We start from the raw sequence: 576716 nt of genomic DNA on the forward strand, positions 1-576716 counted from the left end.
GCTCCATTACTTGAGATAACTGGCCCTGGAGACAAGGGTAGCTCCCATTTTCCTCTGAGTTGTGAGTATTTGTAGAGTTCCTGGCCTCAATCTCTCTAAGAGAGCTAACCACCACAGTGCTAACGACCACATAACTGCAAAGAATATAAACTATTCCCCATCAGTCAGAATTGAAGATGCTTCTTGGATGAGAAGCGAAACGTCTTCATAGATTCTCAGACTTCATAGACTGGTGTCTAAATTATGGGTGTGAAACTCTTAGGATGCACGTTGGTCTTAATTTAGAAAGGGTTAAAAAAAACCCTAAAAAGGATGACACTACTAACCTAGGATTCTTTCACATCAGTACTCTCCCTGCCTAGAAGGCGAACCTTTCGCTTTGGTTTGCACCGCCTCTTGCAGAGATTCATCGGCTGTGCCACGCCCCCTGCCGCTTACACCATTTGCGCGCGTGCGCGGCGTGTCCTATGTCTTACGCCCGAGAACTAAATCGGCTGCGATGGAGAACGCGGGGACAACGCCACAAGGAACAGCGGGGCGTAAGAGGATCCCCAACCGGGAGAGGCCCACGGCCGAGGATGAGGCTCTCAACATGATCGCTCGCGAGGTATGGCAGCACCAGGGCTGGGCGGTTTCGTCCTTTCCCTTCCTCTCTCGGTCTTGGGAGCTTCTCCGCCTTGGCCGCCTCTCCTTGGTTTGCTGGAGGGCCTCTCCTTCGCCGAGGGCGCCTGCGGCAGGCGGGACTGGACGGTGTCCTCCCTTTCCAGGGGGGTCTGGTCGCCGCTTCCCCAGTCACGCCCCTTCTCGTAGATTTCTGCGTCGTCTCTCTTAATGTGCTTCCGGGCAGCATGATGGAGGGTGGACGGGGCAGGCAGCCACTTCGCCTCCTGTTAGTTTTGCCAGCAGAGACTTGTATGCGTGTTTAACTGGAAATTAACGGGAAGTAGTGTTAACACGACCAAGTTGGTGCGAGTGAGAGAATATGTTTTTATACCCATATATCCGAGTTACATTTGGTTTCCTCCATTATGCGTTGTCCTTGCATATACTTTTTGCAGTTCAAGATTTTTTTCCCATTTGTAATATATTTTTTATATGATACATACTGGTATGTTAGATTATTTGATTTTTTAAAATCCTGCCTTTATTGTTTTATCAGAAACTCAAGGTGTCAAACATATATAATAATTCTTTCTTATTCCCATTTTCCCACAACAAACACCCTGTGAGTTGTGCTGGTTAGAGAGAGAGTGACTGGTCCAGGATCACTCAGCCAGCTTTCATACCTACCACAGGACTAGAACCCACCATATCCTGGTCTTTAGGCCAGCACATTCACCACTACCACCAAAGTGGCTGATAAACCTGTTACTCTTTAAATTTCACAACTTTTATATGCATACTAATTTTCTATGTTATAGTGTTACATTTACCTAGTAGTATATGAAATTAGAAATCGGTGTGAAATATTGGATTTGAACTAATTCATTTAACATGAAATGATAACAGGAATAATACCATAACAATAATTGGTAATATATAATTTATATATTCTGAATTAAGTAGCATAAATGTATAGATTTATATATACAAATATATTGTTATACAGGTAGTCCTTGATTTATAACTGTTTAGTGACTGTTCAAAGTTAAAACAGCTCTGAAAAAAGGAATTGATGACCATTTTTCACATGACCATGGTTACATAGTTTACATTCTGATGCTTGACAACTGACTCACTTTTATGACGCTTGCAGTGTCCCGGGGTCATGTGATCAGCTTCTGACAAGCAAAGTCAATGGGGAAACCAGATTCACTTAACAACTGGGTTACTAATTTAATAACTGCAATGATTCATTTAACTGTGGCAAGAAAGATAAAATGGGGCAAAACTCACTTAACAAACACTTAGCATCAGAAATTTTGGGATCAATTGTGGTTGTAAGTTGAGGACTACCTGAATAATTTGTCTGAAAAGGAGATGGGAAAGCATTTATTCATATGCTGTGATCAACACACAGTTTTATCACTGATTCCAACATAGCTATAAAAATAGAGTTGGAATTGGTCACATGGTATCAGCAAATTCAACTTTCTGCTTACTGCAGGAATTAAAGTAAATGCATCCTAGATATCTTGCATTTTACCCATTTTTAAAAAATTCTCAAAGACTTATGTATTCATAAGATGTATAGACTCAATAGGGACATAAAGTTTTGGTATACCATTAGCATGTTACTTTAATTCCTAGAGCACGGGTATCAAACTGAAGATGTGGTTAGATTTGGCCTACGGGACCACCCTGGAAACAGCAAAGGACTAGCCTGCAGCACCTTGGCCTGGCCTGCAGCACCGGGTCCTGATCTACAACTTGGCGGCAGCCATCCAGACCAGAATGTGATCGGCTGGCCTGGAGCAGTGAGGGGCCACCCCCACCCTGCCCCGCCCCCACTCCACCCCTAGGCACGCACACACGCGGGGCCTGGCGTCCCTGGGGACCATCTTGCCCTGCAGGCCAATTGCTTTCTCAGCACTTCATTTCACCCAGGACGCTAATGCTCGCCATCTCCTGTGCGCACCCCCAGGGGGTGGGACTGAGGTAGTGGGGTAGTCTCTCGCTGACTCCAGGGCATCTGCATAGGTCAGAACTAAGGCTGACCATGATCAGGCCTCGACAGCCGCACCAAGTTGTAGATTAGTACTGTGCCCGCACGGTGCCTCCATTCGCCACTCGCCAGCCTGGCCTCACAGCCCCCTTTCATTGGGACTGCTCTGCCCCCGGGTGGGAAAGCCATGGCCAACGGCAGTGCTGCTAATATCTCCCCCTGCCCTCATTCCTTCCTGAGCTCAGGAAGATTAGGATGGCGTGAAAAGCATTTGCAAGCTGACAAGACTTTGGGGCAGCGAAATTGCCTTGCTTGAAACCTCCCATCAACTTGTAAACACTCTTTGTGCTGAGACTGGTGTGAAAGATGTTTTCTAGCTGATGGGAGGCTTCAGGTAAAGTGATTTCACTGCCCCAAAATCTCATTGTCTTGCAAATGCTCTTTGGCTGGATCTGGTACAAGCCTCCGTTCACAGAGAACAGAAGCCCAAACTACTGCAGTGTGAGATCAGTAGCGCAAGATCTTGTGCTACTGATATCGTGTGATCTTGCACTACAGTACTGCATGAACTGCAGGGCATCGGTGCTTGTATGCAGCTAAGGAGGGTGATGGAGGGTCGAACAGTACTGCATGGACTGCAACAGGGAGTGTGGGTGAAAATGGGAAGCTGCCGCAGGCAATAGGCAGGCAGCAGTGAAAAGGGGCTTCCCATTTTGATCTTTCCCCACTGCAGTTGCCTTTGCGCCTAGACTCCAGCCTAAAACCAAATGGGCAAGTTTGGCTTCCCCCCACCATACCCCAGCACAATTTGACACCACCCCCCGTGCCCTTCCCAACTGCACGCAAGCACCGATGCTCTACTCCCCCCACCAGGCTTTGGCGCTCACCCTGGATCACCCCCCCCAGCCTTGTTTGGCCCCTCAACGTGAGCGAGATTGAGTTGTCCATGCCCATCCAGTCACATGACCACCCAATCACATCCACCCACCCTTTGTGGGCGACCATAATGCTGATCCGACCCTCAATGAAATTGAGTTTGATACTCCAGCTAGAGTGAACTTATTTTGCCTTGGAGATTCGTCTTGTTTTTAACTACAATGGATATAACAAGTCTTAATATGGCTTCCAAGAGGCTTACAGCAATATTAAAGAGTTGAAGAAATTTCTGGCAAGTACTGGTTGTGTACTATATATGACAACAATCTTCCATATTCTTCATATGTCTGGGCTGTGGGGTAGAGTGGTAAGATGTAAGCTTTTTCTTATGAAGAAAAGCTTGGCTACATTTTGCAAAAATTTATATCAAGTCTGACCAAAGCTTGCAGAAAAATGTTATTGTCTAATGCAGCGGTTCTCAACCTGGGGGTCGCAACCCCTTTGAGGGTCGAACGGCCATTTCACAGGGGTCGCCAAAGCCCTCTCTCGCCCCCCCTGCCTTCACTCACCCTCACTCTCTGCTCTGTTGGATCGCCGGCCGTTCGCTTACCCTGCCCACTCCCAATCTATTGCTGCCTCCTGAGTCCCAGCTGATGGCTAGAGGAAAAAAAACTGTTTAAATTCTTGCCGCGGGGCTTCGAAGGGCCGCCCTATAGCCAGTGGTGGGATTCTGTCGATTCCGCTCCGCCCCTTGCCCCGCCCCTCTGCACCACTATTTATTGCCAATAAATAGTGGTGGGCGAGGGGCGGGCGAGCCAGCAATTTAACAAATGGTTCGGTGTTTTTTTGTAATTTTATTGGCCCACGGAGCTTCAGCATAGGCTAATTAGCCCTTGATTAGATCAGCTCCCGACTCTCAGCTGATTTGCTCTCAGCTGTTTTGCTCAGGGCTCTGCTGCTTGTTTGCAAAGAGTGCTGGAGCAATTTCCCCCCCCCCAACTATGCTGAAAAACGAAACTGAAAGTAAATCAGGCTGTTGGCTTTGCTGTTGCTACAACGTTGGAAAATTAGGCAGGCAGATTTCTTTTCTTTTTCCTCACCAAAAAAGGTAGGTGCAAACAATGGGAAATTTAGGGAAAAAGAGGAGAGTTCAAGATTTTAAAACACAAAAGGAAAAAAGCTCTATTTAACTAGGGAATTGGAATAATTGAGATACTATTAATTGCATATTGTGTTGAAAGCAGAAATGGTTAAGTTGTGGTTTGGAGGAATATATGGGGGAAATTATTTGGTTTATTATTATTGGTAAATATAATTAAGTGATTTGTAAGAAATTGGATTGCATGGAAATAATTGGAATATTCATGTTCATATTGATTAATATACAAAAGTAGTTATATAACATTGATTTATATTAAAATGTTGAATTTATATTAAATAACTGTAATATTACATAATTAACCAATGTGAGGATGGATATAAAAATAGATGACAATGGGAAGGGGTATAATATAGAATAGAAGGGAAAAATTGAATTTGATTAAGATTAGAGATGAGGATGAAGGGTAATATTGGTTTTTTAGAAAAATAGATGAGGAATAAATATGGCAAAAAGGAAATATAGAAATTGTAAATTTAATTGAAATGACTAAACACTGTTTAAATTTGTGAACCGGCCAAATATTCTGTTCAAAGAAAATACATTGTATGTTTCTATGTGTGTTTCTAATTATTGTTATTTATTCATATTTATTCTCTTTTATTCTTTAAAGTTTAACAATTCATTCTTTATCTTAATATCTTTATATTTGTTTGGGGTTGGCTTTCTTCCCTTTCATCTTTTTTATTGTACAGCAATCTTTCTCCTCAAACCTACCACCTCTCTCTTTTCTTTCCTTCTTACTTTCTCTTCCTCCTCCTCTTCTTCTCCTCCCTACTTCCTCTTCCTTTCTCCTTCTCTTCCTCTCTTCCTCCCTCTCTTACCCTCACTCCTACTCTAATTTCCCTTCCCTTCCTTCATCTCTCTCTATTGCTGTATCCTTTTATGCATATGGACTACTCAGAGGGCTGAAAAAGTTATTTCTGACTGGTCCTCGCACTTTTGACCAGTCCTCGAACTTACGACTATCCTCACATTTTACGTTTTTTGCCCTATCTTATCACCATGGTGAAGAGAAGCAGTTGTGAAATGAGTGACATGGTTGTTAAGAATGCTGCACGGGCATAAATGTGAGGATGGTCATAAGTGTGAGGACCAGTCAAAAGTCCGAGGACCTGTCAGAAATGACTTTTTTCAGCCCTCTGAGTAGTCCCTATACACATAGCCATGGCCACCTGGTCACATGACCAGCTAGCCACGCCCACCCAGTCACATGACCTCCAAGCCACGCCCACAAAATAAGCCACGCCCACAGAACCGGTAGTAAAAAAAATTTAGAACCCACCCCTGGTTGGGGGTCACCCCAACATGAGGAACTGTATTAAAGGGTCGCGGCATTAGGAAGGTTGAGAACCACTGGTCTAATGAGTCTAAGGGTGAACTTTTTAGCCATAATTCCAAAAAGTATGGTGCAAAAACAACACTGCACATCACCAAAAATACACAATATCCATAGTGAAATGTGGAAACGCATTTTGCTTTGGGACTGTTTTTCTTCAGCTGGAATTGGGTCTTTAGTCAAAGTGGAGGGAATTATGAACAGCTCTACATATCAGTCAATTTTGACACAAAGCCTTCATGCCACCATTTTATTTTAGTTTTTATTTTTTCCTCCTAAATTTTTTAGTTTGTTTTTCAATTGAATTGTGTAGCTTATATTTTATATTAAAGTTGGAAACCATTCCTTAAGTGGTCTTGGTCTAATTTTTTTTACTTCTCAAAAACGCATTTTCACAGGGGTGTGTAGACTTTCTATATCCACTGTATTTTGACTTTTCTGTCTTCACAGTTGTCTGGAAAAACACATTATTTTAGAGGGTTTTGAGCCAAAGTTGGATTTAACTATTTGTTCTTTATTACTGGTTTTATTTATTTATATTCTTATCTTTATTTTTATCATTTGTATTCATTTTTACCTTTGCAATTATAATTTGTAATAACATTACTAACATTACTAATAAATGACCATTTTGAACAACATCATTGTAGAATATCACAGATACCAGAATTTTAAATTCCATGAACCACAGGAATGTCTTTATTTAGAGCAGCAGTTCTCAACCTGGGGGTCATGACCCCTTTGGGAGTCGAACGGCCATTTCACGGGGGTCGCCAAAGCCCTCTCTCACCCCCCCATGCCTTCACTCACCCTCACCCTCTGCCTCTGCTGGATCGCCCGGTCGCCGTTCGCTTACCCTGCCCACCCCCAATCTATTGCTGCCTCCGGAGTCCCAGCTAATGGCTAGAGGGGAAAAAAACTTTAAATTCTTGCCTTGGGGCTTCAAAGAGCCGCCCTACTCTCAGCTGTTTTGCGGAGGGCTCTGTTGCTAGCTAGCTGCAAAGAGGTAAATTCCTGGAGCAGATTTTTTCCCCCCTAGCTATGCTGAAAAAGCAAAATTGAAAGTAAGCAGGGTCTTGGCTGCAACGTGACAAAATGAGGCAGAGAGATTTCTTTTTCTTTTTCCTCACCAAAAAAGGTAGGTGCAAACTGCAAACAATGGGAAATTTAGGGCAAGAGGAGGTTCAAGATTTTAAAACACAGAAGAAAAAAAGCTCTATTAACTAGGGAATTGTAATAATTGAGATACTATTAATTGCATATTGTGTTGAAAGCAGAAATGGTTAAGTTGTGGTTTGGAGGAATATATGGGGGAAATTATTTGGTTTATTATTATTGGTAAATATAATTAATTGATTTGTAAGAAATTGGATTGCATGCAAATAATTGGAATATTCATGTTCATATTGATTAATATACAAAAAAGGTAGTTATATAACTAATTGATTTATATTAAAATGTTGAATTTGTATTAAACAACTGTATTACATAATTAACCAATGTGAGGATGGATATAAAAATAGATGACAATGGGAAGGGGTATAATATAGAATAGAAGGGAAAAATTGAATTTGATTAAGATTAGAGATGAGGATGAAGGGTAATATTGGTTTTTTAAAAAAATAGATGAGGAATAAATATGGCAAAAAGGAAATATAGAAATTGTAAATTTAATTGAAATGACTAAACACTGTTTAAATTTGTGAACCGGCCAAATATTCTGTTCAAAGAAAATACATTGTATGTTTCTATGTGTGTTTCTAATTATTGTTATTTATTCATATTTATTCTCTTTTATTCTTTAAAGTTTAACAATTCATTCTTTATCTTAATATCTTTATATTTGTTTGGGGTTGGCTTTCTTCCCTTTCATCTTTTTTATTGTACAGCAATCTTTCTCCTCAAACCTACCACCTCTCTCTTTTCTTTCCTTCTTACTTTCTCTTCCTCCTCCTCTTCTTCTCCTCCCTACTTCCTCTTCCTTTCTCCTTCTCTTCCTCTCTTCCTCCCTCTCTTACCCTCACTCCTACTCTAATTTCCCTTCCCTTCCTTCATCTCTCTCTATTGCTGTATCCTTTTATGCATATGGACTACTCAGAGGGCTGAAAAAGTTATTTCTGACTGGTCCTCGCACTTTTGACCAGTCCTCGAACTTACGACTATCCTCACATTTTACGTTTTTTGCCCTATCTTATCACCATGGTGAAGAGAAGCAGTTGTGAAATGAGTGACATGGTTGTTAAGAATGCTGCACGGGCATAAATGTGAGGATGGTCATAAGTGTGAGGACCAGTCAAAAGTCCGAGGAAGGGGTATAATATAGAATAGAAGGGAAAAATTGAATTTGATTAAGATTAGAGATGAGGATGAAGGGTAATATTGGTTTTTTAAAAAAATAGATGAGGAATAAATATGGTAAAAAGGAAATATAAAAATTGTAAATTTAATTGAAATGACTAAATACTGTGTTGGAAGAAATATCCTTCTGGGTTCTGCTCCAAGTGGGGAAAAAGACACTGGAAACATGGAGACTGCTTGGAAAGATGGTTTAATGGTGGACAGGATCACATGGTTTGATGGGGCCCATTGTGTTAGTTTCTGTTGCTATTGTGTTGCAAATGTCCTTTGACAAAGGATTGAGTTTCTGCCTCTGGCCCATTAACAAAGGGTGAGGGGCAGGAAGGTGGGAGTTGCTTTGTCTGTAAAATATGCTTCTCCATTTCTCATACAGGAAAATATAATATTCTGTCTTTTTAATATTTCCCAAAATATTTCATTCTTCTAGGAAAGGGGTGGGTGCTAACCTCCTACAACTGTTTAAATTTGTGAACCGGCCAAATACTCTGTTCAAAGAAAATACGTTGTATGTGTGTATGTGTGTTTCTAATTATTGCTATTTATTGCTATTTGTTCTCTTTTATTCTTTAAAGTTTAACAATTCATTCTTTATCTTAATATCTTAATATTTGTTTGGTGTTGGCTTTCTTCCCTTTCATTTTTCATTTCATTTTATTAAATTTGTATACCGCCCTACTCCCGAAGGACTCAGGGCGGTGAACAGCCATAAAATAAAACAGATAGATACAAAATTTAAAATAGAGATAAAACTAATTAAATAAATTTGGCTGAACCAATTTTAAAACCCCAATAAATTAAAACCAAATTTAAAATTTCCATTTAAAAAGAGGAAAAATTTAGGTCAGGCCGGCTTGATGAAATAGGAACGTCTTAAGCGCGCGACGGAAGGTACGCAGATCCGGAATCCTCCGTATCTCCGGGGGGAGCTCGTTCCAGATCGTAGGTGCCCCCACAGAGAAAGCTCTCCCCCTGGGGGCCGCCAGTCGACATTGTTTGGCCGACGGCACCCGGAGGAGCCCCTCTCTATGGGAGCGTACTGGTCGGTGGGAGGCTATTGGTGGCAGCAGGCGGTCCCGTAAATAGCCAGGTCCTAAGCCATGGAGCGCTCTGAAGGTGATGACCAAAACCTTGAAGCGCACTCGGAAGACCACCGGGAGCCAGGGCAGCTCGCGCAGGAGAGGCATTACATGGGAGCGCCACGTCGCTCCCATCACCACCCGCGCGGCCGCACTCTGCGCCAGTTGGAGCCTCCGAGTGCTCCTCAAGGGGAGCCCCATGTAGAGAGCGTTACAGTAGTCCAAACGGGAGGTGACGAGGGCATGAGTGATCGTGCGTAACGAGTCCTGATCCAGAAAGGGACGCAACTGGCGGATCAGGCGGACCTGATGAAAAATCCTCCCGGTCACGGCCGTCAAGTGCTCTTCTAAAGACAGCCGTGAATCCAGGAGGACACCCAAGTTGCGAGCCCTCTCCGTGGGGGCCAATGCTTCGCCCCCAATAGTCAGCGATGGCACCAGCTGACTATATCGGGATGTCGGAAACCACAGCCACTCGGTCTTGGATGGGTTGAGTCTGAGCCTGTTCCTCCCCATCCAGATCCGTATGGCCTCCAGGCACTGGGACATCACTTCAAGGGCATCGTTGGGGTGGTCTGGGGTGGAGATGTACAGCTGGATGTCGTCAGCGTACTGATGGTACTCCACCCCGAAACCACGGATGATCTCGCCCAGCGGCTTCACATAAATGTTGAACAAAAGGGGCGAGAGGACCGATCCTTGTGGCACCCCACATATAAGGGGCCTCGGGGTCGACCTCTGCCCCCCTGTCAACACAGACTGCGACCGGTCGGAGAGAAAGGAGGAGAACCACCATAACACAGTGCCTCCCACCCCCAACTCTTCCAACCGGTGCAGCATGAAACCATGGTCGATGGTATCAAAAGCCGCTGAGAGATCTAATAGGACCAGGACAGAGGAACAACCTCTGTCCCGAGCCCTCCAGAGATCATCCACCAACGCGACCAATGCCGTTTCCGTGCTGTACCCAGGCCTGAAACCCGACTGGAACGGATCTAGATATGTCGTTTCATCCAGGTACTGGGGAAGCTGTCGTGCAACCACACTCTCAACAACCTTCGCCACAAAGCGAAGATTGGAGACTGGACGATAGTTAGCCAATATTGCTGGGTCCAGGGAAGGCTTCTTGAGGAGAGGTCTCACCACTGCCTCTTTCAAGGCGGCGGGAAAGACACCCTCGCCCAATGAAGCATTTATAATCCCCTGGAGCCAGCCTCACGTCACCTCCCGGGAAGCCAGCACTAACCAGGAGGGGCACGGGTCCAACAAACATGTGGTCGCATTCAGTCTACCCAGAATCCTGTCCACGTCCTCAGGGGTCACAGAATCAAACTCATCCCAGATAACATTCTCAGGACCTGCCACCGTCATCTCCGCTGGATCTACCCAGTCGGAGTCCAGATCTTCCCGAATCTGAGTGATTTTGTCATACAGATATTGAACAAAATCCTCGGCTCTTCCCTCCAAGGGGTCCTCCCTCGCTTCCTGGTGGAGCAGGGAGCGGGTCACCCTAAACAGGGCGGCCGGGCGGTTATCTGATGACGCAATAAGAGCAGCAAGATAAGTACATTTCGCTGCTTTTATTGCCACTAGGTAATTCTTAATATGGGATCTTACCAGTGTCCGGTCAGATTCAGTACGACTGGCCCTCCAACTACTCTCTAGGCGTCTTTTCCAGCGCTTCATCTCCCTCAGCTCCTCAGTAAACCAAGGAGCCAGGTGAGATCGGCGCCGGGTCAGAGGCCGCAAAGGCATGACTTGATCCAGAGTTCCAGCGGCCGCCCTATCCCAGGCGGCCACTAGGTCTCCAGCCGAGGCGTGAGCCAGAACCTCAGGAATTGGCCCAAGCTCATCTTTTTTATTGTACAGCAATCTTTCTCCTCAAACCTACCACCTCTGTCTTTTCTTTCTTTCTTACTTTCTCTTCCCCCCTTCTTCTTCTCCCTACTTCCTCTTTCTTTCTCCTTCTCCTCCTCTCTTCCTCCCTCTCTTACCTTCACTCCTACTCTAATTTCCCTTCCCTTCCTTCATCCCTCTCTATTGCTGTATCCTTTTATGCATATGGACTACTCAGAGGGCTGAAAAAGTTATTTTTGACTGGTCCTCGCACTTTTGACCAGTCCTCGAATTTATGACTGTCCTCACATTTTACGTTTTTTGCCCTATCTTATACCATGTTGAAGAGAAGCAGTAGTGAAATGAGTGACATGGTTGTTAAGAATGCTGCACGGGCATAAATGTGAGGATGGTCATAAGTGTGAGGACCAGTCAAAAGTGCGAGGACCTGTCAGAAATGACTTTTTTCAGCCCTCTGAGTAGTCCCTATACACATAGCCATGGCCACCCGGTCACATGACCAGCTAGCCACGCCCACCCAGTCACATGACCTCCAAGCCACGCCCACAAAATAAGCCATACCCACAGAACCGGTAGTAAAAAAATTTAGAACCCACCCCTGGTTGGGGGTCACCCCAACATGAGGAACTGTATTAAAGGGTCGCGGCATTAGGAAGGTTGAGAACCACTGATTTAGAGAAAGCTGTTGATTTTGGCAGATATAATAGTATTGATCTAAATCCAAAATAGAAGAAGAAATGCTGAATGCTTAACAATTTAAAGTAAGCATTTCTTAAGTCATAAATAGTGTAAAATTGAGCCTTGTATTTAATTATTTTATTTAAGTGTTACACATTCATAGACTTGTTAAAAATTTTGTGACAGGAAATTTCAGATGGTTGAGTTGTTTTTGGTTCTTGACATCTACAGGATGTATATTTTAAAAGGGAAATGGCTATGAACCAATAAAAGGAAACTGTACAAACAAGTCAAATTGCATAAAGTCTTCTGCATCAAGTTCCAATGTATGTTGCTTACATTTTTATTTGGGCAGAGTGGAGTGTGAAGTGATTTATGGTTTCCATCCTTTCTGTAACTTTGTAAACTATAAGATAAATATAGTTGAATTCATGCATGGATGGACTTTTATAGAGAATTAGATGTAATTGTAACAATTCTCTCATGTAATATTTCTAATACTTGCAGTTATAATTAAAAAAAATCAAATATTTGTGTTTGTATTTTTGCATCATTTCAATTTTAACTTCTTTCAGTTTCTTAATTAAATAGTGCTTTTGTTTATTATGTAAATTAATGGGTAAGACACTGAACTAGGATATGGGGGGACCTGAGTTTTAGTCCTTAGGCACAAAGTTAGCTGAATGTTTGTGGGCCAGTCCCCTTTTTTTAGTCCTAGGACAATGGCACATCACTTTGCTTAGAAAATTACCTTGATTTGGTCATATGGTTGCTGAAGATTGACTTAAAGGCACACAAATTCATGCACACAAGTCCTAATAATAAGTCCTAATAAGTCCTAATAATAGCTGAAATAAAACACAATGTTTAACTTTGATTTAAATTGCCCTAAATTTCCCATTGTTTGCACCTACCTTTTTTGGTGAGGAAAAAGAAGAAAAAGTAATCTCCCTCTGCCTTTGCCTAATTTTGCCTCGTTCCGCCAAACAGCAAACAGCCTGCTTTACTTTCAGTTTCGTTTTCAGCTTGATTAGTACAAAGAGAAAAAAAAAATCTGCTCCAGCAATTTAGCTCTTTGCAGCAAGCAGCAGAGCCCTGTGCAAAACAGCTGAGAGCAAATCAGCTGAGAGTCAGGAGGCTGATCTAATCAACGGGCTAATTAGCCTATGCTGAAGCTGAAAGGAGTTGTTTTTTCTTGCTATTTGCTTGCAAGGAGGTAAGTGCTGTGAGGCACAGGCCAAAGAGTGGGGGCCACCCTCCTTGCCACTTAGCGCCCCCCTTTTGCCTCTAGCGCCCCCCTGCCGCCCCCCCTTGCCTCTTACCACCCCCCTAAGGCATCCCACCACCCACTTTAGGAACCACTGGGTTAGAGAATAGAAGTAAAGATTAAGGATGTTAAAGTAAGATAAGATGTGATAAAAATGAATATATATTTATGTAACTATAACAAGCACGCTGGACAGATCAAGGTACGTTGTTAATATATAATCACGAATTATAATATATATAAGAAAAAGGTATACTAATACCTCATATATACCTAATATACCTAATACCTAATATACTATGTAGTGTGATAAAGATGAAAATTGTGATAGAAAACAGAAAAATTATTTAGAAAAAAAGAGAGAAGAAGACACCTCCCCTATCCTATCCCCTTCTCTCCCTCAGGCTTGCCCCACAGAAGCCTCCCCTATCATATCCCCCTTCTCTCCCTCAGGCTCACCCCACAGAAGCCTCCCCTATCCTATCCCCTGCTTGCTGCTGTGAAAGTAAAACTGAAACTCCTTTCCTCTGCTTGTGTTTTGCATTTGGAACAGATGTCTTTTCAGGTGGGGAGGGGGAGTAGAACTCCTTAGCATCAGAGTGTGTTAAAATGGGAAATACTAATGCTCTGATGGTCATTTTGAAAAATCTTTTCTTGGTGAGCACCTAGAAGCCAAGAAGAACATACATGGCAAATTTCAAGTTTGTAGGCTTTATGGTTCTGGAGATTTTGTGATGATGCGTGAGTGGTACTGTGCTTTTATATATATAGATGCTTGGGTAGATGACAAAGAGCCTAATTTTCATGTACCCAATTAATAATAAATAGATTTTGGACAAATATCATTGTAGACACACCTCATAATTGGAATTGGAGCACAGTAACACCTGTCAGTGTGTGGAGTCTTAAACTACAGACCTTTGATTTTAAAACTTAAAACAATAGAGGAATATGTCTTAACAATTTAATGTATTGGAAATTGAGACTTCCTGTGTACAAATTAGATTTTATGAGTAAAGTTCTGTATTAGCGCTGAGAATTGTTACAGTGTTTCTAAAAAAAACTTCTTGACTCCCAAGGTGTGCCATGGCTCAGCTGTTAAAGACACTGAGCTTGTCAGATGGAAAGTTGACAGCCTGGGTTCAAGACCCAAGCACCACACAATGGGGGAGCTTTCATTTCTTGTTCCAGCTCTTGGCCACCTAGCAGTTTTGAAAGCATGCAAGATAAATAGATACTGCTTGGGTGGAAAGTTAACAGTGTTTCATGAACCTTTGGCATATACCCTTGCTGGCCACCTGACCACAGAAAATGTCTTTGGACAATGCTGACTCCCTCGACCAAGAAATGGAGATGAACACTGCACCCTAGAGTCAGACACAATTGGACAGAAAAACTTTGCCTTCACCTTTTCCTGACTCCCTTATGAAGTTTGTCTGGGGGCGTTGACGGCAGCATTTTTTCCCCCTTCCTGTTGGGCTGGTAGAAATTCTGACATGTTGCAATTATATTTGTAATTTGTGTCTCTGAAAGGAGGAAAATCTGGTTGTGCTTGTTTCTGCATTGTTCTTAGCCTAATGATTGCTTGCTGCATCAGGATTTGCAGCTAATGGTGGGGTGGAGTAGTGTTCTAAATGATTGCTTCCTTCTCTTCCCAGTATACACTCTGGGAAAGGGAGGCATATATTTCCAGTATACATTCTGGGAAGCCTAATATACTTCATATTGAAGATTTTGAAGGTAAGAGTGGGAGATTAAACGAAATATTTTTCATAAACTTGAGAACTGAAAATTTTGGATAATTCTCCATCTTCTTCAGAAAATTTGGAGAGGAAAATAAAAGAGAAACCTCTAGAAGCAGTACAGTTAATTTCTTCTTATTACTTTGGCTGCTCCCACAACAGAAGTAGAATTATTTTTAGATAGGGAAACTTTAAAACTCAAATAAACAGATGAAAAAAATAAAAATGAAATGACAGTTTTTAAAATCTTGATATAGAATTATAAAGCTTCTATTTCCTGGTTTTGTTTAGAAGATTAATAGTTTCTGCAATTCATTTTTGAATTCTTGAGACTAGATTTCAGATACTGGTAAGATACTCAAATACTGCTTATCTTGTCTCTCATTTGAATAATGTACCAGGAAAACTAATATTAAAACTGAACAAAGTTTTTTGATTCTCCAGTTTCCTTCTTCATTTAAGTCTGATTGCTTACTTGTTTTAGAGATTAATTCAAGTTATGATTAAGTGCTGCTCTTTATATAATGATAAAGGATAAATGTATTTTGTACAAATAATGTACTATAATGTCATTTCATTAAAGTATTTACAGGGGAAAGTTATAAGTAACCTATCAATCAATACTAACTCTAGGAAGGTGAAATAGTACAATTTTCAAAACAAATATTACTAAAAATTTCCATTCCAAGCAGCTGATAAATACTCAGTCTACAAGGGCTTGAGTACAAATATGTAATATGTTTGTAATCTGTTTTTTAATACTTAAATATTAATGAAGTGAAATACGTAGCTTTATAGATGTGGCACTGATGGAAAATTGTTCTTTGTATTGGTATTTTATTGTTATGTAAATACTTTATAAATGAGTTTTAGTTAACAAATGCATCACTTTTGTTCTGAAGAAATAACTTCATGAGTTATCTCCTACATGAAATTGCAGTGCCATTAAAGTCAGTTAAAAGAAATCCAGCAGAGTAAAAGCAGTGAGCCAGCATTTTCTGTTCTCTAGAATTGTTCTCATGGAGTTATTGAAAGGAGATAAAATATTTTAAGACATGAAAAAGCTTTTATTACACAGTTGTTAGGGGAGGATGTTACTAAAATTTGACTTAGCTTTTTCTAGGTGAAAAATCTGTCAAACTGCTTCAACATAAAATAAATAGAAACTATTTCTTTGAATACTTAAATGCTAGCAAACTGGGTAGTTTAAATAACATAAAGCAGAAACCAAAAGGAAAAGAAAATCTACATTAACCATTCATGAGAATGAAGAGCTAGCTACATACAAGGTCAGTACAAGCTATAGGGCATATAATCTGGTGAATGAAGGTAATCTTCCATTCATAACATGGAAGTTCTCCATTGTGGGTGGAGACAGCAGCCAGTATGGGTAGTACCCGCCCAATCAGCTTGATGGACTGAGTCTGTCAATATTGCTAAGTCCTGCCCTTGTTGCCAGGCAGGCCAGCTTTTGACTCAGTCCATCAGTTGGACGGGCGTGTGGGTCTTTAGCTCTGGCTTTATTTCTACCTTTGACTTTTGTCTGGCTTTTTGCGGTTTGTCTTTCTGGCTTTTTTGACTTGGATTGCCTTTGACTATGGATCCTCTCTCTCCCATCTTGACTTCGGATTTGCCTGACTACGTTTTGTGAGTGTAATTACTGTTTTGGACTTGGTCATTGTTATTGACTGTTCCTGGTGCCTTTGGGCAGTTTTCGTTGCCTCTCTCCTTCGGGGGAGACGGCTTTCAGCTCACGGCTGGTTGGGGCATTAAAGCAATGTTCTCTTGGCACGCTATTTCCTTGCCAATTGACTGACTGACAGCGTTTTTGAGCTGACGGAGCTGTGGCGGTGGCCATTTTGTCTGACTTTTCGCGCCAAGCCTCTGCTGTGGCAAATTCACTTTGAAAGCGGTGCCTGTCATTTCAACTGTTTTGCACCTAGCCTCTTTAGCGGCAAGCCCTGTGGACTTTGGAAGTTTGAACGGCGCTTGTTCTTTCACCTATGAAGCCACTCTTGCCACCTGGATTACAGCGGCTGTTTGTGTCCCACAGCCTTTCTCATTTAGTGGAGCTTCGCGCCCCCGTTCCACAGCCTTTCGTATTTAGTGGAGCTTCGTGCTCCCATTTTTCTCAGGCAGCGCGCCGTTGGGACTGATATCTGGAACGGCTCTGTCATCCACATCACTTCTTTGGCTGGTAGTCCTGCATTTGTGGAGCTTTGTGCCCCCTTTTGTGACAGAGTGCCCCTTGTTTGTGAGCACCACCTCAATGGTCTGATTGACGGCCACCATTTTGTCTGCCTCACTATTACAGCACGACAAACATTTTGTGGAGTCCTTGCGCTCCCATTTGTGTTTGACGAGCCTTTTCACACCAGCACTATTTGTGGAGTTTTGTGCTCCCACTAGTTTGGGCTTTTTATTTCTCACTGACTCTGCCTACCTATGGTTTGCCTAGTAGCTGCCTCAATGTCTAAAGCCCTGTCTAAGTCTAAGCACGGCCGGCGAGCCGGTGCTACTGACTGTGGCCAATCAGACTCTTTGTCTGCTACCCAACAACCAGCTCGGGAGGCCCCCAGGGATCCATCCCCAGCTTCGCACCACTTGTACTCTCGCCACAAATCCAATAAGCGAGGCATGTCCTCCTCGAAGGCTGAGAAGTGGAGGGACAAAGTTTTTTTTTTTTTTATTGCAAAAGTTTTACAATTACATTTTCACCCCTTTCCCCCCCCACCAGCCCCCCCAAACTTCCCAACCTCCCTAACCCTCCCTAACCCTCCCCTCCCCCCAGACTTCCCTATAATATACTCATAACTGGTAAAGAAAGATAAAAAAAAAACACACACACAAAAAAAACCCTTAATATGACACTTATATAAAAACTTGAACCCCTCCCTCCCGTGTATAGTTTTTCTTTTTACCTCATTACATTAAAATATTTCTAATACATTATTTTCAAATAAAAGCTATTTGATACTTTCTAGTTTGATATTTGTTCTGAACATATTCTATCCACCTTTTCCATTCCCATTCATAAGTCTCTTGTGAACAATCTTTTAAATATGCTGAAATCTTCTCCATCTCTGCAAAACTGGCCATCTTCAAAGTCCATTCCTCAATAGTGGGCAAAGCTTCATTTTTCCAATATTTACCTATCAACAATCTTGCTGCTGTTATCATATACAATATCAATTTTGTTTCACCCGATGTAAAACCCTTAACTATACCCAATAAAAACAATTGTGGAGAGAATTGAATTTTTTTCTTCAAAACATTCTGCATGACCCACCAAATTTTTATCCAAAAAGCCTTAACTTTCCTACAGGTCCACCAAACATGATAATACGTAGCATCCAAACATTCACATCTCCAACATTTTGGCTGAACATTAGGGTACATACATGACAACTTTTTGGGATCTAAATGCCATCTATAAAACATTTTATAGAAATTTTCCCTCAAGTTCTGCGACTGTGTAAATTTAACATTCTGAACCCAAATTTTTTCCCATGTTTCCAACATCACTGGTTCTTCAAAATTTTGTGCCCACTTAATCATACAATCTTTAACTAATTCAGTTTCTGAATCCCTTTCTAGCAAAACATTATAAAGCCTTTTGATATGCATTGGACCTTTCTCTTTTATATGTCTAACCAATTCTTCCTCGTGCAACATAATACCAGTTTTTTGGTCCTCTTTCCATCTCAATTGTAATTGGTTATATTGTAACCAAGTTAAATTAATCCCTTCGTCCAACAGTGTCTGCAATGTCTTCAGCTGCCATCTGCCCGCATCTGTAAAAAGAACCTCTTTGTATAAAAACCCCCCGAGTGACATTATATTTGTATTCCACAAAGTATGACCAAGATCCAGCCATAGCGGTATTTTATAATCCCATTTGAGTCGGTGCTTCTTCCAAACTCTCATCAAAGAGTCTCTAAGTATATGACTTTTAAATACTTTATCAACTTTGTCATCATAAAATAAGTAAGCATGCCATCCAAATTCAAGATCAAAACTTTCTACATTCAATATTCCAGCCTTTTTCCTTCCAAACCAATCACTTGTTAAAGTTAAAGCTGCTGCATCATAATATAACTGTAGGTTTGGAAGTTTAAGACCTCCTCTTTCTGGAACATCTTGCATAATTTTCAATTTCACTCTCGGCTTTTTCTCGTTCCAGACAAACTTATTGAGTCCAGTTTGCCAGACTTTCAATTGTTTATCACTTTTAAGCACCGGAATCATTTGAAACAAAAAAAGAAATCTTGGCAAAATGTTCATTTTAACTGCTGCTATTCTTCCAAGTAGAGACAGCTGCAGTTTTTTCCAAGTCTCCATGTCTTTCTGCACCTCTCGCCACAACACCTCATAGTTATTTTGAAACAATTTCATGTTTGATTCTGCAACCTGAACTCCTAGATATTTTACCTTAGGTACAGTCTCAAAACCTGCCCTCCTTTCAAGCTCATGTTTACGATCTTGTGTCATGTTTTTAGCTATCATTTTAGTCTTTTTTGCATTCAGTCTAAAACCTGAAACTTTACCATAGTCTTGTATAATGTCCTTCATCAGGATTATTGATTCCATTGGTTGTGATAGGGTAACAACCAGATCATCTGCAAATGCCTTTATTCTATAATCCTCTTGCCTAATCATTATACCTTTCAAGATATTAGAGTCCCGTATTGTATTTAGCAAGACTTCTAGTGTTAGAATAAATAAAAGTGGGGACAACAGACATCCCTGTCTTGTTCCTTTTTCAATTTTAAACTCTGTTGTCAAACTTCCATTAATAATGATCTGTGCCTTTTGCTCTTGGTAAATTGCTGAAATCGCCTGTATAAATTGATCCCCAAAATCCATCTTTTTTAAAGTCTTTAGTAGAAAATTCCAATCCACTCTATCAAAGGCCTTCTCTGCATCCAAAAAGACCAGCACTGCAGGAATCTGTTTATTCTTCTCAAGATATTCCAATAAATCTATTACTTGCCTTACATTATCCTTCATGTGTCTGCCCTCGATAAATCCCGCTTGATCATCATGAATCACCTTTTGGATTACTGGCATCAACCTGTTGGCTAATACTTTCGCATAGATTTTATAATCTGTATTCAAAAGAGATATTGGTCTATAGTTCTCTGGTTTTTTAGGACCGACTTGTTCTTTTGGTATCAAAGATATGTAAGCTGTTGTCCATGATGGGGGTATTTTACCCCCTTGTTGAATATTGCAAAATAAATCTCTAAGTTGTTCCACCATTTCAGCTTGCAAAGTTTTGTAATACACTGCGGTCAAACCATCCGTACCAGGAGCTTTGGCTGTTTTTAGCTGTTTAATTGCTACTATTATCTCCTCCTCTGTTATAGGATAATTCATTCTTTCCTTTTGTTGATCAGTAATTTTTGTAACTCTTTTATCGTTTAGATATTTTTCTATAAGTCCATTCTGCACCTCCTCTTTGGCATATAGTTTGGTATAATAGTCCACAAAAGCTTCTTTAATTAATTTTTGTTGAAAAATTTCTTTCCCTCCAATATGGAGGGACAAAGTTTTAACGAAACTCTGAGACAAAGCTTGCGCCAATCTGGCTTCCTCTGGTCATCAGGCTCCTGCGGCTGCTGATAATCTAGTCCCTGTGCTGGTTCCTCGGCTGCCTACTCCGGATCAATTGTCGTTACAGGACTGTCCCATCACTATTGCCAAGGATAACCTATGGGGATCTGGTTCGTCAACACAGCCTGTTTCCTCGGAGCCTGAAGTTCTGCAGAGTGCTCCTTCTTCGAGTTCCGCTTCCATTCCTCCTCTGGAGGCTATTGCTTGCCAACTTCTTCCGGGCCAGGTTCAACAACTCATTGAAGTGGCTGATCAAAAGTCCCTGGCCACAGGACTCCGCCCTTCCAGCAGGCAAGAATCGGTGAGGTCGGCCTCTCCAGTTTCTCCGGAAGGGGGTGCTCTGGAGTGTTCACATTAGATCTGGGCCCCCGATTCTCCAACATGTTCTCATTCGAGCCATCCTTCGACTCTGACTGAGGTGGATTACAGTGACTCTGGCTTGTCGGACGATGAGAATCTACCCCTGGACCAACCGGCCTTTACCGGACTGTTTCCGCAATCATTATTTAAATCTTTACTCTTCAAGGCCGTCAATACAGCTCAATTGTCCTCACCGAACGCTGACCCGGCTCCTGCCTCTTCTTCTTCTGGCTCCTTGGACCCTACCCTGTCCCGCGATCCCCGCTCGCGCCGCGGTTGGCTGGCCCGGGCCCGCCGGGACCGAAGCGGAGCCTTCCCGCCCCGGTCCACTCCACTCGGAAGGAACCCCTCGCCCGCGACATCACGGCAGGGAAAGAGAAACGGAGGCTCCGGTCCGGCCGGGCCAACGGTCGACCGGTCCCACCCGAGCATCCCGGTAGACCCGGCCATCTGCCCGTCGCAGACACCCCTGGGGCCCGTCGCAGGCACCGAGGTGACGGTGGAGGTCCCCGACCGAGGCCCGCGGCCCCCACGCCGGGATGGGAACCTGCCAGACCCGTAACATCTATCCCTACCCCACCTCTCTTTTTGGATGTGGTGAAATGGCAGTGGGATTCTCCAGGTGCTGCGCCTTTTCCCTCGTCTAACGACCGTAAGAATTTCCAATCGCCTCGGATCTGGACTCTCTCCTTCAAATTCCTTCTGTTGATGCTCCTGTCGCTGCGTTGTTACCCAATGCTAATATTCCGGGGGATCCAGATGAAGGCCTTTGTTCCGACGAGCGTTGCTCAGACCTGGTCCTCCAGAGGGTGCATCAGGGTTCCGCTTAGGTTATTAGGGCTGCTACCACAGCATCCTTCTTCAACCGGACCACTCTGCTATGGATGCGCCACCTACAAGAAAAATTGCCCCCAGAGGACACACGGATTAGACAGGATTTAAATAAGATTGTGGCCACTGTTCAGTTTTCTGCGGTCTCCACTCTTAATGCTGCTAGATTTGCCGCAAAATCTTTTGCTTCCACGGTTGCTGCTCGCTGTTTGGTCTGGATCCGCCACTGGCAGGCGGATGCCAGGCACAAGTGCTTGGCGTCGGTCCCCTTTCGGGGGTCTAAATTGTTTGGAGAGGCTCTAGATCCATTCCTCACGGAGACTAGAGACAAGAAGAAGGTGTTGGCGGCAGCCTATCATCAGGGGGAGTCGCAGTTCACACTGTATACTCCCCGTTCCCAGTTCAGAGGTGCTGATAGGGGGGGTTCTTCCTCATTTTCTTCGTCTAGGCAGTATAATGCCTTTAATAGACAACGGGGCTCTCAGGATAGGTCAGTCAGGGGGCGGTCTTTGCTTCCAAATGGCCCTTTCGAGGGGGAGGAGGTCATTTCATCCGGCGCCGTCGCTGATTGCATTTTGGACACTCCCATAGGCGGCAGATTGGGCCTCTTCGACGCCATTTTGGAGAAGTCCATGTCTGATAGGTGGGTCCAGGCCACCTTACGCTCAGAGGTGGCCATTGAATTTCTTTCCATCCCTCCGGATACCTTTGTCTGCTGTCCGCTTTCTCGTAACATCAAAAGGAGGTCCCTTATGGACTCCGCGGTTCAGCATCACCTCTCAATCAGGGCTATCCAGCTTGTACCCCCTGATCAGAAGGGGATGGGATTTTATTCCTGGGTTTTTCTTGTGCCTAAGTCTTCGGGGGGGTGGAGACCTATTCTGGATCTTAAGCGTTTGAATAGATATGTGGTGTATCGGAAATTTAAAATGCAATCTTGGAAATCTATTCTTGATGGTGTCTGGAGGGGCGATCTCCTCTCTTCTATAGACCTCACTGAGGCTTATTTACACATCTCTATCCTCCCCTCCTATAGACGGTATCTTAGGTTTTGCTACGGGGGCGTCCATTACCAGTACCGGGCTTTGCCCTTTGGCCTCTCCTCCACCCCCCGTACCTTTACGAAGGTGTTGGCCGCCTAGGTGGCTTCCCTTAGGGTTCGATCGGTTAGACTTTTGTGTTACTTGGATGATATCCTAGTCTTATCGTCCTCTCCCCAGCAGGCAGTAGTGGACGTTCAGCTGACCTTTGAAACCCTAGTGTCCCATGGCTTTTCTATCAACCTGGAAAAGAGCCATCTGGTCCCCACTACCCGCCTTCTTCATTTAGGGGCTCTAATTGACTCGGTGAGGGGCAAGGTCTTCCTTTCTCCAGACAGACGGGACAGTTTGCGGGCCCTGGCCTCTAGGGCTGAGGGGTGTAGGTCGGTCTCTCCCCTTGTCCTTTCAGTTATTGGGTAAGATGATATCCGCCATATCGATAATTCTCTGGGTGCAGTTACACGCCCAGGAGCTTCAGTGGTTCCTCTTACTGTTACAGAAGGCGGGCAGAGGCACATCCTCCCAGCTGTTTCCGGTTCCCCCTGCTGTGCGCAGGTCTCTCCGGTGGTGGCAGTCCCCAGCCATCTCGGAGGGTTGCCCCTCTTTCGAACCACAGAGGATAGTGGTGACGTCAGACGCCAGTCTTTGTGGCTGGGGAGCCTATTGCCAAGGCCAGTTGGCGCAGGGAACGTGGACCGAAGTGGAGGCTCGTTGTCCCATCAACTGGCTGTAGTTGCAGGCGATCTTCCTCGCCCCCAGGTCCTTTCGTCATCTTCTCGGGGCTCATGTCCTTGTCCTCACGGACAATGTTACGGCCAAAGCACATCTGAACAGATTGGGGGGCACCAGATCCAGGTCCCTGTTATCTCTGGCCATGAAATTGGGACTCTGGGCGGAACGACACCTCAGCCCTCTCCGGGCGGAGCACATAGCAGGGACTGCCAACACCCAGGCGGATTGGCTGAGCCGGCAACAGGTGGACAATGTGGAGTGGCGCCTCCATCCACGTGTCTTCCAGGAGCTGGTTCTTTGGTTCGGCAGTCCGGTCGTCGACCTGTTTGCAACGCACTCAAAGGCCCAGCTCCCGCGCTTTTTCGCCCGGTATCCGGAGCTTCAGGCGGAGGCCACCGACACTCTGGGCCCCGTAGCCGGGGGGCCTTCTATAGGCTTTTCCACCAACGTCTCTGCTGCCCAGAGTCATCCGAAAACTTCTCTTGGAATGGGCGGAGGTGATCCTCCTTGCCCCTCATTGGCTCCGACGACCCTGGTTTGCGGACCTGGTCTCCCTCTCGGTCGTCCCCCCTTGGCGCATTCCTCTAGACAAGGATTCTCTAACGCAAGGCGCTCTGTGCCATCCGGATCTTCCTTGGCTCAGTCTGACCGCTTGGCGGTTGAGCGGTGCACATTGTGGGGTGCTCACATTCCGGCGGACGTTATTCGGACTATCCAGGCCTCGCGGACCACATTTACTCTACAGACCACATTTACTCTGCTACTTGGCAGGCCTTTTGCTTGTGGTGTGACAGGAACGGGGTGGAGGTTCTGAATGCCTCCATTGTAAACATCCTCGTTCTTGGCTCTGTCTCTCATCCAGTCCGTGGCCGTCAAAAAGAACCAGGAAACAATGTCAAGGTTTAATCAAGGTTTAGCAGCAGCACAGCAAGAAGAACAGAACAAGCTGGATCACAGGATTTAAGTCAGTGCTGCACGCAACCGCCGTGCAGCGCTATTTATTTCCTCCCCGGCTCCTAAATTATCATCCGGCACTCAAATCCCAACTCCCCACATCAGCTGTTCAGCGGTTGACAATCCCGCCCATCAATGGTATCGGCGCTGCCGTAGCATCATAGGACAGCGCCGGCAACTCAGATTCGGGAAGCTGCGCCGATCTCGTCAAGGCTGAGTGTCACTCGATGCTGAATCCAGCTGGCTGCTTTGCGGAGCCGTCCCCGCATTCAGGTGGGCGTTATCGACGCTCCAATTGTCCCCCAGGCCACCAGTGATGGCGAGTCCCAGCTGGGGCTTGACAGGTGGCTCCCCTCTACCATGGGTCCACCTGTAGGAAAAAGAGGAGAGACATTAATTATAGCAGATACAGTTCCTGGAGCCCCTCGCTTGTTTGGGTATTTGCGGTGATACTTTTGTATCAAACGTGTAGCGTGTACATCTGGTGCCGCTACCCAGGAAGACTGTGCTAGGATACCCTTTCCAGGGCACTAAATACTGAACTCTGCCCCTACGAAATCTGTAGTCTAATATCTTGTCTATTTAATATTGGTCCGTATGTATCGGCCCCGGTGGACCAGAGGCATCAGTAGTCCTGTCTGCAGTGATGGGTTTCAATAAACTACTGTGAAACACAGGATGTATTTTACCCAGGAGAGAGGGTAACTTAAGAGCCACAGTTACAGGATTGATTACTTGGGTAATCGGGAAATGACCCAGATACTTTGGTCCTAATTTCCTACTCGGCAACATAAGCTTTAAGTATTTGGTTGATAAATAGACTTTATCTCCTACTTGAAACGGCTTTGGATCCGCTCTTTTTTTATCTACATATGTCTTATATTCGTCTGCAGCTTTTTGTAACGCTGTTTTAACATTTGGCCATATACGGCGGATTTTTTCTGCCCAACTGCCTGGGGTGTCTATATTCGTGGATGGAGGTTCTACTTCTGGTATAATTGGGAACTCCCTGCCATATACAATCTGGAAGGGAGAAAGACCCGTACTGTGATGAGTAATATTATTGTAAGCCACCTCCGCGAACGGAAGGAGACCAGACCAATCAGATTGTTGGTAAGAGACAAAGCAACGGAGGTATTGCTTGATGGTGGCGTTGGCCCGTTCCGCTGCGCCATTGGTACTGGGATGAAAGGCAGAACTCAAACCCTGGGTAGATCTTATTCGACATATGAAATATCTCCAAAATTTGGCGGTGAACTGGACTCCTCGATCTGATATAATCCGCTTAGGGACCCCATGGAGGCGGTAGATGTGTTGAAGAAACATATTGGTTAATCGTCGTGCAGATGGTAAACCTTTGCAGGGCACGAAATGGGCTTGCTTCGAAAACAAATCCACCACTGTCCAGATTGCAGTGTACCCGTTACTGGTGGGGAGATAGACTATGAAGTCCATAGCGATCTCCTCCCATGGTTTATTGGGATCAGCTACCGTTTGTAACAGTACATTTGGTTTCCCTGACCATGGTTTAGCCGCTGCGCATATCAAACACCCTTTCACGTATCTCTCGATGTCTCCATGCATCTGCGGCCACCAAAACTGTCATCTGATAAGATGAAGTGTTTTCAGAAACCTGAAATGTCCCGCCGGTTTTGAATCGTGGCATTGTCATAAAACAGACGTTCGGAGGCATACCGGAATATACAGTTTATCCCTTTTCCATGCTAAACCCTCCCGAACGTTCATTAAAGCCTGATTCTGTGTCAACCACTGATCACTTTTTACCGCTGTCTTTAGTTCAGCCACGAAGGACGTCTCTGACCGAAGCACTGTTGATATATTATGTGACTCCTGACTGGGTGGTATAAGGGCTTCTACTACCTCCTCCCGTTTGCTGTTGTATTGTGGCATAAGGGACAAGGCGTCCGCAAGGAAATTCTTCCCAGCCGGGACGTATTTCAAACGGAATGAGAACCTGTGGAAGTATTGAGACCACTGTACTTATTTAGGGGACAGTCATCTCGGTGTTTGTAGTGCTTCCAGGTTCTTATGATCCGTCCACACTTCAAACGGATGTGATGCTCCTTCGAGGAGGTGACGCCACGTCATCAATGCCCATCTTACAGCAAAGGCCTCCTTCTCCCATATTGCCCATCCTCGTTTTGTGGGACTTAATTTACGGGATGTATAAGCACACGGTTGTAAACGATCCTGTCCATCTTTTTGTAAGAGTACCGCCCCCACAGCCACATCACTCGCATCCGCCTGAACAACAAACGCTTGTGTTGGACCGGGATGCTTGAGAACCGGTTCTCGGGTAAGCAAGTATTTTAACTGCTCGAATGCCGTTTGACATGTAGTTGTCCACTTCAATAGTTGGCCCGGCTTTGGTCTCGAAGTGTGGGGTTTAGTGCGCAAAAGATCTGTTAGGGGTAATGCTATCATGGCGAATGCAGGAATAAATTGTCGATAAAAATTGGCAAACCCAAGGATGCTTTGGAGCTGTTTTCTCGTCCTTGGGGCTTGCCAGTCCACAATCACCTGGACTTTCCGTGGATCCATTTCCACACCGTCTCCTGATATCCTATAGCCCAAGTAATCTATCTTCGCTTTGTGGAACTCACATTTCGATAGTTTCACAAACAGCTTAGCTGCTAACAGCTTCTGTAATACTTGACGTACCAGATTGGTATGTTCTTCCATGGTCCGGGGATATATCAAAATATCGTCCAGGTATACTAAGACCCCCCTGTACAGATGTTCATGCAGCACTTTGTTGATAGCTGCATGAACACTGCAGAGGCGCCCTGGAGACCAAAAGGCATGACCTGAAACTGATAACTTCCGAGGGTACAGTTGAATGTGGTTTTCCACTCATCCCCCAGTTTGATGCGGACCCGATAGTACGCCTCATGCAAATCCAGTTTCGTAAAGACTCGTCCAGTTGCCAGTGTGGCTAAGAGGTCTTTCATTAAGGGAAGCGGGTACAAATGTTCCACACAGACTCAGTTCAGACCTCGGAAATCAACGCACAAGCGTAATCCCCCGTCCTTCTTTTCTCTGAAAAGAACAGGGGCTGCCATACGGGATCTACTAGGCTTGATAAACCCTCGAGCCAAATTTTTGTCGATATGCCGTCTCAACTCGGCCAGTTCCTTTTGTGACATTGAGTACATTCTCGGTTTCGGTAGTGTAGCCCCAGGTACCAATTCGATAGCACAGTCTGTGGGCCGATGAGGGGGCAACACCTCACACTCCTCTTCACTAAAGACAAGGGCGAGGTCTTCATAAACACTGGGGAATCCCTTTTCTGGAAGGGGAATCACCAAAGCACAACCCTTTCCCTTAGCCCCTTCAGTAGTTGGTGTATGCGGGGTGCTAGCCGCATCAGGTGGATCTGGACCAAGTGTCAATCGTAGTTTTCAATATCCCCCTTCCCACCAAATGTTGGGCTGCCACTTATCAAGCCAAGCTAACCCCAATATTATCGGTTCAATCATCTTTTTGATCACGATAAAGCGAATAGCCTCTCGGTGGTCCCCTATCTCCAGGTATAGTCTCTCCGTCACATGGGTAGCTGGTGCCCCTCCCAACAATGATCCATCCATCTGTTCAAATGTAACCGGGGCTTTTAGCTGCAACACCCACAATCCCAGAGCATCTACCACTGCTTGGCAGATAAGACACCGGGTACACCCTGAATCCACCAAAGCTCCATATTGGATTCCGGTAGTAGCACGAGGATTCCTCAATATCACCGATATCACAAAAGGACAAATGGGGTCGCTCACCATTGGGTCTTCCAGGTCCTCATCATCACTGTCCCCAGACACTACAGGAAACTTCCCTGCCATCGGAGTCAATACGGGGTCTCTGGCCTGGTTTCTGTAGCTACTTTGGGGCCTTGTGCCACTTGGGACCTCTCGGGTGGCTGCTGTGCCCGTCCTCTTGTTGACACTCTGGTGGTCGACCTTTGGGGCTGTACTTGTGGTGATGGCATGAGGCATTCAGCCGTTCTGTGACCAGCCTGATTACATCTAAAACAGTGGAACTTTGGTCGTCGGGATCTCTCCATTGGTTCCGGGATTACACATGGTCTGGATTCTCTTAAGCCTTGGGGTTTGTCTGTTGGTTTTTCCGTTAGGCTTTTCCTCTGATCTGAGCTCCCCTTGGGTCGCACCCGGAACTCTCTGAGTCCCACATCCAGCTCTATTGCAGCCTTGAACCACACCGCCAAACGTGGAGCCAGGCCCCTATACACACAGGCCTGTCGCAGGTCTTGGTCCAACCCCATGTGAAACTGTTGGACCAACATTCATTCCGGCCACCCCACCAGGCGACTCGCTATCTTCCAGAAGTCCTTAGCAGGAGCGCCCCTCTGCTTAAGTGCAACCAGGTCACCCTCTGCTACTTGCACGCTGGACTCAAAGGTGGACCGAAGAGCCTCCAAAAACTTCCCTACATCGATCAACTCCCTAGCATGGTTACTGTGCAAGCTGGCCATCCAATCGACTGCGTCTCCTGTCAGGACTGCCGTTATGGCCACAACCATGGCCCACTGGGAAGGGTACCGACGTCCATACTGGTCCAAATGACTTATCACTTGGCTTAGAAATAAAGCCACTCGATCTGGGCTCCCATCAAACGTGGCTTGCAATGTAGGAGGACCCCAAGCAGTTGGAGGGACCCACATTCCTGGAGCCGGAGCCCACACTTGCGGCAGATCAGGTGTTCTACTCACACCAATACCCCTCCTCTCTACACATGGTCGATCCGCCGATGGTCGTTGGATTCGCCTCACAGGGCCCTCTCCTGCCACTGAGGTTGGTGCTCCGAACTCCGTATGACCCCCTCTCCCAGGGAAGACCCCTGGTCCCAGGACAGTGTATGGTCTTTCACCCGGGTTTGTGCTTGCTCTTTCCGTAGTTTTGGGCTGGTAAGGCGGAAAGAAACCTCCGAACTAGACACCCCGGTGTCCTGCCATGATGGAGCTTGCAAAGGTTCCAAACCAGTGACCCACGGCTGCCATGAGGGGGCGTCATGGAAGCTGGCTTCCCTGAATCGTTCTCGAAGAGTGTCCATGGTACTAGGGCCAAGGCCTGTAGCATAACTCCAGTCCCCCTCTTCATCATCTGTCCAACGTCTCTCCCTCCAATCCTTGTAGGTCGGACCTAACGAGGGGTAGTTGGCAGCTTTGGTCCGGTAAGAGCAGAGCTGTGCCACCATTCCCCTGTGGCTGCACTTGGAGACCCTCCTCCTCCTGACAGCCTCATCCCGGGTCTGTCGTATCTTCGGTCTCACCACTGGTTGCTCAGCGGTCTCCTCCTGGACCTCCTCCTCTACAAGCATCTCCCCCCTGCTGCTTCAGCCAACAGCTCCATCTCAATCCCTCCTGACACCGTTCCCTCTGCCATCCTCAAACCTTTAGCAGACGGGACCACCAGATCAACAGAAACAATAACAGGCGTGGAGCAGTGCTGACTTTATCTCGGCTCTGTCTCTCATCCAGTCCATGGCCGTCAAAAAGAACTTGGAAACAATGTCAAGTGGCAATAGTTTAATCAAGGTTTAGCAGCAGCACAGCAAGAAGAACAGAACAAGCCGGATCATGGCACTCAAATCCCAACTCCCCACATCAGCTGTTCAGCGAGTTGACAATCCCGCCCGTCAATGGTATCGGCGCTGCCGTAGCGTCATAGGACAGCGCCGGCAACTCAGATTCGGGAAGCTGCGCCGATCTCGTCAAGGCTGAGTGTCGCTCGATGCTGAATCTGGCTGGCTGCTGCGTGGAGCAGTCCCCACCTTCCTAGGCATTCAGGTGGGCGTTATTGATGCTCCAATTGTCCCCCAGGCCGCCAGTGATGGCGAGTCCCAGCTGGGGCTCGACACTCGTTTTCCTTCAACAAGGTCTCTCTGACGGACTTTCTCCTAATACCTTACGTCGACAGGTGGCGGCGATCTTGTCTGTACTTACCTGTGGGGCCTTGTCGTCACTGGCGCAACATCCTCTGATTCGCCGCTTTCTCCGAGGCACCATGAACCTCAGTCCGCCAGTTCTGTATAGATATCCTACTTGGGATCTTCCATTGGTCTTGGACTCACTTATAGGTCCTCCGTACGAGCCTTTGCACTCGGCTAGCCTCAGGCTCCTGTCGTGCAAAGTCGCCTTCATGGTAACCATCACCTTGGCTCGCCGTATATCTGAGATTGCGGCTCTGTCCGCTCGTGACGATCTTTGTGTATTCCACGCGGATCGCATGGTTCTCCGCCTGGATCCTACCTCCATTCAGAAGGTCAACACTACTTTCCATTGAATGCAGGAGCTGGTTCTTCCGGACTTTTGCCCTCATCCTTCTCATCCTCAGGAACGTTGTTGGCATACCTTAGATGTCAGACGGGCGTTGTGAATCTACCTGAAGAGGACGGCTACTATCCGCAGATCGGAGTCATTGTTTGTCTCCTTCTTGCCCTGTTCTCTGGGTTGCAAGGTGTCATTGTCAGCCATCGGTTGCTGGATTCGGCAGACTATCGCCTCAGCCTACGATCTTCGTTCCCTGCCGAGACCTTCCCATTTGACAGCACACTCCACCCACAATGTGGCTACGTCGGCGGCCTGGGCCACTCAGGCTCCATTGCTTGAGATCTGCAGGGCAGCTATGTGGACTTCACCGGTCCCCTTCATTCAACATTATAAACTGGACAAGTTTGCATCGGCAGAGGCTGCATTTGGACGAGTGTTGCAGCGGGTGGTTTCAGGGGAAAGTGCTTCGGACCAGCCTGGTCCCCCCCTGGACCCGGGACAGTGAACTTGGGTATGTCCCATACTGGCTGCTGTCTCCACCCACAACGGAGAAGGGGCGTTGGTCCTACCTCAGACGCACCTTCTCGTTGAGTGGAGAAAGCAACCAGACCCTCCCCGTTCCAGTCTGGTCTCTCCTTTTTGTCCTTTCTGCACTTACCTGCCTCCTCCTTTAATTCTCCCACACACCAAGTCTGCTCCTTCCTGGTCTTCGCCAAAAGCTGGTCTGCCTGGCAACAAGGGCGGGACTTAGCAATATTGACAGACTCAGTCCATCAAGCTGATTGGGCGGGTACTACCCAGACTGGCTGCTGTCTCCACCCAACAAGAAGGTGCATCTCAGGTAGGACCAACGCCTCTTCCCGGATGCTTGGATATCTGGATATTTTGTTATTTCCTTACATAGACAGAAATAAATGCAAAGAAAGATTTGACAACAACATTTCAACTCCTCCAACATTGGAATTTTCTATATAATTTGAAAAATTCAATGTCCTGCCTTTTCTACTTCTTTTAATGGCTACTTTATCAGTCAGCTATGTTCCAATAACAATACAGAGTCATTTGCTTCGATTTTTAAGTATGGTGAATGGAGAATATGAAGAGAAACTATAGGTTATTGTCAATTATTATTAAATTATTCTTGGAAAAAGCAGCATCTAGGTAATATTCATTCTGGTTATTCCTTGACTAACTACCCAGTCCTTCTGTATTCCTTAATACTGTAAATTTCAATGGAATCAAAACTTCATTTAAATTTCATAGTAAAAGGTGCTAAAATTAGTATTGCATATTATGGTGTTTGTCCTTAAAGAATTAAGATTTGTTTTTTTTTTTCCTTCAACAGAAAGGGAGAAGAGAAGAATCTAGTATAAAATTGGGAGTTAAGAGATTGCATTATTGGCTGTGAAAAACAGATTAATGGGTATTATTGAAGGAAAAACGAGAATAGATTGAAATGTGAAGAAAACACCAGGCTAGAAATCAGGGACACTGTAAATTCTAGTCCCACTTTAGGCATGTAAGCTAGCTCGGTGACTTTCAATCAGTTATTCTCTCTTCACCAGCTTATCCCAAAAGTGCTTCTTCAAGAGGCAACTAGACTTGAAGCCCGCTTACCTCAATGAATTGTTGTGGGAAAATAGGTTGAAGAAGGACCATTAGATATGTTTTTAACCTTGAATGATTTATAAAAGTGATAAACTTGGGATAAAAATCAATAAATGAAATAAAAAATAAAATAAATTTAGTGCTATAGTTAGAGGGAGTAAGCTGTCATTATCTTTTATTGTTTTTCTCATGGCTTTTTTATGTCAGTGCCCTAATAAAGTCCTATTTTATAAAAGTTTTCAAAACTGCTTACTGAGAATTAGCCTCTTTAATTAGCCATTCAGTATCAAGTTTCTCCACATTCAACAACAATTAGTAAACAATTAGTAAACAAACTATTAGTAAAAGAGTTTCCTATTATACTGTAAATAGGGAGAACTGCTTTCTCATCCCAAGGTAGGTGGTGGTGGTTTATCTAAAAAAACCAAAAAACTACCCTACTATCTTAATGAGATATTTCTTGAATACCCGAGTAAACATCTGGCATGGAAAGGGGCTAGGGTTCCAGGGATCTAGAGGAAAGTGACTTGAACCAGGATCTCAAGGATTTTTCCATACTTTCAATTTTCCAATTTTTTCGCCTTCTCTTGAATTAATGAGGATAAATGCTCTTTCCCTATTGTATTAACATTTTCAGACAAAACCTCCATCACAGCAATATTCAGGAATTGCAAATGTATGTCTAAAAATTGTTTGTGTATGTTTGTGTGCCATCAAGTCAGCATTGGCTTCAGTGGTTGGCAAGATTTTCAGAAATGCTTTACCCTTCCTAGAACTGAGAAAGAGTGACTGATCCAAGATCACCTAGATGGCTTCCTGTCTAAGGTGGGACTAGAACTCATAGTCTTCAGGATTCTAGCCTGATATCTTAGCCGTTACATCACACTAGCTATCATCTAAAGATACTATATGGGTTTATAATTGTAAAGTCAATAGGATAATAAGAGCCTGGACCTTCAAGCTAGTTCATTTATTTATTGCTGCAATCTTGTGACACTTTTTTCCTTTGGTAGGGTGAAGCAAGACTTGCAGCAAAGCGTGCAGCACGAGCTGAAGCACGGGAAATTAGGATGAAAGAACTTGAGAAGCAACAAAAGGAGGTATGTGACATTTTCTTAATTGTCTCCATTATCTTGACTTCTGATGTACAAGAATTTCTTGGTATTTGGGATAAAATAGACATAATTTTTGTAAGAGTCATACTTGGTGTCTATTACAAGAATGTAATAAAATTCTTGTAATGAATGCAAAAAAACAAAACTGGCTATGTAGCTAACTTTAAAAGCCACTACAAAAATATATACCACCAAATAAAGACTGAAAGCACCGATTACCACACCAAACAGGAAGAGATCCTCCTATGCACGAAATCCAACCATGCCTTCTATAATTTTGTAAAGAACAAACTTAAAGACTCAAGATCCATCCCACCCCTAAAAGGACCTAATGGTAAAGACTGTAATGATGAAGCCGTTAAAGCCAACCTTTTTAACAGGTTCTTCAGCTCAGTCTTTGTAAACAGCAATGGCTCATGGCCAACATTCCCTAGTCATGCCACAAATAACTACAACGATCTAACACAAATAGATTTCACAGAAGATAACGTTGAAAAGGCACTACACGGACTAAAAACATCTATCTATTGGATCTGATGGACTATATGCATACTTCTTAAAAAAGCTGTCCACTGCTATAGCAGAACCCCTAATCTTTGAAAAATCCTTCAGGACCAGCTCCCTACCCAAACTATGGTCACTAGCCATGGTCATCCCTATCTTCAGAAAGGGAGACTCCAGCCAGTTGAAAATTACAGACCAATCTCTTTATGCTGCATCACCTGCAAAGTCATGGAATCAATCATTAACCATTCCATTACCCTCCACCTAGAAACAAACAAGCTACTATCTAATAAACAATTTGGTTTCAGAAAAAAATTATCCTGTAATCTACAACTTCTACACTGCAAGAACATATGGACTACAAATCTCAATCAGGGCAAAGCAATAGACAAAATTTACATAGACTTTTGTAAAGCATTTGTTCAGTGGTACATGGCAAACTACTTCTTAAACTAAAATCCTATGGCAGTGATGGCTAACCTTTTTGCCATCGCGTGCCAAAAGTGGGGGGAGTGTGTGAGGGTCGCATACCTGCATGCCCACACCCATAATTCTATGTGCCCCACCCACCCTGCGCATGTGCTCACGACCCTCCCCCCATGCTTTTGGCATGTGATGGCACAGTGGGCCTGGTAGGCCTGTTTTTTTTGCCCTCCCCAGGCTCCAGAGACTTTCTAGGAGCCCGGGGGGGCAAAAAAGGCCTCCCCAGTCCTGGAGGCCAGAAACAGCCCGTTTGCCAACTTCCTGTGGGACCGGAAGGCCCGAAAATCAGCTGGCCAGCGTGTGCATGTGCGCTGGAGCTGAGCTTGCATGCCCACCGATATGGCTCTGCGTGCCACCTGTGGCACGCGTGCCACCTGTGGCACGCGTGCCATAGGTTCGCTATCACAGTCCTGTGGCATCTCCGGACACCTACATAATTGGATAGCTGCGTTCCAGTCAAAGAGGCAACAAGTGGTGAAAATAGGGAGCACCCTATCAAATCCTGCACCTGTTAATAGCGGTATCCCCCAAGGCAGCGTTCTATATACTATACATAAATGGAGGGAAGAGAGCAGACAAACCGCCTGTAAAACCCTGCGAAACCGCCCTAAAAGGGGTAGAAGTTGTTGAGTTCGCTCCCCTGAAACGGTGAGTTGGGAACTCCGACCCTCGCCGATGACAGCGAAACCGAAACCGATTCCGACGAGGACCTCCTGGTAAGTCAGAATGGGGGACCCATGACCATCCCAGTAGAACTAAAGGTATAATCCATCGGGGTCCAAGGGAAGATGCTAACCCTTCTAGATTCGGGATGCATCAAGTGTGTCATCAGCCCTGAGATTGTGGAAGAGATGGGTCTAAGACTAAAAACGATGAAAAGGCCCATTGCATTCTGTCAGCTAGATGGGTCAGTAGCTGGGGTGGGGGGGCTAGCCCATTTTGTAATTGAACCGATTGAGATGAGGATGGGGGATCACCTAGAAACTCTGAGCTTTATTGTGGCCCCTGGCATGGAATGACCCCTCGTACTTGGGCTGCCCTGGCTCCGAAAATGGAACCCGCACATAAATTGGAAGACGGGCGTGTTGTGCATCTGCTCTAACCAGCAAGGGAAGAAAGGGAAGAACCCCTATTGGGTGGCCAAAGTGGCAAGCGAAGGGGCGGCAACTGCAACGGAACACATTGTGCGGGAGGAAAAGATCCCAAAAGAGTCCCGGGACCTCCGGGAGGTGTTTAGTGAGAAGGCGTCAGATGTGCTGCCCCCTCACTGGCCTACAGACTGTAGTATAGAAATCCTTCCTGGGGTAAAGCTCCCTAAACCAAACATCTACCCCATGACCCGCCAGGAGTTGGGGGAACTACGAGACTTTATTGATGACTTTACCTAAAATGCGGCTTCATCCAACCGGCTAGGCCGCGTGTAGCCGCCCCGGTGCTATTCTGGGAGAAGAAGGATGGGCCTTACCGCCTGGTGGTTGATTATAAAAACTTGAACGCTATTTGCGTGGAAAACATCTACCCACTGCCCCTCATGAAGGACATGCTAGCCTACCTGGCCAAAGGAAAGATTTTTACTAAGCAGAATGAACTAAAATCTGCAACAAAAGTCAAAGATAATAACGTTTCTTTCAACATATAAAAAACAAGAAAAAAATCAAGGAAACAGTCAGTCCACTAAAGAGGGAAAATCAGTGGTGGGATTTAGCTAGTTTGGGTGAATCTGTCAGGTATGCCTCCTTTCAATACTCAAGAAAGAAAAACCCCGATTCCATTTTCATAGAGAAAGGTACTTTTACTGAGTATGAACTGAATGCAACCAAAGGAAAGCAAGATCTGAGACAATAGGCGCGAAAATCATATATAGGAAGCATCCTCAAAACTCCCCCTAATGGTCCAGTCAGGATTATCCAATCCACATCCCCCCAAGGGATCATGTGGGGTGCAGCTTCCGATGGCTCCATTCTTCTGGTATGCCAGGACAGTTGACCTTGAGTGGTTATCAGCGCACCTCCCAGCTGCAAAGAAACGCTGAGGAAAACTTTCTCCAATTCACTCCACCAACTCACTAATATATAAACTAACATGGATATGTTCAGATTATACTATCATAAATCAGAATAAAATGGTATTGAGTAATATTTCTTCTGGAACTTTTTCAAGCCATAGTTGTCCTATATTTAACTGTAAATTATAATTTGCATGAATTCATTATTTTTGGGTTTTGCCATTGTGGAAAGTGAGGCCATTCGTATCTGAAATCAGATAATATATCTGTTCCACTGACATTCTTTTATGACACTGACTTTCTCTTTCAAACTTATTAGATCTAGATTCAAGCAACATTACTTAATATATTGCTTATGTAGATCAAGGCTAGATAGTCTTTCCATCACATTTAGTAACACAATTGCATTTAATACTTGGATGATTTTTTTAAGTTACTTGATGAAATGTGAAATATCCCTCCCTCCATTTCATGATTAAAGGGGGGGGCGGGGAAATGCAGATTTTATTGCTAACTTTTGTTTGTTATTGTAATTTAAAATAAAAGTTTAACTTTCTCTCATTTTAATTTGACATTTTATGGAAAACTGTCCAATTAATAGCAGCATTGTAAAATGGTTTCATTCAGTTTGATTTGCTTTGTTCTTAAGCAACGGTTTATGAATAATACATTTGTTAGTTATATTAAAAGCTTTTAAAGATGAGCAAGATTTGGATCAAAAAGATTTCTTATTCAGATCCTTTTAAGTATTTTTCTTTTTATGTTTATTTTATTAATTTATAGTATGAAATACAAAAGCAAATAGTAGCACACAAAGAGGAGGGGAAGGGGAAAAGAGAAGTATAGGGGGGAAAAGAAAAAAAAAGGTGTTAACTTCTGTCTCCCTCTGTAGCAGTAGAATAAGGCATTAACATTGAACCTCAACTTTTTACTTATCCATAATAGTATAATTCATATTGTTTTAAGTATTAAGTACAGTTCGTCAAATTCCTGTTGCATGACTGATGATTTGCAGTTCTAATTTTATGTGATATAATTTTGTTTATATTAAAGGGGAAAAAGTAATCTCATGATAATAATTTCCTGGGCTGTTTGGCTACTGCACTGACAGAAGGACTAAATCCAGAATGAATGCTTCTGAAAAGTCAGAACATTCGGAAGAATACAGCCAGAACCATACCATATAGGAATCATAGCTTAGTTTCCATAGCTGATAAAAACTCAATTTGCAGAATGAATAGAAACACTGAATCATGATTCAACAGAACTCTAAAAATTATTTAAAGAAAATAAATATATTGTTGCTCCTTCTTGTTGATTTGCATTATGAGAACTGCTTATAACTTTCTGTCCTTTGCTATTCTAATTATTTTTTCTTTCATCTCTCCTTGATGCATTCTTTTGTATATGTGCACAGCCAATAGAATACATTTACTATCTTGGCTCAGGATCTCGAGCATCTTCTAGAACTAGTTCTGATCATGCAAGTCCCATGGTGAGCATCTTTTCACACTTCCCCTTTCTGTGTCATGATTTGTTTATTTATATCTCATCTTTATTTATAAAAAGGTGGTGAACACCTTCTTTCTCCTATTTTCCACATAACAACAACAACTGTGAGCTGGGCTGAGAGAGGGGGACCTTATTAAAGCCCTTCCCCTACATTACAGAACATTGAAGTATATGATTATTAAATGAATTCAGATTAAATTATAATGTATGACTGGCAGTCTTGGATAGTTAGGTGGCTAATACTAGAACTTGGGGTTCTTATTCTTAATAGGAGGTTTTATATATGATGCGATAATAAAAGATTAATAGATATCTTTGTTTCACTCAGGTTGGCCCCAAACACCTGGTATTTTCCAAATTGTTATCAAGAAATTAAGAGTCAGATCTGATAATTCTACAACACTACATATGACTAGAAAGCATTTTAATAATTAAATTAGTATAAAGTAGTAACTGTTCAGGATCAAAACAAATAGACTTGCAACATAGAATGAACCTGTTCAGCCAGTTATGCTACCATTCAATGTTTTTCATTCCATTCTCCCTACCCTGGTTTCTTTCACCTGCACCTTCTTTGGTCCCTGAGCATGCTCAGTCCTCACTGGGTTGTAATTAATGCTTTGGCATTTAGTTAGTTTGCTTTGTTTTAGTTTTTCTCCAAAAGTATTGACATTCTTCCTAGCCTGTTAATATAGGTAGTCCTTGGGTTACAACTGTCATGGTGCATTGTAATCAAGCATCATGATGGTCATGACTAACTCAATTTTATGATCTTTTTTGTGATGGTCATTAAACACCACTGTCATTAAGCAAATCCATAATTTGTTATGTGCACGATTTTGATGAAAACCAAAGATAAAATGCCAATTTTCAGCAAACTATCATAAAACACAATCACATGCCAACGGGATGCTGCAGATGGTAAATATGTCCCAGTTGCTGAGTGCCCAAAGTGTGGTCGTGACCATAGGGGGCTGCCTGAGTGTCAGAACTTTGAATATGTTCATAAGTACTTTTCAGGTAGGGGATAAATATATGTAATCTTTTCTGGAAATATACCATTTGAGCATCCAAAGTAAATCACCCACTTGGGATGCAGTATTTATTGGGGCCTAACATGGCACTCAGGAAAGCTGTTGTAGCGGGACTTCCGGTTGACATTGCGGCGAGAACAGATGGAAAATAGCAGACCTCTGCTGGGTTCCGTGAAATGCAGCTGGCAACTGCTTGCTGAGAGACCCTACGAGGTTAAGTCTCCCTGGAGGGGAGGTGAAGAAAGGAGAGGCACTTTGTTGATCGCGAGGAAACCACAATTTCCTCGCTGATCCAAAGAAAGCTCTCCTGAATGGCAGCAGGGATGATTGCCATTTTTGCTCAGTCACAAGTTGGGACAACTGGGACACTAAGATCTTGTGCTGGAGTGGTGTGTGGACAGAGTAGTGAAACTGTGTGAGAAAATTTCCAACTGTTACCTTAGAAAGTTACCTAAGTTAAAAGTTCCGAAAAATGATCTCCAAATGTTAAAAAGTGGCAATTGGATTTATGGAGAAAGATTAAAGACTTAAAACTAAAAAGGAATAAAAAAGAAAAAACCTAAAGGATGATTTAAAACATAGAAAGCCTGGAAACAATGTTGTGAAGTGACTATTAGGAGAAATTGTTTTTCTATATTCTATTTCTTACTCCCCTGACTGGATAACAATCAGCTGTTTCTCATTTTTACATTCTGTGGAATGCTGGAATTGGGAGCAGGGGAATCATCTACTGGAGAAAGAAGATTACTGCAACGTTTAAAATTCAAAAGAAAGTGGTGAGAGAAGTAAACAACATCTGGAAAGCTACTTGACCTTGATTTTATCTCAGTAGGTGATTTGGATGCTGGGAAATATTTACTGAGCTTTTTGAAGATTCAGAAGGCAAATTAAATTAAATACCAAAACTCTATTAGAACTGTACACTGAAAAGTGGATTTGAAGGACTTTAAGGAACAAAAGAAGAAAAAATAAATAAGGCTTTAAAACATGGACAATTGGGAAGGTGTAAATTGGAAACTATAAAAACTGAAAAGCATAAACTATTAGAAAATCTGGGGACTTGGAAGAATAATTTTGGGATTGACCAAATGTTATTTGAAGTGATTTTTTCTGGAGTTTTCAGATATTGGGATATTAGAGGTATAAAATGACCCAGCAGGAGACAATAAAGTTCTATGAAGAAATGCTAGAAATAGCGACAAAGAATTATAAGAAGTTGATGGGAATATTTAAAGATAAAGATGTGAAAGTAGACGGCTCTCAACAAATGGTAGGAAAAGATGAATATAATATACAGAAGTGAGCTGAGAAATTAGAAGGAGTGGTGGAAGGGTCAAAGGAAAATAAAATACAAAAAGATAAAAATAAGTTAAAAGCAGATAAAAATATTGAAATGATAGCAATAATAAATACTAAAAATCACATAGACAATACCCTAAGAGCTTATAACAGAATAGAGAAGAAAAAACGGGAAGATCTTTCAAAAATCCGGAGATACGGAGGATCCTGGATTTGCGCACTTTCCGCCGTGCCCTCAAAACATTCTTATTTCAGCAGGCTGATCTGGCCTAACCTCTCTTTTAATTGCTTTTAAATTTGTTTTATAAATTGGGGTGTTTTAAATTTGTTTTGGGCCAAAGTATTTAATGTATTTTAAAATGGTTTTTTAATGTTTGTACTATGTGTATTTTATCTTTTGGCTGTTCACCGCCCTGATTCCTTCGGGAGTAGGACGGTATATAAATTTAATAAATAAATAATTTAATAAATAAATAAAAAAATAATGAAAGGGTCATGGATGGATTTTCAAAAGATGCAGCAGAAGGAGATAAAGGGTAAGACAGAGGGAACAATTAGTCTGTGCAAAAATGCTAGAAAGATATATAGGATTCCAAGAGAGAAACAAAAGAATCACTAAAATATCAATAAATGTTGAAATTCTAAAAAGACTGAGAGATGATGGATAGAAATATAATATTTTGCATTCTGTCATAACTGTCAGAGTTTCTTGCAAAAACAAATCCAGAAGCACACACAGATAAACTGATGCAGCAGGATTCATTAATTTCTTTATACACACAATAATACATGAAGTAAGTTTATAATACCAACAGCAGATTCATAGTTTCATTTCAGCTCAGATCAGCAGACAAGTTTACACACACTGGTTTCAGTTTCTCTTTACAGACTCAGAAGCTGCAGACTAAGACACGCCCTGGCTCCAGTCTGCCTCAGCTCCCAATTGGCTGACTTAGTTGCTATGCCTATTCATTGGCTGACCTTGTTACCATGTCTTCCGAGTCATGAATATTCTGACAGTAACAATAGAAATAAGTGATCCTTTCATGGATCACTGCCTTGTCGTGGCAAAGGGGCTTGCGCAGCACAATGAAGCTATGAGCTATGCCGTGCAGGGCCACCCAATTCACCCAAGACCATAGCAGAGAGCTGTGACAAAACGTGATCCCCTGGAGAAGGAAATGGCAACCCACTCCAGTATCTTTGCCATGAAAGCCCCATGGACAGTACCAAAAGGCAAAAAGATATGATGCTGGAAGATGAGCCCCTCAGGTCGGAAGGTGTCCAATATGCTACTGGGGAAGAGTAAAGGGCTAGTACTAGTAGCACCAGAAAGAGTGAAGCGACTGGGCCAAAACTGAAAGGACGCTCAGCTGTGGATGTATCTGGTGGTGAAAGGAAAGTGTGATGTTGTAAAGATCTATACTTCATAGGAACCTGGAATGTAAGATCCATGAATCAAGGCAAGCTGGACGTGGTCAAACAAGAGATGACAAGATTGAACATCCACATCTTAGGAATCAGCGAACTAAAATGGACAGAAATGGGTGAATTTAATTCAGATGACCATCAGGCATACTACTGCAGGCAAGAATCTATCAGAAGAAATGGAGTAGCTGGCATAGTCAATAAAAATAGGAAAAGCAGTACTGGGATACAATCCCGAAAATGACAGAATGATCTCAGTTCGAATCCAAGGCAAACCATTCAACATCACAGTAGTCCAGGTCTATACCCCAACCACTGGTGCTGAAGAGGATGAAGTTGACTGGTTCTATGGAGCGCTACAACACCTTCTAGAATTAACACCAAAAAATGATGTCCTTATCATCATGGGGGATTGGAATGCTAAAGTAGGAAGTCAAAAGATAACCAGAATAATAGGCAAGTTTGGCCTTGGAGTACAAAATGAGGTAGGGCAGAAACTGGTAGAATTTTGTCGAGAATACGATGGTCATAGCAAACCATTTTCCAACAGCTCAATACACATCTGTACACATGGACATCACCAGATGATCAACACAGAAATCAGATTGACTGTGCTCTGCAGCCAAAGATGGAGAAGCTCTATACAGTCAGTAAAAACAAGACCAGGAGCTGACTGTGGCTCAGATCATGAGCTTCTCGCTGCAAAATTTAGACTTAAATTGAAGAAAGTAGGGAAAAGCACTAGGCCACTCAGGTATGAACTAAATCATATCCCTGATGAATATACGGTAGAGGTGACAAATAGATTTAAGGAATTAAATCTGATAGACAGAGTGCCTGAAGAACTATGGACGAAGGTTTGCAACATTATACAAGAGGTAGCAATTAAAACCATCCCAAAGAAAAAGAAATGCAAGAAAGCAAAATGGCTGTCTGAGGAAGCCTTACAAATAGCTGAAGAAAGAAGGGAAGCGAAAGGCAAGGGAGAAAGAGAAAGAGGGGGACTTCTGGCTTTGTATTTTGCTAAAATACAAAGTCATGTTTAGATGGCTTATCCCCAAGGGGATGCTAATAGTCTGGCAAGAAAAGAAATTTTGTACAGACTCTTTGGAAAAAGCACAAGAATTTTACGACCATTACATAAGTGGGGAGGATGAACAAGATAGCAGAGAGGAAGCAGAAAATAAAAGCCAGGAGGAACAGATATCAGAGGAAAAAATCGTGAAACAAGACAGGGGAGAACGGAGGGAAATAGAACAGCAGGAAAGAGAAGGAGCTAGAACAAGAGCACAAACGGAGACAAGAACAAGGAAAGGACCAACATTTGCATACAAATAACAGGATGGAAGACAAAATAAGGATGTTTTTAAACATCAATGTCATCAATTCACCTGCTAAACGAAAACAAACATTAATAAGACTCTAAAGAGAAAATATGGATATTATCTGTTTGCAGGAGGTCCACATTAAAGAAAAACACCATAATTTTTTAAAATACCCCAAATTAGCAAAATTGTATCTGGCATTGGCACAGAAAAAGAAAAGAGGGATAGCAGTATATATATAAAAGATTGGTTAAATTCAAGAAAAATATTTACTGATAAAGAAGGTAAAATCTTGATGACAGAAATAACAAATCAAAAACAAATTCTTTTAGTGACAATCTACGCACCAAATACAAACCAGAATTTTTTTTACAATAAACTACTCAGGAAAATAAATGAATTAGATTGTGAAAATGTCTACGTTATAGGTGACTTCAATGTGGTGGTAGACAATAAAGGTGATTACAGAAGTACAAAGAAAAATAAACAGAAAAGACGAAAACTACCGGGTACGTTTTTTGAAATGGTGCAAGAATTAAACATAAGAGATGCATCGAGAAAGTTAAAACCAGGGAAAAAACAATATACGTTCTTTTCCCACCCCCATAGTTCATGATCTCGAATAGACATGGCATGGATGAATCCAGAACTGATTAATAATTTAGAGTATGGGTCCTCAAACTACGGCCCGCGGGCCACATGCGGCCCACTGAGGCAATTAATCTGGCCCGCGGAGCACCACAAGGTTGCCCCGCCCACATCACCCCACCCACATCGCCCCACCCACCCTTCAGCAGAGCACAGGACTTGCCTTTGGAAGCCCTGTGGGCTGGAACCGAAAGGTAAGCTCAACAATTTTAGCCTGCAGAATGCTTCTGGAGGTGAGTGTGGGTGTGCGAAAGGAAGCCAAAAAACAGGCAAAAATGGCCCGTTTTTGGCCAAAAACGAGCTGTTTTGGCCTGCAGAATGCTTCTGGAGATTGGGGGGGGGGGGTGAAAGGAGGCAAAAAAAAAAGGGCAAAAACGGCCCATTTTTAGCCACAAAACGAGCCATTTTTGCCTGGTTTTAGCCTGGAGAATGCTTCTGGAGGTGGATGAGTGTGTGAAAGGAGGCTGAAAAATGGGCAAAAACGGCCTGTTTTTCACCTTCCCTGCCTCCAGAAGATAGAGATAGACAGAGAGAGAGAGAGAGAGAGATTTCTCAATCTCCTTGGGGCTGAGGAGAATTGCTGCAAAACTGAGTTTCCTGAAGTGGACGACTAGACTCCTAAACGACTGAAAAAAACGATCTAATAAAAAGAAAAGACAACCAAAAGAGCAACATGCAAACAAAAGCAAATAAAACGCCCCCAGGAGCAAATCAAATTAAAGTTTAATTTGTGTGTGTTGTTCAATGGGCTGTTAAATTGGCCACACCCACCTAGTCACATGACCATCTAGCCATGCCCACCCAACCAATCTGTCCCCCCAACAGTCTGAAGGACCGTGAATTGGCCCCCTGTTTAAAAAGTTTGAGAACCCCTGATTTAGAGGATATAGAGATGTCGCCAAATACCTGGGCAGATCATAACCCATAAGTAAAATGGAAAGGTCAGAGAAAAAAAATGAGATGGGCCCTAAATCAGAGAATTGTAAAAGAAAAACCATACGTACAAGCAATGGAAAAGGAATTGAATATTTTCTTCAAGGAGAACACAAAAGAGCAAACAATACTACAGAACCTATGGGACACTACCAAGGCACACACACAGGGAATAACAATAGTTTATGTACCAAGGAAAAATAAGGAGAAAAGGAAACAACAAATGCTACTACAGGAGAAACTCAAAATATTGGAAACAGCACTGTAGAAAGAACAGCAGAATGATAGAATGAATTAAGAAAGAGACTTAACGAAGCATAAAATTAATTTAACACAACAAGAAGCAATGATATGGAATATAAAAATGACAAAACAAAATTATTTCAAAATAGCGAATAAACCTGGAAGATGGCTGACCCATAAATTGAAGAAGGAAAAAAGAAGAAAGTTGATACAGCACCTACAGGAAGAACATAGGAATTTGCATCAGGAATAAAGGAAAAAAAATATATTATCCATAATTACTTTCAAACGTTATACAGTCAAGAAAATATCTTAGAAGAAAATATTAAAAAGTACAAGAGAGTAATCTGCCTAACATATCAGAGAAAGCTAGCGAAATGTTAAATGATAAAATAACTTTAATAGAGATGGAGGCAATTAAGAAACAAAAAAACAATAAAACACCAGGACCAGATGGGAACCCCGTGGAAATATATAAAAAGTTTCAAGAATTATTGGACTGTAGTATAATTATTATGTATAATGAAATATTAGAGTGAGCTACAATGCCAAACTCATGGACCGAGGTATTCATAACACTAATTCTGAAAGAAGATACAGATAATCAATTTATTAAAAATTATAGGCCAATCTCGCTGCTGAATGCCGACTATAAAATTTTTGCGATGATTATAGCGGAAAGACTAAAAAGAATACTAAATAAGATTATTCATTGAATAAGATTATTCAAAAAGGGATTTTTACCTAAGAGACAAATAAGAAATAACACAAGAATCATAATGAATGTATTAGAGTACTATGAAGCCCACCCTTAAAAACAATTAGCACTAGTAATGGTGGACGTGCAAAAGGCTTTTGATAATTTAAATTGGCAATTTCTAATCACACAATTAACCACTATGAAATTCGGAGAAAAATTTATCAGAATGATCAAGGCAATATATTCAAATCAAACAGTGAAAATAATGGTACACGGGGTTAAAAATAAAAAAGTACAAAACACAGACATTTGCAGATGACATGGCTTTCATAATAGAAGACCCCCTTGAAACAGGAGAAATATTAATTCAGGAAATAGAGAAATTTGGAAAGGTTGCTGGTTTAAAAATAAATAAAAACAAAATGAAGATAATAACCAAAAATCTCATACAAAGTCAAAATAAGAAATTAGAGAGGATATTAGAAATTCAAGTAGTGAAAAAAGTAAAATATCTCGGAATCTGGCTGACAGCAAAAATTTCCTCCATAAAAGAAGATACTCAAAACTATTACAACAAATTCAAAAGAACTTGGAGAATTGAGCGAAACTACAAATATCCCTGGTCAGAAGAATTGCGACCATAAAAATGAATATTTTACCAAAGATTCTATGTCTATTCCAGACTGTACCTATAAAATTAGGGGAAAAGTTTTTTAAAGAATTAAATAAAATAACTCCAAAATTTATTTGGCTGGGGAAAAAAGCTAGAATTACTCCTACAGGATTCCAGAACTAAAGGAGGCTTTGGTCTCCCAGACTGGGAGCTTTATTATCAGGCGGCAGCTGTAGCATGGTTTAAAGAGTGGATAATTCTAAAAAATAGAAGAATATTAACAATAGAAGGATATGATTTACAGCGGGTATGGCACGCCTTTATTTGGGAGGGGAAAAATAAAACCCATAAATATTTTCAGAGACACCAGGTGAGAGATGCTTTATTAGAGATTTGGCTGAAAATTAAAAGAAATTTCTATACAAAAATTCCTAGATGGATATCAACCATGGAAGCAATGGTTTACCTTAATGTAAATTGATCCAAACAGGATAATAACTTATAAAGATTTATTAGATTGACAAAGGAAACTCACATCAAATCAGGATCTAAAAAAACAGGGATTTAAAATAGACTGATGGCCATACCTACAGATTCAAACAAGATATAAAAAAAGATTCTGAACAATATGGACAAAATATTAACAGGGACTGATGAAAAAATAATTACCAAAACATATAATTGCCTTAAATTCAAAATGGAAGAGGAAACTGAAAGAAACAATGATAATTTGGGCTAAAAATTTTGGGTATAATATTGAATTGAAGCATTGGGAATAATTATGGGGAAAAAATTATAAAATGACGATGTTGGCTGCATACAAGGAGAATATTTACAAAATGTTTTATAAATGGCATTTCCCATGGTGAGATTAGCAAAAACGTTTCCCAATAGACCACCAAACTGCTGGAAATGTAACCACCAACAAAGGACCTACTACCACATGTGGTGGACATGTCCCAAAGCCAGGGAATATTGGACAAGAATCAAAAAATGATTGGAGGAAATTATTGAAGAAAAATTTGATATGAAGCCAGAGTTATTTCTTTTGGGTATAATAAAAGGTAATATAAACAAAGAAATCCAATAATCGTGCTCCATATAATTACTGCAGCCAGAATTACATTCACCCAAAATTGGAAGCAAGAAAGCACTCCATCAAACGCAATGATTATAAAAAAGGTACTAGAATACGCAGAAATGGACAAATTAACAATGGAATTAAGGGAAAGAGAGGAAACAGTGTATTATGAGACATGGAACAGATGGTATAATTGGCTTGAAAAGAAGTCTAAAATTAATGTATAGTGAATATATAGCAAAGATAATAAATGGGAAAAATTTATATTTTAGATTTTTAGAGTGTAGTAGACATGTAAATATTGTATATATTATATAAATACATAACTATGAATTAAGAGTGTATATGTATAAAATAATAAGGCCTGTAGATAAGTTGAAATTAAGAAAAAATTCTGATAACAGAAAGCTCTAATAGTGTAATTGTGATTTTAAAGGTTAAAAATGTTGAATAAAAATATTTTTTAAAAAAGAGAGAGGAAGATACACCCAATTAAATGCAGAATTCCAGAGAATAGTTAGAAGAGATAAGAATGCCTTCTTAAATGAACAGTGCAAAGAAATAGAAGAAAACAATACAATAGGGAGGACCAGAGATCTCTTCACGAAAATTGGAGGGATGAAGGGGACTTAACACAGGCAGAAGAGATTAAGAAGAGGTGGCAAAATTGCACAGAAGAACTATACAAGAACGAGCTTAACATCCTGATAACCACAATGGGGTGGTCACTGATCTCGAGCCAGACATCCTGGAATGCAAAGTCAAATGGGCCTTAGGAAGTCCACAACAAATCTAGTGGAGGAGACAGTATTCCAGCTGAGCTATTCAAAATCTTAAAAGACGATGCAGTAAAAGTGCTACACTCAATATGCCAGCAAATTTGGAAAACTCAACAGTGGCCACAGGATTGGAAAAGGTCAGTTTACATTCCAATTCCAAAGAAGGGCAATGCCAAAGAATGGTCAAACTACCGTACGATTACACTCATTTCACATGCTAGCAAAGTTATGCTCAAAATCCTACAAGCTAGGCTCTAGCAGTATGTGGATCAAGAACTACCAGAAGTGCAGGCAGGATTTCGAAGAGGCAGAGGAGCTAAAGATCAAATTGCCAACATACGCTGGATCATGGAGAAAGCCAGGGAGTTCCAGAAAAACATCTACTTCTGCTTCATTGACTATGCTAAAACCTTTAATTGTGTGGATCACAACAAATTGTGGCAAGTTCTCAAAGAGATGAGAGTACCAGACCATCTTATTTGTCTCTTGATAAACCTGTATGTGGATCAAGAAGCAAGAGTGAGAACGACATGGACCCACTGATTGGTTCAAAATTGAGAAAGGAGTTTGGCAAGGCTGTAAACTGTTGCCCTGCCTATTTAACTTATATGCAGAGCACATCATGAGAAAGGCAGGGCTAGATGAATCACAAGTTGGAATTAAGATTGCCAGGAGAAATATCAACAACCTCAGATATGCAGATGATACCACTCTAAAGGCAGAAAGCGAAGAGGAACTAAAGAGCTTCTTGATGTGGGTGAAGGATGAGAGTGCAAAAGTTGGCTTGAAACTCAACATTAAGAAAACTAAGATCGTGGCATCGGCCCTCTCAATTCCTGGCAAATAGATGGGGAAGAAATGGAGGTAGTGACAGATTTTATTTTCCTAGGCTCCAAGATCATCGCAGATGGGAACTGCAGCCAAGAAATTAAAAGATGCTTACTCCTGGGGAGGAAAGCTATGGCAAATCTAGACAGCATACTAAAAAGCAGAGACATCACCCTGCCAACAAAAGCGTATATAGTCAAGGCTATGGTTTTCCAATGTATGTCTGTGAAAGTTGGACCATACGAAAGGCTGAGCGCCAAAGAATTGAATCCTTTGAACTATGGTGCTGGAGAAGATTCCTGCAAGTCCCTTGGACTGCAAGGCAATCAAACCGGTCAGTCCTAGAGGAGATCTACCCTGACTGCTCTTTAGAAGGCCAGATCCTGAAGATGAAACGCAATTATTTTGGCCACCTAATGAGAAGGAAGGACTCACTGGAGAAGAGCCAATGCTGGAAAAATTTTTTTTTCTTTTTTTCTTGTTTTGTTATCTTTTTTTTTATTGAAAAGTTTTACAAAAAAACAAGAATTTTCTTTCCCCCCATGTTCCCTCCACCCTTTCCCTCCCCTCATCCTACCCTCCCCCCCAGACTTCCCAGAGCAAAATACAAGGTATTTCATTTAACAATCATAAACTAGATTAACCTACTTATCCTCAGACTACTGATTCCCCCCCTGAAACCTTAACTCCACTATAGATAACATAATACTTCTAATACTTAACGTTCATTCATAAGCTATTTGATATTTTCTTGTCTGATACTTATTTTGAATATAATCAATCCATCTTCTCCATTCCGATATGTATCTTTCTTGTGTATAGTCCTTCAAGTACACTGAGATTTTCGCCATTTCTGCTAGGTTCGTTGCTTTCAGTATCCACTCTTCAATAGTAGGCAAAAAGTCCTTCTTCCAATATTGCGCTACCAACAGCCTAGCTGCTGATATTAAATTCAAAATCAATTTAGACTCTGATACTGTACAGTCCGTAGTTATACCCAATAGGAACAATTGAGTAAATTTCAACCTTCTTTTCAGAATATTCTGCATCACCCACCAGATTTTTATCCAAAATGCCTTGATTTTCTTACAGGTCCACCATATATGATAATAGGTTGCGTCATTACATTCACATCTCCAACATTTAGCTTGCAAATTCGAGTACATACATGATACTTTTTAGGATCTAAGTGCCATCTATAAAACATTTTATAAAAATTCTCTCTCAAATTTTGTGCTTGCGTAAATTTAACATTTCTGACCCAAATCTTTTCCCACATTTCCATCATCACTGGTTCCTGAAAGTTTTGTGCCCATTTTATCATACAATCCTTAACCAATTCCGTTTCTGAATCTATTTCCAATAATGCATTATACAACCTTTTAATATGCATCTGACTTTGATCTCTAATCTGTTTCACCAGATTTTCCTCATTTTGCATAACACCAAATTTTTGATCTTCCCTCCATCTAGCTTGAAGCTGACCATGCTGAAACCAAGTAAAAATTATCCCTTCTTCTTTTAATTCATCTAAAGATTTCAGTTGCAAATTACCCCTTTCCAAAAAAAGAAGCTCTTTATAAGTAATCACCTCTGTTTTTTGCTCTATACTTATATTTTCTATTGCATGTCTGGGATTTGCCTACATGGGTATCTTATAATTTAGCTTATATTGGTACTTTTTCCAAACCCTCAACAACGCATTTCTAAGTATATGACCCTTAAACACTTTATCCACTTTTTTTTCATATAACAAATAAGCATGCCATCCATATAACAAATCATAACCTTCTATGTTTAACATTCTTTCTTCAGTTAAGTTAAACCAATCACTAATTTGTGATAAAGCAGCTGCTTCATAATACAATCTTAAATTAGGCGTTTTAAGACCTCCTCTCTCACGTATATCCTGTATAATTTTCAGTTTCACTCTTGGTTTCTTCCCAGCCCAGATGAAAGTATTAACCCCTTTCTGCTATTCCATCAAATTTCCATCTTTCTTAAGCACTGGTATCATTTGAAACAAAAATAAAAACCTAGGTAGTACATTCATTTTTATTGCTGCTATCCTTCCCAGTAATGATAGTTGTAACTTTTTCCAATTTTCCATTTCTTTCTGTACTTTTTGCCAAAGAATTTCATAATTATTTTTAAACAATTTCGTGTTTGAGGCTGCAATATATACTCCTAGATACTTAACCTTTTTAACTACTTCAAACCCCGTTATTTTCCCTAAGTCTTCTCTTTCAGTTATGGACATATTTTTAGTTATCATCTTGTCTTATGAAGATTTACTTTAAATCCAGATACTTTGCCATATTTTTTTTTTAATTTGATTTATATGCCGCCCTTCTCCGGACTCAGGGCAGCTTACAATGCACTAAGCAATAGCCTTCATTCTTTTGTATATTTATACAAAGTCAGCTTATTGCCCCCACAACTGGGTCCTCGATTTACCTACCTTAGAAAGGATGGAAGGCTGAGTCAACCTTGAGCCTTGGCGAGATTCGAACCTGCAGTAATTGTAGGCAGCTGGTCTTAATAACAGGGTGCCTTAGACCACTGTACTACCAAGGCTCTATTGAGCTATATAGCTCTATTGTACTACCATATTGAGCTACTATGTCCAACATATAGGGAGCCGCTTCTATAGGTTGAGATAAAGTAACAACCAGGTCATCTGCAAACGCTCTTAATCTATAATCCTGCTGTCTAATTACAATTCCTTTTATTTTATCAGAGTCACGTAACTTATTCAACAAAACTTCTAAAGTTAAAATAAACAACAATGGCGACAAGGGACAACCCTGCCTAGTACCTTTCTCAATTTTAAACACATCTGTTAAACCTCCATTAACTATTATTTGTGCTGTTTGTTCCTGATATATTGTTCTCATTGAATGTATAAAATACTCCCCAAAATGCATTTTTTCTATTATCTTAAACAGGAATTGCCAGTTCAATCGATCAAATGCTTTCTCTGCATCCAAAAATATGAACACTGGAAAATATTTTTTCCAGATATTCCAATAGGTTTATAATTTGTCTAACATTATATTTCATTTGCCTCCCTTTTATAAAGCCTGATTGATCATTATGAATTGTTTGTTGCATAACTGGCATTAGTCTATTCGCTAATATCTTAGCAAAAATTTTATAATTCGTGTTCAAAAGTGAAATTGGCCTAAAATTTTCAGGTTTAGTACAATTTTGATCTTCCTTCGGGATCAGTGAAACAAAAGCTGTTTGCCAAGAGGGTGGGACTCCTCCCCCTAATTGAATTTTACAAAATAGAACTCTAAGCGGTTCTACCATCAAGCTGTAAATTCTTATAATAAACAGCTGTTAATCTATCTGTTCCCGGAGCTTTCCCTATTTTTAATTGCTTAATTGCATCAGTAATCTCATCAGAAGTTATTGGTTGATTCAATCCTTCCCTCTGTTCCAACGTTAATTCAGGAATATTCCCTTCTTTTAAGTATCTATCTATATCTATACCTTGTATTGAGTCACTAGCATATAACTTTGTATAAAATTCTAAAAAAGCCTTTTTGATCATATTCTGTTGGTAAACTTGCTTACCTCTAAATTCTATCTTACCAATGACTTGTGATTTCTGTTTTTTCCTCAACATGTAGGCCAACCACCTACCTGGTTTATTGGCATTACAAAATGTATTATATTTAGCATATTGTAAACTAGTTGCCACCTGATCAGCCATTAACATACTAAATTGCCCTCGTAGTATATTTATTGTTTCTTTTACTTTCTTGTCTCCTGGATTAAATATAAATAATTGTTCTTTCTTTTTTATTTCTTCCTCTATCTCTTTCCGCTTCTTTTGTTGTTTTAGTCTATGTTTATTATTCATGTGTATTAACATACCCCTCATATAAGCCTTACTAGCATCCCAGACCATTTCCATGGAAGTACCCTTATTCATATTAAAAATTCTTTCATTTGTTTTTTAAGCTCTTTCACATTTTCTTCATATCTAAATAAATTTTCATTTAACCTCCAAGACCTCCTTTCTCCCCTCTCCTGTTCAAATTCCACCCAAACCAGACTGTGATCAGTTAAAGTTCTTGGACATATCTTCGTCTTCTTCACCCTGGAAATAAAATCATTTGTGGTTAGTATAAAATCAATCCTGGAGAAGGATTGATGTCTATCAGAAAAAAAAGTAAAGTCTCTTTCCTCCACATTACGTTCTCTCCAAATATCTCTCAGTTCTATATCTTCCATCATATCAAAAAAAGATTTAGGTAATTTTGCACGTGTTGAGATCTTTGATAAACTTTTTTTATCTTTCTGTGTGTCTATTACTCCATTCCAATCACCCATTAATATAAAAGATTTATAATCCCATTGCATTATTTTAGTATGTAGAAATTTATAAAACTTGTCTTGTTGCTGATTAGGGGCATATATTCCAATAAAAAGCATTTTTCCAGTCTGTGTTGATAATTCAATTGCAATATATCTTCCTTGATCATCTGCCTCAATTAGATTAGCTGATAGTCCTTTCCTTACATATATGACTAGCCCATTTTTCTTCTCTGGCGCTGATACCACAAAATGTGTACCTAATCTTGAATTTATCAAATATTTTTGATCTAATAATCTAATATGTGTTTCTTGCAAGCAAATAACATAATTGTTAAATTGTTTCAAGTAGTGAAATACTTTCTTTCTTTTTTGTGGTAAATTTAGGCCATTGACATTCCAAGTTAGGAATTTAGTTGCCATCTTTAGCCTTTCGAAGCCGTATGAGCATCAGCTGAAGCTCCTCCTCCACCTTACTCTTCGGCCTAGCCCCCCCCCCACTGCTTCTGTTTTTTGAACTTCTTGAGATAAATCTTGAGATTGTTGCCTTTTTGATTGCTGTTCTTGAAGTTTATAAGTTGATCGGGTCAGTCGTTGTACTTTCGGCTCTCCCTTCTTAGATGGTTCCAAAGTTGGAGGTAAGCCCCTAAGATCCAAATCTTCTTCCATGATAATTCCTCCAGCTGCAAATTCAGCATAGGTTTGTATCTGTTTTCCATCTTTTTCTTGTTGTAACATCTCCATTTTCTTCCTCCCCCCCCCCTGCTGAGGGTGGGTATCCAGCCTTTAAAACATTTACATAGAAGTCTTTTGCCTTCCAGACTGTGTTTAACCGGTATCTTTCTCCATTATAAGTCACTATTAGACCAATTGGAACATCCCATCTGTATACCACTTGTTGATTTTTCAGCTCATTTACCAAAAAGCCAAAGTCTTTTCTACTTCTCAGCATCTTTGGAGGAATCTCTTTCAAAACCACCACCTCTTGCCCAGCCACCTGAACTTTATCCTTGTAGGAAGCTTGTAAAATATTGTTTCTGATCCTCTTGGTTGTAAAATAGATCACCACATCTCTTGGCAGCTGTCTTTGTTTTGCCAGCCAGGAATTAACACTGTAAATGTTATCAATTTGGCTTGCCATATCTTCTGGTCTTTCTTTAATTATCTCTGCAATAGCATCAGCACAGATATCTTTTAAATTTTCTTTACTATTTTCTTTCAGGCCTCTCAATCTCAAAGCAAACTCCATGGAACTGTATTGTAACATTACCAAGTCATCATCCACTTTCTCTGTTCTGGTCATAACATCTCCCATTTTGCTTTCCAAATTTAAATTGGCTTGATTAATTTCTTCAACTTTCCCATCAAGCTGGATAACAAGGTTTGACAATCCTGATACAGCATAAACAATATCATCTCTTATTTCATCGTGTTTCTCTGCAACCACTTCCTTAATTGAACTTATATCCTCCTCAACTTTCTTTAATTTCCCTTCACAAGTAATGTTAAGTTATTCATAGCTTCTTTCATTGCTGTTGCTTGATTATTCATGGCTTCTTTCATAAATTCTTTAAAAGCATTAAGTGCTGCCTCCTGACTGTGACTCTGACTCTGTGAATCAGCCAGAAGTTGTGCTTTCTGTGTCACCACTGACACAACTGGAGAACCTCTCCCTCCTTTAACAACTCCTGGTTTCACTTGTTTAGAAGCCATTTTTTTCCCCTTCTAAAGAGATCTTTTTTTTTTCCAAAGCCACAAAGTCCCTTAAACAACTTTAAAATGTTCATAATTTATAGTCTCTAATTTATCAGGCAGGATAGTTTTTTTTTCTCCACAAGCTCTCACTCCCCAGCAGTTAATAAGCAGCTAATCCACTCTCCCAGCGCAAAGTTCTCAATAAGCATTTTCATTTCTGGCTTTCACTTTCAAAACCATAACAAAGACGCCATCTTCAGCCTCCAGCTCAATGAAATTCAGTTTGAAACAAAGTAACTTCGGAGTTAAGCTCTGTACTTTTAAAGCTTGTTCTCCTGTTTCCGCTCTGCCTGCGCTTGTAATCAGTCAAACTCACTTTTGAAAGCAGGATCGGATCACGGCTTCTCGCTCTGCTTTCGCACAGTCGTCCTGGCTTCGGAGCTTCTTGGCAGGCTGGCTGGGGAGCTCTCACCCTCCAAGCCTCTGGAAATATTCCAGAGGGCTTTCGGGGAGCTCTACTCTCGCCCACCGGCTCTTCTCTCCTTTTCCCGAAGGGGAGGTTTTTCAGCCGCCAGACAGCCGGTTTGCGCTGTCAAAGCGGCTTTTTCGAAGACACAGGGCTAGCGGTCTTAAAAGACCGTCCATGGAGCTTGCGCTGCCAACCGGAAGTCCCCAATGTTGGAAAAGATTGAGGGCAAAAGAAGAAAGGGATGACAGAGAATGAGGTGGCTGGATGGAGTCACTGAAGCAGTAGGCGTGAGATTAAATGGTCTCTGGGGGATGGTAGAGGACAGGAAGGCCTGGAGAAAAGTTGTCCATGGGGTCGTGATGGGTCAGACACGACTTTGCAACTAACAACAACAAAGAAATAAGTGGAAAGTTTAAACTGGGAAAATAGTAGTATATATATAGAATGGAATTTATTATAAATATAGATACATTAAGATGAGGAGGTGGAAGACAATGATTAGGTATATCTATATCATTACATCAAATAATATATTATAATTATAATGAGCACATTAAGGCTAGAAGTTGGAAGATAAAAATTCTGTATATGTAATTATATTATTACTGTGCGAAAAATATGTCAATCCAGTCATTACACTATCCACAAAAAATGTTGGGTGTAACATATACAAAAAACATATACAAAAAACATAAAGCTGATGCATCATCCTGGCTTGATATTTGGGTTTGAAAAGATGTAAGATCCAAGGCTTGCTACAAAGGTGTTGCCACAGAAAGAATATCCCATTTGTTGACAACTTTCTCACTTTTAAAAGTGTTGAAATCCCCCCCCCCAAAATAAACCCCTCAGAAGGTAATTTTAAGGACTGGGCAATTTCAAGTGGACTTCTTGGCTTGAACAACAATTAAGATGTTGCCTCAGGAAAGCTAACATTTTGTGTTATTTTTCGAAGTATGATTGATGATTTCTTGATGTTTAAGAGAATGCGAACCATTATTGCTGTCAATGGAGCCAACTCAGTGGTGTGTTGCTACCGGTTGGCCCCAGATTGGGTGAACCGGTAGCAGCGGTGCCGGGAGGCTCCGCCCACCTGCCCGGATGCTTATGCACACGCACAGAAGTGTTGTGCGAGCGCGCACGCGCGCCCATGAGCAAACCAGTAGCGACAGGTTTTGGAACCCGCCCCTGAGCCAACTCTCCATTTCTTTTACTGGTTTCTCATTCTTTTTCCCTCTTTTTCTTCCTCTCATTTATTAGCTATATAAAATTACCTTGATAATCCTCTCATTTTATGTGAGAAATGTGGAGGCCTGGATTCAAGCCAGCCCCTGGTATTAATATGCTGCTTGCGAGAGAACAACACTCTCTCGGAAAAGACTTCCTTCCAATATTGAAGAGTTTGCATGCTCAGTAGCCATTCACCCCTACTGCTTTGTTGCTATGTGGGAGTACAAGCTGACAGAAAACATCCTCAGTAATATGCAGTTCTGAGATGTTCCAAGCTTTGAAGAGCCTGATCAACCTCTCAAAACAAAAGCACATATGGCGTAATCTATTATATATTTTAGTCACTATTCCAAAGTTTCCTCTGAGAATAACCATGAAACAGATTTTCAGAAGAAAGAAAAACTCCACAGCAACAGCTTCAAAAACACAGGCTTCTCCAGTGAGAATATTTCAGAATGCCTCTTAAGAAACCCAGTAAAATAAAATACACATCTTTCTTTCATATTTCTGCATTTTAGTAGAGTAAGGTTTCAAAAGTAGCAGCAACAAAACAGCAAAAAAATAAAATTCAGGGGGTGGGAAAGAGAACAAATATATCAAAAATAGCAGGAATAAAATACAAATGATCTGAAAATGATTAAAATCTTCATAGAATATGTACAGTACTTGAAATCAAAGAGCTTGCTATTGTGTTGTATATTTCTTTTAACAGGAAAAGCAAAGAGGCTGAACTATGATAAGATTGAGGAAATTCACATATTCTTTTCAAAAGTTATGGTCAATTTTGATTGCAAGATGATGGTATCATTTGGAGAACTATATGAGTTTAGTGGGTTCAGGTAGTGATAAATTTTTGACTGCAAGAGGGGACATTCTGGGGGCCTTTTAATGAGGCCTCACTTTGCCCTTTCCTCAAAAAAAGTCACTTGATCCCACCTACTTGGACAATTTTTGCCATCTTCCCTTTTTAGGGAATGTGGTAGAAAAGGTGGCTGCTTGGCAGCTTCCACAGGGTCCTGGATGAAACGGATTATTTGGATTCCTTTCAGTCAGGATTTAGGCCCGGTTATAGGACAGAAACAGCATTGGTCACATTTGTGGATGATCTCTGGCAAGAGCAGGACAGTACAGCCATCCTTACTCTCCTTGTCATCTCAGCAGCCTTCTATACCATCAACCATGGTATTCTTTTGGGCAGCTAGAGGTCTAGGACTGGGTAGCATAGTCTTGCACTGGTTTGGCTCCTTTTTCCAAAGTTGACCCCAATCAGTATTGATAGGGAGTGAGATATCCAACCCATGGTCTGTAGAGTGCTGCAGGGCTTGGTACTTTCTCCACTCCTTTTTAACGTGATCTGTCACCACAGGTTGAGGTATTAGTATGCAGATGATACTCAACTTTATATCTCCACTTCTGGTGAGCCAAATGATGCTGTTGCTGCCCTTTCACGGTGCCTGCAGACTGTGGGGTTCTTGATGGGATACAAAAGGCTTTGGCTGAAGGAAATATCAAGTATTGGTGTATGAAACTTCAAGATCTGGGACTTTGGCATCTTTAACTTTGGATGGGGTGACACTACCCTAGACAGACCTGTTCCATAAAGAGCAGGTGGCAGTTGCTACTAGGAGAGTAAGTGTCGAATTAGTAGGAACAATGAGTGTCAATTGCAAGAGGCAGTTTTACTTGGAACAGCTTGAAATCCTGCAACAATAATATCATCAAACATCAACATCTGCCTGTCCCAGGTCCTTGGTAGGATAGGTGAATAAAAATACCAAATCAAGTCTAAACATCTGGCTGACTGGGACAAATCCTGATAATAATAATTATGTTTAAAAAAACTGTGTTACAGCATATGCCTTATTCAAGATTCTGCCCAATCATGCCTATTTTCATCATTCCATTCCATAGTCTGTTTCTGATCCCCACCCAAACATGCTTCAGTCTCCTTAATTGTCTTACTTGTTCCATGATTAAGAAATGTCTAAATATGTTTATACTCTTTGCAAAATTGGATTTCATAAGCTTGCTGGTCAATGCCTCTTGGTGCTTGACTTGTAATGGGTTTATTGTTATTATATAAGATGATTCTGGTAGTTTTAAACCAGGAAAAAAAATTAACTGCATTCTTAGAGCAGTTATAATGAAAAATGTTTGGTTTAGTGTTTTACCATGTCTGGCATAGCTAAATCAGGTGCTATAAGATTATAAATTTTATATTATTATAATATAAGAAATATAATTTCTTATATTATCCACATGTTGGATACTGTACATTCTCCCTTGCGCTGCTTAGAGAGTCCATTGGATGGGTTAATCCGCATGTCATTGGCCAGAGACTGAGTAAAAATTTGGTTAAACACACCTCCACTTCCTGTCTAGCTCCAGTTTATTTACTCAATCCTGGCCATTAGGGACATATTTTTCCTAGCTCCATCTCTGGACTCTTTAAACAACAATTGGGAGAATTATTTCTTCGGTTTTCTTGTCTGACTGCTTCGTTTTGAGATTTGTGGATGGGTGGCGGTTTGTAACTCCACGCTTGTTCTCGCACCGCTCAGCTGAGCTGCAGTTTCGGCGGTGGCGTTTCTGGCCATATTTCGTCAGGATCTCCTCTTTGACGCGTGGCTGGATCCCTGGATGCCATGAGTTGCTCGTAGCGCCAGAGAAGCCGTTTTGCCGGTTTCGCGCGTTTGGGATTGAGAAAAGCCCCATGTTGTCGGGGCTCAGCTCTTCCTGGCCCAGTCAGTCTACTGCTGCCTTCTGAGGAGCCATTTCGTCGGTTCCACTCCCTTGGGGCCCTGAAATTTGAGGCGTTACGGATCTGTTCTGTCGGATCCACGCCATTGCGTGGCCATTTTCTGGGGGCCTTACAGTGCTGTGTTGCCGGCTCTGGCCCATTTTGCCACCTTGCTGCAGGCTTTTTTGGAGCTTATGGATGAGGAAGAAGCCTTTGACTACAACTTATCTGGGGAGGAAGAGCCTACGTTGGACAGACCTCATTCCATGGGTCTATTCCATCATGAATTGTTTAAAACCTTATTACAAAAGGCAAAGGCTACCGCCAACATGGGAGTCAAGATGGCACCCTCGGAGGGATCTTCGGAAACTACTGACTCCAATACACTGCTTTTCACCGAAGCAGTCACTGAACAGGATGTCATCTTGCCTAAGCTATTTGTTGACACAATACAGCGTCAATGGTCCCAACCATATCAACTCCTAGCGGCCTGGACAAGAAGCTGTATACCATGGAGCAGGAGCTCGAAGACCTCCTTAAGCTTCCCGCAGTCGATGTTCCAATGGCTATTCTAACCTCACTTAGCATGCAGCTGAGGGCCTTTGTACTGAGGACAGGAGAGCCGAAACATCGGTCCACAAAACCCACCAAGCGGCGGCATGGGCCATCAAATCAGCCACAGCTGCATCTTTTTTCGCCAGAACTTTACTTATTTGGCTGCGCCAGATGCAGGCTAGAGCATCACCAGAAGATTCTCACCTACACCAAGATATCAATAAGCGGATTGCAGCTACAGAGTATTCCGCCAACGCGACTCTCAATTTGGCTAAATTTGCTTCACGTGCCCTGGCATCCAACATCACGTCCAGATGTCTTCTCTGGTTATGACTTTGGCACGCGGACATGACCAAATGGTGTCTCACCGCGGCGCCCTTCAAGGGCAGATCGTTTTTCGGTGAAGCCCTGGATCCGATCCTTGTCGAAGGTAGGGACAAGAAGAAAGTCCTCCCCTTTGTCTCCAGATGCTCTGATAGACGATCTGCCTTTCCCTATCATAGGCAGTCCTTTCGTTCATCGGATCCCAGGTTCCAATCCCCGGCCTATCAGCAGCCATTCAATCAACCTGTCAATAGGTCCCATTTCAGACAGCCATTCAGAGAACGAACACGTCAACCTCAATCCAAGCAGCCCTTCCGGGGCTCCTCCTTTCACCCCTACTGTAGAAACAAGTGATTCTTCACTCCAGGAGCCCATTGGCTGTCGTCTTGTTAAATTTGCTACCACTTGGCGCTCTATGACAACTGATGCCTGGGCCATTCAAACGGTCTCCCTTGGGGTGACTTTGGAATTCATTTCTGTACCTCCCCAGAGGTTCATTCGCTGCTCTATATCTACAGATCCTTCCAAGAGAGCTCTAATGGAAGCTGAAATTCTACACCTACTTGCCGTTCAGGCCATTGAACCAGTTCCACCAGAACACCAGGGTTCTGGCTTCTATTTGTTCCTTTTCTTGGTACCTAAGAAATTGGGGGGAAGTAGAGCCATATTGGATCTGAAGCGTCTCAATGCACATATAAAGTACAGGTGCTTTAAGATGCACTCTCTGCACAGCATTCTGGGCGGCATCAGACAAGGAGATTATTTGGCATCCATAGATCTCTGGGAAGCTTATCTCCACATTCCCATCAGACCATTGCACAGGAGATTCCTCAGATTTTGGTATGACGGGGCTCATTATCAATATAGAGCCTTAGCTTTCGAACTCTCTTCTGCCCCCCCGCACATTTACCAAGCTTCTGGATGCAGTGATGGCCCACTTACAGGCATCGCCAATTAGATTTCAATGCTACCTGGATGACATTTTAATTCAGTCTTCTTCATTCCAACAGGCAAAACACAATCTCCAGGTAACAATCCATACTCTCCAAGACCACAGGTTCTCCATGAATTGGGAGAAGAGTCATCTAACGCTGTCCACTGAACTGGTCCATCTAGGGGCACACATCAACACCTTGTCAGGCCAGGTATTTCTATCGCAGGAATGAAGGGCCAACATGCAGTCCACTGTGCAGCAAGTAAAGGCCCTCAAAAAGGTGCCTGTCCTATTGCTTTCCCAATTGCTGGATCAAATGATTTTGTGTCTGTTGATTTCGTGGGCACGGCTACATTCACGTCCCCGTCAGTGGCTTCTTCTACCAAGCCAAAAAGCTGGTACCAGCAACACCAGCACTCACATCAGGTTTCCCCTGAATGTAATCAAGTCCCTCAACTGGTGGACATCCACGGCTCTAACAAAAGGGTGCCTCTTCTATGAGCCTCAACGCATAGTCCTCATCAAAGATGCCAGTCTGTTCGGATGGGGGGCTCATTTAAACTCCTAAGTCACTCAGGGTCGATGGTCCCCCAAGGACCTTCAGAACGATGTCAATTGGCTGGAGTTACGTGCCGCTCATCTCGCACTCCGCAACTTCAAACATCACCTGTCGGGCCATCATGTTCTGCTACGAACAGACAATGTCACCACAAAAGCCCACGTGAACAGGCAAGGAGGAACACACTCCAGAATTCTGATGTGAGAAGCTGAAGCGCTAGGTCTATGGGCGGAGAGGCATCTGCTCTCTCTGCAGGCAGAACACATATCGGGCACCTCCAACAATCAAGCGAACTGGCTGAGCAGGACTACCATCGATCCTGCGGAGTGGCAACTACATCACACAATCTTTCTGGAAATCACAGCCAGATTTGGCCGCCCTCAGATCGATCTCTTCACCAGTCCAAGGAATGCTCAGGTTCCGTGATTCTTCACCCAGTTCTGGACACCAGGGACCGAAGGGACCAATGACCTCCGCTGCAGGTGGCCTCAAGTCCTCCTATATGCCTTTCCTCCAATACCCCTAATACCGAGGATAATTCAAAAGATCTTGGAAGAGAGGGTGGAAGTCATCCTCGTCGCCCCGTACTGGCCTTGAAGGGCATGGTTCGCAGACCTCATGAGTCTGTCCATTACTCATCCCTGGAGGATTCCTCCGAACCAGATCGTCCTACACCAGGGGGCAGTTTACCACCCGGAACCCCAATAGTTCCAACTAGCCGCCTGGTGCTTGAAAGGGACCTACTAAAAAAGGACCACTTCTCGGCCCCAGTGATTTCTACTCTCCTGGCCTCCTGTCGAAGGTCTACAACTCGAATATACGACACAATCTGGTCCTCGTTCCGTCGCTGGTGTTCCAACTCGGGCATTGTCCCTACTGACGCGTTTATTCCTCAAGTCCTCAACTTTCTTCAAGCAGGGTTGGAGGCAGGTCTGGCAGTCAACACTCTTCGCCGGCAGGTCGCCACATTGGCAACTGTCCTCACCTTCCAAGGACATGGCTCACTATCTCAGCATCCCCAGTCCGTTGTTTCTTCAGGGGGGCATCCAACCTTCGGCCCCCTCCAGTTCACAGGTATCCCTCCTGGGATCTCAGCCTTGTTCTTCAGGCCTTGACAGCTCCACCCTTCGAACCACTGGGTTCCATGGGTCTTAAATTTCTAAACTTCAAGGTGTCCTTCCTTATCGCTATAACTTCCGCCCGTCGCGTATCAGAACTGGTGGCCCTTTCAATACATAAGAATTTGTGCATCTTTCATTCTGACTGTTTCATATTACGGCTGGACCCCACCTTCCTTCTGAAAATTAACACCTGGTTTCACAGGGCCCAGGAAGTTATTTTTCCTGACTTCTGCCCCAAATCCACCCATCCCAGCGAACGCCGCTGGCACTCATTCAATGTCCGCAGAGCCCTGCGAACGTACATTGCCAGGACTGCTCCATTTAGAAAATTGGAATCATTATTCGTTTCCTTCCAGCCCAGGTTGCTTGGCGTTAAAGTGTCACCTTCCACCATTGCATGCTGGATCAAGGCCTGCATTTCCATGCCCTACGAACAGAGACACAGGCCTCGTCCAGGCCATCTCACAGCACATTCAACCAGGTGCCGCTTCTTGAAATCTGCAAGGTGGCACTTGGGTCTCCCCAACGCCTTTCATTCGAAACTACAAGTTGGACAAGTTTGCATCCGCTGAGGCATTGTTCAGTCGTAGGGTCCTCCAACAGGTCCTTCCTGAGGAAGCAGTCCCTGGTTCTACTTCTTTCCGCTCTAGGGATATTTAGCTTGGGTATATCCCATCCAATGGACTCTCTAAGCAGCGCAAGGGAGAAGGAACATTGGACTTACCTGAAGATTCTTTTCCTTGCGCTGCGTGAGAGTCCATATCCTCCCTATCTTGGGGACTCTGGATCTCTACTAACTCTGTTTCCATTCAGGCTTATGTTTCTACAGATCTGGACTTTCGTTAATAAACTGGAGCTAGACAGAAAGCGGAGGTGTGTTTAACCAAATTTTTACTCAGTCTCTGGCCAATGACATAAGGATTAACCCATCCAATGGACTCTCACACAGCGCAAGGAGAAAGAACCTTCAGGTAAGTCCAGTGTTCCTTCTTATAAATAAATGTCATTTAATTGTTTTTCATTGATGATTTTTCTTTTAAGCTTTGCTTTAATCCTCAATTTAGAACCATAATTGCTAAGCAAGATAGTGGTTAACTGTTTTGCACATTTACAATCTTTCTTGCCACAGTTCTTAAGTGAATCACTGCAGTTGTAAAGTTAGCAACATGCTTAAGTGAATCTGGTTCCCCATTGACTTTGCTTGGCAGCAGGTCGTAAACAGTGATCACATCACCCTAGGACACTGCAACTGTCATAAATACATGCCATTTGCAAAATATCAAAATTTTGATCATATGACCACAAGGATGCTGCAATGGTTGTAAGTGTGAAAAAAGTTCATAAGTAATAAGACAATTTTTTCAGTGTCATTGTAATCGAAAGGTCACTAAATGAATGGTTGTAAGTCAAAGACTACTTAGTATACTGGTAAACTGAGGTTAAGCTGAGGCTGTGCTCAAAATATACTTTGTCAAAAGAAATGTCTGCTGTAGTGAAATAATGAGATACACAGTCAAAAGATTGAAGAAGAGAAAAGCCCTGGCAGAGTAATTTTGATACCACATAAATGTCACAGCCAAATTAAGAAGATGTTTCCACTGCTGAATGTTATAGCTGTACTCATGTATTCAGATAATGAGGATGTAGAGCATGGGTCTTCAAACTATGGCTCGCGGGCAGGGGTGAAATGCTCCCGGATTGGACCGGATGAGCCAATCTGGTAGCAATGATGGACGGTAGTTCAGAGAACCGGTAGCAATGGCAACTGGAGGCTCCGCCCACCCACCCAGAAGTCATTACTTCCTGGAAGTGGCCCAACAGGCAAAATGACATGCTCAGAAAGAGACTCCGGTCATGTCCCGGAACCACTGCCCACTCACCGCCCGCTCACCCTTCGCCTTGGGTCAGAGGCCAGGGCCCAGGGATGCACCATTCACCAAAGCCCCGGAGCCCCTGCCTGCTCGCCGCCTGCCTCAACCAGGTCAGGGAATGCACCATTCCCTGACTCGGGCCTTGCCGCAGAGTCGCCGCCTGCTCGCCCTTCGCCATGCGGTGTATCCTCCTCATCTTTCTCCCGCGGCTGGCTGTCAGGGCACGCAGTGCCCGAAAGTTACCGGAGTCACTCCCTCTCCTTCTTGAATGTGCCACCATCATCGCTGCTCTGGTCCATGCGCTGGCTGGGCAAGCGCACCGTTTATTTCATTCACTCATCAGCGGCAGGTTGGGTGTGCGCTTGCGCAGCCGGTGCATGGACCAGGGCGATGATGCTGGCAGCACATTCAGGAAGGAGAGTGAGCGACTCCGGTAACTTTCGGGCACTTGCCTTCCCTGACAGCCAGCCGCCGGAGAAAGGTAAGGACACGCTGCTTGATGATGAGAGAGCGGGCAGCAGCTCCGGGGCAAGCCTGGTGTCGGGGAATGGTGCATTCCCTAACCTGTTTTTTTTTTTTTAATTTGATTTATATGCCTCCCTTCTCCGGAGACTCAGGGCGGTTTACCTTGCCTTGGTTGAGGCAAACGGTGAGCAGGCAGCGGCTCCAGGGCCCCAAGGAATGACGCATCCCTGGAACCACGACCCAAAGCGAAGAGAGAGTAGGTGGCAGAATAGAAATTTCTGTGGGCGTGGCTTGGTGAGGGAGTCTTGTGACTGAGTGGGCGTGGCTGTGAGTGACATTGAGTTGGCCATGCCCACTCAGTCACAGGACACCCCCCCCACCAAGCCACGCCCACAGAACCGGTAGAGGAAAAATTTAGATTTCACCCCTGCCCGCGGGCCACATGCAGCCCACTGAAGCAATTAATCTGGCCAATGGAGCACCATGAGGTTGCCCCCCTCCCCGCATTGCCCCACCCATCCTTCAGCAGAGTGCAGGACTTGCCTTTGGGAGCCCTGCGGTAAGCTCAACAAATTTAGCCTGCAGAATGCTTCTGGAGGTGGGGGGTGTGTGAAAGGAGGCCAAAAAACGAGCTGTTTTGGCCTGGTTTTAGCCTGCAGAATGCTTCTGGAGGTGGGGGGGGGGGGTAGTAAAAGGAGGCTGAAAAATGGGCAAAAATGGCCTGTTTTCACCTTCCCTGCCCCCAGAAAAGAGAGAGAGAGAGAGAGAGAGAGAGGGAGGGAGAGATAGACAAAGAAAGAGAGAGAGAGAAAGAGATAGAGAAAGTGATTTCTCAAGCTCCTTGGGGCTGAGAAGAATTGCTGCAAAACTAAGTTTCCTGAAGTGGACCACTAGTTGTCTGGAGAAAGGGCAGGCTGGATGGCAAGCCACCTTGCCTTACACTTCTCACGCAGAAGCACCCACTTCGCAAGAGCATCACCTCCATGCATCGTGTTTTGGCGTTTTCCTCCCCGATTCCCTGTTGCAATTTGCAGAGCTGCATGCCCTTATGAAAATGCAGTGGCAGCAGTTTTCAGCCAGTTTCAAACAGCACCCTAATCGTTTCCACCACCCATCTCCCAGCGTGCAGAGACTGAAAATGCAATGCTCATTTTTGGCAATGTGAGGATCCCCACTGCCTGAAACCACCGGAAAATGTAGCTCACAGAGGCCAACAACCTCCCAAGGGTGGGGGCCATCAGGTGGGTGGGGCTACATTCGGACCATAAGATGCACCCAGATTTTCACCCCCTTTTTGGGGGTAAAAAGGTGTGTCTCATACTCCGAAAAATACAGTAGGTAGAATATTTAAAAATAGAGATATGTGCATTTATTATGCCAACATTACAGGTTGCAAACTTAGTAGAAAAAAAGTTTCCACTCAGGCTGCTATATTTCTCAGTCAACTGGGCAAAGGGAGGAGGAAGCAGAATGTAAGGACTTGCCTCTCCTCTCTCTTCAAGAAAGCAGAACTCTTGAAACAGGCATTATTTCAAAAAGAAACTTTTATTGAGAGAAAGTGATAGCAAGTAAAGCAAGGCAGGATCTGAAGTTCTCACTTGGATCCGTTAGGTTAAACGTTGCAGAAAACCCCTCCCCTTTGTCCAGTCCAAGGTGAGCCAATCCACAGGTGCAAAGTTGTTATGAGAATTCAAGTTGAGAAGGTGATAACAACCCCCCTCCCTTTCCCAAGCAGGTACATAAAAGTGACAGGAAGACCAGAAACACGAAAGAGGTTTAAAAGGGCATCCAGGCCCCTTCCCCCCACCAAAATGGCAGTGTCCTGATAGGGACCTAAGGGACCTGACACGGAGAATGGAATGTGGTTATTCAACTGTAAAAACTTCTTGTAAAGGAAAAGTGAAACGTGAGAGTAAATGCTGCTTTTAAACATTATATATTACTGGTTCCAACATTTAATGTGTTGCAATGTCAACCTAAAGGCAATACAGGTAGTCCTCAACTTGCCATAATTGTTAAGTGAATCAGTGCAATTGTTAAGTGAGTCACTGCAGTCATTAAGTGAATACACTTCACCCATTGATTTTTCTTGTTGGAAGCCAGCTGAAAAGGTCTCAAATGGTGATCACATGATCCTGGAACACTGCAGCTATTGTAAATACATGCCCAAATTATGATCACATGTCCATGAAAATCCTGCAATGGTCAGGGCAAGGATTGGTCATAAGTCACTTTTTTCAGTGCCATTGTAACTTCCAATAGTCACAGGACCAAACTAAAAGAAGATCCTCAAAACAAGTAGTTTTTTCTTCAGGCCTTTCAAATTGAGGATCAATGTCAGGAGTGCCATCATTCACTTGAGCTTCGCCTTCACTAGCTGTCAGTCTGCCATGGACTATGGGCAGAGGGAGCTGAATGGGAGGGGGTTGAAATAAATCAGGGAATTTTGGCATGCGAATTTCAGTTCTGGCTTTTGCTATACTGTAATCCACTTGACTTTTAGTAAAAGTATATCTTTCACTACAAATGGAGTCAACTAAAGGACCTTAGTTTTCTTGAGTAAAGGACCAAATCGGAGCAGGTCTGACAATATTCTAAGAAGAAAAATAAAGGATCTTGAAAAGAATCACTGACTATATAGATCACACCATTGAATTTGGGTTCCTCAGCCATGGTCTCTGCATAAGTAGGTGTATACCTATCATGATCCCAGAAATCGCTGTACCAATACACAAGGCATGGGAATTAGAGAATTTGAACAGAATAGGAATAGAATAGAACAGAACAGAACATAATTTTTTATTGGCCAAGTGTGATTAGACACACAACAGAAATTGGAATATTAATAGATGAAAAAGGTAAAAGATGTAATAAGAAAAAAGATAAATGTGAGATTGTTAGAAATTTTTTTCAAAAACTTTACTCTAAAAAGGAAATAGATAGTAAGAAATTGAAGGACTTTTTGAAAAAATATGAACATAGAAAAATAGAAATGTAATATAAGGAAAAAATGGAGGGAAGTATAACCCAGCAAGAAATTATAGAAACAATCCAAAAATTAAAATTGGGTAAGGCACCAGGTGAGGATGGCTTGCCGGCAGAATTTTATAAGAAATTTAAAGACATAATAGTGCCAAAATTAGAAAAATTGTATAACAAAATTTTGCATGGTGTGGATATTCCAGCGTCTTGGAATAGATCACTGATTTCTTTGATTCCCAAACCAGGAAAAGATTTAGAATTGGTAGAATCATATAGACCTATTTCCCTAATAAATCAGGATGCAAAAATATTTACAGCTATTTTAGCAAATAGATTAAATAGCTTTATAGACAAATATATAAATGGTAATCAAGTAGGTTTTGTGAAAGGTAGATATATGTCAGACATAGTTAGGAGAGTTTTGAATATTATAAATATTGCAGAGTATAATAAGGATAGAATAGGAATATTAGCGTTGGATATATTTAAAGCATTTGATTCAATTCAATGGGAAACGATTATAGAATTGATTAAGGCTTATGGATTTGGAGATAAATTTACTCAAGTTATTTCATTTCATTTCATTCATTTCATTTTATTAGATTTCTATACCGCCCTACTCCCGAAGGACTCAGGGCGGTGCACAGCGAAACAATAAAAACACATACAATACAAAATTTAAAAATAGAATAAAATCAAATTAAATAATTTTGGCCCCGACAAATTTAAAACCCCAAACTTTTAAAACCAATTTAAAATTGAATATATAAATACTAAAATATATTTAAAATTTTAAAAATCTTTTATAAAAGAGGGGGAAATTTAGGCCAGGCCGGCCTGGTGAAATAGTAAGGTCTTTAAGGCGCAGCGGAAGGTGCGCAGATCCGGGATCCTCCGTATCTCTGGGGGGAGCTCGTTCCAGATAGTAGGTGCCCCCACAGAGAAGGCTCTCCCCCTGGGGGCCGCCAGTCGGCATTGTTTGGCTGACGGCACCCGGAGGATCCCCTCTCTATGGGAGCGTACCGGCCGGTGGGAGGCTATTGGTGGTAGTAGGCAGTCCCGCAAGTACCCGGGTCCTAAGCCATGGAGCGCTTTAAAGGTGGTAACCAAAACCTTGAAGCTCACCCGGAAGACTACTGGGAGCCAGTGCAGCTCGCGCAGGAGAGGTGTTACATGGGAACGCCATGTCGCTCCCATAACCACCCGCACGGCCGCACTCTGCGCCAGTTGGAGCCTCCGGGTGCTCCTCAAGGGGAGCCCCATGTAGAGAGCGTTGCAATAGTCCAGGCGGGAGGTGACAAGGGCATGAGTGACCGTGCGTAACGAGTCCCGATCCAGAAAGGGACGCAACTGGCGAATCAGGCGAACCTGATGAAAAATCTTCCCGGTCACGGCCGTCAAGTGCTCTTCTAAAGACAGCCGTGAATCCAGGAGGATGCCCAAGTTGTGAGCCCTCTCCGTGGGGGCCAATGATTCGCCCCCAATAGTCAGTGATGGCGTCAACTGACTATATCGGGACGTCGGAAACCACAGCCACTCAGTCTTGGATGGGTTGAGCCTGAGCCTGTTCCTCCCCATCCAGATCCGTACGGCCTCCAGGCACCGGGACATCACTTCAAGGGCATCGTTGGAGTGATCCGGGGTGGAGATGTACAGCTGAGTGTCGTCAGCGTACTGATGGTACTCCACCCCGAAACCACAGATGATCTCGCCCAGCGGCTTCACATAAATGTTGAACAGGAGAGGCGAGAGGACCGACCCTTGCGGCACCCCACATATGAGGGGCCTCGGGGTCGACCTCTGCCCCCCTGTCAACACAGACTGCGACCGGTCGGAGAGAAAGGAGGAGAACCACCGTAATACGGTGCCTCCCACCCCCAACTCTTCCAACCGGTGCAGCATGATACCACGGTCGATGGTATCAAAAGCCACTGAGAGATCTAATAGGACCAGGATAGAGGAACAACCTCTATCCCGAGCCCTCCAGAGATCATCAACCAACGCGACCAATGCCGTTTCCGTGCTGTACCCGGGCCTGAAGCCCGACTGGAACGGATCCAGATACGTCGTTTCATCCAGGTGCTGGGGGAGCTGTTGCGCGACCACACTCTCAACAACCTTCGCAACAAAGCCAAGGTTGGAGACCGGACGATAATTTACCAACATTGCTGGGTCCAGGGAAGGCTTCTTGAGGAGAGGCCTCACCACCGCCTCTTTCAAGGCGGCGGGAAAGTCACCCTCACTCAGCGAAGCGTTTATAATCCCCTGGAGCCAGCCTCGTGTCACTTCCCGGGAAGCCAGTACTAACCAGGAAGGACACGGGTCCAATAAACAAGTGGTCGCGTTCAGTCTACCCAGAATCCTGTCCACGTCCTCAGGGGTCACAGAATCAAACTCATCCCAGATAACATTCTCAAGACCTGCCCCTGTCTCTCCCCCTGAGACTACCCGTCGGAGTCCAAATCTTCCCGAATCTGAGTGATTTTGTCATACAGATACTGAACAAAATCCTCGGCTCTACCCTCCAAGGGGTCCTCCCGCGCTTCCTGGTGGAGCAGGGAGCGGGTCACCCTAAAGAGGGCGGCCGGGCGATTATCCGATGACGCAATAAGAGCAGCAAAATAACTACATTTCGCTGCTTTTATCGCCACTAAGTAATTGCTAATGTGGGATCTTACTAGTGTCCGGTCAGATTCAAGAAGACTGGCCTTCCAACTACTCTCTAGGTGTCTTTTCCGGCGCTTCAACTCCCTCAGCTCCTCGGTAAACCAAGGAGCCAATTGAGATTGGCGCCGGGTCAGAGGCCGCAAAGGCACGACCCGATCCAGAGCACCAGCAGCCGCCCTATCCCAGGCGGCCACCAGGTCTCCAGTCGAGGCGTGTGCCAGAACCTCAGGAAATGGCCCAAGCTCCGTCTGGAATCTGTCAGGTTCCACCAGGCGCCTGGGGCAGAACCATCTTACCGGCTCCGCCTCCCTGCGGTGGGGTGCAGCGGTTCGAAAGTCAAGACGAAGGAGAGAGTGATCTGACCATGACAAGGGTTCAGTAACTATATCCCCTATATCAAGATCCCTCAACCACTGTCCAGAGACAAAAACCAGATCCAGCGTGTTTCCCCCTGTGTGGGTAGGGCCATGAATTAACTAGGTCAGGTCCATAGCTGTCATGGAAGCCGTGAACTCCCGAGCCATCTCTGACGTCTCACCCACGGACGGCAGGTTGAAATCCCCCATGACCATAAGCTTAGGGGTATCAACCACCACCAATTTCAAAATTATATCAAAAGGGGGTTGCCAGAGTAAAAGTGAATGGGATCTTAACAAAAGAGATAATTTTAGAAGACAAGGGTGTCCTCTATCCCTTGTATTGTTTTTACTAGCCATGGAGATCTTAGCAGTAAAAATAGAAGAAGACGAAGATATTATTAGATATAAAGGTGTTAAAATTAATTTGTATGCCGATGACACCCTGATTGTAATGAAAAATCCAGAAAAAGATATTGAAAAGATTAAGCTGCATTTAGAGGAATTTGAAGAGTTTACTGGATTATCTATAAATTGGGCTAAATCAGAAATGTTATTAAATTGGGATATAAAAAAAGGAAAAGAGAAATTTAAAAATCGATTTGGAATAAAAGTTAAAGAAAATATAAGATATTTAGGAATAATATTATCAACAAAGATGAATGAAATGAAAAAGTTGAATTATGACAGACTGATAAGAGAAATTGATGAGAAAATCAGGAAGTATAAAAAATTAAATTTCTCTTGGTTTGGGAGAGTGGCATTAAGTAAAATGTTATTACCGAAATTCAATTTCCTATTTGAAATGCTCCCAATATATATCTCTGAAAAGGATATGGAATTATATCAAAAGAAAATTGACAAATTTTGTAATGGTGATAAAAGGTCTAGGATAGTTAAAAAATTATGGTATCAAAATCAAAAGGAAGGAGGTCTTGGGATACCTAAATTGATTAATTATTATAGATCCTTTCAAGTGAGGATTGTAGTTAAAATAATTGTTGGTCGAAACGAATTATGGGGAAAATTGGAGTTGGGAGAAATTGAAAAATGGGGAAGAATATATTTTATGGAGAATATAGCGGAAAAAGTTAAAGTTAGAAATGATTTATTAAATAGATTGTTGAAAACTTGGAGTAAATTTGACAGAAAATTGATTCCAGACAGATTACAATTGGGGAATTTGGAAGATGGGGATTTTCCCATAAATTTAAATAGGGAGAGGAAACAGGTGTTAAAAGAGGAAAATCTGGAAGGAATAAAAGAATGGATAAACGTGGTAAGAGATGATTTTAAAAAAGAGGAAATATATGAAAAGTGGAAATTGAATTGGTGGGAGAAGATACAGGTTAATAATTGGAATAAGAAATATAAGGATGGAACGAGGGTAAAAAGGTTAAAAACGGAATTTGAAGAAATAGTATCCCAATTAGGAATGGAAGAAATTGGAATTAAGGGATTGGTTAGTAAGGTATATAAAATTATTAATTTGGATAGTAATTTACAAATGGTGATGAAAGATAATTGGGTAAAAGATTTAGAAACAGATATTACAGAACAGGAATGGATTTTGAATTGGAATAGTAGAATAATGAGGACCTTATCAATAAGAATAAAGGAGCATAGTTATAAAGTTATCTGGAAATGGTACCTGTTCCCAATAAGATAATATAAAATGAATAAAAGTGCTAGCAAGTTATGTTGGAAATGTAAAGTGGAGAATGGGACATATGAACACATGTGGTATGGATGTCGTAAAGTGAAGAATTTTTGGTTACGAATAGAAGAAGAATCTAGTAAAATAATTAAAAAGGTAAAGTTGGGAGTAGATACCATCCTCATATTAAAGTTGAATGACAAGGTGTTAACAATTGATGAAAGAGAGCTTGTAAGGATATTGGTCATAATGGGATGAATTGTGATTGCAAGATACTGGAAATTGAATATTGAATACAAAATAAATGAATGGTTCAGAGAAGTTTGGAAAATTGCTCTTAATGATGAGTTAAAATGTGATATAAAATTCAAAAAAGGATTATTGAAAGAAAATATATTTTGGAGGATATGGCAACCATTCGTGGACTACGCAATCGGGAACTTGGAAGAAATAATGCCAGTGCCAATGCAAAGAGAATTTTGGAAGACCTGAAGATGAAGAAAAAATTTCTCCGCTTCTCCCTATTTTGTATTATACACTAGGTGTGGTTTTGTGTTTTGTGTTTTGTCTTTAATTAAAAACTTAATAATAAAAAAAAACCACTGCTTTCAACTAACTCTGATACCTAGATATGTCAAAACAGGGCCTCCTGGAAATTTTAGGTTCAGTTTCTATAAATGTTCGCTATAGCTTTTGGAGCTTTTTAAAAGTTAGTTTAATTAGCAGGGTTTTTTCCTACTATTCTTGAAATGGTAAAAGAAGTAAAAAATAAGATATCCTATGCTGGTCTTCCGGGATATGATAAGAGAAGTATCTTGTTAATATTCAAGTCTATAGCCACTTATTTTGTTGATTGTGTAGATTTATTTTATTTATTTATTTATTTATTTATTTATTTATTTATTTATTTATTTATTTATTTATTTATTTATTTATTATTGAATTTCTATACTGCCCTTCTCCCTGAGGACTCAGGGCGGTGTACAGCCAGAATTAAAAAAACATGCAGTACAAATATTAAAAAGCAATTAAAAGATATATAAATTTGGCCCAATTAAAACTCACTACCAATTAAAACATTTAAAAATTTCTTCTTAAGCCAGCCCAGCTTGCTTGAAAAAATGGGTTTTAAGGGCACGATGGAAGGCACTGAGGTCTTAGATTCTCCTTATCTCTGGGGGCAGCTGATTCCAGAGGGTAGGTGCTTTGTTGGTTATGTAGATTAATTTTAAGCTGAGAAATAAATGGTGTTATATCATGTTGACTTATGACCACAATTGGGATCAGAACTTCTTTTTCTCAGCTAGGCAGTTGTTAAGTGAGTTGCCTGAACTTTTTTTTGCCACAGCTATTAAGCAAATCACTGCAATTGTTAAGTAAGGCACGCAGTTATGAAGGGAATCCGGCTTTCCCCATTGACTTTGCTAGTCAGAAGCTGGCGGGGAAGTCACAAATGGCAATCAGACTGGGATGCTGCAACTGTCATAAATACATGTTAAGGACCTGAATTTTGATCAAGTGATGGTAGGAATACTATGACAGTCATAAATGTAAGTATTGGTTGCACGTCAGTTGAATGTCCAGTGCATTGGAATTTTGAATGGCCGCTAACTGAATGGTTGTAAGTCAAGGATTACCTGTACTGAATATATTTTCAAATGAAACAGTTCGTGGATTTATTGTCAAACTAAGTTTTCTTTTTTCTTATTCACTCTAGGCTGAAGAAAGGTCTGAAAAAGACCTTGAGAAGGTAAGCAATATGTGGTAAGATTGAGTGTATATTAATACATGTACTATTTTATATTACAAATTCTCAGTATCCTGATAACACCAATTCAACTGAATGATCCCATGTGCTAAAAACCTGTCTTTCTTTGACCTAATATGGCATAAAGTATTTTTCTGACTGAGACTGCCAATGGAAAAGTACAAATAGCAATATTTATTTATTTATTTATTTATTTATTTATTTATTTATTTATTTATTTATTTAAATTTTTATACCGCCCCCTCTCCCGAAGGAATCGGGGCGGTGAACAGCCAAAATTAAAAAACATACAATATAAACATTAAAATACTATAAAACAAAATTAAATTTATTTTTGGCTTCCCCCAATTTAAAACCCTTACCCATAAAATTCACCAATTAAAATTTTTTAACCCAGCCCGGCTTGCTGAAATAAAAAAAGTCTTCAGAGCCCGGCGGAAGGTCCGGAGGTCCGGGATCAGTCGTATCCCTGGGGGTAGCTCATTCCAGAGGGCGGGTGCTCCCACAGAGAAGGCTCTTCCCCGGGGGGTCACCAGCCGACATTGCCTGACCAACGGCACCCTGAGGAGGCCCTCTCTGTGGGAGCGTATTGGCCGGTGGAGGTTATCGGTGGCAGAAGGTGGTCTTGTAAATAACCGGGCCCTAAGCCATGGAGCGCTTTGAAGATGAGAACCAACACCTTGAAGCGCACCCGGAAGACCACTGGAAGCTAATGCAGCTCGCGCAGGAGAGGTGTCACGTGGGAGCGCCATGTCACCCCCATAAGTACCCGCGCGGCTGCATACTGCACCAGTTGGAGCCTCTGAGTGCTCCTCAAGGGGAGCCCCATGTAGAGAGCGTTGCAGTAGTCCAGGCGGGAAGTGACGAGGGCATGAGTGACCGTGCATAAGGAGTCCCGATCCAGAAAGGGGCGCAACTGGCGTCTATCAGGTGAACCTGATAGAAAGCCCCCCTGTTGTTAGTTGCAAAGTTGTGTCCGACCCATTGTGACCCCATGGACAATGTTCCTCCAGGCTTTCCTGTCCTCTACCATCCTCTGGAGTCCATTTAAGCTCTCTCCTTCCAACTTAAGAAAGTAAAAACTCTTGAAACGTAGGATTTCAAAAGAAACCTTTTTATTAAGCAAAAGTGACAGCAAGGAAATCAAATCAAATACCCTTAGGCAAGACAAGTAGGATTAAAGCAGTAGAGACCCCTCCCTTAAGTCAGAATGCAGATTTTAGCCAATACACAAGCGTGAAGATGTTTTCTTACTAGCTGCCCTGAGAACCCGAATAAACATGTATTCACATCGTTATCCTTTAAAGTGAGACAGCCCACATGGCTGTCATAAACATTCCTCCACGTTAAGGGGATTTCAGGGCTCTTTGGCGCCAGGATATAGGTTGTAAAATATCTGTTGACACAGGCAATGCTAGTAAATCAAATCCAAATCTCCCCCTTTTCCCAATTGAATGGTAGTATTACTTTTAGGGATCTGACACTCCTACTGCTTCAGTAAGAGCCACCTCATTCTCTGTCGTCCCCGTCTTTTTTTGCCCTCAATGTTTCCCAGCATTAGGATCTTCTCCAGTGAATCCTTCCTTCTCATTAGGTGGCCAAAGTATTTGAGTTTCATCTTCAGGAAAATAGCAATATACTGATTCATAATTCTCCTCTATAAGAAAAGAAGTAAAGCTGTGGGACCTTGAAAAAATTCCTTGCTTCATCAAATAGTTGGTATGATAATTTGAAGCTGGCTATGTTGCATGTTGCATTACAACTCTTCGACAAGAATCCAGAACATAACCAAATGTGAAATGTTTTGAATGTTCCATTGTAGGGAATAATGGAAATTTGGAAAAAAGCTTACTGTCTCAGTTAACTTAGGTCCAGCGGCAGCTGTCTTTGATATATGCTTAAATGACTTCAGCTCCTTCTCAAATCTTATTCTTTTCTCCTCTCACCTAGTCCCGCTAGTAGTATCAAAGATGAAAATAGTTGGTGCTATTTTACTCGTGTTGCACCCCCCCCCAAAAAGGCTTAATCATAAAGCAGATTAGTCAAAGGGCTCAAACCTTGCACAATACATGAAGCAACAGTCCTCAAAAGAGCATAATTCCAATTTGGATCAAAAGGAATCCTACAGGTAGTCCTCAAGAAATATCAGGCCACTTAATGACTGTCCAAAGTTATGACCAATACCCCCAAAGTACATACAACCATGTTTCAAAATTATGACAGCTGCAGTACCTCCTTAGTCATTTGCCTTTATAACAGACCACAGGGATGCTACATACCCCACCTGTCCCGTCCCCCACCATCCTGCCCCAGTGGGATTTTGCAGCACTTGGGCTCCTGGAAGCAGCTGCCATATTCAGTGCCCCAACAATGTCTTGAGGAAATGGTGGATGGTTTATGAGCTTTCTGCTCTGGCCAGCTTGTTCATGGGAGGCTGCAAATTTCTCGTGATTCTTGCTAGGCTTTAGGAAGCCAGCCCCTGCATGCAAAGGCAGCAGCTTCAGGACAAACTTCCCAAAACATTCTCCATTGTGAGTGGAGCCAGCAGCCAGGCATGGGTTGTACTTGTCTGTTCAGATTGAATCTGTCATAATTGTTAAGTCCCGCCCCTGTTGCTAGGGGCTTCCAGGTTTTGACTCAGTCCGTCAGTCTGGACAGATGTGTGGGACTGTTTCTCTGGTGTTCTCTTGTCCTTTAATTATCCTTTCCTCCATTCTACTGATCGGAATTCCTGGCTTTGACCTTGGACTGTTACTTAGATTTGCTTATTCTGACTGCCTTGGATAGTTACAGTAAGGACTGTTTTTTTCCTCAGCAGCTCGCCTTAACTGGCTGGCTGACAAAAAAATATCTTTTTTTCTAATCTCACTTTTGTTAGCCCTGTTGGCTGGTTCAGCGTTCCGGGGCTTCGTTGAGCTTCACGCTCCCAGGAAGGGGCCCGGGTTCTTCCTTTTCGTCATTGTGGACCTTCGAGCTCCTGACAGCCGGATTATTCTGTGCAGAGCTTCGCATTCCCCAGGGAGATTGCCGGATGGCCATTTTGTTTGCGCTGTTGTCGGCATCCCATTTCTTCGAACTGTGGCATTTGGCGGCCTGTGAATCATTTAAATAGCCCAATGTCAGCACTCCAAATTACATTCGTTCCAGTGCTGACATAAGGAGGAGAAGAGGGGGCAGCTGGCAAGAGGACTCTTGACTCTTCACCTACTTATTTTCCCTGAAGATAATATCTCCTAGGAGATGAGATGGGAGGGGGGACATTCCTGGGAGCTGAAGTAGTAGATATGGGAGAGTGATTTGGAAGATGGCCAATGAGACGCAGAGAATTGGGGAACGGAAAGGGAAGGTTTGGGGTCAGGAAGTCAGTGTTGGCTATGATATGATCAGGGACAGATTGTCGTGCTTAATAAATGAAAGATTTAATCAAAGACTATTTGTTTGGAAATGCAATTTATTTTGAGATGACACTGAAACCTGACACACGACTTGGCATTTGCCTTTGAGGCTTTTCTCCCCCGGCTTATTGTCAAAGGGCTTGGAAGCTTCGCGGTCCAGCCCTTTACATCAGGCTGTTACAGCCGATTTGGAGGAGCTTCGCGCTCCCATTTACAGCACCTGCCATTTTGTTTTGCCGCCTGGCAATTTTTAGCGCAGTTGCGCTCTCTCTGGCCTCCAGGCTTCGGCCTGTGCCTGTTTAGCATTGGATCCCCTGGTACCCTTACCTGGGGTTAGCACCTGGGCGATTGCTACTGCATCACCACTATCTGTGCTCTCAGCTTGTTTGGAACAGCCCTTATATTGCCTGGGTTTTGACATACCACTAACAGCAATTGGAGGCTTGTCTTTGACAGCCCTCGTTTTGACAGGCTTTTTGCCTTGAACGGCCTTGATTACTATATTTGGCCTTTATAATGGCTCCATTTGTAATGGCGGCCATTTGCCTTGCTCCTTGAGTGCTGACAACCTCGGTGGCCATTTTGTTTCTGGGCAACTGTTCATCAGACCCTGTGGCACAGTGTCCTTAGTGACATTCTCCTGCCTGTCTTGGCTACATTTCGCTGATTTCCACCTACCATGCCAAAAGCCTTGGTTAAGTTGAAGCATGGCCAGAAGGCCGGAGTCTAAAAGCAGTTATATCCCATACCAGGGGATCCTTCTTCCAACACCATTCAGGATGGTGAGCCTTCGGGCAGGTGTTCCGGCAGTAAGGTCAAGGATTCTCACCACAAGGCTACCAAGCACTCCTCTGCCATCGTGAGAGCGGAAAAACGCTGGGATAAGGTGCTACAGAAGATTTGTGATAAGGCCAGTGATCATCATCCCTTGCCTTCAACACACAGGGCTGATATTGACTTTCCTAACGTGGCGGTCACTGGTTCCAGGACTGTTCCAGTAACACCAGATCAGGTGTCCCTCCAGGATTGCTCTCTAAATATTCAGTCTTCTGACTTGTGGGGGTCAGTCTCGGTTCTGGCTCCTGCGGTGGTTTCAGATATGATTCAGTCTACGTCCACCTTGGGTCTTGCACCTTCTTCCTCTTCTGCTCCTGCCTGCGCCTCCATGGAAGCCGGGTAGGCCCGAGACCATGTTCACAGTCGATTCCTGCCAGAAAACATCCAACACATGATTGATGCGGCTGTTCAACAGTCTCTGTCAGCTCGACTTCTACATTCCAGTAGGGATGCTTCCCTGCGGTCTTTCGCTTCGGCTTCTCCGGTGAGAGATTATCACGAGGACACCCTTTCTATTGCAGGGTTGGATTCTCCCACCCCCTCCTATGTGAGCCATCCATCGGTTGTTGGAGAGGTTGACCCTTGGGAACCAGACTTATCAGTCGATGAGGGTCTTCCACCAGAGCAACCTGCCTTTACTGGCCTCTTTCCTCAGGCTATTTTCAAATCTCTGTTATTCAAGACGGTTAATACGGCCTGACTCGGCTCTGGCCCTACTGAACCGGTTCCTCCTTCTACTCAAGAGTCTCTGAACCCTCTGTTTGCGGAACCTTCCAAGTAGGTGGATTTTGTTCCAACACCACCACTCGATGTGGTCAAGAAGCAGTGGTCTTCACCCGGATTGGCTCTGGTTCCTTCATCAGCAGACCGGAAGAATTTTAACGTAGCAGCTGACCTAGCATCCCTTCTTCAGGTGCCAACTGTAAATGCTCCAATGGCTGCCTTGCTTCCCAACGCTGCTATTCCCAGGGATCCGGATGAGGGCCTCTGTCCGGAAGAACGCTGGTCGGACCAAGTTCTACAGCGGGCGCACCAGGATGCGGCTTGGGCCATCCGATCGGCAACCACCGCTTCCTTTTTCAACTGGACAACTTTATTATGGTTGCGTCAGTTACAAGAGAAGCTGTCTCCAGACACTAGAGTGAAGCAGGATTTGAATAAAATCTTTTTGGCGTACGCTACACTCAGTGTTGCCCATTTTGCTGTGAAATCCCTGGCTTCCTCGGTGACAGCATGCCGTTTGGTCTGGCTCCGCCATTGGCAGGCAGACGCTAGGCACAAGTGGCGTTTGGCATCTGTCCCCTTTATGGGGATTAAATTGGGGATCCGCTGGATTCTTTCCTTATTGAGACCAAGGATAAGCAGAACATTTTACCTGCCGCATATCGTAGGGGGGAATCCCGCTTTCAGCCATATCCTTCCCGTTCCCAGTTTCGGGGCTATAATGGGGGTGGTGCTTCTTCTGCTTCTTGGTGGCAGGGGACCTTCCACCCCAGGCAGCGGGGAGTCCAAGACAGGTCTTTTAGAGGTAGACCCTTTTTGAATAAACAGCCCTTTCGAGGGGGAGGGGGTTGTTCGCTCCAACACTGTCGCTAGTTGCATTTCGGATCTTCCCATTGGTGGCAGATTGGCCCTCTTCGCCAACCTTTGGGAGAGAACTACATCTGATAGATGGGTCCAGGCTACTATAAGATCAGGATTGGCCATAGAATTCCTCTCCCCTCCCCCGATGTTTTTTGTGCACTGTCCGCTTTCTCATAACAGTGATAGGCGAGTCCTTATGGATTTGGCTATCCAGCATCTCCTCTCTATCAAGGCTATCCAAAAGGTGCCTGAGGATCAAGTGGGACAAAGTTTTTATTCCTGTGTATTCCTTGTCCCAAAGTCATCGGGAGGGGGGGGTGGAGACCCATTCTGGACCTTAAACGTTTGAACCATTTGTGGTATATCGCCGGTTCAAAATGCAATCTTTATGTTCCATCATAGACTGCGTTAGGAGGGGCAACCTCCTCTCTTCTACTGACCTCACTGAGGCCTATCTTCATATTCCTATCCTTCCCTCTCATAGGAAGTTTCTCAGGTTCTGTTATGCAGGGGCCCATTATCAATACAGGGCATTGCCTTTTGGGCTTTCCTCCGCTCCCCATTGTTTCACCAAGGTTTTAGCGGCCTTGGCTGCTTCCCTCAGGGTTAGATCTATTCGTCTCCAGTGCTATCTGGGCGACATTTTGATTTTGTCTAATTCTACTCAGCAGGCCCGCAGGGACCTCCATTTAACCCTTCAGGCCCCTGCTTCCCATGGATTCTCCATTAATGTGGAGAAGAGTCATCTCACTCCTTCAACCCGTCTCCTCCATTTGGGAGCGGTGATTGACTTGGTTGAGGGCAGAGTTTATTTATCCCAGGAGCGTCAAGATAGCCTAGTGGCCCTTGTGTCCGGGGTGGAGGGGTGCAGGAAAGAGTCCCCTTTCTTACTTTCACAGCTACTGGGCAAAATGATTTCGGCTATTTCCATCGTTCCCTGGGCCCGGTTACATTCAAGAGACCTCCAATGGTTCTTTTTATCATTTCAGAAGGCAGGCAGAGGCACTTCATCAGTCAAGGTTCCTGTCCCCAAGGAGGTACTCAGATCCCTCAGATGGTGGCAGTCTCCAGCTATTGCCAAGGGTTGCCAGTTCTACGAACCTCAGCGGCTGGTGGTAACAACAGACATCAGTCTCTTCGGCTGGGGGGCACATTGTGAGTTGCAGGTAGCACAGGGCAGGTAGACTACCAGTGAGAGCCATCGGAACATCAATTGGCTGGAATTGAGGGTGGTATTTCTGGCTCCCCGTGCCTTCTGAGGTTTTCTTGCAGGCACCCATGTCTTGGTGTTAATGGACAATGTTGCGGCGAAAGCGCACATAAATCGGCAGGGCGGCACCAGGTCCAAGTCCCTTATGTTGGAGGCCAAGAGATTGGGGCTTTGGGCGGAGCATCACCTTTGCTCCTTGAAGGCAGAGCACATCTCCGGGGTGTCCAATGTGCAGGCGGATTGGTTGAGTCAACAGGATATCGACCACGCGGAGTGGCACCTGCATCCAATGATTTTCAGGGACCTAACGGCCCAGTTTGGCACCCCGGAGGTCGACTTGTTCACGATCCACTTGAACACACAGCTTCCTTGTTTTTACTCACGGTTCCTGACATCTCATGGGAAGCAGTCGATGCTCTTTGTTCCCAGTGGCCACAGGCCTTCTCTAGGCCTTTCCGCCTATACCTCTCATCCCCAGGGTGATATCCAAACTTCTGCAGGAACAAGCAGAGCTCATTCTTCTGGCCCCTTACTGGCCACGGAGGCCTTGGTTTGCAGATCTCACTTCATTGTCTGTGGCCCTACCCTGGAAGATTCCCCAGGGTGTTGCCTCTCTCAGCCAGGGGACAGTGGTCCACCTGGACCCTCAGTGGCTCCAACTGACTGCCTGGCGCTTGAGCGGTATGCCCTGAGTAGAGACAACATTCCCTCCGAGGTTATCCGAACCATTCAAGAGTCGTGGAGGCCATCCATGGACCGCATTTATTCGCCTACTTGGTGGGCCTTTTGTGATTGGTGTGACGTAAGAGGATTTTGGCCCTTCAAGCCTCAATAGTCCATGTCCTTGTTTTTCTCCAGGACGGGCTCAACAACAGCCTTTCGGCCAATGTGCTTCGGAGACAGGTGGCGGCTCTCTCAACGGTCCTGACTTGTGGGTCCCTTTCTTCTTTGTCCCAACACCCTCTTATACGTAGATTCCTGCAGGGAGCCACTAACTTATGCCCCTTGTGGTGCACAGGTACCTCACCTGGAACCTGTCTATTGTTCTGAATTTCCTTACGGGCCCCTATACGAGCCTTTACGGACAGTTAGCCTCCGACTTTTATCATGTAAAGTCGCCTTTTTGGTGGCTATCACCTCTGCAAGACGAATCTCAGAGATTGCCGCACTATCTATGCACAGTGACCTCTGCGTGTTACACGCTGATCGAGTGGTTCTTCGTCTTGACCCTATCTTTGTCCCTAAGATCAGTACACCTTTTCACCGTATGCAGGAACTCATCCTTCCTGACTTCTGCCCTTGCCCAGCACACCCCCTAGAATGGCAGTGGCATACGTTGGACGTCGGAAGGCTATCTGGGAATACCTTAAGAGAACTGCTGACTTCCGCAGGACCGAGTCTTTGTTTGTGTCATTTCTCCCAGTCTTTTTAGGTGGCAGGGTGACTTCCTCGACCATCAGACGGTGGATACTACAGACAATTGCTAAGGCATATGAACTGCGTTCTTTACCCAGACCTGCTAACCTGGCAGTGCAGCTACATCGGAAGCTTGGGCTACACAAGCGTCTTTGCTGGAGATCTGCAGGGCGGCAACTTGGACTTCCCCTTCCCCTTTTATTCAGCACTACAAGTTGGACAAGTTCGCCTCAGCTGAGGCTGCGTTTGGACGTAGAGTGCTGCAAAGGGTTAATACTGGGGGAGGAGTCTTTCGACCAGACTGGTCCCACCCGTACCTAGGGACAGTGAACTTTGTTTTTTTTTTTTTTTTTTAAATACTTTATTGAGTTTTCCAAAACAAAAAAGAAAGTATACAATCTATCTCTCCTTTCGGAGGTGCAGTGTTTATACAATATTGTGAAACAAAAGTTAAAAAAAAGACTTCATCCCTAACTATACATTATTTTATACAATACAACTATAATACATGTGCCAAGTCAAATTCTAAGGTCATGTTTTCGTCTTATTGTTCAACCAGTGGTACCAAATACCCCATACGTCATAATATTTTGAGTTATCCTCATTTTTTAACTCACTTGTCAGTTTCGCCATTTCTGCGCACTCTAGGATCTTATTTATTAGAGTTTCTTCTGAGGGCATAAGTTTGTTTTTCCAGCATTTTGCGAAAGCTAATCTAGCCGCAGTTATAATCTGGATTATCAGTTGGGTTTTATTGTTGTTGAAGCCTTCTTCGGTTATGCCTAGGAGGAAAAGCTCTGGGGCTAGGTCTACCTCCTGTGCCGTTATTTCACAGAGCCAATGTCGGATTTTGGACCAGAACTTTTTAGTCTCAGGGCAGGTCCACCATAGGTGGTAGAAGGTACCGACCGTTTTTCCACATTTCCAACATGTAGGGGAGAGATTTGGAAACATCTTGGCTAGCCTCGCTGGGGCTAGATACCACCTGTGTAACAATTTGTAATGATTTTCCCTAAACGTTGTCGATTTAGTTATTTTGTAGTTTCTATTCCAAGCTATCTCCCAATCATTGAAATTTAGTCTATGTCCTAAATTTTTTTCCCAGATGTTCAGTTGATTTCTTGCTATGGACTCTGCCCTATCTTCATCTAATAAAAAATTATAGATTTTTGATAACATTTTCTTATCTGTTCCCCAAATAATTTTGTCAAAGTTCCCAAATTTCGCTGCTATACCAAATTTGTCTCTGTCTTTTTGGAATCTTGAGTTGATCTGAAAATAGTTCCACCAATCCAAGTTTAGGCCCTGATCTCTCAATAGGTCCAGTGATTTAAGTTTCCCTTCTTCATCGAGGATATCCTTGTATGTACCCCATTTGTACTCATCTCTCCTGTTTGGTGCCGCCAACGCTTCCATGATGGAAAGCCAGTTGGGTACTTTCGTATAGATCTTCTGTCTAATTTCGACCCACGTGTGAATAAGGGTCTCCCTAATTTTATGTTTATGAAAATAGGATTTTTTCTTATTCTTTATATCCCAAAGGAAGGAGTGCCATCCTTCTAGAAGGTCATGTCCTTCCAAGGTCAGGGTTCTCCTATCTTGTAACTTGATCCACTCCTTAATCCAGATTATTTTTGCCGCCTTTTGATATAGTTCCCAGTCAGGGAGCCCAAAACCTCCCAAATTCCTTTTCCCTTGGAGTATCTTAAAAGAAATCCGCGATTTCTTGCCCTCCCACAGAAAATTCCTGATATGTTTGTTCAAGTCCAAAAAGAATTTTTTATCTAAAGATAACGGGATGTTTTGGAATAGGAACAAAATTTTTGGTAGGATATTCATTTTAATCGCTACAATTTTGCCAATCAGAGACAATTTGAGCTTTTTCCATCTTTCAAGATCTTGGTGTGTTTTCTGCAGAAGGGGGATGTAGTTATCATCTTTTAATGAGGAGAATCTCGCGGTGATCCATATTCCCAAGTATTTTATTTTCCTAACTGTCTGGAGGCCTAATAAATCTTCCAATTCTTCTTTTTGAAGGTCTGTCATGTTTTTCACTAATAATTTAGTTTTATCCTTATTGAGTTTAAGGCCGGCCACCTCTCCATATTCCTGTATTTCCTGCATTAATTTTCCACCGGATTCTAATGGGTCTTCCATTATGAGGGCTACATCGTCAGCAAAAGCTTGGGTTTTGAATAATTCGTTCCTAATCTTTAATCCTTTGATATCATTGTTAGCTCTTATTTTTCTAAGTAGCACCTCTAGCGCCAAAATATATAATAAGGGGGACAGGGGGCATCCCTGCCTCACTCCTTTTTGAATCTGGAACAATTGGGTTCTGTCTCCATTCACTAGTATATTTGCCCTCTGGTTTTTATAGATATTCTCAATCATCTTCCTAAAGTTAGTACCGAATCCCATTAGGTCAATTTGATTTATCATGAACGTCCAATTCAAGTTGTCGAATGCCTTTTGGGCATCGACAAACATTAAGGCCAGCTGTTTTTCAGGATGTTGTTCGTAGTATTCAAAGGTGTTTAAAACTATTCTCAGATTGTCTCTAATCTGTCTCCCTGGGAGAAAGCCATTTTGATCCTTGTGTATCCACCGATTTAGAATTTTTTTGAACCTCTCCGCAATTATATTCATGAACAGTTTATAATCTGCGTTCAACAATGAGATAGGTCTGTAGTTGGATATCTGTTTCGGGTCGGCACCCTCTTTCAAAATAAGCGTCAAATACGCTTCCCTCCACGAATCTGGAATTGTGATACCCGCCAGAGCCTCATTCAGTATTTCTAGTAACTCTAGTTTTAGGGCATCATCAAATTTTTGGTATAATTCCCCGGGAAGACCATCTGGGCCTGGAGTTTTATTCTTCTTTATTTTAGAAAGGGCCGTTTTTAATTCCTCTATAGTGATCTTTTCATTTAACCTTTCCTTTTCTTCTTCAGGGATTAACGGTAGATTAGCATCCAACAGGTACTGTTCTACCTTGTTTGACGCAATTCCTTCACTTTTATATAAGCCTTCGTAAAACTTTCTTATACTCTCCAATTCATCTTCTTCCTTCGTCAGCAAATTACCCTGGGAGTCTTCTAATACTAATATTTGATTTTTTTCCTTCTCTTTTTTTAGTTTATATGCCAGCCATCTCCCTGATTTGTTAGCGTTCTCAAAACAATAATGCTTGGTTCTTTTTATTTTTTGCGCCATTTCCTCTTGGTCCAATAAGTTCAATCTATGTCTCGTCATCGACCACTGTTGTTTGGTCGCCTCGTCTCCTGGGCATTGCTGGAGTTTATCTTCAGCTTGCGATAACTTATTAGTGAGCTCTTCTCTAGTCTTTCTTTTTTCCTTGTTTTTGAAGGCGGCATATGAGATGGCAACCCCTCTCACATATGCCTTCATAGTGTCCCAGACAATTTCTTTGGCTGTCTCTCGATTTCCATTTTCTATGAAGAAGCGTTTGACTTCATTCAATTTCAGTATAAACTCTTCTTCATATAGCAGCTTAGTCCTTAGGCTCCATCTCTGTTGAATTTTCTTTGTATCGTGGTGCCAGCTAATTTCAAGGAACTTATGGTCTGCCCAAGCATTTATGCACATGTTGACCTTCTTAATTTCTAGGCCCAGTTTTCTGGTAGCCCAGACCATATCTATTCTAGACCAAGAGTTTTGTGGCATAGAATAGAAAGTAAATTGTCTGTCATGGGGGTGTAGGATACGCCACATATCGACTAGGTTTATCTCGTCCACTAAATCAAAAAAGGACTTTGGTAAGGGAGATCTTTTATTCTTTTTAGTTATATCACATTTGTAATCATATTTTGGATCTATTATTCCATTAAAGTCCCCTAACATACATATTTCGTAATTTGCCCAATTTGCCAGCTGTTCATGTAATTTCCGGTAAAATTTCCCTTGTTTTTTATTCGGGGCATAAACCCCAACCAGTAACACCTTGGAATTACCCCTCATTATTTCTACTATAAGTATTCTCCCTTTTTCATCTTTATATTTACATTCTGCCTCTATTCCTTTCTTAACATAGATAGCCACCCCCCTTTTTCTTTTCTCAGCTAATGAAAAGAATACTTTACCAAATTTAATAAAATTTAAATAGTTGGCTTCTTCTTTTTTTATGTGAACCTCTTGGATACAAATTATGTCGGGATTTTGTTTCGCCAATTTCGACAATACTATCCTCCTTTTTTTGTAATCATTTAAACCGTTCACATTTAACGATAAGATCTTAGTATCATTCATTCCTGTAACTGTTCTCTAATCTCTGGTTCTTATTTACCTTTTAAAGTAACTGCTCTCACTGGTCTAGTTTTTTTCCCCCTTTCTTCTGTGTCTTCCTTTTTCTTCTCTTCTATGTCTTCTGTTGTGATTTGTTCTTGAGATGTCTCTTCTTCCGTATTTACTATTTCGTTTTCCTCCTTACTAATATGTTCCTCTTCACCTCCCCTTAATTGCTCTAGGAAGTCTTGGGCATCGCTTACACAATCGATTTTAATTTTCCTCCCTTGCCAGGATATAAGCATTCCTTCTGGCAAAAGCCACCTAAATATTATACTTCTCCTGTTTAGTTGGTTTGTCAGAAATCTATAGTTTTTCCTCCTCTCCCTCACTCTCCTTGGAATTTGTTTTAAGATGTTCACTTCTTTTCCCCCAAAGATAATTTTTTCCTCCCTGGCAATATTATACAAAATGTCTCTCACTTTTTTCCTAGCGAACCGAACATGGACTTCTCTAGGGAGCCTATTCCTTCTCACGTAATTTGTTTGGACTCTGTAGATTTCGTCGATCTCTCGAATTATTTCTTGCTTATCCTGTTGGAGAGTCACTGCAATCAACTCAGCCATCTTATCTCCTAAGTCCTCTTCTTTGTCTTCCACTATATTTTGGAATCGCAAGTAAAATGAGGCCTTGTCCATCTCGAGTTGAATTAGGGCATCTTCCGTTTCTTTATTCTGCGCCAACAGGGTTTGATCAACCATGTCCAGTTTCTTCTCGTTTTTTTCTATTCTTTGTTCCGCTTTTTGAATTCTGTTCTCATTACTAGCGATCGAGATTTGAATCTCATTCATTTTAGCATCAAGTCCATGTATATCCAGTTTCAATTCAGAATGGCTATTCAAAAGTTTTTCTTGCATCGCAAGCATGGTTTCTTGTATTGTTAACAGAGACGATTGTACCGTCTGCAGTGTTGGAGTTGCTGGGGGTTTGTCTGTTTTCTGTAGACCTTCTACTAATTTCTGGGTGGCTGGAGATGACATTGCTAATGTGGGGATAGATGGCACTTTTTTATTGGTTTTTGCGATTGTTGATGTCAAGCTTGCCATTTCTTTCAAAAGTGCTTTTTGATCTCTAATTATATTTTCTATCTTTCTCCAAATAATCATCCAATGGCGCTTGCCACCTTTTACTCCGGGGCACTATCTTAAGTCCCAACCTCCTTAATTAATTCCCACTAATCTCTTAATATGTTTCAGGTAGAACTTGATTTAAAGATTACTATGATACGATAATTCTACGTTACAGCTAACCGCAATATGTAAAAGTAGGGTTCTTATAAGGCTAAGTACAGTCTTAATATAATTTGTTAATATAAATGAATTAATAAGTTAATAAGTTGAGCAGTTAATAAATTACGTTAATAGATTAATTAATAATTAATTAATAAAATTTGTCAATTCTCTCAATAATTCTTATATATCTAAGTTTAGCCCTTAATATGGAATACAATATTACTAAAAAGTGAATATCAATGAAATAACTATTACCAATAGGGATAAATATTTAAGATTAAATAGATTCAATAGATAAAATAAATATACCTAGATAAATATATATAAAATATCAATATTATATCAAATCAATTCAATAAATACAAGTCTATATCCTAATATAAAGTTTTATCCAATAACTATTAAATAAGGTCAATACTTAATCAATTTTATGAGTTCAATATTTCTTAACACTAAGGAAATCTACTTGATAGATAGTCTACTTGATAGTATAGTGTAAATTTTTTTTTTGGTAATTTTAAAAGTACTTATCAGGGACAGAATCAAAGTTCTGAGTATTAAAGTCCCAGATACTCGAAAAAGCAGGAAGGGAAATAAATAAAAGTATATCTATGATGTAAAACGGTGATCGCCCAGCTTTAAGTCTTCGCCTCTCAGCTCTGCTAGGTTCCGGCACTTCTCAGTGGTAAACACTCACGACTAGAGCGTCTCCTTGTCAGTCCTCCGCTGTTTCAGTCTTCCACTTCGATGGACGCACTTCCTGTTTCTCCAACACTCTCTAGAGCTCTCAAAGGCAGGTCGCAAATTTCTCCTTCTTCTTATTCACTTTGATCGCCAAACAAAACCCAACCGCCCCAATAGACTTTCCCTTTGCTTTCCCTTTCTCACCGCACCATCTGGAGCTCTTTAAAAAGACAATCTGCTCCCTCTGTGACTCTCGTCAGCTCGTCGGGTTGTCGGGTCTCTGTAGTTGCAATCCGCTTTACCCTCTCCGTCGCCGCCTCACATCGGATCAGAACGCTCCTCTCCCGACAGCACCGACCTCCTCTTTCGGCGCTAGATCACTCCAGGGTATGGGAATAAGGTTTTAGAGCTAACACCGCACCTCCGATCTCCTTCTTAACTCCCCGTCACTTGCTGGCTATTGCAGCTTCAGGCCGGCCATTAGCGGCCAGCTCACCACGTTGGATTGACAGAGCCGCCGGGTCCAGCGAGAAGTGGTTGCGCCCCACTTTCCCACTCGCCTGGCTTCCCCTCTTGTCCACAGGGCTCTCCGGGTCCTGCGCCCCCCAAGGGATCCCCAAAACGTGATGAAAAGAGGTGAAGAGGAGCAGCGAGCACTCACTCCACACCCTGTCGCTGCAAGTCACCAACCGGAAGTGAACTTTGTTATGTCCCATGCCTGGCTGCTGGCTCCACCCACAATGGAGAAGGGGCATTGGTCCTACCTGAGACGCACCTTCTCATTGGGTGGAGAGAGCAGCCAACCCCACCCTCTGTCAGTCTGGTCTTCTTTACTAACTCTTTGTTTTCTCCCACATGTTGAGTCTGTTTTCCATCTTTGCCAAAAGGTGGAAGCCCCTAGCAACAGGGGCGGGACTTAACAATTATGACAGACTCAGTCCATCAATCTGAACAGACAAGTACAACCCATGCCTTGCTGCTGTCTCCACCCAACAAGAAGGTGCGTCTCAGATAGGACCAACATCCTTTCTTTCACTTTAAATCCCTCCCTCCCTCAGAAAGCCACAGTTCTTCAATAAAGAAAACAAAAAAAGCTGGGAGGGACGGACTTCTTGGTCTTTCTCCCCAACCTCCTAGCTGTCATAGACTAAGTGCGTGTGCGCACACGCGTGCACACACCTACACACACACACACACACACACACACACACACGAAGCAATTACAAACCTGTACTTACAACAAGCCACAAAAAAACTATGTGTCAACACACCCGAAGTAACCCAGTTTTCACCAGTCTAGCAGCTTGCATGAATACAGAGTTCAGAGCAGTAGTGAAATCTAAAATTTGTTACTACCGGTTCTGTGGGCGTGGCTTGGTGGGGAGCTAATGTGACTGGGTGGGCGTGGCCATTTTTTTTTTTTACTTTTAAAACCATTTTTTCTACAACCTCTTCGGCGAAGAGGTTGTAAAAAAATGCTTTCAAAAGGCTCTGACGATCCCAGCTGAGTTGCCTGATCGGCAGAGACTTTTTTTCTTTTAAACGCCTCTGACGATCGGGCAACTCAGCATGGATCGTCAGAGGCATTTAAAAGAAAAAATGGGTTTTTTTCTTTTAATGTCTCTGACGATCCAAGCTGAGTTGTCTGATCGTTAGAGGTATTTAAAAGAAAAAAAGGGTTTTTTTTATTTTAGAAGCCTTTGATGATCCCAGCTGAGCCGCGTGATCATCAGAGGCTTTTTTTTTTACTTTTAAAAGCATTTTTTCGGCCAAAGAGGAGGTAGAAAAAATGCTTTTAAAAATAAAAAAAAAAAGCCTCTGATGATAGCCCAGTGTGTCTCATTTGGGAAGGCAGGACTGCTTCTTCTAGCCTTGCTGACCTCTGTGATTCCTATGCTGTGCTCTATGTGCCCTTGCATCAGGAGAGGTTGGCAGTTTGTCTTCCTCATTGTGCAACAATGACAGCTGATCATGTTCCTCATTGCATATTAGTGGCAGCTGTTCATCCTGCCTTCCTGCTGGACTCACCTCCTCTGCCTGCTCATTTAGCTGTTCAGCTGATGCCAACTGCTCACCTTCCAAGAACACCTCAGGAGCTGGCTTCCCATTGTCATCATCAGACTCAGAATCCAAAGCCTCAATGACAGCCCCCCCAGCCGTGCCCTTAGGTTCTAAAACTAAACTCCCCATCTCTGCTCTCCAATCTCTGTCCCTTTTAAAAACCTTTCATTAATGCCAAGCTGAAGAATAGGTGATGGAATCAGGCAAGCAAAGATCTTTCTGCAGGTTTTTGTCTTGAGGCAGAAAAAATTAAGTTAATAAAATTTAGGCTAGAACAAAACATGTACAGCAAAACCAAAACAGGAGAGAAGCCAGTTCTTTGCAAACTTTTTTTTTTTTTGCTGTTTGTGCCAGGAGAGAAACTGTGTCAGGCCTGTCGTAGGTTGGGCATTTAGGAAAGAAAAGATCCTTGACTCCATTTCTAGCGAAAGGTATACTTTTACTAAAGCCAAGTGGTGACTGTGTAAGGAAAGACAGATCTGAGGGTTCCAGCGTAAACCTGGTGATTTTTCCCTTCTCCGAGGCCTTCTCCCCGCCATATGACAATTGTAGACCTGCACCAGGCTGGGAAGACTGAATCTGCAATAGGCAAGCAGCTTGGTGTGAAGAAATCAACTATGGGAGCAATAATTAGAAAATGGAAGACATACAAGACCACTGATAATCTCCCTCGATCTGGGGCTCCATGCAGGATCTCACCCCGTGTCAAAATTATCACAAGAACGGTGAGCAAAAATCCCAGAACCACACGGGGGGACCTAGTGAATGACCTGCAGAGAGCTGGGACCAATGTAACAAAGGCTACCATCAGTAACACACTACGCCGCCAGGGACTCAGATCTTGCAGTGCCAGACGTGTCCCCCTGCTTAAGCCAGTACATGTCCGGGCCCGTCTGAAGTTTGCTAGAGAGCACTGGGATGATCCAGAAGAGGATTGGGAGAATGTCATATGGTCAGATGAAACCAAAGTAGAACTGTTTGGTAGAAACACAACTCGTCGTGTTTGGAGGAGAGAGAATGCTGCGTTGCATCCAAAGAACACCATACCTACTGTGAAGCATGGGGGTGGCAACATCATGCTTTGGGGCTGTTTCTCTGCAAAGGGACCAGGACAACTGATCCGTGTACAAGAAAGAATGAATGGGGCCATGTATCGTGAGATTTTGAGTGCAAACCTCCTTCCATCAGCAAGGGCATTGAAGATGAAAGATGGCTGGGTCTTTCAGCATGACAATGATCCCAAACACACCACCCGGGCAACGAAGGAGTGGCTTCGTAAGAAGCATTTCAAGGTCCTGGAGTGGCCTAGCCAGTCTCCAGATCTCAACTCCATAGAAAACCTTTGGAGGGAGTTGAAAGTCCGTGTTACCCAGCGACAGCCCCAAAACATCACTGCTCTAGAGGAGATCTGCATGGAGGAATGGGCCAACATACCAACAACAGTGTGTGCCAACCTTGTGAAGACTTACAGAAAACGTTTGACCTCTGTCATTGCCAACAAAGGATATATAACAAAGTATTGAGATGAACTTTTGTTTTTTAAAAATTTTTTTTTATAAACTTTATTAAAACAGGTATAAAACACGTAAAACACATATGACAAAAACATAAAAATACATTATACAGTAAACAATTATAAGTAATCAATCATTTGAAGCGTTTGTTTCGTAATGATCTTTCAAGTAATACAGTTATACTTATTCCCTTAAATCTTAACTTAATAGTTTCTTATTGCCTTTTTTCCCTCTCCTCTCTTCTGCTCTCTAAGACTTCTGCTTTAATAATCTGTTTATTATATGTTTAGATTATACCTTCGCTTTCTGAGTTTCTCTCTGTAGATTTATTCGCCCATAAGGAAGTATTTATATGCACACTTGTACTTCTATTCTATCTGACTTCTAGTTATATTTCTTCCATAGTAGCCATATGCCATTGATACCATTTATTCCAGACTTTATAAAATTCAGTGTCTTCTTTTTCCTTTAGCTCTTTTGTCAGCCTGTCCATTTCAGCACATTGTGTAATTTTATCTATTATTTCTTCTTCCTTTGGGGTTTTTTCCAGTTTCCAATTTTTGGCATATATTATCCTTGCTACCGTTAAAATATGTATTAACAAGTATTTTATTTCTTTGGGGTAGGTTTTTGTGAAAATTCCTAACAGAAAGGTTTCGGGTTTCTTATCTATTTGTAGTTTAGTGATTTGTTCTAGCCATTTTTTAATATTGGAGCAAAATTTCTTTGCCGCCGGGCATGTCCACCATAGGTGGTAAAAGGTGCCTTGTGGATTCTTGCATTTCCAACACACTGAACTGTTTTTCAGATTTATTTTGGCCAATCTTGTAGATGACATATGCCACCTGTAAAACATCTTTAGCTGATTCTCCTTGTATGCCACCACCAATGTTGTTTTTGTGTTCATTTGCCAGAATTCTTCCCATCTCTCCAATTCTATTGAGTATTTAAACTTTTGCATCCATTTAATCATCGTATTTTTAACTATTTCCTCTTCCATCTTATATCTCAACAGAAATTTGTAAATTTTACTAATTAATTTCTCTCCAGAATCTAATATAATTTGATCTAGTTCCTGTTTTTCTTTACATATTTCATACGTTTTTATGTATTCCTTATGTTTTGACTGTATCTGTGATTTTGATTGTATCCACCAATTGAATTATCTATTTAACTCTGTTTCCAATTGTTGTTTGGATTTCAGTTTTCCTTGATGATCAATTAGGTCTTTATATCTAATTATATTTTTGGGTTCTGTAAGGTTTGGGTGTTTTAGGGCTTCTGAAGGTGAAAACCAAATCGGGATTTTTGTATATTGTTGTTTTTTAATTTTTAACCAAGTTAGTAATAAAGCATTTCTAAGTGTATGTCTTTTAAAATAGGTATGTGACTTCTACTTTTCATCCCATAAAAAGGAATTCCAGCCCGTTTGTAAGTCATGGCCTTCAATAGATAATATTCTGCTGTTATTCAACTCCATCCAATCTTTAACCCATACTAGTCCTGCCGCTTGATAATAAAGTTCCCAATCCGGGAATGCTGTTCCTCCTCTTTCCTTGGAGTCCTGGAGTAATTTTAACTTTATTCGTGGACGTTTTCCCTGCCATATAAATTTAGAAATGATCTTGTTTAAGCTCACAAAAAAGTTTTTTTCTAATTTAATTGGTGCAACCTGGAACAGGTACAACAGTTTTGGTAGTTTATTCATTTTGATAGTGGAGATTCTTCCCATAAATGAGATTTGTAAGTTTTTCCAATTGTCCAGGTCTTTTTTTATCTGTGTTATTAGTTTGTCATAATTATTTTCTTTTATAGAGGAGGTTCTTGGTGGCAGCCAAATACCTAAATATTTAATTTTATTAGTCACTTGAATTTGTATACTATTCTCCAATTCTATCTCCTGAGTTTTCGTCAGATTTTTAACTAGTAATTTTGATTTATTTCTATTTATCTTTAAACCAGCCACCTCTCCATAATCTTCTATTTTCTTAAGGAGTTTTGGTACGACTTCTAGCGGTTCTTCTGCTATAAGTACAAGATCGTCAGCAAAGATCGTCTTTGGGTCTTGTATTCTTCTCGTCTCACTTTTAGTCCTTTAATTTCTTGGTCCTCCCTAATTTTTTTTAACAAGATCTCCAAAGATAGGATATACAGTAATGGGGAAAGTGGACAGCCTTGTCTGACCCCTTTTGTTATGTCAAATTGGTCTGTCATATCATCATTCAAAATTACCTTCGCTGTTTGTTTTGTGTAGATTTCTCCTATAATATTTTCCAGATTTGGTCCAAATTGCATACTCTTTAACTGTTCTTTTAGGAATTTCCAATTTAAATTGTCGAATGCTTTTTGGGCATCAAGGAAAACCAGCGCAGATTGTTTCTCCGGGTGGGCTTCATAATATTCAAGTGCATTTATTATCACTCTCATATTGTTCTTAATTTGACGGCCCAGTAGGAATCCATTTTGATCCAAATGAATGTAGTTGTTCAATACTTTTTTAAGTCTTTCCGCTATAATTATGGCGAACACTTTGTAATCTGTGTTTAGTAAAGATACTGGTTTGTAATTCTGGATTAATTGGAGGTCAGTGTCCTCTTTAGGTATGATTGTGATTATTGCTTCCGTCCAGGTCCATGGAATTTTTGCCTTCTCTAAGGCCTCATTATATACCTCCAGCTTGATCTCTCCTATTGTTTCTTGCACTGTCTTATATAATTCCCCCAGTAGTCCATCAGGTCCCGGAGTTTTGTTATTTTTTAGTTTTTTCAGTGCTGTATCCAATTCCAACATAGTTATCGGTCTATTTAACATTTCTCTTTGTTCGCCTGTGATGTGAGGCATATCCGATCTTTGTATGTATTGTTTTAACTTTTATACTTCTACTTCTTGTTTGTATAAATTGGCATAGAATGTCTGGATTATTTCTTTTTTCTCTTTCCTGCTATAATGGATTTCCCCATTTGAATCTCTAAGTTGGTATATTATTCTTTTATCTCTGTCTTTTTTCAATCTATAGGCCAGCCATCTTCCTGTTTTATTCGCAAATTTAAAATAATTCTGTTTGGCCATTTTTATTTTTTGGTTCATCAAATTTAAATTATGTTTTATTGCTTTCCACTCTTCCTTTATCTTTTTATTCTGCTCTAGAGGAGATCTACATGGAGGAATGGGCCAACATACCAGCAACAGTGTGTGCCAACCTTGTGAAGACTTACAGAAAACGTTTGACCTCTGTCATTGCCAACAAAGGATATATAACAAAGTATTGAGATGAACTTTTGATATTGACCAAATACTTATTTTCCACCATAATTTGCAAATAAATTCTTTCCAAATCAGACAATGTGATTATCTGGATTTGTTTTCTCATTTTGTCTTTCATAGTTGAGGTCTACCTATGATGACAGTTACAGGCCTCTCTCATCTTTTTAAGTGGGAGAACTTAACACAATTGGTGGCTGACTAAATACTTTTTGCCCCACTGTATTTCTCCCAGCTCTATCCTCTTCCACTGCCTAGTTTCCAAAATTTCTGCCCAGGCCCTATCTCCCTTTCAAATGTATTTTCCAACTCTCTTAATATATTCCCTCCCTCCTGGTTTAATTCATCAATCACTGTTATTTTCACTGTTGTCTCCTCTTTGTCTTCTTCCTTCGTTTCTTCTGTTGACTCCTCTCTTTCCTGGATGTCTTGGTCTTTACTCATCATCCCTCATATGGTATTTTCCATTTTTTCTGTAATCTCCTTAAATCCTTCCTTCATGATGTCTTTTGTGTTTTGAAAAATGCCATCTCCTTCAAAATTCCATTCATTTCTTTCTTATAAAGCATCTTTTTTTATTTTTTAAAAATTCAACTTTTGTCCAGCAGCTCAAGAACTCAAGAATTCAGTCCTTAAATTGCCCTTCAAGGAGTGCACTAGTTCCAGTTCTTTATATCCCATAGGTAAACAATCAGTTCCATTTAGATAATTCCAGAGGTTATCAAAAGCCTCTTTGCATCCAGCATAACATTCAGGGGTCCCTTTAATTAAATAACTTCCTTATTTTCATATTTGAATCTCCAGTAGTCATAGAGTAGTTAAAAATAATCCAATAGCTGTTTTCACAGTCTTTCAGATAGGTATTCCCAGACTTGTAATTTTTCCTTTCGTTAACAGGTGGCCCTCTCAACTTAAATTTCAGTATTGCCACTGGTCAAGCGTTAGTTGTAAAACAATTATAAAAGCAGAATAAGTTTTGTAAGTAAATAATTCCAGCATTTTAAAATGCCTTCCCAGTACCACATTTTCCCAGTTTAAGAGTCCAATTTTCTGTATTTTTCAAATTTTATTATTTTTCTCTCCTCCGCCTTTCACTTCTGGTCTGGTGTTTTCTCTAAATGCTTAGACGCCGCTTTAACAAATAATTCTGAGCAAATAGTTCTAAATAGTTCCTTGGGGTTAAATTTAAAGCAAAAGAAGATCCTCTTCCCCAGTTCCAATTACTGTTCACCTACTTTGCTCCAGCACCAGTCTTAGTTGTTCCTCGGTTGTCCCACCTTTGTGGCAGCCATCTTTGGCTGCCTCTTCTTCTTGCCATGGCTGAGAGGGAAAAAGAACCCAGGGTCAGACAGGAGAGCTGCGACTCTCCTCTCCTCGCAGAGTGCCCCTCTTTGCTTCACCACCCCTGTAAGGTGGCTTTGGCTCCTCTCGGAGCCCACAAACAGGGAGAGGTCAGCACAGGGAACACGGAGACCCGTTCACTGTATCTGAAATCACAACGACGTCAACCGGAAGTCCGGCATCCCTCAGGAAGTTGATGGCCTATTCGAATATGATCTCATGTGGGTTTGACTCAACCTTCACTGCTCTGCACTCCTCTTCAATGTGTGGTGTTTTGTGGCGGCTTCCTCGACTCCCCTGGGCGAAAGTTATCCTGGAGGGTCTCTCTTCTCACTTTTACATCTTTCTGATCTCTACAGACCACCAGAGCTTCACCCCTTCCCCCAGTTCAGGGTAGTCTCCAATGCGTCTGCCTCTTTTTTTTTTTTTTAATAATTTTTTAAATAGTTTTTTCTTTAGCATCCATAAGTGCTTAGTGAACAATGTATTGTCTGGATCGATATACTTTATACATAATACTAATGATAATAATACTATTTAAATATACATAGTCATAATCTTTCAACTTCTAACATTTGTGTATATGTTGTACTTATAATATATTCTATTATATATCAGTATACATAATACTATTTTCCCAATTTCTACTTTCTACATCTTAATAAAATAGCCACAATATTAAGAAGTATTCTATATCTATCCATTGTCAAGCTTCGTTGTTATCTCCAAATAAATGAATTTCCAAACGCCCGATCTTTGAGGAGTTGTTTCTCTTTATTGAGCATAACGAACTGACCCTGACTCAATGCGCAGTTAGCACTGAACTTTGGCCCCCCCAAAACCTCTCTTTCCGGTTCCCAATTCTCTGCATCTCATTGGCCATCTTCCAAGTCACTCTTCTCATCCCATCTCTTGTCAGTTCACAGGAATGTCTCCCCCCATCCCATCTCCGTGGAGACAGTTCTTCAGGGGAATTAAGTAGGTGAAAATTCAAGCCTTTCCTCTCCGTCCTTATGGCAGCTTGGAAGCTGACATCCGGCCCCTCTCCCTTCATTCTCTCAGTGAGGCCTGCGCAAGACACACAACAAGTTTAGTACCTTTATCCCGTCCGAGGGTGTGTCCCACCCCCTCCCGGCTTGTCCGGGTGATCAGCATGGAATTTAGCTATAAGGCGGTCAGCTTGGATGTTTGTGCTCTTCACCCAGGAAGCTTCTGACAAAGGTAACCCTTCCACTTAATTAAATATTGGAGGCGCCCCCTGTGCCACCTTGAATCAAGAATCCGCTGTACTTCATAGTGAGTGTGGCCTCCAATAATCAAGGGCCCTGGGGGATCACGTGGCACCGGCCTTAAAAGTTGACCCTACCACAGGCTTCAGGAGGCTACTGTGAAAAACGGGGTGTATCCTCCCTAGTAGCCGGGGCAACTGCAATTGTACCGTAACCAGGTTGATTATTTTTACTATCGTAAATGGTCCTATAAATTTCGGGCCCAGTTTCCTGGTCGGGAGTCTGAGTCTTAAATACTTGGTGGAGAGGTAGACCTTCTCCCCTACTCGGAACGGCCTTTGGGGGGCTCGGTGCTTATCTGCTTGTTTCTTGTTTCTTTTTTTTTATTGAAAAGTTTTACAAAAAAACAAGAATTTTCTCCCCCCCCATGATCCCCCCACCCTTTCCCTCCCCTCATCCCATCCTCCCCCCCAGACTTCCCAGAGCAAAATACAAGGTATTTCATTTAACAATCATAAAATAGATTAACCTACTTATCCTCAGACTACTAACTCCCCCCCGAAACCTTAACTCCACTATAGATAACATAATACTTCTAATACTTAACGTTCATTCATAAGCTATTTGATATTTTCTTGTCTGATACTTATTTTGAATATAATCAATCCATTTTCTCCATTCCAATACGTATCTTTCTTGTGTATAGTCCTTCAGGTACGCTGAGATTTTCGCCATTTCTGCTAAGTTTGTTACTTTCAGTATCCACTCTTCAATAGTAGGCAAAAAGTCCTTCTTCCAATATTGCGCTACCAACAGCCTAGCTGCTGATATTAAATTCAAAATCAATTTAGACTCTGATACTGTACAGTCCGTAGTTATACCCAATAGGAACAATTGAGTAAATTTCAACCTTCTTTTCAGAATATTCTGCATCACCCACCAGATTTTTATCCAAAATGCCTTGATTTTCTTACAGGTCCACCATATATGATAATAGGTTGCGTCATTACATTCACATCTCCAACATTTAGCTTGCAAATTCGAGTACATACATGATACTTTTTAGGATCTAAGTGCCATCTATAAAACATTTTATAAAAATTCTCTCTCAAATTTTGTGCTTGCGTAAATTTAACATTTCTGACCCAAATCTTTTCCCATGTTTCCATCATCACTGGTTCCTGAAAGTTTTGTGCCCATTTTATCATACAATCCTTAACCAATTCCGTTTCTGAATCTATTTCCAATAATGCATTATACAACCTTTTAATATGCATCTGACTTTGATCTCTAATCTGTTTCACCAGATTTTCCTCATTTTGCATAACACCAAATTTTTGATCTTCCCTCCATCTAACTTGAAGCTGACCATGCTGAAACCAAGTATACATTATCCCTTCTTCTTTTAATTCATCTAAAGATTTCAGTTGCAATTTACCCCTTTCCAAAAAGAGAAGCTCTTTATAAGTAATCACCTCTGTTTTTTGCTCTATACTTATATTTTCTATTGCATGTCTGGGATTTGCCTACATGGGTATCTTATAATTTAGCTTATATTGATACTTTTTCCAAACCCTCAGCAATGCATTTCTAAGTATATGACCCTTAAACACTTTATCCACTTTTTTTTTCATATAACAGATAAGCATGCCCTCCATATAACAAATCATAACCTTCTATGTTTAACATTCTTTCTTCAGTTAAGTTAAACCAATCACTAATTTGTGATAAAGCAGCTGCTTCATAATACAATCTTAAATTAGGCGTTTTAAGACCTCCTCTCTCACGTATATCTGTATAATTTTCAGTTTCACTCTTGGTTTCTTCCCAGCCCAGATGAAAGTATTAACCCCTTTCTGCTATTCCATCAAATTTCCATCTTTCTTAAGCACTGGTATCATTTGAAACAAAAATAAAAACCTAGGTAGTACATTCATTTTTATTACTGCTATCCTTCCCAGTAATGATAGTTGTAACTTTTTCCAATTTTCCATTTCTTTCTGTACTTTTTGCCAAAGAATTTCATAATTATTTTTAAACAATTTCGTGTTTGAGGCTGCAATATATACTCCTAGATACTTAACCTTTTTAACTACTTCAAACCCCGTTATTTTCCCAAAGTCTTCTCTTTCAGTTATGGACATATGTTTAGTTATCATCTTGTCTTATGTTGATTTACTTTAAATCCAGATACTTTGCCATATTGAGCTACTATGTCCAACATATAGGGAGCCGCTTCTATAGGTTGAGATAAAGTAACAACCAGGTCATCTGCAAACGCTCTTAATCTATAATCCTGCTGTCTAATTACAATCCTTTTATTTTATCAGAGTCACGTAACTTATTCAACAAAACGTCTAAAGTTAAAATAAACAACAATGGCAACAACCCTGCCTAGTACCTTTCTCAATTTTAAACACATCTGTTAAACCTCCATTAACTATTATTTGTGCTGTTTGTTCCTGATATATTGCTCTAATTGAATGTATAAAATACTCCCTAAAATGCATTTTTTCTATTATCTTAAACAGAAATTGCCAATTCAATCGATCAAATGCTTTCTCTGCATCCAAAAATATGAACGTTGCAGGGACCTGGTTGTTTTTTTCCAAATATTCCAATAAGTTTATAATTTGTCTAACATTATATTTCATTTGCCTCCCTTTTATAAAGCCTGATTGATCATTATGAATTGTTTGTTGCATAACTGGCATTAGTCTATTCGCTAATATCTTAGCAAAAATTTTATAATCCATGTTCAAAAGTGAAATTGGCCTAAAATTTTCAGGTTTAGTACAATTTTGATCTTCCTTCGGGATCAGTGAAACAAAAGCTGTTTGCCAAGAGGGTGGGACTCCTCCCCCTAATTGAATTTTACAAAATAGAACTCTAAGCTGTAAATTCTTATAATAAACAGCTGTTAATCCATCTGTTCCCGGAGCTTTCCCTATTTTGATGCTTAATTGCATCAGTAATCTCATCAGAAGTTATTGGTTGATTCAATCCTTCCCTCTGTTCCAACGTTAATTCAGGAATATTCCCTTCCTTTAAGTATCTATCTATATCTATACCTTGTATTGAGTCACTAGCATATAACTTTGTATAAAATTCTAAAAAAGCCTTTTTGATCATATTCTGTTGGTAAACCTCCAAGACCTCCTTTCTCCCTTCTCCTGTTCAAATTCCACCCAAACCGGACTGTGATCAGTTAAAGTTCTTGGACATATCTTCGTCTTCTTCACCCTGGAAATAAAACATTTGTGGTTAGTATAAAATCAATCCTGGAGAAGGATTGATGTCTATCAGAAAAAAAAGTAAAGTCTCTTTCCTCCACATTACGTTCTCTCCAAATATCTCTCAGTTCTATATCTTCCATCATATCAAAAAAAGATTTAGGTAATTTTGCACGTGTTGAGATCTTTGATAAGCTTTTTTTATCTTTCTGTGTGTTTATTACTCCATTCCAATCACCCATTAATATAAAAGATTTATAATCCCATTGTATTATTTTAGTATGTAAAAATTTATAAAACTTGTCTTGTTGCTGATTAGGGGCATATATTCCAATTAAAAGCATTTTTCCAGTCTGTGTTAATAATTCAATTGCAATATATCTTCCTTGATCATCTGCCTCAATTAAATTAGCTGATAGTCTTTTCCTTACATATATGACTAGCCCATTTTTCTTCTCTGGCGCTGATGCCACAAAATGTGTGCCTGATCTTGAATTTATCAAATATTTTTGGTCTAATAATCTAATATGTGTTTCTTGCAAGCAAATAACATAATTGTTAAATTGTTTCAAGTAGTGAAATACTTTCTTTCTTTTTTGTGGTGAATTTAGGCCATTGACATTCCAAGATAGGAATTTAGTTGCCATCTTTAGCCTTTCGAAGCCGTATGAGCAGGGCCGGATTTTCCTATAGGCTAACTAGGCTTCAGCCTAGGGCCTCAAGATCAAGAGGGGCCTACACAGTGGTGGGATTCTGGGGGTTCTAAGTGGTTCGGCCGAGCCCTTTGTTAAATTGCTGGCTCGCCCGCCCCTCACCTCCCACCCGCACGGCGCCAGCCTACTGTAGCCAGGGGTGGGCAATTGTGGCTCTTTTACAACCTGTGGACTTCAACTTCCAGAATTCCAGCTTGGCTGTCTCAGGAATTCTGGGAGTTGAAGGCCACAGGTTGTAAAAGAGCCACAATTGCCCACCCCTTCCCTAGCCTGAGTTCCGCTGCCTGGGATCCACGTGGGCTGCCACGTGGTTCCCCACCAGTTTCGGATGGAGAAAGCAGCTTTCACGCCTTCACTCACCCTCACTCTCTGCCATTCGCTTACCCCGCCCACTCCCCATCTATTGCTGCCTCCGATGGCTAGAGGAAAAAAAACCTGCAAATTCTTGCCACGGGGCTTCAAAGGGCCCCCCTAGAGCCAGTGGTGCAGCCGAACCCTTTGTTAAATTGCTGGCTTGCCCCGCCCCTCCGCACCACTATTTATTGCCAATAAATAGTGGTGGGCGAGGGGCGGGGGAGCCAGCAATTTAACAAAGGGTTCGGTGTTTTTTTTGTAATTTTATTGGCCCCGGGAGCTTCAGCAGAGGCTAATTAGCCCTTGCTTAGATCGGTCCCGACCCCCAGCTGATTTGCTCTCAGCTGTTTTGCTCAGTGCTCTTTTGCTTGCTTGGAAAGAGTGCAGATTTTTTTCCCCCTAACTATACTGAAAAACGAAAGAGAAAGTAAAGCAGGCTGTTGGCTTTGCACGTTGGAAAATTAGGCAGGCAGATTTCTTTTCTTTTTCCTCACCAAAAAAGGTAGGTGCAAACAACGGGAAATTTAGGGAAAAAGAGGAGATTTTAAAACACAAAAGAAAAAAAGCTCTATTTAACTAGGGAATTGTAATAATTGAGATACTATTAATTGTATATTTCTGAAAGCAGAAATGGTTAAGTTGTGGTTTGGAGGAATATATGGGGGAAATTATTTGGTTTATTATTATTGGTAAATATAATTAATGGATTTGTAAGAAATTGGATTGCATGGAAATAATTGGAATATTCATGTTCATATTGATTAATATACAAAAAAGGTAGTTATATAACTAATTGATTTATATTAAAATGTTGAATTTATATTAAACAACTAATATTACATAATTAACCAATGTGAGGATGGATATAAAAATAGATGACAATGGGAAGGGGTATAATATAATATAGAATAGAAGGGAAAAATTGAATTTGATTACGATTAGAGATGAGGATGAAGGATAATATTGGTTTTTTACAAAAATAGATGAGGAATAAATATGGCAAAAAGGAAATATAGAAATTGTAAATTTAATTGAAATGACTAAACACTGTTTAAATTTGTGAACCGGCCAAATACTCTGTTCAAAGAAAATACATTGTATGTTTGTATGTGTGTTTCTAATTATTGTTATTTATTCATATTTGTTCTCTTTTATTCTTTAAAGTTTAACAATTCATTCTTTATCTTAATATCTTTATATTTGTTTGGGGTTGGCTTTCTTCCCTTTCATCTTTTTTATTGTACAGCAATCTTTCTCCTCAAACCTACCACCTCTCTCTTTTCTTTCCTTCTTACTTTCTCTTCCTCCCCCTCTTCTTCTCCTCCCTACTTCCTCTTCCTTTCTCCTTCTCCTCCTCTCTTCCTCCCTCTCTTACCCTCCCTCCTACTCTAATTTCCCTTCCCTTCCTTCATCCCTCTCTATTGCTGTATCCTTTTATGCATATGGACTACTCAGAGGGCTGAAAAAGTTATTTCTGACTGGTCCTCACACTTTTGACCAGTCCTCGAACTTACGACTGTCCTCACATTTTACGTTTTTGCCCTATCTTGTCACCATGGTGAAGAGAAGCAGTTGTGAAATGAGTGACATGGTTGTTAAGAAAGCTGCACGGGCATAAATGTGAGGATGGTCATAAGTGTGAGGACCGGTTAAAAGTGCGAGGCCCAGTCAGAAATGACTTTTTTCAGCCCTCTGGGTAGTCCTTTTGTGCATATGGACTACTCAGAGGGTTGAAAAAGTTATTTTTGACTGGTCCTCGCACTTTTGACCAGTCCTCGAACTTACGACTGTCCTCACATTTTACGTTTTTGCCCTATCTTGTCACCATGGTGAAGAAAAGCAGTTGTGAAATGAGTGACATGGTTGTTAAGAAAGCTGCACGGGCATAAATGTGAGGATGGTCATAAGTGTGAGGACCGGTCAAAAGTGCGAGGCCCAGTCAGAAATGACTTTTTTCAGCCCTCTGGGTAATCCTTTTGTGCATATGGACTACTCAGAGGGCTGAAAAAGTTATTTTTGACTGGTCCTCGCACTTTTGACCAGTCCTCGAACTTACGACTGTCCTCACATTTTACGTTTTTGCCCTATCTTGTCACCATGGTGAAGAAAAGCAGTTGTGAAATGAGTGACATGGTTGTTAAGAAAGCTGCACGGGCATAAATGTGAGGATGGTCATAAGTGTGAGGACCGGTCAAAAGTGCAAGGCCCAGTCAGAAATGACTTTTTTCAGCCCTCTGAAAAAAGTCTATGCACATAGCCACGCCCAACTGGTCACATGACGAGCTACCCACGCCTACACAGTCATGTGACCAGCTAGCCACGCCCACCGTCACATGATTGCCAAGCCACACCCCCAACTAAGCCACGCCCACAGAACCTGTTGTTAAAAAAATTGAATCCCACCACTGGTGAAAGGGCCTCATAAGTGGAATAGCCTAGGGCCTCTTTTCATCTAAATCCGGCCCTGCGTATGAGCATCAGCTGAAGCTCCTCCTCCACCTTACTCTTCGACCTAGCCCCCCCCCACTGCTTCTGTTTTTTGAATTTCTTGAGATAAATCTTGAGATTGTTGCCTTTTTTATTGCTGTTCTTGAAGTTTATAAGTTGATCGGGTCAGTCATTATACTTTCGGCTCTCCCTTCTTAGGTGGTTCCAAAGTTGGAGGTAAGCCCCCAAGATCCAAATCTTCTTCCATGATAATTCCTCCAGCTGCAACTTCAGCATAAGTTTGTATCTGTTTTCCATCTTTTTCTTGTTGTAACATCTCCATTTTCTTCCTTCCCCCCACTCCCTGGTGTGGGTGGGTATCCAGCCTTTAAAACATTTACATAGAAGTCTTTTGCCTTCCAGACTGTGTTTAACCGGTATCTTTCTCCATTATAAGTCACTATTAGACCAGTTGGAACGTCCCATCTGTATGCCACTTGTTGATTTCTCAGCTCATTTACCAAAAAGCCAAAGTCTTTTCTACTTCTCAGCATCTTTGGAGGAATCTCTTTCAAAACCATCACCTCTTGCCCAGCCACCTGAACTTTATTCTTGTAGGAAGCTTGTAAAATATTATTTCTGATCCTCCTGGTTGTAAAATAAATCACCACATCTCTTGGCAGCTGTCTTTGTTTTCTTTAATTATCTCTGCAATAGCATCAGCACAAATATCTTTTAAATTTTCTTTACTATTTTCTTTCAGGCCTCTCAATCTCAAAGCAAACTCCATGGACCTGATTTGCTTGTTTCTTATAAGACCGTGCCGCCTTGTCTAATGCCTTCTTGACGTTCTCCCAGGTTTCTCTCAGCATTGCCATCCAGTCGGTCAAGCTAACTGAGGAAGGATGTTTCCTTGGGTACTCCAGCATGGGGACGAAATCCATGCCGCTCACTATCTTAAATGGGGTTAGTCCTGTGCTACTGTGGACAGCATTTTTTTTTTAATATACTTTATTAAATTTTTCCGTTATAAAAGAAAAAAATAAAATACACAATCTCTATCTCCTTCAGAGGCACAGTGTTTATACAATTTACGAAATCATACATCAAATAAACTTCATCCTTAGCTGTTCAATATTCTATGCAATATAACTCGTACTTCAAGTGCATAACAAATCATATCCTAAAATCATGTTTTTGTCTTGTTCTTCAACCAATTGTACCAATTTCCCCATACTTCATAATATTTAGATTTCTCCTCATTATTTATCTCACTCGTCAATTTTGCCATTTCTGCGCACTCTAGGATTTTGTTTATTAGTATTTCTTCTGAGGATATGGTTTTATTTTTCCAGTATTTCGCAAAGGCTAGTCTAGCCGCTGTTGTAATCTGGATTATGAGTTGGGTTTTGTTGTTGTTGAGGCCGTCTCCGATTATACCCAGAAGGAAGATTTCTGGAGATAAAACTATCTCCTGTCCCGTTATTTCACGTAGCCAATATTGAATTTTTGACCAGAACCTTTTGGTCTCTGGACAGGTCCACCATAGATGATAGAAGGTGCCGACCCCTTTTCCACATTTCCAACACGTGGCTGGGAGATTGGGAAACATTTTCGCTAACCTAACTGGTGCTAGATACCACCTGTGTAGCATTTTATAATGATTTTCTCTGAATGTTACCGATTTCGTCATTTTATTAGTTCCTATTCCAGGCCATCTCCCAGTCGTTAAAATTTAATCTGTATCCCAAATTTTTTTCCCAGATATTTAACTGATTTTTTGCTATAATCTCTGCCCTATCCTCATCTAGTAAGAAGTTATATATTTTTGCAAGCATTTTCTTGTCTACTTCCCAAATAATTTTATCAAAATTTCCATGATTAGCTTCTATACCGAATTGGTCTCTGTCTTTTTGAAATCTTGAATTAATCTGCAGGTAATTCCACCAATCCAAGTTGAAACCCTGGTCCCTCAATAATTCCAAAGATTTGAGCTTCCCCTTTTCATCAAAAATATCTTGTACGTGCCCAATTTATAGTCATCTCTCCTGTTTGGGGCCGCCAACGCTTCCATAATAGAAAGCCAGTTAGGTACCTTAGTATAAATCCTCTAATTTCCTCCCACGTGCGTATAAGTGTCTCCCTAATTTTATGTTTATGAAAGTAGGATTTTTTCTTGTTCTTTGTGTCCCACAGGTGAGCATGCCATCCTTCTAATAGGTCATGTCCTTCTAATGTCAGGATTCTCCTATTTCGTAACGTGATCCACTCCTTAATCCAAATTATTTTCGCCGCCTTTTGGTATATTTCCCAATCGGGGAGCCCAATCCTCCCAAATTTCTTTTTCCTTGCAGTATCTTGAAGGAGATCCTCGATTTCTTACCCTCCCATAAGAAGTTTCTAATATGTTTGTTCAGGTCCAGAAAGAATTTTTTATCTAAGGTTATCGGAATATTTTGAAATAGGAACAGAATTTTAGGTAGGATGTTCATTTTGATTGCTGCTATTTTACCAATCAGAGACAGTTTTAGCCTTTTCCATCTTTCTAGGTCCTGATATATTTTTTGCAATAGAGGAATATAATTGTCTTCTTTTAATGATGAGAATCTCGCAGTGATCCATATTCCTAAATATTTTATTTTCTTAACTACCTGGAGGCCTAATAAGTCTTCCACTTCCTTTTTTTGTGAATCTGTCATATTTTTCACTATTATTTTAGTTTTTTTTCTATTAAGTTTAAGGCCCGCCACTTCTCCATAGTTCTGTATTTCCTGCATTAATTTTAAACCGGTTTCTAATGGATCTTCTATTATGTGGGCTACGTCGTCTGCAAAAGCTTGCGTTTTAAATATTTCCTTCCTGATCTTTAATTCTTTAATTTCTTTATTGGCTCTGATCTTTCTAAGTAGCACCTCTAACGCCAGAATATAAAGTAAGGGGGATAGGGGGCATCCCTGCCTCACTCCTTTTTGAATCTGAAATACCTGAGTTTTATCTCCATTCATTAATATGTTTGCCCTCTGTTTATGGTAGATGTTCTCGATCATCTTCCTAAAATTCGTCCCGAATCCCATTAAGTTAATTTGGTTAATCATAAAAGTCCAATTCAAGTTGTCAAATGCTTTTTGGGCATTGACAAACATTAGGGCCAGCTGTTTTTCGGGATGTTGTTCATAGAATTCTATGGTGTTTAGCACTGTTCTCAGGTTATCTCTGATCTGTCTCCCTGGAAGGAAGCCGTTCTGATCTTTGTAGATCCACCGATTTAAAATTTTTTTGACCCTCTCCGCAATTATGTTCGTGAACAGTTTGTAGTCTGAGTTCAGCAAGGAGATGGGTCTATAATTAGATATCTGTTTCGGGTCAGCACCTTCTTTCAGTATGAGTATCAAATATGCTTCCCTCCAGGTATCCGGAATTGTTGTACCAGCCAGAGCCTCATTAAATATTTCTAATAGTTCTAGTTTCAGGGCTTCATCAAATTTTAGGTATATTTCCCCAGGAAGACCATCTGGGCCTGGGGTTTTGTTTTTCTTTATTTTAGAGAGGGCGGTTTTTAATTCCTCTATAGTGATTTTTTCATTCAACATTTCCTTTTCTTCTTCTGTAATTTGGGGTAAGCTAGCTTCCATCAAATACTGTTCCACCTTGTTTGACTCAATTTCTTCATTTTTGTATAGGCATTCGTAGAATTCTCTTATGCTTTCTAATTTGTCTTCTTCCTTCGTCAGAAGGTTGCCCTGAGAGTCTTCTAATATCAATATTTGATTTTTTTCCTTCTCTTTTTTTAATTTATAAGCAAGCCATCTCCCCAACTTATTGGCATTCTCAAAGCAATAGTGTTTAGATCTTTTTATTTTTTGTGCCATCTCCTCCTGGTCCAATAGATTCAGTCTGTGTCTCGCAATCGACCACTGTTGTTTAATCGCCTCATCTCCCGGACGTTGCTGGAGTTCATCTTCAGCTTGTAATAGCTTTTTAGTATACTCTTCCCTGATCTTCCTTTTTTCCTTGTTTTTAAACGCCATATATGAGATGGCTACCCCTCTCACATAAGCCTTCATGGTGTCCCAAACAATTTCTCTGGCTGTATCTTGTTTCCTGTTTTCTATGAAAAAGCGCTTTACTTCTTCATTCAGTTTCAGTGTGAACTCTTTATCGTTTAACAGGTTGGTCCTTAAACTCCATCTCTGTTGTTTTCTCTTGGTATCATGATGCCAGCTAACTTCAAGAAACTTATGGTCTGCCCAGGCATTTGTACACATATCAACCTTTTTGATTTCCAGTCCTAATTTCCTAGTAGCCCAGACCATGTCTATTCTGGACCAAGAGTTCTGCGGCATTGAATAGAATGTAAATTGTCTATCCTGGGGATGTAAAGTACGCCACATATCTATTAAGTTTATTTCGTCCACCAAGTCAAAGAAACTCTTTGGTAAGGGAGATCTTTTATTCTTTTTAATTATATCACTTTTATAGTCTCTATTTGGGTCAACAATTCCATTAAAGTCCCCTAACATGCATATTTCATTATGTGCCCATTTTGCAAGCTGTTCATGCAATTTCCGATAAAATTTCCCTTGTTTTTTGTTTGGGGCGTGGACCCCTACCAATAACATCTTAGAATTACCTCTCATTATTTCTACTATTAGTATTCTCCCTTTTTAATCCTTATATTTACATTCTGCTTCTATTCCTTTCTTGACGTAGATAGCAACCCCCCTTTTTCTTTTCTCAGCTAGTGAAACAAATACTTTGCCAAATTTGGTATAGTTTAGATAGTTGGCTTCATCTTTTTTTATATGCACCTCCTGAATACAGATTATATTGGGATCCTGTTTCGCCAGTTTGGACAATATTATCTTTCTCTTTTTATAATCATTTAAGCCATTAACGTTTAACGATAAGATCTTTGTATCGTTCATTCCTGATGTTGGTATCTGGTCTCTAGTTCTTATTTGCCTTTAAGGTTACTGCTCTTACTGATCTAGTTTTTTTCCCTTTTTCCTCTGTGTCTTCCTTTTTCTTCTCCTCTTCTATATCTTCCCTTGTACTTTGTTCTTGAGATGTTTCTTCTTCCGAATTCGCTGTTTCGATTTCCTCCTTGCTAATTTGTTCCTCTTCTCCTCCCCTTAGCTGATCCAGGAAATCTTGGGCAGCAGTTAAACAGTCAATTTTAATTTTTCTTCCTTGCCATGATATTAACATTCCTTCTAGCAAGAGCCACCTAAATATTATGCTTCTCCTATTTAGTTGACTTGTCAGAAATCTGTAGTTTTTCCTCCTTTCCCTCACTCTTCTTGGGATTTGTTTTAAAATATTCACTTCTTTTCCCCCATACATAATTTGTTCCTCCCGGGCTATATTATACAGAATATCTCTCACCTTTTTTCTAGCAAACCGAACGTGGACCTCTCCCAAGGAGCCTATTTCTTCTCGCGTAGTTTGTTTGAACTCTATACACTTCATCAATCTCTCTAATTATTTCCTGCTTATCTTGTTGGAGGGTCTCTGCGATCAACTCGGCCATCTTGTCTCCTAGGTCCTCTTCTTTGTCTTCCAATATGTTTTGGAATCAAAGGTAAAACGAGGCCTTATCCATCTCGAGTTGTATCAGGGCATCTTCTGTTTCTTTGTTCTGCGCCAACAGAGTTTGGTCAACTATGTCCAATTTCTTCTCGTTTTTTTCAATCCTTTGTTCTGCTTTTTGGATTCTATTTTCATTACTGGCAATAGAGATTTGAATCTCATTCATTTTGGAGTCTAGTGCGTGTATGTCTGACTTTAATTCAGAATGGCTGTTCAGTAGTTTCTCTTGCATCGCAAGCATAGTTTCTTGTATTGATAGCAGAGAAGATTGTACCGTTTGCAGCGTTGGGGTTACTGGGGGTTTATCTGTTTTCTGGAGACCTTCTACTGATTTCTGGGTAGCTGGGGACGACATTGCTAGCGTAGGATTGGATGGCACTTTTTTACCAGTTTTTGCAATTGTTGAGGTCAAACTTGCCATTTCTTTCAAAAGCAATTTTTGGTCTCTTATTATGTTCTCTATATTTCTCCAGATGATCATCCAGTGGCACTTGCCACTTTTTGTTCAGGGGCACTTTCTTAAATCCTTGTTAACCTCCTTTATTAATTCCCAGTAAACTCTTAATAGATTATAGTTAATACTTAATTTCCCAATTAATATAGTAGGGTAGTTTAACGTTTCCAACAGACAACAATCACTTTTGGCAATCTAGTCCTATATTATCAAATTATACCTTTAAATATTAGATCTAAAAAGTTTTACTTAATTCTGACCTAAATCTATTAATAACTTAGATAAATACAATAGGATCAATGTAATTAAATACTTACTATAAAAGTTCACAGAAGAAAATGTTTAAATAGAGTAGAGAATTAGCTTCTTAATTAATTAATTAATTAATTCCTAACAAGATAATCAAATGCAAGCATAAACAATTGATATATTATATGTAAAAGATCAGTATCTATATAAAAATATCAAAAATATTGTTGCTAAATATTATGATTATATACTATAAGTTAATCACGTTAATATAAATATGTAAATATAAAAGTTAACTGTGCATATAGATTTTTTTTTTCCGCAAAGGCAGCTTGTCACAGCCTAAGCTCAATAATATTTCTTAGATCTAGACTGTCAGTGAGTCAGCACTTTCAATAGTTCTTCAGGCCAGTCTCTGCAACGGCTGCGCTTCCTGTCTCTAGGTTAATCAGACAGCATTGTTATATGCGACCTCCGCAAACGATAAGAGGTCCGCCCAGTTCGATTGTTGGTAGTCAACGTAGCACCTCAGGTACTGCTCTATCATGGCATTCAATCTCTCCGCCCCCCCATTGGTGCTCGGGTGAAATGCTGAGCTGAGGCCTTGGGATGATCCTATGGATCGAAGGAATTTCCTCCAGAATTTCGCTGTAAACTGGACACCTCGATCGGAGATGATTCTTCTGGGTATTCCGTGCAGGCAGTAGATGTGTTTCACGAACAGTTTGGCCAATTGGCAAACTGAGGGTAGTCCGCTGCAGGCTATGAAATGTGCCTGTTTGGAGAATAAGTCTATTACAGTCCAGATCACTGTGTTTCCGCCGCTCCTCGGCAGTTCGACTATGAAGTCCATAGCAATCTCCTCCCATGGCCTTGACGGTTCAGCTACTGGCTGCAGCAGCCCAGGAGGTCTTCCTGGTCGGGTTTTCATCGTGGCACAGATGGTACTACTTTTTACATAGCTTTCTACGTCTTTTCTCATGTGGGGCCACCAAAACTGTCTCCGTGCTAAATGCAGAGTCTTTAGGAACCTGAAATGCCCCGCTGGTTTAACGTCGTGACTCCTCTTGAGGACCAGGGTGCGTAAAGTTTCATCCCTCTCCATGCTAGGCCATCCCTCTTTGTCAAGAGATGTTGATTGTCTTGGAACCAGGGGTCCGCCAATGTTTCTGCCTTGAGCCTTGTCATCAGGTCACTTGCTGGTCACGATGCTGCCATCTGGTGGTTACCTGACCCACTCCTTGGGCAGAGGGGATGTTGGCATTCACCACCTGCTCCCGTTCACTGTTGTATTGGGGCATTCGGGAGAGGGCATCGGCCAGAAAGTTCTTCCCCCCTGGGATGTGCTTCAGCTCGAAGTTGAAACGATTGAAGTATTGGGCCCACTGGACTTGCCTGGGTGATAACTTCCGTGGGGTCTTGAGGGCCTCCAGGTTTTTATGGTCAGTCCAAACCTCGAACGGTGTTTAGCCTTCTTCTAGTAGATGACGCCAGTTTAACAGCGCCCACCTCATTGCGAACGCTTCCTTTTCCCACACCACCCATCGTCTCTCTGTGTTGGTGAGTTTGCGGGATGTGTAGGCACAAGGTTGTAGGTTCCCCTGGCTGTTCTTTTGGAGCAGGACTGCCCCCACTGCCACATCGCTGGCATCTGCTTGGATGACGAAGGGTTGTTCGGGGTCAGGATGCTTCAAGACCGGTTCTTTTACAAACATTTGTTCTAGTGCTTCAAATGCCTGTTGGCAGGCCGGGTCCCACTGTAGAGGTTGTCCCGGGCGGGGTTTTGTTGTCGGACTCCCTGTTTTTAGGAGGTCTGTCAGAGATTTGGCAATTCTTGCAAAGGAGGGGATGAATTGCCTGTAGAAGTTCGCGAACCCCAGGAAGCTTTGCAGTTGTCTGCGGGTGCGAGGGGGTCGCCAGTCTAGGACTGATTGTACTTTGGCCAGGTCCATCTCTATCCCCTCGTTTGACACACAGAAACCTAAGTAGTGTAGCCTCGATTGGTGGAACTCGCATTTTGACAGTTTGACATAAAGGTTCGCTTTCAGCAGTTTTTCCAGCACTTTGCAGACGAGGGATATGTGTTCATCTATGGTCTCCGTGTAAATGAGAATGTCATCTAGGTAGACGAGGACCCCCTTATAGAGGTGGTCATGTAGAACTTCATTTATCAATTACATGAACACCGCTGGGGCTCCCTGTAACCCAAATGGCATCACCTTGAATTGGAAACTCCCCAGGGGCCAGTTAAATGCTGTCTTCCACTTGTCTCCTTCCCTGATGCGTATTCGGTAGTAGGCTTTGCGGAGTTCTAGTTTGGTGAAAACCTTCCCCTTGGCCAGGTGGGCTAGTATGTCTTTCCTGAGGGGAAGGGGATATAAGTTGCATACACAGACAGTGTTAATTCTATGAAAATCGACCACTAGGTGCATAGAGCCATCCTTCTTCTCTCTGAAGAGGACTGGTGCCGCGACCCGCGGTTTGGCTGGCTCAATGAAACCTCTTTGTAGGTTTTTGTCTATGTAGTTTCGTATTTCTTGCATTTAACGGGGTGTCATGGCATACAATTTAGGTTTTGGTAGTTTCGCCCCAGGGATGATTTCGATGGCGCAATCGGTTTTGCGGTGGGGTGGTAAAACGTCACACTCGGCCTCGCTAAATACCTCCGCAAGGTCTTGTTACTCTCTTGGGATCTGTTCTGTCTCGTGGGGGCTTTTGGATGTGGCCCCTAACTGCTTTGCCATACCCTTCGGGACGGGCTCTCGTGTTGGCGGCATCTTCTTTTGTTCAGGCGGGGAAGGTTGGGCCTCTTGTGGGTGGGGCGTCTCTCCTGGTTGGAGCAGTAAGGGTTGGGGCCCCTTTGCTATCCTCAATCTGCGGGTTCCCTCTTGCCACCAGATGATTGGGCCCCATTTGTCTAGCCAAGAGAGTCTCAGTATGACTGGATCGGTCATTTTGGGGGCTATTATGAACCGAATCGTCTCCCAGTGATCACCTAGCTCCAGCTTCACTGGCTTGGTCAGGTGTGTAGCGTAAGCCCCGCCTACGAGGGTCCCGTCCACTTGCTCAAATCGAATTGGGTGGTTGAACTTCTTAGCTCGGATCCCCAATTTCAGGACTGTAGGTAGGTTAATCAGGCACCTTGTGCAGCCTGAATCAATTAGGGCTTGGAAAGTCCCTTGGGTTCCTGTTTTAGGGGCTGTTAGGCGTATGGGGAAGAGAAAAGGGTAGATGGGTCCACTCACCATTGGGTCGTCTTCACCATCGTCCTCGCTGTCATACGAGCCGGGGAATTGATCTCCATCATCTGGGACTCTCCTTGCTTCAGTCAGGTGGGCGAAGACCTCTGTACCTGGGAGTTTTCGTGGCACATCGGTGGCGCGCTTGGGCCCTCGCTCCGGTCATGCCTTCGGCGGTGGGTTTGGCCTTGGCCCCGGGGTTCCACATGCTGCTGCCAGATGGCCCGTTCCCCCACATCTGTAGCACCTCAGCGGGCTCCGTGGAACGAAAGGCCTTTGGGTGGGCAGTACTGCCGTGTTTAATGGGTCTGCTATGTGGTCTTGGGTCCGATTGGTACCTCTCCTTGACATCTGATTGCTCTAGCATGTCGTTGGCGTGCAGCCCCCTCTCAATTTGTGTCGCTACCCGGAACCATTCGGAGAGTCGGTTCGGGATGTCCCGATAAGCGGTCACTTGGGCGATTTCCTTGTCTAGGCTTGTTCTGAAGAAATACACCAGTAGTCGCTGTGGTAAGGGAGGTAAGGTGCCAACAACTCTTCTGAATTCACGAATGTGCTCCCTGATGGGCTTCCCTTTCTGCATTAGGTTTCTGAGCTCTTCTTCCACATAGGGGTCCTCCCCTGCCTCATCGAACCTGGCTCGTAGTAGTTGCAAGAAACCATCTGCATCTTGCAGTTCGGGGGCCCTATTCTTGTAGAGGGCTGCTGACCAGCTCCTTGCTTCTCCCTCCAGCCCTTCTGCAATGGCACTGACTAGGGCTCTGGGGAATGGGTAGAGGTGTCCATAGCTCTCAATGTAGATCTCAGCTGCGTCGAGGAATTGCGCTACCTGGTCTGGATCCTCATCGAACTTCCCTCTGAACCGGGGTGGCTCCGCCCTCAGTGTCCCCTCCTCCCATTGTGGGGCTCTCTGAGCCTGCCTCGGGCACCATTAGGCTTCTTCCTCATCTCTCATTTGGGGGCGGAGGGGCGATGTCCTGCCCAGGCTGGTGTGCTTGCTGGGGAGAAGGGGAACTCAAAGCCAATCTGCCCTCCCCAATTCACTCAGGGGCTTTCCCTTACCTTTCACGTCCGGAAAAGGGAACTCAGCTTCTGCTGCTTTTGGCAAGGTCCACTAAGGTTCTTTTTTTTTTTCTTGGCTTGGAGCACGATTGTCTGACCTTCGTAATGTTGCGGCAGTGCTGAAGGAGGGGGGGCTGGTTCCCAGCTGCTTGAAGTAAGCTTTCAGTAGAGAGTTGGCTTTCTGCCATGGCTTCGGAACCTTGGCACCACTCCAGCCAAACATCTGGCAGGGAGCTGGAGGGCTGGAGGTTTTCCAGTTTGGCTTTGAAAGTTGAGTGCTAACTGTCAAGCTTCGTTGTTATCTCCAAATAAATGAATTTCCAAACGCCCGATCTTTGAGGAAATTTTTCTCTTTATTGAGCATAACGAACTGACCCTGACTCATTGCGCAGTTAGCACTGAACTTTGGCCCCCCCCAAAACCTCTCTTTCCGGTTCCCAATTCTCTCCGTCTCATTGGCCATTTTCCAATTCACTCTTCTCATCCCATCTCCGTCAGTTCACAGGAATGTCCCCCCCACCAATCCCATCTCTGTGGAGACAGTTCTTCAGGGGAATTAAGTAGGTGAAAGTTCAAGCCTCTCCTCTCCGTCCTTATGGCAGCTTGGAAGCTGACATCCATCATCTTTTGCCCTTTTTAGAATTTCAACTCTTATTGACTTTTTGGTAAATCTTTCATGTTTCTCCCTTGGGATCTTGTATTTCCTTACATCACGCTTATTTAATCTAAGTATTTTATCTGCCTCAACACCTATCTCTTGCTGTTGGATCTCTAGAGCACCCATTCATATAATTCGTTTATCACTTTTGGGAGATCTTTCTCTTTGTTCTCTTCTATATTTTGAGCTCTTAAAAAGTAATCTATATGTTCCATTTTAAGAATTATTGCTATCTCTTCCATATCTTTATCTGCTTGTATCATTTTTTTATTTATCTCCTCTATTTTTTCCTCAGCTCCTTCTGATTTCTCCTCTATTTTCTGAGTTTTTTGTTCATCTTTTATTGTCATTTGCTGGGAGTTTTCTAGTCTCACCTCTGTATCCTGCATCAGTTCCATCATCTCCCTATGATTCCTTATCATATCTTCCTGAATACATTGAAACATCAATAATATTTGTTTTTTAAAAAATATTTATTAAATTTTCCAACATTTAAAACACATAACACAAAACACAAATTTACACTTAAAACAGCTTTTCCATATTGGTATCTATATCTTTTGTAGCAATCATATTAACAGAAAATTATATTCCTATATATCACTATCCTAAGTTATATCCTTATTTAAGTTACAGTATAGTTCTCACCAATCAATGTCATCTATTTCTTATAAATTTAACAATTTATATATTATACTTTTACATCTTATACCTTAAGTTTTACATTTACTCTCAAGCCAGGAATACCATCTATTCCAAATTTGATAGTACTCGGTTTCTTCCCTCTCCTTCATTTCCATAGACAGTCTATCCATCTCTGCACATTGATAGATTTTCCTTATTATAATTTGGTCTGGAGGTGTATCCACTTGTTCTCCAGCGCGCTGCTTGGAGAATCCAAATGTTTGAAATGTTGGTTTATTCCTCAGCTTGATTGCTAGACTGGGTGAATGTTTCTTTAAGAAATGTCCTTGGCCACTCCTCCTTCGCTCAGCTGAGCTCCAGTTTATTCACTCAGTCGAGCGAGAGACTGGTTTTTTCCTTGGCTCTAGCGATCAGGCTGAAAATTAAACCTTTTTTTTTGGATTTTCCAACCTATTTTTTCTCTTCGGGCGGTGTGGATTGCCTTCAAAGACCTATCAGCTGTTCGTCGGACCTGCCTAATTCCCTCAGCTGCTGGCAGTGGGTGAGTCGTTCCTGGGCCGCCAGGCGGGCTCCCCTCGTCATTTCCAACTTGCACCTTCCTCGGATCAATACCTGTTGAGGCATCTCCGAGTGCTAATTATCGCCGCCGGCGGGTGCGTTGGCTCCTGGCTTGCCGGTAAAGCCTCCCCTGCCATCCACACCGCTCCTACAACTTTGCGGCGGACAGGAGTCCCTGCCTATCAATAGCGGCAAACTCCTTCCTTTGAAAGCTTCGCTGCGCTGGGAGTTTTTTGTTTTTTACAATCTCACGCTCTCTCCTTGGGCTCTATCTCTCCGCGGAGGCGCGGGGTGGCTAAATACGAGCTGCGCGCCATTTTCTGAGGTGAACGACAGCCGCCCACTATTTTGAATGCCATCGGCTAGCCGCGGCAGCAGGGAGCACAATTTGCCATTGGCGATTTTCTGCTATCCTGTGTGGTCTGCCTGGGAGAAGCCACAGACCCTTCCCTGCCTTGATTGAGGAGCCCTGCGAAGCGACTTTTAGAGGTGTTTTGACATCTGCTCAGACTTATTTCTGTGCATCACTTGCCTTGTCTTGTACTGCCTTCTGACTCACTTTCAAAAGACTTGCTGAGTGCCGTCTGCCTTTCTGACTCATTGTTCTGTTCCCCCCAAAAATTAATTAATTAATTAATTAAGGTATTAATTAATACGTTAATTAATTATTGCTATTCTTCTTGTAATTAATTCAATTCTACAACATAAACTTACCTTTGGGGTACCTCGTCTCGATGGTGGAGTCTGATCTTTCTTCCGACCTTGAACAGTCCTACAGCCCTCCTGAGGCCAAGAATCGTTCCAAGCCTCCTGCCAAGAGCTCCAAGCATCGAGCTATTAGGGCACGTTCTGCCAGCCCTCATCTTACCAAGCGATCGGCGGTAGTTGACAGGGCTGAGGAGAGAAGGCACAAAGCCTTCAAAAAACAATACATTCTTGCCCAGCAGAAGGCTCAGTCCTTCAACCGTCAGATGTCTCCGGACAAGCCTTCGCAAGCGTCAGAGGAGCCCCCTCCTGTTGCCACCCATAGTTCAACTGAAGTCGATGTCCTCCGGGAGTCCGCCTTTCCACATGTGTCTTCTGCTCCCAGCGCTCTGGCTGCTCATCATCGGGGTCATCTCGTTCCGGAGGCTACTTTCACCCCGACCGCTGCTGGCCTCTGTCCAGTTGAAGGCCTACAACCTGCGCTCTCTCGAGATATCCAGGACCTAGTGTCTCAAACAATCTCTAGGATCTTGACATCAGGTCCTCAACAAGGTCTCCATGGTCTTCCCATGTCGGCTATGCATCCACCATTACCTCAGGCATATGGCGATCTGCATTCTGGTTATTCATATCAGGCGGAGTCTCTTCTCACCGAAGGCTCCATGTGGGATGAGGAGGACCCTGAAGAGATTGAACTGTCTTGAGGACGAGGACCTTGCTCCCAATAGGCCTTCCTTCATGGGCCTTTTCCGCCCTTCTATGTTCAAGTCCTTGCTCCACAAGGCCAAACTTACCACAAATATGGGGGGTTTCGAGCACGCAGCCATCGCAACAAGGGGACTCTCAACCTCATGGTGATTTGTTTCAGCTGCCCAAGCCTGAACAAGACTTTATTCCGTGCCCTGAACTGTTCACGGAGGTGGTCCAAAGGTCTTGGACCCAACCGGCTTACATCTTGGCTCCAAACGGCTTGGATAAAAAGTTGTACTGTTCGGACCCTACCTTACAAAATCTGATCCAGCTGCCTACAGTGGATGCCTCTGTGGCTCAATTAACATCTTCTTCAGTCATTTCCAATGATGTCTTAGATGGTCTCAGAACAGAAGACAGGAAGGCTGAAATGTCTTTCCGCAAGACGCATCAGGCGGCAGCCTGGGCAATCAGGGCAGCTACATCTACATCCTTCTTTAATTGCTCATCTCTTATTTGGTTGCGCCAACTGAAGAGCGATTACCACCCGAAGACAGTAGGCTCCATCAGGATATAAATAAAATAGTGGCAGCCACTGAATATTCGGCAGACACATCCTTGAATGCGGCCAAGTTTGCTTCTAGAGCTCTTGTTTCTACCGTCTCCTCTCGGCGCCTCCTTTGGCTTTGCCATTGGAAGGCCGATCTAAAATCAAAGTGGAAGCTGGCATCTGCTCCCTATAAGGGCTCCTTTCTCTTTGGAGATGCTTTGGACCCGATACTAGTAGAGGATAAGGATAAACGTAAAGTGATGCCGTCCTCCTTCAGGCAACAGGATAGGAGATATGCTCCTTATTCCCAGGGACAGCCCTTTCGGACTGAGTCTGGACCCAGCGGGTCCTATTTTCCTAGACAATATTCCCAGGGCTTCGACCGGTCTGCTGACAGACCTGTCTACCGGGATCTGGGCACAGGTCAGCACAATGCCAGGCGTCAGTTCCGTGGAACCGCCAGCCGATCCTTCAGAAGGGGCAAGTGACTACCACAGAAATCTACCCATTGGCGGTCGTCTCATCCATTTCTTGCCCCAGTGGGAATCCTCCATGACCGACGCTTGCGTCCTCCAAACGATGATGTTCGGCCTCACGTTGGACTTCCTCTCCAGCCCTCCAAACCGCTTCATTCCCTGCCTGGTGTCGGGCAATCCAGAGAAGAGGCATCTGATGGACGCAGAGGTTCAACGTCTGCTCAACATCTGCTCAATCAAACCTGTGCCGGTAGAACAACGGGGCTCCGGGTTCTACTCGCTCCTCTTTCTCGTGCCAAAGTCTTCCAGGGGCTGGAGGGGGATCTTGGATCTAAAGGCCTTAAACAAATTCGTCAGGCATCGTCACTTCAAAACGCAGTCCCTCAAGTCGATCCTGCAGGGCATCCATCGGGGGGACTTTATGACGTCAATCGACCTCAAGGAGGCTTATCTGCATGGCCCCATTCATCCCTATCATCGACGATTTCTGAGGTTCGCCTACTCAAACCGGCACTTCCAATATCGGGCCATGCCGTTCGGCCTATCGTCCGCTCCTCGGACTTTCACGAAACTGTTAGCGACGGTGGCTGCCTCCCTACGGCAGATTCCGATCAGAGTGATGTGCTACCTGGATGACATCATCATTCTGTCATCCACACGGAATCTGGCTGTGGTCGAGCTGCGGATCGTGTCCCGTCTCTTGCAACAGCATGGGTTTTCCCTGAATCTGGACAAGAGCCAGCTCCTACCCACCACCCGCATTCTCCACCTTGGAGCTGTCATAGACTCGGTCAGCGGTTATGTGTTCCTGTCTCCCGACAGGATTCGCAGCATACAATCATTAGTGACTCAGGTGTTGTCGCTCAGATCCGTTCCCCTGATCACATTGTCCCAATTGCTCGGCAAACTAATATCATGCATCGCAATCGTTCCGTGGGCCCGTCTCCACAGCCGCTCACTTCAGTGGTACCTTCTGCCTTTCCAGAGGTCCCGCCGGACCAGTTCGAACGCCAGGGTAGTGCTCCCGACTGCAGTCCGTTGTCCCTGAGGTGGTGGCTCTCGCCAGCCATAAGGAAGGGATGTTATTTTCAGGACCCCATCCAGATCACCATCACGACGGTTGCGAGCATGTTCGGCTGGGATGCTCAGCTGAGGTCGTCCATCGCTCAGGGTCACTGGTCATCGTGGGAGTTACAGCACGACATAAATTGGTTGGAGCTCTGGGCAGTCCACCTCGCCCTTCATCACTTCCAGACCTCTGTGATGGGTCATCATGTGCTGGTCCTTATGGACAATATCACAGCGAAAGCGCACGTGAACAGGGAAGGCGGAACTCGTTCCAGACTCCTAATGGACAAGGCGACAAGGATGCTGATTTGGGCGGAGAAGCATGTTCTTTCACTGACGGCGGAGCACATATCCGGCGTGGACAACATCCGGGTGGATTGGCTCAGCTGGACCCAAATAGATCAGGCGGAGTGGCGCCTCCATCCGTCGTTGTTCCAGGGCCTGTCGAGGAGATTCGGTCTCCCAACTGTCGACCTCTTTGCTCACCCGATGAATGCACAGCTGCCCCGATTCTTCTTCCGGTTCCCCTGTCCCAGAGCAGAAGGTTGCGACGCGCTTTGAAGCACGTGGCCACCAGGGCTCCTCTACACTTTCCCCCCTACCGCTCATCCCGCGAGTGATTCGCAAACTGTTGGTGGATGAAGCAGATCTCATCCTAGTCACTCCCAATTGGCCGCATCGACCCTGGTATGCGCATCTCTTGAACTTGTCGGTGGAGCGCCCCTGGCACATCCCCAATGACAAGATATCTCTCAGTCAGGGGGTCATACTGCACCCAGACCCGCAATGGTTGCAGTTGACCATCTGGCGTTTGAGAGGATCTGTCTCAGAAAGGACAACATCCCGGCGCGTGTGATTCACACTATGCAGTCCGCCAGATGCCCTTCTACAAACGTATCTACGACGCCACCTGGCGTTAGTTCTGTTCTTGGTGCTCCAGGACTCATCGGGACCCTACGACAGCGTCTGCCTCTGATGTTCTCATGTTTTTGCAGGATGGTCTGGACAGGGGACTCGCCCCTAACACTCTGCAGCGACAGGTGGCAGCCTTGAACACTGTCTTGTCTGTGGACAACGACCGGCCTTTGACTCAACACCCCCAAATACGGAACTCCTTGAGAGGGGCATCCAACCTTCGGCCCGCTACAATCCACCGATACCCAACATGGGATCTTTCATTGGTCCTTAATGCTCTGATGTCACCTCTGTTTGAACCTCTGGCGTCGATTTCACTTCGGTTCCTGACACTCAAGGTCACCTTCTTTGTGGCGATTACCTCGGCGAGAAGGGTATCTGAACTTGCAGCGTTGTCAGTGCAGGCCAACCTTTGCATCTTCTACCCTAGGTGGTCCTCCGAACGGATCCCTCCTTTATGCCCAAGGTAAATTCTCAGTATCACCGAACCCAGGAGTTGGTTCTGCCTGACTTTTGTCCAGACCCTAGCCACCATCTCGAACAGCAATGGCATACCTTGGACGTTAGGAGGGCCCTACGTCGTTACATCAAGCGGACAGCATCCGTCCGTCAGTCTGAAGCCTTGTTCCTGTCCTTCAACCTATCTACGTTGGGCAAGAAGGTTTTGTCATCCACGATTGGTCATTGGATTAAGGCCTGCATCGCGACAGCGTATAGCACCCAGAAGAAATCCCGGCCGGGGAAAATCTTACCTCATTCCACCAGAAGTGCGGCTACATCAGCTGCTTGGGCTACCCAGGCGTCCATCTCAGACATTTATAGAGCTGCAACGTGGACTTCTTTGACACCATTTATTAGACACTACAAAATAGACTCCTTTGCCTTGGCTGAGGCATCATTTGGTCAGCGTGTGCTGTAGTCTCTTCTTGCCTATTCCACCCAGGATCACGCAGCCGCCCTCCCGTCATCTGACTAGCTTGGGTATATCCCAACATTTGGATTCTCCAAGCAGCGCGCTGGAGAACAGACGTTGACTTACCTGAACGTCCCTTCTTGGCGCGCTGCTGGAGAATCCAACCCACCCTTTCCTCTGCGTTCTGTGGGACCAGGTGGTTGTTTGTTTGTTTCTTTGTTTGTTTTGGCAGCACCGTCCTCCTTTTGTCTTCGTGAATAAACTGGAGCTCAGCCGAGCGAAGGAGGAGTGGCCAAGGACGTTTCTTAAAGAAACATTCACCCAGTTTAGCAATCAAGCTGAGGAATAACCCAACATTTCAAACATTTGGATTCTCCAGCAGTGCACCGAGAAGGGACGTTCAGGTAAGTCAACGTCCATTTCCAATTCTGTGCTAGAACGATTCTACTTGTGGTTAAAATATGTAATGTTAAATATTGTAATTTTTTCCCCATTTTCCCATCAAAAATACCCAGAAGAAACAATCCTGGCCTCAACTCTATCCTCTATTCTGTTATCCCTTCCAGCCACTTTCTTATCTTACACCAATATTTTTTAATCTTGGGGCAGGTCCACCACATGTAGTAGAATATTCCCTGCTTATAGGCATATTTCCAGCACTCCAGCGATTGATTTGAGAACATCTTGGCCAATCTGGCTGATGGTAAATGCCACCGATAAAACATTTTATAGAGGTTCTCCTTATAAGCAGCTGACATCGTTAGTTTGTAGTTTCTCTCCCATAATTTATCCCATTGATCTAATTGAATAATATGTCCAAAATTTCTCGCCCAACTGATTATTGTCTCTTTCACATTTTCTTCTTCCATTTTAAATCTTAATAAAAAATTGTACATTTTAGTAATCATTTTCTCCCCTGTTCCTAATAGTATTTTGTCAAGTTCCAATTTTTCTCCATAAATGCTGTGTTGTTCCCAATCTTTTTTATATTTTGTTTTAATTTGCAGGTAAGACCACCAGTCAATTTTTATTCCTTGATTTTTTAGATTGCTCCAGTTTTAGATTTCCTTGTTCATCTAGTAATTCCGAATACCTTATTTATTTACATCTAATACATTTGGATAAATTATTGCCTCCATTGTTGAAATCCAAATTGGAATTTTCATGTAGTGGTTTCTTTTAATTTTATCCCAAATATTTATCAAGGCATTTTGCACTAGATGTCTTTGAATGTATGTATGAATTTTATTCTTTCCTTCCCACAGAAACGTGTGCCATCCCAATTGAAGATCGTGGTCCTCTAGGGTTAATACCCTCTTGTTAATTAGTTGGACCCAGTCTTTAAGCCACGTTGCTGCCACCGCTTGATAGTATAATTCCCAATCCGGGAGGCCAAAGCCTCCTTTGGTTCTAGAGTTTTGTAAAAGTTTAAATTTTATCCTGGCTTTTTTCCCCAACCAAACAAATTTACCTATTATTTTATTTAATTGTTCAAAAAATGTTTTCCCCAATCTTATTGGTATTGGTTTGGAAAAGATATAACAATTTGGGTAGTACATTCTTTTTTATTGCAGCGAGTCTACCAATTAAAGATATTTGTAATTTTGCTCAATTGTCTAAATCTTTTTGTATCTATTGTACCAACTTATCATAATTGTCCTCTTTTATTGTCGAGCATTCAGCCATTAACCAAATTCCCAGATACTTCATTTTTTAAACAATTTGAATCCCCAATTTCTCTTCCAATTCCCCAGTTTGCATTTTTGTAAGGTTCTTAGTCAGAATTTTAGTTTTTTCTTTATTTATTTTGAGCCCAGCCACTTTGCCAAATTCTTCAATTTCATGCACCAGGATGGCTCCCGTCTCCAAAGGATATTCCATAATGAAAGCCAGATCATCTGCGAAAGCTTGAACCTTATATTTTTTCTGTGTGATTTTCAATCATTTTATTGTTCTGTTTTGTCTAATTTGTATCAGTAATATCTCCAATGATAATATGAACAAAAGGGGGGACAAGGGACATTCCTGTCTTACCCCTTTAGTTATACTAATCTCCTCTGTTGTTATAATTATCTTCGCCAATTGATTCAAATATATTGCTCTGATCATACCCGTAAATTTCCCCCCAAAGTTCATAATTTTTAATTGATTAATAAGAAAGTTCCAATTTAAATTGTCAAATGCTTTTTGGGCATCTACAAACATTAATGCCAGCTGCTTTTCCGGATGTGCCTCATAGTATTCTAATGAATCCATAATAATCTGTGTATTATTTCGTATGTATCTATTGGGCAAAAATCCATTTTGATCCGAGTAAATAATTTCATTTAGTATTTTTTTGGCTCTTTCGGCCATAATTGTCATGAATATTTTGTAGTCAACGTTAAGTAGCGAGATTGCCCTGTAGTTCTTAATTTGTCAGGTTTTTGTATCACCCTTTGGGATAAGTGTTATCAATGCCTTCATCCTTGTCTTTGGCCTGCTCTGGAGCTCCATTATAAATATTCAATAGTAGCGTTTTCATTGGTGTCTGTATTTCTTTGTAGAACTCTGAGAGTATACCATCCGGACCTGGGGTTTTATTATTTTTCTGCTTCTGAATAGCCCACTTTATCTCCATCATCGTAATTTTTTTCATCCGATATTATAGGGAGATTTCTATATTTTAGATATTGTTTAATGTCTTCTTCCTCTATTCTTCCTTGTTTATATAGATTTCAAAAAAAAAAATTGGGCTGTTCTTTTTTTTCTCTTCCATTCGGTGGTATATATTCCCCTCTTCATCCTATAATTGTATTTTTAACTTTTTTTCTTTGTCTTTTTTTCAGTTTATAGGCTCGCCATCTCCCTGGCTTATTACCATGTTCAAAATGCACCTGTTTCATCGCTCTAAGCTTTTAGGCCATTCCTTCCTGGGAAATCAAATTTATTTTATGTTTAATCAAGTCTTTTTCCTCTCTAATTTGCTCATTTGGGGATTCCTGCATCTTATGTTCCAATTTTTCAAATTTCTCCTGTAGTTCTAATTGTTGTTCCCTTTTTTTTTTGTTTGTTTCTCCTCACCCCATATGCTATTGTTAAGCCTCTAATGTAAGCTTTGGTCGTGTCCCAAAGATTCTGTAGGGTCGTATCTTCCTTTAAGTTTTCCTTTAGAAAAAAATCCAGTTCTTCTTCCTTCCATTGTATATACTTTTTCTCTTTTAACACCCTCTGATTCATAGTCCACCTCCCTCCCCTTTTTACTCTTCCTTTCCATTTCAATATCAGCGGGTTATGGTCTGCCCATGTGTTTGGTGTTATCTCTACCTCCTCTATACTTTTGCTTAGTTCCAAATCCATCAATACCATGTCTATCCTGGATTATGAATCATGTGGGTTAGAGAAAAGGGTATACTGTCTTTTTTGTGGATTTAATTCTCTCCAGACATCCTTTAGGTTCAACTCTTGCATCATATCAAAAAAGATAATCGGTAGTGCTTCTTCTTCTTATCCCCCCCCAAAATATATAATCTTTTTTTGGATCTACGACCGCATTGAAATCTCTCAATAAGCAGATATTTTCCGGTACTGATTCTACTATTTTCCTATGTAATTTATAATAAAATTCCCCCTGGTTAGTATTCCGTGCGTAGATGGTTGCCAATAAAATCCATTTTTGTCTTATTATTATTTCAATTAATAAAACCCTCCCTTCATTGTCTGTAAATTTGTCTTGGTTGTAGCCATTATGTCTTAAGACAACCCCTCTACTAAATCCCCCCTCCTACTTTCCGACACATGAGAAGGTGGCAGCATGGAAGCTTCCGGCCTAATATGGCTTCCAAATCTGATACTTATCATATAACTGCTATTATCAAATAAATCTTACCCTTATATTTATATTCCCCCAATAGCTTAGGCATTAATCTCCAAAACGTTATTTACTAAATTGGTTAACAATCAAATTCTACAATTATTCTACCATTCTAATTATCAATTCCACTCTAAGTTCACTTAACAATACACAAGCAAAATAACATATAATTAAGAAATATATAGTCAAAGTATTGATTATTTAATTATTCAAAACTAAGTTTATATATCAAAATCAGTCCAATAGTTCCTCCTATTCAACATATAAGTTTATCTATAAAATATATAAAAGATAGAGTATATAAATATTATAAATAAGTTAAATGGTAAATAATAGCTATAAATGTCCACAGTAATAGATATTAATAAAGATATTAATAAAGTTATTAATAAATGGTCGATATACACAACTGGCCACAGATCTTTCCAATCCAAGCTCTTTCACCGATTTTAAAGAGGTCCTTCTCTCTTTGGTCTCGCTATACCGTCTGCACCGCCTCCACTCTCCACTTTCCAAGTCCAAAATCCAAGATGTCAGCTCCTACTAATCTGCACAGTCACTGCTCTCCAAGCCTTAGTGTCCCAATCTATACGTCCACAGTCACTAATCACTCAGTTCCAATCACCAGCAGTTCAACCTCAATAGATAATACAATTTTCCAACACTCATTTCATTCAAATCGTCCGATCTCTCTGTCTCCTCTTTCTGCTGTCTTCACGATACTTCACTCCCACCGCCAAGGTGCCGCCTTTCCCAATTCTATATTTTAAAGCTTCCTAGTCTTTATAAGTTTGTTTCATTTTTGGGTCTATAATCTTTCTCCATGTGTTAAATCGCCGCTTCCTTAGCGTTTGGAGAGTCTTTTTTTTATAAAGAACTCTTTTATTTGGGTTTAAATCTCTAATATAGAAGTTGAAAGTTGTCTCACCCAGTTCCAATCCTCTGTCCACAACCACTCCACCTCATAATCTTCTTGTCCCGGTTATCACAGCTTCGGTCTTGCCAAAATGGCCATCGTCTCTGTTGCCGATCAGGGGGGTTTCTTTGGATCAACCATGGAAATTGCTGTTTCCTCGCGATCTACAAAGCGTCCTTCCTTTCTTCACCACCCCTCCAGGGTCGCTTTGACCTCATATGGTCTCCTGGCAAGCAGGTATAGGCTGGGTTTTGTGGAGTTCTGCTATCCCATATCTGTCCTGCTGCAACTCCAACTGGTCAAATCCCACACTGTTTCTAGGTCTTGAAGTGGCTTCTTTCCAGGTTTATCCTCCTCCTCCTCGTTCTCATGAGTAGACATTCTGTACATAGTCCCCACGGTAGATGAAGGTCTCCAGCTGGCTCATTATTGCAGATCTTGTTTAATGTCAAGCCTGCCCCAGCTTGAGCATTTAAGAAAGATAGAGCCTTGACTCAATTTGAAGTGAAATGCATACTTTTACTAAAACCAAGTGGTTACAGCGTAAGCAAAGCCAGATCTGAGTTTTCCTGCGTAAACCTGATAATTTTCCCTTCTCTCAGGCCCTCTTCCTTGGTCATCTTGGTAGTGTCCAGTAAGGTTTAAATAGGTGTTTTGGTTAACAGTTCTAAAGTTTGGTGCCTCTTTGGTGGGTGTTCGCATTCCCTTCCAGGCCAGTGTCCTTGGATCTTTCAACCATTGTATCTGGTGGGCACTTCTGTTTCCTGTCATACCCCCCTCCCCAGTGGTGAGATTCAAATAATTTAACAACCGGTTTTCTGCCCTAATGACTGGCTGGGTAGATATGGCTGGTGGTCATGTGACTGGGTGGGCTTGGCCAACTCAATGTCACACATGTCGAGGGGTGTCTTGCCTGGCCTCTTCTCACCACGCCTGGCCCCATCCCTCCCCGCCACTCCTTGTCACACCCAGCCTTGCCTTGCGGGGTGGCTTGCCTCGCTCGGCCCCTTGCCTCAAAGACCTCTCTATTTATTTACTACTACTGAACATCCAAAATCTGCTATTTAATCCTATGTATATATGCCATATGTGCCTAATACATTTTGACGCTGTTGATCCCTATTCCATAGAATGAATTTTTTAGAAAAATAATACTGTAGCAGTAAATTTAAACATTACAGATTGCTTATATCCAGTACATATCCAGAGTGGCATCTGTGCAGTGGTAGCAAAATAGTGGATGCCACCAGGGACATCAAAGTCCTTTGAGTTCTTAGGAGTATATGATGTAAGTGACATTCAAAAGGACAGGTTTTGATTGCTCAGTTAAGCATGACCGTTTATGACTCCCTCTGTGGGTCACCCTTGGACATATATTTTTAAGGGGGAGGGCATGGGATGATAGTGCTGCAGTGACTTTTATGGGAAGTCTTTTAACATGGTTTTTCTCCAGGTGACACAAGCACTTGTCTCCCAGCACTTGTTACAGTTGTGGAAACACCGACACACACACACACACATACACACAGATACATAGTCGGAACATTCATTTTAAGTGTGAAAATCAAGCTTTTAAAGGACAACCATGTTGTACCAACACAAGCCAAAACTTATATCTGAATTGAAATGCACAGGATCTCATAGCAGTGATTTCAGGAGCAAAGAATCACAGGTTGAACAGTTTATAACTGAAAAGGAGCTTCCAAAAGGGATGGCAAGGCAGGAAAAAGGGCCTTTTCAGTTATGGTGCTCCTGCCCTACAGAATAACTGAACTGCTTTTATAACCGTCCTTTGAGAGCAAGTTATTAACATCAGCTGCCTGCAATTACTGCAAGTTAGTAGTAAGTAAGTAAGTAAGTAAGTAAGCTTTTTATTGCGGTCAGAGACTAAATTAAAATACACATAGAAGGGGAGTATATTTTACAAATAAAGATACATCATGTGACACCATCTACTGCCTCAGATACAATCTGTACTGTCAATACTAGTGATCCTCTGCCGTAGGGGTTACCCATCTCTTCCCCTGTTTTTTTTTCAGCCACAACTGCAGCCAAATTTTTTGCCACCTTTGGAGTTATATTGGGGTCTGTGTCCTGGAGTAGGAAATGGCTTGGTGGGGGGGGGGGTGTAATGTGACGGTGGGCGTGGCCAATTTTTTTTTTTATTTTTTTTTACTTTTAAAAGCATTTTTTCTACAACCTCTTCGGCTGAAGAGGTTGTAGAAAAAATGCTTTTAAATGGTTCTGATGATCCCAGCTGAGCTGCGCGATCTTCAGAGGCTTTTTTTTTTTTACCTTTAAAAGCATTTTTTCCACCGAAGAAAAAATGCTTTTAAAAGTTAAAAAAAAAAAAAAGCCTCTGATGATCGCAAGGCTCAGCTGGGCATGGGGGGTGGGTGCAGGGATTTTTGCTACCAGTTCCCCAAACCACCCACCGCCATCGCTACCAGTCCAAACTGGGAGCATTTCACCCCTGGTAGGCAGGCAGGCAGGCAGATGTGTGTGTATGTGTGAGAGAGAGAGGGAGAGAGAGAGGGCTGGGAATTTCAAGCCAGGCAGCCCCTGCCTTGCCCACCCCTGCCAGCAGCTCTGGGATGGTCAATGGTTTGGCTTTCTTGGTTGGCCACGCCCCCCAATCCCTACCTACTCTTCCCTTCCTCCCGTGGCTGGTGATAGAGAGGAAGGCGAGCCAGGGCTGAGCCACTGCTGCTTGACCCACTCCCCCAGCCCTCATCTCACCCTCCTCCCGGACTCTCCGCAACTGCTGGGCCTCACCTGCCGCAGCTTTTACTGGGCAAGGGGAAGCCAGGAACCATAAGGCTGTGCCGGCTGTGCCGGCTGCATCACTCCTCCGCCAGGTGGCTCTGCCCACCCACCAATCCACAGCCTTTGGGCAAGCCCAGAGCAGATCTCCCTCCCCGGCCAGGCCCGTCACGCTTGGCCGAAAGGGGAAGGCAACTGGGGGAGGGCCAGCTGGCGGTGGGGCAGTGCAGCGGCATAGCCTTGCAGTCCCTGGCCACCCCTCCGCCTGCTGGCAGCTGTGACAGATGAGGCGCCTCCTCCCCAGGTCTCCGTCCGTTTTCCCCCCAACAGCCGGACAAACGTGAGGAATGGCTGGGAGGAGAGGGGCGAGGTGGGGCCAGCCAATGGTGGGATTAGTCAGTTCACCGAACAGAAAAAGTTAGCTACTGGTTCAGGTGAACTGGGGCGAACCAGCTGAATCCCACCACTGCCCATCCCTATATCCTCCTATCCCCGCTCCCCATCTTTATGGCATGCTGCTATCAAAGCAAACTAGGGCTGAAGTGGCTTGATGACAGATCTGTTTGTCAACTGCCTCTGGGAGTATTTAGGGCTTTCCTTTAAGTCCTAGCTGGGTCATTCAGGCAGTCAACAAGCAACAAAACAGTTTTTCAAGGACCTAGTATCTCTCATTTGTCGCCTATGTGCTGTAGCTGGCTAAAGTTTGGGAGCTGATTTTTTTTTTTTTTTTTGTGCAGAAAGCTATGAAAAGCTAGGGAAGTGGTCCTTTTTTGTCCCAGAAAGGCAGGGCACCTTCACAGGACAGATTTAGGAAAGGCATGCATGCACAGTTTTCCTTCCCTATTGATTTTTCTTGGCAAGTCAATTGTGCAGTGGGTCAGCATGCAAGGCTCAAGGGATGTGAAGCAGAGCCTGGGATATCTTGGGGTAGGGGAGACCCTGGGAGGCCTGAGACAGATAGGTCTGTGCCTGAACTAGGCTTCCCAGGATCTCTCCCAACCCTGAACTTTACTTAATGACCTGTACGTTTGTTTAACTAATATACTGGGGAGAACAGGGATGGTTGGTAGTTACGTGAGGCAAATTCATTTAACATTGTTCCAACTTTCAATGGAAAGGCTTCAGTATGGTCATAACTCAAGGACTATCTGTAAAAATTTATAATAAACTGTCTCATAAACATCACTTATATAATGTTTGTATGTGTGTATAATTGCAGGGAATCCAAACTACATCAAGCTTGTCAGCAGCTACTCTAGCCTCCCTAAGTGGAACCTTTTCTCGCCGAGGCAGTGGGGATACTTCTATCTCAATTGATACGGAAGCATCTATTAGAGAAATTAAGGTAAGATAAAGTTAATGCTGAAAGGCTTTGTTTGTTTCCCAGTGCAGGATCTGATCACAATTTGGGGTCTGTCCCATACAAAAGTGAGATCTAAACACAGTAAAGAAGAGTCATATCATACTTTTCCCTAGCTTAAAAACATAGACTCATAGGACTGGAGGGTCTTCTAGTACAACCCCAGCTCAAGGCAGGAGACATTATACAATCCTGAATAAATGGTTGTCCAGTCAATACTTAAAAACCTGCAGCAATGGAGCACTCACAACTTTGGGATGCAAGCTGTTTCATTAATTAATTGTTCTCACTGTCAGGAAATTTCTCTTTAGTGCTAGGTTGAAACTCTCTTTAATGAACTTCCACCCATTGCTTCTTGTCCTGCCCTCTGGTGTTTTGGAGAATAAGTTGACCACCCTCTTTCTCTGTGTAGTCCTTCAAGTACAGGAAAACAAGTCACCATTAATCCTTCTGTTTGATAGCTAGACTTAGCTAGCTCCCTTAACTGTTCATCATAAGCTTTAGCCTCCAGACCCCTTATTGTATTTGTTGCTCTTCTCTGCACACTTTCTATGGTCTCAACATATTTGTTGTATTATGGAAACTAGAACTGACTGCAGTATTCAAAGTGTGGCCTCATTAATGCAGTATAAACTAGTACTATCATTTCCTGTCATCTTGATACTATTCCTCTGTTGACCCATTGGTTTTTTTTTTTATAGCTGCAGCACACTCTTGATTTATACTTAAATGGTGGTCCAGCAGGACACCTAGATCCCTGTCACGGATTCTATTGGTTGAGCCAGATGCTGCCAATTCTACATCTATATATTTGGTTTTCTGCCTAAGTGCAGGACATTATTTTTCTCATTACTGAACTGCATTTTGTTGGATAGGGCCCAGTGCTCAAGTCTGTCAAGATCCTTCTGAATCTTGAGTCTACCTTCTATCAATTATTTCCAGCTTGATATCATTTGCAAATTTGATGAGTTCCCCTTCTGTCCCCTCATCTAGATCATTTATTAAGATGCTGAAGAGCACTGTGACCTAGGCAGAACCTTTTGGTACCTCACTGCATGCTTCCCTTCATGTAGATGTTCCACTGAGGACTATACGCTGGGTGCAGTTGGTCAATTTTGAATCCATCTAGTGGTGGTACTTTCTACCCCACATTATTCTATCTAATCTAGAGGTAGACTGTTGTCTACTTTGTCAAAGCCTTACTGAAGTCCATGAATGCTATGTCTGCAGCATTTCCCTGATCCATTAATTTAATCACTTTATCAAAAAAAGCAGTAAGATTTGTCTTGCATGATCTGTTTTAACAAACCCATGCTGGCTTCTAGTAATTGCCTCATTCATTTCTAGGTCCTCATGGACCCATCACTTGATTTTCTTTTCCAGATTTTGATGTTCACTGATTGGTTTATAGTTTCTTGGAGATTGGAACTACATCAGCTTTTTTTCAGTCTTCTCATAGTTCTCCTGTGCTTTGAAAGAATTACAATCATTGGTTCTGAAATGACATGTACCAGTTCCTTCAGAACCCCGGGATATAAACCGTTGGGTCCAAGTGATTTGTACTCAATTTTGCATTCCTTTTCTATTTCCCTTGGTATTGCTTTTGATAGGTTGAGCTATTGCTTCCTTTTGTATGAAGACAGATCCAGAGAAGGAATTAAGCAGTTCTGCTATCTCTCTGCTGCCTGTTATCTTCTTGCCACCTGCTCCCATTAGTGGACCTATTGTTTTCTTGACTTTCTTCTCCTCCCTTACATATCAAAAGAACTTGTTGTTGTTGTTGTTGTTACTTTGCCATTAATTGCCAATCTTAACTCATTCTATATCCATATTTGTAAATTTAGGCTATTTGCTGATGGTCTTTTTTGTCCCTCAATTTCTCAGAGAGCTCTTTGTGCAATCACACTGGGGTTTTTTTCTCTTTGGTATTATTTCTGTTTGGGCCATTATTATTTCATTTTTCAGAGTTTTCCAAGCATCTTGAACTGTTTTCCCTCTAGGAATAAATTTATTTATTTATTAAATTTGTTTGCCACCCTTGTATCAGAAGGACTTTGGGTGGCTTAAAACATTAAAACTCTAACATAAATATTTCTAAAATAATAGAAATGGAAATCACATTCAAAATAAAGTTATAGTTAAAAGATGTGGAGGATGCCTGGGGGAAAAGGTGGGGTTGCCTTTTCATTCATCAACCACCTCCAGTATGATGCTTCCCTATTGGGGCCTCAAGCATCTCCTACAACTGTGATGGCGAACCTATGGCACGAGTGCCACAGGTGGCACCCGGAGCCATATCTGTGGGCACACAAGCATTGCCCTAGCTCAGCTCCAGCATGCATGCGCACACCAGCCAACTGTTTTTCAGGCCTTCCGGGCCCACCGGAAGTCGGGAAACAGGCAGTTTCCGGCCTCCGGAAGGCCTCCTTTCTTGCCCTCCCCAGGCTCCAAGAAAGCCTCTGGAGCCTGAGGAGGGTGAAAAACAGGCCTACCGGGCCCACTGGTAACCTTTGTGCCATCATGTGCCAAAAGTGAGGGGAGCATGGAGGGGGTTGCGCGTGCATGGAGGGGCAGGGCACAGGGGGGCATTGAATTATGGGTGTGGCACACATATGCATGACCCCCCGTGCTCCCCCCATTTTGGGCACGCGACGGCAAAAAGGTTAGCCATCACTGTCCTAGAACTAGGTTTTGATGCTCAAAAATCAGAAGGTGACAGAAGATGTCAGAAGGGTGGCAACCAATTTCACTTCAGGCAGTAAGATGTTGCAAAGGGCAGGAGCCAAGTTAGAGAAATCCCTTCTCCTGAACCCTGCCAGCTGGAATTCCTTGACTGATGGGCCCCAAAGCATGCTTCCTTTCCCAGTGTGGATGGGGTGAACCACTCCCGGTGGGGTGAGATGGTTCCTCAGATTACCTGGACCCATGCTATGCAAGGTTTTAAATCAACACCTTGAATTGCATCTGTAAGCATACCAATGGCCAGTGCAGCTTGTGGAGCAGAAGCATAAATTACTAATAAAATAATAAAGCATAGAATGTTTTTATAAAATCCTCCTCTTTATTACAGAGTTTTTCATTGTTTTATTTTTCATAACGTTTTGCAATTTTTTTCAGGATATCATTGAGTTAAAGGATGAAATTGGGAATGTAGAAGCAAAATACATGCAGAAGTTGAAACAAATGAAGGTACAAATTTATTAAAGAATAGATGTGCAGATCTACTGATTTAGCAGGGGTGTCAAACACAATTTTATTGAGGGCCAGATCAGCATTGTGGTTGTCCTCCATGGACTTGGGGGAGGGGGCGTGGCCAGGGAAAGGGGCATAGCCAGAGTGGTTGCAACTGACTGGGTGTGACCAGGGGGTGTGGCCCACTTGACATCACTTGTGTGTGTAGTGCCTGTGGGCTTGGACAGGGTTGGGGAGGGAGTCCAGGGGTCTCCGATGGATAGGGCGCTGGGCGGGATGAGATTAAGGCGAGGCAGGGAACAGGGTAGCTATAGCCAGAAACCCATCAGCCACTGTGCGTTCACTGCCCTTTGTTGGTGGGGGGAGGGGATGGTTTCCGGCTGTAGACACAGCCTGCCGGCCCCTCAGCTGATGCACGCTATGGCTCCACAGCCTACTGCCAGCACAGCACTGGACTGGCCATCCAAGCAGCAAGCAGAGGTGGTGGGAAGGTACATGATGCAGACAGCTGGATGCGCTTACTCTGCCCAACTGTCTGTTTTGGCTTGCGGTTGGAGAGCAGGTCATCACTGGTCATCTTCTCAGCCTGCTCCTCAGCCCGCTCACAGGTCTTGCCCTGGGCCTGCACATGGAGCGTGTTCCCTTGCGCACCCGACTGCAGCGGTGAATGCATGAGAGGGGTGCTTCGCCAGCAGTCACTGCAAGAAGCAGGGGAGGGTGCAGGCATTTCCCCGTCCACTATGAGACACAACACACGGCACCTGGCTGGGCTTCCCCAAAGCGGGGCGTGGGGCGGGATAGGAAGCGGCGCCCATCCCAAGGCTGGAGGAAGAGGGCCTTTGAGCCCCAGGAACTGGTTCGGGCAGTGCCCTGCCAATTCGCCAGCTTCCCTTCGGAGTGAAGTCCCGCTACCCCCGAGCTGCGCCTTTTGAGGAATTTCGCTGCAATCCTCAGCTCGGAATGGAGATGCAGCGGGAAGGGGGGGCTGCAAGACAGAAGGCTGCCTTCAGTCCAGGGAAGGGACTGCAGCCTCGGGGGCTCTGTCTGAAGTAGCTACATCAGTCGGGCAGCGCCCTGAAAGCGCTCTGGAGCTGCTGCCTTGTAGTGCAGGGTGGAGCTCAGTTTTCCTTGCTGAGCAGCCATGGGGAAGAGGCACGTCATCGGGGATGACTACCCCTCTGCTCGGCAGACCAGCAGAAGGAGGCGAAGCAGACAGCTAGAAAGGAGCCCTGGCTTCCCAGGCCGAGCAGAGATTTGGGGGAAGCACGCCTTGCCGGCTGGGCTTGGGCAGCCATAGTGCAGATGCAGATCGAGCTTTCCCCACTCACAGTGGCCGCCTTTTGCCTTCTGGGAATGGGCGTGCTTTTATCACTTCTACTCGGCCTTTCTAGCTGGTTGCTTTACCTCCTTCAGGCTAGATGAACCTGTTGCTCCGGACGGTGACGACAGCAGCCTAATGGATCTGCATGAGCTGCTGGTGGCCTCAGTGGTGCCAAAGTGCATTGGATGTGCAAGGGGAATGCGCTTCACCCGTGGCCAAAGGCAAGACCCGCAAGGGGGCCAAGGAGGTGACCAGCTGTGACCTGCTCTCCAACTGTAAGCCAAAAGAGATGGGACAGGATAGGCAGCAGCCACCCTACACACCCTCCTCACCTTGTCTTCACCCACAGCAGTAGCTGAAGACAGAAGCACAGGGGAGAGGCATGCGGTCCAGCCTGCTGGATGTGCCGGGCAACCACGTGCCCTGTCCCAGCCACATGGGATGGAGGAGGCGTGTCCGATGGTCTGCATCACGTGCCTCTCCTCCACTTTACCTACTGCTAATTCTGCCGCCAATATGCCTGTTTCTTGGAGGACTAGCTGCAGAGTCCCACCTGCTGGACACCTCCCCCACCCCCCACCCCTGTGTGCACACACACACACCTGAAAGGCTGGTAAGGGTGGCTGTCCTGGTAAGAGGCCAGCCAGCATTGCTTCGGTTCTGCCTGACCCATCGCGGCGGGCGCATGTGTCGCTTTGGCCCATCCCATGCCATCCTGGCAGGCATGCGTGCGCCCGCACAGACCCTGGCCCACCCCATCCAGCGGGTGCGCAGGTGCCTGCCTTCTGTGCGCACATGTGCCTGCCGGGATGGCATGGGATGGGCCTCTGCACGCATGCGCCTGCCACCTCCTGCACACATGTGCGCCCGCTGGGATGGGTCAGGCCAGGCTGAAGGGATGCCGGCTGGACCCTTACTATTTCCAGGATGGCCGGATCTGACCACGTTGGAGGCCTTGAGTTTGACACCTCTGTGATTTAGCTTCCAGTTATGAAAAAAGATCTGGGTTGAATTTAATCTGCATGCCTTGTTTTGAGAATTTTGCATACTTTGCAGTGACTGAATAAATTCAAATTGTTCGATTTTGGACAATATACATTTTGCATATTGTACCTATTGTACCATGTACCTAACGGTGTCAAAAACATAACAATTATTAGATTTTTTCTTTTGCATCTTTGCTACTTTGGAGTATATATTTAATATGAATATATTTTGAAAATATATAGTTCAGAGGATTTAGGGTTTTTTTCTTTAAAAAAATAGTGCATTCGTAAACATGTAAAGTGAATGTAAAGAATACTTCACTAAATTCAATCACTCAATTCAATTATGTTGTATTTTAAATGTCTACTATGCTAAGATATTCTTGAAATTCAGTTGGCATTAGTATACAAATGCTGGTTTAGTTTAGTTTAGTTTAGTTTAGTTTAGTTTAGTTTAGTTTAGTTTAGTTTAGTTTAGTTTAGTTTAGTTTAGTTTAGTTTAGTTTAGTTTAGTTTAGTTTAGTTTAGTTTAGTTTATTAAGTGTGAAATCATTCAAAAAAGTTTTAAGTGTAAGTCATGTACTTTGTGACCTACCCTATTCTGATACTTCTGTGGCAAACTGAAACAAATAGCATACTTTGCAAGAAAGTTTGTCCATTGTGCCTGTGATACAACACCTATAAGATTTAGGCCTGATAAATAAATTGAAAATATTCCTTTGAATTTTTCTTTAGGACTCTTCAGCTGAAGTTGAAGAAAAATATAAGAAAGCTATGGTTTCAAATGCTCAATTGGATAATGAGAAAACAAATTTTATGTACCAAGTAGAAACCCTACAGGATACATTATTGGAACTAGAAGAGCAGCTTGCAGAATCTAAGAGGCAGTTTGAAGAGAAAAGCAAAGTAAGTAGTATTAAGTCTTCGTATTTTCTTTATCAGCTGTATGATTGAAGAAAATACTTTATGAAAAGTCTAGATTTTAGGCAACAATTGTTAAAACACTCTTTTCCTAAATGAATATTATATTCGTGGTAATATTGATGGAACTGTTGACTAAATATAAAGGTGATTCATTTCCATTCCCTTATCTGTTTGTTTATCCAGGTAAATCCTGTGGGTATGACCTCACTACATAAAAGATTATGTGTAGGCCATAATAGAGACTAGAACTTATAGTGGCATAAATTCTTGAGTGGTTTAGAATAGAAATCTAATAAAATACATGACTTAGCATATAGATTGAATAAAAAGAAAACATGCCTGATTAAAAGCATTTTGAATACAGATGCTAATTATAAAATGATCATTTTGTAGGATTTTGAGAGGGAAAAACATGCTCATGCTATACTGCAATTCCAATTCATGGAACTCAAAGAGGCTCAGAAACAAAAAGAAGAACTGCTTGCTGTAAGTACACAACTGCCTGTAAATAACAGACTTTTGTCATTATATCAGAAGATAAGAACATTTTGCTCACAACCCATGAGTAACAATATTGAGACTGCATGAGTAAAATTCACTGACAAAAGTGATTTTCCTTGTGATATTCTTCAACTTTGTTAGTACTTTAAAAAACAAAATGGATGCTCTGAGAAGGAAGGAAGGAAGGAAGGAAGGAAGGAAAGAAAAAAGAAAGAAAGAAAGAAAGAAAGAAAGAAAGAAAGAAAGAAAGAAAGAAAGAAAGAAAGAAAGAAAGAAAGAAAGAGAGAGAGAAACTCAGCCCAGAAAAAGCAGGCAAGGGAACTGCCCAAGCAAGGAAGGAAACCCTCCTCACTATAGGAAAAAATGACAATGGGTGCAAACTAGAAAGTGCAGTGAAAAGTTGTGGTTAGAAAAAGGCTGAATGAGAGGAAGGAAAGAAATGCTCCTAAGGAGATCATCTTGCCTTGCCGTGCCTAGTTGTAGGCAAAATTCAGACAAATTAAAGCTGCCTAAAGTTGAGTCTGTGTAGCCTCAAGGACCCCTTCTGTTATCCTCTCTGCCACCAAATCAGAAGTCTTCCATACATCTCAGTGAGTGCCATTGAAGCCATTTTGGGCCTGGACAGCCTCCTGCACCATGCTGGCAGCCAAAACAGGGCGGTGGGGCTGTGTGTGGATGCCCCGTGCCCCATTTTGGTCCTGGACAGCCTCCTGCACCACTCTGGCAGCCAAAACGGGGTGGGGGACTGCCCCACTCCCCCACTCCCCACTTTGGCCCTGGACAGCCTTCTGCAGCAGCTCCCCTGTGCCATGTTTTGGCTAGCAGAGGCACTACGGGCCAGTCCTTTGTTATTTCCAGACCAGGCCCATGGGCCGGATCTAACCACCCCGCAGGCCGAATCTGGCCCACGGGCCTTGAGTTGATACCCCTGTCATAGACTAATACAAATAGAATGCACATGATACACACATATATCAAAATAAAGTTTAAGACAAAGTTAAAATATAAAACAAACTAACATCTATGAGTGAAGTCTAGGATGCAGCCTACATGGAATTATAATTTAGACATTAAAATTATATTTATAATATCTAAAATTACAAAAAAAGTGGTAATATTTATAATTTAAAGCATTACAGTTACATAAAATGCATTTAGCTAGTAAAAAATTGACCCATCAGGGTCTGAAAGATCCTCCATGCTTCTACACAAAACCTAACTACATGTGGTGAAACAAAAGGCAGTTTATCTGGGTATAGACTGAATTTGAACAATCAGGATCTACTAATCAAAGGTTAGGATGAATCTGATTCAAGTGTCTATAAAAGGAGCAACAAAGAAGAACATATTCCATATTTTCCACCTCCCCAGAATAACAGGGCAAAATCTTTCAGACAATGGTACTTTTTAAATTCAAATTTATATTTGAATTTAAAATTGAAACCACTACTTTCCTGAATAATTGGTTCCACAGTTGAAATGTCTTTCTGCGAGGATTTTTTCCCCTAACATTCAGTCAGGACCTCTCTTCTTGTAACTTATTTTTTTATGTTATTCTGGAGCAATGAAAAGTAAATCTACATTTCTTCTGGGTTACATTCTTGTAGATATTTGAAAAATGCTCTCATATGCCCTTCTGTTGGCCTTTCTCAAGGTTAATCACACCTGATTTCTTTAAACTCTCTTCATATAATTTATTTACTAATCCTCTAATCATCTTTGCATCCTTTCAAATTCCTTTGATTTCTTTTTAAACAGTGGTGTCCAGAATTGAACACAAGACTCAGGTCCAGACTTTTCAGCAAGATCACCTCTTGCTGAATAGATTGTGTGGTTCATTTCCAATTTCTTTGCTGATCTACAATATCTTGGAAATAGTTTTATCTTTGTAGTGTAGCAGTGGTGGGTTGCCCCCGGTTCGGACCGGTTCACAAGAACCAGTAGAAAAACCAGTGGGAGGCCCCGCCCACTGCCCTGGATGTCTTCATCGGTGATTTGCACATGTGCAGAAGCTTCTGCGCATGCGCAGAAGCAAAGCTCGCACGTAAGCAAAGCAACCGCGCACATGCGATCCCATTGCGAACCGGTAATAAAGGTAAGTAGAACCCACCCCTGTAGTGTAGATATATCACAATGCTAAAATACTTAGTTCTTGGTGGATCTTCCTGTTTCTTCTTAATTAGACTCTACTATATATTAATTTCTTAGAATGTTGTGTTGGCATGGCATTTTTGATGGATATTAACAAACTAGTACCTATTCAGAGGAGCACAAGCAAGATGTCAAGAGGTCTGGAAGACAAAAATTTAGCTTATGGGGAATACTTTGAGATGTTGGGTTCATTTAGCCCAAAAAGAGAAATAGTAATGAGAGTATGCAGCTGTCTTCAAGTTATGTGAAAGGCAGTCATATAGAAGGATAGAATTGTTCAGTTATGTTCCATGACAAAACAGTGGGTTTCAAAGAGAAAGAGCTCTTCAATAGGTAATTTAATTATTGTTAGCACTTTTATATGTGCTTTATCACTAATGTATTGTTTTTGGCCATCTGTTGGGGATATTGTAGATACTGAGAAATTGGAAAGTCTGTAGACTGTATATTATCTTGAAATATTTTGAGATTTCAGTGTAAATCCATGTATTTGAATGTACAGATAGACATTTGGCCTTATTTCATGCATCCTTTTATTTAATTGTTCTATGTGAATGTTGCAGCCTTGAATGTTCACCTTCTGATTAACTATCTTCTCTGCTTTCTATCTTATTGTTTTATATCTCAGGAAATCCAACAACTGCAACAAAAACAAGAGGGTTTTGTCAGGGAAATAACTGATCTTCAGGACACAATAGAATGGAAAGAAAAAAAGATAGGGGTAGGATTTTTGTAGAATTGGAGTTTTTTCATATTTTCAATGTTTTAAATGAAAAAAGTTATAAATTCTGAAGTAAAATGGGTCAGGATCAGAAAATTTATTGGCCTTCTACAGAACATCAAGCTTGCAGGATAGTTAGGCTACAATCTGTATTTTTTACTCAAAGTGAACTGTCAAGTCCTCCCAAATTTTCAACTAGGTTTGATTCCAAAATCCATTTGAATAAACCCAAGAATAAGTTGAGAATGAAACCATTCCTGCAGTTTTATAATACTAAGCAGATACGTACCAAGGTAAATTAGGTGATGAGAATTCTCACCCAAAAACAGATTTCGGAAGAAAAGTATAGTACTTCATATAGGCGCAATGTAACTGGGTTGTCCAATTTTATTTGAGAGCCAGTTTGGTGTAATTGGTTAAGGCACCGGACTAAAAACCAGAATATGGTGAATTTTAGTCCCACCTTAGGCACAAAGCCAGCTGGGTGATCTTAGGCCAATCACTCTCTCTCTGCCCTAGGAAGCAGTTAAGGGCAAACCACTTCTAACCAAATTGCACTTGCCAGGAGTCAAAAAATAAATCTAAGTGGCTTCCTACTTTAGGGGTTGGGGCAAGGGCTTGGCTGCACTGCTTTTCTATGGCCACACCAGTTTTTTGGTTTGGCTTCCCAATGGATATCCAGGTGCCTTTTGGAAACAGCTGAAAACTGAGCTCTTCCAGAGGATTTTTTTGGCACAATTCCATCTTGGCTGGATTATTTATTTATTTATTTATTTATTTATTTATTTATTCATTCATTTATTTATTTATTTATTTATTTATTTATTTATTTATTTATTTATTTATTTATTTATTTATTTATTTATTTATTTATTTATTATATTTGTATACCGCCCTTCTCCCGAAGGACTCAGGGTGGTGAACAGCCAAGATCAAATACATAAATATAAAAATTAAAAACAATTTAAAACCAGATTAAATACTTTGGCCCATAATTAAAACATCCCATTAAAATCCAATTTAAAATTTAAAACCGTTAAAATTAGGCTAGCCCGGCTTGCTGGAATAACAAAGTCTTCAGGGCATGGTGGAAGGTGCACAAGTACAGGAAGGTGCCAATTATAATATGGCTTTGTTATTTAATTTTCTTCTATATTTTTAAATTATTTATAGATCTTTCTATTTGGATATTTTTATTGTTTATTATTTCTATTTTTAAACTGATAAGAATTTGGGACTTTGGTGGTCTAAAAATGTGGTAAATAAATTTAGGGAAAATGGTAGAGTAAGATATGAGTTGTGCAGTTGTAGTTGCAAAATGCCTTTGAAAAGAAATGCAGTGTGCTCGCTTCGGCAGCACATATACTAAAATTGGAACAATACAGAGAAGATTAGCATGGCCCCTGCGCAAGGATGACACGCAAATTCGTGAAGCGTTCCATATTTTTTAATGCATTATTGGAAATAGATTCAGAAACTGAATTGGTTAAGGATTGTATGATAAAATGGGCACAAAACTTTCAGGAACCAGTGATGATGGAAATGTGGGAAAAGATTTGGGTCAGAAATGTTAAATTTACGCAAGCACAAAATTTGAGAGAGAATTTTTATAAAATGTTTTATAGATGGCACTTAGATCCTAAAAAATTATCATGTATATACTCGAATTTGCAAGCTAAATGTTGGAGATGTGAATGTAATGATGCAACCTATTATCATATATGGTGGACCTGTAAGAAAATCAAGGCATTTTGGATAAAAATTTGGTGGGTGATGCAGAACATTCTGAAAAGAAGGTTGAAATTTACTCCTCAATTGTTTCTATTGGGTATAATTACGGACTGTACAGTATCAGAGACTAAATTGATCTTGAACTTAATATCAGCAGCTAGGCTGTTGGTAGCTCAATATTGGAAGAAGGACTCTTTGCCTACTATTGAAGAGTGGATATTGAAAGTAACAAACCTAGCAGAAATGGCGAAAATCTCAGTGTACTTGAAGGACCACACGCAAGAAAGATACGTATCGGAATGGAGAAGATAGATTGATTATATTCAAAATAAGTATCAGACAAGAAAATATCAAATAGCTTATGAATGAATGTTAGTATTAGAAGTATTAGGTTATCTATAGTGGAGTTAAGGTTTCAGGGCGGGAGTTAGTACTTTGAGGATAAGTAGATTAATCTAGTTTATGATTGATTAAATGAAACACCTTGTATTTTGCTCTGGGAAGTCTGGGGGGGAGGGGGGGATGAGGGGGGGAAAGGGTGGGGGGAACATGTGGGGAAGAAAATGTTTGTATTTTTTTTGTAAAACTTTTCAATAAAAAAAAAAGAAAGAAAATAAATGCAGTGATATTTGCATCTTTATATAATATAGGAAATAGCCAGTATAAAAACCAGTTTAGCGGTTAAAGGATAAGGCTAGAAACTAGCTAGGCTCAGAGATAAGTTAGAAACAGGCTAGAAACTAGAGTCAGACTGTAGGTTCTAGTCCTGCCTTGGGCACAGAGCTACCTGGGTGACCTTGGGCCAATTACTTTCTCTCAATGGCAAACCTTCTTGCCAAGAGAAACTGGCAGTGTCCAAAAATCAGACATGTATTTCATGCAGATTGATACTAACTTTATTTTTATACTCTAAATAAAAGATACAAATTGTCTAAAAATTTCAGAAACTGTGGCAAAATTAAAAACAAAATGTAGTGAAAATCATTCTATAATTTCTGAAGTTTTAAATAGAGAGCCTACATATGTCGATATGGTAAAAAAAATGAGATGCTTCATAATACAATATTGTTTTCCAGACAAAAATTGAACAGAGCTTCCAATGAGACCCACCCTCCCTCCTTCCTTTCTTTCTTTCTTTCTTTCTTTCTTTCTTTCTTTCTTTCTTTCTTTCTTTCTTTCTTTCTTTCTTTCTTTCAAGTTATCTTTCTTATTTTATTATTTTTTTAAAGACCTCAAGTAATACTGATGCTTGGTAACTTTCAAATGTAGCTTTGGAGCTAAAGAGTTAGAAAATGTTTTGTTATGCCTTTATAAAAAAAACTTTTAAAAACCTGTTGCTGGATGTGTGGTGAGATACTGCCCTCTCCCATGAAAAAGGAGACTGTTTTTAACTTGGTGTGATTTCTGAAGACACCCTTACAGTGATGTGGGTACAGTGTACAGATGTGTCAGAGAGAGAAGAGTCAAACATTAAAGAAGTGGCAGAGTGAAGTATGCAGAGCAAGGATAAAGAGTGAGGCTGATTTGTGGCTAGACATGTAGGTAAGGGCAGGGTTGCACAGATGTTTCTAGGAAGTGGCATTTGGATCACAGTTGTAACCATTTATTGTGCTTAATTTTAATAGAGATGGTGGTAGGGCTTAATAGCAGGGTTATGCTATTATTGGAATATATATGATGAAGAAATGGATAGTTTGTGAGAGTCATTGGTCAGTTTAAAGAAATCCTTTAGGTAAGTTGAAAAGTTGAAAAATTACTGCAGTTGTCTCATGGTTCTGAATCCAGGGGATGGGGAAGTTTTGTTTAGTCTTTGCTATTGTTGATTGCAGAATATACCATATTTTTCGGACTATAAGACGCTACGGACTATAAGACATACCTAGCTTTTGGGGAGGAAAACAAGAAAAAAAAATCTTCCTCTGCCTCTACCTCCCAGCAATTTGCCTCCTTGCAGCAAACAGCAAACAACCTGGTCAGCTTCAGCACAGCCTGATTTAGCACAAGCAGCTGATTGGCAGTTGGATCTGCCTCCCGGAATACCGCCGTTGTGTCCGACCCATCGCGACCCCATGGATAACGTTCCTCCAGGCCTTCCTGTCCTCTACCATCCTCTGGACTCCATTTAAGCTCACGCCTACTGCTTCAGTGACTCCATCCAGCCACCTCATTCTCTGTCGTCCCTTTCTTCTTTTCCCCTCAATCTTTTCCTGCATTAGGGATTTCTTCAGTGAGTCCTTCCTTCTCATTATGTGGCCAAAATATTTGAGTTTCATCTTCAGGATCTGGCCTTCTAAAGAGCAATCAGGGTTGATCTCCTCTAGGACTGATCGGTTTGATTGCCTTGCAGTCCAAGGGACTCGCAGGAGTCTTCTCCAGCACCATAGTTCAAAGGCCTCAATTCTTTGGCGCTCAGCCTTTCTTATGGTCCAACTTTCACAGCCATACATTGCAACTGGGAAAGCCATAGCCTTGACTATATGCACTTTTGTTGGCAAGGTGATGTCTCTGCTTTTTAGTATGCTGTCTAGATTTGCCATATTTCCTCCCCAGGAGTAAGCGTCTTAATTTCTTGGCTGCAGTCCCCATCTGCGATGATTTTGGAGCCCAGGAAAATAAAATCTGTCACTACCTCCATTTCTTCCCCATCTATTTGCCAGAAATTGAGAGGGCCGATGCTATGATCTTAGTTTTCTTAATGTTGAGTTTCAAGCCAACTTTTGCACTCTCCTCCTTCACACGCATCAAGAGGCTCTTTAGTTCCTCTTCGCTTTCTGCCATTAGAGTGGTATCATCTGCATATCTGAGGTTGTTGATATTTCTCCCGGCAACTGGGTGTATCTTTCTCATTCTCCCTTGCCTTTCACTTCCCTTCTTTCCTCAGCTATTTGCAAAGCTTCCTCAGACAACCGTTTTGTTTTCTTGCCTTTCTTTTTCTTTAGGATGATTTTAGTTGCTACGTCTTGTACAATGTTGCGAACCTCCGTTCATAGTTTTATTTTTTTATTTTATTAATTAAATTTCTATACCGCCCTTCTCCAAATAGGACTCAGGGCGGTGCACAGCCAAGATAAAAACAAAGCATACAAAATTTAAGAACAATATTAAAATAATTAAATATTTTGGCCGAAATTAAGATAACCCAATTTAAAATCAATTTAAAATTTAACTCAGGCCAGCCCAGCTTGTTGAAATAAATAGGTTTTCAGGGCCCGACAAAAAATCCGGAGGTCTGTTATTATACGTAACTCTGGGGGAAGGTTGTTCCAGAGGGTGGGCGCCGTCACAGAGAAGGCTCTCCCCCTGGGGGTCGCCAGCCGACATTGTCTGGCGGACGGCACCCTGAGGAGGCCCACTCTGTGCGAGCGTACTGGCCGGTGGGAGGCTATTGGTGGCAGAAGGTGGTCTCGTAAATACCCCGGCCCTAAGCCATGGAGCGCTTTAAAGGTGGTCACCAACACCTTGAAGCGCACCCGGAAGACCACTGGGAGCCAGTGCAGCTCGCGCAGGAGAGGTGTCACATGGGAGCGCCTCGTCGCCCCCATAATCCCCCGTGCGGCCGCGTTCTGGACCAGCTGGAGCCTCCGGGTGCACCCCAGGGGGAGCCCCATGTAGAGAGCGTTGCAGTAGTCCAGGCGGGAAATGACTAGTGCCTGAGTGACTGTGCGTAGAGAGTCCCGATCTAGAAAGGGGCGCAGCTGGCGTATCAGGCGAACCTGATAAAAAGCCCCCCTGGCCACGGCCGTCAAATGATCTTCTAAAGACAGCCGTGCGTCCAGGAGGACGCCCAAGTTGCGAGCCCTCTCCGTGGGGGCGAGTGATTCGCCCCCAATAGCCAGCGATGGCGTCAGCTGGCTATATCGGGACGCTGGAAGCCACAGCCACTCGGTCTTGGAGGGGTTGAGTCGGAGCCTGTTTCTCCCCATCCAGGCCCGCACGGCCTCCAGGCACTGGGACATCACTTCAAGGGCATCGTTGGGGTGGCCTGGGGTGGAGATGTACAGCTGGGTGTCATCAGCGTACTGATGGAACTCCACCCCAAAGCCACGGATGATCTCACCCAGCGGCTTTACATAAATGTTGAACAGAAGGGGCGAGAGGACCGACCCTTGTGGCACCCCACAAGCAAGGTGCCTCGGGGTCGACCGCTGCCCCCCCGTCAACACAGATTGCGACCGGTCAGAGAGGTAGGAGGAGAACCACCGCAGAACGGTGCCCCCCACCCCCAACCCCGCCAACCGGTGCAACATGATACCATGGTCGATGGTATCAAAAGCCGCTGAGAGGTCTAACAGGACCAGGATAGAGGAGCAACCCCTATCCCGAGCCCTCCAGAGATCATCCACCAATGCGACCAATGCCGTTTCCGTGCTGTGCCCAGGCCGGAAGCCGGACTGGAGCGGGTCTAGATAGACAGCTTCATCCAGGTACCAGGGGAGCTGTTGCGCCACCACACTCTCAACAACCTTCGCAACAAAGCGAAGGTTGGAGACTGGACGATAGTTAGCCAAAACAGCCGGATCCAGAGAGGGCTTCTTGAGGAGGGGCCTCACAACCGCTTCTTTCAAAGCGGCCGGCAGGACCCCCTCACTCAAAGAAGCGTTAACAATCTTCTGGAGCCAGCCTCGTGTCACCTCCCGGGAAGCCAGTACCAACCAGGAGGGACACGGGTCCAATAAACATGTGGTCGCGTTCAGCCGTCCCAGGACCCTGTCCATGTCCTCGGGAGCCACAGGATCGAACCCCCCCCCAGATAACACTCTCAAGACCTGCCTCAGTCATCCCGTCCGGACATATCCAGTCAGAGGCCAGTCCTTCCCGAATCTGAGCGATTTTGTCATACAGATACTGCACAAAGTCCTCGGCTCGGCCCTGCAAGGGGTCATCCCGCGCTTCCAGATGGAGGAGGGAGCGGGTCACCCTAAACAGGGCGGCCGGGCGATTATCTGATGACGCGATAAGAGCGGCAAAATAACTAGATTTCGCCGCTTTTATCGCCACTAGGTAGGTCTTAATATGAGACCTCACCAGTGTTCGGTCGGATTCGGAGCGACTGGTCCTCCAACTACTCTCCAGGCGTCTTTTCCGGCGCTTCATCTCCCTGAGCTCCTCGGAGAACCAAGGAGCTAGGTGAGTTCGGTGCCGGGTCAGAGGCCGCAAAGGCACGACACGGTCCAAGGCCCCGGCAGCCGCACTATCCCAGGCGGCCACCAGGTCCTCAGTCGAGTCATGAGCTAGAGTCTCAGGAAATGGCCCAAGCTCCATCTGGAACCTATCAGGGTCCATCAGGCGCCTGGGGCGGAACCACCTGGTCGGTCCCGCCTCCCTGCGGCGGGGTGCAGCGGTTAGAAAGTCCAGTCGAAGAAGCGAGTGGTCAGACCATGACAAGGGTTCGATGACTATATCCCCTGTATCAAGGCCACTCAACCACTGACCAGAGACAAAAACTAAGTCCAGAGTGTGTCCACCCGTGTGAGTGGGGTCATGAATTAACTGAGTAAGGTCCATGGCCGTCATGGAAGCCATGAACTCTCGAGCCACCTCAGACGTTTCGCCGACAGATGGCAGGTTGAAATCCCCCATGACTAGAAGTCTGGGGGTACCAACCGCCACCTCAGCTATAACGTTGAGCAGCTCGAGCAGGGCCGTTGCCACGCGGCAGGGAGCCAGGTACGTGATCAACAAGCCCATCTGTACTCCACGACCCCACCTCACAAAAAGGGACTCACATCCGGCTATCTGTGGAACAGTGGTCTCCCTCGGATCAAGACTTTCCTTTATAATAACCGCCACCCCCCCACCCCTGCCCTGAGCTCTCGGCTGATGGAATGCTCGGAAACCTGGTGGGCACATATCCACGAGGGGAACCCCTCCCTCATGGCCCAACCAGGTCTCCGTAATACCTGCCAGGTCCGCTCCCCCCTCCTGAATAAGATCGCAAATGAGGGGGGCTTTATTTACCACGGACCTGGCATTGCACGACAGCAGCCGAAGGCTCGGGCCCTGAGAGTCTGAACAGCCTGGGATACGAGAAGGGCTATGGGGACCGGGGCGTGCCACCGCTCGAAGATAGCGAGTGCGCGCCCCCACTACATGATGCGGCCCCCTGCTCCCACCATATCTGCCCCTCCCACTCAACACATTGATAGAAAAGCCCTCGACAGAATGGACTCTGATGTCCCCCTTACCCCCGGAATCTGCACCCTCTGTGGCCCCACTAACAGCTGGGCCGGACCCCTCCCCCCGTGGGTTAACCCCCAAACCCACACAACCCTCCCGCCCCTTAAAATCCCTTAAAAATCTATCAAAAAGTTTCCCTAAAAAACCCCTTAATCCCCTTTTTGCAGCATGCCACCTCTCGGGGTGCCAAAGCCCGTCATAAAGGTAGGCCCTTGATAAAGTGGAGGGCCACACCTGCGAGAGGGGGGAGTCTCGCAGAATAAGAAGTTCTGTTGGCGAATACATCTAATCAATTAATTAATCAATCAATCAATCAATCAATCGGGGGAAAATCAACGGCCTGGGGGTAATCAAGATAGTCCAAAGTCTGGAAAGGGATATTCAATCAATTCCAAGTCAGTAAACTCCACTGCTCTCTCACAGCAGTGGATGGAGTCTTAGGCCGCTTCGAGGCCAGATGTTAACACCAGCTGCCCTCTCACGAAAGCTGGGAAGGGCCAGAAACCGCAGTCATCGACCGGCACCATAAAAGACTTGAAATCCGAATATTTCCCTCTTACAATTGGGGGCATTGATGACAAACCACCAATCTACAGGTTCACGGGCCCAGAGAAGACTCCGATAACTCTAGCGGCTGCACCTTAGGCGAGTAGGGAGGCGAATCGGGAGGCTATAGATATCCATGTCCATGGGAGGCAGGTATCATAACAAGTATCGTATCATATTATTCAGAGGCATCTCCAGATGATAAGTGGCCTCCTGGAGGCTGATAGACCACGTAAGGCATAAAAGCCTGGCCCAAGGTCTTTTGTGACCATCAAACAGCAATGTTTCTAGCTCACCCCCATCCAAATGAGGGAGGGGGGGAGCCTCTGGAAGGACCAGGAGTGGGCCCCCTCCAAGTGGGCCTCCCATCCATAGCTGTAACCGGCAGTTCCAAGAAACAAACATTGATGGTCTGATTCAAATCATGGTCAGGATGCCCCTCGCTCTCCCTATTCAGGCTCCTGTCCCTTTCCGGCCTCTCTGATGTTATCTCTCCCAGCCGCTCGTCCCAGTGTTAAAGCGAGTGCCAATCCCGACGATGCCAGCTCTTAAAACATCCCCGTCCACCATTGGGTCTAACAGGAAACCCCTGTCATCCCCTCGGAGTCCCTGAAGCTCCAGGGAGGGGCTGCATCGCCGACGCCGCCACCGCCCGTTCCACTAGCTCGGCAGCTGCGGGGAGATGCCGAGGACGCTGAGGGCGCTCTCCCCGCTCATAGAGCCGCAGCGCAGCCGTCTCCGTCTCGTTCCTGGCCATCGTGTCCTGGAGAGCTGCCAGCTCTCGAGAAGATGACACAGACTGGTGAGAAGCTCCCCTCACCAGACATGGGGGTCAATTAGCTGGTCGAGCCCCCGGAACCCCCAAAACCCGGGGGATATCCCCCGAGTATCGCCGCCGCTCAGCTGGGAGCGGCCATCTTGGGCATGCGCAGAGGGATTTATTCATTTAATAATAGTTCTTCAGGCACTCTGTCTATCAGATCTAATTCCTTAAATCTATTTGTCACCTCTACTGTATTTTCATCAGGGTTATGATTTAGTTCATACCTAAGTGGTCTAGTGCTTTTCCCTACTTTCTTCAATTTAAGCCTAAATTTTGCAACGAGAAGCTCATGATCTGAGCCACAGTCAGCTCCTGGTCTTGTTTTTACTAACTGTATAGAGCTGCTCCATCTTTGGCTGCAGAGCACGTAGACAATCTGATTTCTGTGTTGACCGTCTGGTGATGTCCATGTGTAGAATCGTCTCTTGGGTTGTTGGAAAAGTGTTTGCTATGACCATCGTATTATCTTGACAGAATTCTATCAGCCTGTGTCCCGCTTCATTTTGTACTCCAAGGCCAAACTTGCCTGTTATTCCAGTTATCTTTTGACTTCCTACTTTAGTATTCCCATCCCCCATGATGATAAGGATGGCATTTTTTGGTGTTAATTCTATAAGGTGCTATAGGGCTTCATAGAATTGGTCAATTTCATCCCCTTCAGCACCAGTGGTTGGGGCATAGACTTGGATTTCTGTGATATTGAATGGTTTGCCTTGGATTCGAACTGAGATCATTCTGTCATTTTCGGGATTGTATCCCAGTATTGCTTTTCCTACTCTTTTATTGATTATGAAGGCTACTCCATTTTTTCTGAGGGATTCTTGCCCACAGTAGTATACCTGATGGTCATATGAATTAAATCCATCCATTTCTGTCCCTTTTAGTTCGCTGATTCCTAAGATGTTGATGTTCAGTTTTATCATCTCTTGTTTGACCACGTCCAGCTTGCTTGATTCATGGATCTTACATTCCAGGTTCCTATGGAGAAAAAATCTTTACAGCATCGGACTTTCCTTTCACCACCAGATGCATCCACAACCTGAGCATCCTTTCAGCTTTGGCCCACTCGCTTCACTCTTTTTGGCGTTACTAGTACTAACCTTCTGCTGTTCCCCAGTAGAATATTGGACACCATCCGATCTGAGGGGCTCATTTCCAGCATCATATCTTTTTTCCTTTTGGTACTGTCCATGGGGTTTTCATGGCAAAGATACTGGAGTGGGTTGCCATTTCCTTCTCCAGTGGATCACGTTTTGTCAGAAGTTCTCTGCTATGACCTGTCTGTCTTGAATGGCCCTGCACGGCAAAGCTCATAGCTTCATTGAGCTATGCAAGCCCCTTCACCACGACAAGGCAGTAATCCGGGACTTCCGGTTGGCATCGCAGGCATCGTGGACGGTCTCTTCGGACCGCCAGCCCCGCAATCTCGTAAAAGCCGCTTTGACAGCGCTAATCGGCTGTCTGGCGGCTTAAAAACCTCTCCATCGGGAGAAGGAGAGGAGAGCTGGTGGGTGCGAGTAGAGCTCCCCGAAAGTCCTCTGGAATAATTCCAGAGGCTTGGAGGGTGAGAGCTCCCCGGTCAGCTCACTAAGAAGCTCCGGATCCGGGACAACTCTGTTTCAAACAGAACCAGACGCCGCAACCGATCCTGTTGTCAAAAGTGAGTTTGATTGAATATAAGCGCAGGCAGAGCGGAAACAGGAGAACAAGCTTTAAAAGTAACAGTGCTTAACTCCGGATTTACATTGTTTCTAATCGAATCTCTCTGAGCTGGAGGCTGAAGATGGCGCCTTTGTTATGGGTGTGAAAGTGAAAGTTAGAAACGAAAGTGTTTATTGAGAACTTTGCACTTTGAGAGTGGATTAAAGCTGCTGGGAATTGAGAGCTTGTGGAGAAAAGACTATTTTGCTTGATAAATTATAGACTATAAATTACAAGCTTTTGAAAACTGTTCAATGGATTTTGTGGCTGTGAAAGGAAAAAAGATTTTTTTTAAAAAAAGATGGCTTCTAAACAAGTTAAGCCAGGAGCTCCTAGAGGCGGAGGAGGTTCTCCAGTAGTGTCAGTAGTGACACAGAAAGCACAACTTCCAGCTGATTCACAGGATCAGGAGGCTTCTTTTAATGAACTCAAAGAATTTATAAAGGAAGCCATGAATAATCAAGCTGTAGCTATGAATAACCTAACAGTAATTGTGGAAGGGAAATTAAAGAAATTTGAGGAGGATATAAAGTCAATTAAAGAAGTTGTTGAAGTAAAGCATGATGAAATAAGAGATGATATTGTTTTTGCAGTCTCAGGATTGTCAAAACTTATTATTCAGGTGGATGAGAGAGTGGAAGAAATCAATGAAGCCAATCTGAATCTGGAAAACAAAGTAGGAGACATTATGACTAAAACAGAGAAGGTGGATGATGAACTGGTAATGTTACAATACAGATCTATGGAATTTGCCCTGAGACTGAGAGGGTTAAAAGAAAATAGCCAAGAAAACTTAAAGGATATTTGTGCAGAAGCAATTGCAGGGCTAATCAAAGAAAGTCCAGATGATGTGGCAAGTCGAATTGATAAAATCTACAGGGTTAACTCTTGGATGGCAAGACAAAGGCAGTTGCCAAGAGATGATGTGATTTATTTCACAACCAGGAGGATCAGAAATGACATTTTACAAGCTTCCTATAAGAATAAGGTTCAAGTAGCTGGACAAGAAGTGGTGGTTCTGAAAGAGATCCCTCCAAAAATGCTAAGAAGCAGAAAGGATTTTGGCTTTTTGGTAAATGAACTGAGAAACCAACAAGTGCAGTACAGATGGGACGTTCCAACTGGACTAATAGTGAATTATAGTGGAGAAAGATACTGGTTAAACACAGTTTGGAAGGCAAAAGATTTTTATGTTAATGTTTAAAGGCTGGACATCCACCCTCACCGGGGGGGGGGGGGGTAGAAAGAAAATGGAGATGTTACAACAAGAAAAAGATGGAAAGCAGATACAAACTTATGCTGAAGTTGTAGCTGGAGGAACCACCATGGAAGAAGATTTGGATCTTGGGGGCCCACCCCCAACTCTGGAACCACTTAAGAAGGAAGAGCCAAGAGAACAACGACTGACCCGAAAATTTCAGCATATCTGAATGACTATACACAAGAAAGATTTCATTTTTCATTTTATTAAATTTGTATACCGCCCTACTCCCGAAGGACTCAGGGCGGTGAACAGCCATAAAATAAAACATATAAATACAAAATTTAAAATAGAGATAAAACAAATTAAATAAATTTGGCTGAACCATATTTAAAACCCCAATAATTTAAAACCAAATTTAAAATTCCCATTTAAAAGAGGAGAAGTTTAGGTCAGGCCGGCTTGCTGGAATAGGAACGTCTTAAGCGTGCGACGGAAGGTACGCAGATCCGGAATCCTCCGTATCTCGGGGGGGAGCTCGTTCCAGATAGTAGGTGCCCCCACAGAGAAGGCTCTCCCCCTGGGGGCCGCCAGTCGACATTGTTTGGCCGACGGCACCCGGAGGAGCCCCTCTCTATGGGAGCGTACTGGTCGGTGGGAGGCTATTGGTGGTAGCAGGCGGTCCCGTAGATAACCAGGTCCTAAGCCATGGAGCGCTCTAAAGGTGATAACCAAAACCTTGAAGCGCACTCGGAAGACCACCGGGAGCCAGTGCAGCTCGCGCAGGAGAGGCGTTACATGGGAGCGCCACATCGCTCCCATCACCAACCGCGCGGCCGCACTCTGCGCCAGTTGGAGCCTCCGAGTGCTCCTCAAGGGGAGCCCCATGTAGAGAGCGTTACAATAGTCCAGACGGGAGGTGACGAGGGCATGAGTGACCGTGCGTAACGAGTCCCGATCCAGAAAGGGACGCAACTGGCGGATCAGGCGAACCTGATGAAAAATCCTCCCGGTCACGGCCGTCAAGTGCTCTTCTAAAGACAGCCGTGAATCCAGGAGGACACCCAAGTTGCGAGCCCTCTCCGTGGGGGCCAATGCTTCGCCCCCAATAGTCAGCGATGGCACCAGCTGACTATATCGGGACGTCGGAAACCACAGCCACTCGGTCTTGGATGGGTTGAGTCTGAGCCTGTTTCTCCCCATCCAGATCCGTACGGCCTCCAGGCACCGGGACATCACTTCAAGGGCATCGTTGGGGTGGTCTGGGGTGGAGATGTACAGCTGGGTGTCGTCAGCGTACTGATGGTACTCCACCCCGAAACCACGGATGATCTCGCCCAACGGCTTCACATAAATGTTGAACAGGAGAGGCGAGAGGACCGATCCTTGTGGCACCCCACATATAAGGGGCCTCGGGGTCGACCTCTGCCCCCCTGTCAACACAGACTGCGACCGGTCGGAGAGAAAGGAGGAGAACCACCGTAATACGGTGCCTCCCACCCCCAACCCTTCCAACCGGTGCAGCATGATACCATGGTCGATGGTATCAAAAGCCACTGAGAGATCTAATAGGACCAGGATAGAGGAACAACCTCTATCCCGAGCCCTCCAGAGATCATCCACCAACGCGACCAATGCCGTTTCCGTGCTGTACCCAGGCCTGAAGCCCGACTGGAACGGATCTAGATACGTCGTTTCATCCAGGTACCGGGGAAACTGTCGTGCCACCACACTCTCAACAACCTTCGCAACAAAGCGAAGGTTGGAGACTGGACGATAATTAGCCAATATTGCCGAGTCCAGGGAAAGCTTCTTGAGGAGAGGTCTCACCACCGCCTCTTTCAAGGCGGCGGGAAAGACACCCTCACTCAATGAAGCATTTATAATCCCCTGGAGCCAGCCTCGCGTCACCTCCCGGGAAGCCAGCACTAACCAGGAGGGGCACGGGTCCAACAAACATGTGGTCGCATTCAGTCTACCCAGAATCCTGTCCACGTCCTCAGGGTTCACAGAGTCAAACTCATCCCAGATAACATTCTCAGGACCTGCCTCCGTCATCCCCACTGGATCTACCCAGTCGGAGTCCAGATCTTCCCGAATCTGAGTGATTTTGTCATACAGATACTGAACAAAGTCCTCGGCTCTTCCCTCCAAGATACATATTGGAATGGAGAAGATGGGTTGATTATATTCAAAATAAGTATCAGACAAGAAAATATCAAATAGCTTATGAATGAATGTTAAACTTTAGAAGTATTATGTTATCCATAGTGGAGTTAAGGTTTCGGGGGGGATTAGGTAGTTTAAGAATAGTTAGGCTATTTAGCTTATGATTGTTAATTGAAATACCCTGTATTTTGCTCTGGGAAGTCTGGGGGGGAGGGTGGGATGGGAAGGGGGGAAGGGATTTGGGGGTGGTGGGGAGGGAAAAAGGGTGGGGGGAATATTGGGGGGGGAATTTTCTTTGTAAAACTTTTCAATAAAAAAAAAGGCAGTAATCCATGAAATAGTTTAGGAATATTTAATCTCTGTGTCTTTTATCAGTCTATTTCAGATTAGTATCTGCAGGAACATGGGGCAGACTTTGAGGACTCTGTGACATTTTGTGAATATGGTAGAATTCTAGAATTCACTTATGCAAAATAAATTCAGTACAGTTCAGCAAAAAATATTCCTCTCTTTGAATATTTATTTATTTATTTATTATTTATTTATTTATTTATTTATTTATTTATTTATTTATTTATTTATTTACCGCCCTGTTCCGGAGACTCAGGGCGGTTTACAATGCATTAAGCAATAGCCTTCATACTTTTGTATATACCTGCTTAGTAGGGCTTTCGCGCCCCTCCAAGTGGTGTTCTTTTTTATACAAAGTCAGTTTATTGCCCCCACAAACCGGGCCCTCATTTTACCTACCTCGAAAGGATGGAAGGCTGAGTCAACCTTGAGCCTGGTGAGATTTGAACTTGCAGTAATTGCAGGCAGCTGGTGTTGCTTTAGTCTGCTGCGCCACCAAGGCTTGGAAATATGGTTTCCAAGCTACAGTTTGGGACTATCTAGAAAGTATTTTTTGCTAGTACATTTCTCTCTTACTTTTTAGGCCAAATAATCTCATGAATTCTCTTCTGTCCATCCCTACAGAGGTGAATGAATCATTCCCATGTTGATTGGAATGTGTCAACCGTCCCAACTCGGTCATCTACAAAGAAAGACTCCTGGCCCATTGTCCTGCCCAAAGTATACTTTACTAAACCCAAAGTGGTTACAGAAGTAGCGAAGCTGGATCTGGCAATTTCCTTGTCCTTGAAATGATGTTCCCCTTCTATTAAGATGGGACGGGGTGATGACTTCATGGCAGGACGCAGGGTGAACCAATGACAGCTTTCAAGAAAAACTGGGTAGACGCACTTGAGGTTTTTCAGCAATTTCAATTCAAGCGTCACCGAATTTATGGGGAGGGAAATGGGGAATGGTTCCATATATTTAGGACCAAGTCTTCTACAGGGGTATCACAACTACAGAAATTTGATAGAAAGGCAGACTTTATCTCCTACTTTAAAATCCTTCTGCGGACCCCTTTTCTTATTGGCTTGTCTCTTATATGCTTACCTCACCTCATCCAGCGCTTTGCAGACCACAGGCCAGGTGTTCTGCAGGGTTTGGATCCAATCGGCCAACAATGCCGTTTGAGTGTGTTGAGGGAGTTCTGGCATAGTCACAAGGTCCAGGCTGGTGGCTACTTGGAATGCTGCGAATACTGTGTACTGAATTATTGCAGGCAACCTCGGTGAAGAATAAGAGCTCAGACCAATTGTCTTGCTGATAGTTCACATAACAGCAGAGGTATTGTTCCAAGATGCCATTTGTATGTTCACAGCCTCCATTCGTCTGTGGGTGATAAAAGGAGCTTAGGCCCTGGGAGGTGCCTAATAATTTCAACTCCTTCTAAAAGCTTGAAGTAAATTGAACACCGCAATCTGAAATTATGTGCTCAGGCTCTGTGAAACTGATATTTGTGTTGCACAAATACTTTTGCTAGGGTTTGCAGATGGAATCTTGGGACAAGCCACAAAGTGGTCCTGTTTGAAGAACAGGTTCATGATATCCGAAATCACTGTGTTTCCTGTGCTTTCTGGTAATTCCACAGTAAGGTCCATTGATATTTCCTTCCATGGGCTTTAGGGCTTGTGACAGGTTGTAGCAATACTGGGGTCCTGCCAGTGTGTCTTTTGGCTGAGGCATAGATCAGGCAGCTGGCTACATAGTTCTCAATGTCCTTTTTCATGCATGGCCACCAAAACTGGCATTTTGCAAAATGGAGAGTTTTAACAAATCCAAAATGCCTCATGGTCTTAGTGTCTTGGCTGCATTGCAAAATCAGGGTTTGCTGGCTCGTAGCTACATACAATTTATTCCCTATCCACACCAGGTCATCCCTTAGTGAAAGTTCTTTCTTATGTAGTTGGAACCACTTGTCCTTCGCTAGAGCTCCTTTTAGTGCTTCAGCTATGTTGCCAGCTATCTGCTCTTTTGAGGCTTTATATTGTCTTGTAAGGGCTGGTGCAGCTATTTGTTTGGAAGGGATGATGGAATTGACAACCTCTCTGGCACCATTGTACTGGAACATCCTGGACAGGGCATTCGCCAGGAAATTCTTCTCTCTGGGGAGGTAGCAAAGGGTGAAGTTGAATCAGTTGAAGTATTGAGCCCATCTGACTTGTTTGTGAGTTAGCTTTCTGGGTTTTTTTAAGCAGTTCCAATTCTTGTAGTCAGCCCAAACTTCAAAAAGGACCTTGCTCCTCTCTAGGAATTGCCTCCAGGCGAGGAGAGCCCAGCAAATTCCGTAAACTTCCTTCTCCCAGATTGCCCAGTGCCTTTCTGCATTGGAAAGTTTGCACAAGGTGTAGGCACAGGGTTGTAGCCCCCCTTGTCAGTTCTTTTGGAGGATCATTGCCCCCACTGCCACATTGCTGGCATCTGCCTGAATGACAAATGATTTGTCCAATTCAGGGTATTTCAACACTGGCTCAGCTGCAGAAAGGTGTTTCAGTTTCTCGAAAGCAGGTTGGCATTCCATTGTCCATTTTAGTGGTTCGTTTAGTGGTTCCTTTGGTTTTTAAGAGATTTGTCATTGGCAGTTCTCTTTAGGCAAAGGCTGGGATAAACTGTTAGTAAAAGTGAAGCCAAAGAAGCTCTGCAACTACTTCCTTGTACGAGGAGCTTCCCATTCTAGGATGGCACTCACCTTTACCAGCTCCATTTTTACACCCTCCTGGAAAATCTGGTACCCCAAATAGTCCAGTTTAATCTTGTGAAATTAATACTTGGAGAGGTTCATATACAGTTGACCCCCTCGAAGTTTCTTGAGCCGTGCCCTTACTAGTTTCACATGCTCTTTCATCATCTCAATGTAAATTTAAAATATTTTCCAAGTACACCAACACCCCTTTGTATAAATGATCATGTAGCATCTCATTGATCAACTGCACAAACACTGTGGGGACTCCCTGTAACCCAAAGGGAATTTTGTATTGGAAGTAGCCCAAAGGGAGTTAAACGCTGTTTTCTACTCATCCCGCTTTCTAATCTGCACCATTAAAAGCCTCCCTTAAATCCAGTTCGGTGAAAACTTTTCGCTTGGCCAGGTGACTTAGCATGTCCTTCAACAATGGAAGGAGGTACACATTTTGTACACCGAAAGCATTAAGTCCATGGTAATCCACACATAATCAAAGCGGATCATCTTTTTTCTCCTGGAAGAGCATGGGTGTGCATGACTTTGCTGGCTGAATGAAACCCCTGGCCAAATTCTTGTCAATGAAAGATTGGATTCTTCCAGTTTCCAGACCATGATCAAGTATAGTTTGAGTTTTGGCACCTTGGCCCTAGGGACAATCTCAATAGCACAGTCCATGGGGTGATGGGGGGAAAGCACATCAGACTATTTTTCTCTGAACACTTCAGCTAGGTCCCAGAATTCCTTGGGGAATGATGGATCCAGCTCCCCCCGCCCAAGCTTTCCCTGCACCTTCTTCTTTCACTTTTCTAATCAACAGCTTGTGACAGCTCCTTATCACTTTTATTACGGCTTCCTGGCCAGAAACTTTCCTCCACACTTTCAACTGGTTTCTCTCCCAGTCTTTGGAGGGATTCCACTTCTTGACCCATTTAAGCCCCAGGACCATGGTTTCAGTCATCTCCTGAGCCACAATGAATCGGATAGTCTCTACATGGGTTCCTATGTTCAGCTCCACCGGTTCAGTTAGAAATGTGGCTGGAGCGCCCCCATCACACTGTTCCATCCCGCTGAGAGAAAGCTAAGGGGTTTTTCACTTCCTTCAACCGCATCCCCAAGTTTCCCACCACACCACGGCTAACGAGGCATCTGATGCAGCCAGAGTCTAGTAGGCCACCTTCCCTCATTACAAATACACATCACCTGATATGCTTATATCCACCAAGTGTCAGGCCTGGAAGCCATCTTTTGCATTGGTCCTTCAGGCCTGCCACATTTCCTACTGTGGGAAACTGGGAGGGGGGATTGTATGGAGCATGGGTGATATATAGTCATAATAACTTTCTCTCAGAGAGTCAAGGACATCTTACCCTGCATCTGGAGGGTTGAAGCTGGGAGGCCTCTCCAGTTGGGATGGTGTTTTGATTGGGCCATGTGATAGACTTGTGGGTACTGGGCAGGGACTTGAATTTTCTGTTGGGTGGAGAAAACCTTGAAACTTTTGGATTCAGGTTTTCCCAGATGTGCCAATATGACATCTCTAATAAAATGGAACCCTGACATTAACCCGAATCTCCCTTAAAAATTTAACCAGCTCCCTGGACTCCGGGGTGCTATCCGGGGTCCTGAGCCCCAGACATTGACCTGGAACCAGGCGGTGTTAAGACTCTGGAAAGATGGAGGGGAAAAAAAGCGGCCACGGAGAGAGCCACAGAGGATGGTTCGGCGAGTTATGTCGAGACAATCTACTCCCCTAGCCAAGCCATGGTGGAAGCGGAGGAGACTGCAGAAAGAGAATGCCAGCTGGGTGCCCAGCCCAAAGAGCTGGCGTCTGAGCAAGCTACGCAACCAGATCTAACTCTGTGGAGCGAAGCTGCAGGAGTCACACCACTTCAGGAGGTAATGACCGGAGCGATTCTGTCAGAACCGTAGATGGGTAGAAGCAGAGCGGAACAGATCCCAACCCTCGAGTGGAGGATAAGTGTGCTGCAAGCATTCCCAGGAATGGGGATTCCTGCCATCATCACGCAGCCAGTCGCTAGCCAGCCTCCCGGAGCAATTCGGCCAACTCAGCATGGACAACGCCGCTGAACCCCTTGGGACCGAGCAGCCCACATGGGCTCTGGCTCAGTTTATGTTCACCTTCCCGGGCCAGGAAGCCTCAGAACCACTGAGCGGGGTCCTAACCTCCTTTCACTCGGCATGGAGCAGTTCATTCCATAGCCTCATGCATTGGTCTGGTCTACCAGGGTGACAGCCACATCGGGAATGGGAATGGCACAGCAACAAAGATCACTGAACTAGCCCAGGCTGGTACTACAGGGGCCACAACTGGGGCTATTGGAACCAAGTACTCCACCCCAGCAATCGGTCTTCAGGCTGCCTCCAGCAGACCAGATCCCTCCCGGGTGGGCATTTTACCCCGGCCAGGGGTAGGTGCAATATCAGTGAATGCCTGCCCTGATCCTGCAGCTGGCGCCTATCCGTAAACCAGTGCACTTCCAGCCACCGGTCATGGGCCCACAGCCAGTACTGGCCCAGCCACCACTGCAGCTCCAACAACTGGTCGTGGCCCCACAGCAGATTCTGACCCAGCAGCCAGCACAAGCCCAACAGCTTGCACAGGCTCAGCAACCACCTCTGCCAGCCACTCCCCCTCTGCAGTTCAGGGCGATGTTTGAAAGGACCCAAGGAAGGCTATCCTACTTCTTCAATTAAATCTCGGCTTATGGAAATCAATGCCCATCGTATCGGAAATTGATTTCAGCTATTGCAGATGGCATGAATGAGGGAGAAACAGCGGAATGGATAGTGGAACTTCATGATGAGGATGTTGTGGTCCGCCCGCAACCTGTGGAGCTGGTAGCGGAGTTGGACAGCGATGAGGCTGAGGAAAAACATGGGTCAGTCCTGGAGGCTGGGGAAGGCCCGGATGAGGGCTCTGCGTCGGAAGCAGACACGGGTCCAGGGCCATTAGGAAGTGATGCGCAGACTTTGGAGCCTCCAGAGGCTGACAGTAGAGAGGCAGAGGAACAGGAGGAGCCTGTTCCTAGTGCACATATGAGAAGAGCTCCCAGAAGGCAGGAGCAGATAAGGCAGAGAGGATGACTCGGGAGTAAGGCCAAGAGATGATTGGCCCCTCTCTTAAAAGACCAGCAACGACTCTTGGCCTCTTTGCCAGAAAACAACATTGAGAGATTTGTTTTTTGTTTCATTGTATTCCTTTCTTGGCGGCGTCTTCTGCTTCTGAACTTTTGCCAAGAAAAGCCTTTGGCGGTTTGCCTAATTATCCCAAGGTCAGTGATAAACTGAGGAATGGTGTTTTGAAGAATTTGCTTTAATTTAGATTGGACTACGCTGAGAATGAGTTAATTCTCAGCTGTTCTAATAAAGTCTGTTTGTTTTCAAACTGTTTGTATTTAATACCAACTACTTGGGCCTGGGTCACAACAGAGGAAGCCTTTGAGCTGGAAGATGCAGACAAGTTTGTCCAACTGCTCCGAGGCTGGTTCGAGGACATGGCCCACAGAGTAGAAGCTGAGGCCCAAATTAAAGCGCTGAAGCAAGCCGGCCGGCCTCCCAAGGAGCTAATTTGGGAGTTTCAAAGACTGGCCAGGAAACTGAGGAACTGGCTGGAGTGTCTCCTCGTCTACCACTTCAAGGAGGCCCTCGATCCAGCCCTTAGGCAAGCTTGTGGCATCAGAGGGGTACCGGAACGCGTACAGCACAGCTGTGGCCATGGATCTGGAAATCCACCCCCATAGAAACCAACGAGAAGACTCCTAGGTCGCCAATCCCCGGCTAAGCCGCCCGAAGCACCATAGCCACACCATCCGGGACTATCAAATGCTACCAGCATGGTCAGCATGGGCACCGGGCTTCCGGATGCTTGGCTCCAGCCCTGGTCCCCCAAACTCGGACTCCAGCCACATTCCAGGCAAGGAGGACCCGGTGAAACTGCCAGATAAGGGGAGAATCGCCAAGCAGGCTGTGGAGGTTCCACTCCTTCCCAGCGAAGTCGAGGGAACTCCAGGCAGGGAAGACCCTCCAAACTCTGCCAAAGGGAACAGCAGCGATGATGACCCAATGATAAGTGAAGCCATCTACCCCTTCACCATCAAAACCAGGATAGTAGTGCCAGAAATGGGAGCCAAAGGGGAAATGGAAGCCATCATAGACACTGGCTACACCAGATGCCTAATTAGCCTCCCCATAGTGGAACAACTAGGCATACGCACAAGACCCCTAGCGTGCCCCATCTGCTTCGAGCAGGTCGATGGGACACTAATGGGCGGATCCCTGGCCACACTACTTACAGAACTTGTCAGACTAGAAATGGGCCATCATCAAGAACTTAGCTGATTCGTCATAACTCCAAAAGTGACTGAATCAATCATATTAGGGCTCATGTGGCTAGACAAATGGAGACCGACCATCACATGGGAGGACGGCTATAGAAAACTAAACATAGGCTTCGGACCATTACTGCCTGTAAAACCAGATCGGTGCCAAAATGCCACAAACCCCAATGACACCAGCGAACCCGAAAGCCACAGCCCCCACCACAGATGGACTTCCCGGCAGCCTGCAGGTGCCAAAAAAGTACTGAGACCTATTGGAAGTCTTTGGCAAGGAAGAGTGCAACTTCCTCCCTCCTCACCGTGTGACAGATTGCGCAATCGAATTTGTGCTGGGAGCCAAGCTGCCCAAGCCAAAGATGTACTCCATGACTTCCAAAGAGATGGAAGAACTGAGAAAATACATTGACGCCAACCTAGCTCGGGGCTTCATCCAACTCGCAAAATCTAGAGTCGATCCCCAGAGTCGCATCCCCAGTAAAGGAAAAAAAAAAGATGGAGGGATGAGGCTTTGCATTGATTTTCATGGAATTAATGCTGTGTGCCTGGAGAACACCTACCCCCTACCCCTCATTAAGGACATGCTAAGCAATTTAGCCAAGGGCAAGGTGTTCACCAAACTGGACTTGAGAGAAGCTTAGTATCGCATAAGAATCAGAGAAGGAGATGAGTGGAAGACAGCCTTTAACTGCCTGCTTGGCAGCTTCCAATTCAAAGTCATGCCATTTGGCCTGCAGGGAGCCCAGCAGTCTTCATGCAATTAATTAAAGAAATGCTGCATGAGCACCTATAAAAAGGGGCCCTGGATTACATTCTCATATTCAGCGAAATTCTCAAGGAGCATGTAAAGCTAGAGCGGCAAGTGCTGAAAAAACTCCTCACTGCAAAACTCTACACGAAGCTGTCAAAGTGTGAATTCCATCAAACCTCCCTAGATTACCTAGGCTACCGAATATCCAGTGGAGGGATGGAAATTGACCCAGGAAAAGTGAAAGCGGTACTAGACTGGCAGCCCCCACGCATCTGCAAATAGCTTCAAAGCTTCTTGGGGTTCACAGAGACAGAGAATTTATCCCAGTCTTTGCAGAAGTCGCCCTGCCTCTAATAGTACTGTTAAAAACAGGGCCTCCTCCCGCAACACCACAGCCAAACCAACCACTTGCCTAGTCAATAGACTGTCAAAGAGTCTTTGAAAAATTAAAATGGCTCTTTGCCGAAAAGCCGATCCTCCAACACCCGGACCCAGAACGACAGTTCGTCATCCAAGCGGACGCCAGCAACGTAGCCATGGCAGCTGTGCTTCTACCAAAGGACCCACAAGGACAGCTCCTACCTTGTGCCTACGTGTCCAAAAAGCTCACCGAGACTGAAAGGAAGTGGGCTATTTGGGAGAAAGAAGTTATGCAGTCTGCTAGGCTATCCTCTCCTGGAGGAATTTTCTAGAAAGGGGTAAATTGCCTTTCGCGGTCTGGACTGATCTTAAAAACTTCAACGCTCTAAAAAAACCCAGGAAATTATCTCCCAAACAATGAGATGTATAAAATAAAATAAAAAAATAAAAACTTGAAAATAAATAAATAAAATGAATTGTAGCAAAATATCTTTTAAAAGTGTCTGAAATTGGTTGGCTATTACATTCTCAAGCACTTTTTGTTAAAAAAGGGCAGGTTTTTTTTAAAGATGATTTTAATATTTAACTCCAACAATGTGATTAAAATAGCCCCTTCTATTAGAGATTTATTAACAAAAGGATAGACAAGCAAGTTAGGACCATTAAGTTGCAGACTGGTCTTCCTCAAATTTGTTTTTATCATTATCTAGAACATTTAATCTTAGCAACAAACACTTCAACATCATCTGTCACTGGATCATTCTCTGTTATTTAGCCTTCAGAAGAAAGAGGGTTGAATGGTTTCCTTTTATTATAATACGGTTAATACTTGTCCTTAAAAGTGAATTCTAGATTTAGGATATTTCTTAGCACAAACAGCAGAACTGCAAATTTAAAAATTTAAAAACCTTTGGCTTTAGAGCAGAACTAAATATTATTTTTCATTAATATGCAACACATTACATTTGCATTTCACATAATATTTCTCTTTCTGTAATGAAAGAGAAATATTATGTGTAATACAAATGTAATGTAATGAGTATGCCAACTGTAGCGGTAATGGAATTCACTGGTTATCAGAATGGAAGGAGGAGCTCCTTATTTGCAATTCTGAGTTGTATATAAAGTAATAGCCATAAAAAGAGATTGTGAAGAAATTAAAATAGAACTAGGCTTGCCTTGGTAAGTTAGTGACAGAGTGTTTAGGGAAACCATTTTCAGTGGAAATTGAAACATGAAGCCAGCTATTAACAATAGTGCTTAGAGTTATATACTGCTCTGCTTTGCAGCACTCTTTGAACATTTTACAAATGTCAGCATATTGCCCCTCCCCACTCCCCCACCAAATCTGGGTCCTCATTTTATCGACCTTGGAAGGATGGAAGGCTGAATCTACCTTGAGCTGTTCAGGATCAAACTCCAAGTTGTGGGCAGAGTTAGTCTCCAATATTGCATTCTAACCACTGTGCATCAGGGCTCCCTTAATGTTAAGAGAAATTTCTGTAAATAAGCATTCCTTCTTCTTTTATGCAAATCTTTTATCTTGTGGATCTAAAATTGCTGATTCTTATTGCTAAATTTCTTAATCTTTATATCCTCTTTTCTGATTTTAGTGTCTTTATCTTCTGCTTCTTTGTTAAATACTTAGGCATTAGAAAGGCAGAAAGTTTTATTTGATTCCCTAAGAAGTGAGCGAGATGATCTTAGAGAGGAGGTGATTTTGCTGAAGGAACAATTAAAGGTATGATAAAGCAAATGAACAAACAAAAGCAAAAAAAATATAAAGTATAAAAGGTAGTGGTATTAAATAATAGCATTTTATTTCAGTATACCAGAAAGAACCTTCCTTGAGTGTTCCATTATTTGATGAGCTTAAACTAGCAGTGGCGCATCATTGTTTTCTTAACTAATTATATTCTCTTGTTATGCTGCACTTGAAGTGCATTTAGCTATATTTGGAAATTAGGAAGAATTAGTATTAGATAACAGAATATATGAAAAAATGTCAAGCTACTGGAGTGGGACTGTTAATCATGCCACCTGTGCAGCACGAAGCTGTATCATGAATTGTTTTCATTTAGGATAGTAGCATAATCTACGAAGATCACCACCTGCTGCAAAAGTTTTAGAACTGTTATCTAGTTATTATATTCATACTAGTGTGATACTCTGCATTCATGTGATTTTATTACGCAGGATTTCAGTTTTTGCAAACATACTTTACATGGAATTGAATGTTATAAATATATTTTGTTTTGCATTCACAGCAATATGGAATAATCACCAATTTAGGAGTGGCTACCAATGGAGAAATCTCTGATTGTATTGCTAAGGATGGACTATCAAATTCTTCCAAGGTTGTTTCAGAGACAAGTCATGCCTTTAAAGTATCTGAGGATTGTAGAGAAGGTAAGCATTTGCATTGTATTAAGATACTATATATGATCACTTTTTGCTTGAAGATGTTTATAATCTTAACAATAATATTCTGCATCTACACATGTTAACTTTTCCTTAATACAACAATTAAGGCCATTAATTTTTTTTTAAAGTGTGAGTTTATTTGGTGAGAAGAGTTTAATTGGGTGTTGTTTAATTCCCAATTTCAGGAAAACCAAATAATTTAAAGCTAGCTTACCTATATACCTATTGTAAATTTCATTTCAATATATTAAGCATAATATATTGTATATATATTATTTGTAGACATTAACTTTGCTTTGGTTCCCAGCAGTGTATACAAAAAGCACTTGAAAATGTTGTTTTAGGTAGTAATTATAGATAGTGCTTAATTTATAACCACAATTGGGACCAAAACCTTGCTCACTAAGCAATGTGGTCATTAAGTGAGTCATCCCAAAACTATCCCTGATTTTACAACCTTTTTTGCCATGGTTAAGCAAATCCGGTTTACCCCATTGATTTTGCTTGTCATAAAAATCATAAGCCAGCTGGGAAGATTGCAAATGGTAATCACATGATCTTGGAATGCTGCAACAATTGTAAATGCTGGTTGCTAATTACCTGAATTGCAGTCATGGCCCACAGACACACTGTGATGGTCATGTGAGGACCAGTCATAAGTCCTTTTTTTCAACACCATCATAATCTTTTAACAGTTGCTAAAAAAATGGTCGTAAGTTGAGGCCTGCCTGTAAAATTAATTACATTGCTATTTATAATAGCTATTTATAACAGTTATTAATTACAGTGAGATTTATCCCAGCCATATATTCCATTAACATAGTTAACAAAACTTTGTGTATTTAAATTATTGGCTCTATTATTAACAAAGTTAAAACCAAGAAATTTTAATTTGTACAATTCACTGAAGTAATACAAATTCAATATAGTTGACAGTGATACACTTTTGTGTTCAGATATTTTACATTACATTCTTCCTTTGCATTCATATAATTTGCAAAAGTGGATACTTTTTAACATGTTATACTAATTTTTTTGGGGGGGTTTAAGTGGAAAGGTAAGTGATAGCATACTTAAATGATGTATCTATATTGTGGTCCCTTGAACTTTCTTATAATGATCTTTTAGGCAGAGCAAATGAAGTGGAGATGGAAAATGAGATTTTGGAGAATATGGGGAAAAGAGAAATCTTGCAGAATACTGAGCATGAGGAAAACACAGAGGACACTAAGGATCAGGAAATCATTCTCAAACGTTTGGAAATAAAGACATTGCCTGATGATGAAAATGTAGAGACTAAGAAAGTCACTGAAGCCAAAATTACATCAACACTGAAATTAAATAGTGGACTTGAGGATCCTGTAAAAAGTTACTCAGAATATATCCCAGAAATTGTTTATTCTCTTCAAAAAAGATATTCAGGTGAATTAAAACTTGAAGGGGCTTCACCAGGTCATATTTTAGAAGAGAAAGTATCTGATAGAAATATAAATGTAACTCCTAATCAAAATAATATGGCAGATCCAAGTATTGAGATCAATCAGGAAATACATGCCAATTTAGAAATAGTTCCACAACAGCAAAATAAAGAAAAACAAATAGATATTGTAGTTGATGAGTCAGAAGGGAATAGTGAAGTATTTTGGGAAGCTTTAGATTTTATAAATAATGGCCACATGGCAATTTCTACTTCACCAGAATTGGTAGACGTTATCCTTATGAAAGCCTCTAGTATTGATCTTAATAGTGAACAATCAAAAAATGGGGTTGTTGAGGGAGATTTAAACAAAGAATTTCTTAAAAATGAACAAAAGCCTACCATAAATACTGTAACAAAAGGGCCAAAAATAGAAATGTGTGAAACAAATGAAGAGAATGAGGCACAAAGTATGATACTGCAGCAGGAGGACCAAGTAGTAGATTCTGCAGAAGAACAAAAAAGAACATTGTGTATTACAAAAGTTACTTTGAATGAGTTTGGAGAGGAACAAGAACAAGTTACAATGGAAGAAATCCAGTCACCACCTTCAAAACATGATGCAGTTGTTGAGAAACAAAATGAGCAAGAGTTAGGAACAAATAAAGAAAATGTTGAAGATATGAAGGCATTAAATGCTTATTTAGATTTTGAGGAAAAGAACAATGAATGTACTATGAAAGATATTCTTGCAGAACAAGATGTTGTAGATTATATAAATCAAAGCAAATGCCAGACCCATAAAGAAACAAATGCAAACATAGAGAATGATTCCAACTGTAATATAAAATCAGCTTGCATAGATGGAGCTCTGGGTGATATTGATATGATAAATAAAGAAGTTGCTGGCAGTCATAAAGAAGTTTTATCTGCAGGAAAACAGAGTGTAGATAAAGAAGACAATACTATTGAGTCTGCTGTAACTACAACTACAATGAAAGAGGGTACTGAAGAAGCATGCACTAGGAATAAAGAGGGTAAAAATTACAGACAGCTGCATGAAGAAATTCACAGTATTGTGTCAGATATTGAGGAGGTTGTTTGTCTTGAAACACAGAAGACTGAATTCATTGAACAAAACAAGCCTGAGAGTAAAGAAATAATTGTAGAAGAATATCATGAAGCCTTAGATGTTTATGCGGCTTCTTTTGGAGAATTGAAAACTTCTGAAAAGAGAGATGATCAGACTAATAAAGATAATGAAAAGGTCAAAGCCAGCTTAATCTCATCCGATGATGTTGGATCTGAAGCTTTTGTGGAAGAAAGTGACAGTATTCAGCAGCTGAAAGAACATAAATTTGAAGAAGTCAAATTTGTGCAGATTGATTTATCTGTTTCTGAAACAACAAAGTCACAGTGTGGACAGCTGGAAGAGGAATGTAAATTGTTGGATGAAATCAGCTCAGTACAAATTGCTGATCATACACCAGAACAGTTGGAAAACCTGGAGAGTGCTATGGATGAAAGTCAAGACGAAACACAAAGGTATAAGAAAGGTAAAGGTAAATCTCGGGAAGACTGCATTATATCATAAACTCAGAAACTGGATCATTATTCCACATCATTCACCTGGCATCTGTTAAAGAACAAAATTACATCTTTAATTTTTAAAAAGTCAAAATTTGAAAGAAGTTCTACCATTAAATTAATGTCATACTCTAAATAATGCAAAGTAGTCAATAATGTATGCATGTGGAGGCTACCTTTTTTGTCAAGTTTAATTATAGTCTAATCAAAGCTATTACACTAATTCCCAATGAGCTGCTTTTTAATATTCCATCAAATATAGTATTTGTTCTCTAAGAATTTTAATGAATGCTAGGATTGGAAAATTCTTGGGAATGATTAGGATGCATGCTTTTTGATAAAATGTCACTAGTCTGATACATTTATATTTGATTTCAAGTTATTATATAGAACTTTAGCTTCAATACTGTTACACTTTCTGAACAAAAAGACAAGGTCAAGCTGAATGAATAACAATGAAATTATGACAATTTTTAGAGAAGTAGCAATTTTTCGCTGTGTATGTTTCACTCACTTCAAATTAATACCATTTCAAAGATGGCAAAGATCTATATATAAAGCACTATTACTTACAGTAAAAATCATTTACTAAGAATCATAGAATTCAGTCACAGCCAATTCAACCTTTTCTTACCAAATCAAGCTCTTGTTGGTTTAAATCAGTGAATTAAACTTAATATCTCTGCAATTGATACATAAATGACATGCTCTTGATCCAATTTAGCATTTATAGTTTTGTCTCTCTTCCTCTGTCTCTTTCAATGTAATCTATGTAGGTTCATGTATGATAAAAACTTTCAGTTCGCTTTATATTTAGCCTTTGTATTAAGCAATATTTACTGCAAATTGTAATCTATTTACTTAAAAGAAACTATCATTTGTTCTTTGCATTGCCTTGCAAAGAAATAGATATTGAATGTTGAATATAAACCAATATTTTCTTATATTGGGAAATCTATCCCTTTAATTTTTGCTGGAATATAAGTCTTGATTGTCTCTGTAATAATTATCTCTATTTAAATCACAAAATGAAAGATAATAGCTACTGCAGTTTTATGATAAAACTATTTAACACACTGTCTTCTTTTTCTAAAAGAATAATTTTCCATTATTAACTAATAATGGCTAAAATAAATCTGAAAGTTTCATTTATGAGCATATCAAACTTTTTAAAACATAAAACATTTATGAGCATATAAAAACTTGGAACACTTTTAATGAATAAAGTAATTCAACATTTGCTTTACCATACTAAAATTAAGATAATGCAAACTCTAAAATTTGTATAGCTATATAGCAGTGTAATAGTGTATTACATAAAAATAGAAAAACATTAAAAATATAACATAGTATCTAATGTATATAATGGAAATAAAGTTTTATAGTTTAAAATGTCTCTTCTCATTTGTTTGTAAAATTGATTTAACTAATAGTTCTAATATTTTGTGCAACTGTCATTTCAGCAAAACATATAAATATTTTAAAAGACATATTAATAGTTTTAAAGAAATTGTTTGATAATTATTGCTCATTCCCTATCCTGAGAAATGTATCTGTAAAATAAGCATTCTACCTTTTGGGAGGGAAAAAAGATGAGGGATGATGAGAGAAGAGGAGAGAAGAAGAGGAGAGAGAAGAAACTCATTGACAAGAATTACTATTTTATCTGATATGGTTATACTGCTCAGTTGTTTCACTGGATATGTGTATACTACACAAAGTTGTATTAATATTCCTTAGGCAGCAATTATTGTAACTGTATGGAAATAGGAGGAAGGAGTATTAAGTATATTCACTTGAATTCTTTATAAATATAATAAAGGTGAGATTGAATAATTATAGTCTTGTCTAAATGTTTTATACCTGCAACATAATTTATAAGGAATGCTTATTTATCCTTAGTTTCATGATATATAATTTTATATCTTAATCTTAAAATTTTATTTTCAGCTTACTCTTAATGTAGTAGCCATTCATTAGAAAATAATTTGTTTTACATTAAAGAATTCTCACTCAGTGCCCAGTGTATCATTACATTGTGACTAAGAATTGTGACTAAGATTTCCACTAAATTCAAATATTCTTGCTTTCAGTAAATATGTATATTCTTTACTACTTATTTTTTACTAAATTTATTAACTTGAACTTGAACTATTGTCAGTTTTTGAGTATGCTCCATGCTGCTGGATTAATTTATGTAGAATTATTACAGAAGTGTCCTTTTTTTGCAAACAAATTGTATTTTTTCATAATTTTATTATGTTATTAGTTAGAACCCTCTAAAATATTGAACAGTTTACTATTTGCCGCAAAAATATTAAATTAGGGAAAAGCCAGTTAATGATCTCCAAAATAAATGTGAAAATCACTTGGCCTTCCAAGTGATATTATATTATTATATTATATTTTATAATATAAAAAGGTTGGATGTTCTGTATTCAACTCCATGAAGTGAATCATTTGGTTACTTAATCACTGTCAGAATAGAATTGTTTGCTTATATCCCATTGTGTATATTTGATGGTAAAACAAATTGCTCCAAATTGTTAGGGAGCCACCCAATACAAATTATTTGAAAGGGAGAAAAGGTTAGGCGAAGAGAAGAAGACATTTCCAACTGGTACCATTGTGTATGAAATCCGATATTTAGCTTTTAAACATTTTAATTAAAAAAGGATATAATTCCAAACCTGACCTTCAGCCAGCTATCATTCTTATCTCTTAAGAATGTTTGGCATATATGGATCTAAAGCTATTGTTGTGCGGTAAATGTAAATAATAGTAGACACTGGTACTTTGTGACTGCTAATTTCCCATTTATAAAAATAATCTAAAAGGAAAATTAAAGCTTAGGCAGGAGAGAGAGCCATGAATGCGGTATTGCCCTTATCTTAAAAGAGATTTTAAAGAAGCGATTTCTATATGTGGCTTGTGAGAGACCGTTAATTCTCTTTAACTTAGATGTATGGAACACTTTGTAATTATTTTGTATAAAATGGATAACATTTCACATTTTGAAGTAAAATGGATGTTTTGCAATCTAGATTTATTTTTGTGCAATTGAAAACAGTAGCAAATTTTTGGGACTCTTTATATTTGACAAATCTTTTAATGTGGAAAAATCTAAAACCATCATATACAAGTGTTAGATTCCAGTTTATGAAAAACATGTAGAGTTTTTATATTGTGTCTGAATGTATCAGTATGTAGGGTTGTGCAATGCTTTGAATTCTGGTGCCAGAAAATGCCTCTAAGCATACAGGAGAATGAATGAATGCAGTTGTCTGCGGCATCTTAAAACAGATACAACTTTTCCTAGATTATGTAGTGGCCTCTGCAATACTGAACAATTCTACAAAAAAAGCTATTGTAGATAGGTGCTAGATTCATATTCCCATATAATCTGAGGTCGCTTTCATAACATTTCAACTATTCACAGTTTGATTATTATGTTTTAAAATTTATGTTGTAAAATTATATATACTTGAACAATAAAAGATTTGTGAGATTTTTGTATTCCAGTGTTTGACCATAGAATACCTGCATGCTAACAGTAGAAGATAGCGCTTTGCATGCTGCTGGGTGCTTCTACTGAAGTGACAAGCATGCTTTGTGAGATTGGCATAACCTCTCTTGGTTGAAAATCCCTTCCCAGTCCTGTCTGTGACATCATTTACTGTGGTACGTGCATAATTTCATTTATCATTTGCCCCACTAATCATCATTACCTTTCTTTAAAAATGTGTAAAATATCAAGTGTTTTGTATCTTTTTTTCTCTCTTATAGACATTAGATTAAAAAGACTTCTGGATGAGCGAGAATTTTTATTTCAACAGGTAAGTAAGAGCTGAATACTTTGTATTTAGTCTGTTTGAGTGTACTCATTGTTGGCTCATAAACTACTGTTGATTTAGATACTATATTTTTCATGGAGTGAAAAGTGTTGCATGAAATGGCCCTGCTGAATTTTTCAAGCTATGGGAAATTTCAGTGAATATATTTCTGTATCCTGCTGAGCTGTAGTATAGGTAGTCCTCATTTTACAACAGTTCATTTAGTGACCATTCAAAGTTACAATGGCACTGAAAAAAGTGACTTATGACTGTTTTTTACAGTTATGACCTTTGCAGCCTCCTCAGATTATGTGATCAAAATTTGGATGCTTGGCAACTGGTTTATATTTATGAACATTGCTGTGTCCCAAGGTCATATGATCACCTTTTGCAACCTTCTGACCAGCAAAGTCAATGGGGAAACCAAATTCACTTAACTAAGGTTACTAACATAAACTGCAGCGATTTAACTTAACTGTGACAAGAAAGGTGGTAAAATGGGGCAAAACTCACTTAATAAATATCTCACTTAACAACAGAAATTTTGGGCTCAATTGTGGTTGTAAGTCAAGGATTACCTGTATCTTAGCATGCATCAAGTATTTTATTTATTTTATAAGTTAAATATAATTAATTAATTATAAATTAAATATATCAATTAAAATAAATTCATAAATTAAATATATATTTTTAGTTATATTTATTTATTATTAAATTTTTATGCCACCGATCTCACCTATATAGCAACTCTGGGCGGCTTACAATGTATTGAAAAGTGAAAAAGATAATACAAGAGAATTAAAATTCTCTAATTTGGACTGAATATAGCGTGTAGGTTTAGCAACTGGAATTTGAATGCTAAAAAAAGGTTCTTTAAAAAATCAGATGCTTTTGTGTCTTTGTTCTAGCTCCCCGCATCTGCTTTTATCATTACTTTGTGCCACTCTCCACCAAACAACACTCAAATTGTCTTACTGGAAGCTTTCTGTCTATCCATTTAAGAATTAAACAGGTATAGAAATGGCTTGTAGCATCAGCCATGATTCTTACCCTTTCCATCTTTTGCTTCATGGCTTTTAGGTATTCCTCCCAAGGAACACGTTTAAGAAGTTAGGAGATTTTGGAATTACTGAAAACTTTGGTTGACATAATATACATATTAGTTCTAGATTTTTAAAAAATTAATTTCCAGATATTGTTCTATATACAGTGGGGCAAAAAAGTATTTAGTCAGCCATCAATTGTGCAAATTCTCCCACTTAAAAAGATGAGGGAAGGAGGTTTGCACTCAAAATCTCACGATACATGGCCCCATTCATTCTTTCCTGTACACGGATCAGTCGTCCTGATCCCTTTGCAGAGAAACAGCCCCAAAGCATGATGTTGCCACCCCCATGCTTCACAGTAGGTATGGTGTTCTTTGGATGCAATGCAGCATTCTCTCTCCTCCAAACACGACAAGTTGTAGTGTTTTACCAAACAGTTCTACTTTGGTTTCATCTGACCATAGGACATTCTCCCAGTCCTCTTTTGGATTATCCAAACTTCAGACGGGCCCGGACATGTACTGGCTTAAGCCAGGACACGTCTGGCACTGCAGGATCTGAGCCCCTGGTGGCGTAATGTGTTACTGAGGGTAGCCTTTGTTACGTTGGTCCCAGCTCTCTGCAGGTCATTCACTAGGTCCCCCCCATGTGGTTCTGGGATTTTTGCTCACTGTTCTTGTGATAATTTTGACCCCACAGCGTGGACCCCCAGATCGAGGGAGATTATCAGTGGTCTTGTATGTCTTCCATTTTCTAATTATTGCTCCCACAGTTGATTTCTTCACACCAAGCTGCTTGCCTATTACAGATTCAGTCTTCCCAGCCTGGTGCAGGTCTACAATTTTGTTTCTGGTGTCCTTCGACAGCTCTTTGGTCTTCACCATAGTGGAGTTTGGAGTGTGACTGTTTGAGTTTGTGGACAGGTGTCTTTTATACTGATAACAAGTTCAAACAGGTGCCATTAATACAGGTAATGAGTGGAGGACAGAGGAGCCTCTTAAAGAAGAAGTTACAGGTCTGTGAGAGCCAGAAATCTTGCTTGTTTGTAGGTGACCAAATACTTATTTTCCACCATAATTTGCAAATAAATTCTTTCCAAATCAGACAATGTGATTGTCTGGATTTGTTTTCTCATTTTGTCTCTCATAGTTGAGGTCTACCTATGATGACAATTACAGGCCTCATCTTTTTAAGTGGGAGAACTTGCACAATTGGTGGCTGACTAAATACTTTTTTGCCCCACTCTAATACAACATACTATTGATTCATCTGTAGGGGACAAATGACAGAATATGAAACTATGTATTGGATCAGGAGGGTTCTTTTAGAGTTTTTTTTAATCCAATCTTTATTTTTATAAATAACTCAAGACAGCAAACATATATAATAGCGCCCTCCTTTTTTCTCCACAACAACAACCCTATGAGTAGGGTTGGGCTGAGAGTGCATGACTGGCCCAAAGGCACCAGTTCATGCTTAAAGTGGAACTAGAACTCGCAACCTCCCAGTTTCTTGCCTGGTGCCTTAACCACTAGACTAAACTGGCTATCACAGTTTTTCATTTAAAAAGATATGCAATGTATTACTACTATCTTGATAACTGAATTTGGTATCTCCAAAATCTTTTCTGTAGTTTTTGAAAGGGCAGGATTGGTAGCCATCATTATTCTTCAGTGTTATGTTACAAATGTCTGCTGCATAAGATGAAAATTCTCTTGCTATTTGCCACGTTTTCCTCTTTTATAAGTACTCCTTCATAAATCAAAATAGAGGCACCAGGCAATCTTCTGAAAGTTCTAATGATTCTATTCATGTGTAACTGGGATTATTTCTCCTTGGATTGATTTTTTTTATGGCTTTCAGATTAAAAAATTAAAGGGACAACTGGAAGAAAAACAAAATAGTAAAATTGAGAAGTTACATTTGGAAGATGGAATCCTAGAAAATGGCCCAGACATGCATGTGATTGATCTTCAAAGTAAGGTTAATCCCCAATTTAAAATTTTTAAATTTAGTAGCTATTTTTTTCTACTTACAGAATCAGATGAAATAGGCCTCTCAGTTATTCATGCAGAGATACAATAGCTTTTTTCTCAACTGTCATTCTGAACTGCTGGAGTTAGCTATATACTAAGTTAAACTTACTGGGAACATCTAACATGATTTGTAACATGGTTTCAAATCAGTGGCATTTCTCTCTTACATTGTTAAAAAAAGTAAAAAAAAAAAAAAAAGCTTTTTCGGAAGGATAATCAGCTGTATACCCAAAGTTGGCCTTTGTAATAGGGAAGAGCAATTGGGTCATGCTCAATTGGGAAGAGTGACATAAGGCATTAGAAAAGTTGCAATGTTGCCCAGTACCAAGTTCATCATATTTGGCCTTTCATAAAATAAATATGAGGTATGGCTGCATCCTAACAATTCAGATGCTACAATGGCAGGATTTGGCAGCAACATAGGGATTAAGGCTAATAAGAGTTGGGCAACTATAGTGAATGGTGTCAATCATTCTTATTAATTTTACTTTGAGTAATTTAGTACTTTCTGACTGTCCACACTAATAGTGGCAGTTATTTGATCAAGAATCAATTTAATACACAATCTCAGAATTCCAGCTATGTCTACCAGTGAGTCCCAACATCAAGAAGTGTTCTTTCTATCCCAAAACAGCCTCTATCCAGCTGATACTTTTTCTGGGAGACTGGAGAAAGAGGTGATCTTAGTTCATTTCTGTTCACTTTAGTTCCTCATTTTCTCCCTCACATGAAAATCTGCTTGAAAGCACTGGAGAATCCTCTCAAAATATGGCAAAGTACAGGTAATCCCTGGGTTATGAGTGCTCCGTTCGTGAATGTTTGAAGTTACGCAATAAGCGCCCCCTAGCGCTTGCAGACAAGGCCCGAAACTCTGCATCTTGTAGCACCATGGCAGTTGTTCGCTCTGCAACATTTGTCCTGTACACTGCCGGCCAAAATGGAGCTTCTGAGGGATAGATCCGCCCCTCAGAAGCCCTGTTCTGACGTCTAGAGGCCTCGCCCGGCCCCCCATGGCCTTCTCCACCCTGAAATACCTCATGTGCACTTAACAAGCCTCACATTTGATTAGCAATGTAAGGAGGGAGTGATCCCATTCAAGGTACAAGATTCACTCCCGCAAATTGTCGGGTTATGAATGAAATGGGCAGGCTCCATTACATTCGTAACTCGAGGACTATCTGTATTACTGAAATCTGAAGAGGGAGGGAGAACCATCTGCTGGTGGGTAACATCCTTAGCTGTGTGATTAATGCTAAAGGAGTTACAGTATTTGAAAATTAATTTGATGTCAGACATGACTTTACATTGTTGTTTATTTAGGAGATGCAACTAGACAAATCAGTGACCTGAAATTTAAGCTTGCAAAATCTGAGCAAGAGATTACAGCACTGGAACAGAATGTAAGTTTACAATAGTCTTGGTAGTATTCTTGAATTGCCTGGTTTGGTGCAGTTATTTGTATTTTTTATCTAAAAGTGTTAGAGGAGAAATTAGATTGTCTCAGCTCATTTACTTCAAAACCATTTTCCATGAAATAGTCAATATTGTTTAATTTTAATTGTTTAATTTTTAATTTAATTAACTAAATGATAATAAATGATAATTTGATTCATTTGATTTTGTAGTATTTTATTAATATTCTGAAGTAATTTATGGTGAGTTGCCATATTCTAGCTTCTGGATCCAAATGCTTGTTCATAGAATGAAAGGGTTGGAAGAAACCTGTCTAGACCAAATCCTGGCCCGGTGCAGAAATCTACTATATCCCTTATAGATAGCCATTCAGTATTTCTGGTAGGTAACCTTAACAAAATTTACTGAGGACGGGAGTGTTTGGGGAAACTTCCTAAAAGCTGAACCCCACTATTACCTCTTTCCTGAAGTAGTTTTGGGCAGCTGTTGTGGAGTTCTGTAATCCTCAGGAGATGGGATAAAACTCTAGCATATTTATTTGATGTTGGCCTTCATTCATATTAAGTTCTTCCAAGAACCTAAAATATTGTAATATATCAGCATACTATATGTGTGGATCGAAGCCGTGTGGCCTTTTGCAATTAACAGATGGAAATTTTGTTTTTTCAATGCCATTGTAACTTTGAATGGTTACTCAAAAAACCTTTGTAAGCTGTTAGGAACAATCTGGAAATCTTCAAAGGTCCTGGATCATTTTGCTCAATTAATAAATGTATAATTTTGTTGGACCGGAGTCTCTTTATCAGGTTTTAGGAGTTGTGTGGAGACAGATCACATTTTAGGACCAGGTTTGCGTATAAATATTAAAAATTCAAAAGGATTTGCAAAGTTTCTCCCCCACCATTCTTTTCTTTCACCTCGGCACAACCAATGTGCGTGAATGTGTGTTGTCTTTTCTTTTCCTTTTGAGCAAATAATTATCCAGCAAGTCTAGGATGGGGCCAGGTGGATAGAAAGGAAGGGTAGATCCCTCAGCCCCCATCAGGGAATGGGGTGGGGGTGAGGGAGGAAGGATGTGGTGGAGGTCCCCCTTGCGGGGTGGAGGGTGAGGTTTCCTTGGGGGCTTAACTTCCCTTGCCTGGGATCAGACAGCAGGACCAGGGATGGTCTCTGGGGTGTTTGTGGAGTGGGGTGGGGGGGTTGCATCCACGCTGCCCGGAGTCCAGCATGTGAATCAATGCAATGCAATGATTTTCTAAACTGTCCAAGATATTTTTGATAAGCACTGGGACCATTGCAGATGGTTTATGTCATAATCTTTCAACTTCATTTTTCAGATTTTGATAGTTTTTGATCTTCTCCAATTTCTCTTCTATTCAGCTATCTTCTGGTATTACCACATTAGTTATCCGCACTTTCCTCTTTTCAACCAAAATTAAATCTAGTGTGTTATGAGGCAAGACTTTATCAGTGTGTATTCAGAAATCCCACAGTACTTTAACCTGTCATTTTTTACTACTTTTCCAACTCATTTTTTTTCTAACACCAATGCAGTTGGTGAGGCGATCGCGTGCGAAGCACGAGCACAAAGAGAACAGGTAGTAAAGCCGGTTAGAACCCACCCCTGATCAGTATCAATAGGGGGATGTTATACATAGTAAAAAAATCCACTTTTTCGTTGTCAAATGTTTCGTTGATAACATTTTTTAATCAGTAGGAACCACAGCATTTCTCTCCTGTCAGTCCCACAAATAATTCAGTCCTATGCCATGGAAAGGTTTATAAGTGATAGCCAGCACCTTGAATTACACCCAGAAGCCTTGTGAGCAGTGGTGGAATATGAGTACCGAATGTCACCAATTAGAATGACATGATTCCTTCTTGGATTGGCACCCTGTTAAAGCTTAGATATGGTAATGAACCTAGAGAACTTTTCTAGATGTATTTCTAATGTTGTGGGGTATGGGGGGACAACACCTAATAACCCTCAATTATGCATTCTAAAAGCCTGGACACTTAAAAGTGGGTTTTGAAATGCATAATGAATCAGGAGAGTATTAGCAAGGTTTGTACAGGCACCTGTTCTGCATTCCCAGTTTTGTATTAGTCTTGGGTCAGGTGGGGTCAGGCCTTAACCTACTACCCAGGTCCTTACACCCCAAGAATTATTGTACAGTTTCCCTCTAAGTGTTTGTTTCTCACCAGTCTGTATCTATGCAGTCCCTTGTTTTGTCTGGACATTTGTATAAATAGCAAATATGGAGATAAAATACAGCTGCTTGAAACTGGCCTTTTTCTCCTTCTTCTACATGCTATTCTTTGACAGTAAGAAAAAAAACCTTAAAAAACACATCAACAAAGATCTAGATTGTGAGGGGAGAAAACAGGACATGCATGAGCAATTGATCAGAATTTACAGTTGTGCTCATAAGTTTACATACCCTAGCAGAATTTATGATTTCTTGGCCATTTTTCAGAGAATATGAATGATAACAAAAACTTTTATTTCATTCATGGTTAGTGTTTGGCTGAAGCCATTTATTATCAATCAACTGTGTTTACTCTTTTTCAATCATAATGAAAACAGAAACTACCCAAATGACTCTGATCACAAGTTTACATACCCCAGTTCTTAATACGGTGTATTGCCCCCTTTAACATTGAAGTCTTTTGTGGTATGTATGGATGAGGCTCTTTATCTACTCAGATGGTAAAGCTGCCCATTCTTCCTGGCAAAAAGCCTCCAGGTCCTGTAAATTCTAGGGCTGTCTTGCGTGAACTGTATGTTTGAGATCTCCCCAGAGTGGCTCAATGATATTGAGGTCAGGAGACTGAGATGGCCACTCCAGAACTTTCACTTTATTCTGCTGTAGCAATGACAGGTCGACTTGGTCTTGTGTGTAGGATCATTGCCATGTTAGAATGTCCAAGTACGTTCCATGCGCAGCTCCTGGGCTGATGAATGCAAATTGTCCTCCAGTATCTTTTGATACTGCATTCATTGTGCCATCAATTCTGACCAAATTTCCTGTGCCTTTGTAGCTCACACATCCCCAAAACATCAGCGATCCACCTCCGTGTTTCACAGTAGGAATGCTGTACTTTTCATCATAGGCCTTGTTGACTCCTCTCCAAATGTAGCATTTATGGTTGTGGCCGAAAAGCTCAATTTTGGTCTCATCACTCCAAATGACTTTGTGCCAGAAGGTTTGAAGCTTGTCTCTGTGCTGTTTGGCGTATTGTAAGTGGGATACTTTGTGGCATTTGTGTAGTAATGGCTTTCTTCTGGTGACTCAACCATGCAGCCCATCTTTCTTCAAGTGCCTCCTTATTGTGCATCTTGCAACAGCCACACCACATGTTTTCAGAGAGCCCTGTATTTCACCTGAAGTTATTTGTGGGTTTTTCTTTGCATCCCGAACAATTTTCCTGGCAGTTGTGGCTGAAAATTTACTTGGTCTACCTGACCGTGATTTTGTTTCAACAGAACCCCCATTTTCCACTTCTTGATTAGAGTTTGAACACTGCTGATGAGCATTCTCAATTCCTTAGATATCTTTCCTGTTTTATACAGTTCAACTACCTTTTTCCGTAGATCCTTTGACAATTCTTTTGCTTTCCCCATGACTCAGAATCCAGAAACGTCAATGCAGAAACATCAATGCAGCATTGGATGAAGGATGCAAGGGTCTGTCAGGAGGCCAGAAACTCATTAACCTTTTATACTCATTAACCTTCTCTGAGTGAGGGTGCCTTTCCCGCCGCCTTGAAAGAGGCGGTGGTGAGGCCCCTCCTCAAGAAGCCTTCCCTGGACCCGGCTGAATTAGCTAACTACCGTCCGGTCTCCAACCTTCGTTTTGTGGCGAAGGTTGTTGAGAGTGTGGTGGCACGACAACTGCCCGGGCACCTGGATGAAGCTATCTATCTAGACCCGTGCCAGTCGGGCTTCAGGCAGGGGCACAGCACAGAAACGGCATTGGTCGCGTTGGTGGATGATCTCTGGAGGGCTCGGGACAGGGGTTGCTCCTCTGTCCTAGTCCTATTAGATCTCTCAGCGGCTTTTGATACCATCGACCATGGTATCATGCTGCGGCGGTTAAGAGGGTTAGGAATAGGGGGCACCGTTCTGCGGTGGTTCTCCTCCTTCCTCTCTGACCGCTCGCAGTTCGTGTTGGCAGGGGGGCAGAGGTCGACCTCGAGGCATCTCGCATGGGGAGTGCCACAAGGGTCGGTCCTCTCGCCCCTTCTGTTCAACATTTATGTGAAGCCACTGGGTGAGATCATCCGTGGTTTTGGGGTGAAGTGTCATCTGTACGCTGATGATACTCAGCTGTACATCTCCACCCCAGACCACCCCAACGATGCCCTTGATGTGATGTCTCGCTGCCTGGAGGCCGTGCGGGTCTGGATGGGGAGGAACAGGCTCAGACTCAACCCGTCCAAGACCGAGTGGCTGTGGCTGCCGGCGTCCCGATATAGTCAGCAGGTGCCATCGCTGACTATTGGGGGTGAATCTTTGCCCCCCACAGAGAGGGCTCGCAATCTGGGTGTCCTCCTGGATGCACGGCTGTCTTTAGAAGAGCATATGACGGCCGTGGCCAGGGGGGCCTTTTATCAGGTTCGCCTGATCCGCCAGTTGCGGCCCTTTCTGAACCGGGACGCCTTGCGCACGGTCACTCATGCCCTTGTCACCTCCCGGCTGGACTATTGTAATGCTCTCTACATGGGGCTCCCCTTGAAGAGCACTCGGAGGCTCCAACTGGTCCAGAATGCGGCCGCGCGGGTGGTTATGGGCGCAACTCGTTGTGCCCGCGTGACACCCCTCCTGCGCGAGCTGCACTGGCTCCCAGTGGTCTTCCGGGTGCGATTCAAGGTGTTGGTTACCACCTTTAAAGCGCTCCATGGCATAGGACCCGGGTACCTTCGAGACCGTCTTCTGCCACCAATAGCCTCCCACCGACCAGTCCGCTCCCACAGAGAGGGTCTCCTCAGGGTGCCATCAGCCAAGTTATGTCGGCTGGCGACACCCAGGGGGAGGGCCTTTTCTGTGGGAGCCCCAGCCCTGTGGAATGAACTGCCCCCGGAAATACGCAAGATCTCCGACCTCCGAGTGTTTCGTTGCGCACTGAAGACCCTGTTATTCCGCCAGGCAGGGCTATCAACTTAATAATTTTAATTGGGGTATTTTAAATGTTTGGGGTTTTAAATCGGCCAAATCTATGTAATTATTTTAATTTTTAATTATTGTTGTGTGTTGTGTTTTTAAATTGGCTGTACACCGCCCTGAGTCCTTCGGGAGAAGGGCGGTATAGAAATAAAATTATTTATTTATTTATTTATTTTATTTATACACACACATTAATTACATGCAAACAGATCACAGGTAAGGATGTTACCTGTAATAGCCATTCACGCCCCAGTGTGTCAACCTGTGTGCATGTTATCAGGCCACAATCACCAGGGTATGTAAACTTTTGATCAGGGTTATTTGGGTAGTTTCTGTTGTCATGATTGAAAAAGAGTAAACACAGTTGATTGATAATAAATGGCTTCAGCCAAACACTAACCATGAGTGAAAGAAATATTTTCGTGTTATCATTCATATTCTCTGAAAAATGGCCAGGAAATCATACATTCTGCCAGGGTATGTAAACTTATGAGCACAACTGTATAAAGATCCTGACTCTAAAAACTCAAATATGGCCGATTGGAATGTAGCTTGCACAGATATAGAACTGATAGAGAATGTAATTGTGGCTGCATTTAAGGAAACCACACACAGACACGTTGATTATTTTAAAATGCTGGAAGAATGTCTAGGGATTGTTTTCAGAGCCTCCAAAACAGAGATACAAGGTATCAAAATCGCTGCAGTTTCATAGGGGTCTAGGCAATTGATCATGGACACATGAACGTGCCCGCTTCATCTCGGCCTCCACAGTCCAGCCGACCCACTGCCAGCCTTTGTCCATGGCTGGCCCTCCCCAGTGCTATACTGCCACCATTACTATACTGCCTCTTCTACCATGCTATCTATTCGCAGGTGCATTGCAACACAAATCTCCACATCCAATTCCCCCCATGGGACAATTAGCTCCATTTGTGACATATCCGCCAGTGGGAGTGTCAGCAAGTGGAGGAAAGTCAGTGGCAAGTGGGAAAGGGGCAGCACCGGGACTCTCTCCTTGGGGATGCTTGTAGGGGGCAGAGACAGGTGGCGCGGGGGCGATGGCTTGCAGAGAGAAACACCTGCACAATTTGGCCTCCATGACATGCATTGCTGGGGGACATGAACAGCAGCCATGTAGGGAAGTGGTGACTGCAGTCTCAGGATGGCACTGAGTGGGCTGGCTGTGGCAGGCAGCTGGATTGGGAAGGCTGTACCTCTGTATAGGTAATAGTTGCAAGAATACACAAACACACACACCTTTTGTTTTAATAGCCTGGAGTCTATGTTGATACTTGGCAATTACCAGGAAAAATAGAAGCATTTCTTCTTCTTCTTTTTTTTTACAAATATGCAACAGAACACTCATGATTTGCCTGCCAAAAGGTTCAATATGCAATATGCAAGCTACCTGCAATATAGCTTTCATACCAAAAAAAAATAAAAGCTATTTCACCCTTGCTAGTGATGAAATAGAACTAAAAAAGTTCACATTGCATTTATTGCCATTCCTCAAAGCTCTATTTGATCCATGTCCTCTGTTACTTTTTATACAGCCAACTTCATGTTTGAATGCATATGTATATGTGCATACCAGCTGAGACTGTCAACACAGGGCAACCTTTACTTAGTGTGCATGATAATGACATCACATATATATGTGTGTCAGATCCCTTAAAGTTATTCAATTGGGAGGGGGGGTGGCTTGGATTTGATTTATTAGCATTGCCTGTGTCAACAGATATTTTACAACCTATATCCTGGTGCCGAAGCGCCCTGAGAACTCCTTACCTTTGGGGAATGTTTATGACGGCCATGTGGGCTGTTTCACTTTAAAGGATAACAGAGGATAGCAATGGGAATGCATGCTTATCTGGTTCTCAGGGCAGCTGGTAAAGAAAACATCTTCACACTTGTGTATTGGCTAAAATCTGCATTCTGGCTAAAGGGAGGGGTCTCTACTGCTTTAATCCTACTTGTCTTGCCTAAGGGTACTCAGACGTTGCTTTGAATCCATTGCTGTCACTCCTGCTTAATAAAAGGTTCCTTTTGAAATACTCCATTTCAAGAGTTTTCACTTTCTTAAGTTAGAGGGAGAGGCAATCCTTACAGTGTGTGTGAGTGTGTGTGTGTGTGTGTATTCTGTGTTATTTGCTACACACTTTTTTCAGTTTTGAGCCCAACTATGTATATGTAATTCAATAACTTAGAAAATGAATTTTCAAACTATTTTCTACACAAATAATTCTTGACTTGCAACCATTTGTTTACAATAGCACTGAAAAATGTGGTTTATGACTTGTTCTCACACTTACAACTGTCAAAGCATCCCCATGGTCACATGATCAAAATCCAGGTGCTTGGCAAGTGGTATTTATATGTAGTTACAACAGTTGCAGTGTCCCAGGGTCATGTGATCATGCAAAAACTGCCTTGCTTTGCAATAGAAATTCTGGTTTCAATTGCCAGAATTTCTGTTGCAAAGCAAAGCAGTTGTTATGTGACTTGTGCTGAATTTTACAACTCTTTTTCCCACGGTTGTTAAATGAATCATCACCATTAAGTGAATCATGTCATTAAGCAAATCCGGCTTCCCCCATTAACTTTGCTTATGAGAAATCAGCTGGCAAGGTCACAAATGGCAATTATATGACCCCGGGATACTGTAACTGTTATAAATATATGCCACTTGCCAAGTGCCTGAATTTTGCAATTGCAAAATTACATACCGTTTCACAGTGCTGTACTGTGTACAGTGCTGTACTTAGCACTCACTAAGCAGTTTACAGAGTCAGCATATTGCCCCCAACAATTTGGATCCTCATTTTACCAACCCCGGAAGGATGGAAGGCTAAGTCAACCTTGAGCCAGGTGAGATTCGAACTGCCAAATTGCAGGCAGCCGACTGTCTGCAGAAGGAGCCTGCAGTACTGCATTCTAACCACTGCGTCACCATGGTTCTCATTTTGATCATGTGACTGTGGAGATGCTTTGATGATTGTAAGTGTGAGACGGGTCATAAGCCACTTTTTTCAGTGCCACTGTAACTGAATGGTTTGTTGTGGCCCGCCGGCAGTCAGCAGAGCTGGCAGCAGAGTCAGACAGGAGGTTGGGGAGGAACATGGGCCAGTCCTGGAAGCTGGGGAAAGCTTGGACGAGGGCTCTGCAATGGAGGCAGAGAGGGAGATAGGCAGCAGCGAGGCAGAGGAACAGCTGGAGCCCATTCCCAGTGTGCGAATGGGCAGAGCTGCCAGAAGACAAGAACAACTCAGTAAGCAGGGTCGACTTGGGAGTAAAGCCACACGTTGCAGATTATTGGCCTCTCACATAGGAAACAAAAGAGGAACGAATGGGGAGGGGGCATTTGCAGGAAACAATTCGTTTGGTAGTTGCAAGAGTGTAAATTTCTGTTTGTAACTCTAAAAGACTCTGTGCCAAGGTTTGCATTACTCTGCATTTGGAAACAAATTATGTGGCAGCTTGCCAAACGAGATAAGGTGTGTAATAAATATTCCTTTGAAAAACTGTTTGGACAAACCTTGCTGACTGTGAATGAAAGTAATTCACAGTTGTGTAAATAAAAGATTTTGCCGGGACCAGTTCTGGCTTCCTGCTTTTTAAGGGAACCTAGGTCAGAACATGGTCGCTAAACAAATGGCTGTAAATCAAGGATTACTTGTGAAGGAATAAAAATACAGGGAGTTCTTGATTTATGACCACAATTCAGCCCAAAACTTTTGTTGCTAAGGGAGACATTTAATTTCATTAATTTTGACCTTTTGTTAATTATGTGCTATTTTACAACCTTTCTTGCCACAGTTGTTTTGTTTTTGCTTTTTTTTTTTATTTGATTTATATGCCACCCTTCTCCGGAGACTCAGGGTGGCTTACAATGCGTTAAGCAATAGCCTTCATACTTTTGTATATTTATACAAAGTCAGCTTATTGCCCCCACAAACTGGGTCCTCAATTTACCTACCTTAGAAAGGATGGAAGGCTGAGTCAACCTTGAGCCTGGTGAGATTCGAACTTACAGTAATTGCAGACAGCTGATGTTAATCACAATGCTATCAGTCTGCTGAGCCACCAGGCTCAGCAGAATCACTGAATTACTGCATTACATTAATAACACAGTTGTTAAGTGAATCCTGCTTCGCCATTGACTTTGCTTGTCAGAAGGTCACAAAAGGTGATCACATGACCTCAGCACACTGCAACCATCCTAAATATGTCAGTTGCCAAATGTTTGAATTTTGATCACATGACCATGGAGATGCTGCAAGGTCATAAGCGTGAAAAGTGGTCAAAGCTCACTTTTTTCAGTGCGGTTATCACTTCAAACAGTCACTATTCGAATGGTTGTAAGTTGAGGACTAGCTGAATACTTTATTTACTGGCTGTTTTATCCTTCCAAAATACTTTTGCAGACCCTTTTTGGACTGTTAAATTTGATGAAACTACTCCCTCTTAAATATTTATTATACTGAATATATTCCTTTCAATACTTTCATTAAGAAAAATAGAAAACTCATGAAAAGATACCAGCCCTGTAACAAAATGAAGGATTTTCTATCAAGGTAAGCCACTATCTTTTTAGAAAATGATGCCTGTATACAATCCTGATCCTCATGTGTTTGCTTATCTTGGGGAGAAAAAAAAAATCTATAACATGGCAACAGTTTCTGTGTGTGTTTTCATGTATATGAACTGTGTATCAGCGTGACATAACAGCAACATTGAGGGCGGTTGAAATAAAAAATGGTTAAGGTGTAGAATTATATCAGTTATCTCAGTTGAATATTTTAATCCTCAGGAGTGCAGAAATAAATTTACCTGGGCAGGTAAGTTTAGAGTGAAAGAAAGAAATGGGGACAGGTGACCCTTTCCCATAATTCAAATGAGGGCAGGAAGGATGTAAAAATAGAATTTTGAGAAATGTCATTTAAAGCAGATACATTCTTTTAGTGCCATGGTGGCACAGTGGTTAGAGTATTGCTGGTTGCCGGCAGCCTGCAATTTGGCAGTTCAAATCTCACCAGGCTCAAGGTTGATTCAGCCCTCCATCCTTCTGAGGTGGGTAAAATAAGGACCCAAAATTGTTGGGGGCAATATGCTGACTCTAAAACCGCTTAGAGAGGGCTATAATACATATATATAAAATATATAAAAAATATATAAAGCAGATATAAAGATTTATATCTAAGTGCTAGTGCTAGTGCCATTTTAAAAATGTTATTATAGAATGGAATGGAATAATGGAATAGGTTAAATAATATTACAATCATTAATCATAAGTTATAAACAATGATTGATAAATCATAAGAAACCAATAGGAGAAGATAGTAAGAAAGATGCGAAAAAATGAGAAAAGAGAGTGCTTGGGAGTTAAGTGTTTAGCAGAGTGGAAAAAAGTGTTTAGCACAGGGGGAAAAAACTATCTGTGTCTAGTTGGCATCCTGAGGGGAGAAGTTGGAATACCTTACGGCCAGGATGTGAGGGATCTGTAGATATTTTCTCATCCCTCTTTCTGGTTCATGCAGTATAAAGACCCTCAATGGAAGGCAGGCTGGTTGCGATTGTTTTTTCTGCAGTCCTAACTATCCTCTGTAGAACTTTATCAGCAGGTCCTTGGGTAATCTGAGCTTTCTGAATTGATGTAGGAAGAACATTCTTTGTTGTGCCTTTTTTTTAACCTCTTTTTTTTAATATATATTTTATTACATCTTTTAAATATCACATAAAAAATTCCATATCTATCTGAACAGCGTGTCATCTGGGGCACAATTAATTTTAAGTAGAAATGCCATATTGATCAACATTAATCATAATAATAAACATAAACATTCAGTAATAATCACAAAATAGTAATACTATTTTTTACTTTTACTTTTATTTTATTTTTATTTTATTTATTTTTATTATAAATTTATCTATCTTACAAAGTTTTTAATACAAAAGTTCTTATTATTTTTTTTAAATTCTAATCTCTGATTCTGTTAATTAACCATTGGTAAAACAAGTCCCATGTCAAAAAGTATTCTGTTTCTTCCTCTTCCTTTATTTTAAGTGTTAATCTGTCCATCTCAGCACATTTTAATATTTTTTATAACACTTTCATCTGTTGTGTCTTTTTAATGATGGTTCTAATTTTAGGTGTCCATTTCAACTCCTTGGATATAATAGAATATATATATATATATATATATATATATATATATATATATATATATATATATATATATATATATATATATATATATTGGTGACATCATCAAGACACACTAAATAAAGTTTGCCCTGTGTTGACAATCTCAACTGGTATGCTCACATTGGTATGTTTACATTTCTAGACATAGAAATGTAAACATGAAGTTGGCTGCATAAAAAGCAGAGGGCAAGAGATCAAATATAGTTTTGAGGAAAGGCAATAAATGTAGTGTGAACTTTTCTAGTTCCTATGTATTCACATTTGTTTTATTTGACAGAAGAGGTAGACAATAAAGAAATCCTAAGTAGCATCCTTGAACCTAAACTCAAGGAAATTTGTAGGTTAGAATTCTGTTGTTAAGTATGACTGCACTATCACTTACCACACCAGATAACTGTAAGGGGTGGGGTTTTATGTAACATCAGCAGAATGGAGATGAAGAGATGGAGATGAAGAAATAGGTATTTTGTGAATAAAAATTGCTTTTTCCTTTATATTAAAGTAATAATTCTTAGATTCTTACTACATGCATCTTCAAATTTTTTATATGACTGAAAAAAATGTCAGGGTTAGAATTGTATCATTTTCAAAAGTTTTCAGGTAAGCTCCCCGGAAACAAGATAAAAGTATGAGTTATTGTATAAATGGTTGCTCACATATTTTTCAGAGGCAATTGAAAAGGCACAATGACTGTTCTCAAGTATACTTTAGATTAAAAATATACTTGTTTTAATTGTCCTAAGCAGAATATGAATGTCACCAGTATCCGTTATAAAAACTAAAAGAGCAAGTTCTTAATTCAGTAATCGTCTATTGATATATACCAGTGTTGGCGAACCTTTTTGTCATTGCATGCCAAAAGTATGAGTGCACGCACGCAATAGCGCATACACATGTCAGCATCCTTAATGCAATGTGCACTCCACCTGCGCATGCGCGCACAGCCCCCCCTGCATATGTGCGCATCCCCCCCATGCGCATCCCCCCCATGCCCTGTTTTGGGCCTGGAAAGCCTCCTGCATCAAACTTTATTGGCCCGAAGCCTCCGCCAGGGAGAGAGGGAAGCCTCAGCCTGCTGCTCCTGCCACTGCTGGGTAAGCAGCAGTGCGAGAATCGCCGGGGTGAGGGGGCATGCTTCCCTCCCTCTCTGCCTGAGCAGGCTTCTTACGCAGCCGCAAGCCTCCACCCGCTGTTCCTGCCGCCGCCTGGGAATCAGCAGTGTGAGAATCACTGGGGCAAGGGGCGAGGTGGCAGGCTTCCCTCCCTCCCTGCCTGAGCAGGCTTCCTGCGCAGCCCCAAACCTCCGGTGAGGAGGGAGGGAAGCCCCAGCCTGCCCTTGCCCCTGGTGGTAGCAGTTCTCTCACTGCCGCTTCCCTGGCAGTGACAGGAGCAGGTGGCAGGGCAAAGAGGACAGCGACAGGCTGCGGCGGCAGGCCGTTCATGCCAGCTAAGATGCAGCAGCGGCTCCTCCTCCTGCCAGCCTTGCACTCCAGACAGCGTCCAGACAGCCATGCCTGGCCTCCCCCTGCGGCAGCCCACGTGGATCCTGGGCAGCGCAGCTTCGGGGCCTTTCCTCACAGTAGTGGTGGCGGTGACAAGGCAGGCACAGGGGAGTGACAAGCAGTAGCACTCCTGTCTGGCAAGGGGGTGGATGTCCCGGGGCTGCATGCAGTCACCGACAGCATGGCCAGTGTGCATGCGTACTAAGAGGAGCTGCCCAGTGGGCATGTGCGCACTGGAAATGGATGATCAGCTGTCTGGCTGATCTTCCGGTTTCTGACACTGCTGCACACGTGAAGGCCAGTTGATTGTTGCACATGCATGCACACCAGTAACCAGAAGACTAGCTAGCCGGGCACTTGCATGTGCCGGAAACCCGGAAGAGGAATGGGCGACGTCACGCATGCCAGGCGACATGGCTCTGCGTGCCACTTCCAGCACGCGTGCAATAGGTTCGCCATCACAGATATATACAATCTTTTTTTCTCTGAGCTTTTTCAATGGCCCAATTACTTTTTGGCCTAAGTATATGTCAGCTGCCACCTCAAGCTTGTGCTTCGCAACTATTCAGTATCAGCTGCCATGAATTCAAGGATGGGGAATGGATGGAAAGGGGGGTCCAGCTGCATTCCAAACCTATGGTTGAAGTGACCATTCTGAAAACAATCTTGTTTGAATTTGATTGGACATAGTGGCCCAGTGATAGGACCACTATCCTATGCTAACTAATGTTATTTCCTTTGCTAACTAATGAGGCTGGGGATGTGTAGTCTGAAGTAAAAGCAAAAGTGAGCTTCCTAGAAACATACAGGGAAATTGGTTGGATTTTCATGAGCTGTAGCTCCATAAACTTTGTAGCCATATGTGATCTCCTATGACTGAAAAGGATTGATGTATCCTTTTCCACTGAAAAGGTGATCAATAGCTGATCAGGGAATTCTTTACTTTCCTAAAGAATTCACAGAGGAGGTGTGGAGCAGAATTCATGAACTCATGAAGCTTGTTTAGCAAATCCTCAGTTGCAAACCATATCCAGGACCTTGAGATTATGTTACAGTATTCAGAAGATTTATGTGGCATGTGGCCTCATCTTTTACTTAAGTCAAACTCAGTTATAGCTGTGTAAGGCAATACAGAGATACTTCTTTGCCCTTATTTCTTCCAGAATTATGAAGTACAAAAATAATCCTGGAAGAAATAAGGGCAAAGAAGTATTTCTGTATTGCCTTACATAGCTATAATTTGGCTAGCTGCTGACATCTGTTGAGATAACCTACTAGATATCCTGCAGTTCTCCTCTACATAATTCAATATGAATACAAAGGGAAACTTGATGTTGGAGTTTAACAAAAGCCATTTTGAACTGAAAAGAATTTATAGGCACATGGTGTTTCTGTGATGAACAAATATAATGAAGTTGGGATAACTTCTAACGGACCATAAATATGTTTCAATAAACTCCTTCCATCCTTCAGAAAATGTTACATTTTTCCATATTCAGATAGGCTAATTGGTAACAGTTTTTTCTGCTTTTCATTAGGAAAATAGATTTGCAGCTGTTTAAAGAGAAGCCAACTACCTTTAAAAGATTTAGTCCACAAACATTTGCATGCATGTTACTGTCTCATAATTATTGTTTTCTGCAAAGAGCTTATATAACTTGTCTTTTGTTGTGAATTAAACTAAATAATTGGAACTATTTTTACAGTCTTTCTGTTTTTTTCACTAAGAAAATGCCTTTTGGAATATTTTGACAGTTGAAGAAAAATATAAAAATTCCCAGTAATTATTCTGCAAAAATATAGTCTACATGGATTGGCCTTCAACAAATGTGCTAATCACGTTTATTCTGTAAATTGTGCTTCTCTTGGTATAGCTTGGGACATAATCATGAAGCCTTTTATAGACAGAACTGTAAGGTCTAAATTATATTCTCAGGAACATTTTAAAAAACTTTAGCAGAGATAGAAAATATGCAATCTCCATGATTATTTTTTTACTCATACATCAATATTTTAAGAGTTACAATTATGGATGAATGACTTTTGTTTTAAACTTTATAGATGATATCCTTATAAGATGCAGCTGCTCTTATAAGACTAAAATTTCAAATATTTCAGATGCATTAACAACCTCATTTAAAATTTTCTCTACTGTGTTTTATGATGATTGTTGAAAATATTCTGTTTGATACTTGGATAAAGGGAAATACTGAGATTAATTCAATTATATGTTAAATTTTAGAATAATGTAAGATTGTACAAATTTAATAGAATTTACTCTTCAAGTCCAATTCTTTTCTCATTGCCAGTTATATTCAAATGAGCGGCTATAGAAGTGAAATAAATTGCCAGAATACACTAAGTCATCCCTGACAAATTGCCATTGAGCTCTTATTTGATCATCTCCAATATGAGGAAATAACTGTTCGAGACAGACTATTCAACTATTTAACAGTTCTTACCATCAGAAAATTGCTCCTAATATTCAACCTGAATCTCCTTTATTCAATTTCAGTCTTTCGGTCCTTATCCTAGTCTGTTTCAAAAGATTTGCCTGAGGCAGACTCTTAGGTAGAGGGAGATTATGATTTTCCCCTATGCCAGTTATATATGCCCAGTTCCTTTAACCATTTGCTGTAGGGCTTTATTTCCAGGCCCCTTGTCATCCTTGTAACTGTCCTCTGTTCCCAGTCCAGCCTTTCCATCCCCATTTAAAAGTGTAGGGTCTATCATCTTTGATCTACATGCAGTGCTTCTGTTAATTCATTTGAAAATTGCATTGGCCTAGTCTTCCGGCTATGCCTCCAGTGGTGTCGGAGGCGAGGACCGTGAGCTCTGCAGTCCCGCTCCAAGCTCTCCCCGTCAAAAGGAGCCATAGCCACCTTGGAGGGGTGGCTTGAAGTAAAGGGGGGCATCTTGCAAGTTGAGGAGAACCGCATCTTGGAAAATCCCCCTCATCCGAAAATGAGGAGCAGCAGCAGTCAACATGGCTGCCATGAAGCTGGGGACAGCCAAAGCACCTAAGAAAGTGCAGGAGTGAACAGAATGAACAATGATTGTTTTTGGGTGAGATGATTCTTCTTCTACTTGACCCCAAGGAAAATAAAAAATCAGTGATAAATTCAAAAGGATAATTGGGGGTTTTTTTTTTGAAAATTTTTATTTTTTAAAACAAAACATAAAACATAAATCCATCATCCATACAATTGCAAAAACTGTGTCGGTCAGTTACAAGTCTTTTATACTTCCTCACCATATTCATTACTTACTAATTATCTAATTTCTCATATTACCAGTCTTAATAAGTATCTTTGTAATGTAATCCTCATTAATCCTTTAACTATGGCTTTCCCCTCTTTTCATAAAAAATATTTTCAAATATTTATATTATAACATTCATTTCTTCATCCTAGGTTAACAATAGTCATTCAACTTTGTATATTTCTACCGTTCTTATGTTATAATGGTTTCATCCCTATTTCATTTCCATATTTTATTATCTAGCCATTGATAAAATAAATCCCATATCTTATAATATTGAAAAAGGATAATTGTTTAAGCTGTGAAAATAAGCACTTCTGAGCTCTATGATGAAAAGTAAGTCAAGAATGCCATCTACTGATGAAAGGAAAAGTGACTCCTAGACTCCTGGAAATTTACAGAGGAGGAAAGGAATATCTGATATCTGGTGGAGGGCTGGGACCGTTAATTGTTTATTGTCTTACATTTACCAGAGGTGGAAATAAGACAGACATTTTATAAAAGAAACCCTGGGAAACTAGAATAAAAGACCAAAATCATAGAGCAGATTCAAAGGATTCGGAAAATAGTTTGGATTATTAGAATATGAATGAATCCAATATAAATGTTGGAATTGGCCCGTCTAAGTAAATGACTTTGCTTGGAAATAAATGGCTTTGACTGAAATTAACATCTGCTGGAAAAAAGGCACCACGGAAATCTGAGAGGAATGTGCTATCTACTAATGATTGGAAACTTATAATTTTAAACTCTTCTTGAAATAGATTGAGACTTTTACTGTTTAATGTACTTATATTGCTATCATGACTGGAGTTGAAGGAATAGCTGTGGAAATGAGAGGACTTTTTAATGAAATGACTGTTGTTCCAAAGCATAAAAATATCAATGGATGATATAGACGAGAAAATGGAAAATATTCTGCAAAGAACAACGAATAAAGACAAACTGCCCAGGAATTGGTGGAAACAATAGAATGATTGGATGAAATGGACTACTTAAACCAGAAGATTGACTACGAACAGGGAAAAAACATGGATCAGAAAAACCAGCAAATGATCCAGCAAGCTCGATGATGAGGAAGACCAGACAAATGGCAAACAAAAGGAGCAGAAAGAACAGATGATAGTTAAATAAGTCAAGGACTGGAGCAAAAAATAGTACTGACAAACCAGCCGATAAAGGAAGAAAGATTGAAGAAAATAAAACAGATAAATCAACAATTGGATAGACAGAAAGACATCTTTGATAAGGAGACTTAGACATGGGCAGGCATGTGGGAGAATTGCCAGCATAAGTTTGTACTGGGAGAAATGTTTAGACTGAACAAGAAAGATAGACATAAAGATGAGGAGTATGGGAGGCGAGTAAAAAAATGAATAAAAATTGAAACACTAAAGAGGAGAAGAGATGATGGATAGAAAGAATTGCCTTTTAAACATTAAGGGAGCTTGTTGTAATAATAGAGGCAGAAATAAAATTAGGGGAAATATTAGAACATATATTTTAATAGAATAAACAAAAATAATAAATAGAAAGATTAGAGGTTTAAAGGTGTTAGGCATTTTCTTTTCTGCTGTTTAAATAATAATATGATCACCTAAGTGTGATAAATGTGGTAAAGATTACTAATGTTGTTATTGTAATTTGGATTAATATGAATGATGCCCAGAATCAACACTCTCCACATACAATATGGATGTATATTAAAAAGGAAAAAGAAAAAGAAAATTGCATTAGCCTTAATGGCTGTTGACGTAATGGCTATTCAACTTCAGATGTTGAATATCAGTGGGCTAGATTGCAGTGGAATATAAATCTAAATAAATTGTGCCAACCAGGAACCCTTTATTTGTAGAAAAAATTATAGGCATGATTTGAGTGCAGTTATTTGGTATGGTATTTTCTAATCCAGATCAGTATAGTGTGTGAGGCTACTGAAGTATTCCTTCTCTTATAAAAGGAGAAAGAGAGAGAAGGTCTGTTGATCACCAGTTCTGATTCCTTGCCAAGCACAGAGGTTGTTTCACCATCTTGTAGCCTAAGCTTTTCCTGTCTGTCCTCCTGAAGGCTTGAGTTACACATTTGCATCCCTGTTTAGTTATTGTTTAGTTTAGTTTAGTTTTAGTTTTATTAGATTTATATACCGCCCTACTCCCGAAGGACTCAGGGCAGTGAACAGGCACAAAATAAAATACATAAATACAAAAGTTAAAAGACATAATTAAAACCAGATTAAATAATTTAGCCCGAGACAATTAAAAAATCCCAATAATTTAAAACAGATTAAAGTTTTGATTTAAAAGAATTTTAAAACGGGGGAGAAAATTAGGCCAGGCCGGCTTGCTGGAATAGGAGAATCTTAAGAGCACGGCGGAAAGTGCGTAGATCCGGGATCCTCTGTATCTCTGGAGGGAGCTCGTTCCAGATAGTGGGTGCCCCCACAGAGAAGGCCCTCCCCCTGGCGGCCGCCAGTCGACATTGTTTAGCTGACGGCACCCAGAGGAGCCCCTCTCTATGAGAGCGTACTGGCCAGTGGGAGGCTGCTTGTGGTAGTAGGCGGTCCCATAAATAACCAGGTCCTAAGCCATGGAGCGCTCTAAAGGTGATCAAAACCTTGAAGCGCACCAGGAAGACCACCGGGAGCCAGTGCACTCGCGCAGGAGAGGTGTCACACGGAAGCGCCATGTTGCTCCCATAACCACCCGCGCGGCCGCACTCTGCGCCAGTTGGAGCCTCCGGGTGCTCCTCAAGGGGAGCCCCATGTAGAGTAGTCCAGGTGGGAAGTGACGAGGGCATGAGTGACTGTGTGTAGGGAGTCCCGATCCAGAAAGGGACCCAACTGGCGAATCAGGCAAACCTGATGAAAAATCCTCCCGGTCACGGCCATCAAGTGCTCTTCTAAAGACAGCCGTGAATCCAGGAGGGCACCCAAGTTGCGAGCCCTCTCCGTGGGGGCCAGCGATTCGCCCCCAATAGTCAGCGATGGCGTCAACTGACTATATCGGGACATCGGAAACCACAGCCACTCGGTCTTGGATGGGTTGAGCCTGAGGCATTTCTTATTGAAATGCCATATTGGGGCATTTCTTTTTAAATCTCAGCTGATTAAGGGGCTTTTTCTTCATCCATTCATTAACCCATTCTTAAAAAGGTTTTCTCATTTTTTTTTCTTCTTGGGAAAATAATTTGGAATTCTTTCAGACTCTCATGTTTTAGGATTACCCGATGTCAGCATTCTGATGTTGCCATAAAAAGACGAGGCTTGACTTTTCACCTACTTATTTCTTTGTAGATAATATCCCCTAGGAGATGAGATGGTGGGGGGAACATTCCAATGGGGTGAAGTCAGAAGCTGAGGAGACTGACTTGGAAGATGGCCAATGAGAAGATGAGAATTGGGGAACAGAAAGGGAAGGGTTTGGGGGTCAGAGGGTTAGTATCGGCTACGACTAAGTCGGGGCCAGGTCTGTCGTACTCAATAAATGAAATACTTCAGCAAAGATTAAATTGTTTGGGAGTGCAATTTATTTGAGATGACATCAAAACCTGACAGATAGCCGATACTCCTTTCCAAGCCAAGCTGTCTGACCTCCAATCCTCCCGTTCCCTCCCTGACGTACGGAGTGAATGGAGATATTCAACTGACGCCATGACTGAAGAAAGTTTTATTCAAGCAACTGGAAAAGAGCCAGCCTTGATACCAGCCAGCTTGGAAGTTACGAAATCTCAACCCTGCCCATCTCTCCTGGCAAAGTTGCAAGATAGCCAAGGTCAGACAATTGTGCTGCAAGCCAAGAAGAAGGCAGATAAGTACTCGAGGGTTTTGCCAAAAGCCGCAGAGGTTGAGTTTCCTTTCCCGAATGTGCAGGAGAAGGGGAAACCCCAAAGTGAATTGGGGAGGGCAGACTGTATATGGGCCAGGCACCAAGAAATTTCAAGGAAGCCACTCGATCGCCCCATAGATGAATTGAAGGAGAAATTTGACCGTGCCATCCTTCGGGAGGAGGAGCCATCATGCAGACCAAAGGAAGAGAGAGGCCGTAGGCTGAAGCGCAGACCTTCCCCCCTCCCTAGCAGAAGGAGAAGGAGCCCAAAAATGCATCCATGGGTTCCCCCCTGGCCCAGCAAGCAGAGCAGCCTAGATGGGACAGCACCTCCCTCCCCTAGAATGAGAGATGAGGAAGAGGACCATCAGCACCTAGGCCAGATTTACAGAGCCCCACACTGGGAGGAGAGGGCAGCGAGGGAGGAGCCACCCCGGTTCAGAGGGAAGTTCGATGGTGACCCAGACCACCTAGCCCAATTCCTCGATACCGCTGAGATCTACATAGAGCGTTATGGACACCTCTATCCATTCCCCAGAGCCCTATTGAGTGCCATTTCAGAAGCGTTGGAGGGAGAAGCAAGGAGGTGGTCAGCAGCCCTCTACAAGAACAGGGGCTCCCAACTGCAAGACGCAGACGGGTTCTTACAACTACTACGAGCCCAGTTCGAGGAGGCAGACGAGGACCCCTATGTGGAGGACAAGCTCAGAAACCTAATGCAGAATGGGAAGCCCATCAGAGAGCATATCTGTGAATTCAGGAGAGTCATTGGGACCCTGCCTCCCCTACCGGAGCGACTGCTGGTGTACTTCTTTAGGACAAGCCTAGATGAGAGAATTGCCCAAGTGACCGCTTATCGAGACATCCCGAACCGACTCTCCGAATGGTTCCGGGTAGCGATAAAAGCTATGCGAGTTCCACCAATCACGACTAGACTACCTAGGCTACCGAATATCAACCGAAGGAATAGATATGGACCCAACCAAAGTTCAATCAGTTCTACAGTGGCAGCCCCCTCGCACCCGCAGACAACTGCAAAGCTTCCTAGGGTTCGCAAACTTCTACAGACAGTTCGCAAGAATTGCCAAACCTCTGACGGATCTCCTAAAGACAGGGTCTCAGCTCCTTCTCCCGGGTGACTCACAGGTAGCAAGAAAACACAATGGGACACATGCAGGGTCTTCAGTGAAGTTGGTTTAATGCTTAGCTTAGCAGGAGCTCCGGAACAACGCTGAGCGCTATAGTTTAAAGTTGACGCTACGAACAGCTGCTATGTAGCGCCCTTTATACATTTGCTCCACCCCTCCCTAATTTACTGGTCGGAGAGCATTCAGCTGTGACAGGCAATCATGCATGCCTCTCTTCCGGGCGCCTCTTCTGGGAGCGTTCCGGTCACCGCCCCTCCTCCGCCGTTCCCTAGCCCGCCGCCCCGGCCGCATAATCCCGGTGCCACCACCACCCCTTGTGAGTTTTCTGTGTTCAGCATCTGGATGCAGTCCTGCGTCCTTGTTTGCTTGGTTTGCTGGGCGCAGTCTTGCAGTATCAGGTACGTGTGCCCATTCTCTTTCTCCTCCCCATCCCATTATTGTCGAGTGGAGGCTTGGGCTCGACAGGCGGCTCCCCTTCACCAGGGGGTCCTCTGCAAGACATAAGGTAGTTATGTTAGTTTCAGATTTTGGTTTTAGGGAGTATTTTCGGTGGAACCGACGGATGAGCCGGGGAGCGTTCATATCCTTCTCTAATACTCATGACGCCTCTTCATCTGGATACCCCCGCCACTTCACTAGATACTGCATTTCCCCTCTATGTCTCCGAGCGTCTAGAATGTCATCTATTTCGTATTGATTGTTTTCTACTGGGCCAGGGGGCTCGGGTGACCACTAAACCAATATAGCGGGTTTGAGGAGACTCATATGGAAGGCTGGATGAATCCTCCCTAACACGGGCGGAGGTTTGAGAACAAATGTGACTGGATTAATGACTCTTAATTATCGGGAAGGGGCCTAGGTACTTTGGACCCAGTTTTTTGCTGGGTACCCTTAATTTAATTGGTTGACAGATACACCATATCCCCTACCTTGAAGGGGTCTAATTCCATTCGTTTTTTGTCCGCCTGGCGCTTATATTCATCTGCGGCTTTGTCTAGGGCTTTCCTAATAGGTGGCCATAAAGACTGTATGTTTTCGACCCACTCTTCGGGGGTTCCTGTGTAGGTGGGCGGCGATATTTCAGGGATGGCCACAAAGTCTTGGCCAGAGACTATTTTAAATGGCGTGAACCCCGTGCTCCGGTGTATGGCATTGTTATACGCCACCTCGGCGAAAGGGAGTAATTGGGACCATTCAGTCTGTTGATAGGATACATAGCTCCAGAGATAACACTCCACCATCGCGTTGGTCCTCTCCGCTGCCCCATTTGTGCTTGGATGGAAGGCGGAACTTAAACCCCAATTCCTGAGGTTCTGGCTCACGCCTCGACTGGAGACCTAGTGGCCGCCTGGGATAGGGCGGCCGCTGGGGCCCTGGATCGAGTCGTGCCTTTGCGGCCTCTGACCCGGCGCGGATCTCGCCTGGCTCCTTGGTTTACCGAGGAGCTGAGGGAGATGAAGCGCCGGAAAAGACGCCTAGAGAGTAGTTGGAGAGCTAGTCTTTCTGAATCGGACCGGACACTGGTTAGATCCCATATTAGGACTTACCTAGTGGCGATAAAAGCAGCAAAATGTACGCATTTTGCTGCTCTTATTGCGTCATCAGATAATCGCCCGGCCGCCCTGTTTAGGGTGACCCGCTCCCTGCTCTACCAGGAAGCGCGGGAGGACCCCTTGGAGGGAAGAGCCGAGGACTTTGTTCAGTATCTGTATGACAAAATCACTCAGATTCGGGAAGGTCTGGACTCTGACTGGGTAGATCCAGCGAGAGTGACGGAGGCAGGTCTTGAGACTGTTATCTGGGATGAGTTTGATCCTGTGACCCCAGATGACGTGGACAGGATTCTGGGTAGATTGAACGCGACCACATGTTTGTTGGACCCGTGTCCCTCCTGGTTAGTGCTGGCTTCCCGGGAGGTGACGCGAGGCTGGCTCCAGGGGATTATAAATGCTTCATTGGGTGAGGGTGTCTTCCCCGCCGCCCTTAAGGAGGCGGTGGTGAGGCCCCTCCTCAAGAAGCCTTCCCTGGACCCGGCAATATTGGCTAATTATCGTCCAGTCTCCAACCTTCGTTTTGTGGCGAAGGTTGTTGAGAGTGTGGTTGCGGGACAGCTTCCCCAGTACCTGGATGAAGCGTCGTATCTGGATCCGTTCCAGTCGGGTTTCAGGCCTGGATACAGCACGGAAACGGCATTGGTCGCGTTGGTTGATGATCTCTGGAGGGCTCGGGACAGGGGCTGCTCCTCTGTCCTGGTCCTGTTAGATCTCTCAGCGGCTTTTGATACCATCGACCATGGTATCATGCTGCACCGGTTGGAAGAGTTGGGGGTGGGAGGCACCGTACTAAGGTGGTTCTCCTCCTTTCTCTCCGACCGGTCGCAGTCTGTGTTGACAGGGGGGCAGAGGTCGACCCCGAGGCCCCTCATATGTGGGGTGCCGCAGGGATCGGTCCTCTCGCCCCTTTTGTTCAACATTTATGTAAAGCCGCTGGGCGAGATCATCTGTGGTTTTGGGGTGAAGTACCATCAGTATGCGGATGACACCCAGCTGTACATCTCCACCCCGGACCACCGCAACGATGCCCTTGAAGTGATGTCCCAGTGCCTGGAGGCCGTACGGATCTGGATGGGGAGGAACAGGCTCAGGCTCAACCCATCCAAGACCGAGTGGCTGTGGTTTCCGACGTCCCGATATAGTCAGCTAATGCCATCGCTGACTATTGGGGGCGAATCATTGGCCCCCACGGATAGGGCTCGCAACTTGGGTGTCCTCCTGGATTCACGGCTGTCGTTAGAAGAGCATGTGACGGCCGTGTCCGGGAGGATTTTTCATCAGGTTCGCCTGATCCGCCAGTTGCGTCCCTATCTAGATCGGGACTCCCTACACACAGTCACTCATGCCCTCGTTACTTCTCGTCTGGATTACTGCAACGCTCTCTACATGGGGCTCCCCTTGAGGTGCACTCGGAGGCTCCAACTGGCGCAGAGTGCGGCCGCGCGGGTGGTGATGGGAGCGACATGGAGTTCCCATGTGACACCTCTCCTGCGCGAGCTGCACTGGCTCCCGGTGGTCTTCCGGGTGCGCTTCAAGGTTCTGGTTATCACCTTTAAAGCGCTCCATGGCTTAGGACCTGGTTATTTACGGGACCGCCTGCTACCACCAATAGTCTCCCACCGGCCAGTACGCTCCCATAGAGAGGGGCTCCTCCGGGTGCCGTCGGCCAAACAATGTCGGCTGTCGGCCCCTAGGGGGAGAGCCTTCTCTGTGGGGGCACCTACGATTTGGAACGAGCTCCCCCCGGAGATACGTAGGATCCCGGATCTGCGCACCTTCCGCCGCGCGCTTAAGACTTTTCTATTTTATCAAGCTGGCCTGGCCTAAATCTTCCCCCTTTTTAAATGTGGAAATTTTAAATTTTTAAATTTTAAATTCGTCTTTTTATAGGGGTATGGGTAAGGCATTTTAAATTGGGGAGCCATTTTAGATTTAATTCTGTTTTAAACGTATTTTAATTGTTTATATTGTATGTTTTTAACTTTGGCTGTTCACCGCCCCGAGTCCTTCGGGAGAGGGGGCGGTATAAAAATCTAATAAATAAATAAATAAATAAATAAATAAATAAATAAAATAAACCTTGGGAGGAGCCGATAGCCCGAATAAAATTCCTCCAGAATCGGGTAGTGAATTGCACCCCCTATCAGAGATAATTCGGCGGGGGGGCCCGTGTATCCGGTATACATGTTGTATGAAGAGTTTAGTCAGTTTGCGTGCCCACGGTAGTCCCCAGCAGGGTATAAAATGGGTTTGTTTTGAGAATAGGTCAATGACGGTCCAGATGACCGTATTACCATTACTTTCGGGTAAACCGACCACAAAGTCCATGGCTATATCTTCCCATGATCTTCCAGGTGTGGCCACGGTCTGTAATAACCTGAAGGGTTTCCCTGACCGAGATTTTGTTTTAGCGCAAACTGGACATCCATTAACATACGCCTCTACATTGGATCGCATTTTTGGCCACCAGAATTGTTGCCGAACTAGATGAAGGGTTTTTAGAAACCCAAAATGTCCGGCGACTTTGGCATCATGGCACCGCTGCAACACTGTCTCTCGCAGGGTCTGGGGCACATACAATTTTTCACCCTTCCAGGCCAGACCATCCTTTTGTTTAATCAGATGTTGATTGGCTTTCACCCACCCGTCTGTTTGCAGAGCATTCTGCAGAGCTTCCTTCCATTTGGAAGGCGCATTGACGGACCCTAATGTCCGTCCCTCTGGTGCCCTCTGTGGTATCATGGCCTGAATCACCTCATCCCGCTTGCTATGGAACTGTGGCATATGGGAGAGAGCATCCGCTAAGAAGTTCCTACCTGCTGTGACGTGTTTTAAACTAAAATTGAATTGTTGAAAGTACTGGGCCCACCGAACCTCTTTAGGTGACAACTTCCTGGGTGTTTGTAAGGCTATTAGATTCTTATGGTCTGTCCACACCTCGAACCTCTTTTTGGTACCCTCCAGAAGGTGTCGCCAGGCCATGAGGGCCCATTTGACAGCAAATGCCTCCTTTTCCCATATAGCCCACACTCTCTCGGTGGGAGTAAACTTTTTTGAGGTGTACGCGCATGGGAGTAGCTGGCCGGTTTTGTTGGGTTGCAAGAGGACCGCGCCAACCGCTACGTCACTGGCATCTACCTGTACAATAAATGGCTTCTCTTGGTTAGGGTGCTGCAATATGGGTTCTTGGGCAAACAACATTTTCAATGTTTCAAACGCCCTCTGACATTTTTCTGTCCATAACACATGCTGACTCAGTTTTACTTTTGTAACCTGTCCTTTTGTGGTGAGAAGGTCGGTGACGGGTAAGGCTATTCTCGCAAAGTCTGGTATAAATTGCCTATAAAAATTGGCGACCCCTAGGAAACTTTGTAATTGCTTCCGTGTGACAGGGAGTTGCCAGTCTAACACCGTTTTTACTTTGTTGGGATCCATGCCTAGCCCTCTCCTAAATATTCGATACCCCAAATAATCTAGTTCAATGCGGTGAAACTCGCACTTAGAAACTTTAACAAAAAGTTTGGCTGCTAGAAGTTTTTGTAGGACTTGGCGGACTAGAGGCATGTGTTCTTCCATCGTATTGGTATAGATTAAAATATCATCCAGATATACCAATACTCCACGATACAGGTGGTCATGTAATACCTCGTTAATTAACTGCATAAATACCGCTGGAGCTCCTTGCAGTCCGAACGGTATCACTTGGAATTTGTAACTTCCGAGTGGGCAATTAAATGTGGTTTTCCACTCATCTCCAGCTTTCACTCGTTCCTGGTAGTACGCCTCTCGCAAATCTAATTTAGTAAAGATTCGGCCAGTGGACAGTGTTGCCATTAAATCTTTTATCAAGGGCAACGGGTATAATGGTTCAACGGTTACCGCATTCAGATCTCGGAAGTCCACGCATAAGCGCAGACTGCCATCTTTCTTCTCCCGGAACAACATGCGAGCGGTCATATGTGCCCGGCTAGGTGTAATGAAGTCTCGGGCCAAATTTTGGTCTATATATTTGCGCAGTTCTGCTATTTCTTTTGGGGTCATAGAATACATTTGAGGCTTGGGTAATTTAGCCCTGGGTATTAGCTCTATCGCGCAATCAGTAGGCCTATGAGGGGGTAAGGTGTTACACTCGTTTTCACTAAACACCGCTGATAGATCTCTGTATACATCCGGGACTCCCGACACCAGCGGTGTTGGGTTCTGGGGAAGTGACCCGACGTCCTTACTGCACCTCCCCCCCTCTTTTGAGATAGGTTCGGGACCTAGTTCTAACCGGAGTTTCCTGTAGCCCCCCTCCCACCATATGGTGGGCTGCCATTTGTCTAACCAAGCTAACCCTAAAATAATAGGTTCTATTATCGTCTCCACCACGATGAATCTAAGGAGTTCCCAATGTTCTCCTACCCCAATTTAACCCGCTCAGTCACCCACACAGCTGGTTTTCCCCCCAGTATAGAGCCGTCCATCTGCTCAAAACATATGGGCTCCGATAGTTTGAACACTCGGCGACCCAATCGGATTGCTAGTGATGCTCTCATTAAGCAACGGGTGCAGCCCGAGTCAGTTAACGCCCCTTGTTTCACCTCACTGTGGGTACGCGGGTTCCAGAGGGTGACAGGTATGATGAAAGGGCGAATTGGCTCACTCACCATGGGATCTTGGTCTTCCTCCTCATCGCTGTCTCCAACTACTATCGGCATCCCCTCAGGTCCGTCTGAGCCCGTCCCACTATCCTTGGTTGGAGTACTCCCAACCGCTGGTAATGCTTGAGACACTGCCCGGGATCGTTCGGCTGTTGGGCGCCCGGGAGTGCGTCCAGTGGTCGCTTGTGGGGGGGGGGACGGGCAGTCCGATACTCAGTGGCCTAATTTATCACATCGGAAACATCGAAACGGGGCCCGACGAGTACTGTCTGTAGGGCCCAGGGCTGCTCTGGATCTCCCCGCCTCCCGGGAGTGTCTGGGCTCCCTTGGAGGTGGTGGTTTCTCTGGGGTTCGGCCGGTATAGGAAGGGCCCGCCAAACCCCGAACCCTGAACTCTTTGAGGCCAATGTCCAGGTCGATGGCGGCTTTAAACCACTCCATGGGGCGGAAGGCCACGGTATACACACGCCTGCCTCAACTCCCAGTCCAGCCCGAGGTGGAATTGATGTACTAACATTCGTTCAGGCCAGCCCTGCAGCTGTGACAGGGGCACTTGCTCCTCACCAGGAGCCCAAGGCTGCCACGATGAAGCATCTCTAAAGCTGAACTCTCCATATTTCTCCTTGATAATGTCCAGCGTAGAGGAGCCAAGGCCGTTTGAATAGCTCCAATCCCCTTCGTCGTCATCCACCCACCGTTGTTCTCTCCAGCGCCGAACAGCTCCCCCGACATCTCTGTGGGAGGGTCTTTCCTCGTGCGCCCCCCCAGTTACCGCCGGGCTGGTCCACCCCCCCTGCAGCAGCTGGCACGCCCATGGGTTTGGTGGCGGGGGTTCGCTATCCCCTCCCCCTTGGCTTCGCGGAGGCTCCTTTGGACAAACTGCAGGAGCCGGGGGGTCGTTCTGGGCCGCAACGCTCATGCCGTTCTCCTCCTCCACCAGGGTTACCTCGGAGGATTTTTGCACCGGATCCACACCTTCTGCCATTCTCGTCCCCGAAGCGAACGGAGAAACTAATGCTGATTTGAAGGTAGCGCCAACTTTCTCTCAGCTCCTTCTCCCGGGCGACTCGTAGGTAGCAAGAAAACACAATGGGACACATTGAAGTGTCTTCAGTGAAGTTGGTTTAATGCTTAGCAGGAGCTCCGGAACAATGCTGAGCGCTATAGTTTAAAGTTGGCGCTACGAACAGCTGCTACGTAGCGTTCTTTATACATTTGCTCCACCCCTCCCTAATTTACTGGTTCATTCAGCTGTGACAGGCAATCACGCACGCCTCTCTTCCAGGCGCGTTGTTCCTGGGAGCGTCCCGGTCACCGCCCCTCCTCCGCCGTTCCCTAGCCCGCTGCCCTGGCCGCAGAATCCCAGTGCCACCACCACCACCACTTGTAAGTTTTCTGTGTTCAGCATCTGGATGCAGTCCTGCGTCCTTGTTTGCTTGGTTTGCTGGGCACAGCCTTGCAGTATCAGGTACGTTTGCCCAATCTCTTTCTCCTCCTCCCCATCCCATTATTGTCGAGCGGAGGCTTGGGCTCGACACAGGGAGTCCAGCGACAAAACCCCGCCCGGGACAACCCCTACAGTGGGACCTGACCTGCCAACGGGCATTCGAGACACTAAAAGAGATGTTTGCAAAAGAACCTGTCTTAAAGCATCCTGACCCTGAACAGCCCTTCGTTATCCAAGCAGATGCAAGTGATGTGGCAGTGGGGGCCGTGCTGCTCCAAAAGAACAGCCAAGGTAATCTACAACTTTGTGCCTACACCTCCCGCAAGCTCACCGACACGGAGAGGTGATGGGCGGCGTGGGAGAAGGGAGTGTTTGTGGTGAGATAGGCGTTGTTGACCTGGCGGCACCTACTAGAGGGAGGCCAGAAACCGTTTGAAGTTTGGACTGATCATAAAAATCTGGAGGCCCTCAGAACCCCACGGAAATTGTCACCCAAGCAGGTCCGGTGGGCTCAATACTTCAATCGTTTCAACTTCGAGCTCAAGCACATCCCAGGGGGGAAGAACTTTCTGGCTGATGCCTTCTCCCGGATGCCCCAATACAACAGTAAGCAGGAGCAGGTAGTGAATGCCATCATCCCCTCCATCCAAGCAGTGGGTCAGGTAGTCACCAGACGGCAACGACGTGACCAGCAGGGCCAACCTGCAAGTGACTTAACTACAAGACTAAAAACCGAAACAGCAGCGGACCCCTGGTTTCAAGACAATCAACACCTCTTGACAAAAAGGGATGACCTAGCATGGAAGGGGACAAAACTCTATGTCCCACAGACTCTATGCACCCTGATCCTCAAGAGGAGCCACGATGTCAAACCAGCGGGACATTTTCCTAAAGACTCTGCACTTAGCACGGAGACAGTTCTGGTGGCCTCACATGATAAAGGACGTAGACAGTTATGTAAAAAGTTGTTCCGTCTGCGCCACGATGAAGGGACGACCAGGATGCCCTCCTGGGCTGCTGCAACCAGTAGCTGAACCAACAAGACCATGGGAGGAGATTGCGATGGATTTCATAGTAGAACTGCCGAGAAGTGGTGGCAACACAGTGATCTGGACTGTAATAGACTTATTCTCCAAACAGGCACACTTTATACCCTGCAGCGGGCTACCCTCAGCCCGCCAATTGTCCAAACTGTTCCTGAAGCACATCTACCGCCTGCATGGAGTACTCAGAAGAATCATCTCCGACCGAGGGGTCCAGTTCACAGCAAAATTTTGGAGGGAGTTCCTACGATCCATAGGTTCATCCCAAGGCTCAGCGTATCACCCGAGCACCAGTGGTGGGGGCGGAGAGACTGAATGCCATGATAGAGCAGTATTTAAGATGCTATGTCAACTACCAACAGTCCAATTGGGCAGACCTCCTATCGTTTGTGGAGATCGCATATAATAACGCTGTCCATAGTAGCATGGGATTAACCCCGTTTAAAATAATGAGTGGTATGGATTTCGTCCCCATGCCAGAGTACCCAAGGGTACTTCCTCAGTCAGCTTGACCGATTGGATGGATATGTTGAGGGAAACCTGGGAGAACGTTAAGAGGGCGTTGGCCAAGGCGGCACAATCGTATAAGAAACAAGCAGACAAGCACCGAACTCCCCAAAGACCATTCCGAGGATGGTGGGGGAGAAGGTTTATCTCTCCACCAAGTATTTGAGACTTAGACTCCCGAGCAAGAAATTGGGCCCGAAATTTATAGGACCTTTCCCTATAGAAAAAATAATCAACCTGGTTACAGTACAACTGCGGTTGCCCCGGCTACTAGGGAAGATACACCCTGTTTTCCACAGCAGCCTCCTGAAGCCTGTGGTGGGGTCAACTTTAAGGCTGGTGCCACATGACCCCCCCCCCCGAGCCCCTGGTTGTTGGGGGCCATACTCACTATGAGGTACAGTGAATTCTCGATTTGAGGTGGCATAGGGGGCACCTCCAATACTTGATTAAGTGGAAGGGTTACCCCTTGTCAGAGGCTTCCTGTGTGAAGAGCACAAATATCCAAGCTGATCGCCTTATAGCCAAATTCCATGCAGATCACCCGGGCAAGGCGGGAGGGGGTGGGACACACCCTCGGACGGGGTAACGGTACTTAATTTGTTTTTTTTTCCCCTGAAACAAGCCTCCCTGGAAAAATGAAGGGAGAGGGGCCGGATGTCATCATTCTGATGCTTCCATAAAAAGACCAGGCTTGACTTTTTACCTCCTTATTTCTTTGTAGATAATATCCCCTAGGAGAGGAGATGGTGGGGGGAACATTCCTATGGGGTGAAGTCAGAAGCTGAGGAGACTGACTTGGAAGATGGCCAATGAGAAGATGAGAATTGGGGAACGGAAAAGGAAGGGTTTGGGGGTCAGAGGGTTAGTATCGGCTACGACTAAGTCGGGGCCAGGTCTTTCGTACTCAATAAATGGAATACTTCAGCAAAGATTAATTGTTTGGGAGTGCAATTTATTTGAGATGACATCGAAACCTTACACCCATTACTTTTTGATTTTTTTCCCTTTGGAATTTCAAACCATTGTCCAATTTTCATCTGTATGAAAGGCATTAGGCATGACTATTTTAACCATATCATCATTTTTATACATATTTTCCACTTCCAAACTGTATAAACTTGAATGCTTAGTGGATATAATCATATCAGGTGATGTGTATTTGTGTAATGAGGCCTCCCTCGTGTGAGCTAAGGAGATCAACACCCTATATCAAGGTGTGTATAATTATTAGGCAGCTTCTTTTCCTCAGGCAGAATTGGCCAAAAACTGATTCTGAAAAGTCCAAAATTGTAAAAAGTTTTTTAGAAGGATGCAGCATTCTTGAAATTGCTAAGATATTGGGGCGTGATCAACATCTGCATTACCTCTTACCATAGTTAATTGTATCAAATGTCAGTCAACTAATGAGTCCAGATTGCCCTCTTCTGAGGGAAGAAGATAAAAATCAGCTTCATAGGTATAGCCATCTTTTGGAGACTAGATGGCAGAATAAATCATCACATTACTAGACCATTAAAATGCTCCCTTTTCAGAGCATTATCTCTGCATGCAAAAACATGCCTATTTAAATCTTGTTAAATCTTTTCTTTTCTCCTGAGTGGATGAACCTTAGCTTCTTTCCTAAAGGTCCAGGTTTGCAGAAAGTATTCTGAGAGGCATTGCATCATCCCTGGAAAAGCTGTAGAGATTTTTAATAAAGGTATCCTAGCCTAAATATGTTGAGTTCATTACAACCCCATTTGGGACCATTGAACAACAGAAAATATCTCTAGTCATTATCTCAACTCTTGAATATTTCACAGTCAGACAGAGTGAAGAGAGGTCACACAATGGCTTCCCCCAAACATCTCAGCCAAATTTGAGGTAGGAGCAGGATGCTTGGTATGGCTGGCTGCTCATATTCAGATTCCAGACTATTCTCGTTTGCTTATATGTATATCTTTCTATCTTTCTTCTGATCTATGATCCAGATCAGAACTTATGCTGTTAATGATGTTTTATTTATTCATGCAAGAATCAAAGTTACATAGCAGACGATGCTTGACTTAAAAATATTTTTAAACATTTCTTGAAAATAAAACTGTTATGGATCCAATAGGAAGAGGAATATTTTCAGTAAATTTGGTTTCTTTATGATGTTGGATAGGCTGTGGTTTTTGTTTGTTGAATTTTATTAGCAACTGCTAAATCCAGGTTGAAAGTTGTCTATCTCTTTAGTTGCATTGTTAGCTCATCACCTAACAGGATTTTTTTTAAATAAACCTTTGCATTCACATTTGTTTCAACAGTTCAGTAGTCTGATTAGATTCTGTTAATTAGAGCCTGTGCATTATCCCAGAAAAGGCATTTCAGAACACTCAGGGGCTCAACTTATTTTAGGAAAAGTCATAGTTGCTTTAAGGAGTTTGATGTCATGTCTGTAGATCCACATTCTAAAGCAACTTTTGTGGACCAAATCCAAAGCATTGCACAATTCACCTGTGAAATTATATTCGTTCTGGGCAAGTTTTTGTTTTGTTTTTTAAATTATATACTATTTTTCAAATTAGGTGAAATGTTGGCAGCAGACCGACATGAGTTGCAGTCTTATATCCTTTTTTATATCCTGGAGATATAAAAAAGGGAGCAAGGAATTTATTTCAAGTTCTTAAGTTTATACTTTCAATTTTATTTTTTTCAAAGCTTGAAGTAAAACATATTTTACAACCTGTATCATTCCATGTTTACATCAACATTGTCACTTTTGGGAAGCAAGTTACTTCATAGGCATCTTAAAAGTAGTATATTTAAAATTTTAGATTTATGTGTTAATGTTTGTTTATTTTGAAGCTATGATTATATTTAGAGTTTTATTAAATTTCAGTTTCTGTTTATTGTGCGTAGACAATCCTTTGAAATGAAGATGGAGTATACATTTTTATTAAAATAAATAATATTCTATCATATGCTAGGTGTTACGATTAGAAGGTCAAGTTGTTCGCTATAAAACAGCTGCAGAAAATGCTGAAAGAATAGAGGATGAATTGAAAGCAGAGAAACGTAAACTCCAAAGAGAGGTAATCTGCATTACTATACTTTTGAATTAAGAAAAAGGGTTGAATTTTTAAAAAAGTAAAATTTAACATGAGTAATAGGATTCTAGACTAATCATTTCTATATTAAATGAAAACTTTTTCAGCCTCTAGCCATGAATAATGTCCCTAAAATTACCTTCTGCAGATTGGAGTATTTTATATTTCCTTCCTGCTTGTGCCAAAGCATCAAAAGAAAGCCTTTTTCAGACACTAATTAAATAAAAAAGATAACCAAGTTGCTATAGCTTGCTTACTGAAAAAGGGAATGGAATCCATTAGTTTTCACTTGTGGTTTTGAAAAACAAAAAAAATTGAAGAAAAAACAGAGAATGAAAAATAAATAAATATTGCCAAAAGTTTTATAATATGCACCCAGTAAATGAATAAAATACTGTAATTTCAGCTGAATTCAATGCTACACAATTTACTAATAATCTCAGATAATTACCATATTTTTCAGAGTATAAGACGCACCGGGGTATAGGACACACCTTAGTTTTTGGGGAAGAAAATTTTTAAAAAAGCTGATTGGTGGGTGGATCAGCCTCCCGGAACACCCCCAATCAGCTGTTTCCAGAGGTGAATTTTAGCAACAGCTTCATTGGTTGTGAGCTCTGTGCCTTGCTTTTTTTTCTGCCTCTGAAACTCTTTTTCAGGAAAAACTTTTTTTTCTGCCTCTGAAAGTCTCCGAATCCGAGCTTCAGAAAAAAAAGGCTTTTTTTCTGAAGCTTCTTTCAGAGGCTTTTTTTCTGAAGCTTCTTTCAGAGGCTTTTATTCTGAAGGATTATCTATACTCTGTTCAATCTCCTTTCTTTGGTATTGGTATGTAGATTAACCTCTTCCGATCTGTTGGTTATTGTGTCATTCTCCAGATTTGTTAACATAGTTTTGTTAGAACCTTTACTGATTCTTCTTTTGATGCTTGCCATATTATTTTAGATAAAAGCCTTTCTGAGGCTTTTTTTCTGAAGCTTCTTTCAGAGGCTTCTTTCAGCCTCTGAAATCTCTGTTTGCGAGGCTGGGCATACTACATTCAAAGTATAAGACGCACCCAGATTTTCACCCTCTTTTTGGGTGAAAAAAGATACTCTGAAAAATACGGTAGTTCCTTTTCTGTATAGGATGATTATTCAGGAAAAGCTATTAGCTTTTAACAACTTGATTTTCAAGATGATAAATTAAAATAACAGGCAAAACCATTTTAACATCTGCATTCATTAATCATTAATACCTGCATTCATTAATCAGGACGGTGCAGTGGCACAGCGGTTAAGACGCTGGGCTTGTCGGCTGGAAAGCTGGCAGCCCAGATTTGAGACTCAAACACCACGCAATGGGGTGAGCTCCTGTCCTCGCTTCAGCTCCAGCCAACATAGTAATTTGAAAGCATGCAAATGCAAGTAAATAAATAGGCACCACTTTGGTGGGAAGGTAACAGTCACATGATGGAAATGTCTATGCACAGCGCTGGCTCAATGGCCTTTAAATGGAGATAAGCAGTGTTCCTTATAGTTGGCCACAACTAGTGGAGTAAAATCCACAGGGACTCATCTAGCTTGTTTTATTCATTAATCAAACAGTTTTGTAATTTGTCTAATATGTATAATTTTGGCTCATTTAAGAATTAAAGAAATAAGATTCATAAAGAAAACCAGCTCTAGATTCAAACACGAACTGAAAAAATTCTTAAAGTTTCAGAATCAATGTATCTGTGTGCACCTTAAAGAATTTATCTAAGCTTGGCATTTTGCCTTTCCTATAAGTAATATTTCTAATTTCTCCATCTTAATTTGTTCAGAAAGTACTGTATTTTTCGCACTATAAAACGCACCGGACCATGAGACGCAAATTAGCTTTAGAGGAGGAAAACAAGAAAAAAAATCTACCTCTGCCTCCCAGCATCCATCCGGTATTCATCCTTGCAGCAAACAGCAAACAGCCTGGTCAGCTTCAGCACGTTATCGCAGCCCCAGTGGTTCGTCAGGTCTCCATTCCGTTGTGCCCACCACCGGCCAACTGAGCTAAACTGCTGCTGCCTCTGGCAACACTAGAATCTTCACTGGCGAGCAGCTGATTGGTGGTTGGATCGGCCTCAACTGTTCTAGGCAGTGGGGATTGCCGCCACTGCCATTCACCGCCATCGCTGATGCCTATTGCCATCATTCGCCGCCACCTATTGCTGCCGCCGCCATTTGGTAGCAATTGGCATCGGCAATTCCCTCCGCCTAGAACAGCTGATCAGCGGTATTCCAGGAGGCCAATCCAACTGCCAATCAGCTGCTTGGCAGTGAAGGCTTCAGTGTTCCCCGGCAGCGGTGAATGGTGGGAGAGGCAACAGGTGGTGCCCCCTTCCCCGCCACAACATTCGCTCTATAAGACGCACAGAAGAGAATCAGTTTGGTTGTAGTGGTTAAGACACCAGGCTAGAAACTGGGAGACTGAGTACAGATAGTCCTCAACTTACAACAGCTCATATAGTAACTAAAACTAAAGTTTTAACAGCACTGAAAAAGTGATTTATGACCATTTTTCACACTTACGACCATTGTAGCATCCCCATGGTTAATGATCAAAATTCAGATGATTGGCAACTGGTTCATATCTATGATGGTTGCTGTGTCTGGGGTCATATGCTTACCTTTTGCAACCTTCTGACAAAGTCAGTGGAGAAACCAGATTCACTTAACAGCTGTGCAACTAATTTCACAACTGCAGTGATTCACTTAACAACTGTGGCGAGAAAGTCATAAAATGGGGCAAAGGTCACTTAACAAATGTCTCACTTAAGAACATAAATTTTGGGCTCAATTGTGGTTGTAAGTCAAGGATTACTTATACTAGTCCTGCCTTTGGCATGAAGCCAATTGGGTGACCTTGAGTCAGTCACTGAATTTCAGCCCTAGGAAGTAAGCAAGGAAACTCTTGCCAAAAAACTGCAGTGCTTCTCCAGATAGTTGTAGCAATCAACACTGACTCAAAGATATAGATAAAATTATTGGTCATACAGTCAGTCAGATGTTTAGATTGGATTTGGCATTTTTGTCCACTGTTGAGCCCTTCTATCCCCCATGGGATAGAAAATGTTGGAGGGTGTTAAAGGTATTGTCACAGATGTAAGTTGTTCCAAGTAAAGTTGCCTTTTGCAATTGACTGGTGGGTGGTGATTCTTCATGGTGATTCAAATAGCGCTCCAAATGTTTTGAATGTTTTGAAATTGCACTGAAGACGCCTATTACTACCTTGCTTCTTATGCTACAGCCATTCTACTTCTATTTGGAGTTCTCTTTGTGATTTTCTCAAGTTTTTTTCTCTTCTATTCTGGTGTCTCCAGGTACTACATGTGCACTATCCAAAGTTCTTTGACTTTCTTACCAGCAATTGTTAAATCTAGGGTGCATGTTACAGGTACTTGTCTGTTTTTGTTCTGACCCAGCCTTAGCAGAAGTAAGAAACAGACTCCTTGTCACGAAAAACTCTTCTTTATTTACTTCTTGTGAATTAATGGCATTCACCTACAGAAAAGCCTAAGCAAGAGTCCTGCAAGAAGTTAAATGTGATTATTGCAAGGCCATGAGCTCCCAGCCGAAAGGCTGCAGATTAAGTTCTGGTAAGCAGTCTTTGATGCACGAAACACAGTGAACAAAATCTTCAGAAATACAAACTTTGTCTCCTATGACAACCACTCCCCTTTCCTTCTATTTATTCCCCAGCCAGGGAGGGGCCATTCAGCATCCACATGTGCTTTGCTTCCTGAGTCGACTCCTTGTCCTCTGTTGTTCACCTCTCCTAACTGTTCTGTGCATATGTCCATCTGGAACAAGCCCCAGCTGTTCTTCCTCCTCACTCAGCCTCCAAAGGCAGCTGTCTCTCCGGTGACTGGGAAATGTCGGATGGCCCTGGGTCTATCTCTGTGTCTGACACAGAGCATCCATCAGAGCCTTCCCCAGACTCCAGAACTGGCCCAAGTTCCTCCCCAACCTCCTCATCATCTGAGTCTGCTGCCAGTTCCACTGTTTTAATACCAAAGTCCCAGAGCAATTTAGCTTCTTCATTTTCCTTTATTACTTATTTTGTGGTCCCACTAGTTCTTGTTTGAAAGCAGGTACCATGTTTTCCCGAAAATAAGCCCTAGCCCTACCCCCAAAATATAAGCCCTACTAGTGGAAGGGGGATGGGCATGGCCAGTATAGGAGGCGGCAAGCGCACAAGGCCAACAGTGTTCGGCAGCAGTTGTAGCCCATGCAGTGCAAGTGAGTTGATTCCCTGTCCAAGCAGCAGATGGAGGCAGAGGCATGAGGAGAGGAGGCAGGCGATCTGGACATGCCACACGGACCGTGGGAAAGCTGAGTCGATGGGCCGGAGAGGGCAGATGGCCTCAAGAGGCTCGTTTTTGCGTCTCTCAGCTTGCCTGCGGCCTGCGTGGCGCAGCAGGATCACCTGCCTTCTGCCCCACGCCTCTGCCTCCAACTGCTGCCAGTGTTACTGCACAAAGACAAGCCTCCTGCATCTGACTGTCCACTCTGGGCCACAGACTCTCGGGTTTCTTGTGGAGTGCACATTACATCCGGATCACATGCCTCCCCCCCACACACACACCTCTGCCTCTGTCTGCTGGTTGGACAGGAAATCAACTTACCTGCGCTGCACGGGCTCTGCAGCTCCAGAGTGCATCAACCAAGGGACTAGTGGGCTGCAGCTGCTTCCGGGTACTGTCGGAAGTGGGAATGCTTGCTGCGCATTGAAATCGCGTTTCCCTGAAAATAACCCCTAATGCTTATTTTGGAGCTCCCCAAAATATAAGACTGGGTCTTATTTTCGGGAAAACACGGTAGCATTTTTTGCAGATCTTCCAATATACCATTACTGTTGTCATGTAATCAGTCTGCACTAACTTCTTGCAGCATATAACCAGGTGGTCCACTATGTCTTCAGTTCTTTGCAGAGAAGGCATTTACTGTCTGTTGCTGTCTTCTCAATTCTGGCTTTATATGTATTTGTTCTTAAGGCTTGGTCTTGTGCTCTTCAACTTCCATGCTCTTAGCCATTGCCAGGTCTTGTTATGTGCCTGATAATTTTTTTAATGTACTGGCCATGTAATATTTTGCCTTGTCATATATCTTCTATTCTTCATTTGGTCTTTCTTATCGATCACTTTGATATTCAGTAAGTTTTTGTGGTATACTGACTTCAGTTTATTTTCTTCACTATCCTTCAGATATTTTTCTAATGTCCTTTTTTCTTCATTGACTGTCTGGTATACTTGCAACTGTCCAAACTCACCTATGATCCTTGGTAAATAGAGTCTATCAACATCATTGTGAGAATGTAGGAGTATGGCTTCTAGTTCATCTTGAGTCCAGTCCACTATTCCAACTGGTATTTAATGACTGGAATTACCCAAGTATTAATCCCCTTTTTGGTATTTCTGCCACTGAGTTTGGACTTTAAAATCATCTTGTTAGTTAGGAACTTTTATCCCTTGCTGTTAGACTCTTTCCTTTCTGCTCAGATGGAAAGAGCTTGTTTTCAATTGCATCAGCTACCACACTAATTAGCAATTTGAACATTGTTGTTAAGCAGGTAATTGGCCTGTAGTTGCCTGTTTCAACAACCCTTTTGTTGAATCTTGTATAGGTTTTGCCATTTATTTATTTTTTTATTAAAAAGTTTTATCAAATATTACAACAATTTTCCCCATCCCTCCTCCCCCCCATCCCTCCTCCCCCACCCCATCCCTCCTCCACCCTCTCCCCCCAACCCCCCAACCCCCACCCCCCACCCCCCACCCCGGACTTCCCAGAGCAAATACAGGGTATAACATTTAACAAACATAAACTAAAATATGCTAACTTTCTATAGACTCCAAACTCCCTCTTGCTCTTTAACTCCCCTTTGAACTAACAAAACATAATTCAAAAAGAAAAAATAATTCTTTTTTTTTTCATTCATAAGCTATTTGAAACTTTTTAGTCCGATATTTGTTTTGAATATAGTCAATCCATCTTCTCCATTCCGATATATATCTTTCATTTGAATGGTCCTTCAATAGGTTTTGCCATTTATTAACCAATCTCCAATTTCATTTCCTTGCAGTATGTTCTTAAATTGCTTGGCAATGAGTGGGTGTAGACCAGAATAACAATTGGAAGGGACATTGTAGATCATCTAGTCTAACACCCACCCACCCCCACCCAACCAGGAGACCCTACACCATTTCTGACAAATGGAAGTCCAGTCTCTTCTAGAAAGCTTCCAGTGGAAAGCTCCCACAAATTCTGAAGGCAAGCTATTCCATTGGTTGGTTGTTCTCACTATCAGAAAAGTTCTCCTTATTTCTAGGTTGAATCTCTCCTTGATCAGTTTCCATCCATTATTCCTTATCTGGCCTTCAGGTGCTTTGGAAAATAAGTTGACCCGCTCCTCTCAGTGACAACCCTTCAAATACTGGAACACTGCTATCATGTCTCCCCTGGTCCTTCTCTTCACCAAAACCCATGCAGTTCATATTTTGTATCTGCTATTTTTCTTGGCTATGACAGTTATTTGCTGCTTTAGTATTTCCAGTGCTTCCTTGATTTTCTTTGCCTCCAGGTGATTTCTTAATCTAGTATTCCTTAGTCATCTTCTTCCTTGGCTTATTTTCTTTAATCGGTTCTAGCTTGTTTGCATCTAATCTTAGCATTCTGGCTATGCAACCAACCAATAATTATTATTTTTGGTTGCAGTCAGCCAGGTGTTTAGACTGGATTTGGCATTTTTATTCTTCTATCAAGCCCTTCCCAAGTATCAGGGAAGGCAGATGTTTGATGTTTATTAAAGGTGTTACAACTTACAACTTACCCCCAGAGTCATGTGCATAAAATTTGGGCAGATTTTATGCCCAATCAAAGGGATTTTATGCCTGGGAAGCTACAGTGTCCCATCTCCCCCCCCCAAAAAAATCTTCCTCTCATCCTTTCCCACCAGGTCCTCACAGGCTTTGGGTCTGATTATTTCCCTACTATATTCCACACCTCTACGCACTTCCCATCACCTGTCACATACTTAACTTGGAAGATTTTCAGTGTTCTGCGCTTACATTGCGAAGAACAGCAGGCCACTCTACTCCTCAGATTCCCCAATGAATTGTGGCTGTTCCAAAAAATGGTGCCCACTTCTGGGATAGTGCCATGTGACCTGCAGAGACATTGAAGGGCAGAGTGGCCTGCCTTCCTTCTCAAACACAAACTCCAGAAATCTACAAAATGTCAGCAATTGGAGGATGGGTAGGAGGTGTGGGTATAAGCCATTTGTCTTCTATAGATGTCAGGCACACATCTGTAGTGTGCCTGACACTACAGGATGGGGACACTACAGGAAGGGGAGCAGGCCATTCTATTCCTTGACACACACACACACACACCCCAAATCACATGGTTTCATCTGGGAAGGGGGTGCCATTTTCAGAGCAGCCATACTTGTGCCCACTTCCACATAAGTGAGCAGTCACAGGTGAGGAGGAGAGTGTGGGAGTAGGCCCGTGATAGCATGCATGCCAGAGGTGGCATGCAGAACCCTCTCTGTGGGCACGCACACCATTGCCAGCTGCTGCTCAGGTTTCCAGCATGCATGTGCATACCGGAAACCCGAAGACCAACTGGCCGGCGTTCAAATGCGCACCAGCCAGTTGGTCTTCGGGTTTCCGGCTCTCCAGCGCATGCACATACACACGCATGCACACATGTTCCGGTTTGGGCACTCGGTGCCGAAAAGGTTTGCCATCACTGGTGTAGGCCTTTTACCATTTGGAGATCTATAAAAGGTAAATGAGAAATCAGTAATAGGAGTTGCTGGATCCAGCGGGGTGGGAAGCAGGCCAAAGGTCTTTGGGCACTCCAATGCTGGTAACAGAGCATGGGATGCCTCAGGTTGGAAGAAGCCTTGGGAGGGCCAGGGCAGGCAAACCACAGGAGCTCCCCTGAGGTACCCTGAGCTCTACTAAATGATCACATGAGGGAAAACGGGTAGGGATTGTTAAGTGGTCGCAGGATCACTTCGCATAACGACCATCATAAGTTACCACTATGATGGGCAGGCTCCATTCTGGTTGTAAGTCAAAGATTACCTGTACATTAAAATTCATGTTGATTATACATTTTCAGAAACAGGTCTCTCGCTCTGATACCCTTTGCCAACCAAAAAATGTATCATAAAATCTAATTTTTATTTACCCCTAATTTTTTATAATCTGTCAAATGTAATATGTGGCTGGGTAGTAGTTATAATACTGAAAAAAAATTATGCAACCTTCAATCAGCAAAGCTTGATTGCTGATGCATACTTTCCTGCAGATAATCAAAGGAAATCTTGACTATTCTGACATCAGTCCCAATTGAACTCTTTGTTCAGTCAGAGCTTGTCAGAGCAGATCTTCTTTAATTGGAAATAAAAAACAAACAATATTTGTGTCACTATTCCAACAGAAGAAATGAACTGGAATCTTGGTGTCCTTTTAATCTAAACTGAAGGACTAAGTCTGTAGACCTTTACAATATATAAGCAAAAAGACAGCTTAAACTTTTAGAGCTTAAAAAGAATTTGTAAAAGTTTTCCAGATGTTGTTCTGGAAATAGATCTTATTTGAATGATACCCCAGAAGATAAATTAAGCTGAAAAAGATTTCAAGCAAGTGTTCTTTTCCATCTGGCATATTACAGTTGTTGCTGAAGATCAGGGGGTATGCTATTTTCTATACCTTAATTTCAATACAATGTCTCTTTTAAATGTTTTTTCCAGCTTCGTTCAGCATTAGACAAAATGGAAGAACTTGAAGTAAGTAATGGCCATCTAGTTAAACGTCTAGAGAAGATGAAAGCCAATAGAAGTGCTTTACTCTCTCAGCAATAGATGGCAGCTGTTGCTGGGGCTATTGGACTGATTGACAACCAGGCTTGGTTGAGGTTTACCTGTTTGGGATGCTTTCATATTTCTGAAGACAACACAGTTCACATGCATGAATGCATTTGACCATATGCTTGATGTTTTGGTTATACAGATTCTGAACTGATATAACTATAATTATGAACAGCTGCTCCAAATGTCTGTCTGTCTCAGATTCAATACTGTAGCTGTAAGCAATTCAAGAAGCACATTATATGTTCCCTTAAATCCTCAATTTGATGTGGCATTTTGAAAAGAATTTTTTAAAAATAAAATATTAAACTGGAAATTTGAATTTTCTTTCTTTCTGGAAATTAAGTTTTTTTAAGACTAATTTTCAGATTTCCTGTAATGGCTGTATCTGAAAGAATAGCAACCATAGTATATCCTTATCAAGTTCTTATGTAAAAAAAACCGGAACACAAGCCACTGCAGAGCAAATCTTCAATTTTGAAATCATGGATGAAAATGGTTTTAGAAGCAAAAGTGACCTTATAAATGGATTTCATCAAATAAAACGTTACAAGCATTTTTTCTCCTACTCATTTATGACTACTTCATTTCAGGGTCACTAGGCTGAAATGAATAGCTTCACTTTTAAAAAAAAGAAAAGTTTTTTTATTATTTAATTTTGTATTTGGAATTCAGTTACATGACTTCTTATAAAGAATGTAAGGTAAATAAAGGCAAGCCAATGTTTTAAAAATTGTATACTATTTCATATTTTAATGATTGTACATGTTTGTCATTACTAAATACAGTCTGATTATCATGCAGAATTCTTTAGACCAGCAGTCCCCAACCTTCCTGGCTCCAAGAACTGACAGCAGCAGTGGTGGCAGTGGTGGGGAGAGAAGGGGTTTGTGTGCGCAAACTAACTCCCATGCATGCGCAAATGAAGTTTTACATAGAAGACAGCAAGGAACAGAGAGAAAGCAGAGCATAAATTTCTCATCTGTTCCAATTAATATCTGGTCTAATTCTGTTGGTTCTATATTAAAGCCGTACATTTTTGCATCTTTCTCATAATGCAATTGTATTTGCATTTGTGACCACCATGCAATTTCTATTCCCTGCCTACTGAGTTCCTATTTAGTTTTTAATTCCCCTTCATTATTCAAAATGTCATTGTATCTTACAATTTTTGCACAAATACAATCCTAGCCGCAGTCAGTACATGTAAAATCAAATAGGTAGTCTTTTTGTCATATTTTTCTGGTAGGATGCCAAACAAAAATGCCTCTGGTTCAATATGCTTGTTTGTCATTTTTTTCAACCAGGAAAATAATTTTTTCCAACCAGTATTTTCGAACACTATTTTTTAGTTTTGGGACACATCCACCATATGTGATAGTATGAGCCCAGTGTTTGGTTACATTTCCAACATTTTGCTGATCTGTCTTTATACATTATGCATCAACCTTGCTAGTGCAAAGACAGACTAGAAACATTCTATACAGATTTTCCTTATAAGCAGTTGACATTGTCATTTTACATTCCTATCCCATAGTTTCTGCCATTTATCTAATTCTATTGCATGTCCAAAGTTTTTAGCCCAAGCGATCATTGTCTCCTTTATCTGCTCACTTTCTAATTTGATGCTCAATAAGTAACCATGTTCAATGGAGATGAAGAGTATTATAAATAAAATAAATAAAACATTAAAAAAAAGAAACTATAGCCCAACCTACCAAAAGCCTAAGTGTAAAGACAGACTAGAAATAAAAGTTAAAATAAGCAAAAAAAAATAGTAAAATCTTGATGAATACAAATCACCGGGACCTCACAGATTACATCCCAGAGTTCTAAAGGAGCTGGCAAATTTCATCTCAGAACCTCTGCACTACATCTTTCAAAAATCCTGGAGCACCGGGGAACTACCAGAGGACTGGAAAAGACTGGAAGATGGGAAAAGTAGTTCCCATCTTCATAAAAGGAAAGGGAAAAAAACAGACCCTGGAAACTACAGACCAATCAGCCTAACATCAATACCTGGGAAGATACTGGAAAAGATAATAAAAAAACAGATCAGCCAACATCTAGAAACAAGTAAAGTAAAGTCAGCACGGGTTTGTTAAAAACAGATCATGCCAAACCAATCTTATTTCATTCTTCAACATAGTGACTAAATTAGTAGACCAGCAAAATACTGTGGACATAATATACTTAGACTTCAGCAAGGCATCCGACAAAGTAAACCACAACCTACTTTTTGGTAAGCTAGAAAAAAGTGGGATAGATAGCATCACCACCAGATGGATTTGCAACTGGCTGACAAACCATACTCAACTCCTTAATGGGTCTAAGTCTACATGGAGGCAAGTAAGCAGTGGGGTACCACAAGGTTCCGTCTTAGGCCCAGTACTCTTCAATATCTTAGATGAGGGAATAGAAGGAGAATTTACCAAATTTGCAGATGATACTAAACTGGCAGGAATAGCTAGCACCCTAGAAGATAGGCTCAAGATCCAGATGGATTTTGACAGACTTGAACACTGGGTCCTAATCTTACAAAATGAAATTCAATGTAGAGAAAACACTTAGGCAAGAAAAACCAAAAGTACACATATAGACTGGTTGAAACCAGGCTTAATAGCAGTAACTGTGATCTTGGAGTCTTAGTGGACAACCAGCTAAATATAAGCTAGCAGTGTGCAGGGACAGCCAAAAAAGGCAATGCAATCCTAAATTGCATTAACAGAGGGATACAATCAAGATCAAGGGAGGTACTAATACCACTCCATAAAGCCTTAGTAAGATCTAGAGTATGCATCCAGTTTTGGCCACCAAAAAGATGTTGAGACACTAGAAAAAGTGCAGAGAAGAGCAACCAGATTAGGGGACTGGAGACTAAAACATACTGGAGACTAAAACATACGAAGAACGGTTTCAGGAACCGTTCCCTGGTCCTTCTGGTGAAGAGAAGGACCGGGGAGACATGATATCAGTTCCGATATTTGAGTGACTACCACAGAGAGGAAGGGGTCAAGCTGTTTTCCAAAGCACCTGAAGGCCAGACAAAGAATAATGGATGGAAACTGAACAAGGAGAGATTCAACCTGGAAATAAGAAATTTTCTGATAGAACAATCAACCAATGGAACAGCTTGCCTTCAGAAGTTGTGGGAGCTTCATCACTTGAGACTTTCAAGAAGAGATTGAACTGCCATTTGTCAGAAATGTTGTAGGATCTTCTGCTTGGATGTGGGGTTGAACTAGATGACCTACAAGATCCCTTCCAACTCTGTTAATCTGTAAATGCTTGCCTGCCGCTTGCACGGCCCAGTAGTGGTCTGCAGCCTGGGGGTTGGGAACCCCTGCTTTAGACATTTCCTTTATCTTTTATGAAAAGATGAAATACGTTTTAAAAAATTACTTAGGGTAGTGATTCTACTAACAGAATAAGATCCATAATGAAGAATTGGCTATACAGTATTTTCCACTATATCTCTTAATATCTTAACTATTAGGGCGTGTAATTTAATGGGGTTGAAATTAATTTTTGCAATTTTTTTCAGTGAGGGGTTCTAAAAATATGTGTTTTTACATTAAGAATTTAAATCTGTTATTTTTGCAATTGCACAACATTTAGCTTGGTATTGTAAATCCATGTCTGATCATATATCCCACAAATACTTTATCTTCTCAAAATTACACCTTGTGCTACAAAAATTAAAGTTTTTTTCTGCATGAATCTTATCTAGCTAAGCAAAATATAATCCATGCAATTATAAACTAACATCAGAAAGCAACTATCTGAGTTACAAAAATGTTAGCAACTTTTATCAAGTCTTGTTTTAATTTGTTCTTCAACATCAGCCACCAACTTGCTTCTTGGCCTCTGATATACCCTCACGTTTCTCATGTTTATACCAGGGGTTCAGATTATTTCCCTACAGGTTCTGTGGGCATGGCTTGATGGGGGGGGTGTCATGTGATTGAATGGGGGTGGCCAACTTGACATCACTCACAGCAAGGTGGGGCAGCACCACCCCACCAAGCCACGCCCATCAAGCCATGCCCACAGAACCCACAGAAATGTTTGGCCAAGTCTAGCATTCAACCTGGCTGCTTCTCATCTTCTCATGTTTGCTCTATTAGCCTGAGAAGGAGGAGAGAAGCAGCCACATTGAATGTTGTGGCAGAGAGAAGCCAAACTTTTCTCCTTCCCTTCACAGCGAAGCTACTCCCTTTATGGTGTTTGCCCTTGGAAGAGGCTTGCTCAGCCTTCCGCTCTTTCGGGGAGATAGCAAGAAGTTAAAGGGAGCCCTGAATTTTCTCCCCAGGGAAAATAGGGAGAACATTTCTCCTCCTACATCTGCTGCCCTTCTTCCCCAATCTAAGGGAAAGTTGTAGAGTTATTGTGAAGCTGATTCTAGGCCTCGGTTCGGTGCCCTCATCCCTCGAAACTTTATCAGCCCCTCAGGAAAAGAAAACAAATTAGCCCACAATGGTGATTACACAATATTGTTTACCTGCAACGAAAAGGAAGAAAACGATAGAATAGATGAGCTTAAGACTCCCTCTTTCTCTCCCTCTCCCTCTCTCTCTCTCTCTCTCTCTCTCTCTCTCTTCTCTCCCCCCCTCCTCTCTCCCCCTTCACATTTTCTTCTTGGGAAAAAAAGGAAGTATCAAAGACTTATTGGATTATTGGATTCTCCCGAGTAACGGGTGTCACACACATGTGCACAGACAAACACACAAACAATATATTTTTTCTGAACAGAGTATTGGCCGGATCATAAATTTAAACAGTTTTTCAATACAATTTATATATTCCCTTTTGCCATAATATTTTCCCTTCTTTTCCTTTTTTTTCCTTTTTTTTGAATCCGTATTGCCCATTCATCTAATCTTCACCAAATTTCATTTTTCCCTTCATCTCTATATGAAACCCCTTAAATTTAAAATCTCATTTAACATAATTCTTAATATTACAATCATTCATTTAATATCAAAATAATAAACCAGAACATTTTATGCCATACATTTTCTTAAATCTTATTTAAGAAAATCTTAGTAATACACTCCAATATCTTAATAATCAATTATTAAGATCATAATCTTAATAATCATACCTATATAGCAGTTTCCCCTAATTTTATTTATATTTTTAGAATTTGTCCTTTTATAGACTCCAACCATGCAATTAAAAATATTCCAATTGTTACAATTTCTCTAATTTTAGGTAAAGCATATTTCTAAAACTTATTTCATTTCATTCATACATCCATTAATTTTCCATTATTTTAAACTATTTAAAGTATCATAATTACATCTTATCTCTAACATTCCTTTCATCATATTCCTCTTTCTTCTTTCTCCCTTTCTATTTTTATTTTTTTTTCTTTTTCTTTCCCTTTCCCTTTCTTTTCTATATTTCCCATTATTTCCCATCTCCTTTCTCTTTTTTTCATCTTTCCATTGTTAAACCAAATGTAATCATTTTGTATTTTAAAGACATAAGCTCTTCTATTTTGCCTTACATTTCCCATTATTTCCCATTCCTTTTCCCTCTTTCTTGTATTTTCACTGTTAATCCCAGTGGAATCATTTATTTTTTTTATATTCTTTCTGTTCCACCCTCTTTTTCCCTCTTTTCTCTTTTTTCTATTTTTAATCCCAATGTACTCTTTAAACTTCTCCTTTTTATTATTGCTACCCACATAATCATTTAATTTTCCATAGTCTCTCTCTTTCTCTTCTTCTTGGTTAACAATATCTTTTTCTTGCTTCCCATTTGTTGTTTCCTTGTCAACTTGGATGTACTCTAACTCAGTTTTTGAGTCATCAGATTTCAGTTTTCCCTGCAGTATTGTAGTCATTTCCTTTATGTCCATTTTCAGTGAAAGGTACGTCATTTTCATCATTTCCTTAAATTCCTGCATATTTTGTTCTTTTTAAGTTAATATTTATTCCAATTTAAAATTATGTTATAATCCTTTTTTAATCATCGAAGTCAAATTGCTTACAAACAGGCAAGTCTTCTTTAATCCTCACACCTGTTATTCCTTTCAAAGTTCAAAGTCTCACAGTTATTATCTCTTGCAACACAAACAAAAATTCAATGTTGTAATGATCTTTTTTCTCCTGAAGTTGTCTCTCTACAATCCACAATTTTACTCAGCAACTAGAAAGAGTATCCATTTTGTTTGGAATCCGCTTTCACAGACTTTACTAATCTCAATTCTTTTTCCCTTTTCTTCTTTTTTTTTTTTAATTTTATATACACCAAATCAGTTTTTAGTCGAATCTAAATTTACAAAGTCCAAATTCCACTTCTATTCAATCCAATTTAAAATCTTTAGCTGCGTTTTTCTGTTACAGGCTTTTCTTCCTCCTTTAATCTTCTTTTAAAATTCAATAATTTCTAAACCATTTATATCCAATTCTGTTCCAAAATTTTTTGGGGGTTTCTTTTTCTTGTAATCAAATTAGTCTCTCCAAATTCAATATTCACAGATAAAATTTAAATATAAGTTTCCTTTTTGGGCTTTAATGTTTCCACTTTCTCTCTTCTCCATCAATTGTGTCCCCTCGATGCTGTTTAGCTGCTATTTCCACGCCGGGGTAGTTTTAAAACTTCCGATTTTTTCCTTTTATACCTGTTAATTGGCCAATCACTCACCCGGTACCAGTACTCTGTCCAAATCTTCGCTCCTGCACGATTTTTATTCCGGATGCCCCAGCTTCATGATGATTTGCAATGATCACCGCCCCCCACCATCGAATCGAAGAATTTTCTCTGGCTTTCCGAGGAACTTGCCTGTTCCTCTTTAGCCTGTGAGATGCCTCTCCTTCACTGTCCCTACAGGACACTTCTGGTCCGAAGACCCCCGATAGTGGTTTGTCTGGCTGGGTTTTCGCCAGGCTTGTTAGAGCCTGGTATTTTCCCAACCAATCTCACCGTGATGCTTCCGGGTTCCTCGCAGGGCTGTGTTTGTTCAACCTGTCCACACAAACAATAAAGGGGGTGAGAGAGCCAAAAAACAGGATTTTCTTGGTTTCCTTCATCCTCCCCCATCTCTTATATAGATATATATATTTCCCCCGAGAAATCCTTTTTATCTACTGTCCGGCCTCCAAGTCACTCAACAAGGTAAACTTACCGATTTTCCCATCCTCTTTGCAAGTGTGTGTGGTAAATTTAGCACCATTAAGTTGTTAAAGGAGGCTCAGAGGGCAGAGGTGGAGAGTTTAGCTTCAGCAGCACCTAATGGTTGGGGTGTGTGTGGAAGGAGAAAGATCAACAAGTCTGCCCTCCCTTTCCCCTCTCCTGTTTCTTTATAGTTTAAATGCTGAAGGCCTGGTGTGTTTAAACTTAATAGCCCACCGCCACCAAATGCAACCCAAAAAAGACGAAAAAGAGATTTTTTTTTCTCCCTTTAGGGAGGCAAATTATTGTCTGGGGATGGCTGGGAAGAGAACTGGGGAGAGACATGCTTCTCCTAAGGCCTTTCTCTAAAAGAAAACTTTGATTTTTGAGCCAATTTTCGGACAAGGCATTTCCCGTTTGCGGGGCGCCTCGCACATCTATGAGATCACCCAGAGCTATTTCACTTCACAAACTGACTTATCTGCCCCCACAATCTCCTTTCTTCTCTCAAGGAGTTTGGCTGAACTCGCGAGAAAGGTTTTTTTACAATGTGTCTCCCTGGACAGAATGGTGAGGAATGCGACAGTGCTGGAAAGGTAAGCTGTGCATCCCGCTTCTCCCCTGCCCCATCTGCCACCCCTCTCAATAAAGAGACAGTGGGGAAGGGAAGCAGCCAGGCTGCTGTTGCCATTGGGGCGGGACGGGCCGTGTTGGACCGCAAGACGCGCGTCTTACCTTTCCAACACCATCACGTTCCTCAACGTTCTGTCCAGGGAGTCACGTTGTAGAAAAAACTTTCTCGCGAGTTCAGCCAAACTTCTTGAACTTGCGAGAAAGTTTTTTCTGTGTGTCTCCCTGGACAAAAAGGCAAGGAATGTGATGGTGCTGGAAAGGTAAGATGCGAAACTTGCGGCCCATCATGGGCCTGGCTGCTTCCCTTCCCCACCATCTCTTTATTGAGAGGGGTGGCAGGTGGGGCGGGGGAGAAGCTTCTCGCCCGCCCCACCTGCCACCCCCAAATTGCACCCTAAAGGGGGCGGGTGAGGGCAGGTGGCTAAGTGAGGGGCAGGAGCCCTGTCATGCCCGGTTGGGGGGGGGGGAAGAAGAGACGGCAAGGGGAGCCATGTCTCACTCCACGGTCTCACTTCTTCCCCGCCCCACCTGCCAGAAATGAGTCTTTATGAGACTCATTGCGCCGCCACCACCGCCTCATAGAGCAGGACTCTGCAAGGCTTGTGCCATTGCATGCAGGAACTGCAGCACAGCCGCAAGGTTCGACATAGTGGTACAGCCCGCGAGCGACAGGACACCAGCTGTGCTAGTATGATGAAGCTCGTGGCGGTGCTGCAGTTTGTGCATGCAACGGCACAAGCCTTGCAGAGTCCTGCTCCACAAGGAAGCAGCAGCGGCAGGACACGGCAGGGCAGCAGCCAACGTGAAGAATGGGGAGGGGAGGCGACAGCAGCAACGGGACATCCAGTCCCATGCTCACCGCCTCCTGCACCTCCAAAATAATAAGACTCTCCCGATAATAAGGCCAAGCCCTTATTTGAGGGGTCAAAAGAAAATAAGATCCTGTCTTATTTTTGGGGAAACACAGTAGTAGCATTTGTTTATATCCTTTATGAAAAGTTGATTAGCTGCCAATTGCAAATGAATACAACCAAATTTTAGTGCAGAAGCATCTTTCAGGAATGTAAACTTGCTGATTTCTCTCAATCCTGCAGCTCTGTAGATACCATCATGCAGTTCTGAAGAGAAAAATTAAAGGGCAAGATTTTATCTAGAGATTTATAGAAACATCATGAACAGATGTTTCTATAAAGCACTTGTAGGGTCCGAGTTTAATGAAAAATATGAAATATGTTGCAATGTCCTTATATACTGTTGACCCTGAAGCTGACGTGTAGCCATATGTAGTTTTATTGGTCATTTTCTATTCTTTTCCTAAGCTTTTTCTATGGGGATTCTAAGGGGATCTATTGAAGCTTCAGGCTCACCATATTCTGTAATGGATGATAAATTTATGTTTTATGTTTTGTTTAAAAATAAAAAAAAATTCAAAAAAAGAAAAGAAAAAAGAAAAGCCACGACTAAGCAGGGAGGACATTTTGGCTACCTAAAGACATTGCATTTAGCCAGGAGACAGTTCTGGTGGCCAAGAATGAAAAAAGAAGTTGAAGATTATGTCAAGAGCCTGAGTGGCACAGCAGACTAATGCTACTGTTAAAGGTAGTATTTAGCTTCCAGCTGCCTGCAATTACTGTGAGGCTATTCTCACGAGGCTCAAGGTTGACTCAGCCTTCCATCCTTTCTAAGGTAGGTAAAATGAGGACCAGGTTTGTGGGGGCAATAAGCTGACTTTGTATAAAATATACAAAGGTATGAAGGCTATTGATTAACGCATTGTAAGCCGCCCTGAGTCTCTGGAGAGGGGCAGCATATAAATCAAAATTTTTTAAAAAAAGAGCGTGCTACCTGTGTCACAATGAAGAGAAGACCCCGGGACTCCTCCAGCCAGTGGCAGAACCCTCCCACCCTTGGGAGGAGTTAGGGATGGATTTTATAGTGGAGCTTCTGGAGAGTGGAGGAAACACGGTCATTTGGACCGTGGTTGAGTTATTCTCTAAACAGGCCCATTTCATAGCTTGCTCAGGACTTCCTTCAGCCAAGAGACTGGCCAAACTGTTTGTCAAACATATATATAGGCTCCATGGGGTTCTCCACAGGATAATATTTGATAAGGGGTCCAATTCACTGCAAGGTTCTGGAAGGAATTAATTAAAGCTATTGGGTCATCACAGGGGTTAGGTTCGGCTTTCATTCCGAATAGCAATGGGGTGGCGGAGAGAGCTAATGCTCTTAAATATTGGTCAATATTTAAGATGTTATGTAAATTATCAACAGTCAAATTGGGCTGAATTGTTGCCATTTGCTGAGGTAGCTTACAACAATGTGGTACATAGCAGCACGGGTTTGACTCCGTTCCAAATTAACATTTGTCCTCATGCCTGACTTATCAAGAGAACCCCCCTCATCCATGTCAGTAAATGAATGGATGGATTCATTGAAGGAATTGTTGGAAAACACCAAGCACACTTTAGCGGAAGCTGCAAAAACCTATAAAGTGCAGGTAGACAAACACCGCTCCCAGCAACCACAATTTAAAGTGGGAGATAAAGTTTACTTGTCCACAAAATACCTAAAGTTGCAGTTGCCTTTGAGGAAGTTGGGTCTAAAGTTCTTAGGCCCTTTTGAGATCATCAAGGTAATTAACCCAGTCACAGTGCAGCTTAGACTTTCACCTGTTAGGGAATCTGGTTTTTCACAGCAGCTTGTTAAAGCTGGCTGTCAGTTCCTTCCTTAGACCAGTAGATTGGGCAGCACCCAAACCTCTGATAATTGTTGGCCAAGAGCGCTATGAGGTTTAACAAATTCTAGATTCTAGAATATATAGGGACCAATTACAGTACTTGATACATTGGAAAAGATACTCTATTTCGGAGTCAACTTGGGTAAAAAGTTGGAAGATAAATGCTGACAGGTTGATAAAGAGATTTCATGAGAAATACCTTCATAAACCCAAGAGGGGTGGCAGAGGGGGTTAAGACCCTGATTAACCTGTTTGTGATTTATGTCTTTTGCAAGAGATTCTTTTCACTTGAAGGGAGCCTGTTGAACCTGAAGCTCACATATGTGTAGCCATGTTTTATTGTAGTCATTTTCTATTTTGTTCCTAAGCTTTTTCTAGGTATTCTGTAAGGTGAGCTAATGAGGCTTCAGGCTTGTCACATTCTAGCAGTAGGAAGTGGGCTTGCAGAAATAAGGGGGAATTTACGGCTAGCTAGCATTCTTTCCCGTGGGAACTGAGAATGTGCCTGCAGATGGCTGAAGGTGGAGTTTGGAGTCATCGGACAGTTGGACTGTAAGATGATTGGAGAATGTGACTTTGGGGGGAAGTTTTGCTTTTTAATTCCGGGGTTGGTCAGAGCCAGAATTACACCAAGACCTCGTCAATTTGATATGTTTCTAATAAACAGAATTTGATTGAATATGACTGCCTTGCATTATTCATTCCAGGGACATTACTTGGAAGTTTGACATATACATTTGTGCAATATGGTGCATAAACAGTAGTAGCAAAGCTTATATCATGATGCTCATGTCATTTGTGGACTTTGAGAAATCCCAGGAAACCCCAGGAATCCATTGATTGTAACGGAGCAAATGCTCTAATTTTTATAAAGGGGGGAAATCCTCAGAAAATTCTAAAGCAAAATATAAAGCAGTCCACCCATATGCAACTTGCAAACAATGTAGTGGTTATGTCCAATGTAGTGGACGGAATTGTCCAGATTAAGTTTTGCCAAACTATATCTAATTAGGTGACTGTAAAAGAACAGTGTAGAAAAACTGGAAGTGTGCCACACTATTCCCAATAGACCTGTGGTGGTATTATTATTGTCTTGGGAGATGAGATGAAGAGCATATATATGAAATGTGTACAAATAGCTATATACCTAGCTATGTAACATAAACATACATAAGCAAACATAAAAAGCAATTGTGCTAGTTTGGAAAAATGAGGTGATTATAAGGGAATGCAACTCCACAGAAATTGATGCAAAGCATTTTTACATGGAAAGGTATGAAGATGGTATAGGATGAAGACTTGTGAAAAGGTTCTTGAAACTGAGCTGAGCAGAAACTGAGTACAAGTCTTCAACTTACAACAGTTCATTTAATAGATAGATAGAATTCTTTATTGGCCAAGTGTGATTGGACACACAAGGAATTTGTCTTTGGTGCATATGCTCTCAATGTACATAAAAAAGATGATACATTCGGTTTAATATTGTTTTAAAAACAATATTAAACCGGAAGATACATGCAAATCAGAACAGATTTTTATCAGGCCGGCAAATTAGAAATAATTTACAGACAGTCATGAATGTAATTGAATATTATGAAAAACATCTGGAAAAACAGGTAGCCCTGATTTTTCTGGACGCACAGAAGGCATTTGACCGAGTCAATTGGAATTTTATGACCCAACAAATTAAAAATATGAAATTTGGTGAGAAATTCGAAGAATTAATTTTGTCAATTTATACTAAACAAAAGGCAAGAATACTAATTAACGGAGAAGCAACAAATTCTTTTGAAATAGGTAGGGGAGTAAGGCAGGGGTGTCCTCTCTCAACGCTATTATTTATATTAACTCTAGAAAACCTGCTTCAGAAAATTAGAGCAAATGGAGATGTAAGGGGGCTTAAAATAAAAGGAGAAGAATACAAGGTCCAAGCTTTCGTGGACAACCTTGTGTTCTTAGAAAATCCACTTTTTCAAAAAAAAAAGCTTTGAAAAAGCTACATTCGGAGTACGAGACGCACCCAAATTTTCAGCCTCTTTTAGGAGGGGGGAAAGGTGCGTCTTATACTCCGAAAAATATGGTAGTCTTCCAGCCACATCTGAGTGCAGGAACCATGAATCCCGACCTCTTTTGACTGACCATCTTTGCCTTTCTTTGCTCAGTTCCTCCCACGGTGAGTCTTGAGACCTATCCGCCTTCTCCCGTCCAGCTGAACACCTCGGTGATGGTCACTTGCAAAGCAGAATATTTTTATCCGAACGTAGCCAAAGTGGACTTGTTTTGCAAGAATCCCAGCGGTAAAGGAAAGTCTACTGGGGCAACTTTTAATTCAAACAGGACATACTCCCGCCAGAGCTCCCTGAAGATCACGGCCACCAATAATTGGAACTCCTCGCTGTTCACTTGTCTGGTTAAACATAACTCGACAGTATTTAAGGCTACAGCAAGTCTGGTTATTACGACAGAACTGGGAGAAGGTAATGAAGGAAATTGAAAAATTTGGAAAAGTCGCAGGTTTGAAAATTAATAAGGATAAAATATATTAACCAAAAACCTAACAATGAAACAAATAGAGGAATTAGAGAAACAATCTGGGCTAAAAGTAGTTAAGAAAATTAAATATTTAGGAATAAACCTGACAAATAAGAACATGGATGTAAAGGGAAACAATTACGAGGGAATGATACATCAAATTGAAAACGATTTAGAAAGATGGAGAAAGTTAAATATTTCATTTTTAGGAAGGATAGCGGCTCTGAAGATGAACATCTTGCCTAGACTCCTCTACCTATTCCAGACTATCCCAGTGAAATTGGAGAAAAAAATCTTTATTAACTTAAATAAAATTACATCTAAATTTTTATGGGAGGGCAAAAAACCCAGGATAAGCTTGAGTACACTACAGGATGATAAACTTAGAGGAGGTTTTGGTTTCCCGGCGTGGGAGAAATACTATAAGGCAGCAGGCCTGATATGGATAAAAGAGTGGGTTAACCTAGATAATCAATGATTATTAAAACTTGAAGGCCATGATTTAATGATGGGGTGGCAAACCTTCCTGTGGAATTCCGGGAACAAGACGTATCAACATTTTAATAATCATATAATTAGGAGAGCATTAATTGACATCTGGTTGGAGACAAAGAAAAAATGTTACACGAAGGTCCCTGGGTGGTTTTCCACAGTGGAGGCGGCTATGCACCCCAATACTATAAATTATCATAGAATTATACAGTACAGGGATCTATTAGATTCAAATGGACTATTAAGAACACGCCAGGACCTCAGACATGCAGGAGTGGAATTGGATTAGTGGCCCTACTTTCAAGTACAAAATAGATATAGGAAAGACAGGGACGAAAGAGGAATTGATGTGAATCCTAATAGTCTAGACAAATTTCTGGAAGTGAAAGAAGGAAAATAAATATCCAAAATATATAAATACTTATTAGAAATTGACTTAAATGGGAATATAATTAAAGGACAAATGGTTGCCTGGACTAGAAATATAGGTAAAAATATTCAACTAGAAGAATGGGAAAGGATTTGGGAAAACAACATCAAAATAACGAAATCAGTAACCTACAAGGAAAACCAATACAAAATGTGGTATAAGTGGCACCTTGCCCCCGCGAGGCTAGCACAAATGTACCCTAATTTGGATCCGAATTGTTGGAAATGTAAACAGGCCCGAGGAACTTATTATCATGTATGGTGGCTATGTCCCAAAATTAAGGTATTCTGGGGGAAAATCAGAATTTGGATATCACAAATTACAGGAGAAGAAATAGAATTAGACCCAGAGATTTTTTTATTAGGAATATATAAACAAAATATCAGAAAAGAAATGACATATTTGATACATCATATAATTACGGCAGCCAGAATAGTAATTGCACAAGTTTGGAAGACCGATCATTTGCCAACTGATCAGCAGATAATACAAAAAATATATGCATGTGCGGAATCAGATCAACTAACACTGAAATTAAAGGATAAGGAAAGCTCAAAAGTATTTTAAGGTATGGGACAAGTGGTACGATTGGATTAAGCGAAAAGAAAGTGGATAAGGATATACGTAGTAAACTATATAGATAATCTTAATGAGTACTAAATTTTACCTTTCTTTAATAGTGAATTTTAAATTGAGAACTGATAATTGAGAGGGTATTTCCATGCTTACTTCATACAGACAGGAGGTTGAACAACTAGCCTCGTGGTGTGACCAGAACAATCTGGAACTGAACACACTCAAAACCATATAAATGGTGATAGACTTTAGGAGAAACCCTTCCATACTTCCACCTCTCACAATACTAGACAACACAGTATCAACAATAGAGACCTTCAAATTTCTAGGTTCTACTATATCGTAAGATCTAAAATGGACAGCTAACATCAAAAACGTCATCAAAAAAGCACAACAAAGATGTTCTTTCCGTGCCAACTCAGAAAGCTCAAACTGCCCAAGGAGCTGCTGATACAGTTCTACAGAGGAATTATTGAGTCTGCAGACGACTCTGGTTTGGCTCTGCAACCCAACAAGACAGACACAGACTTCAGAAGATAATTAGAACTGCAGAAAAAACAATTGCTACCAACCATTGAGGACCTGTATACTGCATGAGTCAAAAAGAGGACCCCTCACATCCTGGACATAAGCTGTTTCAACTCCTACCCTCAAAACGACGCTATAGACCTCTGCACACCAGAACAAGTAGACACAAGAACAGTTTTTTCTATCCCTCTGCTAAACAAATCATTCCCTCAACACTGTCAAACTATTTACTAAGTCTACACGTCTCCTTGTTCCCACCACTCATCTCATTCCATTTATGACTGTATGACTGTAACTTTGTTGTTGGTATCCTTACGATTTATTTTGATATTGTTCCTGATTGCTTATTTGTACCCTATGACTATCATTAAGTGTTGTATCTTATGATTCTTGATGAACATATCTTTTCTTATGTACATTGAGAGCATATGCACCAAGACAAATTCCTTGTGTGTCCAATCACACTTGGCCAATAAAAAATTCTATTCTATTCTATTCTATTCTATTCTATTCTATTCTATTCTATTCTATTCTATTCTATTCTATTCTATTCTATTCTATTCTATTCTATTCTATTCTGCACATTCTAATATTTTCTTAATTACATTCCCCTCAGATGGAATCTCATCATTTTCCCATTGCTGTGCAAATACAATTCTAGTTGCGGTTAATATATGCAAGACCAAATATGTAACCTTTTAATCATGTTTTTCCGGTAGAATGCCCAACCAGAATATTTCTGGTTTCAAGTCATGTTGCTTTGTCATTTTTCCCAGCCAAGTATGTCTTTTCGTCCAGTATTTTTTAGCTTTTGGGCATGTCCACCACATGAACCAGATGATTGATTACACTTCCAACATTTAGTAGAATTTTTTTTTGGGGGGGGGGCATTTTTAGATGGCATTTTTCCAGTCTTGCATTTTATACAGATTTTCTTTCTTTTTTTTTTTTTATAGATACTTTATTGAGTTTTCCAAAACAAAAAAGAAAATGTACAATCTATCTCTCCTTTCGGAGGTGCAGTGTTTATACAATATAATGAAACAAAAGTTAAAAAAAGCTTCATCCTTAACTATACAATTATTTTATACAATATAACTATAATTCATGTGCCAGGTCAAATTCTAGAGTCATGTTTTCATCTTATTGTTCAACCAGTGATACCAAATACCCCATACGTCATAATATTTTGAATTGTCCTCGTTTTTTAACTCACTTGTCAGTTTGGCCATTTCTGCGCACTCTAGGATCTTATTTATTAGAGTTTCTTCTGAGGGCATAAGTTTGTTTTTCCAGCATTTTGCGAAGGCTAATCTAGCCGCAGTTATAATCTGGATTATCAATTGGGTTTTATTATTGTTAAAGCCTTCTTCGGTTATGCCTAGGAGGAAAAGCTCTGGGGCTAGGACTACCTCCTGTCCCGTTATTTCACAGAGCCAGTGTCAGATTTTAGACCAGTACTTTTTAGTCTCAGGGCAAGTCCACCATAGGTGATAAAAGGTGCCGACCGTTTTTCCACATTTCCAACATGTGGGAGAGAGATTTGGAAACATCTTGGCTAGCCTCGCTGGGGCTAGATACCACCTGTGTAACAATTTGTAATGATTTTCCCTAAACGTTGTCGATTTGGTTATTTTGTAGTTTCTATTCCAAGCTATCTCCCAATCATTAAAATTTAGTCTATGTCCTAGATTTTTTTCCCAGATGTTCAGTTGATTTTTTGCTATGGACTCTGCCTTATCTTCATCTAATAGAAAGTTATAAATTTTTGTTAACATTTTCTTATCTGTTCCCCAAATAATTTTGTCAAAGTTTCCGTGTTTCGCTGCTATACCAAATTTGTCTCTATCTTTTTGGAATCTTGAATTGATCTGAAAATAGTTCCACCAATCCAATTTTAGGCCCTGATCCCTCAATAGATCCAGCGATTTAAGTTTCCCTTCTTCATCAAGGATGTCCTTGTATGTACCCCATTTATACTCATCTCTCCTGTTTGGTGCCGCCAACGCTTCCATAATGGAAAGCCAGTTGGGTACCTTGGTATAGATCCTCTGTCTAATTTCGACCCACGTGCGAATAAGAGTCTCCCTAATTTTGTGTTTATGGAAATAGGATTTTTTCTTGTTCTTTATATCCCAAAGGTAGGAGTGCCATCCTTCTAGGAGGTCATGTCCTTCCAAAATCAGGGTTCTCCTATCTTGTAACTTGATCCACTCCTTGATCCAGATTATTTTTGCCGCCTTTTGATATAGTTCCCAGTCAGGGAGTCCAAAACCTCCCAAATTCCTTTTCCCTTGGAGTATCTTGAAAGAAATCCTCGATTTCTTGCCCTCCCACAGAAAATTTCTGATGTATTTGTTCAAGTCCAAAAAGAATTTTTTGTCTAATGATAACGGAATGTTTTGGAATAGGAAAATTTTTTTAGGTAAGATATTCATTTTAATCGCTGCAATTTTACCAATCAGAGACAATTTGAGCTTTTTCCATCTTTCAAGGTCTTGGTGTGTTTTCTGCAGAAGGGGGATATAATTATCATCTTTTAATGAGGAGAATCTTGCAGTGATCCATATTCCCAAGTATTTTATTTTCCTAACTGTCTGGAGGCCTAATAAATCTTCCAATTCTTCCTTTTGTAGATCTGTCATGTTTTTCACTATTATTTTAGTTTTATCCTTATTGAGTTTAAGGCCCGCCACCTCTCCATAGTCCTGTATTTCCTGCATTAATTTTAGACCGGATTCTAATGGGTCTTCCATTATGAGGGCTACGTCGTCAGCAAAAGCTTGGGTTTTGAATATTTCGTTCCTAATCTTTAATCCTTTGATATCTTTGTTAGCTCTTATCTTTCTAAGTAGCACCACTAGCGCCAAAATATATAATAAGGGAGATAAGGGGCATCCCTGCCTCACTCCTTTTTGGATCTGAAACAACTGGGTTCTGTCTCCATTCACTAGTATATTTGCCCTCTGGTTTTTATAGATATTCTCAATCATCTTCCTAAAGTTGGTACCGAATCCCATTAGGTCAATTTGATTTATCATAAAAGTCCAATTCAAGTTGTCGAATGCCTTTTGGGCATCGACAAACATTAAGGCCAGCTGTTTTTCAGGATGTTGTTCGTAGTATTCAAAGGTGTTTAAAACTATTCTCAGGTTATCTCTGATCTGTCTCCCTGGAAGGAAGCCGTTCTGATCTTTATGTATCCAGCGATTTAAAAATTTTTTGAACCTCTCCGCAATTATATTCATAAACAATTTATAATCTGCATTCAACAATGAGATAGGTCTGTAGTTGGATATCTGTTTCGGGTCGGCACCTTCTTTCAGTATAAGCGTCAAATACGCTTCCCTCCACGAATCTGGGATTGTGATACCCGCCAGAGCCTCATTTAGTATTTCTAGTAACTCTAGTTTTAGGGCATCATCAAGTTTTTGGTATAATTCCCCGGGAAGACCATCTGGGTCTGGAGTTTTATTCTTCTTTATTTTAGAAAGGGCCGTTTTTAATTCCTCTATAGTAATCTTTTCATTTAACATTTCCTTTTCTTCTTCAGGGATTAACGGTAGTTTAGCTTCCAACAAATACTGTTCTACCTTGTTTGACGCAATTCCTTCACTTTTGTATAGACCTTCGTAAAACTTTCTTATACTCTCTAATTTATCTTCTTCTTTCGTCAACAAGTTACCCTGAGAGTCTTCTAATACTAATATTTGGTTTTTTTCCTTCTCTTTTTTTAGTTTATACGCCAGCCATCTCCCTGACTTGTTAGCGTTCTCAAAACAATAATGCTTGGATCTTTTTATTTTTTGCGCCATTTCCTCCTGGTCCAATAAATTCAATCTATGTCTCGTCATCGACCACTGTTGTTTGATCGCCTCATCTCCCGGGCATTGCTGGAGTTTATCTTCAGCTTGCGATAACTTATTGGTGAGCTCTTCTCTAGTCTTTCTTTTTTCCTTATTCTTGAAGGCGGTATATGAGATGGCAACCCCTCTCACATAAGCCTTCATAGTGTCCCATACAATTTCTTTGGCTGTCTCTCGGTTTCCGTTTTCTATGAAGAAGCGTTTGACTTCTTCGTTCAATTTCAGTATAAACTCTTCATCATATAGCAACTTAGTCCTTAGACTCCATCTCTGTTGTATTTTCTTTGTATCGTGGTGCCAGCTAATTTCAAGGAACTTATGGTCTGCCCAAGCATTTATGCACATGTTAACCTTTTTAATTTCTAGGCCCAGTTTCCTGGTAGCCCAGACCATATCTATTCTAGACCAGGAGTTTTGTGGCATTGAATAGAAAGTAAATTGTCTGTCGTGGGGGTGTAAGGTGCGCCACATATCAACTAGGTTTATCTCGTCCACTAAATCAAAGAAGGTCTTTGGTAAGGGAGATCTTTTATTCTTTTTAGTTATATCGCATTTGTAATCATATTTTGGATCTACTATTCCATTAAAGTCCCCTAGCATACATATTTAGTTATTTGCCCATTTTGCCAGCTGTTCATGCAATTTCCGGTAAAATTTCCCTTGTTTTTTATTCGGGGCATAAACCCCAACCAATAACACCTTGGAATTGCCTCTCATTATTTCTACTATAAGTATTCTCCCTTTTTCATCTTTATATTTACATTCTGCCTCTATTCCTTTCTTAACATAAATAGCCACCCCCCTTTTTCTTTTCTCAGCTAATGAAAAGAATACTTTACCAAATTCAGTATAATTTAAATAGTTGGCTTCTTCTTTTTTTATGTGAACCTCTTGGATACAAATTATGTCGGGATTTTGTTTCGCCAATTTCGACAATATTATCCTCCTTTTTTTGTAATCATTTAAACTGTTCACATTTAACGATAAGATCTTAGTATCGTTCATTCCTGTAACTGTTCTCTAGTCTATGGTTCTTATTTACCTTTTAAAGTTACTGCTCTCACTGGTCTAGATTTTTTCCCCCTTTCTTCTGTGTCTTCCTTTTTCTTCTCCTCTTCTATATCTTCTGTTGTGATTTGTTCTTGAGATGTCTCTTCTTCCGTATTTACTATTTCATTTTCCTCCTTACTAATTTGTTCCTCTTCACCTCCCCTTAATTGCTCTAGGAAGTCTTGGGCGTCGCTTACACAATCGATTTTGATTTTCCTCCCTTGCCAAGATATTAGCATTCCTTCTGGCAAGAGCCACCTAAATATTATACTTCTCCTATTTAGTTGGTTTGTCAAAAATCTATAGTTTTTCCTCCTCTCCCTCACTCTCCTTGGGATTTGTTTTAAGATGTTCACTTCTTTTCCCCCAAAGATAATTTTTTCCTCCCTAGCAATATTATACAAAATGTCTCTCACTTTTTTCCTAGCGAACCGAACATGGACTTCTCTAGGGAGCCTGTTCCTTCTCACGTAGTTTGTTTGGACTCTGTAGACTTCGTCGATCTCTCGAATTATTTCTTGCTTATCCTGTTGGAGAGTCTCTGCAATCAACTCGGCCATCTTATCTCCTAGGTCCTCTTCTTTGTCTTCCACTATGTTTTGGAATCGCAAGTAAAATGAGGCCTTGTCCATCTCGAGTTGTATTAGGGCGTCTTCTGTTTCTTTATTCTGCGCCAACAGGGTTTGATCGACCATGTCCAATTTCTTCTCGTTTTTTTCTATTCTTTGTTCCGCTTTTTGGATTCTGTTCTCATTACTAGCGATCGAAATTTGAATCTCATTCATTTTGGCATCAAGTCCGTGTATATCTAATTTCAGTTTGGAATGGCTATTCAAAAGTTTTTCTTGCATCGCAAGCATGGTTTCTTGTATTGTTAACAGAGACAATTGTACCGTTTGCAGCATTGGAGTTGCTGGGGGTTTGTCTGTTTTCTGTAGACCTTCTACTAATTTCTGGGTGGCTGGAAATGACATTGCTAACGTGGGGATGGATGGCACTTTTTTATTGGTTTTTGCGATTGTTGATGTCAAACTTGCCATTTCTTTCAAAAGCGCTTTTTGATCTCTAATTATATTCTCTATCTTTCTCCAAATGATCATCCACTGGCGCTTGCCACCTTTTACTCCGGGGCACTATCTTAAGTCCCAACCTCCTTAATTGATTCCCACTGATCTCTTAATAGGTTTCAGATAGAACTTGATTTATAGATTACTATGATATGATAATTCTACGTTGCCAGCTAACCGCAATAAGTAAAAGTAGGGTTCTTATGAAGCTAAGTACAGTCTTAATATAATTCATTAATGTAGATAAATTAATAAATTCAATAAGTTGAACAGTTAATGAATTAAGTTAATAAATAAGTTAATAAATTTATCAATTCTCTCAATAGTTCTTATATATCTAAAATTAAACCCTTAATATAATATACAATATTACTATAAAATAAATAAATCTATAAAATAACTATTACCAATAGAAATAAATATTTAAGATTAAATAGATTCAGTGAATAAGATAAATATACCTAGATAAATATATATAATATATCAATTCAATAAATACAAATCTAAATCCTGATATAAAATTATATCCAATAACTATTTAATAAGATCAATACTTAATTAATCAATTTATGAATTCAATATTTCTTAACACTAAGGAAATCTACTTGATAGTATAGTATATATATATATATATTGGTGATTTTAAAAGTACTTATCAGAGACAAAGTCAAAGTTCTGAGTATTGGAGTCGCAAATACTCGAAAGGGCAGGAGGGAAAATGAGTAGGAGTATATCTATGATGTAATACGGTAATCGCCCAGCTTTAGGTCTTCGCCTCTCAGCTCTCAGGTTCCGACGCTTCTCAGTGGTAAAAGCTCACGGCTAGAGCATCTCCTTGTCAGTCCTCTGCTGTTTCAGTCTTCCACTTCAATGGACGCACTTTCTGTTTCTCTAAAGCTCTCTAAAGCTCTCAAAGGCAGATCGCAAATTTCTCCTTCTTTTTCACTTCGTTCGCCAAACAGAACCCAACCGCCCCAATAGACTTTTCCTTAACTCTTTCCTTCTCACCGCACCGTCTGGAGCTCTTTAAGAAGACGATCTACTCCCTCCGTGTCTCTCGTCAGCTCATCGGGTTGTCGGGTCTCCGTAGCTGCAATCCGCTTTGCCCTCTCCGTCGCCGCCTCACATCGGGTCAAAACGCTCCTCTCCCAACTCCACCGACCTCCTCTTTCGGCGCTAGATCACTCCAGGGTATGGGAATAAGGTTTTAGATCTGGCACCGCACCTCCAATCTCCTTCTTAACTTCCCGTCACTTGCCGGCTATTGCAGCTTCAGGCCCGCCATTAGCGGCCGGCTCACCGCGTTGGCTTGACAGAGCCGCCGGGTCCAGCGAGAAGTGGTTGCACCCCACTTTCCCACTCGCCTGGCTTCCCCTCTTGTCCGCAGGACTCTCCGGGTCCCATGCCCCCCAAGGGATCCCCAAAACGTGATGAAAAGAGGTGTAGAGGAGCAGCGAGCACTCACTCCACACCCTGTCGCTGCAAGTCACCAACCGGAAGCCCTTATACAGATTTTCTTTATATGCAGTTGACATAGTCAGTTTAATATTTCTATCCCATAGTTTCTGCCATTTATCTAATTCTATTGCATATCCAAAGTTTTTAGCCCAAAGTTTAGAGCAGGTAAAGGAGATCATTGTGTCCTTTACCTGCTCACCTGTTACCTTAATAAGTAACAATATAATTTTTTTATCAGTTTATCATCTGTTCCAGTTAATATCTGGTCTAGTTCTGTTAACTATTAAAACCATACATGTTAGCATTGTATCTGGGATTTTATCTGCATATGTGGCCACCATGCGATGTCTATCCCTTGGCTATTAAGTTCCTGTTTAGTTTTTAGTTCCCCTTTGTCATTCAACATATCTTTATATCATATATTTTTTTCCATATTAATAACATTAGGATGTACCGATGCCTCCATAGTGGAAAGCCAGATTGGTATTTTCAAATAGTGTTGTTCTTTTATTTTAAACCAGACTGTTAGCAGTGCATTCCTAACATAATGTCTCTGAAAATAACTGTATCTTATTCTTCCCATACCATGAGAAAGCATGACAGCCTAGTTGGAAGTCATGCCCTTCTAATGTTAATAATCTTATGTGTCTCAAACTGATCCAAGGTGAGTACCGAGGCCTGGTAGTACAATTCCCAATTTGGTAGTTCAAAGCCCCCTCTTTTTTTGGTTTCCTGCAACATTTTCAAGCCTATTCTTGCTTTCTTTCCTAACCAAACATATTTTAATATTATTTTATTTAGTTCTTTAAAATATTTTTTCTCCAGTTTTATTGGTATTGTTTGGAATAAGTATAGTAATCTTGGCAAAATGTTCATTTTTATAGTAGCTATTCTTCCTGATAGTGACAGTTGTAAATTTTTCCATTTCACCAAGTCTAGTTTAATTTCATATAATTATCCTCTTTAATTGTTGCACATTTTGCTGTTAGTTGTATTCCTAAATATTTCACTTTTTAAACTATCTGTGTGTTAATTCTTTCATCAACACTCTTTTTTGTGTATCTGAGATTCTTGACTAAAATCCCTGTTTATTTTCAATCCTGCTACTTTCCCATATTCTTCTATATTTCTAATTAGCTTCAGTCCAGATTCTAGGGGGGGATCTTCTAATACAGTGGTTCTCAACCTTCCTAATGCCGCGACCCATTAATACCCTCATGTTGTGGTGACCCCCAACCAGGGGTGGGTTCTAAAATTTTTACTATCGGTTCTGTGGGCATGGCTTATTTTGTGGGCGAGTCTTGAAGGTCATGTGACTGGGTGGGCATGGCTAGCTGGTCATGTGACCGGGTGGCCATGGCTATGTGTATAGGACTACTCAGAGGGCTCAAAAAAGTCATTTCTGACAGATCCTCACACTTTTGACTGGTCCTCACACCTATGACCATCCTCACATTTATGCCCGTGCAGCATTCTTAACAACCATGTCACTCATTTCACAACTGCTTCTCTTCACCATGGTGATAAGATAGGGCAAAAAACGTAAAATGTGAGGACAGTCGTAAATTCGAGGACTAACTTTTTCAGCCCTCTGAGTAGTCCCTGTGCACAAAAGGACTACCTAGAGGGCTGAAAAAAGTGATTTCTGACAGGTCCTCGCACTTTTGACTGGTCATCATTTATGCCATCATTTATCTTCTAGTCCAGAGATCTCCAACCTTGGCAACTTTAAGCCTGGCAGACTTCAACTCCCAGAATTCCCTAGCCAGCTATGCTGGCTAGAGAATTCTGGGAGTTGAAGTCCACAAGTCTTAAAGCTGCTAAGTTTGAAGACCTCTGAACTAGGGCTTTGGGGCCAGCCTTTTGGGGAGGGGGTCCCATTCGGAGAGACCCCCTGCCTCTCAGGAAGCATCAGGCCCAGGCAAAGAAAGTTGCCAAGGTTGGAGATCTCTGGACTAGAAACCTCCAAAGGTCCCTTCCAACTCTGTAATTCTGGTATTGACCAGCAAGCACAGTTAAGCTACTTAAATCCTCCAGAGCAGGGGTCCCCAACCTTTTGGACCTCAGGGACCACCAAGTTCATAATTTTAAATTTTGCAGACCACTAATACGAATCCAGTGCGCCACTTGCTGAAGCACCTGGACTCCAAGTGACGGGATAGGGTCCTTCAGGCACTCTCCCCCCATCTTTCTCTCTCTCTCCCCCCTCTCTCATTCTCTCTTTCTCTCCCCCCTCTTTCTCCCTCTCTCCCCCACTCTCTCTCTCATTCTCTTTCTCTCCCCCCTCTTCCTCTCTCCCCCACTCTCTCTCTCATTCTCTCCCCCTCTTTCTCCCTCTCTCCCCCACTCTCTCTCTCATTCTTTCTCTTCCCCCCTTTCTCTCTCCCCCACTCTCTCTCTCTCATTCTCTCTCTCCCCCTTCTCTCTCTCCTCCACTCTCTCTCTCTCATACTCTTTCTCTCCCCCTTCTCTCTCCCCCACTCTCTCATTCTTTCTCTCCCCCTTCTCTCTCTCCCACACTCTTTCTCTCTCTTTCTCTCCCCCCTTTCTCTCATTCTCTTTCTCTCTCCCTTCTCTCTCTCCCCACTCTTTCTCTCACTCTCTCCCCCTCTTTCTCTCATTCTCTTTCTCTCTTCCCCCCCTTTCTCTTTCCCTCTCTCTCCCCCACTTTCTCTCTTTCATTCTCTTGCAGGGGGCCAATCTGGTGTCTGCAATGGAGAGCAAAATCCAGCTTCTTCTCTCTGCTGTAAGTGCAGCATCAGGATTCCGCCTTGGTATATTTGCGGCACAAGGGAGCCCTCATTTCCTGCCGACTCGGAGCAGTAAATAGTGTCTGGTTCGGGGAGCAGCTGGATTTTGCTCTCCATTGCTCTCTCAGCCCCCTGCAAGCTCTCATCTCTCGAGAAGCCCAACCAAAGTTTCCCGCACCACTTCAGGGAGCGCTCCTCGAGAGACGAGAGCTTGCAGGGGGCTGAGAGAGCAATGGAGAGCAAAATCCGGCTGATCCCCAAACCAGACGCTGTTTACCGCTCCAAGCCCCAAGCAGCAAGAGAGGAGGGCTGCCTTGTGCTGCAAATATACCAAGGTGGAATCCTGATGCCGAACTTACAGCGGAGAGAAGAAGCCGGATTTTGCTCTCCATTGCAGACACCAGATCGTATTGCACCACCTGCAAAAATGCAAAAATTTCCAAATGTAGCCCTGCCCTCTAACAGCCCTCCTGATGTTCAACTGTTGTCTCTCAAGGAGGATACTTACTTGGCCATCTTCATGCTTGAAAGGATTCTACAGTGTAACAGCAAATGTCTCCCACCTTGGCAGCTTTAAGACTTGTGGACTTCAACTCCCAGCATTCTCCACAATTCCCCAGAATGGGCTAGGCAGGAATTGAAGTCCACAGGTTGTAAAAGAGCCACAATTGCCCAGCCCTGGGCTAGGGTAGGCTGACGCCGTGCGGGTGGGAGGCGGGGCAAGGCGAGGGGCGGATGAGCCAGCAATTTAACAAACAGTTCGGTGTGCTGCGAGGCCAATAAATTGCAAAAAAACACCGAACCGTTTGTTAAATTACTGGCTCGCCCACCCCTCACCCCGCCCCACCCCCACTATTTATTGGCAAGGGGCGGGGCGAACTAGCAATTTAACAAACGGTTCGGACAAACCACCTAGAACCGGCAGAATCCCACCACTGGTTTGTTTCCCTCTAGCCATCAGCTGGGACTCAGGAGGCAGCAATAGATTGGGAGTGGGCAGGATAAGCGACCGGCGATCCAACAGAAGCAGAGGGTGAGGGTGAGTCTGGGGGGGGGCGAGAGAGGTCTTTGACGATCCCTGTGAAATGGCCGTTCGACCCCCAAAGGGGGTCGACCCCCAGGTTGAGAACCGCTGTTCTACTATAAAGACCAAGTCTAATGCTAATGCCTATAGTTTGTATTTCTCTTTTTAAATTTCCATTCCTTTTATTTTTTTCATCTTGCCAAATGTTCCTGGTTAACACTTCCAAAGTCAATATGAATAGCAGGGGAGACAGTGGACATCCCTGTCTGGTGCCTTTCTTGATATCGAAGTTCTCTGTCTTGTCTCCATTTACTATCACCTTGGCTGATATTGCTTTGATCATATTAATAAATCTCTCCCCAAAGTCCATATATTTTAGTTGTGCTATCATGAATTGCCAATTAACGTTGTCAAATGCTTTTTATGCATCTAGAAACATCAATGCCATTTGTTTTCCAGCGTGTATTTCATAATACTCCAATGTATTTAGAATCATTCTCATATTATTTTTGATCCGTCTCCATTATGAACTGGATGTATAAATTCATTCAATTTTAAAAAAAAATCTCTCTGTTATTATTGAAGCAAATATTTATAGTCCACATTCAATAAGGATATTGGCCTATAGTTCTTTAACTTGTTAAATCTGAGTCATCTTTCGGTATGAGGGTAATATTTGCTTCCATCCATGAGTTTGGTATTTTGCTTCTAGTAATACTTCATTGTAAACTTCTACCATCACTTAATAATGGACTTAATACCTCTTCTAGATGTTTATAGAATTCTGCCAGTAGCCCATTGGGCCCTGGTGTTTTATTGTTTTTTTGTCTCTTAATCGCTTCTGCCATTTCCATCATAGTTATCCATTCATTCAACATATCCTTAACTGTATCCGATTGGGAAGTTCAAATTGTTCCAAATAGTGTTGTATTTTATTTTCCAGAATTTCCTCCTTATCGTACAATTTCTCATAGCACTCTTTTATGATAGCTTTTTTCTCCTCATTCTGATAGTGAAGAGTCCCTTTCTCATCAATTAGTTGATATATCCTTTTCTCTCTCTTTTTTTTTCAGTTTGTATGCCAACCATCTTCCAGGCTTATTCGCATTTTCAAAACGTTTTGTTTTGCACTTTTAATTTTATAAGCCAGTTCTTTTTTTTTCAATAAGTTCATTTTATGTTTTATTATATCTATTCGGTTTTTCAATGCCTTTTTTTGTGGTTCTCTCTGTAATTCTAATGCCAATCTTTATATTCTTCTTCTAACATTATCTTATTTTGTTTCTTCTTCTTATTTTTTTCCGCATATATGTTATAAGTAATCCCTGGGTATATGCTTTAACAGTATCCCACACAATTTGTATGGAGGTCTCTTCCTTCCTGTTCTCTTTGTAGAAAAATTCCAATTCTTTTTCCATCTTTTGTATAACTTATTTTTCTTGCAGTATTGCTTGATTTAATGTCCATCTCCATTTTCTTTTTTGTCCTTCCCATACAACTTTCATCTGATTATGATCTGCCCAAACATTAGGTTCTATTTCTATGTCTTGCTTTCAGTTCTGATGTCATCATACGTATCACCTGTAAACAATTTTACTGTCCACGTGAGTTCTCCTCATTTCTACTAATTGCTGTTTATGTCCCTCCACAAGCCTGTGTAAACAAGCATTATGAATCTATCTGACCAGATTATGGAGGCTGAAGCCAAATACCCTGATTCACTGGCCATTATTTTGGGAGATCTAAACAAAGCAAATTTAAGGAAAGAGCTACCAAAATATTTTCAGCATGTCAATTGTCCCAGTAGAGGCAAGAATACTTTAGACCATTGCTACACAACACTAAAAAATGCTTATCGGTCCTTACCACAAGCAGCTGTGGAACACTCTGATCATTGCATGATTCACCTTGTACCTGCTTACAGGCAAAGACTTAAAATCACAAAACCAACAATTAAATCACTGAGGACTTGGATTGAGAAGGCATAGTTAAAGCTACAGGCCCATCTTGACTGCACTGATTGGAATGTTTTTGAAAGTATCTCTGCAGACTTAAATGAATCCACAGATACTGTTAATATCATATTGTCAGCTTCTGTGAAGATCAGTTGGTATGTGTACCAACCAGGAACTTGAGAATATACAGTAACAACAAACCTTGGTTTAGAGTTAAACTTAAGCAGCCACGTCGTTCTAAAGAGGAAGCCTACAGAAAAGATGATAAAATGCTGTGCAATCAGGCCAGAAATGTATTAACAATGGAGATCAGAGCAGCAAAAAGAAGCTACTCTGAAAAGCTAAAGAATCAGTTCTCAACAAATGAACCAGCAAACATGTAGAAAACTCTTAAAAATATCACCGGTTACGGCAAACCTTCTTCCCAAGCTGAAGGAAATCAACAACTGGCAGATGACTTGAACGTTTTTTACTGCAGGTTTGAAAGGAAACTACAGCCACCTATCTCCACAACCCCCACCTCAGACACACCAGCAACAGCCAAACTTCCTACAACTGATCCCATTCCATTGGATTCACAACCCCTAGTGATCACAGAAAAGGAAGTGCAAGACCTGTTTCACAGACAAAAGCCAGGAAAAGCTCCAGACCCAAATAAGATAACTCTTTCTTGCTTAAAAGTCTGTGCTTGGCCCCCATCTTCATCCGTATCTTCAATAAATCACTAGAGATGTGTTATGTTCCTTCTTGCTTCAAACACTCTACTATCATTCCAGTGCCGAAGAAGTCCACCATCAAAGAACTGAACAGACCAGTTGCTCTAACCTCTGTAGTTATGAAAACCTTTGAAAGGCTAGTGCTGTCCCACTTGAAAACCATCACGGATCTGCTGTTAAACCCCCTACAATTTGCATACTGAGCAAATAGATCAACAGATGATGCTGTTAATATGACTCTGCACTACATCCTACAACATCTTGAATCTCCAAAGACCTATTTGTAGACTTTAGTTCAACATTCAACACCATCATTCCAGACATTCTTCTAACTGAGTAAACCAGCCAGCTTCCTAACAGACAGGAAGCAGCAGGTGAAGTTAAACAGAATCACATATATATAAACATATATATATAAACAGAATAAACATATATATACACATAGACCCTATGAAGAAGTAAGAAAATTGATACTATGCCTTTACAGGGAGGAGATGGGTGTGGCCTACTGATGACAGCTAACGAGCTAGAAATGGATCTATTTAGGTCTCCCACCTAGCAGTGAGAGCTTGCTAGGTGTTAGAAAAGAAAAAAGCCCAGAACCGAGTAGATGAGATTCTACTGAGCTGGAGCTACAAAAATACCTTGGCTACGTAGGGAAAACCTGGCTAGAAGAAAAACACACATAGACCCTACGAAGAAGTAAGAAAATTGATACTATGCCTTTACAGGGAGGAGATGGGTGTGGCCTACTGATGACAGCTAACGAGCTAGAAATGGATCTATTTAGGTCTCCCACCTAGCAGTGAGAGCTTGCTAGGTGTTAGAAAAGAAAAAAGCCCAGAACCGAGTAGATGAGATTCTACTGAGCTGGAGCTACAAAAAAACCTTGGCTACGTAGGGAAAACCTGGCTAGAAGAAAAACATATATATATTCTTCTGAGACTTATGGGAGACTGGGATAGCACTATTTCGGCCTTCTTGGGCCTCTTCAGCCAGACACACCCATATTTTATGACTCCTCCCTGTAGAGGTCAAATATTTATTTCTTTTAATTCATAGGTATAAATGTGTGATATTTTTGCAATCAGGGTTGCATTTATACCTATGAATATATATACCTATGAATATTTATACCTATGCAGGGAGACTGGCATTCGCACAAGAATGGAAGAATGAGGACTTACCAACGGACTCAAAAATAATTTATAAAATCATGGAATGTGCGGAATCCGACAGACTTACAAAACTGATCAAGGGTAAAAGAGACTCAGATTTTTATAGTAGTTGGAACATGTGGTATGATTGAATCCAGAAACGATGGAAGAGAGATAAAGGATAATGTTGGATTGTAATTATAGATGATGGTATAATTATGGTAATCAATAAGTATTGGAAATGTAAATTTGTATATAAGAATATGTAAATAGTTTCTATTTTTACTTTCTGATTATTGGTGTATGTATACATGGATATTTTGGTGATGTTACACCGTGATAGAAAAACTATTATACATTTGTTTTTGTTTTTGTTTTTTTGAACTATAATAAAAATTTATTAAAAAAGAAAAGTTTTGGAATGTGTGGAAATGGACAAACTTACAAAGGACATACAAGGAAAAGAGGAAACAGAATATTACTTAGTGTGGGAGAAATGGTATGAATGGCTGGAGGAGAGAGATAAAAGGCAAGAAAGAATTAAATAATGGTCAAAATAGGAGTAGAAGTACAATAACAAATATGAGGAAACAAAAACTGTAGAAATGAAATTGTGTACACGGTTATCTATATGTATAAACAAATAAACAAATAAATAATAAACAAATAAACAAATAAATTAATATTAGTAGTATATGTGCAAAAGATACATTAGAATAAGGGAGAAAAAATGTATGAGTAAGAAATTCTTTACCGACGTGAACCTGTTGAAAAGGAACTTTCTTTTTGTTTTTTTTAAAAAGTTTAATAATTTTGTTTTTTCTTTAAATGTCGTTCACTCTCCACTGTGTCTAATCTGTGTCTTTTTTCCTTCAAGTCACCAATATTCCCTCAAGTATTAACCATCTATTTACCTAATTTTTACCTCATATTTAATCGTCTTGTCAGAAATTGATATTGTTTTCTTGTGTCTCTTACCCTTCTGGGTATTTGCTTCAAAACTACTATTTCTCTTCCTTTGTATTTCAATGGTGCATCTCTTGCTCTTTAGAGTATTTTTACTCTTGTTGCCTTGTTTGAAAATCTCAAATGTACCTCTCTGGGAAGCTTGTTTCTTTTCGCATACCTTGTACTCTAAATATTTCTTCCATCCTGTAGAGAGCTTCCTGTTTGTCTATTTCCAACGCCTCTCCCAGTAATTTTTCTGCAAGAAAAATTCTGCCATTTTTTCCCCTTTTCCTCCTCAACATTCTGGAATCTTAGGAAATATTCTGCCTTATCTATCTCCAACATCTCTCTGGATCGATCCAGATCATTATCTACCTTAGTTAATCTATTCTCCTACTTTCTTATCTGTTTGCTCTGTCTTTTCTTCCACTTTCTGGATCCGTTGTTCATTTTTAGTAATTATTTGCTGGATATTATCTATTTCATCTTCCATTTTTTGTTCCATCTTTTGCATCCTATCTACCATATCCTCATGGTTCTAACCATGGCTCCTTGTAGTGATTCCTGTAATGATTGAATGATTTTTCATATCTGACTGAAAAGCATTTAATTTTTCATTCTGCAACATGGTGCCTATAGACTTACCAGGCACAATGATGCCTCTGATGATGGTGCAGATGATGAGGTTTTCCTCCCTGTTTTACTCGAATTTATGTTACTTGTCATTTTGATAGTTTGGAATAGTCAAATATTTTAGATAGTTATTATTTAACAAAAACAACTAATCAGTAACTCAACAATAAATAATACTGTAAGTCAAACACAATTGTACTTCACTATATCCAACTTATAACATATACCTGCTATAGTCCAACAATTTCCTTTCTTATTCCCAGTTCTTATTTTCAAGCCTCAAATCACTTCCTGCTTTTAGATGCTATATTTCACGAGTCCAAAATGTCCATAATCTAAGTTCCGTTCATCAAGGATTGCTTTCTTTCTTCTTTTTTTCTTTTTAGTAGCTTCTATGTTATAATCCACAAAGTTATAATCCACGAGGATTCACCAAATTGTAGTCCACAAAGGCCCAGCAAGACCCCAGAATAATATCCAACTGTGCAGATTGTAGCTGACTCTTACAACGAGGAGGCTGGTGTAGTGCTGCGCCAGTAGCTTGTGCAGCTGGCGCTCGAGTCAGACAGTGAAGAGGCTGGAGAAGATGTGGTGCCAGAGGCAGGGATTCAGCCAGGGCCTTCAGAACCTCCAGAAGCTCCTTTAAGTGAAGAGGATAAAGAGGAGGAGCCTCTTTTCAATGCATGGGTGCGCAGAGCTGCCAAAAGGCAGGAGTGGCTCCTCAGGTCTCCTTGAGAGTAAGGCTTGGGGCTAATTGGCCACTCCCTTAGCCTATTTAAGGAGGAACGCCGATTGCAGCAAGTTGTAGGGAACAACTTTAGTTCACTCTCCTTCACGTCTGGATTCTCTGTAAAATTGCTTCTGGGCTTTCTGCCAACTCTAATAAGACTGTGATTAACTTATCTCAGAATTCTTGTAGGCTGTTAAGACAGTTTATTAACAGCCTTTGGTTGATAAAGACTGAGTTATTTGAGTAAAATCAGCTTTGTATAGTTTGTGTGTGCTGCGTTCTTTGGGGTCTGTGGCTGGGGCAGAACACCAACAAATTGTAAATCCCCAAGGAGAAGAGTTGAAGGCTGAAGTTTAAAAATCTTCATTTATCTTATAAACAACCTCTATTATTTCCCAGTTCCAGTTGCTCAGTTGCTAGAATCTATATCCAGTCAAGAAGCTATAGTGTTTACAGCTTACACTGTTTCTCTGTAGTTCTCTCTATAAACAATTCCCAGGTGCAGACATCTTATCTAAGTCTTGTGACAGTCTTGTAACAATGTTTTTCCAATAAGCTGCCAGAGGTCACACTTTCTTTTCTTCACTTTCTCTCACTTTCCCTATGGGCTTTTTCTGGCCAGTAGATGGTGCTGTTGCTCTATTTCTCTTCTACTCCTCTCCTTTAACTTTGTTTTGCATATGTTATTTTTTCCCCTTTAAAGTTCCGGAGCCCAAGTTTTATAGTCCCAAATAAAGTTTTAGTTCAGTAAAATCCAAATAATATAATCCTTAGGTTAACCAATCTGATTTTTCTCTTTTAGAATTTATAACTTCCAATTATCCAAACAGTTCAAAGTTCGTATTCAGATCTCTTTCAGCTTTGTGCTTATTTGCCACTATTTCCAGGGGTAGGACCACCCTCTTATTTTTTAGCTCCACTATCACTCAGTCAGTTTTAAAAGGGGCAATTTTGACAGAAGTTAGAAAATTCTCACCCATCCACCACACTGTTCTTCGAACTTTCCTCATTCTTCTCCATTTGGGCTGTCACAGCCTTGGATGGCACGCAATGGTCATCTTTTCCTCCTTGCTGGATTGAGCGCTTCCCCTGGATCAGACAAGGAGTTAGCGATCTCCTTGTGATTTACGGGTGTCTCCTCTCTTCTTCACCACCCCTCCAAGGTGGCTTAGGTCCATTAGGACCCTCTAAGGCAGCGGTTCTCAACCTGGGGGTCGCGACCCCTTTGGGGGTCGAACGGCCATTTCACAGGGGTCGCCAAAGCCCTCTCTCGCCCCCCTCACCCTCTGCCTCTGTTGGATCGCCGGTCGCCATTTGCTTACCCCACCCACTCCCAATCTATTGCTGCCTCCTGAGTCCCAGCTGATGGCTAGAGGGAAACAAACCATTTAAATTCTTGCCGCAGGGCTTCAAAGGGCCGCCCTACAGCTGATCAGTGTTAAAAGAAAACAAATGAGAAGACCGGTGCCTGCAAAAATAGAAAAAAACAGCCCCTTTCAGCTTCAGCATAGGTTAATTACCATAAATTGATTTGATCAGCCTCCGGACTCTCAGCTGATTTGCTCTCAGCTGTTTTGCGGAAAGCTGCAAAGAGAGGAGATTTTTTTCCCCCTAGTTTTGCTGAAAAAACGAAATTGAAAGTAAAGCAGGGTCTTTGCTGCAACGTGAAAAAATGAGGCAGAAAGAGATTTCTTTTTCTTTTTCCCCACCAAAAAAGGTAGGTGCAAAACTGCAAACAATGGGAAATTTAGGGCAAAAGAGGAGGTTCAAGATTTTAAAACACAAAAGAAAAAAAGCTCTATTTAACTAGGGAATTGTAATAATTGAGATACTATTAATTGTATATTGTGTTGAAAGCAGAAATGGTTAAGTTGTGGTTTGGAGGAATATATGGGGGAAATTATTTGGTTTATTATTATTCGTAAATATAATTAATTGATTTGTAAGAAATTGGATTGCATGGAAATAATTGGAATATTCATGTTCATATTGATTGATATACAAAAGAGATAGTTATATAACTAATTGATTTATATTAAAATATTGAATTTGTATTAAACAACTGTATTACATAATTACATAATTAACCAATGTGAGGATGGATATAAAAATAGATGACAATGGGAAGGGGTATAATATAGAATAGAAGGGAAAAATTGAATTTGATTAAGATTAGAGATGAGGATGAAGGGTAATATTGGTTTTTTAAAAAAATAGATGAGGAATAAATATGGCAAAAAGAAAATATAGAAATTGTAAATTTAATTGAAATGACTAAACACTGGTTAAATTTGTGAACCGGCCAAATACTCTGTTCAAAGAAAATACATTGTATGTTTGTATGTGTGTTTCTAATTATTGTTATTGTCAGCCTCAGCTTGCCTGCTTCAGCTGCCATAAGAAACGGGGAGGGATTAGTTATGGAGCAAAGGGGGGGGGAAGGGAGCAGGAGGTGGTTTTGTCTTGGTAGGATGGTACTTCGTGAGAAACGAAACTGAATCTTCAAAAGGGGACGGCTGACCAACTGCCCTACATTCCTGATGAATGACGCTGCCAGACGTGTTGCCACCTGACCTTTGGAAGACCTTTGGATTGGCTGATGATTTATGAACACGAGGGGGGGGAGAAGCTTAGTAGATGCATTTCGCGCGTTTTGCTCACTTCCAGCTTTGACTGGGTTGCTATTCTTTTCATATTCAGTAAAAGTACTAAATTCTTCAAAATGCTTGAGTTTGAGTTTTCCTTTCCTGGATACTGAAGGAAGCATACCTGACATTAAGCTGGAAGTCACAACCAGTCATCCCGGACAAAACCCAAGGGGACTGAAAATCCAAAGTATGTCAGATCGAGGGAGTGATGAAGAAGGGAAGATGGGGGCAGCAAGTTCAACCGCCCTCCAGTCGGAAAGAGAAACTGCAGAATGGTTGGAAAAACTCCATTTGGAGCCGGAGGAAGCTAGATGGTCCAAAGGAGTGGGGAGACTGCCGGACTGGGGGGAGAAACCCCGGGGAGTGACGACTTCCAGACCCCGTAAAAAGGAGGCAGTGTGGATGCAACAGCAGAAGGAACGTCTCATGATAGACCAAGCCTTGCAGTTTATCCGTGATGTGGAAGAAAGCAGGAAAAACCGTGAGTCTTTTGAAATTCCTGTGGAGAAGGGGGAAGCAGACCCCAGGGGGGAGCCCGAAGAGACAGCCTGCGGGGGAGAGGAAGAGTTTGAGGAGGGAACATCCCAGGCTTCGGCAGCTCGAGGGAGAGATGCAGCCGGCCAGAGAACCCCAGCCTTGCAGGCCCCCCCCGCAGACGTAAAAAGCCAAAAATCCCCCCTCTTCCTGGGAAGTTTGATGGAAATCCTAAAGCCTTGGGATTTTTCCTGACCCAAGTGTGGAACCACATGCAGGATTGGGGGGAGGACTACGAAACAGAGGCGGCTAAAGTCAGAAGCGTTGCGAATGCCCTAGAGGGAGTAGCGGCTGAATGGATGGTGGTTCTCCACAATAACAACTCCCTCTTGCTGAGAAATTACAACCAGTTCATGAGGGCCCTTAGAAGGCGTTTTGAAGACCATTTAGCTGAACGAAAGGTGAGACTCAGAATGAAGAGCATTCAGCAGGGCCGGAGGCCGGTGGCAGAGTATATCCAAGAGTTTCGTGAACTGGCACCCTATATGACAGGCTGGTCAGAAATGGCTCTTTTGGAGAGTTTCAAGGATGGGCTGAATGAAGAGATATATCGGGACTGCAGAAGCATGGGGGTCCCCGATGATTTGGATAGGTGGTACATAGTAGCTGAGGACGTAGAGATCGAGCTGAGACGGAGCGAACTCTGAGGCAGGCGGATGGGGGACCAGTCATCCTCTTTCCACCGTAAGGGGGCACCCAAGATGACTGGCGGAAAGACCGAATTCAAACCCAAGTCAAAGCCCTTCACCTGTTTCAAATGTGGGAAAGAGGGTCACCGGGCTGCCGAATGTTTCTCCAAGCCACCGCCAAAAGTTTCCGGGGCCAGCCAAAAGAAAGGCGACAAAATACCCGCCAAAACCTGTGGCACTGCCCTGAAAGGAGAAGTCGTTGAGTTCACTCCCCGAAACCAGAGTGAGTGGGGAACTCCGACCAACGATGACGACAGCGAGATGGACTCCGACTCCGACACCGACGATCGGGTGAGTCACACGGAAGAACCCTTACTCATTCCCGTAGAAATAAGAGTGCCCTTCACAGGGGCTCACGTGCAATTGTTAGCCCTGTTGGACTCGGGGTGCACTAGGTGCATAATTAGCCCCAAAGTAGTGGAGGAATTGGAACTGAGACTAAAAACTTTAAAAAGACCCATTGCGTTTTGTCAATTAGAAGGGTCAATTGCAGGAGGGGGCCCAGCTAGCTTTATGACTGAACCCCTGGAATTGCAGTTGGGGAACCATGTAGAGAATCTCAGATTTATTGTAGCCCCTGGTATGGAAAGACCCCTCATTCTAGGACTGCCCTGGCTTCGCAAATGGAACCCACGAGTAAATTGGAAAACGGGGGTCCTACGCATCCGCATGGCAGAACCAACTCCGGGAAAGGAAGGCCCCCCCCCGAGGGACAACATAAGACCAGAAAGGGCGGCAGTAGCCATTAACTATATTGAGGGAGAAGAGAAAATTCCAAAGGAATATTGGGACCTCAAGGAAGTGTTTAGCGAAAAAGCATCGGATGCTCTGCCAGTCAGGGCCACTGACTGCACCATTGAAATACTCCCAGGGGTGAAGCTTCCCAAACCAAAAATTTACCCCATGACACCTCGCGAATTGGGGGAATTGCGAAATTTTATTGACAAAAACTTAGAACGGGGATTCATCGAACGAGCCAAACCCAAGGTGGCAGCGCCAGTAATGTTCCGCGAAAAGAAAGATGGATCCTTCAGATTAGTAGTTGATTATAGAAACATGAACGCCATTTGCGTAGAAAATGTGTATCCCCTCCCACTCATGAAGGACATGTTGGCCCATTTAGGGAAGGGAAAATTTTTTACCAAACTTGATTTAAGAGAGGCATACTACCGAGTGAGAATAAAAGAGGGAGATGAATGGAAGACAGCATTTAATTGCCCACTGGGATGTTTCCAGTTTAGAGTACTCCCTTTTGGACTACAGGGGGCCCCAGCTGTATTCATGCAGTTGATCAACGAAGTGTTGCATGAGCACCTATATAAGGGGGTGTTGGTCTATTTGGACAATATTCTAATTTATTCTGACAACATGGCCGACCATATAAGATTGGTTCGAGCGGTCTTGAATAAACTCAGAGCAGCTGAACTCTATGCCAAACTTTCTAAATGTGAATTCCACCAAGACAAAATCGACTATCTTGGATATCGTATATCGCATGAGGAAATAGAGATGGACCTGGAAAAGGTCCGGGCAGTAATGGAATGGGCCGCACCACGCACCCGTAAACAGTTACTGAGTTTCTTAGGGTTTGCTAACTTTTATAGACAATTTATCCCCTCTTTCGCGAAAATCGCACTGCCAATTACAAACTTGCTAAAAACCAAAGGGGAAGTAAAACCCAAACCCTCGAAACCACTAGAATGGACTATGGACTGTCAAGCTGCTTTCGAAAAACTGAAACGACTGTTTGCAGCTGAACCTGTGCTCAAACACCCCGACATAGAACAACCTTTTGTAGTACAAGCTGATGCTAGCGACGTCGCCGTAGGAGCAGTACTCTTGCAAAAGAATGAGAATGGAATATTACAACCCTGTGCTTACACATCCCGTAAACTATCAGAGACGGAAAGGAGATGGGCCATATGGGAGAAAGAAGCGTTTGCAGTTAGATGGGCACTGTTAACATGGAGACAATTTTTAGAAGGAGCGAAACACCCTTTCGAGGTGTGGACTGATCATAAGAATCTAGAAGCATTAACAACACCACGCAAACTATCACCCAAACAGGCGCGCTGGGCCCAACATTTCAAGCGTTTCAATTTCACTTTACGTTACCTTCCTGGGGAAAAAATTTCATGGCGGACGCACTTTCCAGATTGCCACAGTACAACAGCATAAAGAAGGAAGTGGCTCAACCAATGATCCCCTTAACGCAATTGGCAACACCTGTCACTACCAGAGTGCAGAGTAAAACCGAACCAGAACTCTCGGGGGATTTACTCAAAAAATTACGAGAAGCGTTAAAAACTGACGAGTGGTTTAAGACCCACTCGAATGAATGCACACTTCACAACGGACTAGCTTGGGTTGGATCGAAATTGTATGTTCCAACCACATTAAGACCAACCGTATTGAAATATGCTCATGATGCCAAGGCCGCAGGACATTTTGCTTTTGTCAAGACTTTACATCTTGTTAAGAGACAATTTTGGTGGTCTGCACTTAAAAGGACATAGAGGCATATGTGGCTAGTTGTCCAGTATGTGCCTCGGCTAAAAGACCTCCAGGAAAATCCCCTGGATTACTGCAAAGTGTGGCTAGACCGAACGCCCCATGGAAGGAAATATCTATGGATTTTATTGTGGACTTACCAGACAGTGAGGGCTGCACTGTCATTTGGGTCGTAACTGATTTGTTTTCCAAACAAGTACATTTCATCCCTTGCTCAAAGATCCCTTCAGCAAAAACCCTCGCAAAACTGTTTATTCGGCAGATTTACCGACTACATGGATCTCCGAAAAGAATAATTTCTGACAGGAGTGTGCAATTTACTTCCAGTTTCTGGAGGGAGTTTTTGAAATTGATAGGCTCCGCACAGGGGTTGAGTTCCAGTCACCACCCTCAGACAAATGGGGCTTGTGAAAGAACCAATGGGGTGCTCGAACAATACCTTAGGTGTTACGTAAATTACCAACAAGACAATTGGGTAGACTTGTTGCCATTTGCAGAAGTGGCATATAACAATTCTGTACACAGTAGCACCGGATTCACCCCTTTTAAGGTCGCATCGGGCCAGGATTTTGTACCCATTCCCGAGCTACCTCAAGATGATCCCCAAAATCCCTCCTTGATGGATTGGATTGAACAATTAAAGAGCACCTGGGCAGTGACTCGGAGGGCATTAGATGAGGCACACCGGGCTCATAAGGCGCAAGCCGATAAGAAAAGGTCCCCAGCTCACATTTATAAAGTGGGGGACAAAGTCTATTTGTCTACCAAATACTTACAAACCACCCAGAAGTCCAAAAAGCTGGGGCCTAAGTATGTAGGACCATTCCGTGTGATTAGACTGATTAATCCAGTAACAGTTGAATTGGAATTGCCAAAAACCTTGAGACGAATACATCCTGTATTTCATGTTAGTTTATTGAAACCTGAACACTCATCTCCCCTAAGGGCTGATCAAAGCACCCCTCCAATTCCCATTCTCATAGAGGGGGAGCAACATTTTGAAGTTAAGGAAATCTTGGACTCTAGAAAACACCATGGTAAAGTTCAATATCTGATTGCCTGGAAACATTTTCCTTTATCTCAGGCTGAATGGGTGAATAAACGAGATGTCCGAGCTCCCAAGAAAGTACAACAATTTTATACCAAATACCCAGATAAACCATAATTATTGTATATATTCTGTTTCTCTCTCTTTTCTTTCCTTTTATTTAGGACTAACGTCTCTTCTGCAAGGGGGGCCGAATGTCAGCCTCAGCTTGCCTGCTTCAGCTGCCATAAGAAACGGGGAGGGATTAGTTATGGATCAAAGGGGGGGGAAGGGAGCAGGAGGTGGTTTTGTCTTGGTAGGATGGTACTTCGTGAGAAACGAAACTGAATCTTCAAAAGGGGACGGCTGACCAACTGCCCTACATTCCTGATGAATGACGCTGCCAGACGTGTTGCCACCTGACCTTTGGAAGACCTTTGGATTGGCTGATGATTTATGAACACGAGGGGGGGGAGAAGCTTAGTAGATGCATTTCGCGCGTTTTGCTCACTTCCAGCTTTGACTGGGTTGCTATTCTTTTCATATTCAGTAAAAGTACTAAATTCTTCAAAATGCTTGAGTTTGGGTTTTCCTTTCCTGGATACTGAAGGAAGCATACCTGACAGTTATTTATTCATATTTGTTCTTTTTTATTCTTTAAAGTTTAACAATTCATTCTTTATCTTAATATCTTTATATTTATTTGAGGTTGGTTTTCTTCCCTTTCATCTTTTTTATTGTACAGCAATCTTTCTCCTCAAACCTACCACCTCTCTCTTTTCTTTCCTTCTTACTTTCTCTTCCCCCCCTTCTTCTCCTCCCTACTTCCTCTTCCTTTCTCCTTCTCCTCCTCTCTTCCTCCCTCTCTTACCCTCACTCCTACTCTAATTTCCCTTCCCTTCCTTCATCCCTCTCTATTGCTGTATCCTTTTATGCATATGGACTACTCAGAGGGCTGAAAAAGTTATTTTTGACTGGTCCTCGCATTTTTGACCAGTCTTTGAACTTATGACTGTCCTCACATTTTACGTTTTTGCCCTATCCTGTCACCATGGTGAAGAGAAGCAGTTGTGAAATGAGTGACACGGTTGTTAAGAATGCTACAATGGGCATGATGACCAGTCATAAGTGCGAAGACCGGTCAAAAGTGCGAGGACCTGTCAGAAATCACTTTTTTCAGCCCTATGGGTAGTCCTTTTGTGCACATGGACTACTCAGAGGGCTGAAAAAGTTATTTTTGACTGGTCCTCGCACTTTTGACCAGTCCTCGAATTTATGACTGTCCTCACATTTTACGTTTTTTGCCCTATCTTATCACCATGGTGAAGAGAAGCAGTTTGAAATGAGTGACATGGTTGTTAAGAATGCTGCACGGGCATAAATGTGAGGATGGTCATAAGTGTGAGGACCAGTCAAAAGTGCGAGGATCTGTCAGAAATGACTTTTTTCAGCCCTTTGAGTAGTCCCGATACACATAGCCATGGCCACCCAGTCACATGACCAGCTAGCCACGCCCACCCAGTCACATGACCTCCAAGCTACGCCCACAAAATAAGTCACGCCCACAGAACTGATAGTAAAAAATTTTAGAACCCACCCCTGGTTGGGGGTCACCACAACATGAGGAACTGTATTAATGGGTCACGTCATTAGGAAGGTTGAGAACCACTGCTCTAAGGGGAAGGGGAATTCAGCGAACTTCCATAAAGCCCTACAGAAGAATCGTCATTTCACCGCAATGTCTTCTCCGCCTCTCCTACTGGCCCACCTTTCAAAAGGCAAGATTTTTTCTAAGCTGGACTTGCAGGAAGCCTATCACCAAGACAGGATTCGGGAGGGGGATGAGTGGAAGACGGCTTTTAAGTGCCCAATGGGGTGTTTCCAGTTTAACATGCTCCCGTTTGGGCTCCAAAGGGCCCCTGCAGGGTTCATGCAGCTGATAAATGCATGATAGATGCTGCATGAAAACTTATACAAAGGTATTTTGGTGTACCTTGATGCCATTCTGATATACACCAAAACAAAAGCTGAGCACATAAAGCTGGTCTGGGCAGTCTTGAAAAAACTCTGAGCCACCAAACTATGCTAAGCTCTCAAAATATGAGTTCCACAAAGACAAAATAACTACCTGGGGTCACTGGATCTCGCACCAGGGGGCTGAAATGGACCCGGAAAAAGTGTGAGTGGTGTTAGCCACATGCACCCGAAGACAGCTACAAAGCTTCCTAGGGTTCGCAAATTTCTATAGGCAATTCATCCCATCATTTGCCCAAATCGCCCTCCCTATCACTAACTTGTTGAGAACCATGGGGGTAGATAAGCTTAAACCCAGCCAACCACTAAAGTAGAACATGGAATGCCAAGCGGCATTCAAGCTCAAAAAACTCCTCAGCCGAGCCGGTGTTGAATCACCCGGACCTGGAAAAATCCTTTGTGATTCAGTCCAACGCCAGCGATGTGACAGTGGGGGCTGTGGTGCTTCAGGAAAAACAGGGGGGGGGTCAACTATAGCCGTGTGCATACACATTGAAAAAACTAACCAAAACTGAGCAGTATTGAGCAAGGAAGGAAGCATTTGCAATTAGATGGAGCTCTCCTCATTTGGTGGCACTTCCTGGAAGGGAATAAAATCCCTTTCCAGGTATGGATCGACCACAAGAATCTGGAAGCTCTAAAGACCCCATCGAAAATGTCCCCCAAGTAAGCCCATTGGGCCCATACCTTCAGCAATTTAACTTTATCCTCCGCTATTTACCAGGGGAGAAAAACATCCTGGCAGACGCTTTGTTCAGACTGCCCCAGTATAATAGTGTGAAGACAGAAGTAGTTAAACCCATGCTCCCTGCATCGCAATTTGGGCCACCAAAAAAGGCACTAGGTCTTATTTTCAGGGTAGTCTTATTTTTCCCCATGAGACTAGCACAGCCACACATCCCAAAATGCTTCATCCGAAGCCTTCAGCCTTGCAATCCTGCGCAGGGAAGGCAGAAGTTTGTTCTGAAGCTGCAGCAGAGTGTTGCAGTGTGAAGCCTCCGTGGGTAACATTGTGTTCCATGTCTTGCTCCAACGAGAGGGGTGCAGGCTGCGGGCTCGGCCAAGGAACACAGGGTTTTGGGGGGTGATCTCCCCCTCCCTCTTCTGTCCTGCTGCAGGGCAGCCATGGAGCTCTCACAGGGCAACACGACCGCTGATGAAGAGGACCCTGGCAGGCCAGTGGCAGAGATGCTCTGGAGATCTGGGCCAAGTTGCCCCACACCAGGCAGGAGCAGCCCAGCTGTAGGCCCCTACCAGGCCAGCAGCAGGAGGTATAGCAGGTGCAGCAGGCCCAGCAGCCAGGCAGAGCCGGGGGGACCTGATTCTGACATGCCGCACGGCCTTCTGCCTCATCATAGCAGCAGCCTGAGCAAGACCCAAGCTCCAGGCCTGGCAGAGTGCAAACCAGGTTACCGCCTGCTCCAGAGCCATAAGGTGAGCTGCGGAAGAGAGGAGCCTTCAGCTGAGAGATTGCCTGGTCAGGGGTGAAATGCTCCCGGTTCGGACCGGATCCCCTGATCCAGTAGCGATGGCGGCGGGTGGTTCGGAGAACCAGTAGCAAAAATCCCTGCGTCCCCCCCACCATGCCCAGATGAGCCACAGGATCATCAGAGGCTTTTTTTTTACTTTTTACTTTTAAAAGCATTTTTTCTACCTGTTCCCATGAAAAAATGCTTTTAAAAGTAAAAAAAAAAAAGCCTCTGATGATCGTGCGGCTCAGCTGGGCTAGTCAGAGGCTTTTCAAAGCATTTTTTTCTGCAACCTCTTGGCCGAAGAGGTGGTAAAAAATGCTTTGAAAAGTCTCTGATGATCCCAGCTGAGTTTCCTGATCGGCAGAGAGGTATTTTTTAAAATGCCTCTCTGATGATCCCAGCTGAGTTTCCTAATCTGCAGAGAGGTACTTTTAAAAGAACCTCTCTGACGATCCCAGCTGAGTTTCCTGATCAGCAGAGGCTTTTCAAAGCATTAGAAAAAATGCTTTGAAAAGTTAAAAAAAATAAAGTTGGCCACGCCCACCCAGTCACATTACCACCACCCCCAACAAGCCACGCCCACAGAACTGGTAGTAACAAATTTTACATTTCACCCCTGTGCCTGGTGCCACGGGCATGGCTGGGACTGGTAAGAGTGCATCTCCAGGTGCCCAGAGAGACAGAATGACAGGTATCTTCCAGCCCTCACTGGCTCAGCTGATCTGCGGTCATGATTTTTTTTTTTTAATTTGATTTATATGCCGCCCTTCTCCGGAGACTCAGGGCGGCTTACAATGCGTTAAGCAATAGCCTTCATACTTTTGTATATATATTTATACAAAGTCAGCTTATTGCCCCCACAAACTGGGTCCTCATTTAACCTACCTTAGAAAGGATGGAAGGCTGAGTCAACCTTGAGCCTGGTAAGATTCGAACCTGCAGAAATTGCAGGCAGCTGTGTTAATTACAGGGTGCATTAAAACACTGTACTACCATGGCCCAGTTGCCATGAGGTGACCAGGGAAGGGAAGGTCTGCCTCCTGTGCTGGCCATGCCTACCCCTTCTCTAGGGCTTATTTTTGGGGTAGGACTTATATTAGGCCCACCCCAAAAAATCAGGCTAGCACTTATTTTCGGGGCAGGTCACATTTTCGGGGAAACATGGTAGCAGCATGAGTCATCACAAGATTGCAAGCAAAGGAGGACACCCCCCCCCCCGCTGTGGACAATACCATCACTATAGCCTTTAAGCAGGCCCTAGAGCAGGACGAGTGTTTTCTTGACCATAAAAACACTTGCTCCATGCAAGATGGGTGGGAGGAAAACTCTTATGTCCCAGTTAGCAAAAGACTAAAAACCATGCAGGCGTGCCATGACTCCAAATTGGTAGGGCATTTTAGGTTTGTAAAAACTCTGCATCTCCTGAAATGACAATTTTGGTGGCCATTCCTTAAAAAGAAAATTGAAAGTTACATTGCTAGCTGCTCCTCCTGCACAGAGGCAAAGCACAGGTAGGGAAAAATCCCTGGTCTTTTACAGGTGGTGCCTGATCCTTCAGTACACTGGAGATTTCTAATGGGAAATCATAGAAATCCCAGAGAGCTCCAGAAACACAGTAATTTGGGTAGTGATAGACTTTTTTTCAAAACAGGTCCACGTTGTCCCATGCCATAAAATCCCAACAGCCAAAACTCTAGCAAAACTGTTCTTACTTCACATATACTGCTTACATGAAGCTCCATGCTGTATTATATCAGATTGGGGGGTCCAGTTCACCTCCAAATTCTGGAAAGCTTTTTTGGACCTTTTGGGAACCGACCAGGGCCTCAGTTCTAGTCACCATCCTGAAATGAATGGGGTGATGGAACACGTTAACTTGGTTCTGGAACAATACTTCCGATGCTTTATTAACTACCAACAGGATGACTGGACTGACCTATTGCCATTTGAGGAGGTAGCATACAACAATTCAGTGTACACCAGCACGGGTTTTACCCCATTCCAAGTAGCCAAGAATTTAACCCGATGCCTGAACTACCCGCTACTGAACCAACAACCCCCTTCCTAAAGCAGTGGATCAGTCAGCTAAAGATCACCTGGCCCGTGGTTCACAAAGCCCTAGGCAAAGCAAAAGCAGCTTATGAGGCTCAGGGAGATAAAAAGAAAGTGGAGCCTAAACCATTTAAAGTTGGGAATCGAGTCTACCTTTCCACTCAATTCTTTTCAGTCCTGCAACCATCTAAAAAACTTAGACCAAAATTCTTAGGACCATTCCCCATCACCCGCATAATTAACCTGGTCACAATGGACCTGCAATTAACCAAGTCATTGTGGCAAGTGCACCCAATCTTTCATTGCAGCCTATTAAAACCAGAAGTGACCTCTGTCTTACAACCCATGCCACCACCCCTTATGGTAGAAGGCAAACAACACTCGGGCCTGGTGGCTCAGCAGACTGATAGCATTGTGATTAACACCAGCTGTCTGCAATTACTATAAGTTTGAATCTCACCAGGCTCAAGGTTGACTCAGCCTTCCATCCTTTCTAAGGTAGGTAAATTGAGGACCCAGTTTGTGGGGGCAATAAGCTGACTTTGTATAAATATACAAAAGTATGAAGGCTATTGCCGGAGAAGGGTGGCATATAAAATCAAATTAAAAAAAACAACAACATTTTGAAATTAAAACAGATCCTTGATTCACAGATCCATGGTGTTGTTTAGTGGCCTGGAAAGACCTCCCGCATCACAAAATGAGTGGGTTCACAAAAAACACATTAGAGCCCCTAGATTAATCAAGCACTTCCACCAACTCTACACTGACAAACCTAATTGTTCTTATTGTTGTCTTACCCTTTATTATTTTGTCTTCAGTTGGATGTCTCCTTTTCCTAGGGAGGCAGCATGTCAGGTCCCATAGATATCTATTGGGACCTTGCCATTCTGTTGGGAGTGGGGAGGATTCGGGTTACACTTGCATGGGATTTTTGTTTGTTCCTTTTCTCTGCTTTGATGTACATTTGGAATGTTGGGAGGGGGGCAAGAATGTGTCAACTTCCAAAATGGTGTTGTCCAAAGCCAGGCATTCCTACGCTCCATTTCATAGTTGCAAAACGTGGAGGGGAGGCCCCAGTATGGAGGGGGATGGTGGAGGTAGCACAGAGGGGGTAAGGAGTGGGTGCCCTACATAGCTGGATGTAACAGTGATTGGACCCAGCGAGGGGATCAAGACCAGCGGTTGTTGGAGAGGCATGGCCAACGTCACGGCTATACAATGTGAACTTTGGGGCTCTGGAGAAGCGTTGATATTCCAACCATTTTGGGGATCCATAGAGGATCGTAGCCATCTTGTAGGGATGGTGAAGAACAGAGACATGAGCTTGTGTGAACAGGGAAACCACAAATTCCCTGAAGCACCAGCAAATAGCCTCTGACCCAATGGTTGGGAAGACAGCCATCAGGAGCTGTCTCAAAACTGTCTTGTGACTCTGTGGTAGAAAGGAAAAGAAAACAGAACCAGCTATGTAATTTATTAAATATTTAATTGTTTTCCTTCTACTTTTTGGATTTAGAATTTTGGATTTTTGGGTTCTTTTTTCCATTTGGAACTTTTTCAAATTACATTTTTGGATATTTTTTCCCCTTCATTAAAGGGGATTATCTTTATATTAACGAGGATTAAATACTTTTTTATATCTTCTTTTTCTTTTTTTTTATTTATTCTTGGCAGATGTTTTTCCTTTCTTTTTTGGGGGGGGATTTTTTTTTTTGCTCCTTTTCTCATTCTCTTCAAATTTACGTGGATTAGAGTAACAAGAACCTGAAGATTTTGATTTTAAATTTTGATTTAAATTGGAAGTGGAATTTGATTGTCTGGTGATGGAACAGAGTGGAGGTGGGTTGATTTAAAGATTCTAAACGTGGATTATAGTTATACTCGATATTTGGATTACAAATTTTGTGGTTTGAACACAAATAACAAGATGAAGAAAATAACAGCACATTTATCATCACCATCAATAACAACAGTGTCCAGCTCCATGGCATAAAAGGCAGTAAACACTACAACACAACAAGATAAAACCAATGCAGAATTAAAAAGTATGTTAAAAAGTATGTATGTCTTAAGGAACGAATAAACAAAGTAGATGAAGAATTAAAAGAGGTCAAGGAGATGATAGGGAAAAGTGAACAACAATTGAAGATAGTGGAAGAAAAAGCAGAATCAACAGAGAAAAAAGTAGAAGAGATGGATTATAAATTTACAATAACTGATAAAAATCAGGAAAGGACAATTATATAGTTGGAATATAGTTGGATAATGCTGATTATTATTTAAGATTCCAAAACATTGAAGAAGAAAAAGGAGAGAATTTAGCCAAGAAAATTGCAGACATATTAGCGGAAGCAATGGAAGAGAGTAAAGAAAAGATACTAAATAGGATCGACAAGATATTTAAAGTACATACAAGATATGCAATGAGAAATAACTTACCTAGAGAAATAAATGTCAGATTTACCAAGAAAACACTGAGAACAGAGATTTTGCAGTTTATGAGAAATGCGACAATAAAACACAAGGGTAGAGAGATAGTGGCGTTGAAGCAAATTCCGAGAAGAGTTAGAGACTTAAGAAAAGAATATCAATTTCTGACTAAATGTTTGATTAGAAGAGGAGTGAGTTTTAGATGGTTGGTACCAGAAGGAATCTTGGTGAACTGGCAGGAACAAAGACATAGATTAGAGAAAGCAGAAATATTTTATGAACAATATATATGATACCAAGAGGAAGAGAGACTGAGAGAAGAAAGAGGGGCTGGATACCAGGAAGAGAAAAAGGAACAACCAAAAGAGATAACCAAAGAACAAGAAGAAAGAGCAATAAGAGAAGGAGCAAGACTGAAAGAAGCAAAAGAAAGAAGGGAGATAAAATGACTAGATCCACTAAGCATATAAATAAGTAGGACATGGAAGAAGAAATAAAAATGATATCAATAAATATAAATGGACTAAATTCAGCAATAAAAAGAACATTTAACAAATAAGAGAAGTTAAAGTTAGAGATTATATGTTTGCAAGAAGTTCATATTAGAACAGCATAAAAAGTTTTTGGAGCAGACAAAATTGGGGACATTATATACAATGCTTGCTTGCAAAAGTAAAAGAGGAGTAGCACTATATATTAAAAAGACAATTAAATCTAAACAAATATTTGAGGATGAGGAAGGAAGGGTAATAATGGTTGAAATAGTAATGAACCATAAAAAAATATTGTTAGTAGCGATATATGCTCCAAATGAAAACCAAGAAGAATTTTATGCGAAATTACACAGAAAAATAATAGAATATTATTTATACATATGAAGATATATGTATAATAGGAGACTTTAATGCGATTGTAAATAATGAGCTAGATTACAAATTCACAAAAATGAATAAGAAGTTAAGAAAGACTCTTCCTAGAGCATTTTTTACAATGACAGATGAATTAATTCTGCAGGATGCTTGGAGAAGAAGATATCTGAAAGAAAAGCAGTACACATTTTACTCAAATAGACACATGTCGTGGTCAAGAATAGATATGATGTAGGGGTGGGAAGAATCCAAGAGTGAAACTGAAAATTATACAGGATGTACATGAGAGAGGAGGTCTTAAAATGCCTAATTTAAGATTGTATTATGAAGCGGCTGTTTTATCACAAATTAGCAACTAGTTTAACTTAACTGAAGAAAGAATGTTAAACATAGAAGGCTATGATTTGTTATATGGATGGCATGCTTATCTGTTATATGAAAAAAAGTGGATAAAGTGTTTAAGGGTCATATACTTAGAAATGCATTGTTGAGGGTTTGGAAAAAATATCAATATAAGTTAAACTATAAGATACCCATATGGGCAAATCCTAGACATGCAATAGAAAATATAAGTATAGAGCAAAAACAGAGGTGATTACTTATAAAGAGCTTCTTCTTTTGGAAAGGGGTAATTTGCAACTGAAATCTTTAGATGTACTAAAAGAAGAAGGGATAATTTATACTTGATTTCAGTATGGTCAGCTTCAAGCTAGATGGAGGGAAGATCAAAAAATTGGTGTTATGCAAAATGAGGAAAATTTGGTGAAACAGATTAGAGATCAAAGTCAGATGCATATTAAAAGGTTGTATAATGCTTTATTGGAAATAGATTCAGAAACGGAATTGGTTAAGGATTGTATGATAAAATGGGCACAAAACTTTCAGGAACCAGTGATGATGGAAACATGGGAAAAGATTTGGGTCAGAAATGTTAAATTTACGCAAGCACAAAATTTGAGAGAGAATTTTTATAAAATGTTTTATAGATGGCACTTAGATCCTAAAAAATTATCATGTATGTACCCGAATTTGCAAGCTAAATGTGAATGTGATGATGCAACCTATTATCATATATGGTGGACCTGTAAGAAAATCAAGGCATTTTGGATAAAAATTTGGTGGTGATGCAGAACATTCTGAAAAAAAGGTTGAAATTTACTCCTCAATTGTTTTTACTGGGTATAACGATGGATTGTACAGTATTAGAGACTAAATTGATTTTGAACTTAATATCAGCAGCAAGGCTGTTGGTAGCGCAAAACTGGAAGAAGGACTTTTTGCCTACTATTGAAGAGTGGATACTGAAAGTAATGAACTTAGCAGAAATGGCGAAAATCTCAGCGTATTTGAAGGACTATACACAAGAAAGATACGTATCGGAATGGAGAAGATGGATTGATTATATTCAAAATAAGTATCAGACAAGAAAATATCAAATAGCTTATGAATGAACGTTAAGTAATAGAAGTATTATGTTATCCATAGTGGAGTTAAGGTTTCGGGGGGGATTTAGTAGTCTGAGGATAGATAGGTTAATTTAGCTTATGATTGTTAATTGAAGTATCCTGTATTTTGCTCTGGGAAGTCTTGGGGGGGGGAATATTGGGGGGGGGAATTCTTTTTTTTTTGTAAAACTTTTCAATAAAAAAAAGAATAGATATGATGTGGATGTCAACAGAATTAATATCTAAAATACATAAGATTGATATAGAAACAAGCAGACCACAATCCAATAACAATGATATGGAAGGGGCAGAGGAAAGGAATGAGACGGACATTGAACCAAAAAGTATTAAATGAAAAGAACTTTCAACAGTATATGGAAAAAGAATTGACTTTTTTCTTTAAAGAAAATAGAAAAGAGGATACATCATTACAAAATGTGTGGGATACTAGCAAAGCATATATTAGAGGACTGACAATGACATATTTAGCAAAATGGAACAAAAAGAATAGACAAAACACAAAAGAAATTGGAGGAGGAGTATAAGAAGTTAGAGATGGAATTACAGAAAAATCCACCTAATAAAAAGATTAAGAACTTGATGGAGTTGCAAAAATATAAATTGAATTTAATGGAAAATGAAGATTTGGTGAATAAAATAAACTCAACAAAGCAAAAAAATTTTGAAAATGCAAATAAACCAGGACGATGGATGGCATATAAAATGAAAAAGGAGAAAGAGAAGAAATTAATAAACCAACTATTAGACCAAGATGGAAAGATATGCTACCAAAATGAGGGAAAACATAATTGAGAAATGTTACATATCAGCAAGAGACAGTTGCAGAGAGAAAGACAGAACAATATTTAGAAAAAGCTGAAATACCTAAGATTTCAGAAAAATTCAAAAAGACATTAGAAGAAAAAATATCAATGATGGAATTAATGGAGGGAATTAAAAGACAAAAAAATGGTAAAACACCAGGACTGGATGGATTACCATCAGAATTATATAAAATGCTTCAAGACATATTAAGTAATGTAATGTTGCAGGTATTTAATGACCTATTATTAGAAGCTAACATTCCGGACTCGTGGATGGAGGCATATATAACTCTTATGTAAGAGTCAGACCTACAACAAATAATTACAGACCAATTTCTCTACTAAATGCGGATTATAAAATTTTTGCCTCAATTATGGTTGAAAGATTGAAGAGACTGTTAAATGAATTTATGCACCCAGATCAGAATGGTTTTTTACCTAAAAGGCAGATTAGAGACAATATGCGAATCATCTTGAATACACTAGAATGTATGAAGCACAGTCAGAGAAGCAAATGGCACCGTTATTTTTAGATGCACAGAAAGCATTTGATAACATGAATTGGCAATTCATGATAACACAATTACAAATGATGGATTCTGGGAATAGGTTTATAAAAACGGTCAAAACTATATATAAAGGCCAATCAGCAAAGGTGATTGTTGTTGTGGTCCACCAGCATCCTGCGGAGCTGGCAGCGGAGTCGGACAGCGATGAGGCTGAGGAAGAACATGGGTCAGTCCTGGAGGCTGGGGAAGGCCCAGATGAGGACTCTGCGTCAGAGGCAGAGATGGGGCCAGGGCCATCAGGGAGTGATGTGTGAACTTCGGAGCCTCCAGAAGCTGACAATAGAGGCAGAGGAACAGGAAGAGCCTGTTCCTAGTGCATATATGAGAAGAGCTGCCAGAAGGCAGGAGCAGATAAAGTAGAGAGGACGACTCGGGAGTAGAGCCAAGAGATGATTGGCTCCTCCCATAAGGCTTAAAAGACCAGCAACGGCTCTTGGCCTCTTTGCCGGAAAACAACATTGAGAGAATTGCTTCGTTTCACTGTATTCATTTCTTGTCGGCGTCTTCTGCTTCTGAACTTTTGCCAAGAAAAGCCTTTGGCAGTTTGCCTAGTTATACCAAGGTCAGTGATAAACTGAGGAATGGTGTTTTGAAGAATTTGCTTTAATTTAGTTTGAACTACGCTGAGAATGAGTTAATTCTCAGCTTCTGAGAATTAGACTTCTAATAAAGTCTGTTTGTTTTTGAACTGTTTGCATTTAATACTAACTACTTGGGCCTGGATCACAATAATTGTAAATGGTGAAATGACAGAAAAAGTGGATATTAGAAAAGGAACTAGACAAGGATGTCTGTTACCTCCATTATTATTTATATTGACATTAGAGATCTTAAACAGAAAGGTAAGGAAATAAAAGGAATGAAAATAAAAAAAGAATATAAATTGCAAGCATTTGCGGATGGTTTAGTGTTTATTATGGAAGATCTTATAGAAACAGATCCAAAGTTACTTGAGCAAATAGAGGAATATGGAGAAGTAGCGGGACTGAACATCAATAAGGATAAGACAAAAATCTTAGTTAAAAATATGAGAGAAAAACAAAAAAAGGAAATAATGGAGAAGTTAGATATTCAAATAGTGAAGAAAGTGAAATATTTGGGTATTCAATTAACCTCAGGATGTGTAACTGTCAAGGAAGTTAATTACTATAAATTGAGAAACCAAATTGAAATAGACTTGGAGAAATGGAGAAATCTGCAATTATTATTAATGGGAAGAATAGCATTAATCAAGATGAACATACTACCAAGAATCTTATTTCTTTTCCAAACAATACCAATAAAGTTTGAGAAAAAGTACTTTTGAGAATTTGAATAGAACAATGTGGAAATACGTATGACAAGGGAAAAAAGCAAGAATTAATATAAAAATGTTACAAGACTCAAGAATTAGAGGCGGGCTTGGACTATCAAATTGGGAATTATACTACCAAGCGGCAGTGCTAACATGGATTAAAGAATGGGTTTTATTGAGAAATACAAGACTATTGACTTTGGAGGGAGAAAATTAGCAAAAATGTTTAAAGATAAATCAGCTAAATGTTGGAAATGTTATCAATCGCCAGGATCATATTATCATATGTGGTGGTCATGCAAAGAAGCAAAGAATTATTGGGTTAAAATACGAACATGGTTAGAGGGAATGCTATACCAGCGTATAGAGTTAAGACCAGAGATATTTTTATTGGGCATTTTACCGGAGAAATATGGTAAAGAAGATACATATTTGATCATTCATATAATAACAGTGGCTAGAATAGTATTTGCACAAAATTGAAAAGCAGAAAAAATCCCGTTAGAAGAAGAGATAAGAAAAATTTTAGAATGTGCAGAAATGAACAGATTAACATTAAGAATAAAAGATAAAGAGGAATTGGTGTATTTCAAGACATGGGGACGATTTTATGATTGGTTAGAAAAGGAATATGAATAAAAGACTAGAGATTAACAAATTGGATAGGGTAAAAGTAAATGAGAGAAAGGACAAAAAAGGAATAGAAACGGATGCTTATCTCCACTCCTTCGTCTCCCACACCCCCCATCGATGGCGAGCTCCGGCAGGACTCGACACCCAGATAACACCTAAGTAATGAAAAAGGGGGGAAACGAAAAAAGTGTTATTATATAAATGTATGTTAATGATGCTATATGCGTAACCAGCAAAATAGAAAAGAAATTGAAAGGAAAATGTATGTAAACAGAGAATCTGAGTTGCTCGAATACAATCTTGAAAATATATTGAATTAAAAATAAACACAACGAAGAGGGAATGGAGAGAGGAGTAGAGGGACAAATAGGAAGAACAGAGGATAAGAGAGGAAAGGAAAGAGAGGGACAGAAGAAAGGAAAAAGGAGAGGAAGAAAGGGAGGGGAAACAAGAGTAGGAGAGAAGGTTAGAAAGGGATGAAGAGAGGAGGAGTGGGGGAAAGGAAGGGGAAGGAGAGAAGGGGAAGGAGAGGAGGAAAGAAGAAAGTGGAAAAGGACAGAAGGGAGGGAAGGGAAAGACGGGAGAAGGAGAGGAAGGGTTGTTGTGAAATAAGGAAGATATGGAATGGTAGAAGAGCAACCCCGAGTATACTTTAAATTTTTAGGAGGAAGACTGAACAAATACGAACATCAAAAGATAATATGTATGATTAATAATGGCTAAGAGATTGTATGTTTATGAGAAATAAAAATAAAACTTTCTAAAAAAAAAAGATCAGCGGTTGCTTAGAACAGACCAAGGTAGAAGCAACGGATGATTGCCCTACATACCCAAGAACACCTGGAGGGGGCCACTGATAGCCTCCCATCGACCAGTACGCTCCCACAGAGAGGGACTCCTCAGGGTGCCGTCGGTCAAACAATGTTGACTGGCGACCCCCAGGGGGAGACCCTTCCCTGTGGGGGCACCTGCCCTCTGGAATGAGCTGCCCCCGGAGATTCGTAGGATTCCCAACCTTCGCACCTTTCGCCGCGCCCTCAAAACACTATTGTTTCACCAAGCAGGGCTGGCCTAAATACTATTTTAATGGGTGGTTTCTATTTTAGCTCTTTCGGCCAAATTATTTAATATTTTTAAATTGACTTTTAACTTTCATATAGTTGCGGGTTTTATTTTTGGCTGTACACCGCCCTAAGAAGGGCGGTATAAAATTTTTAATAAAATAAATAAAATAAATAAATAAGAAAGACCATATTCACATCACCCAATTGCATCACTCAACATTCACCTTACAATCTTGTTTACTCAATCTTTTGGTGCTAGTGCAGAGAAAGACCACCCAGTTTGTCTTTATTCACTTTGAATCTGTCAAGTTCTCCTGTTTTTCTCACTATGGCTTAGTTGCCCTTCTGGCTCCAAAACAATGGTTTGTATGTATGAGGGGGAGAGGATAACCTTACTGCACAATCCACAGTCCATTCAGAAACAGGAACTACAGTCACAGCCACTCAAGTGGGAGATCCCAATAGCTCTAATCAAAGTGGCTGCATTCAAATGCTGGTCCAGACCTGGAACCATAGAGTTCATTAAGAACACAAAATTAATATTTAAAGGGACTTGCATTACAACACTTGTAAACAGAACCACAATCCAAACAGTTGTTTCACAGAACTTTGAGTCATTTGCAAAACTGGCATATTCTATTATTTCACGGATTCTGAGTTTTATAGGTCTCTAATGCCCTTTTAGTACCTTCCAATGTCCATCAGTAACTCTGAGCTGCATTGGCCACTAGTTTCCCAAAGGCCACCTGTGCTCCAGTCAACCCTCCCAGCTGCATGCAGATGTTACATGAAACCAACATCTCCCAGATGTTCCAGTCTTCCAAGGATCTCTACTACCTTTAGTATTGTGAGCATAAAACCATGGCTTCTAATTCTCAGTTGTATTAGCTGTCCCAATTGTTTTCTGTATTCTTCTGTCATTACCCAGCTATTCTTTCTATACAGTAGTTTATTGCTCAATCATTTATTGGAAAATGAAAATATGACTATATGTGAGTATTAAGAATTTTGCATTGTTCATGGAGAAAAACTGTGTTTAATTGTGTGTCAACTTACTCAGTTTGTAATTTTGGTTATATTTCTTTAAAATGCGAACAGTATTTTTGTGAAAACTGTCCTCCTGGAAACAAGCTCTTTCTATCTGCCCACTATATTATTGACTCAGAACGTTTGTAAATAATTTCCCAAAGACAGACAACAGATAATTATTTTCTCAGAACCTCTGAGTAACTCAAATTTTAAAGAAATAATTTTTATTTTGAAACTTTTATTTGAACAAATTAAGCATTTTCTAAGGACCATTAATTGCAATGAACATTTAATCCATGTATTTAATTTATTCTCATTCTAATTGAACCTCAAGGTGCCTTGTTTTGAATATCGTTACACTGATGATAGATCCAATCTGGGTCAGTCATCGGGAGCAGAGGTTTTGTCTTCTGAGTTTTCGGACTCATGCTGGTGCCCATTATCAAGGAACTTCTCTTTATCAGAATGTGTGCTGTTCTGTGTGTGGTATTGTATGTGGCTTTTTAGATGTTGATTGGGATGTGTTGATGGCTGGCTTGATGGTTGATAGCCAGCCACCAGCACACCCCAATCAACATCTAAAACCCACGTAGAACAGGCACCATATAAATACTACACACAGAACAGCACACACTCTGTTAGAAAGAAGTTCCCTGAAGATGGGCTCCAGCAGAAGTTTGAAAGCTCAGAAGACAAAACCTCTGGTCTTGGTGACCGACCCAGATTGGATCCTACAACATTATCCTGGGACATGTATACTCCTTCATTTGTGACTGATAATATTTACTGGGGTGTAATTATAATAAATTGACTATCAAACTTTGAAGTATGTAGTAAACATTTGATTTAATATCAAAGCCTTGGTAGTACAGTGGTCTAAAGCACCCTGTTATTAAGACCAGCTGCCTGCAATTACTGCAGGTTCGAATCTCGCCAGGCTCAAAGTTGACTCAGCCTTCCATCCTTTCTAAGGTAGATAAATTGAGGACCCAGTTTGTGGGGGCAATAAGCTGACTTTGTATAAATATACAAAAAGGATGAAGGCTATTGCTTAGCACATTGTAAGCCGGAGAAGGGCGGCATATAAATCAAATATATATATATATATATATATATATATATATATATATATATATATATATATATATATATATATATATATATATATATATATACTTTCAGACTTCAGATGCAATGATTAAAATCTGTACATGCATAAAATCCCATTCACCATTACAAACATGCATAAAATCTCATTCCAATTTTTTGTTTTTAAAAAATGCATAAAATATGCATAGGTAAACTTCTATTCAGAATCAGCAGACATCCTGCTTTTATTCCTTTTAAAGAGGTTTATTGATACCTCTTTCTCCCAATGAGACCATTAAATTGAAGGTTTACTGCATTGGGAAATTACAGAAGGACCTAATAAATTAGATTCTTCTATATGAAAAAAGTTGAGGCAAAAATATTATGCACACAATGTGTATGAAACTAAACAAACATTTTTGTCTCTACTTTGGCAATAATTTAATTAATTTTAAATTATTTGAGGGGTATGATTCTCACTATTTTGAATGCTCATTGGGTCAAAAGAGTTAAGATAAAATATGAAGTACATATTGCATGTAGCGTCTGCTTTTAAATATACCTGCAGTGTATACGCAACCCAAATGGTTTTGTAGTTCATACATACTTTACATGAGATAGAGCCAGTGGTGGGATTCAGCAGTTCGCACCACTTCGGGAGAACCGGTTGTGAACTTTCTGACCAATTTGGCAAACTGGTTGTTGGAAGAAATTATTAGGGCAGAGAACCGGTTGTTAAATTACTTGAATCCCACCACTGGATAGAGCTACTGTAGTTATATTTAAAGTTCTTTATACCATGTTTATCCTGAAAAATTTGGCTTCTTACAGTGTTACAGTTAAATTATAGTCAGCATTAATTTGATCTCAAGGATTAGCTTTTTACTAAAGCTTTGGTACCAAAAAATTAAAATTACTTTGTTTTATAATAATCTGAAATATCAATTCACCACACCAGAAACTAAAGGTATTTAAAAACTATCATACCTTTCATTACATTTGCATGTAAAATAGTTATGTTTTAAAAGAAATACACTGTATTTATATGTATTCAGACTCAGCCTTCATTTCAGTAAGTGCTTTGCACAGTAAATGCAAATTTAAAACAATAGATAAAAAATGAAACAGTATCAGTAATTTCAAATTTATCAGCAACAGTAGACAGAGCTAACATATGCGCTCAATATGATGCATGTTCAATTTTGGCCCACATTTATTTATTGCCATATTTAAATATTCCTTACTAGTTATTAAGAAAATTTTAAAATGAATAAATGATCTTAATAGAGCTTTCTTTTTAGTATCAAGATCTCGCTTCTGAATATATGGTACAATTTCAAAAAGAGATTGTTGAAAGTTAAACAATTTTTTTTATCCAACATACATCATTTTCTTGCTGAATGGCTGATCTTTTCGTTTAACAAAGAGGATTTTCTTAATCAAAACAACATGAACACAAGACAAAAAAAACCCCTCTTTTTTGGTGGTGGTGGTTGTTTTAGGAAAACATCAAGGTGCGTTCATGGCCTTGCAATTCATCTCCCATCATCATCTTGCATAGCGCTTAATGTAATCTTCAACTTTAGTTCGGAAGTCCTCCTGTATGCAGTTGAAAAATAGATATGTTTACAGAAACAATAACAGCCCTATACTAATGTGTCTCCATTAAAATTCCAATACATAGCTTTCATTCCAGACAGAGTAAATCTTACTGCATGATGATTTTCTCCCTGAGAGACCTTATATTTCCTGAGGAGAAAAGCTGTTGAAAGAAAAGGAACCTGTAGGGCAGGGATATCAAACCCGATCACATCATGGGCTGTATCGTGACTTATCGGGATGTTTTCTTCCTTTGCGGAGTTGGACTGGGCATAGCCTACATGGGCCATATCCAGCCCATAGGTCGCCAGTTTGACAGGCCTGCTGTATGAGATAGAAATAGCTATGGATCTTGCTACCACAAAAAGGAGTGCCTTTGAAATTAGCTGCTACTTGTACTAGATGTTTGCCAAGAGAATGTAATTTTTTTTTCTCAGCTAAGATTCATTGTTACATTCATCACAGGAAGGTATCTTAATGGTTTACTGATGGCACCTCTGTCTCTACCTCAGCCTCTATGGAGATAGTTCAAAGTTTTTTCCTATTAAATCCTTTCTCTCTTCTCCTTATACAAATTGTGTCATAAAATTTATGAGGCCTCAGTGATGATGCTGGAGAGGAATCTGTTAATACAGACTGCTTGAATCTGCTATTGAACATAATTCTCCATGTCTAAAGGAGAATTATTAAAGGAGCATGTCTACATGGACATGCTATAGGAAAGGCACGCTTCCTAGTTCCCATAGAGTAGAATTGTTTAAGGAAAGGGACTAGGAGCCCTATCTGATCTGGTAGGATGAGTAGATGTCCTTTGGGAGAGGTGGTCCCACAGATAACCTGCCTTTATAAGTAACTCAAGGAAGCAAAAAAAGGCCAAATAACTCTTTTCTCAAGGCCAGCACCTTTTTTTACTGCTGAAACTCAGAAACAGTTAACTCAGAAACAGTTTTCAGGCTCTTGAACTTGGAATGTTCATTCAAAGGAAGAGAGGAGATGTAAAAAGATAGCCAAGATAGTTGTGACTCACTAATATAATAAATCTAAACAAAAGTTTCCATCTAGACCAATCTCTTTGTGAAATGTGCAAAGCAGAAACCAGTCAGTCTGATTCTGATACTCTAGAGGGATTGACAAAGAGATCATTTAGTTAAAATTTTGAAAACTGTAAAATAATAAAATAGAGTTTATTGTGAATTGGTTATGCGGAAATCTTTTCAGACTAATATTACCTCATTTTTGCTTGGATAGCTTCCTTAACAGTTTGCGAAAAGGGCATAGTGGTTAATTTGCACTTCAGCAAATTCAAAAGATATGTGTGCTGATAAACAACTTGATAAGGTAATGTCTGGAGATGTGAAAATTGAGTACATACAGTGCATTCAGAAAGTATTCATACCCTCTTCACTTTTGTCAATTTTGTTATGCTGCAGCCTTGAAATTCTTTCCCCCCCCATCAATCTACACTCAGTATCCCAGAACGACAAACAGAATTTTAGAAATATCTGTAAATTTATTGAAAATAAAAAATTGAAATATCATATTGGCATAAGTAATTCAGACCCTTCACTCAATACTTTGTTGAAGCACTTTGGCAGCAATTACAGCCTGAATCTTTTTGCGTATGACCTGACAAGCTTTGTACACCTGGATTGAGGGATTTTCTGCCATTCATCCTTGCAAATCCTCTCAAGCTCAGTCAGGTTGACAGCCATTTTCAGATCCCTCCAGAGATGTTCAATAGGGTTCTAGTCAGGGCTCTGGTTTGGCCACTCTAGGACATTCACAGAATTGTCCCTAGGCCACTTCTGTGTTGTCTTGGATATGTGCTTAGGATCATTGTCATGTTGGAAAGTGAACCTTCAGCCCAGTCTGAGATCCTGAGCAATGTGGAACAGGTTTTCGTGAGGATATCTTTGTTCTTTGCTCCATTCAGCTTTCCTTCAACCCTTCCCTGCTGCTGAAAAACACCCCTACAGCATGATGCTGCCATCATCATACTTCACTGTTGGGATAGTATTGGGCAGGCGATGAGCGGTGCCTGGTTTTCTCCAGACATAATGTTTAGAATTGAGGCCTTGTTCAATGTTGGTTTCATCAGACCAGAGAATTTTGTTTCTCATTGTCTGAGAGTCCTTCAGGTGCTTTTTTGCAAAGTGGGCTTTCATATGTTTTGCACTGAGGAGAGGCTTCTATCTGCCATAAAGCCCAGATCAGTGGAGGGCTGCAGTGATGGTTGTCTTTCTGGAACTCTGTCCCATTTCCACACACACTCTCTAGAGCTCAGTCAGAGTGATCAACAGGTTCTTGATCACCTCTCTTACTAAGGTCCTTCTCCCCGATTGCTCAGTTTGACCAGGCGACCAATTCTTGGAAGAGTCCTGGTTGTGCCAAACATCTTCCATTTGAGAATTATGGAGGCCACTATGCTCTTGGGAACCTTCAGTGCAACAGAAATTTTACTGTAGCCTTCCCCAGATCTGCGCCTTGCAATAATCCTGTCTCTGAGCTCTGCAGGCAGTTCCTTCGACCTCGTGCATTTGCTCTGCTACAATATGCATTGTCGGCTGTGACACCTTCTATAGAGACCTTTCCAAATCATATTCAATCAATTAATTTACCACAGGTCGACTCCCATCAAGGTGTAGAAATATGTCAGCAACGATCAAGAAAATGAGAGGCACCAGAGCTAAATTTCACGTGTTGCTGCAAAGGGTCTGAATACTTATGCCAATGTGATATTTCAGTTTTTCCATTTTAATAAATGTACAGACATTTCTAAAATTCTGTTTTTACTTTGTATTTATGGTGTAGGTTAATAAGGAAAAAAATGAATTTCAACACAACAACAACTAGGATGCAGCATAACAAAATTGACAGAAGTGAAGGGTTGTGCCAAAGGATAAAACATACAAAGAATGGTTGCAGGAATTAGGTTTGTCTGGTCTAATGAACAGAAGAACTAAGTACGACATAACAGCAGTGTTTTATTCTCTAAAGTACCTGAAGGGAGAACCAGAAACAACAAATGGAAACTTATCAAAGAGAGATCCAACCTAGAAATAAGGAGAAATTTCCTGGCATGAGAACAATTAATCAGTGGAATGGGTTATAAGTGCTCCATCACTGGAGGTTTTTAAGAAGAGATTGGACATTTGTCTGACGTGGTATAGGATCTTCTGCTTGAGCTTTTTTAATATTATTATTATTATATTTTTTATTTTTAAATATACATCCATATTGTGTGTGGACAGAGTTGGTTCTGGGTATCATTCATATTAATCCAATTCACAATAATATTAGTATTCTCTAGCACATTTATCAAATTTAAGTAATCCTCATATTATTTAAACATACATAAAAATGCCTAACATCTGTAAACTTCTAATCTTTCTATCTATTATTTTTATTCATTCTATAAGAATTTATATTCTAATATTTTCCCTATCTAATTTTGTTTCTGCCTCTTTCAGCTTACAATCAGGCTACTTTAATATTTAAAGGGCAATTCTTTCTATCCATCATCTCTTCTCCTCTTTAGTGCTTCAATTCTTATCCATTTTTTAATTCGCCTCCCACACTCATCTTTGTCTCTATCGTCATCTATATTTTTCTTGTTCAATCTAAACCAATCTTATACTGCCAATTCTCTCAGATATCTGGCCATGCCCAATTTCCTTATCAAGGTCTCTCTTTATCCTGTCTCTCCAGTTGTCGATTTGTCTGTTTTATTTTCTTCAGTCTTTCTCCTTTTATCAGCTGGTATGTCAGTCCTATTTTTTGCTCCAGTCCTTGATTATTTGTTTATGTGGCCAATCCATCTGTTCTCTCCGCCCCTTTTGCTTGCCATTTATCTGGTCTTCCTCTTTGTCGAGCTGTTGCTTCATTTGCTGGATTTTCTGATCCACATTTTTCCCCTGTTCGTATTCAATTTGCTGGCTTGAGTAATCCATTTCATCTAGACTTTCTGTTGCTTCCATCAGTTCATGGGCAGTTTGATATTTGTTTCTTGTTCTTTGCAAAATGTTTTCCATTTTCTTATCTATACCATCAATTGAATCCATAATATTTTGGAACAATGAAGTCATCTCATTAAAAAGTCCTCTCATTTCCACAGCTGTTCCTTCAACTCCAGTCATAATAGCAATAAAGGTGAAATAAACAATAAAGTCACAATCTAATTCAGAAAGAGTCCAAATTTCCAATCATTACTACATGGGGCTCTCCTCTCAAATTTCCATGCTACCTTTTTTTCAGCAGGTATTTATTTAACTCATTTATTTATGAGCCTTGGTGGTGCAGCGGACTAAGTGCTGTTATGTAGCACTTAGCTGCCAGCTGCCTGCAATTAGTGCAAGTTCAAATCTCACCAGGCTCAAGGTTGACTCAGCCTTCCATCCTTCCGAGGTAGGTAAATTGAGGACCCGGATTGTGGGAGCAATAAGCTGACTTTGTGGAAACACCGCTTATGGGGGGCCAAAAGCCCTAATAAGCAGGTATATACAAAAGAATGAAGGCTATTGCTATAACTGCATTGTAAGCTGCCCTGAATCTTCGGAGAAGGGCGGTATATAAATTGAACTAATAAATAAATAAATAAATAAATAAATAAATAAATAAATAAATAAACTAACTCAAAATCCATTCAAAACAAAGTCCATTATTTAAATGGGCCAGTTCCAGCATTTACTCAATACTCTGATAGTCCCAGGTATTTTCCAAGTTATTTAAGTCTGCTCTGTGGTTTTGGTCTTTTATTCTACCTTCCCAGAATTCTCTTTTTGTAAATTTCTAGGAGTCTAGGAGTTACTTTCCGCTTCATCAACTTACTTTTCAGCATAGATTTCTTAATCAAAAATATTTTCTTTCACCGCTCAAACAGTTATATTTTTAGAACTTCTTCTCTAGGATTTTTTTTGTTTTGTTTTCCTTGGGATAATTTTTAAAGAAACAAAAATTCATCTCAACCAGAAACAATCTCTGTTCACTGCTCTCTTCGCTCCTGCACTTTCTTAGTTGTTCTGGCTGTCTCCAGCTTCATGGCAGCCATGGTGACTGTTGCTGCTCCTCGTCTTCGGATGAGGGGGATTTTCCAAGTCAGGCAGGAGAGACATCGTGCTCCTTGACCTGCAAGCCGCCCCCCCCTTACTTCACCACCTCTGCAGGGTGGCTATGGTTCCTTTTGGAGCCCTCCAACGGGGAGAGCTTGGAGCAGGGCTGCAGAGCTTGTCCTTGCCTCTGACGCCACCGGAAAAACAGCCGGAAACTTGAATACTTTCTGAATGCACTGTATGTAAGGGTCCTTTTTGTAAACTTTAGCTTGGTATTTAACACATTATGGGGTACTGAGTGTAGATTAATGAGAAAAAAATAATTTTAACAACTGTAGAATCAGGCTGTAGCATAACAAAATTGACAAAAATGAAGGGGGTCTGAATACTTTCTGAATGCACTCTATATAGTGTAGCTGTTTCTCAATCATATTCAGAATGCCCACTTATGGCTTCCCAACAAACTGGAGACAGATACCAAGTAGGATGCCACAAATATCAGTCCTGTGTATTCTTCAGTATCTTTAGTAAGGACTTGGATAAAATGGTTGTTTTAAATAGGGGGAGTGACGCTGAGGATTTTTTACTTTTAAAAATACATATTCTCCACACTAATTGTGTCTGCAGATAATCGACCAGCGACCCACTTTAAGATGAGCTGTCTCCTCCTGGGGAAGGAAGAGACTGAAGTCTACCTGAAGAGGCACACTGAGGAATTTGCAGATTTTCTGGAAGACATAATCGCACAACTTGGTTCCCAGTTAAGAGGCTGGCATGGTTGCTGGTCTAGTGGCGGCCTTGGGGCAGGTTCTTGCCCTGTTATCTGGGAACGGTTTGACCCTGTTGCTCCTGAGGAAGTGGGCAAGATCATAGGGGAGTATACCCCTATGATCATAGGCAAGCACCTGTGTTTTAGATCCATGTCTCTCCTGGTTTGTGAAAGCTTCCTAGGAGGTGACAAGCAGGTGGACTTTGGCATTGATTAATGCTTCCCTACAGGAGTGGTTAGTGCCCCAGCACTTTAAGGAGGCTGTAGTCTCCTTTCTTCTCAAGAAGTCATCACTGGATTCCACTCTGTTGGATAATTTCTAACCTGTCTCCAATCTTCCCTTTTTGGGGAAGGTGGTTGAGATGGTGGTTGTGTGGCAGCTACATAGATTTCTGGATGAAACGGGTTATTTAGCCTTGTACCAGTCAGGATTCAGGCCTGGATACGGGACAGAAATGGCATTGGTCACATTTTTTGATGATCTCTGGTGGGAGAGGGATGGGGGTAGTGCATCCATTCTTGCTCTACTGCAGTGTTTCCCAAACTTGACCCTTTGAAGATGTATGGACTTCAACTCCCAGAATTCCTCAACCAGGCATACTGGTTGGGGAATTCTGGGAATTGAAGTCCATGCATCTTAAAATAGCTAAGTTTGGGAAACACTGCTCTACTGGATCTCTCAGTGGTTTTTGATACCATTGACCCCTCCTTTTGGAGGGGCTTTGGGGTTGGGGGACCCTGTGCTACCCCGGTTCACTTTCTTCCTCTGTGGCCTCACAATCAGTGTTAGTAGGTGAGAGATCCAGCCCTCGTCCACTCCTTTGAGGGGTCCCCCAGGGCTCGTGTCATGGCCCTGTTGGAGCCTGGGTCCGAGGAGGAGGAGGAGATGGAACTGGAGCCAACGGAGGGGGTAGGTGCAGCCCCTATGGCCTATGAGGTACGACCTGGGGACAAGGACGAGGCAGTCCTGGATCCCTCAGGCTTCAGAAGAGTAGGCAGGCAGGAAGAGATGATGCAGGCAGACCAAGGAAGGAGAGAGTAGATGGAAAGGACAAGCAGTGGAGCAGAGGAGGCGTGGAGCTCCAGAGACAAGCAAATGCTTCCCCACCCAATCCCCGAGTGCAGATAATGGAGAGGAGGCAGAGTCAGTGCAAGGTGACCCGACTACTGGGGAGGAGGACGCCCCACCCCTCCTCACGAGGATCAACTGAAGAATAGCATTTAAGGAGACACTGTGGGGAGAGGCAGCAACACTCTCCACGGCTTCTAAAAGAACTTTGCTCTAGAATCCTTTCGGTTGTTGACTGAAGTCTGATTCTTTGCCTTGATGTTGGTGGACTTCCACTGCCGGGAAGTTGTACAAAGTGTGTGCAGGCTCATAGGTTCGAGCCTTGTTCTTGGACTATAGGTGTACTCTGTGGGCAGAGACTTTGGAGAACAGACTGGGAATTAATGGATTGTGGGGATTTGGGGGAATGGTGGTTGAATAAAGGCTGCAAGCTTTCGCCTAGCACGTGTTGCTTGTTCTGGGTCATAACAGCTCAGTACTTTCTCTGCTCTTATTCAACATCTACATGAAGCCGTTGAGTGAGATAATTCGTCATGGACTGAGATATCATCAATATGCTGATGATAACTGTATGTCTCAGCCTCCAGTGAGTTAAGCGATGCTGTGACCTCCCTCTCACAGTGCCTGGAGGCTGTTAGGGGCTAGATGGGGAGCAACGGGTTGAAACTGAACCCTGGAAAGGCCAAGAGGGCCTTAGCACAACTGCAAGTTGTGCGCCAGTTACACCCTTTCCTGGACCAACAATCCCTCCTCATGGTCACTCATGCCCTAATCACCTCATGTCTTGACTATTGCAACATGCTCTACATGGGGCTGCCCCTGAACAGTATCCGGAAGCTCCAGTTGGTGCAAAATGCAGTGGCCCACATGGTTTTGTGCAGATCTTGGTGTGCACATGTAGCACCTTTTCTGTGGGAACTGCATTGGTTGCTGATTTGCTTCTGGGTGCAATTCAAGGTGCTGATTGTCACCTTTAAAGCCCTTCATGGCTTGGGATCAGGTTATCTGAGGGACTGTCTCTTGCTGATCACATCTACCCAACCCACTAGAGCAGGGAGGCAAGGAATGTCGTGGGTCCCATCCCCTAGGGGGATACATCTGACTGGACACAGAAGGGCCTGCTCTGTGGTGGCTCCCCCTCTCTGGAACATCATTACCCCACTGGCCCCCACTTTAGCACTCTTTCAGAAGGTGCTGAAGATGTGATTCTGCCAGAGGGCCTATGGAACCCAGAGCGGAATGGAGCCCATTAAATGGCTTGAATGAATGTGTGCTGTCGCCAGGGAGGGGGGTGTTATTATTTTATTATTTTTCTTTTTATTTCTTTTATATGGTGTTTTTATATCTGTGTAAGCTGCGTTGAGTCGCCATGTGTGAGTAGGCAGCAACATAAATTTTCATAAACAAACAAACAAACAAACAAACAATAAATAAATATTCTTGTTCCAATTGGCAACTTTAAGTTTGACTTTGGGGCTCCCAATCTAGATTCACACAAGAAAAAAAAATACTGTCATGGCCCTCCTAATTTCAGACAATGCTCTAATACTCATTTCAGATAATCAGCTTGCTCTAGTTCTCCAAAAATATTGGTGTTTTTGTTGCACATTGCTACTTAATTGTCATTCTGACAATTCTGCAGAAAATTAGTCTAAAATTGCAAAGTCTTATAGCTATACCTCCTTCAACATAGCTACTCAAGCCAACTCAAGAAATAGAAATTCCCATTAGACAATTTTTAAATTCCTTTAAGCAATAATTTTCTTCAAAAGCATAAGCATGTAACATCATGGCTGTCTGTTGGCTTGATATTCTTGGTGTACAATAAACTGTCAGGTTGCTATATCTCCTTTAGATCTTAGATCCATTTTAGATTCATGATACCTTGAAAATATTAATTTACATATTTTCCTTTCCAAAATGACCAAATTAATCTTTAAGAAATGAGCAGTAGAATTGTAATTTTCAATACACTGCTACTCACCTTGTCACGTAAATGATGTTCTGCAGCTTCAATATTTAAAGGATCATCAAAATTCAAGAGATCCTAAAAAATACAAAATAAGGGTTTTTTTTAAAAAGGCTTGCTGTAAATTATGATTGTTTGGGTCTCTATTTCTTGAATGGCAGCTTTGAACAACAAGCCCAATTTCAAACTGAAGTGGTATCTAATATCCTTGGAAAATACATTTTGTTGGGCTGTCAAAATTAGCTCATTGATGGGTTTAAATATTCTATGTATGGATAAAATACATGGATAAGTATGTATGGATAAAATGACACTAATTCATATTTAATCTCTAAATATATTCAAGGGCTATAGAAGGTCACTTAGTAATTTGGGGCTCCTTCATAAATTGCCAGTGTGGAAAAATGGGAAGATGGAGCACAATGTATGCTGCCTTTTGGCTCCCGGGGGAAAGATGGGGTGAATGAATAGATAAATAAGGGCTTGGTTTAACACTATCACATTCTACAATCAAGTTATCAGACCAGTTTTTATTTCTCCAGGACCTAGTATGCTATTTAACTCAATATAGGTAGTCCTTACCTCACAATTGAGCCCAAAATTTCCATTGCTAAACAAGACAGTTATTACACGAATCATGTCCCATTTTACAACCTTTTTGCCATGGTTGTTAAGTGAATTACTATAGTTAAGTGAATCATGAGGTCAATACTCTGGCTTCTCCCATTGATTCTGTTTGTCAGAAGCTCTTTAGGAAGATTGCAAAGGATAATCCAAGGACTATGGGATGCTGCAACCATTATAAATACATGCCAGTTGCCAAGCATCGGAAGTTTGTTGGGTGAAAATTTAGGTGTGTCTTATAGACCGAATATGGGCGTTTTTGGCCTCCTGAACTCTCTGCACGTCACGTTTTCGTCCTTCCCAGCCACCAGAAGCACTCTGCAATGCTCCACATGGCCCATTTTCGGGCTCCCAGGCCCTACGCATGTCACATTTTTGCCCTCCCCAGCCCCCAGCAGCACTCTGCAGGCCAAAAAAAGACACGTTTTGGCAAAAACAGGCCATACGGAGCACTGCAGAGTGCTTCGGGGGGGCTGGGGGCTTGAGAGGGCAAAAATGCGACTCACAGAGGGTTCGGGAGCCCAAAAAGGGCCCATTTTGGCGAAAATGGGCATTGTGACGCACTGCAAAGTGGTTCTGGGGGCCTGGGAGAGAGAAAATCCAACGTGTGGAGGCAAAAAATTTGTTTTCTTGTTTTCCTCCTGTAAATTTAGGTGCATCTTATAGTCCAAAAAATACAATATATGACTGTAGGGATGCTGCAATGGTTGTAAATGTGACAACTGGTTCTAAGTCATTTTTTTCACGGCCATTGTAAATATAAATGGTGATTAAATGGATGGCTATTAAGTTAAGGACAAAGTGTAATAATTATTCACCTTCATTTGTCTAGTAAGATGTTAGCATAAAGAAAAAGGACAAAACATGTACCTCTAGAGTTCTTTGTTAGCTAATATAGCTGAGTGAATAGAAGCAGGGCAACTGAATCAATTTCACCCTCACAAACTCTACAGTAAGTGGATAAGCAGAAAAATAATGGAAAAATCTAATAAATACAATTCAAATGATTGAGATCTAAAAGTGATTTAAGTTTGGGAGTTTGCAATGTGGTACCTGTGGAATATATGCTTGCTAATCTCCTGACATACCTTCTCTTGTAACCTGACAGGCCCTGACTCTCCCATCACAGGGAATCTCATGGCTAGTCTATCCCTTCCAATAATGGAAATACAGTTAATCCTTGAGTTACAACAGTTCACTTAGTGATCATTCAAGTTATGACATTAACACCCCCCACCCCATCCCAAAGTACTTATGAAACAGTCCTGAAGTTACGAATGTTGCAGCACCATGGCAGTCATTCACCCTTAGGAATGATCAGAGGCACTACAACATTCACACTGCCTATCTCCCTCCTCCCCGGTCTCGGTCTCCACGGGGACTGGGCCTATGGAGACTCAGTTACCTTGCAAAGATTTAGCAAGCCTCTCTGCCATGGTTTCTTTGCCTGCTTCGTTACTTCAGGCCTTTGGTGCATTCACAGAGAAAAGAGGCCTAAAGTACCATGAGATCACACAAGATCAGTAGTCTGAGATCTCACACTTTAGGCCTTTGTTTTCTGCGAATTGAGGCCTGGACGAGATCTGCGGCAAAAGGTTTTGCAAATGGGGGAAGGCTTCAGTGCTTCAGGCCTTCCCTCCATTTGCTGTTTTTTTGCTGAAGCCTGCAGGAATGAGAGATTGTGTCCCTGTAGGCTCCAATTGTCTTAGCAAAAAGCTTTTGCTGGCAAGAACGGAGCCCGGGAGGGGCCAGCACATCCCTCCAGGGCTGTGTTCTTGCCAGCAATGGCTTTTTGCAAAGGATTGCTAAAGCCTAGAGGGAGATTGCATCCATCTTGGCTCCAGTCGTCTTTGTAAAAAGCCCTCGTGCTGAAAATGGAGCCCGGGAGGTACACTGCAGCAAGGACTTTTTTCAGTGCAAAGGCTTTTTGCAAAGATGATCGGAGCCTAGAGGGAGATTGTGTTCCTTTAGGCTCCAGTTGTCTTTGCAAAAAGCGTCCTTCCCAGACTCCATTTTCAGCAGCAGAGGTTTTTGTAAAGAAGATCAGAGCCTAGAGGGACACAATCTCCCTCTAGGCTCTGGTCGTCTTTGCAAAAAGCCCTGGTGCTGAAAATGGGGCAGAGAGGACACAGCTCACTAGATCTTCACAAGTTCGTGAGATCCAGTGTGGCAGGATGGGGGAGAAGCAATTGTGGGGAACATGAGGTATCTCACTCCATCAGGAGAGTTCTTGAGTGGCCTGTTCCATTACTATGCCCCCTATGGCTTTCCGAGATATCTTGTACACATAATGACCTGCACATTCGATTAGTGAATGCGTGTGTGAAAGCAAGGAGTTTTCACGTTCATTTTATGTGATTCACTCCACTAAATCCTTGGGTTATGAATGTAATTGGCAGGTTCCATTACATTTGTAATTTAAGGATTACCTGTAATTCCATTCTAAGCAATTTTGGTTTAAATTGCTCGATAAAAAATTGTTTTATTATTATTTCTTTTTATTATATGCTGCCCAGAGTCACAAAGAAAATGTTCAAAATAGCTGTGCTGCTGCAAAATTACTCATCTAACTATACGGTGTATAACTAAGTTTATGGAGGTTGTGTGCATGTGTGACTGAGCAGATACGATGATTTGTATCTGTGTACGAGGATGTGTTTGTGAACACATTAAGAGGCCATATACATGTATTGCACTTACCTAGGATGGTTACATTTGTAAGCCATGTATTCATTTACATATGCTTGTGTGTATTACCAGTGTGTATGCCTCACAGGGCCTAACATGGCAATCAACCTTGGACGTTTGTAGATGGGGACAGACTTTAGTACCTACACTGGTAAACTCTCCAATGTATTATACTGAACACATCCAACAGAATGGTGAGATGCAAAATTTTTTGCTATTGATTCTGTGGGTGTGGATCGGTGTGTGTGTGTCATGTGACTGGGTAGACATGGCCAACTTTTTTTAAAAAGCTTTTTGAGCATTTTTTACTACCTATTCGCCTGAACCGGTAGTATAAAAATGCTTTAAAAAAGTAAAAAAAAGGTTCCGACGATCACGCGGCACAGCTGTGATCATCATAACTTTTTTTTAACTTTTTAAAGCATTTTTTTACTACCTGTTCATGTGAACCAGAAGTATTTCATCCCTGATTCAATGGGAGACCTTCTCGAAAGAGGGCAGTTTAAGCTGGAGCATAGCAGTGTGGTCATTTGCTTACCTGAAACATATACTGAATTGAAACCAATTTTAGTTAAAGAGATGCCAAAATGTCAAAAATCCTGAACATTCTTGGAGCAAAGAAGCATAAAAATAGTTGATCAATTCATGTCACTGAGGAGAAAATATGGCTTTGGCAGAAACAGATTATCTGTCCAAGGTTTAGATGAGTTTCTCAGTTTTTTGTATTAGTTCGTGCTGGAAATGATACAGAATGTTAATATTCTGTCATGAATAGTATTTCTATATTTATTTATTTTTATTCCATCAATACAGAAATGGCATTAGTTTTTTAAAGTTTATTTTGGAAATATAATTTTGCTGTCAGTTGTATAATAATAAGAGTAGACTTCCTATACTGAATTTCTAATTATGTGATCTCTTTTTTCCTTAGTTGTTTTCCTGGTAGCAGTGTATCCTGATGAAGGAATGGGATGTTCCCTGTAAGAACATCGTGGGGCCCGAAGGCAATATTCCATGTCTTATATTCTTGGGCTGTTATATGGCAGAAAGCACAAATATACTGTACAAGTAGAATAAAGTGATGTAAGTTAGCAAACTGTGCAGGATGTTATAGATCTCAGATTGTGATATTAATTATCATATAGGATTCTTCTGCATTTTTATTTTATTTATTTATTTCAGATGCAGGAGGACAATGTAGAATATATTTGATCTGAGGTGAAATACACACTTTGACTATATAATTTGACTTTTAAGTGTTCTAACATGCCAGATGGTACTCAAAATAAAGGAATGATACATTTGCCTGGAAAAACAGATAAATGATAGTAAAGCAATTGTTACTTAGTGAAGAAACTACAGGTAGTGCTCATCTGTGATGGAATGTGCACCTGCAGGAGCAGTGAGATAGACTTTTAGCAATAACCTAGAACTCCTCTGGATATATCTAGTAGGTAAAAATTTTATAACAATCAAGATGTTAATCAAGCCCAGAAATGAGACAGCAAGATCCAATCAGGTACAATTCTTTATTTGCTTACACCTGATAAACAGAATCTTGCCAAACGAGCCTCATTGTGAGCGGTCGTGGCCCTACTTACGTGAGCAGTGCAGTGCTTGTGGTCTTGTTGCAGCCACTTGCAGCATCACTTGTGGAAGCATCGCCACAAATGTGGACGCTTCTGCGCGCGTACACATATGCTACTGCCTCTCCCACAAAATCATCCCCTCTTTCCCTCCTCCTCCAGATCTGGGCAGCCAACCCAGAAAGGTTGGGGAACTCTGGATTTGCCAAACTAAAGCTATAATATTCTAACCCAGATACATCCTGAGAGATTCTAGCTAAGTACGTTTTGCCCCAGTTTACAATCTTTCTTGCCACAATTGTTAAATGAATCACTGCAGTTAAGTTAGTATCGTTGTTAAATGAAACTTGTTTCCCCATGGATTTTACTTGTCAGAAAATCGCAAAAGGTAATCACATGATCCAGGACGCTGCAACTGTCTGTTGTGGCCCGCTAGTGACCAGCAGAGCTTGGATCGTCAGAAGCATTTAAAAGAAAAAAACTTTTTTTTAAAAAAAATGGCTCTGACAATCCCAGCTGAGTTGCCTTTTAAAAAACCCTCTGACGATCAGGCAACTCAGCTGGGATCGTCAGAGCCTTTTGAAAGCATTTTTTTACAACCTCTTTGCCGAAGAGGTTGTAGAAAAAATGGTTTTAAAAGTAAAAAAAGAAAAATTGGCCACGCCCACCATCATATTACCCCCACCACCACCAAGCCACACCCACAGAACCGGTAGTAACAAATTTTAAGATTTCACCACTGTTGCCATCCATCTATATAACCTTTACTAATTTGTTGCTTTGCCATCTCAAAACAGCAGCAATTTGCCTCTTGTCATCCAACAGATTGGAGAAAAGAAGAAGGTGCCCTGAGAGATGAATCTCTACATTTTCATGTTCCATTCAGCCTCCTCCTGTCAGCCGGATCTCCAGCATGGGATTCTACTTTGATGCATGCTTGCTAGCGGCTGGCATAGTAACGGGGGGGGGGGATGTCAGTTGGGTTAGGGAAGTGAGCTGGTGAGGTGAAGTCCCATGTGAATTAAAAGGGACTAAAAGTCAAAAATTACTGCGCTGCTGAGTGGAGTTGTCTACACCCTGTCAAGACCAACAATTCTAGGACTCCAGATGGGCGAAATACCTGAAGATGAACTCCACGCAACATCATACTGGACACTGATTGGACATTCAGCAAGGGACCCTGGGGGGAGGGATTTGGGGAAAGTTTCAATCTGTAATTTTCGTGCGTTTTGAATCAGATCTTGCCTTGCTTTCGCTGCTATCATTTCAAACTCACTAAAAGTACTTCTTCTCTATATCAATGGAGTTGGGGGTTTTCTTTCTTGGGTTTTGAATAGAGGCAGGCCTGACATTAGGGAAGATCTGCTTTATCGGCCAGCCCGGAAACCCCAGTCTACCGAGGGGGCTGAGCACATAATGTTGACCCATGGGAGTGACCAGAAAGAGTCCAGAGCCCTGGGATTGACCTCCCCCCAGCCACACTGGTGCCATGAGGAGACGGAATGGCTAGAAGAACTGCAACTCGAGGAGATTCCAGTCCAAGCCAGATGGTTGCTGGGTGGTGCATGGAAGACCCTGAGGAGCACCCCCTGGGGGTGACTCTCACCAGAGGCCGGCATGGAGACTATGCCCTGCCAGAATCTGACAAAGAGGACCTCCTGCTGACCCATGTCTTGCAATTACTGCATGAAGTGCTTGAGAGTCAGAGAGCTCAGGGGGCCCTTGCACAGAAGCATGCCCTGCCAGTGCGCAAAGAGGCTGGTGAGGCAGCTGGGGGAGCCGTCATCTCCACAACCCCAGCGGTGTCCCGTCGCTCCGCAAGGGGCAGCTTTGGCAGCTGCTGCCCCAGTATCAGCCGCTGCTGCAGCACAGGCCCCCTCGGAGGCAATGAATTCCTAAGGTTCCTCCACTGGGAGTAAAATACAGAAGGGATCCCAAAACCCTTGGATTCTTCCTAGTTAAAGTCTGGAATCACATGCAGGAATATAGAGGACTTCGCATTGGAGGCAGCCAAAGTGAGATGTGTCACCATGGCCCTGGAAGGGGCTGCAGCAGATTGGATAGTCACACTTCACAATGATAATACCCCCAAACTAAGACATTATGACCAGTTTATGATGGTGCTCCACAGGCAGTTAGACAACCCCCGAGCCGAATGCAAGGGTAGGACCAGGATGAAGACCATCAACCAGTGGAGATCAGTGGCAGAATACACCCAGGAGTTTCATGAACTGGCCTGCCACATGACTGGCTGGCCCCCGGAAGTCCTGATGGAGTACTACAAAGTTGGGCTTAATGAGGAACTCTATCAATGTTGCATTTTCTGGGGGGGGGGTGTCCCTCGAGACCTCCAGCACTGGTATGTGTTGGCAGACGAGGTGGAAATTGATCTAGCCATGGAAATATTGGCTGGAGCAAGCCTTCCCCCTCTGCCCCTAAAGAAGCCCCGAAAGCTGCCAAAGGCGGGCTAGCACCCAAACCGAGATCCACAGCATGCTTCAAGTGCGGGAAGAAGGGGCATCAAGCAGTTGATTGCCTCCCCAAGCCAAGCTGCAAGCTGGCAACTGCTGGGGGCAGGAAGCCTGAGAAGCAGCCAGCAAAGCACCATGAAACAGTGCTGAAGGGCGCAGAGCTCATTGAGTTCACCCCTCCTGCCCAGGAGCTGGGAAGTCTGACCCCACCGACGGAGAGTGAGACCGACTCCAACTCCCTGGTAAGTCAACATGTAGCTCCCATAACCATCCCTGTGAAGCTACGGGTGCCTTCATCAGGCACCCAGGGGAAGATGCTAGCCCTTTTGGACTCAGCATGCACCAGATGCATGATTATCCCCGAGGTGCTAGAGAAACTGGGACTGAGACTGAGAACACTGAGGGTGCCCATAACATTTTGCCAGCTAGATGGGTCGGTGACTGTGGGGGGCAGCTCATTTTGTAAGTGAACCAGTGAAGATGTGGATGAGGAATCACAGAGAGACACTGATTTTCCTTGTAGCCCCCGGAATGGAGAGACCCCTCTTGCTTGAATTAACCTGGCTCCAAAAATGGAGGAAGGGACTTTTAAGAATCTGGTCCACACAGCTGGGAAGAGGGGGAGGCAAAACCCCACCCAGAACCAAGGTTGTGAGGGAGCTGGGAGTTGCAGTGAGCGAGTGCCCAGACAGAGAAGAGAAAATCCCAAAAGAATACTGGGAAAACCTCAGGGAGGCTTTCAGCGAGCAGGGTTCGCATGTGCTCCCGCCCCATCACCCCACAGACTGCAGCATAAAAATCCTCCCTGAGGTGAAACTCCCTAAGCCAAAAATCTACTTAATGACCCCGCAAGAGCTGGACAAGTTACGGGCCTTTATTGACAAGAATCTAAAGCAGGGCTTCATCCAACCAGCTAGGCTGCAAGTAGCCACCCCAGTGTTGTTTTGTGAGAAAAAGGATGGGTCTCTTCATCTGTGCATTGATTATAAAGGGCTGAACGCGGTGTGTGTGGAGAATGTTTACCCGCTGCCCCTAATGAAGGACATTTGTGCCCTAATGATGGCACATTTGGCCAAAGGAAAAATCTTTATTAAACTGAACTTGAGGAAAGCTTACTACAGAGTCCGCATTAAAGAGGGAGAGGAGTGGGAAACTGCTTTCAATTGCCCTTTGGGCTGGCTTCCAGTTCAGGGTGCCGAAACTATGGAGGAACATGTGAAGTTAGTGCACAGAGTCCTGAAAAAATTCAGGGCAACTGAACTGTACGCCAAATTGTCAAAGTGCGAGTTTCACCAGGATAAAATTGATTATTTGGGTTACCATATATCACATGAGGTGATAGAGATGGACCCTGAGAAAGTGCGGGTGGTCTTGGAATGGGTGCCCCTCGCACCAGAAAACAGTTGCAAAGTTTCCTTGGTTTTGCAAACTTTTATAGACAATTCATCCCCTCATTTGCTAAGATTGCATTACCCATTACCAACCTTCTGAAAACAAAGGGAGAGGCCAAGCTCAAGCCTAGCCATTCCTTTGAGTGGACGATGGAATGCCAAGCAGCCTTTGAGAAACTCAAGCAACTATTTGCAGCTGAACCTGTATTTAAACATCCTGACACGGATGTCCCCATTGTGGTCCAGGCAGATGCCAGTGATGTGGCTGTGGTGGCTGTGCTCTTGCAGGCTAATGTCAAAGGGGCCTTACAACTCTGCACTTACATCTCCAGGAAATTAATGGAAATTGAGAGGAGATGGGAAATTTGGGAGAAGGAAGCATTTGCGGTCCGATGGGCCCTATTAACTTGGAGACATTTCCTTGAATGAGCAAAGCACCCTTTTGAGATGTGGACTGACCATAAAAACCTGGAAGCCCTAAAAACTCCCTGAAAACTGTCACCCAAGCAAATTCATTGGGTGCAATACTTTAACCGTTTTAACTTTTCCTTGCACTACATTCCTGTGGGAAAGAACTTTATGGCAGATGCTTTGTCTAGATTACCCCAGTACAATAGTGCTAGGCCAGAAGTGATCCATCCAGGCATCCCTTCTAAAAAACTAGCTGCCCTGGAGCCCAGAAAAAGTCAGACTTCACTCTCACCAATGACTTATGCAAGGAGTTGAAAGGGGAGCTGAAAAGTGATGGTTGGTTTCTGTCCCACACAAAAGAGGTGGCCTAGCGTGCATTGGCACTAAACTATATGTACCCGCCAGTCTTAGGGGGACTGTGTTGCAACGGGCCCATGATTCGAAAGATGCTGGGCACTTTGGCTTTGTGAAGACTTTACACCTGGTCAAATGGCAGTTTTGGTAGCCTTCATTGAAAAAGGACATAAAGTCATACGTGGCCAGCTGTCCTATGTGTGCTGCTGCTTAAAGACCCCCAGGGAATCCTGCTGGACTCCTCCAGAGTGTCACCAGTCCTAGTGCCCCATGGAAGGAAGTATCTATGGATTTTATTGTTGAATTACCTGAGAGTGGGGGGGGGGAATACAGTCATTTGGGTGATTACGGACTTATTTTCCAAGCAGATGCACTTTGTACCCTGCCCCAAAATACCCTCTGCTAAAGCACTCGCTAAACTATTTATTCAACATGTGTATAGGTTACATGGTGTTCCTGACCATATTATTTTGGATAGGGAGGTACAATTTACCTCTCACTTCTGGTGGGAATTCCTCAAGTTGTTAGACTCTGCCGAGAGTCTAAGCTCCACCCACCCCACCCCAAACTAAAGGGGCCTGTGAACGCGCTAACTTGGTGCTATGTAAATTACCAGCAGGACAATTGGGACGACCTGCTGCCATTCGCAGAGGTCGCTTACAATAACTCATTCAATAGTAGCACTGGATTCACCCCGTTTAAAATTTATTCTAGTCAGGATTTTGTCCCCATACCAGAACTGCCTGAGGAAAAGCCTCAGATCCCCTCCTTAGTAGCACTCTACTAAGGAGGGGATTGAACAGCTACAATGCATTTGGCCAGTCACCTGTAAGGCACTGGATGAGGCACATCAGGCCTATAAGAAATAGGCTGACAAGAAAAGTGTTAAACGAAAAGAATTCCAATTGGGGGACAAGGTTTTCCTAGCTACAAAGTACTTACATATCACCCAAATATCAAAGAAACTGGGGCCCATGTATGTAGGCCCCTTCTCCATAATCAGAATCATCAACTCGGTCAGAGTACAGTTAGAACTGCCCAAGACCTTTAGGCAGATCCACCCAATATTTCATGTTAGCTTGGCTCAAGCCTGAACTTGTGTCTCACCTTCAACCTGTCCAGCCTGCCCCCCCCCCCAATTCTCCTACTCATAGAAGGGGAACAACACTTTGAAGTCAAGGAAATCCTAGATTCCAGGAAACATAGAGGGAAAGTACAGTATTTGGTGGTCTGGAAACATTTCTCTGCCTCACAAACTGAATGGGTGGACACTAGGGAGATTCGGGCTCCCAAACTCCTTCAGTTATTTCACCAAAAATACCCTGATAAACCATAATGTTCCTTTACTCTCTTGTACTGTAGGTTACTCTCTGTATTCTATGTCCTTTGTTTTTTTTTTAAATTTGATTTATATGCCGCCCTTCTCCAGAGACTCAGGGCGGCTTACAATGCATTAAGCAATAGCCTTCATACTTTTGTATATTTTTTACAAAGTCAGCTTATTGCCCCCACAATAATTATTTTCCTTTAGTGCTAACGCCTCTACTGCAGGAGGGCCGAATGTCAGTCAGATCTCCAGCATGGGATTCTACTTTGATGCATGCTTGCTATCAGCTGCAATAGTAACGGGGAGGGGGGTGCATGGCATTTGGGTTGGGGAAGTGAGCTAGTGAGGTTAAGTCCCATGTGAACTAAAAGGGAGGTTTGTTCTCTAGAATTTCTGTGCTGCTGAGTGGAGTTGTTTACATCCTGTCAAGGCCAACTGTCCTAGGACTCCAGATGGGTGAAATACCAAAAGATAAGCTTCATACAACATCATACTGGACACTGATTGGACACTCAGCAAGGGACCCTAGGGGGAGGGATTTGGGAAAAGTTTCAATCTGTAACTTCTGCGTGTTCTGAATCAGATCTTGTCTTGCTTTCACTGCTATCATTTCAAACTCAGTAAAAGTACTCCGTCTCTATCTCAATGGAGTGGGGGTTTTCTTTCTTGGGTTTTGAACAGAGGCAGGCCTGACACCTCCTTTCCTTCCCTCTACGTATTGTTGCTTCAAATACTCTTGTGATTACAAGGCTATTATGGTATAGTTAGAGAGGGAGTGTTTAAAGAAAGGTGTAGGATTTGTCAAGGCCCTTGGCTTACAACCATTCATTTAGTGACCATTTAAGGTTACAATGGCACCCAAAAAAGTGACCTATGACCCTTTTTCACACTTACCTTTATAACATCCCCATGGTCACGTGTTCAAAATTTGGATGCTTGGCAACTGGTTCACTGGCAATATTGGTAAAACTCACTTATCAATTGTCTCACTTAGCAACAGAAATTTTGGACTGTATTGTGGTCATAAATTGAGGATTACCTGTACAGTCCCTTTCATTAACTCAGTATTTTCAGTATGCTTAGAAATGGCATAACAGATAATTTAACTCAGAAGCCTTAAAAAAAAAACTATGTTAGGTGGGTAAGATCAAGATCACAAAGGTCTATCTCCAATAAAGGATTATTCAATCCAATCTGGAAATCAAGATCTAAAAGTACATACTGTACTGGAACCACAATCACTCCTGCACTGCACACATAGTACTTACTACTAGCATAAGAAGAAAAATGATAAGGAACAAAACATTTTTATATTCTCCTAGCCAGCAGTAACACTAAGAAATAGACCTATTTGCATGGATATGAACTGCCTTCTGCTCAAAGTGACCTGTTGAGCAGCTAGATCACATTTATGCCTTTAGCAATATGAAGCAAAAGTTGGCTTCTGGAACTCTTGTGCTTATTCCTAGAGTAAGTGTGAGGGGTGATCAGTTTACCTTGTATGTGATTTACTGAGCATACTTGCAGAAGGGATCCTTACAGGTCACTAAAATCAAAGTGCTTAACAGCAAAGAAGGAGAGGAGCAAAAATCAAATAAACCCAAGTGAACCCAAAACACCAACTGAAAGACTGGAAAGAAAAGGAACAACTTAAAATTTAAAGGAAAATTTAAGATTATTGAAATTACACAGTGATGTGATTAAAAAAAACAATCTGGGAGAAATGTAGGAGTTCCCTTTAGATGGTATGCTATAAGAAGAGGTCAGGCAGAGCTCTTGCCAAAGCCAAAGGTTTGGAATGCTCCATGAAGGATGCAACTTGGAGCAGAACCATCATCATGAGTCCATAGTGGAAAGTAAGCTACCTGGGAGGAAAACCAAGGTCAATGTCTTCTGATAAAGCTCTGAGGCTCTTGTTACTATTGCTGCATATTGCATAAGTGGCCAGAGCTCAGGTTTCAACTAGATATGGGGGATGTGTTTTGCTTTGTATTTGTGTCAAGATATAAGTGTATGGTTACTTTGGGGAGGGGGGCTTGGTTGAAAACAGGGTAAATCATACCTTCATTTTTGTTAGTTTACTGATTTTCATCACTTAGGAAAGAACAAACTTTCCATAACTTAGGAAGGAGCAAAAATGGGGCTAATGAAACGTCAGGGGTTTGGTTTGTACTTTTTTGCTAGAGCCCACTTTATCAGATATACTGTATCTAATAAAGGAGACTCTAGTCCAAAGATATTTACACCATAATAAATGTGTTAGTTTTCAAAAGTTACAAGAAGCATGTAGTTTTTGAATCAACAGATTAATACAGGTTTTGGAAATTATGAGGACTAATCTGTTCTATTAAGGCTGGTTTATTATATTAGCAGATTAATCAAAATACACACTCATTCAGTGAGGTTATTACTTACAGTAAATAAAGAGTTTAATCCCCAAACAACATCCTGAAAAGGGGGAAAAAAAGGATTCAACCAAAATTAAATATCTCAAATGCATTATATATAAAAACAGATAGATAAATAGATAGATAAGCAGACAGTCAGAAAGATCATGAAACTACTGGAAACATCCTTATGAATTTCAGAATTTTTAAAGAACCTGATTTGCAAATTATTAAAATCAAATGCAAATCTTTGAAACTATGCAACCATTTAAATTTAAATTCCCTAGTTCCTGATTTTTATCTCCCTCTTATCAGGTATGTTTGTCTTAAAGCTCTACAGCAGACATGTTCAGTGGGAGTGCACACGGCCCTCAACCCACAAGACCATAAGTTTTTAACATTATTGTGTGCATTTATATACATTAACTATATTATATAGTTTATATGCAGCCCAAGAAAATCCCTCTTCACTCAATGTAGTGCAGGCAACCAAAAGGTTGGATATACCTGCTCTATTACATTCTGACATATTCTCAGACTTTCAAGCTAAATGATATCCAAGTTATGAGAATAATACATGCTGGTTAGCTGGGTGTTTGACTAATTTAGTGATTAACAATGGTTTAAAGAAATGATTTTTGGCAATTTCCTCTTGCCAATTCTACTCCCTTTATTACTATTTCTCAATTTACTCTAGTGAGTTGAAGGAACTCTTTGAAACAGTGTGGTATTGTTTATATGCACTGCTGAGAACTGCTAACAATTTCTTCCCTACCCCACTGATAGAAATCTTCCAAGGATCAAAGAGTATTCTGTTAATGGAATTACACCAACTGGATTTAACCCAGTGTCAATTAGCCAAAAAATATAATTTATTTTTTGCTTGTAGCCTCTTGGTTTTGTTCCCACAAAGTAGCAAACAATGGAAATAAACAGCAAATATAAACATACTGTATCATTCACCATTTAAAATATTATTTGACTTTATTAGCTTTAATAATTATATCACTACATACAAAAATCCATTTTCACTTTCTCTGAAAATGAAGAAAGTATCAGTGGATAATATGGCACATGAAATGAACTATTCTTTGCTCTTGACAGTAGAAATACTTCAACAGACACTGAATTGATCAGGGTATATGTGAGTCAGAATTCCAAATTTAAGGTTTTTTGGTTGGTTTTTTTGGACATGACATTCCTGGTCTCAGAGTTAAAAATAAAAATACTAAATTTTCTCACAAAATTACTGAAAGGATGTAATATAGATTGTAAAAAGGACCATGAAATTGATTGATAATGATTCTCTGGCACTTCTGTACATAAAACTGTAGATTAAAAAAATAAAATTCATTATCACTTAATAAGATTCAATTTTTCTAAAGAAAAAGAAAAAAACCTACCACTAGGAATAACAGAATTGGAAGGGACCTTGGAGGTCTTCTAGTCGTAAATGTAAGGTACATTAAAAACACATAAAAATAAGTTTTAAAAATCATTTTAAAATCTAGTCTAGTGACTGAAAATGGCTGCTTCTCAGTTCCTATAAAATAATATTATTGAGGCCTTATGAGGGGCTAAAATTCAGTTGAGAAGCAGGGAAGATAACATTAAAATTTGTTGCATAAAGTTCCTCAAGTCTCATAGATTCACACTGATCCCAGATTATTTCACAAGATTTAGCTCCCATCATCTGCATTATCGCTGTCCACATACTATCAAGCTTTGCTCAAATTTGAGCAGTTTTACCTGCTTTGTTTTAAATTATTTAAATGTATATGCTGCCTATTGCCTGTTGCAGTGACTTATAAAATGACTGCAAGTATTCTTCATAAGGCCTTTCACATGTTCATGGAGATTATTTCCTAAAAATATTATTCCCTAAAATTAAATTGTTCTGTAAAAGTCACCTTTGAAGGTTCTAGTAAGCAGCACTGAGCAGATTCAGTAAGAACACAAAATATTTAGTTTTTTGCTACCGTGTTTTCCCGAAACTAAGACATGTTCCGATAATAAGCCCAATTGGGCTTTTGAGCGCATGCGCTAAAATAAGCCTCCCCCAAAATAAGCCCAATACTTAGACGCTTGCGCAGCTGCCGCGCAAACATTAAAGTTTGGAGGTGAGGCTGGAGAGGGGGTGAAAGGAAGGGGGAACATGCCCCATGCGCCCCTGCCATACATGTGGAAAGGCCTCACAGAGGCTGCTCCCGCAAAATCTAGCTCTTGCGCCCCTTCTCTTAGTGGCGGCTGCAAAGAGCAGCCACAAAAAAACTTGCCAGCCCTAGCCCTGTTGACCTGGGACTGGGGGGAGGGGGACTGCGCCGGAGCTCCGGCCCCATGAGCCCCCCCTCACGCTTGCACCCTCTGGCCCTGCATGAAAAGCAGCTCTGGCCGCCCTGACCTCTTCACTGCAGCTTCTCCCACCTGCTGCCACTGCCAATTGGCCTTGGCTCGGTGGAGAAATGGGTCTCCAATGGGGGTGACTGCTCCAGAAGAGGCGAGCTGCAACCGGGAGCCCCTCGCAACCTCCATGAGGGAGCCTGGCCGGCCGAGGGAGAAAAGGAGAGCCCGCAGTCCCAATGAGCAGATTTTGCAAGCAGCCTCCCTCCCTCCCTCAACTGAAAGGCAGCACCGGGGGCTCCTGCCTCGCTTCCTCACCTGCCCGGCTCCAGACAATGGGAGGGCGCAGAGACTTCCCGCCACTTCCCCACGCTGAAAGAAGCCCCCCGTGGGTGGGTGGCGATCGGCCCCCATGGATGCCAAAAGCCCTGTGGTGGAGGAAGAGTGGGGAGGGGGGTCTCTTGGCCGGCCCTGGAATTGCCAGGGAGGGATGGGGTGTTGCCTTCCCCTTCTGCCCACTGCCTGCGTCCACAATCCAACCTCACCCTCGGCAAACCTTTTTTTGTGTGTGTGTGGATCGGATGCTAAAATGGCCTCAATCCCCCAGGACTGGAGCTCTGAGATGGGATTTGATATGTGGCTTAGGGGGAGGGGGATGCTCTGACAAGCCCACCAGCTGGGTTAAATGCTCGGGCAGCAGAAAGGGTTGGGAGGGAAAAGGCAGCCATGATGACAATGCTGATGATGATGCCAGGATGCCAGAGTCCCCGGGGCGGCTGCTCCAGCATCTGATTTAGCTGGGCGATCCCTGATGAGCAGAAGATGGAGAAGGGAAGGAGGAAGTGCCCCTGCCCCCTGGCCGAAGGGCGGCTTCGATCCGGCGCCTGCGAGGATGCATATAGGGCTGGAAAAGACCTTGAAAAACAGTTGGGAGGAAAAGATTCATAGGAGATAAGAAGAGAAGTAAAAGGCAAACAACATCTGGAAGGCTGTTTTTCCTGTTGTCTCTATTTGTTATTTTTTGGTGGCTGAGGAATAACTGGTGAGCTTTTTGAAATTTTGAAACCAATGCGGATTATAAAGGATAGGAATTGCACTTTAAACTGAACACCTGATTCTGTGAGTTAATGAGTCATGGGGAAATTTGGCGGGCCATTCTGAATTACAAATACCATTTGATAGGATATTCTATGAGGTGAAAGAAGGGAGAAAAAAATTAAACAAAACTTATAAACTTAAATAACTCAGAGGGAGACTTTGAGGATTACAAACATTAAGGATTTTGAGGAACAGTTCAGGGACTGAGCATATTTTTTTAACATTGAGTTTTTGACATTCTTGAAAACGTGGGACATAATAAATAAATAAATAAATAAATAAATAAATAAATAAATAAATAAATTGAACTGCAAATAACTAAAATCTTATTGAAATTGTTTACTGGAAAGTGGATTTGAAAGACTTGAAGAAACTGGGTGGGCTAATTTGGACTTGGATTACTAATGATACTTGATAGAACATCCTACAAGGCAAAAGAAAAAGATGATAGATGAAAAAGAAAAATTTGGACAATTGGGAAGGTGTAAACTGAAAAATTCCAAGGCAAACCATTCAGTATCACAGTAATCCAAGTCTATGTCCCAACCACTGTGAAGAGAATGAAATTGACCGGTTCTATGAAGCCCTACAGCACCTTATAGAATTAACACCAAAAAATGATGTCCTTATCATCATTGGGGATTGGAATGCTAAAGTAGGAAGCCAAAAGATAACCGGAATAACAAGCAAGTTTGGCCTTGGAGTACAAAATGAAGCAGGGCACAGGCTGATAGAATTTTGTCAAGAGAATATGATGGTCATAGCAAACACTTTTTTTTTCCAACAACTCAAGGGACGACTCTACACATGGACATCACCAGATGGTCAACACAGAAATCAGATTGACTATGTGTTCAAAAATGGAAAAGCTCTATACAGTCAGTAAAAATAAGACCAGGACCTGTGGCTCAGATCATGAGCTTGTTGTTGCAAAATTTAGGCTTAAATTGAAGAAAGTAGGGAAAAGCACCAGGCCACTCAGGTATGAACTAAATCATAACCGTGAAAAATATACAGTAGATGTGACAAATAGATTTAAGGAATTAGATCTGATAAACAGAGTGCCTGAAGAACTATGGACGGAGGTTCGCAACATTGTACAAGAGGTAGTAACTAAAACCATCCCAAAGAAAAAGAAATGCAAGAAAGCAAAATGGTTGTCTGAGGAAGCTTTACAAATGAGGAAAGAAGGGAAGCAAAAGGCAAGGGAGAAAGAGAAAGATTCACCCAATTGAATGCAGAATTCCAGAGAATAGCTAGAAGAGATAAGAATACCTTCTTAAATGAACAGTGCAAAGATATAGAAGAAAACAGTAGAATAGGGAGGACCAGAGATCTTTTCAAGAAAATTGGAGATATGAAGGGAACATTTCACGCAAAGGTGGGCATGATAAAGGACCAAAATGGCAGGGACCTAACAAAGGCAGAAGAGATTAAGAAGAGGTGGCAAAATTATACAGAAGAATTATACAAGAACGAGCTTAACATCCCTGATAACCACAGTGGGGTGGCCACTGACCTCAAGCCAGACATCCTAGAATGTGAAGTCAAATGGGCCTTAGGAAATCTGAGCAACAACAAAGCTAGTGGGGGTGACAGTATTCGAGCTGAGCTATTCAAAATTTTAATAGACAATGCAGGTGCTACACTCAATTTGCCAGCAAATTTGGAAAACTCAACAGTGGCCACAGAATTGGAAAAGGTCAGTTTACATTCCAATTCCAAAGAAAGGCAATGCTAAAGAGTGTTCAAACTATCGCACCATTGCACTCATTTCACATGCTAGTAAAGTTATGCTCAAAATTCTACAAGCTAGGCTCCAGCAGTATGTGGATCGAGAACTACCAGAAGTACAGGCAGGATTTCGAAGAGGCAGAGGAACTAGAGATCAAATTGCCAACATACAATGGATCATGGAGAAAGCTAGGGAGTTGAAGAAAAACATCTACTTCTGCTTCATTGACTATGCTAAAGCCTTTGATTGTGTGGATCACAACAAATTGTGGCAAGTTCTTAAAGAGATGGGAGTACCACACCATCTTATCTGTCTCTTGGGAAACCTATATGCGGGTCAAGAAGCAACAGTGAGAACTGGACATGGAACCATTGATTGGTTCAAAATTGGGAAAGGAGTCCAGCAAGGCTGTATACTGTCACCCTGACTATTTAACTTATATGCAGAGCACATCATGAGAAAGGCGGGGCTAGATGAATCAAAAGTTGGAATTAACATTGCCAGGAGAAATATCAACAACCTCAGATATGCAGATGATACCACTCTAATGGCAGAAAGTGAAGAGGAACTAAAGAGCCTTTTGATGCTGGTGAAGAAGGAGAGTGCAAAAGTTGGCTTGAAACTGAATATTAAGAAAACTAAGATTATGGCATCCAGCCCTCTCAATTCCTGGCAAATAGATGGGGAAGAAATGGAGGTAGTGACAGATTTTATTTTCCTGGGCTCCAAGAACACCACAGATGGGGATTGCAGACAAGAAATTAAAAGACGCTTACTTCTGGGGAGGAAAGCTATAGCAAATCTAGACAGCATACTAAAAAGCAGATATCACCCTGCCAACAAAAGTGCATATAGTCACGCCAATGGTTTTCCCAGTTGCAAGGTATGGCTGTGATAGTTGGACCATAAGGAAGGCTGAGTGCCAAAGAACTGAGGCCTTTGAACTATGGTGCTGGAGAAGACTCCTGTGAGTCCCTTGGATTGCAAGGTGATCCAACTGGTCAGTCCTAGAGGAGATCAACCCTGATTGCTCTTTAGAAGGCCAGATCCTGAAGATGAAACTCAAATACTCTGGCCACCTAATGAGAAAGAAGGGTTCGCTGGAGAAGAGCCTAATGCTGGGAAAGATTGAGGGCAAAAGAAGAAGGGGATGACAGAGAATGAAGTGGCTGGATGGAGTCACTGAAGCAGTAGGTGTGAGCTTAAATGGACTCGAGGATGGTAGAGGACAGGAAGGCCTGGAGGAACATTGTCGATGCGGTCACGATGGGTCAGACACAACTTCACAACTAACAACAATAAAACTGGAAAATTATAAAGATTGTAAATTATCAATTTATACCTTTTAAGGACTATAAATTTAGGGGATTTAATTAAATTTAGAGGTATAATTCTGGGACTGACTAAATTTTATTAATAACTGGTTTCTTTGGAGTTTTTAGATATTGGGACACTGGGCAATTTTTATATTAAAATATTACAAAATGAATCAACAGGAGACAATAAAGATATATATAAAGAAATGTTAGTGATGCTTAAAAGTATTTATGAAAATGTGACAAAGAATCATAAGGATGGGATTGTTCAAAGACAAAGATGAGAGTGTAGAAGACCCTCAACAAATGTTGGAAAAAGATGAACATAATATTCAGCAGACAGATGAGAAATTAGAAGGAGTGGTGGAGGAGACAAATCAAAATAAATTACAAGAAGACAAAACACTGAAGAGACAATAGCAATAAGTACTATAATAAGTACTATAAACAGATAATTCCTTAAGATTTTAGAATAGAACAGAGAAAAAAAAAAGGAAGATCTCCCCAAAATAAGAAAGGGGTTATGGATGGATAATCAAATGATGCAACAAGAAGGAGACAAGGGGTAAGGCAGAGGGAACATTCAGTCTGTGCAAAAATGTTAGAAAGAAATATAAGATTCCAAAAGAAAAATATTATCAAAAAGTCAATAAATGATGAAATTCTAAAAAGGCTAAGAGACAATGGATAGAGATAAAATATCTTACAATACAGTGATTGTATTAAAAACTAATAGAAAAAAGTAGAAAGTATAAAAGTAGAAAGTATAAAAGTAGAAAGTATATTGGGAAAATAGTACTATGCATATTGACATATAATAAAATTTATTATAACCACAACTATATTAAGGTTAGGAGATGGAAGACTATGATTAGGTATATTTAAATGTATTATTATTATTAACAGTATGTAAAAATACATAAAAAATACATAAAAAAGCTTACAACTTTCATGGACTATAAATTTAGGGGATTTAAGAGATATAATCCCGTGATTGATTAAATCTCATTAATAATTGGTTTTATTGGTGTTTCTAGAAAATTGAGATAATGGAATTATGGTGAAACATTGAATAATACTTAAAATATTAGTGATTCAGCAGGGAACAAGTACATTTTATGAAGAAATGTTATTGATGTTTAAATATATTTATGGAGACAGTGATAAAGAATCATAAAGAGAGAATGGTACTCTTTAAAGACAAAGATGTTGAATGTAGAAGAACCCCAACAAATTGGGAGGAGGGAATGAGTACAAATTGGGAAATAGTATTATACACACTGATATATAAAAGAATTGATTATAACTACAATGTATATATTAAGGTTAGAAATTGGAAGACAAATATTATGTATATTTAATTGTATTCTTAATGTTAGCATTGTGTAAAAAGTATATGGATCCAGTCAATACACTGCCCACAAAATATGTATGGTTGTTAAAGGAAAATTACAAATAAAACATATATATTTAAAAAAAGATCCCAAGGGAAGAGCAAGAGAGACTGATCAAAAAGTCAGTAAGAGTTGAAATACTAAAAAGGGCAAGAGATGATGGACAGATATTGTTCTGACCCGGCCTTCGCAGAAACAAGAAACAGACTCCCCGCAAAGAAACCCCCCTCTTTATTTACACATTGGGAATTAACTGCATTCACCAACAGAAAGTCCAGACAAGAGTCCTGCCTGTTAACTGAAGTTAACTGAAACAATAGTCCTTATCAGCTCGTTATGATAAATGCAAGGCTGTGAGCTCCCAATTAAGGCTGCAAATTAAGTCAGTTCAAACAGAGAAATAAATAAACCTCAGTTCTGGCAAGGCAGTCTTTGTCGCACAAAACACACAAGGAGCAAACTTTTCAGAAATGCAAACGGTGGTCTGCGACAACCAAACCACTCCTGTTTCCTCCTAAGTATTCCCCAGCCAGGGAGGGGCTAGTCAGCATCCAAATTTGTTTTGCTTCCCAAGCCAGCTCATTGTCCTCCATTGTTCACCTCTCCTATCTGCTCTGCGCATAAGCGCATCTGGAACAGGCCCCAGCTGTTCCTCCTCCTCACTCATCTCTAACTCCAAAGGCAGCTGCCTCTCTGGCTGGGAAATGCTGGACGGCCCTAGCTCTATCCCTGTGTCCGACGCTGAGCATTCATCAGAGCCTTCCCCAGGCTCCAGAACTGGCCCAAGTTCTTCCCCAAAAACCTCACTGTCCGAGTCTGCCACCAGCTCTGCACAACAGATATAGAATACATCTTAATATGGGATTTGTTTTACTAAAGACTAAAAAAATAGAGCTAGAAATTAAAAATGTTATTATGCATACTGTTATATGATAGAAGCTATTATAGTTAATATGTATAAGTAAATATTAGAAGATTACTATTATGGAGGCTTAAAAAATAAAAAATAAGGGATGATGGATAGATACATAACACCTCTTAATATGGGAATTGTTGTATCAGAGGCCAGTAATAAGACATAGAAAGTAGAAATTAGAAAAACACTATTTTATATTCTGCCACAAAATAGAATACATTACAATGTAAGCTGAAAGAGTATTATTATATATATTTAATTAATATTATTGTTATCAATATTTTGTATAAAGTAAATTGACCCAGACAATGTACTGTTCTCTACGGATTTTGAAGGGGTGTGTGTGTATTATTACAACCAAGATTAAGTGCGGTACTAACACAACTCTATGAAGCATCAGCCTTACAATGAATAGTTGCAGGAACTGGGCATAGCTAATCTAGTGAAGAGAAGGACCAGGAGAGACATAATAGCAGTGTTCCAATATTCAAGGGGCTGCCACAGAGAGAAGGAGGTCAAGCTATTTTCCAAGGAATAATGGATGGAAACTGAACAAGGAGAGATTCAACCTGGAAATAAGGAAAAATTTTCTGTCAGTGAAAGCAATCAACCAATGGAACAGCTTGCCTTCAGAAGTTGTGGGAGCTTCATCACTGGAAGCTTTCAAGAAGAGACTGGACTACCATCTGTCAGAAATGGTGTAGAGCAGTGATGACTAACCTTTTTCTTGTTGTGTGCTGAAAGTGCGCATGTGCAATAGCGTGCGCATGTGCCTGCACCCATAATGCAATGCGCCTGTGCCCCCATGCCCCATGCATGCGTGCGCGACCCCCCACTCCCCCAGCCCCCCGCACATGCACATGATCCCCCACATTCCCCCTGCCCTGTTTTGGGCCTAGTAGGCCTCCTTGCAGCCTCCTGAGACCAAGAATGGTCCGCAGGGAGTGGGGGTGTAGCAACCCCCCACACAGCCCATTTTTGATTTTAGGAGGTCGCAGGAAGGCCTGCTAGGCCCAAAATGGGCCGTGGTGGGGGGAGCTGCTCCTCCCCGTGCTCCCCTATCCCAGCACATGCACATGGGCTTCCACGCATGTAAGCACGTCTCCCATATGCGCCCCTCCCCCGCCCCCAATGCGTGGCAGAGACCCGAAAATCAGCTGGCTGGCGAGAAGTGTGCGCACATGCGGGGTGGAGCTAAGCTGGGTGATGGCTCGCATGCATGCAGTTAGGGCTCTGCATGCCACCTGTGGCATGCATGCCATAGGCTCACCATCACGGGTTTAGAGTTTCTTGCTTGGGCGGGGGTTGGACTAGACCTACAAGGTCTCTTCCAACTCTGTTAATCTGTTTGTCTATCAAAACAATTCCTGATGTCTCCTGCAAGTTAGCTCATAGGTTGTTGCTTCTATAAGCCAATAATATACCATGTTTTCCCGAAAATAAGACTGGGTCTTATATTATTTTTTGCCCGTCATCCAACCTCATCCTCCAGCTCTGCTGCACACATGGGACAAGTCTCCCACCCGCCGTTGCACCCGCAATGACCTCAGCAAACGGAAAGTGCGGGGAGCCCATCCCCAAGAGGCAATCAGGACTCCCCTTCCCTCCTTGTTACACTCACATGGCTCGCCCAAATGCGCCCCCATGAGCTGGCCACGCCCATCTTAACTAGGGCTTATTACGAGCATCCTGAAAAATCATGCTAGGGCTTATTTGGTTGGGCCTTATTTAAGTAAATTGTTGTTGTTGTTGTTGCTCCTCCTCCTCCTCCTCCTTCTCCTCCTCTTCTTCTTCTCCTTCTCCTTCTTCTTTTTAACTCGGTAATCATCCTGCTTAGATCTTGATGGGATTAAAATGTGCCCTAATATCACTTGCCACCATTAATCACTGTAATTAAAATTAGAGATCAAGTATGCAAAGACATTGGGAGAGGATTAAAAAATATCATTATTTGAAGATTCCAGTCTGGGTATCTACAATTGAAGCTTTTTCATATCCAGTGATATTCAAAAGGGAACAAATTGTTAGATATAGTGAATTATTGGATGAAAAGGGTGAACTTAAATTAAAACAAGACTTAGAAGATTAGAGATTTAAGATGGATTGGTTTTCATATATGCAAATATTTTCTAGATATCGAGAAGGCTTTTATAATGTTTTCTATAAACAAGAAGGCTTTTATAATGTTTTGACTATCTTAGATAAGATATTGATGGATTCTGATGACTATGTAATTAAAAAGTTATATGGACACTTGGTAGAGGCAAAACTGGAAGAAGAAGAAGTTAAAGAGTCAATGATAGCATGGGGGAAAAATTTGGGTTATGGTATTGATTTAGAGAAATGGCAAAAATTGTGGTCACATAATTATAAAATGACAATGTCTACAGCATATAAGGAGAATTTGTATAAAATGTTTTACAGGTGGCATTTACCCCCAAAGAGGATAGCCAGAATGTTCAAGAACAAATCGGAGAAGTGTTGGAAGTGCCATCAGACCCCAGGATCTTATTACCATATATGGTGGACATGTGTAGAAGCAAGGAGATTTTGGACTAAGATACACACATGGTTGGAAAAAATGACAAAGTGACATATTGATCTTAAACCAGAGATATTTTTATTAGGGATCTTACCAGAGACATTTAACGAAGAATTACAATATTTAATTGTGAATATTTTAACAGCGGCTAGAATTGTATTTGCAAAAAACTGGAAAGGAGAGAAGATAATTACTGATGAAGAAATTATTAAGAAAATGTTGGATTGTCCCGAAATGAGTAGATTGACATTTGAAATAAGAGAACAGGAAGATAAACAATATTATTTGATATGGGAGCTATTTTATCAATGGATAGATAATAAAGTATGGAGATGAAATATTATATATGAAATGAAATTTGGATAAAATGTTTAAACATTTGTTTTTTGTTAGAGGTAAGAATATCTGTCATATAATGAGAGTTTGAAAATTTTGAGAGCACGAAATGATTTTCCCTGATCGAAATACTGTCTGTAAGTGTTTGGAAGGTTGATGTTTTTATGTTGTTTTTGTTTAAAAAATAAAAAACTGCAAAAAAAAAGTATGCAAAGACTAAAGCTTTCATTTTTCCTAAACTTCCTAAAATTCATAGGTTGCAACTAAATGATCATGATATCAAAGCTGATATTTAAAATATTTTAGGATCTTTTTCAGACCTCTGGCAGAGAAATGCTCATGTGGACTAAGTAGCTCAGAATGCTTAAAATTCAGATTTGGAACAATTAGATTTTTTAAACTAATGATTAACCCCTTTTAATTCTTATTGCCCTAAATCAGGCAAGGTAAGCTCTCAATTCTTGTATGGTATGCAACAATTACTCAGAATTTGGAAACTGTGGCAGCCTAAATTCTTGCAAAACATCTTTCAAACTTCATACTGTTTTTCCAGTGGTTCTATACTGTGAGGCTGGTGAAATTAAGACTGAAAACAAGATTGGACAAACTTTCTTTATCTATTGGTTAATAGACTTGACCATTCTGTGGCTAACATTCTGTGGCTTTTTAATGAAAAATACAAAAAGTTAACAACATAAAGATTAAACAGCATATAGAGAAAGATGAATTTTTTACAGATTTTTTAAATCTGAAGAGAGGGGCCCCAAATGGAAATCTTAAATTTGTTTTAAAATAAGTATATTAAAGATTCAGTTTGTATTCGTTTGCTGAGTAATGTGCATACCCTATTAATGTAAATAAATCTACATTAATATTATTATTTATTATTATTCATATTTCTATGCCACCACTCTCCAAGGACTCTGGGCGGCTTACATCAAAGACAGTATACTAAATAGTATATTGCCCCCAACAATCTGGGTCCTCATTTTACCCACCTTGGAAGGATGGAAGGCTGAGTCAACCTTGAGCCGGTGAGATTTGATCTGCCGATCTGCTGAACTAGCAGTCAGCTGAAGTAGTTGCAGTACTGCACTCTAACCACTGCGCCACCTCGGCTCTTTTAAATAAACCACTGTGCCACCTCGGCTCTGTCAATATCATTAACAGTTATATCTCAAATATTACAGAGTTGCTGTGATGATTCAATTAATCTTCTAAAAATACTTCATTCTCTCTGGATACTAACAAACTAAGGAATGAGAGATGTGGAATACAGTCAACAGGGGAGGGCAGAGAGATAGCAGGAGCAGATATATATCCTGAATGGAACTGGATCTTTTCTGTGTTCACCACCATAACTTCTACTACTGTGGTACTAAAGTTAATAGATATGGATATGATCACCAGAAATACAATGAACAAGTAGGTTATTTAACAAAGGAGATAACCTACCTTATCTCATAGTATTTTCATTAAAGTTTCTTTCTGCTGAGTGTGCAAGCAGAAGTAGATGGGGGCTCAGATATGACCCCCAGTTCGGTACGAGTAGGATGCATTGCCTGCTGGGGAGGAGGGGGGCCGCTGAGGTAGGGAAGGGGATCCCTGGGGGGATGGAGAGCTGGAATATTGCGGTTATGACTGGGAGAGGTAGATATGGCGGGAGCCAAGAGGTAGGTCGCTCTCGGGGAACTAGGACTCGCTGCCTCAAAGCAATTACTTATTCCGGCCCTCTGGTTTTGGTTCGCCGGGCTCACCTTGTATACCTGGCAACTTGGGATGTCAGGGCCCTGGCCTCAGGCTGCTGCTATTTAATGCCAGGTCTATTGTTAACAAGGCCCCCCCTTGTTTGGGACTTAATGCTGGAGGAGGGGGCCGACCTGGCATGTATATCTCAGACCTGGCTGGGCCGGGGGGGGGGGGTTCCCCTCTCAAAGATGTGCCCAGACGGGTTTCAGATATTGCATCAGCCGCGACTCCAGGGAAGGGGTGGAGGATGGCAGCTATTATCCGGAAGAGCCTTTGTCCTCGCAGGATCCCTGCCCCGGAGATTGTTGGGTGTGAGTCTCATGGGGGGGAGGCACACGCCCGATCTGGTTTTCGTCTCGGAGCAGTGGCAAGATGAGTTCGGTGGGGGATCTCCTACTATTTATCCCCTGTCATGGACCGACCATGACCATTATGTGCTGTGCCTCCAGAATTGGTTGAATGGCCTGAATATCCAGTAGATGTTTTATGGCCGATTCCATGAGGCACTGCTTTGCCCGCTCTTGTGATACTGGACAGCAGACAAAGAGCCTCGGAGGATGGACTGGAATTCCAGGGAGAGGGCCGACCTTACCGTCTCCCTGACCCAAGAGTCCGAGGTGGAGTCCTCCCACTGGTTGGCAGAGAGAGCCAACTGGCCCCCTATGGAAGGATTAGAGCATCAAAGGGAATGACCCCTCCCACCCCGAAAGGACCGTTTGGTATTGTTGCCCCTGCCTGTCTGTCCTCTCCCTGACCTTGCCTGAAGGGAAAGGACCTCTGCGTCGACTGTGCCCCAAAACCACAGTCCAATCCCCAAAAGGAAGGATGAAAATACGGGGCTGGGCGGGAGTCAACCCATCTGGTCAAGTTGGGCATGATTTTGCATTTGTCCTGGGACTCAATGAGAATAGGGTCCAGGGAGTTGCCAAACAATTTATCTTCCACATACGGGGAGGCTGCCAGCCGCCACTTGTTCCTAGTGTCTGCCTGCCACTGGCGAAGCCACAGGTGACGCAATGCAATGGAAGACCCAATGGCTTTAGCCACGAATCTAGACGCATTTAGCGTCACATCAGCAGAAAATACCACCACCACCATGATCTTATTGAAATCTTGGTGGGAGCGAGTATCTGCGACTGGCAATCGGTCCTGTAATTGTCTTAACCAGAGCAATGAAACCCTGTCAAAAAAGGATGCCGCCGAGGCTGCCTTGACGTCCCAGGCCGAAGCCTGATGGGCCTTGACCAGAGACTGCTCTGATCTCTTATCCTCAGGGCGGAGGTGCTCCTCTGGGGGCCCTGGTAAATTGGACTGAGATGACAGTGCCACCACTGGAGCGTCAACCACTGGAACTTTTAGAGACTTGGACATGTCTGAACCCATGTTGTATAGGCGCTTGTCCAAGCCGCTGGGATTGGGCCGAGCTGGGAGAGGACCACTGTCTTTGCACAATGTCCAGAAAAAGTCTGGGAGCCAGAACCTCCTCAGACTCTATGGTGGGCTCTGCAAATAAAGGGTCTGCAGGATCAGCGGTATCCAGGACAGCACCAGGAGTTACCTAAACTGTGCCCTGTCGAGTAGTTAGCTTAGCCTTGTGTAGCAAGGACCTAAAAAGCTGGGGCCGGATAAGCCCAACAAAGGCTGGCGGGTCAGGCATAAGACCTTCATTGTCAGACAGCTTAATATCACGATGTATCTCCTCCCCTGAGAAGGAGGCCTGGCTGGAAGAGGCAGCTGAGCATTCCAGATCATGGAAGGACCCAAACCCTGAGGCCTGAGCCCTAGAGAAATCAGAGGCCACAGAAGCAGAGCTTTGTTGTAACCCTGCTTCAATGCCTTGCCTTATGGCATCAGAAATAAAGGCAGACAAATTGAGAGGAATTTGGGGATCACATGGCTGATCAGGCCTCAAGCCTGCAGCGGTGGGCATGAAGGTTGCCTCAGCTGAGGACATCCTATGTGCCACCGGTTGCTCCCAAGAGGTTTCAGATAGCTCTAAGGCCGGCATAACGCCAAAAAGCAACTCACTGTCACTAGGCAAAACAGGAGTCTGCTCTGAGTCACCCATCTGGGGACCAAGCAGTAGAAGGAACCTCCTCCAAAATATAAGGCAGCTGCGATTGAACCGCAGAAGAAAGCTGGGACTTTGCAAGTTCCTTGCTCTGGAGGCTTTTTCCCTTTCTCTCAGCCTGCTTTTGGGCCTTCTGTATTATTTTTTCAATGGCCTTGTACATCTGTTGAGCCACCCTTTCAGAAGACTTAGAAGGCTGTGAATGAGACTTTTTTGCTCGAGAATGAGCATTGCCTCGCCCAGGAGGTCTGGAACCCGAAGGCCCCTCCCTGGGATCACTGTCCTGATCAGATAAACCTGACTCTGATCTGGGCTGGGAACGCCCCAGAGCTGTTGAGGCCATTGTGGAATCCCTGAAAGGGAAATCTAGGCCAGAGGTATGAGGTCAAAAAAATGCCTTTGATGAACGCTAAGCTTGAAGAGCCCTCAGCGCAGGCAAGGACCCCTTAGTCCTGCAGGATAATTAGGGAGGATTGGGGTGGGGCAGGGCTGGGCGGATCCTCTCCCCAATCGCTGCTCCTTTCCCGAGGCAACGCGGTCCTGCGGGCCCAGGGTCGCAGAGCTAGGCTGGTGAATGCTGGCCCAATTAATAAAATAGGGTGCTTGTAAGGGTCTATCCTCCCTCAAACCTCTGAAGGCTTCCTTTTGGATCGGTCTTACCAAGGTCTCAAAATGGCCACCAAAGCTCTTCGCTAAGACTCCAAAATGGCCACTGATCCTCCACATCACTCTCTCACTCTCTCAGGCCAGCGCTACAGAGCCAGGCTTGTGGGCGCTGCCTGCAGCATCTTTCAACAGTGCCGATCCTGCGCACCCTCCAGGCAAACGCTAGAGCCAGGCTCGTGAGCACTGCCTTCGCTTCGCAAACAGGACCAAATCCTCGGGTCCCCTGTGGGTCAGCGTTTTGGGGCAAAGCCCGTGAGTGCTGCCTGGAGGTCTAACAGCCAATAGACCTCTCGCCGCCCTCGTGGCCTTCAGCGGGCTCAGGCTGAGTCACCCTTCACGCTGGAAAGTCAGCAAAGGTTCCTCCAAGACAACTGTGAACTTTCACTAGAATTTTAGCAGTAAAATAGAAGCTTTTCGCTAAGGAAAATCAGTCAGAAATGGACAGCTCGAAGAAACATGTCTGTCCAGCTAGACTGAGTCTAAAAGCTGGGAAGCGACAGGAGAGGCATGGCTTAACAGTTTTCAGACTCAGTCCTAGCAGCTAACAGAGTTAACCCATTCCTGACTGCTGTTCCCTCCTTTATGGAGAACAATGATTTTCTAAGTCTGAGAGTTATCCATTCTTTCACCCATGTTAATACAGAAACTTGATAGTAAAGGTCTAATCTGGTAGCCCCAAGCCCCCATTATATTTAGATTCTTGCAACATTTTCAGTCTTATTCTTGCTTTTTTTCCCTTGCCAAATAAATTTCAAAATTGTGTTTAACTCATCGAAGTATTTTTTTTCTCTACTTGTACAGAGATCGTTTGGAATAAAAAAAGTAGTTTCAGTAAAATATTCATTTTTATGGTTGCAATTCTTCCTATCATTGATAGTTGCAAATTTTTCCATAGTATTCATAATTAGTATTCATAATTTAGTCCACTGTACTACAGGCTCTTAGATTTTGGATTAATTTGGTGGGCCATCTGGATTTACACCAACACTAGCAACCTCCAGGCCATTAAAGCAAAGATTAATTCACACAATGTCACAACAGGGAAAAACAAATACATTTCAAAAAGAAATAAAATTGATGCTTCAATCTATCCAGGAAGCTATGATAAAGAATTACAACAAGATGAAAAAGGACTTGGGGGGGATCAAGAAACACGCACAATATGGTTGTGCAATTAGGAAACTCTCAGCAAATGATAACGGAAATTGAACAAAGAACCCAGAGAATAGAAGAGAAATCAGAAGGAGCAGAGGAAAGAATAGAGGAGATAAATCAACAATTGATACAAGTAGATAAAGATCTGGAAAGGATAGTAATAATTCCTGAAATGGAGAAGATAGCTTACTCTCTAAGATGTCAAAATATAGAAGAGGACAGAGAGGAAGATTACCTAAAAGTGATGGAGTTGTTGGCAAGTGCCCTAGATATGGGAAGGCATGAGAGAGACATAGAGGCGGATGAAATACTTACGACTAAATATGAGTGATGCAAGGAGACATAAAGTCCCAAGAGAGGAGCATGTGAGATTGGGTAAAAAGTCAACAAGAGTTGAAATACTAAAAAGGGCAAGAGATGATAGATAGATATATAATACTTTTTAATTTCTTTTATTAATGATTAGAAAATAGAGGTAGAAAGCAGAAATTAGGAAAATACTATTATGCATACTATACTATACTATACTATACTATACTATACTATACTATACTATACTATACTATACTATACTATACTATACTATACTATAATATAATATAATATAATATAATATATTATTATACATACACGTAAATATTAGAAGTTGAAAGACTATTGCTATGTATATGTAAATAATAGTTACTATTATTATTATGTATAAATAAATTGACCCAGACAATACACCGTTCACTAAACACTTACATGTGTTAAAGAAAGAAGTATAAATAAAATTTAAAAAAAAGGAAGAAAGAAAATCAATGCCATTTCTTTTTCTGAGTGTGTTTCATAGTATTCCAACGTGTCTAAAATAAATCTTACGTTATTTTTTATCTTTTTGGTAGGAATCCATTTTGATCCGGGTGGATAAATTCATTCAAAAATCTTTTTAATCTCTCTGCCATTATTGATGCAAATATTTTATAATCTTTATTTAGTAATGATATAGACCTATAGTTCTTTATCTGTGTCAGGTCTTTCAGGATTAGAGTAATATTTGCTTCTATCCAAGTATTTGGTATCTTAGCCTCTAGCAATACCTCATTGTAAACCTCTAACATTGACAAATTCAGTGTATCCTGTAAGTGTTTATATACTTCTGCTAGTAGTCTATCTGGTCCTGAGGACTTGTTATTTTATCGCATCTGTCAGCTCCATCATTGTTATTCTTTCATTTAACATATTTTTAATGTTTTCAGGCACTTTCGGTAGTTTAATTTTTTCCAAGTATTATATTATTATTTCCTCTGGAATTTTTTTTTTATCTTATAGTTTTTCATAATATTCCTGAATTATTATTTTTTAAATCTCATTTTGAAATTGTAGGTTTCCTTTCACATCTTGTAGTTTGCTTATCAGTTTCTTCTCTCTCTCTTTTTTCAGTTTATAATCTAACCATCTTCCTGGTTTGTTGGCGGTTTCAAATAATTTTTGTTTTCCTCTTTTAATTTTTTGCGCCAATTCTTTTTCTATTACATTTAATTTGTGTTTTATTATTTCCATTTGATTTTTTAAAACTTTCTTTTGTGGATCTTTTTGCAGTTCTAATTCAAGTTTTCTATGTTCTCCTAATGACATTTTATGTTGTTGTTTTTTCTTATTTTTCCTCGCTATGCAGATTATAGCTACTCCCCTAATGTATGCTTTAGTTGTATCCCATAAATTTTGTAGTGATGTGTCTTTTTTTTTTCCTTTGAATTGAATTCCATTTCTTTTACTATTGTTTGCATAAACTCTTTCTGTTTTAATATGGATTGATTCAATGTCCATCTCAACCTTTTATTTTCTCCTTTCCAATTTACTTTTATTGGGTTATGGTCGGCCCATATGTTAGTTTCTATCTCATGCACGTTAAATCTTAGTTCAGGTGACATCCAGATCATGTCAATTCTGGACCATGATTTATGCCTGTTTGAATAAAATGTGCATTGATATTTTTCCCTGATTCATTTCTCTCCGTGTATCGTGTATACAAGTTTCTTCTACCATTAAAAAAAATACCTTAAGAAATATCTTAGCCTTTTTTCCGGTCTTACTACTTCTATAATCTAATTTTGCATCTACAATTGCATTGAAATCTCCTACAACACAAATGTTTTTATATTCCATTTCCAATATCTACATACAGTTTTTGATAAAAAGTTTTCTTAGTTGTTATTTGGCACATATATTGCTGTCAAAAGTATCTTTGTTTGGTTCATCTCTATCTCCATTAAAATGCTGCCTTCTTCATCCATATATATATATATATATATATATATATATATATATATATATATATATATATATATATGTAAGTTTTCACGGGTATATATGTGTGTACAATTAATATCTCGGGTTTCTTCCCGTGTAATTGTAAACATATCCTTAAAAGGGTAGTAGCGACGTTTCGACGAAATCACATTCGTCATCTTCTGGTTGAAGTTCTCGGTTTGGTTCTTATGGGCAAACTGTGTGATCGTAACTGACATTTTTCTATGAAAAGAGGCAAAGGTGTATTCTGAATCTGTATTCAATCAGAATACACCTTTGCCTCTTTTCATAGAAATAGATCTATCTTAGTCTCCCAATGGGCAGCAAAGGGTCTGCTGGCTGTCAGAAGAAAAAAAGTCCAGAAACTAGTTAATTGTGATTTCACTGAACTAGGGCTGCATAATATCTTGGTTTACGTAGGTAGAACGTGGCTAAAGAGAAATACACATAAAACCTACGAAAAAGAAAGAAAAACAAATATTGTACTATATATATACACATACATACATACATACATACATATATGTCTTTTTCTTTTTTGTAGGCTTTTATGTGCATATTCTTTCTAGCCAGGTTCTATCTATGTAAGCTAAGTTGTTCTTCAGCCCTAGTTCTGTGAAATGAGATTTCACAGAACTAGGGCTGAAGAACAACTTAGCTTACGTAGGTAGAACCTGGCTAGAAAGAATATGCATATATATAGTATTTATTTATTTATTATTATTTATTTATTTATTATTTATTATTATTTATTTATTTATTTATTAAATTTCTATACCGCCCTATTCCTGGAGGACTCAGAGGTGAACAGCCAAGATAAAATACATACAGATAATACAAACATTAAAAGTCCCTTAAAATTAGTCAATATTTTGGCCGAAACACAGATTAAAACACCCAATTTATAAAACAAATCAAACGATTTAAAAATTTAAAAGGGAGTTAGGCCAGGCCAGCCTCCTGAAAAAAAAAGTTTTGAGAGCACGATGAAACATGCGCAGATCCGGGATCCTCCGTATCTCTGGGGGGAGCTCGTTCCAGATGGTAGGTGCCCCCGCAGAGAAGGCTCTCCTCCTGGGGGCTGCCAGTCGACACTGTTTGGCCGACGGCACCCTGAGAAGCCCCTCTCTATCGGAGCGTACTGATCGGTGAGAGGCTATTGGTAGCAGAAGGCGGTCTTGTAAATACCCCGGTCCGATGCCATGGAGTGGTCTAAAGGTGGTAACCAAAACCTTGAAGCCCACCCGGAAGACCAACGGGAGCCAGTGCAGCTCGCGCAGGAGGGGAGTCAGATGGGAGCGCCACGCTGCTCCCATAACCACCTGCGCAGCCGCGTTCTGGACCAGCTGGAGCCTCCGGGTGCTCCTCAAGGGGAGCCCAATGTAGAGAGCATTGCAGTAATCCAGGCAGGAAGTAACGAGAGCATGAGTGACCGTATTTAACAAGTTCCAATCCAGAAAGGGACGCAACTGGCGAATCAGGCGGACCTGATAAAATGTCCCCCTGGCCACGGCCATCAAGTGCTCTTCCAAAGACAGCCGTGAGTCCAGGAGGACACCCAAGTTGCGAGCCCTCTCCGTGGGGGCCAATGACTCGCCCCCAATAGTCAGTGATGGCACCAACTGACTATATCGGGATGTCGGAAACCACAGCCACTCGGTCTTGGATGGGTTGAGCCTGAGTCTGTTTCTCCCCATCCAGATCCGCATGGCCTCCAGGCACCGGGACATCACTTCAAGGGCATCGTTGGGGTGGTCCGGGGTGGAGATGTACAGCTGAGTGTCGTCAGCGTACTAATGGTACTTCACCCCGAAACCATGGATGATCTCACCCAGTGGCTTCACATAAATGTTGAACAGAAGGGGCGAGAGGACCGACCCTTGTGGCACCCCACATACAAGGGGCCTCCGGGTCGACCTCTGCCCCCCTGTCAACATGGACTGCGACCGGTCAGAGAGAAAGGAGGAGAACCACCATAGGACGGTGCCCCCCACCCCTAACTCCTCTAGCCGGTGCAGCATGATACCATGGTCGATGGTATCAAAAGCCGCTGAAAGGTCTAATAGGACTAGGACAGAGGAACAACCCCTGTCCTGAGCCCTTCAGAGATCATCAACCAAGCGACCAATGCCGTTTCCGTGCTGTACCCAGGCCTGAAGCCGGACTGGAACGGATTCAGATACGACGATTCATCCAGGTACTGAGGGAGCTGTCGCGCTACCACACTCTCAACAACCCTCGCAACGAAGCGAAGGTTGGAGACTGAACGGTAATTTGCCAACACTGCCGGGTCCAGGGAAGGCTTCTTGAGGAGAGGCCTCACCACCGCCTCTTTCAAGGCAGCGGGGAAGACACCCTCACTCAGAGAAGCATTTATAATCCCCGGGAGCCAGCCTCGTGTAACCTCCCAAGAGGCCAGCACCAGCCAGGAGGGACACGGGTCCAGTAAACATGTGGCTGCGCTCAGTCTGCCCAGTATCCTGTCCACATCTTCGGGCATCACAGAATCAAACTCTTCCCAGATAATACTCACAAGACCTGCCTCTGTCCTCCCCCCTGAATCTACCCAGTCAGAGTCCAGGTGTTCCCTAATCTGAGCGATTTTGTCATACAGATATTGTACAAAATCCTCGGCTCTATCCTCCAAGGGGTCCTCCCGCACTTCCTGGTGGAGCAGGGAGCGGGTCACCCTAAACAGGGCGGCCGGGCGATTATCTGATGACGCAATAAGAGTGGCAAAATAGTTATACTTCGCCGCTTTTATCGCCACCAGGTAGGTCTTAATATGAGACCTTACCAGTGTTCAGTCAGATTCAGAATGGCTGGCCCTCCAACCGCTCTCCAGGCGTCTTTTCCGGCGCTTCATCTCCCTCAGCTCCTCAGTGAACCAAGGAGCCAGGCGAGATCGGCGCTGGGTCAGAGGCCGCAAAGGCACGACCCGATCCAAAGCTCCAGCGGCCGCCCTATCCCAGGCGGCCACCAGCTCCTCAGTCGAGCCGTGTGCCAGAGCCTCAGGAAATGGCCCAAGCTCCATCTGGAACCTATCTGGATCCATCAGGCGCCTGGGGCGGAACCACCTCAACGGTTCCGCCTCCCTGCGGCAGAGTGCGGTGGTTCGAAGGTCAAAGCGAAGGAGGGAATGATCCGACCATGACAAGGGCTCGATCACTATATCCCCTATCTCAAGATCACTCAACCATTGACCAGAGACAAAAGCCAGGTCCAGCGTGTTTCCCCCCATGTGAGTAGGGATATGAACTAACTGGGTCAGGTCCATGGCCGTCATGGAAACCATGAACTCCCGAGCCACCTCAGACGCCTCCCCGGTGGATGGCAGGTTAAAATCCCCCATGACCATAAGCCTAGGGGTGTCAACCGCCACCGCAGCTATAACGTTGAGCAGCTCGGGCAGGGCTGCTGCTACGTGGCAGGGAGCCAGGTACGTAACCAGCACGCCCATCTGCACCCTATGACCCCACTTCACAAGGAGGGACTCACATCCAGCCGTCTGAGGAACAGTGGCCTCCCTCGGACCAAGACCTTCTCTAATGACAACCGCCACCCCCCCCGCCCCTCTCCTGTGTCCTCGGCTGATGAAATGCGTGGAAACCGGGTGGGCACATCTCAACGAGGGGGACCCCCCCTCCTGGGCCAACCAGGTCTCTGTAATACCCGCCAGGACTTCTCCCTCCTCCTGAACAAGATCACAAATGAGGGGGGCTTTATTTACCACAGACCGGGCATTGCACAGCATCAGCCGAAGGCCCAGGGCCTGAGGGTCTGTGTAACCTGGGGAACGAGAGGAGCATTGGAGGCCGGAGCGCGCCACCGCTTGGAGCCAGCGGGTGCGCGCTCCCACAACCTGATGTGGCCCCCTGCTCCCGCCATATCTGCCCCTCCCACCCACAGTACTGATGTAATGTCCATCCACAACACAAGCTCTAACCCCCTCCTTGACCCCGGTTCCCGCACCTCTGGTGCCGCGCTCTTCAGCCGGCTCTGCCCTCCTCCCTGACAGGTTCTCCCCCAAACCCACAGAGCCCACCCCCTCCCAGAAACCTTTAAAACCTTATCTAAAAATTTCCCCCAAAAACCCCACAACCCCCTCCTCGCCGCATGCCATCTCTCGGGATTCCAAAATAATTGGGGCACTCCAATAATTTCCTGTTTTGCTTTTTTATGTGGGTTTTTTGAAGGCAAATTATATCTACCTTCAACTTTTGTAATCAAATATAATTTTTCCCCCTTTTTATGGGGGAATTCAGTCCATTTATATTTATTGACAACAACTCGTTTCCCCCCTCTATCTCCTTTACTTATATATAGATCTTATTCTCCTAGTTGTTCTTATTTGTCTTTGATCTTTTGCCCTTGCTCCTTCTCATTCTGCTTTCTCTGTTTCTCCTTTTTCTTGTGCATTCCTCTCTTCTCCTGTTGGTTCCTCTTGTCTTTGATATTCCAATTTTCAGCTTATTTCTTGTCCCTCATTTGCAGCAATGTAACTATCATAGAATTCTATCGCCTTGGTGCCCACTTTCACCACTACTTTTTATTCTAATGCTAGAAAATCTACTTAGAAGAATTAGACTCAATAAAAATATAAAAGGACTTAAGGTTAAAGGAGAAGAATACAAGGTTCAAGCATTTGCTGATGACCTTGTATTCTTCATAGAAGATCCATTAGAAACAGAACTAAAATTAACGGAAGAAATAGAGAAGTTTGGTAAGGTGGCAGGTTTAAAAGTGAATAAGGATAAGACTAAAATATTAACTAAAAATCTAACAGCAAAACAAATAGAAGAATTAGAAAAATAATCAGGATTACAAGTAGTTAAGAGGGTAAAATATTTAGGTATCAATCTGACAACTAGGAATGTGGCTATAAAAGATAATAATTATGGGGAGTTAGTACAACAAATTAAAAATGATTTAGAAAGATGGGGCAAACTAAACTTATCATTACTAGGAAGAATTGGGGCGATTAAGATGAATATACTCCCGAGGCTCCTCTACTTATTTCAAACTATTCCAGTTAAATTAGAGAAAAACTTTTTTACAAACTTGAACAAAATAACATCAAAATTCGTATGGGAGGGGAAAAAACCAAGAATAAATTTAAATATATTACAGGATGATAGATCTAGAGGGGGTTTTGGCCTACCAGCGTGGGACAAATATTATAAGGCAGCGAGTTTAACATGGATTAAGGAGTGGGTCAATTTGGAGAATTACAGGCTACTAAAATTGGAAGGTCACGATTTGTTAAAGGGGTGGCATGCCTATTTGTGGAATGCCGGGAACAAAATCTATAAACATTTTAAAGACCACATTATAAGAAATTCACTGATTGGCATTTGGTTCGAAATTAAAAACAAACATTATATGAAGGTTCCCGGCTGGATATCTGCATTGGAGGCGGCAACACACCCCAACACATTAGAACCCCATAAGTTATTCAGATATAAAGAAGTACTGGATCCCCAAGGAAGATTTAAAACACGGCAGGAACTCAGGGAACAAGGCATAGAGATAGATTGGTGGCCCCACATACAAATACAAATTAGATATAATAAAGACAATGAAGGAGGAATTGAAATAAATCCCAACCGACTAGACAAACTATTAGAAGCCAAAGATGGAAATTTGATTTCAAAGATTTATAAATACTTATTAGACTTTGACCTAGCTGAAAATCTAGTCAAAGGACAAATGATAGCTTGGGCAAGGAATATTGGCAAAAATATACAAATGGAAGAATGGGAAAGGGTATGGGAAACCAATTATACAATAATAAAATCTGTAGCATACAAGGAGAACCACTACAAGATGAGGTACAGATGGTACCTAGCCCCTGCGAGATTAGCGAAGATGTATGCAAACCTTAATCCAACGTGCTGGAAATGCAAACAAGCACAGGGAACCTTTTTCCATGTCTGGTGGCTTTGCCCAAAAATTAAGAAATATTGGATAAAAATAAAAATTTGGATATCAGAAATAATTGCGGAGGATATTGAGTTAGAACCAGAAATTTTTTTGCTAGGAATGATTAAACAAAACATTAGAAAGGAAAAAAGGTACCTAATATTACATATAATTACGGCAGCTAGGTTAGCCCTAGCCCAAGTTTGGAAAACAGATCAATTGCCATTGGAACAGCAAATAATTCAAAAAATTTACACATGTGCAGAAATGGATAGACTAACGTTGAAATTGAAAGATAAGGAAGACTCAAAGTATTTTAAGATATTGGACAGTTGGTATGAGTGGATAAACCAATGGAAAAGAAAGTAAAGTCAAAATTTAGTATGGAATTAAAAGTAATAATTATACACCGTCATTAAGGGGGAAAAAAAGGGAAAATTAGGTTTGTATATACGTGTACTTATATACATTATATATACTTTGTTTATTGTTTGTTGATATTGTTGTTTGAATTTTAAGGTTGTGAATGTTTTATATAATTTTTTTTTTAAAATTTAATAAAGTTTGTTTTTAAAACGAAAAAAAAAAAAGAATTCTATCGCCTTATCTAACAAATCCAGTCTGTATCTTTTACCATCCCAATCCACTAATATTCCCTCTGGTACCAACCATCTGAAATTTGCTACTCTTTTAATTAGTTTAATAGTCAAGAATTAATATTGCTTCTGTAAATCTCTTACCCTCCTACTAATCTGTTTCAGAACCACAATTTCTTTCCATCTGTAGAGCAATGGATCATCGCCTTTTTAAATATTTCATCTCTTGTTGATTTAACAAATCTCACGTGTACCTTCCTTGGGACCTTATGTCTCCTTGCATAGCTTGTGTTTATTCGAAACATTTTATCTATCTGTTGTTTCCTATCTCTAGGGCACTTGCCAATAACTCAGTCATCACTTCTGGGAGGTCTTCTTCTTTATCATCCTCTATGTTCTGAAATCATAGGAAATGAACTGCTTTCTCCATCTCTAAAATTATGACTGTCTCTTCCAGGTTCTTGTTTGCTTGTGTCAACTTTTGATTTATTTCCTCCATTTTTTTCTTGGTTTCTTCTGATTTGTCCTCTATTTTCTGGATCCTTTGTTCATTTTTTATCATTTGCTGAAATTTTCCTAGTCTTACGTCCATATTCTGAATCTGTTCCTTCATCTCCCCCAAATCACCTTTCACCGCATTATGATTTTTCCTTGCTTCCTCTTTCTGTGAAGTAATTACTTCTTGAATGATTGGAGCCGATTGTGTTTGTTTTTGGAAAGTATTTGTTTTTTCTTGTTGTAACTGTGTCTATTGATCTTTGGTTTGATGGGTGGGATGCTGCAGATGCCAGTGTGGAAGATTTTTTTCTTTCCTATTTTTGTTAAGTTTAGAGCACTCATTTTTTTTATCTTCTATAATCAATCTACAATCTATTTTATAGTCTTATAGTCTTACAAATCTAATCTTACAAATTTATATAATGATCAGCTAATAACATATAATACCTTACTATCTACAGTTACTCCATCAATACCCTATTAAAGTCTATTTCTAAATTTCAACTTTATATAAATTCCAATATTAGAATATCAAATCTATAGAAAAAGAAAAAAAAAACACTTTAAAGTCAGGAGTTTTATAATCCAACTTTTCCTCCCAGTATCTTGTCCAAATATGTGTATATTGTTTCACTTTTCTTCTTTCACCCCTCAGAGTGTTTTGTCAAATGATGTTTGTAATCCAGAATGGCCCTCCAGACTTCCCAATGTCCCCTCCAAACTCCCCAATGTCCCAGCAATCCAAAAAAAGCCAAAAAACCAAAAAGCCAATTCACTCAGTGAGATTTTATGAAATTGCTTTGTGAGTTCAGCGAGCTTCAAAGATCACACTGCCTGTCCCCAAACAACAAGCAAACAGCCTTGCAGCTGTTTTCTTATCTCCTGTCTTCTTATCTATTTCAATTCTATTTTTTCTTCTTTTTTATTTCCCAAATTCACTTCCATCTGTGTTATATCTTTTTTCCACCACTAGGAGTCGTCCCAACTCTATCTCCTAGCTCGGGTGTCAGCAACCCATGGCTGCGGAGCCGCTTGCAGCTCCTTGGGCCCTCTGCTGTGGCTCCCTGTCCCATCACTGGCTGGTCCCATCCCTCACCCTCCCCTCCCAGTCACTCCTTGCCTGGCCTGAGAAGGTAAGGGTGACGGCGAGGGGTGGAAAAGCAGCCAGGGCTGATTGTCTGGTGCCTCACTTTTGCTGGAGCTTCTTCTGTTCCTTGTTGGTGCTGGGCTTTCCTCAGTCGTTTGGGGAGATGCTCAATCTGCTCTCCGCTCCAAGACACTTGCCTGACCCGGCGACCCGACAAACGCCGGCCTCGCTAACACCAGGCCTGGTGGGCTGGGAATGGAATCTGGGAGGATGGGATGACAGAAAGGGGGACAGGCCCGCAGCTTTAAGAAGCTCAGGGCAGCGGGAAAAGGTGCTGGCCCCGCCAAACATCGCACGCCCACCCCGGGAGTCAGGAAAGCCAAGGCTAGGCCAAGCTGGCAAGCTCTCCTTGGGGCTCTTCGCTACTGCTTTTCTTTTTTCTTTTTGGAAATCCAGGCTGGCTGAGGAACAAGCATGAAGCGCAGTGGAGGCTTCCCTTCGGGCAACCCTCCTCCCCCTTCTCCTCTTGTGACCCCCTGGCTGGCTGTGGTGGGGCTGGAAGTGTGTGCATGAGTGGGGAGACACTCAAGCAAGGGGCTGCCTGCCCCGCATGTACCTTTGCTGCGCTTTGGCTGAGCCTGCCAGCTCGCTTGAGGAGGGTTTCTCCACTCGTGCACACACTCCTGGCCCCGCCACAGCTGGCCAAGGGGTCATGAGAGGAGAAAGAGGGTCGCCCAAAGGGAAGCCTACACTATGCTTCACGCTCGTTCCTCAGCTAGTCTGGATTTCCAAAAAGAAGAAAGAAAAGCAGTAACGAAGAGCCCCAATGAGAGCTCGCTGAGCTTTCCAAGAGTGTGAGAAGAGACACAGACAGAGAGAGAGAGATACAGAAATGCACACACACAGAGAGACATAGACACACATATGCACAGATACAGAGAGAGGGGGAGGGAGAGGGATAGAGAGAGACAGATACAGAGAGGGGGGAGAGAGCGAGGGGAAGAGAGAGAGATACAGAGAGTATGGAGAGAGAGAGGGGAAGATAGGGAGAGGGGGAGAGTTACAGAGAGAGATAGAGAGAGAGGGGGGGAGAGAGAGAGAGAGAGAAGAGTTTTGCGGTTCCTGGTTCTCTGCCCTAATGACTGGCTGGGTAGGCGTGGCTGGGGGGGTCATGTGACTGGGAGTGACGTCGAGTTGGCCACACCCACCCAGGTTTTGTGGTTCCCAGTGGTTTATTTCCTTTGGAAAACAGGTCCAAATGGCTCTTTGAGTGTTTAAGGTTGCAAACCCCTGTCCTAGTTTATAAAGCGAAAGTTTAGCTATTATTTGTCTGATAGTTCACTTTTTTATTTTCAGGTATTCAAAAATATTTCCAATATTTTAAGTTTCTTTTCAAGTTTCAGTCCGGTCTTTTCTTTATTATTTAACTTAACATTCTCCCATTAGAGTTCTTTCTGTTTTCTGGATCTGTCATCTGTCTCTTTACATATTAACTCGCTGTTTCCTTTTAGAGGCAGGAGTAAAATCCCTTCCTCTTGCCTTTAGAGAATCTTAAATTTCAAAAAGTATCTTTATTCAGGAATTAAATCTCAAGAGTAGAAATTGGAACAGTTCCAGTACACTGCTCACAAATCACTAGTTCATGCTTTCCTTTTGGTTGTCACAGCTTCTGTCAGACCGAAATGGTCGCCTCTTACTCCGTTGGTTGGGAGGATGCCCTCGGATCCAGCGGGAAGACCGCCAAGTCCCCGCAATCGACAAGGGGTCCCTCCTTTCTTCATCAACCCTCCAGGGTCACATTGGCCCCTTAGGGACTCCAAATGGAGAAGAATCAGCTGGGTTTTGCGGAGCCCCACTTCTCCTCGGCTGTCTCAACGCGGTGCCAACCGGACGTTCCCTGGCAGAAGCCATTTTGTTGGTTCTCAGTTGCCACACACTATGGAAGGAGGGAAGGAGGATGGAATGCAGTGCCAGACACAACACTCCTCTCTCTCGTGGGAACCAAGATCATCTCCACAGGTATCGGATGAGAACAGAGAGGAGTGCCTAGGGTAGGGGTCTGCAACCTTAAACACTCAAAGAGCCATTTGGACCCATTTCCCACAGAAAACAAAACACCGGGAGCCACAAAACCTAGATGGGCATTGCCAACTCAACATCACTCACTCCTACCCAATCACATGACCCTCTAGCCATGCCTACCCAGCTGGTCATTAGGGCAGAGAACTGGCTATTAAAAAAACACTGGGAATCACAAAACCCTTTTGACCCCCCCCTCTCTCCCTCTATCTCCACCACTCTCCCTATCTCCCCCCTCTCCCTCTTTCTGTATCTTTCTCTCCCCCCTCTCTCTCCCTCTACCTCTCTATCTTCCCCTCTCTCCCCCCTCTATCTCTCTCTTCCCTGTCTCTCTCTCCCTATCTTCCCCGTCTATCTCCCCCCTCTCTGTCTCTCTCCCCCTCTCCCTATCTTCCCCCCTCTCCCCCTGTGTGTCTCTTGACTTCTCTGTCTCTCTCCCCCCTCTCTGTATCTCTGTATCTCTCCCCCCCTGTATCTCTCTGTGTGTCTCTCTATGCCTCTTTCTCCCTTCTCTATCTCCCACTGTGTGTCTCTCTCTCCCCTTCTATCCCCCCACACCCTGTATCTCTCTCTCTCTCCCTCTCTCTCCCCTCCTCTGTGTCTCTATGTCTCTCTCTCTCCCCTTCTGTCTGTATCTCTCTCTCTGTATCTATGTCTCTCTCTCTCCCCCTCTCCGTATATCTCTCTGTCTATGTGTGTGTGTGTGTGTGTGTGTGTGTGTGTGTGTGTGTGTGTGTATCTCTGTATCTCTCTCTTGGAAAGCCGAGGCTGGGCCAACCCAGCAAGCTCCCCTTGGGGCTCTTTACTATTACTTTTCTTTCTTCTTGGCAACTTTTTGGAAATCTGGACTGGCTGAGGAACGAACCAAAGCGAAGCAAAGGCTCACGCGGGGTGGGTGGCCGCTCACTTGAGGGTCTCCCCGCTCATGCACACCTTCCCGGCCCCACTACAGCTGGCCAGGGGGTCATGAGAGGAAAAGGAGGGGGGAGGATTGCGAAAGGGAAGCCTCCGCCATGGCTCGTGATCCTTCCTCAGTCAGCCCGGATTTCCAGCATGGAGCCAGCATGGGTTTGTTAAAAACAGATGATGCCAAACCAAATTTATTTCATTCTTTGATAAATTAGTAGACCAGCAAAATGCTGTGGACATAATATACTTAGACTTCAGCAAGGCATTTGACAAAGTAGATCACAGCCTACTTCTTGGTAAACTAGATAGACAGCATCACTACTAGATGGATTCATAACTGGCTGACAAAGTGTACTCAATGAGTACACAACAAGCAGTCCTTAATAGTACTACATCTACATGGAGGGAAGTAAGCAGCAGGGTACCATAAGGTTCCGTCTTAGGCCCAGTACTCTTCAATATCTTCATAAATGACTTAGATGAGGGAATAGAAGGGGAACTCATCAAATTTGCAGATGATACTAAGCTGGCAGGAATAGCCAACCAGAAGACAACTCAGGATCAAAAAAGATCTTGATGGACTTGAACAATGGGCCCTATCCAACAACATGAAATTTAATGTAGAGAAAAGTTAAGTTTTACACCTTTGGCAGGAAAAACCAAGGTCACATGAGAGATTAGGCGAAACTTGGCTCAAAAACAGTAACTGTGAGAAGGAGTCCTAGTGGACGATCACTTAAACATGAGCCAGAAATGTATGACAACAGCCAAATAAGGTAATACAATCTTTGGTTGTATAAATAGAGACATAGAATCAAAATCACATGAAGTATTTGTACTGCTTTATATATCCTTAGTAAGACCACACCTGGAATACTGCATCTAGTTTTGGTTATCACATTACAAAAAGGTTTTGAGACTTTGGGAAAAAGTGTAAAGAACAGCAACTGAGGTTATTAAAGGCCTGGAGACAAAAACATATAAAGAACAGTTACAGGAATTGGGTATGGCCAGTCTATAGAAAAGAATGACTAGAGGTAATATGATAGTAATATTTCAGTATTTGAGGGGCTGCCACAAAGAAGAGGAGATCAACTTATTTTCCAAAGCACCAGAAGGCAAGGCAACAATGGATGGAAACTAATTAAGGAGAGAAGCAACCTGGAATTAAGGAGTAACTTCCTAACAGTGAGGACAATTAATCAGTGGAACAGCTTGCTTTCAGAAGTTGTAGGTGCTTCATCACTGAAGGTTTTTAAGAAAAGGATGGACAGCCACCTGTCTGAAATGGTATAGGATCTCCTGATTGAGCAGAGGGTTGGACTAGAAGATCTCCAAGGTCCCTTCCAGCTCTATTGTGATTGAAGTAGAACTGGAAGTCAGATTTCCCATAGTTCCTTGGGTACTCTGAAAATCTTTCATATTTATTGTGAACTGCCCAAAGTTGTCTTTTACAAAACAGGCAGCCATGTAAATTTATAAATTAAAAAATTAAGCCCATCTATTTTAGAGGACAAGAGCTTAAACTCCCACTGAAATCAATATTACATGGGTTGGTTGTACCTTAAGCATTTATTTTCTGAAATGTTTCTAATATCCAAAGTAAAACTAAAGAAATATTTATATATAACTCACCTTTAAGGTTCTAGTTGGAGCCCAGCCAGTGCCATCAATAGAATGTTCTCTTAACAAACTGAAAGAGATAACAAAATATTATCTTATAAGTACAATTCACATTTTTAAATACACTAGGTTTTAGAAAGTATTGCCAAAGTATATTTAAATTACAAAAAGTTCTGAAAGCATCATATTATGTTATTTATATCAAATACAGGTAGTCCTCAACTTACAACCATTTGTTTAGTGACCGTCCGAAGTTACAAAAGTACTGAAAAAAGTGAGTTATGACTGTTTCTCACACTTATTGTATTTTTCAGTGTATAACATGCATGGTGGAAATGTCTGTGCGTTTTATAGAGTGAATGTTGCCGAAGCCCCACCCACCCACTGGCCCTACCCTTCGGCTTCTACCTCCGAGCAATTTGCCTCCTTGCGGCAAACAGCCTGGTCAGCTTCAGCACAGCCTGATTTAGCATGAGCAGCTGATTGGCAGTTGAATTTGCCTCCCGGAATGCCTATCAGCTGTTCCAGGCTGCGGGGGATCACAGCTGCCGTTCATTGCCACTGCGACCTATCGCTGCCTCCGCGCACTCCATTTTCAGCCTCCGTGAGCCCCTTTTTCAGCCTCCGTGCACCCTGTTTTTGGCTTCTGCGAGCCCCATTTTTGGCCCGTTCCAGGTGGTGGGGATAGGCGGTAGCAGCAATCCCCGCCCCCTGGAACAGGCCAAAAATGGGGCATGCGGAGGCCGAAAATGAGGCATGCAGAGGCGGCGATAGGTAGCAGCGGCGATGGCCATCGATGGCATCGATAGGTGGTGGCGATCTCCGCAGCCTGGAACAGCTGATAAGCGGTATTCCGGGAAGCAGATCCAACCACCAATTAGCTGCTTGTGCTAAATCAGGCTGTGCTGAAGCTGACCAGGCTGTTTGCTGTTTGCTGCAAGGAGGCAAATTGCTGGGAGGCAAAGGCAGATTTTTTTTTTCTTGTTTTCCTCCCCAAAAGCTACGTGCGTCTTATAGTCCAGAGCGTCTTATAGTCTGAAAAATATGGGTGTGTCTGTTGTAACATCCCCATGGTCACGTGATCAAAATTCAGATACTTGACACTAGGTCATTTTTATGAGTTACAGTTTCCTAGGGTCATGTGATCATTTTTTGCAACCTTCTGACAAGCAAAGTCAATGAGGAAGCTGGATTCCTTTAACAACTATTACTAACAACTGTAATGATTCACTTAACAACTGTGGCAAGAAAGGTCATAAAATGGGGCAAAACTTACTTATGTCAGCGTTTCAACGCTGGCATAGAGAGCAGAGGAGAGAGAGAGATAAGCTCTGAACTTTTGCCTGCTAAATCCCTTTGAAGTCGGGTTGTCGTGGAAATGAAGGGGGGAGACATTCCTGGGAAATGACGAGACAAGAAGTCTGAAGATTGACTTGGAAGATAGCCAATGAGAAGCAGAGATTTGGGGATCGGAAAGGGAGGGATTGGGGGGCAAAACGTCAGTCTTGTCCGCATCGAGTCATGATCCGGTGGCTGTGCTCAATTAAAGAAAAGATTTCCTTAAAGATTGGCAGTTTGGAAATTCATTTATTTTGAGATAGCATCGAAGTCTGACAACTTAATTATCTTGCTTAGCAACAGAAAGTTTGGGCTGAATTGTGGTCATAAGTCGAGAATAATGTGTATGAACAGATATATAACTATATTTTTATTTTTTAAAAGATATGGAATTATATCTGATTTCTGAAGATGTTATTTCTTCAGATAATGAGAACTATTGAAATTATTAATATTGCTAGGGCTTTTTTTCTTCATATTCCTCATAATCTACCTTCTTGCTTGACTATTATCCTGTTAAACAAGACTCTTAGTCTTTTTTTTTTTTAATTTGATTTATATGCCGCCCTTCTCCGGAGACTCAGGGCGGCTTACAATGTGCTAAGCAATAGTCTTCATCCTTTTGTATATTTATACAAAGTCAGCTTATTGCCCTCACAACTAGGTCCTCAATTTACCTACCTTAGAAAGGATGGAAGGCTGAGTCAACCTTGAGCCTGGCGAGAGTCGAACCTGCAGTAATTGCAGGCAGCTGGTCTTAATAACAGGGTGCTTTAGACCACTGTACTACCAAGGCTCCTATCATTGGCATGATAAAGAACCTCTTTTTTAATGTCAGCTTCAGTTATTTGAACACTAGCTACCACTAGTCTTCTTAAAACTGAACAGAACTACTTTTCTTAATCTATTTTAATAAGATTTAATCTATCTTCCTTTAAATGGCAGCCTGATGGCAGCCTCAATGAAATGTTCTCAAGTAGTTCTCATATTTTCTATTATTTTCTGTGGCTCGACAAATTTCATACTCAAGAGATGAGATTTTGAATATCAGACATTGGACTTTAAATAACATGCAGCTTTCAATGCAGAGAAAATTCTGACTGAGGGAATGACGGTTATCTCTTTCAGCACTGCAGTTAGAAAGAAGCAGAAGAGAAACAAGAGGAGGGGCAAGTGAGAGGGTATTTTACAAAAACTCATGGGGCAAGAAAATCTCTCACCCCCTTGCTGTATTTTATTAATCTTCACTCACTCATAAATAAGACTGATGAAATGCTCCTTTTAAATAGGAACAACTCAGACTTTTCCAATTCAGCAGCCCTCTGCTTCAATCAAACACAGCTGAATGATTCAATTAATGATAGCTGCTACAAATGTCAGAATTTCAGATTCAAAGAGCAAATAGAATTGCAGAAACATCTGGTAAAAAGAAGGGAGGAAGTATCTGCTTTTATATTAACAACCGGTGGTGTAAAAATGTCACTATACTAAAGAAATTTTGTGGTTGGATTTAGAGACACTATTTATTATTTGCATACCCTATTATGTTCCCCAAGTGTTTTCTTCATTCATCCTAGTTGAGATCTACATACCACTCCAAGTTTGCATATACAAGACATTGCAAACTTTAACTTACCAAATCCTATGTGCTGAACAGAGATATCCAGACTCCCTACTCATTGTATTAGGATAATTTTAACAGAGCTAACCTAAGCCAAGAGCTGCCAAGATACATTCAGTATGTCAACTGTCTCACAAGAGACAAGAATATTTTAGAACCACTGCTACTCTACATTAAAAGATGCCTACAATTGGCAACTGGCAAATGACCTGAATGTGTTCTGTTATAGATTTGAGAGGAGACTTCTGTCAATGGTCGCTACCTTCTCCATCTCAGATACACCAACATTAGCCAAATCTCCTACACCCAGCTCCATCCCTTTGGGCCTACCACCTCTGGTGATCACAGAAAAAGATGTGCGACATCTGTTTGACAGACATTTCAGGCTGGAAAAGCACCAGGCCCAGACAGGGTGATTCCTTCTTGCTTGAAAGTTTGTGCTGATCGGCTTCCGGTTTGGCTTCTGTCGCCGTCAGACGGTCTTTTGAGACCGCCAGCCCCGTCGCCCGTAAAGAGCCGCCTTTACAGCTGAAAGGCGGCTCGAAAAACTCCATTTCCTAAAGGAAATGTGAGACAGAGCCGGCGAGGGCAGGTAGAGCCCTCTGCGAAGTCCCCAGAGTTCTTTTTTACTCTTGGGGACGAAGCAGGTTGTGGCTCCCTATTTCCGCTCACTGCTGCTCCGGGCTTCGGGAGAACTCTGCTTCTTGCAGAGCCAGGCGATGGGACCGGACCAATTGACGAAACTAACAGATCATCTGAATTAGCAGGATGAAATCTGGATCTGGGATCCTAAACTGCAAGTATTTCTAACCCCAAGACTGATTTTAAAAGTAAAGAAGAGTGAAAGGAGGAAAAAAGAGAGTTTAAAATGGTGACTGGTCGAGGCTTGAGAAAAGCTGAAAGAGAAAGTCCTTCCGTTTGAATAGTTTATTATGTTACAAAATATCTAACAAAAGTGCTGGTTAGAAGTGAAGAGAAAAATTCTTATTTCATGCTTCTTCCTTCTTAGAGATTTGTTATTGATATTGTTTGGAGAGAAGTCTTTTTCTTTAAAAGGAAAAAAAAATCTGTTTGTGTGGCAGGATGGCGCTAAAACTGACAAAGCCAGATAACCAAGCTGTGGGGGGGGGGCTCCCCCATTTATAAATCACATGAACAAGTTGTGAGCTTGCAGATGCAGAAGAATGGCTTCTCAGACCTAAAGAAATTTGTACTGGAGGAGATGGTAAGACATGATAAGACTGTGAAGCAGAACCTTGAAAATTTTAGACAGGAAATTAAAGGGTTGGTTCAACAAAAGTATGATATTCTGAAGCAACATATGAACAGTTTCTTAGAAGTAATTATGAAGATGGATGAAGTTATAAATTCAAAAATAGAGTCTAAAATGAAGGAAGTTGATGATAAGATTTATAATTTGGATAATAAAATACAAAGAATTGAAAATGATTTAATAATGATTCAAGAAAAAAGCCCAGAAGTAGAGTTTAAAAAAATAAAGGAAGCTGATTACAAGACTCACAATGTAGATAATATAAAACAGAGGATTGAAAATGAAGCCACAATAATGCAATTCAGATTCATGGAATTTGCGGTTAGAATTAGGGGAATACAGGAAAATAAAAGAGAAGATTTGAGAAAGGTGTCTGCTGAAGTTCTGGCTGGGATTTTAAAGGTTAGTTCTGAAGAGGTATCCTGCAAGATTGACAAGGCCTACAGAGTTAATTCTTGGGTGGCGAAGCAAAGGCAGTTGCCTAGAGATGTGGTGATTTACTTTACTGATAAAGAAATAAGAAATGACATTGTGCAAAAGTCTTTTAACTCCACTCTTGAAATGCATGGAAGGAAGATTTGGATATTTAAAGAGCTGCCGCCCAAAATGTTAAAAGATAGAAAGGATTTTGGATTTTTGGTGACTGAGCTAAAGAAACAAAACATCCCATTTAGGTGGGATGTTCCAGTTGGTATAATATTGAGATATCAAGGAGAAAGATATCAACTAAATACTGTTGAAAAAGCGGAAGAATTTTACTATAAGGTTCTTAAAATGGGTTCAACATCTCCATGTATAACACACGAGGGGAATAAAGAAAAGCAAAATCAACAAGTGATTGAAACTCAGGCTAAGCAGATCAAGGCGGAGGTAACGGAAAAACAACAAGTTACAGAGGCCTTTCTGGACGAGCCGATTTTGGATTCTCCTTCAGAGGTTATAGTTGGATTACCTATAAATACAAGAGAGGCGGCTTTGGATTCTAATGTGATGACTTATCAAGTTACAGACCAGCATGGAAATCAATCAGTTGATATACAACTCATAGAAAGGAAACTAGGATGGAGATCTAAACCACAAAAAGTTAAGAAAAGAAGAAGCAGGTCCTACAAAAATAAAAATTTTTAGACTAAACAACAGTGTAATGTCAGTTACTTAAGAGACGATTGAATACATGAAAATATAGTTGAGGCAAAGTATTGGTTTATATTATTTTGAGGAGAGTGACAGATCTCTGCAGTGCTGTACTTTTGGGATGTGGAAGATGGCCTTAAATTGAGTGGATTGGAACTTTCTATTTTGGACTCTTTGACAAATGGATTACGTTTATGCTGAGCTACAAGGCAAGAGAATTATGGGATCGGGGCATGCAGAAGATCTGGTTGTTACCCTAACATGGTGGTTGGAATTAATAATCTAGATGGAAGACATTACAGAAGAAACTATATGGAATATAAATATAAAGTCACTCGGGTGGTTTTTTATATACGAAAACATTTATTATTGATGGGGGCAGATGGTAATTGAAGATACTGAACATGCTGTTGGAACTTGAATTTGATGTTACCCTAATATGGGTGATCGAATTAACAATCCAGATGAAAGATATTATAGAAGATACCATATGGATTACAAGCTTAAAGTCATTTAAGGATTTTATTTACATATGGAAATGTATTTTTTTTAGTGGTGTGGGCAGAAGAATAAAAATATTAAAAATATTATGTATGGTAGACCTGTAGGAAAATGGGTGGAGTTGGGCTAGTTTACTGATTGTTTAGTTTAGGAAAAGGGATGTTATGTTATATTAATATACGTAAAAGACTTGAATTAAGAGATATATGTATGGGGGAGGAGGATATGGGTGGATTATGAGTTGAAATTGCCAAATTAGGATTTATTATATAATTTTACAGCTGAATGTTGCTCTGAAATGTATAGTATAGGGGGGAGACAATAATATTGTTAGAAAGAAATGGTTAGCATATGGGGGGTGGTGTAAAAGGATGGTAAAGTATTATATAACCTATTATTAATCTGGGTTTTATTTTGGAGAAGCCACCGGGGGAGGGGAGGGGGAGGGGGGATTAGGGAGGAGGGGGGAAGAAAAGGGGGGGAAAATATGTATTTGAAAAACTTTTTCAATAAAAAAAAAGAAAGTTTGTGCTGATCAATTGGCTCCAGTCTTCACCCGCATCTTTAATCAATCACTGGAGATATGTCATGTCCCTTCTTGTTTCAAATGTTCTACTATCATTCCAGTACCCAAGAAACTTCCATCAAGGAGTTGAATGATTACAGACCAGTTGCTCTGATATCCGTATTTACAACCTTCAAAAGGTTAGTGCTGGCCCACCTGAAAGCCACTACAGATCCACTGCTAGACCCCTTGCAATTTGCCTACTGTGTAAATAGGTTGACAAATGATGTCAATAAGGCACTCCACTATATCTTAACATCTTGAACCCCTAAAGACCTACAGTGCATTCAGAAAGTATTCAGACGCCCTTCACTTTTGTCAATTTTGCAAAATTAACAAATTTTGCTGCAGCCTGATTCTACAGTTGTTGAAATGCATTTTTTTCTCATTAATCTACACTCATAATGACAAAGTGAAAACAAAAATTTAGAAATATCTTTAAATTTATTAAAAAGAAAAAACTGAAATATTTCATTGGCATAAGTATTCAGGCCTTTCACTCAGAAATTTGTTGAAGCACCTTTGGCAGCAATTATAGCCTTGAGTCTTTTTGCATATGATGCAACAAGCTTTGCACACTTGGATTGGGGGATTTTCTGCCATACTTCCTTGAAAATCCTCTCAAGCTCAGTCAGGTTGGATAGAAACTGTGGTAGGACAGCCATTTTCAGGTCCCTCCAACGATGTTCAATAGGATTCAAGTCAGGGCTTTGGTTGGGTCACTCTAGGAATTTGCAGAGTTGTCCCTAAGCCTGTGTTATCTTGGCTGTGTACTTTTGATCATTGTCATGTTGGAAAGTGAACATTCGGCCTAATCTGAGGTCCTGAGTGCTGTGGAGCAGGTTTTCATTATCCCTCTACTTTGCTCCATTCAGCTTTCCCTCAACCCTGACCAGTCTCCCAATCTCGACTACTTAAAAACACCTCCACAACACGATACTGCCACCATCATGCTTCACTGTTGGGATGGTATTGGGCAGATGATGAACGGTGCTTGGTTTCCTCTAGAGAAAACATTTAGAATTGAGGCCAAACAATTGGCTTCATCACAGAATTTTGTTCCTCGCCGTCTGAGAGTCCTTCATGTGTTTTTTTTTTTTGCAAACTCCAAACGGGTTTTCATATCTTTTGCACTGAGAAGAGGCTTCTATCAAGCCACTCTGCCATAAAACCCAGATTGGTGGAGGGCTCCAGTGATGGTTGTCCTTCTGGAACTCTGTCCCATTTCCACACACAATCACTGGAGCTCAGTCGGAGTGACCATTTGGTTCTTGGACACTTCTCTTATACCATTCTCTCCAATTGCTCAGTTTGACCAGCTGACCAGTTCTTGGAAGAGTCCTGGTTGTGCCAAACTTCTTCCATTTGAGAATTATGGAGGCCACTGTGATCTTAGGAACCTTCAGTGCAGCAGAAACTTTATTGCAGTCTTCCTCAGATCTGTGCCTTGCAATAATCCTGTCTCTGAGCTCTGCAGACAGTTCCTTTGACCTCATGGCTTTTGCTCTGCTACAGTATTACAGTATGCAATGCCAGCTATGAGGCCTTCTATAGAGAGGTGTATGCCTTTCCAAATCATGTCCAATCAATTTAATTTACCACAGGTCGACTCCAATCAAGGTGTAGAAACATGTCAGCAACATCACTATATTTTGAATGGAGTTAGCCCCATGCTATTGTAAACAGCATTACTGTACACGACCTCGGTGAAAGGCAAGAGGTCCGCCCAATTGGATGGCTGATAGTTCACGTAACACCTAAGGTAGTACTCTATCATGGCATTCAAACGTTCTGCACCCCCATTGGTAGCCTGATGAAAAGCTGAGTTAAGGCCCTGGGATGACCCAATAGACCACAGGAACTCCCTCCACAACATAGCTGTGAACTGGACTCCTCTGTCTGAGATGATTCTTCATGGTACTCCATGCTGGCGATAGATATTTTTCAGGAACAGTTTGGCTAACTGGTGGGCTGAGGGTAGTCCGCTGCAGGATATGAAGTGTACCTGCTTGGAGAATAAGTCAATCACTGTCCAGATCATCGTATTCTCCCTGCTCTTTGGCAACTTCACAATAAAGTCCACTGCGATTTCCTCCCATGGCCCCTTATAGAGGTGTTCATGCAGCACCTTGTTTATTAACTGCATGAACACTGCTGGAGCCCCCTGCAGTCCGAATGGCATTACCTTGAATTGAAAGCTCCTTAGGAGGCAGTTGAATGCTGTTTTCCATTCATCTCCCTCCCTGATACGGACTCAGTAGTATGCTTCTCTATGGTCTAATTTGGTAAAGACTTTTCACTTGGCTAGAAGAGATAGCATGTCCTTCATGAGAGGGAGGGGATATAGGTTGTGTACACACATGCAGTTTATACCTCTAAAGTCAACGCATAATCTCATAGTTCCATCTTTTTTTTTCAACAGGACTGGGGCTGTGACTCGTGGCTTGGCTGGCTCGATGAACCCCCTTGCTAGGTTTTTGTCTATGTATTTACTAGAGGTATTTGTGCATTTCTTGGGGTGTCATGGCATACGATTTTGGGATGATTTCAATGGCGCAGTCCGTCTTATGGTGGAGGGGTAGAATGTCACACTCGGCTTCGCTGAACACTTCTGCAAGGTCCTGATACTCTTTGGGGATCTGTTCAATCTCTGAGGTTTTGTCAGAAGTGGCTGCCAATAGTTCTGGAGGGACCTTTAGGGAGGTTTCCTGTGTGGCCGATGTTTCTATTTGCTGGTGCGGGAGGGATTTGGATCCTCTAGCTATCCTCAGCCTCCAGGTACCCCCTTCCCATCAGATCATCAGGCCTCACTTGTCTAGCCAAGAGAGCCTCAGTATGACTTTTCTGCCATTTTAGGGGCTATTGTGAATCAAATTGCTTCCCAGTGATCCGCTAGCTCGAGCTTCACTGGTTCAGTTAGATGAGTGGTGTAGGATCCCCCCCAATAGTGACCCATCGACCTGTTTGAATCTGATTGGGTGGGTCAGTCTCTTCACTCTAATCACCAGTTTCAGTGGCTAGGTTAATCAGGCATCTAGTGCAGCCTGAGTCTATTAGGGCTTGAAAAGTGCCCTAGGTCCCTGTCTTTGGGGCTGTGATGTGTATAGGGAGGACGAAGGGGTGGATCGGTTCATTCACCATTGGATCATCTTCGCCATCGTCCTCACTGTCATAGGGATCTGGCGATTGGTCATTGTTGGCTGGAGTCCCCCTTTCTTCGATTGGGTTAGAAGGGGCCTCTACGGCTTGGAGGGCTTTGCAGATCGTGTCGGCGGCATGCCTGGGGCCTCGCTCTGGTTGCACCCTGGGTGGTGGCTCTGGTTTGGTTTTCGGGGCTGGGGTTGGACATGCTGAGGTGATGTGGCCCATCCTTCCGCATCTGTAGCATTTCAACTGGCTTCATGGGAGGGTTGATTTTAGGGCCGGCTGTGCTGCTGTGATCTCTCGTTGACCAGATGGTCTCCGGTATGGTTGGCCTCTCTCCCTGGTGTCTGGTTGCTTCCGCATGTCGTTTGCAAGCAATCTGCAGTCAAGTTTTATGGCCACTCGGAACCAGAGAATCAGTTTGGAAAGTCCTGGTAGACCCTGGGCAATTTGCTTGTCCAGGCTCATTCTGAAAAAGTGAACTAATAGTTGTTTCGACAAAGGGGGTAGTTTCTCTATGATTCTTTTGAATTCCTTAATGGGTCGCCCCCCTCTGCTTTAGGTTTCGGAGCTCATCTTCTCTGTACAGATCCTCCTCTACTTCTTCAAATCTGGCTTCTAGCTCTTGAAGGAAATCGTCGATGTCTTGCAGTTGGGGGGCTGTCCTCTTATGTAGGACTTCTAGCCATTTATTTGCTTATTCCTCTAGCCCCCTCCCCCAGTGATGGTATCCACTATGGCTCTGTGTGATGGGTAGAGGTGGCCATAGCACTGTAGGTGGACTCTAGCAGTCAACGAATAGACCCAGTTGATCTGAGTCCCTATCGAATTTCCACCTAAATCGTGGTGGTTCATTCAACCCTGTTCCTCCCTAGTCAAGTTGGGCCCCGTGATCCTGTGCTTGGTGTGTTTGGCAGTCTCTTTCGGCTCTGGTTCACAGGGAGGGGAGGGGCTAACCCTCTTGGGCGGCTTGCCTGCTACTTACGTGGAGGGGCCACCAGCAGGTGTCCGGAAGCAGATGGAGGGTCTGGGGCTCAGGAATCCCGGTCATTTTATGAATTTTGGGTGAGTTGGCTTGCTGTCAGGGTTCCGACAGCTGTCCTAATTAAATCATGAGCCTCATGCCAAGCCTCAAAAGAAATCCTGTTATTTATTAGGAGCCTCATGCCGGTATGGACCAGGTGGAGTCAACTCTGACCTTAGTTAATTCGCGCTTTGCCTCTGACCCTGTTTTCCCCTCCCCCCAAGGTGTGTCATCAGTCACATTCCCCAACGAAGCAATTTCGCAGGTTGTAAAAGTCACTCCCCTCCAGCCACTTTGGGTTTCCATGGAGATGACCTCGGCATATCGGTTGGAATGTGCCTTGTTTTGACTGAGATATCAGCTCCTTGATGCAGCTGCGAAGTTCGTTTTCCCATCCCCCTTGCCTATGACAACTCGAGAACAGGTCAGGGATGCTTTGCGAGTTGACATTAAGCTTCGGAAAGCTGATAGCCTGACATTAATAACAGGAGAGGGAAGACGGTTGGAATGCAGGGAAAAGACGGGGGAGAAGGGAAAACTAATCATGCCGGCTGAGAAATGAGAATCAAGCACCTGCATAGACAAGGTCACCCAAGAGAGTGCAAAGAAGAAAATCCCACAAAACCGAAGGCACATTATCTTCAAAATACCAGCACTTAATTGGACATTTGCTGATAAGAGAGGGATGGCCAGGGGAAAGGGAATGTTAATTGCATTGTCTGCATGCAGAAACACCAGAACCAGTTTTGCTGAACTTCTGTAACCATTTAAGCTCCAGTAAACTCTAATGGTCCAGGAGTTTTTCTTTGCTGGGTGAATGCATGGGACAGTTGAGATCTGCAGAGAAACAATTGCAACCAGCCTGCCTTCCGTTGAGGATCTGTATACTGCATGAACCAGAAAAAGGGCTAAGAAAATATCTACAGACCCCCTCACATCCTGGACATAAACTGTTTCAACTTCTCCCCTCAGGATATCCCTACAGGGCACTGCATGCCAAAACTAGACACAAAGACAGTTTTTCCCCCACGCCATCTCTCTTATCAGATCCGTGTATCTGCCATTCTTTGGTGGAAGGGGGGGGGGGAATTTGGATTTGTCACATTTAGTTCTCTTTCCTATGTATCCTAAGTATTTCTTGCCTGGTCTTTTGTACCGTATCTTCCGGCGTACAAGATGACTTTTTAACACATGAAAATCTTCTCAAAAGTCGGGGGTCTTATACGCCGGGTGTCGTTCTCCTGTAACCAGGCAGACCAGCCTGAAAGGCTCTGACGAGCCTTAAATGGCTCTGGCAATCCAAGCTCTGACGATCCCAGCTGAGTTGTCTGCTAATCAGGCAACTCAGCTGGGATCGCCAGAGCCATGTAAAAGGAAAAAAGTTTTTCCCCTCCAGCTTGCTTACCTTAGCTGCTAGTCGCAACTCTTGCCTTGCTTTGCTTGCCTGAATCCATTCCATCAGCAAGCAACTCCCTGCCTGCAATCAAGCAGGCAGGGAGTTGTAGACTTCAACTCCCAGAATTCCTCAGCCAACAAAACAAAGCTGGCTGAGGAATTCTGGGAGTTGAAGTCTACAAGTCTTAAAGTTGCCAAGGTTGAAGACCCCTGTTCTATTGGGTAAGTTTTTTTCCCTTTTGGGATCTTTAAAAAAAATAGTTAATTGGGGTTTTTTTTAGTTGTTCTTTTTTAGACCTAGCCATTTAAAGTTTAGGAAGTTTTAAATTTAGCTTTCATATAAAAATAAAAATAAAATAAAATAATATTTGTGCAGCTTTCTGAGATTTAGTGTGTTTCTGTAGTGTTTCACTCTAACTACACAAATACACAAAATCTCACAAAGCTGTATGTGGAATTTTGTGTGTATAAAGTGTGAAAGTTGGGTTTTGGGGCTTTTTGTGGCTGTGTGAGGTTCCTGCTTGTTGCAGGGGCCATTTTGGGTCTAGCACAGCTGCTTTTACATTGTGGGTGAGCCAGTTGTGTTGTGTTGTGTTGTGTTGTGTGTGTGTAAAGTGTGAAATTGTTTTTTTGGGCTTTTTGTGGCTGTGTGAGGTTCCTGCTTGTTGCAGGGGCCATTTTGGGTCTAGCACAGCTGCTTTTGCATTGTGGGTGAGCCAGTTGGTTTTTTTTTTTAATTTTTATTTGGTGTGCGTTGGAAGAGGGGTAGTCTTATACGGCGAGTATAGCCCAAACCCTATATTTTAACAGGAAAAGTTGGGGGTCGTCTTATACGCCCAGTCGTCTTATACACCGGAAAATACGGTATATAATCTTTAACCTGATTTATAACCATTGCCTGGCACCTAAAATGCCTGGAGAATTCTCACCTCTTGGGGAATGAGAGGGGAGGGGGGGCATGTGTATTGCAATGGCCCTGAGAAACTCTCCTTATCTGTTTCTCAGAGAGGGCGGTACAATAACATCTTCACACCTGCAGATTGGTGGGAATCCACATCGGACAGTGGAGAGGGATTCCTAATTTCCTTTATCTTGGATTGTATGCCCTGAGGCACCTCAGAGCCTGCTTTGAATTTTGACTTGCTTTCACCCCTTTTCAATAAAAGGTTCCTTTTGAAATACTAAGTTTTCAAGAGTCTATATTTTCTTGAAGCCGGGGGTGGTGGTGGGGGGAAGCTGATCCTTACATCTCTGCTGAACACCTAATTCTCACAGCACTGTTTTAGGCCTAAAGATATTTACCCATGTAGCAGGCTGTATTGCTATTATCCATCTCAGTTCTCATTCTTTCTCATCTTTCCTATCTTCTCCTATTTGTATCGTGCTTTATCATTTGTTGTTTGTATCTTATGATTAATGATTATATGATTTATGATCTATGAACTATCACTTTGTTTGATTGAGAACTTATGCATCGGAGAAAGATTCTTTGTGTGTCCACCTGGCCAATAAAGAATTCTATTTCTATTTCTGTTCATTCCTATTCAAATTTCTAACTGATTTTCTTTGTTAGCCACCTCATTTCAATATATCTGAGTATTTTGCAACTGTGATGCTCAGAATTGGATATTGTATAATATTTGAGAAGTGTGCATAAACTATGGAACTATTACATGATGTCCAGATTTAATTGGGGGAGTAACATCTCTTAATATTTCATTTGCTTGATCTATTTGTCATGGAATAAACCTAGTCTGTGCAGTAGTATTTACCCCTTTGCAGATGTTATGAATTTTTCCTTATTTCTACCTCTAAATCTTAATTAAGTTTCATGTGGGTGCTGCTGATGTGAAAGGGGAATCTGAATGAAGAAATGACATTTGACATTTCATTTTTTAAATTATAATTTTATTAATAATATCAAAATATAAATACAAATGAAAATGAAAATGAAAATGAAAGTAGTGGGGAAATGGGGGAGGGAAAGGGGAAAGAAAAAAGTGTAGGGTAAAGAGAAAAAGAAAAAGAAAAGCATTGATTTCTTTTTAGTGCAGTAGAATAACATTACAGCCTCAGATTTTTACTTTTGCATACCTAATATGTACCAGCCATTTCTATAACAACAAATTTATCTAAAATCAGCAAAATCCAAAGTCAAAGTTTCATTTTTTTCCATCTGAAGCACAAAATCCAGAAGCAGTTTCCAAGTAGAAACAAAATTGAATGTATTATTTTCTTTGATTAGAGCAATTAATTTAGCAATATCTGCTAGTTCCATCAGTTTTTCCAGTCATTCATCCCTTATTTCATAAATAAAGTGATCCAGTGTGAAAAGTAATAATACTCCTCATTAAGTAAAGTCATGTCTAGGACCAATTATTTCAATTATCAATCAATTTTATCAATAAATAGCTTCCTCAAAACATTTGGCTCTCTGTGGGGAGGCAGTCCCACAAATAATCAGACTTTAAGTCATTTATGACTTTAAAGTTCAACCTCAGCAACCAGATAGTCCCTGATGTACATCCACAATTGGGATCAGAATTTCTGTTACTAAGCAAGGCAATTAAGTTAGTCACACCAAATGTTATGACTATTTTGCTACATTCGTTAAGTGAATCACACAGTAATTAAATGCATCTAGTGCCCCCCCTGAACTTTGCTTATTGGAAGCCATTTAGGAAGGTTGCAAATGGCAAATGTCCATTGTAAATACATGCCAGTTGCCAAGTGTTAGGATTTTGATCATGTGACTGTGGGGATGCTGCAACAGTTGCATGTGCAAGGACTAGTTGTAAGTCGTTTTAATTAATCAGTGAAGTGACTTGCGCCCAGAGGTTGTGGGTGCTTCATGCCTGAAGGTTTTCAAGAAGAGAGTGGATAACCATTTGTCTGGAAAGGTATAGGGTCTCTTGCTCCAATAGGGGGCTGGACTAAAGAGCTTCAAGATCCCTTCCAAATCTGTTAGTCTATGATTCTATAAATTTCAGTGCTGTTGTAACTTTGAGTGATCAGTAAGTGAATGATTGTAAGTTGAGGATTATCTGTACTCAGATCTAGGCATTTATCAAGGATAGCTCCAAGTAAAGCATGTTGTTGTTGTTGTTGTTGTTGTTGTTGTTGTTGTTGTTGTTGTTGTTATTATTATTATTATTTATTGGTTAATCTTTAGTGAGATTCACAGCCTTTGAGGCTGGTTAATAGCTCAGCAGCTCGAGTCCTAACCAAGGACCTAGGAACTGTTAAGGTATCGTCGGAGGATGTAAGCTGTTCCGAGTAAGGTGGTTTTTTGTAGAGTCAAAATGTTCAAGTCCGGCAAATTTAGAATTTCTAAATAGCGGGGTAGCCCTTTGGGTATTGCTCCGAGGGCTCCAATTACAATCGGGACAACACACGATTTCTTTTTCCACAGTCGCTCAACTTCAATTTGTAAGTCCCGGTACTTTGTGATTTTTTCTTGCTGCTTATCTTCAATTCGTGCATCACCAGGTATTGCAATGTCAATGAACCATACTTTTTTCTTTTCAACTATTGTTATGTTAGGTGTGTTGTGGACCAAGTGCCTGTCAGTCTGAATCCTAAAGTCCCACAAGATCTTGAGTTTCTCATTCTCTAAAACTTTCTCAACCTGATGTTCCCAGTGGTTTTTGCTGTACTCAAATCCAAACTTCTGGCACAATTTCCAGTGAATGATTTTAGCAACACGGTCATGGCGTGTTATTATTATTGTTGTTGTTGTTGTTGTTGTTATTGTTGTTGTTGTTGTTGTTATTATTATTATTATTATTATTATTATTATTATTATTATTATTATTATTATTATTATTATTATTATTATTAAAATTTCTATACCGCCCTTCTCCTTTCGGACTCAGGGCGGTGAACAGCCAAAATGAAACATTTATACATAAAGTACGATTAAAAATAGATTTAAAATAATTAAATTTGGCCCATAGTTTAAAATTTATCAATTTAAAATCCATAACAAAATTTAAAATCAACCATAAAATCATAAAATCAAGAGAGACCGGTTAACTGAAAGAGATGAGTTTTTTGGGCCCGACGAAAAGTCCGGAGGTCGGAGATCACTCGTATCTCTGGGGGTAGATTGTTCCAAAGGGTAGGTGCCACCACAGAGAAGGCTCTCCTCCTGGGGGTCGCCAGCCGGCATTGTCTAGCCGACGGCACCCTGAGGAGGACCTCTCTGTGGGAGCGAACTGGCCGGTGGGAGGCTATTGGTGGCAGAAGGCGGTCCCGTAAGTACCCTGGCCCTAAGCCATGGAGCGCTTTAAAGGTGATCACCAACACCTTGAAGCGCACCCGGAAGTCCACCGGAAGCCAATGCAGCTCACGCAGGAGAGGAGTCACATGGGAGCGCCCCGTCGCTCCCATAATCCCCTGCGCAGCCGCATTCTGCACCAGTTGGAGCCTCCGGGTATACCCCAAGGGGAGCCCCATGTAGAGAGTGTTACAATAGTCCAGACGAGAGGTGACGAGTGCTTGAGTGACTGTGCGTAGGGAGTCCCGATCCAGAAAGGGGCGCAACTGGCGTATCAGGCGAACCTGATAAAAAGCCCCCCTGGCCACGGCTGTCATATGCCCTTCTAAAGACAGCCGTGCGTCCAGGAGGATGCCCAAGATGCGGGCCCTTTCCGTGGGGGCCAGTGATTCGCCCCCAATAACCAGCGATGGCGTCAGCTGGCTATACCGGGACGCCGGCAGCCACAGCCACTCGGTCTTGGAAGGGTTGAGTCGAAGCCTGTTTCTCCCCATCCAGACCCGCATGGCCTCCAGGCACTGGGACATCACTTCCAAGGCATCATTGGGATGGTCTGGGGTGGAGATGTACAGCTGAGTATCATCAGCGTACTGATGGAACTCCACCCCAAAACCACGGATGATCTCACCCAGTGGCTTCACATAAATGTTGAACAGGAGGGGCGAGAGGACCGACTGTTGCTGGTGCCAAGATTAGAGGCCCCTGATGCCAAACAAATGGCAAGGCAATTCCCTACTGGAGGCTAACAGGGAAGGAAGCCGAGGTGATCCGAGGAGTCCCTCCAGTGAATAGTAAGCAATAACACTAACTAACGCCAATAAACAGCTGGGAAGCCAGGGAGAGCTAGGGAGTGAGCCAAGCTACTGCTACGAAGGGAGGCCAACTTCCCGAGAGCTGACGAGGCAAGCCACGTGGAGGGTGAAGCTCCCAGTGGCTGCTCAGAAGAACCCAGCCACATAAAAATAAATAAATAAATAAAAATAAAATAATTAATAATAATAATAATAATTAATAATTAATAATAATAATAATAATAATTTTTAAAACCCATAACTTTAACATACCAACACCTCCACAGACAATCATGACCAGCAAACACTCCACTGCGAAGCCCCCACCCAAAAAGAAGGAGACTGCTACCAATGAGTACCTGCACGTGCTTTGTCTGTGATGAAGCATTTGAGGACGAGAATACCATGAAGTGCTCCCTTTGTGACTCATATGCCCACTACAAGTGTTTGGGGTTAACCAAAGGTGTAGCCCAGTTTCTTCAATCAACATCACTAAAAACCTCCCAGTTTACATTTCCGCTATTCTGCCCATCCTGCAAGCCCAGACTTGACAAATTCATTGTTTTGCTTGAACGGGTGGACACTTTGGAAGTGCATCTAGCATCCATTGAAGAAAAGGACAAAATGTAGAAAAGTGAAGCACCAGTATCCCGGAATCACGACACAGCTCAACAACCCAAGCCACAGGAAATCACTAATCCTGCTAAGAACATCTCCGTCCTTGTCAAAGATGCAACTGAACGCGAACAGAAGCATCCCAATGCTATCTTATTTGGACTGGATGACATCAATGAATCTAACATCACAAAGGTTTGTGATCAACAACTTCCAGGCATCAACCATCGCTCCTGATGAAATCATTGATGTTTCCCAGGACAGCCCCGAGTTCAAGAACAGTGATGGCTCAGTGATCCCACGCTTCTGCAGAGTCATTTGCAAGAGCGAAACCAGTAAACACAAATTCATTTCCACAATAAACTCACTCGCCAAAAACTGCACAAACCATAGGAAACTTTGTTCGTGGCCCAACCTGACCATACTGTAATATGCCCGCGCCTGCAAGCTCCACTCAGAGCTCAAAAGACGCCAGGACCAAGGAGAGACTGACCTGTACATAGAGTACCATGCTGACTGTATCAAATGCAAGATCAGTGGCCCGCATAACAACTGCCCCCCCCATCAACCAAAACTAGGCATTCACGCCCTCAACTTCCTCCAAGTCTACCCTTACAGGCCTAAAATGCAAACTACTTAATGCAAGAAGCTTCGCAAACAAAATGCCCAAATTCCACCTGCTTCTAAATGCGGCCTATTCGACCTTATTTTCGTCTGCGAGACATGGTTGAATGTATCCTTTTTAGACTCCATTATTACAGTAAGTTACTATCACGTTTTCCGGTCTGACCGTGATAATCATAGAGGGGGTGGTGTTGCTATCTTCTATAAAAAGACCCTAGGTCTGAAAAAGATAAATGTTACACAGGAGCTAGCTCTTTCTGAGACCATTGTCTGCAAACTGTCCCTAAATACCACAGTTTGTTTCTTACTATGTTATAGAGCCCCCGATTATGACCTTGGTCATATGAACAAGCTAATTGCACTACTAATGTGGGTAGCTTCCTGCCCGCACCCCCTTATCTTTCTTGGTGACCTCAATTTAATTGGACCCTAAACGAATGTACAACATGCAACCCTGTACTGTGTTGCGTCACCTGTAAAGTTATGGAATCAATTATAAACCAATCCATCACCGTCCACTTAGAGACAAACAACCTATCTAACAAGCAGTTTGGTTTTAGAAAAAAATTGTTCTGTAATCTGCAACTCCTACACTGTAGAAACATTTGGACCACACATCTTGACAAGGATAAAGCAATAGATGCAATTTACATAGACTTCTGTAAAGCCTTTGGATTCAGTGGTGCACAACAAACTACTGTTGAAACTAAGTTCTTACAGCATCTCTGGATCCCTGCACAAGTGGGTAGCCACGTTCCTGTCCAACAGGCAACAAATAGTCAAAATAGGGAGGGCCCAATCATATCTGGCACCTGTTAACAGCGGTGTCCCCCAAGGCAGCATTTTAGGACCCACACTCTTTACGCTTTACATCAATAATCTATGTGATATTAAAAGCAGCTGTGTCCTCTTCGCTGATGATGTAAAATTATTCAACACCACTGACAATGCTGTTGCCCTACAAAGCGACATTGATTATGTGTCAGAATGGTCATGCAGTTGGCAACTCCAAATCTCAACTAATAAATGCTCTGTCCTTCACGTTGGCAAAGAAAATCACAACACCACATACAAGTTGGGTGGAAATGATCTCGTAGACGACCCTCACTTTGTCAAGGACCTAGGAGTACTCATCTCAAACAATCTAAGCCCCAGAGCTCACTGTAACAGCATTGCCAAAAAGGCATTAAGAATTGTTAACCTAATCTGGCAAAGCTTCTTCTCCGGTAACATTGTGACTTCTGACCATTTTTCACAGTTACAACCTCAGGGTAACAGTAACAGAGTTGGAAGGGACCTTGGAGGTCATCTAGTCCAACCCCCTGCTCACGCAAGGGACTGGTACTAGAGATTCAAACAGCCAAACTGCCGATCTTTCTGATCGACAAGCTCAGTGTCTGAGCCACCTAGTACTGCTAACTAAGGCATACAAAACCTTTGCCAGACCAATTCTTGAATATAGCTCATCCGCCTGGAATCCACACTGTATATTGGACATTAACATGATTGAGCGGGTCCAGGGGTATTTTACGAGAAGAGTACTCCCCTCCTCTACTCACAATAGAATCCCTTATGCCACCAGACTTGAAATTCTGGGCTTGGACAACCTGGAACTGTGCCGCCTGTGGTCTGGTGGGTATCTCATGTGCCACCCTCGCTGTACCCTGGAGCAAGGCCTTCCCCTTTGTACTTCCATTCCAGAGCCCTGGGCAGCGGTGGGCAAGCACCCAGTCCAGCCCTCCAGCACTGGGATTCCTCAGCTGACCACAGCCCAGCTTCCTCAAGGGGGCATTGAGGGCATTGACTCCTTCCATAAGGACAAAGCTGTTGCCAGTGCCGGGCGCAGAGGCAAAAGTGGAGAAGCGAGGGGAGGGGAGGGCACAGAGCCAAAGGTAAGGAGTCAGAATCCAGGCGCAGAAATGGAAAAGCGAGGGGGGAATGGGGAGAAGGTGTAGGAAGCAGAATCCAGGCACAGAAATGGAAAAGCGAGGGGGGGATGGGGAAAAAGGTATAGGAAGCAGAATCCAGGCGCAGAAATGGAAAAGCGAGGGGGGGATGGAGAAGAAGGTGTAGGAAGCAGAAACCAGGCATAGAAATGGAAAAGCGAGGGGGAAATGGGGAGGAGAAGGTGTAAGAAGCAGAATCCAGGTGCAGAAATGGAAAAGCGAGGGAGGAATGGGGAAGAAGGTGTAGGAAGCAGAATCCAGGCGCAGAAATGAAAAATCGAGGGGGGATGGGGAAGAAGGTGTAGGAAGCAGAATCCAGGCGCAGAAATGGAAAAGCGAGGGGAGAATGGGGAAGAAGGTGTAGGAAGCAGAATCCAGGCGCAGAAATGGAAAAGCGAGGGGGGAATGGGGAGGAGGTCACAGCAAGTAGGGGGCAACGGCTGCGGCTGAAAGGGGAGCTCCAGGCAGCTCCCTCGGGGCTGTGGGAAACCGCAGGCTTTCCAGATGGGATTTACAGGAGTCCGATTCCCAAAGTGCAGTGCTCCAAAAGAGAGAGAGAGAGAGAGAGAGAGAGAGAGAGAGAGAGAGAGAGAGAGAGAGAGAGAGAGAGTTTTCGCAGCACTGCGCTTTAGGTCCTGGTAAATCCAGAAAGCTCTGCTCCAGAGAGAAACAGGATTCAACCTGTTTCTCTTTGCCTGGCTTTCCGGATGGGACTTACAGAACCCAAAGCGCTGTGCTGCGAAACACTCTTTCACTCTCCCAGCAAGGGAGTGGTGGAGAGAAAACAGGTCACTGGAGAACAATGCTCCATGTGATCAGCAGCTGCTTCTCTCCATTGCTCTCTTGCTGGGGGAGCATCTTTTGCAGCACAGCGCTTTGGGGACCCATCCGGAAAGCCAGGCACAGAGAAACAGCCAGGTTGAAGGCCGGTACTTTCAGCACCCACGAGGCTTGGAGCAGTTTTGGAGGTTGTTAAGGAGGACCACTCCTTGGCCCCAACTATGCGTTTTCAAGCCTGGGCTGCTTGGAGTGAAAAGCTATTGCAATAGTCCGGACTTGAAAACACATGACTAGGGCCGAGGAGTGATCCTCCTTAACAACAATGTTCCTCGTGGGCACTGGCATGCCTTCCCCTCTGCCATCAGCCATGGGAGGAAGGTAAGGTCATGACCCTGGTGGTATTGTGGTCTGTTGTGTTGTGGTGTCCGTTGGTGGTGTTGTGGTGTTTTTTTGCATTTGCAAAGTTAATTTTAACAAATTTTACATTTCACCCCTGGGCCATGGGCCACTCCAGAGCCTCCAGAAACTGATAGGAGTGAGACAGAGGAACCGGAGGAGCCTGTTCCTAATGCACGCATGAGAAGAGCTGCCAGAAGCCAAGAGCAGCTAAAGCAAAGAGGACAACTTGGGAGTAGGGCCAAGGGATGATTGACCCCTCCCATAAGGCTTAAAACAGACCAGCAACAGCGTTTGGGCTTTGCCGGAAAACAATGTTGGTAGCTTCGCCTTCTTCATCTACGTCTTGTATTTATTTTTGTATCTGTGACTTCTGAACGTTTGCCAAGAAAGGCCTTTGGCAGTTTGCCTAATTGGACAAGGTTTGCGATAGGACTGAGGAATTTGTGTTGGGAGGAATTTGCTTTAATTTGGTTGAACAACGCTGGGAATGAAGTAATTCTCAGCTGTTCAAATAAAGTTTGTTTTTTCACTGACTGATTTTCCTACTACTTACTTGGGCCTGGGTCACAACAGGTGAGGACAGTGGGGGGCCCACGGCAAGCTAGGCTGCAGTCAGCGCGGTCTGGAATGGTGCCGTGCCAGGCGGTGGTGGCTTAGCCAGCCACGCGAGCTCAGTGGCGACTGTGGAGGGGGGGTGCAGCAAGCTCCGGGGAGGGGTGAACCTAGCGGGACTTACCTATAGGCAGGAGGAGGCAACTCAGTTGGGGCGCAGGGCAGGCACCACGTGGGAAGGCAGCTTAGGCAGCCAAGCCGCCTGGGAGGTGAGGGTTGGGTGGGGTTAGTGAGCGGTGACCGGGCGACCGGTTTGGGGGCATGGCCAGCCAGCGGTTGCTACCGTTACCCAGGCCAAATTACCGCTATTGATTCGTGCAAACCAGTAGAAACCCACCACTGGTGAGAACCCACTGTAGTACCCAGTAAGCTGAACAGCTGGGGGCACCTACATGAACAATTCATGAAGAATGGGTACCCACAATCATTTGTTACAAGATGTATGCGGTGGGGAGAGAAAGGAAGAAACAAGGTACAACACCAACCACATGGCATACCCTCCCATACATCAAAAATATTTCAGAAGCTGTAGAACACAACCTCTGAGATCTGCAAGTGGACATTGCACACCACCCAGAGGCTACCATACGAGGACAAATTATGCATTGTAAAGATCGCTTGGAGGTGGGAGATACTTCCAATGTAATCTACTGAATCCCCTGCATGGATTGCCTGTCTCTATGTAGGACAGTTGGGGAGGAAATTAACAACCAGAGTGCAAGAACACTAGAGAGCAGTCAGACAAGGAGACTCAAACTCATTAGTAGCCTCACACTGCAATGAACAATGACATACATTCAATTTTGCAGCTATTAAGATTGTTGGATGAGCAGCCAGGGAAGTGATTGAAGCCAGGGAAATGGGCACCTCGTTAATCAACAGGAGTGTTGATTTATCACCATCTTATCAAGTACTTAAAGGCAGAAGACTTAACAGCGAATGACTTAATAGCCAGTCATCAACAGTCCAATCAACATCTAAAAAGCCACATGCAACAGGCACCACATAAATACCACACACACAATAGCCCAAAACATACACTCTGCTAGAAAGAAGTTCCCTGAAGATGGGCTCCAGAAACAAGTCTGAAAGCTGGGAAGACTAAGCCTCTGGCCCTGGTGGCCAACCCAGATTAGATTCTGCAACATTATCCTGGAACATGTATATTCACCTTCATTCATGTAAAATATTGGTTGTCTATTTTATAAACTATCACATTTATTTCTCTTTTTTAAAGCAAAAGATGGTTATAACATTCTTCTCCTAGTCATAGAGGAAGACATAACAGTATACTGTGTTACATTCACTTTCTCTTTCCCTCCTTCCATTTGTTAAATTTATATCTGATCTTTCTCTTTTAAAAGTTATATAGTGACTCCTTCCCTTTATTTTAACTTTCTTCCTGTCATTCAGCTCTCTTCAACCACTTTCTAATTTTCATAAAATTCTGTCCTTTTCTTTATAAGAATGTACACAATTAATGTTGTTCTTTCCTTAAAATGATGAAAGTAATTTACTATTTCAGAAGGGCATATTTAATAATTAATAGATTTAAGAAGATCAGATAAAGCCAATGCTTTAGTTTAGAAAAATTACAATTACTAGAGTGTAGAAGCAGGTAGATGGTTACCTCTATACTTAATATACCTTTTGAATAATTTTTGTCCACTGAATTAGCTGCTAATTAACTGCTCAACTGTTGATCAAACAGACTGAAGCAAAAAAAAAATATCCTCTAGAAGTATTAGGCATTCCATTTTCTTTTTAAACTTATATATGCTCTTCACCCACCTGCCCCTTTTATGTACATATTTGATAAAATAGTAATAAAAGAAAACTGAACTATTTAAATAATGAATTACCTCAAACAGATTTCCCCTGTCTCAGTTATATTTGGATGCCAGATTCTTGTCAAACATTTTACCTTTGGAGGCTGTCAAAGAATAAAACAGAGATTACAACTTGTTATATATGAAAGGCAAATTGCTCCTTCTTCATCTCCCTACCTTCTTCTATGCAGTGTGTATCTCAGCTCCATGAAAATACATAAAAGACAGACAATTCCTATCCCCGCCCCTTCTAACATATTTTTTCTTAATTTTCTACTTAGCTATAAAAATAAAGTATTGGGCAAACCATGCATTATTAACAAAAGCATGACAAAGGTTTACATATATCAAATTAGAAACATTTTAATGTCTTTCACTTAAAGCCAACTCATATTATTAGGAAACTAAATGATATTTGATGGATACAAATCAAGTTAGCACTGGGCTCAGTTCTGGTTAGGGTGATGTGATTTCTGACTTCTTTAAACATAGTATCTATTCCCTTAAAGCTTGGTTAAAACTTACTTTAGAAGTTTGGAAAAAATGAAAACATTCTTTGGCTCCTTACTTTTCTTCTGTACCTTCATTCCTAAATCATCCTTTTTTTAAAAGCAAAGGATAGTTCTGTTTAATATAAGGAATGGGAAGATACAAAAATTTATAGCAGAATTGTAATTACTAATGTGTTATATATTGTATTTTAATCTGAAGCACTATTGAGTGATTTTCATAAGATTCATCAGAAACCGAACAAAAAAGTTGGCCATGCCACTGAATATGGTAATTTGTACCAATTGGAATATAAATTTGCTAACAAAATCTAGAACAGCTACAATTTATATTGTCTAATTTTAGCAGTGTCTATTGTAAACCTTTGGGTTATCTTCATAATCAGTTTTGATGACTTGGTAAAATAAATTTAACAAGTATTCTGTGCTGCAACATAAGAAACCCAAATTATCTTCAGGGGCGGGTGGGTTAAGATTAAGATTACAATTAAACAACAACATTGGCTTTAATTACAATTAAATGAAGTAGATGAATATAATTTTTCATAAATTTTAATGGGCTTAAGGGACCAAATGTAGATTGTGAAGGAATGAAGGTATTGACTCATTTGATATTAAAATATTACTTCTGACCAGCTCTTTGGCACAAATCCTACTATTGGTTTAATGTCTATATTCCTTAACATACATAAATTGATACAACAGAAGAAACTGATTCAATTGATTTTCAATTCCTGCTGTTTTGTCTGAAAAATTAATGTAAGAGTTCGGAAAACTCTGCAATGAAGGATAAATTTATTGAATTATGATCACAATTAATTCATGATGTTTTTTTCATAATAAAGTTTGTACAAATGTCATTCTATGCTAAAAATATAGGTGCTTTAAATGTTTGTATTTTTCTTTAAAATCACAAACTTAATACTGAATTAAAATATTTATAATTTACAAATAATTTTATGATTTTTCTTCCCATCTTTTTAAATTTATAATTTTTTTTCATAGAAGACAAACCAAAAGAAAAAAGGAAAGAAATAAGAAAGTGTGAAAAAATTTAAACGAGGGAAAGATTAAATATTATGAATGTCTTCCAAGCTTTTCAACAGATAATTGTAATTTTATTTTCCCTATTCCCCTGATGCAATACAAGTCTCTTCAGCCTCTCATTTAATCCACAACTTTCTTAATCTTCAGATCCATAGATCACAGAACCTAGAAATAATAGGGTTGGAAGGAATCTTGCAGATCTTACTTTTCTGTGAAATTCATATTTTTGAAGATTATTTGATTTTTCTTTTAGCAAGGTTTCCAAACATTCAGAAAAAAAATTGTTTTTTCTCTGACTAAATCACTTTTGCCATTTCTGTAAATTCTGACTTCTTCACTTTCCATTCCTCCACCGCTGTGATTATTTTTTTCCTTTTCTCACTTACTTTTCCTTTGGCCTTATTACTTTTTAAACTGTACCTTTATTTTAGTTTTACCCTGAAGTTCTGCTTTTTAACAAAAAGTAACCCAACAAAGCAATATGACCTGTTTTTTTTTTTTTTAAAGATGAACAGGTTTGTATAGGAAAGGCCTATGAAAATGTTTATAGAATGCAATACTTTAATGCAAAACTCTCAGTTATAGGATACCACAGTGATCAACATTTATTTCATTTATATTCAACATCTACATGAAGTCACCAGGTGAAATCATCCATCAACTCATGGTCAGGTATCACCTGTCCACTCCTGACACCCAACTTTATACTCTGACTTTGAGTGAATGAACTGATGGTGTCCAAGTGCTCCAAGATACCTTAAAATTGATATACCAGAGGTACACGTTGAGGCTTAATACTAATAAGGCGCAAAGGTTTAGAGTTCATAAACCATCCGACTTAGAACATGTTCAGTTCTAAACAAAGAAATACTCCCCCATGTAGAATTGTTGTGTAACTTGGGGATCCTCCCGAGTTACAGCACTTGCTTGATGAGCAAATGGCAACTATGGTTAAGAGTATCTTGTACAAAAATTATAATCCTTCCTGGAATGGTGGGCACTAAACATAGTCAGTCATGGCTTAGTCACCTCTAGCTTTTATTCTACATAGAAGTGACTCTGAATAGCATGTGGAAGCTGTTACTGATCCAGAATGCAGCAACCCAGTTAGTTATAGGCATGCTTCAGTACACCCATATAACCCTTTTATAATTTGAAAACTGCACTGGCTCCTTTTTGACTCTTAAGTGCAATTCAAGGTGCTGGTTTAAAGCTCTTCATGGTTTAGAAAATGAATATATTTTCAGATGGCCACAGACATCTGAATGGAACTTTTTCCTTGGCTTTTAGAAAGAGATTAGCCATAGGGGGAAATATTATAACTTCTCTCTCTTCTGAAGAATGTTGTTTTAAATTTTAGGTCACTGACTGCGATATCTGGGAGGAGTTTGATCCTGTGGCTCCCGAGGATGTGGACAGGGTTCTGGGTAGGATTAGTGCCGCCACATGTTTATTGGACCTGTGTCCCTCCTGGTTGGTACTGGCCTCCCGGGAGGTTACACGAGGCTGGCTCCAGGGGTTCATAAGTGCTTCTCTGAGGGTGCCTTTCCCGCTGCCTTGAAAGAGGCTGGACCCGGCTGAATTAGCCAACTACCGTCCTGTCTCCAACCTTCGTTTCGTGGCGAAGGTTGTTGAGAGTGTGGTGGCACAACAACTGCCCGGGCACCTGGATGAAGCTATCTATCTGGACTCATACCAGTCGGGCTTCAGGCAGGGGTACAGCACAGAAACGGCATTGGTTGCGTTGGTGGATGATCTCTGAAGGGCTCGGGACAGGGGTTGCTCCTCTGTCCTGGTCCTGTTAGATCTCTCAGCGGCTTTTGATACCATCGACCATGGTATCATGCTGCAGCGGTTGAGGGGGTTAGGAATAGGGGGCACCGTTTTGCCGTGGTACTCCTCCTTCCTCTCCGACCGCTCGCAGTTCGTGTTGACAGGGGGGCAGAGGTCGACTTCGAGGCGCCTTGCATGGGGAGTGCTGCAGGGGTCGGTCCTCTCGCCCCTTCTGTTCAACATTTATGTGAAGCTGCTGGGTGAGATCATCGGTGGTTTTGGGGTGAGAGTCCATCTGTACGCTGATGATACTCAGCTGTACATCTCCACCCCAGACCACCCCAATGATGCCCTTGATGTGATGTCTCGCTGCCTGGAGGCCGTGCGGGTCTGGATGGGGAGAAATAGGCTCAGACTCAACCCCTCCAAGACCGAGTGGCTGTGGTTTCCAGCGCCGCGATATAGTCAGCTGGTACCATCGCTGACTATTGGGGGTGAGTCTTTACCCCCCACAGAGAGGGCCCGCAATCGGCTGTCTTTAGAAGAACATATGACGGCCGTGGCCAGGGGGGCTTTCTATCAGGTTCGCCTGATCCGCCAGTTGCGGCCCTTTCTGGACCGTGATGCCTTGCGCACAGTCACTCACGCCCTTGTCACCTCCCGACTGGACTACTGCAATGCTCTCTACATGGGGCTCCTCTTGAAAAGCACCCAGAGGCTCCAGCTGGTCCAGAATGCGGCCGCGCGGGTGGTTATGGGCGCAACTCGTTGCGCCCACGTGACACCCCTCCTGCGTGAGCTGCACTGGCTCCCAGTGATCTTCCGGGTGCGATTCAAGGTGTTGGTTACCACCTTTAAAGCGCTCCATGGCATTGGACCTGGGTACCTTCGAGACCGTCTTCTGCCACCAGTAGCCTCCAACCGGCCAGTCCGCTCCCACAGAGAGGGTCTCCTCAGTGTGCCATCGGCCAAATTATGTCGGCTGGCGACACCCAGGGGGAGGGTCTTCTCTGTGGGAGCCCCTGCCCTTTGGAATGAACTCCCCCCAGAAATTCGCAAAATCTCTGATCTCCGTGTATTTCGCTGTGCCCTCAAAACCATATTGTTCCGCCAGGCTGGGCTATCAATATAAAGATTTTAATTGGTTTTAATTGGGATTTTAAATTTGGGGTTTTATAAATTGGGCCTATTATTTAATAATTTTAATTATTTTTAAATATTGTCTGTCGTTGTGTTTTTAATTAGGCTGTAGACCGCCCTGAGTCCTTCGGGAGAAGGGCGGTATAGAAATAAAATTAATAAATAAATAAAATAAATTCCCAGTTTTTTATTCTGAACCCCCCTTAAGGATTTGCTTAGTTATTAGTGTTTACACTGCTATGCTGTTTATTTTGAATCTGAATTATATTTAATTATATTTTAAAAAATCAAAATAATCTCTCCTATATCTTCCCAGTCATTTTCTTTCTCACTGACAGGGTTGGAAGGATCCTTGGAAGTCTTTTAGTCCAACCCCCAGCTCAAGCAGGAAACCCTTTACCATTGTAGACAAATGGTTGTTCAATCTCTTCTGGAGATTTTCAAGTGATGGAGCACCCACAATTTCTGGTGGCAAACCATTCCATGGATTAATTGTTCTAACTGTCAGGAAATTTCTCCTTAATCCTAGATTGGATCTCTTTAGTAAACTTCTACCTGTTACTCTTTCTCCTGTCCTCAGGTCCTTTGAAGAATAGGTCAATCCCTTCTTCTCTGTGACAAACCCTCAAGACATTGGAAGACTGCTATCATATCATCCCTAGTCTTTCTCTTTGTTAGACTGGACATATCTTGTTCCCACAAGCATTCATCGCATAATTTAGACTCCAGACTTCTTATTATATTTGTTGTTCTTCTCTACACTGTAGAGCTTCAAAACCTTTTTGATATTGTGGGGACCAGAATTGGACACAGTATTTCAAGTGTGGTCTCACCAGTACAGTATAAAGAGATACTATCACTTTATGTGATCTTGAAACTATATCTCAATTGATGCAATTTAGGACTGAATTGGCCTTTTTGGCAGCTGTGGAACATTGCAGGCTTATACTTAAGTGGTTGTCCATTAGGATACCTAGATCTTTCTCACAGTCCCTACTGATGAGCCAGATACCTGTGAATTTGAATCATGAATCATTCATTCCGGGATGTGTCAAATGGCATGTGAAAAGGTTCAGATTTAATTGCTTAAATGATTTGATCTTGCTGTGTCTATAGTTTTTTATTGGATTCAAAATATGAATGCATTTTAACTTCAGGAGGAATTTTCCTATTTTCCCAGCACAGGTGGAAGTTAAACATGTTTGGGCATTATTAGGCAAAACTTTGATTTTTTTTCTTTCATGAGAAATTGACACACTGGAGCAAGAACTTATTTTAAAATGGCCAACAATACATTTTCTGTAAGGGACATACTGGGATCATTAATCTTAATGATCAAGTAATAACATATTTAAAGCTTTTGAGATTTTATAATTTATGAAGAATGCTGAATGGTATTAAAAATACTTGATATATACATTGTTTAGCTTCAATGCCCTTGCAGCCTCTGCAATTCTAGAAACAATGTGAGTGTTGGAAAAGACTTCTGAAAGTAAATGCACTTTAATTATTGCAAAAAAGGAGATATTTTGGAATAATGAATTGGAGTGCCCAAATCATTTGATTGATAGCTTAAGCAATATTTGACATCTTTTTTATGAGCCAAACCACATTTAGTTCAGGGGGAAAAAAATTCAACGTCTTGTAAGGCATTTCAGATTTGGTAGGATGCAGAAAAGATGAGTTACACTACTACTACATTCTGATGATCTCATTTACAAAAAGTATCAATATTTTTATATATTTATCTTATTCATTTCATAGAGCAACTTTTCAAATAGTATGTACTGAAAAATATCCCTGAAAAACAACATAGCCTTTAAGGGGCCTGGTGGCTCAGCAGACTGAAAGCATTGTGATTAACACAAGCTGTCTGCAATTACTGTAAATTCGAATCTCACCAGGCTCAAGGTTGACTCAGCTTTCCATCCTTTCTAAGATAGGTAAATTGAGGACCCAGTTTGTGGGGGCAATAAGCTGACTTTGTATAAATATACAAAAAGTATGAAGGCTATTGCTTAACGCATTGTAAGCCGCCCTGAGTCTCCGGAGAAGGGCGGCATATAAATCAAATTAAAAAAAAAAAAGAAAATGTACTGGATACCCTTAAAAGGCTACTTCCACTAATCCATATAATTACAGTACTGAAAAAATATCCTTCAAGTCAGCAGCCCCCAACCTTTTGGACACCAAGGACGGGTTCCGTGGAGAGTGTTTTTTCCATGGCTTGGGGTGTGTGGTTTCACTTGCTGCCTGGATCCTGCATGTGTGCAGATCGGGCTTGCACTTGTTCATGACTTGCTGTGGACTGGTGCTGGTCCATGGCTTGGGGGTCGGGAACCCCTGCTTCAAGTCTTCCAAGTGGACATATGGCAAACCTATCATGTCTCTGCAAAACAGTGGGGATAATAGAGAGGAAAGGCCAACATTGGGGCAATATGCATGAACTAACAGAGCTTCTCTGAATAAGTCCACATGAGCTCCAGGGAAGTGAGGAAGCCTGCAGAATCTAAAGTGGAGCGCCAGGAGGCCCAGAAGAAGACACCATGTTCAAAGCCCTGAATGAAGCCTGTTGAATCTACATGATCCAATTTGTGGATGGAGCAAATTTAAAGTGTAAAGTGACTTTCAGAGAAGCAGAGCACTTAGGACCATATGAATGACTGTTGTATCTTTGATCCAGGAAAGAACAAAGTAAAAAGGAATGAACCAGTTATAAAGACGTAAAAGAATTGTAGCAAGACTACTTATATGTTGAAAAGTGAAAAAGTTCAATAATACACAAAACGGTAATATGGTGAAAATGATGGAATTGCAAAATGGCTAAATTAACTTCTTTACTTAAAGAGAAAGCAACTGGAAATTCCTTATAGACTTTTTTCATGGAAAAAAATGTGCTTATGATTTGTGGTTTTAATGATTAGAAAAAAATCTGCATAATATAAAATAATAAGTTTTCTAATTAGAGTAAGAGATAATTTTATAATTGTATTCACAGTATATTTATTGCAAAGAAAATTGGAAGTCTCTTTTCTTCTTTCTGAACTTTTTTTTTCTCTTTTCTGCATTTCATTAGTATATGTTAATTTTATGTTCTTTGTAAAACTTTTAATAAAATTTATAAAAAGATAAAGAATTAAAAGCAAAATGCTTACCATGATTACCATGAATGAGAAAGTTAAAAAGATGGACTAAAGGGACAGTTAAATTTGGAATATTGTCTTATTTAAAGTATTTTTAAAATTAAATAAATAGATAATGTCAGGGGTGGGATTCAGCTGGTTCTCACCGGTTCAGGCATACCGGTAGCTCCAACAATCAGCTGAGAGCGAACTGGTTTGCTCTGATGATCAGATGGGCGCACTATAACCTACCTATATTTCTTTTGTTTTAAGCCCAGCTGATAGGCGCAGCAGAGCGGTTTGCTGCACCTCAGCTGTTTTACTCTGGATTCAGTAGAAGGTAACCTTTGATCGTAATGAGCATGCACGGAAGCGCAAGTTTGGCATGCATGCGCACCAGTTGTTACAACTGGTGAATCCCACCACTGTTTTAATGTATCTCTGCATGAGAAAGAAGAATGTTGAGGATCACCGGAAGCGTTGTGGCGAGACAGTCAGAGAATTAGCGGGCTCCGATGAGCTCTGCGAAAACCCGGACTGACAAACCACTGTCGAGCGGTCTTTGGACCAGGGATGAAGGAGAAGCACCTCGGAGACCGAGAGGAACAGGCAAGTTCCTCAAAGGTCAGAGGAATTTCTCTCTAAATCAACAGCAGGGGCGGCAGCTATTGCGGCCGTCACAAAGGTGGGGCAACCAGGCCAAGCAACGAGCAGAAGCGGTGAAAGGAACGGAGATTTGAAGTTGGGTGAGTGACAGCCAACCCAGATGAAATAACAGCACTAAAAAGCTTTTAAATTTGGAAAAACCCCAGCAAGAAATTAGCGGCTAAAGGGCACAGGGGGGAAAAAGAGGAGGTCAGAAGCCGAATTTAAAGGGATAAAAACCCAAAAAGAAAATTGACTTTTGGAAGGAAATTATTTGGAGAACATCAAAGATTAGAATAACCCTAAATATGGAAAAAGGATTGGAAAACATAAGCAGATCCTTTTTTCCTCTTTTTTGAAGGTTAAGATAAACAAAAGAGAACTGAAATAAGCCCCTATAATAGAAGTGTTTGTATAAATTGAACAAATATAAAGAAAAAAAAGAGAGAGAAGAAGTTTAATTGGGACTGGACTAGATTGAGTGGATATTTTTAAAGTGAAAGAGAAGAAAAGAAACTATTAAAATTGTTAACTGATACAAAATGGATACCATGTTAAATTACCTATAAGAATTGTGGATTGTAGAGAGACATCTTCAGGAAGAAAAGAACGATGCAACTTGTAACTTTTGTTTTGGAAAATTCTGAACTCTGTTTGAGATAATAGTGGTGAGAACTTTGGGGGAGGATTTTTCTGTTTGCAAACGGCTTGACTTTGGAGGGAAGAAAGAAAAAGAGATCTTTAACGAGACTTTTAAAATTGGAATAAGACTAATTTGGAAAGAGTAAAATGGAGCAAGAAATCAGAGAGATGATTATAATGATGTATTCGACTTTGAAAACAGAAATAAGGGAAATGAAGACATTGTTGCATGGAAAATCGAAATCTGAGGACTTAATAACTGAAATACAACACGTTCAATCTGACAAAGATTTAAACACAGAGATACAAGATGCAGAGACTGAAAACAAAGAAGAAGACAAAGACAATGTGATTAATTATGTAAAATTAACTGAACATGAGGACAGTAACAATAAAAAGGAGATTGAAATTAACAATGGGAAAAATAAAGAGGATGGGAAGAGACAAAGGTGGATAGAGAGATGGAATAGAAAAAACACAAAAAGCTTAGATGATTACACTGGGATTAATAGTGGAATGACAAAAAAGAGAGAAAAAGGTTGGAAAATATTAGGAAATATAGGGCAAAATAGAAGAGTCCAGGTCTTTGATTTACAAAATGATTACATGGAGGTTAATAATGGTAAAACAAGAGAAAGAGAAAAGAGAGGGGAAACAATGGGACAGATAGGGCAAAATAGGTGAACTCAAGAAGTTAGAACACAAAAGAAAAAAAGGGGAAAGAAAAGGGTAAAAATAAAAAAAAGGAAGAGAGAAAGGAAGATAGAAATGAGAGAAGAATATGTTACAGATACTTAGAATTGAATTATGGATTGAAGCTAAAATATTTGAAAATTAGATTATGTAAAAAGAAAAGATATTAATGGACATAATGAATTAATTTTTATTAAGTTGTTGGATGGTATTATTTGAGAAAATTGATGGATATAATAATTGGGATATCATTTAAATACCTATAACAATTGTAATAATCTGAATATTGTCAACAATACATTTATCTAAGCAAAAAAGAAAAGAAAATTGAAACAATATAGAATTATGATTTAATTAAATAAGATTTATTTAATTGGCTTTTATATAAATGGTATTGTTAAATAGACAGAATTTAGGGAAATAATTGGGAATTATATTATGTTGTATTATTTGAATTAAGAACTTTATTGGTATATTTTTAAGATTAGAGATAAGATTTAAATTTGATGAAGTAATAACTAAAGAAAGATTTAATGAATAGTATATGAAATAATAATAAAATGTAGGGAAGTTTTAGAAATTGAAATAAGATTCAGAAATATAAATACGTTTGAACTGTATAGTGAGAATTTAGGGTAAGAATTGTGAAATGTATTATGAGATATTATTTGAATTAAGATTTAAAATGGATTAATAGAAGGGTAACTGTTTTGATTAAGTTAATATGAGTAGCTTACTATAAAATGATAATAGTTGAGATATGTGAGCCAAGATTAAGAAATAAATGTTATGGCAAAAATAGAATACATAAAATTGTGTTAAAGATGGAACAAAAAGCTGAACAAATTTATGACCGGATCAATGCTCTGTCCCGAAAAGATGTATTGTATGTTTGTCTGTGTATTTTAAAATTTTTTTTAAAAAAATTGCAAAAAAGAAAGAAAGAAAGAAGAATGTTTAAACCTGTCAAGGAAGCTAATTGGCTGACTGTGGTAAATAAATAAATAAATAAATAAATAAATAAATAAATAAATAAATAAATAAATAAATAAATAAATAGAAGGGAAACAAGAAGTTCTGGGAACTTCATGTGGTTACAGTAATATGGAGTATTGGAGTAATTGAAAAGGACTAAAATATTATGGACATTTAAAAAAAACCTTTTGTTTTTTTTACTCAGTTTATTATTACAAATTTGAAATAAAGAAAAAGTTATTACTACAAAGGAGTGAAAGTTATAGGAGGAAGGAGAGGATTTCCAGAATAATATATTTGGTTATGACAGATGAATTTACAAAAGTGGATACTATTTCATTAGCCAGCAAGATTATTTTATGTGTATAAAATGAAGAAATTATATAGTACCCACCACAGAAGATGAAATAACAAGTATGTTTGTGGAATACTGAACCTTTAATGATTTAATGAAAATGGAAAGAGCTAAAATAATTTTAGACTGCATGATTGAAAAAGTGTTGAAGAAGATGATAAAAGGATCATGGTTATGTTTACAAGGGAGGGAAAATAATAACTTTGATTGTAATTGCTGTAATGATAGTTAGAAGTCATAGTCTTTTTTTCTTTTTCTTTTCTTTTTCCTTAACAGATTGGTTCCTTTTTACTTTTGCTTACTTTTTTTCTTCTTTTACTCTTCTTTCTGTCTTTTATACATTTTTTATTTTTTTATTTAAGTAAACATTTTCATTAAAATTATATTAAAAAGAGAAAAAATACAGTAGAACCTTTGGTCACGACCATAATTCGTTCCATAACTTTGGTCACAACCCGATTCATAATTCGTTCCATAACATAATTCATTCCATAACTTTGGTCACAACCCAAACCTAATTTTGGAAATTTGGCGCTTACAAATTGGCGCAGAAGGGGAAATCGGCCACAGGAAAAAAATTGTGAATTTTTTGGTCGGAACCCAATTTGGTCGTGGTCAGAAGCCTTCGTGACCAGAGGTTCTACTGTATGCTTTAAAAGAATTTTTTACACATCTCTTCTCTTTTAGATGTCACTTGAAAGAAGACAAGAACTCTTGTAGAATCTGAAGATCAAAACTTGTACATTGGGTCCTATCCAGCAAAATGTTTAATGGCAAGAGATGTAAGATTCTGCATGCAGATAAGAGAAGCTATATGCATAGATACAAGACACTGATAACTAGCTTAACAGTAATATTTGCAAGAAGGATCTAAAAAGATTAAGCATAAGCCAGCAATATGTTGCAGGTACGAAAACAGTCAATGGCTTACAACAAGGGAGATACTATGTCAAGATCAGAGGAAGTAATATACTATTCTGTGCCAATTCTGGTCACAATGCCAAAGAACTGGAAGAAGCGTATAGAAGAGTAGCAAGGATAGTAAAGGGCTTGGAGGCTAAATCCTATGAAGAACAGTTAAAAAAACTAAGTATGTTTATCCTAAAGAAGAGAAGGATTAGGGGAGACATGATAGCAGCGTTCCAATACATAAAGGATTATCATAGGAAAGAGCACATGGATTAATTTTCCACAGCATCCAAGTGTAAGATAAGAACCAATGGGATGGAAACAGTGAGAGATCCAAATTTTAGAGAAAAAGAATGTTCTGAATATGAAAATCAATCAGTGGATCAGCTTGCATGCTGAAGTCATGCAAAAACATCCATACCATTATTGGAGGTTTTCTAGAAAAGACTAGACAGCCATTTGTCTGGCATGATATGAGGATTCCTGCACTGGACAGAATATTCAGTGCCAAAGCACATGCTGTTGAGAAGGATTAGAGTAAAAAGAAAATAGAAGTATCTCTTGTGCTGACTACATAATTGATATTAAAACAGCAAGCAGGCCAGAGCATCTAATTATCCTTATGAAAAATTCAAAACTTGATGTCTGAAAAAGTCAGGTTCTAGCCTGACTACCAAATGAAAAGCCTTAAAAATAAGAAACCTCAAGTTCTACTTAACAAATGGTTCAAGTGTTATACCCATGACTGCCATCAAAACTAGTTCATATTATTGGTCAGAAATATCAAAATATATCAAAAATATCTCTCAACGTGAAGCATCAAAGTAATACTCTTTGTCTTTCTAGGACAAAATACTACTGCAAGCAGTCCCTAATACTTACATATGAGTTCCCAGAAGCTTCCAGACTATTTTCTGGAGAAATCCCAAAATTTCACTGATTTTCTTAAAGGAAGGCACTTGCCCATGGTCCTAAACCAGTGGTGGGTTTCAAATTTTTTTACTACTGGTTCTGTGGGTGTGGCTTGGTGGGCGTGGCAGGGGAAGGATACTGCAAAATCTCCATTCCCTCCCCAATCCAGGGGAAGGTTACTGAAAAATCCTCATTTCTTCCCAATCAGCTGGGACTTGGGAAGCAGAGAATAGATGGGGGCGGGGCCAGTCAGAATTTTTACTACCGGTTCTCTGAACTACTCAAAATTTCCGCTACTGGTTCTCCAGAACTGGTCAGAATCTGCTGAAACCCACCTCTGTCCTAAACCATATGAGAAAGATTTTCCAATTGACCTTGTGAAAGAAGTATTCTAGATAAAGCAATGTCTTAAGAACTTGATCTTTAATCTATTCCATTTCCAAGATGTCAATCGGAAGAGATCAGACCGATAATCTTAAAGGAAGTTCTTCCTTTCTAGCAGATTAGAAACCCCACTTTAGTGAGGCACAAATGGTTCTATTAGAATTACCCTCCTCATTATGTTTCTGAGTAGGAGAATAAGAAGACTAGAAACTGTTATGCAAATCTTTTTGGCCACCTGGGCATCTGAGCATCTGGATTTAGAAACCTTGTCAAGAAGTAATGAGCACTCTCTTCATTCTTCTCCTCCTCCATCTCTTTCTCCTCCTCCTCTTCCTTCTATCTTAGCTGCTGCCGCAGGAAGAATAGTTCATCAGCAATTGCCATGGAAGTAAAAGTAACAGGTGCCCCTGCACATGCATTATGCCACTGCTGCCATTCTTCAGTCCTTCTTTTTCTTCCTTTTCTTCTTTCTCTTTCTCCTACCTTGGCAGCCGCTTCAGGAGGAAATGTTAAACAGCTGAAAGTTTGTTAGCAGCTGCCATAGGAGTAAAAGTAGCAGGTGACTCCATGTTGCTACCACAGCTGCCATCATTTATCAATCTTTCTTTTTCTCCTTCTTTGCCTCCTCCTACTTCCCTTGCAACTGCGTCGGGAAGAAAAGTTCATTAGCAGCTGCCATGGGAGGAAAAGTAACAGGTGCCCCTGCACCATGCCACTGCCAACACCAATCTTCAATTCAAGCCTGACTGAAGAGCTAAAATTCTAAAAATGATCTCTGGAAGGACTGCACCAGGATGATTCCTGTTAACTATGCATTTAGTATTACCGTGTTTCCCTAAAAATAAGACCTGGTCTTATTTTCTTTTGGGCCCCAAAATAAGCACCCAGGCTTATTTTCAGGGAGGTCTTATTTTTTTGACGTGCAGGAGGCAGCGAGCATGGAAGCTGATGGGAATGGGAGTGCAGCTACTGTTGGCCCCGCCCTCTCCATCCCATTGTCTGCTTGCCCATAGCCACAAAGGGGCCACGATCTCGGAACACCTCGGCCTCCACCTGCCCTACCTGCTTGACTAGCTGCTGCTGCGACACTTCTCGGTCATGGCAGGTGCTGTGCTGGCCGCTAAATGGCTGCCCATGCTGCTGCTGGTCTCGCGGGAGCTCTTCACCCTCCTGGCAGGGCATGTGGAGGCCAGGGCTTGCTGAGAATTTGGCCCCGATTGAGGCTCCCTGGGGTAGAGCCCAGCGCTTTCAAGGGTCTTGGGGGGAAAAGCTCCTTTACACATCCCAGCCTCTCTTTCAGGTGGGCAGGAAGCCCCCTCTCACCATGCAGCTGGCTTGTTGAGAATCAGGCAGTCCCAGGAACTGCTCCCTGGCTGGACACGAAACTCTGGCTGGCAGGGGTCTCCTTTGGGCTGCTGAGGCCGGCCTGCACACTTCTTGGTGCTGCAGGTGCCGGACTATAGCCCTGGCCCTGGTGGGTGCTGCAGCTCTCATGCCAGCTGTGTGTAGCTCCAGCAGGAGGTAGTGGAGGCTGCTGGGTAGCAACTGGGCGGAAGGTGAGGTGGCTGCAGAGCTGCTGCAGGTGACCAGGGGCAGCCCCACACTTGCCTCGCACAGCGTGCATGAGAGCTGCAGTGGCCACCAGGGCCAGGGCCTGAAGTGCACCAGCTCAGGTTAGCTATAGCCTGACACCTGCAGCACCGAGTAGGCATGCAAGCTGGTGCTCAGCAGCCCAAATATTTGACAATGTAGGCTGGTGCCTATTGGGTGCCCAAACACTTTTCACCCATTTCCTCTCCCTCTGGGCAAAAGGTGTGTGGCAGTTCAAGTGATCAAATGTGTGTGTGTGTGTGGGTGTGTGTGTGTGTGTGTGTGAGAGAGAGAGAGAGAGAGAGAGAGAGAGAGAGAGAGAGAGAGAGAGAGAGAGAGGGAGGGAGGGAGGGAAAGAGAGAGAGAGGAAGAGAAACAGCAGATGGGAAACTCTTTCAACAGCGTTGCCTACAAGTCTCGTTACTCTACTCCGCAGTTTCTCTTTCTCCCTCTCCCTCTCTCTCTCACGCACACACACACACTCAGAGACAGTTGATCACTTGAAAGGGACAGGCTGCGCATTGCTTCTACCGTAAACATGCGCTTCCCACAATCTCCCAGAATTGCAATTCTCATTACTGTGAGAGGCTGCACATTGTGAAGAACAAAGCAAGGCTGGGGGGGAAGGAGCTGCTCCATGCACCCCACACCAGGTTATCTGAGGGCCCTTCAGCCAGGCCACCCATGCCAAACCCTCACCCTACCCCAAGGCAGCCATATCCCTTCTGCTTTCCATATCTGTTCTCTGCTGCATGCAGGGCAACAAAAGTAGTCTGTGGGACTACGGTAAAAAAAAAAAAAAAAGTTCAGACCTTCCAATTTCTCATGAAAGAAAAAAAGATCTCATGAAGTTGGAAGGAGCTGCGAGGCTTGCCGTGAGGCTTGTCATGCTGGTAGAGCCACTTATGGGAGAATGCTGTGAGGCTCGTTTCGCTGGTGGAGCTAATCGCAATTGGATGCTGTGTGGTGTGTTGTGCCGTTGCATGTGCAAGCGGCTCCAGCAGCAAGACAGGCTTCGCAGCGTTCTGCCGTGAGTGGTTCCATTGGCACGGTGTTCTGCTGCAAGTGGCTCTACCAGCAAGATGAGCTTCATGGCATTCTGATGCAAGCGGCCTCACCAGCATGACGAGGTAATTGGGTCCGGACGCATGGGGCACCTTCACCCTCCACCCCTGCCCTAGCTTGATTTTTACACCTGTGCCTCATCCCACCTTGTACAGCCAGATGGTGGGCAGGGTCTAACTGGGCCTTATTTTGGGGTAGGGCTTATATTAGGCTCAGGCATGAAAATCAGGCTAGGGCTTGTTTTCGGGGTAAGTCACATTTTTGGGGAAACACAGTTGCTATCAATCCAATTGTGCCCAAACTAAATTTGACACTTGAACTTCTTAAGAAGGCAAGAGAAACAACTGAAGTTGGCAGCCCAGGTGCAAGGCCAGCCCAGGCACTTTTCTTCCACTATATTACTGGAAGAAATTAGAAATTGTTAGTTTATCTGCTGTTTGCACCTGACTGGAATTGCCTCTTTGAGGATTGTGCAAAGGTATCCAGAATTGGGAGAGCAAGGATTTAGACAATATCTTTTGAAAGGCTGCTTTAACCCCAGATGAAGAAGGTGCAGGATTTTGCTTGCTTGCTGTGAATCAACCAACAGAAATGTCTTGCTACCTGCCTGAGCTGGAAATGGAATTTCTTGTCATCAGAAGCTTCTGTTTCCCTTCCTTGCAAACTCTCAGAATATACTGTAAGTTTCTGAACCATTAAGAATCAAGCTCAGTTCTATTTTAAGTTTCTTTCTGGAAATCTTACAGGCTTTAACTTAATCTTCTCTTTTTTTGAAGAAGATTGTGTTTCTGAAAATAGATAAAATAAAATTCTGAGGAACACTTAGAAAAACTTGACTCAAAGAATTCCTGCTTGAAATGAGTCTTCTTCATTGGAAATTGAAATTTGGGAATGTAGAAGCTATTTTTGGCTGGGCAACTTGTTCTTTTGCTGTCTGGAAGTGATGGGGGTATCTCCTTGGTGTTCCTGTTTATTACCTCTGTTTGCATCCTGAGGCATATAGTTCCCAGCCTATGTAAGGATGGATTAAAATACAACCTTTTGGCTCACATTTGTCTTCTGACCTGGTTAAGCTTTTGTGTAGACAGTCAGGAACAGCATTTTCTTTGTTTACTGGTACAGCATCAATCAGATTACCTGTGGATTGAAGCCAGGATATAAAGACCTGCCAACAAGCTCCCCTGTGTGATCTTTGGGATCCTTCAGTAGCTGTTGCTAAACTGATCAGTTGGAAATCAAAAGAAAGTCTTGCTATATTTGAAGTCGATAGTTGTATTCTGCTCCAAGACATAACAGCCTATTAAGTTAGGGGGCTTTTATGAAAAATTGTGAAGAATGAAACCAACAAAAACGGAACAGTACAGAGGTACAGAAAAGAATATTGTTATTATTTTAAAAAGACATATTGGTCAAAGTTTAGACTTTCAGACGGTCCACTGAGACCCAACCACTCTGCTCATTAAATTAATCTAGGAACAATATAGTGAAATAATTCAAGATTCGGCTGTGTCTACTTGTTCTAAGATGTCGTATTCCAAGGTGGAAAATGTATTTCAAGAGTTATGGATAAAAGGACTGTTTTTTAAGTGCCTAGAACATATACGCCTTCAAATAAGTCACACTTACATTTCAGTAACTTATTTCTCATTGTTGGCTTCAGCTATGAATAGTCCTAATTAATGTTTCACTACATGAATGTTCTTGTTTTTTAGCCATCTTGTAAGCCATCTTCTTCTATGGTATCAATTATTACAGCCTCTGGTTTTCAATCTAGTTAACATGACAGAAGACTGATGTCTAAATTTGGTTACAATATGCTTATTGTGACATTTCCATAGAGGTTTGCAATTTCAAGCACATTTACCCAATTAGTCTCTGTGTGTTTCACATAAACTCATTTAAAGAATTTGCATTAAACAAATGACAACATATAAAAGCAAAATTAAAATATGCAGCAAACTCATTGAAACAGCACTATCTTTCCCTCCCTGAAATTACAACTCAGTGTAAGGATCCAAGTCTCTCAAAATCCATTTTAGCTGTTATAATGACATTCCATTTTAAGGTATTTTTACATATTAATTTTCTGTTCTCTGAATTTGTAACTAAAAACTGATGGATAAAATGGAAATGCTGTTTTTCTATTTAAAAAATAGTGATGCTACGGTAAAGGTAAAGGTTCCCCATGCACATATGTGCTAGTCGTTCCCAACTCTAGGGGACGGTGCTCATCTCCGTTTCAAAGCCGAAGAGCCAGCGATATCCGAAGACGTCCCCGTGGTCATGTGGCCGGCATGACTAAACATCAAAGGTGCACAAAACTCTGCTACCAAAGGTGGTTCCTATTTTTCTACTTGCATTTTTTACGTGCTTTTGAACTGCTAGGTTGGCAGAAGCTGGGACAAGTAATGGGAGCTCACCCCGTTACACGGTACTAGGGATTCGAACTGCTTAACTGCAGACCTTTTGATTGACAAGCTCATCATAATGTAGTGGGAATTCTATTTCCATACAATACAGATGTATAAAATGTACATATATTATGAACATTTAGTAATAGAATTCTCTTTAAAGAATACATGCACATTTAACACCAAGCAGTTTTGTCTTGATAGTTAGAAAATTATATTGAAATCTTACAAGATTTTATTTAAAAAAGCACTCTATGCACTGAAGCTTGTCTAAGAACATGACTTTTCTTTTATAAATTTTATTTTCTACGGCAGAAAGCAACTAAACAAACTGAGGACATTTAAAATGATTGGAATATACATCAGAAAAACTTGTATATTCTAATATTAAGTACCTTTGTCATTCTTATGAACTCTCTGAGTCACATAGAAACATAGAATTATAGGGCTAGAAGGGACCTTGGAGATCTCCTAGTTCAACTCCTTGCCCAAGGCAGGAGACCTAGTACCACCCGAGACTGTCCAATCTTTTGTTTTATTGTTTATGTTTTATTTAATTTGTATACCGCCCTACTCCCGAAGGACTCAGGGCGGTGAACAGGCACAGAATAAAACACGTAAAATACAAAAATTAAGAACAAAAGTAAAATCGAATTAAATCAATTTAGAGGTTTTCTTGAAAACCTCCAGTGATGGAGCATGTATTTGAGAAAAACTAATGAAGTACTACCTTTTTAAAATCAATAATCTTGCAGAAATTAAACAATCTTACCATATTTTTCGGAGTATATAAGACGCACCTTTTTACCCCCCAAAAGGGGGTGAAAATTTAGGTGCATCTTATACACCGAATGTAGCCCTGCCCACCCACTGGCCCCCACCCTTTGGCCTGTGCTTCGCAGCAGTTACCTTCTTGCAAGCAAACAGCAAGAAAAAACAGCCCCTTTAGCATAGGTTAATTAGCATAAATTGATTAGATTGGCCTCCCGACTCTCAGCTGATTTGCTCTCAGCTGTTTTGTGCAGGGCTCTCCTGCTTGCTGCAAAAAGTGCTGGAGCAGATTTTTTTTCCCTAGCTATGCTGAAAAAACAAAACTGAAAGTAAAGCAGGTTCTTTGCTGCAACGTGACAAAATGAGGCAGAGAAATTTCTTTTTCTTTTTTCACACCAAAAAAGGTAGGTGCAAACAATGGGAAATTTAGGGCAAAAGAGGAGAGTTCAAGATTTTAAAACCACCATGTATTATCATATATGGTGGACATGTAAAAAAATTAAGGCATTTTGGATAAAAATATGGTGGATTATTCAAAATATTCTCAAAAAGAAGATAAAATTTACTCCACAGTTCTTTTTGTTAGGCATAATTACAGATTGTACTGTTATAGAGACTAAGTTGATTTTAAATTTAATAACAGCAGCCAGACTCTTGGTGGCACAGTACTGGAAGAAGGAAGACTTGCCTACTATTGAAGAATGGATACTAAAAGTAGTGAATTTAGCAGAGATGGCCAAAATTTCAGCGTATTTGAAGGACCATTCAAATGAAAGATATATATTGGAATGGAGAAGATGGATTGACTATATTCAAAACAAATATCAGACTAAAAAGTTTCAAATAGCTTATGAATGAAACCTATATTTTCTTTTTGAATATGTTTAGTTAGTTGAAAGGGGAGTTAAAGAGTAAGAGGGAGTTTGGAGACCACAGAAAGTTAGCTTATTTTAGCTTATGTTTGTTATGCTATACCCTGTTTTTGCTCTGGGAAGTCCGAGGGGTGGGTGGCTGGGGGGAGGGGGGTTGGAGGGAGAGGGAGGAGGGGGTGGGTGGGAGGGGGGAAATTGTTGTAATGATTGTTAAAACTTTTTAAATAAAAAAAAAGATTTTAAAACACAAAAGAAAAAAGCTCTATTTAACTAGGGAATTGTAATAATTGAGATACTATTAATTGTATATTGTGTTGAAAGCAGAAATGGTTAAGTTGTGGTTTGGAGGAATATATGGGGAAAATTATTTGGTTTATTATTATTGGTAAATATAATTAATTGATTTGTAAGAAATTGGATTGCATGAAAATAATTGGAATATTCATGTTCATATTGATTAATATACAAAAGACATAGTTATAACTAATTCATTTATATAAAAATGTTGAATTTGTATTAAACAATTGTAATATTAAATAATTAACCAATGTGAGGATGGATATAAAAATAGATGACAATGGGAAGGGGTATAATATAGAATAGAAGGGAAAAATTGAATTTGATTATATCATACAAAAGTATGAAGGCTATTGCTTAACACATTGTAAGTCTCCGGAGAAGGGCGGCATATAAATTGAACCAATAAATAAATAAAATAAAATAAATTAAGATTAGAGATGAGAATGAAGGGTAATACTGGTTTTTAAAGAAAAAATAGATGAGGAATAAATATGGCAAAAAGGAAATATAGAAATTGTAAATTTAATTGAAATAACTAAACACTGTTTAAATTTGTGAACCAGCCAAACACTCTGTTCAAAGAAATTACATTGTATGTTTGTATGTGTGTTTGTCTAAAAAATTAAAAAAAATTTTTAAAAAAACAACAACCAAAAAAGGTAAGTGCGTCTTATACTCCGGTGCATTTTATACTCCGAAAATATGGTAATTACTTACAACCATATTATAGGCATCAGGAACCTCTATTTCAAACTGAAATGTTCCATTTCGATAATAGCCTTCATCTGTTAAGAGAAACAAACTATATAAGATTCTATAGAAATGTAAGTTTGCATTTCCTAAACAGAAATAATTCTAATTTTGATAGCATGGGTTAAGTTTAGCCAACAAAAATTGAAAACACCTGCTTTGTTTTATCAAAGTAGAACATTATAATGGACCATGAAGTTCACAGAATAAAAAAAATATATAAATGTACATTATTGTTATGCCTATGGAAGAAATACAGGAAACAATACAATAACATTAAAATTGGAAGTGCCTGGCTAAAATAACTGCAGTTATTGTATATAACATAGCTTCAATTTGATAATGCAACTAGGATAGCTTGTCTGAGTTTAGAAAATGTTAGACATGTTTCCCTTTAATATGACAGACATATTAAAAAATCAATTATTTTGGGGTCATAAAAGGTACAAAATAGTCAGTGAATAGAAGATTTTCTATAGTACATTTCTGTTTCCAGGAAATTGCAGGGAATTAAAAGGGAAATTAATAAAGAGGTTGTAAATACTTTGAATAGATGAACTTTGAGGGACAAAATATTTAATAAAATAAATATGTTTAGTTAAGAATAACAAGTTAAAACATTATTTCTGCCTTAAAAAACTTTATTACCAGCGTATCTGGATAATTTACCATCTTAAAATTTGACCCAGATAAAAAACACAATAGTTATGTGTAAACTTACATATGTATTACTACAATATTATGGTCCTATAATGCTGGAAATTACAAATCACAGAAAATAATGGAAAATCTAGGTGTGGGTCAAGCCTGTCCCAGCTTAGGCATTTAGGAAAGAAAAACCCTTGACTCAATTTGTAGAGAAAGGGTATGCTTTTATTAAAGTCAAGTGGTTTACAAAGTAAGCAAAGCCAGATCTCAGTGATTTTCCCCTCTCCTAGATTTCCTCCCCCCCTGCTTGATCATCTGATCAATGTCCAATAGTATTCACATTAGATGTTTTGGAAACAGTCTCAACAGCCGGTCTCAACAGCCTCTTCAATGCATTCCATTCTCACACTTCTATCCTTGGATCTCTTGTTGCTGTCATCCCTTTCTCAGTGTTTCCTCCCCATTTCTCCCTCTCCCTTTTTACAGCAGGATGCCATCAATGTAAAGTGAAGCAGAATGATGGCAGATCTGATATTGAAATGGACGTTGGCTTACCTGAACGTCACTTTTCTGGGCGCTGCACTACAATCCATGGCTGGGTATTTCACATATATCTTGCTAGGGAACTGAGTGCTGAATATTCAAATTTCTTTTGCTGGTCTACGCCCACTCTGTGCCAATCACTCCAATCTTTCATGAAGGTGTGATCCAACAGTACTTTACAAGAAAAAAGAGGTCCAACACCCCACAAACAAGGTACCACCCCCCAAGCTAGAGCAGGAAGCCTGAACATGGGTGGGAATGTAGTCGCAGCACCCAGAAAAGGGACGTTCAGGTAAGCCAGCGTCCATTTTCCAGTGCACTACTCCTACAATCCATGGCTGGGACATACCCCAGCTCACACCTCCTGGGCGGGAGGCTGACTGCTCCCCAAATCCCGAGCAAGGTGCACTTGTTGCAGCACTCGCCGACCAAAGGAAGCCTCAGCCGAGGCATAAGAATCAATTTTGTAATATTGGATAACGGTGAAGCCGAAGACCACATGCCACTCGACAAATGTCAGTAATAGAAGCTTGAGTAGCCCACGCAGCCGTGGTCACCGCGCTGCGGGTAGAATGCACGAGGAACCTGCCAGGCACCAGCGTAGCCTGGCGTTCGTAAGCTGTGGAGATGCAGGCCTAGATCCACTGCCCCACCGTTGAAGAGGACACCTTCCAACCCATAGAAGAAGGGTGGAAAGACACCAGGAAAGCCTCTGTCTGACAAAATGAAGCAGTACACCGAAGGTACCTGCGCAATGCCCTCCTGACATCCAGCGTATGCCAACGCTCCTCCTGAGAATGACGTGGGGCTGGGCAAAAATCAGGCAAGATGAGCTCCTGGACCCAGTGAAACTAGGAGTTCACCTTGGGCAAGAAAACAGGGTCCATTCTTATTACCATTCTGTCCGTATGAAAAACGCAGAGATCCTCCCGGACGGACAAGGCCACTAGCTCTGAAATTCTCCTGGCAGACATTATAGCAAAGAGAAAGGCAAGTTTGAAGGATAGGAACTTGAGATTGATAGATCCCAACGGCTCGAATGCCGAAGATATAAGCGCCTGGAGGACTAATGGCAGGTCCCAAGACGGTTAACAATGAACAATCGGAGGGGAGATGTTTGCAGCTCCGCACAGAAAACCATGAATCCTCGGATCTTGTGACAGCGTGCGATGTGGATCACAGGTAAGTATGGTAGCCAAGGCCGCTACCTGACACCTCAAAGTCGTGGGAGCCAGGCCCTTAACTAAGCCTGCTTATAAAAATTCCAGAACATCTGGGACGGTGGCCGATGTCGGGTCAACGTGGTGTTTTGAACACCAGAGAAAAACGCCTTCCACGAGGCTTCATAAATACGTGCCATCGACGAACATTACGAAGACTGGATGGGTTCGCATCACGTCGTCCGACAATCTGTCCTTCCTCAGCAGCACCCCCTCAAGTGCCAGGCAGTCAACTGGAGCCACTAGGACTCTGGATGGGCAATGACCCCCTGGCTGAGAGCGATCTTGTGCTGAGGGATTGTCCATGGCTGTGAGATGGATAGGCTCACCAAGTCAGCGTACCAGGCCCTGCGCAGCCAGAGAGGAGCGATGAGCAGAATCTCCACATGTTCCTTCAGGAGCTTCCAAATGACCTTTGGGATCAGGGGAAGAGGCAGAAAGGCGGAAAGCAGTCCGGGTGGCCAAGGACAGCGCAGGGCCTCGCACCCTTCCGCCCCTGTGTTTGGGAAGCGTGAGTAAAACCTGGGAAGCTGAGTGTTTTGAGCCATTGCGAATCGGTCCACTAGAGGATGGCCGAATCTCTGAGTAATCTCCAGAAAAATGAGCGAATGTAGACACCACTCCACCGGATCCAGAGTCTCTCTGCTCAGCCAATTGGCTCTCACATTGGTCAGGCCGGAAGTATGGTCCACCTTTATTGACAAGGTGTGGCGTTCCGCCCAGCTCAGCAACTTCTCCGCTTCGAGCATGAGGGGCCTGGAACGAGTACCCCCCCCTCCCGGTTGATGTGAGCCTTCGTGGTCATGTTGTCCGTGAGCACCAACACGTGTTGGCCTTCCAAGGCTGGGCGAAAATAGTGGAGGGCTAGACGTACCGCCCTCAACTCCAGCCAGTTTATGCTGTTCATTCTCTCTGCCAGAGACCACAGACCTTGAGTCACTTGATCCAACAGATGTGCCCCCCAGCCGTGCAGACTTGCGTCCGATGTCAGGACCAGACGATTTGGCTCTAGGAACGTGCACCCCTTCAAGAGAGCAGGGGATCCCTACCATCGGAGCGACAAGCGAATCTGAGGTGGCACAAGTATTGGGGACTCGGGGGTGCCGTGACCCAACTTCTGGTACGGCAGCAGGAACCACTGCAGTGGGCGAGTATGTCTGCGTGCCCAGGGAACGATGGCTATGCACGACACCATCTTCCCCAACAACTGAGAGAGCAGAAGAGGTGAAACCTTTCATTGGTTTCACCTGGGTCACTAAGCTGATGATGCTGTGAACCCTGTCTGGAGAAAGAAAAACCTAACCCTTGACCAAATCGATCACTGCACCCAGGTGAAGAATACAGTTGTCGGAACGAGGTGACTTTTCTGTCTGTTGATGGAGAACCCGTGCCGCTGGAATCCACAAATCACCGAGTCGATGTCTGTCGCTGCTTGAAGCGGAGAGGATGACAGGACGAGAATATAGTCCAGATAACAAAAGACACGCACCGGCAGACTCTGGAGTTGTACGGCCACCACCGCCACCAACTTGGTAAATGTCCTGGGCCGAGGACAGCCCAAATGGCATTGCACAGTACTGAAAATGCTTGCTGGCATATTCGAAATGGAGATACTGGCGATGGGCTGGGTAAATAGGGATGTACAAGTACACCTCTTTGAGATCTACTGATTGCAAGAGATCCCCTCTCCAGATGCATGCCAGAATGGACCTCAGGGACTGCATCTTGAATCTGTGATAGAGAATGAACCGGTTCAGATGTTTGAGATTTAAGATACCCCTCCAGCCCCCTGAGGTCTTGAGCACCAGGAACACGGTGAAATAAAACCCGGTCTGCTCCTGAGCCTGGGGCACCAGTTTGATGGGGTTGATAGATGACAGGTATAGAATTTCAGCATCCACCAGTAGTCTTTTCTCCTGCAGAGGAGACACCGGACAACGAATAAACCGACGGGAAGGGCTGGATTGGAACTCCAGGCAGAGTCACTGTGCGAAGGATCCAAGGTTCGCACTTCGAGGCTTCCCATTGGTGGTGGAATTGCTGGAGCTGACTGCCAATGGGCCCCAACAGCTCTGAGTCATTTGCCCCTTCGAAACGGTCTGTAGCCAGATCCACGAAACAGGCACTTCGCTGGAGGCTGGTTCCGGCCACGGTCACGAAAGGACTGTCTGTCGGTACTGCGGTCTGTTCCTTGAGAATAGGGCCGTTGATTATATGTCCCTCCTGGACCTGAGAAGGCCCGAAAGGACTGTTTCTGAGCATAAGGGTTGTACCTGCGCTCAGGTCGCCGGTAAGATGAAGGAAGAATTTTCAGCTTGTCCTTGTCCTCGATGAGCAGCGGATCCAGAGCCTCCCCAAAGAGCTTCGGTGCCTTGTAAGGCGCTGAGGCGAGTTTCCATTTAATCTTCGCATCCACTCTCCAGTTGGGAAGCCAAAACATCCTGCGAGAAGTTACGGCTGAGGACAAAGCGCGAGAGGCAAACTTCACGGCATTGAGAGATGCATCAGCAGATTACTCAGCCGCAGCCACCAATTTGTTAACATCTTGATGGAGTCTGGTGTCCTCAGGAGGCAGCCTCTCCTGCTGTTGGCACAACCAGAGCAAAGAGCCCTGGTGAAGAAGGATGTGGAGGTAGCAGCCTTAACCGCCCAGATAGCCGCCTGGTGGGTTTTCCTGAAGGCTAACTTGGCCTTTCTGTCTTCAGATCTGAGACCATCAACAATGTCACTGGAGATGACAGACGAGGAGGAAAGTGCTGCCACATCTACTGAAGGTAAGGCTAAGAGGTCCTCCAGTTCAAGAGCCGAGCAATAGAGTTTCTTGTCCAGCCCACTCGGAGCTGTCAAGGAGCCAGGCTGACCCCATCCACTCTGCACCACCTCCGAAAAGAGAGGAGGGCAGGGAATCACATCTTTATCAGGTTTCGCGACCTGGAACAAAGGATCATGAGAGACCGGGAGTGGTTGAACTCCCTCAGCTGTGGCAGGTGCCAGTCCAAATTTAGTAGTAACCTTGGCCTTATGTAACAACGATTTAAAGACCGAAGGCCGGAAGAGACTTGTGAAGGCCAGTTGTTCAGGAAGAAGGCCCTCATCCTCCGAGAATTCCATTTCCTCCGGATACTCCTCACTGTTGTCTGACTCCTCACTGGAAACATATTCATGGTGAGTTGAAGTAGTAGATTTGTCTGGCAAGTGACCCTGCACTGAGGTCTGAAGAGAGCTCACTGGTCCAGGGTTCACATTCTGTTGAATTCCGACTGCTAAAATTTTGGCTAGAGCATCTGACAACAGAGAATGAATGTCCTATTGGTTGTCAACACCTGCAGAGCTAAGACCCACAGCTGGGGCACAGACAGTCACCAGCATGCATGTTGGCGAAACCGGAACAGCCTCCAATTCGGCAGTAGATCCACGAGGCAAATTAGTAGAGGCCCCTTGGGGCAAACACTTGTCAAAAGCTGGAAGGCTCTTGCTGACCCTAGAAGACAAACTAGGGGACCCTGGACGCAAATGATGAAGCATGGCCCCAAAAACAGGCTGAGAAGAAATAACAGGATCAGAAACAGGTGTGATATGATGATCAGTCACAAATGAGCATCTAGCCTTGTCATATTGCCTTTCTAGAGCTTTGTGACGCCTGAGAGCGTCCTTCTCCTGGGCAGAAGAATCCTTAGCGTGTGCCCTAAGGGCCCTGGGCACCTTGTTTTTAGCCTTGGCCTTGGTTCCTTTAGGAGCTGACAACGCCATGTCTGTAGGGGGGCTGACCTCAGCCTCCATGTCTGAGGAGAGGGCGGAGTCAGCCATGCTCAGCTCAATAAGTGCCTGCAAGGAACGAGGCAAATACAATATAAGAATCATATAGTGAGGCAAATCCCACAAGGAATCCAACTCCCCTTCCAGGCCACAAGCCCTTAAGTGAAGACCAGAAAGGGCGGGGGGAACATCCAAAGGGAAAAGGCCAATCTGGTAGATGCAAAGGGCAGCATGAGACAAACAGCCTCCCAATGCTGAATAACAGATTGTGTGATCAAAGGCTAGGCACAAAAAGGGCCAAGAGACGCCTCCCTGTAGCAAGGGGCTCACCCGATGTTGCTAGTCCGGCAACAAGCTCCGTGGATCTCCGCTGTCCTCTCAAAATGGCGACCTCCACAATCGCCAACAAGATGGTGGCCGCTAGAATCTCCCGCAGCAAAATGATGGTCCTCCGATAATACTGGCCGCCCGCCTAGCGCTTGTAAAATGGCGGCCGCCCTTGACAACAGCCATTGCAGTAGAGGCCAGTCCTCACCCCCTCCGCGGTCACAAGCGTAGCGAAGAAAAAGCGCCAAGTCAAAGGACTCAAACGGCGCCGCTAAACTGCAGAGAACATCGGAATGTGCCGCTAAACCTGGGCATTGACTCCGGAGCCGCAATAAGTCAAAAAACCTCCAAAAATGCTGGGGCTGAGGTGGTAGTGGTTGTACCAGCGGACCGGTTGACCAGCACCCCGGCCTGCGGCAAAATCTTTTGTCAGACCTGCTCAACCGGGTCAGAATCCGGAACGCTGCTTCCTTTAAAGACCAAACGGTGCAGAACGGCTTGGAGCCCCAAACTCGTTACCGCACCAAAGCAGCACCAAACTGTGATGAAACAGTCCCCAGCAAGAGAAAAACAGCAAAGAACCACAAAAGAAAATCAAAGAATTAACAAAAATATTAAACTAAGCTAATAATTGCCACAACAGCACAGAGCAATTCTAACACTAGTGTCCTAAGCAACTGAGTGAAAAGACTGGAGTGATTGGCACAGTGTGGGCGTAGACCAGCAAAAGAAATTTGAATATTCAGCACCCTAGCAACACATATGTGAAATACCCAGCCATGGACTGTAGGAGCAGCACACTGGAAAATATGGGATTACATGTTTGCATCTTCTATAAGGCAGAAATATATTGGCATATGCTTAAAAAACTATGAAAGAAATATCCTTAAGTACAAAGGGGTTAAGAGTTTATTCCTAACTTTAAACATATTCATAACTTTTATTATCTTTTAACATCATGGCTAAACAATTCAGCCTTAATAGATATTTTGATTGTCACACGTTTAAATCCCTTCTTTTTAAAGACATTTTGAGCAGTCTTCCTTGGAGATCCCTAGCGTCTTGTTGCTAAAACTAGCAAGAAAGTGGTGGGGAATTGGTTCAAGGCTGAAAACAGGACTCTGCTCATGGTCAGGATGAACCCTTATGAAACCAAATGAGGAAGGACCAGGTATAGCATAAATAATGACAATGCAGTGATGGCCAATCGTTTTCAGATCAAGTCCCTTGTGAATCATTTTGGGAACTGCATAATTAAAAGCAGACTGGTTCAGAAAGAAAAGAAGCTGAGGTCATCAAGCACTTAGAGCTATATTACCATAATTCTTTATTACGCAACACCAGTACTAAAACACAATGATAAATGAGCTCATTATTTATGAGTTACTACAGCGTTTCCCCGAAAATAAGACCCTGTCTTATATTTTTTTGAACCCCGAAATAAGTGCTTGGCCTTATTTTTGAGGTGGTCTTATTATTTTGGGACACGTGGAGCTAGATGGGGCTTCTTTTGCCGTCTTACCTGATTTCCAGCTCTGTGTTTAAATATTTTCGAGGAGGGCTTATTTTCGGGGGGAGGCTTATTTTAATACATGCGCTCAAAAGTCCGATTGGGCTTATTATCAGGGGATGTCTTATTTTTGGGAAAACAGGGTATTTCAATAACTAGTCACTATAACTTGTTTTATATTTAGAATAGAATACAATGAGCTGGAAGGGACCTTGGAGGTCTTCTAGTCCAGCCCTCTATTGGAGAATCTATATTATTGTCAGACAAGTGACTATGCAGTCTCTTCTTAAAAACCTCCAGTGATGGAGCGCCCATGATTTCTGGAGGCAAGCTGTTCCACTGGTTAATTGTCCTCACTGTTAGGAAGCTTCTCATTAATTCCAGGTTGCTTCTCTCTTTGATTAGTTTCCAACCATTGTTTCTTGTCCTGCCCACTGATGCTTTGGAAAATAATTTGACCCCCTCTTCTTTATTGCAGCTCCTCAAATACCGGAATACTGCTATCATATCTCCCCTAATTCTTCTTTTCTTTAGACTAGCCCAGTGGTTCTCAACCTTCCTAATGCTGCGACCCTTTAATATAGTTCCTCATGTTGTGGTGACCCCCAACCATAAAATTATTCCTAAAACCATTGAAAATATGTGTTTTCCGATGGTCTTAGGCGACCCCTGTGAAAGGGTCGTTCAACCCCCAAAAGGGTCGCGACCCACAGGTTGAGAACCACTGGACTAGCCAAACCCAAATCCTGCAGCCATTCTTCCTATGTTTTAGTCTCCAGACCTTTGATCTTCTTAGTTGCTCTTCTCTGAACTTTTTCCAAAGTCTCAACATCTTTTTTGTAATAGGGTGACCAAAATTGATTGTAGTATTCCAGGTGTGGTCTTACTAGGCAGGGTTTTGCAAAGCAGCACTAATACTTCACGTGATCTTGATTCTATGCCTCTGTTTATACAACCTAGGATTTTATTATCTTTTTTTGACAGCGGCTGCATGCTGCACGCTGCTGGCTCATGTTCAATGTTCATCCACTTTGATTCCAAGGTCCCTCTCACAGTTACTGCTTTTGAGCCAGGTCTCACCTAATCTGTACTTATACCTTTGATTATTCCTGCCTAAATATAAAACTTTGCTTTTCTCCACATTGAAATTCATTTTGTTATATAGGGCCCATTGTTCAAGTTTGTCGAGATCTTTTTGGATCGTGAGTTTGTCTTCTGGGGTGTTGACTATTTCTGCCAGTTTATTATTCATCTATTTGAAGTATATAGAGTTGTTATTAAAATGCAGACACAGTTACATAGATGTACTTATTATAAACACTATCATTAATGTTGTTATAACTAGACTCTGGACATTATTAAGTCTAAGATAACAAGCATGTGAATAGTGAATTCCTATTACTACTCTAATTATTACTATTATAACGATAGTCAATAAAAACTAGTTTAAAATCACCAAATTTAAAATGTATTCTTTGTCAGATGAGAAGCAGCTGCTTATTTTGTTAGCTTCTGCAGCTATTGAGCATATTGTTAGAGTATTTCTTTCAATTTGGAATGTAGGAATAAGATGGAAGTACAGTAACAAAACACTGTATATAGAAATCTCTAAGCAGTCCATTTTTAAAAATATACACTATTTTTGAAGCTTCAAGGGTTGTGTTATCAAAGAAAGTTACAGTTTGAAGCCTTATTACTTTATGATAGAGTGACTAGCTTAATAGATCAAGTTCTTTTATCTCGTTAAAGCATTGGCAATGTCATAAAATGCTTATGGACAAGCTGCATAATGTGGGATAGACGATATTGTAATCTGACTGATTTACAAGTGATTGAGCTAAAAGAGTAGATGCAAATGACTCTGCATTATTGGTGGGGGAGAATCACATTGGATGGCTAGGTTATGTGATGGCTAAAGAGTCATAGCCGTGTCTTGTATACTTATCACTTCAGTGATCATCTACTTATTGAGCATTCTTAACTTTCACTTGAATTCTAAGAGAAGATACATGGAGTAAAATTCTTTGTTAAGATCCAGTCATGTTGATGGAAGGAGAGATTGCAAAGTAATGGGAGATGTATAATTAAAAAATAGAAAATGGAAAAGTCAATACTGTTCACTCTGGACACTGCTTATAGCCATTAAAATTCTTTTTATTCTGCTCTGAATTTCCATCCGATGCTTATATATGCTTCTGAGTATCCTTTTGGACAAAAAGAGGTTCAGAGAGAACTATATAAGCAATGTTTCTTTTTATGTAGTCTCCTTATTTTGGAGAGCTCCAAAAGAAAAATCATTAGCCCAAAACGATTATAAATGACCTAAATGAAAGATAAGAGATCCTTATCAAATTTGCACATGATCTTAACAGGGTTTGTACAATTCAATATTATCTCAATAGACTTGAATTCTGAGTAAAATCCAATAGGAAGATATTCAACAATAATTGGGGTACTACAGGTTCAAATGCAGTGAGTACCTCAAGGTTCTATCTGAAATCCAATATTCTTCAACATCTTCACAATGTTTTAGATAAGGGGATAGAAGGTAAACTCATCAAATTTGCAGATGATAATAAGTAGGAGGGCAATCAAACTTGTGTCATCACGTCATCATGTGACATATCGTGACTTTTCCCCCCTTCACTAAAACAGAGGTGGGTGTGGCATCAAAATGTGTTGAATACCAAATTCGAAGAGTTTTGAAGCAGTCAAGCACTGAGGTAGTACTGTATATCTGATTGTTCCCTGCAAGGCTACCTGCACACCTGATTCCAACGTAATACAAGTAGTTCTCAACTTACGACCACTATTGAGTCCAACATTTCTGTTGCCAACCAAGAAAGTTAAGCGAATTTTTCCCCATTTTACAATCTTTCTTGCCACAGTTAAGTGAATCACATCAGATGTTAAATTAGTAACACAGTTATTAAGTTAATAATCTGGTTTCCCCACTGAGTTTGCTTGACAGAAGGTTGCAAAAGATGATCACATGACCCCATGATACTGAAACTGTCATAAATATGAGCTAGTTGAAAAGCATCTGAATTATGATCATATGATCACGGGGATGCTGAAATGGTTGTGTGAAAAATGGTGGTAAGAGCCATAGTGGCGCGGTGATTAGAATACAATATTGTAAGCTAATTCTGTTGACTGCCAGTAGTTCAATTCTCACTGGCTCAAGGTTGATTCAGCCTTCAATCCTTTCAAGGTCAGTAAAATGAGGACCCAGATTGTTGAGGGCAATATGCTGTAAACTGCTTAGAGAGAACTGTAAAGCACTATGAAATGGTGTATAAGTCTAAATGCAAGTGCTATTGCTGTAAGTCACTTTTTTCAGTGCAGTTGTAACTTCAAACAATTGCTAAACGAATGATTGTAAGTCAAGGACTACTAGTAAAATGTGCTCTTTTACCATTTCCATTTTAAAGTACTAAAATCTTTTCACTTTTTTTTATTGCAAAAGTTTTACAATTACATTTCACCCCATTTTTCCCCCCAACCCACCCCAAACTCTCCAACCTAACCCTCCCAAACCCCCCCTAACCCTCCCCCCCTGACTTCCACAGAATATAATCCCATCAAAATCCCCTTTTTATAAAACCTGAACCCCTCAATCCCCTATATAATTTTTCATCTTCACAAAATTCAAATATTTCTGTTTTTATATAATACTTTCAATAAAAAGCTATTTGATACTTCCTAGTTTGATATTTGTTCTGCACATAATCTATCCATTTTTTCCATTCCCATTCATAAGTCTCTTGTGAGCGATCTTTTAGATATGCTGAAATCTTCGCCATCTCTGCAAAGCTGGCCATCTTCAAAGTCCATTCTTCAATAGTGGGCAAAGCTTCATTTTTCCAGTATTTACCTATCAATAATCTCGCTGCTGTTATCATATACAATATCAACTTAATTTCATCCAATGTAAAACCCTTTACTATACCCAGTAAAAACAATTGTGGAGAAAATTGAATATTTTCTTCAAAACATTCTGCATAACCCACCATATTTTTATCCAAAAAGCCTTAACTTTCTTACAGGTCCACCAAACATGATAATATGTAGCATCTAAACAATCACATCTCCAACATTTTGGCTGAGCATTAGGGTACATACACGACAATTTCTTGGGATCTAAATGCCATCTATAAAACATTTTATAAAAATTTTCCCTCAAATTCTGCGATTGTGTAAATTTAACATTCTGAACCCATATTTTTTCCCATGTTTCCAACATCACTGGTTCTGTAAAATTTTGTGCCCACTTAATCATACAATCTTTAACCAATTCAGTTTCTGAATCCCTTTCTAACAAAATATTGTATAGCCTTTTAATATGCATTGGACCTTTCTCTTTTATATGTCTAACCAATTCTTCCTCATGCAACATAATACCAGTTTTTTGGTCCTCTTTCCATCTCAGTTGAAGTTGATTATACTGTAACCAAGTTAAATTAATCCCTTCGTCCAACAGTGTCTCTAATGTCTTCAGTTGCCATCTGCCCGCATCTGTAAAAAGAACTTCTTTATATAACCCCCCCCCGAGTGACATTATATTTGTATTCCACATAATATGACCAAGATCCAGCCATAACGGTATTTTATAATCCCATTTGAATCGGTGCTTCTTCCAAACTCTCATCAAGGAATCTCTAAGTATATGGCTTTTAAATACTTTATCCACTTTATCTTCATAAAATAAGTAAGCATGCGATCCAAATTCAAGGTCAAAACTTTCTATATTCAATATTCCAGTCTTTTTCCTTCCAAACCAATCGCTTGCTTGAGTCAAAGCTGCTGCTTCATAATATAACTGTAGGTTTGGGAGTTTAAGACCTCCCCTTTCTGGAACATCTTGCATAATTTTCAGTTTCACTCTCGGTTTTTTCTCGTTCCAGACAAACTTATTCAGTCCTCTTTGCCATTCTTTCAATTGTTTATCACTTTTAAGCACCGGAATCATTTGAAACAAAAAAAGAAATCTTGGCAAAATGTTCATCTTAACTGCTGCTATTCTTCCAAGTAAAGACAGCTGCAGTTTTTTCCAAGTCTCCATATCTTTCTGTACATCTCGCCACAACACCTCATAATTATTTTGAAACAATTTCATATTCAATTCTTCAACCTGAACTCCTAGATATTTAACCTTTGGTACAATCTCAAAACCTGCCCTCCTTTCAAGTTCGTGTTTTCGATCTTGTGTCATATTTTTAACTATCATCTTAGTTTTTTTCTGATTCAATCTAAATCCTGATACTGTACCATAGTCTTTTATAATGTCTTTCATCTGGATTATTGATTCCATCGGCTGTGTTAGGGTAACAACCAGATCATCTGCAAATGCCCTTATTCTGTAATCCTCTTGCCTTATCACTATTCCTTTCAAGATACTCGAATCCCGTATTGCATTCAACAAGACTTCTAGTGTTAAAATAAATAACAATGGGGATAACGGACAACCTTGTCTTGTTCCTTTCTCAATATTAAAATCTGTTGTCAAACTTCCATTAACAATAATCTGTGCCTTTTGTTCTTGATAAATTGCTGAAACCGCCTGTATAAATTGATCCCCAAAGTCCATCTTTTTTAAAGTCTTTAATAGAAAATTCCAATCCACTCTATCAAAGGCCTTCTCTGCATCCAGGAAAACCAGCACTGCAGGGATCTGTTTATTCTTCTCAAGATATTCCAATAAGTCTATAACTTGCCTTACATTGTCCTTCATATATCTGCCTTCTATAAACCCCGCTTGATCATCATGAATCACCTCTTGAATTACTGGCATCAACCTGTTGGCTAATACTTTTGCATAAATTTTATAATCATTATTCAAAAGAGATATTGGTCTATAGTTCTCCGGTTTTTTAGGACCTACTTGCTCTTTTGGTATCAAAGAAATATAAGCTGTTTTCCATGATGGGGGTATTTTACCCCCTTGTTGTATATTACAAAAAAAGTCTCTGAGTTGTTCCACCATTTCTGCTTGCAAAGTTTTATAATACACTGCAGTCAAGCCATCAGTTCCGGGAGCTTTAGCTGTTTTCAATTGTTTAATTGCTACTATTATCTCCTCAACTGTTATAGGGTGATTCATTCTTTCCTTTTGTTGTTTGGTAATTTTTGTAACTCTTTTATTTTCTAAATATTTTTCTATAAATCCATTCTGTATGTCATCTTTAGCATATAATTTGGTGTAATAATCTACAAAAGCTTCTTTAATTAATTTTTGTTGAAAAATTTCTTTCCCTCCAATATCGATATTATCAATAATCCGCATACTCTGCTTCTTCCTTAATGTATAGGCCAACCATCTGCCCGGTTTATTGGCATTGCAAAATATATTATGCTTTGCATATTGTAAATTTGTTGCAGCTTGTTCCGCCATAAACATTTGGAATTGATCTTTCAAAAGTTTTATAGCACCACTTATTCTTTCGTCTGTTGGATTTTTAATAAGTAACTGTTCTTTATTCTTTATTTCTACTTCCAGTTCAAATCTTTTCTTTTGTCGATTCAGTTTATGTTTAGAGTTCATATGAATGAGTACCCCTCTCATGTACGCTTTACTCGCATCCCACACAATTTCCATTGGGGTACCCTTATTCAAATTTATTTCAAAAAATTCTTTAATCTGTTTTTTAAGTTCTGTTATGTTTTTTTCATATCTAAACAAATTTTCATTTAATCTCCATGATCTTCTCTCAGTCTTTCCAGTCTCAATTCCTATCCATACTGGACTATGATCGGATAGAGTTCTTGGAAAAATCTTAGTTCTTTTTGTTTTAACAAGTAAATCATTTGATAATAAAATAAAATCAATCCTAGAAAAAGATCTATGTCTATCAGAGAAAAAAGTATAGTCCAAGTCTTTTGAGTTATGTATTCTCCATACGTCTTTTAATTCCAAATCTTCTTTCATATCAAAAAAGGTTTGTGGTAGTCTGATCCTTGACTTCGCCAGACTCTTTTTATCTAATTTGGAATCAATTACTCCATTCCAATCTCCCATAATCAAAATAGATCTGTAATCCCATTGCAATATTTTGGTATGCAAAATTTTATAAAAATGATCCTGTTGTTGGTTAGGAGCATAAATTCCAATCACAAGAATTTGGCCATATACAGTGTGCAGTTCAATTGCTATAAACCTGCCACCTTCATCTGCTTCTATAATTTTAGCTGATAGTCTTTTATTTATGTAAATAACCACACCATTCTTTTTTTCCAAATTTGAAGCTATAAAATGTATTCCTAATTTTGAATTTATCAAATATTTTTGATCTTGTGTTCTGACATGAGTTTCTTGTAAGCAAATTATATCATTATTAAATTGTCTCAAATATGTAAATATCTTCTTCCTTTTCTGTGGTGAGTTCAATCCATTCACATTCCAAGATAAAAACTTAACCGTCATGTATACCTTTTTGAAGCGACGATCAGAATTGCCGGATATCTTCCGAGACCTTCGGCTTTGCTCCCCCCATGGCTTCACTTTCTTGACTCCTTTTTTGAATTGTTGTGCCTTAGCTCTTTCCTGTAATTGTTTTTCTTTGAGTTGTTTAGAGACTGCTCGAGTTATACGCTGGTCTTTGGCTTCAGCCATTCGAGCTAGGTCCAAGGCCACATCTCTTGTAGTCAAAATTGGAGAAGATTCTAACAGGGGCTCCTCCAGAAAACCTCCTGTAGCACCCTGCATTTCCACTGGCTCTGATTCAACCTGCTTAGGCTGCTCTTCCAGCTCTTGCTGAGGTTGCTTCTCCTTATCACTCTCCTTTATCTCCAACCCAGTAGATGTACGTGGGGATGGTGATCTCTCTTTAAAAACAGTATAATAGAAATGTTCCGCCTTTTCAACAGTATTCAATCGATATCTTTCTCCATTGTACTTCAAAATTATACCAGTTGGAGCATCCCACCGAAATGGAATCTGTAATTTTTTTAATTCATTTACTAAAAAACCAAAATCTTTTCTATCTTTCAACATCTTTGGCGGTAGTTCTTTATAAATTCCAATTTGAGTTCCCTCCACTTGCACAGAAGAAAGAAAAGATTTTTGCAAGATATCATTTCTCATTCTTCTATCTGTAAAATATATCACCACATCTCTAGGCAGTTGTCTTTGTCTGGCCACCCACGAGTTCACTCTGTAAATTTTGTCTATTTTGTAAAAAATCTCTTCAGAATTAATTTTTAACAACACAGCCAAAGCATCAGCACAAATCTGTCTCAAGTCTTGTCGGTCATTCTCCTTAATACCTCTAATTCTTATAGCGAATTCCATAGACCGGAATTGCATCATAGTAATTTCGTTTTCAACTCTCTGCATTTTATTATCCACATCAGAAATTTTGAAATCAGTATCCTTTATTTTGACATTCACTTCTGATTTAAATTCTTCCAATTTAGAGTCCACTTTAATAATAATTTCTGACAAGCCAGACACCACATTTGATAATTTATCAGTCACCTTGCCATAATTCTCTTTCACCAACTTTTTCATTTCAATAATTTCCCGCTTGATTTCCTGTTGAGATTTTTGGAATTTATCATCCATTTCCTGTTGAGATTTTTGAAAATTATCATCCAGAGCCTGAGTAATAAATTCTTTTAAACTTTCAAAATCAAAATCTTTTTTCTGACTCTGCTGAGCAGAAGGAAACTGCTGTTCAGACTTGTGTGTGGGGGATCTCCCCCCTGCTGCCTTGCCTTCCTGTTTTTTAGAAGCCATTCTGCCACGTAGATTAGATTTTCTGAAAAAGGAGATCCTTTTTCCTTTTCCAGCACCACAAAGTCCTCTAAAAAAGTCCCCCAGGTTTAGTCAAATTGGAAATAGAATTAAACTGAAGCGAGCTCAGGCTTATTTTTAAAAAGGATTTTTTCTCCCTCTTCTCCTGTTTGTTTGTTACAAGCAGCGCAACTTTGTAACTTGTTAGAATAGCTTTACAAGACCACTCTCACTCTCAGCTTGTTAACACTGGAGCTGGGCGCCATTTTTTCAAGCTGCTTCACTCGCTCTGATTTTTGCTTAGATCAAAAAGTCACAAAAAAAAGTAATACTTGCAGTTTCTTGGTTTAAAGGTTCAGGTTGTTTTTTCCGCTGATTAATGAAGTTAATTTCAATCAATTTGGATGTTTGCTGCAGCCGGCTTGCTCTGCAGCAAGCAGAGTCGTCCCACGCCGTCCGGAGTCTCAGCAAGTTGAAAGGGAGCCGCGCCTGTTTCCTCCCCAGTAGCGATCTTCTGGGGGCTCACAGGGGCTCGACCTGCGCCTTGCTTACTCTTCTCCTTCAAATCCTTCAGATTCTGGAGTTTTCAAGCCGCTTCTCAAAGTCGAAGCGGCTCTACAGACGGCGGGGCTGGCGGTCCTTAGAGAGGGACCGTCTTTCACCGGAGGCAAGCAAACTTTTCAATTCACTTACTTTTAAGATAAATTGGTATTCTACCATCCTATAGCCTTTTTGGTAACCAATAACGTTTGGATTTTTTTCTTTAACCAAGACAAGGTAGCAATTGCTGGGTGGCTGCATAATAGTATAAGAGGATGCAACTTGCCAAATTTCATAGATCACAGTTCAGGTATTTTCAAATTAGTCTTTTGACTAGTAACTATTTGGTCTGCCCGTTTCTACAACATCTAGAAAGCTCCATTGTTATTCCCTAATATAATGACTGAGGTGCACACTCAGAACCAGAACAAAACTAGAATCATAGAATTCTAGGGCTGGAAGGTACTTGGAGGTCTTCTAGTCCTGCCCCTTGCCCAAGGCAGGTGTCCTCATACTATCCCAGTCAAAAGGTTTCCCAATATTTTCTCGAATACCTCCAGCAATGGAGCACCCACAACTAAGGGAGACAAGTTGTTCAATTGATTTATTGTTATTATTAAGAAATTTCTTATTTCTGATGAAGTTCCATCCATTGCTTGTCTTGCCTTCATGTGCTATGGAGAATAAACTGATTACTGTACTTCCATTGTTTATTTCCATTGTTTTATTCCTTTGCTATTGTTATGTTTACATTTTTTATCATTTTCTTCCATTTTATTGTTATAAATTGCCCAGAGTAGCCCTATGATAAGCTGGACAGCAAATTAATTAATTAATTAGGTATCTATATCCTTCTTTCTGAAGACCTGAGAGGTCTTTTGATGTAGGCATACACTTCCAATTAAAAGCAAACTAAACGTCTCAGGTTTCTATATGACAGTTTCTTCTCAGAAGCTCTCTAATGTTCTAATCTGGTATATATGATTGTAATTTTGATATTTGAGGTAGTAATCAATGTGAATATATACGGTACTTGCTTTTTCCACATGAAAATTTTTTATTTATGTTTATTTCAACTACACAATAAACTGTAAAATGTAAATTGTATGATATTTATATCTTCTTTACTGAATGAATAAAAGATAAAATACCTTTAGGTTGAAATATTTTTAAAATATGAAATATTTCAATGGGGTGTACTGTGAATATATTCTAGCTCATAAACGTATTTTACTATTTCAGCATTATACCTTTATCTTAGAAGTTGCAACCAATGTCATCACTGTTATCTTTATAAATGCAGAATATCATCAGGGAACAGATTTTTTCCCCTCTTCCAGCTCACCCTGCTTACCCATCAAATCTGCTCAGAGGAGAAACTAACCTCTAAAAGAGATTTGATACATGGTGGAAAAGAGAGTATGAAGGTAGTTCCACAATATAATAGCAATAGCACTTAGACTTATATACCACTTCACAGTGTTTTAAAGCACTCTCTAAGTTTACAGAGTCAGCATATTGCCCCCAACAACCTGAGTCCTCATTTTACTGATCTCAGAAGGAGGGAAGGCTGAGTCAATTTTGAGCTTGGTGAGATCTGAACTGCCAAATTGCATGCAGCAGGAAGTCAGCAGAAGTAGCCTGCAGTACTGCATTCTAACCACTGCACCACCACAGCTCTTCAGTGGAATTTGCTCATGCCACACAGAATGAAGTCCTAAAATTGGCCAAACAATTTAGCAGGTGAATATTTGAATATATTCTGTGCTTAGGGCCAATTAAAATTAATATCACAGTTTTAACACACACACACACACACACAAAATATATATTACACCTACATATATACATTTTAATTACCTGGGTTTATGATTAGGAGAAAGAAATGGAGTTTATTTGGGTCAGGAAAGTTCACTTCACACGTACCTGAAAATAAATATAAAAATCTGAAATAAATAAATAAATAATTTTATTTCTCTACCACCCTTCTCCCTAAGGACTCAGGGCGGTGTACAGCCTATTAAAAACACAAAGACAAACATCAGTTAAAAAATAATTAAAATTATTACATAATTTCGGCTCAGATTTAAAACCCCAAAATTTAAAACCCAATTTAAAAATCATTACATTGATAGCCCGGCTTGGCAGAACAGCAGGGTCTTGAGGGCACAGCGAAATACATGGAGGTTGGAGATCTTACGCATTTCCGGGGGCAGTTCATTCCACAGGGCAGGGGCTCCCACAGAGAAGGCCCTCCCCCTGGGTGTTGCCAGCCGACATAACTTGGCTGATGGCACCCTGAGGAGACCCTCTCTGTGGGAGCGAACTGGCCGGTGGGAGGCTGTTGGTGGCAGAAGTCGGTCTCGCAGGTACCTGTGCCAAATAATTGACAATTTCTAATGTTTATGACCAGGATGAGAAAATATAGAAACAAAACAAAATGTGAAGATTGTAAGCAATAATAAGGACTAATAAATTTTTTATGCAAATAAAAAATGTTCATCTCTTACAATAATTCTCAAATAATTCTACATTTTTCTGTAGCAAGCCCATTACTTAGGTTTTTGTATACTGCATTCATTTGAGTATATTATGGGACTCAGAAAACCTTGAAGTGCTTTATGCTTTTAAAGTTATTACCAGAATTTTGGTCCAAAATATAGCAGTACAGATGGACTTTGACTTACAAACATTCATTTAGCAACAGTGCAAAGCATTGAAAAAAGTGACCTATGACCATCACAGCATTTCCATGGCCACATGATCAAAATTTGGGCATTTGGCAACCGGCATGACACTTGCAAAATCCTTGGGTTATGATTGCCATTTGTGACCTTGCCAGCCAGCTTCAGACAAGTGAAGTCAATGGGAGGAAGCTGACTGTTTAACAATTGTAGCAATACGCTTAAAAACCATGACAAAAAGGTTGTAAAATCAGGCACAAGTCACTTAACAGCTACCTTGCTGAGTAACAGAAATTCTGGTCCTAGTTATGGTCATAAGATTACTACCTGTGATCATAGCATTGGTTTTTGGTCTGGTAAAATGTAAACAATCCCCTTAGTCACCTTTAGGAACTGAGTACTTTATTTATAAATGCCATCAACTGCTTTCATATATTACTTATGTGTGAGCATACAGATATTTCAGAGTAAAATATGCAACACATTGTTGCAAACTTCACATCCTGAATCATTAGGCATGATTAAAGCCAATAACTCATTTCAATAATATTTAATCTGTCAGCCGGATCTCCAGCATGGGTTTTCCCTTTGATGCTTGCTTGCTATCGGCTGCCATAGTAATGGGGAGGGGAGGCATGGCATTGGGGTTTGGGAAGAGAACTGGTGTAATGATGGTCCATGTGAATAAAAAAAGATTTGCTCTCACGAATTACATGCTGCTGAATGGAGTTGATTACCTTAAGTCAAGGCCAACCGTCCTGGAACTCCAATGGATGAAAACACCTAAAGATGTGCTCCACATGACACTATGTGGGACGGGGATTGGACATTCAGCCTGGGTCCCTGGGGGGGAGGGATTTGGGGAAACTTTTACTATGTAACTTTTGCGCCTTTTGGCTCAGATCTTGCTTTTCTTTTGCTGCTATCATTTCAAACTCAGTAAAAGTACTATTCTCTACTTCAACGGAGTCAGGGGTTTTCTTTCTTGGGATTTGAATGGAGGCAGGCCTGACATTAAGCAAGATCTTCTTTATCGGCCAACCCAGAGACCTAGTGTACCACGGGGGCTGAGCACACAATGTCAACCCATGGGAGCAACCAGGAAGACTGAGGAGCCATGGGGTCGACTTCCCCCCAGCCACACCGCTGCCGGGGGGAGACAGAGTGGCTGGAGGACCTGCAGCTCCAGTCCGAGCTAAATGGTCATTGGGGGTAAGATGCATTGGTTCCAGAGAAGCACCCGCCCCCAGGGTAACTGTCGCCAGATGCCGGCGGGTAAATGATGCCTTGCAGGAAGCCGACAAAGAGGACCTCCTGCTGACACATGCTCTGTAACTTCTGCACTAAGCTCTCAAGAGTTGGAGAGCTCAGGGGGCCCTTGCAGAGAAGTATGCCCTGCCTGCATGCAAAGAAGCTGGAGAGGCAGCAGTGGGAGCTGGTGTCTCTGCAACCCTAGCTGTGATTACTGCAGTTCAGCAGGGGCCAGCTCCAGCTGCTGGCATCCCAGAAGCCACGGCCACTGCAACCCAAGGCCCCCCAGTGTGGGGGCATTCCCCTGAGGTGCCGAATTCCAAAGGATCCTCAAGAAGCCTTCCCTGGACCCGGCAGTGTTGTCTAATTATCGTCCGGTCTCCAACCTTCGCTTTGTGGTGAAGGTTGTTGAGAGTGTGGTTGCGCAACAGCTCCCCCAACACCTGGATGAAACGGTGTATCTGGATCTGTTCCAGTCAGGCTTCAGGCCTGGGTACAGCACGGAAACGGCATTGGTTGCGGCATTGGTCGTGTTGGTTGATGATCTCTGGAGGGCTCAGGACAGAAGTTGCTCCTCTGTCCTGGTCCTATTAGATCTCTCAGCAGCTTTTGATACCATCGACCATGGTATCATGCTGCACCGGTTGGAAGAGTTAGGGGTGGGGGGGCACTGTGTTGCAGTGGTTCTCCTCCTTTCTCTCCGACCGGTTGCAGTCTGTGTTGGCAGGGGGGCAGAGGCTGACCCCGAGGCGCTTCATATGTGGGGTGCCACAAGGGTCGGTCCTCTCGCCCCTTCTGTTCAACATTTATGTAAAGCCGCTGGGCGAGATCATCCGTGGTTTCGGGGTGAAGTACCATCAGTATGCTGATGATACTCAGCTGTACATCTCCACCCCGGACCACCCCAACGATGCCCTTGAAGTGATGTCCCGGTGCCTGGAGGCCGTGCGGATCTGGATGGGGAGAAACAGGCTCAGGCTCAACCCATCCAAGACCGAGTGGCTGTGGTTTCCGACGTCCCGATATAGTCAGTTGGTGCCATCACTGACTATTGGGAGTGAATTGCTGGTCCCCACGGAGAGGGCTCGCAACTTGGGTGTCCTCCTGGATTCACGGTTGTCTTTAGAAGAGCATTTGACGGCCGTGACCAGGAGGATTTTTCATCAGGTTTGCCTGATTCGCCAGTTGCGTCCCTTTCTGGATCGGGACTCCTTACACACAGTCATTCATGCCCTCGTCACTTCCCGCCTGGACTACTGCAATGCTCTCTACATGGGGCTCCCCTTGAGGAGCACCCAGAGGCTCCAACTGGCGCAGAGTGCGGCTGCGCGGGTGGTTATGGGAGCGACATGGCGTTCCCATGTAACACCTCTCCTGCGCGAGCTGCACTGGCTCCCAGTGGTCTTCCGTGTGCGCTTCAAGGTCTTGGTTACCATCTTTAGAGCGCTCCATGGCTTAGGACCTGGTTATCTACGGGACCGCCTGCTGCCACCAGTAGCCTCCCACTGGCCGGTACGCTCTCATACAGAGGGGCTCCTCCGGGTGCTGCCGGCCAAACAATGTCAACTGGCGGCCCCCAGGGGGAGAGCCTACTATCTGGAATGAGCTCCCCCCGGAGATACGGAGGATCCCGGATCTACGCACCTTCCGCCGCGCTCTCAAGACCTTTTTATTCCATCAGGCTGGCCTGGCCTAATTTTTTCCCCTTTTTCCCTTTTTAAAACACAAATTTTAATTCGTTCTTAATTTATTGGGGTGTTTTAAATCTGTCTTTGGCCAAATTGTTTAATTCAGTTTTATTCAGTTTTAAATTTTGTATTTATGTGTTTTTATCCTGTGGCTGTTCACCTCCCTGAGTCCTTCGGGAGTAGGGCGGTATACAAATCAACTAAACTAAACTAAACTAAACTAGTTGGGAGTAAAATACAGAGGGGATCCCAAAGCCCTGGAATTCTTCCTAGCTCAAGTCTAGAATCACACGTAGGAATATGGGGAGGATTTTGCTTCAGAGGCAGCCAAAGTGTCACCATGGCCCTGGAAGGGACCAGAGCAGATTGGATGGTCACCCTTCACAATGATGATGCCCCCCAACTGAGGGATTATGACCAGTTTATGAGGGCGCTCCATGTGCGGTTCGAGGATCTCCTAGCCGAACGCAAGGCTAGGACCAGGATGAAGATCATAAACAAGTGGTGAAATGCACTTACCTTCGCTACTGGTTCAGGAATGTGAGCGGAGGGAGTTCCTGAAGTTGTTAGGCTCTGCCTAGGGTCTAAGCTCCGCCCACCACCCTCAAACTAACAGGGCCTGTGAACATGTGAACTCGGTTCTGGAACAGTATCTCAGGTGCTATGTAAACTACCAGCAGGACAATTGGGCCGACTTGCTGCCTTTTGCAGAGGTTGCTTAAATAATTCGATCCACAGTAGCACCGGTTTGACCCTGTTTAAAGTTGCTTCTGGTGAGGATTTCGTATCAATTCCAGAACTGCCCCAGGGGAAACATCAGATCCCTTCTTTAGTGGACCTGGACGAGGCACATCCACCCCATAAAAGACAGGCTGACAAAAAAAGAGCTATACTGAAAGAGTTTCAAGTAGGGGACAGGGTCTTCCTATGTATTAATTACTTACAGACCACCCAGAAATCAAAGAAATGTAGGCCGTTTCCCTATTGTTAGGATTGTAAATCCAGTCACGGTACAGCTAGAGCTACCCAAACCCCTTAGACAGATCCACCCTGTGTTTCATGTTAGCTTGTTGAAACCTGAGCCTGTCTCTCCTCTTCAACCAGGCCAATCAATTCCCCTCATCGAAGGTGAACAACACTTCAAGATCAAAGAGATCCTGGACTCCAGGAAGCACAGGGGGAAAATACAATATTTGATGGCTTAGAAACATTTCCCCCCCTCACAGTCTGAGTGGGTGAACCCTCAGGATGTCTGGCCCCTAAACTCCTACAACTGTTTCACACTAAATACAGTGACAAGCCTTAAAGTTGTTTTACTCCCCTGTATGGTAGATTGCTTCTATCCTGTCTATTTTGTTTTATGTTTTTTCCTTAGGGCTAACGGCTCTACTGCAGCAAGGCAGAATGTTAGCCGGATCTCCAGCTTGCTTGCTATCGGCTGCCATAGTAACAGGGAGGGGGGCATGGCATTGGGGTTTGGGAAGAGAGCTGGTGTGAAGATGGCCCATGTGAATAAAAAGGGAAGTTTGCTCTCATGAATTATGTGCTGCTGAATGGAGTTGTTTACCTTAAGTCAAGGCCAACTGTCCTGGAACTCCAGATGGATGAAAACACCTGAAGATGTGCTCCACATGACACTATGTGGGAAGGGGATTGGACATTCAGCCTGGGTCCTTGAGGGGGAGGGATTTGGGGAAACTTTTACTATGTAACTTTTGCACCTTTTGGCTTTTCTTTTGCTGCTATCATTTCAAACTCAGTAAAAGTACTTCTACTCTACTTCAATGGAGTTGGGGGTTTTCTTTCTTGGGATTTGAACAGAGGCAGGCCTGACATAATCACTTTGTTTAAGCCTTTACAGTTAAAATTGAAATGTTTGATATCTGATGAATCAGAATGTCAAATGTTAAGCTTTTTTCAAGATACCTTAAGAAAGGAGGAATATGCAAAAAACTAAACACAACAATTTCCCCCAAAAAGAGTTAAGGATAGAAGAACTGTAATATCTATCTGGTAACCTCCCTTAATTATCATTTACAACAAATGACAATTCCAGAAGGCCTTATGTAAATATCCCTCAATTATTTTAAATGTGTGACATAAGGATGAAAAATTAGGATTTGAATACCCCTTAAAATATGCTAAAAACCATACTTACAAGGTAAATTTATTTCAAGTTCTGCAACTTCTATTAAAAATGAAATAAAATATTATTAGTCAATGTCAATTTTATTTACCATTTTGATAAAGATATTTCAGCTGTATTATAAGTAGTAAACCATTAACAAAAACTAATGAAACCTTTTTTATAGCACTGCTAAACAATATAAAACAATCCATTAAAGATTTAATTTAAAAAGTAAGCAATAAAATAATTTTAATAAAACAGCAAATCAGTATAGTAAGTCATAACAGCATTATACAAAATAAACACTAACTCAAATAATTAAAGCAAATCATACAAGGTAAAATACAATTGTCACTGTTTGATTTGAAAGAGAATAGAATATATTTTCTATATAGAGTTTATTTACTACAACTCTATATAGAGTTTATGTACATATATGGCTTCTATTATCAGAGTCCAAAGAAAATTTCAGAAGAGTAAAAATCAAAATTCTCAATTTAGGCTGTAGTAGTAGAAATCAATTCATTCATAAATTCATAATTATTTAGAGAAGGGGATACACAATGAGAACTCATCAAATTTGCAGACAATAGCAAGCTGGGGAGAACAGCCAACATTTTAATACAAACTCAAGGTACAGAATGATCTTAATAAATTTGGATATGTGTCCTATTTAACAGATCCAACTTTAACAGATTAACAGAGTTGGAAGGGACCTTGTTGGTTATCTAGTCCAACCCCCGCCCAAGCAGGAGACCCTACATCATTTCTGACAGATGGCAATCCAGTTTCTTCTTGAAAGCTTCCAGTGATGAAGCTCCCACAACTTCTGAAGGCAAGCTATTCCATTGGTTGATTGCTCTGTCCGAAAATTTCTCCTTACTTCCAGGTTGAATTTCTCCTTGTTCAGTTTCCATCCATTATTCCTTGTCTGGCCTATAGGTGCTTTGGAAAATAGCTTAATCCCCTCCTCTCTGTGACATCCTCTCAAACATTGGAACACTGCTATCATGTCTCCCCTAGTCCTTCTCTTCACTAGACTAGCCATGCCCAGTTCCTGCAACCGTTCATCATATGTTTTAGCCTCCAGTCCCCTAATCATCTTGGTTGCTCTTTTCTGCACTCTTTCTAGAGTCTCAACATCTTTTTTATAGTGTGGTGACCAAAACTGGATGCAGTATTCTAGGTGTGGTCTTACTAAAGCTTTATACAGTGATATTAATACCTCACTTGATCTTGATTGTATCCCTCTGTTAATGCAATTTAGGATTGCATTGGCTTTTTTGGCTGCCGCCGCACAGTGTTGGCTCATATTTAATTGGTTGTCCATTAAGACTCCAAAATCCCTCTCACAGTTACTGCTATTAAGCCTGGTTTCACCCAGTCTATATGTGTATTTTTGGTTTTTCTTGCCTAAGTGTAAGACTACTTTTCTCTACATTGAATTTCATTTTGTTAGATAGCGCCTAGTGTTCAAGTCTGTCAAGATCCATCTGAATCTTATGCCTATCATCTAGGACAGGGTGTCAAATTCAATTTCATTGACAGCCGCATCAGGGCTGTGGTTGACCTCTTTCCCCCCGCCCCTTTTCTTTAAAAGCCACAAAGTCTTTAAAGATGTTTGTAATTTATAGTCTCTAATTTGCCAGGCAGAGTAGTTTTTTTTTTTCTCTTTCCTCCACAAACTCTCAGTTCCCAGCAGTTAATAGGCAGCTAATCCACTCTCCCAGCGCAAAGTTCTCAAGCACTTTCATTTCTGGCTTTCACTTTCAAAACCATAACAAAGACGCCATCTTCAGCCTCCAGCTTAAGATTCAAATTGAAACAAAGTAACTTCGGAGTTAAGCTCTGTACTTTTAAGGCTTGTTCTCTTGTTTTCCGCTCTGCCTGCACTTGTAGTCAATCAAACTCACTTTTAAAAGCAGGATTGGATCGCGGCTTCTCGCTCTGCTTTCGCAGAGTCGTCCTGGCTCCGGAGCTTCTTGGCGGGCTGGCTGGGGAGCTCTCACCCTCCAAGCCTCTGGAAATGTTCCAGAGGGCTTTCGGGGAGCTCTACTCTCGCCCACCGGCTCTCCTCTCCTTCTTTTCCCGAAGGAGAGTGAGGCTGTGGTTGACTCAAGGGGCTGGGCGGGCGTGGTCAACTGGGTGGGCGGGCATGGCCAGCTTGATGCCACTCCCCAAATTGCCTACATCTTTCCTCTTTGCACTGGGTAGACCAGGCTGAAGCCATGCTGGCATGATGTTTCATCTTCGCATTGGGTAGACAGGGCCAAAGCGACATGGGCCGGCCCATTACATTTTCCAGGATGGCCCCATAGGCCAGATCTGACATCGCGGCCCGCAGGCCTTGTGTTTGATACCCCTGATCTAGATTGTTGGCTATTCCTAGCAGCTTAGTATCATCTGCAAATTTGGTAAGTTCCCCTTCTATTCCCTCATCTAAGTCGCTTATGAAGATATTGAAGAGTACTGGGCCTAAGAGGGAACCTTGTGGTACCCCACTCCATGTAGATGTAGTACATTAAAGACTACTCATTGAATACGGTTTGTCAGCCAGTTACAAATCAAGATGTAGGTTGTGGTCTACTTTGTCGAATGCTTTGCTGAAATCTAAGTACTGTATTTTCCGGCGTATAAGACGACTTTTTAACACATGAAAATCTTCTCAAAAGTCGGGGGTCGTCTTATACGCCGGGTGACGTTCTCCTGTAACCAGGCAGACCAGCCCGAAAGGCTCTGACAAGCCTTAAATGGCTCTGGCGATCCAAGCTCTGACGATCTGCTAATCAGGCAACTCAGCTGGGATCGCCAAAGCCATGGAGAAGGAAAAAATTTTCTCCTTTCACATGGCTCTGGCGATCCAAGCTCTGACGATCTGCTAATCAGGCAACTCAGCTGGGATCGCCAGAGCCATGGAGAAGGAAAAAAGTTTTCCCCCTCCAGCTTGCTTACCTTAGCTGCTAGTCGCAACTCTTGCCTTGCTTTGCTTGCCTGAATCCATTCCATCAGCAAGCCATTCCCTGCCTGCAATCAAGCAGGCAGGGAGTTGTGGACTTCAATTCCCAGAATTCCTCAGCCAGCAAAACAAAGCTGGCTGAGGAATTCTGGGAGTTGAAGTCTACAAGTCTTAAAGTTGCCAAGGTTGGAGACCCCTGTTCTATTGGGTAAGTTTTTTTCCCCTTTGGGATCTTTAAAAAAAATAGTTAATTGGGGGTTTTTTTAGTTGTTCTTTTTTAGACCTAGCCATTTAAAGTTTAGGAAGTTTTAAATTTAGCTTTCATATAAAAATAAAAATAAAATAAAATAAAATAATATTTGTGCAGCTTTCTGAGATTTAGTGTGTTTCTGTAGTGTTTCACTCTAACTACACAAACACACAAAATCTCACAAAGCTGTATGTGGAATTTTGTGTGTGTAAAGTGTGAAAGTTGGGTTTTGGGGCTTTTTGTGGCTGTGTGAGGTTCCTGCTTGTTGCAGGGGCCATTTTGGGTCTAGCACAGCTGCTTTTACATTGTGGGTGAACCAGTTGTGTTGTGTTGTGTTGTGTGTATGTAAAGTGTGAAAGTTGTTTTTTTGGGCTTTTTGTGGCTGTGTGAGGTTCCTGCTTGTTGCAGGGGCCATTTTGGGTCTAGCACAGCTGCTTTTACATTGTGGGTGAGCCAGTTGATGTTTTTTAATTTTTATTTGGTGTGCATTGGAAGAGGGGTAGTCTTATACGGCGAGTATAGCCCAAACTCTATATTTTAACAGGAAAATTTGGGGGTCGTCTTATACGCCCAGTCATCTTATACGCCGGAAAATACCATATTTTTCTACCATAAATATCTACCATATTTTTCAGAGTGTAAGATGCACCTTTTTTCCCCAAAGAGGGTGAAAATCTGGATGCGTCTTATACTCCAAATGTACCCCCACCCAGCTTCTCAAATGGAGGTTTCAGAGGCTGAAAAAAGCATCAGAAAAGAAGCTTCAGAAAAGAAGCCCCCAAACAAAGCTTCAGAAAAAAAGCCCTCGGACTTCTGGTCTGGAGCCGCGGCGCCACAGTCAGGGAAATAGCAAGCTCTAACGAGCCCGTGAAAACCGCGACTGACAAACCACCGTCCGATCGGTCTTCGGACCATTCCCCATCTTGCAGGGATGGGGGGGTGAAAAGGAGTGCCTCGGTGTGCCAAGAGGAACAGGAAAGTTCCTCGGAGGCCAGAGGGAACCCTTGAAGTCGGCGGTGGGGGTAGGCAGCCATGGCGGCTGCCATAAAGCCGCAGCAGACCGGGACACAAGATCGTGCAGGAGAGAAGAAGAAGAAAGAGCAAGTATCTCGAAGCCGGGTAAGTGACACTAACCCAGGCAAACAACAGGATTATTTGGATTTTTTGAAAAAAATAAGACCCCAACTTTAAATAGCGGCTACAGATCTGTGGGGCTTGAAGATCAAAAAGAAAAAAAAATGGAAATAAAGACCCAAGACAGACTTTGTTTTAGTAAATTTGGAAGAATTGGCTTTTAACAACTTAGAAAAGTGACTTTTCCTTTTTTTTTTTTTTTTGAGTGGATTGGAGAAATGTATCTTTGGGAGTTTACACCTTTGAAAGTTAATGAAGCTAATGAAGAAAGACAGATGGATGGCTACATAATTGCCATGGAGTCTGCGGCGACTAAGCAGGAGAGTGGATTGAAAAGATTTCCCTTTCCATTTGGAAAAGAAACTTTTTAAATGGCTTTTTATCTTGGATTACTTTGAAATTAGCATTAGATCTATGGAATTTGGAGATCCCTATTCTGTCCTGGATGATTTTGAGAAGAAGGAAGGAATATTTTGGACATTTGACAATGGAAATTAACAAGCTTAGCAAAAAAATTAGGTGTGGCGTAGGAATAAAAGACAGGAAGTTGATGCATCACACATGGAACAGACATTATAAAGCATTAAAGGGACATATAGAATTTTTTTAATTTGAACAGATGAACTTTGAAATGGAACATTTATGGACAGATAGAAAAAGGAAGAAAAGGAAGAAATAAAGTAGATAAATTGAAATGTATAAATTGAAATGTAAAGTTTAAAAGCCTAAAGGTATATATGATTTTTGGATAAAAACAGGAGGGTTTTTGGAGTAATAAAAATAGAAAATAAGATTATATATATATAAAGAAAATTTACTGTTTGATGTAATATGTTTTAATTTTAATATGCAAACAAATGCTAGATTGGTGATTATGCTTGACTAAGGTTTTATTGAACAAATTATAAGATACACAGATTTTAGCAACAAATTGTGATTTAATTTAATATATGGTGGAAATGATGATTATTATGAAATATATTGAGAATTAATTTGAAAGAGCATGTTGGGAAACTGACACAAAATAGATAACTATATTGTAAGAGAAAATTAAAATAAGAGGGATGGATACCAACTAGATAAGAGTTTGAGACTCGGAGGAAACACATTGGAAACTAGTTAAAATGCTGGAAACCAGCCAAACAAGAGTGGGAGCCCTGGAGGAGACTATGCTGGAAATCAGCCAAACAAGAGTGGGAGCCCTGGAGGGGACTATGCTGGAAATCAGCCAAATATAATATGCTGGAAATCAGACAATAAAATGCTGGAAATCAGTCAAGCAAATAGGAGGAGAGTTGGAGGAGATTATGCTGGAAAATATGTTGGAAATTAGCCAATAATGGTGGTAGGCTTGGAGGAGACCATACTGGAAATTAGCCAAAAATAGTTGGTGTTCTGGAGGGGACTATGCTGGGAATCAGCCAAACATAATATGCTGGAAAACAGCCAAACAATAGAGGGAGGTATTGAAGAAAATATGCTGGAAATTAGTTTAAATGCAACATGTTTTTGTGATAAATCTGTGTAGTATGAAAACTGTAATAGATGATAAATGTTTTTAAGTATGTTTAATATACTAAGATTTGAGGAAAAGGGTCAAGAGATTAAGAATTAGATAGAATTTTGTTTTATAAAGTGTAATAAAAATAGAGTTGTATTGAACTTGAAATTAAGATTTGTGGTGATAAAATTGTAAGGTAAATAATTAGAATAAGAGGTTAGAATATTGTTAAAAATTATTCTGACACTGATGGTAAAAGATACAAGGTGAAGAAGAACAAGATAAAATCAGTATTGATATATAGATATAAAAATGAGCGAAAGTTAATTTGAAATTTAAAATTGTATTGATATAATGGATTTGTTTAGGTGAAGCTGTTAGACTTTATGTTAAAATCTGTTCTTTTATGTTTTAAATTTCTATCCGTAAAAGATGTAACAGGAAATTGAATGGATCTTGTTAAAGGAATGTAAGTGTGGTAACTATCTATGACCAGATCGAGACTCTGTTCTTGAAAGTTATATTTTATGTTTATGTTTGAAAAAAATAAAAAATATTTACAAAAATAGTAAAGAAAAGAAGCCCTCAAATAGAGCTTCAGAAAAGAAGTCCCCAAACAGAACTTCAGAGGCTTTTTTTCTGAAGCTCTGTTTTGGAGGCTTTCAGAGGCAGGAAGAAAAGTTTTTTTCTGAAACAGAGTTTCAGAAGCAGAAAAAAAAGCCAAAAAAAAAGCAAGGCACAGAGCTCACAACCAAGGAACCTGTTGCTAAAATTCACCTCTGGGAATAGCTGATTGGGGGTATTCCGGGAGGCCGATCTACCTGCCAATCAGCTTTTTTCTTATTTTCTTCCCCAAAAACTAAGGTGCGTCTTATACTCTGGTGCGTCTTATACTCCGAAAAATACGGTAGTCACTATGTTGAAGAATGAAATAAGATTGGTTTGGCATGATTTGTTTTTAACAAAGCGATGCTGACTTCTAGTTATTACTTTACTCATTTCTAGATGTTGGCAGATCTGTTTCATTATCTTTTCCAGTATCTTCCCAGGATTGATGTTAGGCTGATTGGTCTGCAGTTTCCTGGGTCTGTTTTTCCCCCTTTTTGAGGATGGGAACCACATCAGCTCTTTTTCAGTCCTCTGGTGGTTCCCCAGTGCTCCAGGATATTGAACAAAATGAATGCCATTCAGTGGCAAGAAAAGCAAGATTGTACACTTAGAAAAGAAAAAACAAATGCACAGGTATAGAAATGTGGTACCTCGCTCAACAGCAGTGATTATGAGAGGGATCTAGGTGTCCCAGTGGACAACTATTTAAGTATGAGCCAGCAGTCTGCTGTGGCTATCAAAAAAGTCGGAGCAGTCCTAAGCTGCATCAACAGAGGGAGGGCTAGAGATGGAGGGCGAGGCTGACGTCGCGGCAATACAGTGTACTTTCCATAGGGCTCTATGGAAGTTTGCCAAATTCCTCTTGCCAGAGGGTCTCAAGGGACCTAAGCCACCCTTGAGGGGTGGTGAAGAAGAGAGGACACTCCATAGATCACAAGGAGATCGCGAACTCCTTGTTTGATCCAGAGGAAAGCTCTCAAACCAGCAGGAACAAAAAGACGGCCATTGAGTCCCTGACCGAGGCTGTGAGAGCCTGACAGGAGAAGAATGAGTGAAGATTGAGGAAGAACAGTGTGGTGACTGGGTGAGAATGTTCCACTTCTGTTGAGAAATTTGCCCCTTTTAAAACTGGTTTGAGTTACAGTGGGACTGTGAAAGAAGGGGGTGGATTTGTTTATCTTCCACCCCGAGAATAGCGACGAATAAGCACAAAGCTGAAATAGATCCAGAGAAGAATTTGAACTGTTTTAGAAAGAAATAAGTGTTAAAAGAGGAAATCCGGACTGGTTATTCTAAGGATAATATTAATTGGATTAATTGGATTTCATTGAACTAAAACTTTTTTGGGGGGAATATAAAACTCGGGAACCTCTAAAGGAAAAAGATTTGGCGTATGTTAAAGGAAGTTAAAGGAGTGGAGCAGAAGAGAAATAGAGGAACAGTGACACCTGCTGGCCAAAGAAAACCGTTACAGAAAGAAAGTGAAGAAAAGAAAGTGAGTTAAAAATTAACCTTGGGCAGTTTATTGAAAGAACATTGTTAAAAGATTCAGATAAATTGCCTGCACCTGGGAATTGTTTACACAGAGAAGAAAGAGAGTGGAAACGGTGTAAGTTTTAAACACTGTAGCTCTCTGATTGGATATGGATTTTATAAATTGAGCAACTGAAACTGGAAAATAATAGAAGTTGTTTATAAAGACAGTGAAGACTTTGATCTTTTAGTTCTCCTTTTTGGTGATTTATAATTGGTTGATACAATTTTGGGGTTTGGTGAGCCTTTGTGGATTGAAATTTATCAAAAAAGAAAACCACCTTTTTGAAGAGAATTTTGGATTATGGATATTTTGGCTTTGTGTAATGCAACAGCTAAAACAGTAAAGTGACTTGAGATTTGAAATCAAGAACTGGGAATAAGAAAGGAAATTGTTGGACTGCTTCAGGTGTACTCTTTAAGTTGGATACTGTAGAGTATTGTATTATTGGACTTATTATTGTTTGATTATTGATTGGTTGTCTCTGTTAAATAATTATTAGTTAAAATATTTTACTACCTAAAATTATCAAAATGACAAGCAATACAAATTTAAGCAAAACAGGGAGAAAAAATACATCATCTGCACCACCACGACCACCAGCAGCAGCAGCATCAAGGACAGCAAGTCAACGTCCTATAGACACCATGTTGCAGAACAAAAGATTAAATACTTTTCGGTCAGAAATGAAAACTATGTTTTCATTTCTGCAAGAAGCCATGGCCAAGAATCATGATGATTTGGCAGATAGGATGCAAAAGATGGAACAAAAGATGGAGAATAAAACAGATAACATCCAGCAAATAATCACTAAAAATGAACAATGGATTCAGAAAATGGAAGAGAAGACAGAGCAAACAGATAAGAAAATAGAAGAGATGGATTACAGACTGATTTAGGTAGATAATGAGCTTGAGCGATCCATATATATAACTTTTATTTGCCGTCACAGACCAAAATACAAATATAATTGCAAAAGAACGTGGGGAAAGTAACATCATAGACAGTTGGCTACCAGAAGCCTTGGCTGAGAGGAATTATAGCATTCTCCTCTAATAGTTACAGCTCTTAAAAAAAATTTAGAACCTGAAAAGTAATGTGTGAGGAGCCATCCCCTAAACAATATAAGGTCAAATTACTAGCATTGGATCCAGAGAGATCTGTTTCTAAGAGAGACAGTAATTTAGTCCTGCCTGCGTTATACATAGGGCAGTATAAAAGAACATGCTCCACAGTTTCAACCTCAGCTCTATCACAGGGGCATAATCGCTCACTTATCGGGAGCCTCTTAAATCATCCGTCCAGCAATGCTGAGGGCAAGACATTGAAACGAGCAAGGGTGAAGACTCTTCTATACTTAGGGATGGTTAAAGTGTAAAAATATGAGGCCATCCTCAGTCCATAATTGTTAAATTGGCTGAAGGTCAGAGGGGAGCATATTTTATTAGCTCTAGCTCTTAGATATTGCAAGTCTATGTCCACAAGCTGTTGGACTACCCTAGATTGGGCGTCCTTAAGGCCATAGTCTCCCAATGCATCCCCCGAAAAACCTAGCAGGTGGAGTTTCTTCGTCAGCTCCCTCTCCCATCGAGAAGTATAGGAGTCAGCTAACACCAGGGAGAGGTAGCTACCAGGGACTGCCAAAAAGAGCGCCCGAAACCTCTTCCACGGCTGTGCTTCCCTCATCCAGGGACGAACTGCGCAGGCATAAGGCAATGGAAAAAGCCTTTTCCAAGGCCCAATCTCAATCGAGGCCTCAGGACCCTCCACCTGCCTCGTGAGCCTCCTCTACCACAGGGTCTCTCTCCCAGGAGGATGACCACCTCTCCAGGGGACTGTCTCCAGACCGCCCAGCCCCTGAGGGCCCTGCCCCTCCCCCAGGAAGGAGCCTTTGTTTCAAACAGTGTCTGCACCTCCGACTCCCCAGGGCTCAAGCCGCTCAGGCCCCTCCTACCCGGGAGACCTCTGTTCAGCTACCTGAGACCTTAGAGGCTATTCTGACAAGGGCAATCAAACAAAGCCTTGCCCAATGCCTACAACAGGGGAGCTTGCCTGCGGAGACCGCTTCTCCAACACAACCTCCTCAGCGCACCGCGGAGGTAGATGATCACATCTCCGATCAGAACCTGGCTGGGTCCCTCACTTCTCCAGACCAGGGGTCCATTTACGGGGCAGACGACGTTCTGGACTCTGCCCTATCTGATGATGAGTGGTTTCTCCCTGACCAAGCCCCCTTCATAGGCCTTTTCCGGCCTCAGATGTTTCATTCACTGCTTTATAAGGCAATTGCAACCACTAGATTAGGGGAGGTCCCCTTTTCTTCCAGCACTCAGTCCTCTTTGGATACTGCCTCAGCCTTATTTGCCGAGCCAACCATCGATCCCGAAACCATCCCAACACCCAAGCTTTTCCTGGACGTTCTCCACCGTCAATGGGCTTTGCCGGGAGCTGGTCCCAGCCCCAATGGCCTGGACAAATGCCTTTACAACTCAGCATCGACCATGTATGACCTTCTACAACCACCTGTCGTGGAGCCACCCATTGTGGCTCTTTCTAATCCAGTTCATCCGATGGGGCCCCCGTAGGATTCCCTCCGGCCGGAGGATAAGCGGGCCGAGAAGACCCTGGTTAAAGGACACCAGGCGGCGGCCTGGGCGATCAGGGCCTCTACTTCGGCGTCCTTCTTCAACCGGGCGGCCCTCCTCTGGCTCAAGCAGCTCCAGGACCACATTCTGCACTCCGACACCAGGGCCTATCAGGACCTGAACAAGATCTCAGCAGCTCTTGAATACTCGACCGATGCAACACTGAATGCCACCAGGTTTGCGGCTAAGGCCTTAGGCTTCTCGGTTACATCGCGCCACCTCCTGTGGCTCAGAAGTTGGCAAGCGGACATGTGCAGTAAATGGCATCTGGCCTCTGCTCCCTACTCCACCGGGAGCCTGTTTGGTCCTCCTCTGGAGCCTCTTCTGATCGAGACGAGAGACAGGCGCAAGATTCTTCCTTCAGCCAACAGGCGGGCAGACTCCCGCTACTCACCCTATCCTCGGTTCCAGTCCTTTTGAGCCTCCGACTCCACCTCGTATCGCTATCAGCGCCCCGTCCCACCTAGATCACAACTTGGCTCAGAGGTCAGATCTGGGGGCAAGTACCCCCCTCGGCGGTCCTTTCGGGGTGGAAGGGGACATTTTTCCAGGAAAGGTAGATAGATCCCTCTTGGATCTTCCCATTGGTGGACGGTTGTCCTACTTTTATGACCAATGGCAAGCTTCCATCTCTGATGCCTGGGTGCTATCCACAATAAAATCGGGTCTTTATTTGGAATTTCTCACTCCCCCCCACCCGTTTTCCTCGCTTGCCATTCAGCATCTCCTCTCTATCCGAGCGATTCAATGGGTTCCCCAGGACCAGCAGGGCCAGGGGTTTTATTCCCGCCTTTTTATTGTCAGGAAATCCTCGGGGGGCTGGAGGGCTATCTTAGACCTCAAGGCCTTGAACTGGTACATCATCTATCGCCGGTTCAAGATGCATACTCTGTTTAACATCTTGGAGTGTGTCCGCCCGGGGGATTTCCTGTCCTCCATTGACCTAACGGAGGCTTACCTCCACATCCCTATAGCCCCCCCCCCCCCGCACCGGCATTTTCTCCGTTTCCTCTACAAGGGCGAACATTTCCAATACAAGGCCTTACCCTTTGGCCTTTCCTCGGCCCCTTGGGTTTTTACTAAGGTAATGGCTGCCTTGATCGGGCATATTCGCTCCCTCCCCATCCGTCTGCAATTCTATTTAGATGACATTCTCATTCTCTCCTCATCCCTTTCCTCTGCTCATCAGGATCTCTCTACAGTTCTCTCCCTCAGAGTCATGGATTTTCTGTTAATTGGCCTAAGAGTCACCTTTCTCCTTCCACTCACATCCTTCATTTGGGGGTGGCCATTGACACAGTGTCCTCCCAAGTGTCCCTATCCCCTGATCGCCAAGGGAGCCTTCGAGCTTTAGCTAGTCAGTGTAGGTCAGAGGGTTCGGCTTCCGCCCTTAAGCTACCTTGTCTCTTGGGCAAAATGGTTTCCACGTTCGGCATCGTCCCCTGGTCTCGCTTGCATAGCAGACAGCTGCAGTGGTTCCTGCTGCCACATCAACGGTCCGGACAAGGCATCTCGGTGACCTGCCTGAGACTGCCTCAACCTGTTGTCTCGTGTCTCCAGTGGTGGACCTCGGAGGCCATTTCACGGGGCAGCAATTACCGGGAGCCTCTCCGCCTCGAGCTCATGACAGACGCCAGCTTATCAGGTTGGGGGGCCCACCTGCAACATCACATGGCGCAGGGGCAGTGGTCCGATCAAGAACGTCACTGCAGCATCAATTTTCTGGAACTGAGAGCGGTCCGCCTAGCCCTCGTCCGCTTCCGCAGCTTGGTGGAGGGCAAGGACATCCTGGTCCTAACGGACATGTCTACAAAGGCGCACATCAACAAGATGGGCGGTACTCACTCCAGAGCTCTTTTAACAGAAACCATCCTACTGGGTAGCTGGGCCGAAGCCCACCTCAACTCCATCAGGGCGGACCATATTTCCGGAGTCACGAACGTTCAGGCGGACACCCTCAGTCGCGGTCAGGTGGATCAAGGCGAATGGAGCATCCCTCCAGCTCTCTTCCAGGAGATTGTGACCCAGTTCGGGAGCCCAGTGGTCAATCTCTTTGCCTCGAAAGCCAATCACCAACTGCCCAAGTACTTCTCCCGGTTCCCGGATCCACAAGCCAAAGCCACGAACGCCCTGCGCAGCTCCTGGCCGCCCGGACTGCTTTATGCATTCCCCCCTCTGCCGTTAATACCGCGAGTTGTCCGCAAGATGCTGGACGAGAGAGTGGAACTCATTCCTGTTGCTCCACACTGGCCTCGGCGGCCGTGGTATGCGGACTTAATCTCTCTGTCGACGGCCAACCATTGGCGCACCCTGGACACCAGGATGGAACTAACCCAGGGAGCCCTCCGACACCCAGACCCCACGTGGCTCCAACTAACCGTCTGGAGGTTGAGCGGTGTCTCTTGAAGGCGGCCAGCATTCCTTCTTGAATTATTTCAACCATTCAAGCTGCTCGCCAACCATCAACAACTCACATCTACGGGGCCACATGGGACACCTTCTCATCTTGGTGCAAGCGGTCCTCGACTGACCCACTGTCCGCCTCCGACATTCAGGTTCTCTCCTTCCTTCAGGATGGCTTCGAGGCGGGCTTGGCCCTTAACACATTCCGTGGTCAAGTAGCCGCTCTCGCTTCAGTTCTCTCCTGTGGGTCACCGGATTCTCTGTCCCGGCACCCGTTCATCCGCAATATTTTGCAAGGGGCAACTAACCTGCGTCCTCCAACCACTCACAGGTATCCTACCTGGAACCTCAACAAGGTCCTTAGGCGCTGACTTTGTCTCCATTCGAGCCTCTCCGGCAGGTTTCCTTCCACTTCTTGTCATTCAAAGTCTCCTTCCTCCTCGCCATCACCTCTGCCCATCAGATCTCAGAGTTGGCTGCCCTCTCAGTCCGCAGTGACCTTTGTATTTTCCACAACGACAGGGTGGTCCTCCACCTGGATCCTGCTTTCCTCCCCAAGATCAATTCACTCTTCCACAGAGCACAGGAGCTGGTTCTCCCAGATTTTTGCCCGTGCCCAGCACACAGACTAGAACAATCCTGGCACTCCCTGGACGTTCGTAGGGCTCTGAAGATTTATATCACTAGGACCGCTCCCCTCCGCAAAACGGAAGCGCTATTTGTTTCCTTCGAACCGGAGTCCATCGGTTCCCGCATCAAGAGTCCTACCCTGGGCCGTTGGATCAGGGCTACCATCGCCACGGCCTATCAGCAGCTGAAACTCCCCATGCCCCGTCACATCATGGCTCACTCGACCAGGAGTGCGGCCACATCGGCTGCGTGGGCGACTCAAGCACCCCTAGAGGAGGTCTGCCGCGCTGCCACTTGGACATCTATCTCCCTGTTCATTCGACACTACCGAGTGGACTCGTTTGCATCCTCGGATGCAGCTTTCGGCCATCGGGTGCTGCAGGCAGTGCATCGCTCTTAAACACCTCGGGCCAGACCTCTTCCTCCCTGGTGGACATGCAGCTTTGGTATGTCCCCAGCCTGACTGTCGCTTCCCTCCTTCCGGAGAATGTACGTTGGTCTTACCTGATACGTCCTTTCTCGATCAGGAGGAAACGACAGTCAGCCCCACCCTTTGGTCCGGCCTGATGGGATTAACGGTGGGGGGGAGGCTCTACTAATTCTCTCTCATTTCAGGAAGACATGTCAGTCTGCGCCAGCGCCCTCGCCGAAACACTGGGCCAAGAGGGCGGAGCTATTCAAATTTGGCAGACTCGGTCCCATGCTGCATAGACGAGTCATACCCCAGCCTGACTGTCGTTTCCTCCTGATCGAGAAAGGACGTATCAGGTCAGACCAACATCCATTCTCAGCGCAGTAGGACCCAAATGCAGAAAGCCTTTTCAGACCAAGCCTTGACAGTGATAGGAGGACCGCATCATCAGCAGAAAGGAGAAGCGGGATCTTCGTAGCTGACAACTTTGGGGCATGGGACTCAGTATGTCCAATGTAAGAGGCCAAGTCAGATAATAAATTAAACAAAAGAGGAGCCAGGACACAGCCCTGCCTTACTCTGCTCTTTATCGGGATAGGATTAGAGAATTCTCCCTGCAAACCACACCTGACCTGACTAAAAGTCTGATTATGTAGGGATCTAATTAAGAACAGAAGACGTCTATCAATGGAACTTTTGAGCAATTTTGACCACAACAATTCCCTTGGGATTGAATCAAACACTTCCTTTAGATCAATAAAAGCAGTAAAAAGTTTACCACCTGGTATGGTGGTGTATTTATCAACCAGGTGTGCTAGGACAAAGCAGTGGTCCAATGTGGCACAGCCCGCTTTGAACCCAATCTGTTCAACATCAATGATGTTGGATTCCTCGACCCAGGTGAGGAGTCTCCGTTGGAAATATTTAGCATACGATTTTCCAATGATGGAGAGCAGACTTATAGGACGATAATCAGCTGGGTTGTTCCTATTTCCTCGTTTAAAAACAGGAACAATGATTGCTAGACTCCAGGAGGTAGGGATCCTGCCAGAGGTATTAATATGGGTGAAGAGTTGCTAAAAGAGGAATCCACCACTCGGGATTAGATTTTAGCAAATCAGGGGGTATAGCATCAGGGCCAGGGACTTTGCCTGACTTGATTTCAGAGATAAACTCACTAATCTCAGTGTGAGTCACGGGATGCCAGTCCGGAATTGCAGGGGGCAGTTGTGGTCCAAATCCAGTCGTGACTATTGAAGCCTGGAAGATTGACCCAAAATGGTTTTCCTAATCTCTGTTGGAGATACAACAGAGAGGGAGTTCTTGATGACCAGGCAACGAACTGGCAACAATTTGCCAAAATAGTCGAGTGTTCTTCTGCTGGATGGAGAGGAGAAGTAGATCCCACTTCTCATTTTCTTTAGCCCTCTTTTTCTTAACAATTAATCCTTTATACTCCCGCTTCAGGCGATAATAGTCCTCAGGTAGGCGTTTATCCCCTCGATTACGATAAAGCAGGTAAACCTGACTAATCTTGTTCCTAAGCAGCAGACATTCTTCATCAAACCAGGGATTGCTTCTTGGATGATATGGGCCACTTGGCGTACTGTCAGCTCCTAGCTCCCTTTGGACACTATTAATTAGTGATTCGAAAGACGAGATTGCCTCTGAGTCACTGCATGTTAGGGCCTGATTGTATAGGCTAAGACACTCCGGAGATGATAAAAGAGAGTGGAACTTTCTTTCAGTCTTGGAAGACCATTTGATCCTCCTTGCATACGAGGCCACATAGGGATCCAATATTTGGGGGCCCCTAGGCAGATGTATATTTGAAAAGAGCCCAATAATTGTAACCAGGGGGTAGTGATCGCTCTCCGTGAGGCAGTCCACAAAAAAGACATGGACTGCCTGTCTTAGTAGCTGGGAAACCAGCACAAAATCAATAACACTACTCCCCTGTGAGGAACTGAAAGTAAATTCACCCGCTAGATCACCTGGGGTACTCCCATTAAGGATTATCTTATTATGTTGGGATGCTAAAAGGGCTAGCTGGACGCCAGCAAAATTTGTTAATTTATCCTTAGAATGCCTGGCTGAAATCTGGTGTCCTATGGCCTGGCAGATTTCTTGGGAGTAGAGTGCCTCAATCGATGGGGGAACTTGGCCTCCCAATCGGGCATTAAAGTCACCCCCTATAAAGATATGCAGCGCTGGAAATTTGGTTTCAATACAGGTAATATAACTCTCCAGCTCGCCCCATTGAGCCTTAGTGTCGGCTTGCCTCACTGTCGGGGGAAGGTAGAGAGCGATCCATAATTATGCTGGAGATGGATAGAACTGAATACTTCCTGAGACTTCAGAATATTGAGGAGGAAAAAGGGGAAGATCTTGCTGAAAAAATGGCAGAATTGTTGGCAGATGCGTTGGAAAAGAGTAAACAATAAATCATCTCTGGGATTGATGAAATATTTAGAATATACACAAGCTATGTGAGAAGGAACAAACTTCCCAGAGATGTGAGATTTTCAAAGAAGGCAATAAGAGCGGAAATACTTCAAAGAGCAAGAGATGCACCATTGAAATACAAAGGGAGAGAAATAACAGTCTTGAAACAAATACCCAGAAGAGTAAGAGATACAAGGAAACAGTACCAATTTCTGACAAGACAACTAATAAAACATGATGTAAACTTTAGATGGCTAATACCTGAGAGAATATTGGTGACCTGGATGGAAAAAATGACATAAACTAGATACAATAGACAAAGCAGAACAATTCTATTATCAGCACTTTGCAGCATACGAGGAAGAAGAGAGAAGGGAGAAAATAGATGGCAAAAAACAAGAGGAAGTGATAGCAGAGGGAAGCATACAACATGAAGAAACCGAAACAGAGCAAAAAGAGAGAAGGGAACAAGAAGGAGCAAGACAGAAAGAACAGAGAGAAATAAGATCAATTAGAACAACAAAGCCTATTTATAAGTAAACAATGGAAGAAGAAACAAAACTGTTATCAACATTAAAGGAGCCTGAGTGGCGTAGGAGGCTAATGCCTCCTAAGGCAGCATTTAACATCCAGCTGCCTGCAATTACTGCGAGTTCAATTCTCACCAGGCTCAAGGTCGACTCAGCCTTCCATCCTTTCTAAGGTCGGTAAATTGAGGACCCAGTTTGTGGGGGTAATAAGCTGACTTTGTACAAATATACAAAAGTATGAAGGCTATTGCTTAACGCATTGTAAGCCGCCCTGAGTCTCCAGAGAAGGGCGGCATATAAATCAAATTAAAAAAAAAAAAAAGGACTGAACTCATCTATGAAAACAAAAAGAATTTTTAATAAATTAGAAAAATTTAAACTAGCTTTAATCTGTCTGCAAGAGGTTCACATTAAAAAACAATAAACTATTAGATTACCCAAAAATTGGGAAATATTTTTCACTAGCACAGCAAAAGAAAAGGGGGGTGGTTCTATATATTAAAGAAACAATAAAGGCTAGAGCAGTAATGGCTAACCTTTTTGTAGTCGCGTGCCAAAAGCGGGGGGAATGCAGGGGTGGGGGAGGTTGCATGTGCGCGTACCAACACCCATAATTCAATGCCCCCCCACACCCCTTCCCCCCATGCATACATGCGCGACACCTCCACGCTCAAAAAGGCTACTGATGTACCCTATAGGCCCATTTTTCGCCCTCCCCAGGCTCCGGAGGCTTTCTTGGAGCCTGAGGAGGGCAAAAAGGGCCTTCCCCACCCCCCTGGAAGCCTTCTGGAGCAGGAAACAGCTTATTTATCGACTTCCGATGGGACCAGAAGGCCTGAAAATCAGCTGGCTGGCACGTGCATGCATGCTGGAGCTGAGCTAGGGCAACGCTCATGTGCCCACAAATATGGCTCCGCATGCCACCTGTGGCACGCGTGCCATAGGTTCGCCATCACAGGGCTAGAGAAATCTTTGCAGATGAAGATGGAAGAATATTGATGGTGGAGGTAATGAGTCAAAAACAGATGTTGTTGATAGTGATATAGGCTCCTAATAATAAACAAGATGAGTTTTATGGAAAACTTCATAAGAAAATTATAGAATTGGAATATATGTGTGGTAGGAGACTTTAATGCAATTGTAGATATAGAACTCAACTACAAGAGCAGTAAAACAGGTAAAAAGGTTAGGAAAACACTCCCTAAAATTTTTTTTAAATGATGGAAGAAATAGGATCTCAAGTTTCTCTCATGGAGAGAAACATACCCCAAGAAAAATCAGTATTCATTTTATTCAAATAGGCATAAATCCTGGTCTAGAATAGATATAATATGGATGTCATCAGAACTGAAAACATGTGTACAAGAGACAGAAATAGAACCCAATATTTGGGCAGATCAAAATCCGATAAAAGTTGTATGGAAAGGACAAAAAAGAACATTGAGATGGACATTGAATCAAGCAATATTGCAAGATAAAGAATTTATACGAAATATGTAAAAAGAAACGGACTTTTTTTTCCAAAGTAAGAGACTTCCTTGCAAACTGTATGGGATACCACTAAAGCGCATATCCGGGGACTAGTTATAAGGGGAATACATGGGGAAAAATAATAATAAGAAACAAAATAAGAAAATGCTAGAAGAACATAAAAGATTAAAACCAAAATTACAGAAAAAACCACAAAAGAAGATATTAAAAGATCAAATAGTTAATAAAACACAAAATGAATCTATTTGAAAAAGAATGAACTGAGGCTTCCGGGTTTGGCTTCCATCGCTGTCAGACGGTCCTTTGAGACCGCCAGCCCCGCCGCTCGTAAAGAGCTGCCTTTACATCTGAAAGGCGGCTCGAAAAACTCCATTTCCTTAAGGAAATGTGAGACAGAGCAGGCGAGGGTAGGTAGAGCCCTCTGCGAAGTCCCCAGAGTTTTTGTTTTACTCTTGGGGACGAAGCAGGATGAGGCTCCCTCTTTTCCTCGCCGCTGCTCCGGGCTTCAGGAGAACTCTGCTTCTTGCAGAGCTAGGCGACAGGACCAAGCCATTTACTGAGAACTAACAGATTGTTTAAACAAAGAGGATGAGATCTGGACTCTGGACCCTAAATCGCAAGTATTTCTAAAAAATTTATAAGCGATTTTAAAAGCGAAGGAAAAAAAGTTTAAAATGGCGACTGCTGAGGCTTGAGAAGAAGAAAGCTGAAAGTGAAAGTCCTTCCGCCTGAATAGTTTAACAAGCTACAAAGTAGCAGAAATAATAGCGCTGGCTAGAATTGAAAAGAAAAATTTCTACTTTATGTTTCTTTCTTCTTGGAGATTTGATATATTGTCTAGAGAGAAGTCCTTTTCTTTAAAAAGAGTTTGTCTGTGTGGCAGGATGGCGTCTAAACTAACAAAGCCAGACAAACAAGCAGCGGGGGGGGGTGTTCCCCCATTTACAAACTATGTGAACAAGTTTCGAACTTGCAGACTCAGAAGAATGGTTTTAACCTAAAAGAATTTGTTTTGGAGGAAATGGCAAGACATGACAAGATTGTGAACCAGAATCTTGAAAAATTTAGGCAGGAAATTAAAGAATTGATACAACTAAAGTATGATAATTTGCAATGAAAGATTGTAACAGTGGTCAATGCTTTTTCAGAAATAGTTATAAAGATGGATACAGATATCAAGTTATTAGAGTCTAAAATGGAGAAAGTTGATGATAAGATTCATAATTTGGATAATAAAATACAAAGAATTGAAAATGATTTGATAAATACTCAAGATAATAGTTCAGAAGTAAAGTCTAAAAAGGAAGCTGATCACGAGACTCACAATGCAGATAATATAAAACAAGGGATTGAAAATGAAGTTACAATGATGCAATACAGGCTCAGGGAATTTGCGGTTAGAATGAGAGGATTACAGGAAGATAATAGAGTTGATTTAAGAAAAATATCTGCTGCAGTTCTGGCTGAGATTTTAAAGGTTCATCCTGAAGAGGTATCTTGTAAGATTGACAAGGCCTATAGAGTAAATTCTTGGATTGCAAAGCAAAGGCAATTGCCTCGAGATGTGGTGATTTACTTCACAGATAAAGGAATAAGAAATGATATTGTGCAAAAATCCTTTAATTCTACTCTAGAACTGAATGGAAGAAAGATTTGGATATATAAAGAGTTGCCGCCCAAGATGTTAAAAGATAGAAAGAAATTTGGATTTTTGGTTACTGAGCTAAAAAAACAAAACATCTCATTCAGGTGGGATGCTCCAGTTGGTATAATATTGAGATATCAAGGAGAAAGATATCAACTAAATACTGTTGAAAAAGCGGAAGAATTTTACTATAAGGTTCTCAAAATGGGTTCAACATCTCCATGTGTAATACATGAGTGGAATAAAGAAAAGCAAAATCAACAAGAGATAGAAATTCATGATAAACAGATGGAGATGGAGGTAATGGAAAAACAACAAGTTACAAAGGTCTTTGTAGATGAGCCGCTTCTGGATTCTCCTTCAGAGGTCTTAGCTGGACTATTTATAAATACAAGAGAGGCGGCTTTGGATTCTAATGTGATGACTTATCAAGTTACAGACCAGCATGGAAATCAATCAGTTGATATACAACTCATAGAAAGGAAACCAGAATGGAGATTTAAGCCACAAAAGCAAAATCAACAAGATCAAGTTATAGATCAGTATGGAAACCAAACAGTTGATATACAATTTATAGAAAGGAAACCAGGATCGAGATCTAAGCCACAAAAAGTCAAGAAAAGAAGAAGCAGGTCCTATAAAAATAAAAACTTTTAGACTAAACAACAGTGTAATGCCAGTTATCTAAGAGATGATTGAATACATGAAAATATAGCTGAGGCAAAGTATTGGTTTATATTATCTTGAGGAGAGTGACAGACCTCTGCAGTGCTGTACTTTTGGGATGTGAAAATGGCCTTAAACTGAGTGGATTGGAACTATCTACTTTGGATTCTTTGATAAATGTATTACGTTTATGCTGAGCTACAAGGCAAGAGAGTTATGGGACTGGGGCACGCAGAAGATCTGGTTGTTACCCTATTACGATGGTTGGAATTAATAATTTAGATGAAAGACATTACAATAGACACTATATGGAATATAAATATAAAGTCACTCGGGTGGTTTTTTTATATATGAAAACATTTACTATTGATGGGGGCAGATGGTTACTGAAGATACCGAACATACTGTTGGAATTAGGATGTGATGTTACCCTAACATGGGTAATGGGATTAACAATCCAGCTAAAAGACATTACAGAAGATATCATATGGATTACAAGCTTAAAGTCATTTGAGGATTTTATTTATATAAGGAAATATCTCTTAGTGGTGTGGGCAGAAGAATAAAGATATTAAAAATATTATGCATGGTAGTCCTGTAGGAAAGTGGGTGGAGACAGGTTAGCTTATTGATTGTTTAGTTTAAGAAAAGGGATATTATGTTTAGATATGAATATATGTAAAAGATTTGAGTTAAGAGATACATGTATGGGGGTGGAGGAAATGGGCAGACTATGAGTTGAATAAATATTAAATTAGGACTTATTATATAGTTTTATAGCTGAAGGTTGCTTTGAAATGTTATATTAATATATGTAAAAGATTTGAATTAAGAGATATATGTATGGGGGAGGAGGAAAAGGGTAGATTATGAGTAGAAATTGTTAAACTGGGGGATATAATAATATTATTATGCTAAATTAGGAGTTATTATATAATGTTACAGTTGAATGTTATTTTGAAATGTATAGTAGAAAGAAAGGGTCAGCGTATGGGGGGTGGAGCAAAGGGATGGTAAAGTATTATATAATCTGTTATGAATTTGGGTTTTATTTTGGAGAAGCTACAGGGGGAGGGGAGGGGGAGGGGGGTTAGGGAGGAGGGGGGGAAAAAGGGGGAAAAATTTGTATTTGAAAAACTTTTTCAATAAAAAAAAAGAAAAAGATGAACTGGCACAAAAATCAAGATTGCAAAACAAAACTTCTTTGAAAATGCGAATAAACTAGGAAGATGGCTGATATACAAACTGAAAAAAGAGAGGGAAAGAAAAACAATACATCGATTAATAGATGAGAAAGGGATTCTTGGTTTCCGGTTACATCATCGTGTCAAGCAAGACGGGTATGGAGATCGCTCCTGTCCCTTTCTTGTAAACTTTCCAGTCTGGGCAGCTTTTCTGTGCCAGCAGCTGCCCCAGAGAGGCGGCCATAAGTGGAGAGGAGCAGAGAGCGCGTGTGGAGTGGCAATCCGACACGCGAAGGCGAATCTCTCCTGTCACAGGCTGAGAAGACGGCACCAGTAATGGCGGCCCCAAAGCGATGACTACCTATATTGGAAGGGAAACCCGATCGTAGACGGGCAAGGAGCCCTCTTCTAATGTAAATTGGTCTACATTGTGACGGACCTTTGATCCTTTTGATCTCCCTACTGTGAGTGCTGTGGTGGTGGAGGAATGTTCTGAGTGCCCTTTTACGATTGGAGCTAAGACAGGGAAAGCGGCTGCTAGTTTATTACACCAGGAACTTCGAGCCGTTATTATATTGTGCAGACTGAAATATTGGATTTGTACTCGATTGGTGGGAAGTATTGATGGATGGTTTATTTCCTCCCTCCCCGCTGATAAATTAAGAATTAAATTAAGAACGGTGGTCGAACGGACAGATATATCCCTTGGTAGAGAAATACTCTTCTTCCTTCTTTTCTATCATTAGAAGGTGTGTGTATGGAACAGTACTTCACCTTCCTCTAGTGGCGAACTGTATAATTACACTATATACTGTGCTCTTAGGAGAGAAGAAATTTGAATTTGTTTTGTACTTGATTATACGTGTTTGAATGAATTACCCCCATTGATTATTATCTTTATTAACTAGACTTGACCTGAAGGACTTGGAATATAATATATTTGTTGAATTGACTAACTTAAAAGCTGATTAAGATATTTTGAAAGTGATTGGGAATACCCCTATAAACAAGATGTCAAGTGGAACAATTGTAACGACCACAAAATCGGGGAAAAAAGTTTTGACACTCCCAACGGTTGCTACTCCAGCCATACCTACATCATCATCTTCATCATCGTCTAAATCTTTGGAGGACTTGGCCGCTGCAGGGAAACCTCCATCGTTATTAAGTCTACAAAATATGCTGCAGGCAATGTATGAGGTGATGACAAAAAATCAAGAAGATATCTCCAAAAATTTAGAGGACTTAACATCAGACCTTAAAGGGGAGCTAGGAGCTGTTAGAAACGATATCAAAATGCTGAACGAGAGGCTGGAAGGTGTTCAGGGGGTGTTGACACAACAGGAGAGTAAAGTTCAAGACGTAGAGAAGAGAGTGGGACGATGTGAGGAGAGATTGGATGGAAATGAAAGAGAGCCCTTGAAGAAGAAATTACATTTCTTGAAATGGAAAGGTCAGCCTTTTACTTGAGGATACAAAATGTGGTGGAAGAACGGGGGGAGCCTTTAAGAGATATTGTGGCGGATATTTTGGCTAGGATTCTGGAGATAACTAAGAAAGATGTCCTGAGAGATATAGACGACATTTTTCGTGTATTTACAAGTTACGCTAGGAGGCAGAGACTTCCGACAGAGGTTCATGTTAGACTATCAAAAAAAGCTCTTAGGGAAGAAGTGATTTTGAAGTCAAGAGACAAAACGGTGACATATAAGGACAAACAATTGATAATACTGAAGCAACTCCCCAGATGGGTACGGGAAATACAACAAAACTATTATTTCTTAACCACTCAATTAAGAAAACACAAAGTACTATACAGGTGGTTATTACCGGAAGGGTTACAATTTACTTGGGCTGACAAAAAAGTGAGAATTTATAACCTTAGAGATGCCAGAGACTTTTTTATAAGACATTTGGACCCTTTAGAAGCGGATGTGGGAGAAGAGTCAGAGGGGAAGAGTGGGGAAGAATAATTAGAGGAGGAAGAGAGAAGGGAACCAGAACAGCTAGGTGGGAGAAAGAAAGGAAGAGGACAGACGCAGATACAGGCAGAAATAGGAGCCAAGGGACTAAATCAGAGAGAAACAAGACAAACAAAAAAGAAACTTCAAGTAGAAGGCAAGTAAGGGTAACAGAAGGGAGAAGGGATGGGGGAGGAAATTCGACTATTGTCAGTTAACATCAATGGACTGAATAGCCCGAATAAGAGAAAAAAGATCTTTAGTAAATAAAAGCATGTTTGAATATTATATGCCTTCAAGAAGTACACGTGAAAAGAGATCATCTTTATTTACTGAATTATACCAAATTGGGTCAATTATATACATCTCTAGCGGAAACTAAAAAAAGAGGAGTAGCGATTTATGTTCAAAAGCATATAAACTCGAGACTAATTTTTGCAGATGAAGAAGGGAGACTTTTGATAATTGAAGTAGAAATTTGTGGTAAAAAAGGCATATTGGTTTGTATTTATGCACCTAATGGGAATCAAAAAGTTTTTTTTCAGAATCTTTATAGTAAATTGGTAGAACTTGATTACTCACATATTTGTGTAGTGGGGGACTTCAACGCCATAGATCAGTGGTCCCCAACCTTTTTATCGCCGCGGCCCGCTGAGCGCGCGCAGGGGTGGGGCCGCGGCCCGCTGAGCGTGCGCAGGGGTGGGGCCGCGGCCCGCTGAGCGCGCGCAGGGGTGGGGCCACGGCCCAGGAGCCTTTGCGCAGGCCCATTGCGCACGGCCCAGGAGCCTTTGCGCTGAAGCGTTCCTGTCCCCCGGCCGCTGCGCGGCCCGGTGCCAGGTACTTCACGGCCCGGCACCGGTCCGCGGACCGGGGGTTGGGGACCACTGCCATAGATGATAAGGATAAAGATTATGTATCTGGAAATAAGAATCAGGAGGGTAAAAAGAGATCAGCAAAGAAAAGATTGCCTACTATTTGCCATCAAATACAAGAGGAATTTGGACTTAGAGACATTTGGAGGGAAAAACATCCAGAAGGTAGACAGTACACATATTTCTCCGCCAGGCACTCATCTTGGTCACGGATAGATGCAGTTTGGATGTCGGGGGAACTGAGGCAGGGAACACAGAAAGTAGAAATAGGCATCAATGAGTGGGCAGACCACAATCCATTATGGATAAAATGGGGAGGCTTGAAAACAAGGCCCAGGTGGAGAATGGATGTAAGGGTCCTCAAAGATGAACAATTCTTAAGTTATTTAAAGAAGGAGATGGGCTTATTCTTTCAGGAAAATAATAAGGAAGATGCGAACTTTTTAAATATTTGGGAAACAGCTAAAGCAGTGTTTCGGGGTTTAGTGATAAACTATATAGCGGGGAAACGGAAGAAGGAGAGGGCTAAACAAGATAAATTATTAGAAGACTTGACCAAAAGTGAGGCTATGTTGCAACAGGACCCAAACAATAGAGAACTCAATATGAATTTGAAATTAGTACGACATCAAATTAACTTATTAGACCAAGAGGACTTAGAAAAAAAAATTAGGTGGATGAAACAACGGCAATTTGAAAACGCAAATAAACAGGGAAGATGGCTTACATACCAATTAAAAAAAGAAAAGGAAAGGAGTAGAATTCATAACTTGAGAGATGGGAATGGTGAATGGATTACAGGGGAAGAAGCGAAGAAAAGAATAGCGCAGGAATTTTATTCCGATCTATATAGAAAAGAGGATAAGTCTGAGCAGGAAATAAAGAAATATTTAGAAGAATCTGATCTACCCAAAATATCGGACATGTCTAGGGAAATACTGGACAGGGAGATAACCGAAGGGGAAATTGAATGGGTTATAAGAAAACAAAAAACAGGAAAGACTCCCAGTACAGATGGGAGAATGTAATAGAATATTACAAGGCACTTTGGGAAGTCTTAAGCCCTTATATGACAGAATGGGGTAATGGGGTAATCCGGGAGGGATAGATTCCGAATTCCTGGTCAGAAGCATTAATAACCCTCTTGCCAAAGGAAAGCAATGATTTATCCCTGATCCAGAATTATAGACCTATTTCGCTTCTTAATGCAGATTACAAATTATTTGCGGCAGTGCTAGCAGAAAGGCTAAAATGTTTCCTAAATCAATTTATACATGAAGATCAAAACGGGTTCCTACCTTGTAGGCAGATTAGAGATAACGTGAGAATAGTTATGAACGTCTTGGAACATTATGAAACCCATATTGATAAACAATTGGCTTTGGTCTTTGTGGATGCGCAAAAGGCCTTTAATCGAGTGAGTTGGAGTTTTTTAGTGGGTTTATTATAACATATGCAATTTGGGGAAAGGTTTATTCAGGCAATTCGTTCAATTTATTCGAAGCAGTCTGCTAAAATTCTAATTAATGGAGATCTTTCTGAACAAATCTGCATTGAGAAAGGAACTACACAGGGATGCCCGCTTTCTCCATTGCTATTTATTTTAACATTAGAACCTTTATTGAGGGAAATTAGGCGTAATTCGGGGATAAAAGGATTGCATATTAAAAACCAACAATATAAGGTACAAGCATACGCTGATGACCTAGTATTTATATTGGAAGACCCCATTTTATCGGGTCCGAATTTGATTAATGAATTAGGAAAATATGGAAATGTAGCGGGTTTAAAAGTAAACAAGGAAAAAACTAAGGTTATTATTAAAAATTTGACAATAAAGCAGGGGAAGGAATTAGAAGAGAATTTGGAATTCCAAATTGTCAATAAATTACAATATCTAGGTATTATATTATCAGCCAAATACACAACAATTAAAGAAGACAATTATTTGAAATTACTCCAACGAACAGAACAGGATTTAGAGAAATGGAAGAACTTTCAGACGTCTTTATTAGGTAGGATCGTGATTATAAAATCCTATATCCTCCCAAAATGGACATATTTATTTTATACAGCACCAGCTAGACTAGACAATACTTTTTTCAAAAAGTTAAATCAATGTGTTCTTAAATTTATCTGGCAAAATAAAAGGCCCAGAATTAAACTTAAAATGCTTCAAGAGGTGAAAGAAAGAGGGGGATTTGGCTTACCAAAATGGGAATATTATTATCAGGCTGCAAATTTAGTTTGGGTAAGGATCCTGCTGAGAAGAAGACGGTTGTTGATTCTGGAAGGTTCGGGGTTACAACAGGGTTGGCACTATTTTCTTTGGCAAGATAGTTCTTTGGCAAAAACATATGAGTTTTGCAGGACATTATGTAAGGAATGTTCTAATTAATACATGGAGGAAAGTTAAGGGTAAACTCTACTTTTCGACTCCTTCTTGGTTGGTCCCATTAGAAGCTACAACATATAGTTCACTTTATAATAGAGAAAAACACCTATCCTATCGGGAACTGTTGGATGCCCAAGCCTGCTTAAAAACAAGAACTGAGTTAGAGCTTCAAGGAATAAAATTGGATTGGTGGTCCTATGCCCAGATCAGCTCTAAATATAAGAAAGACAAGGAAAAAAGTGGTATAGACATGACCCAGCAAGAAATAAATAGTATTATATTAGGAAAGGAGGAAAGAATATTATCTAAGATCTATAAATTCTTAATAACTTATTGGATAGGGGATGAGATTGTTAAAGACTCAATGATTGCCTGGGGGAGAAATATTGGTTACTCAATTGAATTGATAAAATGGGAAGAAATTTGGACGAAACAATTGAAATTTCTGATGGCAACCACTTACAAAAAAAACTTGTATAAGATGGTGTACAGATGGCATCTCCCTCCTGCTCGATTAGCCAAAATGTTTCCAGGACTCTCCCCAAATTGTTGGAAGTGTGGGGATATAGGTACTTATTATCATGTATGGTGGACCTGCCTTAAGGCAATCAAATTTTGGAGATTTATACAGAGGTGGATATTAGAAATCATGGGATATAAATTACAATTGAAACCAGAATACTATCTATTAAATATTAGGCCAGATAAGATAGGCACGAATATATGGTGTCTGATTACATGTATCACAACCACAGCAAGAATATGTTTTGCTCAACATTGGAAGGGGAAAGACCTACCGGCTGAAGATTTGATTCTGGGAAAAATTATTGAATATGCGGAAGCTGACAGGTTAACAAAAATTTTGAGAGATCAAAAGGACTCCGTATATTTTCTTTTTTTTTTTTTATTGGAAAAGTTTTACAATTACATTTTCTCCCCATTTCCCCCCCCCAACCCTCCCTAACCCCCCCTAACCCACCCCTCCCCCCGGACTTCCACAGAATATAATCCAAATCAAAATCTCCTTTTTATAAAACTTGAACCCCTCCGCCCCCGGTATATTTTTCACATCTTCACAAAATTCAAATATTTCTATCTTTATATAATACTTTCAGTTAAAAGCTATCTGATACTTCCTAGTTTGATATTTATTCTGCACATAATCTATCCACTTTTTCCACTCCCATTCATAAGTCTCTTGTGAGCGATCTTTTAGATATGCTGAAATCTTCGCCATCTCTGCAAAGCTGGCCATCTTCAAAGTCCATTCCTCAATAGTGGGCATAGCTTCATTTTTCCAATATTGACCTATCAGTAATCTCACTGCTGTTATCATATACAATATCAACTTTGTTTCACCCAATGTAAAACCCTTAACTATACCCAATAAAAACAATTGTGGAGAAAACTGAATTTTTTTCTTCAAAACATTCTGCATAACCCACCAAATTTTTATCCAAAAAGCCTTCACTTTCTTACAAGTCCACCACACATGATAATATGTGGCATCTAAGCAATCACATCTCCAGCATTTTGGTTGAACATTAGGGTACATGCACGACAATTTCTTAGGATCTAAATGCCATCTATAAAACATTTTATAAAAATTTTCCCTCAAATTCTGCGACTGTGTAAATTTAACATTCTGAACCCATATTTTTTCCCATGTTTCCAACATCACTGGTTCTGCAAAATTTTGTGCCCACTTAATCATGCAGTCTTTAACCAATTCAGTTTCTGAATCCCTTTCTAACAAAACATTATAAAGCCTTTTAATATGCATTGGACCTTTCTCTTTTATATGTCTAACCAATTCTTCCTCATGCATCATTATACCAATTTTTTGGTCCTCTTTCCATCTCAATTGAAGTTGATTATACTGTAACCAAGTTAAATTAATCCCTTCTGCCAACAGCGTTTCGAAAGTCTTCAGTTACCATCTGCCCGCACCTGCAAAAAGAACTTCTTTATATAAACCCCCCCCCCGAGTGACATTATATTTGTATTCCACATGATATGACCAAGATCCAGCCATAGCGGTATTTTGTAATCCCATTTGAGTCGGTGCTTCTTCCAAACTCTCATCAAGGAGTCTCTAAGTATGTGGCTTTTAAATACTTTATCCACTTTGTTCTCATAAAATAAGTAAGCATGCCAACCAAATTCAAGATCAAAGCTTTCTATATTCAATATTCCAGTCTTTTTCCTTCCAAACCAATCACTTGCTTGGGTCAAAGCTGCTGCTTCATAATATAATTGTAGGTTTGGAAGTTTAAGACCTCCCCTTTCTGGAACATCTTGTATAATTTTCAGTTTCACTCTCGGTTTTTTCTCGTTCCAGACAAACTTATTCAGTCCACTTTGCCATTCTTTCAATTGTTTATCACTTTTAAGCACCGGAATCATTTGAAACAAAAAAAGAAATCTTGGCAAAACGTTCATCTTAACTGCTGCTATTCTTCCAAGTAAAGACAACTGCAGTTTTTTCCAAGTCTCCATATCTTTCTGTACATCTCGCCACAACACCTCATAATTGTTTTGAAACAGTTTCATATTTGATTCTGCAACCTGAACTCCTAGATATTTAACCTTTGGTACTATCTCAAAACCTGCCTTGCTTTCAAGTTCGTGTTTTCGATCTTGTGTCATATTTTTAACTATCATCTTAGTTTTTTTCTGGTTCAATCTAAATCCTGATACTGTACCATAGTCTTTTATAATGTCTTTCATCTGGATTATTGATTCCATCGGCTGTGTTAGGGTAAAAACCAGATCATCTGCAAATGCCCTTATTCTGTAATCCTCTTGCCTTATCACTATTCCTTTCAAGATACTCGAGTCCCGTATTGTATTCAACAAGACTTCTAATGTTAAAATAAATAACAATGGGGATAACGGACAACCTTGTCTTGTTCCTTTTTCAATATTAAAGTCTGTTGTCAAACTTCCATTAATAATAATCTGTGCCTTTTGTTCTTGATAAATTGCTGAAACCGCCTGTATAAATTGATCCCCAAAGTCCATCTTTTTTAAAGTCTTTAATAGAAAATTCCAATCCACTCTATCAAAGTCCTTCTCCGCATCCAAGAAGACCAGCACTGCAGGGATCTGTTTATTCTTCTCAAGATATTCCAGTAAATCTATAACTTGCCTTACATTGTCCTTCATATATCTGCCTTCTATAAATCCCGCTTGGTCACAATGAATCACCTCTTGAATTACTGGCATCAACCTGTTGGCTAATACTTTTGCAAATATTTTATAATCATTATTTAGAAGAGATATTGGTCTAAAATTCTCAGGTTTTTTAGGACCTATTTGTTCTTTCGGTATCAATGAAATATAAGCTGTTTTCCATGATGGGGGTATTTTACCCCCTTGTTGTATACTACAAAATAAATCTTTAAGATGCTCAATCATTTCTGCTTGTAAAGTTTTATAGTACACTGCAGTTAAACCATCCGTCCCAGGAGCTTTAGCTGTTTTCAATTGTTTAATTGCGGCAATAATCTCCTCAGCTGTTATAGGATAATTCATTCTCTCCTTTTGTTGATTGGTAATTTTTGTAACTCTTTTGTTTTCTAAATATTTTTCTATAAGTCCATTCTGCGTATCATCTTTAGCATATAATTTAGTGTAATAATCTACAAAAACTTCTTTAATTAATTTTTGTTGAGAAATTTCCTTCCCTCCAATATCAATACTATCAATAGTCCGTGTACTCTGCTTCTTCCTTAATGTGTAAGCCAACCATCTGCCCGGTTTGTTAGCGTTGCAAAATGTATTATGTTTCACATATTGTAAATTTGTTGCTGTTTGTTCCGCCATAAGCATTTGAAATTGATCTTTCAGAAGTTTTATAGCATCACGTATTCTTTCATCTGTTGGGTTTTTTATAAGTAACTGTTCTTTGTTCTTTATTTCTACTTCCATTTCAGATCTTTTCTTTTGTCGATTCAGTTTATGTTTAGAGTTCTTATGAATGAGTACCCCTCTCATATACGCTTTACTCGCATCCCACACAATTTCAATAGTGGTACCCTTATTCAAATTCATTTCAAAAAATTATTTCATCTGCTTTTTAAGTTCTGTTATATTTTTTTCATATCTAAACAAGTTTTCATTTAATCTCCATGATCTTCTCTCAGTCTTTCCCATCTCAATTTCTATCCATACTGGGCTATGGTCGGTTAAAGTCCTTGGAAAAATCTTTGTTCTTTTTTTTTAACAAGTAAATCAGCTGATAGTAAAATAAAATCAATCCTAGAAAAGGATCTGTGTCTATCTGAGAAAAAAGTAAAGTCCAATTCTTTTGGATTATGTATTCTCCAAATATCTTTTAATTCCAAATCTTCTTTCATATCAAAAAAAGTCTGTGGTAGTCTAATCCTTGACTTCGCCAAACTCTTTTTATCTATTTTAGAGTCAATTACTCCATTCCAATCTCCCATGATTAAAATAGATTTATAGTCCCATTGCAGTATTTTAGAATGCAAAGTTTTGTAGAAATGATCCTGTTGTTGATTAGGAGCATAAATTCCGATCACTAGAATTAGGCCACTTACTGTATGCAGTTCAATTGCTATAAACCTACCACCTTCATCTGCTTCTATAATTTTAGCTGGCAGTCTTTTATTTATATAAATAACCACACCATTCTTTTTTTCCAAATTTGAGGCTATAAAATGTGTTCCTAATTTTGAATTTATCAAATATTTTTGATCTTGTGTTCTAACATGAGTTTCTTGTAGGCAAATTATATCATTATTAAATTGTCTCAAATATGTGAATAACTTCTTCCTTTTCTGTGGTGAATTTAATCCATTCACATTCCAAGATAAAAACTTAATCATCATGTAGACTTTTTTGAAGCGACGAGCAGAATTGCCGAATATCTTCCGAATCGATAGTCTTCGGCTTTGCTCCCCCCATGGCTTCACATTCTTGTATATTACTCTTGACTCCCTTCTTGTATTGTTGTGGCTTGGGCCTTTCCTGTTGTTGCTTTTCTTTAAGTTGCTTAGAAATTGCTCGAGTTACGCGCTGGTCTTTAGCTTTAGCCATCCGGGCTAGGTCAATCACAATCGGAGAGGGGTCTAACAGGGGCTCCTCCAGAAAACCTCCTGTAGCTCCCTGCATTTCCGCTGCCTCTGGTTCCACCTGCTTAAGCTGCTCTTCCATCTCTTGCTGAAGTTGCTTCTCCTTGTCACTCTCCTTTATCTCCAACACAGTAGATGTACGTGGGGATGGTAAACTCTCTTTAAAAACATTAGAATAAAATTGTTCTGCCTTCTCAACAGTGTTTAATCGATATCTTTCTCCATTATACCTCAAAATTATGCGTCCCACCGAAATGGAATTTGTTGTTTTTTTAATTCATTCACTAAAAATCCAAAATCTTTTCTATCTTTTAACATCTTAGGTGGTAGCTCTTTATAGACTCCAATCTGAGTTCCCTCCACTTGCACAGCAGAGAGAAAAGACTTTTGCAAAATATCATTTCTCATTCTTCTGTCTGTGAAATATATCACCACATCTCTAGGCAATTGTCTTTGTCTGGCCACCCACGAATTCACTCTGTAAATTTTATCCATTTTGTAAAAAATCTCTTCAGGGCTAATCTTTAACAACACAGCTAGAGCATCAGCACAAATCTGTCTCAAATCTTGTCTATCGTTCTCTTTTATGCCTCTCAGCCTTATAGCAAATTCCATGGACCTGAACTGCATCATTTTAATTTCATTTTCAACTCTCTGCATTTTAGGAGACTTCCGGTTTGCTTGCCTCCGGTGAAGACGGTCCCTTTCTAAGGATCGCCAGCCCCGCTGTTTGTAGAGCCGCTTCGATTGTGAGAAGCGGCTTGAAAACTCCAGAATCTGAAGGATTTGAAGGAGAAGAGTAAGCAAGGCGCAGGTCGAGCCCCTGTGAGCCCCCAGAAGTTTGCTACTGGGGAGGAAACAGCCGCGGCTCCCTTTCAACTTGCGGAGACTCCGGACGGCGTGGGACGACTCTGCTTGTTGCAGAGCAAGCCGGCTGCAGCAAACATTCAAATTGATTGAAAGCAACTTTTCTAACTAGCGGACAAAATAACCTGAACCTCTAAACCAAGAAACTGCAAGTATCTTTCTCTTTTTGTGACTTTCCGATCTAAGTAAAAATTAGAGCGAGCAGAAGCGTCTTGAAAAGATGGCGCCGCTCCAGCGTTAACAAGCTGAAAGGGAGAGTGGTCTTGTAAAGCTATTCTAACAAGTTACAATGTTGCACTGTTTGTAGCAAGCAAACAGGAGAAGAGGAGAAAAAAAAAATCCTTTTTAAAATAAGCTGAGCTAGCTTTAGTTTAATTCTATTTCCAACTCGACTAAAACTGGGGGACTTTTTTAGAGGACTTTTTGGTGCTGGAAAAGGAAAAAGGATTTCCTTTTTTAGAAAATCCAATCTACGTGGCAGAATGGCTTCTAAAAAACAGGAAGGCAAGGCAGCAGGGGGAGGATCCCCCACACACAAGCCTGAAGAGCAGTCTTCTTCTGCTCAGCAGAGTCAGAAAAAAGATTTTGATTTTGAAAGTTTAAAAAAATTTATTACTCAGGCTCTGGATGATAATTTCCAAAAATCTCAACAGGAAATGGATGATAAATTTCAAAAATCTCAACAGGAAATCAAGCAGGAAATTATTGAAATGAAAAAGTTGGTGAAAGAGAATTATGGCAAGGTGACTGATAAACTATCAAATGTAGTCTCTGGCTTGTCAGAAATTATTATTAAAGTGGACTCTAAATTGGAAGAATTTAAATCAGAAGTGAATGTCAAAATAAAGGATACTGATTTTAAAATTTCTGATGTGGATAATAAAATGCAGAGAGTTGAAAACGAAATTACGATGATGCAATTCCGGTCTATGGAATTTGTTATAAGACTTAGAGGTATTAAGGAGAATGACCGACAAGATTTGAGACAGGTTTGTGCTGATGCCTTGGCTGTATTGTTAAAAATCAACTCCGATGAGATTTTTTACAAAATAGACAAAATTTACAGAGTGAATTCATGGGTGGCCAGACAAAGACAACTGCCTAGAGATGTGGTGATATATTTCACAGATAGAAGAATGAGAAATGATATTTTGCAAAAATCTTTTCTTTCTTCTGTGCAAGTGGAGGGAACTCAAATTGGAATTTACAAAGAACTTCCGCCAAAGATGTTGAAAGATAGAAAAGATTTTGGTTTTTTAGTAAATGAATTAAAAAAATTAGAGATTCCATTTCAGTGGGATGCCCCAACTGGTATAATCCTGAAGTACAATGGAGAAAGATATCGATTGAATACTGTTGAAAAGGCGGAACATTTTTACTATACTGTTTTTAAGGAGAGATCACCATCCCCACGTACATCTACTGTGTTGGAGATAAAGGAGAGTGATAAGGAGAAGCAATCTCAGCAAGAGTTGGAAGAGCAGCCTAAGCAGATTGAATCAGAGCCAATGGAAGTGCAGGGTGCTGTAGGAGGTTATCTGGAGGAGCCCCTGTTAGAATCTTCTCCAATTTTGACTACAAGAGATGTGGCCTTGGACCTAGCTCGTATGGCCGAAGCCAAAGACCAGCGAATAACTCGTGCAGTTTCTAAACAACTCAAAGAAAAACAATTACAAGAAAGAGCTAAGGCACAACAATATAAAAAAGGAGTCAAGAGTACTACACAACAAAGTGAAGCCATGGGGGGAGCAAAACCGAAGGTCTCGGAAGATATCCGGCAATTCTGCTCGTCGCTTCAAAAAGGTATACATGACGGTTAAGTTTTTATCTTGGAATGTGAATGGACTGAACTCACCACAGAAAAGGAAGAAGATATTTACATATTTGAAACAATTTAATAATGATATAATTTGCTTACAAGAAACTCATGTCAGAACACAAGATCAAAAATATTTGATAAATTCAAAATTAGGAACACATTTTATAGCTTCAAACTTGGAAAAAAAGAATGGTGTGGTTATTTACATAAATAAAAGATTATCAGCTAAAATTATAGAAGCAGATGAAGGTGGTAGGTTTGTAGCAATTGAACTGTACACTGTATATGGCCAAATTCTTGTGATTGGAATTTATGCTCCTAACCAACAACAGGATCACTTTTATAAAATTTTGCATACTAAAATATTGCAATGGGACTATAGATCTATTTTGATTATGGGAGATTGGAATGGAGTGATTGATTCTAAATTAGATAAAAAAAAAGTCTGGCGAAGTCAAGGATCAGACTACCACAAACTTTTTTTGATTTGAAAGAAGATTTGGAATTAAAAGATGTGTGGAGAATATATAATTCAAAAGACTTGGACTATACTTTTTTCTCTGATAGACATAGATCTTTTTCAAGGATTGATTTTTTTTTTTAATTTGATTTATATGCCGCCCTTCTCCGAAGACTCAGGGCAGCTTACAATGTGCTCATTTTATTTTATTATCAAATGATTTACTTGTTAAAACAAAAAGAACTAAAATCTTTCCAAGAACTCTATCTGATCATAGTCCAGTATGGATAGAAATTGAGACCGGAAAGACTGAGAGAAGATCATGGAGATTAAATGAAAATTTGTTCAGATATGAAAAAAATATAATAGAACTTAAAAAGCAGATGAAAGAATTTTTTGAAATTAATTTGAATAAGGGTACCCCTATTGAAATTGTGTGGGATGCGAGTAAAGCGTATATGAGAGGGGTACTCATTCACATGAACTCTAAACACAAATTGAACAGACAAAAGAAAAGATCTGAAATTGCAGTAGAAATAAAGAAAAAAGAACAGTTACTTATTAAAAATCCAACAGATGAAAGAATACGTGGTGCTATAAAACTTCTGAAAGATCAATTCCAAATGCTTATGGCGGAACAAGCTGCAACAAATTTACAATATGCAAAGCATAATATATTTTGTAATGCCAATAAACCGGGCAGATGGCTGGCCTATACATTAAGGAAGAAGCAGAGTATGCGGACTATTGATTGTATTGATATTGGAGGGAAAGAAATTTCTCAACAAAAATTAATTAAACAAGTCTTTGTAGATTATTATACTAAATTATACGCTAAAGATGATATACAGAATGGACTTATAGAAAAATATTTAGAAAATAAAAGAGTTACAAAAATTACCAAACAACAAAAGGAAAGAATGAATCACCCTATAACAGTTGAGGAGATAATAGTAGCAATTAAACAATTGAAAACAGCTAAAGCTCCCGGAACTGATGGCTTGACTGATGGCTAGTCACCTTGTCGTATTTCTCTTGCACCACCTCTTTAATTTCATTAATCTCCTGCTTAATTTCCTGTTGTGACTTTTCAAATTTCTCATCCAGAGCCTGAGTGATAAAATCTTTTAAACTTTCAAAATCAAACTCTTTTTTTCTGGCTCTGCTGGCTGGGAGGCTGCTGTTCAGATTTACGTGTGGGGGATCCCCCCCTGCCGCCTTCCCTTCCTGTTTAGACTGTATATACTCCGTATATTTTCAATGTTGGGACCAATGGTATACTTGGTTGAATAATAGAATAAAAAAAGGATAAGGTTAGTGTAGATTTTATTTTTTATTTGTATATCTTGACTGAAGTTAATATATTCTGTAAAGCTCCCGTCGCGATCTGTGTGTGAATAAATATTTTGTTGTAAAGAAATAAATAAAATTTAAAAAGAATAAAAGAATAAAAGAATAAAATAAATAATAATAAAAGAGTATTATGGGAAACTGTATGTTCAGGAGAAAATTTTAGAAAATAAAATACAACAATATTTGGAACAATCTGAACTCCCTAAAGTACCTGAATGAGTTAAAGCTATGCTGAATGAATGAATAACCATGATGGAATTGACAGAAGCAATTAAATGAGAAAAGAATAATAAAACACCAGGGCCTGATGGGCTACCAGCAGAATTTTATAAACAATTACAAGATATATTAGGCCCAGTGATGTTGGAAGTTTATAATGACGTTTTGCTAGAAACGAAAATACCAAATTCATGGATGGAAACAAATATTACTCTTATACCAAAAGACAATGCTTCGATAATAGCAGAGATTAAAAAGAGTTTTGAATGAATTCATACATTTAGATCAGAATGGATTCTTGCCAAAAAGACAGATTAAAAATAACATGAGAATGATTTCAAATACATTGGAGTATTATGAAACACACCCTGGAAAACAAATGGTGTTGATTTTTCTAGATGCACAGAAAGCATTTGACAACATTAATTGGCAATTTATTCTATTGAAATTAAAATATATGGACTTTAGGGAGAGATTTATTAATATGACTACAGCAATATGCCACAAACAATCTGATGGTAAATGGGGACATGACGGAGAACTTTGATATTAAAAAAGGCACCAGACAGGGATGTCCACTTTCCCTTTTGCTATTTATACTGACCAGTGGCGGGTTTCTATCGGTTCGCCCTGGTTTGGGCGAACCAGTAGTGGTAGCAGCGGGAGGCTTTGCCCATCCACCTGGACGTCATCATGGATGCTCTGCTCATGAGCAGAAGGTTCTGAACCAGTAGTGAAGGTAAGTGGAACCCACTACTGATACTGACTCTGGAAGTCTTAGCCAAAAATATTCAACAAGATGAAGAAAAAGAAATAAAAGGTATGGAAATAAAAAAAGAGAAATATAAGCTACAGACGTTTGCAGATAACTTGGTTTTTATATTAGAAGACCCATTAGAAACAGGACCAAAGTTAATCAGAAAGATAGAAAAACAGGGGCTTCCAGTGATGATGTTGTGGCAGTGCAGAAGAAATAGGATGATCTCCATCTTTTAACTCTGATTTTTTCACGATCTGGGACTCTTCGGGGCATGGAGAGCCTGGAGAGCCACGCAAAATAAAGGGGAAGCCTGGGTGAAAGGCGATCACCAGCTGCAACAAAAGGAAACCCCTTAAACCTGGTGTGAAAGTGTCTGCTATTGCAAGATGGCAGACCCGAGGCCATGACTAGTCACAGACGATGTGGAAGCTAGGATATATTTAACAGACTGTATCACTGAAGTGAGTAAAAATATCCCAAATCTGTAATAGAAGAGAAGAGCCTAAAGAAAGAGTAAGTCCGTGATTTTTGGTGAAAGAAGAAAGCTCAATTTGTGAGGAAAACCTCAAAGCAAGCAGTGTGAAAAGCTGTGAGTCAGCAAATTAAAATAACTAGAGATTGAGAGAAGGGAGACATAGAACTTTGCGGCAAGAGCTTTAGGAGGAGAGAAGCAGCAAGAAAGTGGCTGGGAGAGGATTAGAAGGTGTAATTTGAAACCCAGAACGAAGAAAGAGTGAAAATGGAGGAAAAAGGAGATGGTACAGCGAAGATGAGAGATGGCGGAGTGAACAAGACGAAACAACAGGCGACAGACAATTAGAAGGCGGAGAAAAATTGGTGGTCCTGGAGAGCAGTGAGAGAAGCGAAAAAATCAAAGGAAAGCAAATTGAGACGGAGAAGGAGCAGAAGGTTGGAGAAGGTTGGAGAAAGTAAAAGAGAAAGAGAGAGGACGAGATGCGGCGGCAAGAGTAACAGGAGTGGATTGGCGGCAGACGGAGGAAGATTAGCGAAGGAAACTGCCTCCTTAGAGAGACTGTGAGCCGAGTAGGAGGAAAAAAAGAAAGTGAACTGTGTTGAAAAAGGAGGAGAGAGGTTCAGGAGTGGAAGAGAAAGGAGGGACAGTGGATATAGAAGAGAAAGAAAAATGAAGAAATGGGGGTTCAGAGAGAAAGTGTGAAATTAATAGGCTGCTAGCTAAATAAGGAAATATTAAAGGGATTAAATTATAGGCTATATATAGATACTTTATATATAGACAAGAGTTATAATAATAATTGATTTAGAGTTATAAGTATATGTTATTTACAATTAACTGACTGATAGTTCTACATATATATATATATTAATTTTTAATAATAATTAATTTGAGTATTGTGAAAATAACACTTATAGACATTTATATAAATATATAGTGGTAACGAATAGTTAGAGGCTAAAAGGATTAAATTAGGGGATTAAGAGGGGATTAAGGCATAAAGGTATAAAGAAGAGTTAAGAGAACAAACAGCATTGTATTCAAGGTACTGCCAAGATTGGTTATAAAGGGAATTAAGTAGATTTGAATTAAGTTGAGAATTAATTAAAACAGTACTGTAAATTTGATGCAAATTTGTGAGAAAGAAAGTCAGAGACATAATTTATATTACGAGAGATGACCCAATGATTTATAAGGATAAAGAAATACAAACACTAAAACAAGTCCTCAAGAAAGTAAGAGAACAGAGAAGAGACTATAGGTTTCTCGCTGCACAGCTGATTAAAAGAAATATACTATTTAGATGGTTAATCCCAGAAGGGATGTTGGTATCGTGGCAAGAAAGAAAGATTAAGATAGACAATCTAGACAAGGCACAAGAACTCTATGATCAGCTGGAGGGGGTGGAAGAAGAGAGCAGTAGCAAAGAGGAATTAGAATCTAGAAGTCAGGAAGATCAGCAACAGGAGCTAAAAGAAATAGAACTGGAGATAGAAAGCAAGGAAGAAAAGGGACAAAGGAAAGGAGAAGGAGCGGGTTTGAGAACACAACCACAAAGAGATATTAGAATCAATAGAAGACAGAAACCAATATATAAGTAGAACAATGGAAGAAGAAATTAGGCTAATATCGATTAATGTTAACAGATTAAATGCTCCTGCTAAAAGCAAACAAATATTAACAAAATTAGCAAAATAACATATAGATATAGTGTGCCTACTAGAGGTACATATAAAAGAGCAGCATAAAAAATGTTTGGAATTCCCGAAATTAGGAACATAGCATTAGTGGAACAAAAATAGAGGGGAATAGTGGTATATATCAGGGAGGGGATAAAGGCTAAATTAAAATATCAAGATATAGATGGAAGAGTTTTAATGATAGAACTACAAATTGGGCAGAAATCATGGTTGTTGGTGACAGTTTATGCCCCAAATGAGAATCAAAAAGAATTTTACAGCAAATTACATGAAAAACTTATAGAAATGGAACAGGGAAATATTTCGATGGTAGGAGACTACAATGCGGTGGTGAACGAAAAGGAGCGGTCCTGATACAGTCCTTCTCGTTGAGTGGGGGCAGCATCCAGAAATGGGTTGTCCTCGTCTGTTAGCCAATGGAACTGAGACTGTCAAGTTGTGAGGACATGCCTACACCAACGGTCCCCAGCTTTGTCGAAGGAGTAGTGACAGTCTCAGTGTGTTAGGATCCGGAAAAAATCAACAAACAGTTAAACACACAACCAGAAACAAACCATCCTCCAGCGGACTGAGGCGGGCTCCAAAACAGGGTGGGGCTGGATGCTGCCCCCATTCAACAAGAAGGACTGTATCAGGTAAGACCAACGTTCCTTCTCCATTGTAGTGGGGGCAGCAGCCAGAAATGGGACATACCAAACCAGTGCTATCCTTACGGGTGGGCAGGAGCCTGGCCCTAGGTCCCCTCATCAGTGTGCACCCGCTGGAGGACCTGCCTCCCGAAGGCCGCCTCGGCAGAGGCAAACACGTCAAGTTTATAGTGTCTGATAAAGGGGAACGGGGAGGACCAGGTAGCAGCACGGCAAACCTCCTTTAGGGAAGCCTACATAGCCCATGCCGCACTTGTAGCCGCACTCCTGGTGGTGTGCGCCGTAATACTCTTGGGCAATGGAAGGGCCTGAATTTCATACGATTTGGCAATACGCGCCCTAATCCAGTGGCCCAGGGTCGAAGAAGTGACCTTGGCCCCCAAGGAGGCCGGCTGAAATGAAACAAAAAGAGACTCCGTCTTCCTGAAGGAAGAAGTCCGCTTTAAATAAATCTGGAGTGCTCTCCGCACATCTAATGTGTGCCATTTATGTTCCAGCGCATGCCCAGGATCGGGACAAAAATTTGGGAGCACCAGCTCCTGGGCCCTGTGAAACCATGAGTTAATTTTTTGGTAGGTAGGAAGGGTCCAGGCGCAACACCACCCAGTCGGTATGAAACACATACAGGTCCGGACAGACCGAAAGGGCTGCCAATTCTGAGATCCTCCTGGCCGAAGTTATGGCGACCAGGAAGGCCACTTTGAAGGACAGAAACCTCAAGGAGGCCTTTCGCAGTGGCTCAAAGGGTTCTCCCATGAGGCCTGTAGGACCTTGGTAAGGTCCCAAGTCGGAAAACGGTGAACCACCAGAGGCCTAAGATTTGTAGCGCCCTTGAGAAATCTGTGAATGTTTGTGTGGTGAGCCAGGGAATCCAAACCTCTGCAGGAAAAAACAGATGATAGTGCCACCACCTGGCGACGGAGCATGTTGGGCGACAGCCCCTTGTTCAAACCCACTTGTAGGAATTGAAGAATCTGAGGCACAGTCACTAAGGTTGGGTCAAGGCCTGACTTAACACACCAGGAGCAAACTGCTCACGTAAATCCTGTTGGTAGAAGCCCTCTGGGAGGCCTAGATGGTATCAATGACCTCGGAGGAATATTGTCCTGGCTCCGAGCCCTCCGCTCAAACGCCAGGCGGCCAATTGGAGCCACTGAGGGTCCGGGTGGACCAATGCCCCCTGGCTGAGGGAGACTCTGTCCGGCGGTACCTCCATGGTCTGGCCACCGAGAGGGCCACCAAGTCGGCAAACCAAGGTCGCCGTGGCCAGTGCGGAGCTATCAGGAGCACCTCCGCCCATTCTGCAAGAATCTTCCTTACCACCCTCGGAATGAGGGGAAGCGGTGGAAAGGCATAGAGCAGCTTTGCCGGCCAAGTGTTGCAAAGTGCATCGTCGCTCTCTGAACCTGGAACCGCAAACCTCGTAAAGAACCTGTCCAGGTGAGCGTTGTCCGGGGTGGCAAAGAGGTCCAGAGTCGGTTCTCCAAAGCGCTCCGTCAGTTCCTGAAACAAATCGGGATGCAGGTGCCACTCTGCATGGTCAATTGTGGCCCTGCTGAGCCAATCAGCCTCAACACTGGCTGTCCCTGAAATGTGCTCTGCTCTCAATGAATTTGGAGGTGCTCCGCCCAAGTACAAAGACGTTCAATCTCATCCATAAGGACCCTAGACTAGGTTTCCCCGTCTGTTAATGTGAGCCTTGACGGCCACATTGTCAGTTAAAATTAGTAGAGGCCTGCCAGACACCAGATCCTGGAACTCCTTAAGAGCCAGGTGGACCACCCTGAGTTCTAGCCAATTATTGTTGTGGGCCAAGTCTGACTGGGACCACCTGTCCTGGGCCACCCTGTCCTGTAGGTGAGCGCCCCAACCATAGAGACTGGCATCAGTCGTTACTCAGGCTCCCTAAATGCAGAACCTTTAGCAAGCGCTTGGGAAACCCACCATTCCAGGGAATGCAATACCACGGGAGGCAAACTAACCTTGTAAAGGGAGGAGCTGGTACCCGCCCTCTGATACAGGAGAAGAAACCACTGGACTCATCTGCATGTAAGCGCGCCCAAGGCACGATTGAAATGCAGGACACCATCTTGCCCAGGAGATGCAAAAGCGTCGCCAGGGGTACCGAATGAGCCCCCTTAATGTGGTCTACTAGCTTGATCAAGCTCGCCTGGCGCTCCTGGGAAAGATACACCCTGCATTCAATAGTATCAATCTCAGCCCCTAAATGCAGCAACCGTATTGTAGGAATCAGATGACTCTTCTTTAGATTAACCGAAAACCTGTGCTCCTGAAGCACCTGCATGGTGATCTTAAGGTCCTCACATGCCAGTTCCTTAGAGGTGGACTGTATCAGGATGTCGTCCAGATAACACTGGACGCGCACAGGGCGAGCCCACAGATAAGCTGCTAAGACCGCCAATACCTTTGTAAAAACCCTTGGCGCCGACGACAGGCCAAAGGCAAGGCTCAGTACTCATAGTGCCCACCTGCATAACAAAAGCGGAGGAATTTTCTGTGACCTGAAAAAATGGGGATATGTAAATAGCCCTCAGTAAGGTCAATTGAGGTGAGGAAGTCACCCTCCCTGATGCCGTCCAAGATGGACTTAAGAGAATGTATCTTGAACCGTTTGTAAATAACGTAGCGGTTCAGTCTTTTGAGATCCAGAATTGCCCTATACCCGCCCGAGGCTTTTGGAATTACAAAGAGGATGGAATAAAACCCCATCCCCCGCTCGACCACAGGAACTGGTTGAATAGCGTGAATAGGTGTTGGGTAGCAGTTTCCATGAGGTCTCATTTGACCGGATTACCCGAAACGGGAAAGAGATGAAAAACCTCGGGGGAGCAGAGAGGAACTCTAAGGAGAGGCCCGAACGGACCGTCTCCAGGACCCATGCATCCGTGTGATACCCTCCCAGTGCCTGGCAAAATAGGCCAGGTGTCCCCCAATGGGAGGGTTCGTGAGGCAATTATCGCTGGCGCCAGTAATGGCGGCTCCCTCCCCCTCAAAAGGGCTTGGATGGGAATTGCCTAAACTTCCCTGCCCTATCCTGGGGATGATCCTGCCTAGGTTGGAATGGGCGCTGCGCCCTAAATGAGCCAACTCCACCATCAGGACCCCGGAAGGACTGGTTTCAAAAGTATGGAGAAGGTCGTGAATCTGTCCGTCGTGCAAGTGAATGAAGGACCTTACGTTTTTGTTTAGTTTCCACGAGCAGCAGCTCCAGCGACTCCCCAAACAGATGCTTCCCCGAGAATGGGGCAGATGCCAGTCGCCACTTCTGCTTAGCATCTGCCTGCCACTGTCATAGCCAAAGAAGCCACCTAGAAGCCACAGACGAAGCGATGGCCTTGGAGGCGAACTTCGCTGCTGCCAGTGTTGCGTCCACCGAAAATTCAAGGGCAGCCGACAACTTATTGAGATCCTGATGGACTCATAGATCCGTCAGCGGAATCCTGTCCTGCAGCTGTCAAAGCCACAGCAACAAGGCACGATTAAAGAAGGACGCTGCTGTCGAGGCTTTCACGGCCCAAGCTGCTGACTGATGGACCTTCTTGATAGACGGTTCTGCACGTCTGTCCTCTGCCCGGAGAGCCTCTTCCGGGGCATCTGGCAGGACAGCTGAAGTCACTAGCGCCGTGATCGGGGCATCCACCGCTGGCACCTGTAGGCCTTGGGACAATTCTGGGGCCATGTTAAAAAAGCATCTATCTAGGGAGCTGGGGTTCGCCCCCGCCCCTGGTGTGGCCCACTGCCTATTCACCACATCAGTAAACAATGGTGGAGCAGGAACCACTTCGGCCTCTGTCTTGGGCTTGGAGAACAAGGAACCACTGGAATGCCCTGAATCTGCAGGTGTATCTACTGCTGGCAGGTGTCCTGCTGAACGTGCTGCACTGGAGGCCTTATACAGCAAGGACTTAAATAAATGGGAGCGAAAATGCCCAACAAAGGAGGGCTGATCAGGAGATAGTCCCTCATCCTCCGAGAACTCAAGGTCTCTATCCAAGTCCTCCTGAATATCAGAAGCATCAGAGGAGTCCAGGGAGTAAGAACCTCGAGGGAGTGGCGACTCCCCTGAAGCCTGTCTTTTATTATTTATTTATTTATTTATTTGTCATATTTCTATGCCGCCCACTCTCCGAGGACTCTGGGCAGCTTACACCAAAGACAGTATACTAAATAGCATATTGCCCTCTAACAATCTGGGTCCTCATTTTACAAACCTCGGAAGGATGGAAGGCTGAGTCAACCTTGAGCCGGTGAGATCTGATTCGCTGATCTGCTGAACTAGCAGTCAGCTGAAGTAGCTGCAGTACTGTACTCTAACCACTGCGCCACCTTGGCTTTTGAGGGGCAAATCAACTGACTGAGAGTACTCAGAGCGAGTAGAAGCATCCCTGTAACTGTGTCTGCACTACAACCCAGCTGCTATGCCCCTCTCTATGGCTTCAGAAATAATGGTCTCCATATTAGGTGGAAATTGACCATGTTGTTTGTCCCCAGAGCAGACATCCGCTGAAAACGGGGCAAGTATTGCCTCTGCAGGCAGGGACTTATGCTTGGGTGGCTGTTGCCAAACCACTGGGGCAGAAAAGGGATCTGGCAGGGAACTAAACAGAGGAGCTCTGTTGTCAGGCAGATTGCTTGTTAAAGTCTGCTCAGCAGCGCCATCTGGTGACAAAGGCTGCAGAAACCTGCTGTCAAACTCCTCAGTGGCCAACTGCCACTCTTGATAATGGCGGGAAGAGGTTGCTGCCTGTCCCTAAGGGGCATCCCTGCCTGAGTCTGATGTCCTGGCAATCTCCTTTTCAAGCGCCTTCTGGCGTCTAGCTGCGTCTTTCTCTGCAGCTTTTGAGGGCTTCGCTATTCTCCACAATCCCTTGGAGATTTTGGCGGCTTCTCTCCTACTAGCAGACCTCGATCCCGAGGTCTCTGCCCCTCCAGCAGCCTTCCTGGGAGCCTCACCTTGCTCCTTGCCCGCCGAAACCTCAGCACGCCAAGCGGCTCCACCGCTGAATCCGGGAGCTGCGTCTGCCATTTTTAACGAGCCGCCAAGCAGCTGGGATCAAAGGTTGTCTTCGCTGCAGCCGCGGCGGCTTCCAAGCGTACCCGCAAGTGAGCAGAGGCTTGGGAATAATCCCCTGGTCTGCTGACCACTTGCGGGACGAGGACAGTGTGCCCGAACACGGGCAGGGACCCCTCAGCAAGCATGGCAGCTTTTAAACAGTTCGGGCTTCTTCTGACAGCCCAGCCGCCCCTCGGTTTGAAGAAGAGCGCGAAGCTTCTCGCCGAGCCGGAATTTCAAAAGCCTTGTTGGAAAAGGCTCTAGGGTCAGTACTGGCTGCCCTGTCAGACCCACCGGCCGGTGGGCTGACGTGCCGCCACGTGGCCTTCAGCGGCTCGTGCCAATGCACTTTACGCCGGAACGATGGTGACACGCTATGCGATGAAATATAGCGGTCACAATATCCTGTCAAAAAACAAAACAACTACAAATTAAATTAAAGAAATGAAAAAACACCCAAAGGCATCCAGAAATAGGTGGACCTATGAAAAACATGCCTGTCCTCAGCTAGGACTGAGACAAAGCTGGGGACTGTTGGTGTTGGCGTGTCCTCACAACTTGATAGTCTCAGTCCCACTGGCTAACAGATGAGCACAACCCATTTCTGGATGCTGCCCCCACTACAATGGAGAAAAAGGACTATGTTAGCAGTATGAAAAATAATAAGAAATGAAAAATAATACCAAGATCATTCTTTGATATGGTACATGAACTCATTTTATTCAATCAGTGGAGGGAATTAAATCCAAAAAAAAGGGAATACACTTTTTTCTTGAACCCACATAAATCCTGGTCCCGATTAGATATGGCATGGATGAATGGAGATGTAGGAAAGGATATAGAAACAATAGAAATAATGCCAAATACATGGGCTGACCATAACCCCTTAAAAATAATTTGGAAAGGACAAAAAAAAGTTAGGAGAAGGTAGACACTGAATCTCCAAATTTTAAAGGAAAAAGAATTTATTTTAAAGATTAAAAAAGAAATGGAATTATTTTTTACAGAAAATACAAAACAACCAACATCATTATAAATTATATGGGATACGGCTAAAGTGTACCTAAGAGGTATAGCCATAGCTTATATAGCAAAAAAAAATAAAAAATAAGGAGACAAGCAAATGCAAAAAACACTGCAGGAGATTAAAAAATTAGAATCTAAATTACAAAGGGAGCCCCAGGATGAAAAAATTAAAGGAAAAATGGTTCTGACTAAACATAAACTAAATATAGTGGAGCAAGAAGAAAGGGCAAGGGAATTGAAAACAGCAAAACAAAAAAATTTTGAACATGCAAACAAGCCCAGGAGGTGGCTAGCCTATAAATTAAAAAAGGATAGGGAAAAAAGATTGATTCAGGAATTACAGGATGAAAATGAAGAGTTACATTACAAAATGGGGAAAAAAGAAAAAAATAATCCAGAATTACTTTGATGTGCTATATAAAAAAAGAAGAAATAGATGAGAATATAAAACAATACTTAAAGGTTAATGGTTTGCCGGAACTAAAAGAAGAGCAGAGGGAAATATTAAATAAAGAGATAACAGCCACAGAATTAAGAAGAGCAGTGCAAAAACAAAAAAGTAATAAAACCCCTGGGCCAGACGGACTTCCAGGGGAGGTATATAACAGTTTGTATGAGGATTTTGAAATGATACTACTGGAAGTGTATAATGATATATTGGAGAAGGCCAAATTACCAGACTCTGGACTGAAGCTTATATATCCCTTATTCTAAAAGAAGGTACAGACCCCAAACAAATAAAAAATTATAGGCCAATCTTGCTGTTGAACACAGATTACAAAAATTTTATTACTATAATTGCGGAAAGATTGAAATTAATATTAAATGAAATAATACATTCGGATCAAAATGGTTTTCTACCCACAAGGCAAATTAGGAACAATATAAGAACGGTGTTAAATGTCTTAGAGTATTATGAAGCACATCCTGAAAAACAGGTCGCACTAATATTTTTAGATGCCCAGATAATCTTAATTGGCAGTTTTTGTTCCAACAGATTAAAGATATGAGATTTGGAGGGAAGTTCGAGAAAACAATAAAGACGATATACATGATACAAAAAGCTAGAGTAATAATTAATGGGGATAACACAGAGAAATTCGAAATAAACAAAGGAGTAAGACAGGGATGCCCAATGTCATCTCTGCTTTGCATCTTGACATTAGAAGTGCTGCTAACCCAAAATAGATACAATGGAGAGATGATGATGATGATGATGATGATGATGATGATTATTATTATTATTTATTGAATTTGTATACCGTCCTCCCGAAGGACTCAGGGCGGTGAACAGCCAAATAAAATACATATAATACAAATGTTAAAAAAACATTAAAATACAATTAAATAATTGGCCCGAAAAATGAAATTTAAAACACCCCAAATTCATAAGACAAATTTAAAATTTAAAAATTTTAAAAATTTAAAAAAACAGTTTAAAAGAGAGATTAGGCCAGGCCAGATAAAAGGACTAAAGGTAAAAAAAGAAGAATATAAGACACAGGCATTAGCGGATGACCTAGTGTTCTTCATAGAAGAGCCGCTAGAGACAGGAAACATCTTAATGAATGAAATAGAAAAATTTGGGACAGTGGCAGGACTGAAAATTAATAGAGAAAAGACTAAAATGTTAGTAAAAAATTTAACTGAAAAAGAAAAGAAAGAATTAGAAAAAAATTTGGGATTGCAAATTGAAAAAAAGATTAAATATTTAGAAATTTGCCTCACTGTTAAGGTGTTCTTCAGTAAAAGATGATAATTATAAAAAACTGATACAACAAATGAAAAAAGATTTAGAGATTTGGGGAAAATTACAGTTATCACTACTAGGAAGGATAAGAGTGATTAAAATGAATATATTGCCAAAATTATTATATCTATTCCAGACAGTCCCTGTAAAATTGGAAAGGAGATTCTTTGAGGAATTAAATAAAATAATTTAAAAAATTATTTGGCTGAGTAAGAAAGCATGGATAAATATGAAAATGTTACAAGATATTAGAAGCAGAGGTGGCTTTGTACTCCCAAAATGGGAACTTTATTATCAAGCTGCGGGGCTATTATGGATCAGAGACTGGATAAACTTAGACAATAAAAGGGTTTTAATGACTGAAGGACCTATAGGCAGGTTGGCATGCCTTCCTATGGGATAAACGTAATAAGGCACATTCATATTTTTATCAACATCAAATAAGAGAAGCATTGATATGGACATGGGGAAAGGTTACAAGAAAACATTATATGAAATTGCCAAACTGGGTTTCACCAATGGAAGCAACGATTTATACGAACACATTAGATAAAAAAAAGATAAAATATAAGGAATTATTAGATAGCCAGGGGAAGCTTAAATCAAAGAACAGGGTATAATTATAGACCGGTGGCCATATCTACAGACATAGTCAAGATATAGAAAAGATATGGAAGAATATGGAATTCAAGGGGTACCACAACAATTGGATAGAATATTGACAGGCAAGGAAGAAAAATGTATAACAAAAGCATATAACTATCTATTAGAGGTAGAAATGGAAGAAGAAATAGTGAAGGGTCCAATGATAGCATGGGCCCAAAATGTAGCCCGTAATATAAATTTAGAGGAATAGGAAAAATTATGGAACAAGAACTGTAAATTAACTTTGTCGACCGCATATAAAGAAAAGGGACGTTGGTCTTACCGTGATACGTTCCTTCTCGTAGTGTGAAATGGGAGGTGCCAGTCTGGGTATTCCTTGCTCTAGCTCTATGTCCTGAGCTGAAAACTTCTGAAGATCCGCCTCCCTGGTGACGTCTCCTCAGTTTTTGCCAGCGAAGCCAAAGCGAATGGTACGCATCTGAAAGATAGAAACAACCTGCTCCACCAGGGGAGCCGGGCCAGGCAGCCACAGACAGGGTGGGGCTGGCACCTCCCATTTCACACTACGAGAAGGAACGTATCACGGTAAGACCAACGTCCCTTCTCCATAGTGTAGAAATGGGAGGTGCCAGTCTGGGATATACCAAAGACTGGCCAGCCCTAAGGGTGGGAACTGTCCTGGGCCGACGACCCCGGATCTTCAAGAACCCGCTGCGGTACTCTTCTCCCAAATGCTGCTTCCGCCGAAGCGAAGGAGTCAAGTCTATAGTGACGGATGAAGGGAGTGGGAGTAGTCCACGTGGCCGCCCTACAGATGTCCTCCACTGACGCCTGAGTAGACCAGGCCGCAGTTGTGGCAGCACTGCGGGTGGAGTGGGCCGTAATCCCCTGAGGCACCGGGAGAGCCTGAAGCTCATATGCAGAAGAGATGCACGTCCTAAGCCAGCGCCCCACCGTGGAAGAGGTCACCCTGTGGCCAAGAGTCGACGGCTGAAAAGAGACAAAAAGAGCCTCCGTCTTTCGGAAAGAAGAGGTCCTAAAAATGTAAATACGGAGGGCCCTCCTCACATCCAAAGTGTGCCAGGTCTGCTCCAAGGCGTGCCTAGGCCGAGGACAGAAGTCTGGCAGGACCAACTCCTGTGCCCGGTGAAACAAGGAGTTGACCTTAGGAAGGAAGGCAGGGTCCAGCCGCAGAACCACCCTGTTGGGGTGAAAAATACACAGGTCTTTCCGCACCGATAAAGCCGCCAACTCCGAGATCCGTCGGGCAGACGTGACGGCCACAAGGAAAGCTACCTTACACGATAGGAGACGGAGACTAGCCTCCCTCAATGGTTCGAAAGGTGCCCTTGTTAACGCATGAAGGACTTTAGCGAGGTCCCAAGTGGGAAAACGGTGAATAGGCGGTGGTTTTAAATTAGCCGCCCCACGCAGAAAAATCTTCACCCTTGGATGGTTAGCGAGGGAACCCCACTTCCCAAGTGTCAAGACAGTGCCTAGCGCAGCCACCTGTCGCCGTAAAGTGTTAGTGGAAAGTCCCATGTCCAACCCGTCCTGAAGGAACTCGAGCACCTCCACCACAGATGCTGAAGTTGGACTCAAATGTCTAGAGGCACACCACACCGCAAACCTGTTCCACGTGGCCTCGTAAATGCGCGTGGTGGAGGGCCGCCTGGCCGCCTGCATCGTCCTGATGACCCTGGCCGGAAAGTTCTCCCTCCTCAAGAGCCCCCGCTCAACCTCCACACGGCTAACTGAAGTCTCTGCGGGTCTGGGTGCTGCACCGGACCTTGGCTGAGGGCGACTCTGTCCGGGGGAATCCGCCAGGGCCTGGCGACCGACAGGTCGACGAGGTCGGCGAACCAAGGCCGCCTGGGCCAGTGCGGGGCCACTAACACCATCTCCGCCCCCTCCAACAACAACTTCCGAATGACGGCTGGGATCAAGGGTAGGGGAGGAAAGGCGTATAGGAGGCCCCTGGGCCACGGGGTCCGCAGAGCGTCCACCCCCGCCGCTCCCAGGGCTGGAAAGCAGGAGAAGAAAAGAGGAAGTTGTGAGTTCGCTGGAGAGGCGAAGAGGTCCACTACCGGGCGACTGAACCGGTCGACTATCTCCGCAAAGAGGTCGGGATGGAGCCTCCATTCCGAGGGGTCCACAGTAGCTCGGCTCAACCAGTCGGCCTCGACGTTGTCCGTCCCGGCGATGTGGTCCGCTGACAGAGACAAAAGGTGAGTCTCTGCCCAAAGGCAAAGGGCCTCCGCCTCTCGCATGAGAGTCTGGGAACGAGTCCCCCCTTGCCTGTTGATATGGGCTTTCGTTGTTGTATTGTCCATGAGAAGGAGCACATGCTGCCCCCTCACCTGCGGAAGAAAAGTCTGGAGAGACAGACGGGCAGCTCGGAGTTCCAGCCAATTGATCTGGTGAGACATTTCGAGGCGTGACCAGCGGCCCTGGGCCACCTGGGATCCGCAATGACCCCCCCAGCCCAGAAGACTGGCATCTGACGTTACTACCACCCTGTGAGGCTCCCTGAAGTAACACCCCTTCTGGATGGCCTCTGACGTCCACCAGGTCAGGGAACGCAGAACCCGTAACGGAACTTGAACTCTGATCTTGGACGAGCTCGTCCCTGCCTTCTGAAAGGGAAGCAAGAACCACTGTAGTGGTCTTGCATGGAACCTGGCCCAGGGAACAATGTTCAGACAAGATATCATTTTCCCCAGCAGGTGGGATAGTTGGTCTACTCGAACAGTCTGGGACCCCTGAAGGGAATGAATCAGTGCCCTTATACTGTCCTGCCTGTCCGGGGATAGGAAAACCTGCCCCGCTTGCGTGTCTATCAGGGCTCCTAGGTGCACTAACCTTGTGGAAGGTACCAGATGACACTTTGCCAGATTCACCGAGAACCCGTGGTCCCTCAATACCTGTATTGTAGTGGCCAAGTCCTGTTCCGCTCGCTGCTGGGAGGACGCTTGTAGGAGCAGATCGTCGAGGTAGCATTGAATTCTGATGGGAAGAGACCTGAGATATGTCGCCAAGACAGAAAGAACCTTGGTAAACGTCCGGGGGGCGGAAGCCAGCCCGAACGGCAGGGCAAGATATTGGTAGTGACGGCCTGAATAGCAAAACCTCAGGTATTGACGATGCTCCGGCCGAATTGGTATGTGGAGGTATGCTTCGGTCAAATCGATGGAGGCTAAAAGGTCTCCCTCCCTGATTCCCGCCAAGATGGAATGCAGGGAGTGCATTTTGAACCTCCGGTAAACGAGAAACTCGTTCAGACCTCTTAAATTTAGAATTGCCCTCCACCCCCCCGAGGCCTTTGGGATGACAAATAGGATGGAATAGAACCCGCACCCCCTCTGCCCCAGTGGAACTGGCTGAATGGCCCGAATATCCAGCAAATGCTGGATAGCCGATTCCATGAGTCCCCGCCTGAACGGGTCTCCAGAAACGGGGCAGGGGAGGAAACGCCTCGGAGGAGGTGAAAGGAATTCGAGGGAGAGCCCTGCTTTTACTGTCTCCTTCACCCAATTGTCTGTTGTTAGGTCGTCCCAGCGGTCTGCAAACAGGCTGAGCCTGCCTCCAAGAGGTTCCAAAGACGGACAGTCACTTAGATCTCCTGGCCCCTCTGCCCCCAGAGCCCCTGAAGGGCTTGTTGGACACCTGTTGGCGACCCCGGGGAAAGGCTGATCTATCTGCCTGGTAAGTAGGTCTAGAGAAGTTAAAGGGCCGTTGCTGACGGGGAAAGCTTGGCCCGGCTCCCCCCTGACGGAAGGAGGGCCACCTATAGTAAGGGGAGGAGCGGAAATCCGATCGCCTGCTCTGGGACGGGAGGACCTTCCTCTTATCCCTCGTTTCTATGAGTAGGGGATCTAAGGCTCGGCCAAAGAGAAACCCCCCCTCAAAGGGAGCTGAAGCTAACTTCCACTTATTCTTCCTGTCCATTCGCCAATGACATAGCCAGAGCATACGTCTAGCGGTGACTGACGAGGCCATGGCTCTGGCGGAGAACCTGGCAGCGGCCAAGGTAGCATCCGCTGTGTATTCCGCTGCAGCTAAAATCTTAGAAAGGTCTTGGTGTGCCGAACATCATCTGGTGCCAAATGGCCTTGTAGCTGGCGGAGCCATCTAACCGACGCTCTGGTGAGGAAGGATGCTGCCGAAGAGGCTCTTACAGCCGTCTCCTCTCGCCTATCTTCTGCCTTCAAGGCGTCCTCTGCATCAGGTGGTAAAACAGAAGAAGAGGTGAGAGCCGCTACTGGAGTATCCACCCTTGGAACCTCCAACAAGGCAAGCAAGTCCGCATCCACCGTAAACAACTGGTTGTCCAGCCCTGAGGCCCTGGAGGGTAGAGCTGGGGCCGCCCACTGTCTACGGATCATATCCAGAAACATTCCCGGAATAGGAATAGTATCTGCCTCCACCGACTGCTCTGTGAAAAGATAATCATCCTGCTCTTCAGTACCCGAGGTACCAGAGAGTGCTGGGTCAGGGCCCAATCGAGCAGTGGCCCTGGCCTTTGTCAGAAGTGGCTTCAAAAGGGCGGGGTTGAATAAGCCCTTGAAAGCGGGCCTGGGTGGCTGCATCTGATCCCCATCTGAAATCTCTCCCTCCTCCAGACAGTCTTCTGCATAGTCAACTAGCTCAGAGGAAGAAGGGGAAACCTGCCCATGGAAGTCATCAGAAAGGGCAATAAAACCCTGGGACTCCTCAGGTCTAAGGGCATACATTTGGGCAAACATCTGTGACTGAAGCTGCATCCCTTCTGCAATGCCCTGCCTAATTGCCTGCTCCACCCAGGACTTCATGGAGTTCTGAACATCCAGCTCCCCCCCTTCATCCTGACGAAGGCCAGCCGCAGTGGGAGTATAGGTGGCTTCAGGGCGTTTGTTGGTCCCAGAAGGCCCTGGAAGCTGAAGGGACTCGGCCTGTATCTCTGGAGACCAAGCCCCGGATGGCCCAGCCAAGGAGGGAGAATGAACAGTCTGAGGAACAGAATCTTCCACAGTCTGAGCTGATGTCTGAGGCGCAGGCACAGTGGCTTGAGGGGTGTCAGCAGCCGTATTAATGGCAGCAGCCCTTGCAAATTCTCTGTCCAAGGCACGTTGTCTAACTTGAGCTGTCTTCTCCTCAGCCTTGGAACGCCCAGGGCGAGCTCTAGCCTTGGCCTTAATTTTATTAGCTGCAGCAATGCTAGCAATTCGAGGCCTAGAAGCCCTGCCCCTGTCAGGTGGAGGAGACCAGGAGCCCTCAGCAGAAAAGGAAGATTGCCTGTCAACATCCCCCATGATAATAAGTCAGTTGGTAATCACAGGAAACCAAAATCCAAAGACTCTGCAAATAGATAACAAAAGAGAGAGACAAATAAATAAATAAATAAATAAATCCAGGCCTTGAATGAAAACAAAATGGCTCCCGGTTCCAAAATGGCCGCTCTTCAACTGCGACAGTTTAAATAAAGGCCCTCTCTGAAGATTAGAAGCATTATCAGGTCAGGCCGGCCAGCAAACCCGCAGAAAGAAATTACTCTGGGCAGAAATCCACATTCTCCTCTGCCTCACGAGCAGAAAAATAGCAGCGCTGTGCCCAAAGGTTGCCAGGGATCAAGGCCGCCTGGACTAAGTAGCGCCAAAAATGCGCGGGGACGAAGGCCGCCGCGACTTACAAGCCGCCATTACATCAAAGGCGCAGCGAGGCCCTGGCGCCATGCACAAACCCCTCAGCTATTGCCACTTCAATCGAGCTGCAGAGTTCAAATTTGCCAGCCCCCTGCCAGATTCCAGCTTGCAAGGCAGTCACGAGCTTCCAAAGTCAAAGAAAGCAAGAAAAACGCTGCTCCGCTCCCCAGCTGACGAGCGGTGATCAAAGGGAGGCCGCGGCAAGCCAAAATGGCGCGCGCGGCTCCCGCGGCTGTTTGGGAAGCCTGAGAGGCTTCTGAAGAGGATCTGGAGGGACCGGGGCGAAAGCCAGCCGGCTAGCCCCTCACAGCCGCCCACAAGCTAGGGGAAGTTGGGGGAGAACAACAGGCACCCCCCCCACGCTCGATCCAGGGACCGGAGAGCCCCTTTGATCAGTACCTTGGAAATCCAGTAAAACAGAAGCTGTGAAGAAAACAGAATCAAATTCCAAAAGAAAGAAAAATAAAGTAAAATAAAGAAAGTCCAGGGAAATAATTATCACTATTTTGGCTAGCTCAAAGCTCAGGAGCTAAAATCTTGCAACCATGAGCTGTGCTGAGCTGAAAAAAAACTGAGGAGACGTCACCAGGGAGGCGGATCTTCAGAAGTTTTCAGCTCAGGACATAGAGCTAGAGCAAGGAATACCCAGACTGGCACCTCCCATTTCTACACTATGGAGAATCAGTATAAAATGTTTTATAGGTGGCATTTAACACCAGCGAGATTGGCTAAAATGTACGCAAATATGAAACCGGACTGCTGGAAGTGTAAATGTAAGGACAGAACATTCTATCACATGTGGTGGCAATGCCCCAAAGCAAAGAAATATTGGGAACAGATGAGGAGATGGTTACAGGAGATAACAGGAGAACAAATTGAATTTAAACCTGAATTTTTATTTTATTATTTTTATTAATCAAAAGATAAAGAAGCAACTCCAACATATCATTTTACATATAGTAACAGCAGCACAAATTGTTTATGCCCAATGTTGGAAACTTGAAAATATACCAGCCAACGAGAGGATTATTCATAAGATATTAGAATGTGCCGAGATATATAAGCTCACATTAGAAATAAAAGGCAAGAAACAGAATTTTACGAGGTTTGGGATAAGTGGTATAAGTGGTTAGAACAGAGAAACAAAAATGTCTAGAAATAAATGTAGATAACTGTAAGAGACACATGACACAGTACTGTTAAAAAATGCTTATTGTTATGTAAATTGTAAAAATGGAAAAGAAAAATTAAAAAGAAAAAACGATAGATAGAAGAATAGGGGGAAGTTCCAGGGCTGAAAATAAGTAAAGACAAGACAAAGATTTTAATTAAAAATCTGATACACAAAAAAGAGTGTTGATGGAAAGAACTGATATACAGATAGTTAAAAAAGTGAATAGAATAGAATTCTTTATTGGCCAAGTGTGATTGGACACACAAGGAATTTATCTTGAGCCTGAGTGGCGTAGGAGGCTAATGCCTCCTAAGGCAGCATTTAACATCCAGCTGCCTGCAATTACTGCGAGTTCAATCCTCACCAGGCTCAAAGTCGACTCAGCCTTCCATCCTTTCTAAGGTGGGTAAATTGAGGACCCAGTTTGTGGGGGCAATAAGCTGACTTTGTATAAATATACAAAAGTATGAAGGCTATTGCTTAACGCATTGTAAGCTGCCCTGAGTCTCCGGAGAAGGGCGGCATATAAATCAAATTTAAAAAAAAAAAATTGTAGGTGTATATGCTCTCAGTGTACATAAGGAGAATAAAATACATTCATTAAGAAAAAAAAGATACAACACTTAGTGATAGTCAAGGTTACTAATAAGCTATCAAATCGTACTAGGAAACAAATGAAAACAATATAATCGAAAGATACAAGCAACGTGGTTATAGTAATAAGAGATAGATACTAGTAAGGAAGAGAATAATAATAGTAATACAGTCTTCATAAATTATTTGACAGTGTTGTGGGAATTAGTTGTTAAGTAGAGTGATGGCATTCGGGGAAAAATTGTCCTTGTGTCTAGTTGTGAAGTACCTAGGAATGCAATTAACAGCAAAATGTGCAACAATTAAAGAGGACAATTATATGAAACTGATGCGACAAATTAAACTAGATTTGGAGAAATGGAAAGATCTGCAATTGTCATTAACAGGAAGAATAGCTACTATAAAAATGAATATTTTACCAAGACTATTATATTTATTCCAAACAATTCCAATAAAATTGGGGAAAATATTTTGAAGAACTAAATAAAATAATATTAAAATATATTTTGCTAGGGGAAAAAGCAAGAATAGGTTTGAAAACGTTGCAAGACTCCAAAAAAAGAGGGAGCTTTGGGCTGCCAGATTGGGAATTGTAGTACCAATACTTACTACCTCAATACTTACATCGGTGAAAGAATGGATCAATTTGAGGCATAAAAGACTATTAACTTTAGAAGGACACGGCCTTCAACTAGATTGACATGTTTTTTTATGGTATGGGAAGAATAAGATACATAGTTACTTTCAAAGCCATTATGTTAGAAATGCACTGTTATCAATATGGCTTAAAATTAAAGAAGACTACTACTTGAAAATACCAATCTGGCTTTCTACAATGGAAGCCTTGAAACATCCTAATGTTATTAATATGGAAAAAATTGTAAGATATAAAGATATTTTGAATGAGAAAGGGGAATTAAAAACTAAGCAGGAACTTAGTAGTCAAGGGATGGACATTGCATGGTGGCCACAAATGCAGATATTATCTCGATATGAGAAAGATGCTAAAATGTATGGTTTCAATAAAGAGTTAACAGAATTGGACCAGATATTAACTGGAACAGATGAAAAACTGATAAAGAAAATATATTGTTACTTATTAGGTATTAAACTTGAAAGTTTGGGCTAAAAAGTTTGGGCTAAAAATTTTGAATATGCAATAGAACTAGACAAATGGCAGAAATTGTGGGATAGAAATGTTAAATTGTCAACTGCATATAAAGAAAATTTGTATAAAAAGTTCTATAGATGGCATTTTGCACCAACAAGACTGGCAAAAATGTATAAGGATAGATCTGCTAAATGTTGGAAATGCAATCAAATACCTGGTTCATATTAGCATATGTGGTGGACATGTCCAAAAGCCAAAAAATACTGGACGAAAATGCATACTTGGTTGCAAAAAATGGTAAAACAGCATACAGACATGAAACCAGAAATATTTTTATTGGGCATTCTGCCGGAAAGATATGGCAAAGGGACTATATACTTGATTTTACATGTATTAACTGCAGCTAGAATTGTATATGCTCAACAATGGAAGTGTGACGAGATCTTAACAGATGAGAGTTAAGAAAATTAAGAAAATATTAGAATGTACAGAAATGAATAGACTAATGCTTACTATTAAGGACAAAGAAGAAACTGAATACTTTTTGACATGGGACTTATTTTACCAATGGTTAGACAATAAAAATGCAGGGACATAAAAAGGATAAATGTTAAAATGGAAATTTGATAAAATAGACAAGCTAAATATTATTGTTATTATAGTATCAATGTTGTTGTGATGAATGTTATTGTAAGCATTTTGATTACGATTGCCTAAAAACAACTGTACCCAGACAACACACTGTTTGACTGAAATGGATTTTTTACACGTTATTCAAATAAAATAAATAAAACTTAAAAAAGAGGGAGGGATGGTATCAAGATTACAGGAAAGTATAGTATTACTTTATATCACACTGGCAAGACCATACTGGAAATATTATGTCCAGTTTCTTGTCACCATGATACAAAAAATATTCTAAGACACTAGAAAGTGTACAAAAATAATAAAGGGTCTGGAGGCTAAACCATATAATTGAGTGGTTGAGAGAGCTAGGTATGTCTAGCCTATCAAAGAGAAAGAATGGGGGGATATGTTAACTGTCTTCCAATACTTGAGGGGTTGTCACACAGAAGAGGGGGTTGACTTACTCCCCACAGCACCTGAGGAGAGGACAAGAAACAACAGTTGGAAGTTTGTTAAAAAGAGATACAACCTAGAAATAAGGAGACAATTTCTTACAGTGAGAGCAATTAATCAATGGAACAGCTTGCTTCCCAGAGCTGTGGGTGGTCCATCACTAGAGCTTTGATTGGGATGATATAAGGATTTCTGCCTTGAGCTGGGGGCTAGACTAGAAAATTTCCAAATTCCCTTCCAGCCCTATGATTCTATGAAACTAAAATCTAATCACCTTCACTACAACTTTCCCTAAAAGGGGGAGACTAGAGACCAGAAAGAAGTTATTTAGGAGAACAATCACATCTTGAATCCAACCATTCCTGGAACTTGGAGGAACTATATTGGGCTTGATCAATCTGCAGATGGCCAAGTTCACATTGCTGATATTCTTATTAACTTTCTCAGAGTTCACAGGATCAAGCGTATCCCTAGATGACTTGAAAGATGTTGTCCCAGTCACTTCCAGTCACTGCTAATGTGTCTGAATATCCCAAACTAAGGTGCCATCACTAGTTCAAAATCTAAGCCATGGTGGACTTCCGGTGGCACCGCAGGCACCAAGGACGCTCTTTTCTTGAGCGCCAGTCTTGCGATCTCGTAAAGCCGCTAGAACAGCGCAAATCAGCTGTCTAGCGGAAACTTTCTCCCTGGGAAAAGGGGAGGAAGAGAGCAGACGGGCATAGGTAGAGCTCCCCAAGGAGCCCCAGGAACAATTCTGGGGCTCGAAGGGTGAGAGCTCCCTGGAAGCCCGACAGAGCTCCGGATCCGGGACGTTTCTGCTTTAAGCAGAAGACACCGCGACCACCCCTGCAAACAACGCTTGGAATAAACATCATTCGGAAGCAGGCTGAGCAAACTCAGGAGAAATTAGATCTGCAAGTACTGAACTTTAACTCCAAATGTGTATTACTTCCTTCTGACTTATTAAGGGGAGAAAGTGAAACCAAGATGGCGATTGAGCTTTAATGGGGTGTGAAAGCGAAAGTTTAAAAGGAAAGTTTCTTTTAGTGTTGGCAGCCCGTTCAAAATTAGAGATTTGTGCTTTTTTAAAAAAAAGGAAAAGATCAAAGATTACAGCAGTGATTTTTTAAAAAAAGAATTGATATTATTTAAAGACTGATTTCTGGATTTGGTGGATCTATTGTTCTGGCAGCTGAATAAATTTAAATTGGAAACAAAAAATGGCTTCAAAACAAATTAAGGCTATTGTCCCCAAAAGTGCTGGGACTTCGCCAGTTCAAATGTCCAGATTGCAATCTCTCTTTGTTCCAACGGAACCAACAATATTAACATTTGAAATGTTGCAGGAAGCCCTCAAAATACAAGCCTCTGTTACAGAAAAAAAAATTGCTTCAATGTTTCAGGAGCAAACTCGAGAGGTTGCTGAAGAGATAGCTCAAGTCAAAGAGACTATTCAAAAATGAAACTAAGAAATTAGAGAAGATATTATCATGGGTGTACAAGGATCGACAGGACATATTGAAGCAATAGATGAAAAAGTGGAAGAAATTAAGCAGTCTAATGAGAACTTGGAAAATAAAATGGGGGAGGTCCAGGACGGAAAGAGGCTGATGTGATAATGATACAATATAGAGACATGGAATTTGCTCTGAGAATAAAAGGCCTCAAGGAAAACAAGCAAGAGAATTTGAGAGAGATCTTTTCAGAAGCATTTGCACAGATAATGGGAGATCAAAAAGCAAATTTTGAATGGCAAATTGACAAAATTTATAGTGTCAATTCATGGGTGGCCAGACAGAAACATCCACCAAGAGACATTGTAGTTTATTTTACAACAAGGAAATTACGCAATGAAATCTTACAAGTCACTTTTAAAAATAAACTTCAAGTGCAGGGGCAGGAGGTTTTAACATTGAAAGAAATTCCTCCCAAAATGTTGAAAGCCAGAAAGGATTATGCCTTTCTGGTGGAAGAACTGAGAAACCGTCAGATACAGTATAGATGGGAAGTTCCAGCTAGTCTAGTGGTGAATTATTCAGGAGAAAGATATCGTCTCAATTCAGTGTGGAAGGCAAAAGATTTCTATACCAATGTATTAAAGGCTGGATGCCCACAGCCCCAGGAAGCTAGAAGGAAGACGGAAATAGAGGGGGCAAGAAAGGGGGAGAAAGAAGAATTGTTGGCACAGGCCCAAAAGGGTGATTTGATTGTTCAAGAAGAATTAATACAATTTTTGACTACTGTTCAAGCTTTGGAGATAGAAGAACCTAAGGATCAAAGACAGACTCAAGCGGCAGCCAAGCGTCAAGAAGAATTAAGAGTGCAGCAACTTCAAATGATTCAAGATACTACAAAAACAGAAGCAGTGGGAGGAGCAAGGCCAAAAAGTAAAATGCATGGAGATTTCCAGCAGATGCTCCAAATGCTTCAGGGGGCCAAGAATGGCAACTAGATTTTTGACCTGGAATGTTAATGGCCTAAATTCACCACAAAAGAGGAGAAAAATATTTCATTATTTGAAACCGTATAAAAATGATGTAATTTGTTTACAAGAGACTCATATTAGAAGTAAAGATCAAAAATACTTAATAAATGCAAGGTTAGGTATACATTTTGTTGCATCTGCTCCCAAGAAGAATGGTATAGTTATATACCTAAAAAAAGACTTAATTGCCAAATTAATTGAAGCAGATTTATAGCAATTGAACTTTTAATAAAAGGAGAAAAAATACTTTTAGTTGGAGTCTACGCACCGAACCAACAACAGGAAAAATTTTATAATCTTTTACATTCCAAGTTACTACAATGGGATTATAAATTATGTATTTTATTGGGTGATTGGAATAGAGTTTTGGACACTAAAAAAGATAAGAAGGGGCTCTTGCAGAATATTTCAATGCGTGCCAGATTGTTAAAATCGTTTTTTGAAATGATGGAGGATATGGAGCTGAGAGATATCTAGCGAGAGAGAAACCCCGAAGAAAAAGACTTATGGAAGGGGATCTATGGGGAGTATGGAAGGGGATCTAAGAGGTCTTGGAGGTTAAATGAAAATCTGTTTAGATATGAGGAAAATGTAAAAGAATGTAAAAAATTTATGAAAGAATTTTTTATCATAAATATGCATAAGGGTACATCTATGGAAATGGTTTGGGATGCAAGTAAAGCATATATGAGAGGCATTTTGATATATTTGAATAATAAATATAGACGCAAACAAGAAAGAAAAAGGAAGGATTTAGAAGAGGAAATTAGAAAAAAAGTACAAGCTTTGATATTGAATCCAGCAGATAAGAAAATAAAAGAGGCAATTAATTTATTGCGAGGGCAATTTAATATGTTAATGGCAGATCAGGTCGCAACTAATTTGCAATATGCTAAACATAATATTTTTTGTAATGCTAATAAACCAGGGAGGTGGTTAGCATATTTGTTAAGGAAAAAACAAGTCACGGACTATAGAGAAAATAGAATATAGAGGTAAAGAGGTTTATCAGCAAAATATGATTAAAAAAGCATTTTTAGAATTTTATACGAGGTTGTATGCTAGTGATAAAATTCAAGGTACAGATATAGATATTTACAGAAAGAGAATATTCCTACAATTACAAAAGAGCAAAGGGAGGGTTTAAATCAACCAATAACCACTGAGGAGATTATGTTTGCAATTAAGCAGTTGAAAGTGGGTAAAGCTCCTGGGATGGATGGCTTGACAGCTGCTTATTATAAACATTTGCAGTTAGAAATGGTGGGACCATTCAAAGAATTATTTACTAATATACAATCTGGAGAAGATGTACCCCCATCTTGGAGGACAGCTTATATTTCTCTGATTCCAAAGGAGGAGCAAGACCACACCCAGCCAAAAAATTATAGGCCCATATCACTTTTAAATACAGATTACAAGATTTTTGCTAAAATATTAGCAAATAGGTTAATGACAGTCATGCAACAAATGATTCATAATGATCAAACTGGTTTTATAAATGGTAGACAAATGAAGAATAATGTAAGGCAAGTTGTTAACCTATTGGAGTATTTGGGAAAGAACAACCAAATCCCTGCGGTGCTGATATTTCTTGATGCAGAGAAAGCATTTGATCGACTGAATTGGCAATTTTTATTGAAAATAATAGAAAAGATGCAGTTTGGAGAACATTTCACAAAATCTATTAAGGCAATATATCAGAAACAAACAGCGCAAATAATAATTAATGGTAGTTTAACAGATACTTTTAATATAGAAAAAGGAACAAGACAAGGATGTCCTTTGTCTCCATTATTGTTTATCTTGACTTTGGAACTTTTGTTAAGTAAGATACGTGGAATTAAGATTAGGCAGTATGACTATAGATTACGAGCATTCGCAGACGACTTGGTTGTTACTTTAACCCAACCATTACAGTTGGTTGTAGGTCTAATGGATATAATTAATCAATATGGACAAGTATCTGGATTTAAAATAAATGCAGGGAAAACGAAGATAATAACTAAAAATATGACTATAAATCAAAAAGAAGAATTAGAAAGACTAACAGGATTTGAAATTGTAAAAAAAGTTAAGTATTTAGGGGTCTATATTATGACATCAAATGCGAAATTATTTAAGAATAATTATGATCCGTTGTGGCAAAAAATACAGAGAGAGATGGAAAACTGGAAAAAATTACAATTATCCTTGCTAGGAAGAATAGCAGCAGTAAAAATGAATGTTTTGCCTAAGTTTTTGTTTCTTTTTCAAATGATACCAATACTTAAAAAAGATGAGAATTTGAAGATATGGCAGAAGGGTATTAACAATTTTGTTTGGGCAGGGAAGAGACCGAGAATAAAACAAAAAATAATGCAGGATATACGTGAAAGAAGAGGCCTCAAAATGCCTAACTTAAGACTATATTATGAGGCAGCTGTCCTATCAGCAATGAGCGATTGGATGAATTTAACAGAAGAAAGAATATTGAATATAGAGGGATATGATTTGGTTTATGGGTGGCATGCTTATTTATTATATGATAAGAAAGTGGACAAGACTTTTAAAAGTCATATATTAAGGAATGCTCTATTGCGTGTCTGGAAAAAGTATAAGTATAAACTAAATGATAAGTTTCCAATGTGGGCAATACCCAGACACGCGATAGAGAATATAAGTGTAGAGCAAAGGCAGGATGTGATTACATATAAAGACCTTCTTTTCTTTTTTTTTATAAAATAGTTTTTATTGAATATAAATATTAAAAAAGACATACGTAACATATACACAACAAACATTTATACAACATATACACAAAAAGAATATAATTTCTTCTTAAGCATTTTTTCAGAGTGACGTTCTACAATTCTACTTATAATATATTCCTTCACCTTTCTTTAATCTAATAATATTTTTTATTAGATATATATGTATCAATCGGTAATATATCCCCTATATTTTTTGTATATCTCTAATTTTTAACCAATTATACCAATTATTCCATATTTTATAATAGTCTGATTCTTCTTTTTCTTGTAATTCTTTGGTTAACCTATCCATTTCAGCGCATTCTAAAATTTTCCCTATTACTTCTGTTTCACTTGGTATTTTTTCTTGCTTCCAGTTTCTTGCGTAGGTTATTCTTGCAGCAGTTAATATGTGAATTGTAAGATATTTGATATCCTTAGGGTATGATTTGTTAAATATTCCTAATAGAAATGTTTCTGGTTCTTTTTCAATCTGTGTTTTTGTTATTTGTTCCAACCATTTTTTGATGTTAGACCAAAATTTCTTTGCTGCCGGGCACGTCCACCATAAATGATAAAAAGTCCCTTGTGCCTTTTTGCACTTCCAACAAATTGGGCTATTTTTAGGTTGTATTTTTGCCAATCTGGTTGGAGACATATGCCACCGATAGAACATTTTCAGTTGGTTTTCCTTGTACGCCGTTGCTTTCGTTAACTTTAGGTTTACCTGCCAGAACTTTTCCCATTTTTCCAAAGGTATTGTGTGTTTGATATTTTGAGCCCACTTGATCATCGTTTCTTTGACTGTCTCTTCTTCCAGTTTATAGCGTAGGAGAAATTTATAAATTCTACTAATTAATTTATTTTCTGAGTCTAATATAATTTTATCTATTTCTTGTTTTTGATTATAAATTTCATATGTTTTTATATGCTCTCTATATTTGGATTGTATTTGAGTGTAAGTCCACCAGTCTATTCCTCTGTGTAAGTCTGTCTCCAATTGTTGTTTTGTCTTTAGTTTGCCTTGATAGTCAATTATATCTTTATATCTAATTATTTTTGTCTTATCTGTTAAATTTGGGTGCCTAATTGGTGCTAACCAATTTGGTATCTTCATATAATGTTGTTTTTTAATTTTAAGCCAAATTTGTAATAGTGAGTTCCTTATTGTATGTGTTTTAAAATATGAATGTGATTTGTATTTCTCATCCCACATAAAGGAGTGCCAGCCAGTTTGAAGTTCGTGTCCCTCAATTGTTAAAATTCTAGAGTCCTTTAATTCTATCCAGTCTTTAACCCACGATAGTACTGCTGCTTGGTAGTATATCTCCCAGTCAGGGAGTGCAGTTCCTCCTCTATCTTTTGTATCCTGAAGCAGTTTAAATTTTATTCGTGGCCTTTTCCCTTGCCAGATAAATTTAGATGTTATTTTGTTCAGCTTTTCAAAAAACGGTTTATCTAATTTAATTGGGGTGACCTGAAACAAATATAAAAATTTAGGTAATATAATCATTTTGATGGCCGAAATTCTTCCTAGGAATGAAATATGTAAGTTTTCCCATTTTTCTAAGTCTTTCTTTGTTTGTTCTAGTAATTTATCATAATTGTTTTCTTTAATTGCTGATGTTCTTGTAGATAAGCAAATTCCTAGATATTTTATTTTTGTTGTTGTTTGAATTTGTATATTATCTATCAAATCTTTTGTTTGGATTTCCGTAAGATTTTTAACAATTAGCTTCGATTTACTTTTATTAATTTTTAGTCCAGCCACTTCTCCTAATTCTTCTATTTTTTGGAACAAATTAGGTATAGATTCCATAGGATTTTCTATTAAAAACGCTAAGTCATCAGCAAAGGCTTGAACTTTGTATTCTTCTCTATTAATCCTTAACCCTTGAATTCCTTGGTCTTCTCTAATTTTTTTCAACAGGATTTCCAATGATAGAATATATAGTAAGGGGGAAAGTGGACAGCCTTGTCTGACTCCTTTTGTTATATTAAATTTGTCTGTTATGTCATCATTCATAATTATCCTTGCTGATTGCTTGGTATAGATTTCTGCTATAATTTTCCCAAATTTTTCCCCAATTTGCATATTTTGTAGTTGTTCAATCATAAATTTCCAATTTTGGTTATCGAAGGCCTTTTGGGCGTCAAGAAAAACCAACACTGCCTGCTTCTCCGGGTGTGATTCATAGTATTCTAAAGCATTAAGTATTATTCTCATGTTGTTCTTTATTTGGCGTCCCGGCAGAAATCCATTTTGGTCTGGGTGTATATATGTATTTAATACTAATTTAATCCTTTCTGCCAAGATTGCTGCAAATATTTTGTAATCGGCATTCAATAATGAAATAGGTCTATAGTTTTGTATTAACTGGAGATCTGTGTCTTCTTTTGGAATGATTGTTATTATGGCTTCTGTCCATGAATTTGGTATTTTGGCTTTCTCCATAGCTTCATTATATAGTCGCAGCATATTCTCTCCCAATGCTTCTTGCATTGTTTTATATATTTCTACCGGTAGCCCGTCGGGACCCGGTGTTTTATTGTTTTTTTGCTTTTTCAGTACTTCATCTAGTTCTAATTTGGTTATTGGCCTATTAAGAGTAATTCTTTGTTCTTCTGTGATTTTGGGCATTCCTGATTCCCCTATGTACTGTTTTATTTTATCTTCCTCTATTTTCCCCTGATTATATAGATTCGCATAAAATTTCTTAATAATATCTTTTTTGGCCTCTTTACTATGTTGAATTTCTCCTTTATCATCTTTCAATTGGTATATCATTCTTTTTTCCTGTTCTTTTTTCAGTTTATAGGCTAGCCATCTGCCCGTTTTATTTGCGTGCTCGAAATAGTTTTGTTTCGCCATTTTTATTTTTTGGGCTAATTCTACTTGGTTTATCAAATTCAATTTATGCTTAATCATTTCCCATTCTTCTCTTATTGTTTTGTTCTGGGGCTTTTCCTGGAGTTTTTGTTCTATTTGTTTTAGGTCTTTCTCTAATTTATCTAATTGTTTTTTCTTCTCTTTATTCTTTCTCCTCGTATATGCTATTACTAGGCCTCTTATATATGCTTTTAAAGTATCCCATGTGTTTTGTAAAGAGGTTTCCTCTATTTTATTTATCTGAAAGAATATTTTTACTTCCTTTTCTAACATCAAATTAAATTCTTTTTCTTTACATAATCTTTGGTTCATTGTCCATCTCTTACGTCTTCTTTCCCCTTTCCAGTTTATGAATAATGGATTGTGGTCTGCCCATTGGTTTGTGCCTATCTCAATTTTTTCTACTTCTATTTTGATACTTGGGGTCATCCATGCCATGTCCAGTCTTGACCAGGAATTATGCGGATGGGAGTAAAAGGTGTATTGGGCCTCTTCTTCATGTGTTTCCCTCCATACGTCTGCCAAGTTTAGTTCTTCAGCCATGGTAAAGAATTCTTTTGGAAGTATTTCTTTTTTCTTTTGTTTTTTTTTCTGTTTTATAGTCTTTCTTTGCATTTACTATTGCATTATAATCCCCTATTACACAAATATCATCATATTCTAATTCTGCTAATTTTTTATGTAGGTCTTTAAAAAAAACCTGTAGTTTTTGGTTAGGTGCATAAATCCCTACAATTAACATTTTCCTCTTTCCTATTTCTAATTCAACCATCACCACTCTACCTTGCTCATCGGTATAGACTAGTTTAATTGTATTTTTTCTTTTACGTAAATCACTACTCCTTTTTTCTTTTTTGGGGCCAGAGATAAATATAATTTTCCTAATTTGGGGTTTTCTAGGATTTTTTGATAATCTTTTTGAATGTGTACTTCTTGCAGACATATCACATCTGCTTCTAATTTTCGTAATTTTGTGAAAATTTGATTCCTTTTCTTTGGGGCATTTAAGCCATTAATGTTTACCGAAAAGAGTTTGATCTGTTCGTCCATTGCCTATTGTATCTGTTTTTTTGTGTTTCTTGTTTCCATCCGTTCCCTAGGTTTTGCACCTTCTCTCTGTTCTCTCTCTTTTTCTTGCCTCTGTCTTATTTCTTTTTCTTCATTTGTTTCTATTGGTTCTTCTTCTTGACTTTTACTATCTGTTTCCTCCTTGCTTTCCTGTTCTACTTCTAGTCTAAAATGTGTGTTATGAAATTCTCTTGCCTTTTCTAGAGTGTCTATTTTATATTTTTTGTCTTCCCATGTAATTAAGATCCCCTCTATTGGCAGCCATCTATACATTATCTTGTATTTGATCAATAGTTGTGTTAAAAACTGATATTGTTGTCGTAGATTTCTTACCCTTCGGGGTATCTGTTTTAAAATTATAATTTCTTTTCCATTATAGATCACCGTTTCTTCTCTAGATTTCCTATAGGCTTCATCTCGGATTGATTTTTTTAAAAATTTAACATGGACTTCTCTCGCCAATCTGTGTCTTCTTATATAATTTGTTTGTACACGATAAGTTTCTTCCAATTGTCCTTTTATTTCTTCTGGCTCTTTTTGTATCATTCCTGCAATAATCTCCACCATCTTTCCTTCTAAATCCTCATTTTTTTCCTCTGGAACATTTTGAAAACGCAAGAAGTATGAGGCCTTTTCCATTTCGAGCATGGCCAAGGAATCTGACATTTCTTTGTTTAGTTGTAGGGTTTTTTGTTCCATTGCTTCTACTTTTAATTCCACGTGATCTATTTTTGTTTCCGTTTTCCTAATTCTCTGTTCATTTTCTGCTATAGAATTTTGAATGCCCCCAATTTTATCCTTCATGGTCTTAATATCTTCCTTAACTTCTCCTAATTCATTTCTGATCTCTGCATGGAACGTTCTCATTTCTTCCTGATTTTCAGCTATTTTTTCTTGTGTTTGAAGCAGTGTCTCCTGGATCTTTTGAAACATATCTTGTATTACATTAGGTGCCATTTCCAGTTTTTCTTTTTCTTTTTCTTTCCCCATCATGCTATCTATTGTTTTTTGTTGTGAGGGGGAAGGAGTCATTACTAACGTACTCGTTGTAGGTTTTTTCCCTGTCTTTGTTATGGTGGATGTTGTAGACATTTTTAATATTCGTGTAAAGCTTTCCAACCTTAACATCAATTATTAAGTTATTCCTTAATATCTCTTTTCCCCTCCAAATACTACTTATACACCACACAACTTATATATAGTTATATTATATTATATTGCCAGTTATCCCAATTGAGCAATTAATTCTTATTCCCAGTATAAATCTATTTACTTATCAATCAAGATTTTAATTTGATTTTCTTAATTTTCTAATTAGCAATCTTTTCAATTACCCCCTTTTTCAATCAGTCTATCTCAGAGAAACAGTCAATTCATCTGTTATTTTGTATAAAAATCAGTCTTTCACTTTAACAATAATTCCTTGTCTATCTACAATTTCACAATACAATTTATAGCTATAAAAATATTGTCAACTTATATATTTCTTTCAAATAATAAACTTATTAACTAATTAAACGGTTCAAAATTAATAATTCACTTAATTTTTATTTTCTTTAGTCCTTATTGTCTTCTTGTTTTACCTCTCTCAGGCTGTTCTTTCACAATCATAAAAAACGCAATCTGTGTCGTCTCAGTCTTTTTTTTTTTTTAATTTCTTCTCCCAATAATCGGATCTCTGCATTCAATTTTCAAATCTTTTTTTTTAACTTGAGTTCTTATTATCCAAAGTTATTTGTAAATCCAGAGTTCGAAATCCAGACAGGTCTTCTGTATCCGTGAAATTCACCACTTAGTCCAGTATTTCAGTCTCTGCACTCGGTTTCCGATGTTTGGGGTTTGAATCAGTTATAATTCCCAAGATCAAACGGCTTGTCTCTATATCCACAAAGTCCACAGGCTGCTCCCTTTGATCAACTGTAAAAGTCCGCAGTCAGGCCGCTTCAAGCGCTATTTCTCCTTTTCTTATATTTGCTTAGTCATTCTATGGGTTTCTCTTTTCCGCGCTGTAGTTATTCCCCCTTTTTTCCTTCTCCTCTTGTATCGCCGCTGTTATAACTCACTTGTCTTCCTCTGATTGGATCGCGCGTCCCATTTGCCGTCTCTGTTGTAGGTGATCTATCTGACAGTCACTCAGATTTGCTTCCACTTTTTGCTTCGTTCTAGGCGGGCGCCATCACTCCTGTCCGCCGATAAGGCCGACTTTTTCTCCACCAATTTAAGAGATTGATCGCTCGACCTCCCTGATGACAGCGCAACACCAGGGGGCTTCGCGAATTCCTCTTTCGTTTCCTGATCCCTCCAAATTCAGGAATGCCCCTAAAGAGCACTTAATGAGGAAATTTGGGTTTCAGAGACGGAGCCTCCTTTTCCTCACCCGATCGTGATGATGTCACCGCCGGAAGTCTAAAGACCTTCTTAACAAGGAAAGAAGTATATTACAATTAAAATCTTTGAATCAACTAAAAGAAAGGACAATTTGAACATGGTTTCAATATGTACAGTTGCAAGCTAGATGGAGAGAAGAACAGAAAATTGGTTTTCTGCAAAATGAGGAGAATTTGGTAAAACAGATTAGAGATCAAAGTCAAATGCACATAAAAAGGTTGTATAATGCATTGGTAGAAATAGATTCAGAAACGGAGTTAGTTAAGGACTGTATAATAAAGTGGGCACAAAATATTGAAGAACCAATAATGATGAAAACATGGGAAAAAATATGGGTTAGAAATGTGAAGTTCACGCAAGCCCAAAATTTAAGAGAGAATTTTTATAAAATGTTTTATAGATGGCATCTGGATCCTAAAAAACTAGCCTGTATGTATCCAAGTGTGCAACCTAAGTGTTGGAGATGTGAATGTGATGATGCCATGTATTATCATATATGGTGGACGTGTAAAAAAAATTAAGGCATTTTGGATAAAAATATGGTGGATTATTCAAAATATTCTCAAAAAAAAGATAAAATTTACTCCACAGTTCTTTTTGTTAGGCATAATTACAGATTGTACTGTTATAGAGACTAAGTTGATTTTAAATTTAATAACAGCAGCCAGACTCTTGGTGGCACAGTACTGGAAGAAGGAAGACTTGCCTACTATTAAAGAATGGACACTAAAAGTAGTGAATTTAGCAGAGATGGCCAAAATTTCAGCATATTTGAAGGACCATTCAAATGAAAGATATATATTGGAATGGAGAAGATGGATTGACTATATTCAAAACAAATATCGGACTAAAAAGTTTCAAATAGCTGATGAATGAAACCTAGGGAAAATTGTTGTAATGATTGTTAAAACTTTTTAAATAAAAAAAAAATCTAAGCCATGGTTTATATGTGCAAGTGTATATGAGAGAGCAAGAGGCCACCTGAGCAACCGGCAAGAGAGTGACCGGCTGCAAACTGATGAGCAAAAGATGTTCAGAGTGGAGAATGAGGAAGAATACAGATAAAATAAATTTAAAAAGCTCAGGAAAGAAATAGAAATTGAGAGGGAAAACAAATAGTATGAAGACAGCAAAGGACAGTGGGACATGCAGCCTAAAGCTGAGATTGGTAGGAGAATTCAACGAGGCAGGCAAAATGGAAGAAGTAAAGGAATGAGGAATGGAAAGATACTTTTATTACTTGTTTATATGTTTACATCAGATATATAATACTTATTCTCTCCATTTTTGTCTATACATTTTTTTTCTTTTTTCTCTTCCAAGGAGTACCAATCGTTTGATTTTTAACACTAGCCACAATAGGAAGCTGAGGAGCATAAACTGTTTCACTACAATAAGAGTTACAGAATCTATGGAGATTCTCAGTCATCTTTTTCAAAAGACAACTGGACTTTGCTTTTCCTTGAAGACATTTCACTTCTCATCTAAGAAGCCTCTTCAGTTCTGACTGAATTGTGGAGGATGGAAGCATTTATATTTCTTCAAGTCGTTTCTGAGAGACTGAAAGGACTGTTGTAAACAGGAGATACATAGTGTAGTATCCCTCCCCCTGGGTGGAGAAAAGTTTGTTCAATCTTATTGCTTAGCGCATTGTAAGCCACCCTGAGTCTCCGGAGAAGGGCGGCATATAAATCAATTTTTTTAAAAAAAATCTTAATGTAGATAGCCTCTTTGATCCCTCTTTCAAACCAGCAGTCCTCTTTGTCCAAAATGTGGACTTCACTGGCTTCACAAGAGTGACCTTTGTCTGAATCTTTGCTGTGGCTCCGTTACCGGAGCCTGTGTCATTGTCAGGAGAGGACTCCGAGAGTGAAGGGGAGGAGTTGGCAAGGCCTCCCTCTCCAGGACCCTCCTCTCTGGCAATGTCTTCGGTGTCCGCCGAAGGGCAAGAGATAGGGCCAGGGCCAAGCACGTCCACGCAGCCAGAGATGGACAGTGATGAGGGTAATGAGTCTTGGCTGGACCCACGCCAGTGTCGCAGAGATAAGCGCGCGCAACAGAAGAAAGGGCATGCCCGAGATTAGGCTGAGTCACTGGACCACACCCCACAGGATACAAAAGGGAGCGTGGTGGCCAGTCAAACCTTGTGACGAACAAAGCTGAAAGCTTCCACGCCATTCTGCATTGCCGGACTTTTGCTTTAAGACTTTGCTGGAGTATCTCTGGACTTGATTTAATTCCGTAATTATTGAGCTGCTTTCCTTTGATATATCAGAAGTGGGGAGAAGTTATCTCTCCTCTTTGTAAATAATAAACTCTTGGCAGGCAGCCACTAGGTTGTTGCCAAGTTCCGTTATCATAAGGAAAAGGATTTTGCCGGCTGGTTTGGTCTTTAACTCCTGAACGTCTATTGGTGTGTGTGCGTGGGGTTGGGGACAGAACAATCTTGTCCTAAAGGAGTCTGTTCTCCTATGTTGTGTCATGCATTTGTGAAGTGGTTGCTTTGTTTCTCCAATGTACAAATCTATATATACCTCACTGCATTATACTGCATATATCACATTGCTCAGTTTGTGTCAAGGTGTTTTATCTTTGAGGTGGAAAGTTTCTGCCTTAGTGTATTTTTGGGTTTAAAGTGTGTATTTATATTGTGTTGGTTGAAAATCCTCCTGAACTTTTCACATATTCCTGCAACATATGGAATGACTATGTTGCTTTGCTTATTGTTCTCTTCTTTGTTATTGAAGAGCTCCTGCTGGGTCTTTTTGGGGGGATTTGATGAAGGCCCAGAGGAGATAGCCACAAGTTCCTTGATGTGGTGTTTAGTTCTTTTTTTCTTATCTTTGTTGGTAGGCAAAATTTCAGTCTGGTGATATAGGGTCCTGATCACTCCCATTTTGTGCTTCAGTGGGTGGTGAGAATCAAGATGTAGTTATTGATCGACTTCCGGTTTGCTGCTGGCCGCCGCCAGATGCTCCTTCGGGATCGTCAGATTCCACTGCCTGTCAGAGCCGCCTTCACAACGGAATGGCGGCTCGAAAAAACTCCGTTTCCATGTGGAAACGGAGATAGAGCCGGCAGGGGTGGGTAGACCTCTCTGCGGAGTCCCAAAAGTTTTTTTTTTACTTTTGGGACGGAGCGGATGAGATGCCCCATATCCCCAGCCGCTGCTCCGGGCTTTGGGAGACCTCTGCTAATGCAGAGCCAGGCGTCAAAAGCAAGCCTGCAAATTTAACAGATTACTCAAAGAAAATGTGAGCTGGACCTGTAATACTGAACCGCAAGTATTTTACTTATCTTTTAAAAATTACTTAAGAGAAAGGAGTAAAAGAAAGAGGAAAAAAAGCCTTTTAAAATGGCGTCTGCCGCGGCTGGAGGAGAGGCTGAAAGGGAAAGTCCTTCTGTTTTCTATTATTACAATGTAGCGGAATAAATACCACTGGCTACATTTGTAGACAAAACTTCGCTCCTATGTCTTTTTCTCTCTTTTTCCCCTGGAGACTTGATATTGTTGTTGATTGGAAAGAAGTCTTTTTTCTTGTTTTGTTTTTTTTTAACAAAGCTTGCCTGGGCGGAAACATGGCACTGAGACTTACAAAGTCAGATAAACAAGTAGCGGGGGGGGGGGATTCCCCCACCAACAATTTAAAGGAACAAGTTTTAACTCTTCAGTCTCAGAAACCTGATTTTAATATAATAGAATTTCTCTTAGAGGAGATTGAAAGAAGGGAGGAGATTGTGAATCAGCAACTTGAAAAATTTAAGCAGGAAATTAAAGAATTGGTGAAATCTAAGTTTGATTTTTTGGAGCAAAAATTTTTAAAAGTGGCTAATGGTTTTTCAGAATTTATGATACAGTTGGACACAAATACTAATTTACTAGAGTCTAAAATGGAAGAAATTCAAGATAAATTGGACAATAGAACTCAAAAAATTGAAAATGATCTGATAAACACTCAGGATAATAGCTCAGAAGAAAAACCTAAAATGGATGCTGATCAAAAGTCTGGTAATGTAGAAAATTTGCAACAGAGGATTGAAAAAGAGATTCTAGTGGTACAATATAATTTCACAGAATATGCGATAAGATTGAGAGGTTTGCAGGAAAATAACAGAGATGATTTAAGGAAAATATCTTCTGAAATTCTAGCTGGGATTTTAAGGTTCAACCTGAGGAAGTGTTTTGTAGGATTGACAGAGTTTATCGAATAAACTCCTGGATTGCCAAGCAAAGGCAACTGCCTAGAGATGTGGTGATTTATTTTACAGATAAAGAAATTAGGAATAATATTGTGCAAAATTCCTTCAATTCTAATTTGCAATTGTATGGAAGAAAGATTTGGATTTACAAGGAACTCCCACCTAAGATATTAATGGAAAGGAAGAAATTTGGTTTTCTGGTGAATGAGTTAAAAAAGAGAAATATCCCATTTAGGTGGGATGCCCCAGTTGGTATTATATTGAGATATCAAGGAGAAAGATATCAGCTAAATACTGTTGAAAGAGCGGAAGAATTTTATCAAAATAGGTTGAAAATGAACTTAACATCTTCAGGTATAATACAGGATAAGCAGAAGGAGCTGGAAATAAAGGTAAAATATCGAATTATAGAGACTGTACCAGATAAATTGCCTTTGGATTTATCGGACACCCCAGCTGAATTATCTACAAATTTGAAAGAAGTGGCATCTAACCTTAATGTGATGACTTATCAAGGCAAGGACAAGCATGGAAACCAATTAGGGGATATACAAGGGATAAAAAAGAAACATGAGACACAAAAACAAAACCAACAAGACCAATCTACAAAGCAGAATGAAAACCGACCAGATGATACACAATTTGTAGAAAGGAAACCAGGATGGAAATCAAACCCACAAAAAGAAAAGAAAAAAAGAAATAGGTTGCATAAAAATAGAAATTTCTAAATCAAGCAACAGTGAAGCCAGTGACTTTAAAATATGAATGATTATGTGTAAACATAGAAGAGGCGACGTATTGGTTAATATCATCCTGAGGATTGTGGCAGATCTCTGCATGGCCGTAATTTGGGGACGTGAAAAAAGCCTTAAACTGATGGATTTGAATTATCCACTTTGGAATTTCTTTTTGTGTTGATAAACATATTATAATTATCTTGAATCACAAGGCAAGAGAATTATGCTGGGGCATGCAGAAGATCGGGTTGTTACCCACTACGATGATGGGAATCAATAATCCTGATGAAACCCACAATTATTACTATATGGAATATAATTATAATGTCACTCGGGTGGTTGTTTTTACTTTTATACATATAAGAAGATATTTACTACTAATGGGGGCAGATATGATTGAAGATCCTGAATAAACTGTTGCACCAGCAAGCTATGTCACCCTATTATGGATGTTGGATCTACCAATCCAGTGGAAAGACTTCAAAGAAGATATTATATGGACTATAAATTTAAAGTCATTGTCTTTTCTTTTTTTTATTTAGATATAATGGAATATATAGACATATATTTTTAAGTAGTGTGGGCAGTGAATCAAAGATATTAAGAATTGTTGTGTATGGTAATTTTGCAGGATAGTGGGTGAATAAGCTAGTTAGTAGATTGATTAGTCTAAGAAAAGGGATTTTTAAGTGATATATTTAGGGGAGTGGAGGAAATGGATAGAGTGGAATAAATGTTAAACTAGATTTTATGGGGAAGGCCGCTTTGAAATGTTATAGTAATATATATAGAAGATTAAATGTTAAAGTAGGACTTATCGTATAGTTTTAAAGTGGAAGGTGGTCTTGAATTGTTGTAATAATATATAGATACAAACTTGGGAGAGGAGAAAAAGGGCAGATTATTGCCAAATTGGGAGTTATAATACTATTATGTTAAATTAGAAGTTATTCTATAATGTTATAGTATAATGTCTTTTTTTTTTCTTTCTTTTCTCTTTTCTGAAATGTATGGATAAAGGGGGATGTCATAATATTAATAATATTTTTAGTAAGTAAAGGTCAATATTTAGAGGAGGGAGTAAGTAATCTGTTATGAATTAGGTTTTTTTTTTGTTACGAAGAAGTCACAGGGGGGGATGGGTGGGGAGGGGGGGTTAGGGAGGGGGAGGGAGAGGGGGAAAAAAGGGGGAAAATTTGTATTTGAAAACTTTTTCAATTAAAAAAAAAAAAGATGTAGTTATTGATCTGTATGTGTATGTGTATGTGTGTGTGGGTGTGGGGGATTTCTGTAAACTTTAATGTTAAGACTTCCATCTTCCTTAATATGTACTGCACAGTCCAGGAAGGCCAGACTATTTTCCTTAACATCTTCCTAAGTGAATTTAATGTAACTGTCCAAAGAATTGATGTGTTTGTGAAGGCTTCCAATTCCTGCGTTTTAATCTTGACCCAAGTACTGTCCACATACCTATACTGGGGAATCGGTGGACTTTCTGTGAAGGAGTGTAGGACTTTGAAACTTGTTTTCACTCATATACTTTTTCCTCCAACCATTCACCTGACTTTTGTAAACAGAGCTGACCAATAGTCTGGTTAATTTAATTAGCACCTGTTGAAGGATCACAGCTTGGGGTTGCAGGAGGGGCTGTGGCTGGGCAGCTTGCTGCTGGAACTGCATTGGTGGTGGGACTAGGGCCAGTGTCCACTGGCACTTAACCCATCCTTAGCCTTGACTTTCTATAAAGAATTTTATTTTGGCTACGTATCTTCTTCACTCTATACTATCCCCCCTCCCAACTTCCCACGGTAGGCCTGAAGCCTACCTGTTTTCCTGTTGTCAGGAGTTGGGTACACCACTTATCGGATAAGATGTGGATGTGCCTTTTTCTCACTGGATGCTATCCAGTGTCCAATTTTCAGCAATTCTATGGATCAGCTCTCCTCAAATTTTCCAACTCTTACTTTTGTTGTCATTTTTTACATTTTTATCATGAGACATATCCTTTGTTAAACTATTCCACTTCATTTCACACATTTTTCTTCCATAATATACTGCTCTTATACTTGCTACCAAAATATTTTCAGCATGTCAACTGTCTCACTAGGGGCAAGAATATTTTAGACCATTGCTACACAACATTAAAAGATGCTTATCAGTCTTTACCACAAGCAGCTGTGGGACACTCTAATCATTGCATGATTCACCTTGTACCCATTTATAGACGAAGACTTAAAACCATAAAACCAACAATTAAATCAGTGAGGTCTTGTACTGAGGAGGCAAAGCTAAAGCTATCGGCTTGCCTTGATTGCACTGATCGGAACGTTTCCAAAGATACCTGCAGACTTGGATGATCTCACAGATACTGTAACATCATATATCAGTTTTTGTAAAGACCTATTGTTGTGGCCCGCTAGCAGAGCTGGCAGCAGATTCAGACAGTGAGGAGGTTGAGGAGCAACATGGGCCCGGTCAGAACTCCTATGTGTGCCGACCAGAAACCTGCGAATATACAGTAACAATAAACCTTGGTTCACAGCTAAACTTAAGCAGCTACAAAGTGCCAAAGAGGAAGCCTACAGAAAAGGCGACAGAATGCTGTACAGTCAGGCCAGAAACATATTAGCAAGGGAGATCACAGCAGCAAAAAGAAGCTACTCTGAAAAGCTAAGGAATCAGTTCTCAACAAATGAACCAGCAAACATGTGGAAAACTCTTTAAAATATCACCAGTTACAGCAAACCTCCTTTCCATGCTGAAGGAAATCGACAACTGGCAGATGATCTGAACGTGTTTTACTGTAGGTTTGAGAGGAAACTACTGCCACCTATCTCCACAATCCCCATCTTAGACACGCCAACAGCAGTCAAGCCTCCTACAATTGACCCCATCCCATTGGGCCCCGCTCCTTTGGTGATTACAGAAAATAATGTGCAAGGTCTATTTCACAGACAAAAGCCAGGAAAAACACCAGGCCAAGACAAGATACCGTATTTTTGGGACTATAAAATGCTCCAGACCATAAGACACACCTAATTTTTGGGGAGGAAAACAAGAAAAAAAATCTGCCTCTGCCTCCCAGCATCCACCGGTATTCATCTGGCTAGCATCCTTGCAGCAAACAGCCTGGTCAACTTCAGCATGCTATCGCAGCCTGATTTAGCATGAGCAGCTGATTGGCGGTTGGATCCGCCTCCCGGAATACCACTGATCAGCGGTTCCAGGCTGCGGGGATTGCCACCGCCATTTATCACTGCCTCTGCATGTCCCATTTTCGGCCCATTCCAGGTGGCGGGAATCACCGCCAATTGTTGCTGTTCACCAGCGCTTGGCAGCGATCAGCGACAGTGCCGATGACGGTGATCCCCACTGCCTCAAATGGGCTGAAAATGGGACATGCGAAGGCCAAAAATGGGGTGTTCTGAAGCTGAAAATGGGGCACGCAGAGGCCGGAAACGGTTTAAGGGTGGGGACTGGTGGGTGGGCGGGGCTTCAGCAACATTCGCTCTATAAGATGCACACACATTTCCACCCATTTTGGAGGGGGGAGGAAGTGCATCTTATAGTGCAAAAAATAGGGTAAATCCTTCTTGCTTAAAAGTTTGTACTGTCCAACTGGCCCCCATTTTCACCCGCATCTTTAATAAATCACTAGAGATGTGCTATGTTCCTTCTTGCTTCAAATGTTTTGCTATCATCCCAGTGCCTAAGAAACCCTCCATCAAGGAACTGAATGACTTTAGACCAGTTGCTCTTACATTTGTACTTATGAAAACCTTTGAAAAGCTAGTGCTGGCCTACCTGAAAACCATCACGGATCCTTGCAATTTGCCTACTGAGCAAATAGATTGGCAGATGATGCTGTTAATATGGCGCTGCACTACATCTTACAACCTCTTGAATCTCCAAAGACCTAAGCAAGGGTTTTATCTGTAGACTTTAGCTCGACATTCAATACCATCACTCCAGATATTCTTCTTACTAAACTAAATCAGCTAGCTGTGCCTGACTACAATTGTGAGTGGATCATAAGCTTTCTAACAGACAGGAAGCAGCAGGTGAAGGTAGGCAAAATCACATCAGATACCTGTACAATTAGCACACTGACCCCCAAGGGCTGTATTCTGACTCCACTTCTCTCTACAAATTAATAACTGAATCTCAAAAGATTCATCTGTTAAAGTACTGAAGTTTGCAGATGATACAATAGTGATTGGTCTCATTCAAGATGATGATGAATCTGCATACAGATGGGAAGTTGAACTAGTCTTGTGGTGCGACCAGAACAATCTTGAACTGAACACACTCAGAACCGTAGAAATGATGGTAGATTTTAAGAGAAACCCTCCTATATTACTATCTCTTACGATACTAAACAAAACAGTATCAACAGTAGAGACCTTCAAGTTTCTAGGTTCTATAATATCTCAAGACTTAAAATGGACACCTAACATAAAAAAACATCATAAAAAAGCAGACCTGAAGACCAGCTGGGTGGTGGGAGGCACGCATCCATGGGCAGCTAAACCGAGACAATGGCTTGTGTGCCATCAGAGAGGGCACTGCGTGCCACCTCTGGCACGCATGCCATAAATTCGCCATCACAGCACTAGAATATCAATTGACAGCACACTGCACTTCTTACTGATGATGATACCTAGTTTAGATAATGAAACATCTGCAAGAAAACAAGCAAGCCCAGAGAGCACCAAGGACCCCTCAGATAATTGTTTGACATTAAGTTGAATTAACAAAAAAAAAAAATGAACAAAACAAATAGGAAAGTGCATTACCTTTAACAAGCAATTTATCTCTAATTGACACTCTTCGAGTAGAATCAGAAGTGGAATTGGAAGTACGGGAGCCCTTGACACCATCATCCCGTTTCAGTTTGCTTGCCAATGTTAGCATTAGTGCTAGCTTCAATCTAAAATACAAATACTAAAATAAAAAATAGTTATTTTACCGATTTTACTTTTCTTTCAAGGGCAATATTCTATTATATAAACATATTCAGAAACAGCTCAGTCCATGGGCATTATTTTTTCATGTTTTAAAACATACACACTTTTATATTAAGTCAAACCAATGGTCTATGACCAGGCTTCTTCAATCCATGGCCCATGGACTGCATGTGGCCCCACAAGATTGTAAACTTTTAACATGTGATTAACATACATTAACTATATATTTTATATGCAACCCAAGACAATTCCTCTTTACTTAATGTAGCCCAAGCAAACCAAAAGTTTGGACAACAATAATTTACACCAACAATATATAATTAAGCTAGAATTATCAGATGGAAGTGATTTATAGTCCTGAGGTTTTTTTCATGCCATTAATGCTTTACTTACCAACGAGCCACAATCATTTCTACAATCAACATTAATCTGTGACCACTGCAAGCAAAGTAATCTTAATTTTAACGAGAAGTGTAAAATACAGCTTTTGAAAATAAAAGTAAGATTTTCCAGTTCACCACTGTCCTGTATTTCAATGTTTATATGTGCAATTTACAAAAGAATTGGTCAAGATTTAATTATCTTATCTTATTTAATTATCAGAATATATATTACTGATGGGTAAATTTTTTTTCTCTGTGAGATCCAAATTCAGAACATTCCAATTTTCATCCAGAATCATGCATTCTATAGCTGTTTTGTGTTTCTAAAAGGTGAATTGTCCAAAATAGCAAGCCATTTAGAACTGTTTTCAGAACTCAATAATCTTCATAAATGCACAGCCCCACCCCATCTAGCATGGAATATTAGATATACAGTCTCACACATAGCTTAGTTTCTGAGGAATTAATAACTTAAAATGAGAGAGGAGAAACCAGAATATAACAGTGTAATCCTATGTAAATCTACTTAGAAGTAAGTCCCACTGAATGAAACAATTGGTTCAAAATGAAAACAATAGGAAGGGAAGAGAAGTTGCAGGGATTTTAAAATATAATTTTTGCTCAGATATCCAAATGAACAAAACGAACTTAACTTTTGCATTTTATTATTCCTCCCTGCATCTGGATGCCTGTGACAAACAAAATGGACTCTAAGATGGGCTTGACATGATCCAGCAGGGTTGTTCTTATGCGTTTTAAAACTGAAACCATGTTAACTAATTGCCTGAACAGATCCAATAAGGTTCTTGGAAGGAGAAAAGAAAGACTAGACAAATGAATTCCTGCAGATAAGGTCAAACCCTCTTAACTCAGCACCCAATGCCTCCCACTGGGCCTCCCAACAAATACCAACCTGCCTCCCACAGTAGGAGCTCGGACCCCGACGGTCAAAATCAGGGCCTTTTGACAAAGGCCGATGGCGCCAGGGATGGTGGCGACGACCAGCTCCTGCAGAGGGATAAGCTGGAGGCTGGACACCGCAGAGAGGGACCGACCACTGACAACACCGCTCACCTGGAAAGACCATCAAGTCGCCGCTCCCACGCCAAGGACAACGCTGCCGCCGCCAGGACCATCCCAGATGGCCCCACACACCGACTGAACCGGAAGTGTAAGGAACAGGCGGCGCTCTTCGAAACAAAAACGAGAAGAAACAAAATAAACCACGAGAACGCAAACTTTATTGAGATCCGGAGAGGGTCAAGGAGGAAAATGGACTTGCGCATGCGTTCCCTCAGAACTTGTTGACAGAAGAGGTAGGAAGGATCCCGCGAGATTAAGCTATCCCGTGAGAAAAGCGAGTTTATCGTCGATTTCCTTTATTTTCGCCCACTTGCTCTCCGGGACCATGTTTAAAAGGAAGGAGTGTTCGTTCTCGGCTCTCCGCAAAGATCGCTGGAATAAGGAGTTACTTCGAGCCTGAAAATTGCCACAGTTATTAAATGAATCACAGCAGTTGTAAAGTTAATAACATGTTTATTAAGTGAATCTGGCTTCCCCAATGACTTTGTCAGAAGTTGCAAAAGGTGATCACATGGTAAGGACACTGCAACTGTCATAAATACATGGATGTTGCCAAGCAGAAAAAGTTTGATCATGTGACCATGGGAATGCTGAAATCGTCATAAGTGTGAAAAATGGTCATAAATCACTTTTCTCAGTGCCTTTATAACTTCAAATGGTCATTAAATAAATGATTGTAAGTCAAGGACTACCTGTATAACTCATGAGCTCACATCAAGAGAGACATCAACTGATATTAATAAATTCCTTCTATTACTAGTTCTGACGCTTGTCCCTTCAGAAACTGACTGCAAAATAATTCAAAGTTTTTCTTTACAAAAAACAAGGCACAATTAAACCACAGATCCTTTTTGTCATCATGCATCCAACTATTGTACTAATTTTGCAGTTTTGCAAAAAAGAAAGCATGGATTTCCCATGATGCATCTGCAGATGATTTATCATTAGGATTGTTTACCGTAATTTATTAACTTTGATTAATTTTGATTAGTATTAACAATTAATATGTAGTGATGTTATGAGGGAAAAACACTGTTATTATCAGATTATTATTCGAGAATACTATTTTCATTACTGTGATGCTTATTACTCAAAAAAACTAACCAGACAACACACTGTCTATATGGATTTTGAATACGTTGCTCTTATTTATATTAATAAAAAGAACAATTATATTTTTAAAAATCTGCAGGTCCATAGGTTTTGAATCTACCAGAACTGGGGTTTCAAGCTGACGGCCCACGGACTGGATGCATCATGCTCAGGCCACGGCCACCCCAACTCAGTGAAGGGGAAAAACATTTTGAAACATCCAATGACAGCAAGTTTGATGTGATGCAGCGAGTTTGACCCCCATATACTAGATGTACTAGTTGTGGAGATGAAAGTTTAGGACTGAGTTTTTCCGCATTTAGTACTGGTAGAAAGTTTATGACTGCATCACATTCACATGGTAATCAGAAAAGGCAGCAAAAATAGGTGAAATATAAGATGTTTATCTCCAAAAGCTGGTAACTGAAATCAACAGGCTGTTACAAGTGAAAAAAAAACCCAATGCAGTGAAGAAGGCTAGGACTTGCATTGGGAAATCCATAATAAATAATTTATTGCCCATGAATATCTTTCCTTCTCTCATTCTGTTTATATAAATCTTATAATTTTACATTGTGTGAGTTGGTTGATCTTTTAAAATTACAACTCAGTGCAGCTGCTGCACTGGCAGATGTACTGCAAAAACTGACAAGGAAATCCTAGTAAGAAAAATTGTGTTGAATTGTGTATGATGAGCAAAGAATTGTTTATTGAATGTTTATTGAATAGGAACTTATGCCCTGGTTCGTTTCCTGGGTGGGAGCTGTCACAGAAGTTTGGAGAAAAAATTACGCAGTAGCGAGCTGCCTGAAAGCAGGGATCTTTAATTCAGGAAGGCAAGAAACATGGAGACACAGCTCAAATGTTCCTGGATTGTAGACCAATTGTACAGGTACCGATTCTTATTTTTATACATTTATTCCTTTGAAGTCTTTGTGTAGTTTAAGGATTATACGTGTTTCTTTAGTTACGGTGATTGCTCTGATTTAGGTTTTCCTTTTGGTCTAATTTTGCTTGGTATTCTGTTTTTTTCCTGTCTTGAGGTCAATCTTCTCAAAAGGAGGAAAGGAAGTTTATGTAGGTTATTATGAGTAAATGTTTGCTTTTTGTATTGTCTGGAATCTATGTTTTTGTTATTTCTAGTGATAGCCTCTGGCAGTTTTCCAGGGCTTTCCATTTGTTTGTTATTCTTAATCTTTTTAAGGATCGCCTCTCCTTCCAACTTAAGAAAGTACGAACTCTTGAAACGTGGTTGTTCAAAAGGATTCTTTTATTAAGCAGAAGTGACAGCCATCCAGCTAAAGCAAATCTGAATGCCCTTAGGCAAAGCAGTAGGATTAAAGTGGTAGAGACCCCTCCCTTTAAGTCAGAATGCAGATTTTAGCCAATACACAAGTGTGAAGAAGTTTTCTTTACTATTTCCTTTGCGAACCCGAACAAACACTACCCTTTAAAGTGAGACAACCCAAATGGCTATGTTAAGGGTGTTCAAGGTTCGTGCCCAATGACTCCAACAAGCAGGTATTCATCAAATCAATAGTCTTTATTTACAAGGCATCTTATCATTGCAGGTACAGATCTGGAGCTGAACCCGGACCGCATGGCTGACCCTTAAGTACCCCCTGGGCGTGGCTAAGGTAAGGAGGGGTCATTGGGTTAGGGTGGACCTTGGGGGTTGGCTTGTCCAGCCCCCCTGCCTCTAGCCCTGGATCTGAGGCAAGGCATTTATTCCTGACAAAACCCCCTCTAAATGCCTGGCCGAGGTGCTCTTGGATGGTGTGTACCTGGGATGTTGTTTTTGAGAGGACACCCAATTTTGATGTCAGATATGTATGCTGTTTATTTTGCAATGGTTTTGTTAAAATGTCTGCTGTCTGTTCTTCTGTATCACAGTGTATAACCCTTATGAATCCTATGCTTGCGAACTGTCTAACGTGTTTATACTTTATGTCGATATGCCTCGACCTCTGACCAATTGCTTCAGCCCTTGATATTTCCACAGCGGCTTTATTGTCCTCGTGTATGGTAATTGGGTAGTTGGGTTCGGCCCATATGTTCGTGAGCAGGTCATCAAACCAGACCAGGTTGTTGGCAGCGTTGGACAAGCCTATGTATTTGGCCTCTGTTGTGGATGTGGCTACCAGGTCCTGTTTGCCTGTGTACCGGGCTGTTGTTGAGGAAGAATACGTAACCTGAGGTGCTCTTCCTGCTTTTCACATCCCCAGCCCAGTCAGCATCAGCGTAGCATGTGAGTGTGAGTCTTGTGGCGTTCTCGGGCTCTAGTGATAGGCAGGCGTCGGTGCTATGCTTTAGGTATCTTAATACCCTTTTGATGGCTTCCCAGTGGTATACAGTGGGGTTACCTACATGTCGAGATAGCAAGTTAACTGGCAGGGTGATGTCGGGCCTTGTCCAGTTCGCAATGTATAATAGAGAGCCTATGGTGGATCTGTATAATGTATTGTCTTTGAACGCCTCAGCCTCATTGTACATGTCCTTTATGAAGTCTGGTTGCATTGGTGTCTCGCACGTTTTGGCGTTCGTCATATTGCATTTATGTAATAGTTCCAAAATTTTGTCTTTCTGTGATAGTTGGAAACCTTTGTCAGTCTTTGTAATCTGTACCCCCAAGTATTTATCCACTCTGCCCAATATTTTCAGTGAGAAGTGTTTCCCCAGCTCGTTGGCGAAGTCATTGCATTTGCTAGACTAATCGCCGATATACAGTATGTCGTCCACGTATATTAAGACATATTCGAGAGAGTTGCCTGACTTCTTAGTGAAGAAGCAGTTGTTGGCCGAGGTGGCTGAGAACCCCATGGATTTCAGAGTCTTGGACAGGCATTCGTACCAGCGTTTCCCTGATTGTTTGAGTCCATACAAGCTTCTGTTCAGGACCCAGGTTTCCCCCTTCCTGGTGCTTTGGCTAGGTGGCGCTCTTACATATATCTCCTTGTCGAGCTCAGCGTGCAGGTAAGCGGTTTGTACATCGAATTGGTGTACTTCTAGCCCAAGTAGTGATGCAATTACCAACGCACATTTTACGCTTTCAGCCCTGACTGTGGGGGAGTATGTCTCGGTATAATCATCAGGGTATTTTTGAGCGAACCCTTGTGCCACCAGTCTAGCTTTGTAGAGGACTTTGTTTCCCTCTAATGTTTTAACTTTGTAGACCCACCTGGTGCCTATGGGTGTTTTATCTGCTGGGACTTCAGAGGGGGTGTATACGTTTAGTTCCCTCAGGCTGCTCATTTCCCTTTCCATAGCTTGTTCCCATTTTGTTCTTTCTCCCTCTGGTAACTTCAGCACATTCTCATGTGTTGGGAGTTAATTGGTTAGTGTGGAGGGATAACACGTAGTCCCCTAACCTTTTTAGCGCTTTGCCCCTGTTTGCCCTGACTGGCCTGGCAGGGGGTGTCTCGGTGTCATGTAGGTACCTAGCTTCTTTCTCTGTGAGTGAGTCCACTTTAATGCATGGGTGGTTCTCTTTCCATTCCTTCACTTGCACTTCCTGTCTCTTGGGTTTGCCCTTTTCCTGCTCTGTGGCCTTTCCTGTGTTATGCCCTATCACCTTTTGGCCATCTCCTGGTCTGTCCTTGCTAAGGGACACCTCGTTGAGGTGTATCTTGGACCAGTTGGCATTTTCGTGGAAGACAGCTGTTTGTGATACCACAAATCTGTTATTGCTATCTATGAATCTGTATCCCTTCGTCCCTGGTTCGTATCCCATGAATCTCAACCTTCTGGATACTTTGTCTCCCTTATGTCTCAATTGCTTGGGGATGTGCACATCGGCTGTGACCCCGAATATATGTAAGTGTGACACCTGTGGTTTCCTTTGGTACATCAACTCATGTGGAGTTTTATTCAGTACGCTGGACCACAGCCTGTTTAACGTGTAGTTTGAATAGATGAGTGCTTCTGACCAGAAATGCTGCCCTAAACCGGCATCCTCTAGTGCGCACCTCATCATGGTCTGCAGTGTTCCGTTTTTCTGTTCTGCGACGCCATTTTGGAAGGTGGAGAACGGCGAAGATGTGTAATGGACTATCCCGCATGCCTTTAGCCATCGCGAGAAGTCGCTCGACAAAAATTCAGACCCCCGGTCTGTCATTATTTGTCTGATCCTAGTGTTATGTTGTGTTTCCACCCTTGCATAGAATTCCTTAAATTTTTGGAATACCTCGTTTTTGTGCTTCAGGGTGTACACGAAGCCATAGCGGCTGAAATCATCCACTATGGTCAGGAAGAACCTCTTCCTGTACTTGATGGAGGGCCTTAATGGCCCCACTAGGTCCATGTGTATGAGTTGGAAAATTGAATTGGTTGTGCGTACTGACTTTTTGGGCCTGGGTTTGGTTCTTAATTTTGAGCTTTTACAAATAGAACACTTGAGATAGTTCTCACAATTTTTTATTTTTACACCTTCGGAGCATTCCATCATTTTCTGTACCACAGGGAAACTGATGTGCCCTAGTCTTCTATGTAACAGGTGTGCACAGTTGTCATGCATTAGTTTTCCTATCGCTGGCTTCTCCTTCCTGGGTATCCCCTGCTCACTTAAGTCGCTAGTGGTGTGTGCTTGACTGACCCCCTCTACTTCCTCATTTGTGTTGTTTGGGTTGTCGGGTTTTGCCCTCCGGTGGTTGTTTACCTTGGGCTGTGTATCCCTAACTGGGTGGAAAAATGGCAGATCCTCACTGATCATTGTTCTTCCTATGCTTTTGCCCCCTCTAGTTACATGTGCCTTTCCTTCTTTGAATGTCACCTCGACATTGTTGTCCTTGCTCAGCTTTAGTGTGGTAAGGATATTGTAGGGTATATTTGGCACCAATAGCACTCCTTCTATCATCCCTATCCCTGGCACGTGTGTGTTGCCTTTCCCTGTCACTTGCACATTGTTCTAGTTAGCCACTTTTATTATAAAGTTCTCCTTTGTGAATGATGTTAATGAGTTCTGATCATATGTGGTGTGGTTTGTGGCTCCCGAGTCCAGTAGCCATGTGCCTTCCTTCCTGTCCTGATCGTTGTGCTGCTCTTGGTCTCCCAGTCCATACAGTGACCCAGTCTGGCTCTCCCTGGAGCTGTCCCTGTAACTCCTTCTGTCCCTAGGGCTAGAGGAGTCCCTGCGCCTGTGCCTGTCCTCTGGTGAGCGCCTGTCGCTGTATCTCGCCCTTTGTTTGGGTGTGTCCCTCCGGTGTGACCTATCCCTGTCCCCTACGTTCTTAGGGCAGTCCCTTTTGTAGTGGTTTTTTGAACCACATATGTAGCACTCTGTGTTACTGTGACTCCTGCCCTGTGGCTCAGCCCTTCTGGTGGGTCTCTGCTCTCTACGGCTTAGTGAGCGGTCTTTCCTAATGCTGTCTTCGGCTATGAGTTTGCTTGTTAGTAATTCCAGTGAGAGTTTCCCTGAGCCGAGGTTATCTATCTGTGTGATGAAAGTGTCCCAGCTGGGGTCCAGGGAATTTACTATAATACTTATCATAGTCCTCTCACTTATGACCTCCCCCCTTTGTGTCAGTTGGGCCCTGGTGGCGTTTAATGATAGCAAATGCTTGCTCATTGGGGTCCCTGCCTTGAGTTTGGTGGCATAGAACTCTCTGGATAGTCTGGTGGTGCTTGCTACGCTTTGACAGTAAAACAGTTTATGCATCGTCTGTATTACCTCTAGAGCGGTTAAGTGGTAGCTAATGCTAGGGTAAATGCTGGGGGTAATGCTAGCAATAACAATGTAATAGGCTTTATGGTGGGTGCAATCTAATTCAAAAGTCCAAGGTTTTTCTGGGGGGTCAGTGACTAGAGATAATAAGTCTTCCTTCAGCAGGGCGACTTGGAGCTGCTGGTTCCAGACCAGGAAATTTTCCCCATCTAGCCTTAGTTTGGGAAAGTCACTTGGTAAAGTCCCTGAATTGTAGTTTAAATTACTTACATTGTGTCGCTGTCCATGGTTTCTCACATAAGGGTACTCGCAATAAGGCAGGGGGATGACTGTGGCAAGTCTGAACTGACTTGCTTCTATGTGTCTGCGTCGGTCTAGCTCTATGTCTCATTCCATTTCTCTTACAGGGAGGCACTGCGCATGCCTGAAGTTCATTTCAGCCCAGCCGCCGTGGAGTGAGGAGCTCGTCCCTGCTGCTCCCGGATGAAGGCCCCAATCTTCCGGATGGGCCTTCGGTTCCACTTTGGCCGGCCTCACTTGGTCGTAGCCGCCTCGGATCGCCGTCTGGATCTCCGGGAAGCGGTGAGGGTCGTCGGCGAAGGTCGGAAGTCCCGCTGGGGCTGCAAATGGTCCCGGATGGCCCGGCCTCACGCGGATGCTGCCTCCGGGTGTCGGGCCGAGTCCCCTGCCCGCCGATGGCCATCCCCTGCCTGCTGACGGTCCCGCGGATCCTGGATCTGGTCCCGGTCGCTGGTCGGGTGAGTATTCCCATCGTCCTCGGTGCTCTGTCCCCATGGGTGGGCTTCCCGGGAGTCGTGGGTAGCGTTGGGTTTGCGCGGCGGCGATCTGCTCCCCTGGGTGGGCATCGGCGCTGGTTCCCCTTGCGTCGGTGTTCCCTCTGCGCTTCAGCCTGGCGCCGGAGTGGGTGTCTGGTAGCTTCATTTCGTCCCCTAGGGCCGCGGTGAGTTCGATTGCCCTGTTGATCTTGGGCTTGGTAGGCGAGCTCGTGGGTTTTGGTTTAGGGCTTTCTTGTCCGTCGCGGTAGTTTTGGGTGGTTACTCTCGAGTAGGCCCCGATTCCCGCCATGAGATTTAAATCTTGGGAATCTATTGGTGGTTGGTCGGCCATCTTTGGTGACGTCACCTCCCAAGATGGCCGCCGCGAAAAGGGCGCAAATTCTTTTTCGGGCTTTTCGGTGGGCTTCTGGTGGGGGCAGCTTTCTCTTACCGCGTCTTCGTCACTGTAGTCCGACTTGTCTTCATCTTCCTCACTCGCTGCTTCGCAGCCTTTGACCAGGCTTCGGAGTTCCGCGATGAGGTCGGTGTTGCTTTGTGCCGAGTCTATCAGCTTCAGGAGTTTTTCTTTTAGTTCGTGCTTCTCTCTCGTTGGGCTCTCGTGTTCCTTCCACCCCTTGTCGCGTCTGATTAGGGTGCATGGTTGGTGAGTAGGTTGCTCATTTCGGGTGCCTCTCCTTGCGTGTCTTCGGGTTGGGCAGGCCGTTCTGCCATCTTCTTGGTGAATGCCCTGGTATTCACCCTGTCCGTCGTGGTCCTTTGTATGGAGCCCCCTGACATGTCCTGGAGTGTTAGGGTTGGGCTATTAAACCATCCTCTGCTACCATATTGTTAAGGGTGTTCAAGGATCGTGCCCAATGACTCCAACAAGCAGGTATTCATCAAATCAATAGTCTTTATTTACAAGGCATCTTATCATTGCAGGTACAGATCTGGAACTGAACCCGGACCGCATGGCTGACCCTTAAGTACCCCCTGGGCGTGGCTAAGGTAAGGAGGGGTCATTGGGTTAGGGTGGACCTTGGGGGTTGGCTTGTCCAGCCCCCCTGCCTCTAGCCCTGGATCTGAGGCAAGGCATTTATTCCTGACAGGCTATCATATAAATTCCTGCAGGTAAAGGGAATCTCAGGCGTCCTTGGCGCCAGGATATAGGTTGTAAAATATCTGATGACACAGGCCATGCTAGTAAATCAAATCCAAGTCCTCCCTTCCTCCACTTGAATGGCAGTATCATTTTTAGGATCTGACATGCTACCCTCCTTAGAAAACAAAAGGGTCCACCTGTAAAAAAAAAAAACAAATATACACAAGATTTCAAGATTTCATGATAGTATATCAATAAGGTTTGTTAGGGTATTGGGAGTGAAATTTTCTCAGTAAGATTGAAGCCCTAACGTGGTGTTTAGCGATCCATTCATTGTGTGCTGATGGTAAATGTTTCCAAGCAACTAAGTATTGGACTTTCCCTCTGTGGATCCTAGAGTCAAGGATTTCCTTGATTTCAAAGTGTTGTTCACCTTCAATCATGATGGGAACAGGTGGTGTAGATGCAGGTGGTCTGAGGGATGAGATTATTTCTCATTTGAGTAAACTGATATGGAATACTGGGTGGACTTGCCTGAGTGTCTTTGGAAGGAGTAGCTCAACTGCTACTGGATTGATGATTCTAGTGATGGGGAAAGGTCCAATGAACTTTGGCCCTAGTTTTTCCGATGGTTGTAATGATTTCAGGAATTTTGTAGATAAGTATACTCTGTCTCCAACATGAAAAGGTTTGGGTTCCATCCTTTTCTTGTCAGCTTGAATCTTAAAAGCTTCTCTAGCTTCCTGTAAGGCTAATCTAACCACTGGCCAAGTGTTTTGCAAATTATCCATCCACTCCTTAAGTGAGGGGATGGTGGGTTCTTCCATGGGTAGTTCAGGCATGGGGCTGAAATCCTGGCCTGTTGCTACTCTAAAAGGGGTAAAACCAGTGCTTGAATGTACAGCATTATTAAACACAATCTCAGCAAAAGGCAAAAGTTCGGTCCAGTTATCCTGTTGAAAATTAATGAAACATCTTAAATATTGTTCTAGCACCGAGTTCAAAATTTCAGAATTACCATTAGTACAAGGATGAAAGGATGTGCTCAACCCCTGGCCAGTACCAAGTAAGCCCAAAAACGCCCTCCAAAAGTTGGAGGTGAATTGAGCCCCTCTGTCGGAGATGATCCTTTGTGGAGCACCATGAAGTCGATAAATGTGTATTAGGAATAATTTGGCTAAACTTTTAGCAGTTGGGATCTTTTGGCAGGGTATAAAATGTGCCTATTTTGAAAATAGGTCTGTCACAACCCAAATAACAGTATTTCCCTCACTGTTTGGCAATTCCACAATGAAATCCATAGCGATCTCTCTCCAAGGCGCTGAAGGTTCAGTTACCTTCTGCAATAGACCTGGGGATTTCCCCGGCGTCTTTTTGCTGCTGCACAAATGGGGCAGCTAACTACATAGCTTTCTATGTCCTTTTTTAGTGATGGCCACCAAAATTGTCTTTTAATCAAGTGTAAAGTTTTCACAAACCCAAAATGTCCAGCTAATTTGAAGTCATGGCACCTTACCATTAAGCATAGTCTTTGGCTGGCAGGAACATACAACTTCCCCCCCACCCAAGCCAAGTCTTCTTTCATCAGACAGCTGGATTTGTTGTTCAAAAACCATTCATCAGTGGCCAATGCTTATTTAAAATTTTGGGTGGTGTCATTGTCCGTCAATGTCTCTTGTATTGCCTGGTATCTGGTGACTACTTTAGCAGCTAGTTGATTGTTTTGTACTATGGGTTTGATTACGTCTGACTTTGCACTATGGTATTGCGGTTTTCTGGATAGTGCATCTGCCAGAAAGTATTTTCCCCCCCGGGAGATATTTTAGAGTAAAATCAAACCGTTTAAAGTACTGAGCCCATCGTACTTGTTTTGGGGAGAGTTTCCTTGGGTCTTTAGGGCTTCTAGATTTTTATGATCAGTCCAGACTTCAAAAGGAGTCTTACTACCTTATAGGAAGTGCCGCCAGGTTAACAATGCCCAATGAACTGCATAAGCCTCTTTCTCCCAAATGGCCCACCTTTGCTCAGTCTCATTCAACTTTTTGGATGTGTAAGCGCAGGGTTGTAGTTGGTCTTGCTCATTCTTCTGAAGCAGGACCGCTCCTATTGCCACATCGCTGGCATCTGCCTGTATGACAAATGGTTTCTCCGTGTCTGGGTGTTTTAGAATTGGTTCTGCTGAGAACAGTCGTTTTAAGTTTTTCAAATGCCGCCTGGCATTCCATTGTCCAGTTCAATGGCTGCTTTGGTTTAGGATTGTCCTCCCCCTTCATTTTTAAGAGCTTGGTGATGGGGAGGGCAATCTGAGCGAAAGCAGGGATAAACTGGCGGTAAAAGTTGGCAAACTCCAGGAAGTTCTGTAACTGTTTACGTGCGCGTGGAGGGTCCCAATCAAGTACAGCCTACATTTGGAGGATCCATCTCAACCCCCTGATGTGAAATGCGGTATCCCAAATAGTCAATCTTCTCCTGGTGGAATTCACATTTGGAAAGTTTGGCGTAAAGTTTGGCAGAGCAGAGTTTGTTTAAAACTGCCCTGACTAGTTTTACATGTTCTGCTTTGGTCTCGGTATTGATTAAAATGTCGTCCAAGTAGACCAGGACCCCCTTATATAAATGCTGATGCAGCACTTCATTTATTAACTGCATAAACACTGCAGGAGCTCCTTGTAACCCAAAGGGGAACACCTTGAATTGGTAGCAGCTGAGGGGGGTGTTAAATGCCGTTTTCCACTCATCCCCCTCCTTAATTCTGACACGGTAGTAAGCCTCTCTTAAGTCCAGCTTTGAAAACATTTTCCCATTAGCGAGGTGTGCTAACATATCTTTCATAAGGGGGAGAGGATACATGTTCTCCACACTGATAGTATTGAGTTTTCTAAAATCAACACAGAGACATTTTGAGCCATCTTTTTTCTCTCTAAAGAGTACTGGAGCTGCAATTTTTGGTCAGGCTGGCTCGATGAAACCCCTTACTAGGTTTTTCTCAATGAATGTTCTCAGCTCTTCCAACTCCCTCAGTGACATGCTATACATCTTGGGTTTAGGGAGTTTTGCACCGAGTAAGATTTCTATTGCACAGTCAGTGGCGCGGTGGGGGGGGGGGAGCTCATCTGAGGCTTTTTCGCTAAAAACCTCAGCTAAATCCTTGTATTCCCTCAGTTGGTGTGGCATGACCAGGCATGGCTGTTTCTCGATTCTCTGCCCCCTCAAGTCCTTTATGTGGATACTCAGCAAAAGTCACATTCATCTGAAATTTTATGATGCCTTGTTTCCAGTTGATTTTTGGGTTCCATTTTTTCAGCCATGCAAGGCCCAGACCCAACGGCTATTCCATGCCAGGTGCCACTATAAATGTAAGCCTCTCCTCGTGGCTTCCGATGCCTATATGTAGAGGCTCTATAGCAAAAGAAGCTGGCTCCCCTCCTGCTATTGATCCATCTAGTTGGCAGAAAGCAATATGGTTTTTCAGCTTTCTTACATTAATCCCTAACTTCCCTACTAGGGTTGGGCTGATCAAACAACGGGTGCACCCTGAATCCACTAGAGCGGAGATACTTATCTCCCTGTCCTGGTTTGGGATAAATAGTCTTAAGGGGAGGGTAAATGGTTTAATTGGTTTGCTTACCAGTGGCTCATCATCTGGATCGCTTCCGAATGAGTGTGATTCCTCATGTTCAGATGCCAGGGTTTCCTCCCCAAAGGGGGGAGGGGATGGGCTCTCTGTGGTCTGCCTGCTCCTCAGGGCAGTCTCCTTCCCACGCCGACCCAGTTTTGCCAGGTTCTCCTCCGGTGGGTGGTTCCGGCCAGGTGTTTGCGAGCGACACTCTGCAGCTCGGTGCCCCTCTTTTTCACACTTGAAACAGGCTGAAGATCTTGGGGAGAATGCGGTTTGTGATTTGATGGGCTCTTGCTTCCATTGGGGGGGGGATTTCTTCCATGCTCGCCCTGCTCGCTACTGGTTTCTGGCCATATCGATCTCAGCTTCTTCGGCGGTGACATACCATTCATGTAGGTCATTCAGTGCCCCTTGGGCCACGCAGGCATTGTATAGATCATCACTCAGCCCATCCTTGAAACAGCTCACCAAAATATCTTCCAGCCAGTGCACATGACACGCGAGGTCCCAGAATTCTTCAGTATACTCTGCTACTGGCCATCGCCCTTGCTTCACCACCTTAATGCGGTTGCGTGCTTTGCGATCTGCCCGTGGGTCCTCGAACCGATGTCACAGGGCCATCATGAAACGGTTGAAATTCCGCAATTCTGGTGTGTTGGCGTTATGTAGGGTCACCATCCACCTTGCTGCGGCACCCTCTAGGGCTAGGGTCACAACTCGCACTCGGGATCCTTGGGTTTGGAAATCACGCCCATACTCTTGCATGTAGGTTAGCACATGTTCCAGAAAGAATCCTAATTGTTGTGGATTCCCATCAAACTTCACCCCAAGGGGGGGAGTTTCTCTTTCCAGTTGCGGGACCCGGGGCTGGTTGAGAATGGGCACCCGTGTGCGTGCTGCCTGGGGGGGAGGGTTTGCTGGGTCTTCTCCCACTGCTGCTGCGCCCTCTCTCGATAGGCAGGCTCCAGAAGGGGGGTGCCTCCTGTGGCATCCTCCGCAACGGCTGCCCTTTCCGCGCCCTTTGGTTGTTGTCCTAGCTCCCTTCGGATGTTGAGATTTTCCAAAGTTTCCATCACCAATTGGGTTATATGCCTCTTCAGATAATCCTCCCTCAGTGGTGCTTCAGTCAGTCCCCCTTGGTCAGCAAGGGCTTCTAGTTCCAGTTTCCACCCCGGTTTTCAGTTACCACGGTTGAGGGTGACTCCCCTGGTTCTCTCATCCCAGCTATCTTTCTTCCCGATGCCAATTGACCAGCGGGGCTTTTCAGGATTCTCCAGGGTTATCTCATCCTTTCCGATGGGGTGCACGAAACAGGCATCCGACTGGGTGGCGGTTGCTGTCTCTCCCCAGCAATTGGTTTCTCCCAGCTCTCTGCTTTGTTCACACATGGTTTGCAAGGTCCCCTCAGTAGAGCGAAGATTGCTTCTCTGGGTTGACCGTTTTGCAGATTGTGCTTTCTGTAAGGATTGCCTCTTCTTCCAACTTAAGAAAGTACGAACTCTTGAAACGTGGTTGTTCAAAAGGATTCTTTTATTAAGCAGAAGTGACAGCCATCCAGCTAAAGCAAGATCTGAATACCCTTAGGCAAAGCAGTAGGATTAAAGTGGTAGAGACCCCTCCCTTTAAGTCAGAATGCAGATTTTAGCCAATACACAAGTGTGAAGAAGTTTTCTTTACTATTTCCTTTGAGAACCCGAACAAACATGCATTCCCACCACTACCCTTTAAAGTGAGACAACCCACATGGCTATCATATAAATTCCTGCAGGTAAAGGGAATCTCAGGCCTCCTTGGCGCCAGGATACAGGTTGTAAAATATCTGATGACACAGGCCATGCTAGTAAATCGAATCCAAGTCCCCCCTTCCTCCACTTGAATGGCAGTATCACTTTTAGGGATCTGACAGTGATTAAGTTTAGGGATTAAAGATTAAATTTTAGGAATTAAAGATTAAAGATTAAATTTAGGGATCTGACAGTGACACTTTTAGGGATCTGACAAAATATCTTTTGTCTGGTCTTCTAAAGATTATTGCTTTGCCTCTTTATCTTTATCTATTTATCTATAAAGAGATACCTCTTTATCTATTGAATGAAAACCGTCTTAGATTCTGTGAGGTTTGTCCTTTTTAAAAGAATTTTGTTTTACTTCTTCTAATGTTCTGATGTTGTCAATTTTTGGGTTATATCTCCCTAAAATTTACTACACAACAATTCCATGTATTTTCTTTATCCTGGTTTAGAGAGAATCTACTAACCATTTCCAAGCACAAATCTACATGCCCATACCTCAGTGGCTCCCACACCTGAGACAGCCCAAGAGCAGCTTAAGATTCTAAGCTGTGGAAGTGGGGTTTTCCTTAATATTTTGTTTTAAGGCAATGCTCGTGGGCAATATAGGATACTCATCAGAGAGGTATATGAAATTAAATGTTTTCTGGAAGCCATCTTGTGACTACAATTAATCAGCAAGATACTCAGGAAACTGAATTATTAATAAAAGATTTATAAAAGTTTGCAGAACCAGACTCTGTGAATTCATTTGCTATTGTGCAAATGTTTTTGAAGATTTTAAAGATTTTAAGTGTAAAAGGTCCCCTCTCTTGGCTGTGCTAATAACTGCTGATTGTGGTATCTTCCTAGGCTTTCCTTTGGAATCCTGATGCCAAAGGAAAGCGTTTTCGGGTGGCAGACCTGCAATCTCCTTCCCAATTCCAAACATGGGGTATGCAGAGGCAAAAAAAGTGCATCACGTTTCAGGCAACAGATCTGGCCAGAAGGAAAGAGAAGGTGAGTCAGCTGAGAAGAGGTACTTTTACTGAGTTTGAAATGATAATGGCTAAAGCAAGGCAAGATCTAATTCAGAAGGCGCAAAAGTTACAGTGAAAGTTTCCCCAAATCCCTCCCCCCAGGTCCCAGACTGAATGTCCAATCTACATCCCACATAGTGTCATGTGTTTTTGTTCATCTGGAATTCTAGGACGGTTGGCCTTGACTAGGTGTAAACAACTAGTGAATGATCTCTGGCGGGCCAGGGATGGGGGTTGCTCCTCCATCCTGGTCCTTCTTGACCTCTCAGCGGCTTTTGATACCATTGACCATGGTATCCTACTGCAGCGACTCGGGGGGTTGGGGGTAGGAGGCACCGTTTTACGATGGTACTCTTCCTACCTCTCGGGCCGCTCGCAGTTTGTATGGACGGAGGAAGAGAGATCCACCCCAAGGCCCATCACATGTGGGGTGCCTCAGGGGTTGGTTCTCTCCCCCCTGCTCTTTAACATCTATATGAAGCCGCTGAGTGAGATCATTCGTGGTTTCGGGGTGAGGTACCATCAATATGCTGATAATACTCAGCTTTACATCTCCACCCCGGATCACCCTGGGGATGCCCTTTCTGTGATGTCCCGTTGCCTGGAAGCGGTGCGGGCCTGGATGGGAAGAAACAGACTCATACTCAACCCATCCAAGACTGAGTGGCTGTGGATACCGGCATCTCGCGATCTAGTGGCCCCGTCACTAGTGATCGGAGGGGAGGTTCTTACTTCCTCAGAAAGGGTCCGCTATCTGGGTGTCCTCCTGGACTCACAGCTATCTTTAGAAGATCATTTGATGGCTGTGACCAGGGGGGCCTTCGCACAGGTGCGCCTGGTGTGCCAGTTGCTCCCTTTCCTAGATTGGGATGCCCTTGCCACAGTCACTCATGCCCTTGTTATGTCTCGGTTGGACTACTGTAACGCCCTCTACATGGGGATGCTCTTGAGATGCACCCGGAGACTACAGTTAGTCCAGAATGCGGCCGCCCGGGTTGTTACGGGGGCTTCCCGGGTTACGGCGGCTTCCCGGATTACGGTGGCTACCCGGGTTGTTACGGGTACTCCCGTGTGACACCTCTCCTGCGCGAGCTGCACTGGCTACTGGTGGTTCTTCGGGTTCGTTTCAAGGTGCTAGTGCTCACCTATAAAGCCCTACATGGCTTAGGCCCGGGGTACCTGCAGGGTCATCTCCTGCCATCCTCCCATCGTCCGGTGCGCTCACACAGAGTGGGCCTCCTCAGGGTGCCGTCAGCCAGACAATGTCAGCTGGCGGCTCCCAGGGGGAGAGCATTCTCTGTGGGAGCGCCGATCCTCTGGAATGGGCTGCCCACCAGCCTCAGAACAGCTCCTGACCTCCTCTCCTTCCACCACGAATTGAAGACGTGGCTTTTTCACCAAATGGGCTGAATCCGTAGGGTTGATTTTTTAAAAAAATTTGAATTTGAATTTATTTTAATCAATTTTAAACCGATTTTAATGTTTATATAATTTTTTATGTTCTTTTTGTAATCTGCCCTGAGTCCTTCGGGAGAAGGGCGGCATATAAATTACATACATACATACATACATACATACATACATACATACATAAAAAATCCATTCAGTAGCCTAGTAATTCTTGAAAGCAAACTTCCCTTTTAGTTCACATGGGTCTTCATCACACCAGCACACTTCCCAAACCCCAATGCCATGCCCCTCCCCCTCCCCGTTACTATGGCAGCCGATAGCAAGCAAGCATCAAAGGGAAAACCCATGCTGGAGTTCTGGCTGACATTCTACCCTCCTGCAATAGAGGCGTTAGTCCTAAGGAAAAAACATAAGACAAAGAAGACAGGATAGAAGCAATCTACAATACAGGAGAGTAAAATAACATTAAGGCTTGTCAGGGTATTTAGTGTGAAACAGTTGAAGAAGTTTGGGGGCTTGGACATTCTGAGTGTTCACCCATTCAGACTGTGAGTGGGGGGGGGAATGTTTCCAGGCCACCAAATATTGTACTTTGCCCCTATGTTTCCTGGAATCCAGGATCTCCTTGACGTCAAAATGTTGCTTACCTTCAATGAGGAAGGGAACTGGAGGGGCACGCTGGGCTGGTCAAAGAGGAGATACATGCTCAGGCTTTAACAAGCTAACATGAAACACAGGGTGGATCCACCTAAGGGTTTTAGGAAGCTCTAACTGTACCGTGACCGGATTGACGATCCTAACTATGGGGAAAGGACCTACATACTTGGGCTCCAGTTTCCTAGATTTCTTGTAAGTACTTTGTAGATAGGAAGACCCTGTCCCCTACCTGGAACTCTTTCAGTTTAGTTCTTTTCTTGTTGGCTTGTTTTTTATGGACTTGATATGCCTTGTCTAGTGCCTTATGGGTGACGGGCCAAATACATTGAAGCTGTTCAATCCACTCCACTAAGGAGGGGATCTGAGGCTTTCCCTGGGGCAGTTCTGGTATAGGGACAAAATCCTGACCAGAAGCAACTTTAAATGGGGTGAAGCCAGTGCTACTATGGATTGAGTTATTGTGTTAGGAATAAGATTATTACCTAACTTGTTGGGTTGGCAATATATAAACCATCAATGTATGTTTGCAGTGTATTGCAATTGTATTGTATAGCTTTAAGACTGCTGTATTGCATCATACTGGGTCCTGATTGGTTAGCTGTGTTGCCAATGTCCTTAAGAGGGAGCTAGAAACATGGCTTGTTTTCTTTGTTGTTCTGGCTCTCTGATATCTCTATCTGACTTACTGTATTACTGTTTGCACCTCCAGAAGAACCGTTTACTGTGTATGATTAATACGACTGGTATGAAGACTTTGTTTATTGGACTGTGCTTTATTTTTCCTGACTGTAAACTGTAAAACAACTCAGTGTATCTGTGTGGTGACCGTGCTTATTCATAACTACTCTCAACCACTTTCATGTGCACACCCTTGCTACACAAGGATTATTCCTTAACACTGGTTATGGGCCCAGGATACTGAGAGTTAGTGTGAATACACAGTACCATATTCAGACAGCTGTTTTTGTGTGGTTTTTTTGTCCAAGTGAAGATGGCACAAGAACAGTCAACCAGCATATCCCTGATAACCCATTTTGATGGGACGAATTATGTTTCCTGGTCTATGAAGTGCAGCCTACTTCTGCGTAAAGAAGGGCTGTAGTTCATGATCCACCGGATGTAAATGTTTGGGATCCAGCAGACAATGAAGATGCAAAGAAAATAGCCAAATTTAACCAGGATAATGAAAACGCTCTTTGTATAATCGGACTGACACTGAGTGATCAGCAGCTAGTCCATATTCGTGGTGAGGAGTTTGCTGCCAAGTGTTGGGACACTCTGAAGAGGACTTATGTTCGTGATAGTGTGGGTGCACACATACACCTTACTCGTAAACTCTTTAGAGCTCGTCTTCGGAAAGGTGGAGATATGTTAGCTCATTTGGAGTTTATGAAGGGAACTTTACAAGAGCTACATGAAAAGGAGCTGATTTTTTCAGAGCTGCATCAGGTTTATATCATTCTTTCTTCTTTGGATGAAAGTTATGATGATTATATATCTTCATTGGAAGTCCTGACCAGAGATGAACTGATATTGACTGGCATAACCGGAAGATTGTTAGAAGAGTCCAGAAGAAGGCAAGATAAAGACCAACTGAGAAAGAGACAACCACAGGAAGAAAACCTGTCTTCAACTGCCTATACTGTTAGAAAGTGTTTTTCTTGTGGGGCTAAAGGTCATATAGCTAGATTCTGTAAAAAGATCAAGAAACTGAATAGTGGTAGTCAACAGAGAGCTAAAAAGGATGTTCAGTATATCCAGCTCAACTACAACTGTAAACCATGATTTGTGGGTAGTTGACAGTGGAGCATCACAGTCTATAACTAGGAGTAGAGAGAAGTTTGATAACATGACCAAGAGTAAACAACATGTATCATTAGCCAATGGATGGAAAATGAAAGCATCTGGAGAAGGTACTGCATATTGTTCATGTATAAATGAGCATATTATGGCTTAAAGCAGTCAGATTATGAGTGGAATAAATGCATTGTCAATGAGTTAGTTGCTCTGGGTTTTGTAGCTGGCAAACTGATCCATGTTTGTTTAAGAGAAAAAAGGATGGTTTAGATTCTCTGTTATTCCTATTCACTGATGATATAGCAATTATTACCATATTACCGAATATGAAGCAACTGAAATTGTTTTTGTGTTACAAAAGAAGTTCAAAATTAGAAATTTGGGAGAAATTAAACATTATCTGGGTCTTGACATAGTGAAAACTAGGAAAGGTTATAAAATTTCACAAGCTAAGAAAGTTAGCCAATTGCTGAAACATTACAACATGGAGCTCTGTAAGCCTGCTAAGACACCAATGAGTCAGGAATTCAAGCATAGTAATATTCAAAGTCCTGTATTCGATATCAATCCTTAATTGGTAGTCTGTCATATCTGAGTAATTGGTCTAGGCCAGATATATCTTACAGTGTAAATCAACTGGCTAGATATAATGCTGAACCTATTGAAAGGCACTGGCAAGCCGCTAAGCGAATACTTAGGTATCTGAAGCAAACGATTCATTATTCGTTATATTTGGAGCCTAGTAGTGACTTAGTTTTAACAGCATACTCTGATGTAAGTTTTGCAACTCATAAGTCAACATCAGGTATAGCGATAATGTTGGGTAATGCTTTGATAGGATGGAAATCTATTAGGCAAAAGCACATTAGTTTGTCAACTATGGAAGCTGAGTTTTCATGTTTATCCTTAATGTGTACTGATGTTCTGTCCCCGTCTCACACATGCACACAAACAGATAGCCAGGGGTTAAATAAAACTGGCAGGCAACAAATTCTTTCGATAAGAGGATTGGCAACAATGCAGTAGCTGCTTGCCAAGAACTTTACTCATAGAGGGAGGGAGTGTTCCTCCATCAGATAAACCCAAACAAGATACACACAGTTCAAGAATTGTCAAGTCCAGTCCATATTAAATCCAAGGCAGATAACGTTGTTTCAAAGATACAATGTGACTCGCTAGTAGTTAGTTTTGTCCGTCACAGAGTCTGAATGGCCACCTCACTCCCTTTTATCCCTGTGGGGTGTGGTCCAGTGACTCAGCTTAATCTCTGGCACGCCTCCTTTTCTGCTGCGTGCGCTTGTCTCTCCGACGCTGGCGTGGATCCAGCCAAGACTTATCTCCGTCACTGTCCGACTGTGAGGAGATACCTGGCTCCTGGCCAATCTCTTCTCCTTCGGGAGACACCTGAGGCATTGCCAGAGAGGAGGGTCCTGGAGAGGGAGGCCTGGCCAACTCCTCTCTTTCATGTTCGGAGCCTTCTCCCTCCGATAAATCGGCTTTGGGGGTCGGAGTCACAACAACTGAACTGGTATGTTATAAACGATTGTTAATGGATATGGGATTAACTGTGAATGATCCGTTTGTCATTTATGAGGACAATCAATCTGTAATAAATATGGCTACTAATATAGCTGTAAGAACACGGTCTAAGTATACTGATTTGCGATACTTAAATGTTAGACAGTGTATACAAAGGAAATTGATTCAGTTGGAGTACTGTATGACTGAACACAATATTGCAGATCATATAACAAAGGCTCAGGGTGCAATTAAGCACAAAGCGTGTTGTGAGTACTATGGTTTGAGGATGTAAGGTGTTATATATTGACCTACCCAAAGGGGAGGATGTTAGGAATAAGACTATTACCTAACTTGGGACTTCCAGTTGGTGACTCGTGGCGATACGGAGATAGGAGAGCGATCTCTGCTCCCCAACCCCGGATTTCTTCGTGTTTTGGGGGACCCTTAGGGGCACAAAAGCTTGGAGAGCGTTGCGAACTAAAGAGGAAGTCAGGCAAGCAGAAAAGCACAGTGTGAGCACTCCCCGCTCGACCAGACGCCTCTGTTAACCCCAGCACGATTGCGTCTGTCATTCAATGGCGGACCCGAGGCCATGATAAGCCAGCAAAGAGCCAGGGAGTGAAGAAGATCAGTGGAGGCAGTGTCAGGAGCGGAGTCCTTTCTCCCTGATCACAGTAGCGACCTAGAAAATTGGAAAAGAGAGATCGGTCCTGTCGGGAGAGAAGACTCACAAAAGGAAACCGAGCGGCGACTGGGCGGAAGGAGAACGATTTGATAAGCTGAACTGACAGGATGGCACGGGAGAATAAGGAGATCATTCTACCGTAGCGGAGGCACAAGGAGAAAGATCGGTGGGTCGCTACGAGTAATAATAAAATGGAAGAAATGTTGCTACTATGGAGAGATTCGACGGAGAGACCAGTAGACGGAGATTTAGGTCGAGATCGAAAAGGAAGGAAGCAGGAAGCACGGCCATTACAAGGAGCAGGCAGTAGAAGAAGAGCATCCAACGGAATCGAGAAAGGTGCATCGAGTGTATATTTGAATAACTTGGACTAATCGGAGAAATTGCTGTATTAGAACGGAGAAGCAGAACGAGGACTTTGAAAACACCCGAGTTTAAAAGGTTTGGAACTGAACTGGATTAATGAATGGAAACTGCTAAAAAGCCATTAAAAATACCTGAAACAAAAAACAATAACAAATTCCAATGAATAAAGTGAAAGAACTTTGGACTTGCTCCTTGGAACAGATCTATAAAGATAAAGTACCTTACTCTTGCTTTTCTATCTTTTTTGTGACTTCCCCTTTTTTATTATTAATTAGTAATAAATTGATAGTAGTTTATATATTTTAACATCATATATTTTAATAGGCAAATAATTGAATAGTAATTGAAATACAGAAACAATATTTGATAACTTTCTATTTTTTATATACTTATAAATATATCTTATTGCATAGAAACAAGATTTTTTTTGGTAAGATTAATTGAATTAACTATTTATAACCATAATTAATTAATTATAAGCTAAGTAGATAAATTGGATACTTTAGATTTAGATATTGACTAATATTTATTGATTAACTTAATTTTTATGTATTTGAATATAGATATTATTGTACAGAAATTGAAGACTTTCTCTTAAGATTATAGGATAATTTCTGATGGTGAGCTCATCTCTCTGTAGGGAAAACAAAACATAAGAAACACAGGAAATATAGGCAACAAGGAAATACAAGGTATGGAATTATAGATACAAGCTTTCTTTGGACATGATTAAGGTCATGTTTAGTAATACTAGAAATTAAGACAACGATAGATAAGGAGAATAAGAAAAAGTAAATTAGGTAACTTTAGTGGATGATAGTTTGGAGGAACATTGAAAGGATAGTGAGAGATCAGAAGAGGATCCTGAAAGAGATGACAAGTCTTTCCACAACAGTGTTAAGAACAGGAAAAAAACCTACCTCAAACCCCACAATTACTATGGCCTCACCCACAACTCAAAAATCAACAGAAGGACTATCTAAAACCGAAAAATTTGTGGTAATTCCAACAATGTATGCCATGCAATCCACCCTGACGCTGATACAAGAAACGATGGTAAAAATGCAGGAGAAAATGTCCAGCAACCATGATGAACTAAAGATAGACATCCAATCTTTAGATTGCAAGATGAATGACATACAAGAGTCAATTCATAAAAATGAACAAAAAATAGAGAAAGTTGAAACCAGGGTGGAACAAAATGAAAAAAAGCTTGAATTGGTAGACCAAAAGTTGATGGCTCAAAATAGAGAACTCGAGGATTCCATCATTCAATTGGAGATGGACCAGGCGGCCTTCGATTCCAAAATGTAATGGAAGATAAAGAGGAAGATTTGGGACAAGTGATGGCAGAGTTGATTGCCAAGGCCCTACAACAGGAGAAACAGGAAATAATAAAAGTGTTGGATGAAGTGTATTGGGTACAGACAAACTCTGCCAGAAAGCATGAGCTGCCAAGGGAGGTCCATATTAGGTTTGCCAGGCAAAAAATCAGAGACATATTATATAATATAATAAGGGAAGAGCCGATGATTTATAGGGGGAAGGAAGTGATAACGCTGAAGCAGGTCCCTAGGAGAGTGAGGGAACTGCGAAAAGGCTATTGTTTCCTAGCCATGCAACTAAACAAAAGAAACATCTTGTTTAGATGGATCCTACTGGAAGGCATACTAATCACATGGCTCGGGGGAAAAATCAAGATAGATAGTCTTGTAACTGCACAAGACTTTCTAGATCAATTAGAAGGGATGGAAGAAGAGCAGAGCAGTAAGGAAGAAACTGAAACAGCAGCCCAAGAAGAGGAAATCCCTCAGCAACGAGATTCCAAAGAAGGATCCCCGGAAAAGAAGGAAACAGAAGAAAAAGAAGGCAAGGACACAAAAGGAATGAAACCAAGAACTCAAAAGAGTCACAAGAGCAAACAAAAACTAACCCCGTTCGGGGAAACTGAAAATGGAAGGTTGGAAATTAATGTCGATAAATGTTAATGGTCTGAACAAGAATAGAAAGAGGAGACAAAAACTGAACTAGCCAAATGAAATGTCGATATTATATGCCTCCAGGAAGTCCATATAAGAAAGCAAGATGAAAAATATCTACAATACAACAAATTAGGGAAAAACTTTACAGCGTTAGCGGGGAAAAAAAGGGGGGTAGCAATATATGTTAAAGGAGGGATTGTCGCGGAACAAAAATTTGCTGATTCCAAAGGAAGCACGCTAATGGTAGAGATAATGGTAGAGATAAAATGATAATGGTAGAGATAAAAAGAGGAAACTCACCAATACTACTGGTAGCCATCTATGCCCCAAATAAAAACCAGGGGGAATACTACAAAAAATTACATGAACAAATAAGTAAAATGGAATATAGTAATATCTGCATAGTGGGCGACTTTAATGGAATAATGAATACTGGCAAAGATTATAAGAGCAGCAAAGTAAACAAAAAAAGAGAGATAAACTACCCCAACCTTTTTTTGACTTAACAGAGGAACTGAATCTAATAGACATTTGGAGGTCCCTACATCCAAACGAGAGAAAATATACCTTCTTCTCAAATCCCCAAGTACCATGGTCTAGAATAGATATGATGTGGGTTAGCAAAAGATTGGGATTGGAAATTGACTCTGCAGAAATTACTCCTAATATATGAGCAGATCACAATCCCCTAGAAATAAAATCCCCTAGAAATAAAATGGAAAGCCCCACAGAGAAAAAAAGTTTAGGAGATGGAGGCTAAACACACAAATTTTAAGAGAAAAGGAATACATAGAAAAAAATTATGGGAGAACTATTTTTTAAAGAAAATGAAAACCAAGAAACATCCCGAACAAACCTATGGGACACAATGAAGGCATACCTAAGAGGATTAACAATAACCTATAATGCACATAAAAATAAAGAAAAACGGAAGGCACAAAAAGCTCTTCAGCAAGAAATTGGGGACATGGAAAAGAAATTACAACAAAATCCAGGAGATAAGGTGACAAAAGAGAATTTGACAATGTTGAGACACAAAATGAATATACTAGACCAGGAGGAATTGGCAAATAAAATTAAACAATCCAAACAATATTATTTCGAAAACACCAACAAGCCGGGTAGGTGGCTGGCCTACAAGTTAAAGAAAGAAAATGAAAAACGGATTATCCAACAATTGGAAGATATAAAGGGGAATTTACAAAATAAAGAAGAAGATAAGCTTGAGATCGCCCAGGAATATTATACAGAGCTTTATAAAGAGAAGGAGGTCCCAAGAGAAAAGATTGAGCAATATATGTCAGAGGAAGAACACTCACTGCTAGGAGAGGAGGAGAGGGAGGTGCTGAACAAAGAAATTACGATAGAGGAATTAAAGATGGCAATCTCAAAACTAAAAAACAATAAATCACCAGGCCCGGACGGTCTCCCAGGAGAAACACAAAAAATTAGAGGAAATATTATTACCAAAATTACTTGAGATATGCAATGAGGCACTACTAGAAGCTAAAATACCTGATTCGTGGAGGGAAGCATACATTACATTACTGCCAAAAGAAGGTACCGACCTAAAACAAATAAAACACTATAGACCAATTTCCCTTTTAAATTCGGACTATAAAATGTTTATGAGTATAATGACTGAAAGAATGAAAAAGCATGTTAAAAACTATGATACATACAGACCAGAATGTTTTCTTGCCCGGCAGACAAATTAGGAATGATATAAGAATTGTTGCAGATATTTTAGAATATTACGAAGCCCACCCAGAAAAGCAAATGGCCTTAGTCTTTTTGGATGCCCAAAAAGCTTTTGACAACCTTAATTGAAAGTTTATGATCGAACAAATCAAAACAATGAAATTCGGAACAAACTTTGAGAGAATGACAAAAACAATTTATAATCAACAGAGGACAAGAATAATGGAGATATGACCAAAACATTTCAAATCAAGAAAGGAGTAAGGCAAGGGTGCCCACTATCACCATTACTATTTATCATGGCTTTGGAAATTTTGTTAAACAGGATCAGAAACAATAGTGAAATAAAAGATCTAAAGATCAAGAGAGAGGAATATAAAACGCAGGCCTTTGCCGATGATGTAGTGCTGATTATGGAGGAAACATTAGAAATGGGCCAAAAAATTCTGGAGGAACTTGGAAGATACGGTGAGGTATCTGGGTTTAAATTAAATAAAGCCAAAACTAAAATGCTGGTCAAAAACCTGACAGAAAGGCAAAAGGAAGAACTAGAAAAGACACTGGATTTACAAATTGTTAAAAAAAAAAAATATTTAGGAATTTGGATAACATCAAGATGTTTGGCCCTGAAAGACCATAATTATACACCTCTGATCAAAAAAATTAAACAGGATTTGGAAAGATGGAGGAATCTATAGCTATCACTTTTCGGCAGGATAGCATCAGTAAAGATGAATATCCTGCCCAAGTTATTATATTTATTCCAAACCGTACCGGTCACTCTAGATAATTTTTTTTTCACAGAACTGAATAAAATTACCAGGAAATTTATTTGGGGTGGGAAAAAACCTAGAATCTCACTTCGATCACTACAAGTTAATAGAAGCAGGGGAGGCTTTAGACTCCCAGCCTGGGAAATTTACCACAAAGCGGCCCACTTAGTTTGGATAAGGGAATGGGTCACCCTAGAAAATAAAAGAACCTTAACTCTGGAAGGGCATGACCTACAAAGAGGATGGCATGCCTACTTATGGAACAAGGAAAAGAAGAAAAAAGCATACTTCCACAGACACAAGATAAGGGATACATTAATACAAACCTCGGAGGAAATTAGACAAAAACAATATTTGAAGGTTCCGAATTGGCTTTCAACAATGGAAGCCATGATATACCCCAACACGCTAGAAATCGACAAAATGTTTAGGTACAAAGAGCTCTTAGATAGCTGTGGAAATCTTAAAACTAATAAATTATTAAGGGAACAGGGCATCCACATCGACTGGTGGCCATACTTGCAGATCAAATCGAGACATCAAAAAGATAAGGAGGAATTTGGAATAGAACAAATGGATTTGATAAGTTATTGATAGGCCCGGGGAAAAAAACTAGCCAGACCATATAATTACCTATTAGAATACGAAAGGGCAGAAGAGGTGGTAAAAGAGCAAATGATCACGTGGGCAAAAAATAGGTTATAGTATAAATTTGGATGAGTGGGAAACAATTTGGAATATAAATTATAAATTGACAAAAGCAGCATCATTTAAAGAAAACCAATACAAAATGCTATATAGATGGCATCTAGCCCCTGCAAGACTAGCGAAAATTTACCCAAACATAAGCCCTAAATGCTGGAAGTGTGACTACCATCAGGTTACCTTCTTTCCAGTGGTGGGTTGCTCCCGGTTCGCACCAGATCGCAAGAACCGGTAGTAAAAAATTTTAATAGTTCAGAGAACTGGTAATAAGATTGGCTGGCCACGCCCCCGAACTGGTTCCCGGCCCGGTCGCCATTTGCTTAGCCCGCCCACTCCCAATCTGAGTCCCAGATGATGGCTAGAGGGAAAAAAAACTGTTTAAACTCTTGCCACGGGCCTTCAAAGGGCCGCCCTACAGCTGATCAGTGTTAAAAGAAAACAAATGAGTAGACCGGTGCCTGCCGGTGTCAGCTTCAGCATAGGTTAATTAGCACAAGTTGATTAGATTGGCCTCCCGACTCTCAGCTGATTTGCTCTCAGCTGGGCTCTGTTGCTAGCTGCAAAGAGTGCTGGAGCAGATTTTTTTCCCTCTAGCTATACTGAAAAACGAAACTGAAAGTAAAGCAGGTTCTTTGCTGCAACGTGACAAAATGAGGCAGAGAGAGATTTCTTTTTCTTTTTCCTCACCAAAAAAGGTAGGTGCAAACAATGGGAAATTTAGGGCAAAAGAGGAGAGTTCAAGATTTTAAAACACAAAAGAAAAAAAGCTCTATTTAACTAGGGAATTGTAATAATTGAGATACTATTAATTGTATATTGTGTTGAAAGCAGAAATGGTTAAGTTGAAGTTTGGAGGAATATATAGGGGAAATTATTTGGTTTATTATTATTGGTAAATATAATTAATTCATTTGTAAGAAATTGGATTGCATGGAAATAATTGGAATATTCATGTTCATTTTATTTATTATTCATATTTATTATTCGTATTTCTATGCCGCCCACTCTCCGAGGACTCTGGGCAGCTTACACCAAAGATAGTATACTAAATAGCATATTGCCCCCAACATTTTACCCATCATTTTACCCATCTCGGAAGGATGGAAGGCTGAGTCAACCTTGAGCTGGTGAGATTTGATCCGCTGATCTGCTGAACTGTATATTAATTATATTGATTAACATACAAAAAGATAGTTATATAACTAATTGATTTATATTAAAATGTTGAATTTGTATTAAACAACTGTAATATTACATAATTAACCAATGTAAGGATGGATATAAAAATCGATGACAATGGGAAGGGGTATAATATAGAATAGAAGGGAAAAATTGAATTTGATTAAGATTAGAGATGAGGATGAAAGGTAATATTGTTTTTTTTAAAAAAATAGATGAGGAATAAATATGGCAAAAAGGAAATATAGAAATCGTAAATTTAATTGAAATGACTAAACACTGTTTAAATTTGTGAACCAGCCAAATACTCTGTTCAAAGAAAATACATTGTATGTTTGTATGTGTGTTTCTAATTATTGCTATTTATTCATATTTGTTCTCTTTTATTCTTTAAAGTTTAACAATTCATTCTTTATCTTAATATCTTTATATTTGTTTGGGGTTGGCTTTCTTCCCTTTCATCTTTTTTATTGTACAGCAATCTTTCTCCTCAAACCTACCACCTCTCTCTTTTCTTTCCTTCTTACTTTCTCTTTTCCCCCCCTCTTCTTCTCCCTACTTCCTCTTCCTTTCTCCTTCTCCTCCTCTCTTCCTCCCTCTCTTACCCTCACTCCTACTCTAACTTCCCTTCCCTTCCTTCCTCCCTTCTCTTCCTTCCCTCTCTCTCCTTCCTTCTTCCATCTCTCTTCTCCTTCCTTTATCCCTCTCTATTGCTGTATCCTTTTGTGCATATGGATTACTCAGAGGGCTGAAAAAGTTATTTTTGACTGGTCCTCGCACTTTTGACCAGTCCTCGAACTTACAACTGTCCTCACATTTTACGTTTTTTGCCCAATCTTATCACCATGGTGAAGAGAAGCAGTTGTGAAATGAGTGACATGGTTGTTAAGAATGCTGCACGGGCATAAATGTGAGGATGGTCATAAGTGTGAGGACCAGTCAAAAGTGCGAGGACCTGTCAGAAATGACTTTTTTCAGCCCTCTGAGTAGTCCCTATACACATAGCCATGGCCACCTGGTCACATGACCAGCTAGCCATGCCCACCCAGTCACATGACCTCCAAGCCATGCCCACAAAATAAGCCACGCCCACAGAACCGGTAGTAAAAAAAAATAGAACCCACCCCTGCTTCTTTCATTTCTGGTGGACATGCCCTGAAGTGATGAAGTATTGGAAAAAGATCCAAAATTGGATACAAGAAGTAATTGAAGAAAAAATAGATCTGGTGCCCGAAACCTTTCTCCTGGGAATACTAAAAAGAAAATACGAGAAAAAAAAGAGGTATTTAATTATACATATCATCACAGCAGCTAGATTAGTATACGCACAGCATTGGAAAGGAAAGGGGACACCACTGGAAGAACATATAATTCAGAAAATCTTAGAATGTGCCGAGATGAGCAAACTAACATATGAGATAAATGAGAAAGAGGATTCGGAATACTGTACGGTGTGGGGACTTTGGTATAATTGGATGGAAGAGCTCATAAAGAAGGGATAAGAGACAGTGTAAATATTAGAATAAATGGGTAAATTATGAGACACTATAATAAAAGAATGTATCCAATTTGTATATAAATTAAGACTGTCTAACCAATTTCACTTGTATTGTACTAGAATATAATTCAATAAAAATTTATTAAAAAAAAAGACTATTACCTAACTTGTTGGGTTGGCAATATATAAACCATCAATGTATGTTTGCAGTGTATTGCAATTGTATTGAATAACTTTAAGACTGCTGTATTGCATCGTACTGTGTCCTGATTGGTTAGCTGTGTTGCCAATGTCCTTAAGAGGGAGCTAGAAACATGGCTTGTTTTCTTTGTTGTTCTGGCTCTCTGATATCTCTATCTGACTTACTGTATTACTGTTTGCACCTCCAGAAGAACTGTTTACCGTGTATGATTAATACGACTGGTATGAAGACTTTGTTTATTAGACTGTGCTTTATTTTTCCTGACTGTAAACTGTAAAACAACTCAGTGTATCTGTGTGGTGACTGTGCTTATTCATAACTACTCTCAACCACTTTGATATGCACATCCTTGCTACTCAAGGGTTATTCCTTAACATATTGTAAGCGACCTCTGCAGATAGCAGCAAGTCTGCCCAATTGTCCTGCTGGTAGTTTACATTACACCGAAGGTACTGTTCCAGAACTGAGTTTGCATGTTCATAGGTCCTGTTAGTTTGGGGGTGGTGGGCAGAGCTTAAACCCTGGGGAGAGACTAACAACTTCAGGAATTCCCTCCAGAAATGGGAGGCGAATTGTACCCCCCTATTCGAAATGATACGGTCAGGAACCTCGTTCAACATGTACACATGTTGAATAAATAGTTTAGCGAGTGTTTTTGCGGAGGGAATCTTGGGGCACAGTACAAAGTGCGCCTGCTTGGAAAATAAGTCCGTAATCATTCAAATGACCATATTTCCCCCCACTCTCGGGTAATTCAACAATAAAATCCATAGATGCTTCCTTCCATGGGACGCTAGGACTGGCAACACTCTGGAGGAGACCAGCAGGCTTCCCTGGAGGCCTCTTAACAGCAGCATACACAGGACAGCTGGCCACATAGGTCTCTATGTCCTTTTTCAATGAGGGCCATCAAAACTGCTGTTTGACCAGGTGTAAAGTTTTCATGAAGCCAAAGTGCACAGCAGCTTTCAAATCATGGGCCTGTTGCAACACAGTCCCCCTAAGACTGGCAGGAACGTATAGTTTAGCGCTAATCCAAGCCAGACCATCTTGCATGGTGCACTTGTTTGAGTGGAACAGGAACCACTCATCACTTTTTAGCGCTCCTTCCAGCTCCTCGCATAAATCACTGACAAGGTTGAGGTCCGCTTTTTCCTGGGCTCTGGTGACCATCAGGCAGCTAGCTGCTTGGAAGTGATAACTTCTGGCCTAGCACTATTGTACTGGGGCAATCTAGACAAAGCATCTGCCATAAAGTTCTCTCCCACAGGAATGTAGCACAAGGAAAAGTTAAAATGGTTAAAGTGTTGAGCACAACAAATTTGCTTGGGTGACAGTTTACAGGGCATTTTTAAGGCTTCCAGGTTGATCAATTGCATGAGCACAGCAGGTGCCCCTTGTAATCCAAACGGGAACACCCTGAACTGGAAGCAACCCAACGGGCAATTGAAAGTGGTTTCTACTCATGTTTTTGGAGCCAGGGTAATCCGAGCAAGAGGGGTCGCTCCATTCCAGGGGCTACAATGAAACTCGGTGTCTCTTGATGATCCCCCATCCACACCTCCACTGGTTCAGTTACAAAGTGAGCTGGGCCTCCACCAGCTACTGACCCATCCAGCTGGCAAAATGCTATGGGCACCCTTAGTGTTCTCAGTCTCAGTCCCAGTTTCTCTACCACCTTGGGGCTAATCACACATCTTGTACACCCAGAGTCCAAAAGGGCTAGCATCTTCCCCTGGGCACCAGATGAAAGCATCCGCAGCATCACTGGGATGGTCATGGGGGCCACATATTGACTTACCAGGGGGTTTTCATCGGAGTCGGTTTTTATCTGGCACTTTCTAGAAGGGAGCCAAGTGCCATTTGAAGTCTGGACTGATCAGTTGTATAATCTCTTTTCCAGCCAGTAGGTGTAACCCTAGCTCTTTTTCTCTATTTTTACAGCAAGCTTTAAAAATCCAAAAGTGAGGACTTCTGGTGGTGGCGTCGTGCCGTGGCAGTGCAGAAGGATAAAGCTCCATTCTCTGTGCCAGGTTTCTAGCGATCAGGGGCCATAGGAAGCAAAGTTTTGTCCTGGAGGGATAAACAATAGCAGGAGGAAGTCTCAGAGGCAGTGTGGAAAGGTGCAGTTTCCCACTGCGCTAGTAGAGAATCTCCAACCCAACATGGAAGAAGCCTGCCTTAATGGCAGACCTAGAGGCATGACGTGCTGACCAAAGAAGAAAGAAGCAAGGAGTGAAGACAGCACAACAGCCGCACCACGAGCAGTGGATTTAGCCGAGTTTGGAAGACTGGCGAAGAAGCAACTGGAGGAGCTATTAAGGAAACAGAGTGAGTCTCCAAACAGAGAAGGACTGTTCTGGAATACTGGCAACATTTTGACATTGGGAGTAGAATAACGAGTAGAAGTGAACAATAGACAGTTAAAGGGCGAAAGAAACGGCGTTTCACCCTCTGAGACTAAACACGGAACTGTGTTTCAAAATTTAATATCTGAGCTCCAACAGAGAACGAAAGGCTGACAGTTGAGAAGGAAAGATTGCGAGAGAGTGATTATGCAGATAGAGTAAGATTGCCATTACAAGACAGAAGCTGATGCAACAGTGAGAAGAATGGGCCAATAATATTTAAATACCCATCTCTTTATATTTCTATATTTTTATATTCCTCTATATTTATATCTTCCTTATATTTCTTTATATTCTTAGAATGGGCTATTTATATTATAAAATATAGACCTATTAAGAAAAATATATATTTAATCACCCAGATAAAGATCCTATTTATGCAAAAAACTTAGCAAATAGATAATCTAGAGCTGTAGTGATAGATATAAAAACTTATATTCATATTTTTTGTATCCACGTGTTTTATATATACCTATTTAAGACTCAATATCAGAAACTACAGATTCCCACCTATTAAAGTTAAAATATAGACAAATCATTTAAAACTACCTAGAAGTGGCTGCCGCCAGACGATCCCTCGGGATCGCCAGCCCCATTGCCTGTAAAGAGCCGCCTTTATAACTGAAAGGCGGCTCGAAAAAACTCCGTTTCCATGTGGAAATGGAGAGAGAGGTAGAGTTCTCTGCGTAGCCCCAAAAGTTTTTTTTTACTTTTGGGGACGAAGCAGATGAAGTTCCCTATTTTCCTCACCGCTGCTCCGGGCTTTGGGAGACCTCTGCTTATGCAGAGCTAGGCGACAAGAACAAGCCTACAAAATTAACAGAACAATTAAAAAGGATATGAGCTGGACCTGTGACCCTGAATCGCAAGTATTTCATTTATTTTATAACAGTTACTGAAGAAGGAAAAGGAAAAAGAAAAAAGAATTTTTAAAAATGGCGACTGCTGAGGCTTGAGAAGGGGCTGAAAGGGAGAGTCCTTCCGTTTTCTATTAAGATACAAAGTAGCGGAATAAATACTTCTGGCTACAATTGAAGATAAAGCTCTATTTTTGTGTTTTCTTCTTCCTGGAGATCTGATATTGATCTTGGTTGGAAAGAAGTTTTTTTTTCTTCTTTGCCTCTCTTTTCTTTTTTTAAAATAGTTTGTCTGTGTGGAAATATGGCGTTAAAGTTTGCAAAGCCGGACAAACAAGCAGTGGGGGGGGATTCCCCCATTAATAAATTACGTGAACAAGTTCTAAATCTCCAGTCTCAGAAAACTGATTTTAATATAATTGAATTTCTTTTGAAGGAGATTGTAAGAAGGGATGAGATTGTGAATCAGAACTTTGAAAAATTTAAGCAGGAAATTAAAGAATTAGTGCAATTAAAGTTTGATACTTTGGATCGAAAGATTATAAAAATGGCTAATGGTTTTACAGAATTTATGATCAAGTTGGATGCAAATACTAACTTATTAGAGTCTAAAGTGGAAGAAATTGAGGACAATTTGGATAATAGAATACAAAAAATTGAAAATGATTTGACAAACACTCAAGACAATAGCCTAGAAGAAAAACCTAAAATGGAGGCTGATCAAAAGACTTGTAATGCAGAAAACATACAACGGATTGAAAGAGAAGTTTTAATGATGCAATATAATTTTACTGAATATGCGATTAGACTGAGAGGATTGCAGGAAAATAACAGAGATGATTTAAGGAAAATATCTTCTGAAATTCTGGCTGGGATCTTAAAGGTTCAACCTGAGGAAGTATTTTGTAGGATTGATAGAGTTTATAGAATAAATTCCTGGATTGCAAAGCAAAGGCAATTGCCTAGAGATGTGGTGATTTATTTTACAGATAAAGAAATAAGAAATAACATTGTGCAAAATTCTTTTAACTCTACTTTGCAATTGTTTGGAAGAAAGATTTGGATTTACAAAGAGCTCCCGCCCAAGATGTTATTGGAAAGGAAGAAATCTGGTTTTCTGGTGACTGAGCTTAAAAAAAGAAATATTCTATTCAGGTGGAATGCTCCAGTTGGTATAATATTGAGATATCAAGGAGAAAGATACCAACTAAATACTGTTGAAAAAGCGGAAGAATTTTATCAAAAAATTTTGAAAATGAACTTAACATCTTTAGGCACAATAAAGGATAAGCAGAAGGAGTTGGAAATAAAGGGAAAACATCGAATTATAGAGGCTGCTGTGGACAAATTGCCTTTGGATTCTTTAGACATCTCAGCTGGATTATCTACAAATATGAGAGAAGTGGCATCGGACTCTAATGTGATGATTCACCAAGTTACAGACAAGTATGGAAACCAATTAGCTGATACACAATTGATAAAAAAGAAATATGAGACACAAAAACAAAACCAACAAGATCAAGTCATAAAGCAGAATGAAAACCGATCAGTTGATATACAACTTGTAGAAAGGAAACCAGGATGGAGATCAAACCCACAAAAAGAAAAGAAAAAAAGAAATAGGTCTCACAAAAATAAAAATTTCTAAATTAAGCAACAGTGAAGCCAGTTATTTTAAAAAAATGAATGAATATATGAAAAGATAGCTGAGGTGAAGTATTGGTCAATATTATCCTGAGGAGAGCGACAGATCTCTGCAATGCCGTAATTTTGGGACGTGAAAAGAGCCTTAAATTGTTGGATTGGAATTATCTATTCTGGATTTCTTTCTTTTATTGATAAATATATTATATTTATCTTGAGCTATAAGGCAAGAGAGCTATGCTGGGACACGCAGAAGATCTGATTGTTACCCATTATGATGATGGGAATTAATAATCCTGATGAAAGCCACAATTACAATTATATGGAATATAATTATAATGTCACTCGGGTGGTTGTTTTCTTCTTTTATATATATATGAGGATATTCATTACTGATGGGGGCAGACGATGACTGAGGATTTTGAACAAACTGTTGCAACCAGGATGCTATGTTACCCTAATATGGATGATGGATTCAACAATCCAGTGGAAAGACATCAAAGAAGATATTATATGGATTATAAATTTAAAGTCATTGATTTTTTCTCTATAATGGAATTTTTTTTTTTTTAGCAGGGCGGGCAGTGGATTAAAGATACTAAGAATTGTTGTGCATGGCAATTTTGTAGGAAAGTCGGTGGAAATAGGTTAGTTTACTGATTGTTTAGTTTAAGAAAAGGGATGTTTAAGTGATATATTTAGGGGAGTGGAGGAAATGAATAGAGTTGAATAAATGTTAAATTAGGATTTATGGGGAAGGCTGCTTTGAAATATTATATTAATATACACAAAAGATTAAATGTTAAAGTAGGATTTATTATATAGTTTTAAAGTGGAAGGTTGTTTTGAAATGTTGTATTAATATACAGATATAAGTATGGGGGAGGAGAAAAAGGGCAGATTATTGCTAAATTGGGAGTTATAATAATATGCTAAATTAGAAGTTATTATATAATATAGTAGAATGTCATTTTGAAATGTATGGTAAAAGGGGGAAGTAATAATATTAATAATATTATTAGCAAGTAAGGGTCAGTATTTAGAGGAGGGAGTAAGGGGATGGTAAAATATTATATAATCTGTTATGAATTAGGTTTTTGTTGTGAAGAAGTCACAGGGGGGATGGGTGGTGAGGGGGGGTTAGGGAGGAGGGGGGGAGAAAAATGGGGGAAAAAATTTGTATTTGAAAACTTTTTCAATAAAAAATAAATAAATAAATAAAACTACCTAGAAGTAGCTAGACATTTGGATTTATTGACTGTGTGTACCCAATACTAATTGTATTTATTGTATTTATTGTATTTATTAATTTTGTTAGACTTAATAATAATTTTGTTTTTCTCCATTAGATTTACAAATAGTTATTGTATTTATTCTACTTATTGTATTTAATATTTAATACTTATTGTAGTTACTATCTATTACTAGTATTATTTACGGATATTTAATAATATTTACTAATATTCATAGAGAGAGAATCATATATACTAGAAGGAAATTAACTTAATACATAGGAATATGTAACATATATAATACAAACTAGATTAACAAAACTGGATGGTAATTTGGGAGAATATATATAAAATTCTAGGTGAGCAACATAAAATTATAAGAGAGATGACCACTATTACAACCCTGAAAACAGGAAAAAAGACCATACCATCAATCCCAACATCGACTGCATCTCCATTGAATCAAAGATTAATTGAAGGAATGCTCACCACTGAAAAATCGAATGCCACTCCAAACATGCAGTTGATGCAATCTACGCTATTGACAATACAAGAAATGATGGCAAAACTCCAGGAAGATATGACAAAAAATTAAATCATAACTGACTTCCAGTCGGCACCGCAGGCTCCGTGGACGGTCTTTTAAGACCACCAGCCCTGTGTCTTCGTAAAAGCCGCTTTGACAGCGCAAACCGGCTGTCTGGCGGCTGAAAAACTCCTCTTCGGGAAAAGAAGGAGAGGAGAGCCGGTGGGCGAGAGTAGAGCTCCCCGAAAGCCCTCTTGAACATTTCCAGAGGCTTGGAGGGTGAGAGCTCCCCAGCCAGCCCGCCAAGAAGCTCCGAAGTCAGGACGACTCTGCGAAAGCAGAGCGAGAAGCCGCGATCCGATCCTGCTTTCAAAAGTGAGTTTGACTGATTACAAGTGCAGGCAGAGCGGAAAACAGGAGAACAAGCTTTAAAAGTACAGAACTTAACTCCAAAGTTACTTTGTTTCAATCTGAATCTCATTGAGCTGGAGGCTGAAGATGGCGTCTTTGTTATGGTTTTGAAAGTGAAAGCCAGAAATGAAAGTGCTTGAGAACTTTGCGCTGGGAGAGTGGATTAGCTGCTTATTAACTGCTGGGAAGTGAGAGCTTGTGGGAAAAAAATTATCTTGCCTGATAAATTAGAGACTATAAATTACAAACATTTTAAAGTTGTTTAAAGACTTTGTGGCTTTGGGGGGAAAAAAAGAAGATCTCTTTAAAAGAGGGGGAAAAAATGGATTCTAGACAAGTGAAACCAGGAGTTGTTAAAGGAGGGGGAGGTTCTCCAGTTGTGTCAATGGTGACACAGAAAGCACAACTTCTGGCTGATTCACAGAGTCAAAGTCAGAGTCAGGAGGCAGCACTTAATGATTTTAAAGAATTTATGAAAGAAGCCATGAATAATCAAGCAACATCAATGAGAGAAGCTATGAACAATCAAGCAACAGCAATGAAAGAAGCTATGAATAATCAAGCCACAGCAATGAATAATTTAACACTACTTGTGGAAGGGAAATTAAAGAAAGTTGAGGAGGATATAAGTTCAATTAAGGAAGTGGTTCCAGAGAAACACGATGAGATAAAAGAGGATATTTATATTTATGCTGTATCAGGACTGTCAAACCTGGTTATCCAGCTTGATGGGAAAATTGAAGAAATTAATCAAGCCAATTTAAATTTGGAAAGCACAATGGGAGATGTTATGACCAAAACAGAAAAAGTGGATGATGAATTGGTAATGTTACAATACAGGTCCATGGAGTTTGCTCTGAGATTGAGAGGCCTGAAAGAGAATAGTAAAGAAAACCTAAAAGATATTTGTGCTGATGCTATTGCAGAGATAATTAAAGAAAGACCAGAAGATGTGGCAAGCCAAATTGATAAAATTTACAGGGTTAATTCTTGGCTGGCAAAACAAAGGCAGCTGCCAAGAGATGTGGTGATCTATTTTACAACTAGGAGGATCAGAAACGATATTTTACAAGCTTCCTACAAGAATTAAGTTCAGGTAGCTGGGCAAGAGGTGGTGGTTTTGAAAGAGATTCCTCCAAAGATGCTGAGAAGTAGAAAAGACTTTGACTTTTTGGTAAATGAGCTGAGAAATCAACAAGTGGCATACAGATGGGACATTCCAATTGATCTAATAGTGACTTATAATGGAGAAAGATACCGGTTAAACACAGTCTGGAAGGCAAAAGACTTATATGTAAATGTTTTAAAGGCTGGATACCCACCCTCACCAGGGGGGCTTTAGAAGTTTTGTTGAATAAGTTACGTGACTGATAAAATAAAAGGAATTGTAATTAGACAGCAGGATTATATATTAAGAGCGTTTGCAGATGACCTGGTTCTTACTTTATCTCAACCTATAGAAGCAGTTCCCTATATGTTGGACATAGTAGCTCAATATGGCAAAGTATCTGGATTTAAAGTAAATCTTCATAAGACAAAGATGATAACTAAAAATATGTCCATAACTCAAAGAGAAGACTTAGGGAGAATAACGGGATTTGAAGTAGTTAAAAAGGTTAAGTATCTAGGAGTATATATTGCAACCTCAAACACGAAATTGTTTAAAAATAATTATGAAATTCTTTGGCAAAAAGTACAGAAAGAAATGGAAAATTGGAAAAAGTTACAACTACCATTACTGGGAAGGATAGCAGCAATAAAAATGAATGTATTACCTAAGTTTTTATTTTTGTTTCAAATGATACCAGTGCTTAAGAAAGATGGAAATTTGATGGAATGACAGAAAGGGGTTAATACTTTCATCTGGGCTGGGAAGAAACCAAGAGTGAAACTGAAAATTATACAGGATATACGTGAGAGAGAAGGTTTTAAAATGCCTAATTTAAGATTGTATTATGAAGCAGCTGCTTTATCACATATTAGTGATTGGTTTAACTTAACTGAAGAAAGAATGTTAAACATAGAAGGTTATGATTTGTTATATGGATGGCATGCTTATTTGTTATATGAGAAAAAAGTGGATAAAGTGTTTAAGGGTCATATACTCAGAAATGCGTTGTTGAGGGTTTGGAAAAAGTATCAATATAAGCTAAACTATAAGATTCCCATATGGGCAAATCCCAGATATGCAATAGAAAATATAAGTATAGAGCAAAAAGCAGAGGTGATTACTTATAAAGAGCTTCTTTTTTTGGAAAGGGGTAAATTGCAACTGAAATCTTTAGATGAATTAAAAGAAGAAGAGATAATTTATACTTGGTCAGCTTCAAGCTAGATGGAGGGAAGATCAAAAATTTGGTGTTATGCAAAATGAGGAAAATTTGGTGAAACAGATTAGAGATCAAAGCCAGATGCATATTAAAAGGTTGTATAATGCTTTATTGGAAATAGATTCAGAAACGGGATTGGTTAAGGATTGTATGATAAAATGGGCACAAAACTTTCAGGAACCAGTGATGATGGAAACGTGGGAAAAGATTTGGGTCAGAAATGTTAAATTTACGCAAGCACAAAATTTGAGAGAGAATTTTTATAAAATGTTTTATAGATGGCACTTAGATCGTAAAAAATTATCATGTATGTACTCGAATTTGCAAGCTAAATGTTGGAGATGTGAATGTAAAGATGCAACCTATTATCATATATGGTGGACCTGTAAGAAAATCAAGGCATTTTGGATAAAAATTTGGTGGGTGATGCAGAACATTCTGAAAAGAAGGTTGAAATTTACTCCTCAATTGTTTTTATTGGGTATAACTATGGACTGTACAGTATCAGAGATTAAATTGATTTTGAATCTAATATCAGCAGCTAGGCTGTTGGTAGCGCAATATTGGAAGAAGGACTCTTTGCCTACTATTGAAGAGTGGATATTGAAAGTAATGAACCTAGCAGAAATGGCGAAAATCTCAGCGTATTTGAAGGACCATACACAAGAAAGATATGTATCGGAATGGAGAAGATGGATTGACTATATTCAAAATAAGTATCAGACAAGAAAATATCAAATAGCTTATGAATGAACGTTAAGTATTATGTTATCTATAGTGGAGTTAAGGTTTCAGGGGGGGAGTTAGTACTTTGAGGATAAGTAGATTAATCTAGTTTATGATTGATTAAATGAAACACCTTGTATTTTGCTCTGGGAAGTCTGGGGGGGAAGGTGGGATGAGGGGAGGGAAAGGGTGGGGGGAATATGGGGGGAAGAAAATTTTTGCTTTTTGTAAAACTTTTCAATAAAAAAAATTAAATCATAACTAAACTTAGAAATGGGAGCGAGGAAGACTGAGATACACAAATTGGATGATAGAATGGGCTGAATCCAAGAAGTGATTCAGAAAAACGAGGAAAGAATAAAAAATATTGAAAATAGAACAGAGCAAACTGAGAAAAAACTAGTAATGGTAGATCGGAAAATGATTGGACGGAATAAGAAGAGTCTCTGATACATTTAGAGATGGATCGGGCCTCCTTTTTCCTGAGGTTCCAGAATGTTACGAAAACAAAGGAAGAAGATCTAGGGATGCTGATGGCAGATCTAATTGCAGAAGCCCTTCAAAGGGAAAAGCAAGAGATCATAAATGAATTGATCAATTTGTATAGGATCTATACAAATTACGCTAGACACCACAAACTCCATAGGGAAGTTCCCATAAGATTTGCCCGCAAGAAAGTGAGAGACACTATATACAAGATTACAAGGGAGGAACCAATGATGTACAAAGGGAAAGAAATTATCACTTTGAAACAAATCCCTAGAAGGGTTCGCGAACAATGGAAGGATTACTGCTTCTTAGCGACCCAATTAAACAAAAGGAATATACAGTTCCGATGGATTACCCCAGAGGGAATGTTAGTCTCCTGAAACAACAAAAAGATTAAAATTGACAGTATGGGGAAAGCCCAAGAACTTGATGACCAGCTGTTGGCTCAGAAGAAGAATTGGAATCGGCCAGCCAAGATGAACAACGACAGGAGACTTAAGAGAAAGACCAAGAGGATAGAAGTAAAGAGGAGAAGGAACACCAAGAAGAAGAGGGAGTAAGAACAAGGATTCAAAGAAGGCAGGAAGTGGCATAAAATTGAGAATGGAAGAGGAACTGAAATTAATATCGCTAAACATGAATGGCTTAAACTCACCGTCGAAAAGAAGACAGATATTCTTAAAATCAGTTAAACAAAAGTAGATATTGTATGCCAATACAATAACTTTTGACACAGAGCTCAGATTTGCAGAAGCAACACATATTCATGTTCCCCACTGTCTGAAAAGCCAAAAACACATTCAATTTTCAAGTACGAGCGTTCCCTGAGGAGTTAGACCAAAGTGTATCTCAGAATTGGCAGTAGGGCTCAATTCAACCAGAAACCTTAACTTTTGACACAGAGCTCAGATTTGCAGAAGAAACACATATTAATGTTAACCACAGTCTGAAAAGCGCAAAAACACATTCAATTTTCAAGTACGAGCTTTCCCTGAGGAGTTAGACCAAAGTGTATCTCAGAATTGGCAGTAGGGCTCAATTCAACCAGAAAATTTAACTTTTGACACAGAGCTCAGATTTGCAGAAGAAACACATATTCATGTTCCCCACGGTCTAAAATAGGGCAAAAACACATTCAATTTTCAAGTACGAGTATTCCCTGAGGAGTTAGACCAAAGTGTATCTCAGAATTGGCAGTAGGGCTCAATTCAACCAGAAAACTTAACTTTTGACACAGAACTCAGATTTGCAGAAGAAACACATATTAATGTTAACCACAGTCTGAAAAGCGCAAAAACACATTCAATTTTCAAGTACGAGCTTTCCCTGAGGAGTTAGACCAAAGTGTAGACTGTATTTCAGAACTGGATTCAATTCAGAAAGAAAAAACTTTAGACACAGAGCTCAGATTTGCAGAAGAAACACATATTCGTGTTCCCAACGGTCTAAAAGAGGGCAAAAACACATTCAATTTTCAAGTACGAGCTTTCCCTGAGGAGTTAGACCAAGCGTATCTCAGAATTGGCAGTAGGGCTCAATTCAGCCAGAAAACGTAACTTTTGACACAGAGCTCAGATTTGCAGAAGAAATACATATTCATGTTCCCCACGGTCTGAAAACCACAAAACACATTCAATTTTCAAGTACGAGAGTTCCCTGAGGAATTAGACCAAAGTGGATCTCAGAATTGGCAGTAGGGCTCAATTCAAGCAGAAAACTTAACTTTTGACACAGAGCTCAGATTTGCAGAAGAAACACATATTCATGTTCCCCACGGTCTAAAAAAGGGCAAAAACACATTCAATTTTCAAGTATGAGCTTTGCCTGAGGAGTTAGACCAAAGTGTATCTCAGAATTGGCAGTAGGGCTCAATTCAACCAGAAAACTTAACTTTTGACACAATATACAAGCCAAGACCAGCAGAAGGTGATGGAGGGGTCTCTTTATTTAAACGACAGTCGTAAGTCGAGAGCTGGTCACAAAGGTGAGGCGGCCTTGCCTGCTGCAAAAGCTAAGCTCCACGTCACTGGCCACCTACAAAATGGCGGGCGTAGTAACGAGGGAAAAGGGGTGTTGGTCCTACCTGATACGCTCCTTCTCGTTGAGTGGAGACAGCAGCCAGTGTGGGTACTACTCATCCAATCAGATTGAAGGACTGAGTCAGCCAATAACTTTAAGTCCCGCCCTTGTTGCCGGGCAGGCCAGCTTTTGGCGAAGACTCGTAAGTAAGACTCTGGGTACAGAAGGCAGCATAGGCCACCAGGTAAGTAAAGAGAAGAGGAAGACAGACTAAAAAACACAGCCGGAGCAAGGGAGGGTCTGGCTGCTGTCTCCACTCAACGAGAAGGAGCGTATCAGGTAGGACCAACGCCCCTTCTCCATTGAGAGTGGAGACAGCAGCCAGTGTGGGACATACCCCAGTTCACTGTCCCGAGTTTAGGGTGGGAACCGGCTGGTCGATAACAACAGTCTCCCCGGCAACAAAACGCTGAAGCACCCGTCGTCCGAACACCGCCTCCACCGATGCAAATTGATCCAATCGATAATGACGTATGAAGGGAACCGGCGAGGTCCACGTGGCAGCCCTGCAGATCTCAAACAAAGGCGCCTGGGTTGCCCAAGCGGCAGTCATAGCCGCGCTATGGGTGGAATGGGCGGTTAATCGAGCTGGACGCGGAAGGGAACGAAGGTCATAGGCCAAAGTTATGGTATGCCGAATCCAACGACCGACGGTAGATGAGGAGACCTTGCACCCCTGGGAAACAGGCAAAAAGGAGACAAACAGCGACTCCGAACGGCGGAAGGCAGATGTCCTCTTAATGTAGATCCTAAGAGCCCGTCGTACGTCGAGCGAGTGCCATCGGCGCTCCCGTGGGTGAGCAGGTCGCGGGCAGAAATTAGGCAGAATAAGTTCCTGCGAGCAGTGGAAAACCGAATTGATTTTCGGGATGAAAGTGGGGTCCAAACGGAGGACTACACGGTCCGAATGAAAGACACAAAGGTCAGAACGGATGGATAACGCTGCTATCTCCGATATGCGACGGGCCGACGTTATTGCCACTAGAAATGCGACTTTGCAGGAAAGTAGACGGAGACTGGTAGTCCGCAATGGTTCGTACGGGGAGCCCATCAGCAACTCCAACACTAAAGGAAGATCCCAGGTCGGGTATCTGTGCAATACGGGAAGACACAAATTCGTGGCCCCTCGAAGGAACCGCCGGATTAGAGGATGTTGTGACAATGATGGCAGGGATCCGCAGACCAGGACCGAAGACAACGCAGCCACATGCCTGCGTAAGGTATTGGAAGAGAGGCCTTGAGCCAGGCCCTGCTGCAGAAAGACTAAAATGTCCACAATGGATGGCTGAAGAGCGGAAACGCCAGACTCGGAACACCAAGAACAGAAGGCTCACCAGGTGGCAGAATAAATCCGGTCCGTAGAAGAACGGTGCGAGGCCTGCAATGTCTGAATAACATCCGGCGGAATATGCACTGCTGTCAAAGTGCTCTGCTCAACCGCCAAGCGGTCAAATTGAGCCAGGCCAGGTCCAGATGCAACAGAGCGCCCTGAGACAGAGCGTCGTCCTCGAGGGGGATGCGCCACGATGGGGCCACCGAGAGGGACACAAGGTCCGCATACCAGGGTCTCCGGGGCCAATGAGGTGCTACAAGGACCACTTCTGCCCGCTCGTGCAAGATCTTGCGAACAACCTTGGGTAGGAGGGACGTCGGGGGAAAGGCGTAGAGAAAGCCCGCTGGCCATGGAATTCGAAGAGCGTCGACGCCCGATGCCCGAGGATCTGGGAATCGGGTGAAGAACTGTGGCAGCTGAGCATTCGTGTGTGTCGCGAAGAGGTCGATGATCGGCCTGCCGAACCGGCGAGACAGCTCCTGGAAGATCCGGGGATAGAGACGCCACTCCGCATTGTCCACTCAACGACGATTCACCCAGTCTGCTTGGGAGTTGTCCACCCCGGAAATATGCTCTGCCCAGAGAGAGCAAAGGTGTCGCTCCGCCCAAAACCCCAGTCGCAGAGCCAACAGAAGAAGTGACTTTGACCTGGTACCTCCCAGCTTGTTCAGGTGCGCTTTCGCTGCAACATTGTCCATCAAAACGAGGACGTGGGAGTTGGAGATCAGGTTTCGAAAGGCCCTGAGGGCCAGGAAAATCGCCTGCAGCTCTAGCCAGTTGATCGGGCGAAGGGACTCTGCCGGGCTCCAAGTGCCCTGAGCCAACTGACCTTGACAATGGGCCCCCCAGCCGAGGAGACTGGCATCTGTAGTTACTACCACCCTCTGAGGCTCCAGGAAGAACAACCCCGCAGCTAGGGCCGGGGAACGCCACTACCGCAGGGACCGGCAAACAGCAGGAGGGACCGGAACCGGCCTGGATGAAGTGCCTCTGCCCGCCTTCTGCAACGGCAAGAGAAACCATTGAAGTTCCCATGCATGCAGTTGTGCCCAGGGAACTATGGAAATGGCAGAGATCATCTTCCCTAACAGCTGGGAGAGGACAAGCGGGGAAACGGCCCTACCAACTTCCACCTTGGAGATTAACTGACGAATACCTGCCTGTCTATCGGGGGACAGGAAAACCTTACCCTGAACAGAGTCGATAAGGGCCCCCAAATGAACCAAACTGGTGGAAGGGGAGAGGTGACTTTTGTCTAAATTAACTGAAAAACCATGGGCCACCAAGGTCTCTACCGTGAGATGAACATCCGAAACTGCCTGAGAGACAGAAGGGGACAACAGGAGAATATCATTGAGGTAACATAAAAGCCTAACAGAACGGATACGAAGAGAGGCCGCTAAGGCGGCCAGCACCTTTGTAAAGGTACAGGGGACAGAGGAGAGATCAAAGGGTAACTCCCTATACTGATAGTGGACCCCACCGTAACAAAACCTCAAAAAACGCCTATGGGAAGGAAGGATAGGGATGTGCAAATAAGCCTCTGTAAGATCTATGGAAGAGAGGAGATCGCCCCTCCGAACACCGGTGAGAATAGTTCGTAATGATTGCATTTTAAATTTACGGTACACCACGTACCTGTTCAATCGTTTCAGGTCCAAGATAGAGCGACACCCACCCACCCGAAGATTTGGGAACCAGGAAAACCCAGGAATAGAACCCCGAGCGCTCCTGACCTGAAGGGACGGGCTGAATAGCCCTAATGGTCAGGAGATGCTGAACCGCTGAGTCCATAAGGGACCTTCTCTCAGAATTACGAGAAATCGGACAGCAGACAAAGGAGTCAGGAGGGGTAGAGACAAATTCGATAGCTAGACCAGAACGAAGAGTGGCTAGGACCCACTGATTAGAGGTGGACCGCTCCCAGGCGGCAACGAAGATGGCCAATCTGCCGCCAATGGGAGGATCAGCAGTGCAATTAGTGCCGGCGACGGATGGAACAACCTCCTCCCCCTCGAAAGGGCCGTTTAGGCCCGGACGATCTGCCCCAAAATGCCCTATCTTGTGAGCCCCGATGCCTGCCAAAGTTTGTGAACGGCCGGGGCGAGGGAAGGGAGGATGAGGAGGAGGGCCCCCCAAAATCATTACCTTGAAACTGGGGTCGAGAGGGATACGGGGAGAAGCGAGAATCCCCCCTGCGGAAAGCTGCCGCCAAAACCTTTCGTTTGTCCCTCATCTTGGTCAAAAAGGGATCTAAGGCTGCCCCAAACAAAAGGGACCCCCCAAATGGGACTGAAGCGAGCTTCCACTTATGTCTTGCGTCCGCCTGCCAATGTCGGAGCCAGGTCAAATGGCGAGCCGTAACAGCCGAGGCTAACGATTTGGCAGCAAACCGTGCAGCGCCGAGCGTCGAGTCCGCTGAAAACTGAATCGCAGCTACAATCTTATTGAGGTCATGCTTGATACGAGCATCCTCCAGTGACAACTTCTCTTGTAACTGGTGGAGCCACAACAACGTGGTGCGGTTAAAAAATGATGCTGTTGAGGCCGCCTTAATGGCCCATGCCGCCCCTAGATGTGCCCTTTGGAGGACCTGATCAGTATGGCGTTCATCAGGGCGTAAGCTTTCAGCAGGATCGCCCGGAACGGCGGCAGAAGGCAGAAGAGCGGCAATGGGAGCATCTATTGATGGAAGCTGTAGAAGAGTGTCCAGTTCAGCTGCGACGTGGAAATTCGAACGGTCAGACGAAGACAGGATAGGAGCTGACCCCGGCGAAGAACACTGCCGCTTCACGACATCCAGGAAAAGCGGAGGCGTGGGGATAGCCGTAATCGGTTTGGCCAGCTCAGCGAACATCAGGTCCAAAGTCCCGGGCGGCACTGAAACAGAAGATTGGGAAGCTGGGGAGGAAAGTTGGGCCGTATTGACGGCTTTAAACAGAAGAGACCTGAACAAGGCCTGTGGAAAGAGGGCAGTAGACGCCGGCTGATCAGGCGGAAGGTTCTCGTCATCTGACAACCCAGAGTCACTATCGTCCACATCCGACAGGGAGGAGAGTTGACCAGCTTGGGAGCAAGAAGGAGAATGGAGCGCTCTGGAGGATTCGTGACCCGAGGAATGAGGCTGCTCTGGCGAGACAGATCGAACAGAGCCAGCCACACTGGAGGGACAAAGGCCCACAGCCAAAGTCTTTTGTACCACAGCCTCGATCATCTTTTGCAGTTGGTCGGCAGGAAGAGGACAAGTCACCACTTCCTGAGACAGAGACGGAGCCAAGGGAACCGCAGAGGAATCCTGAGGAGGTGGTATATCAGGGACATCCTCGTCAGTGGGCGGAGCAGTTACAAGGTCCGCAGGAGCAGGACCCCACAAATTTGAAGTGGAGATAGTGACCGGGCAGTCCCTGAGAGACAGTTGGTCAGGAGTAGCCGGTCGAGAACCCTGCAGCGGAACAGAAGCCATCGATGTCTGAGGTCCAGTGCTCGCTTTTGCACAAAGCTGAGTGAGGACTTTATCCCTGCGTTTTTCTACTTTGTCCAGCGCGCTGCTATGCTTCCTATTCTTGTGATGGACGTAAGAAGATGGCGCAAAATGTGACTGTGCAGGATCTTGATGCGAGGTAGATCCATCCTCCGACTGCCTCTGAGTAGAAGAGCTGTTCTTACGACCATGTTTGGATTTGGTCAATGACTTCGGCATAATGGCAGATCACAAGGCAGAAGCAGCAGTCACAAAACAAGGACAAGGTGGGGAGCGCGGAAAACTCCACTAAATTCAAGTCCTGTGCCCACGATTCAAAAGGCGAAAGGCAGGGGAGCGCAGACACTCCACAAAATGGCCGCTGCAATTAGGGAGACAGCAAATAGTGGCTGGCAAGGATAGCAGAAATACAAACAGCTCCAACAGTCAAAGGGAGGGGGCGCGAAGCTCCACGAACACCCGCACAGCCAGCCAAGTTAAGTATAGTCCAGACAGTTGCCCTTTGGGGTTGCAAACAGCAGGAAGGATCAGCAGTTCAGTCGCAGTCCCCGGGGTGGGGGTGGGGGCGCGAAGCCCCACACACAACGATCTTAATGGGCAACAAGCAGGAAGCAGTCCAGGCGCTGTAGCAGGGAAACGTGACAAAAAGGGAAACCTTCAGGCCCGGCTCAGCTGCTCGTCGGCTGTCAGTGCTGCAGAGAAAGGGCGGGAGCGTAAAAAACTCCACTAATTAGCTCAGCTGTTAGTCGGAGATAAGAAGCGGCGATTCCAGCGCTTGTAGCAAGGACGGGGCTTAAACAGCAGAGGAGGCAACCGGAACAGCAAAGGCAGCAAATTTGGCTTCCAGGAGGCTAAGGCAAGCAAGCCCAGCAATCCAAAATCCCAAAGAAGCAGCCAAAAAAATTTTTAAAATAAAAGCTGTGCACGGAGCGAGGGGCGACAAAATGGCCGCCGCCACACAAACGGCGTGAAAAAACGGCCTAGAAGAAAAATACGAGGCCCTGGGGAAGGCGTTTAGCAAGGAAGGGCCAGATCCTGAAGGAAGGGTCAAGCCAGACGGGCGCCCAGGAAGCCCCCCGGGGGTCCCCAAAGGGACAAATCAAATGCCCTCACACCAGAGAATTAACAGCCCTTAAAAGGAAAAAAACTCACAAAGTCCAAAGGCAACCAAGTCCATAGGGATAAGCAGAAGAAATGTCAGAAACAGTCCAGATCAAAAAACGCCAAATATTCCAAAGCAGAACAGATAGTTTGAAGAAAGCAGACAGAGCTAGAGACCCACACGCCAGTCCAACTGAAGGACTGAGTCAAAAACTGGCCTGCCCGGCAACAAGGGCGGGACTTAAAGTTATTGGCTGACTCAGTCCTTCAATCTGATTGGATGAGTAGTACCCACACTGGCTGCTGTCTCCACTCTCAATGGAGAATGGCGGGCGCGCCAACGCAGGATACAAAATGGTGCCCGCCACCACCGCCAGACCCCAAATGCTGTAATTAGCCTTAATAAAATGGCGGGCAGTCCAGGATCGTCACAAATGGATCTCGCCGCCTCCTGCAGCCCCCGATAAGGAAAGGAGCAACTCACGCTGCTGCTTGAGATCACTGGGACTGCTTGTTTCTGCCGACAAGTCTGAGACTGGGCCGAAGCAGAGGGCGCACCTCAAGATGACGCTTCTCCGATGCAGGGAATTACAGGTGGCTCCGAGTGGCGGCAGGCCTGCACGCCAAATTCGCCGTCTCCAGCACCGCTGCCCAGCAAGGAAACAAAGCAGGGAGCGCACCATTAAGGTGACGCTACCCCCGAGGCCGCCAACACGAGAAGAGAGGATCGGGGATGGCAGCAGGCCTGCGTGCCTATCCCACTCTCACGGCCACTGTTAATAAGCCGGATCCGCCCCGAGGAGTCGGAATCCGGCGGCTGCAATCCTCCAGGCGCAGGCGACCCAGCAGCACGCCTCACGCGTCCAGCAGCCCTGTCAGTGATGGAAGGGAACTCACGAAAAAGGAAATAATCAAAAATAACCCAAAAAAAGACCTAAGCGAAGGAAAGGAGTTAGGGAGAGAATATAGGAAGAAATAAGTAAAGATAAATCCAAAATACCACAGCTCTCAGATTCACGTCAGTTCTTGCCAGTAACTGAGTGATAGACGGGAGGATCATGGGATTGGAGGCGTGCCTTAACAGGGAGAGTTTACACCTCTCACTCAGTTACTGTCAACATCTGAAGTGAAGATCCCCAGCCATGGACAGGGGGAGCAGCACTCTGGAAACACATATTCATGTTCCCAACGGTCTAAAAAAGGGCAAAAATACATTCAATTTTCAAGTAAGTGTGTTCCCTGAGGAGTTAGACCAAAGTGTATCTCAGAATTGGCAGTAGGGCTCAATTCAACCAGAAAACTTAACTTTTGACACAGAGCTCAGATTTGCAGAAGAAACACATATTCATGTTCCCCACGCTCTAAAAAAGGGCAAAAACACATTCAATTTTCAAGTACGAGCTTTGCCTGAGGAGTTAGACCAAAGTGTATCTCAGAATTGGCAGTAGGGCTCAATTCAACCAGAAAACTTAACTTTTGACGCAGAGAGCTCAGATTTCCAGAAGAAACACATATTCATGTTCCCCACGGTCTAAAAAAGAGCAAAAGCACATTCAATTTTCAAGTACGAGCTTTCCCTGAGGAGTTAGACCAAAGTGCATCTCAGAATTGGCAGTAGGGCTCAATTCAACCAGAAAACTTAACTTTTGACACAGAGCTCAGATTTCGAGAAGAAACACATATTCATGTTCCCCACGGTCTAAAAAAGAGCAAAAGCACATTCAATTTTCAAGTACGAGCTTTCCCTGAGGAGTTAGACCAAAGTGCATCTCAGAATTGGCAGTAGGGCTCAATTCAACCAGAAAACTTAACTTTTGACACAGAGCTCAGATTTGGAGAAGAAACACATATTCATGTTCCCCACGGTCTAAAAAAGGGCAAAAGCACATTCAATTTTCAACTACGAGCTTTCCCTGAGGAGTTAGACCAAAGTGTATCTCAGAATTGGCAGTAGGGCTCAATTCAACCAGAAAACTTAACTTTTGACACAGAGCTCAGATTTGGAGAAGAAACACATATTCATGTTCCCCACGGTCTAAAAAAGGGCAAAAATAGATTAATTTTCAAATACAAGTTTTCCCTGAGGAGTTACACCAAAGTGTATCTCAGAATTGGCAGTAGGGCACAATTCAGTCAGAAACCTTAACTTTTGACACAGAGCTCAGATTTGTAGAAGAAATACATATCAATGTTAACCACAGTCTGAAAAGCGCAAAAACACATTCTATTTTCAAGTGCGAGCTTTCCCTGAGGAGTTAGACCAAAGTGTAGACTGTATTTCAGAACTGGATTCAATTCAGTCAGAAAAAACTTTAGACATAGAGCTCAGATTTACAGAAGAAACACATATTCATTTTCCCCACGGTCTAAAAAAGGCAAAAGCACATTCAATTTTCAAGTACAAGTTTTCCCTGAGGAGTTAGACCAAAGTGTATCTCAGAATTGGCAGTAGGGCTCAATTCAGTAAGAAAACTTAACTTTTGACACAGAGCTCAGATTTGAAGAAGAAACACATATTCATGTTCCCCACGGTCTAAAAAAGGGCAAAAACACATTCAATTTTCAAGTACGAGCTTTCCCTGAGGAGTTAGACCAAAGTGTATCTCAGAATTGGCAGTAGGGCTCAACTCAACCAGAAATCTTAACTTATGACACAGAGCTCAGATTTGCAGAAGAAACACATATTCATGTTCCCCACGGTCTAAAAAAGAGCAAAAACACATTCAATTTTGAAGTACAAGTTTTCCCTGAGGAGTGAGACCAAAGTGTATCTCAGAATTGGCAGTAGGGCTCAATTCAACCAGAAACCTTAACTTTTGACACAGAGCTCAGATTTGTAGAAGAAACACATATCAATGTTAACCACAGTCTGAAAAGCGCAAAAACACATTCTATTTTCAAGTGCGAGCTTTCCCTGAGGAGTTAGACCAAAGTGTAGACTGTATTTCAGAACTGGATTCAATTCAGTCAGAAAAAACTTTAGACATAGAGCTCAGATTTACAGAAGAAACACATATTCATGTTCCCCACGGTCTAAAAAAGGGCAAAAATAGATTCAATTTTCAAGTAAGAGTTTTCCCTGAGGAGTTAGACCAAAGTGTATCTCAGAATTGGCAGTAGGGCTCAATTCAGTAAGAAAACTTAACTTTTGACACAGAGCTCAGATTTGCAGAAGAAACACATATTCATGTTCCCCACGGTCTAAAAAAAGGCAAAAGCACATTCAATTTTCAAGTACGAGCTTTCCCTGAGGAGTTAGACCAAAGTGTATCTCAGAATTGGCAGTAGGGCTCAATTCAACCAGAAAACCTAACTTTTGACCCAGAGCTCAGATTTGCAGAAGAAACACATATTCATGTTCCCCACGGTCTAAAAAGGCAAAAGCACATTCAATTTTCAAGTACAAGTTTTCCCTGAGGAGTTAGACCAAAGTGTATCTCAGAATTGGCAGTAGGGCTCAATTCAGTAAGAAAACTTAACTTTTGACACAGAGCTCAGATTTGAAGAAGAAACACATATTCATGTTCCCCACGGTCTAAAAAAGGGCAAAAACACATTCAATTTTCAAGTACGAGCTTTCCCTGAGGAGTTAGACCAAAGTGTATCTCAGAATTGGCAGTAGGGCTCAACTCAACCAGAAATCTTAACTTATGACACAGAGCTCAGATTTGCAGAAGAAACACATATTCATGTTCCCCACGGTCTAAAAAAGAGCAAAAACACATTCAATTTTGAAGTACAAGTTTTCCCTGAGGAGTGAGACCAAAGTGTATCTCAGAATTGGCAGTAGGGCTCAATTCAACCAGAAACCTTAACTTTTGACACAGAGCTCAGATTTGCAGAAGAAACACATATTCATTTTCCCCACGGTCTAAAAAAGGGCAAAAATACATTCAATTTTCAAGTAAGAGTTTTCCCTGAGGAGTTAGACCAAAGTGTATCTCAGAATTGGCAGTAGGGCTCAATTCAACCAGAAAACCTAACTTTTGACCCAGAGATCAGATTTGCAGAAGAAACACATATTCATGTTCCCCACGGTCTAAAAAAGGCAAAAGCACATTCAATTTTCAAGTACAAGTTTTCCCTGAGGAGTTAGACCAAAGTGTATCTCAGAATTGGCAGTAGGGCACAATTCAGTCAGAAACCTTAACTTTTGACACAGAGCTCAGATTTGTAGAAGAAACACATATCAATGTTAACCACAGTCTGAAAAGCGCAAAAACACATTCTATTTTCAAGTGCGAGCTTTCCCTGAGGAGTTAGACCAAAGTGTAGACTGTATTTCAGAACTGGATTCAATTCAGTCAGAAAAAACTTTAGACATAGAGCTCAGATTTACAGAAGAAACACATATTCATGTTCCCCACGGTCTAAAAAAGGGCAAAAATAGATTCAATTTTCAAGTAAGAGTTTTCCCAGAGGAGTTAGACCAAAGTGTATCTCAGAATTGGCAGTCGGGCTCAATTCAACCAGAAAACTTAACTTTTGACACAGAGCTCAGATTTGCAGAAGAAACACATATTCATGTTCCCCACGGTCTAAAAAAGAGCAAAAACACATTCAATTTTCAAGTACAAGTTTTCCCTGAGGAGTTAGACCAAAGTGTATCTCAGAATTGGCAGTAGGGCTCAATTCAGTAAGAAAACTTAACTTTTGACACAGAGCTCAGATTTGAAGAAGAAACACATATTCATGTTCCCCACGGTCTAAAAAAGGGCAAAAACACATTCAATTTTCAAGTACGAGCTTTCCCTGAGGAGTTAGACCAAAGTGTATCTCAGAATTGGCAGTAGGGCTCAACTCAACTAGAAATCTTAACTTATGACACAGAGCTCAGATTTGCAGAAGAAACACATATTCATGTTCCCCACGGTCTAAAAAAGAGCAAAAACACATTCAATTTTGAAGTACAAGTTTTCCCTGAGGAGTGAGACCAAAGTGTATCTCAGAATTGGCAGTAGGGCTCAATTCAACCAGAAACCTTAACTTTTGACACAGAGCTCAGATTTGCAGAAGAAACACATATTCATTTTCCCCACGGTCTAAAAAAGGGCAAAAATACATTCAATTTTCAAGTAAGAGTTTTCCCTGAGGAGTTAGACCAAAGTGTATCTCAGAATTGGCAGTAGGGCTCAATTCAACCAGAAAACCTAACTTTTGACCCAGAGATCAGATTTGCAGAAGAAACACATATTCATGTTCCCCACGGTCTAAAAAAGGCAAAAGCACATTCAATTTTCAAGTACAAGTTTTCCCTGAGGAGTTAGACCAAAGTGTATCTCAGAATTGGCAGTAGGGCACAATTCAGTCAGAAACCTTAACTTTTGACACAGAGCTCAGATTTGTAGAAGAAACACATATCAATGTTAACCACAGTCTGAAAAGCGCAAAAACACATTCTATTTTCAAGTGCGAGCTTTCCCTGAGGAGTTAGACCAAAGTGTAGACTGTATTTCAGAACTGGATTCAATTCAGCCAGAAAAAACTTTAGACATAGAGCTCAGATTTACAGAAGAAACACATATTCATGTTCCCCACGGTCTAAAAAAGGGCAAAAATAGATTCAATTTTCAAGTAAGAGTTTTCCCTGAGGAGTTAGACCAAAGTGTATCTCAGAATTGGCAGTAGGGCTCAATTCAGTAAGAAAACTTAACTTTTGACACAGAGCTCAGATTTGCAGAAGAAACACATATTCATGTTCCCCACGGTCTAAAAAAAGGCAAAAGCACATTCAATTTTCAAGTACGAGCTTTCCCTGAGGAGTTAGACCAAAGTGTATCTCAGAATTGGCAGTAGGGCTCAATTCAACCAGAAAACCTAACTTTTGACCCAGAGCTCAGATTTGCAGAAGAAACACATATTCATGTTCCCCACGGTCTAAAAAGGCAAAAGCACATTCAATTTTCAAGTACAAGTTTTCCCTGAGGAGTTAGACCAAAGTGTATCTCAGAATTGGCAGTAGGGCTCAATTCAGTAAGAAAACTTAACTTTTGACACAGAGCTCAGATTTGAAGAAGAAACACATATTCATGTTCCCCACGGTCTAAAAAAGGGCAAAAACACATTCAATTTTCAAGTACGAGCTTTCCCTGAGGAGTTAGACCAAAGTGTATCTCAGAATTGGCAGTAGGGCTCAACTCAACCAGAAATCTTAACTTATGACACAGAGCTCAGATTTGCAGAAGAAACACATATTCATGTTCCCCACGGTCTAAAAAAGAGCAAAAACACATTCAATTTTGAAGTACAAGTTTTCCCTGAGGAGTGAGACCAAAGTGTATCTCAGAATTGGCAGTAGGGCTCAATTCAACCAGAAACCTTAACTTTTGACACAGAGCTCAGATTTGCAGAAGAAACACATATTCATTTTCCCCACGGTCTAAAAAAGGGCAAAAATACATTCAATTTTCAAGTAAGAGTTTTCCCTGAGGAGTTAGACCAAAGTGTATCTCAGAATTGGCAGTAGGGCTCAATTCAACCAGAAAACCTAACTTTTGACCCAGAGATCAGATTTGCAGAAGAAACACATATTCATGTTCCCCACGGTCTAAAAAAGGCAAAAGCACATTCAATTTTCAAGTACAAGTTTTCCCTGAGGAGTTAGACCAAAGTGTATCTCAGAATTGGCAGTAGGGCACAATTCAGTCAGAAACCTTAACTTTTGACACAGAGCTCAGATTTGTAGAAGAAACACATATCAATGTTAACCACAGTCTGAAAAGCGCAAAAACACATTCTATTTTCAAGTGCGAGCTTTCCCTGAGGAGTTAGACCAAAGTGTAGACTGTATTTCAGAACTGGATTCAATTCAGTCAAAAAAACTTTAGACATAGAGCTCAGATTTACAGAAGAAACACATATTCATGTTCCCCACGGTCTAAAAAAGGGCAAAAATAGATTCAATTTTCAAGTAAGAGTTTTCCCTGAGGAGTTAGACCAAAGTGTATCTCAGAATTGGCAGTAGGGCTCAATTCAGTAAGAAAACTTAACTTTTGACACAGAGCTCAGATTTGCAGAAGAAACACATATTCATGTTCCCCACGGTCTAAAAAAAGGCAAAAGCACATTCAATTTTCAAGTACGAGCTTTCCCTGAGGAGTTAGACCAAAGTGTTTCTCAGAATTGGCAGTAGGGCTCAATTCAACCAGAAAACCTAACTTTTGACCCAGAGCTCAGATTTGCAGAAGAAACACATATTCATGTTCCCCACGGTCTAAAAAAGGGCAAAGCACATTCAATTTTCAACTACGAGCTTTCCCTGAGGAGTTAGACCAAAGTGTATCTCAGAATTGGCAGTAGGGCTCAATCCAACCAGAAAACCTAACTTTTGACAGAGAGCTCAAATTTGCAGAAGAAACACATATTCATATTCCCCACGGTCTAAAAAAGGGCAAAAACACATTCAATTTTCAAGTACAAGTTTTCCCTGAGGAGTTAGACCAAAGTGTATCTCAGAATTGGCAGTCGGGCTCAATTCAACCAGGAAACTTAACTTTTGACCCAGAGCTCAGATTTGTAGAAGAAACACATATTAATGTTAACCACAGTCTGAAAAGCGCAAAAACACATTCAATTTTCAAGTACAAGTTTTCCCTGAGGAGTGAGACCAAAGTGTATCTCAGAATTGGCAGGAGGGCTCAATTCAACCAGAAACCTTAACTTTTGACACAGAGCTCAGATTTGCAGAAGAAACACATATTCATTTTCCCCACGGTCTAAAAAAGGGCAAAAATAGATTCAATTTTCAAGTAAGAGTTTTCCCTGAGGAGTTAGACCAAAGTGTATCTCAGAATTGGCAGTCGGGCTCAATTCAACCAGAAAACTTAACTTTTGACACAGAGCTCAGATTTGCAGAAGAAACACATATTCATGTTCCCCACGGTCTAAAAAAGGCAAAAGCACATTCAATTTTCAATTACAAGTTTTCCCTGAGGAGTTAGACCAAAGTGTATCTCAGAATTGGCAGTAGGGCACAATTCAGTCAGAAACCTTAACTTTTGACACAGAGCTCAGATTTGTAGAAGAAACACATATCAATGTTAACCACAGTCTGAAAAGCGCAAAAACACATTCTATTTTCAAGTGCGAGCTTTCCCTGAGGAGTTAGACCAAAGTGTAGACTGTATTTCAGAACTGGATTCAATTCAGTCAAAAAAACTTTAGACATAGAGCTCAGATTTACAGAAGAAACACATATTCATGTTCCCCACGGTCTAAAAAAGGGCAAAAATAGATTCAATTTTCAAGTAAGAGTTTTCCCTGAGGAGTTAGACCAAAGTGTATCTCAGAATTGGCAGTAGGGCTCAATTCAGTAAGAAAACTTAACTTTTGACACAGAGCTCAGATTTGCAGAAGAAACACATATTCATGTTCCCCACGGTCTAAAAAAAAGGCAAAAGCACATTTAATTTTCAAGTACGAGCTTTCCCTGAGGAGTTAGACCAAAGTGTATCTCAGAATTGGCAGTAGGGCTCAATTCAACCAGAAAACCTAACTTTTGACCCAGAGCTCAGATTTGCAGAAGAAACACATATTCATGTTCCCCACGGTCTAAAAAAGGGCAAAGCACATTCAATTTTCAACTACGAGCTTTCCCTGAGGAGTTAGACCAAAGTGTATCTCAGAATTGGCAGTAGGGCTCAATCCAACCAGAAAACCTAACTTTTGACAGAGAGCTCAAATTTGCAGAAGAAACACATATTCATATTCCCCACGGTCTAAAAAAGGGCAAAAACACATTCAATTTTCAAGTACAAGTTTTCCCTGAGGAGTTAGACCAAAGTGTATCTCAGAATTGGCAGTAGGGCTCAATTCAACCAGAAAACCTAACTTTTGACAGAGAGCTCAGATTTACAGAAGAAACACATATTCATGATCCCCACAGTCTAAAAAAGGGCAATAATAGATTCAATTTTCAAGTAAGAGTTTTCCCAGAGGAGTTAGACCAAAGTGTATCTCAGAATTGGCAGTCGGGCTCAATTCAACCAGAAAACCTAACTTTTGACCCAGAGCTCAGATTTGTAGAAGAAACACATATTAATGTTAACCACAGTCTGAAAACCGCAAAAACACATTCAATTTTCAAGTACAAGTTTTCCCTGAGGAGTGAGACCAAAGTGTATCTCAGAATTGGCAGGAGGGCTCAATTCAACCAGAAACCTTAACTTTTGACACAGAGCTCAGATTTGCAGAAGAAACACATATTCATTTTCCCCACGGTCTAAAAAAGGGCAAAAATAGATTCAATTTTCAAGTACAAGTTTTCCCTGAGGAGTTAGACCAAAGTGTATCTCAGAATTGGCAGTCGGGCTCAATTCAACCAGAAAACTTAACTTTTGACACAGAGCTCAGATTTGCAGAAAAAACACATATTCATGTTCCCCACGGTCTAAAAAAGGGCAAAAGCACATTCAATTTTCAAGTACAAGTTTTCCCTGAGGAGTTAGACCAAAGTGTATCTCAGAATTGGCAGTAGGGCACAATTCAGTCAGAAACCTTAACTTTTGACACAGAGCTCAGATTTGTAGAAGAAACACATATCAATGTTAACCACAGTCTGAAAAGCGCAAAAACACATTCTATTTTCAAGTGCGAGCTTTCCCTGAGGAGTTAGACCAAAGTGTAGACTGTATTTCAGAACTGGATTCAATTCAGTCAGAAAAAACTTTAGACATAGAGCTCAGATTTACAGAAGAAACACATATTCATGCTCCCCACGGTCTAAAAAAAGGCAAAAGCACATTCAATTTTCAAGTACGAGCTTTCCCTGAGGAGTTTGACCAAAGTGTATCTCAGAATTGGCAGTAGGGCTCAACTCAACCAGAAATCTTAACTTATGACACAGAGCTCAGATTTGCAGAAGAAACACATATTCATGTTCCCCACGGTCTAAAAAAGAGCAAAAACACATTCAATTTTCAAGTACAAGTTTTCCCTGAGGAGTGAGACCAAAGTGTATCTCAGAATTGGCAGTAGGGCTCAATTCAACCAGAAACCTTAACTTTTGACACAGAGCTCAGATTTGCAGAAGAAACACATATTCATTTTCCCCACGGTCTAAAAAAGGGCAAAAATACATTCAATTTTCAAGTAAGAGTTTTCCCTGAGGAGTTAGACCAAAGTGTATCTCAGAATTGGCAGTAGGGCTCAATTCAGTAAGAAAACTTAACTTTTGACACAGAGCTCAGATTTGCAGAAGAAACACATATTCATGTTCCCCACGGTCTAAAAAAAGGCAAAAGCACATTCAATTTTCAAGTACGAGCTTTCCCTGAGGAGTTAGACCAAAGTGTATCTCAGAATTGGCAGTAGGGCTCAATTCAACCAGAAAACCTAACTTTTGACCCAGAGCTCAGATTTGCAGAAGAAACACATATTCATGTTCCCCACGGTCTAAAAAAGGCAAAAGCACATTCAATTTTCAAGTACAAGTTTTCCCTGAGGAGTTAGACCAAAGTGTATCTCAGAATTGGCAGTAGGGCACAATTCAGTCAGAAACCTTAACTTTTGACACAGAGCTCAGATTTGTAGAAGAAACACATATCAATGTTAACCACAGTCTGAAAAGCGCAAAAACACATTCTATTTTCAAGTGCGAGCTTTCCCTGAGGAGTTAGACCAAAGTGTATCTCAGAATTGGCAGTAGGGCTCAATTCAACCAGAAAACCTAACTTTTGACCCAGAGCTCAGATTTGCAGAAGAAACACATATTCATGTTCCCCACGGTCTAAAAAAGGGCAAAGCACATTCAATTTTCAACTACGAGCTTTCCCTGAGGAGTTAGACCAAAGTGTATCTCAGAATTGGCAGTAGGGCTCAATCCAACCAGAAAACCTAACTTTTGACAGAGAGCTCAAATTTGCAGAAGAAACACATATTCATATTCCCCACGGTCTAAAAAAGGGCAAAAACACATTCAATTTTCAAGTACAAGTTTTCCCTGAGGAGTTAGACCAAAGTGTATCTCAGAATTGGCAGTCGGGCTCAATTCAACCAGAAAACTTAACTTTTGACCCAGAGCTCAGATTTGTAGAAGAAACACATATTAATGTTAACCACAGTCTGAAAAGCGCAAAAACACATTCAATTTTCAAGTACAAGTTTTCCCTGAGGAGTGAGACCAAAGTGTATCTCAGAATTGGCAGGAGGGCTCAATTCAACCAGAAACCTTAACTTTTGACACAGAGCTCAGATTTGCAGAAGAAACACATATTCATTTTCCCCACGGTCTAAAAAAGGGCAAAAATAGATTCAATTTTCAAGTAAGAGTTTTCCCTGAGGAATTAGACCAAAGTGTATCTCAGAATTGGCAGTCGGGCTCAATTCAACCAGAAAACTTAACTTTTGACACAGAGCTCAGATATGCAGAAGAAACACATATTCATGTTCCCCACGGTCTAAAAAAGGGCAAAAGCACATTCAATTTTCAAGTACAAGTTTTCCCTGAGGAGTTAGACCAAAGTGTAGACTGTATTTCAGAACTGGATTCAATTCAGTCAGAAAAAACTTTAGACATAGAGCTCAGATTTACAGAAGAAACACATATTCATGTTCCCCACGGTCTAAAAAAGGGCAAAAATAGATTCAATTTTCAAGTAAGAGCTTTCCCTGAGGAGTTAGACCAAAGTGTATCTCAGAATTGGCAGTAGGGCTCAATTCAGTAAGAAAACTTAACTTTTGACACAGAGCTCAGATTTGCAGAAGAAACACATATTCATGTTCCCCACGGTCTAAAAAAAGGCAAAAGCACATTCAATTTTCAAGTACGAGCTTTCCCTGAGGAGTTAGACCAAAGTGTATCTCAGAATTGGCAGTAGGGCTCAATTCAACCAGAAAACCTAACTTTTGACCCAGAGCTCAGATTTGCAGAAGAAACACATATTCATGTTCCCCACGGTCTAAAAAAGGGCAAAGCACATTCAATTTTCAACTACGAGCTTTCCCTGAGGAGTTAGACCAAAGTGTATCTCAGAATTGGCAGTAGGGCTCAATTCAACCAGAAAACCTAACTTTTGACAGAGAGCTCAAATTTGCAGAAGAAACACATATTCATATTCCCCACGGTCTAAAAAAGGGCAAAAACACATTCAATTTTCAAGTACAAGTTTTCCCTGAGGAGTTAGACCAAAGTGTATCTCAGAATTGGCAGTCGGGCTCAATTCAACCAGAAAACTTAACTTTTGACCCAGAGCTCAGATTTGTAGAAGAAACACATATTAATGTTAACCACAGTCTGAAAAGCGCAAAAACACATTCAATTTTCAAGTACAAGTTTTCCCTGAGGAGTGAGACCAAAGTGTATCTCAGAATTGGCAGGAGGGCTCAATTCAACCAGAAACCTTAACTTTTGACACAGAGCTCAGATTTGCAGAAGAAACACATATTCATTTTCCCCACGGTCTAAAAAAGGGCAAAAATAGATTCAATTTTCAAGTAAGAGTTTTCCCTGAGGAGTTAGACCAAAGTGTATCTCAGAATTGGCAGTCGGGCTCAATTCAACCAGAAAACTTAACTTTTGACACAGAGCTCAGATATGCAGAAGAAACACATATTCATGTTCCCCACGGTCTAAAAAAGGGCAAAAGCAGATTCAATTTTCAAGTACAAGTTTTCCCTGAGGAGTTAGACCAAAGTTTATCTCAGAATTGGCAGTAGGGCACAATTCAGTCAGAAACCTTAACTTTTGACACAGAGCTCAGATTTGCAGAAGAAACACATATTCATTTTCCCCACGGTCTAAAAAAGGGCAAAAATACATTCAATTTTCAAGTAAGAGTTTTCCCTGAGGAGTTAGACCAAAGTGTATCTCAGAATTGGCAGTAGGGCACAATTCAGTCAGAAACCTTAACTTTTGACACAGAGCTCAGATTTGTAGAAGAAACACATATCAATGTTAACCACTGTCTGAAAAGCGCAAAAACACATTCTATTTTCAAGTGCGAGCTTTCCCTGAGGAGTTAGACCAAAGTGTAGACTGTATTTCAGAACTGGATTCAATTCAGTCAGAAAAAACTTTAGACATAGAGCTCAGATTTACAGAAGAAACACATATTCATGTTCCCCACGGTTTAAAAAAGGGCAAAAATAGATTCAATTTTCAAGTAAGAGTTTTCCCTGAGGAGTTAGACCAAAGTGTATCTCAGAATTGGCAGTAGGGCTCAATTCAGTAAGAAAACTTAACTTTTGACACAGAGCTCAGATTTGCAGAAGAAACACATATTCATGTTCCCCACGGTCTAAAAAAAGGCAAAAGCACATTCAATTTTCAAGTACGAGCTTTCCCTGAGGAGTTAGACCAAAGTGTATCTCAGAATTGGCAGTAGGGCTCAATTCAACCAGAAAACCTAACTTTTGACCCAGAGCTCAGATTTGCAGAAGAAACACATATTCATGTTCCCCACGGTCTAAAAAAGGCAAAAGCACATTCAATTTTCAAGTACAAGTTTTCCCTGAGGAGTTAGACCAAAGTGTATCTCAGAATTGGCAGTAGGGCACAATTCAGTCAGAAACCTTAACTTTTGACACAGAGCTCAGATTTGTAGAAGAAACACATATCAATGTTAACCACAGTCTGAAAAGCGCAAAAACACATTCTATTTTCAAGTGCGAGCTTTCCCTGAGGAGTTAGACCAAAGTGTAGACTGTATTTCAGAACTGGATTCAATTCAGTCAGAAAAAACTTTAGACATAGAGCTCAGATTTACAGAAGAAACACATATTCATGTTCCCCACGGTCTAAAAAAGGGCAAAAATAGATTCAATTTTCAAGTAAGAGCTTTCCCTGAGGAGTTAGACCAAAGTGTATCTCAGAATTGGCAGTCGGGCTCAATTCAACCAGAAAAGTTAACTTTTGACACAGAGCTCAGATTTGCAGAAGAAACACATATTCATGTTCCCCACGGTCTAAAAAAGGCAAAAATACATTCAATTTTCAAGTAAGAGTTTTCCCTGAGGAGTTAGACCAAAGTGCATCTCAGAATTGGCAGTAGGGCTCAATTCAACCAGAAAACTTAACTTTTGACACAGAGCTCAGATTTGCAGAAGAAACACATATTCATGTTCCCCACGGTCTAAAAAAAGGCAAAAGCACATTCAATTTTCAAGTACGAGCTTTCCCTGAGGAGTTAGACCAAAGTGTATCTCAGAATTGGCAGTAGGGCTCAATTCAACCAGAAAACCTAACTTTTGACCCAGAGCTCAGATTTGCAGAAGAAACACATATTCATGTTCCCCACGGTCTAAAAAAGGCAAAAGCACATTCAATTTTCAAGTACAAGTTTTCCCTGAGGAGTTAGACCAAAGTGTATCTCAGAATTGGCAGTAGGGCACAATTCAGTCAGAAACCTTAACTTTTGACACAGAGCTCAGATTTGTAGAAGAAACACATATTCATGTTCCCCACGGTCTAAAAAAGGCAAAAATACATTCAATTTTCAAGTAAGAGTTTTCCCTGAGGAGTTAGACCAAAGTGCATCTCAGAATTGGCAGTAGGGCTCAATTCAACCAGAAAAGTTAACTTTTGACACAGAGCTCAGATTTGCAGAAGAAACACATATTCATGTTCCCCACGGTCTAAAAAAGGCAAAAATACATTCAATTTTCAAGTAAGAGTTTTCCCTGAGGAGTTAGACCAAAGTGCATCTCAGAATTGGCAGTAGGGCTCAATTCAACCAGAAAACTTAACTTTTGACACAGAGCTCAGATTTGCAGAAGAAACACATATTCATGTTCCCCACGGTCTAAAAAAAGGCAAAAGCACATTCAATTTTCAAGTACGAGCTTTCCCTGAGGAGTTAGACCAAAGTGTATCTCAGAATTGGCAGTAGGGCTCAATTCAACCAGAAAACCTAACTTTTGACCCAGAGCTCAGATTTGCAGAAGAAACACATATTCATGTTCCCCACGGTCTAAAAAAGGCAAAAGCACATTCAATTTTCAAGTACAAGTTTTCCCTGAGGAGTTAGACCAAAGTGTATCTCAGAATTGGCAGTAGGGCACAATTCAGTCAGAAACCTTAACTTTTGACACAGAGCTCAGATTTGTAGAAGAAACACATATCAATGTTAACCACAGTCTGAAAAGCGCAAAAACACATTCTATTTTCAAGTGCGAGCTTTCCCTGAGGAGTTAGACCAAAGTGTAGACTGTATTTCAGAACTGGATTCAATTCAGTCAAAAAAACTTTAGACATAGAGCTCAGATTTACAGAAGAAACACATATTCATGTTCCCCACGGTCTAAAAAAGGGCAAAAATAGATTCAATTTTCAAGTAAGAGTTTTCCCTGAGGAGTTAGACCAAAGTGTATCTCAGAATTGGCAGTAGGGCTCAATTCAGTAAGAAAACTTAACTTTTGACACAGAGCTCAGATTTGCAGAAGAAACACATATTCATGTTCCCCACGGTCTAAAAAAAGGCAAAAGCACATTCAATTTTCAAGTACGAGCTTTCCCTGAGGAGTTAGACCAAAGTGTATCTCAGAATTGGCAGTAGGGCTCAATTCAACCAGAAAAGTTAACTTTTGACACAGAGCTCAGATTTGCAGAAGAAACACATATTCATGTTCCCCACGGTCTAAAAAAGGCAAAAGCACATTCAATTTTCAAGTACAAGTTTTCCCTGAGGAGTTAGACCAAAGTGTATCTCAGAATTGGCAGTAGGGCACAATTCAGTCAGAAACCTTAACTTTTGACACAGAGCTCAGATTTGTAGAAGAAACACATATCAATGTTAACCACAGTCTGAAAAGCGCAAAAACACATTCTATTTTCAAGTGCGAGCTTTCCCTGAGGAGTTAGACCAAAGTGTAGACTGTATTTCAGAACTGGATTCAATTCAGTCAGAAAAAACTTTAGACATAGAGCAAAGATTTACAGAAGAAACACATATTCATGTTCCCCACGGTCTAAAAAAGGGCAAAAATAGATTCAAATTTCAAGTAAGAGTTTTCCCTGAGGAGTTAGACCAAAGTGTATCTCAGAATTGGCAGTTGGGCTCAATTCAACCAGAAAACTTAACTTTTGACACAGAGCTCAGATTTGCAGAAGAAACACATATTCATGTTCCCCACGATCTAAAAAAGGCAAAAATACATTCAATTTTCAAGTAAGAGTTTTCCCTGAGGAGTTAGACCAAAGTGCATCTCAGAATTGGCAGTAGGGCTCAATTCAACCAGAAAACTTAACTTTTGACACAGAGCTCAGATTTGCAGAAGAAACACATATTCATGTTCCCCACGGTCTAAAAAAAGGCAAAAGCACATTCAATTTTCAAGTACGAGCTTTCCCTGAGGAGTTAGACCAAAGTGTATCTCAGAATTGGCAGTAGGGCTCAATTCAACCAGAAAACCTAACTTTTGACCCAGAGCTCAGATTTGCAGAAGAAACACATATTCATGTTCCCCACGGTCTAAAAAAGGCAAAAGCACATTCAATTTTCAAGTACAAGTTTTCCCTGAGGAGTTAGACCAAAGTGTATCTCAGAATTGGCAGTAGGGCACAATTCAGTCAGAAACCTTAACTTTTGACACAGAGCTCAGATTTGTAGAAGAAACACATATCAATGTTAACCACAGTCTGAAAAGCGCAAAAACACATTCTATTTTCAAGTGCGAGCTTTCCCTGAGGAGTTAGACCAAAGTGTAGACTGTATTTCAGAACTGGATTCAATTCAGTCAAAAAAACTTTAGACATAGAGCTCAGATTTACAGAAGAAACACATATTCATGTTCCCCACGGTCTAAAAAAGGGCAAAAATAGATTCAATTTTCAAGTAAGAGTTTTCCCTGAGGAGTTAGACCAAAGTGTATCTCAGAATTGGCAGTAGGGCTCAATTCAGTAAGAAAACTTAACTTTTGACACAGAGCTCAGATTTGCAGAAGAAACACATATTCATGTTCCCCACGGTCTAAAAAAAGGCAAAAGCACATTCAATTTTCAAGTACGAGCTTTCCCTGAGGAGTTAGACCAAAGTGTATCTCAGAATTGGCAGTAGGGCTCAATTCAACCAGAAAAGTTAACTTTTGACACAGAGCTCAGATTTGCAGAAGAAACACATATTCATGTTCCCCACGGTCTAAAAAAGGCAAAAATACATTCAATTTTCAAGTAAGAGTTTTCCCTGAGGAGTTAGACCAAAGTGCATCTCAGAATTGGCAGTAGGGCTCAATTCAACCAGAAAACTTAACTTTTGACACAGAGCTCAGATTTGCAGAAGAAACACATATTCATGTTCCCCACGGTCTAAAAAAAGGCAAAAGCACATTCAATTTTCAAGTACGAGCTTTCCCTGAGGAGTTAGACCAAAGTGTATCTCAGAATTGGCAGTAGGGCTCAATTCAACCAGAAAACCTAACTTTTGACCCAGAGCTCAGATTTGCAGAAGAAACACATATTCATGTTCCCCACGGTCTAAAAAAGGCAAAAGCACATTCAATTTTCAAGTACAAGTTTTCCCTGAGGAGTTAGACCAAAGTGTATCTCAGAATTGGCAGTAGGGCACAATTCAGTCAGAAACCTTAACTTTTGACACAGAGCTCAGATTTGTAGAAGAAACACATATCAATGTTAACCACAGTCTGAAAAGCGCAAAAACACATTCTATTTTCAAGTGCGAGCTTTCCCTGAGGAGTTAGACCAAAGTGTAGACTGTATTTCAGAACTGGATTCAATTCAGTCAAAAAAACTTTAGACATAGAGCTCAGATTTACAGAAGAAACACATATTCATGTTCCCCACGGTCTAAAAAAGGGCAAAAATAGATTCAATTTTCAAGTAAGAGTTTTCCCTGAGGAGTTAGACCAAAGTGTATCTCAGAATTGGCAGTAGGGCTCAATTCAGTAAGAAAACTTAACTTTTGACACAGAGCTCAGATTTGCAGAAGAAACACATATTCATGTTCCCCACGGTCTAAAAAAAGGCAAAAGCACATTCAATTTTCAAGTACGAGCTTTCCCTGAGGAGTTAGACCAAAGTGTATCTCAGAATTGGCAGTAGGGCTCAATTCAACCAGAAAACCTAACTTTTGACCCAGAGCTCAGATTTGCAGAAGAAACACATATTCATGTTCCCCACGGTCTAAAAAAGGCAAAAGCACATTCAATTTTCAAGTACAAGTTTTCCCTGAGGAGTTAGACCAAAGTGTATCTCAGAATTGGCAGTAGGGCACAATTCAGTCAGAAACCTTAACTTTTGACACAGAGCTCAGATTTGTAGAAGAAACACATATCAATGTTAACCACAGTCTGAAAAGCGCAAAAACACATTCTATTTTCAAGTGCGAGCTTTCCCTGAGGAGTTAGACCAAAGTGTAGACTGTATTTCAGAACTGGATTTAATTCAGTCAGAAAAAACTTTAGACATAGAGCAAAGATTTACAGAAGAAACACATATTCATGTTCCCCACGGTCTAAAAAAGGGCAAAAATAGATTCAAATTTCAAGTAAGAGTTTTCCCTGAGGAGTTAGACCAAAGTGTATCTCAGAATTGGCAGTTGGGCTCAATTCAACCAGAAAACTTAACTTTTGACACAGAGCTCAGATTTGCAGAAGAAACACATATTCATGTTCCCCACGATCTAAAAAAGGCAAAAATACATTCAATTTTCAAGTAAGAGTTTTCCCTGAGGAGTTAGACCAAAGTGCATCTCAGAATTGGCAGTAGGGCTCAATTCAACCAGAAAACTTAACTTTTGACACAGAGCTCAGATTTGCAGAAGAAACACATATTCATGTTCCCCACGGTCTAAAAAAAGGCAAAAGCACATTCAATTTTCAAGTACGAGCTTTCCCTGAGGAGTTAGACCAAAGTGTATCTCAGAATTGGCAGTAGGGCTCAATTCAACCAGAAAACCTAACTTTTGACCCAGAGCTCAGATTTGCAGAAGAAACACATATTCATGTTCCCCACGGTCTAAAAAAGGCAAAAGCACATTCAATTTTCAAGTACAAGTTTTCCCTGAGGAGTTAGACCAAAGTGTATCTCAGAATTGGCAGTAGGGCACAATTCAGTCAGAAACCTTAACTTTTGACACAGAGCTCAGATTTGTAGAAGAAACACATATCAATGTTAACCACAGTCTGAAAAGCGCAAAAACACATTCTATTTTCAAGTGCGAGCTTTCCCTGAGGAGTTAGAGCAAAGTGTAGACTGTATTTCAGAACTGGATTCAATTCAGTCAGAAAAAACTTTAGACATAGAGCAAAGATTTACAGAAGAAACACATATTCATGTTCCCCATGGTCTAAAAAAGGGCAAAAATAGATTCAATTTTCAAGTAAGAGTTTTCCCTGAGGAGTTAGACCAAAGTGTATCTCAGAATTGGCAGTCGGGCTCAATTCAACCAGAAAACTTAACTTTTGACACAGAGCTCAGATTTGCAGAAGAAACACATATTCATGTTCCCCACGGTCTAAAAAAGGCAAAAATACATTCAATTTTCAAGTAAGAGTTTTCCCTGAGGAGTTAGACCAAAGTGCATCTCAGAATTGGCAGTAGGGCTCAATTCAACCAGAAAACCTAACTTTTGACCCAGAGATCAGATTTGCAGAAGAAACACATATTCATGTTCCCCACGGTCTATAAAAGGCAAAAGCACATTCAATTTTCAAGTACAAGTTTTCCCTGAGGAGTTAGACCAAAGTGTATCTCAGAATTGGCAGTAGGGCACAATTCAGTCAGAAACCTTAACTTTTGACACAGAGCTCAGATTTGTAGAAGAAACACATATCAATGTTAACCACAGTCTGAAAAGCGCAAAAACACATTCTATTTTCAAGTGCGAGCTTTCCCTGAGGAGTTAGACCAAAGTGTAGACTGTATTTCAGAACTGGATTCAATTCAGTCAGAAAAAACTTTAGACATAGAGCTCAGATTTAAAGAAGAAACACATATTCATGTTCCCCACGGTCTAAAAAAGGGCAAAAATAGATTCAATTTTCAAGTAAGAGTTTTCCCTGAGGAGTTAGACCAAAGTGTATCTCAGAATTGGCAGTAGGGCTCAATTCAGTAAGAAAACTTAACTTTTGACACAGAGCTCAGATTTGCAGAAGAAACACATATTCATGTTCCCCACGGTCTAAAAAAAGGCAAAAGCACATTCAATTTTCAAGTACGAGCTTTCCCTGAGGAGTTAGACCAAAGTGTATCTCAGAATTGGCAGTAGGGCTCAATTCAACCAGAAAACCTAACTTTTGACCCAGAGCTCAGATTTGCAGAAGAAACACATATTCATGTTCCCCACGGTCTAAAAAAGGCAAAAGCACATTCAATTTTCAAGTACAAGTTTTCCCTGAGGAGTTAGACCAAAGTGTATCTCAGAATTGGCAGTAGGGCACAATTCAGTCAGAAACCTTAACTTTTGACACAGAGCTCAGATTTGTAGAAGAAACACATATCAATGTTAACCACAGTCTGAAAAGCGCAAAAACACATTCTATTTTCAAGTGCGAGCTTTCCCTGAGGAGTTAGACCAAAGTGTAGACTGTATTTCAGAACTGGATTCAATTCAGTCAGAAAAAACTTTAGACATAGAGCTCAGATTTGCAGAAGAAACACATATTCATGTTCCCCACGGTCTAAAAAATGGCAAAAATAGATTCAATTTTCAAGTAAGAGTTTTCCCTGAGGAGTTAGACCAAAGTGTATCTCAGAATTGGCAGTAGGGCTCAATTCAGTAAGAAAACTTAACTTTTGACCCAGAGCTCAGATTTGCAGAAGAAACACATATTCATGTTCCCCACGGTCTAAAAAAGGCAAAAGAACATTCAATTTTCAAGTACAAGTTTTCCCTGAGGAGTTAGACCAAAGTGTATCTCAGAATTGGCAGTAGGGCTCAATTCAACCAGAAAACCTAACTTTTGACCCAGAGCTCAGATTTGCAGAAGAAACACATATTCATGTTCCCCACGGTCTAAAAAAGGCAAAAGCACATTCAATTTTCAAGTACAAGTTTTCCCTGAGGAGTTAGACCAAAGTGTATCTCAGAATTGGCAGTAGGGCACAATTCAGTCAGAAACCTTAACTTTTGACACAGAGCTCAGATTTGTAGAAGAAACACATATCAATGTTAACCACAGTCTGAAAAGCGCAAAAACACATTCTATTTTCAAGTGCGAGCTTTCCCTGAGGAGTTAGACCAAAGTGTAGACTGTATTTCAGAACTGGATTCAATTCAGTCAGAAAAAACTTTAGACATAGAGCTCAGATTTACAGAAGAAACACATATTCATGTTCCCCACGGTCTAAAAAAGGGCAAAAATAGATTCAATTTTCAAGTAAGAGTTTTCCCTGAGGAGTTAGACCAAAGTGTATCTCAGAATTGGCAGTAGGGCTCAATTCAGTAAGAAAACTTAACTTTTGACACAGAGCTCAGATTTGCAGAAGAAACACATATTCATGTTCCCCACGGTCTAAAAAAGGCAAAAATACATTCAATTGTCAAGTAAGAGTTTTCCCTGAGGAGTTAGACCAAAGTGCATCTCAGAATTGGCAGTAGGGCTCAATTCAACCAGAAAACCTAACTTTTGACCCAGAGATCAGATTTGCAGAAGAAACACATATTCATGTTCCCCACGGTCTAAAAAAGGCAAAAGCACATTCAATTTTCAAGTACAAGTTTTCCCTGAGGAGTTAGACCAAAGTGTATCTCAGAATTGGCAGTAGGGCACAATTCAGTCAGAAACCTTAACTTTTGACACAGAGCTCAGATTTGTAGAAGAAACACATATCAATGTTAACCACAGTCTGAAAAGCGCAAAAACACATTCTATTTTCAAGTGCGAGCTTTCCCTGAGGAGTTAGACCAAAGTGTAGACTGTATTTCAGAACTGGATTCAATTCAGTCAGAAAAAACTTTAGACATAGAGCTCAGATTTACAGAAGAAACACATATTCATGTTCCCCACGGTCTAAAAAAGGGCAAAAATAGATTCAATTTTCAAGTAAGAGTTTTCCCTGAGGAGTTAGACCAAAGTGTATCTCAGAATTGGCAGTAGGGCTCAATTCAGTAAGAAAACTTAACTTTTGACACAGAGCTCAGATTTGCAGAAGAAACACATATTCATGTTCCCCACGGTCTAAAAAAAGGCAAAAGCACATTCAATTTTCAAGTACGAGCTTTCCCTGAGGAGTTAGACCAAAGTGTATCTCAGAATTGGCAGTAGGGCTCAATTCAACCAGAAAACCTAACTTTTGACCCAGAGCTCAGATTTGCAGAAGAAACACATATTCATGTTCCCCACTGTCTAAAAAAGGCAAAAGCACATTCAATTTTCAAGTACAAGTTTTCCCTGAGGAGTTAGACCAAAGTGTATCTCAGAATTGGCAGTAGGGCACAATTCAGTCAGAAACCTTAACTTTTGACACAGAGCTCAGATTTGTAGAAGAAACACATATCAATGTTAACCACAGTCTGAAAAGCGCAAAAACACATTCTATTTTCAAGTGCGAGCTTTCCCTGAGGAGTTAGACCAAAGTGTAGACTGTATTTCAGAACTGGATTCAATTCAGTCAGAAAAAACTTTAGACATAGAGCTCAGATTTACAGAAGAAACACATATTCATGTTCCCCACGGTCTAAAAAAGGGCAAAAATAGATTCAATTTTCAAGTAAGAGTTTTCCCTGAGGAGTTAGACCAAAGTGTATCTCAGAATTGGCAGTAGGGCTCAATTCAGTAAGAAAACTTAACTTTTGACACAGAGCTCAGATTTGCAGAAGAAACACATATTCATGTTCCCCACGGTCTAAAAAAAGGCAAAAGCACATTCAATTTTCAAGTACGAGCTTTCCCTGAGGAGTTAGACCAAAGTGTATCTCAGAATTGGCAGTAGGGCTCAATTCAACCAGAAAACCTAACTTTTGACCCAGAGCTCAGATTTGCAGAAGAAACACATATTCATGTTCCCCACGGTCTAAAAAAGGCAAAAGAACATTCAATTTTCAAGTACAAGTTTTCCCTGAGGAGTTAGACCAAAGTGTATCTCAGAATTGGCAGTAGGGCTCAATTCAACCAGAAAACCTAACTTTTGACCCAGAGCTCAGATTTGCAGAAGAAACACATATTCATGTTCCCCACGGTCTAAAAAAGGCAAAAGCACATTCAATTTTCAAGTACAAGTTTTCCCTGAGGAGTTAGACCAAAGTGTATCTCAGAATTGGCAGTAGGGCACAATTCAGTCAGAAACCTTAACTTTTGAAACAGAGCTCAGATTTGTAGAAGAAACACATATCAATGTTAACCACAGTCTGAAAAGCGCAAAAACACATTCTATTTTCAAGTGCGAGCTTTCCCTGAGGAGTTAGACCAAAGTGTAGACTGTATTTCAGACCTGGATTCAATTCAGTCAGAAAAAACTTTAGACATAGAGCTCAGATTTACAGAAGAAACACATATTCATGTTCCCCACGGTCTAAAAAAGGGCAAAAATAGATTCAATTTTCAAGTAAGAGTTTTCCCTGAGGAGTTAGACCAAAGTGTATCTCAGAATTGGCAGTAGGGCTCAATTCAGTAAGAAAACTTAACTTTTGACACAGAGCTCAGATTTGCAGAAGAAACACATATTCATGTTCCCCACGGTCTAAAAAAAGGCAAAAGCACATTCAATTTTCAAGTACGAGCTTTCCCTGAGGAGTTAGACCAAAGTGTATCTCAGAATTGGCAGTAGGGCTCAATTCAACCAGAAAACCTAACTTTTGACCCAGAGCTCAGATTTGCAGAAGAAACACATATTCATGTTCCCCACGGTCTAAAAAAGGCAAAAGAACATTCAATTTTCAAGTACAAGTTTTCCCTGAGGAGTTAGACCAAAGTGTATCTCAGAATTGGCAGTAGGGCACAATTCAGTCAGAAACCTTAACTTTTGACACAGAGCTCAGATTTGTAGAAGAAACACATATCAATGTTAACCACAGTCTGAAAAGCGCAAAAACACATTCTATTTTCAAGTGCGAGCTTTCCCTGAGGAGTTAGACCAAAGTGTAGACTGTATTTCAGAACTGGATTCAATTCAGTCAGAAAAAACTTTAGACATAGAGCAAAGATTTACAGAAGAAACACATATTCATGTTCCCCACGGTCTAAAAAAGGGCAAAAATAGATTCAATTTTCAAGTAAGAGTTTTCCCTGAGGAGTTAGACCAAAGTGTATCTCAGAATTGGCAGTCGGGCTCAATTCAACCAGAAAACTTAACTTTTGACACAGAGCTCAGATTTGCAGAAGAAACACATATTCATGTTCCCCACGGTCTAAAAAAGGGCAAAAATACATTCAATTTTCAAGGAAGAGTTTTCCCTGAGGAGTTAGACCAAAGTGCATCTCAGAATTGGCAGTAGGGCTCAATTCAACCAGAAAACCTAACTTTTGACCCGGACATCAGATTTGCAGAAGAAACACATATTCATGTTCCCCACGGTCTAAAAAAGGCAAAAGCACATTCAATTTTCAAGTACAAGTTTTCCCTGAGGAGTTAGACCAAAGTGTATCTCAGAATTGGCAGTAGGGCACAATTAAGTCAGAAACCTTAACTTTTGACACAGAGCTCAGATTTGTAGAAGAAACACATACCAATGTTAACCACAGTCTGAAAAGCGCAAAAACACATTCTATTTTCAAGTGCGAGCTTTCCCTGAGGAGTTAGACCAAAGTGTAGACTGTATTTCAGAACTGGATTCAATTCAGTCAGAAAAAACTTTAGACATAGAGCAAAGATTTACAGAAGAAACACATATTCATGTTCCCCACGGTCTAAAAAAGGGCAAAAATAGATTCAATTTTCAAGTAAGAGTTTTCCCTGAGGAGTTAGACCAAAGTGTATCTCAGAATTGGCAGTCGGGCTCAATTCAACCAGAAAACTTAACTTTTGACACAGAGCTCAGATTTGCAGAAGAAACACATATTCATGTTCCCCACGGTCTAAAAAAGGGCAAAAATACATTCAATTTTCAAGGAAGAGTTTTCCCTGAGGAGTTAGACCAAAGTGCATCTCAGAATTGGCAGTAGGGCTCAATTCAACCAGAAAACCTAACTTTTGACCCGGACATCAGATTTGCAGAAGAAACACATATTCATGTTCCCCACGGTCTAAAAAAGGCAAAAGCACATTCAATTTTCAAGTACAAGTTTTCCCTGAGGAGTTAGACCAAAGTGTATCTCAGAATTGGCAGTAGGGCACAATTAAGTCAGAAACCTTAACTTTTGACACAGAGCTCAGATTTGTAGAAGAAACACATACCAATGTTAACCACAGTCTGAAAAGCGCAAAAACACATTCTATTTTCAAGTGCGAGCTTTCCCTGAGGAGTTAGACCAAAGTGTAGACTGTATTTCAGAACTGGATTCAATTCAGTCAGAAAAAACTTTAGACATAGAGCTCAGATTTACAGAAGAAACACATATTCATGTTCCCCACGGTCTTAAAAAGGGCAAAAATAGATTCAATTTTCAAGTAAGAGTTTTCCCTGAGGAGTTAGACCAAAGTGTATCTCAGAATTGGCAGTAGGGCTCAATTCAGTAAGAAAACTTAACTTTTGACACAGAGCTCAGATTTGCAGAAGAAACACATATTCATGTTCCCCACGGTCTAAAAAAAGGCAAAAGCACATTCAATTTTCAAGTACGAGCTTTCCCTGAGGAGTTAGACCAAAGTGTAGACTGTATTTCAGAACTGGATTCAATTCAGTCAGAAAAAACTTTAGACATAGAGCTCAGATTTACAGAAGAAACACATATTCATGTTCCCCACGGTCTAAAAAAGGGCAAAAATAGATTCAATTTTCAAGTAAGAGTTTTCCCTGTGGAGTTAGACCAAAGTGTATCTCAGAATTGGCAGTAGGGCTCAATTCAACCAGAAAACTTAACTTTTGACACAGAGCTCAGATTTGCAGAAGAAACACATATTCATGTTCCCCACGGTCTAAAAAAAGGCAAAAGCACATTCAATTTTCAAGTACGAGCTTTCCCTGAGGAGTTAGACCAAAGTGTATCTCAGAATTGGCAGTAGGGCTCAATTCAACCAGAAAACCTAACTTTTGACCCAGAGCTCAGATTTGCAGAAGAAACACATATTCATGTTCCCCACGGTCTAAAAAAGGCAAAAGCACATTCAATTTTCAAGTACAAGTTTTCCCTGAGGAGTTAGACCAAAGTGTATCTCAGAATTGGCAGTAGGGCACAATTCAGTCAGAAAACTTAACTTTTGACACAGAGCTCAGATTTGTAGAAGAAACACATATCAATGTTAACCACAGTCTGAAAAGCGCAAAAACACATTCTATTTTCAAGTGAGAGCTTTCCCTGAGGAGTTAGACCAAAGTGTAGACTGTATTTCAGAACTGGATTCAATTCAGTCAGAAAAAACTTTAGACATAGAGCAAAGATTTACAGAAGAAACACATATTCATGTTCCCCACGGTCTAAAAAAGGGCAAAAATAGATTCAATTTTCAAGTAAGAGTTTTCCCTGAGGAGTTAGACCAAAGTGTATCTCAGAATTGGCAGTCGGGCTCAATTCAACCAGAAAACTTAACTTTTGACACAGAGCTCAGATTTGCAGAAGAAACACATATTCATGTTCCCCACGGTCTAAAAAAGGCAAAAATACATTCAATTTTCAAGTAAGAGTTTTCCCTGAGGAGTTAGACCAAAGTGCATCTCAGAATTGGCAGTAGGGCTCAATTCAACCAGAAAACCTAACTTTTGACCCAGAGATCAGATTTGCAGAAGAAACACATATTCATGTTCCCCACGGTCTAAAAAAGGGAAAAGCACATTCAATTTTCAAGTACAAGTTTTCCCTGAGGAGTTAGACCAAAGTGTATCTCAGAATTGGCAGTAGGGCACAATTCAGTCAGAAACCTTAACTTTTGACACAGAGCTCAGATTTGTAGAAGAAACACATATCAATGTTAACCACAGTCTGAAACCGCAAAAACACATTCTATTTTCAAGTGCGAGCTTTCCCTGAGGAGTTAGACCAAAGTGTAGACTGTATTTCAGAACTGGATTCAATTCAGTCAGAAAAAACTTTAGACATAGAGCTCAGATTTACAGAAGAAACACATATTCATGTTCCCCACGGTCTAAAAAAGGGCAAAAATAGATTCAATTTTCAAGTAAGAGTTTTCCCTGAGGAGTTAGACCAAAGTGTATCTCAGAATTGGCAGTAGGGCTCAATTCAGTAAGAAAACTTAACTTTTGACACAGAGCTCAGATTTGCAGAAGAAACACATATTCATGTTCCCCACGGTCTAAAAAAAGGCAAAAGCACATTCAATTTTCAAGTACGAGCTTTCCCTGAGGAGTTAGACCAAAGTGTATCTCAGAATTGGCAGTAGGGCTCAATTCAACCAGAAAACCTAACTTTTGACCCAGAGCTCAGATTTGCAGAAGAAACACATATTCATGTTCCCCACGGTCTAAAAAAGGCAAAAGAACATTCAATTTTCAAGTACAAGTTTTCCCTGAGGAGTTAGACCAAAGTGTATCTCAGAATTGGCAGTAGGGCTCAATTCAACCAGAAAACCTAACTTTTGACCCAGAGCTCAGATTTGCAGAAGAAACACATATTCATGTTCCCCACGGTCTAAAAAAGGCAAAAGCACATTCAATTTTCAAGTACAAGTTTTCCCTGAGGAGTTAGACCAAAGTGTATCTCAGAATTGGCAGTAGGGCACAATTCAGTCAGAAACCTTAACTTTTGACACAGAGCTCAGATTTGTAGAAGAAACACATATCAATGTTAACCACAGTCTGAAAAGCGCAAAAACACATTCTATTTTCAAGTGCGAGCTTTCCCTGAGGAGTTAGACCAAAGTGTAGACTGTATTTCAGAACTGGATTCAATTCAGTCAGAAAAAACTTTAGACATAGAGCTCAGATTTACAGAAGAAACACATATTCATGTTCCCCACGGTCTAAAAAAGGGCAAAAATAGATTCAATTTTCAAGTAAGAGCTTTCCCTGAGGAGTTAGACCAAAGTGTATCTCAGAATTGGCAGTCGGGCTCAATTCAACCAGAAAAGTTAACTTTTGACACAGAGCTCAGATTTGCAGAAGAAACACATATTCATGTTCCCCACGGTCTAAAAAAGGCAAAAATACATTCAATTTTTGAAGTAAGAGTTTTCCCTGAGGAGTTAGACCAAAGTGCATCTCAGAATTGGCAGTAGGGCTCAATTCAACCAGAAAACCTAACTTTTGACCCAGAGATCAGATTTGCAGAAGAAACACATATTCATGTTCCCCACGGTCTAAAAAAGGGAAAAGCACATTCAATTTTCAAGTACAAGTTTTCCCTGAGGAGTTAGACCAAAGTGTATCTCAGAATTGGCAGTAGGGCACAATTCAGTCAGAAACCTTAACTTTTGACACAGAGCTCAGATTTGTAGAAGAAACACATATCAATGTTAACCACAGTCTGAAAAGCGCAAAAACACATTCTATTTTCAAGTGCGAGCTTTCCCTGAGGAGTTAGACCAAAGTGTAGACTGTATTTCAGAACTGGATTCAATTCAGTCAGAAAAAACTTTAGACATAGAGCTCAGATTTACAGAAGAAACACATATTCATGTTCCCCACGGTCTAAAAAAGGGCAAAAATAGATTCAATTTTCAAGTAAGAGTTTTCCCTGAGGAGTTAGACCAAAGTGTATCTCAGAATTGGCAGTAGGGCTCAATTCAGTAAGAAAACTTAACTTTTGACACAGAGCTCAGATTTGCAGAAGAAACACATATTCATGTTCCCCACGGTCTAAAAAAAGGCAAAAGCACATTCAATTTTCAAGTACGAGCTTTCCCTGAGGAGTTAGACCAAAGTGTATCTCAGAATTGGCAGTAGGGCTCAATTCAACCAGAAAACCTAACTTTTGACCCAGAGCTCAGATTTGCAGAAGAAACACATATTCATGTTCCCCACGGTCTAAAAAAGGCAAAAGAACATTCAATTTTCAAGTACAAGTTTTCCCTGAGGAGTTAGACCAAAGTGTATCTCAGAATTGGCAGTAGGGCTCAATTCAACCAGAAAACCTAACTTTTGACCCAGAGCTCAGATTTGCAGAAGAAACACATATTCATGTTCCCCACGGTCTAAAAAAGGCAAAAGCACATTCAATTTTCAAGTACAAGTTTTCCCTGAGGAGTTAGACCAAAGTGTATCTCAGAATTGGCAGTAGGGCACAATTCAGTCAGAAACCTTAACTTTTGACACAGAGCTCAGATTTGTAGAAGAAACACATATCAATGTTAACCACAGTCTGAAAAGCGCAAAAACACATTCTATTTTCAAGTGCGAGCTTTCCCTGAGGAGTTAGACCAAAGTGTAGACTGTATTTCAGAACTGGATTCAATTCAGTCAGAAAAAACTTTAGACATAGAGCTCAGATTTACAGAAGAAACACATATTCATGTTCCCCACGGTCTAAAAAAGGGCAAAAATAGATTCAATTTTCAAGTAAGAGTTTTCCCTGAGGAGTTAGACCAAAGTGTATCTCAGAATTGGCAGTAGGGCTCAATTCAGTAAGAAAACTTAACTTTTGACACAGAGCTCAGATTTGCAGAAGAAACACATATTCATGTTCCCCACGGTCTAAAAAAAGGCAAAAGCACATTCAATTTTCAAGTACGAGCTTTCCCTGAGGAGTTAGACCAAAGTGTATCTCAGAATTGGCAGTAGGGCTCAATTCAACCAGAAAACCTAACTTTTGACCCAGAGCTCAGATTTGCAGAAGAAACACATATTCATGTTCCCCACGGTCTAAAAAAGGCAAAAGAACATTCAATTTTCAAGTACAAGTTTTCCCTGAGGAGTTAGACCAAAGTGTATCTCAGAATTGGCTGTAGAGCTCAATTCAACCAGAAAACCTAACTTTTGACCCAGAGCTCAGATTTGCAGAAGAAACACATATTCATGTTCCCCACGGTCTAAAAAAGGCAAAAGCACATTCAATTTTCAAGTACAAGTTTTCCCTGAGGAGTTAGACCAAAGTGTATCTCAGAATTGGCAGTAGGGCACAATTCAGTCAGAAACCTTAACTTTTGACACAGAGCTCAGATTTGTAGAAGAAACACATATCAATGTTAACCACAGTCTGAAAAGCGCAAAAACACATTCTATTTTCAAGTGCGAGCTTTCCCTGAGGACTTAGACCAAAGTGTAGACTGTATTTCAGAACTGGATTCAATTCAGTCAGAAAAAACTTTAGACATAGAGCAAAGATTTACAGAAGAAACACATATTCATGTTCCCCACGGTCTAAAAAAGGGCAAAAATAGATTCAATTTTCAAGTAAGAGTTTTCCCTGAGGAGTTAGACCAAAGTGTATCTCAGAATTGGCAGTCGGGCTCAATTCAACCAGAAAACTTAACTTTTGACACAGAGCTCAGATTTGCAGAAGAAACACATATTCATGTTCCCCACGGTCTAAAAAAGGCAAAAATACATTCAATTTTCAAGTAAGAGTTTTCCCTGAGGAGTTAGACCAAAGTGCATCTCAGAATTGGCAGTAGGGCTCAATTCAACCAGAAAACCTAACTTTTGACCCAGAGATCAGATTTGCAGAAGAAACACATATCAATGTTAACCACAGTCTGAAAAGCGCAAAAACACATTCTATTTTCAAGTGCGAGCTTTCCCTGAGGAGTTAGACCAAAGTGTAGACTGTATTTCAGAACTGGATTCAATTCAGTCAGAAAAAACTTTAGACATAGAGCTCAGATTTACAGAAGAAACACATATTCATGTTCCCCACGGTCTAAAAAAGGGCAAAAATAGATTCAATTTTCAAGTAAGAGTTTTCCCTGAGGAGTTAGACCAAAGTGTATCTCAGAATTGGCAGTAGGGCTCAATTCAGTAAGAAAACTTAACTTTTGACACAAAGCTCAGATTTGCAGAAGAAACACATATTCATGTTCCCCACGGTCTAAAAAAAGGCAAAAGCACATTCAATTTTCAAGTACGAGCTTTCCCTGAGGAGTTAGACCAAAGTGTATCTCAGAATTGGCAGTAGGGCTCAATTCAACCAGAAAACCTAACTTTTGACCCAGAGCTCAGATTTGCAGAAGAAACACATATTCATGTTCCCCACGGTCTAAAAAAGGCAAAAGAACATTCAATTTTCAAGTACAAGTTTTCCCTGAGGAGTTAGACCAAAGTGTATCTCAGAATTGGCAGTAGGGCTCAATTCAACCAGAAAACCTAACTTTTGACCCAGAGCTCAGATTTGCAGAAGAAACACATATTCATGTTCCCCACGGTCTAAAAAAGGCAAAAATACATTCAATTTTCAAGTAAGAGTTTTCCCTGAGGAGTTAGACCAAAGTGCATCTCAGAATTGGCAGTAGGGCTCAATTCAACCAGAAAACCTAACTTTTGACCCAGAGATCAGATTTGCAGAAGAAACACATATTCATGTTCCCAACGGTCTAAAAAAGGCAAAAGCACATTCAATTTTCAAGTACAAGTTTTCCCTGAGGAGTTAGACCAAAGTGTATCTCAGAATTGGCAGTAGGGCACAATTCAGTCAGAAACCTTAACTTTTGACACAGAGCTCAGATTTGTAGAAGAAACACATATCAATGTTAACCACAGTCTGAAAAGCGCAAAAACACATTCTATTTTCAAGTGCGAGCTTTCCCTGAGGAGTTAGACCAAAGTGTAGACTGTATTTCAGAACTGGATTCAATTCAGTCAGAAAAAACTTTAGACATAGAGCTCAGATTTACAGAAGAAACACATATTCATGTTCCCCACGGTCTAAAAAAGGGCAAAAATAGATTCAATTTTCAAGTAAGAGTTTTCCCTGAGGAGTTAGACCAAAGTGTATCTCAGAATTGGCAGTAGGGCTCAATTCAGTAAGAAAACTTAACTTTTGACACAGAGCTCAGATTTGCAGAAGAAACACATATTCATGTTCCCCACGGTCTAAAAAAAGGCAAAAGCACATTCAATTTTCAAGTACGAGCTTTCCCTGAGGAGTTAGACCAAAGTGTATCTCAGAATTGGCAGTAGGGCTCAATTCAACCAGAAAACCTAACTTTTGACCCAGAGCTCAGATTTGCAGAAGAAACACATATTCATGTTCCCCACGGTCTAAAAAAGGCAAAAGCACATTCAATTTTCAAGTACAAGTTTTCCCTGAGGAGTTAGACCAAAGTGTATCTCAGAATTGGCAGTAGGGCACAATTCAGTCAGAAACCTTAACTTTTGACACAGAGCTCAGATTTGTAGAAGAAACACATATCAATGTTAACCACAGTCTGAAAAGCGCAAAAACACATTCTATTTTCAAGTGCGAGCTTTCCCTGAGGAGTTAGACCAAAGTGTAGACTGTATTTCAGAACTGGATTCAATTCAGTCAGAAAAAACTTTAGACATAGAGCTCAGATTTACAGAAGAAACACATATTCATGTTCCCCACGGTCTAAAAAAGGGCAAAAATAGATTCAATTTTCAAGTAAGAGTTTTCCCTGAGGAGTTAGACCAAAGTGTATCTCAGAATTGGCAGTAGGGCTCAATTCAGGAAGAAAACTTAACTTTTGACACAGAGCTCAGATTTGCAGAAGAAACACATATTCATGTTCCCCACGGTCTAAAAAAAGGCAAAAGCACATTCAATTTTCAAGTACGAGCTTTCCCTGAGGAGTTAGACCAAAGTGTATCTCAGAATTGGCAGTAGGGCTCAATTCAACCAGAAAACCTAACTTTTGACCCAGAGCTCAGATTTGCAGAAGAAACACATATTCATGTTCCCCACGGTCTAAAAAAGGCAAAAGAACATTCAATTTTCAAGTACAAGTTTTCCCTGAGGAGTTAGACCAAAGTGTATCTCAGAATTGGCAGTAGGGCTCAATTCAACCAGAAAACCTAACTTTTGACCCAGAGCTCAGATTTGCAGAAGAAACACATATTCATGTTCCCCACGGTCTAAAAAAGGCAAAAGCACATTCAATTTTCAAGTACAAGTTTTCCCTGAGGAGTTAGACCAAAGTGTATCTCAGAATTGGCAGTAGGGCACAATTCAGTCAGAAACCTTAACTTTTGACACAGAGCTCAGATTTGTAGAAGAAACACATATCAATGTTAACCACAGTCTGAAAAGCGCAAAAACACATTCTATTTTCAAGTGCGAGCTTTCCCTGAGGAGTTAGACCAAAGTGTAGACTGTATTTCAGAACTGGATTCAATTCAGTCAGAAAAAACTTTAGACATAGAGCTCAGATTTACAGAAGAAACACATATTCATGTTCCCCACGGTCTAAAAAAGGGCAAAAATAGATTCAATTTTCAAGTAAGAGTTTTCCCTGAGGAGTTAGACCAAAGTGTATCTCAGAATTGGCAGTAGGGCTCAATTCAGTAAGAAAACCTAACTTTTGACCCAGAGCTCAGATTTGCAGAAGAAACACATATTCATGTTCCCCACGGTCTAAAAAAGAGCAAAAATAGATTCAATTTTCAAGTAAGAGTTTTCCCTGAGGAGTTAGACCAAAGTGTATCTCAGAATTGGCAGTCGGGCTCAATTCAACCAGAAAACTTAACTTATGACACAGAGCTCAGATTTGCAGAAGAAACACATATTCATGTTCCCCACGGTCTAAAAAAGGGCAAAAATACATTCAATTTTCAAGTACAAGTTTTCCCTGAGGAGTTACACCAAAGTGTATCTCAGAATTGGCAGTAGGGCTCAATTCAACTAGAAAACTTAACTTTTGACACAGAGCTCAGATTTGAAGAAGAAACACATATTTATGTTCCCCACAGTCTAAAAAAGGGCAAAAACACATTCAATTTTCAAGTACAAGCTTTCCCTGAGGAGTTAGACCAAAGTGCATCTCAGAATTGGCAGTAGGGCTCAATTCAACCAGAAAACCTAACTTTTGACCCAGAGATCAGATTTGCAGAAGAAACACATATTCATGTTCCCCACGGTCTAAAAAAGGCAAAAGCACATTCAATTTTCAAGTACAAGTTTTCCCTGAGGAGTGAGACCAAAGTGTATCTCAGAATTGGCAGTAGGGCACAATTCAGTCAGAAACCTTAACTTTTGACACAGAGCTCAGATTTGTAGAAGAAACACATATCAATGTTAACCACAGTCTGAAAAGCGCAAAAACACATTCTATTTTCAAGTGCGAGCTTTCCCTGAGGAGTTAGACCAAAGTGTAGACTGTATTTCAGAACTGGATTCAATTCAGTCAGAAAAAACTTTAGACATAGAGCTCAGATTTACAGAAGAAACACATATTCATGTTCCCCACGGTCTAAAAAAGGGCAAAAATAGATTCAATTTTCAAGTAAGAGTTTTCCCTGAGGAGTTAGACCAAAGTGTATCTCAGAATTGGCAGTAGGGCTCAATTCAGTAAGAAAACTTAACTTTTGACACAGAGCTCAGATTTGCAGAAGAAACACATATTCATGTTCCCCACGGTCTAAAAAAAGGCAAAAGCACATTCAATTTTCAAGTACGAGCTTTCCCTGAGGAGTTAGACCAAAGTGTATCTCAGAATTGGCAGTAGGGCTCAATTCAACCAGAAAAGTTAACTTTTGACACAGAGCTCAGATTTGCAGAAGAAACACATATTCATGTTCCCCACGGTCTAAAAAAGGCAAAAATACATTCAATTTTCAAGTAAGAGTTTTCCCTGAGGAGTTAGACCAAAGTGCATCTCAGAATTGGCAGTAGGGCTCAATTCAACCAGAAAACTTAACTTTTGACACAGAGCTCAGATTTGCAGAAGAAACACATATTCATGTTCCCCACGGTCTAAAAAAAGGCAAAAGCACATTCAATTTTCAAGTACGAGCTTTCCCTGAGGAGTTAGACCAAAGTGTATCTCAGAATTGGCAGTAGGGCTCAATTCAACCAGAAAACCTAACTTTTGACCCAGAGCTCAGATTTGCAGAAGAAACACATATTCATGTTCCCCACGGTCTAAAAAAGGCAAAAGCACATTCAATTTTCAAGTACAAGTTTTCCCTGAGGAGTTAGACCAAAGTGTATCTCAGAATTGGCAGTAGGGCACAATTCAGTCAGAAACCTTAACTTTTGACACAGAGCTCAGATTTGTAGAAGAAACACATATCAATGTTAACCACAGTCTGAAAAGCGCAAAAACACATTCTATTTTCAAGTGCGAGCTTTCCCTGAGGAGTTAGACCAAAGTGTAGACTGTATTTCAGAACTGGATTCAATTCAGTCAAAAAAACTTTAGACATAGAGCTCAGATTTACAGAAGAAACACATATTCATGTTCCCCACGGTCTAAAAAAGGGCAAAAATAGATTCAATTTTCAAGTAAGAGTTTTCCCTGAGGAGTTAGACCAAAGTGTATCTCAGAATTGGCAGTCGGGCTCAATTGAACCAGAAAACTTAACTTTTGACACAGAGCTCAGATTTGCAGAAGAAACACATATTCATGTTCCCCACGGTCTAAAAAAGGGCAAAAATACATTCAATTTTCAAGTACAAGTTTTCCCTGAGGAGTTAGACCAAAGTGTATCTCAGAATTGGCAGTAGGGCACAATTCAGTCAGAAACCTTAACTTTTGACACAGAGCTCAGATTTGTAGAAGAAACACATATTCATGTTCCCCACGGTCTAAAAAAGGGCAAAAACACATTCAATTTTCAAGTACGAGCTTTCCCTGAGGAGTTAGACCAAAGTGTATCTCAGAATTGGCAGTAGGGTACAACTCAACCAGAAAACTTGACACAGAGCTCAGATTTGCAGAAGAAACACATATACATGTTCCCCACGGTCTAAAAAAAGGCAAAAGCACATTCAATTTTCAAGTACGAGCTTTCCCTGAGGAGTTAGACCAAAGTGTATCTCAGAATTGGCAGTAGGGCTCAATTCAACCAGAAAACCTAACTTTTGACCCAGAGCTCAAATTTGCTGAAGAAACACATATTCATGTTCCCCACGGTCTAAAAAAGGCAAAAGCACATTCAATTTTCAAGTACAAGTTTTCCCTGAGGAGTTAGACCAAAGTGTATCTCAGAATTGGCAGTAGGGCACAATTCAGTCAGAAACCTTAACTTTTGACACAGAGCTCAGATTTGTAGAAGAAACACATATCAATGTTAACCACAGTCTGAAAAGCGCAAAAACACATTCTATTTTCAAGTGCGAGCTTTCCCTGAGGAGTTAGACCAAAGTGTAGACTGTATTTCAGAACTGGATTCAATTCAGTCAGAAAAAACTTTAGACATAGAGCAAAGATTTACAGAAGAAACACATATTCATGTTCCCCATGGTCTAAAAAAGGGCAAAAATAGATTCAATTTTCAAGTAAGAGTTTTCCCTGAGGAGTTAGACCAAAGTGTATCTCAGAATTGGCAGTCGGGCTCAATTCAACCAGAAAACTTAACTTTTGACACAGAGCTCAGATTTGCAGAAGAAACACATATTCATGTTCCCCACGGTCTAAAAAAGGCAAAAATACATTCAATTTTCAAGTAAGAGTTTTCCCTGAGGAGTTAGACCAAAGTGCATCTCAGAATTGGCAGTAGGGCTCAATTCAACCAGAAAACCTAACTTTTGACCCAGAGATCAGATTTGCAGAAGAAACACATATTCATGTTCCCCACGGTCTATAAAAGGCAAAAGCACATTCAATTTTCAAGTACAAGTTTTCCCTGAGGAGTTAGACCAAAGTGTATCTCAGAATTGGCAGTAGGGCACAATTCAGTCAGAAACCTTAACTTTTGACACAGAGCTCAGATTTGTAGAAGAAACACATATCAATGTTAACCACAGTCTGAAAAGCGCAAAAACACATTCTATTTTCAAGTGCGAGCTTTCCCTGAGGAGTTAGACCAAAGTGTAGACTGTATTTCAGAACTGGATTCAATTCAGTCAGAAAAAACTTTAGACATAGAGCTCAGATTTAAAGAAGAAACACATATTCATGTTCCCCACGGTCTAAAAAAGGGCAAAAATAGATTCAATTTTCAAGTAAGAGTTTTCCCTGAGGAGTTAGACCAAAGTGTATCTCAGAATTGGCAGTAGGGCTCAATTCAGTAAGAAAACTTAACTTTTGACACAGAGCTCAGATTTGCAGAAGAAACACATATTCATGTTCCCCACGGTCTAAAAAAAGGCAAAAGCACATTCAATTTTCAAGTACGAGCTTTCCCTGAGGAGTTAGACCAAAGTGTATCTCAGAATTGGCAGTAGGGCTCAATTCAACCAGAAAACCTAACTTTTGACCCAGAGCTCAGATTTGCAGAAGAAACACATATTCATGTTCCCCACGGTCTAAAAAAGGCAAAAGCACATTCAATTTTCAAGTACAAGTTTTCCCTGAGGAGTTAGACCAAAGTGTATCTCAGAATTGGCAGTAGGGCACAATTCAGTCAGAAACCTTAACTTTTGACACAGAGCTCAGATTTGTAGAAGAAACACATATCAATGTTAACCACAGTCTGAAAAGCGCAAAAACACATTCTATTTTCAAGTGCGAGCTTTCCCTGAGGAGTTAGACCAAAGTGTAGACTGTATTTCAGAACTGGATTCAATTCAGTCAGAAAAAACTTTAGACATAGAGCTCAGATTTGCAGAAGAAACACATATTCATGTTCCCCACGGTCTAAAAAATGGCAAAAATAGATTCAATTTTCAAGTAAGAGTTTTCCCTGAGGAGTTAGACCAAAGTGTATCTCAGAATTGGCAGTAGGGCTCAATTCAGTAAGAAAACTTAACTTTTGACCCAGAGCTCAGATTTGCAGAAGAAACACATATTCATGTTCCCCACGGTCTAAAAAAGGCAAAAGAACATTCAATTTTCAAGTACAAGTTTTCCCTGAGGAGTTAGACCAAAGTGTATCTCAGAATTGGCAGTAGGGCTCAATTCAACCAGAAAACCTAACTTTTGACCCAGAGCTCAGATTTGCAGAAGAAACACATATTCATGTTCCCCACGGTCTAAAAAAGGCAAAAGCACATTCAATTTTCAAGTACAAGTTTTCCCTGAGGAGTTAGACCAAAGTGTATCTCAGAATTGGCAGTAGGGCACAATTCAGTCAGAAACCTTAACTTTTGACACAGAGCTCAGATTTGTAGAAGAAACACATATCAATGTTAACCACAGTCTGAAAAGCGCAAAAACACATTCTATTTTCAAGTGCGAGCTTTCCCTGAGGAGTTAGACCAAAGTGTAGACTGTATTTCAGAACTGGATTCAATTCAGTCAGAAAAAACTTTAGACATAGAGCTCAGATTTACAGAAGAAACACATATTCATGTTCCCCACGGTCTAAAAAAGGGCAAAAATAGATTCAATTTTCAAGTAAGAGTTTTCCCTGAGGAGTTAGACCAAAGTGTATCTCAGAATTGGCAGTAGGGCTCAATTCAGTAAGAAAACTTAACTTTTGACACAGAGCTCAGATTTGCAGAAGAAACACATATTCATGTTCCCCACGGTCTAAAAAAGGCAAAAATACATTCAATTTTCAAGTAAGAGTTTTCCCTGAGGAGTTAGACCAAAGTGCATCTCAGAATTGGCAGTAGGGCTCAATTCAACCAGAAAACCTAACTTTTGACCCAGAGATCAGATTTGCAGAAGAAACACATATTCATGTTCCCCACGGTCTAAAAAAGGCAAAAGCACATTCAATTTTCAAGTACAAGTTTTCCCTGAGGAGTTAGACCAAAGTGTATCTCAGAATTGGCAGTAGGGCACAATTCAGTCAGAAACCTTAACTTTTGACACAGAGCTCAGATTTGTAGAAGAAACACATATCAATGTTAACCACAGTCTGAAAAGCGCAAAAACACATTCTATTTTCAAGTGCGAGCTTTCCCTGAGGAGTTAGACCAAAGTGTAGACTGTATTTCAGAACTGGATTCAATTCAGTCAGAAAAAACTTTAGACATAGAGCTCAGATTTACAGAAGAAACACATATTCATGTTCCCCACGGTCTAAAAAAGGGCAAAAATAGATTCAATTTTCAAGTAAGAGTTTTCCCTGAGGAGTTAGACCAAAGTGTATCTCAGAATTGGCAGTAGGGCTCAATTCAGTAAGAAAACTTAACTTTTGACACAGAGCTCAGATTTGCAGAAGAAACACATATTCATGTTCCCCACGGTCTAAAAAAAGGCAAAAGCACATTCAATTTTCAAGTACGAGCTTTCCCTGAGGAGTTAGACCAAAGTGTATCTCAGAATTGGCAGTAGGGCTCAATTCAACCAGAAAACCTAACTTTTGACCCAGAGCTCAGATTTGCAGAAGAAACACATATTCATGTTCCCCACTGTCTAAAAAAGGCAAAAGCACATTCAATTTTCAAGTACAAGTTTTCCCTGAGGAGTTAGACCAAAGTGTATCTCAGAATTGGCAGTAGGGCACAATTCAGTCAGAAACCTTAACTTTTGACACAGAGCTCAGATTTGTAGAAGAAACACATATCAATGTTAACCACAGTCTGAAAAGCGCAAAAAACACATTCTATTTTCAAGTGCGAGCTTTCCCTGAGGAGTTAGACCAAAGTGTAGACTGTATTTCAGAACTGGATTCAATTCAGTCAGAAAAAACTTTAGACATAGAGCTCAGATTTACAGAAGAAACACATATTCATGTTCCCCACGGTCTAAAAAAGGGCAAAAATAGATTCAATTTTCAAGTAAGAGTTTTCCCTGAGGAGTTAGACCAAAGTGTATCTCAGAATTGGCAGTAGGGCTCAATTCAGTAAGAAAACTTAACTTTTGACACAGAGCTCAGATTTGCAGAAGAAACACATATTCATGTTCCCCACGGTCTAAAAAAAGGCAAAAGCACATTCAATTTTCAAGTACGAGCTTTCCCTGAGGAGTTAGACCAAAGTGTATCTCAGAATTGGCAGTAGGGCTCAATTCAACCAGAAAACCTAACTTTTGACCCAGAGCTCAGATTTGCAGAAGAAACACATATTCATGTTCCCCACGGTCTAAAAAAGGCAAAAGAACATTCAATTTTCAAGTACAAGTTTTCCCTGAGGAGTTAGACCAAAGTGTATCTCAGAATTGGCAGTAGGGCTCAATTCAACCAGAAAACCTAACTTTTGACCCAGAGCTCAGATTTGCAGAAGAAACACATATTCATGTTCCCCACGGTCTAAAAAAGGCAAAAGCACATTCAATTTTCAAGTACAAGTTTTCCCTGAGGAGTTAGACCAAAGTGTATCTCAGAATTGGCAGTAGGGCACAATTCAGTCAGAAACCTTAACTTTTGAAACAGAGCTCAGATTTGTAGAAGAAACACATATCAATGTTAACCACAGTCTGAAAAGCGCAAAAACACATTCTATTTTCAAGTGCGAGCTTTCCCTGAGGAGTTAGACCAAAGTGTAGACTGTACTTCAGACCTGGATTCAATTCAGTCAGAAAAAACTTTAGACATAGAGCTCAGATTTACAGAAGAAACACATATTCATGTTCCCCACGGTCTAAAAAAGGGCAAAAATAGATTCAATTTTCAAGTAAGAGTTTTCCCTGAGGAGTTAGACCAAAGTGTATCTCAGAATTGGCAGTAGGGCTCAATTCAGTAAGAAAACTTAACTTTTGACACAGAGCTCAGATTTGCAGAAGAAACACATATTCATGTTCCCCACGGTCTAAAAAAAGGCAAAAGCACATTCAATTTTCAAGTACGAGCTTTCCCTGAGGAGTTAGACCAAAGTGTATCTCAGAATTGGCAGTAGGGCTCAATTCAACCAGAAAACCTAACTTTTGACCCAGAGCTCAGATTTGCAGAAGAAACACATATTCATGTTCCCCACGGTCTAAAAAAGGCAAAAGAACATTCAATTTTCAAGTACAAGTTTTCCCTGAGGAGTTAGACCAAAGTGTATCTCAGAATTGGCAGTAGGGCACAATTCAGTCAGAAACCTTAACTTTTGACACAGAGCTCAGATTTGTAGAAGAAACACATATCAATGTTAACCACAGTCTGAAAAGCGCAAAAACACATTCTATTTTCAAGTGCGAGCTTTCCCTGAGGAGTTAGACCAAAGTGTAGACTGTATTTCAGAACTGGATTCAATTCAGTCAGAAAAAACTTTAGACATAGAGCAAAGATTTACAGAAGAAACACATATTCATGTTCCCCACGGTCTAAAAAAGGGCAAAAATAGATTCAATTTTCAAGTAAGAGTTTTCCCTGAGGAGTTAGACCAAAGTGTATCTCAGAATTGGCAGTCGGGCTCAATTCAACCAGAAAACTTAACTTTTGACACAGAGCTCAGATTTGCAGAAGAAACACATATTCATGTTCCCCACGGTCTAAAAAAGGGCAAAAATACATTCAATTTTCAAGGAAGAGTTTTCCCTGAGGAGTTAGACCAAAGTGCATCTCAGAATTGGCAGTAGGGCTCAATTCAACCAGAAAACCTAACTTTTGACCCGGACATCAGATTTGCAGAAGAAACACATATTCATGTTCCCCACGGTCTAAAAAATGCAAAAGCACATTCAATTTTCAAGTACAAGTTTTCCCTGAGGAGTTAGACCAAAGTGTATCTCAGAATTGGCAGTAGGGCACAATTAAGTCAGAAACCTTAACTTTTGACACAGAGCTCAGATTTGTAGAAGAAACACATACCAATGTTAACCACAGTCTGAAAAGCGCAAAAACACATTCTATTTTCAAGTGCGAGCTTTCCCTGAGGAGTTAGACCAAAGTGTAGACTGTATTTCAGAACTGGATTCAATTCAGTCAGAAAAAACTTTAGACATAGAGCTCAGATTTACAGAAGAAACACATATTCATGTTCCCCACGGTCTTAAAAAGGGCAAAAATAGATTCAATTTTCAAGTAAGAGTTTTCCCTGAGGAGTTAGACCAAAGTGTATCTCAGAATTGGCAGTAGGGCTCAATTCAGTAAGAAAACTTAACTTTTGACACAGAGCTCAGATTTGCAGAAGAAACACATATTCATGTTCCCCACGGTCTAAAAAAAGGCAAAAGCACATTCAATTTTCAAGTACGAGCTTTCCCTGAGGAGTTAGACCAAAGTGTAGACTGTATTTCAGAACTGGATTCAATTCAGTCAGAAAAAACTTTAGACATAGAGCTCAGATTTACAGAAGAAACACATATTCATGTTCCCCACGGTCTAAAAAAGGGCAAAAATAGATTCAATTTTCAAGTAAGAGTTTTCCCTGTGGAGTTAGACCAAAGTGTATCTCAGAATTGGCAGTAGGGCTCAATTCAACCAGAAAACTTAACTTTTGACACAGAGCTCAGATTTGCAGAAGAAACACATATTCATGTTCCCCACGGTCTAAAAAAAGGCAAAAGCACATTCAATTTTCAAGTACGAGCTTTCCCTGAGGAGTTAGACCAAAGTGTATCTCAGAATTGGCAGTAGGGCTCAATTCAACCAGAAAACCTAACTTTTGACCCAGAGCTCAGATTTGCAGAAGAAACACATATTCATGTTCCCCACGGTCTAAAAAAGGCAAAAGCACATTCAATTTTCAAGTAAAAGTTTTCCCTGAGGAGTTAGACCAAAGTGTATCTCAGAATTGGCAGTAGGGCACAATTCAGTCAGAAACCTTAACTTTTGACACAGAGCTCAGATTTGTAGAAGAAACACATATCAATGTTAACCACAGTCTGAAAAGCGCAAAAACACATTCTATTTTCAAGTGAGAGCTTTCCCTGAGGAGTTAGACCAAAGTGTAGACTGTATTTCAGAACTGGATTCAATTCAGTCAGAAAAAACTTTAGACATAGAGCAAAGATTTACAGAAGAAACACATATTCATGTTCCCCACGGTCTAAAAAAGGGCAAAAATAGATTCAATTTTCAAGTAAGAGTTTTCCCTGAGGAGTTAGACCAAAGTGTATCTCAGAATTGGCAGTCGGGCTCAATTCAACCAGAAAACTTAACTTTTGACACAGAGCTCAGATTTGCAGAAGAAACACATATTCATGTTCCCCACGGTCTAAAAAAGGCAAAAATACATTCAATTTTCAAGTAAGAGTTTTCCCTGAGGAGTTAGACCAAAGTGCATCTCAGAATTGGCAGTAGGGCTCAATTCAACCAGAAAACCTAACTTTTGACCCAGAGATCAGATTTGCAGAAGAAACACATATTCATGTTCCCCACGGTCTAAAAAAGGGAAAAGCACATTCAATTTTCAAGTACAAGTTTTCCCTGAGGAGTTAGACCAAAGTGTATCTCAGAATTGGCAGTAGGGCACAATTCAGTCAGAAACCTTAACTTTTGACACAGAGCTCAGATTTGTAGAAGAAACACATATCAATGTTAACCACAGTCTGAAACCGCAAAAACACATTCTATTTTCAAGTGCGAGCTTTCCCTGAGGAGTTAGACCAAAGTGTAGACTGTATTTCAGAACTGGATTCAATTCAGTCAGAAAAAACTTTAGACATAGAGCTCAGATTTACAGAAGAAACACATATTCATGTTCCCCACGGTCTAAAAAAGGGCAAAAATAGATTCAATTTTCAAGTAAGAGTTTTCCCTGAGGAGTTAGACCAAAGTGTATCTCAGAATTGGCAGTAGGGCTCAATTCAGTAAGAAAACTTAACTTTTGACACAGAGCTCAGATTTGCAGAAGAAACACATATTCATGTTCCCCACGGTCTAAAAAAAGGCAAAAGCACATTCAATTTTCAAGTACGAGCTTTCCCTGAGGAGTTAGACCAAAGTGTATCTCAGA

At 41.6% G+C, this 576716-nt stretch overlaps 2 protein-coding genes and 1 non-coding gene across 16 annotated transcripts; 2 read left to right on the forward strand and 1 right to left on the reverse strand.

Moving 5' to 3' along the window:
• The first annotated feature begins 484 nt into the window (after nucleotides 1–484).
• On the forward strand, nucleotides 485–292205 carry LRRFIP1 (LRR binding FLII interacting protein 1). Of its 11 annotated transcripts, none has more exons than XM_070933168.1 (16): nucleotides 485–607; nucleotides 33413–33499; nucleotides 37924–38001; nucleotides 74598–74630; nucleotides 131967–132092; nucleotides 135225–135296; nucleotides 138342–138512; nucleotides 138924–139016; nucleotides 141811–141903; nucleotides 166439–166531; nucleotides 167058–167199; nucleotides 174005–174054; nucleotides 176961–177075; nucleotides 178454–178533; nucleotides 188229–188290; nucleotides 260820–261143. In XM_070933168.1, the coding sequence occupies exons 1-16, from the start codon at nucleotides 500–502 to the stop codon at nucleotides 260980–260982; spliced, it is 1566 nt and encodes a 521-aa protein (XP_070789269.1). In that variant the 5' UTR covers nucleotides 485–499; the 3' UTR covers nucleotides 260983–261143. The 11 variants fall into 11 exon arrangements, with proteins under 11 accessions (XP_070789269.1, XP_070789270.1, XP_070789275.1 ...); XM_070933169.1 differs by lacking the exons at nucleotides 188229–188290; nucleotides 260820–261143 and adding exons at nucleotides 211804–211908; nucleotides 220702–221418; XM_070933174.1 differs by lacking the exon at nucleotides 260820–261143 and adding an exon at nucleotides 220702–220795.
• Nucleotides 143245–143351, forward strand: LOC139309186 (U6 spliceosomal RNA). Its single transcript, XR_011599834.1, has one exon. It is a non-coding gene; the product is annotated as a U6 spliceosomal RNA (small nuclear RNA).
• Nucleotides 277542–485086, reverse strand: UBE2F (ubiquitin conjugating enzyme E2 F (putative)). Of its 4 annotated transcripts, none has more exons than XM_070933179.1 (10): nucleotides 484908–485086; nucleotides 483280–483427; nucleotides 403253–403282; nucleotides 397332–397397; nucleotides 378161–378228; nucleotides 357362–357432; nucleotides 333471–333528; nucleotides 301163–301195; nucleotides 287911–287973; nucleotides 277542–279040 (listed from the first exon to the last, which is right to left on the reverse strand). In XM_070933179.1, the coding sequence occupies exons 2-10, from the start codon at nucleotides 483395–483397 to the stop codon at nucleotides 278990–278992; spliced, it is 558 nt and encodes a 185-aa protein (XP_070789280.1). In that variant the 5' UTR covers nucleotides 483398–483427; nucleotides 484908–485086; the 3' UTR covers nucleotides 277542–278989. The 4 variants fall into 4 exon arrangements, with proteins under 4 accessions (XP_070789280.1, XP_070789281.1, XP_070789282.1 ...); XM_070933180.1 differs by lacking the exon at nucleotides 484908–485086 and adding an exon at nucleotides 484747–484891; XM_070933181.1 differs by lacking the exon at nucleotides 403253–403282.
• Between the last annotated feature and the right edge of the window lie 91630 nt (nucleotides 485087–576716).

Source organism: Pituophis catenifer, unplaced genomic scaffold (assembly GCF_029215685.1).
Source record: "Pituophis catenifer annectens isolate HBS135680 unplaced genomic scaffold, rPitCat1.0.hap2 SCAF_1, whole genome shotgun sequence".
NCBI classification, from domain to species: domain Eukaryota; kingdom Metazoa; phylum Chordata; class Lepidosauria; order Squamata; family Colubridae; genus Pituophis; species Pituophis catenifer.

Bases quoted from the DNA above. Each gene is read 5' to 3' on its own strand.
- LRRFIP1 (XM_070933167.1), top strand. From the start codon at position 500: ATGGAGAACGCGGGGACAACGCCACAAGGAACAGCGGGGCGTAAGAGG. The intron at 135,297-138,341 runs GTACAAATTTAT...ATTTTTCTTTAG, and splicing joins AGAAGTTGAAACAAATGAAG to GACTCTTCAGCTGAAGTTGA. The intron at 166,532-167,057 runs GTATGATAAAGC...TTGCATTCACAG, and splicing joins TGCTGAAGGAACAATTAAAG to CAATATGGAATAATCACCAA.
- UBE2F (XM_070933179.1), bottom strand. From the start codon at position 483,397: ATGCTAACATTGGCAAGCAAACTGAAACGGGATGATGGTGTCAAGGGC. The intron at 357,433-378,160 runs GTAAGTAATTAC...ATTCTTTGACAG, and splicing joins CTGATGCCTATAATATGGTT to CCTCCAAAGGTAAAATGTTT. The intron at 333,529-357,361 runs GTAATTCATTAT...TATCTCTTTCAG, and splicing joins ACAGGGGAAATCTGTTTGAG to TTTGTTAAGAGAACATTCTA.